Source organism: Scyliorhinus canicula, chromosome 7 (assembly GCF_902713615.1).
Source record: "Scyliorhinus canicula chromosome 7, sScyCan1.1, whole genome shotgun sequence".
Lineage (NCBI taxonomy): Eukaryota > Metazoa > Chordata > Chondrichthyes > Carcharhiniformes > Scyliorhinidae > Scyliorhinus > Scyliorhinus canicula.
The window spans coordinates 168,617,689-169,194,404 of record NC_052152.1 but is presented as its reverse complement, the minus strand read 5'-3'; the positions used below and the strand labels follow the sequence as shown (position 1 = coordinate 169,194,404).

General features: G+C 46.2%; 1 protein-coding gene and 1 long non-coding RNA gene across 7 annotated transcripts; one reads left to right on the top strand and one right to left on the bottom strand.

The window, feature by feature from the left end:
* Positions 1-125,553: 125,553 nt before the first annotated feature.
* On the top strand, positions 125,554-558,574 carry LOC119969528 (extracellular sulfatase Sulf-2-like). Of its 6 annotated transcripts, XM_038803237.1 has the most exons (24): positions 125,554-126,114; positions 217,220-217,322; positions 321,028-321,078; positions 392,270-392,511; positions 409,597-409,836; positions 433,898-434,049; positions 459,040-459,209; positions 473,320-473,470; positions 481,976-482,151; positions 485,208-485,336; positions 489,050-489,106; positions 489,210-489,336; positions 507,234-507,441; positions 510,698-510,926; positions 512,258-512,354; positions 513,426-513,520; positions 517,550-517,615; positions 525,319-525,491; positions 530,854-530,996; positions 533,246-533,369; positions 536,074-536,107; positions 542,717-542,770; positions 550,271-550,363; positions 552,507-558,574. In XM_038803237.1, the coding sequence occupies exons 4-23, from the start codon at positions 392,340-392,342 to the stop codon at positions 550,356-550,358; spliced, it is 2,685 nt and encodes an 894-aa protein (XP_038659165.1). In that variant the 5' UTR covers positions 125,554-126,114; positions 217,220-217,322; positions 321,028-321,078; positions 392,270-392,339; the 3' UTR covers positions 550,359-550,363; positions 552,507-558,574. The 6 variants fall into 6 exon arrangements, with proteins under 6 accessions (XP_038659165.1, XP_038659168.1, XP_038659170.1 ...); XM_038803240.1 differs by lacking the exon at positions 542,717-542,770 and having other exon boundaries at positions 125,555-126,114; XM_038803242.1 differs by lacking the exon at positions 550,271-550,363 and having other exon boundaries at positions 125,557-126,114.
* Positions 558,575-563,061: 4,487 nt separating this feature from the next.
* Positions 563,062-563,833, bottom strand: LOC119968663. Its single transcript, XR_005461169.1, has 2 exons — positions 563,658-563,833; positions 563,062-563,498 (listed from the first exon to the last, which is right to left on the bottom strand). It is a non-coding gene; the product is annotated as an uncharacterized LOC119968663 (long non-coding RNA).
* Positions 563,834-576,716: the final 12,883 nt, after the last annotated feature.

Below are 576,716 nucleotides of genomic sequence, written 5' to 3'. Positions count from 1 at the left end.
CAACGCAGACGCTAAGTTACTGGCCAAGATCTTGGCGTCTCCAATTGAGGACTGTGTACCGGACGTAATTGCGGAGGACCAAACTGGGTTCGTAAAGGGCAGGCAACTGGCGGCCAATCTAAGAACGCTGCTTAATGTGATCCTGATGCCCCCGGAGAGCAGGGAAGCAGAGATAGTGGTAGCTATGGATGTGGAAAAGGCTTCTGACCGGGTCGAGTGGGACTATCTGTGGGAGGTGCTGGGAAGGTTTGGGTTCGGGGAGGGGTTCACTGACTGTGTTAGGCTGTTATATCAGGCCACAGACGCTAGTGTAGGGATGAAAAGGATGACATCAGATTACTTCAGACTGCACCGTGGGACAAGACAGGGTTTCCCTCTCTCCCCACTGCTGTTCGCGCTGGCCATAGAGCCGCTGGCAATTGCTCTGAGAGCTTCAAGGGACTGGAAAGGGCTGGTCCAGGAGGGAGTGGAACATAAAGTCTCGTTATACGCGGATGACCTGCTGTTATACGTGTCAGACCCAATGGCGGGGATAGACGGTATCATGGAAATCCTGAGGGAATTTGGCTGGTTTTCAGGATATCAATTGAACATGGCTAAGAGCGAGTTGTTCGTAATTCAGGCAAGGGGGCAGGAGAGTAGGCTGAAGGGGTTGCCATTCAGGTTGGTAGGAGAAAGCTTTAGATACTTGGGGATACAGATGGCACGGGACTGGGGCAGGTTGCATAAGCTCAACCCGTCCCGATGGTGGAACGAGTGAGGGAGGAGGTTCGGAGTTGGGATGCGCTCCCGCTGTCACTAGTGGGGAGGGTGCAGACTGTTAAGGTGACGATTCTCCCGAGATTCTTGTTCGTATTTCAGTGTCTCCCCATTTTCATTCCAAGGTCCTTCTTTAAGAGGCTGAATAAAATTATCCTGGGATTTGTCTGGGCGGGGAACTCCCTGCGGGTGAGGAAGGTGATGCTCGAAAGGAACAGAGGGGAGGGAGGCTGACGTTGCCGAACTTTAGCAACTACTACTGGGCGGCCAACATAGCGATGATAAGGAAATAGATGGTGGGCATAAGGTCGGTTTGGGAGCGGGTGGAGGCTGCTTCGTCAGGGGCACCAGTTTGGCAGGCCTGGTTACGGCGCTCCCACCGGCGGGGTACTCCACCAGCCCTATAGTGGTGGCGGCTCTGCAGATTTGGGGCCTGTGGAGGAGGCATTTGGGGAAGTGAGAGCATCGGTGTGGACCCCAATCTGCGGCAATCACCGATTTGCCTGGGGGAACATGGATGATGGGTATCGACTGTGGCAGAGGGCGGGGATTGCAAGGGTGGGTGATCTGTTCCTGGAAGGGAGCTTTCCAAGCATCAGGGCATTGCAGGAGAAGTTTGGGCTGGCGGGAGAGAATAACTTTAGATACTTACAAGTGCGGGATTTTGTGCGCATACTGGTGCTGTCCTTCCCACGCCTCCTACCAAAGGGGAGGCAGGACAGGGTAGTTTCTAGGAGAGAGGTAGGTGAGGGTAGAGTCTTGGATATTTACAAAGAGCTAATGGGAGCAGAGGATACACAGACTGATGACCTGAAGCTTAAGGAGGAAGAGTTCGGGGGGGGGGGGGGGGGGGAATGAAGGATGGTATTTGGGCAGAAGCTCTGGGTAGAGTAAACACGACCACAACATGCAAGCTAGTTTAAGGTCGTGCACCGGGCTCACATGGCGGTGGCCCGGATTAGTACATTCTTCGGGCTGGAGGACAAGTGTGCCAGATGCGCTGGTGGGCCGGCGAATCACGTGCACATGTTCTGGTCGTGCCCTAGACTCAGGGAGTGCTGGCAGTGATTCGCGGACATCATGTCCCGGGTTTTGAAAACTGGGTGGTAATGAGTCTTGAGGTGGCAATCTTTGGGTGTTGGAGGACCCAGGAGTCCAGGAGGAGAAGGAGGCCGACGTCTTGGCCTTTGCTTCCCTGGTAGCCCGGCGACGAATACTGTTGGCATGGTGGGACTCAAAGCCCCCGAAGACCAAAGCATGGCTTTCGGACATGGCGCGCTTTCTCAGTCTAGAAAAGGTTAAGTTCGCCTTGAGAGGTTCACTATCGGGGTTTGCCCAGAGGTGGCAGCCATTCATTGACTTCTTTGTGGAGAATTAATCGTCAGCGGTGGGGGTGGGGGGGGGGGGGGGGACAGGGAGGAGCTAGAGGGTAGTGTAGAGTAAGGGGTGGTTTAGGCAGGTCCTTGCGAGAACGGAGTTGTGGTTTGTACTATGCATTACTTGTTTTTCCTTTTGTACGGTACTAAGACCAGCTAAATATCATCTTCACATTATTGAGCCCTTGCATTCCTATGTCTCTACCTTCACGCCTGATATCCTTATCTGTGCCTTTTTCATTTTCAGTTGGTTTCTCCAATACTCCTACAGTCTTGTGAGTGGCACCTTACAGAATATTCAGGGCTTCCATGCTCGCATCCGAACTTGCATTAAATTTCATGTTGACTCAGCAGTAGTACATTTCCCTCTGAATCATAAATTTGTGGGTTCCAACTCCATCCTGACACTTGAACAATCTAGGATGATAATTACGTGCAGTATTGAGAAAGCATTGCACAGGTAGATATAATTGATCCTCTGATACTACCTGAACTCTCTGAATATTCATTCTTCAATTAACGCATTGATAATACATTGTTCACCATATGTGCTGTAGCAAATCGTGCTTTGCAGAACTTGGCTGCAGTGTTTATATAACTAACTGTAAAGATACTTTAACAGTAATGAATTGATTTTGAGACATTTTGTGACATGCTCAGGATGTGGCAAGGCAATACACAAATAAAAATCATTCTTTTCTTTTGAATCCCATTCTCATATCACCCCTGCCCTTGTCATCTTCTATTGCTTTCCTCATCTCCAGTATATTAACTACAAGCTCCTCATCTGAAACAATGGTTCTCCAACTGGGGTCCACAGACCCCTGGGATTCACCAGACACTTTTGTGATTCTTTTCAGGACCAACCTTATGGGTGGGTGATGAGGGCACATTTCCAGGGTTCCCTTTTCAAGAATAATCCAGTAAGAAGTCTTACAACACCAGGTTAAAGTCCAACAGGTTTGTTTCAAACATGAGCTTTCGGAGCGCAGCTCCTTCCTCAGGTGAACAGAGAGGTATGTTCCAGAAACATTTATATAGACAAAGTCAGAGATTCTGGACAATGCTTGGAATGCATCTCCACATCAAGAATAATCCACTGAGTGGTAGCCAGTGGTTTGCTCTGATCCTCCCATGTTTCTTCCTTTCCCTTGATACCCCAGTGCTTTTTAAAAACAATCTTTATTGTCACAAGTAGGCTTACATTAACACTGCAATGAAGTTACCATGAAAAGCCCCGAGTCGTCACATTCCAGCCCCTGTTCGGGTACATAGAACATAGAACGATACAATGCAGTACAGGCCCTTCGGCCCTCGATGTTGCACCGACATGGGAAGTCAAAAACTAAAGGCCATCTAACCTACACTATGCCATTATCATCCATATGCTTATCCAATAAACTTTTAAATGCCCTCAATGTTGGCGAGTGCACTACTGTTGCAGGTACGGCATTCCACGGCCTCACCACTCTTTGCGTAAAAAACCTTCCTCTGACCTCTGTCCTATATCTATTACCCCTCAATTTAAGGCTATGTCCCCTCGTGCTAGTCACCTCCATCCGCGGGAGAAGGCTCTCACTGTCCACCCTATCTAACCCTCTGATCATTTTGTATGCCTCTATTAAGTCACCTCTTAACCTTCTTCTCTCTAACGTACATAGAGAGAGAATTTAGTGCATCAAAACTACCTGACAGCACTTCTTTCAGGACCTGTGGGAGGAAACCGGAGCACCCGGAGGAAACCCACGCAGACACAGGGAGAACGTACAGACTCCACACAGGCAGCGACCCAAGGCGAGAATCGAACCTGGGGCCCTGGTGCTATGAAACAACAGTGCTAGCCACTGTGCTACTGTGCCGCCCATACATTTCCCATGCTCCTGTTCTGGCAATGATCTTGCTCTACTCCACCTTGTCCTGCACACCTCGTAATTGCTCAAGTGCTCTCTCCAAGCTCTGTTATTCTCCTGATATTTCTCTCTCCTTCTCGGCTCTTCCTGGGCTCCTGACCTCTCCATGCACCTGCCAGGAATTGACAAACTCTGCAGTGAGAACCTCACACGCCCATCAGACTAATAGGTAAACATCTGCTTTCCTAAAAAATATATTTAAAACATTATTTACATGCTGCGTTTTGATGATTATTACATAGTGTTAGAAAGTTAGAAGGGTGCAGGTGGAGTGGGGTATGTGGTTATTAATCTCTTTGAAAAGGGATGCTTCAATCCAAAAAGTTTTGAGAACTGTAACGCAGGAGAAAAATCCCTTCATGACTTTGTTTCAAAGTGTCTCCCCATAGCCTCCTCTTCACTATGTCACAGACTGTATGCACAATTTCTCTGAATCTGAAATGTGTCTTGTGAGAGTACCTTTAAGAAATGGGTGTTTAAGAAATGTACCTTTAAGAAATAGGTGTTTATCAGTGATGTCAGAGTGTGGGTGGAGCTGAGCTGTCTGTCAGCTTTTTACTTTTGTTTTAGGCTGTTTGCTGCAGGGTGTGTTTTAGTTTTGTTTTTAGTGTTGGAGCTGAAGTCAGACAAAGCAGGTGTATTGTTGAGCTCTCTGCCCTGAAAATACTTTCTCTTGATCATTTGCTGAATTCAGAATTATAAATGTTTTCAGTAGTGAATGTAAACCTGATGTGCTTCTGTTAAAAGGTGTTACTTTTGTCTTCTGGATGTTGTTTGGGAAGTTATTAAGGATTACTTAGTGTTGTATTCTTTGGGGGTTGTATTTGAATTGATGGTTGCTAAGATGTTCACTGCATGTTTCAAAAAGGTTAACTTGAGTTCATAGAATAAACATTGTTTTACTTTAAAAAATACTTTTCCATTTCTGCTGTACCACACCTGTAGAGTGGGCCGTGTGCTCCCCATACCACAATCTATAAAAAGTTGTGAGTCAGGTGAACTCCATGGTACACTTTGGGGTTCTCTAAATCCTGGCCCATAACAAGTGCCTCCCTGAAATCCACCAATATGGGCCTGTTCATTGCAATTCTCTTCCAGAACCTCATCATTTGGTTTGCTGGCTTTGGCCTCACCTTCCTCAAATGGTTCCAGCATTCATTGCTAGTGTCTGAATTTTTATCTGTTCACTTGCCTTACAGTGTCTAATTCAGTTAACTTGGTTTATAGTAAGCCTGGGTTGCTGGTGATGGAACAATGATGTGGGGCGGGATTCTCTGTTGGCTGATGCCGAAATCGTGAAATGTGATTGGGCAGAGAATAGGTTCTGATGTTAAAATCGCGACGGGCGCCGATTTGACGCCAAATTGCAATTCTCCATCATTCAACAGCGGCGTCAATGGAGTCCAGAACGCATGTACAGTAAACACCATTTCCATGTCATTAGCGGACCCGACCCGGTATTCTCCGGGTCCTCCGCGATGCACCGCCTCCGATGGACCGAGTTCCCGATGGCGCAATTTACTGGTGCTTTTAAAAATCGTGAAACCGGCATTGTGCTGCTGAGGGAGAGAGAGGGGTTATGGAAAGTGTCTAACATTGCCATAGTTTACTGATAATTGTGCCGCTGGCCGGAGGGGCTTCAGCCGGGGCCGGGGGCAGTAGCAGGGGTGGACAGGATGTGGCCTGTGGGGTCGGGGTGGACAGGCATGAAACACTGTTGCCACAGCCGGCAAGGCAGCCATACAGCTGCGCACATTGCTGATGCCCACTGTGTATTTAGGGCCACGGGTGGTATAGATGTCCCCCCCCGGGCCACCCCCCTAGGTGCGTTCTGGCCCCAGCCAACCCATCAGCTGTATGGGTGTGCTCCAGCACAACCAGTGGTATCTTGTTGACTGGGATGAGTGTGTGTGGGGATTGTATATGCGGCTGCAGCTTGTCAGCCTCATGAGTGTCAATCACGGACCTGGCGAATCCCGCACAATTTTTCATCAGAATTGATTGTGTTCCACGTGCCGCCAGTGCTAAACCCTCCACAGTTGCTGAATCGATCCATGTTCGCTGACAGTTTTGCTGCGGTGAAAGTTCACGAGTTCTACCTTGGCCTCAGAAATGGAGAATCCTGTCTGTTTTCATCATAGATGTTGTAGGATTGTGTGCAATTATGATAATATATAATGTGAACACATTTGCATTGATTCGCTTTTACTTAGGTAATTTGTACGGTGAATGCAAATATTTGTAGTATTAGTCAAAGGTAGAATGAAAAATCAGGCAGAATTTTTGGGCTGGATTCTCCGTTTCAGCCGACACTTAGCTGAATTCCTAGGCGTTTTACGACGCCAAAATCGGCGCCAAACCCTCACCGATTCTGGGACCGGTGATGTGCTAGCAACGGTGCTAGGTTAAACTCACGGCTCTTGTGCCAAAAACAGCCAGAGAATCGGCAGGTTCGTGGCCACACATGCGCATGGCGACGACCCACGGCCAGCGGCATGGCTCCCGATCGTGTGTGGTGGCGGCTTTGGACACCGTCCGCGCGGTCGGGAACTTGGTCCATCGGGGTTGGAGCATCGCTGAAGAGCCTTCCGATGGCGCGCCAACGCCGCTTCAACAGCGTGTGGCGCACAACATGTTGACGCCATTTTGGATTGCGGAGTCTCGAAAACCGGTGTCAAATCGGCACCGCCCACGATTTGGGCATCGGAAGGGATTCTTCGCCCAATCAGCGATTATGATATCGCTGTCAGGCAATGGAGAATGCTGCCCAAAATCTTTGTTGCAGGTCAGCTGCATTATATTATATGACGTCCTTCTTCCAAAAATAACAATGAGGGGCAATGGGGTAATAATTAGAAGAGGCTTGGTCACGAGATAATTACAAATGATGAAGGGTATTCAGCACATTTCATTGTGCAAGAGCCTAAAATCTCAACAATGTAGATTTAAAAAAATTATTTCAGGATTTGCACCTCCACTACTCTCTGTTGAGCTTCAATTCTAATAATAGCACCATTATTCAATTAAATTTCTGACTATGTCTTGAATTTAGCCAAGTTATATGAACAGAATATCTATCTAGATTGAATCCTGTACATGCAGAAATGATGGTGAAGAATAAAGATGGAGCACTTACGATTTAGGATCACCGTACAATTCACCTCCTGACCTTTTGGAAGTGCCTGGTTATTCCAAATCTTGAGGTAAACCATATTTGCTCAACACATCTGCCTGCCATACTTTGAAATGAAATTAATTAGCATCAATATTCCCTCCATATTCCATTACTATTTTTCAATTGTGATTCATCCATAGATGAATCCATATGGGTGACAGGGTGGCACAGTGGTTAGCACTGCTTCCTCACAACGCCAGGGTCCGGATTCAATTCCAGCCTCGGGCGACTGTCTGTGTGGAGTTTGCATCTTCCCCTCGTGTCTGTGTGGGTTTCCCCCGGGTGCTCCGGTTTCTTCCCACAGTCAAAAGATGTGCAGGTTAGGTGGATTGGCCATGCTAAATTGCCCTTAGTGTCCAAAAGGTTAGGTGGGATTATTGGCTTGTGGGATAGAGTGGAGGCTTGGGTTGAAGTAGGGTGCTCTTTCCAAGGGCCAGTGCAGACTCGATGGGCCGAACGACTTCCTTCTGCATTGTAAACTCTATGATATCAATTTGTTTTACTGGACCTGTGCGTTAGTTTCTTTATTAGCTGCAATGTAGATGCAAATTCTGTACCCTAGATTCCACACAGGTATCAGTTTCCATCTCTAGCCCTTGCATAGATTTCCATTGACAATACTGGTCCTCATGTAGGTTTTCATTATAAGCTCCTATTTAGCTACCAGTTTCCATTGCAGGATACTGTGTGAATGTCAATTTTCATTACTGGACTGATATATGTGTCAGATCCCATCAACACCTCCTATAGATATGTCAGTTTCCCCCAATAACATCTATATCGCCAATTATTATATTGATTCCAGGGAAGCAAAGGTTTGACAGAAGTGTTTAAAATTGTAATGAGTTTAGGCAGAGTAAATAAACACAAACTGTTCAAATGGTTGAAGGTTCAATAACCTGACGATAAGTGAATGGCAAAAGAACAAGAGGCAATGTGAGGAAATACCCTTTTACACAATGAATGGTTGTGATTTGGAAGGCTAGGGTAGTAGATATGGATTCAATAGTGGCCTCGCAAAGGAAATTGGATAAATACTTGAAGGAGAAAAAAAATGTAAGGATATGGCAAAAGAGTGGGAGAGTGGGATTAACTGGAAGTACTCTTCGAAATATCCAACTTAATGGGGTCCTTCCATGCTGCACTATTTCTATGATTCATTAAATGGGAGTCAATGGACTGAATTTGTGTGGAGTCACACAAGTGAGAGTTCACAGACATTTAAAAATGGTGGCAGGGGCCCAATTCCGGGATTCATGGCCCCATTCCAGGTGCTCCTACTGTTCACAAGTGCAGGACAGGACCGCAGGCTGGTGCAGATCGCAATATCACACTCTGCACTCCCTGGTCGGCTCTAATGTGGAAATAGGCATCGCCTAGGCCCTCTCAAATTTCACAGTATGAAGCCAGCTTTTCTACAACTCTTGGTTCCTGTCCCTTGGAGGTGTCATAAACCAAAGATTGGGTGAGGGAACCTGTTGAAAGGTAAGTTCAAAAGGTTTGCCCATGCCCTCCATTCCAAGTTATGTACCTCCATTTGCCTACTATGACCGTTGGCACAGACCTCTCTGTGAACTGTACTGGCCGTATAATCCTGAGGGCTAACCACTCGATTTCCATCTCTACCTTCACAAACAAAGAGTATGGCAATGGCCGAGACCTGAAATATTTTGGTAAGGTGTCAGGATCCACATAGATCATGGCCCTCGCTCCTTTTATTTCACCAAGGCCCTTTTGGAATACTTTGGGTATTTTTTTAATAACCTCATACAATCCACCGATCCCTAATTAAATGACTTCTAGGCAATTGAGTTGGATCTTCCGATGTCAATCCATGCTCATGAGACTAGGTCCTGATCCTCGCACGACTATGAGTGGGAATCCTGTCAACTGCTGTCTAAAAGCTACTGGGGTCTTGGTGGCTCCCATAATCTTCAAAGGTTCTACCCTGTATGTGGCTAGTCTGGCCCTGGTGTCCCTTAGGTCTACGGGCAGAATACCCATTTGAAGACACTGAGGCAGGACTTTCCGTTCGGCAGACAATGGGCTGGATCTCCGATTCTGTGGCTCAATGCCGCTGCCAGCTTGGGAACTGTGCAGTTTTCCAACTCCAAAATCAGCGCCGAACCCTCACCACTTCTGGGACCGGTGAGGGGCTAGAGCGACGCTGGGTAAAACTCCCGGCTCCTGCACCAAAAATGGCCGGGTCCGTGACCGCGCATGCATACAGCGATGACCTGCAACAGTCGCACCGTACAACATGGTGCTGGCCGTGCGCGAACACGACCTGCCAAATATTGCCCCACAGGACAACCCCTGGCCACCCCTTGTCCACCCCCCCACCATTCCCCCCAGTCCTCGCGGAAGCCCCGCCCGGCCAGCTGCACAGCTCCCGGCCAACTCTGGCGGCACTGGACACTGCCCGCGGCCGCCATGCCGGGTTCCCGACCGCTCAGACCACACGACAAACATACAGTTGGGAACTTGGACCATCAGGGGCGGAGGGTGTTCCAACGGTCTGGGCACCGGGAGGAATTCTCTGCCCAATCGCTGATTACAATATCTGCCCTATGTTCTCCTGCCAGAGCTGAATTGCTTCTGTTTCACTCTGGTGCTGGGAGGGCACCCAGAAGCCATTCAGTATCCCTTGCCATGCAAATTTACGCATGTCAGGGATCGCAAGGGATTCCGTAGCGAATCTCGCTATAACTGCCATTTTGAGTAGGCTGCCCAATACTGAGGTCTGACAGCTGCCCCCCCCCCCCCCCCCCCTCAGTCCCACAATGAATATCCTCCTCCCCCAACCCCGACAATAGTGAAATCCTGTCCCCCTCACCACATGAAGTACTGGGTCACCCCCACCGCCCTACAGAATGCGCACATGAGTGTTAGCCTCCCCCCATGACTCCCCATCAAAGACTTCCACCAGAGTCCCTTATCAGACAACCCCCCCCACAACAGGGAACCCCCCATAACCGAGAACCCCCCCATAACAAGGAAATCCCCATAACAGTGAACGCCCCAATAACAGAGATGCCCCCCTAACAGATAAGCCCCCAATAACAGAGACCCCCCATAACAGGGAACCCCCCCCCCCCCATAACAGTGACCAGCCGAATAACAGAGATACCCCCTAACAGAGAATCTCCCCCATAACAGAGATGCCCCCATATCAGAAAACCCACTTCCCAATGCAGAGACCCCTTCCACCCATCAGTCATCCCTGCCTGGAAGGCAAAAACAGTGAATGAAATGCTTAAACAAACTCGCCAGGCCAAGAAAGGACAAAATGTAACCAATGGAATCTCAAACCCACAGACAGTAAATTGTTAGCAATTTTTAACATTTAAAATGTTACGCTTTAGCAAACAAATGGTGGAAATGAAGCCACTTTGATCAAACTATTCAGTGAACTTTTGGCAGAATAACTCAAAATTACTGGCCCAGGTTTAACACTGAGGTGCTAGCCCCGCCCACTTGCCTGCGAGTTGGGTTGTGCCACTGGCCGTGCAGCACTTTTACATGGTTCAGACAAATAGTTGCCTGAGGTCGTGGCTTCCATCTTCATGAGGTAGGATCTCCCTGCCATCCATCTTCATGAGGTAGGATCTCCCTGCCATCCCTGCTCACTGGTGCCAATCAGGGTGGGTCGATCATTAGGGCAGGGGGCTGGTCTTATAGTAGGAGTGGCACTTTCTGCTGTGGGGAACCTCCATGGGGCACAGGGTACCCAATCAGGAGGGTAGTCCCCTGAGCCTACAGGGATGTCACCAGAATGTACTACTGGTGGTGGGAAGAGGCCTTTAGGGGTATTTAACTGGCCTTTGAAGGGCCACTAGTGACTATAGAGCTGCTGGTAAGGTATCAGTAGAGATGGAAAGGTGAAGGATATGGCTCCCACCCAAACCCCCCCACCGTTCATCTGATTTTACGACCGTCCCAGCCTACTTCCAGGGATCTGAAAAATTCAGCCACTGTCTCATATGCCAACTATTTAAAATACCAAAACAATGAGGATCATTAAAATTTAAACATTCTCATCAGTGTTGTCCATGGGTTTTGCTTTTCAATTGAGGTGACAGCATCTTCGAGGCAAATTTTCTCAGCTGCAACTACATGGACTGATGTAAACATTATTAGGTCAGCTTTCAGTGAGCTAACGCAGCAATGTTAAAAGCAGCTTTTGAGAGTGCTTTTGTCCACAAATGCCAGAATCAATTTATCCGTGACTGTCACTATCAGGAAATGCGACCTTACTTCATCTTGTATCTCTTGGGTACACAAAGTCAGTGGTGTAGAAATGAATGAAAACACAAAGACCTCCGTCAGGATCCTTGCTCTTGTTTTTAAAAAAAATATATATCATTATATTTTCCTGCAAAGTTTTCTCTCCCATGTTCGAAAATCCCTCTTCTTTTTGAGAGCATCAAAAGCACAACGACCAGGATTACATTTATCTTTCTTCATAAAAAATTGAAACAATTATCTTTGCTACCAAGCAGTTAGATATCAAGGGATCAGATGATGTCAATGGAACATAGGGAATGTATAGAGAGACCAATCAAATCTTGAGGTAGATTGTTTCAATTTAAATTAACTGTACCCTCTGGATGGATAACATTTGTCCTCTGCTGGCTACAGATTTTTATTGTAAAATATTCTATTCAGCATGCAAATGAGTCTCCTTTTTGATTAGCATTCCACTTGATATTTAGGCCCAATTAAAAATTTTACGCAGTGCTGTTTCTTAAGTAGATGGGTTTCGAGCTGCAAAAGGTATCAATATTTAATCTGATGATTGAGTGAAGTGATTTAAGCAGAAGTTTTGAATATCTTGGATAGTAAGGTGGGGTAGCGCACATACAGTGAGTGGGAATTACACAATTTGGCACCTTGAACATTCTCCACCATTCAATAAGATCATGGCTGACCTTTATCTCAATGCCATACTTCCACTCTCTCCCCCATACCCCTTGACACCTGAGTGCTTAGAATGTAATCCATTTCCTTCTTAAATATATTCAGTGATTTGACCTTCTGGTTCACCACTCTCTGAGTGAAGAACATTCTTTTCATTGCAGTCCAAGATGGCCTACCCCGCATCGTGAGAATGTGACCCCTTGTTCTAGACACACTCCCCCCCCCCCCCACTCCCCCCCAACCCCCAGTCAGAGGAGAACATCATTTGATCCCTGTGTCCAGTCTGTCTAGCCGTGTCAAAATGCTATATGTTTCAATGAGATACCCTCTTATTCCTTTAACTTTCAGTAAATACAGGCCTAGCCGATCCAATCCCGCCTCATACGACAGTCCTGCCATCCCAGGAATCAGTCTGGTGCACCTTTGCTGCACTACCTGCATGGGAAATTATCCTTTCTTCAGTAAGGAGAGCAAAGCTGCATACAGTACTCCAGGTGTGGTCTCACCGAGGCCCTGTAGAGCTGTAGGAAGACATCCTTGCTCTGTACTCATATCTGTCTGTAATGAAGGTCAGCATACTATTTGCCTTCCTAACTGCTTGCTGCACCTGCAGGCTTGCTTTCAGCGATTGGTTTACCAGGACACCCAGGTCCCTTTGTAGATCAACATTTTCCAATCTATCACCATTAAAATAATACTCTGCCATTGTGTTTTTCCTACCGAAGTGGATAACTTCACATTCATCAGCAAACCATTTACGTTTGCTCACATCTCTCATTTTATTGACATTGTTTAGCTCATAGTAGGACATTGGGGTTCTAGGAAGAGGGTGGCCATTCTTGCAGCCACTGTGGTAAAGTTTGCGATTTGTTTGTTTACTAGTAATTCATTTCTGCAAAAAATGAAATAGGTTGCGGTCATATCTTGCCACTTTGTAAATCTGTTGACATTTCAGTCCTGTTGATTTATCTCTATTACTCCACAGATATTTACAGAAACTTATGACATGGATGTTGAACCTTTGACCCTTATGGGATCCCTGAGCCTTGATAAACCTGCTAAAGCCCAGGGGCTTCAGTTTGATTTGTGCCAGATGTTAAAAGCATGTCAGAGAGCCTGGGTAACTTAACAGTGGCAAGTGAGTAGAGCTGATGGATGGATGGAATGTCATGCCAATGGAGGTGACTCAAACATTGTGCCCATGAAATAGAACTACTTAGTGCCCACTTTCACACATGCTGCTTTGCCTCCAAAACGGCATCCAGGAAACACCTCTGGTCTGAGCCCTGTGAGCATCATTTTGCTGTAGGCGTTAGCATGTGTGTAGGAAGTGTCTGCTGGAAGGATGCCAGAATAAGAGTTAATGCCAATATGATGTCAGCTAAGCCATCTTGGAGGTCCATGCTTCACTCCTCTCTTATCCATGCACATCTGAACATGTGTTCAATGAAAGGAAATATCTCTCACCGGTGGTATTGAAAGGAATCATCAAACTACTTTTCTTTCAGGTTCATTTATTTCTGTTAGCTCTTATGGAGATAGTGGAAGGGATTTTGTAGCTTTACTTAAAGTTGCGAAAGGGTACAGAGAGTGTTGTGGAAGATGCTGAAGGACTTTCTCCCAACTTCAAGGATTCTTGCCAAACCACCTGCTCCTAGAAATGGGTGCAGTACTACATCCGCCTTGAAATAAAACATGACAGGCGGAAAAAGCGGAGATGAGACAGAAAAGAGCTGTTAGAAGAGGAAGGAGGAAAAAAGGAGGAGGCCATATTTGATCAGGGTATTCAGGAATAATTCTGTTATCTGAACCTCAGCAACGTTCAGCCATGACTACAGCCTCACAGGAGGACAAGGGCAGCCTTGCCTGTGACTGTAATCGTGAACATGTATGCACAGACAATATTTGTAGGTGATATTGGCAACATCTTCTAGTTTGCCGTTCACTGTTTTATTAGGGAGGCCTTTCCGGAGAGAAGCAGGAGAGATAAACACAATGCTTCATGAAGATTGCAAGATTCTCATGATGTAAGGTGCCACTGATTTCATGCACAGGCTTTTCAATTCTGAAATATACTGAAATCAAAGAGGACTATTATACTATTAAACAGGAAATTATAGATCAGTTAGCTTGACGTCTGTGGTGGGGAAGGTGCGAGGATTATTAAAGAGGTTATAGCTGGGCACTTGGAAAGACTCAAATTAACCGGGAAGAGTCAGCATGGTTTTGTGAAAGGAAAATCATGCAACCATGCACAATATATAATGCAAGTCAATGCCCAGTATCCTGGTAGCCACGATGATGCCTTAATTATGTAGCTATCCACTGTGCCATCTGCATTTGAGCTGTCATGACAAGCCAGAGGGTGACATCGGAGCAACAATGGCTCTACTGTGGTGATATGGCTAATGACTCTGGTGCATAATCCATGTGTACATGGGCAGCATAAATAGAGTGAAAGCCATTCTGCGACACAAAATATGATCGGGCAGACCTTTGCGATACATAAACAGTATTTCCAGTGACTGAACTACTCTGGAGGCCCCTCAGCCCAGAGCCATCAACATACATGCAATATCAAGTGTAATATCAGTAAACAAAACTCTATTTCCCACTCATCAACAGCCCCATTGCTTCCCTTCCCTCTGTTACGCATCATTGACCACAATACAAAATATAAATCATTAGAAATGTTCCAAACAAAATCTATGCATTGAATCATGCCATATTTGCATACAAAAAAATCAAATACGCACCCTTGTGTATTACCTACAGGCTGACAATTCCCTGGACCAGAAGGACTTAATCCTAGGATTTCTAAAGAGGTAGCTCATGAGGTAGTATTCATTTTCCAACATTCACTGGATTCTGGAAAGGTTTCATCAGACTAAAAAGTAGCAAATAAACCCTTCTGTTTAAGAAGGGAGGGAGGCAGGAAACAGGAAATTATAGATCAGTTAGCTTGACGTCTGTGGTGGGGAAGGTGCGAGAATCATTAAAGAGGTTATAGCTGGACACTAAGAAACACTCAAATTAACCGGAAAGAGTCAGCATGGTTTTGTGAAAGGAAAATCATGCCGGGATTCTCCGAGCCCGCGCCAGGTCGGAGAGTCACTGGGGGGGGGGGGGGGGGGGGGGGCGTGCGAGTCCCGCCACGTCGATCCGACACCGGGCCGCCGATTCTCTGGTTACTGGAGAATCGGCGCCAGTCATGCCGGCGTGGTTGCCGCGGCGCCGGTCGGGGTCCGTTGATAGCGGCCCACACGGCGGTTCTGCACATTCGACGGGCCGAGTCCCGCCGAGTCCTGCTGGCGTCGTTTGCGTATGGCCTACCCGTTGGGACCTCGGCGTTCTAGCTGTAGGGGCCATCTTGGGGGGGTGTGGAGAGCCGACTTCGGGGGGGCCCTCCACGGTGGCCAGGCCTGCGATCGGGGGGCAACCAATTGGTGGGCGGGCTAATTCCAGGGGGGGCCTATGTTCCTCTGCGCCGGACCCCTGTAGGGCTCCGCTATGTTGCCCGTGGGCCAGTGCGGAGACAGCCGTGGCGCACATGCACGGACCCGCGCCGACCGTGGCTGCATGCGCAAACCCGCGCCGGCCACAATATCCTGCCACCGGCCAATGATGGGCTTCCTCCCACTGCTGAGAACCCTGCCGCGGGGTGGCCAGAGAATCTCTCCCCATATCTTGTGACTTATCACGTGCAATGCCCTGGACGATTGATTCGTCCATGAAAATAATATTGTGCAACTTTTACCTAATGACCTATTTTGAATCTTGTAATTTTACTTTGTCAACTTCTAAATTCATCAACCAAGTTGGATAAGCAGTGTACCGATGAACTAACACATGACCTAATGTAGTATTAAATCAGTGTTTGCCGTTCAGTTATTTTTAGTTATTAATGGGTATTTTGTGCGCCTTTTGCTACCGCATCCGAAGCAGTGGGAACAGAAACACTGCCAGCCTTAGTGCCAGGTCACCGTGCAGCAATCCATACTGGAAATGCACCACATAGACATTGGATGAGGCAGAGGACTGAGCCTGGCTGCATTGCCATCACTGAGTTTCGTTCACTGACAATTATGAAGGACAACTAATTAGGCTGGTGTCCTGGATGGTAATTAGGGTGATAATTGACGGACCTTTAACAGGTTAACAAGTAATTCCAGCATTGAGATGCCAGCTGAAGATGATAAATTGAACTGTCAGTCACTGATTTAGAAACACTAATTAGAAAGTGTGAAGGTCCATCATTATTATCATGTAACTATTTACTATTAATAATAATGACAAAGGCAAGGATGCAATATTTTGTAAAATGAGTTGGAAAGTTTAATTCAGTGAAGCAAAATGTGAATGGACAGCCTCATAAAGCGTGTGACCTTAATTTTTTAAACATTCATGTGAAAAAAAATATATAAAACGTTTAACCAACCATGGAAATAATTTTTAAAAAGACACAGGGGAGAACTAGGACTGTAAGTAATGAACATATTTGTAATTGATTATTTATGAGTGACAATTTATTACTGGTTCAGATACAGAAAAATCTGATTGCTAATGTCATCCAGCTGTGTCCCACTTTAACAGTTGCAATATTTGCAGACTGTAAATTACAATTTTGTTTTATAGTTTGCTATAAATTCCATCCGAATGTTATAGTTTGCCATATTCAAGCCATATAAACACCGAGTAATACACTCAAAATCTTTAATTATCAACGGTTGACTATCTCAAATATATGCAATAGATGAGATGAATAATTAACAGCAGCATTTGTAATGTCAGGAATGAACATGCTGAAGCAGAACACAAGATGCAAAAGATAGCTACAGTTAGCAGAAAATGGTTGCCATAGAAATGAGTACGGTATATTTTTAATGAAGAAGTGGACATTTAGGAACTCGGTTCCTCAGAACATAGTGCATGAATTATAATTATAGATTATACTGTCATATTATACACACAAGTATATGATGGTGCACAGACAGACATTGATTGACACACAGGATGACCAATTAACACACAGAACACAGCAGCCAATCACCAGACAGGACACGGCCACTATAAAGCCAGAGGGCACTAGTTTTCCCGCTCTCTTGAGATCCAGCCTCTGGACAGCCAGAGCCTGTGTAGTAACAACACAAACATCCACCATGTGGTAGTAAGATAGTCTGGTCAGGTTAGCCTCAGGTCTCCAGTCAACTCAGCATAGTGTCAACCCATAGTTCAAGTATGTTTAACAGTTGGTAGTTCAATAAAATAGAGTTGTACTTCTCCAAGTGTTGGAAGCCTGTCTCTTTCACTGCTTTGGTAAACGCAGTCCTCGCAGACCCAGCATACCCAACACATCAGATACCAGAAATGCAAACTTAATATATTTTTTCTTCATCATTCAGTAGACTTCACTGAGAAGGAGAAAAGGGGGAAGCTATTGGTCACTGAGATGTCCAGCTGATTTTGAGTTTGGGCAACTGAAGAACGATATGATCAGGATTGACCAAGAAACAGGGGGCGAAATTCTCCGACCCCCACGACGGGTCGGAGAATAGCGGGAGGGCCTTCCCGACATTTTTCCCGCCCTCCCGCTATTCTCCCCCACCCCCCGCCCAACTCCCTACCCAAATCGTTGCCGCCGTTTTTTTACGGCCGGCAGCGATTCACAGCTGTTCGATGGGCCGAAGTCCCAGCCCTTTACGCCGTTTTTACGAACGGCAAACACACCTGGTCTGGCCGTTCGTAAAAACGGCGTCACAAACTCGCTTTTTATAACCATGGCACCGATTGGCACGGCAGTACCACGGCCGTGCCAAGGGTGCCATGGGCCCGCGATCGGTGGGCACCGATCGCGGGCAGCGGGCCCGATGCCCGCGCACTACTTGTCCTTCCGCCGCCCCACAGTATCCATTCGCGGGGCGGCTGAGGGGCAACCCGGCCCACGCATGCGCGGGTTTCGCGCAAAAACGCGATGACGTCACCCGCGCATGCGCGGGTTGGAGTCTTCCAAACTGCGCATGCGCGGCTGACGTCATATGACGCGTCAGCCGGCGCTAACTCCGGCAAGCGGGCTTAACGATTTTCGTTAAGCCCGTCTTGCCGGAGCCTACGGCGTCGGGCTGCTAGCCCCGACCGGGGACCAGAATCGGTCCCCGGTCGGGAAGGGGCGCGCTGCCGTAAAACCCGCCCGGGTTTTACGCCAGCTTTACGATTTCTCCCGTTTTGGGAGAATCGCGCCCACGAGATCCTGCCTAAGAGAATATCTACTGAGCGAAGAGAGACTTACCCTCAATAAGTTATCAACATGTGCAGAAGCTTTCAAGTGGTTAATCATCATCTGAAGAGATTTAATGGGAGAATAGATGGGCCTTTGCACTACCCAGAGAGGCCTTCCGAGTATAAGACAATGGAGAAAAGGAAGAATTATTTACAGAAGGGGTAGCAGAAAGATGAATGCCAGAGAACTGGATGTAAATATTGTACAGGATGTCATAATATACACACAAGTATATGATGGTGCATAGACACACACTGACTGGCACACTGAAAGACCAATCAACACACAGAACACAGCAGCCAATCACCAGACAGGGCACGGTCACTATAAAGCCAGAGGGCACTAGTTTTCCCGCTCATTCGGGATGCAGCCTCTGAGACAGCCAGAGCCCCTAATCAGTAACACGAACATCTGCCATGTGCTAGCAGTATAGTCTAGTCAGGTTAGCCATAGGTCTTCAGTCAACCTAACATAGTGTCGACCCACAGTGCAAGCATGTTTAACAGCTCATACTTCTACAAGTGTTGGTAGCCTGTCTCTTCTACTGCTCTGGTAAACACAGTCATCACAGACCCAGCATACCCAACACATCACAGGACACCAGGCAAAAGAAAAGGAAGCGTGTCCAGCTCAAGGAAAGCAATGTTCTAACTGCAAGTAGCAGAATCACTTTGCATATAAATGTTTTTGCTGGAAAAGAGAAAAGCAAGCCTATAAAGTTGGTTGCTGAAGCAATGGCATACGATGATTCTGACAAATCAATCCACATCCAGGCACCGTCAAGTGATTTGTGACTACTGGAATGCTAACTACAGAAGGAGAGTATCAAGTTAATATGAAGTGTCAGACTAACACCAGTGCCACCTGCAACATTCTGAGTCTTACAGACCTGCGTGGATTTGATCAAAATGCTGAGCCATAAATGAAGCTGTCAAAGGTAACATTGAGAGTATATGGTGGAATGATACTAATGCCAAGGGGACTCTGAGAGTCAGATGTAATGGGAAGAAAGAAAATCTATGGGCGCGATTTTCCTAAAAGGGAACAAAGTCCCCTAGCGAGCGCGTTTAGCTGCATGTTTTTCGGCACTCAGTGCTGAGAAACACGTGGCTATTCAATGCTACTCGCTTTGAAGAAGGGGTGTGAACGGGGAATGTGCAGTCGAGGCTGCACATACCTCTGTTTTTTACAATGGAGAGCTCCACTCGCTGGAACGCACCATTGTAGCAAGAGATCGGGACTCCATTTTTAAATGGCGTACTGATCCCCGAGGCCCACAAAATAAAACCCTGACCTCCACCCAGCCCAGAGGCAACATTGGAGGGTTCCCTGCACCGCCCTACCACACCCCCAACACCCACAGTGGGCAACCCCAGCCAATCACTCACATAAATGCCAGGGCACCACCCTGCCCAATGGGCATGCAGCTGAGACCCTCCGATCCCCTTGGAGACCCCCAGGAGTACCGTTCTGTCTGGTCCTCATTTGTGGGGGCCAGTACCAAACAGCGTTTGCCCAAGGCCCCTGAGGCGAAGTGATTGAATCCCAAAGCCTCAGGCACCTTGGGAATCTGTACAATAGAGTAAGGCTTACTGCCTCACTCTAATATGCAGATTTTCCAAAACCTGGTCCCACCCATTGTGGCGGGATTTTCCTTGTAACGTCTTGCGAGATTGCGTTGAATTGCGAGAGGCATTGCAAGCCAGGTGGATCCCAGGGGCGGGGTCTCCCGGCTTACACTGACCACACTGCATCATGGCCAGATGCTTTTCTGGTGCAGCATTGTCGGAAGATTGCACCCTACAGTTCCAGATAATGGACACTAAACTAAATCCCCTCGTCTCAATCAAACAAAAGCTTGGATTGGCGACACTCCTTTTACCAGAACAGGATTGCAGTGTTTTGCATGGCACCAAGTCATTGACTGCCAAACAGATCCTAATAAATTACAAAGATGTTTTCACAGACATTGGATGTCTTCCTGGCGAATGTCATCTTGAACTAGGTGAGAGAATGACTGACTCAGCATCTCCTGTGGAGATTTCCAGTTGTCCTCAAGTCCAACCTGAAAGACAAGATAGAGGAACTTGAAAAGATGGGAGTAAACAAGAAAATGACAACTCTGACAGACTGGATTAGCAGCATGGCAGGAGTGAAAAAAACGGAAAACTGAGAGTGGACATAGATCTGAAGGGCCTCAAAAAAGCCAACAACCATTGAAAAAAATATTGCCACAATCTTACCAAGGCAAAGGTGCAAACTATCCTAGATGTGAAGGATGGATACTGGCAAGTGAGGTTGGATGAAAGCAACAGTTTTCTTACTATGTTCTGGATACCATTTGGGAGGTACATATGGCTGCGTATGCTGTTTGACATTTATACTGCTCCAGAAGAGTGTTAACACAACTGGCAGGAAATAGCCAATGATCTTCCAGAAGTGGAAGTGATCATGGATGATCTGCTGGCCTATACATGTGGAGTTAGGATGGAAGAATCCATCGCGGATCATGATCAGAATCTAGTGAGACTGCTAGAGAGAGCTCACCAGATGAACCTGAAGCTGAACAAGAAAAAACTGCAACCAAAGATGACTGTAGTCAAGCAAGCACATAGGCCATGTCCTAACAGGGAAATTACTTCTCCTTAATTCTGATAAGGTGGGAGCTGTACGCAGAGGTGCAGCAACCAACAGATGTGAAAGCTGTGCAACAAATTGTTGGATTTGTGAACCACCTAGCAAAGTTCTTGTCCAATTAGTCTTCAAGAGTGTGGACTCTGCACTGCAAGGTGACATCAACGATGAAGTCACCTTGCAGTGTGACGTCAGCAAGATGGGTCTTGGAGCAACTTTACTGCAGCAAGTACAAGCAGTTGCTTCATCTAGAGTGTTAACATAAACTGAGTAATGCTACCCACAGATTGAGAAAGAGTGTCTGGCTTGTGAACATCTTAATCAGTACTTATTTGTGAGGGAGTAAGTGATGGAAGAGTTTGGTAGAGTTTGACCACAAGCCACTCGAAAACACCTTTCTCAAAATGCTTCTACCTCCTCCAAAGTCTCTGCAAGAATGTTACTTAATTTGCAGAGATTTAGAACATAGAACATAGAACGATACAGCGCAGTACAGGCCCTTCGGCCCTCAATGTTGCACCGACATGGAAAAAAACTAAAGGCCATCTAACCTACACTATGCCCTTATCATCCATATGTTTATCCAATAAACTTTTAAATGCCCTCAATGTTGGCGAGTTCACTACTGTTGCAGGTAGGGCATTCCACGGCCTCACCACTCTTTGCGTAAAAAACCCACCTCTGACCTCTGTCCTATATCTATTACCCCTCAATTTAAGGCTATGTCCCCTCGTGATAGCCACCTCCATCCGCGGGAGAAGGCTCTCGCTGTCCACCCTATCTAACCCTCTGATCATTTTGTATGCCTCTATTAAGTCACCTCTTAACCTTCTTCTCCCTAACGAAAACAACCTCAAGTCCATCAGCCTTTCCTCATAAGATTTTCCCTCCATACCAGGCAACATCCTGGTAAATCTCCTCTGCACCCGTTCCAAAGCTTCCACGTCCTTCCTATAATGAGGCGACCAGAACTGTACGCAATACTCCAAATGCGGCCGTACTAGAGTTTTGTACAACTGCAACATGACCTCATGGCTCCGGAACTCAATCCCTCTACCAATAAAGGCCATCACACCATAGGCCTTCTTCACAACCCTATCAACCTGGGTGGCAACTTTCAGGGATCTATGTACATGGACACCGAGATCCCTCTGCTCATCCACACTACCAAGAATTTTACCATTACCCAAATATTCCGCATTCCTGTTATTCTTTCCAAAGTGAATCACCTCACACTTCTCCACATTAAACTCCATTTGCCACCTCTCAGCCCAGCTCTGCAGCTTATCAATGTCCCTCTGTAACCTGCAACATCCTTCCACACTGTCTACAACTCCACCGACTTTAGTGTCGTCTGCAAATTTACTTACCCATCCTTCTGCTCCCTCCTCTAGGTCATTTATAAAAATGACACACAGCAACGGCCCCAGAACAGATCCTTGTGGTACGCCACTCGTAACTGAACTCCATTCTGAACATTTCCCATCAACTACCACTCTCTGTCTTCTTTCAACTAGCCAATTTCTGATCCACATCTCTAAATCACCCTCAATCCCCAGCCTCCGTATTTTCTGCAATAGCCGACCGTGGGGAACCTTATCAAACGCTTTACTGAAATCCATATACACCACATCAACTGCTTTACCCTCGTCCACCTGTTCAGTCACCTTCTCAAAGAACTCGATAAGGTTTGTGAGGCATGACCTACCCTTCATAAAACCATGCTGACTATCCCTAATCATATTATTCCTATCTAGATGATTATAAATCGTATCTTTTATAATCCTCTCCAAGACTTTACCCACCACAGATGTTAGGCTCACCGGCCTATAGTTACCGGGGTTATCTCTACTCCCCTTCTTGAACAAAGGGACCACATTTGCTATCCTCCAGTCCTCTGGCACTATTCCTGTAGCCAATGATGACCTAAAAATCAAAGCCAAAGGCTCAGCAATCTCTTCCCTGGCTTCCCAGAGAATCCTAGGATAAATCCCATCAGGCCCCGGGGACTTATCTATTTTCACCTTGTCCAGAATTGCCAACACTTCTTCCCTACTCACCTCAATGCCATCTATTCTAATAGCCTGGGTCTCAGCATTCTCCTCCACAATATTATCTTTTTCCTGAGTGAATACTGACAAAAAGTATTCATTTAGTATCTCGCTTATCTCCTCAGCCTCCACACACAACTTCCCACCACTGTCCTTGATTGGCCCTACTCTTATCCTAGTCATTCTTTTATTCCTGACATACCTATAGAAAGCTTTTGGGTTTTCCTTGATCCTACCTGCCAAAGACTTCTCATGTCCCCTCCTTGCTCGTCTTAGCTCTCTCTTTAGATCCTTCCTCGCTTCCCTGTAACTATCAAGCGCCCCAACTGAAACTTCACGCCTCATCTTCACATAGGCCTCCTTTTTCCTCTTAACAAGAGATTCCACTTCTTTGGTAAACCACGGTTCCCTCGCTCTACCCTTTCCTCCCTGTCTGACTGGTACGTACTGATCAAGAACACGCAATAGCTGTTCCTTGAACAAGCTCCACATATCCAGTGTGCCCAACCCTTGCAGCCTACTTCTCCAACCTACACATCCTAAGTCATGTCTAATGGCATCATAATTGCCCTTCCCCCAGCTATAACTCTTGCCCTGCGGGGTATACTTATCCCTTTCCATCACTAATCTAAAGGTCACCGAATTGTGGTCACTGTCTCCAAAGTGTTCACTTACCTCCAGATCTAACACCTGGCCTGGTTCATTACCCAAAACCAAATCCAAAGTGGCCTCACCTCTTGTTGGCCTGTCAACATATTGTGTCAGAAAACCCTCCTGCACACATTGTACAAAGAACGACCCATCCAATGTACTCGAACTATATCTTTTCCAGTCAATATTAGGAAAGTTAAAGTCTCCCATAACAACTACCCTGTTACTTTCGCTCTTTTCCAGAATCATCTTCGCCATCCTTTCCTCTACATCTCTAGAACTATTAGGTGGCCTATAGAAAACTCCCAGCAGGGTGACCTCTCCTTTCCTGTTTCTAACCTCAGCCCATACTACCTCGGAAGAAGAGTCCCCATCTTGCACCCTTTCCGCCACCGTAATACTGTCCTTGACTAGCAGCGCCACACCTCCCCCTCTTTTGCCCCCTTCTCTGAGCTTACTAAAACACCTAAACCCTGGAACCTGCAACAACCATTCCTGTCCCTGCTCTATCCATGTCTCTGAAATGGCCACAACATCGAAGTCCCAGGTACCAACCCATGCTGCCAGTTCCCCTACCTTATTTCGTATACTCCTGGCATTGAAATAGACACACTTCAAACCACCGACCTGAACACTGCCGCCCTCCTGCGAAGTCAAATCTGTGCTCCTGACCTCTCTACTCTCAATCTCTCGCACCCCAAAACTACAATCCAGGTTCCCATGCCCCTGCTGAATTAGTTTAAACCCCCCCAAAGAGTACTAACAAAAGTACTAACATTTGGAAGTGAGCACAAACAAGGGAAGCAGATGTACATCACCAACATAGTGACAAGAGCTGCAGTCCCTTTGAAGTATATAGGGCGAAATTCTCCGTCCCCCACGACGGGTGGGAGAATAGCGGGAGGGCCTTCCCGACATTTTTGCCGCCCTCCCGCTATTCTCCCCCCCCCCGCCGAAGTCCCGACCCGACCCGATCGCGGGCAGCGGGCCCGATGCCCGCGCACTACTTGTCCTTCCGCCGCCCCGCAGTATCCATTCGCGGGGCGGCTGAGGGGCAACCCGGCCCGCGCATGCACGGGTTTCGCGCAAAAACGCGATGACGTCACCCGCGCATGCGCGGGTTGGAGTCTTCCAAACTGCGCATACGCGGCTGACGTCATATGACGCGTCAGCCGGCGCTAACTCCGGCAAGCGGGCTTAACGATTTTCGTTAAGCCCGTCTTGCCGGAGCCTACGGCGTCGGGCTGCTAGCCCCGACCGGGGACCAGAATCGGTCCCCCGTCGGGAAGGGGCGCGCTGCCGTAAAACCCGCCCGGGTTTTACGGCAGCTTTACGATTTCTCCCGTTTTGGGAGAATCTCGCCCATAATGTGAGGAGAGAATGTTAAACATTCCATGGGCAGAAAGAAGCCATTTTTACTCACCGTACGGAACAGTGTCTCTAAAAGCCATTGTGGGGTAGCACAGTGGCATAGTGGTTAGCACTGCTGCCTCTAGGGGCTAGTTTAGCACAGGGCTAAATCGCTGGCTTTGAAAGCACCAAGGCAGGCCAGCAGCACGGTTCAATTCCCGTACCAGCCTTGCCGAACAGGCACCGGAATGTGGCGACTAGGGGCTTTTCACAGTACCGTGCGCAGCATGGTAGCATAAGTGGCTAGCACTGTGGCTTCACAGCGCCAGGGTCCCAGGTTCGATTCCCCACTGGGTCACTGTCTGTGCAGAGTCTGCACGTTCTCCCCGTGTTTGCATGAGTTTCCTCCGGGTGCTCCAGTTTCGTCCCACAGTCCAAACACATGCAGGTTAGGTCGATTGGCCATGTTTAATTGCCTTTAGTGTCCAAAAAGGTTAGGAGGGGTTATTGGGTTATGGGGATAGGGTGGAAGTCAGGGTTTAAGTGGGTCGGTGCAGACTTGATGGGCCGAATGGCCTCCTTCTGCACTGTATGTTTTATGTTCTATGTTTAACTTCATTTGAAGCCTACTTGTGACAATAAGCGATTTTCATTTCATTTCATCTAAAAGTGCCAAGGTCCCATGTTCGATCCCACCTCTGGGGCACTGTCTGTGTGGAGTTTGCACATTCTCCCTGTGTTTGCGTGGGTTTCGCCCTCACAACCCAAAGATGTGCAGCGTCGGTGGATTGGCCAGGCTAAATTGCCCCTTAATTGGAAAACATTTATTGGGTACTCTAAATTTTAATAATAATAATAATAATCGCACTGAGGACAGATCAGAGGACACAATCTGACGCTAAAGGGACGACCCTTCAAAACAGAGATGAGGGGGAACTTCTTCAATAGAGGGTGCTGAATCTGTGGAACTCTTTGCCGCAGAAGGCTATGGAGGCCAAATTACTGAGTGTCTTTAAGACAGAGAAAAATAGGTTTTTGATTAATAAGGGGATCAGGTGTAATGGGGAGAAGGCAGGAGAATGTGGGTGAGAAAAATATTAGCCAAGATTGAATGGCAGCGCAGGCTCGATGGGCCCAGTGGCCTAATCCTGCTCCTATGTCTTATGGTCTTATAGCCTCTAGTTTCTCAGCAAAAGCTGCTATTTCTGCAGGCCTACTTATTGGTCATATCGTAACTCTATCGAAGCACAATAGAATACACAATTAAAAACAGCACCCACATGTGGTGGTATGGATATGAGCACTGCCATTGGTGCAGAGCACTGGCTTCCCATTGGCTCTGGCTGGGACATGTGCCTCTCGTCCGATTGGTTGGGACTAGTCATGTGACTGCTCTCCAATTGGTCGAGAGGCAAGTAGGCCCCGCCTCCGATGCGGGGTATAAGTACCCAGAGTTCCCGGCGGTCGGTCATTCTCTGTAGTCGACCACCGGGCTAACAACTAGCTGATTAAAGCCACAGTTCGGATCCTAAATGGGTCCTGAGTCGAATTGATGGTACATCAATTTAATCAGCTAGAATTTTGGAATGGAGCTTCGCATCAAGCCTGACTGCCTCCGCACCAGCCCGCATGCTGCAAATGGGTCTGCAATCTTTAAACACTGGCAGGCATGTTTTAATAACTACCTGACAACTGCAGCCGGCAAGCCCACCAAGGAGTAGAAACTCCACATCCTCCACTCATGCGTGGGCACATCGGTCTGCGCAATGATCAAAGACGAAGGCGATTTTGATGCGGCCATGGAGATTCTCAAAGGACACTTTCTCCGGCCGGTCAACGACGTTTACGCACGGCATCTCCTGGCGACCAGACAACAGTTCCCTGGTGAGTCCCTCGACGGGTTTTACCAGGCCCTCGCAGCTCTAGGGAGAACGTGCGCATGTCTCCAAGTTTCGGCGACGGAGCACATGGAACTTCTAATCAGAGTCGCTTACGTTGCAGGCATGCGGTCTCCTTCTATCCGCCAACGATTGTTAGAAAAGAACACCCTCAGCCTAGCTGAGGCACGGACCCTGGCAACCTCACTGGAGGTTGCTGACCTGAACGCCCGCGGATGCGCCCCCGGCCACGCAGCAACCCCCTGGACTTCATGGCACGCGCCACCCCCATCCTTCGTGGACCCCGACCCCCCCCCCCCCCAAGCTTACGCTGCGGGTCACTCCTATAAACTAGCAGGGCCCCGTTGCTATTTCTGTGGCCTCTCAAAGCACCCCCACCCGCGCTGCCCGGCCCGCTCCGCTCTGTGTAAGAGCTGCGGGAAGAAGGGCCACTACGCGGTGGTCTGCCAGACCAAGTCGGTCACTGCTGTTCTGCGCAGCGACCGCGGATCGTCCCCCCAGTGCCCCACGCCGTGCACCAACCTCTCCGGCCCGGCTCCCGCAACGTCCCCATGGTCCTCCCGACCCGCGCCCCCAGCTGCCCCGCCCGGCTCGCGGACGCCGCTGACTCTGCTCCCAGCCGCCACGAGGTTCCCACGGGCGCCGCCATCTTGGGCCCCGGAGGCCATGTGCGGGCCATGGGCGCCGCCATCTTGGGGCCCCGGCTCCACGTGCGAGTCCTGGGTGCCGCCATCTTGCGACCCCGACTCCACGTGCGGGTCCTGGGCGCCGCCATCTTGGATCAACTTGGAAGGCCCTGCAAGCGATTACTCTGCCACTGAGGAGGATCTGGAACTCTCACCACGACTGGCTTCCATCAAGCTCGATCAGTCGCAACCACGCTCGCTCGCCAAGACTACAACGACGGTGCATCTCAACGGACACAAAACGAGGTGCCTGCTGGACTCCGGGAGCACGGAAAGTTTCGTCCACCCCGACACGGTAAGACGCTGCGCGCTCCCCATCCACCCAGTTAAATATAAAATTGAATTGGCCTCAGGTTCGCATTCCGTCCAAATCACCGGGTGCTGCATAGTCCAGGGGAGGGTTTTCAAAAAATTTTTAAGTCCTCATTCTCCCCCATCTATGCGCTCCGGCACTCCTGGGCCTGGATTTCCAGTGCAACCTGCAGAGCTTGACCTTTAAATTCTGCGGCCCTATTCCTCCTCTTACTGTTTGCAGCCTCGCGTCCCTCAAAGTGGACCCCCCTTCCTTGTTTGCTAATCTCACCCCAGATTGTAAACCTGTCGCCACTCGGAGCAGACGCTACAGTGCCCAGGACTGGACCTTCATCGGGTCCGAGGTCCAGAGGCTCCTTAAGGAAGGGGTGATTGAGGCCAGCAACAGTCCCTGGCGAGCCCAAGTGCTGGTAGTTCGGACTGGGGAGAAAAACCGGATGGTCATTGACTACAGTCAGACCATCAACAGGTTTACGCAGCTGGACGCGTATCCTCTCCCCCGTATTTCCGACCTGGTTAACAGGATCGCGAAGTACAAAGTCTTTCCACGGTGGACCTTAAGTCCGCCTACCACCAGCTCCCCATTAGCGCGAGTGACCGAAAGTACACCGTGTTTGAGGCAGATGGGCGCCTCTACCACTTCCTCAGGGTTCCATTCGGTGGCACAAATGGAGTCTCGGTCTTCCAACGGGAGATGGACCGAATGGTCGACAAGCACGGTTTACGGGCCACCTTCCCGTATCTCGATAACGTCACCATCTGCGGCCATGACCAGCAGGACCACGACACCAACCTCCAAAAATTCCTCCGAACCGCAAAACTCGTTAATTTAACTTACAATAAGGATAAGTGCGTGTTTAGCACCGACCGTCGAGCCATCCTTGGCTACGTAGTGCGTAACGGAGTGATAGGCCCCGATCCCGAACGCATGCGCCCCCTGATGGAACTCTCTCTCCCCAACTCCGTCAAATCCCTCAAACGCTGCTTGGGCTTCTTCTCATACTACGCCCAGTGGGTCCCCAACTACGCCGACAAAGCCCGCCTCCTCATCCAGTCCACCTCCTTTCCCCTGTCGATGGAGGCCCGCCAGGCCTTTAGCCGCATCAAAGCGGATATTGCAAAGGCCACGATGCATGCTATTGATGAGACCCTCCCATTCCAGGTCGAGAGCGACGCGTCTGACGTAGCTCTGGCGGCCACCCTGAACCAAGCGGACAGATCCGTGGCCTTCTTTTCACGAACCCTCCACGCTTCCGAAATCCGCCATTCCTCGGAGGAAAAGGAGGCACAGGCCATAGTCGAAGCTGTGCGATACTGGAGGCACTATCTGGCTGGCAGGAGGCTTACCCTCCTCACAGACCAACGGTCAGTAGCTTTCATGTTCGACAATGCACAGAGGGGCAAGATCAAGAACGACAAGATCTTGCGGTGGCGGATCGAGTTGTCCACATACAACTACGATATCTTGTATCGTCCTGGGAAGCTCAACGAGCCTTCTGATGCCCTATCCCGCGGTACCTGCACCAGCGCGCAGATTGACCGCCTCCGCTCCCTCCACACGGACCTCTGCCATCCAGGGGTCACTCGTTTCTACCATTTTATTAAGACCCGCAACCTGCCCTACTCTGTCGAGGCAGTGAGGACGGTCACTAGGGACTGCCACGTCTGCGCCGAGTGCAAACCGCACTTTTACCGCCCCGAACGAGCGCATCTGATCAAGGCATCCCGCCCCTTTGAACGTCTCAGTATCGACTTCAAGGGTCCCCTCCCCTCCAACAACCATAACACTTATTTCTTGAGTGTTATCGACGAATACTCTCGATTCCCTTTCGCCATTCCCTGTCCCGACATGACCACAACAACCGTCATAAAGGCCCTCCTATCCATCTTCTCCCTGTTCGGTTACCCCGCGTACATCCACAGCGACCGGGGACCCTCTTTTATTAGCGACGAACTGCGTCAGCTCCTGCTCAGCAGGGGCATAGCCTCTAGCAGGACGACCAGTTATAACCCCCGGGGTAACGGTCAGGTCGAGCGGGAGAATGGCACCATTTGGAAGACCGTCCTGCTGGCCCTACGGTCCAGAGATCTCCCTATCCCCCGTTGGCAAGAGGTCATTCCCGACGCCCTGCATTCAATCCGGTCTCTCCTCTGTACTACCACTAATCAAACACCTCATGAACGTCTTCTTGTTTTCCCCAGGAAGCCGTCCTCAGGATCCCCTCTCCCGACCTGGCTAACCACCCCGGGCCCATCCTGCCCCGGAAGCATGTGCGGGTGCACAAGTCCGACCCATTGGTTGAGCGAGTCCAGTTACTCCACGCCAACCCGCAATATGCGTACGTGGAGTATCCCGATGTTCGGCAGGATACGGTCTCGTTCCGGGACCTGGCACCCGCCGGCGTGCGGCCTTCTTCCCCTACACCAACACCCCCCCTCCAACCCCAATTCCCCCCAGTGCCCCCCGCGCCCCCACGACCCAGCGCACATGCCCCCTCTCCCCCGATTACAGCGTCTCCACCTCCGTCCCGGGGTATGGAGACATATCTATGACCGACGCTCCCGGAGGCAAGGACGACCATCGGCCCGACGTCACCGGCTCCACTGCGAAGGTCCACCAGAACATCACTGGTACCCGACAGGCTGATCGTCTCCATCTGATGCGGCCATGGGACTTTTTTGGACATTTCGTTTCATCCTGTTGTTATTAGTAGTAGTAGTATTGTTTTGCCATTTTTTTCTTGGACATTTTTGTGATTATTCTTTTGTTAGTAGTAGTATTGTTTTGCCACGAGCCAGTGGGCAGCTCACCCCTATCGATTTTTGCTGCTCATACCACCAGTCCTCGGATTCCCCCCCCCCCCCCACTTACCCCCCCTTCTTTCTCCACAAGGGGTGAATGTGGTGGTATGGATATGAGCACTGCCATTGGTGCAGAGCACTGGCTTCCCATTGGCTCTGGCTGGTCATGTGCCTCTCGTCCGATTGGTTGGGACTAGTCATGTGACTGCTCTCCAATTGGTCGAGAGGCAAATAGGCCCCACCTCCAAGGCGGGGTATAAGTACCCAGAGTTCCCGGCGGTCGGTCATTCGCTGTAGTCGACCACCGGGCTAACAACTAGCTGATTAAAGCCACAGTTCGGATCCTAAATGTGTCTTGAGTCGAATTGATGGTACATCACCACACTTTATCCAACATGAATCTAAAGGTTTTACCCTTCCAGGCACAGAAACATTAAAATAAACACACTTAAAAACAAAACTTAATTTCAAAAATGTAACCAGTACTGTTATAACCCTCACAAAGGCACGGGGGGATCGCCGATTGACCTCTCCGTGGGCTTAGTAGAATATGAGTTCCTGTGTTGAGAGGGCAGGGGCCCGTCCAATAGGGGCTAACCAGAGGGGTCTTAAATATCGACCCGCAGACCCTTATCGGCAGTTCCTCGAAAGTGCCAGCCTGGGACATTTATTTTGTACACCGCAGCTGTGGCTTTGTTTGTGTTGGAGGATAAACCTGCTTTGCCTTTTAGCCTGCATCTTCTGGAATTATTACAAACACACATGTAAATCTCTTCAAACTACCTTTGTTTTCCTAACACTGGCTGCCTTCCTACTTGTGAATCTTACAGGGGAGAAACCTTTTGAGCTGATGGTAGCAGGAAAAGGTTGAACTAACTGGGCATGTCACGTAATGTCCTGCCCCAGCAAATTCCAGTCCATTAATACAACTTGTGGCATGATGGCAACATACCAATTGTTACCCCCACCCCAAAGCATGATTAATTGTTCAGAGCACTTAGATTTGCTGAGATGTTTCAATGTGCAAATGCATTATTTGAATTCAAATCTTTTTTACTTATTAGTTGACTAGGATCTGTGAACTGCAGTGAAATTCCTGAATCAAAAACCCTGTTTACTTTATGATATGTGTTCTCTAACCAGCCAAATTCAATGGAACTATTTAATGACTCAATAATGTACTCTTTGTGTATTATATAACGTCAATCTACACATTAAAATCTTTGCAATCACTTTCTGTGTCACCTTTCTTTATTTCAAATTCCTACATGCTCATGTATAATGAAAACTGCCTGTGTAAACTGGCCACATTCTGTTTACACACTCCTAACAGTGTTGGCATTATGCGTAGTTATCACTCAGCTCCTCAGCCTGTAGCGTAGAGAAACTTTTATACTCTAGCCAATTCTACAGGCCAAATTTTTGCATTTAGTTCCATACGCAGCTGAGGGAGACTGGCAGCAGGTCATGAACCCGAATGCTTGTGGAGTTGAAACAAAAACATAAAATGCTGGACAATCTCAGCAGATCTGACAGCATCTGTGGAGAGAGAAGGGAGCTAATGTTTCGCCTGTCGATGTCTCCTTGTCAAATCTAGAAAAACTGGAAATAGGATAAGATTTATACTGTTGTTGGGGAGGGGTGGGGTGTGGATAGAGGCCAGCGATAGGTGGAGATTGACATAGATGCTGTGGACAAAAAGACAAAGGGAATGTAAATTGTAGTGATTGTGGTTGAGAAGCATGCTGATAGTCAGCGCCGGCCCTAGGATTGCTGGCGCCCCGGGCAAGCTGAACTTCGGCGCCCTTGGGGCGGGGCCGAGGGGGGGGCCAAGGGGGGCGGGGCCGAGGGGGGGTGGGCCCGGGTGGGGGGTGGCGGGGCCGAGCCGGGGGGGGGGGCGCGGACGGAGGGGGGGGGGCGGACGGAGGGGGGGGGAGCGGACGGAGAGGGGGAGGCGGAGGGGGGGCCGCCCTGGGGGAGGGTGGCCACCGCGCATGCGCTGGTTGGCACCGGCCCAACTGCGCATGCGCGGGACCCGAGTCTCTGGCGCCCCCTAGCACATGGCGCCCCGGGCGACTGCCCGAGTTGCCGGTACCTTGGGCCGGCCCTGCTGATAGTACTGGGGTTAACTTTGTAATAGCTTCTTAACTTCGCTGTCAAATGAACTTCCTGCTTCCGGATTTCCCAATCAATCAGAGCAGGTAGGTGCGACAACAACGCAGTGTAGCGTTGTTTAGCACAGGGCTAAATAGCTAGCTTTTAAAGCAGACCAAGGCAGGCCAGCAGCACGGTTCAATTCCCGTATCAGCCTCCCTGAACAGGTGCCAGAATGTGTGCGACTAGGGGCTTTTCACAGTAACTTCATTTGAAGCCTACTTGTGACAATAAGCGATTTTCATTTCATGTAGTTATCAAAGCTCCGACCATCAGAGGTCAGAACAGTACCATTATAGAACTGTCAGGACAGAAACAGCAAGGGCAAGGATGGAGTCTCCCTGGGGAAGGCTACATTCCCCCCACCCCCCCTCCCCCCATGCCCCCATATTCTTAGAGGCATGCCTGGAGGCCATGCTGCAGGCCTTAAGGACCTGCAGATAACCTAGTCTCATTCCATTGGAAGGATAGGGCGAAGCAGAATTGTATACAATCATAATCTGTAACCTCATGGCCCAGCATATCCCCCATTCTACCACTGCCAGCAAAATGGGGAATTAACCTTGGTTCAATGAAAAGTGCAGGAGGGCATGTCAGGAGAAGCACCAGGAATACCTAAAAATGAGGTATACTGAAGCTAGAATACAGGACAACTTGTGTGCCGATCAACCCAATGAATGCAGGCTGTAATAGTCAGAGCTGAGTGATCCCACACCAACAGATCATATCTCAGCACTGCAGTCCAGCCACATCTATTTGTGGGTGGTGATGGACAATTAAACAACTCACTGGAGGAGGAGGTTCCACAAATATCCCATCCTCAGTGATGGAGAAGCCCAGAACATTGGCAAAAGAATGTGCAACAATTTTCAGTCAGAAGTATCAAATGGATGATCCATCTCGGTCTGCTCTTCAGGCCCGCAGTATCACAGATGCCAGATTTAAGCCAATTCAATTCACTCCATATGATATCAAGAAATGGTTGAATTCACTGGATGCTGCAAAGGCTATGCGTCCTGACAACATTCGAGTAATAGTATTTAAAACTTGTGCTGCAGAACTAGTTGCACCCTTAGCCATGCTGTTCCGGTATAGCTACAACACTGGCTACCCAGTAATTTGGAAAATTGCCCAGGTATGTCCTGTCCACAAAAAGCAGGACAAATGCAACTCAGCCAATTAACACCCCTTCAGTTTATTTTCGATCATCAGCAAAGTGATGGAAAGGGGCATTGACAATTCTATCAGCGCGATTACTCAGCAATAATCTGCCCACTGATGCTCAGTTTGGGCTCTGCCAATGCAATTTAGCTCTTGACCTCATTATAGCTTTAATTTAACCATGGACAAAAAGGCTAAACTCGAGATGAGGTGAGGGTAACTGCAATTGACATCAAGGCAGCATTTGCCCAAATGTGGCATTAAGGAACCCGAGCAAAACTGGAGTCAGTGAGAATCACAGGGAAAGTTCTCCACAGATTGCAGTCATACCTAGCACGAAGAAAAATATTTGTGGTTGTTGAGGACCACTCATCTCACATCCAGAACATTGCTGCAAGAGTTCCTCAGGGTAGTGTCCTTGATTCAACCATCTTCAGCTGCTTCATCGAGGACCTTCCCTCCATCATGAAATGAAAATGAAAAAAATGAAATGAAAAAGGTCAGTTGAGGGGTGTTTGTTTTTGTTTGTTTTTTTTTTCTCTCTCCTAACAATTTGTAATTTGTTCAATATAAAATACGAAAACTGAATAAAAACATTTATAAAAAAAAAAAAGAAATGGGGATGTTTGCTGAAGATTGCACAATGTAATTTGCAACTCCTCAGACACGAAGCAGTCCATGCCCATATTTGATTTATTATCATTGTCGCATGTATTGGTATACAGTGAAAAGTATTATATCTTGCATGCTGTACAAACAATGCATACTGTACATAGGGAAGGAGGGAGAGACTGCAGAATATAATGTTACAGTTACAGCAAGGTGTCAAGGTCCATTCAAAAGTCTGATGGCAGTAGGGAAGAAGCTGTTTTTGAGTCGGTTGGTACGTGACCTCAAACTTTGATATCTTTTTCCTGATGGAAGAAGGTGGAAGAGAGTATGTCCTGGGTGCGTGGGGTCCTTAATTTCCTGGCTGCCTTTCCAAGGCAGCGGGAATTGTAGACAGAGTCGATGGATGGGAGGCTGCTTTGCGTAATGGACTGGGCTACATTCACAACCTTTTGTAATTTCCTGCGGTCTTGGGAAGAGCAGGATCCATACCAGGCTGTGATACAACCAGAAAGAATGTTTTCTATGGTGCATCTGTAGACGTAGGTGAGGGTCATAGCTGACATGCCACATTTCCTTAGTCTTCTGAGAAAGTAGAGTTGCTGGCGGGCTTTCTTAACTATAGTGTCGGCATGGGGGTACCAGGACAGGCTGTTGGTGATCTGGACACCTAAAAACTTGAAGCTCTCGACCCTTTCTACTTCGTTCCCATTGATGTAGGCAGGGACTTGTTCTCGACTACGCTTCCAGAAGTCGATGACAATCTCCTTCGTTTTTTGTTGACATTGAGGGAGAGATTATTGTCGTCGCACCAGTTCACCAGATTCTCTATCTCATTCCTGTACTCTGTGTCATCATTGTTTGAAATCCGACCCGCTACTGTGGTGTCATGAGCAAATTTGAAAATCGAGTTGGAGGCGAATTTGGCCACACAGTCATAGGTGTACAAAGAGTATAGTCGGGGGCTGAGGACACAGCCTTGTGGGGCACCGGTGTCGAGGATGATCGTGGAGGAGGTGTTGTTGCCTATCCTTACTTATTGTGGCCTGTGGGTTAGAAAGTTCAGGATTCATTCGCAGAGGATGGAGCCGAGGCCAAGGCCACAGAGTTTGGAGATGAGTTTCACAGGAATGATGGTGTTGAAGGCTGAGCTGTAGTCGTTAAATAGAAGTCTAATGTTGGTGTCTTTGTTATCTAGGTGTTCCAGGATAGAGTGCAGGGCCATGTAGATGGTGTCTGCTGTGGACCTGTTGCAGCGGTAGACGAACTGTAGTGGATCAAGGCAATCCGGGAGGCTGGAGTTGATTCGTGCCATGACTAACCTTTCGAAGCACTTCATGATGATGGATGTCAGAGCCACTGGACGATAGTCATTAAGGCACGCTGCTTGACTTTGTTTTGGTACAGGGTTGATGGTCATCTTCTTGAAGCAGATAGGGACCTCAGATTGTTGTAAAGAGAGGTTGAAGATGTTCGCGAATACCCCCGCCAGCTGATCCGCACAAGACCTGAGTGCCCGTCCGGGTACCCCGTCCGGGCCAGTGGCTTTCCGTGGGTTGACCTTTGAGAAGGCTGCTCTGACGTCTGCAGTGGTGATCTCAGATACAAGTTCATCCGAGGCTTCTGGGGTGGAGGGCGTGCTCTCGCTGATCTCTTGCTCAAAGTGCGCATTGAATGCATTGAGCTCATCAGGGAGGGGTGCATTGGAGCCGGTGATTTTACATGCCTTTATCTTGTAGCCTGTTGTGTCTTGCAAATCTTGCCATAGTCAGTGGGGGTCCGTGTGTCTAGCCTGGGACTCGAGCTTGGTCCGGTACTGTCTTTTGGCATCTTTGATGGATCTCCTTAGATCATATCTGGCTTTCTTGTATAGGTCAGGGTCGCCTGACTTGAATACCTCAGACCTAGGTTTCAGCAAGCTGTGGATATCCCAGGTTTCCAGTTGGGAAACACGCGGATTTGTTTCTTTGACAGTCTTCTACACACTTACTAATGAAGTCAGTTATTGTAGTGGCATACTCGTTCAGGCTGGTCGCACAGTTTTTAAATACTGACCAGTCCACTGACTCTATGCAGTCCCGTAGGAGATCATCCGACTCCCCTAACACTACCTGAGGCCGCCGTATGGTTCATTCGGTGGATAGAGAACCCCTCTGGTTGTAGGGCACAGTCCAGTGAAGCAGGAGTGAGCCATGTCTCCGTGAAACAGAGCACACAGCAGTCCCTCAGTTCTCTTTGAAAAGTGATGCAGCAAGATATGCAGCAAGACCTAGAAAACATTCCAGCTTGGGCTGATAGTGGCAAGTAACATTTTCGCCACACAAGTGTCAGACAATGACCATCTCCAACAATAGAGAATCCAACCATCTCCTCTTGACTTTCAATGGCATTACCATCACTGAAACCCCCATCACAACATTCTGGAGGGATTATCATTGACAGAAATTCAACTGGACGAGCCAGATAAATACTGTGGCTACAAGAGCAAGTAAGGGGCTGGGAATTCATAGGTTAATAACTCACCTTCTGACTCCCCAAAGCCTTTTCACCATCTACAAGGCACAGGTCAGCAGTGTGAAGGGTGCTCTGCACTTGGCTGGACAATTACAGTCCCATCGACACTCAATAGGCTCGAAACCATTAAGGACAAAGCAACCTGTTTGAACAGCACTCCATCCAAAACCTCCAACATCCACTCCCTCCACCACTGACAAACAGTGGCAGCAGTGTGTACCATCTACAAAATGCATTAGAGTAACTCACCGAGGCTCCTTAGACAGCACCTTCCAAACCTGTGGGGCGCGATTCTCCGCAAATGCAGCGAATTGTAAAGGCTGCCGTAAAACTGGCCGTGTTTCACGGCAGCCTCCGCGCCCCCTCCCGGGATCCGATTCTCCCCCCCGGGCAGGGCTAGCAGCGGGGCCCCGTGAAGCACGGCAGCGCGGCCTTAGCGACTGTCGCTAAGTCCGCGCGCCAAACGCCACGCCGGTTGACACGCACGATGACGTCAGCCGCGCATGCCCGGGTTGGACGGCTCCAACCCGCGCATGCGCGGGGCTGTCATCTCCCTCGGCCGCCCGGCGGATTGATCCTGCGGGGCGGCGGAGGGAGAAAGAGTGCGTCCATTACGGACGCACTGCCCGCGATCGGTGCCCACCGATTGCGGGCCCATGCCCCCCTTGGCACGGCCGAGGTGTGTTTGCTGCCGTAAAAACGGCCGTAAAGGCCTGGGAACTCAGCCCATCGGCCTGGGGAGAATCGCTGTTCGCCGTAAAAAACGGCGAGCAGCGATTTGCGTCTTGGGGCGGCCGTGGGGGGGGGGGAATAGCGGAGGGCGTGAAAAATGTCGGGGACGCCCTCCCGCTATTCTCCGACCCGTCGTGGGCAGCGGAGAATCGCGCCCATGATCTCTGTGATCTAAAAGGGCAAGAGCAGCAGACGCACAGGAACACCACGACGTGCAAGTTCCGTTCCAAGCCACACACAATCCTGACTTGGAACCATATCGTCTTCACTGTCACTGGGTCAAAATCCTGGAACTCTTTCCCCAATAGCACTGTGGGTGTACCTACACTACAAGGACTGCAGCAGCTCAAGAAGGTGCTCACCATCGCTTCCTCACGGGCAATGAGGAATGGCCAATAATAATGCCGGCCTAGCTAGTGACACCCAAGTCCTGCGAAAGAATATTCAAAAAAAGAGGTCAGGCTATGAAACCAAGCAGGCATGGCTGGAAATCTGGTACCACCTGGATATAGAGGCAAAACAGTTTAATGACCTCAACAGAACATGAAAGTGAATGGCATCCAACATTCGAGTGCCTACTCAGACTTCCTCAGCATTCTCCTGATTAAACACTCCTTACATCTTGCAGCTCCAGGAATTCTCCTCTCTCAAGACACCTCTTCAAATCCCCTCATCTGCCCTCATCTTGTTGCCATCTCAAACTCATTCCTCAAAGTTATCCACCACATATCATGCTCCGCATTAGGTGGATGGTGCAGAGACCAGGGTGGAAGTTAGATGTGGGACTGTTGGGAGACCAAATGTTCTGTGAAAAAATTGAAAAAGCAATTGAGGAATATGTAGGTTTTAACTGCACGGGTGAGGTGTCGAAGGCGGTTGTCTGGGAGACTGTAAAGGCGGTGATGAGGGATGAGGGGGTCTCGTTCAAGGCTAGGCTAGACAAAGAGGAGAGGTTGGAACGTCAGAGGGTAATAGATGAGATGCTGGAGGTAGACAGGAGGTATGCAGAAGATAGGGACCCAGCACAGTTGGAAAAGAGGAAGGAACGCCAGGCAAGCTTTGACTATCTACCAGGAAGGTGGTACGCCAATTGAGGCAATCAAGGGGGGCAGTTTACGAGCATGGAGAGACGAATGTGGAGAAGGTACGGAGCTGGGTCAGAGGGGTTGACTCCCAATGGGTCAGAATGAAGGAGAGTTTAGGTAGAGGGTCGGGATTGCAGGCGCTAGCCTTCAATCCTGGTAGTAATATCTTATTTGAGAATTTGGAGGCAGTTTCGACAGCACTTAGGGTTGCGGGCAGGGTCAAGGGAATTGCTGATTCGGGGGAATCATAGATTTGAGCCAGGGAAGTGGGATAGAAATTTTCTGAGATGGGAGGAGAAAGGAATTACAACACTAAAAGATTTGTTTCTTGAGGGTCGTTTTGCCGGATAGAAGGAGCTGGGAGCGAAGTATGGGCTGGAGCAGGGGGAAATATTTAGATACATGCAGGTTCGAGACTTTGCCATAAAGGAGATACAGAGCTTCCCATAGATCCGGCTTCCACATTGCTGGAGGAGGTGATGACGACAGGGGGACTGGAGAAGCGGGTAGTATCGGCGGTTTAAGGGGCTATTTTAGAGGAGAAGGCGCAACTAGAAGGGAACAAAGCAAAGAGGGAGGAGGAGTTGGGAGAGGATATGGAGGAGGGGTTCTGGTGTGAGGTGCTCCAGAGGGTCAACACCTCCACCTCGTGCGCGAGGTTAGGGCTGATAAAGCTGAAGGTGGTGCATAGAGCGCACCTAACAAGGGTAAGGATGAGCCGGCTGTTTGAGGGGGTAGAAGATGTGTGTGAACATTGCGGTGGAGGAGGCCGCAACCACGTTCATATGTTTTGGTTCTGTCCAAAGTTGGAAGATTACTGGAAGGAGGTTTTTAGGGTAATCTCTAAAGTGGTGTATGTGAATCTGGACAAGGACCCTCGGGAGGCCATATTCGGGGTGTCGGACCAGCCGGGGTTGGAAACGGGCCCGGAGACAGATGTTGTAGCCTTCGCCTTATTGATCGCCCGAAGGCGGATCCTGTTAGGGTGGAGATCAACCTCTTCACCCTGTGCCCTGGCGTGGCGGGGTGACCTGCTGGAATTCTTGACGCATGAAAAGGTCAAATTTGGGAGAAAATATGAAAAAGGAGAATAAAAAATATTTTTTAAAAAAGCAAGATCAGAGAATTATAACTGTAGCCCGGATTTGTAAGTAAGAGTTATAAAGTGCAACAGTTTTTATCTAAAAAAAAGTTATCCACCACACTTGTCATTCTATCCTCTCAAGCTATTCCACATCCCACACTCCTTACAGAAGAAGACAGCGCACAAAATTCCAGAGAGAGAAAGGGAATCAGGTGATGGGGTTGGTAGCTTTCCAATTCCAGTATTTGCCACCACGACTGTTCAAGAGGAAGAGGAGATGGAGATCAGCAGTGACAGCCGGAATGACTATTGCAAGCTGGAGGAATGGGGGGGGTCCCCAGAATTAAATGTCATACATCCGTTTGGCACACAACACTCACTCATGCTAAATTGACATCACCAGTAACTGAAATATCTTTTTTTAATTACATTTAGTGTACCCAATTCATTTTTTCCAATTAAGGGGCAATTTAGCGTGGCCAATCCACCCACCCTGCACATCTTTTGGGTTGTGGGGTGAAACCCACGCAAACACGGGGAGAATGTGCAAACTCCACACGGACAGTGACCAGAGCCGGGATCGAACCTGGTACTTTGGCGCCGTGAGGGCAGTAACTGAAATATGACCATCTGCTCTATGATGACTTTGAACTCTTTCTACTTGACAGTTCTAATTCATGGTCTTCATCTCCCATAAATTCAGCAAGCATGATGCACAAACTAATGTGGGAGAATGCTGCAAAGTCCTTAGAGCAAGACACACACTCCGAGAAAGCACCGTCACATGATGCTCCCACCACCAGCTCTCTCTCACACACACAATATACACAGTCAATACAATACACACACACACACACACACACACAATACACACACACAATACACACACACAATACACACAGTCAACACAATACACACATACAATACACACACAATACACGCATACACAATACACACAATCAATACACACACATACAATACACACACAATACACATACACAATACACAGTCAACACAATACACACACACACAATACACATACACAATCAACACAATACACACACAATACACACATACAATACACACACAATACACATACACAATACACAGTCAACACAATACACACACATACAATACACACACAAAATACACACATTCAACACATACACACACGATATACACACACAAAATCAACACAATACACACACATAATACACACACACAATACACACAGTCAACACAATACACACACACACAGAAGGCATTAGAGATAGGGATGACAGTGGGGAGTTCCCGTCAGAGGGTGCAGGACACTCAAAGCTCTGAATAGCTGAATGCAGATTTTGAGCCTTGGTGATCAACCACAAAGAGGACTATTGTATTCTAGAGCAGCAGAAGAAAATGTATACTGAAGTTGAAGTGCAAAGTGTGCTTCCCCAACTCTCGGGTGGGAGAAACAGTAGCAGCAGCTATTCTGGAAATGGAAGATGGAAAAATGGAACCTGAAAATAAGGACTCTGCACAAAGTTCTCCCACTCTTCTCCTCTGCCTTTTGTCAGAATTCTGCATGCTGTCTTCTGTCCTGTTGGCCAAGCCTGCCTCTGGACGGGTGCTGAAGGGCAACCTTTTGCAGGGAGTGCATGGACTCCAACACTCAGCAGAATTTGTTACAGGCATTTTAGCTGTCAGAGCAGGGGAACAAGCTTCTGCCAAAGTCACAGAGATAGCACCACCTGAATGTATTCGGAAAAGGGCTTTGTAGTTTTACAAGGGGAATCACGTGCATCAGTTGTCGAGTGGATAATGGAGAGCCAGACTGTAAATAGAAAGTTCAGAGGGGAAGTGCAAAAGCAAATAAGAGAAGCAAAGAGAGTATGAAAAAGAAAAAGTATTTCCAAATTATTTGACATGCATATAAATAGTAAAATAATGGTAAAAGGAGTAGAGCCAAAAGGATGGAGGCCGGGGTGGGGGTGGAGATGGGGGGGACGGTGTTGGGGGTGGTTGTGGTATCAAATGAAATACTTTGTATCTGTCTTTACCAAGGAAGAAGATACTATCCATGTCACGGTGAAAGAGGAGGTAATTAATACACCAGAATGAATTAGAATTGATAAGCAGGAGGCATTTGATAGACTGTCTATATGTAAAGTTGGTAAAGGACCAGGACCAGATGAGAAGTATCCAATGATACTGAGGGAAGTGAGAGTGCAAATTGTAGAGGTACTGACTGTACTCAGCCATGTTGATCTTTCCTCAAATTAATTTATGGGATGTGGGTGTCACTGTCTGGGACAGCATTTATTGTCCATCCTTAATTGCTCTTGAGAAGGTGGAGGTGAGCCGCTTTCTAGAAACGCAGCAGTCCTTGTGATCTCAGTGATTGTCAATCAACTCGGGAAAACCGATCCATTGGTTGTTAAAGCCAAAATGCCGGGTTCTGTTTTCAATCCATTGCTGCTTTGCGTTTGATAATCACCAACCCACCTTGTCCACGAAGGTTTTCAAAACACCACAAATTATGCATCATTTTGCTTCCATTTTGGCTATAAGCAATGTGAAACAAGTTAGGTTTCCATTAATTAGGTTTAAATGACATCCAATTCAAAGCTGAATTGCATATCATAGCATCCCTACAGTGCAGAATGAGGCCATTCAGCCCATCGCCTGCACCGGCCCCTGCTCCGATAGAGCACTCTACCGAGGTCCCATCCCCTGCCCCTATCCCTGTAACTCCACCTAACATTTGGACACTAAGGGGCAATTTAGCATGGCCAATTCACCTAACCTGCACATCTTTGGACTGTGGGAGGAAACTGGAGCACCCGGAGCAAACCCACGCAGACGCGGAAAGAATGTGCAAACTCCACACAGACACCCAAGGTCACAATCAAAACTAGGTCCCTGGAGCTGTGAGTCAGCAGTGCTAACCACTGTGCCACCATGCCGCCCTAATGTTGATAAAGATAATATTTGACTACTCTTTCCCATAATTACAACTCGCAACAGTGATGATAAAAAGAAAGATGAGCAGCAGCCAAATGGCCCAACTGATGAGAAGCAGTGGGAAGGCTTGATCAGACAGGAGACCAGTATGTGTTCCATCCACTATTGTTATTAGCTGGCTGGTGAAACTACCCATCACTAAAAGTAGAACAAGTGCACCATTAGAATGATGGACCGATGGATAATTTAAGGCTGGTTTGTCAGAAACATTGGGCGGGATTCTCCAGTCGGCGATGCCGAAATCGCGTTCGGCGATCGGCCGGAGAACACCCGATTCTGAACAAATTGGGGGGTGCTGCTTTTGCAATGCTCCACCCCTCCACACGCACCGTATCGACGGCCTCAGAATGTTGCCTGAGGCCTACCCCCGATGCTCCGCCCCTGACCAGCCAAGTTCCTGATGGCGTGGGTCTCTCATGGTCTCACCCACCGGGAACTCGGCATGGCAGCTGCGGACTCAGTCCAGCGCCGCCACAGTCGGGGGAGGGCCGATATGCCGGTGTGGAAGTGGATTACATTTATTGTCTTGTTATAACCTTGCTGCTATGTTTAATATTAAGGTTCTGAAATGTATCTGTGAAAAAGAGGTTAAAAGGTTGAGGGAATGAAATGAGAGCAGATCTCTGTGTCTGTTAGTGCAGAGACAGCAAAGATGAGTGTGTAAAACCTTGTCAACTGAGACAATGGGCATGGGAATGTGAAAGAGCTGACTCAGGAGCACGAGAGGGAAGGAGATAAGGAGGTTGGACCTGATGGACGGATAGGATAAGAAAACCGTTAGCAGCAGCAGTATTAGTGATGTCATAGTCACCACCCTACCTCGAGGATAATAATTCCATATAAGTACATGTTCTGGATCCTTGCCAAATCATTGGTGTATCTAGGAATTTAAGGGGACCACCTCTAAGCTGTGATTGTATAAAGGGACAGTCCGTACTCTGGGACTTTGGCACTTCTCGAAGGTGGTTCCCCGACTACTTAGAGATTTGTCCCGGCCGTGAATAAACGAATATTCGTTACTGACGTGTTCGAGTGTTTTACTTCTGGACTGACAGACGGCTATGTGAAAGCGCAATTCACACCGGCAGGGGGACTTTGTCAGGGGATGGGTACACTGTTGAGGGGTGGTGAGGGCTTGCGAGCTGGACAAAGGGGGGGGAACTATTTTGCAGGCCGGGTCCGCACGCGGCCAGCGCCGTGTTGCACGGCACAGCCGCTGCAGGCCGCCGCCGTGTGCTCCGCGGTCACGGACCCAGCAATTCTCTGGGCCCTATCGGCAGCTGGAGCCTGGTGCTTTACGCTGGTCGGCTGCTAGTCCCCAGCCAAACGGAGGATGGGTGGTTGTTTTGCGCTGAAGTTTTGGGTGTAAAATGCCACCATTCCCATGCCGGCGTGAGGATATGGCCTCGGAGAATCCAGCCCACTGTGTTACATTACCCAGACTCTTGCTATCTCAGGTTATCAGATGTTTGAATGTGGGTTTCCGAGATCATTGGGCTGTTTTCCAACTCACCTAGCTATTCAGCAACTTTTGCAGTTTATCTTAAAACATTTGTCCCATATGATGCACATTGCATTGTGCTTCCCCAAGTATAAGAATGATTAGGAATCCAAATCAACCTTTTTCAAATGATTAATTTCAGATTTCCAGCATTTTGCTTTTGTTTGTTCAAATGAAATTGATTTCTAGCCAGCTTTAACCCGGCATTATACTACTCATTTATATATATGGATGTACTCGGCAATGTCCTGGGGAATTGGACATGGGGAGCCAAGACCAAGTTGAGTGCTTGGATCAAGCAGATTAGGAATGGATAAGATAACTGAACCCATGCAGTGGGTGTGGGGAAATTTGAGGGAAAAGGGGCGGAGGGAGAGACTGGTGGAGCAAGAGAGGGGGGTTAAGGGGGTTAAGCAGGAGAGGGATGTAAGACAAGGAAAGGAAATGCGAAACGTTGTGGGGGCTGTTAGTCTGGAAGAGGGAGCTCGGAGAGGTAAAGAGGAGACAATGGTGGGTGGGAAAGGGGCAGGTGGTACGGGACCTGGGCCAAACTTAATTTCAACAGGTGGGAGAACTGCTGGACGAGGTCAAATTTCACCTTCATGCTGTGGATAGTGAAGAGTATTTCTCTTTTCTGGGGATGGAGGCAGGCTTTTGACCCATGGTTCAGGGTGGCGCTGAGGTGCTTCTGGGTAAAGAGCTGGAAGAGGGATGAATTATTTCTCAGTGGGTGAGGGGTGAGCTACATTTCCAGGTTGGGGTCGTATGCCTTAATTAGTTCTGTGGGGGTGCAAGCTAGAACTAAAGAGACAGAGGGAAGAGGTTAAGCTCTTTTGTGTTTCTTTTTTGTGGGAGGAGGGGGGGGATGAAATATCTTCCGTATGTGGAGAGGGCGGAGGTCATTTCTGTTTATGTGTGGGGTATGGAGAACTTAGGATAGGATTGTCCGGCCTCCCAGCTGTCTGTTTCTGGGCAGCGCGTCATTCGCTAGCAACAGGATTCTCTGCTCTCACCGCAGTTTATGGGAATTCCCATTGAAGCCATCACACTCCGCCAGGAAAACTGCCTGCGGAGTTGCAATGCCAATGGTACCAATGAATCTGCCATTAGCGAATGGCCGGAGAATTCCAGCCTTGATTTCAGCTCAGAGGTGGGAAAGGCTGTACTGATAGCTAGTCAGTGGCAGCATATGGGAATAAATGTTCCCATTCCTGTTCATATACGACTCTCGTGTCATGCTTTTTTGCTAAAAACCTGTGGGTCTGTGATCTGTGGTATCGAAGGGGACTATGTCACATATGTGCAGTGCAAACAAGTACAGAGGAAATCCCCATTCATTTTAACTGCCTTTGATTTTTAAAAATTGTTTCGGTTCATACAGCAGACTGACAGATTAATGCTCCAGTTTGCCCATTCCTGCTTTTGAAGACGCCCATCCCTCATTATTCTACTTTAAAAAAAATCTCTGGCTGCTGGAGGATTGCAAATACCAAAAATCATTGCTCAGTAAAGTAAGCCATGATGTGGAGATGCCGGCGTTGGACTGGGGTGAGCACAGTAAGAAGTCTTACAACACCAGGTTAAAGTCCAACAGGTTTGTTTCAAACACGAGCTTTCGGAGCACGGCTCCTGAAGAAGGAGCCGTGCTCCGAAAGCTCGTGTTTGAAACAAACCTGTTGGACAGTAAAGTAAGGGCAAGGGAGAAACAATTTCTTCACATAACGAAGTGGGGCTGAGGTAGCAACAATCTCTGTTCAGTTTGGAGTAGCAATACTAGACGAGATGTAGATTATGCTTCGGTGCTGGCCATCTATATTCAGCAGTGGGGGTGGGAGGATCTGGCAGTGGATCATGTTGTGTATTGTACGTGTAGGATAAAAGAATATAAATGCATTTTGGTTGAACACAATAATCAACAGATTAAAGGCTTGATCTAGACTGACTCTAAGCCCGCAAAGTAGCTGATGACATCACACACTGTCACGTGATTTAACTCTTAAAGGGACCATGCTACAATGCAACAACAACCCACATATATAACGTCCCTCCCCCTTTACTTCTAAGGTCCAACACGACAAATAACTGCAGTATTTTTACATAGTTATTAAAACATACATATTAAATCATTGCACAGTAAAATTAAAGTTAACAGGACAGACGATCTGGTGGGCATATATTCCGCATTGGTTGCATCCGCACTTCAGGTATTTGGTTGTTCTTGACCTTAGAGTTACCCTCAGGTTCTACTGTGAATAACTGATGGGTGGCACGGTAGTACAGTGGTTAGCACTTTTGCTTTACAACACCAGAGTCCCAGGTTCGATTCCTGGCTTGGGTCACTGTCTGTCCGGAGTCTGCATGGTTCTCCCTGTGTCTGTGTCGGTTTCCTCCGGGTGCTCTAGTTTCCATCCACAAGTCCCGAAAGACGTGTTGTTCGATAATTTGAACTTTCTGAATTCTCCTTCCATGTACCCGAACAGGCGCCGGAATGTGGCGCCTGGGGGCTTTTCACAGTAACATCATTGCAATGTTAATGTAAGCCTACTTGTGACAATAAAGATTATTATTATCTCTCCTGGAAGGCATTACAGACTCTTTTGCAGAAGTAAGACTAATAGCAGCAGGGAATTCTTCATCAATCTCTGTTTCAGAGGATTGACCAGATATTGCTGAAGTGTTGGGCACTGTGGACTTGTGAAGCAGAGATATGCCACCAACACTGAAGAAGGTTCAACACTATTTTATTAACTACTTATAAAATAATAGACATATGAGAACTGTGGGTTTACATGATGCTAGTTTAACTAGAGACCTGTGCCTGTCTGAACCAGTTGAATCTCTCAGCAAGTGGTGTGAGTTTGTACTGTACTTGATGAGATCTTGTGCTTCTGAGAGGCAGCATCCAGAATGAACGGGAAAAGTGATGCCCTCTGCCTTTATAGTGCGTGTGTTCTAACTGGTGATTGGCTGCGGTGTTTGTGCATGTTGATTGGTCCTAGTGTATGTTCATCAGTATGTGTCTGCATCATGATATACTGGTGTATATTTTGACAATCGCAGTCACACGATCTGGTTTTATGGATGATGTTTCCTCCTGAGATACTTCTGGCATACATGGTACAGACACATTGATGCATGCAGATCAGTGTTTTTCAAACTTTGTTTTCCCAGGACCCAATTTTACCAACTGGCCGATCTTTGCGACCCACAGCAACTGACTTTTGTGACGCTCCATTTTTGCTGACTTTTAAAGCGACGGATGAGTCTGCTTGGTCCTCATGAGTGCACTCTAGTCAAGTTCGCAGATGAAGACTTCTGGTGGCGGCCATGGAGTGAGAGCTCGCTTATTAGGTAGCTCCCACTCGTGGTGGACTTTTGGGACCTTTTCCGCCAATTTACAGGGGATTTGATCGGTAAAATTGGAGACTGGTGAGATAGAGAGGAGGAATCCCCCACCAGTTTATGGAGTCGTGGACCAGAAGTGGTCTGAAAAGAAGAGATTGTTGGGCAAAGAAGGGAGTGGAGTCTGCAGCACAGGAAAACACGGCGGAGGCTCAGGGACTGGGGTTGCAGGCCCAGTGGTCAATGGAGCAGCTGGTGGAATTCCTTCAGGAGAGCTTTGCTAAGTAGAGACAGGAGTATCTGGACCCGATAAAGACAGAGATTGTCTGAGTGGAGCAAAGATTGGAAGCCCAGGGCCAGGTGATCCAGACGGTGGAAGAGTGGTGGCTAAGCAAGAGGACCAGCTAACTGCGATGATGGCAGAGATGGGGCTGATGAGGAGGCACCAGAAAAGCCTGCAGGAGAAGGTGGAGGATCTTGGGAACAGGTCGCGCAGGCAGAACCTGAGAATCGTTGGCCTCCCGGGGGGCATCGAGGGATTGGTCGCAGGGGCATATGTGGCGCCTATGTTCAAAAAGCTGCTGGGGAAGGTGCTTTTACTCGACCGTTGGAAGTGGACAGGGCACACAGGGCATTCACGGGGAAGCCGCAGATGAATGAGCCGCCGAGGGCGATGATGGTACAAATGCACCGGTTCCTGGACAAGGAACAAATCTTGAGGTGGGCCAGGCAGACGAGGAGCTGTAAATGAGAAGATAATGAACTGCGCATTTACCAGACGAGGGTGTGGAACTGGCCAAAAGAAGGGCGAGCTTCAACAAAGTTAAATTAGCCCTGTTCAAGAAGGGAGTGAAGTTCGGCATGTTGTACCCAGCTCGTCTGTGGGTCACTTACTAACTTTGTTAAGGAAAGGGAACTGGCAGGTAATGGAGGACATTTAATTTGGGGGCAAGTAATTCGGTACTTATGCTGTTAAATTCCTTTTCTTTTTGAACTGTGCATGTGGTGTTTTTGTATCAATTTTAGAGCCATTGCTCAGTTTTGTGTGCAGGTTAACTTTGTTCTTGTTGGGGGATGGTGGGTGGAATTTTCTTCTTTGTGTTTGTTGGGGATTGTTGTTTTGCATATGTGTGTTTGAGCGGGGAGAGGGAGCTCAGTAGAGGGTAGGATGTCTGGCACCATGGATGGGGGCTACCAGGCTAGCTGGGCAGGCTAGCTCATGGAAGCACAGTGGGGAGCGAGCAGGTGACCAGTTTGATATGGGGGTTGAGATTGTTGTTTTGTTAGTGGGGGGGATGGGAGGGGGGAATTGTTCTGCTGACAGGGGAAGGACTGCTGCTGGGAGACAGATTGGAGGTCGATGGAGGTGGGCACCCGAGGGTGGGCCTGAGGAGGCACGGGACGTGAGCTGGAGGCTGGCCTAAAAAGGGTGATGGTTGATCGGCGGGGGGTGCCCCTGACCAGGCTGATCACATGGAACGTGAAAGGGCTGAATGGGCCAATCAAGAGGGCTCGCGTGTTCGCGCATTTGAAGAGGTTGAAGGCAGACGTGGCAATGCTACAGGAGATACACCTCAGGGTAGTGGATCAGACTGGGCTAAGGTAGGGGTGGGTCAGGCAGGTATTTCTTTCGGGGCTAGACTCTAAAACTAGAGGGCTTGCTCAATAAGCGGGTGTTATTTGAGGTAGGGAATATAGTGGCTGACTCAGGGGATAGGTTGTCATGGTGAGTGGGAAGCTTGAGGGGATGCCGGTGGTATCAGTATTTACCCACCAAATTTGGACAACGTGGAGTTTATGGGGGGGGGGGGGGGTGGATTTTAATACAGTCATTGATCCGAGGTTGCATCGGTCGGGTTCAAGAACAGGGAGGGTGCCAGCTGCTGCGAAGGTACTAAAGGGGTTTATGGAACAGATGGGAGGGGTAGATCTGTGGAGGTTCGGACGTCCAAGAGCGAAGGAGTTTTCTTTTTTCTCCCATGTTCGCAAAGTTTACTCCCAGATTGATTTTTGCTGGGCTTTGCTGGTGGGGGCGGTAGATACTGAGTACTCGGCGATGGCTGTGTCGGACCATGCCCCACACTGGGTGGATTTACGGGTGAGCAAGGAGGGGTGTCAGCGCCCGCAATGGAGATTGGATGTAGGACTGTTAACGGATGAGGGGGTGTGGGGGCGGTTGAGGGAGGCCATCCAGAATTATTTGGAGATAAATGATACGGTGGAAGTTTTGGCAGCAACGGTATGGAAAGCGCTGAAGGCAGTGGTTAGGGGTGAGCTAATTTCAATATGGGCTCATAGGGAGAAGGTGGGGAGGGCAGAGATGGATAGGTTGGTTAGAGAGATACTCCAGGTGGACAGAAGGTATTCTGAAGCCCCGGAGGTGGGACTGTTGAAGGGGCATCAGAAGCTGCAGATGGAGTTTGGCTGATATCCACAGGGAAGGTGGTGGGGCAGTTGAGGAAGGCCTGGGGGGTGGGGGAGGGGGGGGGGGGGGGGGTGTATGAGTATGGTGAGAAGGTAAGTAGGTTGCTCGCACACCTGCTAAGGAAAAGGGAGGCAGCCAATTAGATAGGAAGAGTGAACGACAGAGGGGCAAACACGGTCTTGGACCTAGCGGAGGTGAATGGGGTGTTGAAGGAGTTTTACAGTTGGCTCTGTGAGTCAGAGCCCCCAGCTGGGATGGAGAGGATGAGGCAATTTGTGGAAGGGTTAAAGTTTCTGATGGTGGAGGAAGGGTTGATGGAGGGGTTGGGAGCCCCGATCAGGATTATAGAAGTAGTAGAGGGATTGGAGACCATGCAGTTGGGCAAGGCGCCGGGACTGGACGGCTACCCAGTGGAATTTTACAATAAATCTTCTGGGATGCTGGGCTCGCTGCTGGTGAGGGCATTTAATGATGCAAGGGAGCGGAGGGTTCTTCCCCCAACAATGTCACAGGCTTTGAATTAATTGATCCTGAAGTGGGAGAAGGAGCCAGAGCAATGTGGGTCATACAGACCAATCTCCCTACTGAATGTCGCGCCAAATTGCTGGCCAAAATTCTGGCCTCGAGTATAAAGGACTGTGTTCCGGGGGAAGACCAGACGGGTTTGTTAAAGGCAGACAGCTAACGGCCAATGTTAGAAGGCTCCTGAATGTGATCATGATGCCCTCCGAGGGGAGGGAGGTGGAGGTGGTGGTCGCTACGGACGAGGAGAAGGCCTTCGACCAGGTTGTAGCCATCTGGGATGGCCACTTACAATAAGAAACATGGACGGTCACAAAGCATAACAGGAAAAATGGACAATGTAAGGTTCAGGCAGGCTCAGAGCCTGAATGTATATTTGTGAGCGAAGAATCCAGACAGCATCAAAACCCCCAACCAATTAGCATTTGATGGCCCATCTCCGTAAGACAAAAGACTGATACTTGAGCGACCGATACAATCCCAGACATTTCAGCGCCACTCTCTGTACTCAGGAAGCATCAACAATGACCGCTTAGGACACGCTCGGCCATCAAGGTACCCGCCCCTTTATTGGCTCAAATCAAATACAGTGATCAGAACTACCCAATTAATGGGGTCCCAACCCGAAGGACCACCCAAAAGAGCGCGAAACCCCCCCCCAAGGATAAAGAGAGAGACCGCGATGCATTCGATCTCTCTTGGACCTGGCACTCCGGCAACATCTACCTCCAATTGCAGCACCACCAGAAGCAAGTTCAAGTTCAACGCCCGCTACCGGATGGATGAGCCCAGCTGAGCAGCAGTTACTTCTCCAGACCCGATAGATCCAGGTTCGAACAAAGGCCACTGTTCCTCTGACCTAAGCCGGGTGCCTGAAGTTAAGTACAGCGTGTCATAGTTGATAGGTGTAGTTTAACTAATAGTGTTTATGTTGCATGATAATTGTGTGTGTAAATAAAGTACCCTTGATCTTGAATTAACTGACTGGTGTTTGGCTCTTTGATCGATACCCGGTTGAACCTTGTGGTGGTATCATTTGATGCTTGGCAACTCTGAGCAATATAATATCGAGATCTAAAGAAAGAATGGCAACCTTATTGATTGCCATATTTATAGCAGGTAAAAAAGGTAACAGGGTAGAGTGGAATTATTTGTGGGAGGTCCTGGGACGGTTTGGGTTTGGGCAGGGCTTTATTGACTGGGTTTGGTTGCTGCACCAGGCACCGGTGGCGAGTGTGCGGACAAACCGGGTGAATTTGGACTACTTTAGACTACACCGGGGGACGAGGCAAGGACGTTCCGTCTCCCCACTGTTGTTTGCCTTGGCTATAGAGCCATTAGCGATGGCGCTAAGAGCGTCAGGGGAATGGATGGAGCTAGTCGCGGGGGGGGGGGGGGGGGGGGGGGGGGGGGGGGGGGGGGCGCTGGAACACAGGGTCTCGCTATTTGCAGACGACCTACTCCTATATATTTCTGACCCATTCGGGAGGATGCAGGAGATTATGTGGATCTTAGGGGTATTTGGCCGGTTTTCGGGGTACAAATTGATATGGGTAAGAGTGAGGTTTTTGTGTATCCAGGCGAAGGGGCAGGAGAGGAGACTGGGGGAGTTGCCGTTAAGTGCTGGGACGGAGTTTTCACTACCTGGGTATTCAGGTAGTACGGAGGTGGGAGCAGCTGCATGAATTAAATCTGGCCCGGTTAGTTGAACAAATGAAGGAGGACTTCTGGAGGTGGGACAGGCTCCCGTTGTCACTGGTGGGGACGGTACAGACCGTAAAAACGCCAGTTCTCCCGAGACTTTTGTTCGTTTTCCAGTGCCTCCCTATTTTCATACCAAAGGCCTTTTTTAAGCGGGTGAATAGGGTGATATCTGGGTTTGGGTGGGCGGGTAAAACCCCGTGAGTAAAGAAAGTACTGTTGTAGCGGAGCCGAGGGGCGGGGAGGGGGGGGTGGTGGGTGGGAGAGGAGGTCTGGCACTGCCAAACTTTAGCAACTACTACTGGGCTGCGAATATAGCCATGATTAGGAAATGGGTAGTAGGGGAGGGGTTGGTGTGGGAGTGGGTGAAGGGGGCCTCATGTAAGGGCACAAGTCTGGGGGCATTGGCAACGATTCCTCTGCCGTTCTCGGCGGCTCGGTACTCCAAAAGCCCAGTGGTAGTGGCGGCCCTGAGAGTTTGGGGACAGTGGCGGAAGCATATGGGAGTTGAGGGAGTGTTGGTGTGGGCTCCAACTTGTGGTAATTATCGGTTTGTCCCGGGGAGGATGGATGGGGGGTTTGAAAGGTGGCAGAGAGCAGGGATTGAGAGGCTGGGGGATCTGTTTATTGATGGGAGATTTCCCTATTTGAAGGATTTGGATGAGGAGTTTGAATTGTCGGGAGGGAATGGGTTTCGGTATCTGCAGATGAGGGATTTTGTGCGAAGGCAGGTTTTGACCTTCCCTCTTCTACCGCCGCAGGGGACATAGGACAAGGGAGTTTCAAGAACAGGGTTGGGGGAGGGGAAGGTATCGGAAATCTATAAAGAACTTACGGAGTGGGAGGAATCCCAGATAGGTGAGATAAAATGTATATGGGAAGATGAGTTGGGAAAGGAGTTAGAGGCGGGCCTGTGGGAGGGTGTTCTTAGCAGAGTCAACACATCCTCATCATGTGCCAGGCTCAGCCTAATACAGTTCAAAGTGGTTCATCGGGCACACATGATGGTTGCCCAGATGAGCAGGAAAACAGGTGTGTGAGGTGTGCAGGTTGGCCTGCAAACCATGCCCACATGTTTTGGGCATGCCTGAAGCTTAGGGGATACTCTGCTGGTTAGGGCATTTAATGAGGCGAGGGAGCAGGGGTTCTTCCCCCAACAATGTCACAGGCTTCGATTTCATTGATCCTGAAGTGGGAGAAGGACCCAGAGCAGCTCACCGCCACTGACTAAAAGTCAATTAGGGATGGGCAACAAATGCTGGCCTTGTTAGCGATGCCCAATCAAAAATAAATAGAAAATACATTTTCTTATTGATGCAGGAGAAAAACTGGGGCAAGTGTCAACAGCTCACAAGATCTGAACCAAATTTGTACCTTCCTATCATTATTCTTTGCCCTTTGGGTAAAGCGGTGAGTACTGCATTTACTGTAAATTATTTCCTGCTTTCAACAGCTCTTTCATCTTATCAATGATTAACTACTTATCGTTCCAGAGAGATTTCAGCTGACAAACTGATTGATTTTTGATGGCCAATATTCACTTTCATGATCTCCATTTCAATACTGTCAGTCAGCAAACACTTGTTATGTGCTTTTATATTTTATAACATTGTTTTACTCACTTGCAAGTGTCTGGGTGATGTGGCAATTTGTCTGTCTCTGAGGGAACAAATTGAGATATACAATGGATGAGCAAAGGAGTTGCCATGTAACTTTAAGTGCTGCCTCTTTAACCAGTGCGCCTCAAGTTGTTATGTTTTTGCTGGCAACACCTTTGGCATTTTGGAGGCCACTTTAATTTTTAATACCTATCAAGTAAAACATGGGCTACATTCTCTGTTCTGGAGACAAAGTCCCCATGCCAGCATGAAAGCGGTGGCGAAACAGCCACCGATGCCCTGTTCTGAGGGGGACTAGCAGCCAGGCAGCGTAGAGCACCCGGCGCTAGCTGCCGATGCGGCCTGGAGAATTGCCGGGTCCGTGGCCGCGCATGCGCACGGCAGCGGTCTGCAGCGGCCGCTCCGAGCTTCATGGCGGATGCCGCTCACAGACCCGGCCTGTGAAATAGTCTCCCCCACCACAGTGCCCCCAGCCCCAAATATATCCTCCCCTGCCCGCGCATCAGCCCTCCCTGGGCTGTGGCAGCACTGGATTGACCCCGCTGCTACCACACTGAGTTCCCGATGGGTGAGACCACACGTGTCCCACGCCGTCGGGAACTTGGCCGGTCAGGAGCGGAGCATCAGGGGGCGGGCGTCCATCAACGTACGGAGGCCGTGGATATGGCATGCACCGTACTCTGCGAGTACACCGCTTTTCAGGGGCGGAGCATTGTGAAAGCGGCGCCGCCACCGATTTTGGTGTCATCATTGATTCTCCGCCCCATCGTTCAATGCGATTTCAGCGTTGAGGATCAGAGAATCCAGACCCACATGTTTAGCTGTATTTACTGTATTTACGGTGGGTCCTGGATTTAAAATCCCACATGCAGGTTGTGAAATTTGAATTCAATACAAATTTGGAATTGAGAGTCTAATGATGATCATTGTCGATTGTTGTAAACATCCACCTGGTTCACTAATGTCCTTTCGGGAAGGAAATCTGCCATCCTTTCTCGGTCTGGCCTACATGTAACTCCAGATCTACAGCAATGCGATTGCTTCTTAAATGTCCCCAGGGTTGGGCAATAAATGTTGGCACAACCAGCGACGCCCACATGCCATGAATATATATTTTTTAATTATCAAAATTGTAAACAAATTGTGGATATGTAATTAGCAGGGGGTGGGAAATGGTGGCATTCTGGTAGTGGCTGGAATGTGGATAATTCTCTGAAATGGCCTAGGAATTCACTTAGTTCAATGGAAATTAGGAATGGATCATAAATGTTGACTTGGCTGTGATACCCACACCCCACAAAAAGAATACAAAAAGCAAAAAAAAAGGCAAGGCATGAAAATCTGAACAAAAAACAGAAAGTGCTGGAATGATTCAATCGGTATTATTATAGATTATTGTATGTTTTTAAAATATACCCATTTAATGAGTTTATAAGTATCTGAAAAGGAGGAATATGCGGGGAAAGGGCAGGGGAGTGGCAATATGTGAATGACTTCTAAGGAGAGTTAGTAAGGACATGATTGGCCAAATGGCCTCCTTCTTTGCTGTAACAATTCTATGATTCTATGGGGCGCGATTCTCCGCAAATCCGGCGTGCCATGAAGACTGGCGTAAAACTGGCCGTGTTTCACACCAGCCTCGGAGCTCCGTCCCGGGACCCGATTCTCCCCCCCCCCCCCCCCGGGCGGGGATAGTATCGGGGCCGGGGGAATCACGGTGACGCGGAGTTAGCAAACATCGCTAACTCCGCCCGGCAAGAGTCACGGCGGCTGACGCGCACGATGACGTCAGCCGCGCATGCGCGGGTTGGACGGCACCGACCCGCGCATGCGCAGATGACATCATCACGCAGATGCGTCAAACCCGCGCATTCGCAGGCCGTCATGCCCCTCAGCCGCCCCGCGGACTGATCCTGCGGGGCAGCGGAAGAACAAATAGTGTGCGGGTATCGTACCCGCTGCCCGCGATCGGTGCCCACCGATCGCAGGCCCATGCCACCCTTGGCACGGCCGTGGTGCGGCCGTGCCAATCGGTGCCATGGTTGTCCGGGACGGGCACTTTGCGGCCGTTTTCACGAACGCTGAAAGCAGGTGTGATCGCGGCCGTGAAAACGGCCATAAACTCCGCAGTATTCGGCCCATCGGCCTGCGGAGAATCGCTGGTCGCCGTAAAAAATGGGCGAGCAGCGATTCGTGTCGGGGGTGGCAGGAGGGGGGGGAGAATAGCAGGAGGCCGTGAAAATTGTCGGGAAGGCCCTCCCTCAATTCTCCGACCTGTCGTGGGCAGCGGAGAATCGCGCCCATGGTGTCTGTTCTATCCTAGGTATTGCCTGGCTACTACACGTTGCCAACATATTTTAGTTTTAGTTTTGGGGATATGTGAACTATGCCACTTTATTGGCTACATGCAAAAGATGTGAGGCCCAAGAGAGTAATAGATACACTTTATGACACACAAAGCAATAGAGCTATTGACTCACATTGTTTGGCAGGGGCATGATTAGGACCTACATCAAAAAAAAATCTCAACACCAGATTTGAAGCAATAAATATTGATAGGGTCTATTCACAAACAGCTGGTATATTACTGCTGTGGCTGTTTTGTTTACAGGTTGGAATGCCTGGCATTTTTATGAACGTTTTATTATCACCACGTTGTAAAATTTCCTCACCTACCTTTGACTTATGAAAACGGCTGTATGCAAAATGAAATTTTATGCAAAGCAATGAATGAAGTAAAAGAAAAGTTCAAATGAGAGAGGTTTAACCAGCTGCTATATTTCTATTTTAATTTGGGAAAGACGAGGGGCGGGATTCACCGTCAGCCGATGGCAAAATCGCAAAACGCGATTGGGAGAATAGCCTCTGACGCCAAAATCATGGTAGGCGCCGGTGTGACGCCAAAACGGCACCCAAAAAATGGCGTAAATGTGTCGCTCGCCACGTGGCATTTAAGCATCATTGGCATATTATTAGCGAATCTGACCCTCTCATTCTCCGGGGCTCTGCGATTCACCGCCGCCAATGCGCCGGGTTCTCAACGACGTGGTTCACTTGTGGTTCTCAGCAGGAGCGAACCCGGTGTGGTGGCTGCGGACTGTGACCGGCGCCACCACAGTCGGCCTGGAGCAGCGAATGACCGGGGGGGGGGGGGGGGGGGGGGGGTGCTTGCGTGACGGATGGGAGGACTAGTGGGGGCTGGCCAGGGAGTGCTGGGTTGTGGGGGGGGGGGGGACAGTATTTGGCAGGTCAGCTCCATGTCCGGCTGGTGCCATGTTTTATGGCGCAACTACTGCAGATCGTCTCCGTGCACAAGCGCGTCCACGGACCCGGCCATTCTCCAGCCGTTTTGTCACAGCAGCTGGGAGTTTCACTCGCCGTGGCTGCTAGCCCCTCACCGGTCACAGGATCTGGGCGCTCGGCGCCGACTTTTCCTTCGTAAAACGCCACAGTTCCCACGGCGTTGGCACTTAGCTTCCAAATCGGTAAATCCAGCCCAATGAATCACACACAAAGCAAATAGCGGAGTGAATTCTCTGCTGCCAGCAATGAATTTCCAGATCCTTGTGAACTTGGCATCACGTGGAGCAGGGTACCTGCTCCTGATGGCTGTCAAATTGACGGCACGCCTGAACCTTTGTGCCTTGGGATCATTCCAGGGTTCGAGCGGGGAATTGTGGCAGTTCCCAACCAACATCCCACATGTGCATCTGTGAAGCCACGGATGTCTTGTTTTCCTGGACAGCTAACTGTATAAACTTTGACCTGGACCACGCCTAACATGATGCCCGGGAAGCAGGATTCTCCACCATTGTTGGCTGCCCCAGGTCCAGGGGTAATAGGTAGCATGTGTGTAGCCTTGTGCACACCGGGGCATCAGGGAATGCCCTTCATTAACAGGAAGGGATTTAACTTCCTGAACTTCCAACTTGTGTTCGACCTCCACATGAAGATCGTGCACGTGTGTACACACTTCCCAGCGGTGTGCACGACAGCTACATCATGGGGCAGTCAGAGATCTTCAAGGGACACCCCAGAATGACAGGTTGGCTCTTGGGGGTTAAGGGATACCCATTGAGGACCCGGTTTATGAAGGCCGAAGAATGATGAGACTCGATATAATGAGGCACATGTGGCCACCTGGGCTGTCACTGAACGGTGCATCGGACTGCTGAAAATGCGGTCCTGATTCCTCAACCGCTCTAGTGGTTCACTGCAGTAAACACCCCAGAGGGTCGCCAGCTTTGTGGTGGTCTGCTGTTCCCTCCACAACCACGTACAGCAGCAGAGGTGGAAGAACATTAAACCACCTCAGAGGATGCGCCTGACCAGTACGGTTTGGAGGGCGAACCAGGCGAGGAGCCTTAGGACCAACTGGAGGATAGTGGACAGATGGTAGCGGCCAGGGCCCGACATGCCCGTAGGGCCAAGGAGGCCCTCATCATTGCCTGCTTCACATAGGACATGGCTTTGTCCATTATCCCATTCCCTTCCACCCCCCCAATTTTCTACCTGGTCCACCTCACCTTTACAATCCCCCCCATCACCCTATTCCACCTTCCCAAGGTCTGTGTGACATCAATCCAGGGTGATGGGCCTGAGTCCACACTGTCAGTGACTCCATGTCGAGGGAAGGAGGGTATTGATAACCCGCTGTGTGCTGACTACCAGTGTTCCTTACTATACCATAGCCTGACTCCTGTCTGTCTGCTAAGTGCAGGCTTACGCCCATCACCTGTACATGGTATGCCCTGGATGGGTGGGATGGGAATTGGGGGTAGGGGGAGGACAGTTCCAGGACCACCGTGCATGGAAGGCGAATGCAGGGGGTTGGAAGTCGGCCTGCATTGCGAACTAACATGCGAGAGGCTTCACATGTCTTGGGTACAATTATTGTTGTGCGATAGTTACCCCCTTCTCAATGCCCCTTTTCCACCCCAGTGCCCTCTCAGTAATCCTCTATGTGCTTAGCCTTCTGTCCTCTGCCACGATGTCTAGGTGTTTCCCCAGGATGCACATCAGGGTTGGATGCAGCCTGCAGCTTACAGCATCCTGTAGCCTCTGGGGGCCCTGGGGCCGGGGGCCCAAACCCTCTCACCAGCCCTGCCCCACCACCATGATCCGGATGCTGACTCCTGTGGTGATATGCATCACTGTAGATACACAAGGGGTTAATGTAAATACATGTAGACTAGATAGACACGAGAGGGAGCACCAGAGACATGACACACAGACAGTCAACCAATAGGTCAGTAAGATAGGACACGACCAATGGACATTCACGATACACACAGAGGTGACACTACCACAGAGGGGCATTACACCAACCCATATATAAAGGACACAGCACGCATGATCTTCCTCTTTCCAGTGGAGACACTTAGTGAGCACAGGCACAGGGTTGATCACTCCCACCACGTGGATTGTAGCAGACCGGTTAGTCAGTCTGAGTAGCTATAGAAGGATTAACAGTAGTGGCGGACCCGAGTAGGAGAATTGTTAATAGTTTAATAAACGTGTTGAAGTTATCGCCACGTCTGAACCTTCCTTTGTCAGAGTGAACATCAAGGAAGCTGCTTATGCTACGCCAAGAGCATAACAAGACAACTCCAAGATGTGCTGCTGTCTGGTGTGGGGGTGAACTTGGGGATGCCGGTGTCCGATGTCGCCACCCCACAGGGAGCTCCACGTTGGCCCCAGCGCCGCCTCCAGGTCTTTGCCAGTAGGGCACTGTGGGTTACCTCAGGACAGAGGAGCAACTGAACTGAGCTCCAATGCCCCTGCGTCATCTGGTTCTGCTAGCCCTGGCAGCTCCCCAATGTCTGCACCATGGAGTCGGCGCCCTCAGCTATGCCCCTCTGTGAGGGGGCCACGTTCTGCAGTGCCCCGCCACTGTCCACCTGCATTTGGGACATGGTCGTCAGCGGCAAAGACATGCTCTGGAGTGCCTCCGTCAAGGTTCACCTGAGACTGGAACACGTCCCCCAGCGTCTGGGACATGTTCTGGAGCGCCTGGGCAATGAAATGAATGAAAATTGCTTATTGTCACAAGTGGGCTTCAATGAAGTTACTGTGAAATGCCCCGAGTCACCACATTCCGGCCCCTGTTCGGGGAGGCTGGCATGGGAATTGAACCGTGATGCTGGCCTGCCTTGGTCTGCTTTAAAAGCCAGCTATTTATCCCAGTGTGCTAAACCAGCCCCTACTGAGGCTGGGGCAAATTACGCAGTTCCTCAGTAAGGTCCACCTGCATCAGTGACATGTCCCCAAGCGACTGGGATGTGCTGCCAAGGCGCTCAGCTATGGCCGTCACCAGTCATGATGTTGACGTTGTGCTCCAGGCTCTCCCTTGCTGTCGACCATTATCTCCTGCACCCTCAGCCTTTGGGACTCCTCCAATCAGCTGTGGACCTGCTGGAGTGTTGCTGATATCTCCCTCTGAATCTCTCGGCCGCATCCTATCGACTGCATCAGCTCCGGGTAGAGCTGGTCCAGAGGCTCAGCATCTGACTGGGCCCAGCTGGGTGTTGGGATCCAGCAGACCTCTGACTGCTGTCTCGTCTGGATGTTCCTGCCTCCACCTGATGTGCATCTGCAACTGTGGTGCTCTCCAGAATTTGCCCTAGAATCTTTGGGGCCCTTCTGGGGATGGGCATGGGCACCTCCGCTGGGCATTGGTGGTGTCAGACGCAGCATGGTACTGGGCAAGGGCAGTGCCAGGCACGTAGTTGTTGGGGGTGGGGGGTGGACAGTGGGGGTGACCGTTGGGATAGGTGCCGGGAGTCGATGCCAACTCACCCGTGTGGCCTGGTGGACGTCGCTTAGCTTTTTGTGGCACTGTGTTGCGGTCCTCCTTGTGACACCCGCCATGTTGACAGCCGCTGCCACTTCTTCCCAGGCGGCACTGGCTGCCCTGTGGCTGACCAGCCGAGCCCCTCGGGGAAACAGGGTCTCCCGGCTCAACTCCACCACGTCCTAAAGTCTGGCCAGGTCTGCATCTCTGAATCTTGGAGAGCTGGTCTCCTTGGTGACACAGCTGCGTGCTGCGCGCTGTTTGCTCTGAGGGATTGGTTTAAGTGCTGCTCCCCCTCGTAAGCAGGGGGCTGGCGAGTGCGGTCCCGGCAAATCAGCTGGCGTGACAGTAATTTGCAGCGTGAAGCTCATTAAGTGGGCCACCTATTATTAGATACCAGTAACAGCCTTGCCGTGTTGGCTGTCTGGAATCTCCCGGTGTTGCGGTCACCACCACACTTAGAACTAATTTGGTTAGATCGCGCCCATAGTTTGTACAGGGATTTTCCTTTTATTTTTTGCTTACAATTTATTTTGGAATGACTTGTCTAACAATGAACACACTTTCTGTAATTGTAATAAACTCACAGGGTTTTACAGTTAATTAAATACACAAAGAATTGTTTGCTGTCACAATGGTTAAATTCCTAACTAAATCAATCAATCTGTTGTCTTGTCTAAAATAAGCCAACCTGCAATTTCCCTCCAAATTGTGATGCTTATGGTGCACTACAACATTCATGTACATAACAGCTCATATCTTCAGGCCTATTAGAAAATGTGGATAATTCATTTATATAGATAAGAAGATAAGATTTGAGTGCCTTTTCGAGACTTTAGACGATTGCAACATGTGAGTTGGGGATTTTTAACTGCAGGTTAAGACACTGCTAAATTTAGCATCTGAAACTTTGTGAAGCACCGCTAATAGTTCCAAGGAATGTTGTAAATATTTTATATCCTTCATAATATGCCCTTGATATCCATGTCATTTTGCCCCATGGTTGTTATCCTTATATCACCTGATATAGTACTGTCATTATGAAAAACATACCAGAAAATATGATAATCAAGTAAATCTCCTCCTCACTTGTCAGGTTAATGATTTTGACCACATCCTGTTTTTCAATAGCCAGTAACTAAATTTTTTGGGAACAAATTCCACTCTTGCTATTCAGGTATTCTCAGGTATTTGTTAATGGCAGCGTACACGTCTGCCAATTTTTGCTATCATTAACAGGCTTCGGACAATGTGTTCTGGATGTCCATAGAATGATATATCAGGGAAGGAGCCATTTGACTCTGTGCTGGTGCCAGTTATTTTAAAGAAATGGACAATTAGTTCCACACCCCTGCACTTTCCCCATAGCTCCAGAAACTTATCCCCTTCAAGTACTTGCTCAAAATTCCCAGTTCAAAAGGTACTATTGAAAGTTTCCCCTCCCCTTTCAACTAGTGTAATTCAACTCAAAAAACTATCTAAATAGGTTTATTTTTCTTCACGTTGCTTCTGTTTTTTGTGAATTCCCTTAAATCTGCGTCTTCTAGTTAATGATTTGACTGTCACCAGGAATAGTTTGCCATTTGATTTTGTTTTTGTTCCTGGATCCATTTACTCGAATGATATTGGGGACGGTTCTCCATTTATGTGTCGTCTATCTTTCTGATCTTCCATGGTTTCCTGCTACTTTGAGGTGTTCTCAGGAGTGGAGGTAGCTTGCTGCATGTCTCAGGCTATTGCTGGCTTGTCACTGGGCTAAATCGCTGGCTTTTAAAGCAGACCAAGGCAGGCCAGCAGCACGGTTCAATTCCTGTACCAGCCTCCCCGAACAGGCACCGGAATGTGGCGACTAAGGGCTTTTCACAGTAACTTCATTGAAGCCTACTTGTGACAATAAGTGATTTTCATTTCATTTCTGGACTTAGATGCTCTTTGTGGCTATCCTGTGGAGGGCCTGGACCTGGATGGGCCTGGCTGACTTTTCGCTATCACAGGGGGTGATGTGTCTGCCCATTGACCAGCAGATGTACCAGTGTCAGGAGGGGGGATTCAGAAGGGCTAGAGTGTTTAAGCACCTCCCTTGTGGGAGGCCCTGAAATGGACCCCATCCCTTCCTGCTCCCTCAGGGTGTTCACTGGCCCTTGGGCTACTCCATGGGATGGAGGGGCAGCCAGAGTGAGCTTGAGAGGCCTCAATATCATCTAGTGTTGCCAGTCTTGCAGGCCTGCCCTCATCTGAACCATGGTGTTGATGCCCTCAGCCATGGTGCTCTTTGACTGGGATATAACCTTCAGCAAGAGAGTTAAGTTCATTCCAATCACTTTGCTTCATGCTTGAGTGATTTTGAAGTGCACAGCTGGAAATTGACAGCACTTAACTCTCCTTGATGTTTGTAAATATTGTGGGGACAGCACTCTTTCATGAAGAAGATGAAGGAAACAGGGCTCACAGCTGTTTTGTGGAAGCTGTCAATCATAACCCACTACGAGAAATTAATGAATGGCTTGCAGCTAAAGGATCTGAGGGGTTTAAACACAGGTAACAGTCACTCTCTTTCCAGGAGTGGAAGTATGGTGCTTCCAGGTGAGTGTTACAACTGTAATTCATTTCACTGCCCCTGTCTGGACTGCTCTCTAGCTTCCAGACAGAGTTTTTTTCCAGTGGAGTCTGTGGGAGAGGGGTGGGTCCCTTTAGTTAGGTGTCCCTGGTGGGGGTGGGGGGGCTTTAGCTCGGAGGTCTGGGGGGGTCCTTGTGGGGGATCCCTTTAGATCGAGGGATTCTGGGAAGGTCCCATTGGTTAGGGGGTCCTTGGGGGGTCTCCCTATTTAGGAAGTCACTGGGGGGTCTCCTTTTTAGGGGATCCCTGAGGGAGTGGGTCAGGTCACCCCCATACTTGGTGGAAGAGGGGCACCCAGAAAATCCAAGGATGGGGGTCTGATTTGCATTGCGGGGGGCGGGGGGGTTGGCCAGTTCAAATGTGCGGCCCGATAGCCAGATCCCCTCGGGAATCTCTCTTGTCATGCAGATATTTGCATGCGGGGGATACGGAATTGCTTTGTGTCGCAATTCTTTTTTATATAATTTTACAGTACCCAATTCTTTTTTCCAATTAAGGGGCAATTTAGCGTGACCAATTCCCCGACCCTGCACATCTTTTGGTAATGGGGTGAGGCCCACACAGGCACAAGGAGAATGTGCAAACTCCATACGGACAGTGACCTGGGGCCGGGATCGAACCTCGGACCTCGGCGCCGTGAGGCAGCAGGGCTAACCCACTGCTCCACCGTGCCGCCAACTTCGTGTAGCAATTGAGGGATATAGAAGTTCTTCGTGTAGCAATTCAGTGGCAACTCTGCTCCGGTGGGGGGACATAGGGCAGGGGTCTCCGTAATGGGATGGCCGGAATGCGGTCCTCCACGCCAGGGCCACGATGGAGGCCCAACGCCACCCCCCCCCACACACTGCAACTCAGCCCCGACCCCCCACAGCACAAAACAGCAGCCCCCAAACCCCAGATTGCCTGGCTGCCCCCACTCCCAAGAATGGTAGTGACCCGACCTGTTCTCCACCTGAGAGAGGGAGACCCCCGAAGGAACACAGGAACCCCTGTGATAGGAAGACCTCCCACAAGGACACCAGCTCCAACAGGAGAATATAGGGCGGGATGCTTCGTCAGCGACGGCAAGGCAAGATCGAGCGCAGAATCGGTTGACAGCTGAAAACGAAGCTGGCACCAGGCACCCGGGGGAATGCTGTGATCCAGTGCTTTGACAGCGGCGTGATTCCGTTCTACGCCGTATGTACAGTAAATACCGTTGGCATATCGTTAACCGGCCCATCCCGATATTCTCCGCAGCTCCCGCGATGCATCCCCTCCGCCAGAATGAATTTCCGTTCACTTGTGATTTTAAAAAACAGAGAGAGGAGGATGGTAATTTTCCCAGAGACACAACAGTGGGTTGCCAGTCCTGACACTGGTATGGCTTGCTGAGCGGGGGCAGCGGTCGTCTGCCAGGGCTGGGAGGAGTACAGGGGGGGGGGGGGGGGGGCAGGTGCCCAGGTGATGGGTCATGGGATTGCTATATCCCCCGAGAATGGCGCAGACCATCATTGCTGCGGCCTGTGATTCAGCCTTCCTGCTGAGCACTACACTGGCCACCCACCATGGCCATGGTTGCGTAGAGCGACACCAGCCGTTTGGATACCCCCACCCCAATACCCCACCCCCAACACTACATCCACTCCTCTGATGTCCATCCCCCCACTCACAGCCGGGCACCACCCGCCAACGGTAGTCTCAACAGGATGGTGCCGGATGGGGGCTGTGCAGCGGCCCACTGGCATGGGTAGCGCCAACCACCGGCACCACTGCTGACAGGGCACCGACGGAGCCAGGGGTGAAGTGCGGAGGACAGAGTGACAGGGGGAATGGCAGGAGGTGGGTCCGGGGATATGGGGGGAGGAGGGTAGGCTGTGCAGGCTAGGGCCACCGTGTAGCCCGTTGAACCTGGCTGTGCGCTGGGGTTCACCCCCTGCAGTCAATGGATTTCAGAATCCAACCAGAATGGTTGCCACCTGCCTTGCCGCCGCAGCCCTGGAGATGCACTGAGGCTGTACGAGCAGGTGCTGCTCGGAGATGACCCTGCAGCAGCTGAGCTTGCACAAGAGGGACAGGAGGCAGCCGGTGAGGATAGAGAGCAGGCTGCCCAACAGGCCGAGGAGGAGGTGGGAAGGAGGCACCGCATCAGGCCTCATTAGTACCTGTCAGACCAGGCACGGCGTTGAAGACTCTGGCTGCACAGTGGGACGTACGGCATCTGCGAGATCATGCCACACCTGAAGCCATGGGAGTATGGGGGAGGACACCTGCTTCCGGTGGCCATCAAGGTGACGGTTGCCCTGAACATTTTCGCCATGGGGTCTTTCCAGGTGCCGAGTGGGGTCCGGATAGGGATCTCGCAGACCTTGGTGCACAGGTGAACCCGTCTTGTAACAGACGCACATATGTGCCCAGTCTGCACAATATATCAGCTTCAATGTGGACCGTGCCCACCAGGATGCCCGGGCAGTGGGGTTAGCCACAATCGCCGGAATGCCCCAGGTTCATGGGATGATTGACGGGATGCCTGTCCCCCTACGAGCATTGGAGCATGAGGGGGTGGCCTTCACAAACCGAAAGGGATTCCACTCAATGAACATGCAGCTGGTGTGTGACCACAAGATGCACATCATTCATGCCTGTGCCCAATACCCAGGCAGTGTGCATGACGCCTTCATCCTGGCACACTGGATGATTCCCAACATGTTTGAAGCGCACCCCCGGGTGAGGGATAGGCTATTGAGTGACAGGGGTTATCCTCTGCGGTCATGGATGATGATGCCTATCCGGAGGCCACAGATCAACGCGGAGACCTGCTGCAACGATGCCCATAACTCAACCAGGGCCATGATTGAGCGGTGCATCAGCATTATAAAGATGCAGTTCAGGCACCCTATCTGCTCTAGAGGGACCCTCCAGTATAGCGCTGTATACTCCACATCGTGGTGGCCTGCTGCATCCTCAACAACATAGCGCAGCAGAGGGGTGACTTGCTTGAGGAGAGGGAAGAACATCAGGCCCCATCTACTGAGGAGGATGCAAAGGAGTGCCAGGGTGGGCAAGGCATGAGGCCTAAACAGCCACAGGAGGTCGCACAATGTGCCAGGGTCGGCGCGCATGGGACACTCTAATCGCCTTCAAGTTCACCAACTTGGAGGCCTGACCGATGGCACAAGCGTCCCATCTAACCCTGAATGGTCCTCCCCTGGCTGACCACACATCCTTGCATCGCACCCCCCGCAATATGCCCCTTGATTCCTGTCTCACTATGGGGTACGGGCCATGCATTAGCAGTAACAGCGGGTGTGGGCCATGGGATGGAGGATGATGACGACCTGCTTTGCAGTGAGCTCTGGTGCTTCGCATCATTTGACGAAGTCTGACCCCTGCCCACGGTAGCACTTTCCACCATCCCCTGCACGTGAGCTGACCATTCCACGATCCACCCAGGGGTCTATGCATTTTGAATATTCCTGTTTCCTAACAATTGGTAGAACCAATTCAAGATGGATAATATTCTTGTCAAATGAACATTGATGCTAATATGGGTGGAGTTGAAGCTGTCTTAAACTGTTTGCCGAAGTCTAGAAATACTGAGGTATTGTTGTAAGAATTTGAATGTGCCTGCATGCCATTGTAACGTAAAGGTGCTTGGCAGAGCAAGGGTTCACGTGGGACTGGAGAATAGCGTCACCCATTGTGTGACGTATAGTGTCGCATGGTAATTGGCTCAGTGAGGACACTATGAGAGCAGCCCATATGGGAGAAACAGCACCATCCTTGACAATACCTGAAATCTGCTAATAGATGAAGATTAACATTGAATGGTTCCTGTTTGAACATACAAGTCTCAAGATTTCACCAATGAAACAACTAAAGAATCCTTGTACAACAGACATTTGCTTTGTGATGTTTTGATGATACAAATACAAAATAGTTATGGAATGAATACCTTTCACCTTGACTTTGGTCCAGTGTGTAAGGGTGATGAAATGATGGCTGCAATGAAACTTACTGTTGCTGCCAAAGCAGTGTATTTGCTGTTCCAGGAAGAACCACAGCAATGGGAAAGACCTCCTAAAACCCAATTTCATCATTTTGTAGGCAGTTAATCAATATCCATACTCTGGGAGCTGGCAGCTCAAAACCAATAGAAAAGTAACTCACCTCTCAGTGGCTATTTTCAGAAGGGCACAGATAATTTTCCAATGTCATTTCCAATCCAACTCCCACACACGCACATTAGTCCTGCAGTCAGTCATGCCATTGTGCTTCAATTGGACCTTACATAATGGAACTGCAATGCAGTATCAAGTACAGGCGATGCTGGTTTTTTCAATCCTGGGTAAAGTAAACTCTCAGCATGATAAGACCTGTATGGCAAACCTCTGCTGGAAGTGTATATTCTCAATCAATCTGGCTGCTAAACAAATCATTATGTCCTTTATTGTTATTACAAAGGGCCATTTTTAGAGTATGCGCTGATAGCAGCAAAGTTCCTCATTGTCAGCTCAATCCTAAAAGATTACTCTAATATCCTCCAGTAATTGTGTCTCGCAAGATCATGCATTTTATACTGATGTACTAATATATCCGAGAAAACAATTATGTATCGCGGCACTCACCATTCTTTTCCTTTAACTTGGCTAGAATCAGAACTGCATTAAGAGTCCATAATGTAAATATTATTTCACTATCTAAATAAGAAGAGGTGCACTTGGACCTGTAAATTAATTATGCACACATCAAAATGAATGAAGTTTCACAACAGATCCTTGGAATTCACAATCATCCTCTGTTTATACAGCTTGGAGCACTTTTAATTGTAAGAGCAATATTTACCAGCTCAAACCAGGCATACCAGTTCTGTATCAGCTAACTGTCCATATTTTACATAGCAGAGGTATGAGGCCAATTTATCAGTTTCTTTCGGAGTTCAGGAAGATTGAGCATTTCAACCTAACCAACCAGCTCGATGGCTCCAATTCTGCACATGATCCATCCCCATCCCTGCCACCCATCATCATCACTGTGGTGTGCAACACCCAATGGTTGCCCTGCCATTCAACACACTTGGACCAAAGAGATTGTGGACACGATTCTCCGGCCTCTGAAATGAGGCCGGTGAATAGCGGGAGAGGCCGAAAATGAGAACCGCGCCAGGTGTCAAACAGTTTGCAATGCAACTGGACCGCTCCTGTAAACAACGCGAGAGACCAATTATCACCATTTAATCCCAATTTCCATACAATTAGCAGGAGCTAGCCCATATCCAATGGTCTCCCATCATGCATCGGCCTCCCCAGCAAGTGGTCACGCTGGCGCCGATTAGTGCTCCTTTTGAAAAACGTAAAGCGACTGGAAGGGCTTCTTCGGGGAGCTGAGGAGGTGAGTAGCCTTTTTTCTTGCAGGCAAAGAGCCCAGGGGCACTGGGCTTGCCGCGCCAGTGCTCGGCAAGGATGGGGGACCCTCGGCACGGGGGAATCCCTGGCTGGGGGTGGGGGACCCTCCACAGAGATGGGCCGTGGTGGGGGTTTGGGGGTTGGGGGGGAGGCAACCGTGCATGGCACCACCATGCCAACCACTGGATCATGCATGTCTGTTCTGGGGGCAATGCTTGTCCCTGCCCGTCTGCCTCACTGACCACCCATAACTCCCACCTACTGCCCAGGCCTCTTGTTGTGTGGCTGAAGGCTATTGTTAATAGGGATTTGGCAGGTGTGGTTAAGTGAGCACATCCCAAGTGGATTCCCATGGGTGGGCGGGCCATGTAGCATGTGGGAGGCATTGTCTATCACCCCAATCAGACTGTGATGCCTGGACACTGTGCCTGAACACTGCGGGAGGCAACACCACACACACACCAGCCAACACCTGAACACCCAGGGTCTGTGTCGCATCACTCGAGGGTGCTGGGATTGTGACAGCATTGTCAGCAGGTCAAGGTCAAGGGCAGGGGGTGATGATAACCCGTAGACAGCTGAGCGCTGGTGCTCAATCTGTGCCATAGTCTGACCCCTGCCTGTCTGCTGATGCTTACTGACACCCATCACCTGCATGCGGTGTGTCTAGGGGGGTGAGGGGGAGATGCCTGGAGAACTGGGTCAGGGGTTCGGAGGTCAGCCTGCATTGCAGAAGAAAGTGTCAGAAGCATCAGAAGTGCCCTCAGTGATACTCGATGAGCTTGGCCCTCCTAGCTCTACCGCTACGTCTAGGGATGTTCCCAGGATGCACATCAGACGTGGAGGCAGCCAGCTGCTGACCTTGTCCGGTGGCACTCGATGGCCCTGGCTGGCATCCTCTGCAGCCAGAGGGCCCTGGTGAACTTGTCAGTGGCACATGCACAGCCGTGCTACCCTGTCCCATGTGCTGACTGTGAGATGCAGCCTCATCAGAGGGGTGGAACTCAGGGGAGCTGATGGCCACTGTCGCCACTCCATGAAATAGGTCCAAGTCGGCACCCAGTGCCTCCTCTACCCGTTCGGTGCCCATTGGGCCCTGGGATTCACTTTGGGATGGAGGGGCAGTTGGTTCGAGTTCCGGTTGCCCCTGCATCATCTGGCTCTGCCAGCTCTAGCTGCACCCCAATGCCTGCACCATGGTGTTGGTGCTCTCGGTGATGCTCCTCAATGATTGGGCCATGCTCTGCAGTGCCTCTGCAAAGCCCATGTGAGAACAGGACAAGTCCCGCAGAACATCATCAAAGCCAGCCTGGTACTGGGTCACATCTGCCGAGACACTCAGCCATGGCCGTCACCGACTGCGCGACGCTGTGGACACCTTCACCAATGGTGCTGATGTCGTGCACCAGGCTCCACTGCGGTCGCACCCAAGCGCTGTTGGCCTCGCATTTCCGGCAACATCTCCTGAGCCAGTAGCCTCTGGTTCTCCTCCAATTGGCTACGGATCGGCTGGAGTTTTACTGACATCTCCCTCTGAATGTCCTGATCGCCTCTAATGTCTCCATCAGCTCTGGGAATACCTCTTCCACAGGCTCAGCATCAGGCTGGGACTCAGTTGGGTCCTAGGATCCAGCAGACCGCCAACTGCTGTCTCACCTGGGGGTTCCTGCCTCCATCTGATGTGCTTCATCAGCGGTGTGGTGCTCACCAGATTGTGCCCCAAAGGTTGACCACTGACGTTTCCCACCGAGGTGTGTATATCTGTGCTGGTGGATAATAAGGATGACAGCTGTGACGCCGCGATTGTTTCTTCCTCGGAGCACCCCTCCAAGGTCTTCTCCTGGGAGGCTGGAGAGGGGGCACCGGGGATGGGCCGGCGCCGTCAGAAGGAGGACCTGTGGGAGAACAGACATGTGGTCAGTGGGAGAGATGAGTCAGTCAGTAAGGGAATAACAACTCACACGTGACAGGTCCTCTGGATGGGGCCCGCTGCTTCCTCTCCTCTGCGTCCTCCGCCAACCTCAGCGTGGGTGACTCCTCTGTCCCCTGCCCCCCCCCCCCCCCCCAGTCATCATCAAGGCTTTTTACAGTCCAAAGATGTGCAGGCTCGGTGGATTGGCTATGCCAAAGGTTAGGTGGGGTTACAGATTTTCAGCGATAGGCTGGGGCAATGGGCATGGGTAGGTTGTTATTTATGGAAGATGTGCCAATCAAGCAGGCTGCTTTGCCCTGGATGGTATTGAGCTTCTTGAGTGTTGTTGGAGCTGCACTCATCCAGGCAACTGGAAAGTGTTCCATTACATTCCTGACTTGTCTCTTTTCAGTGGTGGAGACATAGAATATAGAACATACAGTGCAGAAGGAGGCCCCACTTCTACCCTATCCCCGTAACCCAATAACCCCTCCTAACCTTATTGGACACTGAAGGCAATTTAGCATGGCCAATCCACCTAATTGCACATCTTTGGACGGTGGGCTAGACAGCTGGTTTGTGATGCACAACAAAGCCAGCAGTGCGAGCTCAATTCTCGTACCAGCTTACCCGAATAGGCGCCGGAATGTGGCGACTCGGGGCTTTTCACAGTAACTTCGTATTTGTGACAATAAACGGTTATTATTATAAGGAGGTGAGTTACTTGCCACAGGATTCCTAGCTTCTGGCCTGCTCTTGTAGCCACAGTATTTATTTGACTAATTTAGTTCAGTCTCTGATCAATGGTAACCCCCAGGATATAGTGGGGGATTCAATGATGATAATGCATTGAATGTTAAGGGCCAATGGTTTGATTCTTGCTTATTGGAGATGGTAATTGCCTAGCACTTGTGTGGCGCAGATGTTACTTGCCACTTGTCAACCCAAGCCAGGATATTGTCCAGATCTTGCTACATTTGCATATGGACTGCTTCAGTATGCTGATGCTTTTTCTTAATCCAGGAAGACAGCAGGGAACATTGTTGTAAAAGGTTTGACTGTTATCGGCGAGTTATTTTCAACAAGACTCCATGTAACATTACATTAGTGTTCCTGAGCTTGTACGTATGCCATGGTATACACAAATATGGGTATTACAAAATCTCTTTTCTGGTGGCTTTAAATAATTAGAAATGTATGAGTACAGTATAAAGTATGACAAAGTTTGTAATATCTAATTTCTCAGACTGAAACATAAATCTGGGGTAACTTATATTCAGTTCCATTGCTGTCAATGAAATGTCATGCGCTGAATAGAACAGGCAGCCAATTCGATATTGCTCATTTTGTGCAACCACCCAAGACCAATTTCTACCCCTAATTAATCCCTGGTGGAAGCAGCATCATTTGCAGTCTCATCACTTTCTGCCATCTCCAAGCGGCTAATCTTCCTTACATTATTCTGTTCCCTTTGGGCTCCTGAGCCAGAGCTGATACGCAATCATTGACATCCAGATGTCTTGAATTTGGCAAGTAGGCTCCTGAAAGATTTATCATGTTTTTAAGGTATCTTACCAAGAGCAGTGAGAACTCAATCAGAAAACCAGGCTTTATGAATGTTTCGAGGAACCACTGCTCAAATGTTCTGATTCCCTCGCTACTCAGACACCTGAATAGCCTGCACAGACTGCCTGGCGATTAAGCAGGTTGGTATAAATGTGTAAAAATCAACATCATTACCGGTGATTGACCAGTTACTGTAAATTGAGGGAACACAAATCCCAAATTGGAGGAAATCCACGAGAGACACATCAATTTGATTGACAAGTGCTAATCATTATATTATTATCCCAGAACAGACCTCAACAATGCATAGGATTCTGGACTGAAATCCCAATATTTTAGTCCATTTTGTAAGACTGTGCAGAAAGAATACTTAGCTCCAGGAGTGATTGCATGAAAAAATAGTGATTTGATATTTTCAAACCAAACTTTATTATTTTATTAACACAGTATTAAAACCTCAGTATTAACTTCACACCTGAAAATAACTTAAATTTACCCCTTTAGAAATACTACTCAATACAGTAAATACCATGCCCTTAATTACTATCCCTATTCCCAATTAAACAACAAGAAATAAAAACAACATACAGCTCTCAATCCATTCCACATCCCAATGGCACAGCGTAATATTTGCTTTCCAGAGTAGATTTGGCTCCTGTTGCAACCCCTCCAGACTCTATCTGGATGTCTTCAAAAAGCTGTTTCAACTGGTTTGTTTCATCTTCCCTTTTGTCCTCTGACAAGTCTGAACTGCTTTAAATATGATTAATCTTTTTTTTAAACTACCCTACTGTGAGAACAAAAGACTTTACTCATGGTCTAAAGAGTAATGAAAAATGAAAATCGCTTATTGTCACGAGTAGGCTTCAATGAAGTTACTGTGAGAAGCCCCTAGTCGCCACATTCCGGCGCCTGTCCTGGAAGGCTGGTACGGGAATCGAACCGTGCTACTGGCCTGCTTGGTCTGCTTTAAAAGCCAGCGATTTAACCGAGTGAGCTTAACCAAATATGAACTCAGCTCCAAAGCTTTCTCACAAAATCTGAATGCCTTAGCTCTGCTCAACAAGGACATACATATCCCCAAGCTGAAAAACAATTAACTCCCCAGCTTGAAAACACATTAACTCCCCAAGAATTCCCTTAGTCAAACAACAGTGCATCGGCCAAGGCTTTTACAATGGTCAGTTTCACCTCTGGCTCCGAAAAGCTTCTGGTCTTGCAAAACAAGATTCTTTTTAAAAACATGCCAATTGCAGTCAAAGACTCTCTAACCCAGGCTTTTAACCCTTAAATTTCCAAATGTGTATAATTCAATATATCTACAATCCTGCATTTGTCACAACTAACAGAAGAGTATTGATTGGAAAAATTAGTTCCAAATGAGGAGAACATGGCCGTGATTTTAATGCACCAGTGCATCTGGCGTACCTCCTGCTAAGCCCAAAGGATAGCAGGAGTGCCCCAAAATGGGGTTTGCGCTGGGTGCTAAATGGAGTGTGATGCTTCAAGCCCGGAGCACCTGACATGACCTGGTTCATACACTCATTGGGCATGTACCAGACTCGAGTTTTAAAACCCATTTAAATATGCTCAGCCCATTTGAGGCCGGAGTCTGCAGGCTTCTGGGAATAACTGCCCCCACCGACACAGTGTGAGTTCGGTGCGAATCAGTACTTGTTTCCAAAAACGTAAACCAGATAATGATAGCCACGCTGAGGGGCACGGAGGACATTGGAGTTCCCAGATGGTCGGTGACAGGGCAGTCTGGTAGTGCCAACCTGGCATTCTGACATGGTGCCAAGGAACAGTGCCAGGGTGCCAAGGCTCACTATCAAGAGGGGTCATCACCATGAAATGGGGGTCAAATCCAGGGGCTCCTTTAGGTGGGGCAAATTCAGGGGGGCCTGAAGGCGGGATCCTGATGCGGTGGACTCCATGGTTGGTCAAGGGGGGGTCAGTGTATGACGGAGTGCCCTCAAAGTCGATTGGAAGGCCCCCCACTATGCAATCCAGTACCCCCCCCCCCCCCCCATCCAAGACTCCTGCCTGAAAGCTGAAAAGCAGTCCAGGTAGTAGGGTGAAAAATCATTGCATTTCCTCTTACCCTTTCCTAACATCTATTGTCCCTGACAAAAGTGATTAAAGCAGCAGCTGTTACAAGTGTAAGAGGCTTTCTTCAAAGCCCAAGGCACGTAAAAGGGCTTGAAATCTATTGACAGCCCTTGAGATGCATTCAATTTCACACAGTGTAAGATTTCTTACACTGTCCGGTTGATTGGAGTTGTCCACAACATGAATTTATTGCTAATTATTCACTAAATACACTTGTATAGGAACTGAATCAAAACTTAGATCAAAATAATAAATAAACTTGTCAAGCCATAGAGAAAAAGCTTTAAAACATAAACACAAGAAAGATGCAAAGAAATTACTTTGAAAACAGAAGTAATTTAACAGATGCTTCAAGCATTCTGAAAAGTTAGAATTTTGTGCACTAAATTAATCATGTGGTCTTAATCCTAAGGATATCCTTGGATGGGTTTCTGGTGTGGCAAGCTGTCCAGATTCTCCATTTCGCTGGCTGGTCAATGGGGTTTCCATTGTGGGGCAGCCCCACTCCGTCAGGAAACCCCTGGGCTGCCGGTAAAATGGAGAACCTGACAGTGGAGAATTGAGCACCTTATCTTTAGTTTAGTCCCTTGCTCATTTTTCATTGGTTCTAATTCTCAGCTGAGACTCCCTGATTCATTCAAAATGGTATCAATCACACAACAGGTGATTAGTTAATTATACATTAATCACTTACTTAAGATTAATTACTATTTCCCTGACACAATCCAGTTTCTCACGCGCTTTCTCACGGTTAGAGTCTTTACATCATGACTAGCCAATTGATTGTTGCAATTTGCTAAATGTATCTACAATACAATGGCGTATCCATATTATTGTTTCTTTATGTAGAGCTTACATGGAACATTCTTTGAAACAATATTGGCATCTGCAGACATGACCTTAAGGGTTCAATAGTTCACTCATTTCCCAGAACATCGATTATACTTTTTTGCAGATGATTATTTCCCAGTATGTATTTAGTTGATTTCTTAAATGACCCCAAATAATTATTAAATCCATCCCACAGCAATACATTATATTAGACAGTGATTGACAATGTTATTACTCCAGAGACAGATGCTTTGTGGATTGTTTATTGATATTTCCCTTCACGCTTGAATGCAAGCCATATCGGTGACCAATACTTCAGGAATCCAATGGGTGCTGAATGAGCACCTTAATTTCTCAATGGTGGCCTTCAATGTGATGGAGGCCATCTTATATATGTCCAGCCACTTAGAACAGCATCCACAAGAATTAGAAACATGGACCCCATGAAGGGCCGAGCGAATTCTGCATGTAGCCATACCTAGGGATGTCCTTGCCACTACCAGGGGTGAAGAGAGGCCAAAGATGCAAGCTTCTGTTGTCCCTGACATGCCGGTCATCTAGGCACAACTCACCCAATGCCCCCATCGATCCCTGACCACTAGACATAGCTCCATGCCAGCATCTTCATTTGTGAGACCCCTGGGTGACCATTGTGCAAGTCCTGCAGGGTCAATTCCTAGCCACGTTTAGAGAAGACCACGCATGCTCCCCAAAAGAAGATGCCATCTTTGATCGTCGGTTCCTGCTGCTTTGGGGTATTGGGCTGTAAGACTGCCAGGTGGGGGGAGGGGTAATCTGCTCTGCAGTAACATGTAGCGGATCCTTGCCAATGTGGGATCATTCTGCATTTACCCATATCTGTATGGCTACTACTGGCAGAGTGCACATGAAGTTCAAAGTCGCCATGACTTCATCCACCTCTGGTTGAGACAGCAGGCGCACAGGCAGCGGGAGATGACTGAGGGATATCTGGATCCCTGGGCGATGTTGAAAAGTATACTCGTACACCAGCAGCAAAAATGCCCATCACTGGATCCAGGCCAAGGCTATGGGGGGGGGGGGGGGGGGGGGGGGTCCCTTTGTCCTCTTCAAGCAGTGGCTTATGGTCGGTGATTTAAAAAATGTATCACTCATAGACACGCTAATTACATTTTTGTATGGCAAACATTACCGACAAACCTTCATTTTCTACCTGGGCGTACCGGTACTCCACATCCACCAGGGTTCTGGATGCAAATGCAATGGGGGGTTCTGTGCCATCATCCCATCAATGGGGCAGCACCGCCCCGATGCTCTAAGGATAGGCGTCACAAATGAGGACAAGCAGCCAGGATGGATCATAGTGGGTGAGCAGCTGGGAGGATGACAACCACTTCGTCACTCCTGCGAATGCCTTCTTCTGTGGATTTCCCCAGGCCCATATCTCGTTCTTCTTTAACAAGATGTGAAAGGGTGCCAACAGAGTGGCCAAGTTTGGAATAAACTTCCCGTAATAGGTGACAAGACCCAGGAATGGTCACAATTCTGTGGCACTTCATGGACTCGGGGCCATTTTTATGGCCTGAACCTTCTCCTCTGCAGGGTGTAAGCTCTCCTCATCCATTTTATTCCCCAAGTATGTCACAGCCTCTGCTTGGAAGATACATTTGCCTCTCTTCAGGCAAATGCCTACCTGGGAAAAACGTCTAAGGACCGTCTCTAGATTTTCAATGTGCTCCATTTTATGGCCCTCGTGATGAGCACATTGTCCAAATACATTGGGTAGTCCCTGGAATATGCCTTCCAGTCCCCTTTGAAAAATTTCACAGGCTGAAGAGACCCTGAAGGGCTGGTGAGTGTATGGTGTATTGATAATTGCATACTTCCGCGATGCAGATACACACGGCTCATATCTAGCTTGGTGAACAAGCATCCTACAGCCAGTTTCGCATTCAGGTCCTCCACGTGAGGCATAAGGTAAGGGTCCAAGCGAGAAGCCCTGTTTACAGTTAGCTTATAGTCCCAGCAGAGGTGAACAGACTTGTCCAGCTTCATCACCAGGAGCACAAGTGTGGCCCACTCCGCAAATCGCACGGGGTGTATGATGTCCAAACTTTCCAGGCGTTGCAACTCAGCTTCCACTTTGGTGAGCAAGGCGTAGGTTTCTGGTCATGCTCTGAAGTATGCAAGCTGGGCCTCTGGGTGCATATACATGCGTGTCTTGACTCCCTTTATCTTGCCCAGGCCCTATAGGTATTCAAGGACCTATTACAGGTTTCCAGTGTGATGCACTGTCAATTACGACGAGACGAGAGTAGAGAATAATCGAGGCTTTATTAAGCAGAGATGTGTTGCCTCCTGCAGCTGCTGCCAAAATGGCTGCAGCTCAGTGAGCACACACATTTATACTCCGCCTACTGGGCGGAGCCAGCAGGCAGGGATCTACCCCCGTACCTGTAGTACAGGAGCCTTACCGTATTACCTCTCATATACGCGTTATCCAAACAGTGGTGACTACCAGTGTCCATCCGGAAAATCTGCTGCCAATTGAAGCAGAGTATTCAAAGCCAATCAAGCCCCAGCATGTTCGGTCCCTGCACCATGAACAAAGGTAGCTTGACAGTCTGTTGCCCATGGGTTACCAGGGTCACGATGGTTCCTCTGATACTCAGCGGTCCCCCAGTGTAAGTCACCAATCTGGCCTTGGTGTTGTGTAGGCTGAGTGGCAGGCTGCCTGTGCGGAGTCAATGGATGGTCTGCTGACCAATGATGGAGACTGCGTCTCCATCTCCATCACTAGGGGGTGTCCATTCACCTGCTGTTTTACCCGAATCGCTGCCACATTTGTGGCTGTTATGCATTTCAACTGAATCATGTTGTCCTCCTCGGGTGGGGCCACATGCAAAGCTCCGGCTCAGAGCGACCTCATTGTCTGTTCAGGGCAGCACGCTCTCTGCTGATTCTGTTGTCCTTGATTGTTGTGTGCTTTATGTCTGAATGCCTGGCAATTTTTCCAGACTCCCTCTTGTCTTCACGGGAGGTATGCTGCTGGTCTTTGTTGGCTCTGGAATATTGAGCTTGGAAGAGGAGTTGTACCACTTATGAGGTGACCTGGCTATTCAAGCACTGCCCTGGGATGCTACTGGAGCCAGGTATTGAGGTCAAGCATCACTATGGACACTATGATCCATGGTACCTTGAGATTCCTGAACCCCTTTTCCCATATTTTCGCACTAGCTCAATTGCCTATCTTAAATCCAACGGTGGCTCAGGCAACAGCTTGCTCTGTTTGGCCATGTCCTTGATGCTGCACAATGGCCGATCCCTCAGCATCTTGGAATGGCCCAAACTCACAATGCTCCGCCAGCATTTCGGATATTTCCACTTGTGGGGCAATCTAGAATGAGAGGTCATAGTTTTAATTTAAGGGGTAGCAGATTTAAAACAGATAGGAGGAGAAATTACTGATGTGACCATCAATTCACTAGAGACACGATTGGAAGTAAACTGTGGTTTTAATAGTCTTACAACTGAGCCTGCCTGCGACCAGAAGAACTGAGAGCAGGCTCACGGCTGCAGCACATTATACTTCCGGTAGTGGGAGGGGCCATGGGTAGAGCCAAGGGCGGAGCCAAGGGTGGAGCCCTATAGAAGCTCCTCATCTCCCCCTATGGGCAGAGCCGCGCAACGGCTTACATACAGAGCCCACAAGGACATAATACAATGCAATGCAATACAGTGTGAATTACAATACAGTATGAATTCACCACAATTACTTCTCTCAACAAGTCGTGAATTCACGACCCGAGAGGGTGGTGGATGCCGGGACATTGAGTAAATTTAAGAAGGTAGACAGATGTTTAATCAGTAATGGGTTGAAGGGTTATGGAGAACGGGCAGGGAAGTGGAGTTCAGGCCGAGAGGAGATGAGCTATGATTGTATTGATGAACGGAGCAGGCTCGAGGGGCTCCTAGTTCTTATGTTCTAACTGTGAGAGTCAGTGCTAGGGGCACTGTACCCCAATGAGTGTCAGTGCCAGGGACACCATATCCCAGTGAGAGCCACTGCCAAGGGAACTATACCCCAGTGAGAGCCAGCGCCGGGAGCACTGAACTCCAGTGAGATCCAGCGCCAGGGAAACTGTACCCCAGGGAAAGCCACTGCCAAGGGAACTATACCCCAGTGAGAGCCAGCGCCGGGAGCACTGAACTCCAGTGAGATCCAACACCATGGAAACTGTATCCCAGTGAGAGCCAATGCCAGGGGAACTATACCCCAGGAGCACTGTACTCCAGTGAGATCCAACACCATGGAAACTGTATCCCAGTGAGAGTCAATGCCAGGAGCTCTGTCCCCCAGTGAAACCAGCGCCAGGCAAACTGTAGCCCTGTGAGAGTCAATGCGGGGGGAACTCCTGCAGGAGAGGGGGGCTAAATTTTCAAAAGAACAGACAAAAAAAACAAGGATGGCCTTAACACGAGAGATTATTAGATATTAGAGAGGCAGAATATCAGCAAAGATTTTGGGTGGTTTACATAAGCGAGTTCCTTTTAAAAAGTATTCTGCTGCTGACCTTTCTGATGTTTGGTACAAATCAATCATATTGTCAGTCAGGCACTTAAACTCACTGATTTGAACTGTTCATACCTCCTTTTCGTTGATTAAACAGTACACTTACACATTCTTGGTCCACATAAAATTTGGTGGAAGGCCGGACCAGACATTCGTTCTCAAGTTTTATCTTGGTGGAGTTCTGGAATGGCTTGTCAATGCAAGAGCAATGGGTCAGGTAGTAACACACGAGCTACTGATTGACAAAATAGTAGAGCATTTCCTTGCAGCCTTGTTACTGGATTTCAAAATCCATTGACCACTTTTTGCAGGAAAAGCTGGAAACAGACGTCAGCATTGGCCTGCACAACCTCCAAGATGGGAGTTGAGCTTGACGTTTGGCAGGATGTTGGAGTAGCAACAGTTACCACTTTTGAGTTCAAGAAATGAAAACACACAGGCATGCAGACACAGATCACGATACATTTTTCCTAGTTGCGAACCGCAGATCCCATGAATCAGTCCTCCATTCCTCAATGAATGTCGGAGAGTTGACAACTCTTGTTTAGCGAGGTTTGACTTGGCGCTGTGCCTGTCTGCTTTTTCGGATTTGCCTAATCATTATAATTACTTCCATTTCACCAGAATGCAGTGTGAGTCAGCACCAAGCACTGATCCAGTTGTGTCTAGTTCAGACACATTAGGCAGCAAGAGTGCCGGAGACATCAGAAAGATCAAAATAAATGAAAAGGTAGCAAAATCACCCACAGCCAAATTAGCTCAGTTGGCAGGACAGCTGGTTTGTGATACAGAGTGAGTTCAATCCTGTACTGGCTGAGGTTATTCATTGAAGGCCCTACCTTCTCCCCTTCACTGGAGGTGTTAAAATCATCACCAGTCAGCTCCCTTCCCTCAAAGGGGGAAAGCAGCATGTAGTCACCTGGGACTACGGCGACTTCACTTTTACTTTTACCCCAAATTAACAGGAGCTCCAACCTTGACTGAAAAAAATGCAAAAGTGTAGGAAAATATCAAGGCTTGTTAACGTGTAATGCTTGGTAAGATTTAAACTGTGAAGTAGAACCATTTCACAGTGCATTCTCAGGTCACCAATTTAATGTTAAGGTAACTTTAATGATTCAATTATTGCTTTTGGCAAAACCAATTCTGGATCCAACTGTAATGTTCAATTTCAAATCAAATAGGAGTTTAACTTTGCCTAATGAACTGTTTTTAAATTTCAGTTCGCCTCTGGCAAAAAGACAGCAATAAAGATGAAAAATTGTGACAGCTTGAAAGTTTGGAGGGATCCACCCTGTCGGAGTCAGCTGAATTGATGGATTGCAACATTACGTGGATACGCTCACTGCCCAAAGAAATATTCAGCTGAAAGTTTAAACTGGCAGAAAATACTCCCAAAAAAGAAATTGAATTTCCCCCAGAAACCCAATACTCCACCTGGTGGACTTGCGGGAGAATTCTTTAACTGTTGCAACAAATCATACTCCCTTTTAGGCCGAAAGGTTGTTAAATTTGCGTCTCCGACCAATGTAGCACCCTGGTTTGCAGTGAAGCTGTACCTAGGGTGTGATACAGGATGGTGGCTGCTTGCCTATTTACAGGCCTGCCACATCATGTGAATTTGAGAAGTCAGTAACGCAGCGGAGAAATTTTCCATCCCCCACCCTTACATTCACACACAGGCTGGAACCTTCTGCTCCTGCAGGAGGTGAGGAAGTAGGCGAGGGGTTCTGAAAACTTGGCATGTTGGCATCAGGGCCGATACCCAACGCCTTCCTGCCTCCATTAGGAGTAATATCTGTGCGGGAAGGCCCATGCTCAAACTTCTAGCTCCCCCTTAACTTGAGACCTTTAAGTGGCTAATTTGTGATCACTTAAATCTCTTCCTGCCTCTGTTGCAGTGTTACCAGCTCCATGTGGGCATGCTGACTGGCAGTGCATGTTAGCTGGACTTGGGGGGGAAGGAGGAAAGAAAGAATTTCTTTCGATTATGGACGTGGAGCAGGGAGATGGCCGTTGACATCATGCTGCCAACCCCCCCCCCCCCCCCCCCCCCAACAACAATACACACCTTTTTCCTGGGTTGCTCCACAATCCTGGGACTCCTGGGGAAGAGTGGGGGTTGGTTGCTGTGCAACTAGCAGCTACAGCCTACTCTGTGGCACTACTGAGTTCAAGCACCTTTGATTGGCCAGCAGCACTTGGCGGGTGGGAAGTTATCCTCCAGGGTCCTCAGTTTGCAGAAAGTCCCATTGTTGAGCACCGAACTGCCTGATGGCTAAAAGATGTGGAGGGCCTACTTCCTCAGAGTTGGTGGAGATGTATCAGCACTTTTTCAGGCAGCGTGTGAGACGGCCTTCAAAATTGGAAGATTCCACCCTAATTTTCAATTTGTGAACATTTAGTTTTGTACCCTTTCCATGTTAGAAGCCCTGCAGAGCCTTTAAAAGAAAGTCTCATGATTAAAAATCCTTTAAACTATCTCTGTAAATTCTGATCCAAAATCTTGTCATTCATCTTTTGCTCATTTTAATTGCTCCACCGTTGATGGCCGCACCATCAGTTGCCTATAAGCCCCAGGCTCTGTAATTACGGTGACCACTCTCCATGCTAAGAATATCAGACACCATTGTGGCACAGGGAGAAAGACATCATCACAGTCGCACACAGATGATGTCATCACAGGCCTCCCCTCCACAAGCCTGTGTTTAGCCCACAACTAGAACTGGCATGAAAATCAATGTGGAAAGAAATGAGCACAGATCACTGCCATTACTTCCCTGTGGAAGTAAGTGCCAGGCACAGGGGTGATCTGCAGTGACTGTTTGCATTGAGTGATCCCAAAATAAAAATACTGGACATAAGAGTACCTGACAATGGATAGACCAACTACAAACTAGATTGTCCAAAATAAAACCAGGCAAATGGCTACCTACCCTTCCTATATTTCTCTGCCCCTCTACCTGGCCTTCCTCCTTTAAGATGCTCCTAAAACCTGACTTATTTAACCAACATTTTGTTTTTTTGTTGTTTTTTAATGCATCTGTGTGTTTCATCTTGGAATCCTGGTCCCCTAAAAATGCTACCATGAAGTGAAATTAGTAATAAAACATTCTTTGTATTTACAGATCTAGGTACATCTAAGTACTCTATGCGATGTTGTGCCTCTGCTTCACACCAGATCTGTCTCTTAGTTATGTGACATTTGTTGGTAGTTACATCAGTTGTTACATCAACATCAGTGCTCCTGCTGTTAACCCTTTACTCTACATCACCCCTCAAGTCTTTATCTCAGCTTTATAAATACTCCTACATTCCCATAGGGAAATGGGATCCGGGAGTCCCAGATGGAGAATCCCGCCTGTAGTCTCCCAAATGCAGAATCTCGCCCAATATCTTTCAGCGTCCAAAATATTTTTCTCTGAGTGTTGCTCTTAGCAGTGTTCTAGACATTAATCTCGCTGGAGGCTGCAGGGCAATCCTGGAGGGTGGGCAACACGACTCGGAGAAGTCAGCAAACGTTAGCCGTACCAGCACTGCTCTCATCCTGACAACTAATAACAAACAAAGATAACTCCTGGCTGAAATGTGAAGGCTCAACAAGTTGGCATTAGAATCCTGCATCAGGAATAACTTCTCTTTCATTTTACTCAAATTCAGTTCCACACAAACAATACTGAAGCCATAAACCAGGTCTCAAAACTTGGTGAAGAACTTCTGTTGGGCTACACATGGCCTCACCTATGCTTCAACAGTCTGAACAGAACAATTGTTTCAGGCTCAAACACCGCCTGGGATATAATTCCATGGACAACACAGACGTCAAGCAAAGTTAAATAGTTGATACAGGCTTCCTAGACTGATATAAAATCTTCAGTTATTGATGCTGTTTTCTATGTTCATATGAAAACATGGAGAATAATAGTTCACAGGAACAGACTGGAAGTATACAATTTTAAACCCAGACTTCAACTCTATTCTAAGTATCACAGATATAGGTTGAAAGGTGGTACATTTAGAACTGAGATGAGGAGGAACTAATTCTCGCTGAGGTTGGTGAATTTGTGGAACATCGTGCGGTGGAACCTGAGTCATTAAATAGTTTCAAGAAGGAGATAGATAAATTTCTGGTAAACAAAAAACAGGTTAAAGGGATATGGGGAACAGGTAGGGAGGTGGATTTGAGACCAGGAAGAGATCAGCCATGATCTGATTGAATGGCGGAGAAGGCTCGAAGGGCTGATTTGCCTACTTCTGCTCCTAATTCCTATGTTCCTACATATTCCCCAAAGTCTCAGACTTTACAGGGTTAATCTCTCTGGTGCATTGACCAATCTCGCTGATTTGGTCTTGATTTCACTTTGAGATTGAGGGTGAACTACATGTCCTGCTTGTTCAATCAGAGTTTCTGGCTCCTTGTTTCCATCCTTATCTAAATAGTATGTCTAACGTTCCATTGTTTTCCTTGCCAATGACATCGATGCTCTTGGGTTCCTTCTGACAGTCCCCTGCTCTATCTCAATTCTATAAGATCTTTTTTTATGGAGCTTTACCTATTACAATGTTTTCTATCTATTAATCTCCCCAGGCTGTAACGCCTTCAAGCCTTGTGCTCTATGCCTGAAGTTGAAATGACGAGCTTGACTGTCTCTTTGTTGCTCCTCATGCTTCCTAACTTTCACACAAACATGGAAGGTAATGTTAGCTTGCACTTTTTGTTGCGAATCTTGAAGCTGTGGTTGCAGCCATTTTCCCATCAAGACCAGTGAGTTTCTGAAGTTAAGAAGGGCCAAGTTAATACCATTGATCCTTTACATCAATTCCTTGGTTGTTGAAACTCTTCTTTCTGTTTTGCCATTCTCCTGAGGATATCTAGGTGAACTAGTCAATGCATGAAACCTGCGCACGATTGTGGCACAGTTTGTTCGAAAACTGAGGACCGTTGTCTGACAATGTCTGGAATACCAAGTGTTATGAAGATTCTGCCTTCGTGAACCACTGCAATCCATGTGTTCGGAAGCACGTTCCAGGATTTTGACTCAGCTGCAGTGAAGGAACAGTAATATGTTTCCAAATCAGGATAGTGTGTAACTCGGAGGGGAATTTGCCAGTTGTGGTAGGCCCATACATCTGCTAACTTTGTCCTTGTAGCTGAAAGAGGTCGTAGTTCTGGAAAGTGCTGTCGAAGGAACAGTGCTTCGGAACACTTCTGGGAGTGGCAATGTAGATTCCATGATTACCCTGAGCTCTGGATCTGTTGCTGCTTCAGTAGTTTGGCTTGTAGATTATCTATATTCACTGCTGTCTGGACTCCAGGTCTAAGTGGCTGCATGGATCTGCAACACCCCAGGTGAGTCTTCAATCTATTTCTTTCTTGTCCTTTACCCAAGGATTTGCAGGTCTTTCAGGGGTCCGGTTTTCTCTTGGATTTTTTCTGAGTCTTTACGCTCTGTCCGCTGCCACTGTGTTTAGCCTTGAGTTCAGGATCTGCAGGGGGTTTCTTTGTGATTTGTTTATTTCCTATGATAGACTGTTATTTATAAGAACCATTCTTGTTTACAGATCTATGTACATCTCAACACTTAACTTGACACCAGGAGTAGATGTAATGGTGGCAGCAGAGAAGCCAGGTTTGGGAGAACTTTCCCATAATAATTGGCCAGTCCCAGGAAGGATTTCAGTTCTGTGGTATTTCACGGGATAGGCACTTCCTTAATGGCTTTGACCTTGTCCTCCACGGGTTGTAGGCCTTCTTTCATCCACCGGTACCCTGGATAGGTTACCTTGCTCGCTTGGAATACACACTTTTCTCTTTTGAGGTGTACCCCTGCTTTTGAAAACTGCTACAAGACCTCTTCCAGGCTTGCTAGATGCTCCTGCTCTGTAGTCCCTGTAACCAATATGTTATCAAGGTACACTGCCACCTTGGGTAATCCTTGGAATATGTTTTCCATAACGCGCTGAAATATGGCACTTGCCGATGAGACTCCTAAGGGCCGATGAGTATATTGTGTGTTGATCATGATGTATTTTTGGGACAGTTCATCTAGTTCAAGCTGGAGGAGGGTGTGGCTCATGTCCAGTTTTGGAAATCTCTGGCCACATGGCGAACCGGTCCGGTTTCAGGGCCCTATTTACCGTGAGTCTATAATCCTTGCAAAGGTGAACTGATTTACCGGGTTTGAGGACAGGAACGACAAGTGCAGCTCTCTCCGTGAATTGCACAGGTCGTATTATCCCAAGGTTTTCTAGACGCTCAGGCTCAGTTTCTACTTTCCTGAGCAGCAAATATGGGACTAATCGTGCTCGGAAGTACTTCGGCATGTCATCAGGGTTGACATAGATTCCACCTCCAGGCTCCTTTTATTTTTTTGAGGCTTTCTTTGGAAGACCTCAGAATATTTATTGATAATTCTTAGAGTCCTCCAATGCCCAATTAAAATATTTCCAGCCAGTCCAGTGTGATCCTCTGGAGCCAATCTCTACCGATGAGACTTGATCCTGGTCCCTGCACGACTATGAGTGGAAGTCGACCCGACTGTTGTCTATCGTTACTGGGGTCATTGTGGTTCCCATAATTCACAAAGGTTCCCCTTTGTAGGTGGCTAAGCTACCTCTAGTATCCTGAAGATTTAAAGGTGGAATGCTAGTCCAGAGGTGATTAAATGCCTGTTGTCCAATGATGGAGACAGCAGCGCCACATTCAGCTCCATCTCTAATGCATGACCATCCATGAGTAGCCTTATCATCCCTTGGGATAATGCAATTCAACTGCATTGGGCTGGATGCTCTGATCGGCGACGCCAAAATCGTGTTCAGCGATCGGCCGCAGAATCAAAGTTTACGACCAAATAGGGGGCGGCGATGCTCCGCCCCCTCCAAAGCAGCGTACCTGGAGAGTACAGAGAGGCTGGGGGCACTGCGGAGGGGGGGGGGGGGGGGGAGGGGCGATGGTCTAGTGATCGTGAGGCGGCCGAAGGTGGGGATTATTTTGCGGGCCAGGTCCGCGGGGGGCCGCCGCCATGTTGCGCGGCAAGTGCGCATGTGTGGCCACAGACCCGACAATTCTCCAGGTCGTATCAGCAGCTAGAGTTGGATGCTCTACGCTGCCTTCCTGTTAGCCCCCAGCAAAACAGGGAACCGGTGGCTGTTTTACGTCATTTTTTCTGGCGTAAACCGCCACCGTCCCCATGCCGACATAGGGACACAGCCCCAGAATTGGAGAATCCAGCCCATTGTCTCTTTGTCTGAAGACTGTATACCTGCATGGCATGATCCTATGCTGGCCTTGATTTCATGCCTGGACAGTATGTGTTTTGCCGATTCTGGCATTCTTGCCTGAGTTGTACCCTTTTACAACACTTAATAGTCCATTAGCTGGCACTTGCATTCCTCCGGAGTGTTTCTGTGCTTTACCTGGGGTTCCACGTGGTTTCATTGACTGCCAGGGAGCCCTTATGGAGTTTTGTGACGGTAATGGCCGATGCGCTAAACACTTTCAGCTGAAGTGTGGGCTTTCGATACAAGCCTCTTTCTCCAACCTGAGGATGCTACTGTCCGGTGTCCCTTGTAGTTCCAGAGCCCCTTTCTAAGTGTTCTCCATGGACAGGGTTATCACAGTGGTCATTTTCAGGTCTAAATTGGGCTCTGCTAGTAATTGCTTCTGCGTCGTGGCATTGCTAATTCCACTCACCAATGTATCGCTTGGCATCTGGGTCAGGAATGGGCAGAACTAATTCATCATTTATTCATTTTGGGTTTTCTCCTCCAGTTTATCGAATCTACCTAATACTTCACATTATATTCATTGGCAAGAACAGTATCTTCACTTTAAAACCATTGAAGCCAAATGTACACAAAGTGGACATTCGGCCCTCTGTGCCCATGCTGGCTCTTTGGAAGTGGACTTGTGTCTAGTCACGCACCATTTCTGTCTCCAAACTTGTAAGTTTCACATCCTTCAGGGGTTGGATTCTCCAGCCCCCCCCCCCCCCCCCCCCCCCCCCCCCAACCCAGCCCCTGCTCACCATTCATGGGTGGCTGGATTCTCCACTCCACCACCTGTCAATGGGATTTCTCATTGAAGCCACTCTCATGACGCCAGGAAACTGACGGGAAAAGTGAATCGCACGGCAGGAGAATTCTGTCCCAGTTTAAATAACACTGCACAGAAATGGCCAATTCTGATTAAATAACACCAGTTAGTATAAATTCTCAGACGTATATTGCTTCATATAAAATTGTAAGTGATTTTTTAAAATTTGTTTTATATGTAGAAGCTTTACTTTTGGGACAGATTATTCAAAGAAATGTTTCAGCTGTTGCTTTCCCTCTCATTTTTCTCAAGCGGAATTCATGAAAGACACTTTCCCAAGGGAACTCCTGCTCCTGCCTATGTTTAAGTAACATATTGATTTTTCAAGATGTCGGGGGAGGAGCGCAGTTGTAACAGTTCCAATTGCAGTTTTGTGGCTGTCATCAGTTCAACATGCCCCAAGTAAACAGTTGTCACAGTTTCATTGTTAACTTTATCCGATGTAAAATCCATAGCCTTGCAGGGCAAAGCAGCATGGGCGGGATTCTCTCAGCCCGGTGCCAGGCCGGAGAATGCCCGCGACCGGTGCGAATCGCGCCACACCGTCCCGATGCCAGCCCACGATTCTCCGCAGAGCGTAGCATCGGCGCCATTGGCACCGGCATGGTTGGCATGGTGCCGGGCGAGGGCCGCTCTACGCGGCCGGCCCGCCAATTCTCGGCCCGGGATGGGCCGAGCGGCCGTCATAAAAATGCCGAGTCCCGCCGGCGCCGTCCACACGTGCTCTCAGTCGGTAGGACCTTGGCGTGGAAGGGTTGGGGTGCGACCTGTGGGGTGGGAGAGGGAGTCCTACCTGATGCCATGTTTTACACTTTCAATCTGCGACGGATGAGATTAGCCATCTTTTGAGTGTTCGTTTGCCTCCTAAAGTGACCTACATCTCAGGTCAAAGCCCTCGCTTGTTATCAAGAGAGTTCCTTTTTTGTACACAAACACATCAACATTAGCTCAACATTAAATATCCAGAACGTTTCTATTTACTTATCTCAGGCAATTCACAAAGTTCCGAATTCAGAGTGCATTTTGACATTGGTAGACAGGAGGTCAGGTTGCAAATAAACAAGGTAGACGGGCGGCACGGTAGCACAGTGGTTAGCACTGTTGTTTCACAGCGCCAGGGTGCCAGGTTCGATTCGCGACTTGAGTCACTGTCTTGCGGAGTGTGCATGTTCTCCCAGTGGCTGCGTGGGTTTACTCCGGTTTCCTCCCGAAAGACATACTGTTAGGTGAATTGAACATTCTGAATTCTCCCTCTGTGTACCCGAACAGGTGCCGGAATGTGGCGACGAGGGGCTTTTCACATGTCAGCCTACTTGTGACAATAATAAAGATTATTATTATAGACAGGCCCCGTGAATCATATTCGGTGGGAGTCATCAGATACTTTGGGGGAAGCAAATAGAAGCACCTATGTGTTTAATTGATTCAGTGTTGTGTACATGAATTGTTGGACATTGAATAAAATCCCATTCTGAATGAATTTATAAAAATCATTGAAACCACTTAAAAAAATAACTTAAAGTGTCTTCAAAAATTATGGAGAACAGTTTAGCCTTCATTGCTTGGGTGGTAATCTGGCAAATGGCCCTCACTTTGCAGAACATTGCTGATTTGCACGCATTGCTTCCAATAAAATGAAACTTTTGGTGTGTTCTAAACCATGGGTTGATCTATCTCACCAGGTCACTGTGTCCAGCCAATGGAGAAAGAACAAATTCCCTGTCATGTCCTGTTCATTGGTGGAGACAGAGTCTGTTTCCAGTACTGGAGTGAAGCATAGACTAGCGGGATTCTCCCCTATCCGGCGGGGCGGGTGGTCCCGGCGCCGAGGAGTGGCGTGAATCACTCCGGCGTCGGGTCGCCCGGAAAGTGCGGAATCCTCCGCACCTTCAGGGCTAGGCCAGCGCCGGCGGGGTTGGCCAACCGGCGCAGAAGGGGCTTGGCGCTGCACCAATCGCCGTCGAAGAGCCTCCGTCGGCCAGTGCGAGTTGGCCCATGTGCGTGAGTGCCAGCGTGTGCTGGTGTCACCCCAGCGCATGCGCAGGGGAGTTTGTCTCTGCACCGGCCATGCGGAGGTCCACAGCAGCCAGTGCAGAGGGAAAGAGTGCCCCCACGGCACAGGCCCACCCTCGAATTGGTGGGCCCCAATCGCAGGCCAGGCCACCGTGGGGGCACTCTCCGGGGCCAGATCCCCCACGCGCCACCCCGAGGACCCCGGAGGTCGCCCGCAGAGCCAGGTCCCACCGGTAAGTACCAGGTATAATTTACGCCAGCGGGACCGGCCTAAAACAAGAATCGCCGGGGGTGGGCTGCTGCCAGTGGCCACCGACCGGCGCGGCGTGATTCCCGCCCCCGTCAAAACCCCCACGCCGGAGAATTCGGCAGCTGGCGGGAGCAGGATTCAGGCTGTCCCCCAGCGATTCTCCGGCCCGGCGGGGGGTCGGAGAATCCCGCCCATGCAGTTTCATCTTCCTGTTTGGTGTTCACTTTTGTGGGCATTCTCTTCTGAGCAAACAGAAACTTTATTGATCAAGCAAAGAAAAACTTGTTTCAATATATTAAGCCTATTTTCGTCGGTCACATGATTTTTGAAATATGCAGAACCTAAGTGTGCAAAAATCTACTTTCCTTTTGCAGTGCACTCAGAATCAACATTTGTACCTATACACGAGATTTCAAGTTAAATTTGTGCTAGAGAAATACCGATGGGTATTTCCATTCCAGCCTCTCTTGTGGTGATGAGCATAAACTTTACAAGCTCCTTGTACCTCTGAATGCAATGATACAAATGTTAGCACTAAATGTGCCCTACGTCCTACATCTCCATTGTGCTGGTTAGAGAAAATTGCTGATATAAATAGTAATGGCTGAGCAGAGGGAAGGCACTTAATATAAAGCTAACCTAAATAAATGGAAATGAGTAATTCCAAGGCAGATTCAAACCTAGGTGGCCTCAGGCTATGCAATTATGGAATAAGTAGAAGAAATAGAGAAGGCATCAAAAAGTGGACTGTTGGAAAAAAAAACATTCAATCTTCAAGAAACTTCCTGGCATTTGGCCAAAATATAATACCATAGAGATAATTTTGCCTTGTCAAGTAGACTAACTGGACCAAATTGAAGACAGATATCAATGGTGAGTTTGTTGTTAGTGTGGTCTTGCTTTTAGGAATTTAAGAACACAGGAGCATAAGAAATAGAAGCAGGAGTAGGCCGTACAGCCCCTCAAATTACTTCAACATTGAATCAGATCATAGCTGATATTCTACTTCAATTCCACTTGACTGCCCTAACCCCATATCCTTTGATTACTAATTAGTGTTCACAAATCTATCAATCTCCAACTTGAATAAACTCAACAACTAAACATTCACAGGCCTCTGTGGTTGAGGATTTCAATCATTCACAATCATCTGATGGAATAAATTTCCACTCATCTCAGGTCTCAAATGGCTAACCCCCTCCCCCCCCCCCCCCGAGACACTGATCCCTACTGGGGGAGGTGGTGGCATTATGGTATTGTCACTGGACTAGTAAACCAGAGGCCTAGAGAAATACTCTGCTGATCCAGGTTCAAATCCTGTCACTGCAGATGGTGAGATTTGAATTCAATCAAATCTGGAGTTAAAAGTCTAATGGTGACCATGAAATAATTGCCAGTGGTTGTTAAAAACCCACCTGGTTCATGAGTGTCCTTTAGGGAAAGAAATTTGCTATCCTTACTTAGTCTGACCTACATGTGACTCCAGACCCACAGCAATATAGTTGACTCTGAACTGCCCCCTCAAGGGTAATTAGGGATGGGCAATAAATGCTAATGCTGAAATAACCTGCAACAATGAATTTTTAAAAACTAATAGACTCTTTCTTCGGTGGTGTGGTGGTTGCCATTGCTGCCTCATGGCGCCGAGGACCTGGGTTCGATCACGGCCCCTGGCCACTGTCCGTGTGGAGGTTGCACATTCTCCCCATGTCTTCATGGGTCTCCCCCCACCACCTAAAAGATGTGCAGGGGAATGGATTGGCAATGCTAAATTACCCCTTAACTGGAAAAAAATAATTGGATACTCTAAATGTATCAACAAAAAGAAAATAGAACTCTGAAGAATAAAGGGATAAAAGACCATTATACCCAACTTTTACGCAGACACACAGGTGGGGATTTCTGGTCCTGCCTGCAGACAGGATCTTCTGGTCTCACTGAAGGTGAACACCACCAACACCCCCTCCCTCCCCCACCCCCCGACCCTAGCACTTCCCCGATGGGGTGGGTGAGCCACACAAGGCGCCATAGACATCGATGGGACTGGAAAATCACATATCTACCTGCATGTAATCTCAGTAACAAGGTACATTAACCAGTTGAGAAGATTGAAATCATTATTTTAAGACTCTATTTAACAGCAGTGAATAAGTGTGAGATTTTATGGTTCGCTGGGTAAATCTTGACAAAGTCCCTGCCCAGTCTGGGAACCATCCTGGAGAAGTCCGTCCGACGTGTGTCTCACTGCTTCCTCATTACAAGCAACTTTATAATGCTCCAATGGTCTGCTGGATGAATCATAATTCAAATGTTTTGTCCAATAACAAGCTCGTTTGCAAATCTTTCCATGTTGATGAACAGTAACTGTAGGGATAAGAACGGCTTCACTTCAATCCTGATTGCTAATTTTGTTCTGCTATTGCTCTGGCATTGTAGCGTGCTTAACAGATTTGACAAGCAGATATACTGTGTGGACTTAAAAACACGTTTTGGAATGTAATGTCCTGCTCTTGCACTGCTAATATATGTGTAAATGATTACTTGGTGAACTTTTAATGGCACACATGACTTTCAGATCTCAGTTGGCATTGTGTAAGTGTTAATTATTTATCAGTATCACACTTTAGGGCGCAATCTAATAGACTCGTCGTGCCTGCCTCAGTGACATGACAAAGCCATTAAATCTCGCAAAAGACCTTTCACGAGATTTGCGATACTCGGAACTCCTCGTGAAATCTAACACAGGGCGATATCTAGATTAACATATTTAAGTGAGCCATTAGGCTCATTAAAATATGTCTACAGTGGATTCTTCTGAGGCCCAGAACCTAACGGCCTCGCCTGGGAGACCTTGCATGGTGCTATTTTGCACTGGTCCACGCAAACCATTAGAGGCTCCTAGGTGTTGGGCACTGGATAGGGTAGTACCCTGGCACACCCACTGGCACCCAGGCACCTTGGCACTGCCAGCCTGGTACATTGGCTAACCAGACACCCTGGCAGTGTCACCCAGGCACTGCCAGGGTGCCATGCTGGCAGCGCCAAGATGCCCAGGTGACAGAGGAGGGGTGGAGAGGGGGCAGAAGGACACCCTGAGGAAAGTTAGGGGGTCGAAGCATCAGGGGGGCAATTAAAAATAGTACTACGATCTGCGAGTCATCTCGCAAGTCATCTTGATGAATCGGCAGGCCATTCCCGACTCAGGCCATAAAACTGGCAGAATCCCGTTAGACAGTGAGGTCATTCTCAGTGCTGCAGGTGCCGGGAAACACCCCGCTATACATGGCCAAAACGGGACTCTGTTTTATGCACGTTAAATCGCACCCAAGATCTCAGTCCTGTTCTTGCTTAAAGACATTGATTTCTGGCCTTATTTTCTCCCCACTTAAACAGCAACAACAGGAAGCCATGAGGGCTGATTACTGTGGCTCTGTGAAAAGCTTACTCAGTAGCAGTTGCTGCCACTTTGCGGCACAAAGTGAGGGGCAGCTTCCATTATTGATTTTCGGTTACTCTTCTACATTCTCGAGCTGGAAAATTATTTTGGTTGTCATGCATCAGAATATATCTCAATTTCAAAATGGAGAGTTAACCTGCACATTACCCAATCTTCTGACCGGGGTGAGCTTGGAGGTGGGAAGGGCATGCAATTAGGGGAGTGGTAATGTATTTGAACCCTGCCGTCATTCCACCTCCAACAGAATTAAGTTCTGGGCAGGAAGACCCATGATCAACCTTCCTGTCCCGCAACCAATTGAAGCCCAATTAGTGACAACTTGAGGGCCTCATCCCACCATCATTGTTATTAACCCATCTGCAGGTAGGTCTGTCGCTATGTGGCATGCATGACAGGTTAAACTGTGCGGGCTGTTTGTCATCTTAGAAGGGTGGATGGTTGTGGGGGCGTCCCCGATTAAAGGCTCTTGGCGCTTGATTGCGGGACTGGCCATCAAGAAGGGGTGGTGCACAGCAAGCGACCCCCTTGCTTCCAAAACACCTGCACCCCTCTCCCTGCAACCCCCTTCCAAAGAAACAACTCCCCCATCCCCACGCCCCCACACATTACTTACTTGTAGCCTGGGTGCTCCATGATCCTGGGACTGCCCATCCAGCAGCAACCATGGCTTCCTCAAAGGCACAGTTGAGCTCTGATTAGCTGGCAGCTCTCTTTAGGTGGGTCATCTGTCCCTGGAGTCTTTATTCTAGGGGGAAGGCCCACTGGTGGCCTTGCCACTGTGTGATTGATACGCGATTCAGCAAACCTTCCCAAAAAGAGGCACTGCACGTCTCTTGCTGACGCTCCAGCCAGTAGGTGAGACGCTTGATGCCTCAAGAAGATTCCACCTTGGCTTCAGATTGTGCTGTGGATACCTTTGTGGTGAAAGTAATCCTACTTCCAGCTTTTCATTTTGTTAGTCCTCCTAACCTCGGAATTTTTGCAAGCGTTTGTCACACCCAGTTCATGTTTATATTGGAAATAACCACATCATACAAGCCAGCTATTATAGTGAAAAGCATGTTATTCCTCCGTGACTAATAACTAACTCCTACCCAATAATTTTACCTTTAACATCATGTCTCTTCCTGTAGATGTGGAAATCACCCCTCACAAGAAGGTGACATTGAATTCTGAATAATCTGTTCTAATATTTCTTTCCTCTCCATTTTCCCTTTTGCCTTCATGATAGGTATGAAGGGGGATAGTGTGCAACTTCTGCCACGACAGGAAACATTCCAGGAACATTGGGAATGAGTCCTTGCCCTAAGCTGCTCCTTCAGGGCCTCTGGGAAGGCACCAGGAAACCTGTGGTTAGCAGTCTGACTTTCTCTGATAATGGTCTGTCATCCAGCAGTGAAACACCAAATCTGACATCAGGGAATACATTTTCCCATAAGAAATGTGTTCCTGCTTTACCTCGGCCCATTGTAAATTCCACTGCGAAAATGAGCGAGCTACTCACCAACTCTCTTCCTTATGCCGTTGCGGTGGGCAGCCAGTTAATACTATTCAAATGAGGCTCAGGAATGAAAATACATGCAGTCTTCATGCTGGTAACATATGCACTTGCCTCCCACCAGGTCCCCCACCCCAACCCATATCCCACTTCCAGTTAAAACACACCTTAAAACATAGCTACGGCCTAACGTACGGCCATAAAGCTCTTCATACAGCTTATGCCCCAGTCTTCTGGCAGAGACATTTGAGTTGTGTTCACCAATTGTAGAATCTGTAAACCATAGGGCTATATGTGCATATGTTGTCATGACAATCAATGATAGCTTCATAGTCACCATTACTGAGACTAGCTTTATATTCCAATTTATTTAACTGAACTCAAATTCCACCTGCTGCCATGAAGGATTAGAACCCAGAGTAATACCCTGGGTTTCCGGATTACTAGTCCAGTGACAATACCACTGGGCCACCATCTCATATATATGTGGATAACTGTGTACAATGTACAGATTACTCAGAGGTGTGAGAAATGATTATGGCTGTCATTCTCCGGCTGTTTGTTGGTGGCGGGAGTCTCTGATCACTCCCGCCCCTGGGTCTCCCAGCAGCTTGGGATGGCTTCAATGGGAAATTTCATTGACAGAGGCAGGAGCAGAAAATCCCGCCGCCTATGAATGATGCGCTGCCTCCCACTGCCGAGAAACAAGCGGTGGGAGGCCAGAGAATCCCGCCCTATGTATAAATACAATGTACAGGTATTTACAGGTTAAATATGGGCGGCACGGTAGCACAGTGGATAACACTGTTGTTTCACAGCTCCAGGGTCCCAGGTTCGATTCCCGACTTGAGTCACTGTCTGTGCGGAGTCTGCACGTTCTCCCCGTGTCTGCGTGGGTTTCCTCCGGGTGCTCCGGTTTCCTCCCACAGTCCAAAGATGTGCGGGTTAGGTGAATTGGCCATGCTGAATTGCCCTCAGTGTTCAAGGGGGTTGGGTGGGGTTGCTGGGTTCCAGATATGGGGCGGAGGTGTGAGCTTAAGTGGGGTGCTCTTTCCAAGGGCCGGTGCAGACTCGATGGGCCGAATGGCTTCCTTCTGCACTATAAATTCTATGTCTATGTCTAATACAATATCATGGGGCGGCATGGTGGCGCAGTGGTTAGCACTGCTGCCTTACGGCGATGAGAACCTGGATTTGATCCCAGCCTGGGTACAATTTAATGGTAATACGTGGCATGATGCACTAGCTATGCATGGATTGACGTAGTTCAATATAGTTATGACGAGTGGGTTGTAAACAGATAAAACTTAATTTTTATGAATTTCTTCATAGTATGTGGGTGGTATTGGCAAGGCCAGCATTTATTGCCCTAATATAAAAGCAAAATATTGCTGAGGCTGGTAATGTAAAATAAAAGAAGAAAATACTGCAAACACTCAGCAGATTAAGTAGCATCACGAGAGAGACAGTGGGATGGATGTTCAGTGGCTGGCAAGGGCTAGGGTCAGCCCTCACATGCTGGTTAACCAGTCGGGCTCATTACATGCCTAATCGTGCCAATTAAAAGAGATTAAACAATCTCCATGCCGATTAAGGGGGAAGCTCCTTTAAATTCCCAGTGGGTGATTGCATCCTCCAGGTCGGGTTCAACACCCAGAAATAGTCCTGACTTCTGTTACCTGCCCGCAGGGTGAAAAGCCAGCCGAGAGATAACAGGTCGGATTCCCCATCCCCAAGATGCCCAAAATGCGTTGCCCGATGGGATGAAGAAACCCAGCTGGTGGCTTCAATGAGCTCCACGCCGCACACCAGTCGTGGTGACCCATTTGCATCTATTTAGTGGGCCAGGCACCCTCTGATCCATCCTCCTGTGATTCTCCGGTCCCCGGGGCTGGTAATGACGTGGGTTCAGTTCACTTGTGGTTCTCTACAATCATGGTGGGCCTCACGGTGAGCCAGTGGGCAACCGTTACCCCTTTGGCCCTCCGCGAGGTCCACCATGCCCGGGCCACGATGGTAGAGCCCATCTAAGCCAAACGCCCCTCTGCACCACAAATTGGCCCCAAGCCCCCTACCCCCCAGCACCACACAGCACCCATCACCCCCAAAATGCCTGGGTGCCCCCCCCCACCACCAAGTACATGGGTGTCCCAAACCACCACCCCCCCAGGGGAGATCCCCCACAGCGACCCCTGTAATAGGGAGATTCCACACAGGGACCCCTGTGATAGGGAGATCACCCCACAGTGACCGGTGTAATATGGCGAACCCCCACAGAGACCCCAGTCATAGGGAGACCCCCCACAGGGTCTGATGTAATAGGGAGACCCCCCCACAGGGATTCCTGTCATAGGGACACCCCCACAGGGACCGGTGTAATATGGCGAACCCCCACAGAGACCCCAGTCATAGGGAGACCCCCCACAGGGACCCCCTAACTAAAGGATGCCAGCATTTATTGCTCATCCCTCATTGTCTTTGAGATACAGTTAAGAGTCAACCACATTGCCGTATATCTGGAGTCACATATAGGCCAGTTAAGGATGGCAGATTTTCATAGAATCATAGAATTTACAGTGCAAAAGGGGGCCATTCAGCCCAAGTCTGCACCAGCTGTTGGAAAGAGCAATCTACTTAAGCCCCTGTCCCCACCCTATTCCCGTAACCCAGTAAACCCACCTTTGTTCGACACTAAGGGCAATTTATCATGGTCAATCCACCTAACCTGCACACCTTTGGACTGTGGGAGGAAACCGGAGCACCCGGAGAAAACCCACGCAGACACAGGGAGAACGTGCAGACTCCACACAGATAGTGACCCAAGCCAGGAATCGAACCTGGGACCCTGGAGCTGTGAAGCAACTGTGATAACCACTGTGCTACTGCGCTGTCCCCTAAAGGACATTAGTGAACCAGATCGATTTTTAGGACAATCGATAATGGTTTCATGGTCATCACCAGAAATTTAAATTTCACCCTCTGCAGTCGCAGGAGTTGAACCTGGGACCCCAGCGCAGTGCTCTTGGTCTCTGGACTACTAGTCCAGTGACAGTACCACTAAGCCACCACCTCCCCAATGATCCATTCATATTCTTTCATGCTTCAGTTGCCTAAGTGTGAAACCCCAATGTTTGTTAACATTGATTACATCAATAAAAGGTAAGTACAGTGAAATCACTCGTTTGAGTGGTTAGAATAATAATAATATTTGATTTGCTTTGATTTATTATTGTCACATGTATTAGTGTACAGTGAAAAGTATTGTTTCTTGCATGCTGTATAAACAATGCATACCGTATAAACAATGCATACCGCACATAAGGAAGGAAGGAGCGACTGCAGAATATAATGTTACAGTTATAGCAAGGTGTAGAGAAAAGATCAACTTAATACATGGTAGGTCCATTCAAAAGTCTGATGACAGTAGGGAAGAAGCTGTTCTTGAGTCGGTTGGTACGTGACCTCAAACTTTGGTATCTTTTACTTGACGGAAGGAGGTGGAAGACAGTATGCCGGGGTTCGTGAGGTCCTTAATTATGCTGGCTGCCTTTCTGAGGCAGCGGGAATTATTGAGTCAATGGATGGGAGGCTGGTTTGCGTGATGGACTGGGCTACATTCACAACCTTTTGTAGTTTCCTGCGGTCTTGGGTAGAGCAGGCTCCATACCAAGCTGTGATACAACCAGAAATAATGCTTTCTGTGGTGCATCTGTAGAAGTTGGTGAGGGTCGTAGCTGACGTGCCAAAATTTCCTCTGTCTTCTGATAAAGTAGAATCGTTGGTGGACTTTCTTAACAATATTGTCGGCATGGGGGGACTAAGACAGGACCTAAAAATTTGAAGCTCTCGACCCTTTCTACTTCGTTCCCATTGATGTAGACAGGGGCATGTTCTCCACTATGCTTCCTGAAGTTGATGATAATCTCCTTCGTTTTGTTGACATTGAGGGAGAGATTATTGTCGTCGCACCAGTTCACCAGATTCTCTATCTCAATACTATACTCCTATCTTTATTACTATCACACAAAGGCTTAAATTAACACTGCAATGAAGTTACTGTGAGAATCCACTAGTCGCCACACTCCGACATCTGCCCGGGTACACTGAGGATGTTCAGAATGTTCAATTCACCTAACAAAACGTCTTTCGGAACTTGTGGGGGGAAACCGGAGCACCCGGCGGAAACCCGCGTAGACACGGGGAGAAAGTGCAGACTCTGCACAGACAGTGACCCAAGCCAGGAATCAAACCCAGGTCCCTGGTGCTGTGAAGCAACAGTGCTAACCATTGTGCCGTACTTGGAATGCACGTAACCGTACTTGAGGTAGGGGGACACCCAGGCACCCAATGGGTGGGGGCTGCTATGCGGTGGTGGCGATGGGGGGAGAGGTCAGGGCTGAGATGTGGTGGGAGAGGAGGTCGGGGCTGATTTGTTGGTGGCCAGCTGCATAACCTCGCTATCCGGCCGCCTGCTCAAGATGGCAGCCAGATAACAGGATTCACCGGGAATCCCTCATTTCCACGCCCTGCATAAATTAGCATGGAGTGGAACACTGAGTTGCATCCCACTTTACGAGCGCAAGCGGATCGTAAAGCAGGTGCAATTCAGCTCCAGCGGGAGAATATCTCTCAGACGGAGAATCGGGCCAAACATTTCAGATCAATGAGCTTTACCAGAATTGGGACAGAACTAACCCAATTTGAAGAGGTTTTTAATGAAATAACTTCCTCTCCTCACCAATCCTTTTTGCTCTGATCTACTTGAAGTGACTTTACTTTTAGAAATTGTATGCATGACTGTTTGGCCCCAGCAGTGCTGAATTTTAAATTAATTTAATCTTACTCAGGGACTCTGAAAATACATGGCACGCACTTAAATCCAGAGTCCTCCACATTGACACCCACTGGAATTTATAGGGTCAAAAGAGTGTATCCAAAGCCCACCCTAGAATTGCCACACAGCCAGGAAACCTCATGTCAGAGGATGAATTACAACATTTATTTTTCTTTTCATTTCTGATCTTCAGGCTTAGAACCCTCAGTGGGAAAAATAGACATCACTATCCCTTCTAAGCTGTTAGTTCTGCTTGACTCCCGCCAGAGTTATGGCAGGAGTCCAAAGGAACTGCTGAGGAAATTCATTCATGTGTATAGTCATTATTACCCAGGGGTACCACTCCTCCTACTTTCTTGATACTATATTACCGAATAAGATGAGATTTCCTCCTGTGGCTTTCCTCATGTACTAAGTCGTAAGCAATCCTGCATTGTAATTATTATTTTGGGCCCCCAGTCAGCTGGGCAATTTTAATTTACATTTGGCTGGTTCAATTTTCCCATTAATATAATTTGCTAGTTTCCTTTGTTCTCCTTATATTTTTAAGGAATAGTCTGAGTTGGTGGTATTGGCATCTCTCCGTGCCACAGCCAAGATCGGAGACCTTGGGGGCGACATGTGGCGCAGTGGATAGCACTGGGACTGCGGCGCTGAGGACCTGGGTTCGAATCCCGGCCCTGGGTCAATGTCTGTGGGGAGTTTGCACATTCTCCCCATGTCTGCGTGGGTTTCATCCCCACAACCCAAAGATGTGCAGGCTAGGTGGATTGGCCATGCTAAATTGCCCCTTAATTGGAAAATAAAATAATTGGGTAACCTAAATTTATTTTTTTTAAATTGGAAATGGCCCCACCAGCCAGCGTGCTGGTTCTCCGCCAATCCTGGCTCCATCCAACCTCCAGGATATTTTTACTGAGGTAGCTTAAGTGATGGGAGGGTGGCAGTTACAAGCCTTAAAACCGCAGGTAGCTGATAAAGCATGTTAAAAGCCTACTGAGGCCAATTAAAGGAGGCCAACTAGGTGGTGGGGATCAGTTTTTGTACCTGAGAGAGACATCCCAGTATCTGATCGAGGGACCGTGCTCCACGCAAACCGAGCCTCCCTGCCTCTTTGGATACAGGAGCAGTCTCACCCCAGTAGAGTTGCTCCTCGCCAGAGTTATGGCAGGAGTCATACCTCCCACACCAGCCCACCCCAACAAACATGTGGCCTGGCTACAAGTTCAATTTTTTTATTTCAGTTTAAAAAGTTGGAGAGGTCCCTCCATCTTGAGATGCCCTCTCCCTCATTTACCCTCTATTGTTGCTTTTTTAACCTGGAATGTCTCTGGTTAATCCTTCAACTTTGATAGTGCATCTGATATCCGGAATTATACAGCAAACCCTTTCCCACCAATTAAAGGGGCACTCCCATGAAAATAGGAGCTTGTGACTGGTCCCCCCGGGGCAGGTGTGGGAGCAAGAAACATACCTGAGGCGGGATTCTCAGGCCCCAAGGAGCAGCGCTCCTGCGCCCTATAGGGGGCCAGCACGGTGCTGAACCGTTCACGCATCTCCGGCTGCTGATACCGGCATCAAACGGGCGCCGCGGATCTGTGCATGCGCGCTGTGACCGGCGCGAACACGTGCATGCGCGCTGCTACTGGCACGAACCCACACATGCGCGCTACTTGCCTTCTCCGTGCCGGCCCCGACGCAACATGGCAGAGCGATAGAGGGGCTGGTGAGGAGTAAAAGAGGCTCCCACCAGGAGAAACCAGCCCACCGATTGGTAGGCCCTGATCGCAGGCCAGGCCATGGTGGAGGCCCCCCTGGGGTTGGATCCCCCCTCCCCCAACAGGCCCCCCCCCGCAAGATGTATGCTGAGACCCCGTCGGGTAGGGCCACACGTGAACGGCGCCGGTGGGACTCGGCCTATCTCGGCGGCCACTCGGCCCGTACAGCAGAGAAACTCATCGGGGGGGGGGGGGGGGGGGGGGCGCGTAGAGCGGTCCCCAACCGGCGACGCGCCAGCAGCATCAGCGCCAATGGCGCCGATTTTCTCTGGTCACCAGAGAATAGGCGGACTGGCGTCGGAGCGGCATCCCGTGAATCGCGCCCTCCCCTCCCCGGCAATTCTACGGCCTGCCCCTGATCTTTATTTCTTGCTCCCAGTTGGAAAATCCTGCCCTTTGTGTTATTTCAGTTCTGTTTGCATTCCAAACCTGCAGTCAGAGTATTTAACAGGACACATTTTTCTTTATGTGGTGTCTTTCACATTGTCAGCAACAAGAAAATCTATTAAGTGGTACCTTTAATGTAGAAAAATATGACAAGTTGATTCAAAAACCCATGTTCAAAGGTCAAGCAAAAGAGCAAGCTATTAGGAGTCATGAGCAAAGCCTTGGTCAAAGAGGTAGATTTTATGGTGGGGTGGGGGTCGGGTGATCTTAGTAGGGGACAGAATGCAGAAAAGCTGAGAATGGGAATTCTAGAGTGAAGAACCCAGGTAGATAAAGATGGAGGCAATGATAGCGGGGCCCAAAGGAGGGGAGATGTGCAAAACACGAGAGTCAAGGATGGAGAGTGCCATGGGAACTGCAGGGTTCCAGGAGGTTACAGACAAAGGGAAGGGAAAGACAATGAAGAGATTTGAACACAAGGATGAGAATTTCAATTTGATGGTACGTGCAGTACGCGAGTTGCTAAATTTTCAATCCGATTGTGTAAACAACTCTGAAGCCAAGTAGAAGGAAAAGGCAAATGATGGGGTCCAAGCCAAAGTCTAGGTTGGATGCCACATGGGTTTGGAAAATCTTCAGGCAGGAAATTCCAGGTTGACCTCTGGCCAGGCTGCCTTTTGCCAGCAAAACTAACAAATGAACAACAGGTTTAATGTATCTGATAAGGTTTAACACATTGCACTTATGCCCTTGTGATTTGGACACTAGTCTCAGTGGAAATGGTTTATATATGACATACGCTATAAGTATTGGTCAATATGGGAGCTGATGCTTCACATCAAAAACACCAGTCTTTGTGAGCTGCTGTTTGCAGGTCTGTATATAATTTGCTCTGGTTATGGTTGAAAATATGGTCAATTTCTTTACTGCTCCTGTATATAACTGGCAGTAAACATTTCAAATAATCCTTTGTAACAATTGAATACTTTGGAATGAAATCAGCTACACCACAGTCATATCATTGGCGAACCCCTTCTGGGACTATTGTAACTGGGACTATTGGCTGGGATTCTCCAATCACGCGGTCAAGAGGCTGGTTGAGCACAGTGGGCTAAATCGCTAAATCGCTGGCTTGTGATGCAGAACAAGGCCAGCAGCGCGGGTTCAATTCCAGAACCGGCCCCCCGGAACAGGCGCTGGAATGTGGTGACTAGGGGATTTTCACAGTAACTTCATTGATGCCCACTTGTGACAATAAAAGATTATTATTATTATTATTATTATTATTAATAAGTTCTGACACCGGCGTGAAAAGCGGCGTGAACCACTCTGGCGTCAACGGGCCTCAATTGTCCGGTATGCTCCCCTTCTGAGTTCGCTAAGTCAGCACTGGAGTAGTCTCCGAAGCTCCAACCGGCGCGACATGGCTGGCGCGAGTTCACGCATGCGCGCTATGGTCGGCGTGATTCTGCGCATGCGTGTAGGTTCCAGTCTCCACGCTGGGCCCCGGGCAATGTGGCACAGCCCTACAGGGATCTGCCGCAGAGGAACATCGGCCCCCACAGAACCAGCCCGCCCATCGATTGGTAGGTCCCAATCACAGGCCAGTCCACCGTGCAGGCCCCCCCCCCCCACCCCGGGGTCAGATCCCCCTGTCTCCCCCTCCAGGACGGCCCCCTCAGATACAGCTTCCTCAGTAACCCATGCCGACAGGCCTCAGCCAAACTCGGCCCGTCAAGGCCTGGAGAATTGCGGTGGGCGGGCGCTTTCAACGGCCCCCGACCAGCGCTTCAGCAAACCCGCAGGCGCCCGAAAATCACCACCGGAGAACCGGCGAGCCGGCGTCAGTGCGGTGGGGCGTGGGCCATTGTCTTTTATTAAGATAACCACATGGGGAGGGATTCTCTGACCCCGCGCCGGGTTGGAGAATCGCCGGGGGAGGGTGGAGTAGGGAATTGGCGCCGGCACGGTCGGCGCTGCACCACTTAGGGCTGTACTGCGTGGCCTCCCCGGCGAGATAGGCCGAGTCCTGCCAGCGCCGTTCACGTGTGGTCCTACCCAGCGGGACCTCACCGTTCATGTTGCAGTGGGTGAGTTGGTGGGAGGGAGGGGAGAGGGGAATCCGACCCTGGGGTAGCCTCCACGGTGGCCTGGCCCGTGATCGGGGCCTACTAATTGGTGAGCGGGCTTATCCTGGTGGGGACCTATGTTCCTCCGCGCCAAGCCCCAGGCTCTCCGCCCTGTTGTGTCGGGGTCGGCGCTGAGTATTCCACCAATGCACATGCGCAAAGTCGTGCAGGCCAGCAGCGTTGGTTCAATTCCCGTACCGGCCGCCCCGAACAGGCGCTGGAATGTGGCGACTAGCAGCTTTTCACAGTAACTTCACTGAAGCCTACTTGTGACAATAAAATATTATTATTGTTATTATTATTATTATTATTATTATTAATAATAAGTTCTGACACTGGCGTGAAAAGCAGCGTGAACCACTCTGGCGCCAACGGTCCTTCTGATGGGGCTAGCTCAGCGCTGGGCGGCACGGCATTGCTGGCGCGAGTTTGCGTATGCGCACTACGGTCGGCGTGATTCTGCGCATGTGCATGGGTTCCAGTCTCCACGCTGGCCCCCAAAAATCGCCACCGGAGAACTGGCGAGCCGGCGTCGGTGCGGTGGGGCGTGGGCCATTGTCTTTTATTAAGATAACCACATGGGGAGGGATTCTCTGACCCCGCGCCGGGTTGGAGAATCGCCGGGGGAGGGTGGAGTGGGCAATTGGCGCCGGCACGGTTGGTGCAGCACCAGTCGGGGGCTGTTCTGCATGGCCCTCCCCCGGCGATATACGCCGAGTCCTGCCGGCGCCATTCACGTGTGGTCCTACCCAGCGGGACCTCGCCGTTCATGTTGCAGTGGGCGGGCTGGTGGGAGGTAGGGGAGAGGGTAATCCGACCCTGGGGTGGCCTCCACGGTGGCCTGGCCCGTGATCAGGGCCTACCAATCGGTGAGCGGGCTTATCCTGGTGGGGACCTATGTTCCTCCACGCCAGGCCCCAAGCTCTCCGCCCTGTTGTATCTGGGCCGGCGCTGAGTATTCAACCGATGTGCATGCGCGAATTTGCGCTGGCCATAGCGCACATGCATGGACCTGCAGCGCCCGTTCTGACCCCGGTATCGGCAGCTGGAGCATCGTGAGGCTCTCCAGTGCTGTGCTGGCCCACTGTGCGGTGCAGGATCGCTGCGCCTAGGGGCCTGTTGAAGCCGGCGTAAAACGCTCTGCCGTTTACAACGGCTTCAACGCTTAGCCCCAGGATCAGAGAATACCGTCATATTTAACTCCTTCTTTTGAAATTTCATTCCAATCTTTTCTTCACTGATTCTGTTTCTGACTATGCTGACTCCTTGGTCTTCATTGACAGCTTCATTGGTCTGGGGTACCCTTCAAAACCTGATTCAAAGTGGGTATTTGTCCTGTGCTAATCTAGACAAAATAATTATGTTGATGGGGCATCACAACCAAGCCAGGTGGGAGAATTCTGCCCATAAGTGTTACGGAGCTGCAAGTAAAGGAAAGGGAACCAAGGATGTCTTCAGTTAAATTAAAGGTAGAAAATGTTGGCAAGGTCAGCAGTTCTGGCGACATCAGTGGAGAGGGAAACCAAGTTCACATTCCAGATTGATGATCTTTCCAATAGAACTGGAAATAGTCAGATGTGCCAGGTTTTAAGTAAATACAGAGGCAGCGAAAGGGGGAGGGGCAGGGGAAGAGCAAAAGGAAAGATCCTTGAAATGCTGGAAGGCAGGAGAGATTAAATGAAAAAACGTACTGGTGGCCCAAGGCAAAGGGAAGCGGTAATAGAACGCAAGTAAAGAAATAAAGACCAGAGGAGGTGTAACTATCACAATTATGAACAGCTGCCCTCCAAAAGAATTTTCTGCGCTCAGACGACCAAACATTTGTCATTTTAGGTAAGTCTTTAATTCATTCAAAGCCCACCTACTTGCACAGAGATAAAATTGACCCCTCCTAACCTGCTGTAATGGCTTAAATCTGTTACATCTCAAACTTTGCCAGTTCTAATGAAAGCTTATCGACCTGAAAAATTGAGCAGAATTTGTCCGCCAGCTTTGGGTGTTTGGACCAAATGCGGTTCCCTCCTTTTTTTTTTCTTTTTTTTTTAAATTTAGATTACCCGATTATTTTTTCCAATTAAGGGGCAATTTAGCGTGGCCAATCCACCTACTCTGCACATTTTTGGGTTGTGGGGGCGAAACCCACGCAGTCACGGGGAGAATGTGCAAACTCCACATGGACAGTGACCCAGAGCCGGGATCGAACCTGGGACCTCAGCGCCGTGAGGCGGTTGTGCTAACCACTAGGCCACCGTGCTGCCCGCGGTTCCCTCCTTAGCCAAAATGGTGGAGCTTTTTTCCTGGAGGCCAGCCTCCCAATTGGCCACCTCCATGTTTGCTGTCCTATTGAGGATGGTGGCAGACTCCCAATGCTGCTGGCCCAATCACAGGGCTGGCAGTTCTAGAGACTTGGCAGCTCCACTGGGGCAGATTGTACTGCAAAAGCAGGTGGTGGACCTCGAGAGTGTTTCCATTCTTAGGCACCCTCAGAGGCATTCATCTAAAATTAAATTTGAGAGTGTCCATGCAGGCAGTGTCTTTGCAATCCCCGCTGATGATAGCATTTGGGCTGCAATTATGACCTTTGCTGCTGGTGCCCCCCTCTTTGGAGGTTGAAGCTCCTAGCTCCAATGGCATCCCAGTCTATTGCAGGGAGGCTGTTTCCATGGAGCTGGTGGTTCCGGTATGCAGAAGGGGGCTGCTCTGTCATGAGCAAAATGCCAGTGAGTCCCTTAAACCATCACTAATTGGAGCCTTAATTATTTAAATTGACTGCCCACCTTTGTGGTACAAACAGCTGATCCGTATTCGTGCCCATTCCTGGGAAGCTTTCCAGGCAGTGGGAATACACGGGTAACCATTCCGGTGCAGCTCCCTCTTATTTTCCAAGTTCCTCCCACACACCCCACCTCCAAGTCACCACCCTGGGGCCAGGAAAATTCAGTTCATTAATTCTGTTTCTCTGTCCACAGATTCTGCCAGGCCTGTTGATTATTTGCAGCATTGTCTATTTTTAAAAACAAGTCCAGCATCTGTCGCATTTTCCCTTGCCTTTAGCAACATCCTGCCCCAAAATCTGTCCATCTCAGGTTTCCCTGATGCCCTAACTGTCAGTGCCACTAGCTGCATGTAAATGAATCTCCCCATGGAATTTTCATGAAATTTCAATACTCCAGAAATAACACCAATATCAAAGAGACATTTTTTGGGACCAGTAGTTATCCAGAATATGGGAAAACATAGTAAAGGCAATTGCTGATGTTTATCAGCAATCCTTATTGGAACTTTAAAACCGAGATGTGTCTGCCAATATTTGAGCCATTTGAAACACAGTGCATTAGTTGCTACATTCTGCACAGATATTTAAAAATATACTGGTAGTTTCATTTTCATGATGTAATTCTTTACTTTGTACAGCACATTGTTAATATGCTTTCTAAAAGAGGATGAGGACATGAATGGAATTGTGGTGGGGTGGAGGGTGCGCGGGCGGGTGGGGGGGGGGGGGGGCGACGAGGAAGACAGGAGAATCCAAAATTACGTACACCGAAAGATCTGAAGCTAAAGATACTCATGTCAGCCTGAAGAGCCAAAGAGGTCAGTTCGAGATTTTTTTTATAGACATTGTGAGATGAATGGAGGATTTTAATAATATTGACTTCTAAATGTTGGGACAATTTAAGGGTTAAAAGCCTGAGGTTATAGTGCGTTTGACAGCAGTGGTCATGTTTTGGAAAAGGTTTTGTTTTGGAAGGCCTGAGAGCTCCTAGGAGCCATAAGGTGAAATTAACCAGAGGAATACGGGGCGGGATTCTCCCTCAATTGGCGGGGCGGTCCTACCGGTGCCAAGAGCAGCACAAACCACTCTGGCGTCGGGCCGTGCAGAGGTTGCGGAATCCTCCGCACTTCCGGGGGCTTGGCCGGCGCTGGAGGGGTTGGCGCCACGCCAACCGGCGGCGAAGAGCCACCCCAATCAGGAAGCAATTTTACTGTGGGGTAGGCAGAGCCTCAGACAAGAAACCTGCCCTGCTCCAGTTAAGGCCCTTAAGTGGCAAACTAATGGCCACTGAAGAGACTTTTCCCACCCAGTCTAATTTTTTAGCCTGGTGGGTGTCGGATAAATTAGGGATGGAATAGAAAAAAAATTAAATCCTAAATCTCTTCTCAAAGTTAATGTGCAGGTTCAGTCAGCAGTTAAGAAGGCAAATGCAATGTTAGCATTCATGTCAAGAGGTCTAGAATACAAGATCAGGGATGTATTTCTGAGGCTGTATAAGGCTCTGGTCAGACCCTATTTAGAGTATTGTGAGCAGTTTTGGGCCCGGTATCAAAGGAAGGATGTGCTGGCCTTGGAAAAGGTCCAGAGGAGGTTCACAAGAATGATCCCTGGAATTAAGAACTTGTCGTATGAGGAATGTTTGAGGATTCTGGGTCTGTACTCGTTGGAGTTTAGAAGGATGAGAGAGGATCTTATTGAAACTTACAAGATACTGCGAGGCCTGGACAGAGTGGATGTGGAGAGGATGTTTCCAATTGTAGGAAAAACTAGAACCAGAGGGCACCATCTCAGACTAAAGGGATGATCCTTTAAAACAGAGATGAGGAGCAATTTCTTCAGCCAGAGGGTGGTGAATCTGTGGAACTCTTTGCCGCAAAAGGCTGTGGAGGCCAATTCACTGAGTGGCTTTAAGACATAGATAGATAGGTTCTTGATTAATAAGGGGATCAGGGGTTATGGGGAGAAGGCAGGAGAATGAGGATGAGAAAATATCAGCCATGATTGAATGGCGGAGCAGACTCGATGGGCCCAGTGGCTTAATTCTGTTCCTATGTCTTATGGTCTTTTCTCGGATGGGAAGGTGTGGGGGATACGCCTCTATCAGAAGTCTGGTTCTGACTGGGGGTGTTCTCCCCTCAAGCACCAGACAGCCCGGACCCACACACCCCCCACCCCGGGACTATCCCTGATATCCCAATCTCCCCCCTACCCTTCCCTCCCTGAGACCCCTGCCATGACCTGGCCTCCAGATCCCAGCACTTAGTCCACGGCATGTGGCTGCAGTGCCTTTTCAGGCCACCGCAGTGCAGTTCCTGGAGGGATTGGAGTGCTGTCGGACCTACCCTGGGGGGGGAGGCTCCATTGTGGCCTGGCCCACACTCGGGCCCCACCGATCGGAGGCCCGGCCTCTCGGGCTGGGGCCTCCTTTCTTCCGCGCCGGCCCCTTTAGCCCTACGCCATGTTGCGTCGGGGCCGGCGCGGAGAATGGAGACACTGCGCATGCGCGCATTGGCACTGTTGACACCAGGATCAGCAGCTGGAGCAGTGTGGGTCACTCCAGTGCTGTGCTGGCCCCCTGTAGGGGCCAGAATTGCTGATCCTGAGGCCATGTTGACGCTGTCGAGAAACGCGACGGCATTTCCGACGGCGTCAACACTTAGCCTCAGGAACAGAGAATCCTGCTCTGTGTGCTTGGATGGTTACTTAGAAATGTGAGCAATTCACATCAGTAATACCTGATGATGGAACTTTGGCATCTGAGGACTCAAACCAGCAACAGATTCAACTAAACCTTGTATGTTACAGGAAGCATTATTTGACAGACCACTGGAATTCTGAAGTTCCCTGGATAAATGATAAATAGCACACAAGCATTTTGTAGCTGTGCCATCGATAGTGTGGTGTTTCTCAGCATTTCGAGCAGTGGGGCTCTGTACCCATTCAGTTAGTTTGCGCCCCTCTTCCATCCACAGAATATGATGAGGAAAAAGACAGAGGCAACCACTCTCTTAATCATATTAACACCCAAGAGAGAGGAGATGGTGGGACAAGTCAACCCATGGCTAGCAGCACATGAGAATGGGTTAAAACAAGACTTTGCAGCAGTCACTGATAACCATTTCTCAAGCCTGCAATCTATTTACCACATCTTTTCAGGTGTAAGACACTTATGACTTTCAATCACCAAATAAAGAGAAGTGGAGGCTTCTTTGGAATTACCTTTTACTATCTTTCATTTGTAGGTGGAATTACTTTCGTTTCAGGCATTTATTGGGTTCTTTCCAGGACTGTACAAATGTAAATTTAAGGAAAAGGGGAGCATTCATCTTGGTGATGCTGATACACTTGCAGGATCTGTTTTTATCATTACGTCACTTGCACTTCCAATTTTCAATGGGCCTGGAACAAATGTTTCATCATGGGCCTCACTGATGCAATCATATTGTTATTATTATGTGAAGCAGGGACATCTGAGAGTGTACCGTGAATCCCAGTTGTTTTGGAAAGGGACATCGTTGAGCCAAATATCTCCAATTCTTCTAAATATTTATCCTTCTGATGGGGGGATCATGGATTAAGGTTGACATTTATTGCCCATCCTTCTTTCCCCTGTGAAAGTGGTTGTGTCCTTCCTTCTTCCAGGGGTGGAACGGCGATGTAGTAGTTAGCACTGCTGCCTCACAGCATCAGGGACACGGGTTCGATTCCAACCTCAGATTACTGCCTATGTGGAGTTTGTACATACTCCCTGTGTCTGTGTGGGTTTACTCCGGGTGCTCCGGTTTCCTCCCACAATTCAAAGATGTGCAGGCTAGGTGGATTTGCCATGCTAAATTGCCCCTAAGTGTCCAAAGCTTGGGTGGGGTTACCATAGGGTCCGTGCAGACTCAATGGGCCGAATGGCCTCCTTCTGTACTGTAGGGATTCTATGGTGCTTGAATCATTGTAAATTCATGCAGTATGGTCTTGCTATTCTTTGTAGTAATTTAGTAGAACTGAGTCGCTTGTCAGACCACTTCAGAGAGCAGTTAAGAGTCAACCACATTGGTGTGTGACTGGCATCATTAAGCCAGACTGGGTAAAGACAGTAGGTTTCCTTAGGGTAATAGTGAACCAGATGTGATTTTACAATAGTCCAACACCATGCTCACCTTTCACTGATACCGGATATTTTTATTTATGCCGAGATTTTGGGTGCAAAATTTATTTGCCTTGGTTTTTGGGAAAGGGGTTATGCTTTGTGACCCGTCTGTGCCCCTTCACATTGAGGTGGGCAATATGTAAAAATGCGCATACTCACCTCATCTGAATGCTGTTATGCTAGCTGATTCACCTCACCTCAGGTTCTGGTCGCTGCTCCATAACACTGCCTGCAAGCTCTGCACCCAGCAGGAGGCCTCACAGCTTTGTTTGCCAGTCACCTGGCTTCCCGTCTTAGGTGCTAAAAAACTCTAAAAAAAAATCTCTCCTTGTGGTTCTATTTACAGCAGCTTATCACAGCAGTTCTCAGGATCCTGAGGCTGGTGATAGCAGATGCTTTTGATGTTGCTGCTGCCTTCTCCTGCTGTTTGACTTCTCTACTTGTGCTCTCACTCTCTCTCACACAAACTTCTGCGCCGTGGGCCTGAAACCTGCCACAACCTTTTGATTGCCACGGGCTGAATTTCGCTTCCTCCTCCTAACAAAACACCATGCAGGAGTGCGATTCAGGCCTTAAACCTGCTCCCAATCTGAGCTTTATTCCAGCTCCATTGTGTTCCTGTCAGGCCCAGAAAAATCAAAGCCCAAGAATCAGTTTTCCATATTTTCCTTGTATTTTCTGTAAGAACTGATGATGATCTGAGGTGTGCCCCTTCCTTTTGTTTTCTTCTGCCGTGTCAGAGAACAATAATTAGCTGATGACAGTGCTTGCACTGCCAACTCCTCAGCCACTAATTCTCCATCACACTGGGACAAACACAACACAGCATTTTATTAGGGAGCACTGGTGTGTCTTCCATTCAACATCTGCCACAATTGGCATGAACTAAGGAAAATGCAACATTTGCCACTGAATAACTGCACAGCTGGCAAAATAATATGTGACCAGTCAATTGCCAGAAAATGCTTTCATTCCTCAGTGATCAAACGAGCATCTGTTCTTTATCTGTAAGAGACTGAAATAAAAGTCTGTAATATACACAAGATGCTGAAGGTACTTGCAAGTCAAATAAGGCATTTCCCCATGAAGTGGTAATTTAACAAAAAAAGTAACGATAGCAGTGGAGTTAAGTTCACTGTCTGTTGCTGCACGAAAGTGTGAAGTGGGCAGCTAATTGCTTATAATTAGCTACCCACTGCTGTTATGCAGTTAGCTGATGCCACTATCACCTCGCCTCCAGCAAGGCCACTTGGAGGTGGATTAATGTGTTGAGTAGAAGACCTGACATTCAAAGTTTTTTTTTAAAGTCCCTCTTCTCTGTATTCCAAGTCTTCTGGTAAGATTCTGTCCAAAATGAGCAGGATGTCAAAGTGGGTGAGAATGAAGTGTGGGGGGCGCAACTAACTGTCAAACCCTGAAAGAAGATAGCAAACTCAAATGGTGTGCCTTGATGATAATTCATAAGAACATAAGAACATAAGAACTAGGAGCAGGAGTAGGCCATCTGGCCCCTCGAGCCTGCTCCGCCATTCAATTAGATCATGGCTGATCTTTTGTGGACTCAGCTCCACTTTCCGGCCCGAACACCATAACCCTTAATCCTTTTATTCTTCAAAAAACTATCTATCTTTACCTTAAAAACATGTAATGAAGGAGCCGCAACTGCTTCACTGGGCAAGGAATTCCATAGATTCACAACCCTTTGGGTGAAGAAGTTCCTCCTAAACTCAGTCCTAAATCTACTTCCCCTTATTTTGAGGCTATGCGCCCTAGTTCTGCTGTCACCCGCCAGTGGAAACAACCTGCCCGCATCTATCCTATCTATTCCCTTCATAATTTTAAATGTTTCTATAAGATCCCCCCTCATCCTTCTAAATTCCAACGAGTAAAGTCCTAGTCTACTCAACCTCTCCTCATAATCCAACCCCTTCAGCTCTGGGATTAACCTAGTGAATCTCCTCTGCACACCCTCCAGTGCCAGTACGTCCTTTCTCAAGTAAGGAGACCAAAACTGAACACAATACTCCAGGTGTGGCCGCACTAACACCTTATACAATTGCAACATAACCTCCCTAGTCTTAAACTCCATCCCTCTAGCAATGAAGGACAAAATTCCATTTGCCTTCTTAATCACCTGTTGCACTTGTAAACCAACCTTCTGTGACTCATGCACTAGCACACCCAAGTCTCTCTGAACAGCCATGATGTGGAGATGCCGGCGTTGGACTGGGGTGAGCACAGTAAGAAGTCTTACAACACCAGGTTAAAGTCCAACAGGTTTGTTTCAAACACGAGCTTTCGGAGCACGGCTCCTTCTTCAGGTGAATGGAAAGGCTTGTTCCAGAAATCCTCTGGAACAAGCCTTTCCATTCACCTGAAGAAGGAGCCGTGCTCCGAAAGCTCGTGTTTGAAACAAACCTGTTGGACTTTAACCTGGTGTTGTAAGACTTCTCTGAACAGCGGCATGCTTTAATATTTTATCGTTTAAATAATAATCCCGTTTGCTGTTATTCCTACCAAAATGGATAACCTCACATTTGTCAACATTGTATTCCATCTGCCAGACCCAAGCCCATTCACTTAACCTATCCAAATCCCTCTGCAGACTTCCAGTATCCTCTGCACTTTTCGCTTTACCACTCATCTTAGTGTCATCTGCAAACTTGGACACATTGCCCTTGGTCCCCAACTCCAAATCATCAATGTAAATTGTGAACAATTGTGGGCCCAACACGGATCCCTGAGAGACACCACTAGCTACTGATTGCCAACCAGAGAAACACCCATTTATGCCAACTCTTTGCTTTCTATTAATTAACCAATCCTCTATCCATGCTACTACTTTACCCTTAATGCCATGCATCTTTATCTTATGCAGCAACCTTTTGTGTGGCACCTTGTCAAAGGCTTTCTGGAAATCCAGATATACCACATCCATCGGCTCCCCATTATCTACTGCACTGGTAATGTCCTCAAAAAATTCCACTAAATTAGTTAGGCATGACCTGCCTTTAATGAACCCATGCTGCGTCTGCCCAATGGGACAATTTCTATCCAGATGCCTCGCAATTTCTTCCTTGATGATAGATTCCAGCATCTTCCCTATTACCGAAGTTAAACTCACTGGCCTATAATTTCCTGCTTTCTGCCTACCTCCTTTTTTAAACAGTGGCGTCACGTTTGCTAATTTCCAATCCACCGGGACCACCCCAGAGTCTAGTGAATTTTGGTAAATTATCACTAGTGCATCTGCAATTTCCCTAGCCATCTCTTTTAGCACTCTGGGATGCATTCCATCAGGGCCAGGAGACTTGTCTACCTTTAGCCCCATTAGCTTGCCCATCACTCCCTCCTTAGTGATAACAATCCTCTCAAGGTCCTCACCTGTCATAGCCTCATTTCTATCAGTCGCTGGCATGTTATTTGTGTCTTCCACTGTGAAGACCGACCCAAAAAACCTGTTCAGTTCCTCAGCCATTTCCTCATTTCCCATTATTAAAACTCCCTTCTCATCTTCTAAAGGACCAATATTTACCTTAGCCACTCTTTTTTGTCTTATATATTTGTAAAAACTTTTACTGTCTGTTTTTATATTCTGAGCAAGTTTACTCTCATACTCTATCTTACTCTTCTTTATAGCTTTTTTAGTAGCTTTCTGTTGCCCCCTAAAGATTTCCCAGTCCTCTAATCTCCCAGCAATCTTTGCCACTTTATATGCTTTTTCCTTCAATTTGATACTCTCCCTTATTTCCTTAGATATCCACGGTCGATTTTCCCTCTTTCTTCCGTCCTTCCTTTTTGTTGGTATAAACCTTTGCTGAGCACTGTGAAAAATCGCTTGGAAGGTTCTCCACTGTTCCTCAACTGTTCTACCATAAAGTCTTTGCTCCCAGTCTACCTTAGCTAGTTCTTCTCTCATCCCCTTGTAATCTCCTTTGTTTAAACACAAAACACTAGTATTTGATTTTACTTTCTCACCCTCCATCTGTATTTTAAATTCCACCATATTGTGATCGCTCCTTCCGAGAGGATCCCTAACTATGAGATCATGAATCAATCCTGTCTCATTACACAGGACAAGATCTAGGACCGCTTGTTCCCTCGTAGGTTCCATTACATACTGTTCTAGGAAACTATCGCGGATACATTCTATAAACTCCTCCTCACGGTTGCCTTGACCAACCTGGTTATACCAATCGACATGTAGATTAAAATCCCCCATGATAACTGCTGTACCGTTTCTACATGCATCAGTTATTTCTTTGTTTATTGCCTGCCCCACCATCTCGTTACTATTTTGTGGCCGATAGACTACTCCTATCAGTGACTTTTTCGCCTTACTATTCCTGATTTCCACCCAAATGGATTCAACCTTATCCTCCATAGCACCGATGTCATCCCTTACTATTGCCCGGATGTCATCCTTAAATAACAGAGCAACACCACCTCCCTTACCATCCACTCTGTCCTTCCGAATAGTTTGATACCCTCGGATATTTAACACCCAGTCGTGACCATCCTTTAACCATGTTTCAGTAATGGCCACTAAATCATAGTCATTTACGATGATTTGTGCCACCAACTCATTTACTTTATTCCGAATACTACGAGCATTCAGGTAAAGTACACTTATGTTGGTTTTTTTACCTCTGTTTTGAATCTTAACATCTCCAGTTTTATTCCTTTTGTTATTACTGGGCCTATTCACTGTGCTCCCCTCAGTCACTGTACCTTGTACTGTCGCCCTTATGGATTTCTGTCTATGTCTTCTCTGCCTTGCACTTACTTCCTTTTGTTTCTGTCCCTGTTTTACTACCTTACAACTTCCAGCATTGGTTCCCATCCCCCTGCCACATTAGTTTAAACCCTCCCCAACAGCTCTGGAAAACACCCCCCCTAGGACATCGGTTCCAGTCCTGCCCAAGTGCAGACCGTCCGGTTTGTACTGGTCCCACCTCCCCCAGAACCGGTCCCAATGCCCCAGGAATTTGAATCCCTCCCTCTTGCACCATCTCTCGAGCCATGCATTCATCCTATCTATCCTGACATTCCTACTCTGACTAGCTCGTGGCACTGGTAGCAATCCTGAGATTACTACCTTTGAGGTCCTACTTTTTAGTTTAACTCCTAACTCCCTGAATTCTGCTTGTAGGACCTCATCCCGTTTTTTACCTATATCGTTGGTGCCTATGTGCACCACGACAGCTGGCTGTTCACCCTCCCCCCCCCAGAATGTCCTGCAGCCACTCCGAGACATCCTTGACCCTTGCACCAGGGAGGCAACATACCATCCTGGAGTCTCGATTGCGTCCACAGGACCGCCTGTCTATTCCCCTTACGATCGAGTCCCCTATCACTATAGCCCTGCCATTTTTCTTCCTGCCCTGCTGTGCAGCAGAGCCAGCCACGGTGCCATGAACCTGGCTGCTGCTACCTTCCCCTGGTGAGCCATCTCCCTCAACAGTATCCAAAGCGGTATATCTGTTTTGCAGGGAGATGACCGCAGGGGACACCTGCACTGCCTTCCTACTCTTGCTCTTTCTTTTGGTCACCCATTTTCTATCTCCCTCAGTAACCTTCACCTGCGGTGTGACCAACTCGCTAAACGTGCTATCCACGACCTCCTCAGCATCGCGGATGCTCCAAAGTGAGTCCATCCGCAGCTCCAGAGCCGTCAAGCGGTCTAACAAGAGCTGCAACTGAACACACTTCTTGCACATGAAGGAGCCAGGGACAGTGGACGTGTCCCTGAGCTCCCACATCGCACACGAGGAGCATGACACGGGTCTGGGATCTCCTGCCATGTCTTAAACCCTTGGTAAACTTAAACAACTAGAATTTCAAAATAAAAATAAATAAATTAGACAATGAAAAGAAAAAGAGCGACTACTTACCAGTCACTTACCAGGGTTAAAAAGCACCTCCTCACATTCTGCACCGAATTACCTCACTGCACCAAATTACCAAGTTTAAATCTCTCACTCTGTATGAGTCTCACTCCGGATGTGTCTCCTGGAAAAGTGCTCGCTTGACACAAGTATGCTAACCGCTTAGAGCCATCATAGTTCCACATGTATAAAATGGAAAAGTGTTCAGCAGATTGCTGCTGGTGATTTTACCTGACATGGCAAGAGGAAAGATTCCACCCCTGCCCCCCACCCTCAAATCCCACCCCCTTGTGGCGTGTTCTGTGGCAGTAGAGGAGACCCACCATTGGGCAGTGGTGGGATCTTCTAGTCCTGCCGTTGCCCACGGAGTTTCCTACTGTTCACCACTCTGCTGCTGGGGAACCCGCAGTGGGTGGTCACCGTCAGTGGAACCGGAACATCCCACTAGTGGGAACAGATGGAAAATCCCACCCAAAGGCTATCTAACATATTGGCATAAACATCGTCAGAAGACCTGCTTGACATTCCGGCCTTGGTACATACTGTGCTTCCGTCTGTCTACAGTTGCACGATTTTCAGAACAATAAGTTAATATGGGGTCATTCTGCCCTGATTATGAGCACTGTTGATTCATGTGAATGCATGAATATTATATTTCCTCTGTTTGTTTGTAAGATAGACAATGCAGGGCAGTAGGTTATGTGATTAGGAAATCTTGCCTCCAATGACCCCGCATGGACCTTGTACTATAGTGACCTGTTGGAGGTTATTAAAAATCCTCTATGAAGTAAAGCAAACAATGCTTAGAACTGCATCAGCTGACTTTCTGATCACTATTGATTTTAACTTAGTGCTGTAAGTTAAAATTTAAAATCATACATTAACTCTTTCAGCACTGACATCCATTCCATTCCACTATTTTGTCCACTATTTTGTTTCCGTTAATTGGCACCTAATAATATATTCCCAAACTAGAACTTGTATTGTGTCACAAACTTTGCACTGTGCCACCTTCTAAACAAATTATAAATATTACTGTCCATTTTGCTGGCACAGTCACAAATGGATTCAGCGATTGGGCGGAAGTTTCCAACAAACATGACAAAGTGTCAAGTTCTGACTGAAAATCAAAATGTTTCTCACCAGAAATAGAGCCAGGTTTTCAGGCCAGATCCTCTGACACTCTGTCCCCAACAAAAAACAGCAGGCATGGTTCAGAGCCTGACAAAAGCGGCTGCACAGAGATTCGGACGCATCAATATGCAAGAAAAATAATCTCCCTCCCATCCCCCCATGGCCATGAAGGACCCCCCTTCTCCCCCTTCCCCACCCCACAAGCTTCAGGTCAGCGCCCCCCACCACCAGTAGGACAGTCTTGGTGGGCAATCACCCCTTTCCCCCTGTGCACTCACCAGCACCCACCCCACTCCCCCCACAGACATAAGGGGATGCCCCCCTCCCCCAATGGAAGAGAGTTACCCCCCCCCCCTCCCCCCACCCCCCCCCCCCCCCCCACCCCCCAGCAGTGCCCCCTGGCAGTGACACCTCATTGCCCCCGGACACTGTCTCCTGGCACTGTCCCAGCACTATTCACTGGCAGTGCCCACCTCTGCCCCGGCACTGTCCCAGCACTACCCCTGGCAGTGTCCACTTAACACTGTCAAGGGGCACTGCCAGGTGCCAGTTGCCAGGAATACACCCGTTTCAACCCTCAACCCTGGGGCCTCCAGACTCCTCCACACCAGCAGAGTGGTCATCACAACTGGCTTTCCTTTTCAAAAACGAGTATGGATTTGCGCTGGCGTGATGTCATACCGCCAAGGGAATCAGCATTCCACAGGACCGGGCGCTACGACGTAAAGCCTTTTAATTATATTCAATGCATTCACATAAATCAGGTTCATGCCCTGTGAAGGCGGGGAAGATTTCAAACCAAGATCTCGCCAGCGTAAATCCTGTTATGCCCTCTTGCGAGATTTAGCGGCTATAACGGGATTCACACGCTTGGTTAACGAACCCCAAAAATTGTCCCCATTGTTTCTGACCCCATGTTAAAGCAGCCATTGCTAGATGCTCAGTCTTTGAAAAAAAATACGCACATTCTTCATCAAAGCAAAATCATCCAAGATTTCTCTCGTTTCTGTTGACCTGCTCAGAAAGGAAAGCTGCAATTTTAATGCAAGACATGAATTAGGCAGACTGTAAACAGCGTGAACAGCATGATGTTGTCAATATGAGGCCTGGGCAGTTTTAACTTTAAGCCCTCTTTTAATATGATTGTCTACCAATTTGAATTGGACAATGTGGAACGTATCCATTTTCATGTAATTTTCTGCAGGTCATCAACTTATTTAAAGCAGGCTTTTCGCTTTAAAGGAAGGTTGAATGCTTTATGATCAAAATTAACTGTTATATCCCAGCAAGGAGGGGATCTCTGAAATTGATCGTGTAATGCTGTTCCAGGTTTCCTGGTACCTCTCTTAAAGTCGTGGTGAAGAATTTAATTTCCACACTGTTTTTTTGTGAGTTCAAGGCATCCTGAATCATTTAAGAGAAGAAACAATCTTTGAAATGTTGTAATCCTGGAAACGTGGCAGTCCTTTTGAACAGGCAAAGTCTCACAAACAGCAATGAAGTAAACGGCTACCAGCTTCTCTGCTATTGGTGTTACTTCCGTGATAAATGTAGGTCAGGACAATAGTTTCACTTCCTTTCTAAAAGTGCCGTGGAATCTTTTACGTTGTTCTGAGAGGATGAGGTCTTGATTTAATGGCTCATCCAAAAGGCAGCAGTGCAACACTCCTTCAGAACTGCCCTGTAGTGCCAGCCTGAATAAACACATGGACATGGACACAGGAGCTGAGTTCAAGAGGTGGGGTTAGAGTGACTGTCCTTGGCCAAGTGTGACATTAAGCAGTCCTGACAAAATTGAGGTCGATGGGAATCGGGGGGGGGGGGGGGGGGGGGGGGGGGGGGGGGGGGGGGGAAGAAACTCTCCACTGGTTGGAGTCACACCTAGCATAAAGGAAGATGGTTGTGGTTGTTGGAGGCCAATTATCTCAGTCTCAAGATATTACTGCAGGAGTTCCTCTGGGTAATTTCCCAGGCTCATCCATCTTCAGCTGCTTCATCAATGATCTACCTCCCATGAGAAAGTAAGAAATGAGAAATTCACTGATGACTGAGGATTGCACAATGTTTAATACCATTTACAACTCCTCAGGTACTGAAGCAGTCTGTGTCCGCATGCAGCAAGACCTGGACAATATCCTGGCTTGGCCTGATAGTTTGCAAGTAATATTCACACCACATAAGTGTCAGGCTTAATTCTTCTAACGAAGGAGAATCTAGCCATCATCCCTTGATGTTCTATGGCACTGAACCTTACATCATCAACATGTTTGGGATTACCAGAAACTTTGCTGGACCGCTACATCAGTACTGTGGCAACAGGAACAGTTTAGAGGCTTGGAATTCTGTGGTGAGTAATTCATCATTGAGTCCCCAAAGCTAGTCAGTATCTAAAGTAATACTCTCCACTTTCCTGGATAAGTGCAACTCCAACAAAACCCAAGAGGCTTAACCCCCATCAAGGAAAAAGCAGCCTACTTGATTGGGACCCCATCCGTCACACTAAACATTCACTCCCTCCACCACAGACACACATTATCAGCTGTATTGTTATCTACAAGATGCACTTACCTAGTCTCCTCTGTCAGGACCTTCCAAAATACAACCTGTACCAGCTGGAAGAACAACAGACACATGAGAACACCACATGAGGGATTTTATGGGGGTCTAGGACAACTCATCGCGGCCGACTCATCGCCGCTGACTCATCGCCAGCCCAACTCATCGCCAGCCAACTCATCGCCAGCCCAACTCATCGCCAGCCCAACTAAAAATTGAAATTCATGGTAATTCATGGCAAAAGCTGTCGGCGGCGGGTAACGTTTGAACGGCCCGCACCAAGCATTTGATAGATAGACCGGCCGGCGAACCAAGTTATATCACAGTTCAGACCGGTGGTATTTCAAATTCAATAAAAATTAATGGAGGTTAAAAGACTTATTTAACTGTGATATAACTTGGTTCGCCGGCCGGTCTATCTATCAAATGCTTGGTGCGGGCCGTTCAAACGTTACCCGCCGCCGACAGCTTTTACCATGAATTAAATTTGAAATACCACCGGTCTGAACTGTGATATAACTTGGTTCGCCGGCCGGTCTATCTATCAAATGCTTGGTGCGGGCCGTTCAAAAGTTACCCGCCGCCGACAGCTTTTACCATGAATTACCATGAATTTCAATTTTTAGTTGGGCTGGCGATGAGTTGGGCTGGCGATGAGTTGGCTGGCGATGAGTTGGGCTGGCGATGAGTCAGCGGCGATGAGTCGGCGGCGATGAGTCGGCGGCGATGAGTTGTCCCATTCCCTTTTATGGGGCCTGTAAAAGATGGAAAAATTGCATTTGGGGTGACTGGATTCGGCAAGAGCCGAAATCTCAATTTCCTGACAGCAGGTTGAGAACCAGAGATTAAGGCAGCGACACATTTGTGACACATCAAGTCTCACCCTGTCCCATGGCAGGTTTCCACTTGTAATAAATTTGTATGCAATGAATACTCATTAGCATAAAACATTTAAAAAAATTATGTCCTACCTTCAGTATAAAGTCAGTGATGCATGACAATCTCATGGCGCATGGTTTGCATTCACTGAAAAGTGAGGGGTAACAATCAGTGTTGTGCAGTTGTGTCTGAGGTCAGCAGTTTTCCTTGTTGAACTCTTAGGCACATGGGAGGTGGGCAGGAGAATGACAGCTCGCAGGCGAGCACGTACCTGCAAGGATGAGCCAGTGGTTTTGGGGAGGGGTGGCTGCGGCGGGACAGCATGTGGACTGACAACAGAGACATGGAGGATGAAGGAGTGAAATGGAATAGGTCTGGCATCCACATGTGGTGGGGATGTCGTGGCAACAGTCAGTTAAAGTAATACACCTAGGGACTTAAACGGTGGTGTCAGTCCTGTCCACTTGAGGGTCCATCGCAGGGTATTGGCTGGCAGAGTCCTTACAGGGTTTTGAGTTTATCTGCAATAGTTCTACTATCCTTGCTGACAGTAACCTCGGACAATGTCCTTTACAATGGATCGAAGGCACGGCTAGCTGATTCTGCAAGTTCCTGCGCCCCAGTGTGGCAAGTACAACATTGGACACTAACACGAGCATTTAATAAAGTATGAATTCAAAAACACAACATTGTTTCTTCAATAGTAAATAAATGTCCCTAACTCCCTGACAATCATCAATGGATATCAACCATGAGGTGTGCCAGTATATTTTGCACTATGACTAAGCTAGCCTCAACAAATAATGATAATATATTCATGAACATAGTGAAATCACTGTAACATGAAATACTTGCAAGTGAAATTTAAATTTGAAAAACTCCCACACTATATTTGTGCTCTCAGTAAATTTTATGTTAATGGCATGAAGTTGGGCTGGGAAGTTTGGCTCTGATGAAGAGCCAGTTTACCCAGGAGGCTCTTATAGCCTGCCCTTAACTTTTTAAAAAAAGTATTTTTATTCAAAATTTTCAACTTTTAAAATTTTATAACAAGAATAAACCCACCCAACACATTAAATCTCCCACTCACCCAGACCCCCCTCCCCCCAGCTCCCTCCTTCCCTTCCTCCCCCCTCCCTTCCCTCAGCAGGCAATGGTAACCAACTCTCGCCCGCCCATAACTGTTGCATTGCCAGCCAATTGTGGGTTTCACCACTGAAAAGATTCCATCGCTGCTTGATCGGCAGTGTTTCCTGTGCACACTGCCAGCATGTTAAATTTTAATTCTAACTGCATGGGAGCTAGCATAAAGCAGGTGAGTGATGTGCCCTCCCCCCCCCCCCCCCCCCCCCCGAACCTCCTGTGTGCCACAGTTAAAATTCTGCTTCACCTGTTATATTTTTGCATCTATCTTAAAGAGCTAGGAACTAATTGTTATGTGAATACTTTTCCTGGGGTGCCACAGTCACTCTTCCACTGCAGTCATAAGCTGAGCAGCAATGTATCAGTCTGTCAGTCACATGGAGAGCAGCAAGAAATACACGATGAAGCTCCAGCATTTTCAGTCTAAAGTCTGATTGTTTCTACTTTATAGGAACCAGAAGACGTAATATCACCACCCTGCTGGTTTCCCTTCAAGTCACACACCACCCTCATTTGGAAATATGCTGCTGTTCCTTCACTCTTGTTGGGTCAGAATCCTGGAATTCCCTCCTGCACTGCAAGAGTTTGCGAAAGTGGCTTACCACCGGCTTCTCAGTGCCAACTAGTGATGGTTTTGCCGTCTTTCAAATGGCCACATCCCATGAAAGAATAAATAAAAAAATCTCAGTTAACCTCTGATGGGCACCTCAGCTGATATAAAGAAAACTATATGTGTTAAACTGTGGATGGCAACATAAGGTCTCAACTGTTATTTCTACCCTCCACCCTCCCAGCACCCACAGTATTCCTGTGGAATGGCAATATGAAAATTACCCTTTAAATGCCCCAGATGGGTTTGCGAAATTTTCCATCAAGTATCTATAGTCTGAAAATACATCTGCTTCACAATAACACAGAATGTTGAAATATTTTAAAACAGGCTGAGGTTAGGGGAACAAGACAATATTGCAATATTACGTACAATAGGAAGATATGACATTCAGGTAATGATAATGTTGAGTGTTCCGATAAGAAGAGGCTTGGGTAATAATAATGTAGAATGGTAATATAAGATGGATTGATAGGGTAATAGAAGCATAGACTGTTACACAATGCAGTATGAGCTCAGGTTCAGGTAACAGTAACTTCGAATTTTACATGCCATAAGAGCTTGAGGTTGGATGGGGGGGTGGGGGGTGGGGAGGGATCTGCTGTGATGCATATGGAAGAGCTCCTAAATCAGTAATATTGCAATTGCAGCTCTGAAAGGGTTGCATTACATCTCGTCTCCCAGGGAACAGTGAGATAGAGTAGCTTGTGTATAATTAGTGTAAGCACTTCTTACAAGTACTGCCAGGGCAATGGAGTTATAAGAATCATTGTAATATATTATGGCTAGATATTTTTTCCCCTGAAATAAGATCAATTTTACAGCACCTTTATGTCCTGATCTAAGCCATATTGTAACACAGGGATCGTAAAGAAATGAAGCTCTCTTGAATTATATCTCCTGAGCAAAAAATTCAAATGCATTTCTGGAAAATAATCACCTAAGAACTGTTTTAGCAAATGCTGGAAATGTAAGTAAAACCGTCTGCACATCTTTAGGAACCTTTCACCTAAAGATTTTTAAAAAATTCCCGACTGCCTGGTGTGAGTTACTTAATCTGTACACCAGAACATGTTTGTTCCTGGAGAGTTTCAGACAGGTGGGTGGTTAGAGAGATTGCTAATTACACCCACAGGAAAATATCTGGAGGAAAAGAAGCAAATATCCAACATCTATCTTAGCGACAGCAGACATTCCTTTAATATCCCACTCTTTGAACGTCGAATCTCCCAGACAGCTTTGAAAGCTGACGTGTGTGCTGTTTTGTTGTACAGCTGCAAAAGTCAGAAAATGTGTTGCATTCTCTGAAAATTGTCAGGTAGGTTCAAGAGAAATTTGTCGGAACCGCTCAATATTTACGATGAAATACAACTGTCTTTTATCCTGCAGCAAAACTTGATCGTTGCACGTTCTCCATTAAACCATATAAGCTGGCGCAGCCCTAATGCGGGCGCAACTGCTCTCCAACAGTGCTGACAAACTGGCAATAATGATTTCACAGACCGTTTTAAACCCAGCCTGAAGTTGTCCCCCCCCCCCCCCCCCGTGGTGGTGCAAAGCTGCCTCCCTGCCAATATTCAGTAGCTCACCCTGGGTTACAACTGAGGACCAAGTTCACCTCAGTGGTTCTGTCTTCTGCTTTGATCAGGAGCCACACCTGTCTTAAAGTCTCGGTGAAACTGGTTGAAAAGATTCACTGTGTGGGGAAAATCTCACAATCTGTACTCCAGCAAACTACACGCCGTGTGTCCTGCTGCAAGCTTATTTGCGTGATCCACATTCTACTTGGGTAGTCATGTAAAATGACTGATGCTGGATTCATTGACAGATTAATGCTCTGTTTTACTGCCAGGGATTTATAAAACAGCGCGGGAAACGCATTCATTCATTCACCTGTACATTTTACCACTCATTTTTTTTTTCTTTGCAGAAATGAATGCCTTATTTCTTATATCGGGGGCGAATTCAATAGGTTCTGCTGGAATCATTTAAACCAGCTGTTTCCTGGCGAATAAAGTAAACCCTGCCCCCGTGTCCAGAAGAAGCAGCTGATCAGATGGAAATGTCTGCTACAGATGTACTGTGAATGCAGCAATATATTCAGCCAAGAGTCTGCAAGGTCCTTTCAGCGCCGGCAGATTGGGGCTGCTTAAACACAGCCGATCCACTGAGTAACTTTCCCCACCTTAACGTAGCTCATATACCGATTAGCTGTGCAAGGTACCAATCATAGGATTCTGGAGTGCTTTAGATGGCAATCTACGCTCCGCCTCTGCTTCTGGGAAACACCCAGCCTGCAGCTTTCAACTGGGTGCAAACAGAGTACAGTGACTAATCCAGGCGTGTTTCAACAGATGGTTAGAGCTGGCCTAATTCAGTCATTGCAGTTGAATGAGGTTGAGAGGCGAAGCCATTGAGAGCCCCTTTCGGAGCTGTGTGGTCTCCGAGCTTGCTGGCATTGTTAAGAAGATCCTGTTTGAGAAGCCCCGTGTCCCAGAAATGAGAGAAGCCTGACTGATAAAGGTAGTGTGAACTGCTGCAGTTTCATGTTTTACTTTGCGAGCCTGGGTGCTCTGTATCAGTGTTGTGCACCAGGTTGGTTACAGTTACTGGAAGCTTATACCAAACTTAAAGTAAGGTAGTGTCATTCAATGAAAATAATCATTTTGTAATGAATATTTGAAGCAAACCCTGCATGCAATGTCTTTCTTTTCTCTTTTACAATGTTTTCACCATTCTTACTTTACCTCATGACGTATGGAACCCCAGTCTGATATAACAGTAACCAAAATGAATGAATTGAGTTAGCAAAGCGTATAATTTACTGTTCCGGTACATTGTGAATCTATATAAATAGTATATTTTGCTCCCTTGGCAGTGAATTGTTAATTATGGATTGAAATTCTGGGTACTTATTTGGTCGTAGTTACAGAACAGTTCAAGATATAGAACTTGACAGGCTTTGTTCCTTTTATTCATTTTGTGGGCTCTTTAAGTGTAATTTCTTATGAAATTCGAATTAATGAGCAGCGCAAACGATCAATTCTGTGACATTGAGGAACAATGTTAACCTTTCCAAAACTCTCTGAACCTGTCCTCTTAGCTGCTGTATGGAAATATATATTTGGTCTGCGTAAATCTATACAAACCCAATTTACACAACTTGTACTCTGCTGCTGTATTCAATTCATTTACTGCTATATATGGATCTTAGGAGCACCGTTTTCTTTAATTTGTGTTTCAGAAACTTGTTGAAAGGCAGCTATTTGTCACTAGTAATTGTGTGTTTCTTCATCTTGAAATTAGATTTTTAAGTAACCTTTTGTACTGTGAGTACTCTAGCAAAGGTGAAATGTTTGTATTTTTTTTCCAGTTAAGGGTCAATTTAGTGTGGCCAATCCACCTACCCTGCACATCTTTGAGTTGTGGTGGTGAGACCCACACAGTCACAGAGAAAATGTGGAAACTCCACACAGACAGTGTCCCAGGGTGGAGATCGAACCCGGGTCCTTAGAAACGTGAGGAAGCGGTGCTAACCATTGCGCCACCATGTTCATATTTTTAAAGGAACTACGAATGTTTGATCATCATACAATCCTATTTCAATTTTTTAAACCATGCAATTCGTCTTGGGCAAATAATATAAAAACTTTCTTTCTCATTTGTGTAAGAGGCAGAAGGGTTCAATGACCAAAATGCATTAGTATAGTAAGATATAATAATGAGTTTATCTAATAATTATCTGTCCCACGATCAGTAGGTTTTATGAGGTGCATTAGAGAATCAAATGTGAATGTATGAAGAAACATAGGGGAACCACACTTTCAAAGGAAAAGATTCATGTTTGGTTTGGTGCCTCCTTTTTAGCCGAGTTTTGACATAATATTTGACCATTTGGAAATAAATTGCATCATTAATATGAAGTTGCTGGCAAAGCAAAAATAATCTCTTGAAATCTTGCATTCCAGTTTTTTCACAATCTGGAAGTACTGACTTCTGCCTTGAATGCCTGTGTCCCAAGGTACAGATCACATCTCACAGAATGCCTGTGATTGTGCTGGGATTTGGTCTGGTTTTGTTTATTAACTAAGCTGCCATTGATCTATGGACTGAATCCAATCTGAATACAGTGCCAGAAACACTGGACAGTTTTTTTTTCAATAATGCACCAAGACTCCTATACATGACTTAACTATATTTCAGAAACACATTCAATTCTTGCTGATATATTTACCCACTTGTACAGATATTTGCACGCGCATTGTGCCTGCATCAATTGGGATGCATGCGGGACCTACTTGAATAATGAAATGAGACTAGCTTTGCCCAGCATATACACAAAAACGTATTGTATGTGCAGATTACATCCAGGTGAACTTCCAGTGTAATGCAAATTCATTGTGAATGTCAAGAATCGTGATTTTGTTTTTAAATTGAGGCAAATTGAGACAGGATAGGCACTGATTCTCCTGTAGATTGGGTCATACAAAATAGTTAATCCATTCCTTCTGTGGAAGATGGGCTCCTACCTGCTGGAAGAGTCCCCAGATCTTCTGTGCATGTTAAATCAATGGCTCCAACAGTAGTCAGGTTGCACGCAAAATTGATTTAAATATTAATGAGGCAATTTGAATAGTGCATGATTTGCACAAAGCCAAAATTAGAATTCTGTGCACATTGGGGATTGATTACTATATCCCCTAATGTGTATCTCTGAATAAAAAGGAATTTTGCCATTGTGGTAAAAGAAGGGAAAGTACAGTGTGATACTGATGCTGCATTTTAATCTTTCTTCTATTTCCGTGTGTCAATAGACAGGCAAAATCTCTGGTGTAAATTTTCTGGAACTTGACTTGGCCACTAGAGGGAGCCATTTGTCACATTACACTGTTGTCCTAATGGTACAGTTATTCTCAAAGATCACTTCCTGTTGACCATCATAATGGCCATGGCCATATCCATGGTTATGACTGTAGAGTAAATATCTTGATATGCAGTTTACTTCACAACAGTCTGGATGTTAACCCTGGGAATCGTGCTCCACCAGACCCCAACAAAAATGAATTAAAACTGACCCTTTTGGGGTCCCTTCTGCTCTACTTTTGTATTGTCTTGACATGGCAAGATGATTCATTCTTGTGTCATAGCACCCCAATTCACATTTAATGGAACTTCCTGCCTGAAATATGAGGTCAGCTGCTTTACCGTAAACTCTGCAGCAAAAATGCTGGCAGCAGATCATCATTGTTAGTGTAGAGGGAAGAATATTGACCTTGTTTTGAAGCTGATGCTACTGCTTTAGTTGTGATTTTGGTTAACCTGGGCTGAAATGCTGCATTTGGGCACAGACTGCTTCGATCTCTGTGGTGACACGAATAGTGCTGAATGTTGTGCAAAAGGTGAAGTGTTGTGTTACTTGCACACGTTTATGTGGTTTAGTTGATTAGCATAATTATGCATAACTTCATGTGTAGGTTTGAATGTGAAAGCGACACAATTGCCAGAATAATTAAAATTGTAGAACCTGCTGATAGCATAAGAACACAAGAAATAGGAGCAGGAGTAGACCTTCCACACCATTTTTCTGCCCGCTCCCCCATATCCCTCGATTCCCTGAAACAGCAAAGATCTGCCTATCCCAACCTTAAATGTATTCAATGATGGAGCATCCACAGACCTTCTTACAAACTGTTGAGTGAAGCAATTGAGTGAATATAAATAAGGGAAAGTGTTAAACCTTTTTATTCAGCAGGATTGGGCGATTCGGCCCATCGTGTCTGCTCTGCTGTTCAATCATGGCTGATATTTTTCTCATCCCCATTCTCCTGTCCTCTTGCCATACCCCATGATCCCCTTATTAATCAAGAACTTATCCATCTTTGTCTTAAAAACATTCAATGACTTGGGCTCCACAGCCTTCTGCAGCAATGCGTTCCACTAATTCACCACTCTCTGGCTGAAGAAACTCCTCCTCATTTCTGTTTTAAAGGATTGTCCCTTCAGCCTGAGGTTGTGCCCTTGGGTTCTAGTTTCTCCTACTAGTGGAAACATCCTCTCCACGTCCACTCTATCTAGGCCTCTCAGTATTCTGTAAGTTTCAATGAGATCCCCCCCTCATCCTTCTAAACTCCATCAAGTACAGACACAGAGTCCTCAACCACTCCTCATATGACAAACCCTTCATTCTGGGGATCATTCTTGTGAACCACCTCTGCACCCTCTCCAAGGTCAGCATAGAAGCTGGTAAAGGTTCCAACAAAGACATGATATGAAGTGATCGAGAGATGGCAATTAAACAAAATGAAATCTGTTGCCATGGTGAAGAGGCCAACAACAGTTTTCCTGGTGTGGCGTTTAGATTCCTCAGGTGTAGGGAGGACAGTGGAAATAGTAAAAGAAATGGAAGTACTGGCTGGCAGTCACAGTTGAGGAAGACAGGATACCATGTGTGCATGAATGTCATACAAGAGTGTTTAAAGGAGTGGTGATGAAGACCAGTGATGTCCTTGCTACAATCTGCAGGAAACAATTATAAAAATGTACCCTGGCAATGGTAATTAAGAATGCAAACACCATTTCCATTCTAAACGTCATCAGGATGGGCTGGGAAACCAGTGAGCATTGGATGTCCTGTAGCTGAAGTATAAGAGGACATTCTAAGAGATGGAATATTGAAACACCTGAATTGATGTAATATGATAAGGAGAAATGTGAATGAATTTATTGGAGATATTTTCTGCTTAGCAAATTATTGTGGTTCTTTGAAGAAGACAAAGGTCTTGTTGATAACAAGAATTCAGAGGGTGTGTTATAATTAGACATTAGCGAGGCATTCGACACTGTTACAGAAACAGTCAGTCCACAAGAAATAGGAGCCAGGTTTCTGAGCTGAATTGAAAATTGGCCAAGTCAGAAAAAGTAAAAGGTGGTTGTGAATGGAACTGTGTTGAATGGAAAGTGGCGTCACTGGCAGTGCCACAAGGATCTGTATTGGGGTCATCGTTGTTTACAATGTAAATAAATGATTTGAAACTTTGGACAGGAACAAACTTTTCTCTCAAGTTCATAGATGGCATTTGATTTGTGCTGGGTTGGGGGAATCAGGAATAGTGAAAAAGTAAGCAGAAGATTGAATAGGTTTGAAAGGTGAACTTGTGTAGCAATTGATATTTAATGTTGACATTTACAAAGTAACGAGATTAAGAAGCACCAAATAGGTATAATAATCTTTATTAGTGTCACAAGTAGGCTTACATTAACACTGCGATGAAGTTACTGTGAAAATCCCCAAGTCGCCACACTACGGCGCTTGTTTGGGTACACTGTGGGAGAATTCAGAATGTCCAATTCACATAACAAGCACGTCTTTTGCGACTTTTGGGGTAAGAGTGGATAGAATCACTGAAACTAAAAGTCTATTATGTAACAGCAACAAGACTGACTGACTTGATCTATAGAATCCCTATAAAGAACAAGGAGGCCAATCTTGTCAGCACTGACCTTCCAAAAGAGCACTCTGGCTAGGCCCATCCCACCTCCCACCCTCCCATCCCCATAACCCCACACATTGATAATGGCCAATCCACCAAACCTGTCCATCTTTGGACTGCAGGAAGAAACCTAGGCAAACGTGGGGAGAACTTGCAAACTCCACACATTTACCCCTGGCCGGAATGAAACTGGGGTCCCAGGCACTATGAGGCAGCAGTGCTAACCACTATGCCACCGTGCCGTTGGGGTTTATAGCCAAAAATATAAAGCATAAGTTCCAAGAGTTAACAATGAATTTGAATATGGTGAGACCTGAGGTGCTATGTACAATTCTGGGGCGGGATTCTCCGGTAAACGGCGGGCGGGGCCGTACCGGCGCCAAAGAGTGGCGTGAGCCACTCCGGCATCGGGCCGCCCGGAAAGTGCAGAATCCTCCGCACCTTGGGGCTAGGCCGGCACTGGAGTGATTGGCGCTGTGCCAACCGGCGCCGAACGGCCTCTGCTGGCTGGCGCGGGTTGGCGCATGCGCAGGAACGCCAGGTGTTCCCAGAACCGCTGACATGATCCCTGCGCATGCGCAGAGGGTTTATTCTCCGCACCGGCCATGGCGGAGCTTTACAGCAGCCGGCGTGGAGGGAAAGAGTGCCCCCACGGCACAGGCCCGCCTGCAGAAGGGTGGGCTCCGATCACTGGCCAGGCTACCGTGAGGGCCCCCCCTGGGGCCAGATCCCCCTATGTCCCCCCCCCCCCCCCCCCCCCCCCCCCCCCCCCCCCCGAGGACTCCATGGCCTGCCCGCAGAGCCAGGTCCCGCCGGTAACAAAGTTGTGCAATTTACACCAGCGGGGCTGGCCAAAAACGGGTGGCCGTTCGGCCCTTCACGGAGCGGAGAAGCGCCAGGGGGCCCTTGCCAACAGCCCCCGACCAGCGCGGCGTGATTCCTGACCCGCCAAAAAACCTGCACCGGAAAATTGAGCATCAGGCGACGGGGCAGGATTCATGCCGTCCCCCCCGGCGATTCTCCAGCCTGGCGGGGGGGTCGGAGAATCCTGCCCAGGTCCCTCAAATATAGTAAAGATGCCCAATAAATTGAAGCAGTTTATAAAATAATAACAAATGGATAACACTGCAGTCTCACGGCGCGGAGGTCCCTGGTTCGATCCTGGCTCTGGGTCACTGTCCGTGTGGAGTTTGCACATTCTCCCCATGTTTGCGTGGGTTTCACGCCCACAACCCAAAGATGTGCAGCGTAGGTGGATTGGCCACACTAAATTGCCCCTTAATTGGAAAAATTTAATTGGATACTCTAAATTTGAAAAAAAAATAATAACAAAGGTAACACCTATCTTAAGACATCTAAACTATGAACCTGTGAAGGTTTACCCTGAGGAAAAGAAGGCTCAGGAGAGACACTATTTAAGGCTGTTCCAGCAATATGTAAAACTGAACCCAAATAATATGCCTGAGATTACCACAGATTCCAGAACCGTGTTCAGCTGGACGTTTAGAAAAGGAAAGGTGCACCCTGAATTTAGAGTAATTACCATATGTGATTATTGTCCTTGGACAAAAATGTTTATCCAAGTAGAAATGCTGATGAGCTACCCTTGAGACCCCAAAGTTATTTTTTCTTGCAAATAAATGGACAGTTCAAAGCACAGCTGTTTCCAAGCCAACATTCTCAACACTTTTCTGGGACTTTGGAGACTCACATTCTTTAATCTCTAATAATCAGAAGAGGCCAGATGATTTCCCTTCATTTTACCTTAAATACAATCCAAAAAATAAACAGGTTCTCTGAAATTTCCAGTATAACTTCAGCGGAAGATCAACAGATCTCAATTTGAACATCCGTTTCGGCATTTCTCGAGGGATCCTACAGATCATCTGCCAAAGTTACAAAAGCATGTAGGGAAAATCCCTGTGGCAGTTACAAGGCAAATATGCTTTTTAAGAAAAAAAGTCATTTAATTTTTTTAATGTGTGCTGTCTGAGTGTCATCGCTGTGACTGTATCTTTTCCGTGGCTTTAATATTCTTCCAATATTAACCAGCAATGCAGAGAATGCTCAGCTTTATATCAGTATGAAATCAGATATTTTTCTTCAAGTTTATTTGCTGCCCTCAAATCTTATGAGAATCTGAAAAGAAATAAACTGGGCGTTTAGATAGTCAACCCGATAAGATCAGGTCTAATATGTGAGTAGCAAATGCCTCTGAAAACAGGAAGTCTTGCTATCAGGTTTATTGTAATGTAACCTTTCACAAACATAGGTTTCCTCCTTAGTACGTATCATGAATCTAACCTTAAGCGACCTCCATTCAACCAGCCGCTCCCTGATGTTCTCCTGTTTACAAGTCATTGCTTTTGTTGGGCGAAGATTTAGGCTCATTGGAGTGTTGGCAATCATTGTCTCAGGCCGACATTAAAAACTCCCAAGGCATTATTTCAAATAAGGCCAGAAGAGTTCTCTGCGGTGTTATGGTTTTTAAAAAAAAAAATCGCCCCTCAATCAACATCACCAGAAACAGATTGTCTGTATGTTATCACATTGCTGTTTATGGGACCTTGCTGTGCACAAATGAGATTTCCTACATTACAATAATGACTACATTTTAAAAAGTTAGCTTTAAAGTGCTTTGGGCCATCCTGGAGCCATGAAGGGCGCTACATCGATGTATTTTTGTTACAGCCTATTCCCTCATTGTCTTATTTCAGTCTTTAGATAGGAGCTTCTTATTAAACAGTCCAGTATCTTTAGTAAATCTTCAGTAAATTTTCTTTGTTCTTTAGTAGACCTTGGAAAATAGGAGACAGGTTTAGATAAAGGATCTGGATCGGCGGAGGCTGGGAGGGCCGAAGGGCCTGTTCCTGTGCTGTAATTTTCTTTGTTCTTTGTTCTTTACATTATGGAGTGATTTTGTGAATATTCGCACCCGGTTCAAAGTTTTACTTATAGACGAGTGTAATGCGTGAACTTGAAATATAAGTCTAAATGCCAGGCTCATTTTTAATATGCTAGTAAAGTACTGGGATTTATTTTGAGGTACAGATTTCAAAAGTCATCTTCTTAAGCAGCCCCTCGGAGCTGAGGATGACTTGCTTCCACACAAAGAATGAGTTTTTAGGTGGTTGAGGAATTCAATGCACAACCTAAAGTCTCTGTTACAGATGGGGCAGATGGTGGTTGGGGGAGCACGTGGGTGGTGTGCCTGGGTTGCCACATGCTCTTCTCGCTTAGCTTCAGCTTAAGGTGTTCAGCTCCTTCCTGAATGCTTTTCCTCCACTTCAGATGGTCTTGGACCAGAGATTCCCAGTTGTCAGTGGGGATGTTGCATTTTTAAGGTATTTTTAAGCGTGTCCATGAAGCGTTTCTTCTGCCACCTGGCTTGCCAAGTTGAAGCTCCGAATAGAGCTCTCATTTTGCGAGACTCATGTCAGGCATGTGGACGATGTGGCCCACTCAGCAGAGCTGAGCGAGCATGGTCAGTGCTTTGATGCTGGGGATGTTGGCCTGAGAGAGAACACTGACGTTTGTGTGCCTATCCTGCCAACGGATTTCCAGGATCTTGTGGAGGCAGCACTGGTGGTACCGCTCCAGGGTTTCGAAGTGCTTGCTGTACATAGTCCACATCTCTGAGCCACTTGGAGGATGGGTATCACATACTGCTCTGTAAATCAAGAGCTTGGTACTGTGTCGGAGGCCTTGGTCTTCAATTCACTCTTTTCCTCAGGCGAACAGACGCTGTGTTGGCACACGACGACAATGTTGAACCTCGTTGTTGATGCCGGTCCTTGTTGACAGTAGGCTCCCAGGGAATGGAAAGTGGTTCACATTGTATAATGCCTCATTGTGGATTTTGATATAACTGGGGGACAGTGCTGTGTGACAGGGCAGGTTAGTAGAGTCTTTGTCTTAGTGTAAGGCCCATGCTTCCATTCGCCTGAGGAAAAGAGTGAAGGTGTTGACGATGACTTGGAGCTCGGCCTCCAAGCGTGCACAGACACAAGCATTATTAGCATACTCTAGCTTAATGACAGAAGATGACACCATCTTGGATCTAGCCTTTAGGCAGCATTGGTTGAATAGATTCCTGTTTGTTCTGTAGTTTAGCTCCACTCCAGCGGGAAGCTTGCTGAGGGTAAGATGGAGCATCACAACATCTGTGCGATGACGACAACCTTGCTTGACCCCAGTCCAACCGCGAATTGGGTCCATGATGGATCTATTGGTCAGGATCACGGCTTGCAGGTCATTGTGGTGCAGGCGTAGGATGGTGACAAACCTTTGGGGGCAACCTCACAGTTGACAGTGTTGAAGGCCTTTGTGAGGTCAAAAAAGGCTATGTACAAGAGTTGGTGCTGTTCACTGAATTGCACTTGCAGTTGGCGCACGGTGTTGTGCCCCTTAATGAGCAGAATCCACATTGGGACTCTTCAGCCACGGGGAGAAGGCGAGGACCCTTGCGATGATCTTCCATGTGGCCGACAGCAGGGAAATTATTCTACAGTTACTGCAATCAAGCTTGACACCTTTCATGAAGATGGACACAATTACAGCATCTCTGGCATGTTCTCCTCCCTCCAGATAAGCAAAATGAGGTTGTGTTTTCACACCAATAGTACTTCTTCATCATGTTTTAGTTCTTTAGTGAGGCTTCCATCTGTTCCTGATGCCTTGTTGTTCTTTAGCTCTCAGATGGCCTTTTCCACCTTGTGATGGGTTGGGATTGTGCTGAGTTGGTGGTAGGAAGCACGATGCAGGATGGAATCAAGGATACTCACGTTGAAGGTGACGCCCATTTTGAGATCCTCAAAGTGCTCCTTCCTGCGGGCGCTGAAGGAACATCTCTGTTCATTCTTGGCCAGCAGTGGGGAGGAACCTTGTATCCTTGGGCCATAGGTAGTCTTGACTGCTGCAGAATCCTCCAGCGTCATGGTTGTTGGCTAACTGCTGGATTTACTGCACTTTCTCCACCGACCGTCTGTTCTTTAAGTTGTGTTTTTTTTTTGTTGGACCGCAATCTTCAGTGGTCTATAAGAATTACGTTCTTGCTCTCGAGTTGGGTTGCTGATTTGGGTTCAGGAAAGCCTTGCACTTGCAGTTTATCAGCTCCTGGGTCTCCAGGTCATTCTCATCGAACCAATTTTGATGTTCCTTGTCAAGTGACCCAACATCTCTCCGCACGAAGGTGCTAATTATGGGAGGCCTTAAAGGCAGACCAGACGTTGTGGACATCCTGCTTCACTGGGTCACCAGCAGTTGTCAGATTGGCGGAGAGGCATTAGCTCAGTAGACTTTCTTATCAGGGTCTTTGAATGCTTCAACATTGTTTTTCCTGGGACATTGTTGCCGTTTCCCTCGCTGCTTTGGGGCTTCATTGAGGTTGATCACAGAGCGGGTTAGACGGTGGTCCATCCAGTAGTCATTGGTTCATTCATGGTGTGGGTGATATGCACATCCTTGCAATCCCTCGCTCGGACAATTGATGTAGCCAAGCAGGAGCGAAGGTGTTGCCATGATGCCTTGTACTTGTTCCTTTGATGGAACAGGGTGTTGGTTGTGACAAGGCTGCCATCTAGGCATTTTCTCAGGACCGAGGTACCATTGGTGTTGGATTTCCCTACCCCCCCCCCCCCCTCCCCCCCTCTTTACACCTCCCCAGAGGTGTGTGCCTTTCCAAATCTGGCTTTGAAGTCACCAGGGAGGATCAGCTTGTTGCTTGCTGGGATTCTGACCAATGATTGTTTGAGGCGAGAGTAAAATTCCTCTTTGGACTCATCTGTAGCTTCCAGTGCTGGGGTGAGGACTCTAATGCACTGGTTCTGGGTTTGGATGAGCTGAAGAGTCCTTAAGTGTTTGCTTATCCCATGAGGGGTATCATTTCAGATGGGCAACCAGTCAGTTTTTAATGTCAAAACCAATCCGATGGAGGCACACTGATGTTCTTCTTTCCAGAAGCGGGTATATTCAACAAATTGTTTCTTGAGCTTGTTTATCCCTGGCCCTTGGATCTCATCTAGGGCAATGTCAATGTCACAATGCCTGAGCTCCCAGGCAAGAATAACAGTACACCATTCCTGTCGGGCACAGTGGGGGTGGACATCCAGTCCAAAGATGTACAGATTAGATGGATTGGCCATGATCAATGCATGGGGTTATGGGGATAGGACAAGGAGTGGGCCTAGGTATGGTGCCCTTTTGGAGGGTTGATGCAGACTAGATGAGGCAAGTTGCCTCCTTGTGCACATGAGGGATTCTATGAGGATCTTTGCATTCCAGGTCTCAAACCTTAGCTATGTAAGATGCCTGTGCGTGATTTCTTGTAACGTGGGATGGTCATTGTTATAAATGCAATTGCTCAACATCTTGGTGTTAATGATCCCGCTGCTCCTCTCTCACTGTGAATGGTCCCATTGCTGCTCCTGTCTGACTGTGAATGGCCCCTTTGCTGCTCCTCTCTCACTGTGAATGGCCCCATTGCTGCTCCTCTCTCACTGTGAATGGCCCCATTGCTGCTCCTCTCTCACTGTGAATGGTCCCATTGCTGCTTCTCTCTGACTGTGAATGGCCCCTTTGCTGCTCCTCTCTGACTGTGAATGGCCCCATTGCTGCTCCTCTCTCACTGTGAATGGCCCCATTGTTGCTCCTCTCTCACTGTGAATGGCCCCATTGCTGCTCCTATTTGACTGTGAATGGCACCTTTGCTGCTCCTCTCTGACTGTGAATGGCCCCATTGCTGCTCCTCTCTCACTGTGAATGGCCCCATTGCTCCTCTCTCCCTGTGAATGGCCTCATTGCTGCTCCTCTCTCACTGTGAATGGCCCCATTGCTGCTCCTCTCTCACTGTGAATGGCCCCATTGCTGCTCCTCTCTCACTGTGAATGGCCCCATTGCTCCTCTCTCACTGTGAATGGCCCCATTGCTGCTCCTCTCTCACTGTGAATGGCCCCATTGCTGCTCCTCTCTCACTGTGAATGGCCCCATTGCTGCTCCTCTCTCACTGTGAATGGCCCCATTGCTGCTCCTCTCTCACTGTGAATGGCCCCATTGCTCCTCTCTGACTGTGAATGGCCTCATTGCTGCTCCTCTCTCACTGTGAATGGCCCCATTGCTGCTCCTCTCTCACTGTGAATGGCCCCATTGCTGCTCCTCTCTCACTGTGAATGGCCCCATTGCTGCTCCTCTCTCACTGTGAATGGCCCCATTGCTGCTCCTCTCTCACTGTGAATGTCCCCATTGCTGCTCCTCTCTGACTGTGAATGGCCCCATTGCTCCTCTCTCACTGTGAATGGCCCCATTGCTGCTCCTCTCTCACTGTGAATGGCCCCATTGCTGCTCCTCTCTCACTGTGAATGGCCTCACGGCTCCTCTCTCACTGTGAATGGCCTCAATGCTGCTCCTCTCTCACTGTGAATGGCCTCAATGCTGCTCCTCTCTGACTGTGAATGGCCCCATTGCTGCTCCTCTCTCACTGTGAATGGCCCCCTTGCTGCTCCTCTCTCACTGTGAATGGCCTCAATGCTGCTCCTCTCTGACTGTGAAGGGCCTCACTGCTCCTCTCTGACTGTGAATGACCCCATTGCTGCTCCTCTCTCACTGTGAATGGCCCCATTGCTGCTCCTCTCTCACTGTGAATGGCCCCATTGCTCCTCTCTCACTGTGAATGGCCCCATTGCTCCTCTCTCAGTGTGAATGGCCCCATTGCCGCTCCTCACTGACTGTGAATGGCCCCATTGCTGCTCCTCTCTCACTGTGAATGGTCCCATTGCTGCTCCTCTCTCACTGTGAATGGCCCCATTGCTGCTCCTCTCTGACTGTGAATTGCCCCATTGCTGCTCCTCTCTCACTGTGAATGGCCTCTCTGCTCCTCTCTGACTGTGAATGACCCCATTGCTGCTCCTCTCTCACTGTGAATGGCCCCATTGCTGCTCCTCTCTCACTGTGAATGGCCCCATTGCTCCTCTCTCACTGTGAATGGCCCCATTGCCGCTCCTCACTGACTGTGAATGGCCCCATTGCTGCTCCTCTCTCACTGTGAATGGCCCCATTGCTGCTCCTCTCTGACTGTGAATTGCCCCATTGCTGCTCCGCTCTCACTGTGAATGGCCCCATTGCTGCTCCTCTCTCACTGTGAATGGCCCCATTGCTGCTCCTCTCTGACTGTGAATGGCCCCATTGCTGCTCCTCTCTGACTGTGAATGGCCCCATTGCTGCTCCTCTCTCACTGTGAATGGGCCCATTGCTGCTCCTCTCTCACTGTGAATGGCCCCATTGCTGCTCCTATCTCACTGTGAATTGCCCCATTGCTGCTCCTCTCTCACTGTGAATGGTCCCATTGCTGCTCCTCTCTGACTGTGAATGGCCCCATTGCTGCTCCTCTCTGACTGTGAATGGCCCCATTGCTGCTCCTCTCTCACTGTGAATGGCCCCATTGCTGCTCCTCTCTCACTGTGAATGGTCCCATTGCTGCTCCTCTCTGACTGTGAATGGCCCCATTGCTGCTCCTCTCTCACTGTGAATGGCCCCATTGCTGCTCCTCTCTCACTGTGAATGGTCTCATGGCTCCTCTCTCACTGTGAATGGCCCCATTGCTGCTCCTCTCTGACTGTGAATGGCCCCATTGCTGTTCCTCTCTGACTGTGAATGGCCCCATTGCTGCTCCTCTCTCACTGTGAATGGCCCCATTGCTGCTCCTCTCTCACTGTGAATGGCCCCATTGCTGCTCCTCTCTCACTGTGAATGGCCCCATTGCTGCTCCTCTCTGACTGTGAATGGCCCCATTGCTGCTCCTCTCTCACTGTGAATGGCCCCATTGCTGCTCCTCTCTGACTGTGATTGGCCCCATTGCTGCTCCTCTCTGACTGTGATTGGCCCCATTGCTGCCCCTCTCTCACTGTGAATGGCCCCATTGCTGCTCCTCTCTCACTGTGAATGGCCCCATTGCTGCTCCTCTCTCACTGTGAATGGCCCCATTGCTGCTCCTCTCTCACTTTGAATGGCCTCATGGCTCCTCTCTGACTGTGAATGGCCCCATTGCTGCTCCTCTCTGACTGTGAATGGCCCCATTGCTGCTCCTCTCTCACTGTGAATGGCCCCATTGCTGCTCCTCTCTCACTGTGAATGGCCCCATTGCTACTCCTCTCTGACTGTGAATGGCCCCATTGCTGCTCCTCTCTCACTGTGAATGGCCCCATTGCTGCTCCTCTCTCACTGTGAATGGCCTCATTGCTGCTCCTCTCTCACTGTGAATGGCCCCATTGCTGCTCCTCTCTGACTGTGAATGGCCCCATTGCTGCTCCTCTCTGACTGTGAATGGTCCCTTTGCTGCTCCTCTCTCACTGTGAATGGCCCCATTGCTGCTCCTCTCTCACTGTGAATGGCCCCATTGCTGCTCCTCTCTCACTGTGAATGGCCCCATTGCTGCTCCTCTCTCACTGTGAATGGCCCCATTGCTGCTCCTCTCTCACTGTGAATGGCCCCATTGCTACTCCTCTCTCACTGTGAATGGCCCCATTGCTCCTCGCTGACTCTTCTATGTGGTGGTTACTGCCTCTGGGTCCTGAAAATTAATACAGATACATGAATCTTGTATAGATTTCTGGTCAGACCCCATTGAGATTCCATGCACAATTCTGGTCTTCAACTATAAAGAAAAACATAGAATCGCTAGGCGTAGGAGATAAGTTGGAGAAAAAAATATTCATCAGATTGGGCCTTTTTCTGTGGGAACGAGAAAACTTGTTGAAAAAAATGGAAGAATTGATAGTTATTGTTAAAATCCAGAATGGAGGACAGCACGGTGGCGCAGTGGATTAGCCCTGTTGCCTCACGGCGCCGAGGTCCCAGGTTCGGTCCCGGCTCTGGGTCACTGTCCGTGTGGAGTTTGCACATTCTCCCTGTATTTGTGTGGGTTTTGCCCCCACAACCCAAAGATGTGCAGGGTAGGTGGATTGCCCACGCTAAATTGCCCCTTAATTGGAAAAAATGAATTGGGTACTCCAAAAAATCCAGAATGGGTTGGCAAGGTAGCTGCAAAGAGGAGGAGCTAAATTTTCCCCTTAGCTGGGTTGAACCTGCCCTCTGCACCTTTGATGTTCTTAAACCTGATCCATGTGTAACTTCAAACAGCATTTCTGTCTTTTTTGTCAGGTTCGCAGTTTGCGAGTCGTGCTGGTGTGTGTGAGAAGTGTGGCTAGAGACTGTCCCACCTCAATACACCCAACACAGTATCCCAGTTCTCAACAGTGTTTAAAGGCCTCCTACCTCACCATTCGCCTTCCTCACCCCCGATCTCTCTCAAGCCCATTCCCTATGCCAGCGCATGCCCCTCAAATTTCCCATGCTGTCTCTATGCCCCCATGTATCCTCCATGTCCCATTAGATCACCCATATCCTCCATGTATGATTGGACAGGGGCTTTTGCCATCTGGTGAGAAGATTAAAATGATCTGTTGGCTGGACAGCTGGTTTGTGATGGAGAGAGAGGTCAACAGCGCGGGTTCAATTCCGGTATCGGCTGAGGTTATTTGTGAAGGCTCGCCTTCTCAATATTACCTCTTGCCTGAGGTGTGGTGATCCTCGCGTTAAATCACCACAAACAAGCGCTCCTCCTCAAAGGGGAAAGCTGCCTATGGTCATCTGGGACTATGGTGACTTTACTTTACCCTCCATGTATTCTCCATAGCCACTCACCCAGTATGCAGGATGTACAGATTCCATGCAATGTCAATGGAAAATATCTTTCACTCCATGGGGAAAAATAAAGCATTCACTATCTAATAAAAGCTCCATATCATTGAAATGGAGAGAAGCAAATTCTGCAATGTAAAAAAAAACCCTTGTAATGCATGTAATTCTACTAACTTATGTCAACCAATCAGGAAACACATTAAACATCTTTACAACTTCTTAAAACTGTCATTAATTCTCAGATGAATGTAACACCTGATGTGCTGAAACCTTTTTAGTGCTTGAAACTCAGCCAAGCATTGATAATATCCACAGCTGTCTTAACGATAACCTGTTCTCTCAGAACGAATGAGCAGAATGTGTTCATTTCAATTTCAAAGCAGTGTCCTTGTCAATCAATACAACACTGCAGGTTGCTAGATTTTTTTTCAATTGTCAATACCAGCTACTTTTATTCAGCCACAGCTATTTAAATTACAGTAGAAAAGGTGACAGCACAGGTTAACAGGAGATTTTATAACATTTTTCACTGCATTATGCAGCTTTCATAATTGGAAAAGTATTGAGTATTGTAATTCATGTGAACAAATACACAAGGTTGTCAATATAAGGGTCAAGGTGTCTTTCAAGGACAGATCCCTATGGATCACTGCATTAAAAATGCATCTACATGTTTTCCTTAGTCGCTCATGGGATGTGGAATGCCTGGCTTGTCTAGCATTTATGCCCATCCCCAATTGCCCTTGAGGAGTGGTGGTGATGTGCCTTCTTCTTGATCTGCTGTTGAACATTACAGTGCAGCATCTAATTGCGACATTTGAAGACCTGAAAATAATTTACATTGTCCTTTCAGAATGTTCCAGACTCCTCGGCAGGCTTTCCATTTTCTATACACACTACCAAACCTCGCATACTTTTAATCGGTGGACAATCCATTTCGGCCTCCTCCTGAGGTCCCCACCATCATAAATACCTGTCCTCAGCCAACTTGATTCACGCCACATGATGCCAAGAAATGGCTGAATTCACTGGATACTACAAAGACTATGAACGCTGACAACATTCTCAAGATAATACTGATGACTTGTGCTTCAGAACTAGCTGCACCGATCCAGCCGATCCAGTACATCAAAAGACTGACATCTACCTGGCAATGTTGAAAATAAATTGGCCAAGTAAAGCACAATGATACACAATGTATCATTCGCGGATCCTCAATTACTCAAGCAATCCATGTCCAAATACAGTAAGACCTGGACAAAATCCAGGCTTGAGCTGATAAGTGTAAATAACATTTGTGCTACACAAGTGCCAGGCAATGACCATCTCCCACGAGAGAGAATCTAACCATCTCCCCATGACATTCTATGGCATTGCCATCGCTGAATTTCCACTATCAACAGCCTTGGGGGGGGGGGGGGGTTACCATTGGCCAGAAACTGAACTGGACTAGCCATATAAATACTGTGGCTATAAGAGCAGGTAGGTCAGAGGCTGGGAATTCTGCGGTGAGTAACTCACATCCTGACTCCCCAAAGCTTGGCCGCAATCTACATGGCAGAAGTTCTCCACCACCTTCTCAAGGGCAATTAGGGATGGACAATAAAATTGCAACACCCATATCTAATGAATAATTGAACAACTGAAAAAACAAAAGTTTCCAAAACGCTGTGCCGAAAGTGGTGTATGGAAAAGAAATCCGATTTTTGCCTCTCATTTAAATAGGGGAACCTGACTTTGGTGGGGGCAGGCTTTGCTCACCAGCCATTCCCAATCCACAAATTGGTCAGAGGAAAATTGCACGGGGTTGGGAGTGCAGAGGAAAATCAGATCCCTCAAAAAATAACTTTGTGACCATTCATGCACTGAAATATGCCTCCCCACCCAGATAGAAATTCAGCCCGATATGGTCGACTTGTGAAAGAACCGAAAACTGGGGAGATACAAGATTATTACTAATAAACCCAGTGAAGAGATAAGGAAAAAATGTCTTTACTCAGAGTTGTTAGAACATCAATCTTGCCACCGCAGAAAATGATTGAGGCAAATAGCTTGCATACTTTCAAAGCAAACTAGATGTGTGCATGAAGGGAAAGGGAATAGGAAAATATGCTGAACTTTGAGATAAAGTTGGAATGGGAGAAGCTTGTGGAGTATAAACACCACCACAGTTGAGCTGGGCTAAATATAATGTTTCTCTGTTGTACAGTCTGTGTAATTAGGTGAAGGCTGTGTCATGATATGCAGACAATGATATACAGACAGGCAGCTAATGACCACGGAGAACAGGACATGGCCAATGAGCAGGCAGGACAGTCAGGGGTGGTATCTCACCATAAAAGGCGCAAGGCACTCACACTCCCCCTCTTTCCACTGATGAACATCTACAGAGTGACTCAGGGTGTATTTACAGTATCACACCTCCAGTATGTGGCTAAGAGCTAGTCTGGTTCAGTCAGACAGAGTAACCACACTTAGGTTAGCAGAGAGTCGAACTCATAGAGAACTGTGCTAGCTATGCTACTGGTTCAATAAATCAGACTGAACTAACTTCAAGGTCTGGAGCATCTTTTGGTTAAAGCTGCATCTAGTTGCAGCCTGTGTTATCCCAGAGTACATAACACAACATACTGAATTTAGTCGAGTTTATAAATTCGGATCTCCATTTCATTTTCAGGCCACATAAGTGTGTATCCAATGGGGTCAGGTTTCCGCCTTGTAAATATTATATTGCTTTATAGACAGGCTCTTTTTATCTCACCTCTCTCGTACAGCAAATATACAATGCAACATGCTTAACAAAAAACGAATTCGGGCAAATAGGATATGCTCACAATGTTGCAATAATTGTCTACACTTGACCTCGGCACAAGTGACGCAGTGTCCAACACATTTTGCCAATTGCACCCTCAGCAGAATATCCACACTTGCAGGCATACACATATACATAGATAGAAAAAATGACATTGTACGTCATATTCTGTGTGCGGATACAGTGATGTGCAATAGGTCCTACCAAATGTCCATAAACTGACATTGTTGGCATGATTCGGCGGACTTGGTCCGCTGTCGGACACCTTCAGCGGCTGCAGCACTGAGACACACCCCACAATTTAACGGCATTTTTTTGGGTTTTTTTGGCCTCAGGAAGTTTTTCTCTGGTGAGGTTACACTTAGTGATTTCTTGCTGGCAAGCTGATCTCGCTAGCAAGAACAACTGTTTGCCATTTTGATTGGCAGCTGTGATTTTCTTTCCCCACCCTCGGCTTGAGCCAATCTGGCACCCTGGCAGAGTCACTCTAGCACCCTGGCAGTGTCAGGGTGGCACTGCCAGTATGCCAATGTTCCACTGCCAATGCAGCAAGCTGGCAGTGCCTAGGTTTCCAGGTGCTGGGGGAATGCCTGGATACTGCCCTGCCTTGTCCCCGAACATCCAGGGAACTCCAATTGAGTCAGGTGACTCACGATTGGCTCGGTGCCCAGCGCCCATCCCAATTTGGCCTCTAACGTGATTCACCCATTGCACCAGGATCTGCACCGGGCGCAACAGGGTCGTTGAATTGTGCCCTCTGTCTGTAATTGATTGAGTAAACAGAGTGACATACGTTGTGCAGTACCCTAATTGCTCATATTATGTGTGATCTACTGCAGAAAACAACTTCCTTTTAGGTTGCATTTCTAAAGTGATAAAATGTCTGAAGATGCTTAATAGGAGGGCCGTGAAACAAAATTTAGCAACAAACTACATAAGAAGATATTAGGCCAGATGACTTGGTTAAAGAGGAATGTTAGAAAAACGTCTCCAAAGAGGAGAGAGGGAAAAGGGGACGTGGAGGTTTAAAAGGGAAATTTTAGAGCACGGGCCTCAGCAGCTGAAATCTTGATCACCAACAGTGACGTGATTGACATAGGGAATACTCAAAAGGCCAGAGTTAGAGGAGAGCAGATACCTCGCAGGGTTGTGAGATTGGAGGAGATTACAGAGATAGGAAGGGAGGAGGCCATAGGGGGATCGAAAGCAAAGGTGAGAATTTTAAAATCAAGACCTGGCTTAACTGGGAGTCAGTGGAAGTCAGCAAGCATAGGGGTGAAGGGTTAACATGATTTGGTGCCAATTTGTACCCGAGTAGCAGAGTGTTATAACCTGCACGAGGCCCTCGGGGGGGGGGGGGAGGAGGAGGGGGGGGGGGGGGGGCGTCAATTAGCCTCCCTGTGATCTCTTGAAATACGAGCCACCCATTGAGGGATGGGGGCCCATCAGCAGGATAATGGATTCTAGAATAAAAACGGGCCCAGCTGGGAGCCAAGCATGTGTAGTCGTGGCTGGGGCCTAGAGAGTACTGTGTACATAGTTTATTTTTTAAATAAAATACGTTTCTCTACGCCTTTTGTTTGAAACCCTCTGCCACGAAACAGAGTAATCTCATATTTACCAAAAATAGAATATAGGAGACCAGCATACACTAATATACGATGTACATACTGACATACTGTATACAATATATAATGCATTGCATACTGATATTGAAATCAATTGACCGAGAATGGTTACAATATTGTATGCCTGTCCTGCCAGTGCATTTACCCTATACTAAAACATAGAAAACAGCAGGAAGAAAAGGCTATTTGGTCCTTTGAGCCGGCTCTGCCATTCATTATGATCATGGCTGATCATCAACCCCATAGCTGAATCCCGCTTTCCCCCATATCCTTCGATCCCCTTTGCCCTAAGTACAATATCTAACTGCTTCTTGAAAAAATGCAGTGTTTTGGACTCAACTACCCCCTGCAGTAACAAATTGCACAGGCTGACCACTCTTCTCTGGGTGAAGAAATGTCTTCTTTCCTATGCCCTATATGGTCTATCCTGTATCCTCTGACTGTGACACCTGGTTCTGGACACATCTACGATCGGGAACATCCTTCCTGTGCCTAGCCTATCTAGTCCTGTTAGAATTTTATAGGTTTCTATGAGATCCCCCTCTTTCTTCTGAACTCCAGAGAATACAATCCTAAGCGATTCCATCTCTCCTTGTACGTCAGGTCCGCCTTTGCAGGAATCAGTCGAATAAATCTTTGCTGCATTCCCCGAGAGCAAAAATATTCATCGTCAGATAATGAGACCAAAGCTGCACATAATATTCCAGGTGTGGTTTTACCAGCCCCTGTATAACTGCAGCAAGATATTCCCGCTCCTGTACTCAAATCTTCTCGCTATGAAAGCCAATATGCCATTTGCCTTCTTTACCACCTGCTGTACCTGCATGCTTACCTCCAATGACTGATGTATGAGGACACCTAGGCATCATTGCACATTCCACTCTCCTAATTTATGGCCATTCAGAAAATAGTCTGCTTTCTCGTTTTTGCTACCAAAGTGGATAACTTTGCATTTCTCCAAATTATATTGCATCTGCCATTCATTTGCCCACTTATTCAACTTGTCCAAATCACACTGAAGGATTTCTGCATCCTCCTCACAGCTCATTCTCCCACCCAACTTGGTATCATTTGCAAATTTGGAGATATTACATTTTGTTCTCTCATCTAAATCATTCATATATATTGTGAATAGTGGGATCCTAGCACCGATCCCTGCAGTACCCCACTAGTTACTGCCTGCTAATTTGAAAAAGACTTGTTAATTCCTTGTTTCCTGTCCAGCAACGGGTTTTCTAACCATCTTAATATGTGACCCCCTAATCCAATGTGCTTTAGTTTTACACACTAATCTCCTTTGCGGGACTTTGTCACTGGCTCCCCCTCATCAACTCTACTAGTTACATCCTTGAAGAATTCTAGTAGATTTGCCAAGCATGATTTCCCCCTCATAAATCCATGCTGACTCTGTATAATCCTGCCACTATTTTCTAAGTGCCCTTTGATAATGGATTCTAGAATGTTTTCTACTACTGACGTCAGGCTTACTTGTATATCAATCCCTGTTGTCTCTCTACCTCCCTTTTTAAATAGTGGAGTTACATTAGCTACCCTCCAATCTGCAGGAACTGTTCCAGAGTCTATAGAATCCTCGAAGATGACCACCAATGCATCCACTCTTTCCAGAGCCACTTCCTTAGCACCCTGGGATGTAGATTATCACACCCTGGGGATTCATCTGCCTTCAATCATATCTATTTCCCTAACACCATTTCTCTACTCATATTAATCTCCTTCACTTCCTCACTCTCGCTAAACCCTGTGATCTGCAACATTTCTGGTATCCTGGGCTGGATTCTCCGCTGGTGGGATGCTCCATTTTGTCGGCAGCCCGGGGGTTTCCTGACGGTGTGGGCCTGCCCCACAATGGGAAACACCATTGACAGCCGGCGTAACGGAGCATCCCACTGGTGGAGTGAGACAGAAATACGGCACGGGGGGGGGGGGGGGGGGGGGGGGGGGGAGAATCCAACCCCTGATTTGTGTCCTCATTTGTGAAGACAGAACAAAGTATGTGTTTAGTTGCTCAGCCATTTCTTTGTCATCTATTATACATTCCCCTGTTTCTAATTTCCCTTGTGAGCCATGGATTGGCCACATTTCCTATTTTACATTTGTGTCAGACAGGAATAAACAATTAGAAGTTATAGAACAGTACAGCACAGAACAGGCCCTTCGGCCCTCGATGTTGTGCCGAGCAATGATCACCGTACTCAAGCCCACATATCCACCCTATACCAGTAACCTAACAACCCCCATTAACCTTATTTTTTAGGACACTAAGGGCAATTTAGCCTGGCCAATCCACCTAACCCGCACATCTTTGGACTGTGGGAGGAAACCGGAGCACCCGGAGGAAACCCACGCACACACGGGGAGGACGTGCAGACTCCGCACAGACAGTGACCCAGCCAGGAATTGAACCTGGGACCCTGGAGCTGTGAAGCATTTATGCTAACCACCATGCTACCGTGCTACCGTGTTGCAGTTCCCCCATGCGCTCCTTGAATGTTTGCCATTGCCTATCCACTGTCATCCCTTTAAGTAATGTTTCCCAATCTATCACAGTCAAATTATGCCTCATATCATCATTAAGATTCAGGACCCTAGTCTCAGAATCAACCACTTCACTCTCCATCTTGATGAAAAATTCTATTATTTAAAAAAAAATTTAGAGTAGCCAATTCATTTTTTCCAATTAAGGGGCAATTTAGCGTGGCCAATCGACCTACCCTGCACATCTTTGGGTTGTGGGGGCGAAACCCACGCAAACACAGGGAGAATGTGCAAACTCCACATGGACAGTGAGCCAGAGCCGGGATCGAACCTGGGACCTCAGCGCCATGAGGCAACAATGCTAACCACTGCGCCACCGTGCTGGCCGTGAAAACTTCTATGAAAAATTATGGTGGTTCATCCCCAAGGGGTCTCACACAACTAGATTGTCAATGATTCCGTCTCATTACACAGTACCCAGTCTTGGATGGCCTGCTCTCTAATTGGTTTGCCAACATCAGTGCATACACGGAGTATTACATACAGTAGAGGTATTCCATATTTTTGTACTCGTAGATTAACATTCTATTTGGTACGTAGACTTTGCATACTGTGTATCTACACCTCTTTACTGAATGTATATTGTATACTGAGTGCCATACACTGACATAATGTATACAATACTGTGTATTTACATACCGGATGTTATATACCTATATTGCTTACCATACACACAATTGGGGGGGGGTTATTTTTATCCACCATGCGTGTGCAGACTGCAGAGGATAGTACAACAGGTGCCCCATCTGAAACAAGCAGGTGCTTCATGGCAGCTTGGACAGGATGTGTCTATATCACGAGTGGGGTCACTGAGGGAAAGTGGATATCCTGCTGTCGCCACAACATTTGTATTTAAGTAACTTCTGATGGGTTGTTTATTTTTCTTGGTGGTTGTACGAACCTTCCAGTGATGATTCTTCCTGTTCGCGCCTCATCCTTCTTTCAACTGATTTAAATTTTCAAAATTTGGGGATGGATTTTCAATTACTTGTGGAGGGAAACACCAGTGAGCGCACACGTAGATCGAGGCTGGTCTTCACCAGCCTCACACTGCAGGTTCAGGATGGTGTCTCTGGGTGTCAATGGCTTCAGCATACAATGCCATTTTGAGGGAGGGGGAGAGCCTGGAACTCACACGACTCTAACTTGAACCCTTTGATGAGCTTCTTAAAGAGCCTCAGAGGATCGGTTTTCAATTTTCAGGTGAGAGGATGGGGACACGCAGTGTCTGGGTCATGGCAGGGTCACGGACACGGTGCGCCTTGTGGGCTAATGGATGCATTGGTCGACATATTTGAAAGGCAACAAATAACGTTCAGCTGCTCAACCAATGGCACAGAAAGTCAGCAGCTGAAAGGGTCGCATTCACGAAGAAGTCGGGCTCCTGAGAGGGACCCGAGTCCGCTGCTGTTGCTTGCATAGCGAAGGTTATTGAAGGAATTCCGGGTCAACAGACCAGTGCCACCTGAGGGAGTTGAGAATGGAGCAGGTTATTCAGACATTGGACACAGTTTGTGAGGAGGAGCTTCTGTGGATTCATCTCCCTGACCCAGACGAGGTCAGAGAGTACAGCAAAGGCATGACAGGGGAAAAGAGCTACCCAAGACCCAAAATGGTGCAACTAACATGTGGCGTCCTCCATTCACGCTCACACCTTTGGTGTGCTCCCTCTGGACCTGAGAAGTAAGTGCAGGCAGCCTGGTCCATTGTGTGTATCTGGCTGAGTTACCTAAGGCCTTCCATCCCTGTCTCTGAGGTGCCTGTGAAGGTCACACCACAGGCTGCTTCATTTCAGGGACAGCCTCTGTCACAAGGTCTAGCGGCGTTGATGGGTACTAAGATGGATGAAGCTAAGGTGATGAAGGATGATGTCTCCTAAGAGGTGGCTTCCTCATCAGTCTCTTCAGCTTCCTCATCCTTTTCGTGATGCCCTTAAATACTGGATGATGCCACTGGTTGGAGACAGCGGGAATCCACTCCAGAAAACGTGGCGCCATCAGTGACAGTGAGCAGTTAATGCTACAATGAGTCTCACTTGTTCTGTACATGTCAGTGCACTGCCCCTGCATCCACTTGTTATGGCTCTCCAAGAGTGTGACAGGTCTCTCGGTGGAGGATCTTACATGCTCAAATCCCTGAGCCAAGACACAGTCACATGTCGCATCCTCCCTGACTGCCCATGGCTTTGCAATGCCTCCGGGATCTCAACATTCGAGAACTCTGCTGTCTCTGATGCTCCAGGAAAACCCTCTTTGTGTGTGACACCCAAGATCCAGCACCTTTGACCAGCAGAGCATGGCTGTGCCTGTCCTCTGTTCTCCAATGGGGACTGCCCACAGCTGACTCTGCCTCACTATCCTTTCCTGCTCACTCGTGATGTGCTGCTAACCTTGTATTCCATGTTCTAATTTTGATTCGGGCCTAACTGAGGCGAGTGTGCCTATGCTAGTGGATGGTGATGGTGCAGGTTCTGTGTAGTCTTACCCCACTGAAGAGGCTGGTGACAACTGTTCAGGGACACTCTGTCGCCCTCCACTGCAGGCCTTATGGGGATTGCAAGATGCAAGTTGCATGGTGATGACAACTCAGCAGGTGCATCAGCACAACCAACATCATAGATGTTATCAGTTAAACAGCCAAATGCATTGGGCAGGAATTGCCTCCATGTCCTTCACCTGAAGATGGAGCTATCAAATGACCACAGTCCTCATGGCCTCCCATCTCACTATTGCCCATGGCCTGGCACAATGATTCCCTTGCAATGTCCAGTGCCGCCTCCTCTATCGTTATCAGATTGTACAGGTCTGCCACACCAGCTCCCAGTTTGAGACATTTTGCAAGAGTTGTGCAGTTTCTCAGGTCACCCAGGTGTAATTTGCTACTTGCCTTCCCAGATCTCATCAGGTCATTCATTGAATCTATTTCCACATTGGACCCACATCCTCATGGTCAGTCCCAAACTGCTGGCCTCCATTGCCACTTCCACCTGGGCCCCTTGGTGTCTGGGCAGATTTCCTCTGCTGCTTACTAGGAAAATTATCTCTCACCTCTCAGTAATTGCCTAGGTTAACACCTCAAAGAGAGGCATCTGAAAACATTGGTGCTGCCTGTGGGTGCCCGCCAGTGCCAATGCCAGCTCACCGAACATTCTCCTGTACCACTTCCTCAATAAATGGCAAACTCAGTCATGGCTGCCACTCACCTTTTCATCTTTTGCCCTTGGTTACTGGGTCCCACTTCCACGTCACTCCCAAAGCTGTTGATTGGAGGCTGAACCCACCCCCGTGCCGATTAGACCCTTCAAATTTTAAAATTGTGTTACACCACTGACGCGACATAGGGTCAGGACCTGGAAATTATCCAGGCAATGGGTGTCTGACCCCAGATTAAAAATCCAGCCTTTGGAATTTGAAGTGTGTGTCTGTCCTGATGTTTTTTCCTTGTTAGTGCATAACAGGGCCTAGTTTGTACAGGACCTACAGTAAGCAGGTTTTCTCCAGGCTTCGGGTGGTGTCACTTAAAGATTTTTGGTCACAAAAGGAAATCCCTGCTCTGGTTATTCTCTTTCTAATACAGCTGCTCAAAGTAAATGTGATCCCTTCAGATTCAATCGTCGATGACTGAAAAATGCAGCACAACCCCAGTAGGCAAAGGAATAGAACTGGGACCAAAGCTGCTGACATGCTTCTAACCCAGCAATAAGTAGAAGCTGAATTAAATCGTAAAGACTTGAATTCCCTTGATATTTCCGAATGCTTTAAAAGTTACAAAATACGCTTCAACCACTTTTGAATATGGATATTGTGATTCCCTCATCAGAAATTTTCGGGTTTAAGCTATGAGATATTTATAAATTGACTACAAAGCCACTGTGTCCATTTCTCGCCTTCATTAATGATTCACTTTTTGGCTACGTGTGATGCATTATTGATGCCCAATTTGAAACTTCCAGCACTGCCAATCAGTATTCTAGTTATTAGCAAGGTTAAATAAACCATGAGCATTCACTTCTGCAAGGCAGCCCCTTTTCAACAAGCCTCTACTGTAAGCAGTAAATGCATCGCGTGAATGAATATTCATGATGAAATGAAGTAAGGGATTGTGTTAAATGCTGTCTACAACCTCAGCAGTGCTATGAATGTCTCCTTGGTTTGCAAAAAAAAAACACAGAAGGAGCGAGACAGACAAGAAGCCCTTTTCGGAATTCCTTCTGGCTGCCCCAGCCTGTGTTCATTCACTGGCACTTCGCCCTAAGCTACTTTGTGGAATAGGATTCTGAACCTGAGCCAGTCATGTCGGTTAGTATTCCAGCAGGGTGTGCTGATATTGGCAATAGGCGCATAATAAACTGACACACTTGTGGCATTGAAATCCCTTGTCACCCCTAGTGAGAGGGATGATGGGTGTATCTGATCCTGTGTTTGAAAGAGTAGGGTTAAAGCTGCAGTGACCTTTATTGAGATTCTGTTTATGACCTTGTTAACCTTTGGCGATTGTCTGACTACGGGTGTCCTGGGAACCAGAGGTTTGTTTTCTCAAAGGTGGCAGAGCTTTAGAATTGTGTAACCAGTGTTTATTGTGCTGGCTGCATGTTACTTAATAGAAATTAGCTAACGAGCCCTGGGAGCTTCTGACTGGGGCAAGATGTAAACCTATTTCATATATATGTATGTGTACGTATAAGCTTACATATATGATATGTACAAACACACACTCTCACTTTCACACTTGATCTTGCATATTTGATGAAGACACTAAAGTAGGTCTTTGACAAACAGCCTGTAGGACTGTTAGAAATGTTGATCATGAAACTGCTCAAGACCGTTGGGCCGAGGAAACTATCTGGAGAAACCCCTGCAGCAATGTCCTGGGCTGAGTTGATTGGCCTCCAAAAAAACACAACTAACTTCCTTTAGTGGCTGGAGTCATATTCATTTGAAAGAGTTTTCCACTGATTCCCATCGATTTTAGTTCTACCAGGACTCCTTAGTGTTGTACTTGATTGAATGCTGCCTTGTTATTGAGGGACTCTCACCTCACTTCTGGGATTCAGTGCTGATGTCCATGTTTGGACCAAGACCTATAATAAAGTCAGGAACCAAGTGGTCTTGTGTAAGAAGCCATCTTTTATCCATAACCAGTTACTCTCCGGTTCAAACTATAATTCTCAACATGAATTACAAGAAATAAAGAGAAATTAGTTGAGGCTCAAATGAAACAATAACACCATTCCTCGGCTCAGTAAGAATACTAGTTAACATTACTATTTATCCATTACAACAACTGTGAGCAATACACCCATTAGTCACAAATATGTTGCAAGAAATCAGACATCCGATCAACAGCAAATGGTCAACTTCCAGCTCCCTTCCAGGGTGGCGCAATGGTTAGCACTGCTGCCTCATGGAGCTGAGGACCAGGATCGACCCTGGCCCCGGGTCATTGACAATTGGAGTTTGCACATTCTTCCCGTATCTGCGTGGGTCTCACCCCCTCGACTCAGAAGATGTTCAGGCTAGGTGGATTGACCAGGCTAAATTGCCCCTTAATTGGACAAAAAATGAATTGGGTGCTTTGAATTTATAAAAAAAACTTCCAACTTCCATCTAGCAGTGGAACAAACCTTTTTGGCTAAGCACCAAATCACCTTTACACAATGACCTTTATATCCTTCTTTAATTCCAAGATGGCAGGAAATTTCACCGAGAAGATCGTATTGTCCTGTAAAAATAGAGCTCAAGCTACAATTGTCTAATAAGCCATCCAATTCTTTGTTCAAACCGCTGTTAAGAAATCCCAAAATACTAGCCTAAATTGGGAGAACTACAGTTCCCAGTGGGCCTCAGTCTTCCTGTGATGTACCAGTTAGAGAATTGCCACACAAATGCAGCTCAAGTCTTTTACGTTTTTGTGTTGTCTGCATATATGCTTGCCGGAGAATGTATTGATTTCATCATCTTCATGCCGGAGACTGGCACTGCACATAAGCTCACAGAAAAAAAGGAAATGTGAAACAGCACAAAACTGAAGGACATGTTGCTTGAAGAGGAGCACCATTCACAGGAAGGTATCCCAGGGAGCGTGATACAGGGAGGGAGATATGGAGAGATTCCAAACCAAGGAGTGGGGCAGACGATTCCAGGACAAGAAGATAATATCAGGACAAGAATAGAGATCAGAAACATATCCTGATAATTAATGTTGAGAAGTCAGGAGCAGAGCAATGGGCTGCAGGGAGTAGACTTGAAATAATGTAAGCTCACGAGAAGCCTTGAATATCCAAGGGGGAAGCCAAAGGTTGGTGACTCAGTGCTGTGGGCTGCAAGGGCAACCGTACCCTTTTGGAGCAGTGGTGTTCTGTTTGGCATGGCTGAAGATCAGCAATAGTGCTATAAAGCTAAAGCTCCGAGATTGAGGGGACAAGAAATCTCAGAAGCTGAGGTGGATTCTTGTTTAAGCTGTCTGAGTGGGAACGACATTTGGAGAGAATCCAAGGCAAATTCTGCAAATGTGGTGACAATAAACCTTTTTGAGAAAGACAGAGTTTCAGAAAGACCGGTTGGCTCATGGGGTGATACATTTTTGGATGGGTTGTTGAGAAATCCATTGAATCTGTCATTTACTTTGGAGTGTAGGGTGTCTGTCCACAGTTCGCTATTTGGTCCACATGAACTGCATACTTACCCTAAATATTAGAGTACAAGTATATATGGTAAACTGTTTTATCTTTCCAAATTTGAATTTGCTTGGGTAAAGGAATAATAAATATTTGAATAATTTTCTTGTGTTTATATCGAGATCTTTCCAACCTTTTTGGCTGGTGTAATGGAGCTCATTTTTCATGTTTAATAAATGTTTTATTCTTTGTGTTTAAAAAATCATCAGCGGTGCTCCTGTAACTTTGTTCAGTAACTTTGCTTCATGGTTTAAAAAAAATAGAAGTTGGGATATATCAAGCTGACTTTCACTCTGGGACGTGTCTTGTCCAGTATTAACATCAGTTGGTATCATAACACCGTATTATTAGACACGTCTTGACAATCAGTATATGCTCAAAATCTCCTCTAATAATTTCCCATTTTTCGTGTCTGTTACAAAATCTTGGGCTGAATTCTCCACCATCGGGATTCTCCGTTTTGCCGACAGCCCGGGGGTTTCCCGACGGCGTGGGGTTGCTCCACAATGGGAAACCCCATTGACCCAGCTGGCGAAATGGCGAATCCCAACAGCGTGCCGCCCCCAGAAATCTGGTGCCGCGGAACGGAGAAACCCGCCCACAATCAGTATTTCTTGCATGATCTTCAGAAAATGCAACAATTCAAGTGTCTTAAGTATCTGACTGTTGCTTCAAGAATTAAAACAAAATCCACCTGAGTATATAAACTAAACATGTCTGCTCATTTCCTTGCACTTCAAAGGGAGAGATGGCCATTCAGTGCCCGTTTGTGTTTTCAGTCAAAGCCTTCAGAACACTTAAAACCAACTGAAGTAGCATTTTTAAAGCATGCCAAACCCTGACCTTTTTTTCCAGATATGATGCCTCTAGGTTTCATGAATATAAAGGTTCTCCAAAGTTCGAACTTAACGCCAAAGCGAAGCTTGGCTTTTAAACATGTTTGTTTACTCATTCTGATTCATTCTGCAATGCTTTATCCTTCTTTCAAAGCATTCCATAGTAGTTGAGTGTCATTGATCGTTCTTTCGCAATCAGTGATGGATGAAATTATTCTGCAACTGTTACTCCCCACATACACCCTGGCTCTCTGTTTTTCATTCAAACTATTTGATGTTCCTGGGTGGATAGCCTCACAAGGTTCAATCCCGAATTTTGATTAAAATAAGATTATCAATCTTACATTTGGCGGAACCCAAACTGAGCAGCATTGAACAGGTTATTTGTGGGAGTAATTGCTGTCTGATAATGAGCTGCATTATGTGCCCTCTGCCCTCCCTGAGTGGAGGGGTGGTAAAATGGGGCAGGTAAAATGGCAGTCCGGTAGGAGTTGACAGCCCGATAAGAGAAACATTTTTTAAAGGGCAGGAGGAAAGGTGGAGGGTCACATTTGTGAGGTCTGCACTTTGTGGATTGTGGGGCAGACCCCCTAAGATAGAACCTTCCCCTTTCTTCCTACCTGTCTACCTGCCTGTTGCATAAAACACTGGATCCCCACCATCCACCACCAACCACCCTCCACCCCCCAACACTTGCCCTCCCTCATCTTCCCAAACCGTCCTTGTCCAAGACCTTGGACTTGCCTGTCTCTGGGATTCATTAGTCTTTCCTCTTCTTCCTCGTTACAGTCCCATTAATGTTCATTTGGTGCTGCAAAGACGGATGGAGCTGCCAACCAATCCGATCAGCTAACATTTCCTGAAGGCGGGATTTCTTCCCCAGTGAGGAATGGAGGTCTCACACTGTCCCTATATAGCATGCTCACAGTGCTTTGTGGGTGCGGGGTGGACTGGAGTGGAGCAGGTCAGCTCCATGCCAACTTTGCTTTCAGGGAGCTAGCCGTCTCCACCAGCCCCCCCCCCCCTCACCAATAATATTCCACCCAACATTATTGATGATTCCTACTATTACTTTACTAATGATTGGAAATACCTGATGTGGCTAAGTTGGACGTTTCTTGCTTTTTGTTGACAGGACATCATGAACAAATATTGTCGAGTTGATGCCATTATCTTTTTAGAATTAAAAAGGGATGTGGGCATCACTGGCCGGGCCAGCATTTACTGCCCATCCCCAAATGCCCTTGGGAAGGTGGTGAGAGACCTTCTTGAACTTCTGCAGTCTAGGAAGTGTGATTGCACCCACAGAGTGCTGAGGAGGGAGGTGTCCATCCGGCTGAATTCCTTTTGTTGACTTTGTGGCAGTTTTGAATGGTTTGATAGGCCATTAGAGAGTATTTAAGAGTCACCCACATTTGTCTGGGTCTGGAGTCACATGTAGGCAAGGCCAGACCAAGTAAAAATGGCAGATTTCCTTCCCTCGTGAACCGATGGGTTTTATGACAATCAACAATTGTCATTTTCAGCAAACTAACTTTTAACCCCAGATGTATTAATTGAATTTAAATCCACCAACAGTCATGGTGGGATTTGAACCAGTGTCTTGGACCTCGGGATTACTAGTTCAGTGACATTACCACTGCACCACAGAATTCCCCTATTCCAGCTGTACTGGAGGTGTAGCTAGTTTTGACGAACAGGTCTTCAGCATCACAACATCCAGGATGCTGTCAGGACCCATATTCTTTCACTTTGCCCAGTTTCCGACTCAGCTGTTTCTTGCTTATGTGTGGAGTTAATTGAATTAACTGAAAACTGTTATGCTGGGCACCTCTGGAGGAGGCTAAGAAAGATCACCCACTCATCTCTTTTGGCTGAAGTTGGTTCCAAAATGTCAGCCTTGTATTTTGCTGTATGTGTTGGCCTCTGCAGTTTTGAAGATGGAGATTACAAGATCTTAGCATTTTATCAGATTGTCCTTGCACTAGGGCTGTTAAGCACACTAGGCTAAGTCGCTGGCTTTGAAAGCAGACCAAGCAGGCCAGCAGCACGGTTCGATTCCCATAACAGCCTCCCCGAACAGGCACCGGAATGTGGCGACTAGGGGCTTTTCACAGTAACTTCATTGACGTCTACTCGTGACAATAAGCAATTTTCATTTAATTTCACTCGGTCGAGGTAGTGATAGATCTAAAATGGTTCAGGAGTTTGGAAATCCTCAAATGCACATATGATCGATGTGGAAATGGAAGTTGATGTTATCCATCAGGAAGATCAAAAGTTGTAGTTGGCCAGAAAGCTAGGAAAGCAGCACATGAAGGGTGGGAGTAACAGGGCTGAAGGTTCTGTGCACGATTTAATGAAATAGGTTCAAAGTCCCATAGTGGGCGCATTTAGCTGCGTGTTTCCTGGCGCTGACAGCACCGAGAAAACCAAAGCTATTGAACGGCACTCGGATTAAATAGGGGGCCTCAGTGCGGAACCACATGACCGAGTCCACACACAGCCACATTTTCTGCACTAAGGAGCTGCGCTCGCCGGAACTCCTCAGTGTAGCCAGAGATCGGGATACCATTTAAAATGGCTCTCCGGAGCTGGAGTTGGTGTTCGAGTGGAATACGATGATTACCATTACTTGTCATTGGAAGTAGTAGGAGGGAACAAAGTCTCCCTGGTGGGAAGGAATGGGCTTCAGAAAATACAGTTAAACTGGCTCGAGTTATTAACAGCAGGAACCAGTATCGAGCGTGTCTGTCATCGAGGAAGTGCTAAGAGAGAACAAAGTGGTCTTTGAACAAGGAGGATCAAATGATAAAATTAAGCATCACAACGGTGAAGTCAAGATAAAGGACAACGTGCAGCTGACATTTTGGAATGCTAGACCAGTGCCTCCTGCACAGTCAGAAGCAGTGAGTAAAGAGCTGAATAATTTCAAAACAACAGGGGCAATTAAGGTGAAGAGCAGTGAATGGGCTCACCCATTGTGGGAGTTCGAAAAGCAGACATGTCTGTTTGGCTTTGTGGAGATTATAAACAAACGGTAAATAAGGTGATTGAGAATGGTTCTTAACCACTGTCTACCACTGAAACCGCGTTTCAAATTCAGCAACTGGAAAGCTGCTCAGCAAGGTAGATTTGTCAAATGCATATTTGTAATTAGAATTAACAGCAAGGCACTTCTACCATTCGTTAACACAAAGAGTTGTACTAGCACGAAAAGTTATACTTTGAGGTATCCACACCTGCAGTGTTCTAGGGTGTCATGGATCCATTACTAAGGGGGTGAAAGGAGTGTGCTGCTTCTTAGATGACATTCTAATTCGTTTAAGACAGAGTACATTGTAAGGTTGAACAAAGTCCTAAGTCAACTTCAAGGGTATGGCATCAGAGCAAAGACGTACAAGATGTTGCTTCATGATGTGGTGTAGCATACCTTGGCTACAAAATAGATAGTGAGGGTATCCACCCAATGCAGGAGAAGGTTGAGGGGATTTTGAAAGACCTGAGACCAGAGAACAGCAAGGTACTTAAAATAATTCACTACAATCCTTATGAATGTTCTCAGTTCCTCCCTGACTAAGTTGCTCCACTGTATCAACTGCAAGTTTGGGAGTGGCCTGTGGAGTCGAAGCATTTGTGCTGGTGAAGCAAATACTGACTAGTGATGCTGTTTTGACCCACAAGAAACAATTGGTTTTATCATTAGTGCCTCACCACAGGGATTAGGTGTGGTGTTATGTCAGAATGTTAGACAGTGTGGAGCAACCTGTGGCATACCTCATGTATTTTAATAAACTCAAATCAAAATTACCCACAAGTTGAGAAAGAGGCATTAGCGACCACATATAGTGTTACAAATTCCCTGAATACTTATCCGGTAAGAAGTTCACTTTGTTAATTGACCACAAAGCCCTTGTGATAATATTTGGTTCAAAGAAGGGGGTACCAGCCCAGTGGAACATGGCTTTAATGATGGGCATTGGTTTTGATGGCTCATCTGTACGATATTAAATATATCATGCAAAAGCGGATAGGGTGCCCTGCTGCCAGGATGGCACTTCCAGGTGACCAGCCCCAGGAGGCATTGCCAATGGAAGAGAGAGTTGGAAGGGGTTCCGAGGGGCCTTGGGTAGGGTTGGGGGGGGGGGGGGGGGGGGGGGGTTGAGGGGAGTGCAGAAAGTGGGTAGGGACCGACGGTGAGGGCGGTGGGAGGAAGATTGGGGCTCCCGATAAAAAGGCACCCCGATTAGCGAACAGCCTTTCCTTCTGGCAAGATCAGATCACCAGTAGGAAATCTCTCTAAGTGCAGCCTCCGCAGGGAGAAACTCTCCGGGGCTAAAAGAAAACTGCAAAGTGCCGTTGAATAGTGGGGTGATTCTTGGCACTGCAGCCACTGACAATCATTCCACCAAACATGCCCGCAAGCAGATTTAGGTCTTAGTCTGCTGAATCACGCCCTGCAAATTGTTTCTCAGATTAAGAAATAATCCAACCAAGATGTCTTTAATTCCATTGTCAAACATAAGAAAACGATGGGAAGAAATACATGTTGATTTCTTAGAAGTGGAAGGGAAAGAGTGGACGTGATTCAGCAACCTCGTTGCGCCTATCTTGGTGTCATAAGGACGTAAGAACTTGGAGCAGGAGTAGGCCATCTGGCCCCTCGGGCCTGCTCCACCATCAATTAGATCATGGCTGATCTTTTGTGGACTCAACTCCACTTTCTGGCCCGAACACCATAACCCTTAATCCCTTTATTCTTCAAAAAACTATCTATCTCTATCTTAAAAACATTTAATGAAGGAGCCTCAACTGCTTCACTGGGCAAGGAATTCCAACCCTTTGGGTGACAAAGTTCCTCCTAAACTCAGTCCTAAATCTACTTCCACTTATTTTGAGGCTATGCCCCCTAGTTCTGCTTTCACCCACCAGTAGAAACAACCTGCCCGCATCTATCCTATCGATTCTCTTCATAATTTTATATGTTTCTATAAGATCCACCCTCATCCTTCTAAATTCCAGCGAGTACAGTCCCAGTCTACTCAACCTCTCCTCACAATCCAACGCCTTCAGCTCTGGGATTAATCTAGTGAATCTCCTCTGCACACCCTCCAATGCCAGTACGTCCTTTCTCAGGTAAGGAGACCAAAACTGAACACAATACTCCAGGTGTGGCCTCACTAACACCTTATACAATTGCAACATAACCTCCCTAGTCTTAAACTCCATACCTCTAGCAATGAAGGACAAAATTCCATTTGCCTTCTTAATCACCTGTTGCACCTGTAAACCAACTTTTTGCGACTCATGCACTAGCACACACAGGTCTCTCTGCACAGCAGCATGTTTTAATATTTAATCATTTAAATAATAATCCCTTTTGCTGTTATTTCTACCAAAATGGAGAACCTCACATTTGTCAACATTGTATTCCATCTGCCAGAACCTAGCCCATTCACTTAACCTACCCGAATCCCTCTGCAGACATCCAGTATCCTCTGCACTTTTTGCTTTACCACTCATCTTAGCGTCGTCTGCAAACTTGGACACATTGCCCTTGGTCCCCAACTCCAAATCATCTATGTAAATTGTGAACAATTGTGGGCCCAACACTGATCCCTGAGGGACATCACTAGCTACTGATTGCCAACCAGAGAAACACCCATTAATCCCCACTCTTTGCTTTCTATCAATTTACCAATCCTCTATCCATGCTACTACTTTACCCTTAATGCCATGCAACTTTATCTTATGCAGCAACCTTTTGTGTGGCACCTTGTCAAAGGTTTTCTGGAAATCCAGTTATACCACATCAGGACTAGGCCGTTGAATCTCGCAAGAGGCCTTGACACGCCACCATCTGCATCTTGCCCTCACTGGACGTGATCCAGATCTATATATTTAAATAAGCAGAAAAGATGCATTTGCAGGATTCACCCAGCATCCGTAACCTAACGGCCGTGCCCGAGATTCCTCACCAGGGCGCCACAAATGTGGACCAGTTGTAATGACACCTGGTAGGATCTTCCAGGACATTAAAGACCTTGGGTGGTTGGAGACAGGGCAGTACGGTGCCCCTGGCACTCCCTCTGGCACCTTGGCACTGCCATCCTGGCACTGTCACCCGGGCACCCAGGCAGTGCCACCCTGGAGAAACGCCCCGAGGCCAAACAAAGGCAAAGTGATGTTGAATAGCGGGGTTTTTCACATTAGTACAGATCAAGAAACACCCCGCTAAACACGTCCAAAACGCACGGTGGCATAGTGGTTAGCACTGCTGCCTCACAGCTCCCGGGTCCCAGGTTCAATTCTGATCTTGGGTGACTGTGGAGTTTGCACGTTCTCCCAGTGTCTGCGTGGGTTTCCTCCGGATGCTCCGGTTTCCTCCCATAGTCCAAAGATGTGCAGTTAGGTGGATTGGCCATGATAAATTGCCCCTCAGTGTCTGAAAAAGGGTAGGCGGGGTTAATGGGCTACGGGGATAGGGTGGAGGCCTGGGCTTAAGTAGGGTGCTCTTTCCAGGGGCCGGTGCAGACTTGATCGGCCAAATGGCCTCCTCTGCACTGTAAATTCTTTGATTCTACGATTCAATGATAAAGGTTGGCTCTGTGCCCAAAACCACAAGCGCCAAAACTATTTAGGTTTGGAGACATTGGTTTGAAATTTATGGGTGATGCTGTCAGATAATGTTCCGCAGTGTTAGGAAATCACGATAAAATGAAAAGCAAGGAATTCCAATAATTGGGAATGAGTCTGGTCGTATTTAAAAATTAAAAATGTAGGAACGGTTTGGCTGGGTTGGTGGAACTAATATTTTGAAATAATGAAAAGCCTAACTACACTGTAAACAGATGTTTACCAAAGGCACTGGAGGATAGAATGTTAAAGGTATAAGTAAAGATATTAGAAGTTCATCGGAAATAGTGAAGTGTGAATATCACAATTATATTCAAAAAGGTGAACTGATGAAATGAAGGTAATCAGAGTGACTTCTGAAGAGGTTAGTTCAGATTAGGGAAGATCAAAAGGAGACCAATATATCAGGAGCAAGTTCAGCCTATGCATATTAGCTTTTGTTTTTGAGAATTCAACGCATAGCAGGAAGTTGTATTAACTCCCACCAAACTGTGGTTGGAGAAAAACCTGCTTGAGAAATCACTTGTTCCATCCTAAGACAGAGGCAACCCTGAAAGATCTTTGCCTCGTGTGGTAACTACTGCTGGATATTGGCAATAGTTTTACAACGTATGGGATGTTGTTTGGGGATGTTTAGCTCTGAAGTTAGGAAAATAGAAGAACTTAGGAACTGGATGAATTAAATATATTGTTTTTAGCCAATAAAGTAGTTAAGTGTATTTCTAGTTGATTTCCTTGTGGTTTCTTATTTAACAAATATTCATTTTATTTAAAATCATAAAACATACATTAGGAATATCTTCCACTGGTCTTCACATCTTTCTTCATATTATACCAAATTTCAAAATACAGATGGGAGTAAGTGTTCCAAACTTACTTTCTGGGATTTGGAATATCCGAGCATTTAACAACAGTTTACGCCGGAAGAGTTTGAAATATTTCTGAGTAAGATTATCACAGAAAACATTGAATCCTTACAGTGCAAAAAGAGGTTATTTGGTCCATCGAGTCTGCACCCACCTTCTGAAAGGGCATTCCACTCATAGTCAAACACAATCTAATGTCACCATGCCACGGAGCATTGAATGGTGCTGCAGAAAGAAGTGTACAGATTGTGAAGAGGCGTATGAACAAGTATTTTCTAGGTGATAAATTTGGTAGTAATTTCCATGTTTCTCTTCGACAGAAGCTAGACAATATCCTATCCATTTAAAGAATAATGCCACAATTATAACATGGTGCTCACCTTTAAACACCCTTCAGAACAAGGTTTAGTTTGCTTAAGTCTAACCCCAATAGCAAAGTATGAGAAAGAAGGACAAAGTGAAGATGAGTCATAATACATCAGGCATGAAATTAGAGCATTTAGTGTTTGTCATGAGGTCATGGTGAAGAAACACTGAGGTGATACGTAGAACTATGTGATTGGAGCTGTGGTAAAGACTGGGTGCATTCACACATCTGGTGCAGACTGAAAAGAGTCTCCGTCAGTGTCATGTAGATTATGTGCTTCAAAGAGGAATTCTGACAAAGAGCATGGCAAGCCTTTCATCTGCATTCCTCCTCCAGTCTACAGTGAAAGTAAGGAAGAAAGTGGAAGTCAAAAAGAAACTGAAACTTTGCAAGTAACACACAATCCACTCACTGGTAGAGCAAAGTAAGTCAGGATCTTTAATGAAGACAAATAAATCAATGCCACAGTCCAAACCATTAAGTTGGTAGTCAAATTCAAAGTTCAGGTTTGATACACAATCATAGATGTTGAGAGGGCAGAGTCAAGTGAGTGGAAATTAGGGCAGCACGGTGGCGTAGTGGTAGCACTGCAGTCTCACGGCGCCGAGGTCCCAGGTTCGATCCCGGCTCTGGGTCACTGTCCGTGTGGAGTTTGCACATTCTCCCCGTGTTTGCGTGGGTTTCGCTCCCACAACCCAAAGATGTGCAAGTTAGGTGGATTGAACATGCTAAATTGCCCCTTAATTTGAAAAAATTAATTGGGTACTCTAAATTTTTTTTTTAAAGTGAGTTGAAATGGAAGGAGATACCTAGATAGAAAGACGCAAAAGCCAGATAGATCAAGAAAACGTATGTCAAGAAGGGAAAATAAAATAAATAAATTGTCAGTTGGTAGTATGGAACTTGGTTATTGCTGAAAAGAAATCACATGTTGTTGGAACTTTGTGTTCTGCACTTTTCAGGATAATTTGCAAAATCATCAAATGTAAAGGAAAGAACAATTTATACTTCACGAGAAGAGAAGGCTGACTGGTTGGCACGTGGACTCTGATTGGTAGAGGAGATTGCATCAGATAACTGATGATTGACATTGAGCTACCAAGCTTTGTTTATTTCAAACCAGGCAGGTCAACTCTGGTCAATGAATTGCCCTGGGGAATGGACCAGAGAATGGCTATTACCTATTTTGCAAACAAATCCACATTCTCTTGTCATGAAGTATAAATTGCTGTTCCCTTTACAATTGGTATTCTTGCAAATTGTCTTGATGAGGGAAGATGGAAAGCTTTGAAGATGTGTCTTTTTTTCAGCAATAAAGAATAAATTGTTCTTTTTATTATTTCTTGTCATGGTATTTTTGTTAATCACATACTGGTGTTAAGCAAAAACTATCCATATGTTAATTACTCTGGCAGTAGCAGTCTTATGTTTTGGTTGTGAAAAGAACAGTAAAAAGAATTATGCAACCTAAACTATTAAATTTTCAGGTATTGTTAATGTTGGTTTAGTCATATTTTAATCCCGTACGTTTGCCATTTTACATTTTAAAATGGAGAGGGAGTGTAGTTTACTACAATAGTGAGGATTTTGTTATATTGCCCTCTGTTGGGGAGGTATTAATGAAGTTGTTTAGTAATGGATGCCTGCAGCTGAACATGTGCTATTCTTACTGGGCGCAATACAAAAGAAGGACACTCGTAGAATCTCCTCCTCCAGGGAGCTGCTTACTTGCCTGAGGCACGGAGAACTCATGAGTCCACATTTGAAAAGGAGGATGTTGCCAGAAGATCACACAAAACTCCAGATTTTGCGGTTAGTCTCTGAGGGCATGCCACAAATGGCCAATGCGGTCATTGGTGTGGCAGCAGCAGCCCAGATTATAGTGTGGGACCCAGAAGTGCGCTTCTGCTGCTCTTAGGTACTCAGCACTGCTTGTGCTGGCCAAAGTGCTAATCAGGACCCAATTAATGCCTGTTGCCTGAAACAGGCAGTCCTTTTCAAACTGGAACTAGCCTCATCACCATTATTAATGGGGCGATAAGACTGCTAACTGTAGTTTGAAAAATATAGACCTTCCATGATTTAGAAACGTAGAAAAAAATAGGAGTAGGCAAAGGCCACTCGGCCCTTCAAGCCTGCTCTGCTATTCAGCATGATCATGGTTGATCCGTTATCTCAAAACCACGCTCCAGCGGTTTGCCCATATCTCTGACACCTCCAAAGTTTGCCAGCATAACTTTGCTAGGAGTGTACCGTAAGGACTGCAAGTTGGGACATGACATAGATATGTGGAGTCCTGGCTTTACATTGAAAATCCTGGAAAGGCCTGCTAAAAATCTAGCCTCAGTCCATCCCATTCAAGCCCATTAGGATTTGGATTTAGATTTATTGTCACATGTACAGAGGTACAGTGAAAAGTATTGTTCTGCGTATAGTCCAGGCAGATCGTCCCATACATGAAAAAAACATAGGACATACGATAGATACACATACAATAGATACACAATGTAAATACATAGGCACAGCGTTGTTTGTCGGGGGAGTGAATCAATTTGGGGTCAGCACGTCTGATTTAAATCACTCACATTGTTCTTGTCATTAAAACCACTCATCTGAAAGGTGGGGACACTGTCAATTGGCCATGTTCACCGCTGTGTCTGATTCCTCAATCTATTGAGAGCCTTACTTCAATGAATTGGTACCTTTATGACACACATCTTTTCGAAAAAGTATGATTTTTTTTGTCATATAATTATAAAGATCTTTAGAGCTGTATTTTGATGGAGCTTGGAAGATTCCATTGTCCTTCAAAAATAACAGGCAGGACTTGGATAAGGAAGTCCCATCTCCATTTCCAATGGGTAGGAGGTGATTCAATCACACATGAGGGAAGGCGAATTCAGCCAGGCCATTTGAACTCCGTGCTGATTCCAAGCAGACCCCACATTGGCTGTTGCAAGGGCCCTGACCGTAGTGCGGGAGTCATGAATTTAGGTTCAGGGTTTCAAACCTGTGGGTTGCTACCCCAGATGGGGTTGCAGAATTGGAATCGCTCAGACAACAATGGCAGCTGTGGAGTGGAGACTCAAATGTGGCAGTCTTGGGATTAGATGTGAGGCTCCTTTAAAGGTGTGAGATTTCTTTCTTTTTCTGCCTGTAGCCGAATCAGCCTTGAGGCCCAATTGCTGACACTAACAGAATCTGCAAAATAGGAGGTGTGTTAGCTGTTTTTCAGCCTCTATCCCGGTTGTTTAGATTCCCACCTCACTCAACAACTCCTTTCCTCCTGCTGCCCACCCCGAATTTTGCGCTGGGGTTGCACCAAGTGTGAACAATTAAAATGGGGTCACAGCAGAAAAAGGGCTTGGGAAGCACTGTAGTAGATGGAAATGCACTTGAAGGGTGGGTACGGTTTTTATTACTGTCATGTTCTGAAATTGTTTAAATCCCTAGCCCTTTAATTTTTTTGAAAAGGCTGACGGTGTGACTGGCAGTTTATAAAAACATTCTTCTCTATTGCTTTAATTGTTAGGCCAAATTAAGTATCTGTTTTAGCAATTTTGATAGCTGTTTGTTGACATTCCACTAAGGGTTTATTAATGCTTGGCTGATTTCTAAAGCTAGAACTATCTTGCCATGAGGATTCTAAATTCATAGTTCGATTCACAGGTCAAAAAGTCTATTAGAGGATTTTCAGTCTTTGAATGAATAGAAGTTTCTTTTTATAGGAAATCAAAACTTGAGATTTAACAGAAAGCTGTGAATGGGTTTTCACGATGCAAGTTTTGAATCATGTATATTGAGAGTTGTATTCGATTCTTAGAATGCTATTTCATCTGCACGTGGCTCCCGAGGTCTGTCCTGGCTTCATACTGGGTGAATTGACATGAGGTTTATACCTACCGCTCATGATATTCAGAGGACCTTTTCTCTGAGCACCGCCCACTCAGCAGGAAGTTTCCTGACTCGGATCTCGGATTACCCGCCTCAGTAGCCAAAATCCTGGAATCAGAAACGTCTCATCTACCATAATTTTGTTCATTATTTCTTTGAATGTACTACTTTTCCGTTTAACAATATAGTATTGTCAGTGTGAAATATCACAATAAAAGTGAAGCAAGGCCCGCTTTTCCTGCAGTTATGCACAAACAGTAAAATTTGCTGATTACATAGAAGATTGATCGTTTGCAGGAGATCTTTTAGAGCAGAATCTCTGAAAGGTATGTTGCTATCGTGAGCAATCCCTATATTCTCAGCCAGATGTTCTTTTTGGTGCATTACAAATAACAAGAGGTGGAAGCAACACAGTTACTGGGAGTACCTGCAACTCTCTTCATGCAAAAACATATTAGCGTACAATCCACTAATTGAATCTGACAGAGTAAGTGTGGCTTGCGTTGCAGAACAGCTGTATTCGTTCAGAAATATACTTTTATCTTTGTGCCTGGTGTTCATCGTAGAGCATCAAAGCAGTGACTGCTGAGCCTAGAATCATCTGTTGCAAAACATTTCTATGGAATGCATGGTTTTCTCCACTGCTTTCTAAACTGTACGGGAAATTTTATGAAATATGTTCAAATTTCACCACACAAATTGATTAAGGAGATGTTGAGGTGAAACAGAATAACCATTTGAAGCTGAAATACGAGTGATAATAGTAAATGCTGAGACAGTACATGCCTCAGTAAAATACATAACTATAGCTGCACGTTACAGAACACAATGAGCGATGATATCTAAATTGTTTCTGGTCAAGCAAAGATTTGATTTTTGAAATTCTCGTCCTTGTTTTCATATCCCTCCATTGCTGCCTGGCTCCTTCCTATCTCTGTAATTTCCTCCAGCCCCACAACCTTCCAAAGTATCCGTGCTCCTCTAATCTTGGCCTCTTGTGCATCCCAAATTTTAATTGTTCCACCATTAGTGGCAGTGTCTTCAGCTGCTGCAGTCCCAAACTCTGGAGTTCCTTCCCTAAACCACTCTGCCTGCCTGCATTGCTCTCCTTAAGCATTCCTTAAAACCTGTCTCATCTGGCCAAATGGATAGAATCCTGTTTGCTCTCTCTCGTGGTGGATGTCGTGGCGAAGGGGCATTTATTAGGGGGGCAGAGTGGAGGCATACTGACCCTGCTTCCACCCCAAAATGCGGCAGGGGTGGGAAGACGTGCAGATATTATTCCCACCCTGTTGCCAATTGAAGCCCTTAAGTGGCAATTAATGCCCACTTAAGGGCCTCATCCATCCGCAGCTGGGCTGATAACCTGGTGTGTTTGGTTGCGGAGCCCTGATGGGGATGGGGGATGTCCCCCTCAAGATACTCAATTACTGATCAAGGGACCCAGCATTAGGTGGGCATGAGGTAGGTGGAAGTGGGGGGGAGCACTGAAAGCCACCTGGTTGGTGAACCTCACTCATCCATTAACCCTTCCCATGACCAGCTCCCTGTATCTTTTACATGTGCCTGGGTCCATCCTCAATCCAAGGCCTCAGGTGGGTGTTGTTTGAACCCCGAGCAGCAGCCATCAGCTCCCTAATCATGCTGCTGATTACAGAAGAACTGGCAGTCCCTGATTGGCCAGCATCTCTTGGCACGTAGGACTTGCGCCTCCGGGCTTCTCATTCCTTGGGGAAGGGCTACTACTGGCCTTTCAAATGCCTGAGCGGCACAAGATATGACAGGCTTCCAGCGTTCGCTCTTTTGGGGTGTCTCACTGGCTCTCCATCCTACAGCAGACGCCCACGTTGTGGTGATATGCATCACTGTAGATACACAAGGGGTTAATGTAAGTATACGTAGACTATCTAGACACTAGAGGGAGCACCAGAGACATGACACTCAACCAATAGGTCAGTAAGATAGGACACAACCAATGGGCATTCATGATACACACAGAGGTGACACTACCACAGAGGGGCATTACACCAACCCATATATAAAGGACACCGCACACATGATCTTCCTCTTTCCAGTGGAGACACTCAGTGAGTACAGACACAGGGTTGATCACACCCACCACGTGAATTGTAGTACACTGGTTTGTCAGTCTGAGCAGCTATAGAAGGATTAACAGCAGTGGCGAACCCGAGTAGGAGAATTGTAAATAGTTCAATAAACGTGTTGAAGTTATCTCAATAAACGTGTTGAAGTTGAAGGTCTGAACCTTCCTTTGTCAGAGTGAACATCAAGGAAGCCGCTTATGCTACGCCAAAAGCATAACAAGACACCCGTCACCTCCAAAAGATTGCACCCAAGTTCTCCTTGGATTGATTTAATTCTTTGTTTTGTAAAGCTCCTGTGAGGTGCCCTGGAACATTTCATTACATTGCAATACAAATACAGGTTAATGCTGATATATCACGTTTTGTGTGTAATGTACTGAAAGCTCATCTTCTAGAAATTTAACGTAAACTATTTACTCCATTGAGGACCATTTAGAAACCTCAGAATTTTGTTCACTTTGCCAGACCACGTCTTAAAACAGAACATTGCACTCTCCAAATGGATACTGGGAGAATGTGCATCCATTTCAATTACCCAATGTTCGGCATGCCAGAAGTAGCCTGACTAGATGCAGAGTAAAGCTTCCTCTTCTCTGCTCCAAATATGTCTCACCCCAATTACCTGGTGTGATCAATTCTGTTTCCCATACCAGCAGCTTTTCTGTGAGAAACTGCAAATTTAGTCGTATATTGTGCTTTGAGCCTGTTCCCAATAGGATATGGCCTGACAACTGTGAAAATTCAGTTCAATTAGATCCCTTTCAGCTAATCGGTTGGTGCTGAAGTACATTTTTCATTAATGCTTTGTGCGTTTCACACAAACTTGAGATTGATGCCTCAAAATAAAAGCACAAATGGCATCCATCACTTCAGTGCATTATTTATTAATCATACAAACATTTTTGGGAATTATCATAGCAATTACAGCTCTGAAGACCATTTGGCACATTTGTGCCTGGGCTAGTGCAGCCTATGCATTAAGTATGCATCGACAGGGTCAGCACAGTGGTGCAGTGGTTAGCACTGCTGCATTACGGAGCCAAGGTCCCAGACTTGATCCGAGCCCTGGGTCACTGTCCGTGTGGAGTTTGCACAATATCCCTGTGTTTGCGTGGGTTTCACCCCCACAATCCAAAGACGTGCAGGGTAGGTGGATTGGCCATGCTAAATTGCCCCTTAATTGACAAAAATGAATTGGGTACTCTAAATTCATTTTAAAGAAGTATGCACCTTAAAGAAGTATGCACCTACCTATCGGATACCAGGACTCTGATATCTTTTGCTGTCAAGCCGTTTCTGAAGCTGATCTAAACTGGTACAATCAATGATGCAGTAGTTGTGGTGTGAGTGTGTAGTGCAAACGCTTGGAGATTTTGTAGCTACGAGGAGAGGTTGGACAGGTTGAGGTTATTTTCCTTGGAACAAAGGATGAAGGGTAACTTAATTGTGGTGTACAAAATTATGAGGGGAAGAGATAGGGTGAAAAGCTTGTTTCCCTTGGTGGAGAATTCTCAAACCAGGGGACAGGGGAAGATAAATGGTGGAAGGTGTGGAGGGGACATGACAAAGAACTAAGTGGGGGAAGGTGCAGAGGGGACATGAGGAAGAACTTTTTAACACAGAATATCGGGAGTCTGGAATTCACTGCCTGAGTTGGTGGTGGAGGCAGAGACCTTTTTAAAAAGTACCTGGATCTCCAGCTTAAGTGCGCTATGCTACAGGGCTTTGGACTGTTTGCAGGAAGGTGGGACTATAATGGGCAAAATGGGCCAAATGGCCTCCTTCCATGCTGTAACTTTTCTATCATTCTATTCTACTGGGCGAGCATGCACAAACAAACCTCGCAAAGATTTTTTGACTGCTTCGATCGCACACTAAACTGTTGCTTAGGGGGTTATTTTTGAAAGAGAAAGCCCTGAAGTCCAATATTTATGTAGCATCAGTTATTTCAAAAAGGTCCTAAGGATTAAGAAAATAATTATTTTTTTCTCTTATTTTTTCAATAAATGTAGTGTACCCAATTAATTATTTCCAATTAAGGGGCAATTTAGCGTGACCAATCCACCTAGCCTGCACATCTTTGGGTTGTGCAGGCGAAACCCACACAAACACGGGGAGAATGTGCAAACTCCACACAGACTGTGATCCAGAGCCAGGATTGAACCTGGGACTTCGGTGCTGTGAGGCTACAGGGCTAACCCACTGAGCCAGCGTGCTGCCTAAAAAAAACTATTAAATCCAGTTTGACAATAACTATTAATAGGAGGGATTTTATTCATGTCACAATTTAAGTGCTCTTGATCAGTTTGAATAATTGAATTTTCTTCCTTTTTAGTTTGAATTTCACCGTTGAACAATAACATTTCTCCAAGCAGAGACTCCAGTGCTCATATGCGTTGCCTGGTCAATACTAGCCTGGTGCAAAGGTAGAAGAAGGAACGTTTATGATGTATCAATTCACATTCACTTCTACTAGTCCCTATGACATATTGGGCAGGATTCTCCGAAATGGAGGCAGAGTGTCCGCGCCGTTGTGAACGCCGTCGGGTTCCACGACGGCACGCAACGGGCGCGGGCACTACCGATTCTGGCCCCCTATGGGTCCAGCCTCCCTTCCCGGCACCAACTGGGTGCTGCGCCAACCCATGCATGCGCAGTGATGCCGCGCTAATCCACGCATGCACGGGGGACTACCTCAACGCGCTGGCCCCGACGCAACATGGCCTGGGGGTTCAGGGACCGGCCGCGTAACAAAATAGGGCCAGGGCTTGAGAGACCGGCCTGCCGATCGGTGGACCCCAATCGCGGGCCAGACCCCATCGGAAGCCACCCCCACCCCCGGTAAAGGGGTCCCCTCCCCCCTACAGGCCGCCCCCCGACCCTGCGTGCAGAGTTCCTGCCAGCTGTGAGCAGGTGTGGACGGCGCCGGCGGGACTCTGCCATTTCCGCACGGACGCTCAGCCCATCAAGGCCAGAGAATCGGCAGCCCAGCCGCGGACAGCGGCTCGCGACTGGCGCTGCCCCAAAGCGCCAGTGCAAATGCCGCCGATTCTCCGCTCCTTGGAGAATCGCGTGCCGGCGTCGGGGTAGCGTGACGCGGGGCTCGGAGAATCCCGCCCATTGCTTTACTGGTTTAATAATATGCAATTACTTTCTGCTGCTTATACATTATCACTGCAACATCAGATATTCCAACGAGGCCTTTTAAGAAATAATCAAAGAAATTAATATGGAAATAGATGCAATGCACCAAATTAAACTAGCCTCAGTTTTAATTCAGCTTGCTTAAAAAATAACGACACTTAACTTCTGGTTAGACCATAAGGTGTAGGAGAAGAAGTAAACTATTTGTCCATCAAGTTTGCTCCGCCATTCAACAAGATCATAACTGATCTAAAATGATGATCCTCAGCTCCATTTTCCTGCCTTATCCCTATAACCCTTGATTCCCTTACTGTTTAAAAAATTGTCTATCTCAGCCTTAACATACTTAATGATCCAGCTTCCACAGCCCTCTGAGGTTATAAAATTCCACAGCTTCACTACCCTCTGAGAGAGGTTCGAGAAGTTAGTCCTGTTTTTTAAAAAAACTTTTAGAGTACCCAATTCATTTTTCCAATTAAGGGGCAATTTAGCATGGTCAATCCACCTACCCTACACACCTTTGGGTTGTGGGGGCGAAACCCACGCAAACACGGGGAGAATGTGCAATCTCCACACAGACAGTGACCCAGAGCTGGTATCGCACCTGGGCCTTCGGCGCCGTGAGGCAGCTCTGCTAACCACTGTGCCACCGTGCTGCCCTGAAGTTAGACTGTTTGATTCGGAATTGAACTTCACAGCTGTCCATTAACAGGACTGCTTACTTCCTCAACTGTTGCTTGTCATAATATACACCAGTATATCATGGTGCAGACACACACTGATGGACACACACAGGGACCAATCAACATGTACAAACACTGCAGCCAATCACCAGTTAGAATACACACACTATAAAGGCAGAGGGCACCACGGTTCCCGCTCATTCTGGGTGCTGCCTCTGAGTGTAACAAGAACTCATCCAGCCCAGCACAGACTCACAACACATGCTGAGAGAATCAACTGGTTCGGACAAGGCTTAGGTCTCTAGTTTAAGTTAGCATCATTTAGACCCACAGTCATCGTGTGTTAGTTAGTTAGAAGTAGTTAATAAAATTGAGTTGAACCTTGATCAGCGTTGGAAGTGTCGGTTCATCTCTCAAGTCTACACTAGCCAACACTTCATTGCTGAAATCCGTATAAATGTTTTTTTCCCTGTCTAAAATCGAGGGATGGAATTTACTGCCCTCCCCCATCATGGGCATGAAGGGCCTGCTGCTGACCCCCTTCCTCTGCCACCCTCCACCCTCTGACCGCGCTCACCAACACCCATCTGTGGCAACAATTCTGGGCCCCAGTTAGGTGTTGTACAGGCAGCTGCCACTGCCTTCCCAATGGTGCTGCCATTCAATATAACTGCTAATCTTTGGTTGGCTAGCAGATCTTGGTGGACAGAATTTCCACCCCCACATTCGCCCATGGTTCTTGATCCCAGGGAAGGCCTGCCACTATCCTGATAAGTGCATGAGCGGCACCTAATTTGGTGGATCATCTCTCAGAAATGACACAGGGCTTCCACCAGCTCTCCGGCCAGCATGGCAATACCATGTCCCCTTCATTAAATCCAGCCCAAGTTCTCCAATGTCTTCCCTGCAAGACTTCTATTTTTCATTCGCCACTAATTCTACCCTCTGCAAAATGTGACTGTCTTTATCCTGCTCCACAATAAACCCTGCCCACCTTTCAGCTTTGTCCTTGTCAGCTGATATTTAATTCCCTGTCTCCTAATAGACTGAATTTAAAATCTTTATCCTTGTCTTCAGAACTATCTATAGCCTTGCTCCACATCTCTGCAACCTTCCAGCTTTTGTATTACCTTCCATATACTTCTGTCCTTTAGGTTTGGCTGTTTATGATTGCTGAATCCATTTTCCCCATCAACCTTGGCAGAGCCTTCAGTGGCCTCAGCTCTATTCTATGAAATTCACTCCATAAATACCCCTGCCACTATACTTCTCTCTCCACATGTAAAAACATTCCTGACGATCAAATGTTCAATCATCTATCCTAATCCTTCCACCGTGCTTTCATCTATCAAGATTTATTTTGTCTTCTCTCCTGTAATGCACAATTAGACATTTTCCATGATGAGGTCACTTCATTTTGTTGTTGTAATCCGAAATATTAGCCTGTATTTCATACCAGGCTAGTGTCCTCCACCTCTGATGTAAATGTCAGAGGCAACCCCTCCTAATGGACCACTAATTGCCTTGAGGCAAGACTTCTGCCTCCATCTGGGATGGAAGCCCTAACTCCGTGAGCTGCTGGCCAATCAAATGGCTCGTAGCTCTTTAATCTCAGCAGAGCCCCAAGGAACAGTGGCCGTCAGGGTGATTTTCACTTGAGTCTGTTGCAAAGGTATGTTCGATGGGGATGTGAGGGGTTTATTGCTCGGGCCAAGCTGATGGGTCCTGGTGAAGAAGTGCATTGTTAGTGTGAACAGACCAAGGGCTTGGAGAAACACCTGAATGGGAATAAACAACTTGGGGGATGGGGGAAGGCATCCTGCAATGGGCCATGGGAGACATAAATGAGGTACTCTCTTTCCCTTGTCTGCCAACAGGCCCGAGCAGTGAAAGTTGCCAGATTCACACTTGACATGAGACTCTGCTCACCACAGGTTAAATCCCAGCAGAGGTGGGAGAGGCCATTAAGTGGCCATTAATAGACCACTTAACAGCCTCAAGTGGTCCTCAGACAGGTGCACCACCTGACAACTCCATCTCTCAGCGGGGAAGGGGGAGTTGGGGGACAGATTGGGGGTGGGAAGGGTGCATAAAATTCAGCATGATTAAGATTGTTCTGAAGGTGGGTAGATGCAACAATGTGAAAACTCAATTTGCACTGGATATAATTTGTATTTGTGATTCCCTGATCATTTGTGGGGCGGGATTCTCCCGTACCCGGTGGGACAGAGTGGCGTGAACCACTCCGGCGTCGGCCCGCCCCAAAGTTGTGGAATCCTCCGCACCTTCAGGGGATCGGCGGAGTGGTTTGCGCCCCGCTGGCTGGCGTGGATGGCCTTTGGAGCAATGTCAGCCGCGGCTGAAGGGACTCGCCGGCTGGCGCGAGCCGTGCATGCACGGGAGCGTCAGCAGCTGCTGACGTCAGCCCCACGCATGCGCATGGGGCGGGGGAGGGAGGGGGTTCACCTACGTGTCGGCCATCGCGGAGGCTAACACAGCCGACACGTAGGAAAAGAGTGCTCTCCTGGCACAGGCCCGCCCGCGGATCGGTGGGCCCCGATCGCGGGCCAGGCCACCGTGGGGGCACCCCCCGGGGCCAGATAGCCCCGCGACCCCCCCCCCAGGACTCCAGAGCCTGCCCTCGCCGCCAGGTCCCGCCGGTAAGGGACCTAGTCTAATCTACGCCGGCGGGACATAGAACAGTACAGCACAGAACAGGCCCTTCGGCCCTCGATGTTGTGCCAAGCAATGATCACCCTACTCAAACCCACGTATCCACCCTATACCCGTAACCCAACAGCCCCCCCACCACCTTACTTTTTAGGACACTACGGGCAATTTAGCATGGCCAATCCACCTAACCCGCACATCTTTGGACTGTGGGAGGAAACCGGAACACTCGGGGGAAACCCATGCACACACGGGGAGGACGTGCAGACTCCGCACAGACAGTGACCCAGCCGGGAATCGAACCTGGGACCCTGGAGCTGTGAAGCATTTATGCTAACCACCATGCTACCGTGCTGCCCCTCGCAGGTCCATGACCTTGGCCCATCGAGGGTCGGAGAATCGCCGGGGGGGGGGGGGGGGGGGGGGGGCTGCAAGCGGCCACCAACCAGTGCGGCGTAATTCCAGCACCATCAAATCTCAGGTGCCAGAGAATTTGGCAGCCGGCGGGGGCGGGATTCACGCCTCCCCCGGTGATTCTCCGACCTGGCGAGGACCGGTGATTCTCCGCCCCCCCCCTCCGGCCGACCCCGCCCCCCGCGCCCCCCCTCGGCCCCCCCCCCGCCTCACCCCCCCGCCTTGGCCCCCCCTTGGCCCCCCCCCCGAAAGGGCGCTGAAGTTCAGCTTGCCCGGGGCGCCAGCAACCCTAGGGCCGGCGCTGCTGAGATGCCAGTAATATATAACAATATTTCTCACTTGTGACATTTATGTTTTACGAGCACATAGATCATAGAATTTACAGTGCAGAAGGAGGTCATTCGGCCCATTGAGTCTGCACTGGCCCTTGGAAAGAGCGCCCTACCTAAGCCCACACCTCCACGCTATCCCCGTAACCCCACCGAGCCTTTCTTGGACACTAAGGGCAATTTATCATGGCCAGTCAACCTAACCTGCACATCTTTGGACTGTGGGAGGAAACCTGAGCACCCGGAGGAAACCCACACAGACACAGGGAGAATGTACAGACTCGGCACAGACAGTGACCCAAGCCAGGAATTGAACCCGGGACCCTGGAACTGTGAAGCAACTGTGCCAACCACTGTGCTACCATGCCGCCCACTGAGCGATAAGTTGTTTTCCACCAGTATGTGGTGACACACACCAAATAAAACCAAAATGAAACCACGAAACAAGACTACCAGTCATGAGGGCTTATTTACCACTGGATAAAATTGGCCAATTATACTGCTTAATTATAATTATCAGCCCAGTGGGATTAACTAAGCTTCAGTAGTACAATACTGCCTAATCAGACTAAAACTGGCAATTACTTATCCTTACCTTGGCAATAATTAGATCCAGACAATCAGATGGTCATTATCTCAGAAGATTTTATTTATCTGCTCCACAGGCTTGTCTTGTGTATTATCCCTGATTTAACATTAGTCATAATATAAGAAACAGAAACTGGCCATTCAGAATGAGAGTTGACCAGTGTGACTACTTGAAGGGCAATACATATACTTGAGTAGCTGAGACTGCTCAAGTTTGCACTATTTCACGGTGCCAAGGATCCGAGTTCGATCCCGGCCCCGGGTCACTGTCTGTGTGCAGTTTGCACATTCTCCCCGTGTCTACTCGGATCTCACCCCACGACGCAAAGATGTGCAGGGTCGGTGTATTGGCCACGCTAAATTGCCCCTTAATTGGAAACATTTACAGAAAAAGCTTGATCCTTTATTAAAAATATTTGTTTATACAGCTGCATAACTATCTGTAAAGGGGTAAAAATGATTATGGATTTTTGCTGTAATGCATCGTATGCAGTGGAACAAAATGTGAGGCTGGATTTAGTTTTTGTGTCAAATGGGGTATGACAAATAACTTAATGAAAAATAGATTTTGGACCTTTAAAATATTAACACTCTTTCCAAATAACTTGTCACCAACAGACCTATTCTCCATTCCCTTTGGTGTATTTTTATATAGGGCTCAAGAGCCTTTGTGGTCGTAAAACAGGAAACAGATTATAATTATTGACTAACAGTGACATTTTCTTAAGGGCTGAATGCAGCATAGGAAAAACAGAAAGGGTTGGAAATACTCAGCATGTCAGGCACCATGAAGACAAACCGAGTTGATTCTTTAGGTTGATGGTGATCCTGACCTACTGAATATTTCCAGCAATTTCGGTTTTTATTTGAGTTCCAGCATTTGAAGTATTTTGTTTCAGTGTTGCTAGTGCGTAATGTTTGGTTTCAATTAGCTTTCCAGATACCATTTGAAATTCCAACGTTTGAAGCAATAGATCAAACATGTAGAGATTGTGTAGAGGAGCTGTACTTATCAGTCATGCGTTGCTAGTTGGAGTGTGGTGGCAGGAAATCCAGCAGGTTATTTGTGAATGTGTAACCAAAATTAATTTTTTTTCCTGACCAGAAAAAATGTGCAAGTTGGGATAAGAGTCTGTTCTCCATACGTATAATGCTGAATAATAATTGATGATGGTGAAGCAATCATTAAGGGATATGGCCATGAGTGTAATGTTAGGTGTAAAACAATGTGCCTGGCTCTATCAGAGAACACCTATTAGGTAGATAAATATACTTGGACTTTTGATTAATTGCATTTACAGGCCTTTTGTTAAAATACTTTGCTACTTATTACTTCAATAAAACTCGTGATTAAGTGGTCTTCATGAAGAAATGTTATTTATGGGCCATATTCCAAAGGGTGTTTTCCTCTTCGTGTTAAAATTTGGGTTCTGCATTGATGCAATTAGATTGAAACTTGCTTGTTATCTCTTCTCTTAGATCAACATAGGCAGCGGATAGAAAACTGCAGATTTCATACCCCTTTCTCATAGCTTAATCCTTGGATCGAAATACTATTCAAAACAGAGGAAATTTACACAGGCAATATGATCAGCTAAAGCTATAAATGATGAAAAGAATAATGGAAATTAATTTCCTTAAATCAATTACATTGCATGTTTGGCGTTACAACTAAAATTATTTTCAATAGATGATTGGTTTCTCCCACTTGCTCCATTGTCTGGCAGCAGTGATAAATGCGCTGCTGATGAACTACATGTCTCTTAATACCTGCCCTAAACATTGTGCTATCTAGTCTGTCACAGTATGTTTAGTTGCTGGAAGGGATCAGTTAGGCTTTCCTTTTGTTTATGATTTGGGGGTTTCCAATAAAGGATTTTTACTACTTAACTGTTGTTTATACCAGAGAAATTAACAAAATCATAAGAACACAAATTAGATTGGTAACCCCCATCACATGCCAAGCTAAACCCATACAGATGTCATGAGTGTGGGTGACCCCAGACCATCTGGCAGCGGGATCTACCAAAAATTAGCAGTATTCCTCTCACTAACTCGCACATACTAATACAGCCTAATTTTGTATGGTTTTAAATTTAAAGGGACAATTGAAAATGGTGCATTATTAGCTGTGTACTTTCAGCTTCATTTCATTTAAGGAAGAATCTTAGAACTTAGAATAAGCATCTTCCAAACTTTACTTGGGAATGGTACCAGTATATTTAGTAAAGGAGTTGGGAATAAAAATGATATTACTATTGGTCAAGGTAAGGATGATACCGAATTATAGAAATGACAGCACCGTAAGAGCCCCCTCAGCTTGTGCTAAATGTTTAATTGGAGCTATTTAATCTCTGTGTTGGTGAATGGAACACTTTCCACTTTTGTCTCATAGTGTCAGTGATACCCATAAAGCTGGATTGTTTGGCTAGCTGCAGAGTAAAGTTCCTTGCTCCCGGCTGCATCATTTTGTACAAACCCCAACATCTGACAATCATCTCTCTGGTGATGTTATTCGTGCTTTTGTCCTTTTATTTATTAGACAACTAAGAACTAAGCTGAAACTGTCCAAATTGTTTCATGAGAGACTAAAAGCCTGCTGAGAGATTTGAATCCCATCAATTTATATCCAACATGCAAACCATTAATCCAGTGTACCTATGAGAATTTACAATCTCACAATATTCATCTACGGTACAAAAGTAAAAACAGCATGGATTTAATTTTGTTCATTTCATACAATTGGATAATACCCCTCCTAAAACACACACATTTAATGTGAATGTTTATATTTATGATTTTAATTGCAGTCATGAAAATGCCTTGATAAAGAGCTTTTGAGCAATTGGATGTGAGTAATCTATATCCAAATCCTCTTTGATGTGAGCCATAGCAAAAAGCAGACTTAACTGATTGCACAGTCCCTTTTGTCAAGAAAGTCCCCAGGTGGCTGTTGTGAGAAACTGAACAATATTGTGCTGGTGTAGTTGGGTGCGTGAGGGTGTTGACCACTCTACTTTACCTTAGAACATTCTTGGGACAAAGTGGAGGGAGTTTGAACTCACTACAATCATTAGCCAATTCAGCAGACTCTCACTGTAAATATAAGAGACTGGTGGAATACTTCTGAACTCAACTGTGACCTGGATACACCAGCTCTTGAATTTACACTGAAATGTCTACTGGGTCTTGTGAGGATCAGTGGTTTTACTCATTCATTCCCCCCCCCCCCCCCCCCAAATATTCTAACAGTTAGATGTCACAATGGGCAATATAATTGCTAGGATCAGGGTCCAAGCATTGTCAGTCCATCCACTTTTACGCATATGATTACAGTGAGGAAAATGTCCAGCAATAGCTTCTCTTCAAGGAATTGCCTCTGAAGTCACCAAGGGTTTATACTTTCCTGGTTCTTCTTCCTCATTTACACAGTATACATTCATAATATCTGTAAATATGGGGCAGCGTTCTCATGGATAGTGCTGACATTCTGCTCCGTCTCTCCTCCACCTATTTTGACTGACCCACTTACTTGGTACTATCAGATTACTTATCTGGCATACATGACCTGCATTTAGTCAGGTTGTGTAAAGAGGTCATATAGTTAATGGTATTTGATAAGATTATGTACTACACTGTACACCATGGCCCTGTCCATCCATCCTGTCAACCGCCCATAACTGGCCTGAAGTGCTTGACACTGAGAGTGAAGTCTAATTTTCATCCACAGGAGAATTAGGTGGGCCGATGATGGAGAATTTCTCTTTCCATTAGTCCTTTCTGAGCACCTGAACCATGCAGAAGACATATCCAAGGGAACAGTTCTCGGAGGTTATAGAGTCACACTTGTAACAGCATGGCACAGAGACCAGATAGAGGAGTCTACTGGTGAAACCCTCAGCAACAACAGGCACCAGTGTTGAGGAGATCCCAGGTAGGAGCTTGTTGACGGTTGAGGTCTTCTGCCAAATTTGCTGAGCAGGATAGAGACAAGATGGTGAAAAGCTTTGGTTGAAAGTAGAAAGGGTAGAAAGGATGAGTTCATGTCCAGCTTGCATGGCATCATCTTATATTAGGGCAGCGGTAGCACAAGTGATTAACACTGCAGATTCACAGCGCCAGGGTGCCAGGTTCGATTCCCTGCTGGGTCACTGCCTGTGCGGAGTCTGCACGTTCTCCCCATGTCTGCGTGGGTTTCCGCCGGGTGCTCCGGTTTCCTCCCACAGTCCAAAGACGTGCAGGTTAGGTGGATTGGCCATGATAAACTGCCCTCAGTGACCAAAAAAGGTTAGAAGGGGTTATTGGGTTACGGGGCTAGGGTAGAAGTGAGGGCTTAAGTGGGTCGGTGCAGACTCGATGGGCCGAATGGCCTACTTCTGCACTGTATATTCTATGTTCTATTACACCAGCTTCCTGCAGTCTGCCCTGAAGAGTGTGGGATGCTATAACTAGACTGAAACACAAACAACCAATACCACCATTTTGTTTGCAGCTTTAGCAAATATTAAAATGGCTTCAGTGCAGATTCGGGTAGCCATCATGGAGATACGGGACTTCACAGTGGACAGATTGGTGGAACAAATGGATAGGTCAATGGGAATGTCAGTGAAGTTATTGAAGCAGTACGTGTTGCCCTCTCTTAGGATCACATCACATTTGTACCTTCTACCCTGTCAACTAGCAACCACCACAGTGCCAGCAAGTGTGATTGGTCTAATAGCAGCTTAGATTCAGCAGTTTGGCACCAAACTACCATGCTAGGTCCAAGCACACAATCAACAGCATTTGAAGTGTCCCATCACGAACAGCCATCCACCAACGTTGCTGAGGCTTGCAGGGTAACATCCTGTAGGTGTAGTAGACTTGGGAAACCTCTCGTAGGAAAGGTGGAATGGACTGACACTTGGATAAGAAATGAAGTCAAGACAGATATTTTATGTTTTGTCATTAAATGATTGCCTCTATTTCATTTGGCATTTTGATTTACAGTGTGGATTTACAGCAGCCTGAGTCTGTGTTGTCAAAATGTCATTGACATAGAAATTGGCAGGATGGTTTTACTGCGCTTTGTCGCAGGGTTAAAAAAGGTGATGAAGGATGGAGCAAGAGTTGTTACGATTGAGGGGTTTTGTGTATGTTTTCAGAGCAAGGAAATGAGCAGGTCACTAGGATTGCTATGCAGTTGACTCATCCCCGACATCTCTGTTTGCAAGGCTCTGAGGAAACTCTCCTTCTGCTGCTTCACTTTCACTTTGGTCTTCCTTGTTTGACCAAGAGTTATTGCAGATGTGCCTCCTTCCACTACATGCCTCTCTGTATAATAAGTGTGATAACCCTCATGAGGACCATGGGGGAATCGCTGATTAATCTCACCTTGGGCTTCGTAGAACATGAGTTCCCGTGGGTGAGTAGGCAGAGGTCCACCCAGCTGGGCCCATTCGTGGGACATTTAAAAGTAGCTCCCAGACCTGGACCGGCCGTTCCTGATAGTCTTGGGCTGGGACATTTGTTTTGTGTGCCGTAAATTTTCAGTTTAAAGTAAAACAGTTTGGCCTTTCACTCCATTCCTCCGGGAATTATTACAATCAAAGCAGCCATCCTGTCATGTTCCTGGAGCAGTCAAATGTTAGGGGAATAGTTGAGGATAGGATAAAATAGAAACAATCTGACATTTGATTGGGAATCTTGCACAATCTTGTATTATTCTGTTTCAGTGATCAGAGACGAGCTGCATATTATGTGTGTGATAGCAGTTCTATTTGCAAAGGCAGTTGGTTGATCTTCATTGCAACATGTGTGCCTGAAGAGGGTTTTTATTTGACACAAGATATGCTAACTGCAGCTGCAAACTCATGGGTTCCTTCCAGTTCAGTATTGACATTAATGGACCAACTATGTACCGCTTATTCCTTTCAAACAAGGCAGCGGATACCTGTTTAAGGCTTTTGTGCACTGTAGACTGTGATATGCACATGGCCTGCTGCAACATCCTGGAATGAACCAGTTGGTAGGAATATAATAAGAACATAAGAACGAGGAGCAGGAGTTGGCCATCTGGCCCTTTGCTCTGCGATTCAATGAGATCATGGCAGATTTTTTGTGGACTCAGCTCCACTTTCCGGCCCGAACACCATGGGCGCGATTCTCCGCCCCCCACGACGGGTCGGAGAATAGCGGGAGGGCCTTCCCGACATTTTTCCCGCCCTCCCGCTATTCTCCCCCCCCCGCCCCCCAACTCCCGACACGAATCGCTGCCGCCGTTTTTTTACGGCCGGCAGCGATTCACAGCTGCTAGATGGGCCGAAGTCCCAGCCCTTTACGCTGTTTTTACGAACGGCAAACACACCTGGTCTGGCTGTTTGTAAAAACGGCGGGAACAACTCGCTTTTTATAACCATGGCACCGATTGGCACGGCAGTACCACGGCCGTGCCAAGGGTGCCATGGGCCCGCGATTGGTGGGCACCGATCGCGGGCAGCGGGCCCGATGCCCGTGCACTATTTCTCCTTCCGCCGCCCCGCAGTATCCATTCGCGGGGCGGCTGAGGGGCATCCCGGCCCGCGCATGCGCGGGTTTCGCGCAAATACGCGATGACGTCATCCGCGCATGCGCGGGTTGGAGTCTTCCAATCCGCGCATGCGCGGCTGACGTCATATGACGCGTCAGCCGGCGCTAACTCCGGCAAGCGGGCTTAACGAATTTCGTTAAGCCCGTGATGCCGGAGCTTACGGCGTCGGGCTGCTAGCCCCGACCGGGGACCAGAATCGGTTCCCGGTCGGGAAGGGGCGCGCTGGCTTACGATTTCTCCTATTTTGGGAGAATCGCGCCCCATAACCCTTTATTCCTTTATTCTTCAAAAAAGTATCAATCTTTACCTTGAAAAAATTTAATAAACGAGCCTCTACTGCTTCACTGGGCAGGGAATTCCATAGATTCACAACCCTTTGGGTGAAGAAGTTCCTCCTAAACTCAGTCCTAAATCTACTTCCCCTTATTTTGAGGCTATGCCCCCTAGTTCTGCTTTCACCCACCAGTGGAAACCTGCCCGCATCTATCCTATCTATTCCCTTCATAAATTTGTATGTTTCTGTAAGATCCCCCCCCCCCACTAAATTCCAACGAATACAGTCCCAGTCTACCTCTCGTCGTAATCCAACCCCCGCAAATTTGGGATTTTCGAGTGAATCTTTTCTGCACACCCTCCAGCGCCAGTACATCCTTTCTCAGGTAAGGAGACCAAAACTGAACACAATACTCCAGGTGTGGCCTCACTAACACCTTATACAGTTGCAGCATAACCTCCCTCGTCTTAAACTCTATCCCTCTAGCAATGAAGGACAAAACTCCATTTGCCTTCTTAATCACCTGTTGCCCCTGTAAACCAACTTTTTGTGACTCATGCGCTAGGACACCCAGATCCCTCTGCACAGAAGCATGTTTTAATATTTTATCATTTAAATAATAATCCCTTTTGCTGTTATTCCTACCGAAATTATTCTAGTCATTCTAATGAGGAACAATTCCTGCCAGTAATAGACTGGCACATGGACAGCAGTAAATTGAAGAGGAGTAGGTTAGGTTGATCTTAGATTAGGATAAATGGTCGGCGCAACATCGTGAGCTGAAGGGCCTGTACTGTGCTATACTGTTCTATGTTCTATGTTTTATGTTCTATAACTGTAGTGCACATTGTCACCTGTTAAATCTATTACTGCAATAAATATATTTCTCATCCTTTAAAACCTGCTATCACCCATGGATTAAATTTAATTGTTAGCACTGTGAATGAATATGTGTGGTTTCCAGTAACTGCTTAAAGTAGTTCTGTTGAGATAATGGGGCAAGATATAATGGGCAAGATTCTATATTTGGGAGACTTGGAGCATGTTTCTCCGATTGCTGACGCCAAAATCCCATTCGGCGATTGGCCAGAGAATCCGTTTTTACGCCGAAATCTGGGGCTGCGCCATTTTCCGGATACTCCGCCCCCTCAAAAACGGCGTAATCGCTAAGTACGCCATACGCCGTTGGGACGGCCTCAGGGTGTCGTCTGAGGCCCTCCCTCGATGCTCCACCCCCGATGGGCCGACTTCCCAATGGCATCGGTCACGTGTGCTCAGTGTTCGGGGACCTTGCGTGGCTGCTGCGGACTGAGTCCAGCGCTACCAGTCGGTGGAGGAACCATTCCGCTAGCCAGGGGGGGCTTCGGTGGGGACTGGTTGGCGTGGTCTAGGGGTGGCGAGGGAGGTTATGGGAGGGTAGCATTATCTGGCAGGCTGGGTCCGCACGCGGCTGGCGCTATGTTCCCGGCCACGGACGGGACAATTCTCCATCTGTATCTGCATGTAAAGCCGGGGCCTTTACGTGGTGCGGCTGCTAGCCCCCCACCGGGCGGAGCATCGGTGCGGGGTCGTCACTGACATTTTGGTTGTAAGACTAGACACATGCTCCGGACATAGCCTCAAAATCAGAGAATCCAGCAGTATGTTCTCCTGCCGGAGCTTTGCCATGTAAATTTATGCATCGCAAGGATTACGAGGTATTCCCGAGGGAATCCTGCTGTCTGGCCACCATTTGAGCGGACAACCCAAAAGAGAGGTCCTGGGCCTGTCCACCTCCACCCCTACATCTCAATTCATCTCCCGCACGCCCCCCCCCCCCAATGCAATTCAGCCCCCACCCCTGGGGTGGAGTGTGACCAGACCCACTCCCCATAAGTAAAGCAATAAAAGTGCACTCCGTGCATTCCAATCACTCAAGCATGTGATTTCACTGCACTCACCTCTCTTTGAGATCAATGTTTACAAACATTGGGGTTTGACCACTTCGGCCACTGAAACATGAAGGGCTCTGAATGGGTCATGCTGCAGATGGTTTTGAAGAGCTGTCAATCACAAACCACCTGTGAAAGCCATGAATGGATTGCAGACTGTGAATCTGTGGGATTCAGGCATAGGCTCAGCTGCTCTCCTTCCAGGAATGGGCATGTGGAGCTGCAAGTTAAATATTACAGCTGTAATGCTTCTCAAGCCCATGTCTGCACTGTTCTCTAGCTTCCAGACAGGGCTCCCTTTTCTGTGGGGGAGGGATGGTCTTTGGGGGGGGGGGGTTCCTTTAGGCAGGAAGACCCTGTTGGGAGGTGGGGGTTCTCCCTATTACAGGGGTCCCTGCGGAGTGTCCCCCTATCATGGGTCCTTGTAGGGGGGGGGGGATCTCCTATTACAGGGGTCCCTAGAGGCAGTCATAATGAGGGGGTCCCCCTATTACAGAGTCCATTTGGGGTATCTCCCTATTACAGGGGTTCCTGGGGGAGGTAGGTTGGGTCACCTCCATTTTTGGAGATGGTGCTTCTCTCTTCCCCCCCCCCCCCCCCCCCCACCTCCCCCAGGCAGTCCGGGGGTTGGGGGCTGCTGTAAGGTGTGGGGGGGCTGATTTCCTGTGTGGGGATGGGGTGGGCTACGGTTGCCCCCTGGCTCATTGCGAGATCCACCACATCAGGGTCACAAGTACAAGTGAACCTTGCCCACATGCTTCCCGGCTCCGGAGACTGGAGAAACACGGGAGGGCAGAGCATTGGGCACCAGACCCGCTAAATAGATGCAAATGGGTCATTATGAGAATCCCGCCCAGTGTATCTTTTTTTGTATGGATAGCAATATTCTTTCATCCGTATTTCACTTGGCAGACTGCAGTAGAGTAGTGATTCAAAATGAGTGTCACAAGGGTGGGAATTAAATTGATTGAAGGGGGTCAAAGGATAGACTGGAAAATCGAGTGGAAGCCACAGTCAAATCAGTCATGATCTTATTAAGTGGGAGAGCAGGCTTAGGGCTGAATGGCTCATTCCTGTGGCTCATTCCTGTTCCTAATTCATAAGTCCTTATGTGAGCTTTATTAATGTAATTTATTTTCAGAAGCAAAAAGCTTTGAACTGCTTTTCATAAATGTGTGCTCTTATTTTGAAAACTAGTAAAGTTGTCTTCTTTTGATTACCTCAATTTAAATTTACGAATTGGGTTTGAAATTGACAAGTAGGAACCACACATCCATCATTTTTTAAAACATCTATCATTGAGTTTGATGGGGGAATTCAATGTCCGAAATTGTGCTTTCAATTTCCTTTCGAGGAGGTTGACAGCACATCAATAAGGCAGGGAGATTTTTTAAAATGGAAGAGTAAATAAATGATCAACAATGCCATCTTCTCTCAGGTATTCAGGATTGTGAAATACTCCAAAGGGAAGACAGTCAGGGAATGAAATCAGTTTCATATAGTGTATACTATCTGACACATTACAGATTTAAAATCTACTTTGGTATTAATCCAAATGCTGCACATAACCCTCATTCATAAAACTGTTTTGTTTGATTTTACAATGAGCCGAATAAAAATGAGATTTACAATGAATGCATCAAAGACAGACTAGACCATTACAATCTGTCTGCACTGGCTCAAATTGAATGGAATGCATAGTCCTACAGTGAGATACTAATCAATAAACTGTTAATAATTATATTAACATTCTTGAAGTATTGGTGCCAGATGAAGGGACAAGGTATTTGGAATCAAAATTCAGTACAAGAAAATTTAGTTTCTCCATACATGTCAGTAAAGGAACTATTTAAACTTTAATTTTTAACATATGTCTAAAACATCAGTATAAAATAAATTTGGGAATGTGAAAAGATGTTTAGAGAACTAGCAGTGAGCTTTAAAACATTTGCAGTCAAATTATTATCTTTATTGCAATGCTACTTTTTCAAAATAGGACTTATTTTCTTTTGTCAAAGACTTTAAAAGAATGATTGCTTCTCACTCTGAAAAAAGCTACATAAAGCTGACCATGTGTTAAAGCAGGCCTAGGAATATAAGTGTATTGTAATATAAGGAATATAAGAATTGTAAGTGTCTGGCCTTTTATTGTGACCTGTTTATCATCAAGTTGATAACTGTTTTCTCCTGAATTGAAAAGACAGGCTTACATCTGATTGTAGTATAAAAATTACTAGCGATTATGCTAATGGCTACAGTGCATCATCAGTGTTGTCAACTCGCATGTAACTGGAACTTGAGGGTAGAAGGTTTTAATGGAGTCCTGCTAAAGCCTTTCTGTGTAAATAGTCAATAAATGGTCACTAGTTTTTAACAACATTGTTTCTAACTCGCTTCAATCGAAGACATCCAGAGCCCGAATATGATATCAGTACACTGGACTCAATATTATTTGAGAAATAAGCACCCTATTTTGTTATTGAAGAAAACCGCCTCCTACAGCCACCAATCTTGTTCCACGACAAAGTCCTTGTTTAGGATTCAAGCTTTGCAGTATAACTGCATCTTCCTTCAGTCTAGGTTTGTGCAGTTTTATACCCATTGATGCTACTGTGTCAGAACTCTGGGCCAGAATGTTATATTCCCTTGCTCACCTGACGTCCATTTGTTCCTCAATGCCTAATGTGATTATATATGATCCAATTGTCGAATGTCTTTTAGTTGTTTCAGTATATCTTTGGCAAGCAGTCAATCTGAATTAAAATGGAGACAAAACTAATTTGGTGGCTCCGTGAGCAATGACCATGGGTAGGATTTTCTGCTCCCAGCCGCCGCTGGTCCAGAAATTCATGTCCGATGTTTTGCTGGTCAAATTAAATTCTCCATCCTACCTAAGATGATTCCTGCAGTGATGGGACCGGAATATTTAGGCCCATGTTCCAAGGATGAATTTTATGTTTGGTGGGATTCTCCGGTCTGCCTGCCGCGTGTTTCTCAGCTGCGTGCCATTCTCTGGAGGTGGGATTCTATCTTCCTGCCAATTGTCAGTGGAATTTCCCATTGTAACCACCTGACACTGCTGGTGGATTATCACCTTCATTATCACCACCAGCTGGTTGGAGATCGCATTGCTAACTATATGCTGACACAAAACCTGCTGGTGGGACTGCGCTGCCGGCGGGAAAATTGATTTGCATCGACCGGAGAATTGCGGATGTTGAGACGCCCTGATATTTGAAGAGGAACAGTGAAGTTATATTTCTTGTAAATGCACTATTTTTGCTGAGTATTGTTCATTTGCCTGTTTAATGTTAAATCAACCTATTTAATTGTTTATAACCTGAGCCATAGGGCAGTACTGGAGATGATGGAGGTCACAGACCCTGGCTGGATAATTGCGTGTCGCCTCTTTTTGGTAAAGCCCACCATATTAAGTGTCACTCAGGCAAATAACTGGACTATTATAGAGGGCGTTTGCCACGATAAAGGACTGCGGGGCAGAAGTCTCACCTGCCGAGAGCTGGCAGCAAATCAGAGGTGGGCAGATCACTGAGTGGCAGCACCACTGGGGAAGCGTTGTCTGTTCCCAGTGCAATACCCACCCGAGGTTGAAAATCGTCACTGGATTCTGGTGACTGAAGAATGATGGTGGGAGAGGAATGCATGGTAGGATGAGAGGGGTCAGCAGCAAGGGCAGGCAGTGACACTCAGTGAGTCTCCCCCTTCCTGATGCCAGACCTCTTAATCAGTCAGCGTGCCTTTTAAAAAATAAAAATTCCTGGAAGCCCGCAAGTGACCCCAACAGGCTTTGCTTGTCATGTACCCCTATTACGAGCCCACTGTTTTGTGAATACTAGAGGTGCTGGGATGAGGCACTTAAGTGTGAATTAATTGCCTGTTCAAAGGCCTGGTATTTGCTGGAGGAGCAGGAAAGGTGTCCATGAGGCTATCCGCCATGAACTTCACAGAAAGAAAGCAGCTGCACCCCACCTGCCACTCTCCCACCTGATTAAATGCCCCGCCATTAAAACTGCCTTCGTTGAGAGCATTTAAAACCATCCATAGTCTAATAGAGGGCGTATCCTTACACAATTTCTCTATCTTTGGTATGTGAATGATATTTTCCAGTAAGCAGAAAAAAATACATTTTCTCATTCATATTTATTGTGAGTTTTGAGAATTCTGGTACTGTACAATGCAATAACTCTGGGCTGGATTCTCCCGCCCTGCTTGCCGCATGATCGCCACGGGCGATCCACATGCAGTGGAAAACTCCATTGACCTTGGGCGGGATTCTCCGGTCGCCAGGTGGACACAGCCGGAGAATCCCGCCCGAGATAACTAATCGTAAGTATAGGCATAAATTTATGCTACTTGACATAGCTAAAACATTCCACCCTCCTTCGCAGCTGGGATTTTCTGCTGCCGTTGAAAGTGAATGGAGTTTTGGCTGGAATGGCACCTTTTACGTTCACGTATGTAACGTGTCCCGCCATGGATCAGCCAGAAAATCCCACAATTACTTTTTTAAATTCAGTACAGGATGCTAGATCTCTGCATGAAAGGAATGTTGATGGTAACTGTATATTAGGCTTTGGATATCTCTGGCATCTAGCAATGTATGTATATTGTACAGGATATTTAAATTCACAGGGACACAAAGCTAGTTTTTATCAGAACTTTAATTGTTACTTGTGTTCTGTGTTGTAACCATTGTAATGATGGACACAGAACATATAGTTGTTTAACTATAAATTTATTAATAAATGCGTGGAAAAGATAACTAAGAAACTACTATACAGACGATAGCTACTAAATTAATTCAGTGAATTCTCCGGAGCTACTCTAAGTGCGACTGTCTTCTTGTACATCGTACTACCAACTGCCAGTGTGCTGGGTCACCTGGTGGATCATTATCACCACCAGCTGGTTGGAGGTCGCATTGCTAACTATATGCAGAACTGTGCAGAGGCATATCACCACATTACCAATGGGATCACTTAGTGTTCAAGAAATAAAGAACGTGCAAAGTCATTATATTGAGCAGCATTCAGGGGAAAGTAAAATGTCACATAAATAAAATGACTCATTGTGATGGATTCATACAGATAAAAATATCAACTTTTAATTGTGCGCAATCCCGTCAGTAAGTTTGTTCACAGAAATTTACAGCACAGATGTTTTCCAGTTGGCTCACTATATCTGCTTGCTGGATCAATGCAAACTAACAATGCAATCTCACATTGTCCATTTTTCTCTCTATCAACCACTGCTTCAAATTCTGATTGTCTGCCCTTAAAATACGATCTCCTCCAACTTAACTACTCCCTCTGTGCAAAGAAACGTAGTCACAGTTTCAGATTGATGATTCTTTTCCTACTAACTTCCAAGTGGAAGAAAATAGTATTTCCCTATTTGCCCTACCTTACCTCTCCATCATTTTAAATCTCCTTTTTTCTGTTCCAGTGTAAATAGTTCCAATACATCAAGTCCATCTTCAATACTCTAATTTCTCAACCTTGGTATTATTTTTGTCATCCCCTTATAGATTATGCAGTGCGGATTATTTATGATAGGTTATGTCTGATGGATTTTCTGTAATAGGCTATTGATGATAGATTATGTATGAAGGATTATGTGTGATAAATTATATGTAGTAGTTTGTCTACTTTGGTATTGCTCAGGGAGAGTCAAGTCCAAATGTAGTTTTCAGGCAAAGGATTTTAGAAGGGAAGAAATCGATGGACAAAGACTTGCAGTTGTAATTCTGTTTTTATTTTAAAGTCTTGGATTTGTCAAATTGTTATATTTTCATTCGGAAGTACTATGGAAATTGTAAATGAACCCAGACTCCAATTGTATAGCTGCAGTACTGTTACTGATGGTGATTTTTAAAAATTCATTCATGGGATGTGAGCATTGCTGGCAAAGCCATCATTTATTCCTCGTCTCTAGTTCCCCTTGAGAAGGCGGTGGTGAGCTGCGGCCTTGAATTGCTGCAGTTCAGTGCTGTGAGGGAGGAGCTTTTGGGTTTTTTACCCAGTGTTAGTGAAGGAGCAGCAATTATTTACAAGTCTGGATGCTGGAGAGTAACTTGTAACTTGCACCTCTCAACCTTTTCACTGTTGCTATTTTTTCACACTGCTTATCCATCATCTGGCACTTGAAGAATGGAAATCTCCTCAACTAAATATTGGGGAAATCAAATTGCATTGTCTTTGGCCCTAAACACAAAATCTGTTCCCTTACCACTGACTCCATCCTTCTCCCTGGAAACTGCCTGAGGCTGTTCACCCCAAGATGAACTTCCAGCCTCGGATATGCTCTATCATCGGGACCACCTGCTTCTTCCTCTCGCCCGATTTGTCCCTGCCTCAGCTCATCTGCTGCTGAAACTCTTCTCCGTGCCTTTGTCGGTTTCATTTCCAAAGCACTCCTAGTCTGCCTCCTTACTTCTATTCTCTATAGACTGAAATTCATTCAAAATCCTGCTGCCATGTCCAAAGTCACACCAGGTTCTGTTCACCCATCACGCTGGTGCTCACTGAACAACATTGGCTCATGGTCCAGGAATGATTCCATTTTAAAATTCTCATCCTTGTTTTCAAATCCTTCCATGATACCAACTCGTCCTACCTCAGTAACCTCCTCTCGCATTACTAACCTCTGGCTGTTCAAATTCTTGTCGCTCGCTCATCCTTTTTTAAAATAAATTTAGAGTCCCCAATTCATTTTTTCCTATTAAGGGGCAATTTAGCATGGCCAATCCACCTAGCCTGCACATCTTTGGACTGTGGGGGCGAAATCCATGCAAACACTGGGAGAATGTGCAAACTCCACACGGACAGTGACCCAGAGCCGGGTTTGAAACTGGGATCTCGGCGCCGTGAGGCAGCAGGGCTAACCCACTGCGCCACCATGTTCCCTCGCTCTCCTTGACTGTAATCGCTCCACCATCCTCAGCCATGCTTAAGCTACCTAGACCATAAGCTTTGGAATTCCCTCCCTAAAGCTCTCTGCCTCGCTACCTCTCTCTTTCTGCTTAAGACACTCCTTAAAACCTACCTCTTTCATCTGGTATCTCCTCTGCGGCTCATTATTAAATTTTATTTGATAATGCTCTTGTGGAGCACCTTGGAATGTCTAATTGCATTAAATATGCTATATAAAATAAATTTATCCTTGTTATAATAAATTTTAGATAAAATTCTAAGATAATTATGTACATAATGGTCTTTATGTAACTCACCGCATGCTCCTCTCATATCTGTTACCTAAGTAAATACATTTGTGCATATATTGTATAAATAAACAACCATCAACTAGTTGTGCCAGATAAAATTCTAAACTTCATGCGCTACTTTGTTTTAACATTTGCATACAAAAATGCAGTTATCTTTAAAGTTTTCACCCTACTTAACAATTCTTTCCAGAGCTTTTATTGCTGTCATTCCTATGGCCTGTTTCATCACCAAAGAAATGCAGGAAATTCTGGGTATGTGTTGTAAATGACCAGAATTAGTATCAATTATAAATATACTTCTGTGTCCTGTACCTGACTCCATTCTATTCTGTGAGTGACAATGGTACATTCTGGGAAATTGGGTTTTACGGCCTGGCTGAGCCTCTTCAGTTTTGGGACCGAATTGTCACTGCTGTTTAACCCCATGAAAAAGGCTATCCATCTGGTAAAACATTATTTGAAGCTTTTCAGGCACAGAAATCCAAAGAGTCCCTACAGTGCAGAAGGAAGAAATGAAAGTGCTACGATTGTATTATGAATCGCAGATTATTTTAATGTATTTCTTGTGTTTTTCCTTTCATTGCTTAAGCGAGCAAATGCAAAAAGAAATGTGAATATTTACAGCAATTTAATTGCTTTGTTGGGTAATTATTTTTGAGTAATTAGTTCTTGTGCATGTTAGATCTTGACTGGTAGATTCTATTGTTACATTCTATATTCTATCTGTAAGATTGCAAAGTATAAGCCATTTGGTTGCAAGTGTGACATTTGCATTTGTGGCGAGGGTGACCATTGAAAGGTGATGGCAACATGTCTATGACATGCAAGACATTACTTATACATGAAATATGCAACATGTCTACTCTGCACATCAGGGCTGCATTAGCGTAAACAAAGTTGAAAAGATGGCAACATTTGGAGGTTTGACATCAAACAGCATTGCATGTTTTCCTATCTGCCTGTCATTTCATTACTTAGGTCAGCATTGAATTACAGTCCATTTAGAAAATTGGAACTGAGCCAAATGTAATCGGAAATTAGTCAATTGATGACTTCCAACTTTGACCATAAATTTTAGAAGTCCTGAAAATGACTCGCTAGGTTAACAGCAGATGAAAGCTTAATGTAATCACAAGTTCCTCTTCGCTATTTTAACAGATGTGCTAACTCATTTGTTTGAGCAGAGAAAGGAACTCCATATGAAGGTGCAAAACTTTCATTATTGGCATCCTAGTAATTAATTACAAGACTGGAGTGATTTTACAAACATAGCTTGATAAAGTTGCATCCTTCAATTCGTTCACTGCTTTGTGTTCTAGAATAGAGAGCCTGCAAGCCAGATGAGGACTATTTGTTTCTTTGATCCCCGAGCTTCAGCCAAAACCCTTTATTGCAAACTCAACTGATAATATTCCCAGAGTGGAAAAGGCTGCATTCCAATTGTTGAATTTTCACCAACTAATGAGCAGCCTTTATCAATCCTCCAAGTCTGTCAAATTTCAAGGGCTGAAGTATTCAGTCCTGCTTCCTGTACTATCTTACCAGCCTCAGCCAACTGACTCCCGTGGCTTGTGTTGCAATTGCTATATAATTAGCAAATTTACTTTCCTTTTCCAGCATTAGCTGTTGGAAAACAGCTGGCAATAGGGAGAAAAAATGCTTTGGGCCAAAGGCTGCGGCTGCAGCATCATAGGCATGTGTGCATCTCCAGTGAATGGTGGGTATAATAGCCCGCACGAGGCCTATGGGGTGGGAATGATTATCTTCCCTATGGTCCTTCCGGAGTATGAGCTCTCCCTCTAAGGGTGGGAATCTCTATAAATCTCTGGACAAAAGGTCGGCCAATAAGGCACCGAGACAGGAACCCAGTGGGGATCTACAGCCTGTGTATATATCTTGGTTTATAAACTTGGTTTCTTTATTTTACTCAGTGTGGACTCCCCATGTCCTTATTAAACTGGAATAGGAACACAGGAATTTAGGTACAAGAGTAGGCCATTCAGCCCCTTGAGCCCATCCCGCCATTCAATGAGATCATGGCTGATCTGGGATCTAATTCCATAGACCTGTCTTTAGCCTCTATCCGTTAATATTTTTGCTCAACAAAAAACTACCTATCTCTGATTTAAAATTAACAACTGATCTAGCTTCAGCTGCTGTTTGTGGGTGGGAGTTCCAAACCTCTACCACCCTGTGAGTGGAGAAGTTATTCCTAACATCGCTCTTGGATGGTCGAGCCCTAAATTTTAGACTATGTCCTCCGGTTTTAGAATCTCCAACCAGTGGAAATAGTTTATCTTTGTCTACCCTGTGTTATGGGCCAGGGCTTAGAAACTCCAAAGTGTATTATGAAGTTCACCTGACCTACAACCTTTATGTTGAATTTGGCTAGGATGAGCACAAAAGCCTTCACTGCAGTTGTGATTCATCAGACTTCCTAGGCGTTTTAGAATCATAGCATTTACAGTGCAGGAGGAGGCCATTCGGCCAATCAAGTCTGCACCGGCCCTTGGAAAGAGCACCTTAAGTCCACACCTCCACCATATACCCATAGCCCAGTAATCCCACCTCACCATTTTGGACACTGAGGGCCATTTATCATGGTCAATCCAGCTAACCTGCACATCTTTGGACTGTGGGAGGAAACGGGAACACCCGGGGGTAACCCACGCAGATACAGGGAGAACATGCAGATTCCACACAGACAGTGACCCAAGCTGGGAATTGAACCTCTGATCCTGGAGCTGTGAAGCAACTATGCTCACCACTGTGCTGCCATGCTGCCACATGAGGTTTATTCTAAGAATGTAGTTTATATATATATATATATATATATATATATATACACAGCAAGAATTTTTATCAATTACAAACATAAAGACACCACACAGCTACTGTAATCTATGTCTATAACATTAAATGATCTCCCCCTTAGCTGTTCCAATTCAATAACAAAATCCAATAAACCAAAATAAACCTTTTTCAAGGGTGTGGCCCAGCACACTGTATTCTCAGTTGAATGGGACTGGTCCTTTTCCTGAAATTCTGATCCAGTTCCAACAGCAGATTTAAACTCCTTCCAGAAAGCAACTATGGGCGGGATTCTCCGACCCCCGCTGGCTGGAGAATCGGCAGGGGGGCGGCGTGAATCCTGCCCCCGCCGGCCATTGAATTCTCCGGCGCTGGGGTTTTGGCGGGGGCAGGAATTGTGCCGCTCTGGTCGGTGGCCGCTGGCATCGGCCCCCTGGCGATTCTCCAGCCCGCGATGATCCGACGGCCCCCCGTTTTAAGCCGGTCCCGCCGGCGTAAATTAGACCTGGTACTTACTGGCTCTGCGGGTGGCCTCCGGAGTCCTTGGGGGGGGGGGGGCGCGGGGGGATCTGGACCCAAGGGGTGGCCCCACAGTTGCCTGGCCCGCGATCGGGGCCCACCGATCCGCGGGTGGGCCTGTGCCGTGTGGGCACTCTTTCCCTCCGCACAGGCTGCTGTCAACCTCCGCCAAGGCCGGTGCGGAGACGAACCCCCCTGCGAATGCGCTGGGATGTTGCCAGCATACACTGGCGCTCCCATGCATGTACCAACTCGCGCCGGCCGGCAGAGGCCCTTCGGCACCAGTTGGCACGGTGCCAAGTCCCTTCCGCGCCGGTTAGCGCGGCGCCAACCCCGCCGGCGCCGGCCTAGCTACTGAAGAATCGGAGGATTTCGCACCTTCTGGGTGGCCTGATGCCGAATGGTTCATGCCACTCTTCGGCGCCGGGACCACCCACCCTGCCGGGTAGTGGAGAATCCCACCCTATACCTTTAAAGTTACCAAGGCAGTTAGCCACACCCAATGCTGGAACAGCTTTTAAAATTAAAATGGAGAAAAGCAAGGAAAATACTTCTTTTTTCTTCTGCAGTCCAAAAGCAGTCATACTGAAACCTAAAATAAAACTCTCACCTGACAGCCACAGCCCAATGTGCTATAAGCCACACGATAAGAGACTAAACCTTTCTTAAAGGGACGCTCACATGACACCTATCTTTCCCTGTTAATATCTTTTTAAAAAAATTTAGATTAGCCAATTATTTTTTTCCAATTAAGGGGCAATTTAGCATGGCCAATCCACCTGCTTTGCACATTTTTGGGTTGTGGGGGTGAAACCCACACAGACACGGGGAGAACGTGCAAACTCCACACGGACAGTGACCCAGAGCCGGGATCGAACCTGGGACCTCAGCGCCGTGAGGCGGTTGTGCTAACCACTAGGCCACCGTGCTGCCCACCCTGTTAATATCTTGAACACTTCGATCAGATCACTCCTTAACCATCTAAATATTAGCGAAAATAGGTCTAATTTGAGTAATCTCTCCCTATATCTCAACCCCTGTAACCCAGATATCATTTTTGTAAACCTACATTACACTCCCTCTGAGGCCAAAGTATCCTTCCTAATGTGTGGTGCCCAGAACTGCTCACAGTACTCCAAGTGGGGCCTAACCTGGATTTTGTATAGCTGCAGCATAATTTGAGTCTTTCTACTCCAATCCTATCGATATAAAGTCTAGCATTTCATTAGCCTTTTTGATTATTTTCTGCACTTGTCCCTGGCATTTTAAGGACATACGCACCTGAACCGCAAGTGCATTTCGACATCCACTCCACCCCATAGTTGTATTGTAACAAGGTAGTTGTATAGCATTCGGGGCTGTCTGCACAATTTGCTGTTGCAGGATCTGTTTGCCTTTTAGTTCCCCCCCCCCCACCCCCACAAATTTAAATTTTTCGTCATATGTATTTTAAAAAAACTCTCCAAACATGCCTAAGAAGGCGGCCTCTGATAGAGTAATAGAGTAATTGAGTAATAGACAACTTCCGTGCAATTGAGGAAGAGATGCATAACCAACCTCTTTCCAATTAGAAAGTACTCTACTCGATCCTTTTATCATCCAAAATGGATAACCTTACACTTGGTTACATTAAATTCCATCTGCCACAATTTTGCACTCTCACCTAATCTGTCAATATCTCCTTGTAATTTTATGCTAACATCTCGGCTGCCTACAATGCCACCCAACTTTATATCATCAGCAAATTTGGATCTATGACTTTCTGTGCCATCGTCCAGGTCATTAATGAATAGTGTGATTAATTGAGGCTCCAGCACAAATCCCTGTGGTACTCCACTAGTCACCCCCTGCATGCGTATTTACCCATTATCTCCACTCACTGTCACCTGCCACTCAACCAATTTTCTAACAATGTCAATAATTGGCTCTCCACTCTGTGGGCTTCCACCTTAGTTAACAGGCATCGAGGAGTAAACTGGTTTGCTGACGACGCTGCGACCTACTCAACTGAGCCACCTTGCTGATACTCTGGACTCGGGTTTGGATTTATTTGATTCACCATGCCCCTGTTTGGATGTTTAGATGCATTAGGCCAGCACGGTAGCCTAGTGGTTAGCACAATGGCTTCACAGTGCCAGGGTCCCAGGTTCGATTCCTGGCTTGGGTCACTGTCTGTGCGGAGTCTGCACGTTCTCCCCGTGTCTGCGTGGGTTTCCTCCAGGTGCTCCGGTTTCCTCCCTCCAAAGATGTGCAGGGGTAGGTGGATTGGCTATGTTAAATTGCCTTTCGTGTCCAAAAAAGGTAAGGTGGGATTACGGGGTTAGGGTGAAAGTGTGGGGATAGGGTGGAGGTGTGGGCCTGGGTAGGGTGCTCTTTCCAAGGGCCGGTGCAGACTCAATAGGCCAAATGGCCTCCTTCTGCGCTGTAATTTCTGTGATTCTGTGATTTGACGCTGGTGTTGAAGACTGGAACCAATACGCAGAAAGGATGTGTTACTTCTTTTGAGCCAACAACATCATGGAGAATGCCTGCCAGACAGTCACACTATTGACGGCCTGCGGAGCGGGGTGATCGGAGTCTCAGGTACCCAGTGTTGCCAGATACGCAATCGCTCGGCCAATCCGTGGCATTTGTGGTCCAATACTTTAGCCCGCCCCGTCTGTAATCCTTCAAAGATATGGCAGAGAGGTCTCTTGGTGAATCTGTCAACGAGTTTGTATCATGGCAATGGAATATATCCAAATTTTCTGTTCATTTAATTTAATATTTCACACTATGAACTGTACATGGATATGCCGTGATGTTCCAGTCCCACCACTGACAAAGCCTGACAGTATGGGGGCCGGAAAATCCAGTCAATAAATATTGAGAAAATTATAACCAGATGATAAAACCATTTCACATACAAAAGGATACCCAAGAAGATAAAATGTAGGAAGTTGCCCGACCTGGTGAGTTATTTGTTTTATCTCCAAAAATAGATGTTACTTACCGACATCAGACAAAACAGAAAAGAAGCAAAAGTGTTGAAATAAATACATTCAAGAAAATATGTTCGATAAAGGAAATAAAATATATTGGGGTTTTAAGTTTGTTCTTACAATGGATGACACTTAGCATAAGTCTGTTGTGAAACTCACAAGTCATGTGACATAGTGAATATTGGATGAATTTGTACCTAAACTGTGTGACGCAGTCTGAATTCATGTGAGCTCCACATTGATGCTGGTTTTATTTAGTGCGTTATATTCACTCTCAGGAATTTCACAGGGCCATTCTTTGATGAAGTGCTACACCAGCCACACTGGCACCCAGTAATTCATTTTTGAGGTTGGCCATCCAAGATCATTCAAGAAACTTTGTTGCAAAAAAAATGAACTAGACAAGAAAAGCATGCTACTTGGAGGCACAAAGTGATTATGTAATTGTCCCAATTGGTCCGTCTCGATCATGCTGCTTAAATTTCCCGAGTCAGGCGTGCCACTTTGCTGTGCAGTTCAAACAGAAAAGTGCCCACGTACTCAAAAGTATAGATTGCTCTCATTGTGCTTCCGTATGGCAGCCTGAGGAAAAGAAGCAGTGTTTGCTACCACAAGTGCCAATGCCTCATTTACCTCATAGCATTAGTCCTGATTTAACAAAGGATAATTGTCATTGAGACCGCTACAACATAGATTATAATTTAACCTCCCCCTTTGACAGTAATTATAATGCTGCAAACTTTATGATAAATTTTATAACCTTGTTTAACTGCAAAAGCCTGTGGGCATTTTGCAGATTGTTCAAAAACGAGAATTATTGTCCAGAATAAGAAATGGAGGGGAGTGATGATGGCGGGGGTGGGTGGGGGGTGCTCAGGTGAAAATTTAACTTACAGTGGTGGGTGGGTGTCAGTGTCCATGGGATGGGTTACAACATCACAAAATGCTGGCGTGTTAGGAAGCTGCTGACTGCTGCATTTCAGAATGAACAGGAAACCACTGGAACTATACGTTCTGTCCATTTAAATGTGCACAGAGCCAACTGCAGTGAGCCAACTGACTGAAGATTTAACCCGAGATTCTAGCTTTAACAGCCAGTGCACTGCTTTGTTGGACTGTCTGAAACTTGCCGGGGTCACCCTGACGAGAGCTCAGCAGGGATGGATGGGGACATTGACCTAGGCCAGAAAGCCAATAAACACTGAACCACAGGACAGCTTCTTCCAAGCTTTTGCTCACAGGATTTGATCTGAGATTGCAGCTTTCACTGCTTTGGAGATGATTCTCAAGACTTTGGGGGTCATTCCTGCTACCTTGGACTTCTTTTACTTTGATTTGTATTTCCTGCTTTCTGCTTTCATAGCAGCATGGAAGCAATCTCTGCAACTGTTTTTTTAAATTAGCCTTCACGTTGATGTGCATCCCTGGCAAGGCCACCTCACCCCTCAATTAAAATTTGTGGTACATAACAATAATACGAACACAATGACAGACTTTTAGACATTGACGTGATTTGCCCTTGTGAAACTGCAAATTAGTTGTCTTCCCTTTCCTATTGCTTCTATGTGGTGCTGCCACACCCTGAGGCCTCATATCCTGCTCTGACAGCTCAGATGCCTGTGGCTGATGTCTTCTGGATTTTTAAAGTCCACAAGAGGGCCTCTTCAAAAATTGCCTCAACTGCACCTGTGCAGGGTCAGACCTGGCCATTGGGACAGGAGGCAGCATATGGGGATCTAAGAGGGTGTGGGGAGGGGGTGTGGGGGTCAAGGGATGAGAAGAGGAAGCATCTTGCCCAGTGTCCTCATTTTCTTTTGCCCTTTTTTCCATTTTCCTTCTCATGCCCCACTCGCACTGCCCTGTTATACCAAGGCATAGAGAGCACGTCCTGTAATTCAGTGAGATGTTATCTGGCATAGACAAATCTTTTGCTCATCCTACAGACTGTGACAAACAGTGGGCTTTCCATTGGTGAGTGCCAGCATGCATGTGGGCACTCCTTTTTCATTGATGTAAATATCAGGACAAAGGCCTGAGACAACATGGTACTTGTAGTTACTTGGCGCTGCCGGTTAGGTACAAACAATGAATGTTTATTTATACAACATGCTGTTTGCAGAGTAGTGCAGCCTCGATGCTGCCAGTCTGCCTCCTGAATCAAACTGAGAAAAAGCCCACACTCTGCTCAGCGATTCTCTGTGCTAGCGATCAGTTGGACATGCAGGTCCCATGACCCTTCATAAGATCGCCTCCTAAAGGGGCCAGCTATTACACCCCTTCCCCTCTAAGTTCCTTAAATACAGAATGATAATTAACTTGTACAGTTCCCCATAATTTATGACAATAAATATTTTTAATCAGTCTGTCAAAAACTCAATTTCTCTGGTGGATTCTCCTTCCTCGTAGAGTCACATAACTTCACTGACTGGGGTGTTTCAGTTGGGTTACTTTCTCTAGAAATTATCACGAGGTTTCGCCTCTGGTACAGATGCTTCAGCCATCTCTGTTTCAGCTATAACAATACTCTCGCCTGTCACAGGCAGATTGGAAATTACACTTCTCGGGCAACCGACAACACCTGGAGCTGGCAACAATGAATCAGGCTGCAACACTGGCTTCCGGGATGATTCCAGACCATGCAGGCGGTCCACATGTTTCCTCAAAATCCTGTCTTGTACCCTCAATTTGTAAGATAATGGGCGTGCCTCGGTTACAACAATTCCTGTAACCCAACTTGGGCCATTCCCGAAATTTCTCACATAAACTGGGTCATCTATTTCGAACGATTATGTATCTTAGTTCAATCATTGTTCCACTTCTGGTAGTACTGTCTTGCCTCTACCAACCCTGCTAAATTTGGGAATACCAGGCTTAGCCTGATCTTTAAACATCACACCATCAATAGTTCTGCTGGAGATATACCTGTGGTCGAGTGCATGGTGGTCCTGTTCGCTAAGAGGAACCAAGCTACTTTTGTTTCCAAAGATGCACTGGTTGTTTCTTTAAGCCGGCCCTCAAAGTCTGGACAGCTCGCTCAGCCAGTCCAATGGATGAGGGATGATATGGTGCAGTTCTGATGTGCTTTACCCCATTGGGAAACATGAAACTTTGAAATTCGCCGATTATAAAAGCCACTTTGTTATTTGATATGACTACTTCAGGTAACTCGTGGAACGCAAAGCACCCGCGAAGCTTCTCAACTGTGGCATGTGCAGTTGTTGGACCTATCTCAAATACTTCCAGGCATTTGGGGTGGGCATCTACCTATAGTAGAAACACCTTGCCAATAAAGGATCCTACATAATCTATGTGGACTCGCACCCATGGCTGGTCATTCCCAAGAGTGTAAAGGGACTCTAGCAGGTAACGTGTGCTGTAACTGGCACTAATTACAGTGCTTCACTAATCTCTCTATATCGCCATTGATGCCTGGCCACCAAACATTGCTTCTGGCATGCATCTTCCTTTTTGACATGCACGGATGGGCACAATAGAACTCTGCAATGAGTGATTCCCTTCCTGGCACAGGGACAGTTATTCTCGCTTCCCATAGGATGATGCCATCCTCACAATTTAGCTCACCTTTCCTAATGTGGTGTGGCTTCATGTCTTCCGAAACCCTCTCATTCTGCCAACCTATTAATATTTTGTGTCTCATCCTCGATAACAGAGGGTCTCTGCTTGTCCACAATTCTATTTGTTGTGATGGCACTGCCAAAGTGTCTGGGAAGTTCATTAACATCATGATTTCTTCGTAGACATACTGGTGGAATTTTCTCACTCTGTACACAACAGACAATCCTTCTTGTTTTATCTGTGAATAACCTTTCTCAGTTCCTGAAAGGGTGTTGGACAAATATGAAATAATCCTCTCAGACCCATCATTCATTGTGTGAGATAAAAGTGCCCCAAAGCCATATGGGGAAGCATCACACATTAGTACTAACTTCTTGAATGAATGGGTCAAAATGTATCAGTCAGCAAGATGAATGCAGTAGTTGCTTGACCTTATTGAATGCTTATTTCTGTGGTGCTTTCCGGAATCATCTCTGGAGTTTCTTCAGTAACACATGTAAAGGAGCCAACAGTGTTGACAGATTTGGAAGGACACAACCATAGTAACTGACCATCCCCAGGAATGATTTAAGCTCTGAGGTATTTCTAGGGGCTGGTGTCTCCTTTATTGCCCTTGCTTAGTTCTCCATAGGATGTAATCCCTGAGCATCCACACAGTAACCGATTTAAACTACATTGCGGGCCTGGAAAGTGCATTTTTCTCTTTTTAGGCAAATTCCTGCCTCCTTAAATCTTCTCATTAATTCTTCTAGATGAGCCAACTGTTGTTCTTCGGTTGCATCAGTAATCAATAAATCATCCAAATACACAATGATATGCGGCAAGCCCTGTAATAAACTTTCCATGGTTCTTTGAAATATGGCGCAAGCTGATGAAACACTGAAGGGAAAGGGTATGTATGATATATCCTTTATAGTTGTTAATAGACACATGGCCTCTGGAAGCATCATCCAACTCCAACTCTTGATTTACATGGCTCATATCCAATGATCCGCTTCCTTGAATTTGCAAATCTCTGGAGAATGATTTTCCCCACATCTGTAATATTCTGTACTGAACCTAGGCTGTTGATTCATTGTCCTAAATCTTCTAACTCTATCAGCTTCTGTATTTGTTTCACAGTTTAGACTGGTGTCTTTGCTTTGGCACTACTGCTGTCTACAGTTTCCCACCCTAACTAGTAGACCACACCATTCTGTGCACTCTGAAGGTCCTGGGTGCCCTTCACAGAATTCGCCAGTGCTTACGCTCCACCCAATGCTTTAAAAAATTTTTTATCTCGGTTCCTGCCAGCAACTTCCTCTGTATGTCCTCATCATTGACTCCACAAACCAAGCGATCCAGCAGCATGACTCCATAAACCAAGCAATCCCTCAGCATATCATTCAATGTTATCCTGATTGTGTTCTGCAATTTTTCTGAGCCTTGCCGTACAGGTTACAATCGTCTCCCCTGGAGTTCTCTGCATGGAAATGAATTTAAATTGTGGCAAAATCACGGAGGGCTTTGCATGATGGTGCATTTTTACCAAATCCATGATTTCAATAAAGCAGCTTGCATTTGGGGATGTAATATTATGCATTAAATTATAGATTTGGACCTCCCATGCACTTAACAATATTGTTTTCTTCTTCCCCTCCTCCTTAACTACATTTATTCCAAAGAAAAATTCTAATTGCTTAATATATGAAATGAAATGAAAATGGCTTATTGTCACAAGTAGGCTTAAAATGAAGTTACTGTGAAAAGCCCCTAGTCGCAACATTCCGACGCCTGTTCAGGGAGGCTGGTATGGGAATTGAACCATGCTGCTGGCCTGCCTTGGTCTGCTTTCAAAGCCAGCGATTTAGCCCTGTGCTAAACAGCCCTATATCACACCCACTCTTCAACAGAGGCATCAAAGAAGTCCATTCTACCAAATATAGACATTTCTGAAATCTCTTATACTTCGCAAGCTTGACTTTGACTGGTCCAGGTTCTGAGCGGACAATTTTGCAAACACATTTGCTGATTATTTTACCTCATCGCCAAATGGCTTCATCAGTTAGGTACAAACAACAAATGTTTATTCATCAACATGCTATTTATAGAGTAGTGCAGCCACAATGTAGACAGTTTGAGCAACTCAGAAAAAAGCCAAGCTCTGCTCAGGTGATCCCACACGTTAGCTACCGATTGGATAAGCGGGTCACATGGCCCTTCAGAAGGTCACTCTTTCAAGGGGCCAGTACTCATGGGAGAGACAGACCTGTCCAATCTCTTCAAGTATGTTGAGATCATCTGGAAATGCGGACAGAACATCTCTGAATTTTCTGCCAGTGCTCCAGAACAAACCTCTTGGCTAATGCCTAAGACTCAACATTTGTGCCCAGCTGAGCCATGCTTGGAATGTCCTGTGCTGTCTCACTGGGGCTCTCCACTTCTGTCCCTACCGCCATCATTTGGTGCTGCTCACTGTTGATATGTATTTCACCATGTAACAAATCAACTGCATGCTGCTGACCCTGCCTAGCTGGTAGATGGTGCGTATGAGTGTTACGATCCCAGTTCATGTTATAACTGGAGGGAAGATCATAGAATAGAAACCTGGCTCAAAAGACCATGGCCGGGATTCTCTGTTTTCCGGTGTGGTGCGCCCCGTCAGCAGCGGGATCCTCTGTTCTAGCAGCCGTCCAATGGGGTTTTCCAGTGTGGCCATTTCACGTCATCAGGAATCCCGTGGGTATACTGTTGGCGAAGCAGAGGATCTTGCCAACTGGGGGACCCGCTGCATAACCTGTATTTCCTTAATGTGGAGGAACAAAGTCACAGGGCTGCTAATTGGTTTCAACAGCAGAAAAAAACATTTATTAAACATGGAAAAATTGGATTTTAATACTCCCCCTTAGCTTCACAAACACATTTTAAAGATGAACATGGATTCTAAAATACATCTTAAGCTACAGTGGTCTTATTAACACAAGAAGTCACTTTTAAGCACACAAGGTTACTCTCCATTCTGAGCCCCAAGTGAAAGTTTGTGTATGTCTCCTCAGAATCCTCCCAAATGATTATCACATGGGAGCTTCCAGACTCCACTCCAAAAAACATGTTTCCAAATCTTCACTCATAATTATGCTTTCCGTGTGTGGTTTGCATTCTGAAATCCAAACCAGGTTTTCTAAATGACAGTTTTAAATAAAGCTTCTGCTCCACTTTTAACAGTGAATCCAGTTCAGGAGTTAACAGCAACCTCTTTAGAATTTAGAATTTCTTTGTCTTAACGGTTGTGCAAACTGTTTATAATTGCTTTAACTATCGATTCCCGGACTGTATTAAAATTACATCAAATGTTTCATCTACCTCTGAAATCTGCTGTCCAGTTTTAAATCTAGTTAATGCAATTGTCTCTTCAACTCCGAACACCCTGGGGGCGATTCTCCGAGCCCCACGCTGGGCCGGAGAATCGCCACAACCGCGCCACGATGCCCCGATGCTGGCGCACGATTCTCCAAGGTGCGGAGAATCATCGGCATTTGTGCCGGCACATTTGGCGCGCCGCTGGCCGCGGGCCGCTGGAATCAGCGGGGCTGCCGATTCTCCGGCCCGAATGGGCCGAGCGGACCCGAGTATACGACAGAGTCCTGTCGGCGCCGTTCACCCCTGGTCCCTTTTGGGGGGGTTCTTCCGATGGGATCTTGCCCGCGATCGGGGCCCACCGATCGGCAGGCTGGCCTCTCCCCCCCCCCCCCCTCCCCCCCGGGCCTACTTTCTGATGCAGCCGGCCCATGAACACCGACCCCATGTTGGGTCGGGGCCGGTGCACGTAAGAAGTCCCCTGCGCATGCGCAGGTTGGCGCGGCCCAACTGCGCATGCGCGGGTTGGCGCCGCACCCATTTGGCGCCACATAAGGAGACTGGAGCAGTGTGAACCACTCCAGCACAGTGCTGGACCCCTGTGGGGGCGAGAATCCGTCGTGCTCGGGCCTGGATTATGCCATCATGAAACGCGACGGCGTTCATGACGGCGCAAACACTTGGGCCCTATATGGGAGAATCGCCCCTCCCTGTGTTCTGGGTTATTTTAAGCTCTCTCTCTTTCTGTCCATGAGAAACTCGGTGTGGGCTCAAAGTCCAGAGAGAATCAAAAAATGGGATTCTCTTCGGCATGGTCGGGTTTTGGAATGATCCCACTTCCTCTCCAGAGAAAGGTAGCACTGAGAATTGTGCCGCAGGAGCCTGAGAACCTTACTTTAATACATTACCGTGTCATTACTGAGCATTCTCTCTCCAGACCTCCCCGGCACCCCCCTCACAGAATCTTGACCTGATGCTAATGTGATGTCACGCCTGTCCAATTTACACCAGGCCTCGCCATGGGTGAGGCAGTCGAGGCGATCCTTCCAGGGAGAGTTGTAATCTGTGCTAGGGCAGGATCCTAAAGGGAACCCCATGGAGTGAGTACATATATGTGTGGTGGGCGTCGGGGAGAACGACATTGGGTGGGGGGTGGTTCTGCTGCCGATGACTGTTGATGTGGTGGTGGGAGGGGAATCTGTCGGCGATGACTGTCGGGGAGGTATGAGGGGGCATCTGCCAGCGATGACTGTAAGGCGGGAGAGCCCAGAGACCTCCAAGATGTAGCCTGACGTCACTTGGCTGCGGCACTCATCAGGGAACCCTTTAAAGATGGCACCCCAATCTGTTTCAAACTGGTTCCTGGCTCTAAGGGCCTGCATCTCGCCAGAGTAATGGTGTTAACCACACCCACTCGAGTTTTTTCTAAGAAACTCAAGATTCCATTAGAAATCCGGTGGGATTCATTCCGTTTTTCTCGCCCGGACTGACACTTTGCCATTTTTTGGTAAGAATTCTCCCACTGTTTACACCTCCTTGGATTCTTCTGAACAATACCTTGCTCTCTGTTCTGTTAACTTCAGGTGTCTTAAACATTCTTTCTCTCCAAATTCCCTGGTTATCTGAACTGTAACGTGTTCCTTATGAAGTTTGCACCTAAGCAATTCCCTTGCCCTGTCCAGCTTCTCCCGGCTGAGTTGAGAGCTATTTTTTCCCTCGTGTGCTGTCTCCAACTGCCCACAAATTCAGCAAAAAACTTAAAATCTTCTCTATCTTACAATGCCCCAGTTGCTAAGCAACCACTGCTCGTTTATTTATTCTTAATGCCGTAGCCCTTTCTGAGCACAATAGAAACTGTTGGAAATTAATCAACCCCACATATACAAACACCTTTGTCCAGCATGAATCTAACTATAGGTTTTAACCTTCCAGGCAAAGAAACATTGAATTAAACCCACTTAAAATTATACCTTATTTCTTGTGTTTACTGAATACAAATCCCTTAAAATTACCTTTGTTTTCCTGCCATGAGTCATGTGATGGTGCTTCCTCAAGGTACACGACCTCCTTCACCTCTAGGACACCTGCTGCATCAGTTAAGGTGTTGTGCTTTATGGACCCATGGGAGATGAAAGCCATGAATTAGAACTGGCAAAGGAAAATATTTCAAAGTCACCATCATGCAGAGGTTCATATTTCATTAACCGGTGACTCCAATTTAGCATGTGTGAGTGCTGTGTTCCATGTGGATCAAACCTGTCAACATATATCTGGAAGAAACTCCATCTTCCAATGGTCATGCTAATCACCATGGCCGCTGTCATGAGTTCAGTGATTCAGCATTCTCCCGCTGACGTAGGGCGTGTAGCTCACTGTCGGTAGGGAGCCGGAGCTCGCCCATTCCATTTTTAGCCCGACATTCAATTCTCCGCCGCATCGGGAACTTGCTACCAATGGAGAATCTACCCCTTGGACTCCGATCTCTCACTGAGCAGTTACACTTTAAGTAATCGTTCATTCACTCAGAAAATAATTAATAGTGCATTCACACAGCGAATAATTATGATGTTGGAATAACACAATGAAAGCTAAATAAAGCAAAATATAATGGTTTGCAAGCACTGTATACTCTTATGAGAATAACAGTAACCAGTTGCCACTTGCAGGTTGCAGTCTTATGGTTGCCAGTCACTACAGCTGTTAACAACAGAATGAGCTAATCTGGAGGTGAAGCACAATGTAAAAACAACAGTTGACAATCCCATAACAGCATTGTTTGGAACCAAACTGTAAAAACAGCAAAACTTGCCGATAAGCAGGAAGTTGATGTTATGTGTGGTAGGAGAGGAAAACGGTTGAGGCAAGGGATGGGAGAGGAAAATTGGGGCAAGCATTAAAGTGAATGGTTTTGTGTGTTTTTGCTTCATTACGTGGAAAATAATCATTGTCAAGGAGCTTAGATTTTTCTTTAATTTATTCTCTAACCAGTTTGCCAAGGAGGTTTCTTTGCACAATTCCTTTTTGTGCTCAGTCGGGAAGTGAAAATGGCAGATGTTGGCCTGATAGGGAAAATGAATTAAGCTGTGCTGTTTGGAGAATCCTTTTTCCCTTTTGAACTCTGGATTGGGTCACTACAGCAGCTTGAAGAATTCATTGATTATACATGCAGAATGTTCTAATAATCCAGTGAGTGAGACTTGGGAGTGAAAACATACCAGCTGTTTCAGGTCATTTACATTATGACCACCGCCTCCTTTCACATCATTTACCCCTGTAATCATCTCATGCCAGAGGCTGCTACGATTGTGGGAGGTAATAAAAAAAATACAAATTTTCCAGGGAAGGTTGGTGCAGTCAAATAAAGAATGGAATTGGTTCTTTTCATGGGACTGACATGTTGTTTCTCCCAGATGCTGCAGTAAAAGATCATGGCACTTAGCCATGCATTCCTGATTAGGATGGGAAGGAAGGATGAAAAGAGGGTCTATGAGAGGTCAAATGAATGGCAGGAAAAACAAGAGCCAAAGCTTCATGTGTGGCAGCAAAGGCCTGTTGTCTGTTTATAAGCAGAGAGATAGCAATTGAAAGTAGGTTTGACCGAGCTTGCAGGTTCCATACCCTATAAATTTTAATACCTATTTTTATAAAAAATCTGGGCTTTATGTTTCTGTTTGCTATTATTATGCCTCCATAATTAAATTAAAGAAGTCCGAAAATATAATTCTTTCACACCTCTACGACTATTTTTACATTTTAACACTTGTTCGTTGAAACAACCTGCAGCACCTCCAAATTGCCTCACTCGTCCCGGTCAATGTACTCTCCAATTCAAAGAGCAAAATTGAAAAATAGTTCAGACCTAGTGATCAGAGTCCCTCTCATTTTTTGGTTGAGGTATTTTAATGCTTACCCTAGTTCCCATGTAATCTTCTGAGCAGTCAAATTCTACTTGGCCACTGCTTGGGTTTGTTGAACACAGTTATCCTTGATGGGTTTCCTGAGCATAAATGCTTCCAGAGGTGAAAACTTTGCCACCTCAAAGCAATTAGTGAACAGATGAATAATTGAAAAACTAAAGCTATTGGATATGAAAGAGTTCAGATGTCATATATACTTCAATTGAAGCTTGGGTTGCCAGACAGAAATCACTGAACCTTTCAATTTGGCATCTGCTTATTTATTTATAATAAGTCCTTGAAATTATTTTCCTCCTTCAAATAATTGGAGAAACAATGAACTCCCCACAACATTTTGTAAGCAGGAGACTACCCTTTGAAGACCATCAAATGCAGAATTATTGGCAGACGTTGAGAACCGAGAGCACCAGTATAAGGTGATCAGCAAAAGAAGCAATGCTGACCTGAGGAAAACCTTATTTATGTAGCAAGTGATTCGGATTGGGATTGCGCTGAATGTGTGTATGGTGGGGATAGATTTAATTATGGCTTTCAGAAGAGAATTGGACAGTTACTTGAGAAGGAAAATTTGTGGGGCCTCAAGGTCTAGCAGAGCAGCACTTTCAGAGATCCAACCAGGAGTGGCTGGTTTAGCTCACTCAGCTAAATCGCTGGCTTTTCAAAGCAAGCCAGCAGCACGGTTCGATTCCCGTACCAGCCTCCCCGGACAGGCGCTGGAATGTGGCAACTAGGGACTTTTCACAGTAACTTCATTGAAGCCTACTCGTGACAATAAGCGATTTTCATTTCAGGATGCAATGAGCTGCATGTCCTCCTTCTGCCCTACAATCATTCTCAGATTAGCTCTACTCTTGTTTTGCATCTATAACGTCTGGTGGGATGAATTCAGGCATATCATTACAGTGACACAGACTGAGACTGTCCATTTTAGTCAATAAAAAGCATGTGAAATCCTTTGTGCTCTGTTGTGATGTTCCTGATGGGGAACAAAGGCTCCATTAATGAAACGAGAGCCTAGAAATTTAATGGCCATTTCACAGATGTAAAATGGTGCTTAAGTGTTCAATTTGATTGGTGATGTGCATACACTTATTTTGTGGTGAAAGTGCCTTGCCCGCCATATTGGTTATGACCAGAAGGTGTGCAGAGTGCCTGCCTAAAACTACTATTTTGCTCTTTAATATTTGCCAAATTGATCTGTGAATGCTGCAGCATGCTGTGGTCAGTTAATCAATCGCCCAACAGCCAGATCAGCAATAGTTGAAGGGGTTTCTGGAGAATGCCACCCAAAAGGTGAGCTGAATGTTTTCTATTATTGTGGAAATAAAAGGAATAAAAGTACTTCTTCCAATTCCACATGAAAACTGTAGCAGTCATCAGCCACCCTGATTGCTTTCCTTCAGTCTCTCCTGAGACTCTGTCAATATCCATGCTGGCCAATCTAGCTATTCCCTCGGTACTATGTTAATGAGGCTAGGTGAACCTATTTGCAATTGTTCTGTTGCTGGCCTCATTAGCATGTAGCATGTACTGCACGAAAATCACACTCCAATATTGACATGATCCAATTTCTAAGCTGAGGAATTCAAAAGTCCCATAGAAATGACTTTCAATTGTTAGATGTTGCTGGACAAACCCTCAGAATTGAGAGGTATTTTTAGGAACTGAAATTATACAATGAGATTCCATTGTGTAAATAGTAATTATTTTAAATGGGGTACCACTTTTACCAATTAGTGGAGCTTGATATTTTGAACAGGCTTGCAATCCAGAGTGTAATTTCAGCAGCAGTCTCAATTCTTTTGGTAACTTATGAAAATATGGCATTCAATTTATTTCAGGCATTTACTCATAATATTCACGATTAACTTAACAAATTATTTTGAGCCTTTCTACTTTTTTTCAGTGTCTATGACTTTCCTCCTTCAGGTACCATGCTCCAAGAGGATGTTGCCAATCATGGACTTCCATTGGATTGGTTCATGATTATGCTGGGCAATGTACTCCAGTGGTTTGCCTATGCCTTCAACAGAATGGCTGGCCAGGAAATTCTCCCGCTCCTCCCACCTGCCATCTGGCATATTGGAAGGAATTACAGGCTGATTATGAATGTACCGTCCACCTGAAGTGGGACTTGAACCCAAAACCTGGCCCAGCGGTAGGGACGCTACCACTGTATCACAAGGCCTTCCTATTTATGTGTCAACTCTCCATAATTCTCTTCCGAAGCAACATTGCCCTATTACTATTTTTGTTGCTTTCCCAAAAGCCTTCAAGCAACCTCTCTCTTTAACAATGTTGTTAGTCTTTGCCCTCTCTTTCTCACATTGATAATGATTTTGTGTGCTGTCTAGTGCTTTTACCTATTCCCCTTGTAGATGACCTGAGCCATTCATCTACATGTGGAGCTTTTATATAATAATAATAATCGCTTATTGTCACAAGTGGGCTTCAATGAAATTACTGTGAAAAGCCCCTAGTCGCCACATTCTGGCACCTGTTCAGGGAGGCTGGTATGGGAATTGAACCCGCTCTGCTGACCTTGTTCTGCATTACAAGCCAGCTGTTTAGCCCATTGTGCTAAACCACCCCCTAATCAAAGCTGTTCAACATGATGATTGGAATGATGGGGCAGCATGGTATCACAGTGGTTAGCAGCGCCAGGGACCCGGGTTTGATTTCTGGCTTGGGTTACTGTCTGTCCGGAGCCTGCATGTTCTCCCTATGTCTGCGTAGGTTTCCTCTGGGTGCTCCGGTTTCCTCCCACAAGTCCTGAAGACGCGCTTGTTAGGTGATTTGGACATTCTGAATTCTCCCTCAGTGTGCCCGAAGAGGCACTGTAGTGTGGCGAATGGGGGATTTTCACAGTAACTTCATGTGTTAACATAAGCTAACTTGTGACACCATTAAAGATTGTGATTATTATATTATTGCCTTTGCATATCACTTACGTGGATAATAATAATGCATCATTGTATTGTAGAGTAAAAGACTGCTATTGTTCTATTTGGAATGGCTGTTATTTATATAATTGTGCTATCCTATCTTAATTTCTATTCATTCTTAATCATCCTGTCTCTTTCATTTGACACAACAATTTAATGAAACAAGATGTGTCACTATTTCCTTTTGTTTCTAATGGACTTTCAATGGACATCCGTATAACTTTATTTCCCATCTAAAGTATTACATATTTTCTGAAATTTGAAATCGGGTCCTGAAATGTTATGATGATGGCAAAAAAACCATGGAATTAAACTAAGAAATGTTGAACTTTAAAAATACCCGAGTTTTATATTTTAAAGTAGACACAAAGTGAAACCTCAAAGAAGGCTGAGAATATATAGTTAACCATTGACACGAATGGCTGCAGAGTGTTTCCCTAAGGGACATTGGAACCCCTCCCTGTGTTTCAGGACAGGCTACTTTCAAAAACATCCAAAAACTGATTACCATCTCTGGTGAAGACAAAAGAACATAATGGCTATTCTACCTCGAACACCCTGGGTGCAATTGCCTAGACCAACTACCGTATTCCAGTTTCCTATTGGAGTACAGGGTTTAAAACGCTATGTGAGAGAGCTTCTAGATGCTTTTGCCTGCCTGCCTACCTGGGTCTGCTCTGCTGGCCTGTATGTGTGTGTATGTGTGCACTGTGAGGAAAAGGCATGTGCTGTGAGGAGAAGCAGCTGGAAATTTTCCACACTGAAGGTGTGTGAAACAGCACCAGGAACAATGCCCCAGATAAGGAAATAAACATATATCCGAGGAATATCTAAAAATTCTCTCTCTGACTGTAAAAGTCAACCACTAGCAAAACAAAAATCATAGCTGTACTGGAATCAATTTGTAACAGCTGCAGTGTTTCATCATCTACTCCTTGCAATACAAGGACTGTTCCGTATAACTTTTAATTCAAATTTACTTACCATTGGACTTAATTCTTACTTCTAATCCATATGAATCTAGGTGTTTTACCATTTCTCCTTACCTCTTTAGCAGTTAATAAACTTACTCTATCTTAACTCAAGAATACCTGGCCAAGTTGTCTCCTTTTTGAACCTAACTATTGGGTCTGGAAAAGGTATCCAAGGGAAAAGAACCTTGTTGGATTAAATGTTGTTACTACCAGCAGAGGGTGGGTTCAATAAAGTATTAGAGCCAGTCATCCCTCCTCACCTGGGTTGGTAATAATTTGGGGATATCCCATACGGTGACAAATCGAGGACTCTCGCCTGGATTGACAAATTGTGCGTAACCTCACCGGGAGCTGGCATATGCTAAAGATTCGGTAATTTAGACTACTTATTTGGGCAACTAGCATTAAACTCCTAACGTGGAACCGTTTTACCCTATGTAATTTGATATCACTGCACGTAACGGACAGCAAAAAATATTTTCAGCACAATTCTGAACAAAAAGCGCGTTGCAGATTTCTTGGAAATAGTTTTATGGTAAGCCAGCTGGAAACCAACAAAGAATGTTGATTTCTCTTGTGCCAGTTTGTCACAGAGAAAGGGTTTGTAGTGTTATAGTTCATGAAGAACTTTAGTAATTTCACAGCTATTTGGTTTTTCATGCTGTATAAAAATTGCATGGAAAAATGTACTGTAGAGGACTCCAGAATCTATCCTGAATATCGCTACACTCAATCATTCCTGTTCAGAATCAATGCTTTACTGCTAAGTATATCTTTTTACAGTTGGATGTTTAAGGGATTTTCTTCAATTCCATATTCTCGGGGTTAAATGATAGCCCGCATCTAGATGCTGAGCTAATTTGAATCTTTGACATGCGTATTTTTCTATCGAGCCTGTGCCCTTATGCAGGTAGGAGAGACTTATTAGAAAATAACTGACTGATCAGGATACTCTGGAAGCACTAGCGTTTGCACTTTTGACAGCCTTCATTGATCAAAAGAAGTGCTCACAGGTTTAGGTTGTTAGTCTGTGAGTTGTTAGATATTGACAGTTTTTATTTCTTCACAGTTTAAAATAAATTAAAACCTTTTATGGCACTCATTCTAATGTATTGAAGAGCATTACTGAATATGAAGATCCGCTAATGTGCGGAAGCAAAAATGATCGGTTAAAATGGTTTCTCATATGAAAGGAAAACATGTCTGGAATGGCCCATCCTTGGCGAAACATGTTCATTCTATGGGTGTGTGGCATCTTCTAGAACATAATGGGCATGTCTTGAACTGAATTATTATTGTGTCTTATGCTATTTTTCCAGAAAAGTGTAAAACATCAATCCTTAGGATTGTGAAATTAATAACCAGGCCCAAGAATAAATTATATTTATTGATGAGGTGAAAGAAAATGCATGTTCTGCGTGGGTTTATATTGTTTATTTTTCGCCTCCTACAATATTGTTAAATAGTATTACCCCCCCCCCCCCCCCCCCCCCCCCCCGCCCGCCCGCCCGCACCACCTGCTTAAGTTCCTGAGCCCCAGAGGGCTGATGCAGGGAATGTAACAGTAATGGAGGTGAGGTCACCTAACCCCTGTGATCCTTCACAAATTGGAGAGAGTAGCTGACCATAGCTAATTCTTAATGGATGGCCCCGGAATGTGGGTGCGGGTAGTCCTGAACTGGCAATCAGCTTTCTATCAATCCTGCCCAATACCTGGTCACCATTTCTTTATTTTACATCAGGGCCAGAATACTTCGGTCGTCGGGATTCGCGGTGGCCTGGGGTGGTTTCAATGGGAAAACCCATTGAAAAGCGGTGGGCGGATAGAATCCCGCCAAACAGGCGGCTGGGGGACAGAAGAATTCCACTCCCAGATTAACAAATTAAACTTTTCTATCAGTGCATTCTAATTCATTTTCATGTCAAATGATTGAATCAGCAGTGGTGTTAATTTAGGGACTAACATGTTAGTTACGTTATGTTAGCACATGAATCCTTACTTGGGAGAATCATATTGTGATTTGTTAAGCTAACATAAACAAAAATCTGACTATCTATTAGGCTTATGAAATATAACCTACTGAATAAACAAACTTTGGTCCCACCATCTCTTTCCAATTAATTATTTGCAGAGTATTGAAATCTGATCTCACATATGTTGTTGTAGGTGGAGATGCATCTTTTATGCCATATGAACAACTAAGTTGACCAGATGACCAGATTCAGCATTCCATGATCCTCACTCAAGGTTCAAAACACTGAAGCTGAAGGTAAGAAAAATAACAGGAGAGGGCACTTGTATCCTATCACTGTATTGCGCAAACGGAATTTGAAAGAAAATGAGAGTTGATTTCTTAAAATCTAATGTTCGAATGACGAAGAAGCTCTAATGCCTGGCAGCATTGGATATCACAGAAAATAGTGTTAATTCCCTCAAATAACTGAACTGCTCATTTCAGAACCAACACTATTAGAAGCACTATGTGAAGGCCAAACACATTTTTTCCCAGAGAGCATGAGAAAATTAGAGGAAGACTTGCACCTGGCCTGTTGCAGCGAGTAAAATATTGTGAAATACATGCAAGCTGTTGTTCCAACCCTTACTTTCCCGCTGTTGACTTGTAGACGAGGGGAACTTGGGAATTGAACACAGATGACAGGAAGTTTCCTTTCAATATTAACATCTATTTTCTTAATTGATTCTATTGTTTTTTTCCAGGCTTTCTGTAAAAGTCAGATGTTTTCAAACAGCAATACGTCAATTCAGTCGAAATTTCTATTTAGTTATTTTTTGATTATTGAGTACATGTGGCTGCGGCCTCCGGATTTCTCTTCTGAACCATGCTGTTCCAATCTTGCTCTAATTGCCTTCAAAAGTGTCAAAGGAACTTAGCTTTAACTTTAATCTACCCCCTCCCCTTTTTGCCTACCAAAATCACTAATGAAAATTCACAAATCGTGAATACAGATTCACAAGATATTAAAACAGTTACACAAGTCACTGAAAACATTGGATTGACAAAATTTGCTTCATTTTTTTAAATCTTTATTGTTTGGGCAACAATAACATTCTGTGATAGTTCTCTTCATCTAATTCACCATCACCTTGAATTCCATGGTGGGAATGTTACAGATTCAAGCCCAAGGGTTCCATAGAAACAATGTGAGCATTTAGAAAAATTGTACTCTGCAAAGGACTCAATAGTCACTGGATATTATGATGCAGGTGTGCCTGGAACTGTATGATAGTCCATGGTGGCCCTGATCAGCGGTTGTACACAACTAAGAAGGGTGTTGCTACACGTACGGCACAACACTTTTTGGCCTGTGTTTCACACTCCGCCCAATAATATGTATACTCAGAGAGCCGCTTATCTTCAATGTCAAATAGTATCTCTTTATACGTACAGAAGTCATTATCCAATGAGTGCTTCCCCCATGCCACCCGGTCGCCTGTAGATACTTAAACTTAATTTATACAATTAGTACCAGCCTGCCAGAGCAGATCGTACAATCTTTATAGAATCCGTCTGTCCTATTGATGTCAGTGGAACACCATGAGTGAGTTATTCGATCCACCTGGTTTTGTGACGAAATTGAATATTTGCTCTGACTGTGCAGAATTTAACATTTACAGTAAAAGAGTTACATTGTAAGCATTCTGAGACCGTAAAGGTTGCCAGATTTCTTTATACAAACAGCAGTCCAAATGTAATGGGGTGTAACATGCACTTTTTCCTACTTTGTATAAATTATTGGTAGGTCGCCTTGTCTTGGCTGATCCCTCGTATCTAATAAATTATAAATTTGACACCAATCTTTCTCAGAGACCACATTGATAAATTTTACCGCTCCCTTCCAGAATCACCCTGACAGGGACAGTGCACCTGGGTAATCTTTCTTATCCGCAACAGTACCTCTATTTTATCTATGACTGCGTGTTGTTACTGTTTATTATAACTAATCATATTTCAAAAATCCTCAACGATGGTTGCAAGAGAAAAAGTTGTACCTTTTTTTAAGATTGCTTCAGTTGATGAAAGCTTCCTGTCAATATGTCACTAACATTGGGAAACGAAGCCAATAAAGGCTGCCCCATTCAAACCGCTGTAAAATCTTGTACCTGATTATTCCACTCACAACCTCTGAATTTGTCTGCGAAAGACAGAAAAACCCGAGGAAATTAAAAATGATGGCCAGTTGAGAATTCATCTTTAAATCCCACAAGGCAATTGTGCAAGGCAAAGCTTCCCAGTAGCTTGTCACTAATATAAGTAGAACAAGCCCTGGGAGATACATCAATGTCAACCATGAGCCACACAAATGGGTGAAAGGTGCAAGCTGCCAAGTTCCGTGATCATTGTAGAACATCTACTTTGTTAGTTCTAAATTAAATTTACAAAATATCTTTCCGTAACAATTCAGCAGTTAAGTATTTCCAAATGAATAGCTTTATCAGGATGAAACAGCAGGCAAAATTCACTGCCTCGCGACGTCACAAACCGCGATTGGCCAGAGAATCGGGCGTCTGTCCAAAATCGAGGACCTCACCCAGCGCCGATTTAGGCCCCATACTCTGAGCCCTCGCTGGTGGCGATAACGATGTTTGAGCCCCGTGCCAGCAGCGGCATGCAAAACGGACATTTGCATGCATTTAAATATGATTAGTGGACTGGATACAGTGTGCTCTGCCCTTCCGCGATGCTCCGCTCCACTCTGGCAGAAGTCTCGTGGATTTGAATTACTGCACGTATTTACAAACGTGGACTGGGCGCCATGGCTGCAGAGAAGGAGCGGGTGGATAAAAAAATACTGAAAAACAGTTGAAAATGTGGCGCCTGCTGGGGGACGGCAGCCTGAGCAAGGGGCAGTAGCAGGTAGTGACTTGGTGCCAAGACCATGGACTCGGGATGTCCCCCTCGGGATCGGGGTGATCTGGCTCAGACCACCATTGCTGCAGCCTGCGACTTACAGATTCCTGGCTGCTCACACTGCTGAGTGCTGCCTGTGTCCTTTAAGTGCTCAGAGAGACTCTGGTCATCTGGGAATGAACCCAGGCCGCACTTCTGAACACCCTCATACCTGAGCTGTATCATCAAGGATCAAGCTCAATCAGGAGCCCACCAGGTGTTTGCACTCTTCCGAAATGCTGTCCCAATACAGAGGAAGCAGGGCATCAGCTGAGCTCACCCCAACCGGAGGGAACCTGTGCCACAGCCTTTTAGAGCCCTCCCTGGTTCTCTGCCACACTCAGGTCAGAGGACTCACCAGTGACCCCCCACCCATCCCTGTCACCAGCTTTCTCCTCCAGGTGGGACTGGCAGCACTGACTGAATCTGCCACTACCTCCAAGGCAGCGTTCAGAAGGGCAGGCTTGAGTCTGCGGCCCACCGTGTGGAAGAGGGTGTCCCTCCACTCCTCACTGGCATGGAGCTGTGGGTCCACCTTGGACTCCCGATCATGGGGGGGCAGGTCTTCTGTGAGTCATCTTCGTGGCTCAAGTGAGCGTGTGGTAAGTGAAGTGCTTAACAGCATCTCTGGCTGCAAGGTTCTTTGCCGCTAACTCCGGTGCCAGCGGTTAGAATGCCCATTGGGCTGGGAATTGCTCGGAATTCATGCCAGCAGAGTGCTGGCTCATTAGCATGTCCTGAATTTCTCCCCAAATAGTGCCCCCAGTGGGAACGCAAACTGCTCGTAATTCAATACCGGCATCAACCCTTCCAACCTGATACCCTGGCAGTTCCCCTTCCAGCTGGCAGTGCCAGCTGGGTGGCACTGCCAGGGTACCCAGGTGCACCAGCAGTGCCAGTGCACCACCCTGCCAAAAGAGCATGCAGCTGGAGGACTATGATCCCTTTGGAGACCCCCACAAGTTCCTTCAGGTCCCCGTATGTGGGGACCAGTACCAAGCAGTGGATTGAGTCCCAAAGCCTCAGATATTGCCTTGCTCTAATATGCAGATGCGAAAAAGGGATCCCACCCATTGTGGGTGGATGGGATTCCCCTTGCAACATCTTGCGAGATTACGTTGAATCTGGCGAGGCGTTGTGAGCCAGGTAGATCCCGGGAGCAGCGTCTCCCGGCTTTCAGTGGACACGCTGGGCCATGGCGAGATGCTTTTCCGATGCCGCATGGCTGGAGAATCACGGCCTTAGTTTCCAAAACTGAGAATTTTACCATTGTTTGTTTTGTCTTTGTCATAGATCTTAATCCCAGATTTAAAAGACCACTTGTAATATGACACCCCCAATTATCTGCCCTGTCATTGTTATGAAATTATGGATTGTATTTTTGATTAATTCCAAATTGTGAGGCCTTCGCTGTGAACCTTCGGCAATTGGTCACCAGATTAATATGACACAGATTTCCATTCATATATTCTAAAACAAAATTTAATGAGGTCCGTAAATGTGAGTGGAGCTCACAATCCGAGATTAAACTGTACCTGTTGCATCCAAAGCAGACGGCACACAAACTCTGTGCCTACTTTTCATGCTCGCAGCACCCACATGAATGATCTACCCAAAATTGCATCTGTCGCTGCTGACACCAGAGGTGTGTATGCGGGATACGGATGCCATTTTAGACTCAAATCAGCACCCATGCTGTTGAAAGTGTGGGTGCTAGGCAACTGAATCTTGCCACACCACTTCTTGTTTTCATTGTATAAAGAAGTACATCTGGGCACAGTTTAGTGATTCAGAATGTGATCTTATAGATGATTACTCAAATGTTTTGAACGGACTGTTTGCAGCTGTACTTGGATTGAAAGGCTCATTAGCTGAAACATTATTGTGCCTATGGGATTAAGCATGGATTCTCTATTGTGCTCCACTTTGCAGTAGAGATGCTTCTTTTTGCCTATGCTGCCTTTACAACGTGAATAAAATGGGGCTTAATTGTTTCCTGAAATACATGGCTTACAATTTTGGCAAGGAATATAATTTAATTTTTCCTCCTTCCCATTCATATTTTTAACCGGCATGTTCAACAGATTGGAATTTTCAGCGTGACACATAATCTGTGGGCTCAATTTAATTTTTTTAAAGTGTTTGTTCTGGGCGGGATTAGCGGGGGCCAGCACCAGGAAAGACCCCACTATATATCGGCATTTTGTTGTTTTTCGGTCCCCAGTAGGGAACATCACAACGCACCGTCCTCTCCCCGAAGCCGCAGTCAGCCGCATTTCCTGCATTGAGGAGTTCCGACGAGCAGAGCTCCTCACTGCAGGAAGAGATTGGGGCGCCATTTAAAAATGTCACCCCCACGTGACCCCTGGAACTCCCCCAACACCACACCTCACCTATAAGGAGGTCCTCGGGGGGAGGGGGGGGTGCACACCCCACACCCCACCTCACACAGGCAGGGCACAACCAGGCCCGATCCCAAAATTAGGACAAAATGCCAGCCTGGCACCCTGGCATTGCCAGGCTGGCACCCAGGTGGCACTACCAGGGTGCTAAGCTGGCAGTGTCAAGATGCTGGGTGTGCCATCCTGGCCAGAGGCCGACCCCCAGGTGGCCTCCAATTGCCTCAGGGTCCCCTCCCAAGTACTGTTTCACCTGGTCCCCATTTGTGGGGACCAATAATAAATGTCACCTGGCTAGGCTGCTAGGTGCCCGGTGGCTGTTTGATCTGACGTGGACATAGTTCAGTGGGCTTTTAAGCTCCCTTAACTATTTGAGTCTAGGATCCGCCCTTTGTTAGATCTCGCGAGGTATTGCGACCGTTGGGAATTTTCCCTGTGGTAAAATAACCCTCCCTTGGGTGAGGTTTCCGAAGGTAACAAGAGCCATGGAACTGTACTCCAGTAAAATACATAGAATTGCAGAAAATTCACAATGCAAAAAAAGAGAGATCATTGATCCTAAGCAGTCCATGTTGGTCTGAAAGACCTGCATGTATTTTCAGCCTTCCACAACCTCAGTCTGCCAAAATGCTTTGCAGACAAGAAAGTACTTTTTTAAAGTATGGCCACTGTAGTAATACAGGAAATGCAGCAGACAACTTCACACAACAGATTCCCACAAACAGCAATGTGATTAATGACCAATACAGGATAATCTTGTTTTTTTAAAATAATGTTTATTGAGGGATGACTATTATACCCAGGTTACCACCCCTGCTCTTCTTTGAAATAGTGCCATGGAATCTCCTGAGTGGGCAGATGAGACCTTGATTTGGCATTTTATCTGAACGTTGTTCATCACCACTGGATTGTCAGCGTAGATTTTTGTGCTTTAGTTTTAACCTTCTGATTTAGATGTCAGAATACTGTCAGCTAAGCCATGGTTGACACAATGGGCGGGATTCTCTGGCCACATCCACCGGCGACTGGAGAATTCTGCCGAGGTCAGTGGACTTCTCCATTGTCCGTGTCTCGCCCGTAGCGTTCTTGCGGCAAATCTAGCCTAATGTCTCCATCCTGTTCCCAAATTCCTCTAACGCTCTTTTTTCCATCCACTTATTCAATAAAATCTCATCTTGAGTCTTTATGAAATTTTTGACATAACCTGGCTATGAATTCCAAAGCATCTGGACTCTGTTTGAAGATGTTCCCCCGCTATTGCATTTCATTTCATGTTCCATATGTCAGGGAGGTGGGGGGGGGGGGGTTAGATTTACCGCAACCCCCCGTGGCGCATTTCTTAGCAGTGGGAGGCAGCCCACTACTGGCCACTAGCAGGATCTTCTGGTCCCGGTGCTATCAATCATGAGATTCCCCATTGAATCCATCCACCCCTATGCCACCGGGCAACCCGCGGCAGGGGTTCAACGTCTCCGGAACTAGAAGATCCAACTTGCAAGAACAGCCAGAAAATCCCCCCCATTATGTCTATGGAGTCTCATTCTGGAGCTCAGGAAACAGTCTACTGTTTTGTACCTGTCCCCAGTGTCATAACATCCACTCATGTATATCATGAGATGCAGACAGGCAGTGATTGACACACAGGATAACCAATGAACACACACGACACAGAACAACCAATCACCAGACAGGACACCACCACTACAAAGCCCACAAGGCATTAAGGCTCTCCCTCTCTCACAGGACACGGCTGGGGAGATAGTCGAAGTGCACAGGCCAATGAACATCATCACCATGTGACAGAGAGCTAGTCTGGTCAAGACAGTAGGAGGTTATCAGTTAGGTTAATAGAGTGTCAACCCACAGCAGATTATGTACAGCAATCAACAGGTTCAATAAATCAGTGTTGGACCATCTCCTGTGTCGGAAGCCTGTTTCCTGTTTTACTGCATCCAGTTGCAGTCGATGTTAAACCAACACAGATAACACATCACCCAGCATATTAGAATTTTAAATAACACAATTGCTTTTCTCCATTACCTGTGTTGTTTTAATGAAAAAAATGTTAAAATCTTTATTTCCTCACAGCAGACTGTATCCTAGTAAATCTGCATTGTGCCGTCTCTAAACCCTATTATAACTGGGTGAGGAAGGGTTGAATGGCGCTCTACAATGCTCTCTCCCATTTGACTGAAAATGTGTTGTTTTTCTGGGTGACAAGGATAATGCTTACCTATTCAGTGAGTACCGTTTATGTATTGTGATCATAGCAGAACCAATCGTAAGGTTTTCTTGAATTTAACAAAGAGAGAGGTTAGCTTTATTATGCTTAAACCGATCCAAGTAAAATAATGAAAAGAGTAAATGGGTATGCTGCGGCCTGCGGTGTGGTGACTCGGCTGACTTCATTGAAGGACTGCAGGAGGTTACAGGCCTGGGGAATGGTGAGGCTGGGGAGAGGTTTGAACATTAAGAATAAAAAAATACAGGCATATGGAGAGTGGAACACAGTGTTGGTCAGAGAGCTACGGAGTGATAAGTGAATGGGACTTTGTGTAAAGAATATGGACAGCAGTTTTAGATGCTTTGAGTTTATTTTTGAAAAATAAATTTAGTGTACCCAATTATATATTTGTTTCCAATTAAGGGGAAATTTAACATGGCCAGTCCACCTACCCTGCACATCTTTTTGGTTGTCTGGGTGAGACTCACGCAGACACGGGGAGAATCTGAAAACTCCACATGGACAGTGATCCCGGGCTCGATGGAACCTGGGTCCGCGGCGCTGTGAGGCCAGGTACTTTGAGTTTATGAAGGGTGGAAGATTGGAAGTCACCTAGGAGAACATGTGACCGGTTGAGTTCAGAGATGATGAGAGCTTCAGTGACTTTGTCAAAACTGAGCTTCATTTTCTGTTTTTATTGATAAATTAATTTGGAAATACGGAGCAGGACTAATGCGGCAGAGGGATGGGAACCAATGCAGGAAGTCGGAGGGACGTAAAACGGTGCCAGAAACAAAAAGCAGTAAGAAGGAAAGTACAGGGTACAGTGACTGAAGAGAGTGTGAAAGGGGAGGTGGTCAATGCAGAATTGAGGGTATTGTACCTAAATGTGCGCAGTATACGGAACAAGACAAATGAGCTTGTTGCGCACATTGAAATTGACCGGTACGATGTTTTGGGCATCACAGAGATGTGACTGCAAGGGGATCAGGGTTGGGATCTAAATATCCAAGGATATATGTCCTATCAAAAAGGACAGGCAGATGGATAAAGGGGGCGGGTTGCATTGTTAGTAAGGAATGAAGTTAAATTAATAGCAAAGAGCGATATAGGATCAGAAGGCATAGAATCTCTGTGGATAGAATTGCAAATCGCAAAGGTAAAAAGACCCTGATGGGAGTTATGTACAGGCCCCCTAGCAGTAATCAGGATGTGGAGCAGAAAATAAATCAGGAGATAGAAAAGGCATGTAAAAAAGGCAATAGTACAATAATCATGGGGGACTTCAATGTGCGGGTGAACTGGGAAAATCAGGGTGGTAGTGGATCCCAAGAAATTGAATTTTTGGAATGTCTAAGATGGTTTTTTGCAGCAGCTTGTGACAGAGCCTCCTGGGGAACAGGCAATTCTGGATTTGGTGATGTGTAATGAAGCAGACTTGATAGGGAATCTAAGGTGAAGGAATCCTTAGGGAGCAGTGACCACAATATGATATAATTTACCCTGCAGTTTGAGAGGGAGAAGCTGCAATCAGATGTAACGGTATTACAATTAAATACGGGTAACTACAAAGACATGAGGGAGGAGCTGGCCAGAGTTGATTGGAAAAGGAGACTAGCAGGGAAGACAGTGAAACAGCAATGGCAGGAGTTTTTGGGGGTTATTAGGGAGGCACGACAGAAATTCATCCCAAGGAGGAGGAAACATGCTAAGGGGAGGACAAGGCATCCATAGCTGACGAGAGACGTCAAGGACAGCATACAAGCTAAAGAAAAAGGATACAAAGTGGCAAGGGTTAGTGGGAAGCCAGAGGATTGGGAAGCCTTTAAAAGTGAGCAGAGGACAACTAAAAAAGCAATAAGGGGTAGAAGATGAAGTGTGATTGCAAGCTAGCTACTAATATAAAGGAAGATAGGAAGAGTTTTTTCCAATATATAAAAGATAAAAGAGAAGCAAAAATAGACATTGGACCACTGGAAAATGTGGCTGGAGAAGTAATAATAGGGAACAAAGAAATGGCAGACGAACTGAATAGTTACTTTACATCAGTCTTCATGGTGGAAGACACCAATGGACTGACAAAGCTCCAGGAGAACCAAGGGGCAAAGGTGAGTGCAGTGACCATTACTAAGGAGAAGGTTCTGGGGAAATTGAAAGGTCTGAACGTGGATAAGTCACCTGGACTGGATGGACTACACCCCAGGGTCCTAAAAGGGATAGCTGAGGAAATTGTGGAGGCATTGGTGATGATCTTTCAGGAATCACTGGATGCAGGAAGGGTCCCAGAGGACTGGAAAGTGGCTAATGTAACACCGATGTTTAAGAAGGGAGGGAGGCAGAAGACGGGAAATTATAGGCCTGACTTTGGTCATTGGTAACATTTTAGAGTCTGTTATTAAAGATGAGATCGCAAAGTACTTGGAAGTGCATGGTAAAATAGGACTGAAACAGCACGGCTTTGTCAAAGGGAGGTCGTGTCTGGCAAATCTGTTCCAGTTATTTGAGGAGGTAACAAGGAAGTTAGACAAAGGAGAACCAGTGGACGTGATTTATTTAGATTTCCAGAAAGCCTTTGACAAGGTGCCGCAGAGGAGACTGTTAAATAAGTTAAAAGTCCATGGTGTTAAGGGTAAGATTCTGGCTTGGATAGAGGATTGATTGACTGGCAGAAGGCAGAGAGTGGGGATAAAGGGGTATTTTTCACGATGGCAGCCGGTGACTAGTGGTGTGCCTCAGGGGTCTGTGCTGGGACCACAATTTTTCACGATATACATTAATGATCTGGAAGAAGGAACTGAAGGCACTGTTGCTAAGTTTGAGGATGATACAAAGATCGGTAGAGGACAGGTGGTATTGAGGAAGCAAGGGGGCTGCAGAACGATTTGGACAAGCTAGGAGAGTGGGCAATGAAGTGGCAAAATGAAATACAATGTAGAAAAGTGTGAGGTTATGCACTTTGGAAGGAAGAATTTAGGCATAGACTATTTTCTAAATGGGGAAATGCTCAGGAAATCAGAAGCCCAAAGGGACATGGGAGTCCTTGTTCACGATTCTCTTAAGGTTAACGTGCAGGTTCAGTCGGCAGTTCAGAAGGCAAATATAATGTTAGCATTCATGTCAAGTGGGCTAGAATACAAGACCAGGGAGATACTTCTGAGGCTGTATAAGGCCCTGGTCAGACCCCATTTGGAGTATTGTGAGCAGTTTTGGGCCCCATATCTAAGGAAGAATGTGCTGGCCGTGGAAAGGGTCCAGAGGAGGTTCACAAGAATGATCCATGGAATGAAGAACTTGTCTTTTGAGGAACGGTTGAGTACTCTGGGTCTGTACTCGTTGGAGTTTAGAAGGATGAGGGGGGATCTTATTGAAACTTACAGGATACTGCGAGGCCTGGATAGAGTGGACATGGAGAAGATGTTTCCACTTGTAGGAAAAACTAGAACCAGAGGACACCATCTCAGACTAAAGGGACGATCCTCTAAAACAGAGATGAGGAGGAATTTCTTCAGCCAGAGGGTGGTGAATCTGTGGAACTCTTTGCCACAGAAGGCTGTGGAGGCCAATTCACTGAGTCTTTAAGTCAGAGATAGATAGGTTTTTGATTAATAAGGGGATCTGGGGTTATGGGGAGAAGGCAGGAGGATGGGGATGAGAAAATATCAGCCATGATTGAATGGCGGAGCAGACTTGATGGGCCGAGTGGCCTAATTCTGCTCCTATGTGTTATGGTCTTCTGGTCTTATAGGACAGGCAGCATCTGTGAAGATATTTTTGTTCGGCAAGGTTATTGAAGGTAATAGAGCCAAGATGGATAAGTAGAGTTAAGATACAGGTCATCCATGATCTAACTGAATTGCAGCATGGCATGAGGGGTTGATTGATTGCCGGCTCTCCGCTTCTTACAATGAAGCATTGACAAAGTTAGATTTCTTCAGTCTTGTTCTGTTTCTCCCTTTAGGTAGTTCCTGTATATTGGGATTTATTCCATAATGGAACCTCTTTTTTTTTAAAAATAATTTTTATTGAGAAATTTTGATTTTATACAACATTGACGCACCTTAGTAAAATACCGAAAATAACAATAATATTAACAATCATATACATTCGCCCCATCCCCATGAACAACCCAGCATTTTAACAACAACGCATATTAACACACTATAAAGTTACAGAACAAACACTACAATAATGCACCCCCCCCCCCCCCCCCCCCCCCCCCCCCGGGTTGCTGCTGCTATTGACCCAGTTACCTATCTCTGAGCCAGGAAGTCCAAAAAAGGCTGCCATCATTTATAGAACCCTTGTATTGATCCTCTCAGGGCAAATTTGACCTTTTCCAATTTTATAAATCCCGCCATGTCACTGATCCAGGTCTCCACACTTGGGGGCCTTGCATCCTTCCATTGTAACAGAATCCTTCGACGGGCTACTAGGGACGCAAAGGCCAGGACACCGGCCTCTTTCGCCTCCTGCAATCCCGGCTCTACCGCAACTCCAAAAATCGCGAGTCCCCACCCTGGTTTGACCCTGGATCCAACCACCCTCGACACCATCCCCGCCACCCCCTTCCAGAATTCTTCCAGTGCTGGGCATGCCCAGAACATATGGGCGTGGTTCGCAGGACTCCCCGAACATCTGGTGCACCTGTCCTCACCCCCGAAGAACCTACTCATCCTAGTCCCGGACATGTGGGCCCGGTGCAGCACCTTAAATTGGATGAGACTAAGCCTCGCACATGAGGAGGAAGAGTTGACTCTCTCCAAGGCATCCGCCCAAGTCCCGTCCTCTATCTCCTCCCCGAGTTCCTCCTCCCATTTAGCCTTCAGCTCCTCCACTGACGACTCCTCCAGCTCCTGCATTACCTTATAGATGTCAGACACCTTCCCCTCTCCTACCCACACCCCCGAAATCACTCTGTCCATCGCCCCCTGCGAGGGCAGCAAAGGGAATCCCTCTACCTGTCGCCTAGCAAACGCCTTTACCTGCAGGTATCTGAACATGTTCCCCTGGGGAAGGCCAAATTTATCTTCCAGTTCCCCCAGGCCCGCAAACCTCCCGCCAATAAACAGGTCCCTCAATTTGCTGATGCCCGCCCTTTGCCACCCCCTGAATCCCCCATCCGTGTTCCCCGGGATGAACCGATGGCTGCCACCCAGTGGAGCCTCCATCGAGCCCCCTGTTTCCCCCCGATGCCGTCTCCATTGTTCCCAGATTCTTAGGGTCGCCGCCACCACCGGGCTCGTGGTAAACCTCTTAGGGGAGAGCGGCAACGGTGCCGTTACCATGGCACCCAGGTTCGTACCTCTACATGACGCCATCTCCATTCTTTTCCACGCCGCCCCTCCCCCCTCCATCACCCATTTACGCACCATTGACACATTGGCTGCCCAATAGTACCCCAGAAGGTTGGGCAGTGCCAGCCCACCTCCATCCCTTCCTCGCTCCAGGAACACCCTCCTCACTCTCGGAGTCCCATGTGCCCACACAAAACTCAGAATACTGCTAGTCACTCTCCTAAAGAAGGCCCTGGGGATAAATATGGGCAGGCACTGAAAAAGGAACAAGAACCTCGGAAGCACTGTCATTTTGATGGACTGCACCCTCCCCGCCAACGACAATGGCAGCATGTCCCACCTCCTGAACTCCTCCTCCATCTGATCTACCAGCCTGGTAAAGTTATGCTTGTGGAGAGTCCCCCAGTCCCTGGCCACTTGCACCCCCAGGTACCTAAAGCTCTCCCCTGCCCGCCTAAGTGGGAGCCTACCAATTCCTTCCTCCTGGTCTCCAGGGTGCACCACAAACACCTTGCTCTTGCCTAAGTTTAATTTATAACCTGAGAAGGTCCCAAACTCGGCTAGTAACTCCATCACTCCCGGCATCCCTCCCACCGGGTCCGCCACATACAGTAACAGGTCGTCGGCATACAACGACACCCTATGTTCCTCTCCACCTCGCACCAAGCCTCTCCACCTCTCTGAATCTCTCAGTGCCATCGCCAGCGATTCGATTGCCAGTGCAAACAACAAGGGGGACAAGGGGCAACCCTGCCTGGTCCCTCGGTAAAGCCGGAAGTACTCCGACCTCCTCCTATTCGTAGCCACGCACGCCATCGGGGCCTCATATAACAGCCTTACCCATCTAATGAACCCTTCACCAAATCCAAACCTCCCCAACACCTCCCATAGGTACCCCCACTCCACTCTATCGAAGGCCTTCTCCGCATCCAGTGCCACCACTATCTCTGCCTCCCCCTCAATCGCCGGCATCATAATGACATTCAGCAATCTCCGCACATTCGTGTTCAGCTGCCTTCCCTTCACAAAACCTGTCTGGTCCTCGTGCACAACCCCTGGCACACAGTCCTCTATCCTGGTGGCCAGGATTTTTGCCAGCACCTTAGCGTCCACGTTGAGGAGAGATATGGGCCTGTATGAACCACACTGCTGGGGGTCCTTGTCCTTCTTTAAAATTAACGAGATCAGCGCCCGTGACATCGTCGGGGGCAAAGTCCCCCCCTCCCACGCTTCATTGAGTGTTCGCACCAGCAAGGGGCCCACTAGATCCACAAACTTTTTATAAAATTCCACCGGGAACCCATCTGGCCCCGGTGCCTTCCCTGACTGCATCTGCCCGATCCCCTTAACTAGCTCCTCCAGCATAATGGAACCTCTTAAATATTTATGGGATTATATGTATTCCTGGTGATTCTGGGAATTTTTAAATATTTGAAGAAAGATAGTTGTAGATAAAAAAAAACAACTAAGTTCCAATGGAGACAGCTTTCTGGCATCAGTTGCAGAAGAAGAATCAACTACAACCTCGGAAAAAGCTAACTCAAACGTTACCTATAAGCAAAAGGTTAGCATGTCTGTATGATTTAAAACGTAATGTACAACACAGATACCAGGGGCATTCAACTTGCCACCTTACAATCTGAGTCACTTTATTGAAGACAAGTTTAAAAAAGCTGAAGTGCTGTCTCTGAAATCTGATTTTCAAATTGAGTAAATACCTTTGGCAAGTTAGCAGCATGATATAATCCTTTCAGTTGCGTCACTGAGTGTTATCTCTGCGATCTGATTTTCAAATCGTGTCAGTATCTTTGGCAGTAAGTGGCTTGATATAATCCTTTCAGTTACCCTGTTGTTACATGCACACTAACTTTTCACCTGGGGGAAAAATAGCCGCAAATTGAATATTTTCAATAAATGAGGCACAAGAAACTGTGAAATGCTTTGGAAAAGTGATAAATACAAAAGTTACTTACTTCATTACTAGGGTGTGTTTGAACATAGCTGGTGTGAAGGTAAGTAATATTATCAATGCCATGATAGCAAGTCGTAGGAATAGGGTGTGACATGAAATTGACAACAAATGCAGCATGGAGATTACAACCGATGTGTTATTATGAATGCTTTATTTCCAATCATTTTGAGTTTAATTCTATGGAGATCTGATTAATATTTAAACCTCTTATTGCCCAAAGTGTCTGGCGTTGCAAAGATCTTAAGAGCATAGTTGTCCACGTGTGAACATTTGCACCTGCATTTCCATTTTATGGATGAGTTTCATGATTACAGTTACATATACTCTTAGTTCTTCAATGAGTGAGTATTTTCTGAGAAGATTAACAAAAATACTGCTGCATCTGAAAAAGTTAGGTTGACCTTAGTGGACATGAAATCTATTTCCCTTCATACTCCAAAAAAACGTAATTTGAACTTGTGCTTGTCCCTAGATACTGGCTCACTGTACAGTTCTGTCCCAATATTGGTCAGCATCAATACCCTTCCATTCAAGAGAAGGTTGGAACTTTGATTGGACTCATTTCAGTTTGAAATTAAACTGTCCAAGTAGGTAATTTAAAAAAAAAAAATTTAGAGTGCCCAATTCAATTTTTCAATTTTTTCAATTGATGGGCAATTCAGTGTGGCCAATTCATCTACATTGCACATCTTTGGGTTGTGGGGGTGAAAGCCACGCAAATACGGGGAGAATGTGCAAACTCCACACGGACAGTGACCCAGAGCCCGGATCGAACCCGGGTCCTCAGCGATGTGAGGCAGCAATGCTAACCACTGTGGCCCCATGCTGCCCATCCAAGTAGGGTGATTAATCACCTATTCAAACCAGCCCTTTATACAAACCATGGGCTAAGACAAATGCTGAATGTGCTTTATAGTACTCTCCTTTCACAGAGGGACACATTTCTAAAGACACTCAAATTGAAATACAGAACACTCTTGTATCTGATGAAATTAACCTTTTGAAAATTAACTCTATTTCCATTACACAATTCAATCTTCATAGATGTCACAGAAATCCACATTTTTTAAATAAATTTTTGATTATTGTGTTTTACTTCACAGAAGGTCAAAAACACAGGAATGGACCAGGAATCCATGTAAACATAACATAGAAGAGATCAGTTCAAGAGATCAGTTCGAAGTCACCGGCCAATCTCAGAGTGATCATGGTTTAGATCAAAGGAAATTCTTTTGATTTGATTGCTTGATTATCATGCAAGTTTAATGCCCTCAGACAAGATCACAGTGAGCAGGAAATAGAGGCATTTTTAGGTGACATCCTGATGTGTTATGATCAAGTTAGATCGACTGGGATGGGAATTGTAATGGGTGACTTAAAGGCTAAAATTGATGAAGGAACATCAGGAATGCATGTCAACCAATAGTCTTGGATTGAGTAATTAAAGATGAAACAGACTGATACAATTGTTTCAAGAAAGTGATCTAATGTTGGCATGCATCTTCCTTAAGCAATTAAAAAGACTACATTTGCAGAAGTCCAGGCAATGTGCATAGAAATCAACTTGATTTATATGATGGTGAAACAACATTTTAGGAATAGTATTAAGGACATTCATATGTGTCCCTGTGCACATATAAATTCAGATCACTGTCTCCTTGTGGAAAACATTCAGATGAAACTGAAAATACCAAAGAAGAAAAATATTTTGATCTTGAAATGTTGAAGGGTGAGAACATTAGAGAGATATTCATTTTAAATGTATAAAACAACTCTGAGTGCCTCAGTATTGAGGAATCAAAATAAACAGAGGTCTCAGAACAAGAATAGAAATCAAATGGAAAAAACATGAAAGAGAGTGTACAACATGCTGCAAATGAAATATTTCCAGATCAGAAAAGAAAAAGAGACTAGGAGTGGATGATAGGTGAGATACTAGAAATGTTGATAGAAAGATGAGATAGGAAACACACAGGTATATGATGAAATTAAAAATAAAAAAAAGAATGCATGTAGGGAGGCTAAGAAAAAACGGTTAAATTAGATGTGTGAGGAAGCATTGGAGTTGGAAAGAGATCACAAAATGAGAGTTATGAACCAGAAGTTGAAATCTTCGACAGGTGGAAAGAAAGGGATAACAACAGGTGGAAGTCCTCAAGAGTGAACGGTAAACGATGGCCCAAACAAGAAAGCTCTGAAATTTGATGAATACTGGAAAGGTTCCAGGCATAGATGAAGTAATATTTCTTTGTTCATGGATGTGGGAGTCGCTGGTTGAGCCAGCATGTATTGCCCATCCCGGAGGACAATTAAGAGTTAGCCACATTGCTGTGGGTCTGGAGTCACATATAGGCCGACCAGATAAAGATGGCAGGTTTCCTTCCCTAAAGGACATTAGTGAACCAGTTGGGGTTTTACAATAGCCTCATGGTCATCATGAGACTTTTAATTCCAGATTTGTATGGAACCCAGGTTCCGAAAGGATTACCCAGGTCTCTAGATCAGGCATTGTCAAAATTGGGGGCGCGACCCGTGGGTGGGTCCCGGGCGGGTGACGGGAAGGCCGCGGAGCCGTACATCGTGACACTCCCAATCGTGCAAATTCACGCGTAACAACCGCAGCAGCCGTCTTTTGATAACTTGTAAAAAAAAAGCCGGCTGCTACGGCTGTTGCCCATGAATTTGCGCAATCGGAGATGCAGAAGAAAATTCTATGTAACCTTCCTGCCTGAGGGAGGCAGAGAGCAGGTCACGCCCCCCGAATATTGACATCACGTGCTTTGGACGCGATTGCGATTCCTCCATTTTGTCAGCAGCAAACAATGTCAGAGAAAATGGTGGGTCACGAAGGTGAGCCGGTGTGGGCCGCGAAGGTGAGCCGGTGTGGGCGGCGAAGGTCGGCCGGCGTGGGTCGCAAAAGTAGGCCGCCGTGGGTCGTGAAGGTTGGCTGGAGTGGATCGTGAAGGTCGGCCGGAATGGGTCGTGAAGGTCAGCCAGCATGGGTCGTGAAGGTCAGAAGTAGTGTGTTTACAGAAGTTGCTTAGAATTGGTGAAGACTCCATGGAGTGGTGCTGCAGGTTGGAAAGGCATTCATGCTATTGCAATGTCCTGAACCTTACAATCCCTCTGTTACAGACCATCACAGTCAAACTCCTGAAATAAAAACCACCATAAAACAATCACTCTATACCAGGGGTGGGCAAACTACGGCCCGCGGGCCGCATGCGGCCTGCCAAAGGTCTTCATGCGGCCCACCAAGTAAGGTTAATGGGGGGGGGGGGGGGGGCTGTTGGGTTACTTACTGGTATAGGGTGGATACGTTGACTTGAGTAGGGTGATCATTTCTCGGCACAACGTCTAGGGCCGAAGGGCCTGTTCTGTGCTGTACTGTTCTATGTTCTATATGAGGCGCCCAGAATCATAACCGGGTGAAGTAATTATTTTACTTAATATACTATGCGGCCCTTTAAAATTGTGGATTTCTGAATGTGGCCCTTGCACGGAAAAGTTTGCCCACCCCTGCTCTATACTAACTTTATGAAGCAAAACATTCAGTAATCCGTACAAAACTAAACAAATCAACCTTGTTCATTTACTTGACACCAGTCTTGCAGGTGCCTTTGCCTGGACTGCCCTAAATAAAGTCGGTGGGAATAATAAGAATAATCTTTATTAGTGTCACAAGTAGGCTGACATTAACACTGCAATGAAGTTACTGGGAAAATCCGCTAGTCGCCACACTATGGTGCCTGTTCGGGTACACCGAGGGAGAATTCAGAATATCCAATTCACTGAACAAGCACATCTTTTGGGACTTGTGGGAGGAAACGGGAGCGTCCGAAGGAAACCCATGCAGGTAGGGGGAGAACGAGCAGAAGGACTTATTCACATTGCAGACAAGCCAATAACCAGAGGATGTAGATTTAAAATCATTACTAAGAGGGTTAAAGGGAGTTGAGGAGAAGTTCTTTCACTCAGATAGTAGTGAGGATCTGGAACTCGCTGTTTGCAAGAGTGGCAGTTGCAGAAATCCTGGGCGCGATTCTCCCAGAGAGGGAGAAATCGTAAGGCTGGCGTCAAATCCGGGCGGGTTTGACGCCAGCCTCCCCCTCCCCGACCGGGAACCGATTCTGGTCCCCGGTCGGGGCTAGCATGCCGCCGCCGTAAACTCCGGCATCGCGGGCTTAACAAATTTCGTTAAGCCCGCTTGCCAGAGTTTGCGCCGGCTGATGCGTCACATGACGTCAGCCGCGCATGCGCGGGTTGGAGTCTTCCAACCCGCATTTGCGCAAAACCCGCGCATGCGCGGGCCGGGTTGCCCCTCAGCCGCCCCGCGAAGTGATACAGCGGGGCGGCGGAAGGACAAAGAGTGCGTGGGTATCGGCCCCGCTGCCCGCGATCGGTGCCCACCGATCGCGGGCCCATGGCACCCTTGGCACGGCCGTGGTACTGCCGTGCCAATCGGTGCCATGGTTTTAAAAATCGGCACTTTACGGCCGTTTTTACGAACAGCCAGACCAGGTGTGTTTGCCGTTCGTAAAAACAGCCGTAAAGGGCTTGGAACTCGGCCCATCGGCCAGCTGAGAATCGCTGCTGGCCGTAAAAAAAACGGCGGCAGCGATTCGTATCGGGAGTCGGGCGTGGGGGGGGGGAGAATAGCGGGAGGGCGTCAGACTAGCGTGGCCGTAAAAATTTACGAACCCCGCTATTCTCCACACCGTCATGAGTGCGGAGAATTGCGCCCCCTGAGTCTATATAAACAAAAAATAGTTGGATATGCATTATGGATCAAGTTCTGGATAGTGAAATTTGGTAAGGTAACCTTTTTCAACCAGCACACAAACAATGGGCCGAATGGTTTTGATTCTGTGCTGTAAGTTTTCTATGAACAGACACTAGTGGTGCAGTTGATGATGCATTCACTGAATTTACTACTCATTTAAGGTCATTAAATTCATTTTGGCGCTGCTTGCAGCTCCTCGGGGTGAGGCAGCTGGTTTTGGCTTCCATGGTTACCTGCTCCCACTGCCCTCAGTCTGTTTGGATGGCCTCCAAGCATTTGGAGAGATGAGGACCTCTTCTTCTCCTGTGCGCCTCTTGCACCGAGGTCTCCAGTGTTGCTTCATGGAGCATTGGGATCACTCTCTGGCCTGTTGCACCCTTTATGTATATTCTTCCAAGTTTTCAACTCTTCTGTAACTAATCTTAGCCCCTGCTGCAGACAGAAACTGAACAAATTAAACTGTGCAGTCACCTTCCTTCAGTTAGTAAATTGTTCTTGAAGATTATAAACGTTTAAACATTCTTTATTTATTTTTCCTTTTTCTTTTTCTGTCACTTATGTCTCTCCCTTAATCCAATCTTTCTTTCCCTCTCTTTATTTATCTTTCTGCAAAACCTAACAAAATTGTCCAATATTTAATTCAAATCATGTTCAGAAATAAATTTGATGAGACATAAAATAAACATTTCAGTCTACTGATAGCTGTGGCGCAGTTCGAGCATTCTCGTCACCCAGTCAAAAGATTTTTGTTTCAAGCCCTACTCCGGGGATCAAGGGCAAAATCCAGGCTGACTCTCTCATGCACCTTCATGTTGAGAGGGTACTTATGTTCTTAAGTACCAAATATGATGTTCTATGGAGAGTTAAAATCAACAATTAAAGTGAAAGTACAATAAATTCTTGAAGCAATGGCAAGCCACTACCTTTCACGAAGCTGAGCTGCACAATTTTCAGTTCAGGTATTGTCTTTTATTGTCTTTGTCACCCTTTCCTGGATGATTTGCACATTGACCGAGGGGGGGGGGGGGGGGGGGGGGGGGGTGCATTTTGCTCTGGTGCAAATTTCCCACGGGATCAGCAATAAACTGATTTACATCCCACTAATGGGATGCAGATGAAGACCCGACCAGAATCTTCGCCTCCACCTCCATGCTTGATTCTCCATGATGCTGGTGGGAAAAGAGGTCGGTCCAGAACACACCTGGAACAACATGGCATACAGAAGTCGGGACTTACCTGAAGAATGCCCGGGATTGCCTCTGGAGTTCGGGAAGGAGGCTGCCAGTATCCCTGGAACCTGTACCCAGAGATCCATATTTCTTCAGGAGGTCCATTTTCTTCCTTCAGCAATTGGTCAATGGTGTTAGACACCTTTTAAATATAACACCCAGATATAATGGTGGGGCATCTGCAAACAACTGTACCCCACTAGAAAATAAGGTGCAAACCCCCTCCGCCCTCCTTCCTGATGCATAATTAATGAGGTCAGGGCCGAATGATATGGCGTGGTCTCCCATAGGAATCTGCCGTGGAAAACACTTACCATCCCTGTCCCCGCCACGGGACATCCCAAGATTGGAGAATTCCGTCCACCATCTTGTATAAAGTTAGCCATTTTAGGTTCCAATAATAACACGTCCAAGTCTGTACATCTCAGCTAATTGTTGTCTTAACGATGTTGTGGAGATGCCAGTGCTGGACTGGGATGGGCACAGTAATAAATCTCACAACACCAGGTGGAAGTCCAACAGGTTTATATATGTTGTGATTGTGAACCTCCCTCCACTTCCCCTGGTGAAAAAGCAGTGCTCCGAAAGCTTTTGATTTCAAATAAATCTATAGGACTTTAACCTGGTGTTGTGAGACTTCTTATTTTGTCTTAATTGTCAGAGCTATCAAGGGAGATGCATTTCCTTTTGCACTGTTAAAAGGGCAGCATTGATGTTAAGGGTTTTCTCCAAGATATAAAAATTAACTTGAAAGTTTGCTATGTTGCCAAGTTTGTTGATGTTTAGTTTTGGCTTGAAAGAAAGCTGCTGTGTTTTTCAAAGTAGAAACTCCAACCCAATTGGGAGAACAGGGTCAAGCATTATTTTTTGTAATGAGGTGTGGTGGGCAGATATTTCTGTTACTATTTTCAATTGAACAATTAGATCATAGAAGTAAAATGTGTGCAGAGTCAAGTTTCCCAATATTTCCAAAGAACGGGTGGTGTAATTTCCTGTTGCTGATGGCCAAAAAAAAAGTATTGCCACTAGCAATTGCTTAATTTTTCACTTTGGTTTTGATTTCTCGCCAAGATCCAGATGCCAATAGTAGGAAACTGGCAACAGAATTATAGTAATCATAATGTGTACAAGGAAACAATTCACTCACTCCTGGAGCTATGTGGCCCTTGTCTGCCTCCTTGTCAACCCTTGTATGTGGCAGCTAAAAGATGGCCATCCGAGGCAGAATAATTTAGTGGGGCAGGTTTTCATTAAACTGTGAGTTTTTGATCTTAATCGAGTCATTTGGGGATGCAAAATGAGCAGTCATAAAGACAGTCCAGAGGGAAAAAATGAGAGAATCCAATTACAGTCAACACCTAGCATTAAGTACTTTATATTAGTTGTTCACGCTCTGGCACACGTGTTTGAAAGAGAAAAAGAATAAGCTTGGAAAATAGAGAAAGCTGCCACTTTCTTTGGATCTGGGATTCGCCGGAATTCTCCGCCTCGGGGCTCCGAAATATCGAACCACGATCGGGTGGAGATTCGGGCATTTGGCTAAAATCAAGATCCGCGCCCATGTTGATTCGGGCACCAGGCTCCGGTCACTCGCTGGTGGTGATAATGAGGTTTGCGCCCCACGCCAGCAGTGGCGTGCAACACCAGCATTTGCATGCATATAAATGTGAATCACGGGTTAGACACAGTATCCTCCGCCCTTCTGCAAATGTGGACTGGGTGCCATGGCGGCGGTGAGGGAACTGGAGGCTAAAAATACACTGAATAACCGGTCGGGCTTGCTGGGGGATGGCTGCCCAAGCCAAGATCAGTAGCGGGTAGTGACTTGGTGCTAAGTCCACGGATCGGGGTGGCCTGGCTCAGACCGTCATTGCAGCAGTCTGTCTTTTAAACACATTCCTTTGGTGCTACTTACAGGCTCCTGGCTGCTCACACTGCTGAGTGCTGCCTGTGTCTTTTAAATGCTGAGGGAGATTCTGGTCACCTGGGAGCACACCCAGGCTGTTCCTGTGGGCACCTTCATACACCAGCTGTACCATCAAGGGCCAAGCTCAATCAGGAGCCCACCAGCTGTTGGCACTCCTCAGCAGGGCTGTCCCATTGCCGAGAAAGCAGGGATCAGCAGAGCTCACGGCAACCAGAGAACGCCTGCACCACAGCCTTTGGAACTCTCCTGGTTCTCTGCCCCCCATCAGGGCAGAGCTCTCACCAGTGACCCCACTCCTCTAGATCACCTGCTGTCTCCTCCTGGTGAGACGGGCGACGCTGGCTGCCTCTCCCAGGTAGTGTTCCGGAGGACAGGCTTGAGTCTGCTGCCCACGCTGGAGAAGAGGGTGTCCCTCCGATCTTCACTTGCATGGAGCTGCGGGTCCACCTCGGACAACTGACTTCAGGGGACAGGTCTTCTGTGGTTCATCTTGGTGGCTGCAATGAGTGTATGATAAGTGAAGCGTGGAAAAACATCTCCAGCTGCCAGGCTCTATGGCACTAACTCCGACACCCATCGGTTATTGCTCTGAATTCACACCAGCAGAGTGCTGGCCAATTAGCATGGTCTGAATTGCTCCACAAATAGCACCCCCAGTGGGAACATGAACCGCATGCAATACAGTCCCGGCATCAACACTTAGGGTGTGATTTAATGGCCGTGGTGCGATGAGTGAGAGCCGACGCGGCCATCAGATCACGGGAGAGGCCAAAATCGAAAGCCGAGCTGGGTGCCGATCAGTTTCCAAATTAACCGGCCTGCTTCTGTTGGTGAAATCAGGATCCCCGTGTGGCTTGGCAAGAAACTAATAATCACCATTCAATCACTGCCAATCTCCATGCAATTAACGGGAAAGACCCACTATCTAAAGGCTTCCCGTTATCAACTGCCTCCTCAGCAAGGGGTTACACGGATGCCGATTAGTGCACCTTTTTAGGGAAGGGAGCGGGTGGACATCCCTGGAGGGGGCAGACTCAGCCGTGGTGGACCGCCATCAGTGGGGGGTGGTTGGCCCTGGGCTGGGGGGGGGGGGGGGCAGTGGGTGCCTCAGCTCCCTTTCCTCTGCCGTGTCACCTCTAGATTGTGTCTGCCCATTATGGGGGCAGCCTGTCCCCGTCCCACTGACCATCCATAACCCCCACTGACTACAGGCCTTTGCCCTCGTGCCTCAAGGCTAATGGGGAATGGCAATTGCAGTTAAGTGAGCACTTCACAGATCCCAAGTGGATTCCCGTGCGTAGGTGTGCCATGTAGCATGTTTGGGTATTTCCTAGCATCCTAATCAGACCGTGATGCCGGGACACTGTGCCTGAGCACTGCAGGAAGCAACACCACGGACATAGTAGCCGACATCCCTACACCCATGGGCTGGGCCCAGCACCGGGGACATTGCCGCGAGTAGAGATGGGTGTGTTACCAGGGAAAGGACTAGTGCCTGGTCCAGGTAACATATAAGGCCGAATATCTGGGGTATAGGGTTTGGGGACCAGGGTTCCCGTTGCAGCCAGAGGTTCATGTAGGGGATGGGTGGAGGAACGGAGGGTCCTGGGGTTGAATACACCGCTGGCTGTCACTCTCATATCCTATCCAATACCTTACAGATATTACATGGTATAGATGATACCTTTGACCCCGTGAAGGCTGCCCTTTCAATGCTGGAGGCAGGCCAGGTGGCCAGACTCGAGACGGTGGCCCATGTGCAGGACCCTGCCCCACACCCTGAGAACCCAGTGTTGCCTTTTTTTACCTGCTATAAATATGGCAATCAATAAGGTTGCCCTTCTTTCTTTAGATATCGATACTATATTGCTTTCAGAGTTGCCAGGTATCAAATGATACCGCCACAAGGTTCAACCGGGTATCGATCAATGAGCCAAACAACCAGTTAGTTAGTTCAAGATCAGTGGTACTTTATTTACACACAAGATTAACTTACACATGCAACATAAACACTACTAGTTAAACTACACCTAACAACAATGACAACCTGTACTTAACTTCAGGCACCCGGCTTAGGTCAGAGGAACAGTGGCCATTGTTCGAATCTGGATCTACTGGGTCTGGAGAAATAACTGCTGCTCAGCTGGGCACATCCGTCTGGTAGCGGGCGATGAACTTGCTTCTGGTGGTGCTGCGATTGGAGATGGACGTTGCCGGCGCGCCAGGTCCAAAAGAGATCGAACACATGGCAGTGTCTCTCTTTATCCTTGGGGAGTGTTGTGCTCTTTTGGGCGGTCTTTAGGTTTGGACCCAATTAATTGGGCAGTTCTCGATCACTGCCTTCGATCTGAGCCAATCTGAGGGTGTCTTGATGGCTGAGCGTGTCCTAAGCGGTCATTGACCCTGTTGTTTATGCTTCCTGAGTAAAGGGAGTAAAGAGAAATGTCTGGACTTGTATCGGTTACCTGAGTATCAATCCTTTGTCTTACCGAGATGGGCCATTAAAATGCTAATCGGTTAGGGGTTTCGATGCTGTCTGGATGCTTTGTTCACAAATATACATTCAGGCTCTGTGCCTACCTGAATCTTACATTGTCCACATTTCCCTTTAGGCTTTGCGAACGTCCATGTTTCTTGTTGTAAGTGATCATCCCAGATGGCTACACCGATCACCCTTCAGGCCAGCGAGGGACCTAGAGGGGGAGGCCCGCTATGGACCAAGGCATTGTTGGTCTTTTGAGCAAATGACGCACAGCATGTGCCGCACGAGGCTCCGCACAACAAGGGATGATGTGGCACTTGTGCCATGTACTCATGGACTTGGCACCAAATGGTGGAGGAGGATACCCGCTCCCGGTGGCTGTCAGGGTCACAACAGCCCTGAGCTTTTACGACTCAGGATCATTCCAGGGCTTGCGCGGGCTTGTGTGGCATCTCACAAGCTACAGTCCACAAGTGCATCCATGAGGTCACAGATGACTTGTTTGCCGGGGCAGCAAAATATATAAATCTTGACATGGACCAGGCCAATCAAGATGCCCTGGCAGCAAGATTCTCCACCATCGCTGGGATGCCCCAGGTCCAGGTGTAATAGATGGCACGCAAGTCGCCTTGTGCACACTGGACCATCAACAGGAAGGGTTTCCACTCCCTGAACATCCAGGTCATGTGCGACCACCACACGAAGACCATGTATGTGTGTGCAAGCTTCCATGGGAATGTGCAGGACAGCTACATCCTGGAGCAGTCTGACACCCCAGCCTCTTCGAGGACAACCCCAGGATTGCTGGTTGGCTCTTGGGAGATAAGGGGTACCGGCTAATGACCTGGCTAATGGCGCCAGAACAGAGGATGGTGACCAACGCGGAGACTTGATACAATGAGGCCCATCCAGCCACTCGCCTGTCATTGAGAGGTGCATCGGACTGCTCAAAATGTAGTTCCGATGTCTCGACTACTCTGGTGGTGCACTGCAATACACCTCTCAGAGGATCGCCCACTTTGTAGTGGTCTTCTGTGCCCTCCACAATCTGGCACAGCAACAGGATGACATGCTGGAGGTGGAGAGGGAGGAACATGTGGCCACCCTCGAGGAGGACCAAGAGGGGCCAGACTAAGAGGGGTTGGACGAGCCCGGGGAGGAACCATAAGACCAGCTGGAGGATGGAGGACAGGTGACATCAGCGAGGGTCTGGCAAGCCAGGCGAGCCAGGGAGGCCAGCCTTTGGGCCCCTCCACTCGAGCTGCTGACGTCGTGCACCAGGCGCCCCACTGCGGTCACAACCCAAGCAGTGTTGGCCTCGAATTGTCGGCACTATCTCCTGCACCCATAGTCTCTGGGTCTCCTCCAATCAGCTATGGGCCTGCTGGAGTGTTGCTGACATAGCCCTCTGAATTTCCTGCTGCACCCTATCAACTGTATCAGCCCCAGATAAACCTGGTCCAGAGGCCCAGCATCTGAACGGGACCCAGCTGGGTCCTGGGATCCAGCAGACCTCCGATTGCTGTCTCACTTGGGCATTCCTGACTCCAACTGATGTACCAGCCTCCACGGACAGGCGCCGGAATGTGGCGACTAGGGGCTTTTCACAGTAATTTCATTGAAGCCTACTCGTGACAATACGCGATTTTAATTTCATTTTCATTTCATTTCACGTGCATCAGCAACTATGTGGTGCTCACCAGAATGTGCCCTGAAGCCTGACCACTACTGTCGCCCACCGAGGTGTCTGCCTCTGCACTGGTGGAGGGTGGGGCTGCGAATATGGTGGTTTCCTCGGAGTTGCCTTTTGAGGTATTCTCATGGAAGGCATGGGACGGTGGGATGGGAGTATGTGTGGGGATGGGAGTATGAGAGGGATGGGGAGGTATGGGGTGGGTGGCACTGCTGGACGTGGGTGAGCCAGAGCATCGTTCAGAGCTGGGTGGGGGCATGCTTGTGGGGGGGGGCTGTGGGTGGTGTGGGTAGCCGGTGCCAACCCACCTGAGGTAATTGATCTTCTTGTGGCACTGGGTCCTACTGGTGACACTCCCTGAGCTGACGGTTGCTGCCACTTCCTCCCAGGTGGCACTGGCTGCCCTGTAGCTGACTCTCTGAGCACACTGGAGGAACAGGGCTTCCCCTCTAGTCCTGACTGTGCCCAACAATCTGGCCAGGCCTCTATCCCGAATCATGAGGCTGGTCTCCTCCATTGCATGGCTGTGAGCTGTGTGGGGTTTGCACTGCAGGATCGGTTTAAGTGCTGCCCCCCTTGTTGGCCGGGAGCTGGCTGACACAATCCTGGCGAATCAGACGGCGAGACCATCATTTGCGAAGTGAAGCCTGTGGGGGCCTCGTTGAGTGGATCAATTAACGTTTGATACTGGTGACAGCCTGGCTAGGTTGAGCATCGTGAAGCTCACGGCAGTTCCCGCTCATGCCACACTTAGAAACATTTCCATTAAATTGCGCCCATAGTCTCCCAAAACAAGGAATTTTGCCCATTGTCTGCATCAGGTTTTGGGCCTAGCAGACACTTAAGTACAGGACAACCTCCATACATTTGGCAACACTGGTGTTGGAATAGTGAAGAGGGATATTAGGCCACTGACACCAATTGCAGCATTAACCTTGTGAATTTCTTGGGATCACTTAATAACAATATTTGGGTTGGCTGCCAGTAAATTTCCTGTTTTTAATTGAAACTTGACACTGGAGGGTTAAGAAACGGCACACTGCTGCAAGATTTCTGCACCTGCTAAATTTTAAAGTACCATCAATCTTCAGGAGACCTTGACTTTGAAACAAGTAGAAGGTCATTCAAAGGGATAGTGAGGGCAGTCACAGGCTGGCATGCCACCAGATTTTCTCCTGCCGCATGGATGTCTTCCTGCAGTAAATGAGGCATGGGAGAAATGCATTGTTTGGGAGTTTGTAAGGAGATCGAGCTATGTCACTGGCCAGACACTGTAGAGTGTCCTCGTTCATAAACCCAGTTGGTAAAGGATGACACTGGAGCTAATCTTTACAGTCTTCTATTTATTTAAAATTTAAAGAGTGAAAGGTTACACGCATAACCTCCTACCTCAACCACCCCATCATTTCATCACATATCGCTTTACCTATGCTCAAGTGAAACATCAATTAATGTCCTCCACCTGTATATAATTAAAATCAATTGATATAGAATTAAAATAGAGGAAGCTGCATTTATCTGTTAACCTGACGTTTTGGAGCACTGGGACTCGATGTAAGAAGTTTAATGACTTGACCAGGTCAGGTAAGATAAGAAAAGATCCACATACCATAAGAAGAAAAGATGCAGTGCAATTTTAACCTTTAATTTGGGGAAATGTCTTTTTTTTAAAACTCCAGACGATTTCAATTTCAACTTCAATAAATGGATTTTTTATCCGAATAAGAAATAATCTGGCTTTAAATAAAAATTATATATATACCAGACTAAGGTTGATCTAAAGTTAAACCCTATCTACAATTAAGCTAGAAGGGCTTGAACTAAATAAAAGGAAGAGCATCTAAATTCAAAAAATATTCCGTTAGACAAAATAACTGAACAACTTGAAAAATTTACACCAGCTTGGTATCGGTTTAGGCTTTGGCGTTTGTTGATGTCTTGGAGATGCCTCAGCGCCCACGGGTAGTTGTGTGCATGTTCACTTCTCAGCAAACTTAGCAGTGCAGGAAATCATCTGGAGGAAGTGGTGAGATAGAGCAGGCTTCCTTCACATTGTAGTTTTTATAGGAAAGCAAAATACTGTGAATGCTGGAAATATGAAATTAAAAACAGGAAATACTAGAAATACTCAGCAGGTCTGGCATCATCTGTGGGGGGGGGGGGGGGGGGAGACAGAGTTAACATTCCAGGTCAATGACCTTTTATTGGAATGTGAAAAGTTCGAGACATAACAAATTTTAATTCAGTAGAGATGTAACGTTTGTCCTTTTAACTGCTCCCTTCCCATTGTCCAGGTGAAAAAATGATTTACTTGTACTACTTTTAATTTAATTTATTGTGTTTGCTGCTCATGATGTGATCGCTTCTACAATAGGGAGACCAAATGCAAATTGGGGGACTGCTTTGTGACACACCTTGGTTCAGTTTGCAAAGGCGCTCCAAGCTTTGCTTATCATTTTAATTTTCTGCCCCACTCTCACTCTGACTACCCTGTCCTAAACCTCCGGCACTGCATAAGCTCAAGCAATAGCATCTCAACTTTCAATTAGGCTTAAAATCTTTTGGACTCAGCAATGAATTCAACAATTTCAGATCAAAAACCCGGCCTCCAAACATTTTCTCCATTTTGTGTTTTATATTATTTTCGAATGGGGGGTCTTGGTGATGGCTGTTATTCCCATCTATGCCTCCAACAGACACATCTTTAGTTGCCTTACTGTTTATGAACGTGCAGACTCTGCATAGACAGTGACCCAAGCGGGAATCGAACCTGGGAGCCTGGCATTGTGAAGCAACAGTGCTAACCCTGTGCTACCTGCCACTCTTTGCCCCATTACAACGTCCTTTTGCCTTGCAGCATCATTCCGTTGTGATTTATTCTCTCTTGCTTTTTAGCCACAGACCTTTCCATTTGTCCTTTTCCTCCCTTTCCCTATCTCTGCATTTGTTTAAAACCTGATACATCACTTTAAATTCTCCAGTTCTGGGCAAAACGTCATCAACGTGAAATATTTCTCTCTACCGAGGTGCAGTCAGAACTTCTGATTATTTCCAGAATTTTCTGTTTGCCATTTTTATTGTCCTTTTCATGGGAGCCATACCTTTGGGGCAGTTGCCATGTAATATCTGGACTTTTTCAGAAAAAGCTCAAGAGTCTTTATGGCTAAAATATACAGATTTCTCTATTGTTTTAACCATGAGGTGAGAATTAGCTGTCTTTTTACTCCAGTCTGACAGCCAATTGCATCACTTTTTATAGAAAACGTTAGTCTCTATATTCTGATGTGGAAACAGCATTGGTTAAGTTTTGCATAGCCCCAAGCTAAACAACCTGATGCCAATTTTGTGTTTGTTCCTCTCTGCCCCATGAAACGCAAATGGAGAGGTGTTCCCAAAATAAATCTCATAATAATCTCTGGAGAATGGTAAAGGGGAAAAAAATGGAACTGTCAAAGCATTATGGAGTAAGATAGCAAAATACAAATAGCAGTTCAGTCGTAAAAAAAACTTGCATATTGCTGAAAAAAGAATTGTTGAAGCTTTTTGTCTTTCAATAGATTTGCAAGAGTACCAATTCTGAAGGGAACAGTAATGTATACTGCATGAGACAAAAGTGCAAATTAGTTGGCAATTGGAATCTGATTGGTACTGCTGTTAGGGAAGGTGTTCCAGTTTTGACCCAGCGACAGTGAAGGAATGTCTATAGATTTCCAAGTCGGGATGGTGAAAGGCTTGGAGGGGAACTTCCAGGTGGTGGTGTTCCCATGTGCCTGCAGCCTTTGTCCTTCTAGAGTTGACCTTCCTGGTTAGAAGTTAAACAAAAGTTGGCAGTTAACTGTTCCCTGGTGCATTCTTCATGACAATGCCTCCACCAATCACAGTCCACTTGCCTCTACCAATCACAGACTTGTCAAGTAATCTCACGCAGTCTAAATTAGTGTTCCCTTTGGAATTGGTATTCTTCCAAACCTGTCCTGATGGGAGCAAAATGGAAGGCGTCAAAAGTGTGCCTCTTTATTCAACAATACATAACATAAAAAGTCTAAAAGGTATAGAAATTGGAGAATTTATAAAATTTCTAACTAATTGACGCTTCAAAGTCAGTTGTGCGTTTTGCAATGCCTAGCAACATTGGATGTTTCTTTTATACAGCCAGTAATTATGACTCTTATAAATGAAATAGTAACAATGGAAGATGTGACATATGACTTCACCTTTATCATTACCATTTCATTTTAGTTTAGCTAATCATATTTTCTAACTTAGACCTCCATCACTTCTGACAGAAAATCTATCGGGCGATAAAATGGGAGGAAATTTAATGCTAATACATCAATGTAATGCCTTTCCAATTCCCAGTCCCACCTGCCCCATTGATGCTATTAAAAAATGGATAAACAAGAATAAAATCATGCCTACATGGCTGATAGATTAGTCTTGGTTTCACCTTTTCCATTTCTACATCCTAAGTAATGATTGGATACAATTTCCTGACCAATTATGTACTTTGGCTTCCCTACGATGCCTTACACAGTTACCGAGGACGTTTTTACAAGCACAAAATAACCAATCTAGCACTCGTTGTTGTATAGATTACATCCTTAGCCATTAAATAGATTAATTAAAATAGCTACTCAGGAATGCTCAGCAGTCCTGTAAATCTTGTTCTGTGCAATTAAAGCTAAAATACACGTGTGGGTGTACAAAAACCCAGGAGCATGTTGTAATGATATGTATAATCTAAGGAGAGTAAAGGGTTAACAAGATGATGTTCATGTATATCAACACTAGATGGCATCACTGAGTAGTCTTATAAAAGGCTGCGTCTCTAAGCATTCTGGGAGAAGCTGATGAAGAAGAATAGTGTGAGGTTGAGTTAGAGTGTTGGTTGTATTAGAGAGAGAGATAATCAATTACTGTAACATAGAATCAATACTATTATTTTGCTAGCTGTTACTCAGTAGAGTGTGCGAACCATTTCAAGTAGTGTAAAACAAACTAGCTTTGGTTTAAACATACAGCTCAGTATTCTTTATAAACACACGACTTTGGCTAACTTGGAGAACAAGGAACATAACACATGTGTAATGACTTAGACCAGGCCTTTGAGATTGGTCAATTGGAATACAAGTTCCCTGATTAGTGGCCCAATCAGGGAACTTCTTGGGCTCGATTCTCCGCTCCCTATGCCGGGTGGGAGAATCGCGGGAGGGCTGGGCGACTCACGACATGCTCCCCTGGCACCCCCCGCGATTCTCCCACCCCCCCGCTCGGAGAATCACCGCTCGCCGGCAACCACACCTGGTCGCTGCCATCATGAACATCGTGCCAAAGGTTCGTTTGTGGCTTGTGGGGGGCAGAGAGGGGAGTGAGCACCACGGCTGTGCTCGGGAGGGGACTGGCCAGCGATCGGTAATCACCGATCGTCGGGCTGGCGTCTCCAAGAGATGCACTCTTTCCCCTCCGCCGCCCCGCAAGATCAAGCCGCCATGTCTTGCGGGGCAGCGGAGGGGAAGACGGCAACCGCGCATCCGCGGGTTGGAGCCGGCCAACCTACGCATGCGCGGCTGACGTCACTTAGGCGCCGCCGTCGCGTCATTCTCGGCGCGTGGCCTTGACGCAAGTGTCAAGTCCCAGCAGCCGAGATTTACGGAGCGCCACTCCTAGCCCCCTTGGGGGTGGGGGGGGGGGGGGGGGGTAAGTAGGGTGCGAGGAGCTGCCTCCAAGGCCGTCGTGAAACTCGGCCGAGTTCACGACGGCCTTCCCGATGCCGCGCGGGAGCGGAGAATTCCGCCCCTTCTTTGTATATAACAGTTTGTATATAATAGGGAGTGTCAGATCCTTTGCACTCCCAGTGTAGATAGTAAGTGCAATGCACCTGGTTATACTGCTGTTGGCTTTGTCAATAAAAAGGAATTCTGGTGAAGGGACTTACACCTCTGTGGACTTATTACAGCATGCTTTGTTCAAAGGCGAGCAGAATCTTTCTGAACAGACCATATCCAATGAATCAAGGGGAAAGTCTCTGGTAATACAAGTTTTCTGATCAGAGTGTAGCCTAGCTGTTGAAGTTTTCTTTTAATATCTGCTCTTGGCCTAATCTAGAAATATGAATTTTGAATATATATATACTATATATGTTCAAAACATGAATTATTCATTTAAACACTTTTTCTGTTCCGGAGAATAATATGAATGGAAACCTGGGACGGGATTCTCCGACCCCCTGCCGGGTCGGAGCATCGCCGGGGAGCGGCGTGAATCCCGTCCCCGCCGGCTGCCAAATTCTCCGGCGCCGGGGATTTGGCGGGGGGAGGAATTGCACAGTGCCGATTCTCTGGCCCGTGATGGGCCGAGTGGCCGCCCGTTTTCGGCCGGTCCCGCCAGCGTAAATTAGAGTAGGTACTTACCGGCGGGACCTGGCTGCGTGGGCGACCTCCAAGTTCCTCGGAGTGGGGGGGGGGGGGGGGTGGATCTGGCCCCATGAGGTGCCCCAATGGTGGCCTGGCCCGCAATCTGGGCCCACCGTACCGCGGGCGGGCCTGTGCCGTGGGGGCACTCTATTCTTCCGCGTCACCCGCTGTGGTCCTCCGCCATGGCCGATGCAGAGATGAACCACCCCATGCGCATGCGCTGGAATGACGCCAGCACATGCTTGCGCTACCGCGCATGCGCCAATTTGCGCCGGCCGGCGGAGGCCTTCGGCATCGGTTGGCATGTCGCCAAGCCGCTTCCCCGCTGGCTGGCGCGGGGCAAACCACTCTGGAGGATTCCGCACCTTTGGGGTGGCCCACGCCGGTCTGGTTCACGGCACTCTTCGGCGCCGGAGTTGCCCGCCCTGCCGATTCCCGCAGAGCCCCGCCCCAGGTTTCAGAAAATGTGCAAGTTATAGATTTGATAGATGAAACAACTTCAGACTACTGAGATGCAAAGGCTTCTGATTATTTATTCACCTATGAGATTTAAATGCCTTAGTGAATAATTACATCATTCATAAAGGATTTATTTTAGAATGAAGTATCTTTTTATTGTTGTCCTTGATTGAGCTCTAAGACAGAAGCTGGTGAGTTAACTTTTGATAAATAAAGTCATGAGTGAGTTGTGATCAGCCATTCAAAGGCAAATATTTGTATCCTCCACTGAAGCTCATCACATTTTCTGCTTAGCATATTTATTAGATGTTTTCCAATGAGAAAATGTTATTAAACAGGAATTTTTATCTTGTGAAATATATTTTGTAATGTTATCTAGAAAATATTATTTTCACTGTTCTGACCGTGCATTATATACAATTTCTGCATCCTAATGAATCAAGTAAATGCATTTAACTGAATGACGACACAATAGGGAAAAGTACGTAAGCAGCAGGACCTTGGCGTACATATGCATAAATTCATAAAGGTGATAGGCAAATTGACAGGATTGGTTAAAACAAATCACAAGGGTCAACTAGGTTTTTCAATAGAGAAATATTTTACAAGTCAAAGAAACAAGGCCAATTTTTTGCGGTGCTGGGCTGATTCCATAGGCTTTTAAAAATGCCAGCAGGACACAGATATGGAACTCCTGCTTCACTTCTGGATGTCCCATTTTTACCAGCAGGGAAGGGGCAGGGCATGAATCGCACAGGTAGGAAACCCAAAATCAGCAGGAAAATTTGAAATTAGTGTGAGTTCAAATCGACCCAATTTTTGCTGTTTCAAGGACCTTAACTCACAGTTCAGGATTATGGAAGAGGTGTAAATGTTATTGCTTGATAAGTATGGCTAAATTCAGTCCAAGTATCATCATTTGAAATTATTTAAATCCAAACCGTTCAAAAATGGAAATAAAACAGTTGCAGTTGTCATTTGGAGTTTAAAAAAAAAGACCTGTTGCTGAAGTGCTTTGATTGACAGGTCATTTGGTGTAGCTGTGCATTCTAACCATTGGTGCTGAAGTTAGTGTCAAAAAGCCTGGCAGCTGGAGCTGTTTTTAAGCGCTCCACTTACCACACACTCACTGCAGCCACTACGATGGCACACAGAAGACCTGCTCACCCCCCCCCCCCCTCCCCCGGGCCGGGTCAGAGAATCCCCGGGAGGCGGTGCGAATCCCGCCCCGACGCCGACTACTGTATTCTCCGGCGTTGGTTTTCGGGTGGGGCTGGGTTCATGCCACGCCGGTCGGGGGCCGTTGGCAGCAGCCCCCCCGGCAATTCTCTGGGCCTGGTTGGGCCGAGTGGCCGACCGTTTTTTTGGCCATTCCCGCCGGCGTGGGTTAGACATGATCCCACACGGCGGGACCTGGCAGGTAAGTCGGTTGGGCGGTCCTCGGGGGGGCATGGGGGATCCGACCCTGGGGAGGGCCCCCACGGTAGCCTGGCCTGCGATCGGGGCAAGAAGAGGAATGGCAATGGTAGAGTGGCAGTGGTGAGAGCACAAATGTTGTTGCCCTGAGAGAAGACAGCAGGTTTGTACACCACAGAGCCACTTTCTGGGGTGGCATCTCTGCAATCCTGGGAATCTGCTGGAGGACAGGCTGCTGGACTGCTGCTGTGAGATTTGGAAATCCCTTTTAGAGCACTGATATCCACAGCCATGGCGGTCTCAGTCTGAGTCTACCTGGCACCAAGGTGAACCTCTGAGGCAACAATTGGAGACTTAATGACCTCAGTCTGAGCTTCTCCTACATCACCTAGATGTCCAGTGGCTTCTACCTGTGCTGCAATGGAAGCTGAGACATTGATCAAGAGATGTTGCATCATGGTTGCGTCTTCAAATGCTACCATGGATTTGGCCACCACTTCGACACTGGAAAAGATGGATTCAGAAATTCTCCACAATTATCTATACCACGTTTCTCTATGCTCCCTGACAATAACAACAGGCTGTGTATCAGGCCTGGAAGTGCACCAAACATCTCTGCGTGGATGTCCATCAGTGTTTTCCTATATGCTAATCCACTGAAGCCTTCATCTGAGCCCTCTGCAGCCTCCCCTCCTGAGAAGTTGACACAAATGGGATATTTTCCATATGAGCAAGGGCAATGTTTGGTGGGGGAAAGAGATTGGTAAGAGAGGGGGCAAGGGGGGGGGGGGGGGGTTGTGGGGGGATGGGTGTGAATCCCTGCTATCTCTGCGGCAAGATTTACTGGGCATTTCTATAATTTCTGTTTTTATTTCAGATTTGCAGAATCTGCAGTACCTTACCTTTTCTTAAATTCATTCATGTGACGTGGCTATCACTGGCTGGCCAGCAATTATTGCCCATCCCTAATTGCTCTTGCTAAAGATGCTGCTTTCTTCCACTACTGCAATCCATGTGGTGTAAGTACACCAACAATGCTGTTGGGGAGGCAGTTCCAGGATTTTGACCCAGTGACAGTGATGGAATGGCAATATATTTCCGAGTCAGGGTGGCGAGAGTCTTGGATATAAACATCCAGCTGATGGTATTCTCATGCATCTCCTTCTTGATGGTAGTGGTTTGTGGGTTTGGAAGATGCTGTCCAAGGAACCTTGGTGAGTTCCTGAAGTACATCTTGTAGATCATAACACTACTGCCACTGTGTACCAGTGGTGAAGGGAGTAAATATTTGTGGGTCGGGTGCCAATCAACTGGATTGCTTTGTCCTGGATGGTGTTGACCGTCTTGAGTGTTGTAGGAGCTGTACTCCTCCAGACAAGTAGAGGGTATTCTATCATCCTCCTAACTTGTGCCTTGTAGGTGGTAAACAGGCTTTCGGAATCAGGTTCATTACTCACCACAGAATCTCTAGCCTCTAACCTTCTCTTGCAGCCACAGTATTTATATGGCTAGTTCAGTTCAGTTTCTGTTCAGTAGTAACCCCAGGGATATTGAGAGTGGGAGATTCAACAACAGTAATGGCACTGAATGTCAAGGAGCCAATGGTTGGATTCTATCTTGTTGCAGAGGGTCATTGTCTGACACTTGTGTGGCACAAGTATTACTTGCCACTTGTTTGCCTAAGCCTCAATATTGTCCCGGTCTTGCTGCATTTGGACATGGACTGCTTCAATATCTGAGTCATTGTGAATGCTGCCGAACATTGTGTAATCATCAGCAAACATCCCAAATTCTGACCTTATGATGAAAGAAAGGTCACTGATAAAGCAGTTGAAGATAGTTGGATCTAGGACATGACCCTGAGGAACTCCTGAAGTTATATCCTGGAACTGAGATAATTGTCCTCACAAAACCACAACCATCTTCCCTTGTGCCAGATTTGACTCCAGCCAGTGAAGAGTTCCCCCAATTCCCATTGAATCCAGTTTTGTTAGGAATCCAGTATCCAGTGCTTTCAGCCATTCCTTGATTTCACATGGACTGAATCAAATTGGCTGAAGACTGACATTTGTGTTGTTGTGGATCCTGGACGAGTCCAAGATGCATCATCCACTCGACACTTCTGGCTGAATATTGTAGCAAATGCTTCAGCCTTATCTTATACATTGATGTGCTGGTCTCGCCCCTCATTAAGGACGGGTATATTAGTGTAACCTTCTCCGCTAGTGAGTTGTTTAATTGTCCACTACCATTCACCACTGGATGTGGCAGGACTGTAGAGCTTGGATCTGATCTGTTGATTGGAGAGGTGCTTATCTCTGTTTGTTGCTTGCCTCTGTTTGGCATTCAAGTAGTCCTGTATTGCCGCTTCACACCTCATTTTTATGATATGGCATGCCCTCCTGCACTTTTCATTGAATCAGGGTTGATCCCCTGGCTTGCTGGCAATAGTAGAGTGGGGGATCTGCTGAGCCAAGAAGTTACAGATAGCAGTTGAATACAATTCTGCTGCTCCTGATGGTCCACACTGCCTCATGGTTGCCCGGTCTTGAGTTGCTAGATTTGTTTAATGCCACACAACACAACGGAGTGTCTTCTCAATATGAAGACAGGACTTTGTCTCCACAAAGACTGTGTGGTGATCACTCCTACCAATACTTTCATGGACAGATGTATCTGCAGTAGGTAGGTTGGTGAGGATGAGAGCAATTATGCTTTCCCCTTTCGTTGATTCCCTCATCACTGCCGCAGACCCAGTCTAGCAGCTATCCTTTTTGGGTCTCAGCAAGCTCAGTCTGCACTGGGGCTCTCTTGGTGATGGACATTGAAGTCCTCAACCCAGAGTATGTTCTGCATCCTTGCCACCCTCGGTGTCTCCTCCATGTGATGTTAAACATGGAGTACTAATTGATCAGTTAGGGGAGTGGGGAACAGTACATAACAATCTGCAGGAAGCTTCCTTATCCATATTGATCTGAAACATGAGACTTCATGGGGTTTGGAATTGCTATTAAGGACTCTCAGGACAATTCCTTTATGACTGGAGGCCACTGTGCACCAGCTCTGTTGAGTCTGACCTGCTGGTGAGACAGGATGTACCCAGGGATGGTGATGGTGGTGCCTGGGTCATTGTCTGTAAGGTATGATTCCACGAGTATGACTATGTCAGGCTGCTGTTTGAGAGCTCTCTCAATTTTGACACAAGCCCCCAGATGTTCATAATACTTCACACAAGCGTTTCCATGAGTATGGCGCAATGTGTTTTAGTGATGTTCCTGCCACAGATGATTAGTTAAAGTTTATTGAAGTTGAGATTTAGATGCGAGACTTGCAGTAGTGGTAAATGTCTGAGGGTGAGATGGAGAATGTGAATGTTAAGATGGGTTCTGATTGCCAGAGATTATTGATGGGTGAGTGATGTGGATGTGGCACGTTGGGAAGTGTGTGAGATTGGTAGTGTGGTCAGTCGGAGATGGCAATTGATGCTGAATTCACTGACCTCAACCAATCATGCAAGGTCATTGAACTTCATCCAGCAGTGTGCCCAAGTCCTTTGGCCATACAACTTACCAGGTCTAGCTGCTCCGACTGCCTTGAGCTGACCAATGTTTGCGGAAACCCAATCTCTGTCTTCCTGTCCACCCCCTGTATTAAGCCTTCCAAGAACAAAGGGCAAAAAGCCCTTTCTCTGGCCTGCTACTTCATTGTTCTTTTTTTCTGCTGAGCTATTTTTTCCAACCCACTTCTAGCATTTGCTGCAGCTAAAATGCACCTCCCCCTTAAGAGGTGCAGGCTGGGTTTCGACTGGCTTTGACTCGTGCTTGCCTCCTGTGAACTTTGACCCCAGCGAAGCATGCAGCCGCTCAACTGTGCAATTAGCACTAGACTGTACACCACAATCAGGGAGGTGAAGCCTGTATCCTGCCTGTATCAATTTCTTTGGCTCGAGGGCAATCGTGAATCATAATTGCTGCACCCGCTAATGTGTCTTATTCAATTTTTTAATCCTCTAGATTTTATTGCATGCATCAGTGCTTGTTACTCCTGCAAGCCATCTGAATTTTATATGTCTGAGAGGTAAGTTTTCACTGCCCAACATCTAACAATATGATAATCTTTATTGTCACAAGTAGGCTTACATTAACACTGCAATGAAGTTATTGTGAAAATCCCCCAGCTGTCACATTCCGGCACCTGTTCGGGTATACTGAGGGAGAATTCAGAATGTCCAAATGACCTAACACCACGTCTTTCAGGACTTGTGGGAGGAAACCGGAGCACCCGGAGGAAACCCCCGCAGAGAAACCCACAGGGAGAAAGTGTAGACTCCACACAGACAGTGACCCAAGCTGGAAATCGAACCTATTGCCACTAAGTGGTGTAATAATATTCCATTTTGACCTGGATTGGGGATTCATAACTTTTTCACAAGTCCTTCTTCAGCCTTCTTGAAGGCTGGCAAAGGCAACACTTGGGAAGACAAAGCCAGATACAAATTGCTTTATTTCACAGTAACTGAACATACAGTTCATAATTCATGATCAGACTCACTTATTTCAGTCAATACAACTTATCTCTAGGTAATAATAGAAAATAACGAGCACATCATGCTTCTTCACATCAGTGGGAAATTTACCTGACTTAAAACAAAATATTTCCTGACTAACCATTGTTCTATTCTGCTTCTAAGGCTGAGCAACGTTTGCTCTCACAGCTTTCAGTTTTAACAAGACAACTGACTTGTGTTCACTAAGGACAGGGACTTTATAACAAAACATAGGAACATATGAAAAGACAGATAGGTAAAGACCAGCTAGTCCATTAAGCCTATCCCAAACAGTCACAAAACAGCTCAGTATTTATGACTACCTATGCACCCACCCAATTTGAGTCATGCTATCTCTCAGGATTGAAAGCAGAAGACAGACTTCAAAAATTCTTTTGCCAAATAGGACAGAAATAATTTTGGAAAATTCCTTTCTGACTGGTGAAGCCAATGAAAATGAGTCCCAGGAGATTACAGTGAATGTTAAATAAAGAGGCAGAATCCCACCTACCTTTTGAATGCAGTAATATTAGGCACAATGAAGAAGCCGACTAGCTGCATTCTGAAAAAATCTATACTTGCCACATGAGCCTGTGACTTGTTCCAATGTCAACAACACTCTGTGCAAAGATAAACCTTCTGACATCTAACCTAGGCACATGCTTGCACAGCTTACATCCATATCTTGTTTTCCCTAACCTATCTAGTTAAAATTCTGTACATCAAGATGCAATCGCTTGATCATTTTAAACACTTAAATTGAACCAACCTGAAACTTCTGCCCCTCTGGTAAATAAAAACTGAGAATCCAAACCGATTGTGACAACTAAGATCTTTTAACTGGGGATCATTGAAGTGGAACTTCTTTAAAAAATTTCCAGAGCCCCTATATCATCCAATACATGAGATTAAACTGAGCACAATATTGTAGACGAGTCCTAACTAAAGTCTTGTGCAATTACGCTATAGTTTTTGAGTTTTATGCAAAATTGTCTTGTCTATAAATTCTATTATTGTATTCCATTTGCCTTAATTGCAAGACCTCATAGTGCTGTTGGTGTACCTTTACAATTTATGTACTATGATACCTTCCCCTCAACAAATTAAAGTTATGGACCCAGATTGGTATATACACACTTGGCTCTAGTCCGACCCACAGGCATTTCTCTATTAGAATTAATACTTGTCAGATGTGGGACCTTTCTTCCATTGTGTCCAAATTTTCCTCTCCTCTTGGGTTTGAACACTTTGAGCTGTCCTTGTGGACAGTACCAGTGAAGTCTTTAGTGTAAGGTTTTTTATTGTTCAATTTAAAGACATTTTTAATCACCTAAACTCTCTAGAGGAAACAACATCAAAACTTATACAGAAAGAAACCACTGTGGATTCTGGAAATCTGAAATAAAAACAGAAAATTCTGAAAATACTCAGCAGGTCAGGCAGCAACTGTGAAGTGAGAAACACAAAATGACAGAATTAGATTTTCTCACAGGTCTCCGGACCAAATGGGAGCTCAGCGGACAAACACAATTTTCCCAGAGGCTGTCTCCTAAATGCTCGCTCTTGATGTTGTCAATCCACTCAGAGCACCAGCAGCTCTGGTGTCTTGGTACCCCCACCAGTAGAGATGGGTGCTGCTGAGGCAGATTGGAAACCTCAAGGGCACCTAAAAATGGATGCAGCGGGTGAGTCCTCTAGAAGGGGAGGGGAAACCCTTCCAGATATATTGTTTGGGCTGCAGGTGTAGCTTTTCCTGCCTCTGGTCCACTCTTTGTGGCATGGAACCTTTGGCTCCAAAGTTGCCGCGGGGATTCCGCCTTCATGGAGATGGCGGCCTCCACATAGAACAGGGAGTTTGCTCTGCCACCAGCAAAATTGGATCTAATTGGGTCAGTAATCAGATTAGTTAGCTGACTGCCTCCAAGATGATACTCCTCTATTTTTCCAGGCCCATTCTTTCAAGCCCACCTGGAGATGGTTATGGGACAAGTTTTTTTTTAAAAACGGTGTGTTTAAAGATGAGTAAATGGGAATAGCGGAATCATGACCAATACCATTTCCATTTTATTCTTGACTCATTACCATCTCCTTTTGCCTTCTACCATCATCCATTTTGTCAATTAAACTCACCAATCAGCTAGATTCTCCATTCTGGAGACTAAGCGCTCCAGCTGGAGTAGAATCCCACCTGGCTTCCACTGGCACTAGGAACGGTGTTTGGAAGTGATTCTCTCCCTTTTCCATGCAATTTATACATGAAGGGGAGCGTGCGGGATACTTTCTGAAACCCAGTATCGAGCCGCCATTTTGAGCAGGCAACTTGAAACTAAGGTCCGTGCTGCCCATCCCTTCCCACCACAATGCAAATTCTGCCCCTCCACCGCGGACAAGTAGTGGCATTCTCCCCACCACACCATGGGAATAGCGGGTCAACCCCCCAGAACACGCATGTATGAGCGTGATCCGATACCCCCAACAACAAACCCCCATCAGATACTCCTGGCTGAAAGCTGAAGAGCAGTCCAGACAGTAGGTTGAAAAATCACTGCACTTTATCTTACCCTTTCCCACTATCTGCTGCCTCAAACAGAAGTGTTCCAAGCAGCAGCTGTTACAAATGTCAGCAGCTTCCTCAAAAGCTCAGTACACCTCAAAGGGCTTGAAATCCCTTGACAACCTTTGAAATGCAGATCTTCCATTCAATTTCACACAGCAATACATTGCATTCGCCAGTGATTGATAGTTTTATTACTCCAGAGAAGCAGCTTGGTGCATTGTGTATTAATCTTTCCCATAATGCTTGAATACATCTTCATTACCCGCCTTTGATGCTAACCACAATATTTATAAACACTCTTGCTATGATTGGCAGGTCCACACCACATCAAAAGCAGCTATGTGCCTTGACTTCCTCTTTTTCACAACAGTAAGCACTTAGCTGTCATTGATGTAATAATAATAATAACTTATTGTCACAAGTAGGCTTCAATGAAGTTACTGTGAAAAGCCCCTCGTCGCCACATTCCGGCGCCTGTTCGTGGAGGCCGGTACGGGAATTGAACCCACGCTGCTGGCCTTGTTCTGCATTACAAGCCAGCTGTTTAGCCTACTGTGCTGATGTGGTGGGAGCTGTCAATCAAATCAAAAATGTTTATTTCCAATGGGGGGGGGGCAGTGGTCTCTGTTGGGAGGGTCTGATGGGGGTCTCTGTTGGACGGGTCTGATGTGAATCCGATGGGGAAGCTGGGGGGCAGGATTTGTGTTGTGCAGAGGAGGTAGGCCCTCCGATGGGCTTTGGCGGGGGGCACCTACCTTACACACTTATCCCCTAAACTGACCGTAGGGTCCACTGTGTCAGGGCCACGCTTAAACATACCTGCACCAATCCATGCCCCTGTGAATTGTGGCGGAGAGGCCTGGAACATCAGGGGGCCTGCAGAATCAGATTTCCAGCCTGTTAATCAGATGCAAATGGTTGCATATGGCCGATTTGCAACCTCCTGCAGTGCTTGTAGCTCGCTATCGCCAGGGGACCAGAGCATCGGCACAGGATCTCAGTGCCCAGCGCCGATCCCATTTTTAGCCCGCGCTCGATTCTCCACTGGATCGGAAATCCCGCTATCGGCGAGGAGCCGTGGAAAATCCAGCCCCTTTTCTTTTGTTTATTCGTGCTCTCCTCCCTTTTTCTGCCTCTGTACTTGTTTGAAAACTTTACATCTCTAACTTTTCCCACTTGTCATGAAATTTGACGAACCTAAAACTTTGTTCCTCAATGCAGAGACACTGCCTGACCTGCTGAGTACCATTTTCTATTTTTTAGTAATTATGAAAGTTTAGCTCAGTCGTATTTAAAACCTTTACCACCTCAGAGCCGCTTTAGCCTGTGAAAATAAACCTTGCTTCACATCTCAAAATCCTTTATTAGGAAAATTGTTCAAAAGAACCCAAGATGTGCATTCTCATGAAAGCAATGCAGCTTGAAGCATTATAACAAAACAAGTTGTTGTTCAGAAACCACAGATAGTTTATTTCTGTAGTATTTAATGCTCCTCATTTGTCCAGAATTACATGCAAATGGTTGCTGGTATTTCATCATAAACTTAGCCATTCTGGAAACCCACTAGTTCTTTGCATAACCTATCTGTGCAATTATCTTGCAGTTGTCAGGCGAAGGATGTATGATTTAATATAGTTTGTTCTGTAACTATTCTCTGCAATTTACAGTCGCTTCCTGTTGAAGCTCTCATTTATCATTCTGATAGGTCCCATTGCGACGTATGCCTGAAATATCGCTGTATGCAAACACGGTGAAATTAATCATGTTACACACTGGACCCTGTAAATAAACACATTGGGTCCAATTTTAACTCCTCATAACCAACTATTCCCTCCATCCTGATGGGAACTGGGCAGGGGAACAATAACATGAGGGCAGTCGTGATCTTCAATTTTAGTCGGTGCTTGCTTGCTTGGAGGTAGATAATAGCCAACAGAGAGCCATGCAGGTGAGTAATAAATTTTAGATAAAAGCAATTACTGCGGATTGGAGAATCTGAAACAAAAACAGAAAACGATGGACAATCTCAGCAGGTCTGACAGCATCTGTAGAGAGAGAACGGAGCTAACGTTTCAAATGTGAATGATTGTCAAAGCTAGTGAGAACTGGAAATAGGATGAGATTCATACTATTGTATAATAATCTTTATTGTCACAAGTAGGCTTACATTAACACTGCAATGAAGTTACTGTGAAAAGCCCCTCGTCACCACATTCCGGCGCCTGTTCTGGTACACTGAGGGAGAATTCAGAATGTCCAATTCACCTAACAGCACGTCTTTAGGGACTTGTGAGAGGAAACCGGCGTACCCGGAGGAAACTCATGCAGATACAGGGCGAACGTGCAGACTCCGCACTGACAGTGACCCAAGCAGGAAATTGAACCTGGGACCCTGGTGCTGTGATGAAACAGTGCTAACCACTGTGCTACCGTGCCAGTAGGGCTGGGGAGGGGCTCAGATAGACATGGAGATAGACGAAGATATTGTGGACAAAAAGACAAATAGAATGTAAATGGCGGTGATCATGGCTAAGAAGGGTCCTGATAGTGGCACGTTAAGAGATCAGAATGCGTTAATGGCAGAAAAAAGGTAAGCCATGTGTCAAAGGACAATTTGGAACAGGGAACTCCTGGTGAAGTGGGAGGAGGTGTGACGGTGGTGATGAAAAAATGGATCGAAGGAACAAAAGAAAATAAATTGATAGAAATACAAATGGGGTGAAGGTGGTGGAGGGAATTCACAATTTGAAGTTGTTGAACTCGGTGTTAAGTCTGGAAGGCTGCAACATGCCTAATCTAAAGATGAGGTGCTGTTCCTTCAGTTTGCATTTGGCTTCACTGGAACATTGCAGCAAGCACAAGTCAGACATGTGGACATGAGAGCAGGACGGTGAGTTAAAATGATAAGCGACAGGAAGGTCTGCAAATGCAATAGACCAGATTATGAATTGCCACCACCAAACACCAAATGTTACCCTCACTCCGCTGTCAGCATTTCGCAGGCCCCATTCCCTCCAGGATACCCTGATCCACTCCACCATCACTCCCAACACCTCACCCTCTTCTCACAGCACCTTCTCATGCAATCACGGAAGGTAGAACACCTGCCCCTTTACCTCCTACCTGCTCACCACCCCAGGGCCTAAACACTGTTTCCAAGTAAGGCAGCGCTTCATGTACACATCCTTCAATCTGGTCCATTGCATTTGCTGTGCCCAATGTGGTCTACTCTACATTGGAGAGGCTAAACGCAAACTGGGTGACCGTTTTGCAGAATGCCTTCGGTCTGTCCGCAAGCAGGACTCAGACCTTCCTGTTGCTTGTCATTTAAACTCACCGTCCTGCTTTCATGTCCAGATGTTGGCCAACTGCTACACTGCTTCAGTGATACCTGATGCAAACTGAAGGAACAGCGCCTTGTCTTCTGATTAGGAATGCTACAGCTTTCCGGACTTAACATTGAGTTCCACAATTTCAGAGTGTGAATTCCCTGCTCCGCCATCAACCCATTCTTCTATGGGTCTATTTTTCCCTCACCACCAGCTCACATCACCCCCACACCCACGAGGACCATCTGTTCCCGGTTCCAACTCGCCCTTTGACACACTGCTTACCTTTTTTCTGCCATTAACGCATTCTGATCTCTTCATGTGCCACAATCAGCCTCCTCCTTAGCCATGATCACCACCATTTACATTCCATTTGTCTTTTCGTCCACAACATCTTTGTCAATCTCCACCTATCACTGGTCCTCTATCTAGCTCCAATACAAAACTGCACACTCCCCCCCCCCCCCCAAACAGTATAAATGTCATCTTGTTTCTGATTCTCTCTAGCTTTGACAGCCATTGAAACGTCAATACCGTCCTTTCTCCACAAATGCTGTTAAATCTACTGAGAATGTCCAGCATTTTCTGTTTATGAATAAGATTAGATTTCCTCCCAAACTCCCCTCCCCACACACACACACACGCACACACATCCAGTGCCGGCCACCTCCCCTTCCCCTGCTCTCCCACTCTCCAAGCCTAGGTCAATTCCGTAATCACTGCCACATCTCATACCTAGATCGCCTCCTGCCACCAAAGTCCCACTCATGGCACCATGCCTAAGTAATGAATCCAGCCAGGTGCAAGGGCTGACTGAATTCATTGTGCCAATGAGGTTTGTTCATTGACATCAGCCAGAAGGATAGGAAATGTTTGAAATCACATTTTCCTGAAATTATAATTGCTTTTGTGTTCAGGTTGTTGGCTGTATCTCATGTAGCTTGAGTTGTTTTGTTAGATTCTGTGGATGATTTAAGTATCGATGCTAGTTATTGACACCTTGATGGTTTGGGAATGCTGAAAAGAAGATGAACAACTCATCAATTATCTGCAAAGAAATCTGCTTTATTCTTCTTGCACAAATGAACATCCCTAAAAGCTACAAATTGTGTGAACTGGTTAGAATGCAAAAAAAAACATTGCCATTACAATTATGTGTTTGAATAAAGTATTAAGTTTGTATAGTTTGGTAGGTCTATCACCATAGCAACGAAACTCATGAAAAGAGAGCAACAAGTTTACATTACATCCATAACTGATTTTTAAAGTTCTGCACCTCTGTGAACAGTGTTTGCTGATTCTTGGCTGAGCTACTGAATTAAACTGTGCCCTTGAAAGCTGATAGTGCCAGACCCAAAGCCAAAGTGTTACATCCTCCCTTGGGAAAGAAACAATATCAGGAGCAGAAATTGGTGACAATGAAAAATAAGAATAATAGTATGCAGTGCAGTAGAATACATTTGTGATACAAAACTGAACTGTTAACTCATGTTTGCCCCGAGCTTAAAAGATGTTGGAAAAGGTGTGCAAGCCACAGGTAGGCTAAATTCATGACATTAGGCCACATTGCTGACAGCTTTTATACAATATGGACATTCGTCTGTTGGCCAATTCCACAGAAAGAAAGCTGCAGATCAGGAATATTGACCCGACACAAAATAGCAGTTTTTTACTTGGCTGAAATATTGAACCCAATTTAATGGGAAAAAACGAGTCCTGTTTTGGAAGCATTTAGTGCAGTGTTTCTTGCCGCCTGCAGCCTGTTTAATTTGGGCTCGGCTGCACTTCATACAGTTCAGCTCGTCAGTGTAGGATTGGGGTGCCATTTTATTTATTTATTTAATCTTTTTATTGGTATTTCCCATATTTATAAACAGTTTTGTATATATACACATCACATTTTTCTCGCCTGCGCTAATTTCCTTTATTATACAGAAAGGTTCAGTTTGTCCTTAACTGACCCTACGTGCATCCCGTTGCCCTCTGAATCGGTCTATGGCTCCGTCTATGGTTCCTCCCCACTTCCTCGTTGTCCCTTCACCCCACCCCCCGGCTTTGGCTGTGCTGTCTTTTAATTTTCCGGACCCTCCCCCCCCACCTCATCAGCTTTGGGTGGTGCTGCCGATCGCCAGCCAAGCAGGATTCTCCGGCATGCGATTAGGGAAACGAAAGCAAGGGCATTGGCCCCCTTCCCCATGTGTAGCTCTGGCTACTCCGATACCCCGAAGATTGCCACTATTGAGCATGGCTTCACCTTCACCCCAACAACCTTGGACATTGCCTTGGAGAAGGCTGTCCAGAACCCAGCAAGCTTGGGGCAAGCCCAAAACATGTGGGTGTGGTTGGCCAGGCCCCTCTGGCACCACTCACATTTGTCCTCCACCTCCGGGAAGAACCTGCTCATTTGGGTTCTGGTCAGGTGCGCTCTGTGCACCACTTTGAGCTCCATTAGGCTTAGCCTTGCGCAGGAGGAGGTGGAGCTCACCCTGCTCAGGGCTTCGCTCCAGTGTCCCCATCCCACCTCTGTCCCCTGTTCGTCCTCCCATTTTTGTCTGGTCTCGTCCAGTGTAGTCTGGGCTCTGTCCAGTAACTGTCCGTATGCCTTTCCACATACCCCCCGCTTCTTGTTGCTTGTGCCTATCAGGTCCTCTAGCAGTGTGCTTTCTGGGGCCTCGGGGTACCCTCCTGTCTGTTTGCGGAGGAAGTGCTTTATTTGGAGGTGTCTCATTTTCTGTCCTTTTGCTAGTTTCTACTTCCTCGTCAGTTGGTCTAGTGTCGCCAGTCTGTGCCCTACGTAGAGGTCCCCGACCGTCAGTGTGCCCCCGTCCTGCCTCCATCTTTTGAAGGTGGTATCCAGCATGACTGGGGGGAGTCTTTGATTGCCGCATATGGGAGCCATGGAGGACATTTTGGCTATCCCGAAGTGTTGTCTCAGCTGGGTCCACGTTCTCAGCATGGACTCTACCACTGGGCTTGTTGTGTACCTTGTTGAGGAGGATGGGAGTGCTGCTGTTGCCAGGGCCTGGAGGGTTGTTCCTTTACAGGATGCCTCCTCCATTTTTACCCAATCTGTGTTGGATTCTCGTACCCATTCCCTCACTCTTTCTGCCATTGCTGCCCAGTGGTAGTATTGTAGGTTTGGTAAGGCCAAGCCCCCTTTGATTTTCCTTCTTTGCAGTGTCTGTTTGAGAATTATCAGGTTCTTACCCCCCCCCCCCAAAACACACACACACACAAACGTCATGATTAGACTGTCTACATTTCAGAAAAGGGCCTTGGGGATGAAGATCGGAATGGATCTAAACAGGAAGAGGAACCTTGGCAGTACGTTCATCTTGATCGTCTGCACTCTCCCTGCCAGGGAGAGTGGGAGTGAGCCCCACCTTTGACGGTCTCTTCTTACTTCCTCCACCAGGCCTCGCTTTTTCCCAGGTTAAGTTTGTAGCCTGAGAAGGTTCCAAACTCTTTCAGTATTTGCAGTATTGCCTTCAGTCCCTCCTGTGGCTTTGAGACATAGAGGAGCAGGTCATCTGCATAGAGTGAGACTCTGTGCTCTCTGTCTCCTCTCCAGATTCCCCTCCAGCTTTTCTCGTCCCGCAGGACTATCGCCAGAGGTTCAATAGCTAACACGAACAAGAGTGGGGACAGGCGGCAGCCCGGTCTTGTTCCCCTCTGCAGCTGGAAGTATTCAGAGCTGGTGGTATTAGTTCAGACACTCACTTTGGGAGCGTTGTACAGAAGCCTCACCCAGGTAGTGAATCCCACACCTAGCACAAACCGTTCCAGTACCTCGAGGAGGTAGCTCCATTCGACTCTGTCAAAGGCCTGTTCTGCGTCCCGGGAGATGATCACCTCTGGTCTTCTCTCCCCAGAGGGCGTCATTATTACATTCAACAACCGTCTGATGTTTGCTGTGAGCTGCCTACCCTTGACAAAGCTCGTTTGGTCCACTGCGACCACCTCTGGTGCGCAGCCTTCCAGTCTTTTGGCCCGGACCTTTTGCGAGTATTTCCGCATCCACGTTCAGCAGTGAAATGGGTCTGTATGATCCACATTCCGCCAGGTCTTTATCTGTTTTGGGTATCAGCGAAATTGTGGCCTGCGCTAGCATGGGGGCAGGGTGCCCCCTGCCAGTGAGTCCGCGAACATGTCCCTTAGGTGCCTTCCCCACCTGCATGTAGCTGATGCTCTCCATGATTTCTCCCAGGTCTATTGGTACTTCCAGCTCTCCCCATCTATCTTCCCCCACAAATGGTAGTTCCAGTCTGTCTGGGAACTGGTTCATCCCCGCGCCCCCGTTGGGTGGCTCGGAGGCGTACAGTCCCCGCTAGAAGGTCTCAAATGCCTGATTGACCTCCTTTGGTTCTGTTTCCAATCTGCCTCTGCTGTCTTTTACCTGCGCTATTCCCCTTGTGGCTGCCTGCTTTCTCTGGGGGTGCCATTTTAAATTTCGCACAATCTCTCAACAAAATAGGGCAGCACGGTAGCACAAGTAGATAGTACTGTGGCTTCACAGCGCCAGGGGTCCCAGGTTCGATTCCCTGCTGGGTCACTGTCTGTGCGGAGTCTGCATGTTCTCCCCGTGTCTGCATGGGTTTCTCCGGGTGCTCCGGTTTCCTCCCACAGTCCAAAGATGTGCAGGTTAGGTGGATTGGCCATGATAAATTGCCCTTAGTGACCAAAAAAGGTTAGAAGGGGTTATTGGGTTACGGGGATAGGGTGGAAGTGAGGGCTTAAGTGGGTCGGTGCAGACTCGATGGGCCGAATGGCCTCCTGCACTGTATATTGTATGTTCTTGTATGACCTTACATAACGGCTTCGAGACACCCCCAGCACCCCAGTTTACTTCTTGAGGATCCTCGAGTTATCTCTCATGCCCACCCACCCCGTCAACCCACTTCATAATGGCTGGACACCCCTGGGTCCAATCCCCAGGATGGGCAAGCTGGCACCCTGGAACTGGCCCTGGCAGTGTCTAGGATGCCCAGGTAACAGCAAGAGTGCCAGGATACCACCCTGACCATAGTTCGACCACCTGGGAGCCTCCTATAGCCTGGGAGACCCCCCCCCCCCCCCCCCACACACACAGGTGCTCTTACCCCTGGTCCACATTTGTGTGGATCAGTGCTAAACGGTGCCACAGTGAGGTCTCCCAGGCGCAGCCATTAGTTCCCTGGCCTTGGGAGAATCCAGCACCAACATATTTAAGAGAGCCTAACTGCTCACTTAAATATGTAAATTGCGATCCTGCCCATCACAACATCCCACGAGTCATTCTGAGCATCGCAAATATCGCGAGAGGCCTTTCTCGAGATTTAACGGCCTCGTCGCCTTACCGGGTTGGGTGCGATGAGGCCATTCGATCGTGCCCATTGTCTCAGTCAAAATGATAAGAAACTTCAAGCCAGAGAGGAGGAGTGGAGTTACTGGATTTCACAAGTGATGATCCAGTTGGCAGAAAGTTTTGTTTTGTTTACTTTAAGCGCCTTGAAAGAATGGAGTCTGATCTCAGCCGGTCCAAGGTTTTAGGGACAAGAATACCCTTAGTTCAGCATTGAAACTTTGTTGCCCTCATGGAAACTGTATGGGCAATTTTGCCCAGAAACGTGAAGCTCTAAAAAGCCTCCAAGATGGTCAAAATAGACCTTTAAACGGAAACATCAGTTTAATATGATACCACCCGAATAAGGGCTAGGAATGGCCACCTAGAGGATCAGACAGCAGTCTTTTGCCACTTAAATTGCCTGCTAGCTCTCATTACCAAGGCTCCATAATATTTTAGAGGCTGGCACTGGATTCTATGCCCTCTTCTGATAGCGACTAGCTGATTTGTCATAAATAAATTGTTGCAGATGTTTTCAGGTGCTATTTACTGTTCACTTTCTGCTGGAGTTTTGAAACACATCAGGGGACTTTGTGGGATTCTTTGTCAAGATTTCACCAACACTCTTCAATATTTATTCTAGACATTCTCCAAGGATTTCACCTCAAAGTGCGGGGTTACCTTCCCTGATTGGATAGCTTATAGGAATCGGCAGGAGAAAGGGCATGTTTGTATATTGGCACCTTGGTCTGCACATGAAAGGGAGAAAGACATGAGATCAGGCCAAGCAGCAGGAAAACTTGGAAATGACTGGTTCTGGTCTGAATTAGAGTTCTATTATAAAGTTTTACTGTTTTCTTCCTTATTGGAGCTGTTTGTAGGAGTAGGAGACAGGAGAGCAATGTTGTCAGAGCCTCCCCTGTGAGTACAGGACATTCCTTGTCCTCTGGACCTCCTCCATGCCACTTCTGAGAACCTTTCCCTCCATTACTGAGCAAGCCTGGACTGTTCCATTGTGCTTCAGCAAACCCACCCCATACATTTAATCGGCGTAAAGTGAATGAAGCCCACATATACTGCTCCATGAAATTTGCATCTAATCAATGCTTGAGCGCTAAGCCTGCAGGTGTTTCTGTTTAAGCTCCTCCAGGCAAATTCAAATTATGGTAATCAGCAATTAGAACAGAAATTACGTGCTACAAGCAGACTTCCATTTAGTGCCTGTTTTCACCCTTTCACCAAAATAACCCCTTGTATCTAATTTAAGACCACTTTTCGTGGATTTACACCAACATTCAGCAATTATATTTCCTGCTGCAGGTACTTGAAATTTAGATATGCAAACCTGTCACAAACATAATTGCCACCATATGCCATTATTATCTTTGCCTGTCACTGCTGAGAGAATAGCCAAATCTTCTGTTATGAGTAATTGGATGTTTCATAATTTAAATCTGTAAGCAAAGTAGTATAGAATTCACAATAGACCGTTTCCAATCATGGTCGAGATAAGGCCACCTTTTAACTGGTCCTACATCTATTGATGAAAAGCATAAAGCAAATCACCCCACGATTGTTCGTGGTCTCACTTGCTTTCCTTGCTGACGGGATTAACCTTTCCTCTGAGTTCATGATAACCGGCTGCCATCAGTATCAGGATTGCATGCAAGTGTGCTTCATTGGGGATTAGTCTGATTCTCTTGGGAGCAAAGTTGGCAATAACAGAACTACCAGTGGAAAAATAAGATGCAACTATCACCAGTGTGAACACCTCATAGACATGGGAGAAGTTTATGTGGAAAATAGAATGTCACATTTATATTGGGTTGGGTTGGGAGGGTGGTGAGTGACATTTCTGAAATTAGGTTAAGGGCCTTCATGAAAGGTGATAGAACCATTACGGCCTTTGAGCAGCTACCGGAGGAGATCAATGGTTTAATATTTTTATGGGAAAAAGATGAATTTGCCAGGTGAAACCCTACAATAAATGGCATAAATAAAATAGACTTTTACCTATTCAACCATCATAAACCAGTATCCCCAGTTACAACTGGATGAAATCAAAGACTGCAATCCTCAAATTGGGTCAGAACGCTATTTAGAATAAAAGGGGAAACATGTCTATACGATGCTCGAATACATCTTTCAGAAACATCTCAAAGCAACCCCTGTAACAAGAAATTACTTTTGAAGTGTATCAGTCATACTCTTCACACGATCCCATAAATAGTAATGAGATGAATATCCGTCAGGTTTTAGTTTTGCTAATGTTGTTTGAGGGAAAAGTATTAGTTAAGAAGTTGGGAGAACCCTCTGAATTTCTTGAAATATTGCCTTGCGATCTTCAACATTTTCACAGGGATTTCTAGTTGGACGGACAACAATTGGAACAGTACTGCAGTCTCTTAGTCCCATACTGAAGTACCATCACATAAATTAAGAACTTAGAGAAGGAGTAGGCCATGTATCCCTTGAACACAATCTGCCATTGAGTATAATCCTGACGGATCAACTGCTTCAGTTCCATTTTCCCATACGCTCCTCATATTTCTTGCCCAGGTGGATAAAAAGCTACCTATCTCAGCCTTGAACATATTCAATGAAGGCCACAGCCCTCTGGGATAGAGGACGCGATTCTCCCCCAAAATTTTGAAGTTCATTTGTGACAGGTTTTTCAGGCAGTTACCCACCAGCTCTGCCAGCGAGTTCCCCCGCTATTCAATTACACTTTGGCACTTTTTTGGGTCCTGGGGAGTTTCTCACTGATTTACCCCATACTTCGGGTGGGATTCTCCGGCCGCATCTGCCCGCTGACCGGAGGATCCCACCCGGCATCTCGCCCATGGTGTTCTTGCGGTAGGAGGAAGAATCCAGCTCTCAGAAATTCTTTTAGCACTGCGGAGCTGAACTCCGAGATCGGGATGCCATTTTGAAATGGGGGGGGGGGGGGGGGGGTGCGGGAACAACCTCTGTGTCTACCCTGTCAGTCCCTTCAGAATCTTGTATATTTTGGTGAAGTATCTCACATTCTTGTAAACTCCAGAAAATATAGGCCCAATTTACTCACCCACGTATCATAGGACAACTCTCTCATCTCAGGAACCAATCTAATAAACTTCACTGCACCACCTCCAAGGTAAGCAGATAATTACTTAGTTATGGAGACCAATATTGCATACAGTGCTCCAAATGTGGTCTTACCAAAACCCTGTACAATTGAAGAAATATTTCCTTATTCTTATATTCCAATCCCCATGCAATAAAGGCCAATATGCTGGGCAGAATTCTCTCTTTGGGAGACTGTTCTCCCACCGGAGCTAAATCACCTCTGTGCTCGTGCTGGGAGCGATCTACAGAGCTGAGTCATGTCCCTTGCTAAGCAAATTTATGCATGTCGGAGATAGCAAGGGGTTCCGCTATTGGGCTGCCATTTTGAGCAGGCAGCCCGATAGCAATTTCCGGTGTCTGGTTTCTCTTCCCCCCCCCCGCAATGTTAATCCTGCCCCACCACCACAGAAATTACTGGGTCACCCCACCCACCCCCCACAGTGCGCACGCATGAAGGTGACCAGACCTCTCATACCAGACAGACCCACCTATATCAGAGACCCCCCCCGTATCAAAGACCCCACCACGACAGACAACCCCCAATAACAGCGACCATCTCCCCCCCCCCCCCCCCCCCCCCCCCCAATCAGTCACCCCTGCCTGGAAGTTAAAGAGCAGTCCAGACAGAAAGAGCAAAAAAAGAATCACTACTTTAAAACTCACCTGTCCCTTATAGTTGCTGCCTCAGGCTAAGAAAGCAGAAGCTATGTCTTCATAGAAAACTGAAACTTTTCCACCAGGGTTTAAGTCCCCTCAGATCCTTTAATCTGCACAGCTTCTATTTACTTCAAAGAACAATAGATTTTATCAGGGTGAAACTGGGGGTAGGTATTGATGGGAGGTGCCTCCCAGTCCCTCGGAGAGCTCCCGCTCCCCCACTATGCATATCCTTCCCACCCTAGTTAGATGTATGGATTGTTTTTTAAAATAAATTTTGAGTACCCAATTCATGTTTTCCAATTAAGGGGCAATTTAGCATGGCCAATCCACCTACCCTGCACATCTTTGGGTTGTGTGATAAAACTCATGCAAACACAAAGAGAATGTGCAAACTCCATCAGGACAGTGACCCAGGGCTGGGATCGAACGCGGGTCTTCGACACTATGAGGTAGCAGTGCTAACTACTGCACCACCATGCTACCCGAGATGTATATATAGATTGTTTAATTTAATTTCCCTTCATGCTTGAATTGATGTCTTGTACCCTGCTGTGAAACTAACCACAATATTTAGAAATATGGAGCTATGACAGTTCATGACCACATCAAAATATCCTTCCCACCCCAGCTAGAAACAAAAGTGCTTTCTGTGGGGGAAAAAGAGGAATGGAAAGCACTTGCTCCGAGATATTTATAAACACTGCGGTCAGGTTCACAGTAGGGTACTTGAGATCCATTCAAGCATGAAGGGAAATTAAATTAAACAATTCAGACATCTGGCTATCTGGAAGCTGTTAATTACAGCCAAGTAAAAAGTATTTCTCTATTAAGTGAATAGAAGCCTTGCAGATCAAAGGATCTGTGGAGCTTTAAACCCTGGTGATGTGGTTTTCACTTTCTGTGAAGTTGATGCTTCTGCTTTCTCTGCCTGATGCAGCAGCTGTATGGGACAAGTGCCTTTTAAAGCAGTGATTTTAATTTTCACTGTTTCAGTCTGGACTGCACTTTAGCTTCCAGGCACGGGTTACTGATGGGAGGGTCACTGTTATGGGGGGGTCTTTGATCTGGGTAGTTTCCTACTATGGGGGAATTCCCTGTTATTCCCTGTCTGTTGGAAGTCTCTGTTGGGGATCTCTGGTAGGAGATCAGGTCAAGGGTCTGGTTGGGGTGTTGAGGTGGGATGGATTTGCATTGTGAGGGAGGGGGCTCTCCAAAGAACTGGGGGGCACCTACTTTAAATAGCTACCCCTTTGGCCCACGGCGAGGTTCACCACACCAGGGCTTCACAGGGAAACACTTGTACCAATCCAAGCCCCGTGAATGCCAGCCCAGAGGGCCGGAGAATCACAGAGGCGTGGAGAATCCGGTGCCCAGCCTGTTAATAGGATTTTTCAAAAGATACATTAACATTGAGAGATAGGGAAAATTTACTTTTTTGTTTAGAATGTTGTTGATTGTCTCAGCGATTGTCTCAGTGTCTGAGGTGGAATTTGTCACAACGGTTAAAATGTGAGCCGAGGTTACAGAGCAGGTTGTTGGATGTGGATTGGCCGGAAGCCTTCACAGTGAGATGGAAACTCTTAATAAGGTTTATTTTTTCAGTCTTGTGGTTACAGAGTACCAACCAGGCAGTGAAATTCGAGATGGAAGAGCTGCCCAATTGTAATAATTTTGAGTGAAAACAGTGTGCTAGCGGTACACCCTCGACTCAGTGCCCTCCTCTTATTGATTACTGCTTTGCAGTGAGTGGAAAATGGTGTATTTCATCTGCTAGAATCCCCTAAATTGTTTGCAACTTCATCCTGAAGTTTTTTGACACCTATTCTGGAATATTTGTGTTGCTGTTTTCTCCTCCTATGTGATACTGTATAATTGTTGATGTTAAATTTCATAGTTATTATTATGCCCACGTACTGAATGAGTTACATAAATATTTAAGTCCCTGGTGTCTCCTCAAATTCAACTGCATCTCTTTCAGTTGGTATTGTTTGCACATTTAAAAAAATAAATTTAGATGACCTAATTCATTTTTTCCAATTAAGGGGCAATTTAGCGTGGTCAATTCACCTAGCCCGCACATCTTTGGGTTGTGGGGGCGAAACCCACGCAAACACGGGGAGAATGTGCAAACTCCACACGGACAGTGACCCAGAGCCGGGATCGAACCTGGGACCTCGGTGCCGTGAGGCAGCAGTGCTACTCACTGCGCCACCGTGCTGCCCTGTATTGTTTGCACATTTAACTGTTTGCATTGAGCCTCAGAATCCAGGTTGTGAATGTAACTTACACAGCAGGGGTCTCAAAAACCATTCTAGACGTATTACACTTCGAACCTTCATCTGGCATAACTCTTCTAACAAGTACCTCCTACCTCTCAGCCAATGTCTTATCCACTCTTCAATTTCATACCAAGTCCCACCACTTAATCTTCATTAATAGTGGACTTTGGTTGGCAGCATGTGGGAAAAGGTCACATATTATGTAACCCTCGCCAGGGTACTGTTTTTTCAGTCCTCTTTGCCCGGTACCCGGGGGATTTTGGTGAACAAACTTGGCCTGTCTAAGGGTTTAGAGGGGGTACTCGCCTCAAGAGTTTGAGAAGCAGTTTGGGAAACACCGAAAAACAAGACCAGATGATGATGGACACCCTCAAAAAAATCGATTGAAGAGGCGCTTGATCCGATTCGGGAGAAGGTGGAGAAAATCCCGGAGGCTGTGAAAAAGAAAGGTGAGGTGGTGAAGGAAGTGGGGGAAACCTTGTTGAGGCACAGTGATCAAATCACCTCACTGGCGGCTGTGATCTCATTGGTGGGGAAGAGAATCAAGGTCCTGAGGGCCAAAGTGAAGAACAGGCCAGAGAGACAGAAGCTCAGCATTGTGGGGTTGCTGGAGGGGATAGAGGGCCCGAATCCCACTGAATGTTTTTCTCAGATGTTCAGGAAGCTGGTGGGGGGAGGTAGGATTGAATAGTTCTGACCTCCAGTGTTCGATAGTGTCCACCGAACTCTCCAGCAGAAGCCTCGGGTAAATGAGCCACCACAGGCAGTAGTTATAAGATACCACAGCTTCCCAGAGAAGGAGAAGGTCTTGAAATGGACCAAAGAGAATCAAAACATGAGATGGGAGGGGAGCACCACTCGGATATATTAGTAGGTCAGAGCAGAGCTGGCGAAGAGGCAGGCAGCCTTTAGTAAGGCTAAGGCAGCGGTATAGTAGAGTGAGGTTTGGGTTTGTGTACCCACCGAGGCTATGGGTTATATATAGGCCAAAATGAAATGAAATTAAAATTGCTTATTGTCACGAGTAGGCTTCAATGAAGTTACTGTGAAAAGCCCCTAGTCGCCACATTCTGGCGCCTGTCCGGGGAGGCTGGTACGGGAGACTACTATTGTGGCATATCAAAAGTGGCGGCGGCCTTTGTTAAAGAACATGATCTTGGACTCAGTTAAAAAGGATTCTGTGGGAACTGTTATGGGTGTTAATGGGATGGGTTTGTGTGCGATTTGTTTGTACACTGTATATATTTGTTTTTATTCTGAGGCTGTGTATGTTTTCTGGGGGGTAGTAGGGGGTAATGGTTAAAGTGATAGCAATGGAAATACATTGTCCCTGGTGGGAATTTGAGCATTGCAGGGCTGTTGATTTTGTTTTTTATATATGTAATAGGACCGGGCGGGGGAGTTTCTTTTCTTTTCTTGTTCCTTGGGGCTACCTCGCAAGGTTTTTTAGCTAGTGAACGGGAGTGTGATGGGGGCAGGGGCTGTGGCCTGTGGACCTGCTGAGACATGGTTCAAGACATGTTTGGTGGGGGGGGGGGGGGGGGGGGGGGGGGGGGGGGGGTGAGGAGGGAGGATTGTTCTCTGGGAGATGATCAGCAGGTTCCAGAGGGGGATGAGTGGTTGGGGAAAGGGCGATGGGAGGATGTCTCTGACAGTGATTAGGGCATTTTCTTTGTCTCACCTTTTCGATGAGGTTGGCAGCCACCTTGGGTGCGCCTTGGGCCTAGGTATTTGATGTGAGGCGTAGGGTGTCCCTATATGCTGAGGATGTCTGGCTTTAGGTGACAGACCCAGACCCACAATGGATGATATAGTAGAGCTTCTGAAGAGCTTTTGGCTCTTTTTTGGGATACAATTGAATCTGGGTGAGTATATTCCGATGGAGCCCACGGGAAGGGGAGCCAACCCAGGGGTGCTTCCCTTTCACCTTGACAGATCAAGCTTCAGGTATTAGGTAGTCCGAGTGACATGGAACTGGGCACAGCTCCAAAAATTGAACTACGCCAGTCTGGTGAGTAAGCTCAGGTCCGATCTGCAAAGGTGGGATAACCTGGCCGGAAGGGCCCCGTCTAGCAAATATTCTTCCACGGTTTCTGTTTTTTCCAGTGTCTTCCTCCCTAAATACTTTTTTGCAAGAGCAAACAAGTTGATATCTTTACATTGGGTGAGCATGACTCTGAGAACTCGTAGGACAGTTTTACACAGAGACCGACAGTCCAGAGGCTCGCGCTGCCTAATTTGCTTTTTTATTATTGGTGGTGTCGTGCTCATAGGCCTGGGAAACACAAGGCTATAAAACACCACTTGTGTTTGCTAATGGGCCTCAATGGGGAACGTGTGGCTGAGGCCACACGCAACCCGGTTTTGTACACTGAGAAGCTCCACTCGCTGGAACCCCTCAGTGTAGCGAGAGATTGGGACGCCATTTTTAAATGGAAATAAATCTTTATTTCCTTTTCTTTTCATGTACATAATGATCTGTTGAGCTGCTCGCAGAAAAATACTTTTCACTGTACCTTGGTACACGTGACAGTAAACAAATCCAGCAAATGCCATCCTGATCTCTGAGGTCCCCGAATCCCCCCCCCCCCCCCCCCCCCAAGCCCTGACACACTATGAAAAATTCCCCGGTCACCCCCCTCCAATACCCGCGCAGGGCACTCCTGGCCCTATCCGACCTGCGCAACAAATGCCAGCTTGGCACTTTGGCAGTGCCAACCTGGCACCCTAGCAGTGCTCCTGCCAGCTGGCAGTGCCACCTGAGCTAGAGTTCTGTAGCGACCTTATTATAGAGGGACGGTTCACGGGTTGGGATGAGTTCTCGGCAAAATTCTAACTATCAGGGACACATCTGTTCCAATATTTTCAATCGCGCAACTTATTTCATGGGGCTTGTCCTGAGTTCCCCTTAGCGCCTTCACTGTTGGAGGAAATCTTACGATTGGCACGAAATTGGGGGGGGGGAAGGGAAATCTAGACTATTATGAGCAGACCATCTCATTGGAATCTACATTGCTTGATCAGGTGAAGGCGAAATGGGAGGAGGAGTCAGGACCCATCCTCGATGAGGATGTGTGGAATGAGGTCCTTTGTAGGGTAAATTCTACCTCCTCATGCGCGCCGCTCAGCCTGATCTAATTCACAGTGGTTCACAGAGCTCATCTAACCAAATAGAGGATGAACCGGTGTCTTTGATAGAGTGGAGGACTGGTGTGAGCGGTGTTCTCATTGGCTCACCAACCATAGCGACGTTTTCTGGTCTTGCCAAAGATGCCCATGTCAGTGGTTCTTAATATTGATGTGGAGCCCGGTCCGTTGGTGGCCATTTTTAGCATATCGGACTCACTGGGGATGCGGACTGGAGTGAAGGCGGATGAGTACGCCTTTGACTCGCTGATAGCCTGAAGACGGGTTCTGCTGGGATGGAGAGCGCCAGCTCTGCCTCGTGCCTCGGCCTCGTTGGGTGACCTTATAAACTTTTTATACCTGGAGCAGGTCAAGTACACCATTGGGAGATCGGTGGAGGAATTCTACTTAAGGTGGCAGCCATTTATCTCATACTTCAAAGATTGCCGTCAGCTTTTGGGGGGTAGGTAGGGTTTATTTGTGGATTAGGTGGGAAGGGGGTGGAGTGGTTTGGATGTAGCCTCTATTGTGTGCTTTTCTATTTTTCTATATTACTCTACCTCTGATTCCTTGTGTTGTTAGGACGACAATTGTCCTACTTTTGAACAATTTTCAGAGTTGTGTTGTAGTTTAGATCGTGTTTGTTAGTTATGAAATCTTTAATAAAATATTATTTGTAAAAAACAATTTCATGTGTTTTCTTAACATTTATTATTCCATGTGAACATGGAAAGCCTTCAGGAAACTAAACACTATCTAATAAATAAAATAAAAATGAACTAAATATTCTAACACCAGGCATGCTCATGAACATCACTCAAATGAAGAATGCTCTACTGCATAGGTTTGCTCTGAGATATGCAGGAGATGAGCTATAGGCGCAATGCAACGGCCACGCTAGCTGGAAAAGCAGCTTGCCACGCACAGCGTGGCTAACTCCAGGAGACTCCACTCCTGGAACCTGCACAGCTCGCCATGCCTCGCGAGATCCAACGCGATCTCACGAGACGTTGCAACGCAAATCACACCCATTGTGGGTGGGGTCATTTTTTGGCAAATCTGCATATTACAGCGAGGCAGTAAATCCCACTCTAATGTGCAGATTCCCGACGTACCTGAGGCTTTGGGATTCATTCCCTTCGTCTCAGAGATCTCGGGCAAGTGCCATTCAGCACTGGTCGCCACAAGGTGGGTGGCTCCCAAGGGATCGGAAACCCTCAGCTGCATGCTTTTTGGGCAGTGCCAGCCTGGCACCTTGGCAGTGCCACCTGACACTACCAACAAGCAGGGGGACTGCCAGGGTGCCAGGTTATCACTGCCAAAGTGCCAAGCTGGCATTTTCTGCACATGCGCAAACATTTCGGGGGCCTCGGAGATCGGGAAAGCAGATATCTCTTGGTACACTGGGGAGTTCTGGCGAGCGGATCTCCCTTACTGTACAAAACAGGGCTATGTGCGGCCTGGGCAGCATGTTCCCTGTTCCGGCCCCTTGCACAATGCGAGTTGTGTTGAATAGCCATGCGTTTCTCAGCACTGCGAGTGCTGAGGAACACGCAGCTAAACGCGCTCGCAAGGGGACTCTGTGAGAATCGCCCCTGAGTCCCAAGGCAGTGTTTGGTACTCATGAAGAATATGATCAACGTCTTCAACAGGATTGTGAAATAGAGTGATTGAGACCGGGAAGCTATTAAATGTGTTAAAGAGCCGTCTTCATCTATTTCATAATCCTGCAATTGAACTTAAGTGCTAATTTTGTGAATATGAACAGCACAGTAGGTAGCCTTGCCTGCTGGATATGCATTTTGAGAAATGGCAGATGCATTCTACATACCTTTTCTGCTCACATTGGATGGAAAATTATGGAAGCATGCTTTTAATTTCCTTATGCATGCTGTTACCGGGCAAGACTGCTGACAGCACTCATTCAGAAAATTGGTACATTAGCATTTACCTGGTAATTGCTTAAAAACTCTTTGACAGATATCCAACATTACCAGTGCAGAGATATTTTCCTGACTTCTGCCAGAGCAAGTTGAACAAAACGGCTTTAGATTCTGTGGAACAGCAGGATTAATTTTGCAATTCAGCAAGGAGTCATGCTTTCAAGGTTCACAGGTTACAGCAGTGTTCTTCAAACATTTTTTCCAGGGACCCATTTTTACCAACCGGGCAAACTTCGGGACCCTACCCGGCCGACCTTCGTGACCCACGCCGGCCGACCTGCGTGACCCACCATTTTCTCTTACCTTGTTTGCTACTGACAAAATTGGAGGAAATGGTTTTCGATCCCTTTCCCCTCGTACACGCTCCTCCAATGGAACCTGTTGGATGAAGGTGAAGCCTTCCAGTGTCGGAAAGTATGGAGTCTCCATCTGTCCAAAGTTCTGCATTTTTGTCCTGTAAAATTTTATCAAATAAACCCCCCCGAACTTGTAAAAAAAAATAAAATGAATAAAATAAATGAAAAAAATTAAAATTAGATGAATAAAATAAATGAATAAAACGCCCCCCCCCGAACTTGTACAACAAAAATCTGCGACCGTTTTTTAAAAAAAGCAGCCGCACTGCGCATGCGTGCCCGATCATCGGCGCACATGCACAAAACTATGCGCATGCACGCCGATGATCTGGCATGCATGCGCAGTGCGGCCGCATTTTTTTACATGTTCACGGCTGTTTTGATGGCCGCCTGTAGCCGCCGTTATTAACAGACAGCTGTTGCGCGCAGACTTGCGCGATCGGGAGCTTCGCGACGGATGACTCCGCGACCCTCCTGACACCCGCCCGCGACCCACCCGCGGGTTACGCCCCCGAGTTTGACAATGCCTGGGTTAGAGAATCAAGTTACAATGCCTTATCGTTGGCCTATGCTTACTTGGACCTTGGAATTAACCATATTTTTTTTCTGATGTAAAATATCCTTATTTGCATGGTCTGATTCCCACTGTTGTAGATGGTTTGCAAACCTTAAAAGGCAAGTTGTCTGGAATAATGATTCAAGCACTACATAGTAACATAGTGTAATATCATTTTTAATGAAGTAATTAATTGTTTATTAAAAATGCATCTTTTTTTGAAGGGAGCTGTTCATTCAATTTGTAGACCTAGAATTAATTATAGATTTTGGGTGCGAAGTGTGGTAACGAGCGGAACTGCTGCAAGCTTCCCTGTGCTCGGCCCAACGAGGCCAGCAACGCTATTCAATGTTAATTGGTCCTTAATGGCCTCACGGGCTTCTTGCTGCAAATGAATGCTCGCCAGCTGATTTGCCGGCACCGCACATGCCAGCCCCCCCCCCCCCTCCCCCCCCCCCCCCCCCTAACAATGTCGAGCAGCACTTAAGCTGCACTTGCTTAGCCAGCCCCATCCAGCTCACAGCAACTGTGCCAAGGAGACCAGCTAGACCCTGTGGAGGCCAGGAAGGATGTCCTGTTCCCCCGAAGGGCAAGGAGGGTCAGCCACAGAGCAGCCAGTGCAGCCTGGGTTGAGGTGGCGGTGGCTGTGAGCTCGGGGAGTGTGACCAGGAGGACTGGTCTCCAGTGCGAGGTCAGTGATCTACACTGGACAGCACGAGTGAGTAGACACCAATGCCCACCCCCTCCCCCACTCCGAGGCAGAGTTGTGCCAGACATCAGAATCCTCACCACCTTGAAGTACCATGAAGTGACCACTGTGGCCGAAGACAGGGCGGTCATCAACGCAGAGGCTGGCAGCTGCTGCAGAGGTGAGGAACCACCGGGCTCTAACTGGAGGATCCGTCAAATGTGAGTTGTTAAGGAAATTAAAAACAAGTTTCCATAATTTGCCATCCAGTTGTTATTGCCTTACTGACTGACCCATCCCTCCCACTGACCACAGGTTCATTCCCCCGCAGGTTCTCCAATCGATGGCGTCGGCCCATCCTGGATGGCCCCCTCTTCAGTCTCCCATGAGACCACCTCGGAGGAGAGCTCCGAGGATACCACCATAATAGTCCGTCACAGCTGTCATCCCCCCCCCCCCTCCACCAGCACAGATACACGGAAAATATTAGTGGACAAGCTTCTGGGGCACAATCTGGTGAGCTCCACACTGCAGCTGACGTACATCAGGTGGAGGTAGGAACCCCCAGGCAAGACAGCAGTCGGAGGTCGGAGGACAAGCTGGGTCCCAGCCTAATGCTGAGCCTGTGGAAGAGGTTTTCTAGGAGCTGCTGGAGACGTTAGGGTGCAGCCGGGAAATTCAGAGGGAGATGTCAGCGTCACTCCAGGAGATCCAGAGCCGATTGGAGGAGTTCCAGAGGCTACAGGCACAAGAGATGTCACCGGCAAACCGTCGCACCGAGGCCAACACTGCTCGGGTGACGACCGCAGAGGAGAGCCTGGTGCATGACGTCGGCACCAATAATGAAGGTTTTCAAGGTGTTGCGCAATCAGTGCAAGCCATGTCTAAGTGGCTCAACAGAATGTCCGCTTCGCTGAGGGATGTAACCCAGTACCGGGCTGACCTAGATGAGGTCCCGATCTCAGATGAGCATGGCAGCGATGCTGCAGAGCTTGCTCCAGTCGCAGGTGGGCATGGCTGAAGTGCTGCAGAGCATGTCCCAGTCACTGAGGAGAACCACCGAGAGCGTTGACACGATGTTGCGAACCATGGGAAATCGCGAGGGTAGGCCGAGCTAGATGATGCACGGGCAACTGGGGTTTGAACAAGCTGCCCCTCCATCCCAAGGTGAACCCCAGAGCCTTATTGGCACTGACCGGGAGGAGGTGGCGCTGGAACCCGGACCCATCCCATGGAGTGGCAACGGTGGCCACCAGCACCTCGGGTTCCACCCATCCGATGAGGCCACGTCCCCCAGCCAGCATCCGGAACTGGACAGCACGACTGTGCATGTGCCGCCGACAATGTGCTGGACTCTGAACCCCCAGAGGACGGCCGCCAGGGGATGTGGTAAGCAGCTGGTTGCCTCCACCTCAGATGTGCATCCTGGGGATACACCTAGATGTAGGGGTAGAACTAGGAAGACAAGACACGTCAAGGATCACTGAGGGCACCAGGGGAAGAGTGGAGGGGATAGGGGGTAGGTAGGGGATGAGGGGGCTGGGGCCTGGGGGAATGGACTGTACTATTGGGAGGGTGGGGGAATTGTACGACATAATAAACACCTTTGTGCACGACTAGTATGATGTCTCTGTCACTTTCTTCCACAATGTAGACTGACCTGCAAGCCCTTGGCCCATCTCTCCAAGAACATGTCCCCGGACCTGTGTCCCATCCCCTGGGTGTTCGGATGTTGGTTGCTGCATGTGTGGTGTTGCCTCCTGCATTGTTCAAGCACAGTGTCCAGGTGTGATTGGGATGCTAGGCTATGGCTCCGTCATGCTACCTGGCCCGCCCACCCACTGGGATCTACTTGGGATGTGTGAAGTGCTCATTTAATCACGATTGCCAATTCCTTATGAGCAACAGCCTTCAGCCGCAAGGCCTGAGGCCTCGGCAGTCTGTGGGTTGGGGCAGATGGGCGGGGACAAGTGTTGCCCCAGGAACGGGTACAGCCGTTCCAGGGGTTGGCTTTGTGGTGCTGCGTGCGGTTGCCCCCTGGTTGCCCCCGCCAGTGCCTTCCTCCACCCCCCACCCTTCCATGGTGTCTCACCCCTGCAAAGGGTCCCCCACCCCCAGCCGGGCTCCCCCCACACCCCACTGAGCACTCGGATGGCAAGTCCAGCGTCCGCAGGCTCTTGCCTGTGAGCAATGATGGCTATTCACCTTCTCGGCTCCCCATAGAACCGCCAGGTATGCGTTTTTCAAAAAGAGTCCTGATCGACACCAGTGTCAGCTCTTGCCGGGGAGGCTGCTGAATGACGGGAGGCCATTGGATATCAAATGGCTCTCGTTGATTGCAAGGAAATGGGGGTTAAGTGGTGATAATTGGTTTCTCGTCACGCTATGGCAAGATCCCGATTTCGCCTACGGGAGTCGGCCGGTTGCATCGCAAACTGTTTGGCGCCTGGCGCGGTTCTCATTTTCGGCCTCTCCCGCCACTCACCGGCCTCGTTTCGTTTGAGCGAGAGCGTAACGAGGACGGGGAATCGTGCCCCTCGGCTTGTCTAAATGCCATTGAAAATTGCTGCTGGACAACTGATGTGAACAAACATGATCATAAATAGCTGTAATGAATCGATTATTTACGGTCAGTAATTGAAAATATTCCCATTCCAGAAATTCTAGAAACCCGATGTGTTCATCATTTGTATTTAAAGAAAACATGTTTCTTTTCTTTGCAGAGGCCATCGACGAATAGTTTTTTTGTGGGTTTTAAAATGTTGCATGTAAAACATCACACTTGTGTGGTTTTGGTGAGAAAACTGACAGTTTCCTCAATTCCCCACAGAGCCGATGAACGATGACACGCTATCCTTTCACAATCTCACAGGCATGAAAAAGTAAAGCCTTTTGTCTATGAATCAAATCACTGGCGCTTTTTTGGCTCGGTGTGATTTCAGTGCGGATAAAACAGAAACATGGGTCTTGTAAGCAAAGCAAAGGCCTTTCGTTTTGGTATTTTTGTCATGATCTCTGTAGGCTTTGTGCAGCTAATTAATTTCCTACAGTCTGAAAGAACTGGAATAAGGCACAAGGCAGCTACAATACAAGGAGAGCTTGTTTCTTACAATGACATTTTCCCCTTGATTTTAGAGTGCTGTTGTCTATTTAATGACTTGTTTTTCTGACTTTATAACACGATGATCTATTTCAGAAAAGCTAGTTAGCTGCTGTTACTTGATGGTGACTTCTCAAAAAAGAAATTAGACAGGTCAAGGGCGTGTTGATAAATATTACTCAAAATCATATAAATGCCTAAACTTTCTCTTATATTTTGGTAAGATGTACGTTGAAAGGATTTATGTCAAACTGACATAAACCTTTGCACGACAGGACTAAACATGTTGTCACAAAGAATAATTAATGCTTTAATAGGAGAAGTAAGATGAAAAGCTCTTTGACTAACCATGTACTTGAGAGCCCGTGCCTCCGTGAGGCTCAACGTTTCTTTTTCTAGAAGTCTCTGGCAGATTTGTGGGGACTGCATACCCGCAACATAAGCGTCTCGGATCAACAGTTCTGTGTGTTCGTTGGCCGAAACATGCGGGCAGCCGTAGTTCCACTCCGGTATGAGGAGTGCATGATAAAATTCGTCTAATGACTCACCAGGGGTCTGCCGCCTCATTGCCAGTAGATGCCGAGCGTAGACTTGGTTTACTGGGCGGATATAATGTCCTTTGAGTAGTTCCATTGCAGAATCGTAGTCAGTAGCATCCTCGATGACTGTGTAGATGTCCGGGCCCACTCTCGAGTGCAAGATCTGTAGTTTCTGCTCCCTCATAGGTGTGCTTTCTGCCGTGCCAAGGCAGCCGTTAAAACATGCTAACCAGTGCTTAAAGGTTGTTGCTGCGTTAGCCGCGTGGGGGCTGATCTGTAGACACTCAGGCTTGATGTGGAGCTCCATCCTTTAAAATCTTATCTATTAAATTGATGCACTATCAATGACCACAGAAACGAGGATGTAGTCCGAATTGAAGGCTTTAATAGACAAGATGTTTCCCCAGCAGCTCAAGTACAGAAAAGGATGCTGCAAGGGAAACATGGGCTCTCATACCACGCCTCAATGGGTGGAGCTACCTTACATTCTGACCAATGGGTTAAAAACCATTGGGCCAATGAGCAGCGAGCCTTCTTCACCAATGGTGGCTCAGCATTCCCAGGTACCGTAGTACCTCTAGTCATACTACCACAGTACTGGTATCATTATTTTTCATCAGCCCAGGACCAGAAATTAAGGACCAAACTAGATTTGATACTTCATCTGAGGTAAATTCCATATTTTGAGTTAACTACCCAAACTACAGTTCCTGTTTGAGGTTATTCTCTACTGTACCCCTCTCATTTCACATTCATCTGCTTATTCCATGTTTTTCCCCAAACTTTAAGCACAGCAGAGGCTGTTTGCTTCATCATACCAATAGTGGCAGCAGCTCCACATCAGAGATCAGGGGGCATTAGTGAGGAGCAACTTGCTGCCGTGTTTGTGGACTCAGCATATCTCCCTCGGGAGAGGGGTGGCCTGGCTCAGATCACCATTGCTGCAGTCTGTCTTTTAAACACACCCCTTTGGAGCTTCTTGCAGGCTCCTGGCTGCTGAAATTGCTGACTGCGCCCTGCATCCTTTGAATGCTCAAATGGCCTCTGGTCATCTGGGAGCCCACCCAGGCTGCCCCTCTGGACACCCTCTACCCCACCTATGTCATCAAGGGCCAAGCTCAATCAGGAGCCCAGCAGTTGTTGCTACTCCTCAGATGCACTACCCACTGCGGAGGAAGCAGGTGATCAGCAGAGCTCACCCCAACCAGAGGGTATCTGCACTGTGACCTTTGGAGCCCACCCTGATTCAATGCCCCTCTCAGTGCAGAGGCCTCATTAGTGACCCTCACCGCTCCAGATAACCAGCTGTCTCCTCCTGGTGAGGCTGGCAGCGCCGGCTGGCTCTGCCACCACCTCTCACGCTGTGTTTAGTAGGGCAGGCCTGAGTCTGCGGCCCAACATGGGAAACGGGTGTCCCTCCATTCCTCACTGGCATGGAGCTGTGGGTTCACCTCAGACTCCCGAACCCGGGGGTGGGGGGGGGTCAGGTCTTCTGTGTGCCATCTTAGTGGCTGCAGTGAGTGTGTGGTAAGTGGAGCACTTAAAAACAGCTCCAGCTGCCAGGCATTTTGACACTAACTTCAGCACCAATGGTTAGAATGTACACTGGTCCTGGAATTGCAATCAATTCACGCGCAGTGGCGCAGCACCAACTGACACATGCGCGGTAGACTCACGGAATGCTCCGGCCCTGACGCAACATGGCACAGGTGTTCTGTGGCTGGACGCGCAACAAAGTAGGCCCGGTGGGGAGAGGCCGGCCCGCCGATTGGTGAGCCCCGATCACGGGCCAGACCCCATCGGAGGGCCCCCCCGCCCCGGTGAAAGAGCGCTTATTCGTCGCCCCACAGGCCGCCCCTGACCCTTCCCGCAGAGTTCCCGCCGGCAGCTACCAGGTGCGAACGGCGCCGCCGAAACTCTGCCGTTTCTGCGCGACCGCTCGGCCCATCAAGACCGGAGAATCGGTGGCCCGGCCGCGGATAGCGGCCCCCGAACGGCGCCGTACCAAACACGTCGGCGCAGATGCCGCCGATTCTCCGCTCCTTGGAGAATCGCCTGCCGGCGCCGCGGGAAAAAATGGTGCGGACGCCGATTCTCCCATACGGCGCGGCATGGGAGAATCGCGCCCCAAGTGTGAGCATGCTCCATCTGTCTGAAAAGGATCGGGCTCTGCGTGTGAATATATGTGACTTCTAACATGCATAAGCCAGCCACACTCCAAGCCCGGCTATTAATCTCAAATTGATTTTCAGTGTAATACCAAACCCAATCAGAATTGTTGGGCAGGTGTTGTGCAATCGTGGAATTGTATCTGGGGTGGGATTCTCTGGTCCCCCAGCCGTGTGTTTCTCGGAGTCGCGTCATTCACTGGCGGCGGGATTCTTTCCTCCCGCCGTTTGTCAATGGGATTTTCCATTGAATCCACCCCATGACGCCGGGAGACCCGCGTGCAGGGGTGCGCTGCGGGCGGAAAAAGTGAATCCTGACCATCAGAGAATTCCGGCCATAATGTTGGACGTTATGTTTTGCTAAACAAAATAAAAATGAGAAAAGATAGGGAATTGTCAGTTTACCTTCACGGGAATTTTGAAATGAAGTTGTGAAAAACACTGACAAATAATGGAAAACATTAACATTTCAATTTTAACCATGAACTACCTTTTTAAAAACAAATTATTACTATTAGGAATACTGGGTTAAAATACGGGTTCCCAAACTGTGGGTTGCGACCCCCCAATGGGGGTCACAGGATGGGCAATTGAGTAATAAGTTCCAAGACAACAATGGTGGCTGACAAGGGGAGACTCCAATTTGACAGCCCTGGGATCGGCTTTGAGACTCATTTAAATGTGCGCGATTGGTTTTTTTTTACACCAAAGCGGGCCTAATCGAATGAGCTCTGAGGCCTGATCACCGACACCAACAGAGCCAGCAAAATGGTAGGTGCCTTAGTTGTTTTTTGCGCTTTTATTCCTGTGGTTGGAACCACTGGCCTGCTCAACAACCGTTCCCTGGGTTTTTACTTGGGTTGATATCGGTTCGGAGCAGAAAACGGTTTGGGTGAGCACTGAGTTTACGAAATTAGTAAATCATTTCAAGATGCTCTGGACAAATGATAAACACAACACATTTTATCGGCCTCCAAGGGAAGAAGTGGATCTGCGCAACTGAATATTTCAGATTTAGTAATAAAACAAGCGTTTCAGTTTCAGTCAATTCCTTGAAATTGAAATTGAGTTATGTGATTTTTCTTTTTCAAATTTTCAATAAGTTTTATGAAATATCTCTTCCACTGCACAAATCTGTTTTTATTTGTTTTTGAAATGTGGGCAATTGTGGCAAGGTTGAACTTCTGAACTTCATCTGCCAAAATTCCGCCGAATGGTAACTTTGACTCGATCCTTCTATAGTTAATGAGTTACTTCACCTTACTAAACTTTCCCAGTTATTGTAATCCACAAATCTGACCAATTTATTTCACATTTTGAATTTTTTGTACTTGTGCAGATGCAGGCAATGCTAATGAGATCACTGTTCCTGCTTATCTCTATCTGACCTGAGAAGGTGATGGTTGCTTCCTTGTTGAACTATTCTAAGCTTTGTGACCAGTGATGCTTACATGTTGGCAGGACATTCCAGGATACTGCCCCATCAATAAAGTAAGAAAGACAGCATGTCCATGTTGTGATGGTTTATTATTTGAATATGCCCCTAAGACATGGCTCAATTTGCCATTCTTGGTGGTAGAGATTGGGAGGTGTTGTTGAAGCAAGCTTAGTGAGTTGCATTCTTTAGACTTTACGTTTTGCATTGTGCCAATGGTGGAAGGGTGAATATTAAGTCAACTTACAGGGGAACTAATGATGTGACTCGGTCTGTTCTGAAGATGTCAATCTTCCTGCCAGTTGTTGTGACAGCCCCCATGGAAGATGACTATTTTCTTATTTGATTCCATCCTGATTTGAATCATGTAAAATAATGGAGTGGGTTTGTGAAGTCAGGGGGTGAATGATTTGGAAATTTTGGTGTCGGTCGAACCCTGGGGGGTACCAGTCCGGGAGGGATGGATGGATGGAAGGCGGCCAGTCCAGGATGGGGTTAATTCCGGGATGGAAGGAGGGGGTTCAGTCCAGGAAGGACATGAGTCAGTCCAGGAGGGAGGGAGGGTGGTCAGTCCGGGAGTGTGTCAATCTGGGAGGGAGGGTTGGATCGGGTCAGTCAGGTGGGTCAGATAGATTCACATTGGGAGGTGGGGCAGGATTGGACATGGCCAGCAGGAGGGAGGGTGGTATCAGATCGAGTCATGCCAGGAGGGGAGAACGGCAGTGGGTGGAGGGATCAGGTCAGTTCTTGTTGGGACATGGGGAGGGTGTCAGGTCATGTTGAGAGGGGGGGGGTCAGAAAGTCGGGTGTGGGTATGGTGGGCCCCCTGGGGGGAAGGGGGGAGGTGGTCATGGTCGAGTGTGTGGGGGTTTCCCGTGCAAGGTTGGGTCTGAGTTTCTTAAATAGTTACTCTAGAGTTAGAAATGAATTTTCTCCATTTAATCCCTTCAGAATAACTATCAGGGTAAAATTACCAGAGCCATCCAAAGTTGTTGATTTAAATCACTTCTGTCTGATGGTTCCCAGCCCAGCCCAATTGTCCAGAGGAATTTAGCACTTCTGGGCAATTGTCGGATAAACCCTTACGTGGGAACTTCCTATAGAGATTCCCAGCGCAACAGAGGAGTACTCCATAAACGCGACGCTGGGGAACCTGGAAGTTATGAGCCTTTGTAATTAACTGCCCAAGGTATTTTGGAGGAGCATTATAAAGCAAAATTTGACACTGTGCCTCATAAGGAAACATTATGGTCAATGACGTTAATCAAGAATAAAGATTTTAACAAGCACCTTACAAGAGGAAAGGAGGGTGGATAGTTTCATGGAGGAAATTCCAGAACTTAGGACCCAAGTGGATGATGGAATGTTTCCCAATGGTGGAGCAATTCAAACTCAGGATGTTCGAGGCCAGAATTAGAGGACCATGGATATCACAGAGGGTTTGAGGGCTGGACGAGGTTGCAGTGATTCCAATCGGAGGAAGGATGTCTTGCTGGTTGTCAATTTGCTTTGCTGTCAGAAAATGTAGCCAGATTGCCGTCACTCGAGCAGAATGAAAAAATGTGAAGTTGCTCGGTGTTCCTTCGCAACCCATCAGCTGGAATTTTTTACATTTTTATTTATTCGTCCATGGGTTATGGGCTTCAGTGGCTGGGCCAACATTTATTGCCCATCTATGAGGACATCTAAGATGCAACCACATTGCGTGTGAGTCTGGAGTCACATGTAGGCCAAGCCACATGACTGATTTCCCTCCCTAAAGGACATTAGTGAATCAGATGAGCTTTTACAACAATCAACAATGGTTTCAGCGTCATCATTCGCCTTCTAATTCCAGATTTTTATCGTATTCAAATTGTACCATCTGCCGTGGTGTGATTCGAACCTTGGCTCTCCAGATTACTAGTCTAGCGACAACACTACTACGCCACAGCTCAGTTTCAATGGGTGGTTCTTTTTGTAGATGACCGGCCACTGAAAATTCCAGAAAATTAGGTGGAAGGTTTATCATTAATTTCATTTGGAAGCTGCATGTGAATGTCTGGTGTATCCATGGAAATGAGCAACAAGCTCCTCCTCCTATTTTCTCTCTTGACAGCCCAGGGATAAAATATAAGGTCCAGTGATAGCTCAAAGGGATGTTCAGTGAAAGAAATCAGCAGCCCATCTTTTAGTTAGCTATATATTTATACTTTTGTCTTAGCCTGTGAACCTAATTTTGCAGCAGCACTTCTGAAGCACAAAAGGTTCTGAGGATGAATAACACTCATGTGTTTTTATAACAGTTCCAACCAAACCAAACCACTCCTTTGAGTCTATATAGTTTCTGATATCAAACAAAGAAACATTTTTGATTGCCAAGTGTACATTTTGATGATGCTATTCTGGAGGCGCCTGTGAAGTATTTATTTCCTTTTCAAGGCTTAAACCCACTTGTTTCCCATTGATTTTATGTTGAGGGTGTGGTGTTATCTGTGCCAAGTGCCAAGCCCAGTTTTATTAATACTTGTGTGCATGATATTTGTTGTTGAACACATTGTTAAAATCTACCAGAATACTGTTGCCTTGTTGCTCTTTTGAAAATGGAAACTAATCATTCTGTTAGTAAAGAGGTGCTCGAATATTACCATACATTCAGAATTCCTTGTAATTTCAATTTGCAAGTCTAATTTCTTTCAGATAAAGTCATTGGACTGGCACTGCATGTTAAACAATTCATTTCATTTGACACCATCAATTAAAAAAAGTAATTGAAGTCTTTAATCCAGACTCTGCTTTACTTTAACTCAGCCTTGATGACTTGAATCCGGATTTTGCTTCACTTTAGCCACGCCATTTTATGACTCTAGAATTTGTGTCAGTTTGACCCAGATCATTTCGACAATTGTTCTTTAAGGACACAAGATTTAGCCAGTAGGAAAGCCGTAATATTCAGTCGTAGAATATTTGTTCTAATCTAAACTTAATAAATAATTGAAACTTTGGTAACTCTTTAGAGTGCAAACACTTTTATCAATTCCTATGATTTAAAAGCACACATTGAGGTTCCATTACTTAAAGAAACAACTTATATTTATAAATCACCTTAATGAAATGTCCCAAGGCACTTTATGGGAGCATTATAAAACAAAGTATGTTACAGAGCCACACAGGGAGCTATTAGGTCAGATTACTAAAATGAGGAATGTGAGGCGGAGAGATGTGGGGAGGGAATTGCAGAACATGAGCACAGGATACCTAACTAAAGACACGGCAATCAACGATGGAGAGATGCAGAAGAGGCCAGAATCAAAGGAACGCATATATCTTGGGAGGGTTGTGGGGCTGGAGGAGATTACTAAGAGAGGGAGGGCCAAGGCCATGGAAGGATTTGAAAACAACAATGAGAACTTTTAAGTCAAGGTGTTTCTTTACCAGAAGTCAGGGTAAATCAACAAGCACAGGGCTCAAGGGGGAACTGGACTTGCTGTAAATGAAGACAGGGACAGATGAGTTTTAGATGACCTCAGATTTCTGAAGGATAGAATGTGGGAGATCAACCAGGAGTGTATTGAAATAGATGAGTCTAGATGTCCACGATTACACTGAAATAACATCATTTGGAAAGCTACAAATCTGAACTTTAATTGTCAGATTGGTACCGGATGAATGGAACGGTGGCACAGTGGTTAGCACTGCTGCCTCACCGCTCTAGGGACACGGGCTGAATTCTAGCCTCGGGTGACTGGCTGTGTGGAGTTTGCACTTTCTCCCCATGTCTGAGTGGATTTCCTCCGGGTGCTCCGGTTTCCCCCCACAATCCAAGGATGTGCAGGTTAGGTGGATTGGCCATGCTAAATGCCCCTCAGTGTTCAAAAGGTTAGGTGGGGTTACTGGCTTTATGGGTATAGGGTGGAGGAGTGGGCTTAAGTAAGGTGCTCTTTCCATGGGTCGATGCAGACTCGATGGGTCAAATGGCGTCCTTCTGCACTGTAAATACTAAGATTCGATGATTCTATCCCTTGGGTGGAATTTCAATTAATTTCATGGGTGGAAGCCCAGTACCATGTCACCCGTGAGCTGCACACCCTCATGAGAGTCCTGCTGCAACCCACCAGCTCCAGGCCAGCATGAGACTGAGTGACCCAGAAACCAACTTGGCTAGCAGGAAGGTTGACTAAGCCTCCTGAGAACCAATGCCAATTTGCCTTCTGTCACTCCACCAAAATCAAACATATAGGCCCAAAGTTTTGGTCCCAGGTCAGGAGTGCAGAGTCGGGATATTTCTGGGCTCTGCAAACCCAACCCGGAACACGTGCCCCTGGAAGTAGTGTTTTTGTTCCAGGGTGGCAGAATTTTCTGGGAGTCAGATTGGATAATCTCAGAAGTGCAGAAGTTGCTGGGTGCAGAGCCAAGCTGGGTGGTGGGCCTGTCTTGGTGCACTGGTATTTTGTCAAAGATTACTAAAAAGCATTAAAACAAAATAGAGTCCTCATCCATCACACCCCTCACACATTCTCCATTCCCTATCCACGCCAACCAATGCCACTTCATGCCCTTCCCCCTCCCATTGCCAACCATATTTTCCATACCAACCTGTGCCCTTCAATCCACTCCACAATCCCATACCCTCCAAGCCAACCTTTGCGTTCCACCTATTCCATAATCCCTATGCCAATCTATGCTAGTCACTTCACCCACCCCCATACCTTCCATGTTGCCACCCCCCCCCCCCCCCCCCCTTCCCTCCCTCTCCAACCCAGGTTCCTAGGCTTCTCCATCCTCCTCATAATTGTCTTCATCGAGACCTTTAGAATGGCACAATAAAGTATTTAGTAATATCTACAGGATGCGGTGCAGTAACTACCCACGTTTGTTCAACAGTACCTCCCAGTTCAGTCGACTCTTGTTATGATCCCAACCGATATTAATACTGGACATGTCAGATCTCAGCATGAAACTTAGCTTGACAGATCCCAAATCAAAATAAACCATGAAGGAAAGTTACTGAACAAATTCACAGGAGTTTGCTGATGAACTTTAACATAAAGAATAAAATATTTACGAACAAGAAATGAATTGTATTACACTAGCTAAAAAGGTTGGAAATATCTCAATGCAAACACAAGAGGACAATTCAAATTCCCACTATTGCTTTCCCCCAGAAATATCTTTATAGACACACAAACCAGTGAGGAGTTTTTAAAAATTAATTTACAGGATGTGGGGGTCGCTGGTCAGGCCAGCATTTATTGACCATTCCTAGTTGCCCTTCAGAAGGTGGTAGTGAGCTACCTTCTTGAACTGCTGCAGTCCTTGAAGTGTAGGTACACCCACAGTGCTGTTAGGGAGGAAGTTCCAATATTTTGCCCCAGCGACAGTGAAGGAATGGTGATATATTTCCAAGTCAGGGTGGTGAGTGACTTGGAGGGAAACCTCTAGGTGGTAGTGTTCCCAGGTATCTGCTGCTCTTGTCCTTCAAGATGGTAGCAGTCATGGGTTTGAAAGGTGCTGACTAAGAAATCTTGGCAAGTTACCTCAGCTAGCTACCACTAGCTTGGGGCTGGCATAGTTGTACATGGTTTTCTTCTGATGAATCCCTGAACATTCACTTGATGCTTGTCACCTAACTCGTATCTTTCCCTGAGACACACAAAAACCACACTCTAAACTCACTGTTTCTTCAACTGAAGCACTAGCAGACAAGTTCCCTGATCACTCGGTCTTCTAGTAACCTCAGTGCTAAACTGATCACTTTCCTGAGTTCTGTAGCTGACTATTCAGTAAACTACTGTCCCTAATAGCCTTTTAGTCTTCCTTATCAGAGAGCTTGATATTCCTGTTCCCTCACTCTGACACACAGTAAACTGTGCCCCTCTCGACTCCAGTTTTTCTTTGTATTTGTGTCCTTGCACTACTGTTGCTAGGCAACAAAAAGGTATAGTTCTACTTTGTGATATTCTTTCTATAATCCCATCTCTTTAACTTCAGAGATTGTAAAAGCTCAGATCGGGTCTGGGGCAGCCTGTCCAAATGCGATAGGGTGCAGGAGGCTCAATGACCCCTAATTGGTGAGTGGAGGGTGGGGGGGTTTCCTTCGGGTGCTCCGGTTTCCTCTCACAGTCCAAAGATGTGTCGGTTAGGTGGATTGGCCATGTAAATTGCCCCTTAGGGTGAGGTTGCAGGAATAGGGCTGGGGATTGGGCCTAGGTGAGATGGTCTTTGGAAGGGTCGGTGCAGACTCAATGGGCGGCATGGCCTCGGGATTCTATGATCTTTAGGAAAAAGTCTATCCATGCTCTGAGGCACCAAGTCTCACAAACAACCTAAATGAAACTGAAATCATTTCATTTTTCTTAACATGTAAATAATATATATATATATAAAATTCAACTTTAAAATTACACATTGTTTCAACACTGCTACCAAGAGTAACAATGCTGTGGGAACTGTTTCATCTTCAAGCTATATACCATCATGACTTTACATAATTGTGTCCGAATTCAGGAATTATCTGTCAATCCCTGTCACGGGAACATCATGACTGCAATGGCTGCAACAGATCAAGAAGAATAGTGTTACCTTTTCAGAACAACTGAAGATTAACAAGAAATGCAATCTTACTAACATCATCCTGGTCCTGTGTACAAATATTTTTAAAAATCATAAACTTGATCTAATCTGAAAATCTGAACAATTTACATTAACTAGGAAGGTCCAGTTAGGTTAGCTAACCAAAGAATTATAGAAGAATCTAAATAAAATGTATGAATGCACTGTGCCATGCGATAAATATAGCCACAGTCCCAGAAACTGCTCTCCCCTTCAGGGAACTGACTGGTGGTGATTTAACTTGGGAATCACCGCACCTCAATCAAGAAGTACAGTTGAGAAGGGAGGGCCATGAGTAAGAAGTCACACAACACCAGGCTAAAGTCCAACAGGGTTATTTGAAATCCCAAGCTTTCGGAGCACTGCTCCTTCATTGGGCTCAGTTCACCTGATGAAAGAGCAGTGCACCGAACGCTTGTGATTTCAAATAAACCTGTTGGACTTTAACCTGGTATTGTGAGACTTCTTACTGTGCCCACACCAGTCCAATGCTGGCATCTCCACATCATTTCTCCATGAGCGTATTTCATTATTTGTTGAGACTAGTTTAGTCAACGAGCCAAATGTGCTAGCATGGTTAGCATGCATTTATCGTGGCAGGGGAGTTGGGGAATTTCCTTTATTGTGGACGAAACAATGTATTGTGTTTTTGCATTCACTCTTTATTTGAATGTTTGTGTTAGTGCCCAGTGTTGTATTCTCCACTCTGTGGGACATAGCTCAGTTTGCAGGCTCAGCATTATAAAAGGACATTGTCCACGTTCACTCTCAGGGGGAGTAATTAAAATGTTGTGGGTGAACTGAAAGCCGTGCCAAAGGACTTTTCCAGCCAACACCCTGAGATGAACCCACATTTGAACAGTACTGACACTACCCTTTAGACCTTAATTTTCCTGCCTTGACTGACTGCTCCCACCATTGACTCACCCTTGCCCGTCCTGAGCCTCCATGTAAGCTGCCATTCCCCTCATCCCCTTCCTTGTGCAGTGGAATTCAATGAGGAAAACCGTTGACCTTACACACAACTGTACAAAGCCTACTGGTGTTGCACACTACGTTGAAACAAATATGAACCAGGGCGGCACGGTGGCGCAGTGGTTAGCACTGCTGCCTCACGGTGCCGAAGATCCGGTTTCGATCCTGGTCCCAGGTAAATGCCCGTGTGGAGTTTGCACATTCTCCCCTGTCTGTGTGGGTCTTACCCTTAAAGATGTGCAGCTAGGTGAATTGGCTATGCCAAAATTGCCCCTTAATTGGGGCAATAATTTTTTAAAAACAAATAGGAACCGGGTGCTATTAGATTTTCATTTGTCGCAGACCGTATCTTGCAGGAAGGACGGAATTCAAACTACATTTTATGCTAATGAGTAGTCATGGTGTGCAAATATATGACGAGTATGAAACCATCGCAGGCCAGTGTGAGGCTCAGCATGCTACAAACGGACTGTTAACTTTATCTCTGCATCTCAGCTTGTTGTCGGGAAATTTACATTTTGTGCCACAGCCCATCCCACATGCCACATTTCTCACTCTTGTGGGCTCCATAAAATCCCACCTTCCCCTCACCCCCACAAGTGTGGGGAACTTTTAGGTGAAGGCCAGGGTTTAAAATGCATGGTGCTACCTCAATCACAAATACAATATACAGATTTCATCCATTGCCCCATGTCAGCTAATTTAGTTCAAGAAATCCATCAAATCACACAATCTACCAATGATATTTCATTCTTATTAATTTTAGAATCGTCTGATTTCGTTTATCCCAGTGTAAACAATTGTGTTTTCCACTCAGTTCTCCAGAGGTTGGAAGCAGATTAGATAAATGGAAGTGAATGCTGAAGCTTCCCAATGGAAGTACAAATAGGCACATCTAAGTAAATTGCCATTATTGATACACTGTCTGTTTGGGTTTAAATATATCCTGCTCATATCCCCAGGGTTTTAAAGATTGAGGAATGAGGTATATCTTCTTACAGGAGCACCAATAAAGAATGGCACACAGCTCTTTAAATGGGCAATAAACTCTGCTATTGGTGGCTGTTTTATCATTATTAATTACCTTAGCAGAAAATTTGGATTCTTTGGGGATTTCTTCAGAAGAACATAATAGTCATTGTGTTGCCTTTGTCATATTATTGGCAGCAATGTCATTGCCATTTAATTCAGAATACGAATATCACTTCCAAACAAGATAGTTTCAGGGACATTGAATTTATGAAGATGTATTTGACCATTTTTTTTTGTTGTTGATCAGCATACAATGCAATGGTGTAAGTTTTCCAAAATGGGTCCTGATATGACTTGTCTGTGAAGTAACTGATCCATCTCAATCTTTGAATAAAATCTGATCTAATACATCTTCATGAAGTCAGCACCTTTTATAAAGAATAGTCCTGTGCTGTATGTTTTCTGTTCTGTGTTCTAAGACAGCCAAGCAAGTGTCATGAACTGACCAAGAATATATATCTAATGATCATCCTGAACTTTGTTTTCTGCCCTATGTTGTCCATTATGGCTCAGTTGGTAGCATTCTCACCTCCGAGGCAGAAGGGTGTGAGTTCAAGTCTTACTCAAGGACCTGAGCTCACAAACCAAGACTCTCATTTCTGACACTGTTGGGGGTGCTACTTTTGGATTGTAACATTAAACCAGGGCCCTGTCTGCCCTCTCTCCTGAATTTAAATATTGCATGCATTATTCCAAAGTAAATCAGGGGAGTTATTGTTGTTGTCCTGATCAATATTTAGCCTTCAATAAACATCACAAAAGAAAAGAGAATGGCTGGGATTTTCTGGCACATTGTCGCAGGATCTGCTGTAGGGGTGAGGTGGGCCACCCAAAATGTTAATTGACTTTTAAGGCGGGGTCACTTTACAGCAAATCTGTATATTAGAATGAGACTGCTAGTCTCACATTAATATGCTGCTTCTTGAGGTACCTGAGGGGTGGGACCTATCCCCTTTGCCTCGGAGGCCTTGGGCGAGTGCTGTTCAGCACTGGTCCCCACAAATGGGGAATAGATGGAATGACACTCGTGTAGGTCTCCAGGGGATTAGAGGCCCCCAGGTGCATGCCCTTTGGGAAGGGTGGTACCATGGCACTGATATCCCCCTGGGAACCCTAGCACAGCCAGCCTGGCACCCTGGCAGTACCACCTGGGTGCCAGCCTTTCACTGTCAAGGTTCCCAGATTACACTGCCAGCTGGCAGGGACACTGCCAGGGCGTCACGTCGGGGATCTCGGAGATTGGGATGCCATTTAAAAATGGCGTTCTGACTTCTTGCTCCGCTAAGCAGCTCCGCTCACCGGAACTCCTCAGTATAGCTGGCCGCATGTTCCCTGCTGAGGCCCCTTATTTAACGCAAGTGCCGTTTTACAGCCATGCAGCGCTGAGAAACACGGGGCTAAATGCGCTCGCTATGGGACTTTGATCCCATTTAGTTGAATCGCGCCCTATATTTATGAAAATTGAATTGGAATTTTACACTGATGTATCAATTTACGTTCTCAGATAGTTAAATGTCACAGTAGGTGAAAGGAAAACAGCTCCCAAATTAATACTGTCACAATATACTTTAAAATATTCTTTAAATTTAACTATTCAGTATTTAAATTTTAGGCTTCATTATATAATGTTACGTTTATTTATCAGATAAATTAGTAAGCTGAATAAAATGCAAAACTACAAAACAAAATGCATAAAAAGTACAATTCTCCTTTGACATTTTACTGGATCTGGAAATATATTGGACAAAATAACTCATTCTTTGTGGCGTGCACCCTGATTCTACTGAGGTATAGCACTTATAAGCAGTTATCTGATAGAGTCGTAGGTGGCTCAAGAATTTAGTTTGCTATTCAAAACTTTGGCTAGACAGCTGAAGTTGGCAGGCAATTACTTGGTGCTTTGTTAAAATAGATTTTCGAAAGTAGGTTGACAGAAAATCCCTCAAGCTCGGCTGCACCGCCAGAGTGCTGTGCCAAATTGTATACAAGCACTGATGTGGTGGATTTTTATGTGACACAGGGCAGTATTGCTTTTTGTTTATAACCACTGACTTGCATCTTTCTTAAATGCTTTTTACTGAACTAATGCATTTTGTGATGATTTGATCTTGTTCGTTCTGTTTCAAGGAAAACTAATTTTCTTTGTGCAAGAAAAAATATTATTTTTACTGAAGATGTTTCTCCTCTTCCTATTTCTTACTTTACCTTCACATTGACTTGCTGTGTCTGTAGAGCAGGGCTCAGGGGCAGGACATGGAAGGGCAGGACAGGGTTGGTAAGTTGTTTAGTGTTTAGCTGATAGAAAATGTTGCTGCTGTGTTGGACGTTTCCATGGTCCACCCATTTCCAGTGGGTGGGACAGCTGATGAACCATGTTGCACATATTATTGACAGATGTTGATAGTGGATAATGCTGCAATTCATGTCAAAAGTAATCTTGATAAGATTTAACTATCACGCCAATGTATATTTTCATTGTATTGGCAGCAATGTTCTGTGAGCCACAAAATAAAGAAGACCACAGGTAACCTGACAAGGATCTTAAAAAGTTATAAGGGAAGCCGGTATAAAATTTCTTGATCTTTGACCAATTAATATGAGTGTTTAAATATTAAATAATGTAGGGGCGGCATGTGGTGCAGTGGTTAGCACTGGGACTGCGACACTGAGGACCCGGATTCGAATCCCAGCCCTGGGTCAAACTCTGTAAGGAGTTTGCACATTCTCCCCATGTCTGCGTGGGACTCACCCCCACAATCCAAAGATGTGCTAGTTTGGTGGATTGGCCACGCTAAAGTGCCTCTTAATTGGAAAAGAAAAATAATTGGCTACTCTAAATTTAAAAAAAATAATGTAAATATTTAAAAATTACAAATAAATTAAAAGACAAATTAGGAAAATAAGCATTTACAGAAAAAATAGTTGGAATTTGGAATTCTGTGCCATGAAACACTGTTGAAGAAATCCATAAATTCTGGTTAATCAGAATGAGACAGCTGTTTGAAAAAGAGAAATGTTAAAATGATTATGGTGAGCAAGTGGAAGAGCGGGCATATTGACGAAAACAGGCCCCACTTAGCAGACTGGATAGCCTGTTTCTTTGCTTTTACAATCCATAATTCTCCAAATTCATATTTACCAAAATAATATTTTTTTTGGGGGGGTGGAAGCTGATGGTGAACAGATGGGTCCACTATTGTCTACTCTAATAGCATCAAATAATTTTCAATAATAGTGCCTAATAATGATTTACAGTACAGTACATTTGACTTATCGTTCCTATGTTGGTTCTAACTTTTTATATTGAGCTGCCACTCCAGTACAACTCCCCTGTAGCAAGTTTCAGTCGTGGCATTATAATGGTTTTCAGTAATGTCATTCATGATGCAATCCAGTGACATACTTTATAATGCATCAGGAATGCCATCCAATAACTGAATCCCTCGTTTATAGTGCCCAAAAAAATGGTGTCCACTGGGCAGCAATAATGTTGAAGTTACCGGTGTCCAATTATTGCGTACAACAGTGATGATCATGAATAGTATCCAGTTATGGCATTCAGTGATGGTTTCTTTTTTTTTAACGATCATTGACTTGTTTTTCCTTTACATTAAGTGACATTTTTCAAACTGTCATAACATATTCTTTGAAAATTGCAGCTGACCTTTCATTTCCCTGAACTGTTCAACATTGGAATACTAAAATGTCGATGAGTCATAATCTTGCAACGTTGGAAGTAGGAAGCTGGCATTGCCCATTGTTTAGAAAATAGCAAATCACTCTGTTTTGAATTAAGATTTTAATAAGATACTTGTTCTTGACGAACACGCATTTTCAGTCAAACACCAAAGCAACAAAAACAAACCTTCATAAATAATGTGGAATGTAGCCATTGTTAATTTCCAATTTTACAGTTGCCGTAAGGTATTCTGGAAAAAGCTTGGGTTATTTCCTCCAGCTCTGGAAACAGGAGACTATTTTGCTTTGATTATGGCAGTATAGTCGATGAAACTTGCCCTCTCCCCCGCCCTGCACAGTTATCATTCTGTTTTTTTCATCACTCTTGCTAGAAGTTTGCTATATATAAAAATTAAAGCACAAAAATAAGTATTGATGAAAACAAGGACCCCTTTATGGGGATTTTGTTCCAATTAATTTGAGTGACATGCGATTAAAAGCCGCGGGCTTAGAACTGCACGGTGTTACACCAACTGCTTAAATTTATATAGCACCTTTATTATAATAAGACATACTAAATGAAAAGGGAAATGTTGCTGTGGGGGAAAGGTGGTGCAGTGGGAAGCAAGAGGTCCGTGGTCACATCATAGCAGAATGAGGGTTCTGCTGGGAGTTGAGAAGGGACACAAGGCAAGAATCTATAATCAACCTCAGTGTTCTCAGCAATGCCAGATGCCATGGGGCTTTGTCACAGCTGGCCTCATCCTGCTAAGAGTCATCTCCTCTGTAGGGCTGAGGAGATGCAAGCATCCTTGTCCTCTGCTAGTTTTGTCCTGTTCCCTTCTATGCAGGAGAGAGGTCCAAAAGTCAGTGGTTGTGTTGCACTCTCTTCAGGTGATGTGCATGTCATAACTGAATAGCTGGAGGTAGATGGAAGCAGCGAAAGTGGGTCTGAGGGCAAGGTAGAGTATCTGGCTGTTAATTGTGAGTCTTGATTAACAGATTGTGCTGATGGGTGACTGATGTTTGTGGTGCTTTAGGCAGCATGAGAAGTTGCTGGCAAAGTGAATAAGAGAGGTCATGTAAAGGTGCTTTCACTGACCTTGACCTTGCACCTGAGATCATTTGACATCTCGTGGCACTGCTGCCGGACCCTCGAGTCCAGATACTAGGTGGTGACCATCCTGGCCACCAACCCTCACTCCATTCTGAGGATGCTCCTTGAAGACGGTCCTGCCATGCTCCCCTCTCCCAACTCTTCCTGCACACTTCCATGACTAATGCCTCCAGTGTCACATCGATCACCCTAGAGCCCTCTCTCTTGCCCTGGTGCTCCATTTTCCATGATATAAATTTCAGCAAATTATCTAGTATGGCCTCTCTTTAAGAGGAACAGACTGATTTTAAGAACAATCCAAGTTCCATTCCGTAGTTACTGACTCGATTTCCTCCCGCTGGCAACAGTTTGAGTTAAATCAATCTGTTCTTGACCTTGGTGTCAAATGTGATCTCAAAATAATCTTTCGACCACAAACTCCCACCATGATCCAGCCTGCCTATTTACACATTCATAATATCACCTGACTTCACCTTTGTGTCAGATAATCTTCTGATGACACCTTCATTTATGCACTTGTTATCTCTAGACTTGACTACTGCAATGTACAACGCATAGGTCTTCCTGTAAACTTTGGGGGCCCCACTCTGCTCCTCTTGTCTTAATGCACACCAAGTCCAGTTTATCGATCACCTCTGTACTCACTGGCCTGCATTGCCTCCCAGTTAAGCAACAATTTGATTTTTGCTATTCTCCACCATATTTTCAAATCCCCCCATGGCCTCACCTCCCCCTATCTCTGTAATCTCCTCCAACCGTGTAAGCCTGAGAAATCATTCAGGTCTCTTGTGCATCCCTGATTTTAATCGCTGCACCGATTGGTGGCTGTGCCTTCAATGGCCCAAGTCCTCAACTCTCAATTCAGTCGCTACACTTCCCTGCCTCTACACTTTGCTTTTTGCCTATAATAGACTCCTTGAAACCTATCACTTTGATCAGGTCATCTAAACGAATGTCTCCTGATATGGCTCAATGTCATGTTTTGCTTTACAAAGCTCCTGGAAGTGCTTTGGAACATCTGATTACATTAAAAGTGCTATATAAATAGAAGCTGTTGTTGAGTACTAGCTGCACCATGTGCTTTCTGCAAAGTACTGAATGGCCCCCTGCTGAGCACAGGCAGAACTAGCAATGCGAAGAGGAAGCCAATAGTGAGGAAGACTCTGAGCTCCACACTATAATTGTGGTAATGAGGTGTGAGCAGCAAATTTGCGTTGCTGAGCACAGCCAACAGAATCCATGGAGGTAGTTCACTAGAAGTGACTCCTGTGCCCAAAACATAAGGATTATATAAATCCTTAGCCTGGTACATTTTCCGCATTTCCCTTTCGATCAGACCTCTGAGTCACAATTCAAGAATCACATTTGAATTTCCATGTCACAGTGTGAAAAAAGGTCTCAAGGAAGTAATTTGGTGTCTGCCTTAGCTCTGGGCAGCACTCTCATCTCTGTCAGAGGATGAAGGGTTGAAACCATCCTCCAAACACTTCAACACGCAAACTCGGTTGATATTTCAGTGCAGTACTGGGGGTGTCCTGCCATGTTAAAGGACCTGCCTGCCTTCCCAAGTGGGCATGACAGCTCTGCTGCCCTTTCAGAAGTTTAGATCTAACTGTGTTTACTCAGTTCCCAAGAACAGATCAATTTTGATGCATTTTGCATAACTTCTATTTTACTTTTCTGTGATATCTCCTGTTTTTACAAAAGGGAAGTGAATAAATACTTGAAGAAGAAAACGTTGATGAGATATGCAGAAATAATAGCGGAACTGGGACTAAATTAGCTATTACTAAGATCCGATCAAAACGTGGTTGCCTCTGAATGTCCTAGTTCTTAAAATTTGCTTTCCTTCATATGGTACATTGAACAGTTTCAGAAATAATTCATTCCTCCCCGACAAATTCATTCCTCCTGTATAGTGACTGTGAACGTGATTTCAGACAGATGACCCATTGAAACAATGGTTAAGATTGAACAATTAATTTTTAGAAGTGACACTAGGAATCACTGCCAGCCGCTGATCTCTCGTGTTCAATTTCAGATCATTGCATTGCTGTTCTAGAGGTGCAGGTCATCTTTGGAAGATGGAAGATCGCCGGCAGTTTTTGCAAAGCTTGTGCATAGAGAAAGCAGAACAAAGATATGCTTGAAAAACCAGACCCTCCAGGCAGAATCTGACCACGTTTAGGCTCTGACTGAAAACCGACAAATAGCACTTCAGCAATACAGACAGTTTTCACTCCAAATGTTGAGCCTGTCTGAGTAATGAAATTAATCTGGCACGTGGGGCCTGATACAGCTGGAAAGGCTAGTTCCACAGAGATCAGACCGCCATCGTTAAACTGTGCATCAATCAGAATTGAAGATCAACTCTCCAAACCCCCCACCCCCCCCCCCCCCCCGGACACCGTGGAGGTATCGCCGCCTCACTGCCCGCAACCACACCTCACCTCCGCCCCCCCACCCGCGCCTTCAAGTTCTCCCGTCACTGTCCACTCCCCCACTGTGCCTCAAAGTTCCCCCCTCTATGGCATTGGCACTCTTCTCCCCACCATACAGAGCAGAAAACTGTCCCAGCCTCTAACGTGGCTTGGCACAGTTTGGCACTACCAGGTTGCCACTGTTAAGAGTGTCAACCTGTCAGTGCCTGAGCATGTCCATCTCTCCCCGGGGATGACACTTACGCATCAGGAAGGAGCCTCTCGACCAAATCTCGGGCGCGATTCTCCAAAATGGAGACTTAAGTGTTTGCGCCGTCGTGAACGCTGTCGGGTTTCACGACAGCGCAAAACGGGCACGAGGACGACCGATTCTGGCCCCCTGTGGGAATCTAGCACGGCGCTGGAGTGGTTCACGCCGCTCCAGCCACCCTTCCCGGCGCCAAATGGGTGGTGCGTCAACCCGCGCATGCGCAATTGGGCCACGCCAACCCGCGCATGCGCAATTGGGCCACGCCAACCTGCGCATGCGCAGTTGGGCTGCACCAAACCGTGCATACGCGGGGAACTTCTTCAGCGTGCTGGCCCCGGCGCAACATGGCGTGGAGGTTCAGGGTCCGGCCGCGCAACAAAGTAGGCCCGGGGGAGAGGCAGGCCCGCCGATCAGTGGGCCCCGATCGCGGGCCAGACCCCATCGGAGGACCCTCACCCCACCCCCCCCCACCCACCCCGGTGAAGGAGCGCTTTTCCTCACTCCACAGGCCGCCCCCTGACCTTTCGTGCAGAGTTTCCGCCGGCAGCGACCAGGGGTGAACGGCGCTGGCAGGACTCTGCTTTTTCTGCGCGGCCGCTCGGCCCATCTGGGCCGGAGAATTGGCGGCCCCGCCTGCGCCGCATCAAACGGTGACGATTCTCCGCACCTTGAGAATCGCACGCCGGCGTCAGGCAGCATGGCGCATTTGTGGCGATTCTCCGGCCCGGCGCGGGGCTCGGAGAATCGTGCCCCTCATTTTTCAAAACCTGTTGTAAACCTCACTGACGTTTGAATATTCAGTGAGAGGGGATCATGTGGCGAGGGGCCTGGGTAATTACATTAAAATATGTTCATAAACATTAAACAATGTTCTCTCCCTTTGTGTGTGCAAATCTTGTGACGTCACCAGCGAGTGGCTTAGAAAATCAGGAAACGCAATCTATCCAGTGAGATTTGCGTTTCACGATTCTTTCTGGATTTTCTACCTCATTCGCAGTCCCGCAAACTGCAAATACGGGTTCAACATTACTCCCTCTATTTATAAAAAGCTTTCGTCTCTGTGGTGAATTATAAACCTACTAATTCACACTGTGTTCCATTATATATATTGTGGGCTCTGTATACGAGCCGTTGCGCGGCTCTGCCCATAGAGGGAGATGAGGAGTTTGTACTGGGCACCACCCTTGGCTCCGCCCATGGCTCCTCCCACTAACCAGAAGTATAAAGCTCTGCAGTCGTGAACCTGCTGCCAGTTCATCTTGTCGCAGGCAGGCTCTGTTGTAAGATTATTAAAACCACTGTTCACTTCCAATCACGTGTCTTGTGAATTGATGGTCATATCAATCTCTATTTGTCTCACACACACATGCTGTCCTGGGGAAAACAAGAGAATAGATCTGAAGCAGATGTATTTGAAATAAATCCTCAGGAAATGCTATTTTCATTTAATCTTTGAGTGCCGCAACAGTAAGCGAAAACTGTGTTCAAAAATCTGTATTCAATTGTTTCTCTTACAGTATATTTCCATCGAGTTCTGATGATGTAATATGAGTTCAATATTCAAACACAATGGGCGCGATTCTCCCAAACAGGGAGAAATCGTAAGGCTGGTGTCAAAAACGGGCGGGTTTGACGCCAGCCTCCCCCCCCCGACCGGGAACCGATTCTGGTCCCCGGTCGGGGCTAGCATGCCGCGGCCGTGATCTCCGGCATCGCGGGCTTAACGAATTTTGTTAAGCCCGCTTGCCAGAGGTTGCGACGGCTGACGCGTCATATGACGTCAGCCGCGCATGCGCGGATTGGAAGACTCCAACCCGCGCATGCGCGGGTGACGTCATCGCGCATTTGCGCGAAACCCGCGCATGTGCGGGCCGGGATGCCCCTCAGCCGCTCCGCGAATTGATACAGCGGGGCGGCGGAAGGACAAAGAGTGCGCGGGAATCGGACCCGCTGCCCGCGATTGGTGCCCACCGATCGCGGGCCCATGGCACCCTTGGCACGGCCGTGGTACTGCCGTGCCAATCGGTGCCATGGTTGCCAAGATCCGAACTTTACGGCCGTTTTTACGAACGGCCAGACCAGGTGTGTTTGCCGTTCGTAAAAACGGCCGTAAAAGGCTTGGACTTCGGCCCATCGGCCAGCTGAGAATCGCTGCTCGCCATAAAAAAACGGCGGCAGCGATTCGTGTCGGGAGTCGGGCGTGGGGGGGGGGGGGGAGAATAGCGGGAGGGCGTCAGACTAGCGTGGCCGTAAAAATTTACGACCCCCGCTATTCTCCGCACCGTCGTGAGTGCGGAGAATTACGCCCAATGATTCATGGAAATGTAGAAAAGTCAGAATCAGTGGAACTGCTTTGTTTATACAACATTAATAGTTATAGTCTTCGAAATTGGATCATGCTGCACCATAGATTGTCAAAACAAAGTGCGCATGCACTCTGAATGCAAACTGTTTTACCTGCCATATTGTTTAGGGCTCCCATATAGGTGTCTGCATTGCATGCCTAAAATGAGTGTGAATCAATGGCCTAATGCCTGCAGCTCCTTTGCAAAACTGTAAGGTTTGTGCTTGAGCTTTAGATGTGCTTCTCTTCCTTCAAGCGTTCAACAACCAAACGACGACCCTCAAAGAAACTGCCAGAAGCTGTCACCCAAATTGCTTTACTTACTTTATTGTGCAACAAAGCGCAGTAGGAGTGCTTCTCCTGACTTCACATTAAAACCACAGGGCCACTGCTATCCTTGCATGTGTACCACTGGAAAGGGACTAATTTTCTGTTTTTTTTAATTGGACAAAGTGAATGAATGATAGAAGATCTGACAGTCATTATAGTATTGTATAGACATAAATGTTCATGAGCTTTTGATATCTGCTTTTATGTGGTTTAAGTGTGTATTACAGTGGACTTTTACAACTTGTACATCTTGAATTAAAATGGTGACATTGGGCACGATTTAATGGGGGGGAAAGAGTCCCATTCTGGGAGCGTTTAGCGGGGTGTTTCTCAGCACCTGCTATCAAATGGGACTATTTTCTTGGCCTCAGCGAGGAATGCTCCACCAAAGCCGCACTTGCCTCACTTCCTGCACTGACAAGCTCAGTTCGTCTGTGCAGAAAGAGATCGGGACCCATTTTTGTATGTCGCCCCGATCTCTCAACACCCCCTTGGACTCCTCACCGTTACCTCTGCCCCCCCCCTTACCCAACCTATCTGTTAGGGGGTTATTGAGCACTCCCCTCACAAGGCATGGCACCCTCATGCCCAATCCCTGGCATGGGCAAATTGGTACCTTGGTACTGCCAGTCCAGCACCCTGGCAATGCCCCTGCCAGCCTCGCAGTGCCACTCAGATGGCACTGCCAGGGTTCCTGAGTGGCAGTGCCAAGGTGCCTGGGTGGCAGCGGGTGTGCGAGGGTACCACCCTGCCCAAGCCTGATCACCCGGGGGTCTACAATGGTCTGGGAGACCATCCTCGGGTGCTGTTAGGCCTGATCCACATTTGTGTGGATTAGTGCTAAATGGCGCATTGGCGCGATCTCCCAGGAGCTGTCCCTCATTCCCGGGCCTCTGGAGCATCCATCGCTGACCAAGTGAGTGTAACTGCTCACTTCAATATGTAAATCTGGATCTCACCTCGGGAAAGAAAGATTCAGATCACGGCGTCTTGAGAGACCTTGTTAGATCTCACGAGGCTCTCCGAGCATCACAAATATCTAAATTTGAATCACATTTGAATTTCTATGTCACAGTGTGAAAAAAGGTCTCAAGAAAGAGGCCTCTCGCAAGCTTTAACGGCATCGCCACATCACCAAGCCGGGCGCGGTGAGATCTTTCGATCGTGCCCATAGATTTACAGAATTTCAAACCAGGTCATTGTTCTGGCTCTTGACTTAGCCAGAGCCATCAAAGACTTTCTTTAACTGCAGTCATGGTGCCACCTGGTGTTTCATTTGAAAGTGCAGTTGGAGCAACAACAAATTAATTCAAAACTGAATTGGAACATTGTACAGGTTCAATGAAAGCTTACTCAATCGAATTGAATAATTATAGAGTTGTCAGATTGAAAGCAGAGAATGTGAGGTGCAAGTGTGTGAGAGAGTGATAATGCATTATTTTCCAAGTCATGCAACCGATTCATTTCACAATCTCCGCCTGAAAAGACTGCAATCTGATTTTAGAGTTTCATAGAATCAATAAAGTCCCAACTTATAAAAACACGGCAAAGCCAAGCTGGAATACTAACATGCTGGAAGCGCTCTGCCACCAATTCTGGTTAAAATTATTCCCAAGTAAATAATTTATTGGAAGTGATGTCTGAATGAATCATGTATTGAATAGTATGGACTGCAGCACCAGCTGATGTTCTTGCTGTTTCTGGCATATCTCCCAGGAATTTCCTGGTACAAAATATGAAGTATTTCCATTTCGTTGGCCATCCCCCTTCTTATGTCCCTTTCAGATTTTCTTTGAGTGCGATTAATAAAGTGAGAAATTAAAGATTGTGGAGGATTTCAGTGCAGTTAATAACTGCATGAATAATGGTTAATTTTGGAAAAGTACACATTTTCAATTGCAGCACATATTACAGCATTACACATTGAAGCAGGCCTGATTGCATTTGTATTATTAGATAAAGTAATCACAGCGCAATTGTGTGAAGCCTTTATTTACTGGGCTTTCAAACAGATCATTTAAGAAGGTGGGATCCTGACTGGACAGAATTACCCAGCTGCATTCATTATGGTGTCCAGCAAGGCATTACAGTGGGTGCAGTGCTTCAAAGAGAATTCTGACTGGCTACAGTTGTAGTTTGTGGGTTACAGCCTGCAGTTGCACACACAAGAAAGTTATGTTAGAATTATTTTTTGAAAAAGTGATAGAGAATTGTCTGGCTATCTTCAAAACGGGTGACGTGAACAGTGGTTTTGGAATGAAGCCGACCAAATAGTTTTCAGAACAACATCCACATAGTTTCCTTCTGCATTGACTTTGGAGCCACAAAGTATTCAGATCCAAGACTGATACAGGAGCGGTAAGAAAACACAAAGGAAAAGGTTAGATTTTGGTTTTATAGTTGCGTTTAAATCAAAATCCACAATAACTTTCTTAAACAGGAGCTGGGTAAATACCTCAGAATTAAATCTGTGGACGGGCATGTTGAAAGGGCAAAGGCATGCAACTACATGAATAATAGTCTCAGGGATCCTGTGCAGGGTAAGGGGCTGATAGGTCTTTTTTTTTTGAACTGTGAATTTACATCATCCCTGCTGACTGTTTTCAGAAAAATGTGAAGTTGTTATAGGCGCACACCAAAGCGGCAGTGTAATTCAAGTCAAGTGCTAATATAACTGAGTGCAGTGAAGCTTGTGTGAGGTGAAACCCTCTTCAGGTTTGCTTCAATGTGTTTGAGTTTGCATTGGTTTTGATAGAACTGCAGCACCGCCGAGGCTCCATTTAAAAATATTCTTTCAGCTTTTAAAATGTTTTTAATCTCAGTAGAATGCAGAGGTTCGGCTAACGTCAAAAAAAATGTCTTTGATTGTGGGGTTGGGGGGGGGGGGGGGTTGGACATAAATCTTTCAATCGTTTCAAACTCGCACACAGCTCCTCAGTGCAATCTGCAGCAAAGCAGAGTCAGTACCAGAACTCCCGCCTGCCGGATGTGCATTGCACTCCACAACTACCAGTCTGTAACCTGTAGTCATAATCAACCTCTCAGTTCAGTGCTGAAATATGGAATTTTACATTTATCAATATTCTGTCATTTGGATTGTTATTTGTTTAACCTTCAAAATTATATTGACCCATAACTTCCTCAGGGTGGCAATCTCAAGTGGATAGCTACTTTCGACACATTTACCCACGCTAGATTTCCAAAGCCTCTCTCTCTCGCCCAATTTCCCTCACTCAGGCTGGTGTGAGACAGGAGCAGCGAAGCACGCCCCTGGCTGCTTTGGTGTGGTTGGGTCGGACTGGAGGTTGGGGAGAAGATTACTTCTGAGAGGTGGGGGATCAATCCAAGAGGAGCGGGGTCGGACCTGAGATGGGGGGGGGGGGGGGGGGGGGAAGCGGAGGGTGAGTTCAGGTTGGGCTAAGGGGGACATCAGATCAGGAGTGAGGGGGGAGTGGGAGGCCTTTGTGGGGAGGAGGGGTTTAGGGTGGGAGTGTGTGGTGGGCCCCTGTTGTATCATGTCTGGGGGGGGGGGGGGGGGGGGTCGTCCTGTGCAAAGCTGGGTCTAGGTTTTTTAAATAGTTACTCTGGAGTTGGAAGTGATTTTTATTCCCTCTAACTCTTTCAGAGTAATTATTAGGGCAAAAGTGTCACAACCATTCATAGTTAGTGATTTGAATCGCTTCTGTCAGATGGTTTCCAGCCCAATGCAATTGGTCAGAGGAAGTTAGCACTACGGGGCAATTGTTGGGTAACCCGTTACATGGGAACTTCCTAGAGAGACGAATGAAATGAATGAAAATGGCTTATTGTCACGAGTAGGCTTCAATGAAGTTACTGTGAAAAGCCCGTAGTCGCCACATTCCGGCGCCTGTTCGGGGAGGCTGGTACGGGAATCGAACCGTGCTGCTGGCCTGCCTTGGTCTGCTTTAAAAGCCAGCGATTTAGCCCAGTGTGCTAATACAGGGGTATACCTTAAAAGCGCGCTGGAGTACCACAGAATTATGAGCTATCATGTTTATCAGAATACCTAGTAACTTGGAATAGTAACCACTACATTGGGCTAATGCGACAGCATTCATTTGATTTTCTTTGGCAATCTAATAATGGTCTTATGGTGCTGTGATAGTGCCCCTACCTCTGAGCCAGACGATCTGGGTTCAAGTCCCACTCAGGACTTGATGGTCATGGAGGATGTGTGCATAACATGGCCAAACAGGTTGATTATCAGCATGTAAATCTTCCAGTATGCCTGGTGACAGGTGGGAAAGAGCGGCAGTGTTTTCTAGTCAGCCATACTGCAGAAGGCAATGGCAAACCACTGTCGTACTTTACCAAGCATAATTATGGACCAATCCAATGGAAACCCATGCTTGCCAATTACCTCTTGGGGAATGGCACCTGAAGGAGCTGGAGGAAGGGTGGTGCATGTGCCTTGGCTACATTGAAGGAGTTAGGCTTTTGCTCCTTAATCACACTGCTAGTGATTGCCATTTGATTGTTGATTTTCCAGTGGCTCTACAGTTTTACGATAACATACATTTTGTGATTGCCGCAGTTAAAATAATTCTAAACATACATCCCTTCTCTATACAATTTACATTGGCAATTGTAAACTGGAATGGTACAAATTCCCCAAAGAATTTATTTGACAGCAGAGTTGCCTGTATTCTCACAGACTAATATTGGTTAGTAGTTTTACTCCTGAACTGTAGAGAAATTGATTGCAATCAGACCCTTGACTGCTTCCATCAGTCTGGTCTGAGCTGTTGCAGATGAGCATGTTCTCACAATTGTACAGGGTAGAAACAGTTAAGGCCCATCAAAGTTTAGCAAAGTTTAGCAGAGTTTAGCTCACTCGACTAAATCGCAGGCTTTTAAAGCAGACCAAGCAGGCCAGCAGCACGGTTCGATTCCCGTACCAGCCTCCCCGGACAGGCGCCGGAATGAGGCGACTAGGGGCTTTTCACAGTAACTTCATTGAAGCCTACTCGTGACAATAAGCGATTTTCATTTCATTTTCATTTCAAAGGCGACAGGGTGGCTCAGTGGTTATCACTGCTGCCTCACAGTGTCAGGGATCCGGGTTCAATCCTGGCCTCGAGCGACGGTTTGGGTGGAGTTTGCACTTTCTCCCCGTGTCTGCGTGGGTTCCATCGGGCTCTCCAGTTTCCTCCCACAGTCCAAAGATGTGCAGGTTAGGTGGATTGCTAAATTGCCGCTTAGGCTGGAGTAACAGGGAGGGGGATTGAGCCGAGGTAGGGTGGTCTTTAGAAGGGTCAGTGCAGACCCGAACGGCCAAATAGCCTCTTTCTGCACTGTAGGGATTCTGTGAACTATATGTTGGTATTTTTTATCACATGAATCAGCTATGCAAATTCCACACTCTTGCTCAGACTCTATGGCTGTTAGTACTTCTCTTTTTCAAACATCAAAAGATCTTAGAAGTATTGCTTCAACAACAGTTTATGCCAGGATTCTGCACTTTAACAGCACACAAACATACATCGGGACAGTATACAAACAAACAGCGGGACATACAAACATCGGGACATACAAACATACCAATTAGGAGTAGGCCTCTTGGCCCCTCGAGCCTGCTCCCCCATTCAGTAAGATTGTGGCTGATCTAATTGTGACCTTAGCCCCACATTCCTGCCTATCCTTGATAACCTTTCACCCCCTTGTTAATCAAGAATCTATCTGGCTGTGCCTTAATAATATCCAAAGACTCGGGCTGGATTCACCGTTCCTGAGGCTATGTGCCGCGCCAACGGAGAATCCGTGGTGTTTCACGGTGGGAAGATTGGCGCGAAACCGCCACCGATTCTGGTACCGGTGAGGGGCTAGCACCAGCGGCGCATGAAAGACCTGTGGAACATGTGTAAAAAGGTTGGAGAATCGCCAGGTCCAGTGCTTCGCATGCGCAGGGCTGACAAGCTGCAGCCGGGTGTACGCCTACACCCCCCACACACGAACCAGTTGCCGAATAAAATGGTGCCGGCCATGCTGGACCATGTATACAGAGGGTAGTGGGTGCCTAGAACTCGCTGCTGGAGGAGGTGGTGGAAGCAGGGACGATAGTGACATTTAAGGGGCATCTCGCAAATCCATGAATAGGATGGGAATAGAGGGATACGGACCCCTGATGTGTAGAAGATTGTAGTTTAGACAGGCAGTATGGTCGGTGCAGGCTTGGAGGGCCGAAGGGCCTGTTCCTGTGCTTATTTTTCTTGGTTCTTATGTACCCGCCCACCCTGACCCCACAGCCCACCTCCTGGCCACCCCCCACCACAAACCCCCCCAGCCCTGGCAGATGCCCCCAGTCAGCGGCATGGACATCAGCCGAGTGTGGCGGCATTCATACACTGTCCACATGCCCTGTCTTTCTCCCCGGAGCTGGCACGCCAGGCTCCCGACCGCTGGGACCAGACTAAGCCCGGACCGTGGAGAAGTAAGCCCATCGGAGGCGGAGCATTGCTGGTGCAGCTGATGATGAACCACTGCCATTGCGACTGTGCATGCCGCGTGTACCGTTGACGCTGATTTGGGGGGGCGGAGCCTGCCATTTTGCGACCTGGCATCAAACCGGCGCCTGCCCCTATTCTGGTATCGGGAACCATTCTCCACCTGATCGCTGTTCACGATTTCAGCGTCTGGCTACGGAGAATCCCGCCCCCTGTTTCCACTACCTTTTCAGGAAGAGAGTTCCAGAGACTCTCAACCGTCTGAGAGAAAACAATTCACCTGACCTCCGTCTTAATTGAGCAACTACTTATTTTTAAACCGTGACCCCTAGTTCTAGATTCTCTGACAAGAGGAAACATCCTTTTAAACAGTGTCTTCTATTTAATTATTTTTGCAATTTGAATATTTGCTTTCTGCAACAATGGACGCGATTAAACAAATGAAACTGAGTCCCGTGTTTAGCACGTTTACCCGGGTATTTCCCGGTGCTGGCAGTGGCGAGAACGACCATGCTATTAAAAGGGACTTTGCTTCATTTCGAGGCCTTAGCGGGGAACGCCCCGTCGAGGCCGCACTTGATCCTATTTCCTGCACTAACGAGCTCCACTTGCCAGTGTAGGAAGTGATCGGGGCACCATTTTCAAATGGCACCCCAATCTCTAGACACCCCACCACGGTCTCCTGACCCCCCCCCCCAATGCCCCAACTCACCTATAAGAGGGTCATCGAGCCCACCGTACCCCATCTCAGAGGGCAGAGCGTCACCGGCCCCAACCCCCAGTACAGGCAAAATGCCACCAGCGCACCTCGGCACTGCCAACCTGGGAATGCTGAGGCTGGCAGTCAGATGGCATCAATAGTGCCAGGTTACAACCCTGCCCAGAGGCAGATCATGTGGGGACCTTCAATCATCTGGAAGACCATCCCTCCCCCAAGTGCTGTTCCACCTGGTCCATGTTGGTGGAGACCAGTTAGATCCGGCACCTTGGGTAACTCCAGCGGGAACATCTTCAAGTTTGCCTGACGTGTATGCAAATTTGGGTCACGCCCATTGTGGACAGGATCCGGATTGTGACATCTCACAAGATCTTCATGACTTTAACTCCTCATACCTCATCCTTGGTACATCTTTTCCATTGCCTTTACATCCTTCCAATCTGTATGTTTAAGACTCACTGAAATTGAATTCATGGAGGTTATCCTCACGTATTCACAGCTTTTCACAGAAATGCAGACGTGATTCTACTCATTCCTAATTCCTGTCGAGACAAAAACAAAACTTTCCTGCACAAAGTGTTGAATATACACTGCTTCATTTTAATGCAGCATGAACCATATATAGCATTTACATTATAAATTTATGTATTTAGAAATTACTGATTCTGTCATGCATTATAGAATCCCCTCTGAACTGATTTGCGCATAACTTGTAACTTTCTCCCTGTAAAACACTGATGTGTGTCTGTACATGTACATTATTGGATATAGGAAATGGTTACCAAGGCAGCATTTTGTACCTAGCATCAGCTCGATTTGGTGTTGTATTATTTAGCACCTGGGCCAGCAACCATCAGGTGCAGAATCTTTCCTTTGCTACAATGACCATGGGCATGAAAAAAATGAACCCAAAGCTGAGAGAAAACTCATGTGCTATATTCTGAAAAACAAAGCTTAGTGATGTGGTACATTTCACTTACAGCTGTGGCAACATGCACCTTTACATGTGTGTTGTAGTCCGGAAATATTGGGGGAGAGGGATTCACCATCAGCGTTGTGCCCGGCGCAAATCCTGCTAAGTAGGGAGAATTGCGGGAGAACCCCGAAAGGGGATTTGCGCCGCGCATTAATCAGTTTCCCATTCTCCTGGCCCGCTTCAGCTGGCATGATCAGGATCTTGCCCAGAAAGGGGAGGCTGATAAATGAAGGGTGACTGTTGGATATGGGGTGGCTCCCGTTAATTTTATGGTAATATAACTAAAGTGCTACGTTACAGCAAGATCCAGATTTTGTCTGCGGGAACGGGCCGGTTCTCGTTTTTGGCCTCTCCCGCTATTCACTGGCCTCATTTTGCTCGAGCGAGAGTGCAACAAGGCCGGACAATCGCGTCCATAGTCGTGTTTTGGCAGAATTCCACCCATTGATAATAATGGTAGAAACTGCAACATTCTTCCCATCACATGGCTGATCCGGTATCTCTCCCACTCTCTCCGTCTGCCACTGATGGCCATTGGAAGGATTTGCAGGCTAACATTCAACCTGTTTCATCCACATTATGGACTTAGCTTCCTTGAACACCAAATTGCTGGGGTAGAACTCAAACCCAGAACTGCGAGCTCAGAATCAGGGATGTGACCCACTGTGCCACAAGACATCCTTTAAAAAGTCTTGCTGGCTTGAATCGAAAAGTAAATATATTTACAGTATTTTTCTTGGAACTGGTGTGCTCATTACAAATCGCAGCCATTGCTTGTCCTTTGTGTGGAAAAGCAAGAAGTACATAATAATAATCTTTATTATCACAAGTAGACTTACATTAACACTGCAATGAAGTTGCTGTGAAAAGCCACTAGTCACCGCATTCTGGCGCCTGTTCGGGTACACAGAGGGAGAATTCAGAATGTCCAATTCACCTAACAGCACGTCTTTCGGGACTTGTGGGAGGAAACCGGAGGGCCCGGAGGAAACCCATTCAGACACAGGGAGAACGTGCAGACTCTGCACTGACAGTGACCCAAGCCGGGAATCAAACTGGGACCCTGGTGCTGTTAAGCCACTGTGCTAGCCACTGTGCTACCATGCTGCCCCGTGCATACACAGTGCAATGCGATCTGAGCTTACTGAAAACATAAGGAAAATGTTACCTCCCCAATGATATCACGAATGGGCACAACGTGCAACCTTGTCACATTTGTCAAGGGGCTGGTTTAGCTCACTCGGCTAAATCGCTGGCTTTTAAAGCAGGCCAGCAGCATGGTTCGATTCTCGTACCAGCCTCCCCGGACAGGCGCTGGAATGTGACGACTAGGGGCTTTTCACAGTAACTTAATTGAAGCCTACTCGTGACAATAAGCGATTTTCATTTTTCATTTCATTTATATTATCATTTTATGACCAATGTTGCTCTGAAATTAACAGCAAAGCTACGCAATAATAGAAGAGTAACCCCCATCTGATAAAGTATCTTAATGTGCTCTGAGAATTATCATAAAGTATTTCACGTTTGCTAAATGACTTTTTGAAATGTAGTTGTACAACTGGGACAACTCCCTTACTCTTCTTCAAAATAGTGCCATGGGATCACCTTCATCGAAATAAGCAGCAAGCTGGGGCTTTGTCTCAATGGCTCATTTGAAAGGTGTCGCCTACAGCAGTGTAGTTTTCCCTCAGCACTGCATTGTCAGCCTTGATTTTTGTATTCAAGCCCTGTCGTCGGTTTTGAATCCAACCTTGTGACTCAGAAGCGAGATTGCGAGCGACTAAACTACAACTGACACTCATTTAAGCGAATAAAAATCAGTCAACAACAGAAAGGAAGCAAAAACCTCCCCGCATATATCACCTTTTGTGACCATAAGATGTCCCAAAGCACTTTACAACCATTTATGTATTTTTGGAAGTATAGTCATTGTAATGTAGGGAAAAGCTGCGACCAGTAGTAAAAATAATCTTTATTGTCACAAGTAGGCTTACATTAACACTGCAATGAAGTTATTGTGAAAAGCCCCTGGTCACCACATTTTGGCGCCTGTTCGGTTACACGGAGGGAGAATTCAGAATGTCCAACTTACCTAACAGCACGTCTTTCGGGATATGTGGGAGGAAACCGGAGCACCTGGAGGAAACCCATGCAGACACGGCGAGAATGTGCAGACTCCACACAGACAGTGACCCAAGCTGGGCGCTGTGAAGCAACAGTGCTAACTACCGTGCTGCCCTTTGCACATAGCAAAGTCCCACAACCTGCAATGTAATATTAACAAGATAATCCATTTTAGTGATGTCCGTTGGGGGATAAATATTGGCCAGGGCACGAGGACGAACTCATTTGTTCTTTTCCAAATAGTGTCACAAAACATTTTATATCCACCCTGAAAGGGTCCAGTGCCTCATCTCGTGATGCACAGAATCTCAGCTGTGCATGCTCAAGGCCTGGAACATCATTATAGTGATTTATGCCATTTCCTGTTTTTGCAGTAATTGTGTATTTTTTCCACATTAAGAGAACCATGTGAGTACAGGTTGTTTTCATTTAAACCTTTGTGTCTTAAATTCGTTTTGACCCATCTATATCGGAATTTTTAAAGAATGTATGATTTCCCCTTCTTCTTTTGGCTTCTCCCATTTTAGTTGGTGTTGCCATAATACTGGTTGATCACCCTTCTCCCTCTCCTGTAAGTCACCCATTCATCACCAATTCCACTGTTTAAAGCTCTCGCCGCCACTTTCTATCTAGTCATAGGCTTTCCTCTAGGAAGATAGATGCTCAAGGTTAAACTAGCAATGTGATAAATAAGGGTGGGAGGAGGCTTATATCGAACATAAATATCAGCATAGATGAAATGGGCCAAATGGCCTGTTTCTGGCTTGTAAATTTCACATAATGCTGCCACCCGGGAATACAAACATTATTGCATTTCACATACTAACACCATTACAGTCAAGAAATATTCAGTAGGCAAATGCAGCAGGGTGTTTGGGGATATTGATGCTAATTTCGATCCCAGGATCCTTGATCTACAAAGACCCATGAAATACCTGTTTATGAGAGGATGTGTGCAGGGAATTGTAAGGTCTGTATTTTTTTACAGTCAGGGAGCTTTACAGGAGGTTTACTGCTGTTGCTGCTGCTGCACATTGGCTCTGAGACATTCAGCAGCATGAGGCCAGGACCTCGGTCCCCTCTGCCACCTCTTAACTGCCCTAGGCTCCAGATTCACAGTCACACTGCAAGCTTTGGACATTTTCTTCCCATGAACTCTTACATTCTGGTTTGAACTCATAATCCAGAAACTCGTAGCCAAACTTACCGTTGTGCCGGATGTAATAATGCAGCTAGATTCAACTCAACATGGTCCCAGCGCTGACTGTCCCTGCGTCACAAATCACACAATCCCATTTGTATGCAAGACTATCTCCATCCAATTCTGATTGTTTGTCATCAATGAGCCAGTTCCCCCTGCATGTGTTACTCCTGGAAACAAATAGCTTTAATAGTGGAGGTAGTGAGGATTCAAATCGACACCAGCCTTCCAGATTGGAAATCCAGTCAGATAATTCAGGGAGTGGTGTCCACTGAAAATCCACCTAACCTCCCCTTCTACCAAAGCTCCTCCAATCTCCTCCTCACCCCCTGCCCTCTCCTCAACCTCTGACACATCCTCCCAATCCTCGGTCTAAAATCTGTCAATGCAAAATCTCCAACATTCCTACATTTAGAACAACAGTGGCTGTACACCAAAATTATTTAATTAGCTGTCAAGTACTTTGGTACATCCTGAGATTGTGAGCAGATTGTGAGATTGTGTTTATAGAAATGCGCCTTTTTATATGGAGGCAATCTGGGCAGCACGGTAGCATAGTGGTTAGCAAAATTGCTTCACTGCTCCAGGGTCCCAGGTTCGATTCCGGCTTGGGTCACTGTCTGTGCGGAGTCTGCACATCCTCCCCGTGTGTGGGTGGGTTTCCTCCAGGTGCTCCGGTTTCCTCCCACAGTCCAAAGATGTGCAGGTTAGGTGGATTGGCCATGATAAATTGCCCTTAGTGTTGGGTGGGGTTACTGGGTTATGGGAATAGGGTGGAGGTGTTGACCTTGGGTAGGGTGCTCTTTCCAAGAGCCAGTGCAGACTTGATGGGCTGAATGGCCTCCTTCTGCACTGTAACTTCGATGATAATCTCTGGTTTGGCTGCAAAAGCGAGGGAGGGGGAGACATGCCACAGTCGGACTCGGTCACAGTGCTCTCATTCATGAAATATTTTGACACACGGAAATCAGTTCAAGCTAACACAACAGGCAGGTTTTAACATTCTTATCATGATTCTGCTGAGGGCAACAGAGAAGAAACTCAAAGGAGAAAGGGATGGGTTTGCCATATGACAACAGAGGGAGTGAGTGAGGAAGAGCCCCTGATGGAAAAACAGCAAACGCTGGGACAACAGACTTCCCAGTGAGTGATCTGGATAAACCCTGAGCTCTGGACCCTGAGCCCACTGCTGCTCAACCTATCAACTCAAACGATATCCAAACGCTGCTCTAGCTGAGCCAGCTTTAGAGGGTTTGTAATGAAAGAACTTTGTTCACCTAGTCTGGCATAATTCCCCTTCAATCCCCAATATCTGGCCCAAGTCTTACTTTTATGCTCCCCCCCCCCCCCCCCCCCCACCCACCCACCACCACCAAATCCCATCCCATACCTGACCTAAATCCTATTAAACTTTGAAATGTGTTTTTTGACTTTATAAGAAGAACTCTACCGACACCCCTGTGAAAGCCATTGCCTCACCATTTCCATAGCAGGAACAGCAGGTCTAAGTTTAGACATGGCCTTACACCCACTCCCTGACCTCCCAATTGTCAGGTCCTGAGCTACCTGGCTACCCAGCATGGATGATGCAAACTCCATTTTCAACATGGAGGCCAGGCCTCTCAGACCCTGGTATTGGGAACTGTCTCCAATCACCCCTCCCAGGCCATGGTTGGAGGTGCCGGAGCAGCAGTCCAGTGTACTCCGGCAGCATCAAACCCCTGAAGAGCACTACTACAGTTCGAAGGACCAAGAGGCCCATTCAGGCTCCTAAGTCCCATGTTCTGATAGTCCTCACAACATTTCCTCTCTCTCTCCACAATAAATGATTATACCATTTAAATTGTTTCTTGGCTGCTTTCATCAATACTTCCATTATCTTCACTGTTTCTTAGATGTGCTGGTTCCTGATATTGGGCAGAATTATCTAAAAAAAAATGGCAAAGTGTCAGGTTCTGACTGAAAACCTTTGTACTTCTCCCCAGAAACACAGCCAGGTTTTCAGTTCAGATCAACTGACGCTTCGACAGAAAGAAATCGGTGCCCATGTTTAGCACCATCATTCTGGTGGGGCAGGGCCACATAAAGTCAGCAAGCCAGGCACACAGTGAGTGGGGCACCAGCTTTAAAGGTAGCCCCGATCTGCACTAAAAATATACTCCACTCCCTCCCTCACATAGCTGTGGAGAACCGCCCGTCCCATAAGTTTTGGCGTGACCACCCTACCACGGAGATACCAGGGGGAATTCTCTCTTCTTCTCCCGCCCCCCCCCCCCCCCCCCCTCAACGCATTCTCCAGCATGCCCTGGTGTAGTCCCCCACTCCACCACACATAACGGGAAGTCAACTTGCCCCAGTGGAGAAGGATTCGCCCTCAGCCCTGCCCCTGACATGTTCTAGGGGACATTGCCAGGGTCACTGCCCAGCCTCAGCCCTCAACCTTGGAGCCTCCAGAGAACCCCTAAATTAGAAGACACTTCCCCTCACAGACCCCCGCAATGCTTATAAACATCAACCACTTCAAACAGCTTTAAGTACTGTCAATTTCCAGCTGATCACTTAAAAATGACTTAAGCATGAAGAAAGGTGATTGAAAGCACTTAATTCTGTTTGAAGTGGGCCAGGACCTATCAGTGGAATATGATGTTTATAAACATAGGACACTTAGATTTACTCAACTGTGAAGGAAGATGAATGGAGTAATGATGACAGCTGTGTGTGTGTGTGGAAGCTGTCAATCACAGCCTAGTAAGGGAAATTAATGAATAGCTTGCAGCTCAAGGATTTAAACTCAGCTGTCTGGTTTTCTCTTTTCAGGAATTGACAAGTGGTGCTTTCTCTGTCTGAACCAGCAGGTGTATTGCCCAGGTGAGTGTTACAACAGTATTTTTTTCACTGCTTCTGTCTTGACTGTTTTCTAGCTTCCAGACTGAGGTCTCTTTTCTGGGGGCTTCTTGATAGGGTTTTGTTTCTGGGGGGCTTCCTGACAGGGGTCTCTTTTCTGAGGAAGTCTGTGGGGGGGGGAGGTCTCTTTATTTGGGGGGTCTCTGTGAGGGGGTCTCCTTTAGGAGCTCTCTGGGGGGTCTCCTTATTTGGGGGTCTCCTTATTTGGGGTCTCCTTATTTTGTGGCTCTCTGGGTGGGGTGGGGGGGGGGAGTAGTCGGGTAACCCCGTACTTGGGGGAGGGGGAAACCATAAAATCCAGGGGTGGAGTGCTGAATTGCAAAGTGGTAGGTTGGGGGCTGTATTGTGATGCATGGGGAGGGATGGTCAGCCACGGGACCTCGCTATCAAGCCGCCTGCTCAAAATGGCGGCCTACTAGCGGGATTCCCGAGAGAATCCCTCGCAATCCTTGCAATGTGGATTGAGAATCATTCCCGCTGGGAGCGCAAATTAAGTGTAATTCAGCTCCAGCGGGAGAACATAGCCTGCCAAACGGAGAATTTCGCCCGTGGTCTTTTGACCAGGGACAGGACGTCTTTGAACAAAGACCCTTTTCTAAGAGCCCAACCATGTTTGCTTGTTATGCTGCCTGGGGACTACATTAAATTCTGCCCATTGTTCCTCTCATCTTGATGTTGCCTATGTCTCTGTGCTGTATAACAAGGCCAGTGTTGCAACTGTTTTGTGAATTCTTCCTTTCAATCCTGAAGTAAAAGATGATTACAAAGTCATATTCATGCCACACTTAATTACTTTTTGCTTCACATGGATTTAATTGAATTCAAGATGGTGGCTTTACTATTAATGCTGTCCTATTGAAATTCTAACAGTTTTTTGCAATGGGAACTGGAACTGTGCATGTACTTTTGGTGGTAAAACAAAGTTTATGTCTCCACAGTGGCAAATGTATAACCATTGGACCCATTCAAGACCTGCCACAAGTCACGTTTTGAAAAATAACTTCTAAAACTGCAATCAATAGATCAAAATATCCCCAATGTTACTTTAAATAAATAATTTTTCCCCCTTTAAAAAAAAATCAGTAAATGATCTTTGTGCCATATAATTACCATCCATGGAGAACAGGCTAATTAAAGGTGTTAATTACTTTGCAGTGTTTTCCTACTCTGTTTTTGTCTGGTTGTCATAGCACATTTCAAGTTTGCTTGTATACAATACAATTGGGCTTAATGGAATGAATTGTGCTGAATGGTAGAATTTACACATAACCGTCTTGCTATGTTCTGCTATTGATTCAGAATAATGGGGAACGTTTGCGATATTGAGAAATACTATAAGTATAATTAAAATCCAGTCTTCACCAACAATGCATTTCTCGAGTCACTCATTCTGTGCTAAAGACTCACTAAGGCTTGACTGAAGGCATTCCTTACTGATGTTATTTCAGCTTTCTTTGGATTTCCATTTTCAAAAATGGTTGGTAATTCAAATCCATTTGGACTCTGCACATTCATTTCAGGTTTTGATACAGATAACAGCTGTAGTACAACAATTTTTGAATTCCTTTTTCTTCATGGTGGCACTCTCCATTCAGAGTTATTCATCTTGGTCCTCAGGACCTTTTGAGTATGGTTCAAGGTGTTCCAAGAAAACAGGTTTAAATAACGCTTCAGATATTTTTATTCAATCGATGTGCAGTAAGAATGTCACAGCAATAGATCTCCCAACTTAAAGCTAAAAAAAACCAAAATCAGGTCAACAAATAATGACTTTTGGAAATCCTTTTTTGGTAAGGTTTATCGCAATAAATAAAGTATATAGAATTGTTGGTGAGATTGAAAAAGAAAATGCCACTGAGTAATTAAAGAGGACTTTTATCTGTAGTTGCTGTTGAGACAAATAGGCATGATCGAACAGTCTCGTCATGCCCGACTCGGTGACTCGACAAGGCCATTACATCTCGCGAGAGACATCGCCATCTGGATCTCGTCCTTGCTGGGCGGGACGTATCTCATCAAGGCTGAAAAAAAACAGTTCCGTTTGATAGCGGGGTCGCTTTCTGTCCTGCAGGCGCTGAGAAACACCTGCTAAACGTGTCCAAAACGCGATTCTGTTTTTTCCCCATTAAATCACGGCCAGAGTCAAACTATACCAGCTTTTGCGTTTAATTTTTAATAAATATTAGTTATTTATTAGAGGTTCTGTTTCCCCATTTTATTTCCTGCAATATGGCTTTTCACTCATTTGTATAGTTTAATGCCAGTGTTTATTCCAGAAGGTAACTTACAACACTAACATAGCCCTGTAAAGGGTTACCCCTAAGATTACTCTAATAATAGCTACTGAGCATGTGCGTAAGGAGCTCTGTCATAATGATGCCACTCGGAGAATGAAGAGTGAGAAGAACATAACAGAGGAGCTGTAGCTGTGTCCTGATGTTCTGTAAGCTTGTATATAGTTCGTTATGTAAATAAAAGTACTTTTAAGGAAATATCTTTAAATTAAAATCCCATATTTTGGATGGAATAGATCCATTGATAACTGGGTATCTGCAATTCTAGCAGTTCTGAATTCATCATATCTACATTTGCAAAAACGTGCTACTATTATTGTTGAATTTTCTCATAAGATGTGAAGTGCTGACTTCAGTAAGAACAGCAATTGCAGCTTGATTTAAGATTTGGTTAGTAGGCTATAGTCATGAATCACCTACAGAAGGGAAAGAAGTCAGCCAGATAGGTGAGGAAAACCTGGTGCTGAAGCACTGCAACATTTGGAAATAGGCAGTGTCAACAAGCTAACATAGTCAATCTCGTCCAATAAGCATTTTCTGTTTTTGATTTCAGATTATCAGCTTTTGTCTTAACAACATGACACTGCTTTGATAATAGTTGCAGTGCTTGTTTAAGACTGGGAAAAGAGTTGTCACTGCTGACCTTGCCACCCTGTGGTTTTGCTGCAGTGCCCTATAGCACTTATTTTTGTTCCTTATACTACATTAGAAATGCTACAAAATCCATCTGTACCATTCTTCGATTACTAATGGAAGTGAACAGCAGGTTCCTGTTTCAGTCTCTGGCACTGTTCCAGCATTTGGTTGACTGATGTTGGATCACTTGTGCACACAGAGACACCACAGCTTAACACTCGTATTTTAATAATCTGTGCTCAGACAGGATTTTATATATATGTGTCTTTTAGTGATTTCACTTTTTTGTTTTGTTAATGATTTGAACAGCCCCAAATAATCTTTCATTTCAAAACATTAATGATTGGGGAATAATGTTTGTTATTTAATATGTGTACTTATGTCTGGATCTTCATTTCACTTTTTATATTTATAATTTGTAAAATACTGCACAATCATAGAATCCCTGCAGTGCAGTAAGAGGCCATTCGGCCCATCGAGTCTGCACCGACCCTCCGAAAGAGCACCCTACTTAGGCCCACTCCCCTACCCTATCCCTGTAACCCCACCTAACGTTTGGACACTGAGGGACAATTTAGCATGGCCAATCCACCTAACCCGCATATCTTTGGACTGTGGGAAGAAACCGGAGCACCCGGAGGAAACCCACGTAGATACAGGGATAATGTGCAAAATCTGCACAGACCCAAATCAAACCCTGGCCCCTTGCGCTGTGAGGTAGCATTGCTAACCACTGTGCCACCGTGCTGCCTGAGTGGAGAAACATATTTATTAAAGAATGTAAGATTTGAGTGACAGCCGTGATTAGTCTTTGCGTTCAAACGTGTGAGGGATGCTAACTATGGTGTTACAACAACCCAGTAATTCCACTGCTCACTGGTATGTTTCTTTATTAATTATATTTTCTCATCATTTTTTGCATCAGAAGTCAGTAGCAGAAGCGAGAGGAAATCTCCAGAAATTTGTTACTCTCAACAAAGTTGTTACTCTCAACAGTGTTACAAGTCAATATGCAAGACACGATATCGGCTCATTGTAAATATGCAGCTGCTGTGTCTAAAAGGGTTGGTGATAACATGGTATCATTTGGAAATCTTAAAGTTTCGTCAAAATTCAATTTTGTAAAAAGTATAACTAACAAAATGGAAAACCTTTAGCTCCCAATAATGATGCCACAAATAAACAGCACTCGCAATAATTGCACTGCTATGTCCATATTACTAGTGCTTTGACCGGTCCCTAGGTGAGGTTCCCCAAATTTCTTACCCCACATGAGGAGGGCTGAAATGGCTCCCTTTCTTGAACCAACTCCCTCGGATGATCGTAATAGGATTGATTTAAAAAGGATCCTTTCGTTTCGGATACCTATTTCCAGATCCAAAATTTAGGTTTCAAAAAGGAGTTAATTTAAACAGCCTTTTTTGATATAACGTGTGAATTTATTAGCTATTAATTGTGAGGAAAATGGTGGATTGAGTCCAAAAGTAAGTTTTTTTTTAAATGTGAATCAGTCTTTGACTGGTGCGTGAGGAGTGGATGGTGGAACATTGCGGCCATTGTAATTCATGGTTCCAGGCTTCAGCAGGCAAATAGTCAGTTTTGAGATTCTCGTGTTCTGCAGTTTGGCCGAGAAGCTGCCCTGTTTCCTTTTCAGCTGTGGCTTTGCTGATTTGGGTTGCTTCAACAGTCAGGGACAAAGTGAGAGTTACCTGCAAAGGTTGCAGGAATCAGCTGCTGTCTTTCACTTGTGTCACACGCTGACATATCCAGCCCTAGTCGACACTAAGCAAGTTTTGCAGCTTTCATTTCAGTCTTTGTATAATCCTGGAAGACAAAAATGCACAAACATAGCTCACAGGATATAATTCCTGCTGAGATGATAATCAGCTCCGATTAACGCCACAAGAGATGGCAGTTACTTTCTGCATGGCTTTTGTGCTTTTGATGTATCCTTGTTTGGAGAAGGGGGTGTGGTTGTCTGTGTAGAGGTATTATGGTACCTAGTAATGCTGGAACACCATTTGTAGATAATGTATGCTTTCCATTGGTCGAGCCTGTATGGTATCTCCGCCCTGCAAGGCCCGTATTGCCGCAGCAGCTTCCTTTCTGTACCTGAGCTGCTGGGGGAAACATCTAGCTTATTAAAGCCTTCAGTTGGACTACAACCTCGCTTTAGTAGTCATTGATCGTGCATCAGGGCGTGATTACATTTTCTCTCTCTTAGTGAGACCCACCAGCAATTCAGCTAGTGACTGAATCTAATCCTTAACTATCTTTGCCTTCTATGTACATTTCTAAAACTACAGATCTTAATTAAAAGTTCAGTATGTCTGTACTTAATTTGGAGGTTTTCCTCCATCAGCGTGGCACTAGTCACAAATAGGTTTACACTTTAAAAAAATGTTATTGCTGAATTTAGTTTGGGTTAATTATAATATGTAAATCAACACTGATTTATGGATTATTTATGAGTCAGATATCTGGGAGGGAGATGTGAGCTATGACTCGAAGATGAGTCCTGATTGATGCTGAACTTTCTGGTGATAGTGGAGCTCGATCCAAGAGCAGAAATGATCTTGATCACAGGCATTATAGTGACAGTAATGAACATATTGCATACACCAGCGAAGTGACTGTTTCTTGACTGGATGGCTTTGAGCAGGTTGCTTTGTACTTCCAAAATGTTGAACAGATCCTTTGTTAATATGACACATTTAAAAATATAGATTTTTGCTTACTGAGGGCATTGTGCAATTTCCTTTGTGTTTTGATTACAATAGAAAATAACTCAAGATCGACATAGTCTATGAAGTTGCTCGGGTTCACGAGGTCACTTCATACGTTGGTGTCAGTACGCAACTGCATTGAATCTACTCGGACACAAGGAGTTATTTTAACCATGCCTGCCTGTCAAAAATTGAGCAGACAGAGAGTTCAAATCCATTTGAGGGATTTGTCAAAAAGTTCCCTCTTTTTTTCTCTTGTAATCTTTAATTTGATCCTCATCTGAAATTAGTGGGGCCATGCAATTTCAGCTCCAATAATTTAATGTGGGCCCAACCTGCCATTTCAGTGAGGGCCCTGAGCTGAAAGAGCTAAAATGGTCATGACCTTCCCAGCATATCAACGTAGCGGGAATTGGGAACGGAGCCCAGAAGAGACCCACAAGTTTAGTTACGCTCTTTGTATTGTCCTTGTGGGCCGGCCTGTCAGAGTAAGAGTATGAGGGCAACTGGCTGGAGGCAGATGGATGAAGTCTTGGTGTTAACGTTTCTGAAGGCTTGCAGTGCTGAGGTCAGGAAAGTTGTTCACTCACCTTGGCCCTCACTTGACAAATTCCTGCATCACCTTAAAATCAGGGCTTCATCAGTTAAATCACATTTTCTGAGGAAGAATCAGGTTGGACTGCGTTGTCACCGGGTTAGATCAATTCAGGATTGTCATCAAGAGTTGGAGCAGAGTTCCTGGGAGATTTACTGGGTTGTAACTTCCTGCAGGAAGTGGGTACTGGGTTCTGTTGCGATTGTGCTGAGTTGGGTCAGAGATGTTCTGCATATTTGCATTGAGGCTGCTAATCCAGTCAGATTGGGTGAGGTTGAGTCTACCATTTGAGCTGGAGCAGGTCAGAGTTGGACTACAAGTCAGGCTAATAAGGGTAAAGTATGCTCACGCTCCCAAAATCTCCCCCAATTTGAAGTCAGGTCATGGATGTTTATGAGCAAGCCCTCATCAGCTCAATCCATTATATCACTGCACATTTTGATCTTGCTATCTAACAGGCAGTCTCTGAAACAAAATCATCATTGGGTTACACTTAAACTCATTGTACAAAAGATACTCAAATTTAACAAGTTACATGGAAAATTAGGAACTTGAGAGAAGTTAAAGCAGCATTATGATCATTCGGCCTGACGGTGGATGGTTTACTCCTGGGCCAGAATTTTTCTGTCCTTCACATCAGCGGGATCTTCCATTCCCTCCAATGTGAATGGAAATGTTAATGGCTTGCCAGCTCTGCCGGGGAAATCCGCAGAAAATTCTGACCTTGTTATCAGTATCAGATTTGGATGGAATGAAGCTGCCATTAGATTCTCGCTTTTACACCAATTCATAGTTTCACATTGGGCCAAATATTTTCATGATATCAAAGATGATTGCTTTCCTCACACACTTGTAAGGCTTACCATTAAAGTTACCGAGGAAACAGAGAAAGGTGTTACACATTGCACACTTGATACATTTGCACATCTTCAATAGAAGTATTAGGGGTTACAAGAACAACGAAAAGAACAAAGAAAGGTATAGCACAGGAATAGGCCCTTCGGCCCTCCAAGCCTGCATATTTGGATAATCTCAAAAACAGACCTGGTGAATTTGATGTGGTATTAATTATTCTGTTTGTTGTGTTGCAGACGACATGCTCAATTTGTATTGGCTGCTTTTAAAAATTATATCTGCATGCGGCCAGCACTACCTGCATTATTTGTTGGCTGCTTCTATCAGCAGGGACCCCCAATATTACAAATGGACGGTACTTTTGAAAATCAACCGGCACCGCTTAAAGGGATGGTTTATTGTGACAATTTTCTTGAGAACTGAATCTGGTTTATGACATTTTGAAAAACGGCTGAATTTGCAAGATCCCGTACCAGCCTCCCCGAACAGGCGCCGGAATGTGGCGACTAGGGGCTTTTCACAGTAACTTCATTTGAAGCCTACTCGTGACAATAAGCGATTTTCATTTCATTTTTCATCAAGGTTTTTTGTTAATGCATTGGAGATTTTAGTGCAAATCAGAAGAGAGACCTTGGGCTGGATTCTCCGATTCTGGGGCTATCTCAGCACGCCGGTGTGGGAACCGTGGCATTTTACGCCAGACAAACTGGCGAAAACTGCCACCAATTCACCGTTTTGTTGGGGGCTAGCAGGACGGCAGCGTAGAGCACCCGGCTCTAGCTGCCGATACGCCCTGGAGAATTTCCGGGTCTGTGGCCACGTGTGCACACGGCGGCGGCCTGCAGAAGCTGCGCCGTGCTACATGGCGGTGGCCGCTCACGGACCCGGCCCGCAAAATTGTCCCCCCTTTGGCCGACTCAAGTGCTCCGGACCACCCCCACCCACAGTGCCCCAGCCCCAAATAATGTCTCCCCCCTGCCCGCGGATCGGCCCTCCCCTGAATGTGGCGGCGCTAGACTGAGTCCGCAGCCACCACACTGGGTTTCCAACGGGTGATACCATGAGAGACCCACGCCTTCGGGAACACGGCTGGGTGGTGGGTGAAGCATCGGGGGCGGGCCTCAGGCAATGTTTCTGTACTCTGCGAGTATGCCGCTTTGGAGGGGACGGAGCATCTTGAAAGCGGTGCCACCCTCGATTTCATCGGAAACCTGGATTCTCCGGCGATTTCGGAGTTGGCGTTGGCGACCGGAGAATCCAGCCCCTTGCATCTGCAGGGTCAGAGTGTTGGGTGGGGGAAGGAGGGGGTAGAGGAGGGGTTACGAGGACCTCCAGCCAGTTGTTTAGGATCAGTGAAAAGAAGTAGCACTACAATTTAACATCGGGAGTGTTGTTCAAAGGACCCGGATTCAGGGCAAGAAGTCTACCCATGTGACATGAATTGCAAAGGTAAGTTTAGTTTTACTGGCAGAGGCTATTTGCCTTAACCATTGCTCAATTCACCATGCACGATAATCCACCTACCAACAAAAGTACCTTTAGTTCATCTGCTTTCCCTCAACCTCGCACACTTTGGACTGATCCGGGTTTCACACCCATTATCCACAATTTGCATATCTTGGCATCTAGTTAACCATGACAACTGTGTCCAGTGCTGTCCATGTCCTGCTTTAAGGTTGCAGTTGAGGCTCTCGCAGTTGGCACAGTCAGAACTTCTTTTGAAGCCAATGTGTCTCATGTATTAGTCCTTGCTGAAGTTAAAGGAAGAGAATTGCTCCCATAAGATGCTTAATGGATATGGATTCCTGCTGTGAGTTCATCTTCCCCCTCCTGTCCCTCCCTCTTGTCATAGATTGCCCTACTCCCTGAGACCTCTCTTCATTCTCCCAATCCTACTCAATGACGAGTCAGAATACAGGAGGGAGATAGAGAACGTAGTGGAGTGATGCAGCGGCAACAATCTATCTTTCAATGCCAGCAAAACTAAAGAGCTGGTCATTGACTTCAGAAAGCAAAGTACTGTACACACCCCTGTCAGCATCAACGGGTCCGAGGTGGAGATGGTCAGCAGTTTCAAATTCCATGGGGTACACATCTCCAAAAATCTGTCCTGGTCCACCCACGTCGACGCTACCACCAAGAAAGCACAAGAGCACCTATACTTTCTGAGGAAACTAAGGAAATTTGGCATGTCCACATTAATTCTTAAGAACTTTTACAGATGTACCATAGAAAGCACCCTATCTGGCTGCATCACAGCCTGGTATGGCAACGTCTCAAGCCAAGACCGCAAGAAACTTCAGAGAGCCGTGAACACAGCCCAGTCCATCACACAAACCTGCGTCCCATCCATTGACTCCATCCACACCTCCCGCTGCTTGGGGAAAGCGGGCAGAATAATCAAAGACTCCTCCCACCCGGCTTACTCACTCTTCCAACTTCTTCCATCGGGCAGGAGATACAAAGTCTGAGAACACGCACAAACAGACTCAAAAACAGCTTCTTCCCGCTGTTACCAGACTCCTAAATGGACTGACCTCATTAACACTACACCCTTGTATACTTCACCCAATGCCGATGTTTATGTGTACCTTGTGTTGTCTTATTATATAATTTCTTTTATTTCCTTTTCTTTTCATGTACTTAATGATCTGTTGAGCTGCTTGCAGAAAAATACTTTTCACTGTACCTCGGTACATGTGACAATAAACAAAAATTCAATCCAAATCCAATGTCCCGTCGAAGGCCTATCATGCCAGGAATATTTGGAAGTAACATGTTTCAGCACATGATTTTGCATGAACAGAGAAGTAATTCAGCACCAACCAAACCGCTCCCTGGAGGCTATCAAAACTTTAGCTAAGTCCAGGATATATCCAAAAACCCTTTAAATTGCTCCTGTAGCCAAAATAAACAATCCAGCAGCTAACCTGTAAATAGTTCATCATTGCTTTAAATAGCACTGCCAGGGGGCACTTCATTTACCGACGTGTTCAGCATTGCACACCAATTGGCATCATAATCTGCCCATCCTGCTTGCTGCTGATGATTGCATGGTGTGTGTTTGTAAACTCCTTTACCAAGATGGCATCTTGTATGTTTTCTGTCTGACATATACACAAGCAGAATTTCATGGGAAATGTGCCGGGCTGGAGGAATTAATTGGGCGAGTGCCAAAATGTCAGTTTCCTGATGGCAGGATGAAAATTGGCAATATGTTTGGGGCAGATTGAGGGCTTATACTGAGGACACGCGGAAGTAACTTAGTTTTAATATATTACCATGTGCTTCCTCATTAAAACACAACTTTGCCAGATTGAATTGTACCTGCAACAAACGGGAAAGACGTGCCTTCAGAATTGCGACTGTTTAAAGGCAGCAGGCAAGGTATTCTTTCTGAAGGATTTGAACAAAGAGTATCTGTTTTTCTTTTATGCGGAGCTTTGCTGAACCTGGGGAGAGGAGGCAATGATGCATTGAGATTGGGTGGTGGAGCAGCACGGTGGTGCAGTGGTTAGCACTGCTGCCTCACGGCGCCAAGGACCCAGGTTTGATCCCGGCTCTGGGTCACTGTTCGTGTGGAGTTTTCACATTCTCCCCATGTTTCCCTGGGTTTCACCCCCTCAACCCAAAGATGTGCAGGGTAGGTGGATTGGCCACGCTAAATTGCCCCTTAATTCGAAAAGATCAGTTGGGTACTCTAAATTTTAAAAAAAGCGTTCGGGTGGTAGATGCGAAATGGGCAAGTGGCATGGCTGACCGGGGGGGTGGGGGGGAAATGAGGGAGGTGACTGTTAAAGGAGAATCAGGACGTGACTGACCAAGGGAGGTAGGGAGCGAGGTGTAGCCGATCTAAAGTCTAGGGCTCCTCATTGGTCAAAAGTGCTCAGGACAGAAGCGAGGAGGGCCATGAAGTCCACTAGATATTTGCCTGCCTTACATTTGCAGTTAATCTCAGGCAGACCGGATGGGTCAAGGGCAGATAGGGCTCCTGACATCTCCAGCAGGAACTGGCAATGGATGGCTTAGAGCCAGGTACAACAGTAAGAACACCACCAAGGGATGCCAGCAGAGAGTGAGGCACCTCAGGATGATGAGACGCTGAGCATCAATGGCTAATTGAATAATACGTCAGTCTACAATTGTCAGAGAGGCAATGTCAAAGATGGCTGAGGATATTACAGATTTATGCCATTTGCCTACATCAGCTCCATCAGGAAGCCCTACATCCTCATGCATTGGGAGGCAATCCAAAGCAGGTAGTTTTAAAAGACACCACAGCAGTAAATTCCTGCACCAGCAGATCTTTACAGGGTGCCATATGGGGACTACTGTGGCATTTCACAGTCTGCCACAGACAGAAGCATCAGGAAATCACTGCTACCCTGTTCAGAAGAGGCAATGTCTTTGTGAGATTCAACACAGACCCTGAGAGCCAGGCAGACCGATTTGGTGCCATCGCTGGATTTCCAAAGGTACAGGGGGCAGTTGATTGTACATGTTGGGCTATGAGCTCCCTGGGATCTTCCAGCAGCCTTCAGAAACCTGAAGGGCTTTTGCTCTCTTCATGTGCTGCTGGTGGGTGACCACCACAAATGAATCCTGCAGGTACGTGCTCACTTCCCAGGGAGCTTCCGTGACCCTTACACCTTAACTTATTCTCGGGTGCCACAACTGTTTTCTACCCATCAGGAACTGCATGGATGGCACCTGGGTGACGGGGGATATCCACAGAAGATCTGGTTCATAGAACCTGTACAGAATCCACAAAGTCCAGTAGAGGATAGATATGCCTCAACAAGGGCAGCAGATTATTGGACTGCTGACAGTAAATTCCACTTCCTGTTCCACTCAGGTGAAGTACTGCAATATGCACCACAATCTCCAGGATCATTGTGATCTGCTGCACTTTATACAACCTCGCACAATGAAAGGGTGAGGAGTTCTCAAACACGGAGTCTAATGTCTCCTCAACATGAGGAAGAATGGGATGAAGCTGATGTTCATGGAGTGAATGATACAGCTCCAGCTGCAGATGTCAGGATGTTGCAAACGACACACCAGACAGGCCCATGCCACCCTTCCTGCTTCAGGATTCCAGCCAGAATGAGACCCCTGCAAGATCTCTTGATTTCCTCACAATGTATCTCCAGCAGATCAGGCACAAAAATTCCAGACCAATGTATGGGCCTGTGACCTCGACAACTTAAAAGGAAATATGAGCAGGTCCATAGATACGGTCCCGCCAAATTCAACCACAGATCAAATTTACAAGTATGTCGCTAGTGACTCAATGACATGCACTCCAAATCCTGGCAAAGTCTTGAAAGAACATTGTGAGCACCTGCAATGAATGGAATGCTTTAACTGCAGATGATAAAATGACAGCCAGTGGTGGATACTAAAGGCATGGGCACCACATGCTGGCTGGCCAGCCAGGTACCAAACCTCTGAACCAACAAGGGGTGACAATGGTAGAAAATTGCACATGTCAAAAACCTCCTCCAGGATGCCAGCACTTCCGAGGCCCCACAATAAATGTATCCCACATCACTCATCATTAATGAGGTCCACCTCTTAAAATCTCCTATCAGTTAGCAAGTTCCAAAAATCATGAACATTCGATAAAGTGCTTCAAATTATATATATCAACCAAACAAAGCACATCCAAGAAAGGATTGGGCAGCTGCGCCACTTTTGTTCTATTATAATTTTTGAAGTTTATGCTTTCTTAAGTTGAACTGGAGACAGCCTGCTCAAGTTCCATGCCCTATTGCCTGAGATGACATTGGCTACCATGCTATAATGATCTGAGGCATAGAGTGCTCCGGCCTGCTGAGGATCTCCTTCACACTCTTTGGCTTAATCTGCTGGAGGCACGGGGGTCATTGGTAGAGGGGAGGATGAGCAGCAGTATACCCTTGTAGCACGCTGAGATTATACTTTGGATGGCTTTTTGGTTCCTCCTCCCTGTGTGATTGTTCCTTCTTGAATCCAGGAGGAAAACAGGCACCTGAAATAAAGAAAAGGTGCATTGTCCTCCTTTTGCCCAGCCACCGTTGCAGAGAACCCATAACCAGAGCCACGGAATGGCCAGCATTGAGAGTTGGATCTGGCTCTTGATGGCTATTGCCAACATTTCCATGGAGGAAGCCAAGCACTCACATGCTGGAGCCATGACAGCACTGTGGAGCTAGACAAACTCCTCTACCTTTCTCTCAAGTCTGCACATAGCCTCAGAGATGGAGGTCAGGCTTGCTGCAGACTCTCAGGCATTTCTCCTTTCTATGAGTGCCTGCAGTGGCGAACACACTGAGCTAGCTTACAGTTATGCACAATCCCTTTCGTAATCAATGTATTGCATGCACATCCACTGTATGCTCAATTCTCACCAGTTGGAAACATCCTCACGCTCGTGCTTTGAGATGTCAGCCTTTCTGTTGGAGCAGAAGGGCCACCTTCCTCTGTTGGTTCTGCAGCCTCCTGTTCAGCAGGAGTCAATATGCAGAGGTCAGAGACGCCAACATAAGAATTGAGTCCTCCTATGTGTTATGCAATTTTTTGTCCTGCAGGCAGGCACAAAGAGTGAGTGTCATCTCCATGGTTAACTCCTTTATAAGCATGCAGATCTATGAGTGTTCCTGTGCCCTCTCCAGTAAGTGATCACAGACAGATTCTTCTGCAATAGCAGAACTTTCACAGCTTGAACTGGCTCCCATTTATTCAATCTATATGTTCCATCTGGTGCTAAGGCGTGGAACCCACACTCTGTCTGGCATCCCTCTCCACTCAAACCCCTTTTTAAAAAATAAATTTAAAGTATCCAATTATTTTTTTCCAATTAAGGGGCAATTGAACATGGCCAATCCAGCTAACCTGCACATCTATTGGTTATGGGGATGAGACCCACGCAGACATGGGGAGAATGTGCAAACTCCACATGGACAGTGACACAGGGCCTGAATCGATGGCGTGGCATTGGCACCATGAGGTAGCACTGCTAACCACTGCGCCACCGTGCCGCTCTCCACTCAAACTTCTACGGCACTTGAAGACTTTGAGTGTCAGTTTACAGTGATTACTTACTGCTTACCCTTTCGAAGCAGCAGAGGTCATTGACCTTTCGTGGCACTGGATCCCACAGCTGCCAAACCCACTATAAGACCATAAGACCATAAGACATAGGAGTGGAAGTAAGGCCATTCGGCCCATCAAGTCCACTCCACCATTCAATCATGGTTGATTTCAACTCCATTTACCCGCTCTCTCCCCATAGCCCTTAATTCCTCGAGAAATCAAGAATTTATCAATTTCTGTCTTAAAGACACTCAATGTCCCGGCCTCCACCGCCCTCTGTGGCAATGAATTCCACAGACCTACCACTCTCTGGCTGAAGAAATTTCTCCTCATCTCTGTTCTAAAGTGACTCCCTTTTATTCTAAGGCTGTGCCCCCGCGTCCTAGTCTCCCCTGCTAATGGAAACAACTTCCCTACGTCCATCCTATCCAAGCCATTCATTATCTTGTACATTTCTATTAGATCTCCCCTCAACCTCCTAAACTCCAATGAATATAATCCCACGATCCTCAGACGTTCATCGTATGTTAGGCCTACCATTCCTGGGATCATCCGTGTGAATCTCCGCTGGACCCGCTCCAGTGCCAGTATGTCCTTCCTGAGGTATGGGGCCCAAAATTGCTCACAGTATTCTAAATGGGGCCTAACTAGTGCTTTATAAAGCCTCAGAAGTACATCCCTGCTTTTATATTCCAAGCCTCTTGAGATAAATGACAACATTACATTTGCTTTCTTAATTACGGACTCAACCTGCAAGTTTACCTTTAGAGAATCCTGGACTAGGACTCCCAAGTCCCTTCGCACTTTAGCATTATGAATTTTGTCACCGTTTAGAAAATAGTCCATGCCTCTATTCTTTTTTCCAAAGTGCAAGACCTCGCACTTGCCCACGTTGAATTTCATCAGCCACTTCTTGGACCATTCTCCTAAACTGTCTAAATCTTTCTGCAGCCTCCCCACCTCCTCAATACTACCTGCCCCTCCACCTATCTTTGTATCATCGGCAAACTTGGCCAGAATGCCCCCAGTCCCGTCATCTAGATCGTTAATATATAAAGAGAACAGCTGTGGCCCCAACACTGAACCCTGCGGGACACCACTTGTCACCGGTTGCCATTCCGAAAAAGAACCTTTTATCCCAACTCTCTGCCTTCTGTCTGACAGCCAATCGTCAATCCATGTTAGTACCTTGCCTCGAATACCATGGACCCTTATTTTACTCAGCAGTCTCCCGTGAGGCACCTTGTCAAAGGCCTTTTGGAAGTCAAGATAGATAACATCCATTGGCTCTCCTTGGTCTAACCTATTTGTTATCTCTTCAAAGAACTCTAACAGGTTTGTCAGGCACGACCTCCCCTTACTAAATCCATGCTGACTTGTCCTAATCCGACCCTGCACTTCCAAGAATTTAGAAATCTCATCCTTAACGATGGATTCTAGAATTTTGCCAACAACCGAGCTTAGGCTAATTGGCCTATAATTTTCCATCTTTTTTCTTGTTCCCTTCTTGAACAGGGGGGTTACAACAGCGATTTTCCAATCCTCTGGGACTTTCCCTGATTCCAGTGACTTTTGAAAGATCATAACTAACGCCTCCACTATTTCTTCAGCTATCTCCTTTAGAACTCTAGGATGTAGCCCATCTGGGCCCGGAGATTTATCAATTTTCAGACCTTTTAGTTTCTCTAGCACCTTCTCCTTTGTGATGGCAACCATATTCAACTCTGCCCCCTGACTTTCCTGAATTGTTGGGATATTACTCATGTCTTCTACTGTGAAGACTGACGCAAAGTACTTATTAAGTTCCTCAGCTATTTCCTTGTCTCCCATCACTAGATTACCAGCGTCATTTTGGAACGGCCCAATGTCTACTTTTGCCTCCCATTTGTTTTTAATGTATTTAAAGAAACTTTTACTATCATTCCTAATGTTACTGGCTAGCCTACCTTCATATTTGATCCTCTCCTTCCTTATTTCTCTCTTTGTATGACCTCCAGCCAGCTGCCTTACTCAAGCCATCACTGGGAAACAAGACCCCTCGCCATTCCCGGATGGTGTGGAGGAGAACCTGCAGGGAGGCATTGCTAAGCTGCAGGGTATATGCTCAGACGTAACAGGTAATCGGAATCAATTGTTGATGGGGGGAGTGGGGTGTCAGCAATTTCAGTGAACACAAACTCCTTACAAACAGCCAGTTAGATGCTGCTGGACTGCAGATAGTGGGAGCCATTTAAATATGGTGCCGAGACCTTGACCCCCATGAGGCATCATTGTGGGCAGCAACTTGCTGCCTGTCACTGGTGGATGAGTTGCCAGGCCTCTCGCCTGTGCATATTGAACTGACTGGCTGCTGTGTGATTGCACGTGGCTAGCTGCTCTGCCTCTGAGTGGAGGTGCCACCAACGGAAGAAGATTCCATTGCACATGTCTCTCGGACTCCCACATTGCTGCACTGTATCATCAGCCTGGATGATAGCTCAAATCTCCTGGTATGTCCTTTGGTAGTCTGAGAGATAGAGAGCTGCCAATGAACACTGACAAGCATTTATACTCCACAACAGTAGTTTTGGACTGGTTTCCTGCTCATCCCCTTGACTGTGATTACTAGATGTCGTAAAGAGGCCCAAGCCAGAATTGCATCATTGTGGAAAAGAAAAACAATTCAATTACTTAGTAAAATTGCGCCTGTTTCTTAAAACTTACGGGATTTAATTTATCTCTCCAGGGTTCTTTTGATTATTTGTAGTAACTTCAACAAGTGATCTATGTAAACAATTTCTACAATTTGTTTGAGGTTTCTATGGATGTTTTTCTGATGTTGCATGCTGAAAGGTGATTGGGAGACCTCACAATGAAATGGACTAATATAAGATTAGCTGTGCTATGGATAAAAAGTGTGAAAGTGTGAAAGATCATTTTAAATTTAAATGATGGAATTTAGATTTGATTCAACTGCAAAAAACAGAGATTTGTACGATGATTCTCATATAGGTACTCCCAGCAAAGGAGGGAGTGACTAAAAACTCGGGAATAGCTTTAATCCCAACCTTGAAGCATTTTTTTTTCCTGCTCATTGGGGTGAGGTACAATTGGATATATGGAGTGGAAATGTTTCAGCTGCAGTTCCTTCAGGGAATGTAAGATGGGAGTAGAATAAATGTTACAATCAAAAGATGTTTGGCCAGTTTTGCAGAACTGATTTTAAAGTAAATCCTTGAAATTGTCAAATTTATCCTTATCGTTAAAAATGTACCAAGTCCATCAGTGACTTCGCGTCGAAACCTACGCTTGTATTAATTAGCTTATCGCTGTATTAATTTATCCCAATATCGATCAGAGTCTACTCACGCAAAACGCAGTTCGTACATTAGGTTTGTTTCCTTCTATCTCTACTGAGGCTGCCTTACCTGCTGAGTGCTTCCAGCATTTTTTTGGTTTTGTTTCAGACTTCCATCATCCAAAGCTTTTGAATTTTCATTTTTGCAAGCATTTGCATCCTGTTTTGATAGTTTCCTCTATTCCAGGGGCATTCATTCACTTCTTTCCCAGGAAGTAACACAGTAGAGTGATTGGATCACCCATACATTTTCAGGAGTTGACTTTGATAATGTTTACAGAGCATGCAAATGCTCATTGCATTCTTTCACTGTGCACAATGAGGAAGTTTATGGAGAAAGATCTTTTTTTACAGAATAATCAGCTGAATCTTATTAGCAGTCAGTTTGAAGAATCCCATTGGTAGCATCTGGTGCCAAATGATTTATGTCGTGCTTTGGACTTGGTATGAAGGATATGATCTGAGGAACTATTCACCAGAGACAGTCTAAAGGCTTTATTGTTACACAAGATCATTACAGGCGCCTGGAGGCTGAGAGATAGCAGATACTCTGTAAACCACAGTCAAGAATGCCTTAACTTTGATTCTGCTCAATTCCAATTTTATGACGATGATAAAGTTAGTGTTTTGTCTACTGTAAATAATATTTTGAGCAATGATGGCTTCAAGTGTTGGCAGTCAGTTCAAATGTTCGGACAATAATGAAAGCAAAACTATGCGTTCAACATTAATTTTAGTTCACCAGAGCTATTTCGGCACTAGCTGAAGCTGAATGTTAAAGATTAAATATAAGAGAAATCTTCACTTTTTAATTTTGTCCCCTTGCTTTACAGACTTGTTCATATTTTAAATCAGTAAAAACAAAGTTGCACTCTTGTATTAATGTTGCATACTACATTATAATAGCTGTGATTTAAGAACATTGACCATTTTGAGAGTTAGCCCACCAGTTATATTTCAGGACAATTTTAATGTGATTGCATAGTGCTGATAGAAATATGGATGCGGCATAAAGACATGTGTGTGCATGGTGAGGAATTATGAGGGACATTGAAGGACAATACAGCTGTGGCGATGTGGCCGTAAAGTACGAATGGTGCAAATATCGGTTTGAAGGAATGAGTGCAGAGCACAGAGATCACAATGAATGCAAAATACAGACCTAAGTTTAGATGCAGGCTACCAGAGTATGTGTCGGCTTAAATTTAAATCTAAAGTGTTGTTACATGTATTTCCATAAAATATGCAGTATTACCTTCTGAATATATCAGAGAAATAAACAGAAAGTGGTAGATTCACTATATGAATCCAGCTGACCTCCACACCCAGGTTCCTCAAATGTGATCCCATTATACCTAAAATCTATCCAATGTTATCTGGACTGTATCCATAACTGTTTTTTCTTTGTCGCAAATGACATTGTCATTTGTGAACTTATTCAACAGTGGCATTAAATTTGGATTCCACATTTGAGTAGCTTTTTTTGTTCAGTCATCAGTAATGATCGCTGATCTGCTTCACAAGGAAAAATGTCATGGATCTCACATTGTTGCAGTAACTGCAGCTATGTTTACAATAAAAGGCAACATTTAATATGAAATATTGACTTAATTTAAAGGAACGGTATTCGACTTCCAAGGCAGAAATATCTCCGCAATACTTAAAAGTAATGTTAAAATAAGCAAACGGCTTTTCTGTCATAAGAAATAAATATATATTTTCAAAATTATATTTTATTCAAGAAACATTCCTGCAGCCTGAAGGCTGACTTTCAGTGTGATTTACATTTGAAAATTCATATATTGGCTAAGTAATCAGGTTAAAAATGTGCAACCGTGGAACAATCATACAGATAACAGGGAAGTGGCAAATGGGCTATTAAAGGAAGGGTAATGTTGAATTAAAATTCTGATCAAATTTAAATATTGTTTTTTTATTTCTGAGGAGAGATATATTTCTGGTTATTTGTTTTGTTTTATTAAATACAATAAGAATGCCTAAAGTCATATTCCTATTTGCAGTGTCATAAGATTGCTACATTTACTGCAAACATACTGCATTTTGATAATTTGATCCCAATGAATAATTACTGTTTATTCATTTTGGCTCAGTGACATAAATTGGTAAAGATTAAATGTGATTAAATGCTCAATAATTTAAGATCTGGGGGGCAGCACAGTGGCGCAGTGGGTTAGCCCTGCTGCCTCACAGGGCCGAGGTCCCAGGTTCGATCCCGGCTTTGGGCCACTGTCCACGTGGGTTTCACCCCCACAACCCAAAGATGTGCAGGGTAGGCGGATTGGCCATGCTAAATTGCCCCTTAATTGGAAAAAGTGAATTGGGCATTCTAAATATATATATTTTTAAAAAATAATTTAAGATCTTTATGGTATTAGGGTTTTGTGAACTTGGTTTTACTCTGTTCAAAATATAGGGTGCGATCTAATGGCCTCGTTGTGCTCAATTCAGGACACGATGAGGTTGGTCTTGCGAGAGGCCTCTCCTAAGATTTACCAGCATTGTCCCGTCACGCGAGATCTAACGATCCCCTTTGAGATTGGGGTCCATATTTGTATAAGTGAGTAGCTCATCTCACTTGAATATGTCTACGTTGGATCTAACCAGTACCCAGGATCAGACGGCCTCACGTTGGAGATCCCGAGCGGGTGCTGTTTAGCACCGGTTTCCACAAACATGGACCAAGCATACCGGCACTTTGAAGGGTCTCCCAGGCGATCGGTGGGCCCCTGGGTGGTCGGGCCCTGGGCAGGGTGGTACCCCTAATGCCACCTGGACGCCATGGCACTGCCACATTGGTACCCTGACAGTACCACCCAGTGCCACCCTCGCACTGCCAACATGCCCAGATGGCACTGGCAGGCAAAATGCCAAGGCGCCCACATGGCATCTTGCCCATGCTAGGGATCAGGCCCGGGAGTGCCTTGCCCTTATGAGGTGGGGTGCAGGGTCTCAATGTCCCCATAACTGGTGAGTGGGAGCACTGGGGTGGTCCGGAGGTCTTTGTAGAGGTCTAGAGATTGGGCTGCCATCACTTCCTGCACAGGCGAGCGGGGCTCGTGAGTGCAGGACGTGAACCTAAATGCAGCCTCACCGAGGCCCAGAAATGATGCAGAGTCCTGCTTAATAGCGGGGCCGTTCTCGGTGCTGCAAGCACCAGGAAATACCTGGCTAAAGATACCTGACACGGGACTCTGTTTCATTCTGTTAAATCGTGCCCATGCACTTTCCCCTATCTGATCATGTTGATCTAAGAGGGTATCAGTACTTTCAACAGTTGACTACTGAAGTTGGGCATGTATTTATGTAGTGGTTTTGTAGACCAATAAATTGATTTAGTAAGTGTGCTTTCAAACTTCTATGTCTCTAACCTTTGGCTGTCCATTTGCCACATTACCTCTGCAGCTGTCTATCAGCTGAATTGCTCATTCACCTCTGACTCCGATGTTCTAGTTTCTAGTAAAATATACTGGGCGGGATTTACCCGGCCCTGCCTTCCGGCAGGATCTTCACTGTGGCGACGAGTTGGGCGAGCCATGCAAAACGGCGGAGACCTCTGGCTTGCGGTGCATGGCGAGTCACTTCGACCGCTGGAAAACATGCCGTTGGGGGGAGGGGGTGGAAAATCCCTCGTTGTTTCCCAGATGCAACCCCCCTCCCTGCCCACTCCAACACCACCTTCACTTTGTCAAGTCAAAGGCTGCAGAACTGGATTTGCAGCTGGTTTAGTCAGTCATTGCTAGGTTTGGCATCAAGTACTATAGGGCACTCTACCAAAACTGCTCACTCCAGGATCATTCTGGAGTGAAAATATAACCATGGCCATATTTATTCACTACCAACCTGCTACTTGAACATTTGCCCCCTCCACACTCATGTTCAACACCAAATGCTTGGAGTTTATGGGCTTCTTTGACGCTAAGGTTACGACCATTCATTCAGCTACTGCTGCTGTCCCCCTTTCCTTGCACAAAGCCAAATATCGTTCAGACTCTCATCTGGCATTATTTCTGAACTATGGAATTAGTACTCTAAGCAACTGTCCAATCCTTGCCATTACATTTAGAGAGCAGCTCTGTGATGCCAACAATGAAACCATGGGCGGATTTACCGGCTGATCACGCCAGTGGGATTTTTCCAGTCCCACCGACGGAGCACCCCCGCCTCTGGTTTCTCGGCGACGACGGGTTCATTCACCGGGAATTCCGTTGACAACAGCGGGACCAGAAAATCTCACTGGCCTCCACCGCCGAAAAACATGCAGCGGGTTTCTCTGTAAATCCTGCCCCAAGTTTAGAAATGCAGAATGGTTATAGAAATAGGAGGACGATGTTGGTTTGACTGATATTTCTGATGCTATGGAGCTACTCTGAGGGATGTTTGACACAGTGATAATATTGTAAATGATGAGGAGGACAGAATCAAAGATACAAATCTGTGGAATAGGGAAAGCCAAACCTAATTATAGTATTCTACCTCAAATTCAAAGTTCCATTAAATCGCCAGAGGTATTACACTCCAAAGTCCATAATGGTGATATATGGTCTACCCATAAAAAATAGTGAACCTTTATATAGAATAGAATTATAACCTCAATTGCAAAGGAAAATCTGAAGCCACATGCTATTCTAGCCGATATTACTTTGCTAAACTGAGTAATTAAACTTATTTTTTAATATAAATTTAGAGTACCCAATTCCTTTTTTTTTTCAATTAAGGTCCAATTTAGTATGGCCAATTAGAGTAAACAATTCTTTTTTTCCCAATTAAGGGGCAATTTAGCTTGGCCAACCCATCCGCCCTGCATATCTTTGGGTTGTGGGGGTGAGACCCACACAGACACGCGGAGAATGTGCAAACTCCACATGGACAGTGACCCGGGGCCAGGATCAAATCCGGGTCCTCGGCATCGTGAGGCAACAGTGCTACTGCGCCACCGTGCCAAACTGATGAAACTATTTTTTACTTCCAAATTAAATTATATAGCACCTTGCTAACTACATTGAGTTACAATTCTGAACTACAGACCATGCATTAAAATTTAATCTATGTTGTTTACTTGTTAACCTTCTGTTTGATCTGCCAATCTTACACATAAAATAGTATAGATTACATGGTTGTTAAAGTAATGTAGCAAATTACAGCTATTAGAATTTTCCAAAGGAAATGCAGAAGTGCATTATTAATTCATGCAGTCATTAAGAGGCTGCAAGCTTCTAGAAAGAATCCGTTATCAATAACCTAGCGCCAGAAATGAACGACATAAACCATAGTGGGCACATTGATGCCATTCTAACCGTAACTCATTAACATGTGGCTACTCAATTAAAAGAGTTAAGATCCAATATTTTAATAAAGGTAGACTTTCAAATATACATCGATTCTTTTGACATTGAAGTCTTGTACAATGCATTCAAATGACATATAATACAATTAAATATATTATACATTTTCTTTAAATCCCTGTTTGAAAAGGACTGGTCTACACCTGCCCTTTTTATTTTCAGATTCACATTCATTCCTAGCGATAAAGAACTAGACTTCCCTGAATGGCAGACATAAGAGTCTGTAATGTAGGATTAAAATTTTGTAGATATAAAATCTATAATATAGGAGTTCATAATATTCGAGCTGTAGGTACTATCAGGTTGCCTGAAAACACTACACTCCAGCAGCGGGTCTCTGCTTCATTTTAGTCCCAAATGGAAACTGCCCCCCCCCCAACTAGGCTGGTCACGTGGAACATTAGAGGGCTAAATGGGCTGGTGAAGAGGGCAAAAATGTTCACGCATCTTAGGGCTCTAAAGGCAGACATGATAATGTTGCAGGAGGCGCACTTGAAAGTAACGGACCAGATTAGGTTGCGGAAGAGCTGGGTATTCCATTCATGGCTAGATACCTGTGGCGCTAACAATTGCACACAAAGACGAGAGTCATGTACAATTGAGGCTTTATTGCTGTGTCATGCTATTCCTCCGGCTGCAACTGTAGAATAGGATCTCAGTGACTCACACGCATATTTATACACAAGTTCCCTGTGGGCGGAGCTAACCGGCAGGGGCTTACCGGAAGAACCTGCATTACAGGTACAACCATACATCTCCCTACTGCAAGTACGCATATCTACAGTGGTTATCACCACATTCACCCCCTGTAAAAAATGAGTCCGGCAGGGGTGACTTGTAACTATAATACAAAGGTTGATATATTTACAAAAGGGTTCAAACAAAGAAAACCAAGAGTCCATCCGGTTAGCAGGTTACAGGTTGAGCCGAATCGGTGGTCGAACGTTCCGCTGTGATCGGCATAGCTGTGGTGGCGACGTCAGCCCAGGCGGTGATGGCAACGATGTTGCAGGTGCAGGCGGTGTTGGTGCTGGCTGCTGGCGGGATGACTCCGAGAGCGAGCCGAAATCTTCCGTGTCCTCCAGTGTGGGCAGGGGGACAAGGGATGGACCTGGTGGGGACGAATACAGGGGTGCTAGGAAAAGGAGGGTGGTGCGGGGGGTAAAAGGGGCGTGGGCATGGGATCGGCACCGGAGGGAGCCAGGTCCCGGAGCGAGACTGTGTCCTGGCGGCCGTCGGGGAACTCCACGTAGGCATACTGAGGGTTGGCGTGGAGAAGGCGTACTTTGTCCACCAGGGGATCCGCCTTGTGGTGCCTGACATGCCTACAGAGAAGGACTGGGCCCGGAGTCGTGAGCCAAGTCGGGAGCGACACCCCGGATGTAGACTTCCTAGGGAAGGCAAAAACACGTTCATGGGGTGTACTGTTAGTTGCGGTGCACAGTAGTGACCGACTGGAATGGAGCGCGTCAGGGAGGACCTGCTGCCAGCGAGTGGCTGGGAGGTTCCTGGACTGTAGGGCCAGCTGGACGGCCCTCCATACCATCCCGTTCTCCCTCTCTACCTGCCCGTTTCCCCGGGGTTGTAGCTGGTCGTCCTGCTGGAGGCGATACTCCTGCTGAGCAGGAAATGACGCAGCTCATCACTCATGAACGAGGATCCCCTGCCACTGTGGATGTAGTCCGGGAAATGGAGCGAAAATGGAATCCAGGGCCTTGATGACGTTGGCAGACGTCATATCCGGGCATGGGATGGCGAAGGGGAACCTAGAAAATTCATCGACCATACTAAGGATGTAGGTGTTGCGGTCGGTGGAGGGGAGGGGCCCGTTGAAGTCCACGCTGAGGCGTTCAAAGGGGCGGGACGCTTTCACCAGGCGCGCGCGATCTGGCGGTAGAAACGCGGTTTGCACTTGGCACAGACCTGGCAGTCTCTGGTGACTGTCCGTACTTCCTCGACGGAGTAGGGCAGGTTGCGGGCTTTGATTAGATGGTACAAGCGAGTGACCCCCAGATGGCAAAGGCCCTCATGCAAGGCACGGAGCTGGTTCACTTGTGCGCTGGCACATGTACCTCGGGAGAGGGCGTCTGGGGGTCCGTTGAGCTTGCCGGGGCGATACAAGATCTCGTAGTTAAAGGTAGAGAGCTCGATTCTCCACCGCAAGATTTTGTCATTCTTGATCGTGCCCCACTGCGTGTTGTTGAACATGAAGGCTACCGTCAATGGTCAGTGAGGAGAGTGAATCTCCTGCCGGCCAGGTAATGCCTCCAGTGCCACACCGCTTCAACGATTGCTTGGGCCTCCTTTTCAACAGAGGAATGTCGAATTTCGGAGGCATGGAGGGTGCGTGAAAAGAATGCCACGGGTCTGCCTGCCTGATTCAGCGTGGCGGCAAGGGCGACATCTGAAGTGTCACTTTCTACTTGAAAAGGCAGTGTCTCATCTACTGCATGCATCCCGGCCTTGGCTATGTCAGATCGAATGCGGGCGAAGGCCTGTTGTGCCTCGGCCATGAGGGGAAAACGTGTGGACTGGATAAGAGGGTGGGCCTTGTCCACGTATTGTGGGACCCACTGGGCGTAATAAGAAAAGAACCCCAGGCAGCGTTTGAGGGCCTTGGGGGAGTGGAAGCTCCATGAGGGGGCGCATGCGGTCGGGGTCAGGCCCCAGTAGTCCGTTTTGGACGACGTAGCCGAGGATGGCTAAGCGGTCTGTGTGGAACACGCACTTCACTTTGTTGTACGTGAGATTAAGGAGAGATGCGGTGTGGAGGAATTTAGAAGGGTTGCCATCATGGTCCTGCTGGTCATGGCCGCAGATGGTGACATTGTCGAGGTACGGGAAGGTGGCCTGCAGTCCATACCGGTCAACCATTCGGTCCATTTCTCGTTGAAATACTGAGACTCCATTCGTGACGCCGAAGGGAACCCTAAGAAATTGGTACAGATGACCGTCCGCCTCAAAGGCAGTGTAGGGACGGTCCGATTTACGGATGGGGAACTGCTGGTAGGCGGATTTCAGGTCAATAGTAGAGAAGATCCGGTACTGTGCAATCTGATTAACCATATCAGAAATGCGGGGGAGAGGGTACGCATCGAGCTGCGTGTACCGGTTGATGGTCTGGCTGTAGTCCCCGGTCTTAACCACTACCACCTGGGCTCTCCAAGGGCTGTTGCTGGCCTCAATAATACCCTCCTGAAGCAGCCGCTGGACTTCGGACCTGATGAAGGCCTTGTCCTGGGTGCTGTACCGTCTGCTCCTGTTGGCGACGGGCTTGCAATCTGCGGTCAGATTGGCAAAGAGTGAGGGAGGCTCGACCTTGAGTGTCACAAGGCCGCAAACGGTGAGAGGAGGTAGGGGTCCGCCGAATTTGAGGGTGAGGCTCTGGAGATTGCATTGGAAATCCAGGCCTAGTAAGAGTGACGCGCAGAGGTTGGGGAGAATGTACAGACGGAAATGGTCGAATTCCACACCCTGTACAGTAAGTTTAACCAGGCAGAAACCCCGGATCGGGACAGAGTGGGAACCGGAGGCGAGAGAGATCGGTCGGTTGGCGGGATGGACCGCAAGGGAATAGCGACTTACCGTGTCCGGGTGGACGAAGCTCTCAGTGCTCCCGGAGTCGATGAAGCAGGAGGTCACGTGGCCGTTGACCAGCACCGTTGTGGAAGAGGGTGCCAGGTTGCGAGGACGCGACTGGTCGAGCGTAACGGAGGCGAGTAGCGGGCGATCGGCAGTCCGGCGAGGAGCGGTAGCGACCCGTGTCCCGTGGCCCCGTCCCGGGGAGGACAAAATGGCGGCATCTGGAGTACCTGTACGGGAGAAGATGGCGGCGGACAAAATGGCGGCATCCATGGTGCGCACGTTGTGGGGTCGGGACAAGATGGTGGTGCCCATAGAACGCACATGGCGGTGGAGGATGAAAATGGCGCGGGGGTGGCTGCTGGGGGGGCCGGTTGCGGGGTCCATGAGGGGTAGGATGAGTGGGCCTGGGGGGCCGTTTCCAGGGTCCACAAGGGGTAGGACAGGTGGGCCGAGTGGACAGCAGAGTAAGATCGTGCACTACGGTAGACGGCCGTCATAGAAAGTCTTTGTGGCCGCGAGGTCGAGGGCGGCCCCTTCCAGCAGTTGTTGCCGGATGGGGTCCGATGCAATGCCTGTAACAAAGGCATCGCGCATGAGTAAGTCAGAGTGTTCCATGGATGTGAGGGCCCAGCAGTCACAGTCTCGTTCCAGAGGTATAAGGGCCCTCCAGAAGTCCTCAATCGACTTGCCCGGCTGCTGGACGCGAGTAGAGAGTAGATGTCTTGCAAACAGGGTGTTCGTTGACTGTCCATAGTTCTCCTTGAACAGTTCCATAGCTCTGGTGTAGTCAGGCACATCTCGAATTAGCGGAAAGACTCTGGAGCTAAGTCTTGAGTACAGGAGTTGTTTTTTTGAGCCTCCGCCGGGGGAGGGTCTGCTGAAGAGATGTAGGCCTCGAAGACTGCAAGCCAGTGAACAAAGTATTTCCTGGCATGAGGCGACTGCGGATCCAGCTGCAGACGGTCAGGTTTAATCCTGATGTCCATGGTGTACGGAAAATCACACAGCAATAAATTGTGGCGCTAACAATTGCACTCAAAGACGAGAGACATGTACAATCGAGGCTTTATTGCTGTGTGATGCTAATCCTCCGGCTGCAACTGTAGAATAGGATCTCAGTGACTCGCACGCATATTTATACACAAGCTCCCTGTGGGCGGAGCTAGCCGGCAGGGGTTTACCGGAGGAACCTGTATTACAGGTACAGCCATACATCCCCCTACTGCAAGTATGCATATCTACAGTGGTTATCACCACAACACCAAGACCAGGGGGGTCGCGATTCTGGTGAACAAGCGGGTGCAGTTTGAGGTGGGGAGTATTGTTTTGGACGGGAGAGGTCGCTACGTTATGGTTAGCGGTAAGCTGGAAGGCAGGAAGGTTGTTGTCCTGGTCAACATATACGCGCCAATCTGGGATGATGCGGATTTCATAAAGAGGGTGCTGGGGAAGATACCCAACCTGGATTCTCACAACCTGGTTATGGGAGGGGACTTCAATACAGTTATTGATCCAGGCCTGGACCGGTCATGCTCAAAAACGGGCAGAGTGTCAGCAATGGGAAAAGAGCTGAGGGAGTTCATGGAACATATGGGGTGGGGGGGGGGGGGGGGGGGGGGGGGTTTGGAAGGCCGACAGGGAAGAAGTTCTCCTTTTTCTCGCACGTCCATGGCATCTACTCCCGGATCGATTTCTTTATACTGAGTATGGATTTACTGACAGGGGTGGTGGATGCGCCATATTTGGCAGTCACCATTTCCGACCATGCCCCGCATTGGGTTGAGCTACAGATGAGTGAAGAGAGCTTCCAGCGCCCGCAGTGGATGCTGGATGTGGGACTGTTGGTGTGCGAGAGGGTGAGGAAGTGTATACAAAACTACCTGCAGGTCATAGATACGGGGCAAGTCTCAGCAGCGGTGGTGTGGGAGGGGCTCAAGGCAGTGGTGAGAGGGGAGCTGCTTTCAATCCGGGCTCACAGGGACATGACAGACAGGGCAGAAACAGACCAACTGTTAGCGGAGATCCTGCAGATTGACAGGAGGTATGCGGGGACCCCAAGTGCGGAGCTCTTGGGGGAACGGAGGAGGCTGCAGGGGTGGTGTCCACAGGTAAGGCAGTGGAGCAGCTCAGAAAGGTGAGGGGTGCGGTATATGAACATGGAGAGAAAGCCAGGAGGATGCTGGCTCAGCAGCTCAGAAAGAGGGAGGCGGCGAGGGCAATAGGTAAAGGGATGGATGGAGGTGATAACTTGGTAGGGGATGCGGCGGGTGTGAACAGGGCTTTGAAGGACTTTTATAGCAAACTCTATAGCTCGGACCCCCCCCCACGGGGCCAGAGGGGATGAGATGCTTCTTAGACGGCCTGACATTCCCAAAAGTGGGTAGTGGGCTAGTAGAAGGGGTGGGCGCCCCGGTCAGAGCTGAGGAGGTATTTGAGGGCTTAAAGGCCATGCAATCAGGTAAAGCCCCGGGGCCGGATGGGTACCCGGTAGTATCTTATAAAAAGTTCTCCGAAATATTGGGGCCCCTGCTGGTCAAGGTTTTTAATGAGGCAAGGACAGAAGGGTGCTGCCCCAGACAATGTTGCAGGCTAACATAGCCTTGATTTTAAAACAGGACAAGAACCCGGAGTCATGTGGGTCTTATAGGCCAATCTCCCTTCTTAACGTGGATGCTGAACTGCTGGCAAAGCTTTTGGCCACTAGGATTGAGGATTGTGTGCCGAGTGTTATTAGGGAGGACCAAACAGGGTTTGTTAAAGGTAGGCAACTGGTGGCGAATATAAGAAGATTGCTCAATGTGATCACGATGCCCCCAGAGGGAAAGGAGGTGGAGGTAGTGGTGGCAATGGACGCGGAGCAGGCGTTTGACCTGGTAGAGTAGGACTACTTATGGGAGGTGCTGGGACGGATTGGATTTTGGGTAGGTTTCATCGACTGGGTCAAACTGCTATATCAGGCCCGGAGGCGAATGTGAGGACAAACAGGACGACTTCCGACTATTTTAGACTGCACCGCGGGATGAGACAGGGGTGCCCCCTCTCCCCACTGCTGTTTGTGCTAGCTGTAGAGCCGCTGACAATTGCTCTGAGGGCTTCAGGGGGTTGGAAGGGGCTGGTTCGGGGGGGGGGGGGGGGGAGGAGCATTGAGTTTCATTGTATGCAGATGACCTGCTCTTGTACGTCTTGTACCCGATGGCGGGGATGGACGGAATCATGGCGACCCTGGGGGAATTCGGCCAGTTTTTGGGTTACAAATTGAATCTGACAAAAAGTGAAATGTTTGTGGTTCAGGATAGGGGCCAAATTAACTGGCTGAAGGAGCTGCCGTTCCGGTTAGTTGGGGACAGTTTCAGGTACCTGGGAATACAAGTGGTGCGGGATTGGGGTCGACTGCACAAACTGAACCTGTCCCGGCTGGTAGATCAAATGCGAGGCGAGTTTCGGAGGTGGGATGCACTCCCGCTGTCGTTAGCTGGGGGAGTACAGACGGTTAAAATAACGGTCCACCCGAGGGTCTTATTCGTGTTCCGGTGTCTTCCCATTTTCATTCCACGTTCCTTTTTGAAGAGGGTAAGCAAGATCATTTTGGGCTTTGTGTGGGTGGCAAGTCCCCGCGAGTAAAGAGGGTGATGCTCGAGCGGAACCGGGGGGAAGGGGGGCTCACACTGCCGAATTTCAGCACCTATTATTGGGCGGCTAACATAGCCATGATAAGGAAGTGGGTGGTGGGGGGAGGGTCGGCTTGGGAGCGGGTTGAGGGAGCTTCATGTAGGGGCACCAGTCTGGGGATGTTGGTGACGGCGCCTCTGCCGTTCCCGCCGGCGCGCTTCTCCACCAGTCCTGTAGTCGTGGCGACCCTTCGGATCTGGGGACAGTGGAGGAGGCACATGGGAGCAACGGGAGCATCGGTCTGGTCCCCAATATGTGACAACCATTGGTTTGCTCCGGGGAGGTTGGACAGGGGGTATCGGGAATGGCGGAGGGCGGGGATTGAGAGGATGGGACACTTATTCTTGGAAGGGAGCTTCCCTGGCTTGAGGGCACTGGAGGAAAAGTTTGGTTTGACAAGGGGGAATGAATTTCTATATATTCAGGTGCGGGACTTTTTGCGCAGGCAGGTGCCACCTTTTCAACTCTTGCCACTAAGGGGGATCCAAGATAGGGTATTATCTAGGGGATGGGTGGGGTAGGGAAGTGTCTCGGATATTTACAAGGAGCTCATGGGGGCGGAGGAGACGCAGACTGAGGAGCTGAGGCATAAATGGGAGTTGGGAAGGGAGATTGAGGAAGGCCTGTGGGCGGACGCGCTGATGTAGGCTGGCACACAGATGGCACTGCCAGAGTGCCAAGCTGACACCAGTAGTGTCAGGGTGCCACCCTGCCCAGAGGACAAGCACCCAATCCCTTGGGAGGTCCCCATGAGTGCCGTTCCGTCTGGTCGCCGTTTGTGGAGACCAGCTCTGTAAGGCACTCACCGGAGGTCTCCCAAGGCAAGGGTATCAGATCCCACGCCTTGGTTAGATCTCGGGAATGTATACCAGAGTGAGGCTAACTATGTCATTCTAAAATGCAGGCTTGCCAGAAAGTGATCCTGCTCACAATGGGTGGGAATCACATTGTGACGTCTCTCAAGATCACGTTGGATCTTCTGAGGTGTGACAAGCTGGGTAGATCCCAGAAGAGGGATCTCCTGGCATCTACCAGCCGCACAGTACTGATATTCGGGTGCAACGCAGCCAACAGGTCTCGCCTATAGTATTTAGGATGTAGCACCAAATGATGATCACACCACAGATTTAAATTATGTATAGTTGTAATCAAAAATATTTTAGACACAACCTACAAATTTTCAGTTGTAATATTATAATTAATGTAATGTTCTAATCAAAAGAAACAATGAAACTCATCAGTTGGCCAATTTCACTGTTTAAAAAATGCAATGCACATGGGAGAAAGTATTTTTTGTGTGTTTTATTATTTAAGTGGCTCATAAGATTCAATTCAATTACTTATAGTTAATATAATTTCCTGGTGCTTTATCGTGGTAATATAAGGCAAAACACCTGGAAGATGTGCACAAGAAAAATCCAAGATAGCATGGATGGATAATATCAGAATGTGGACTGGCCTCTCTATGGGACAGGCAGTGGAAATCAATGAAGAAAGATTGTGCATAGTGTCGCCAATGCTCGGAACAAGGATGAATGAAAGATAAGATAGACTTATAATTAAATATTTCTGAAAGACTAGAACAGATAATTAAAATTCCATTGGCAGGATTCTCCATCGGCGGGATCCTCCACTTCACCGTAGCGCACCCACGCCCACGGGTTTCCAGGCGGCTGGAGATGGCCACAATGGGAAACCCCATTGGCCGGCTGTGGGAACTGAGAATCCCGCCCTAAAGCTTTATTTCTTGAATTCTTCTTCACAAATGTGCTTTATTTGCAGAAAGCTTTCCAAAGCAGAAATAATAAGATTTAATAAATGTTTAAAGTGAATAATCTGGTGTCAGATTGTCCATTATCCATGAAGTATGCAGAAGAAGGACAGATTCCATATCCTTTAAGGACAAATGACGGAAACCCTTGTGAAATTGGATAGTAGATCAATTCAGCTCTTGTTCCAACAGAGCAGTAATGCTGGTGCCCAAGTTTAGGTCCTTAACTCCCTCATTCTACCTTCCTGACACGCAGGACACATTTTGGCAAACTTGAAAATTGAGATTTTGTTATAGCTCAAGATGAGTAGAAAATGAGATATATTAGAATTTTGTATATTTTATGTAATTTTTTAATTTGTCCTTGCATTTTTGTTTCTTGGGTCTATTTTTGTATTTCCTATTGGTGATCTGCTGAATTCAGCGGTGCACTGTGTTGGGTACATAAGTGCCAATCTGTATTCCTGGCTGAGTGTTATAGTACATTTTTGTGCCATTACTCCAAGCTAACAAAACTTACATTTTAATTAGCTGCTGTCTGTGCCAGAACTTCCGACAGCAATACTATATTGGAGAATGCACAGTAGGAAGTGCTCAAGTCAAGCAGTTAGACCTCCCCAATTCTGAAGTATTCAACCTAATTTCCTCGAGTTATGTAATTTTGCTTTTAATGTGCATCGACAAAGAACACACATTTGGAATCTATACCATTTTCCCATGTCAGACAGCACATCCCCACAAGATAAAAACTTGAAGGTCTGCATTGGTGAAAATGGGAACATAAATTGCATGTGCCAGCATTTCAGGCCTGTTCTTCAATGCAAAATAGCACATGTTGCCAAAACTTTGAATGGAATAAATATTCTAGCATTCCCCGGGCTAATGTTTGTTAGCACCAAGATTTTTAATTCCTAAATTTCAACTAAACTTCATTTTTTTCCCTGAAAAAGAGTTATTTGGAAAGAAATGGTTTATTCTTTTCGCTTTGCACCTGGCAGATGGGTTTCTCTGTCAGATTGGTTGTAATTGTCCTCATGCTGAGAGATTTACTGCTCACTGCCTTCTGTTTCCTGCCTCCTGATAGAAATCCAGCTAAGGATCTTCTGTCTTTTGCAAAACCAGCAAGCTACACAGAATGGAAGAAAATGTTTTCATGCTTTCTGACTTCTGCATGTGCATGCATGGCAAGCAAGCTCCAAAATTGACTTTATCTATTACACCTGCCGTGCCCATTACATCTATGTCTCTGTAGTGTTATGATCCCTGTAAAGACTGATAACTTTTTTTAACATTTGAATTTCTTGTTAATAGCTAAAGAATAATATGACAAGATTTCACATTTAGGACTTTCATTATAACACTAAACTTTTGACTAATTTCTGTCAGCAACCCATACTTTAAATTACAGAACAGAACTTTTCCTGTTTCCATTTTCACGTTTAGCACAATGGAAAAAAACACATTCTATGGGTGTATTTGACATTATTCGTCACGTAGACATTCAATTCTCACAGAATCAATATGGCTGATATATCATAGCATGAAGACTAGCTCTTAAGGGTTTACTGTCAAACCTTTCTTTTCCCAGTCTGAAAACTTTTAACCCCACAATTGTCTTTCATGGTGCAAGTTATCAGTCGTTACAGGGATCATAACACTACAGAGACATAGAGGTAATTGCCTTTCATGGCGCAAAGTTTCTTGGAGGCTTCACCCTTTGGCTTAAGCTACGCAAATCTTTCAACTCCCCATGAGCTTAGTCTTTCCAGTCTGCACATGAGATCCTGCCTGCATTTTGGCATGGTGAACCACAGAGATTCCCAACTTTCTCATTCCCAGACTGTGGCAGACTAACCCACTTGTCTGTAAATTTTAGTGGTATTTTTGGAAAGCCAATAACCTGATATCACGAATACTTCCTCTGTACCATTCCTAGCTCAAAACCCTTTACCTTGGCAACAAGAGATTAGCTATCCTTGAGACCACCCCCAACTCTTTTATCTTGGAAGTAAACTGACAGTTTAAAGCACAACTGTTTGCAATTTGACATGGAACATAGAACAGTACAGCACAGAACAGGCCCTTCGGCCCTCGATGTTGTGCCGAGCCATGATCACCCTACTCAAACCCACATATCCACCCTATACCCGTAACGCAACAACCCCCCCCCCCCCCCTTAACCTTACTTTTTAGGACACTACGGGCAATTTAGCATGGCCAATCCACCTAACCCGCACATCTTTGGACTTGTGGGAGGAAACCGGAGCACCCGGAGGAAACCCACGCACACACGGGGAGGACGTGCAGACTCCACACAGACAGTGACCCAGCCGGGAATCGAACCTGGGACCCTGGAGCTGTGAAGCATTGATGCTAACCACCATGCTACCGTGCTGCCCACATAATTAATCCTTCCCTAGGACTTGGAGACTCACAACCTGTCTGCCAGTACCATAGTGCCTTGGCCATTGTCTGCAAGTGTGAACACTTTGCACCAGTTTTTCGCAGCAAAGCAATCTAGGTCTTACTTTAATCTTTAGCAGATTTGCTATCCTGCTACCCAGATTTGCTGTCAGGCAGACTTCAGCACAGGTCACATGACCCCCTTCAATTTACTCTAACTTTAGAGACACAGTCCTAAAACATAATCATCATATAAACCTCATAATTTTAATACCTCCCCAGAAGGAACAAACAGTCATCTCCATGTTCCGAAATATAACAATTTATAACATTTTATACACTTTAACAACTATGTTACTACATACAGGGATAGGAATATTCTCCACGCCCCAGCCCGTGCTGTCAAGTTTTCTATTGAGCAGTCCACCTTGGCAGCATTAACTGAAATATATTTAACAGTTAAGTGTCCAAAAGTCCACTTTATATTAGTTTTGAAAGTTCTTTTCTTACATATGACTGGTTATTTTGCTGTTAATGGCATTGTCTTTCAAAATGCATCATAGTAAATCTTCTTACTCCTGATGATTAAAGTTCAGTTTGCTTCCAGGTCTTTGTTTAGACAATTGCATCCTTGGTGTGGTTTGGTTAACCAGGTGAAGGATACTATTGATTTCTGATTGTTTCTGTGGCTTTTGAATATTAGCAGGTGTAAATTGTAGACCCAGCCAAATTTCTCCAATGTAATTTTTGTAAACCTCCGGATTCAGTAATCCTTTTAGTTCTTGAAACCCAGATTTTACATTGTCATCAGAATGTTGATTTAAAAAAAAAACTGAATCCTTGGAGCAATGTTCTCTTTCAGAGATAAAGGTTCTTTGTTGGACAATTTTGAAAAATATTGCCTCAGCCTGCCAACCATCTGAGTCATCTTTCACCTATTTAAATGCAGGATTATGGCTCTCCTTCACTGTTTTACGAATTGAAGAATTGAAATATGTCAATGATCCAGCACAAATCCTCATATTCTTTTTTTTAAATCAACTTTTACATTCTCTCTAGTTTATTTTATTTTCCTATTCACCACAACCTTTGTTCAATTTCTTCTGAGGAAGACCCACAGCTTCACTTTGAAGTTTCATTTTTCACTCCAGGACTCAAATCCATTCTAGCAACTCCATAATAACATGAAAGGTTAGAACCAAGTCATTTTGGTTTAAAGCACTTTCTCTCTGTTCATTAGCCTGGAATCCTGCTACTGTATTCTGTTCAGACACCTGTGGCTTAGGGTCCACAGTCAGGTTCAGCTCCTTGTCAGTTGGTTTTAACTCTTTACTGTTAACCTAAGGCTTCAGTATCTTCTAAATTTCACAAGTTTGAACTTTTGATTCTTTCGGAACCTTTTCCAGTTGAACTATTGTCTTTTACAACAGTTTCAGAGACAAGGATCTGTCTTTGCAAAGTTCACTGATCTGGCTGATACATCCTCATCTTTATCCACCTAAATTGATTTTGTGGAAATGTCTGAAGCCAGCATGGTCTCCAGCTCAATCATTCCCCAAGATAAGATCAACTTCAGTCATAAACAATTTGGACACTACTCCCACTATGACAGACCCAATTCTAAAACAAGTTTAAATTTACTGTACACAATTAATATTGTAAACAATATTATACCACTTTTACTTAGTGAACTCTCTGGAGAGTAATTCTACATGTTACGATCAGGTGAGGAGATCTTTTTTTTAAAACGACGTGCTTTCTAATTCAGTTGGTGTTTAACTGTTTACATGCTATGATCGTAAAATACACAAGTAGCCAGGTTTCCTTGAGTTCTTAAAAATAAAATGTGGTTGATTCTTAAATGCCCTCAGGGTTGGGCAATAAATGCTGGCCCAGCCAGCGATAGCCACATCCCATGAACGAAAAAGAATATCGTCCAGACACGCAAATTGGGCACGCAGATGCCCTTTGCAGAAACCTGCTGCCTGTAAACTCCGCCCCTCCACCCATCCCCACCAGAAGCGGATAAAGTTGTGCTCGCATTAAACTTCATGGACACATTACCTGTCACAGCAACTCAAATCCACTTTTGGACCCAAAAGGACTCTACATTGGCAAAATTGCAGCATATCGCCCTACTTTGCGGATTGCAGAGGAAGCTCCCTGAGGAACTGTGGGCCTATGCGACAAAGCAGCAGGAACTCAGTGTGGAGGACAGCATCATCCTGTGGGGAGCCCGTGTGGTGCAGCCAGGTCAGTGAATCATCTTGCAGGACTTGCATAGTGAATACCCGAGATTGACAGGAGCAATGACAGGAGGGCAGTGCTAGAGTGCCTGGGTAGCACTGCCAAGGTCAGGTCCTGTATGTGCCATGCCCGTGAAAGGAGGGTGGAGGGGGGTATAAAGGGTAGGGGGTGCAGGGTGTGTATGAAGTGACCTCTGGAAGGTTGGGGGTGAAGGGTGGGGGTCCTGGAAGGTGGTGTCCGAAAGGAGACGTGGGAAAGCCTGAATAGGGGGACCCTCAGTGACTCCATAGCAGGATGACATCACTTGTGAGGAATGGGGTAATGTCCAAGTGTGTGGGAGCATGACATTGCCCATGGATGGGGCGTGTGGGGAACCCACAAGCACTCTTAGAGTCAGGGCACCCTTTCAAAATGGTGGCCTAACCTCTGATGAGCCCGTCTGGCCAGCGAGTTCAGCTCGCCAGTATTGAAAATAATTCTAAGTGAGGACTTGACTGGGGGAAACTCCCCAGGACACAAAAACGTTATTAAGTGTTATTAAATAACGAAGGGAATTCACCGACAGAGCCGGCAGGAAACTCCCAGGAAAACCTGTATCAAATGACGCCTAGAAAGTTTTCAGTTTGATCGCGCCCTCTGTCATTTAATCTCTCCTGCAGTCCACCCAATCACATACCAGGGGTGGAATTCGCCGACCCCCCGCCATGTCCCGAATTCTCCGGCCCCCGAGATTCGGCGGGGGTGGGAATCGCGCTGCACCGGCCGGCGGGCCCCCCGCGGTGATTCTCCAGCTCGCGATGGGCCAAAGTCACACGGCTGACAGGCCTTTCCCGCCGGCGTGGTTTAAACCACCTCTCTTACCGGCGGGATTGGTGGTGCGGGCGGGCTCCAGGGTCCTGGGCGGGGGGGGGGGGGGGGCGCAAGGCGGTCTGACCCTGGGGGGTGCCCCCACGGTGGCCTTGCCTGCGATCGGAGCCCACCGATCCGCGGGCGGGCCTGTGCCGTGGGGGCACTCTTTTTCTTCCGCCCCGAGGCGGAAGAGACCCCCTCCCCTGCGCATGCGCCGATATGACGTCAGCAGCCACTGACGCACCGGCGCATGCGTGGACGTAAAGCCGACCGGCGAAGTCCTTTCGGCCCCGGCTGGCGTGGCACCAAAGGCCGTTCACACCAGCCGGCGGAGTGGGAACCACTCCGGCGAAGGGCCTAGCCCCTCAATGTGAGGTCTTATTCTCCGCACCTTTGGGGCAGCCCGACGCCGGAGTGGTTGACGCCACTCCAACATGCCGGGACCCCCCGCCCCGCCGGGTAGGGGAGAATCCCGGCCCAGAAATGCTCAATTGATTGTCAGTTCACACGTTTTGATTTCTGTTGTCAATTTTGGAATATTTATTCACACATGGTTAAGTGGCTTCAAGGGCTTTTTGTTTTTGTTATTTATACTTCAAAGAGAAGGATGATTGACACTTTAATTACCTTCCAGTGAAGTGACTTTTAGAACATTGAAAGTTATGAATGAATTACTTTTCAAAACCTTTTTAAAAACATATCCTACTGTGATTGTAGGGTTCATTGGCTCTATACATTACATAGTGGGTCAATGATCATGGAGATATTGACATTGGGGGTATGAGGGGTCATAGAGGGTGGGTGGAGGGGCATAGCTTGGCATAAGAGGAATGAGGGGCTATGGGGGTCAGTGGAGGGGCAAAGCTTGGCTTCAGGAGAAAGCCAAGACCGTTTCAACTTACCTTTTAAAAGGCCCCCTCATGCAGGGTAGGATTCAGGACCTCATTGAGGAATCTTTAGGAACTTTGCCTGGCTCCATGAATGTTGCGAAGAAGTGAGACATGCCCTATATTCGCTGTGAGGCGGGGAGTGTCTGGTGCGGTTTTTTGACAGGAATTAGCCCATACCCTTTAAAGGCACTCCAGAATATCAGACACCCTGGGAAGGGGATTGGGAATTCTGGAGTTGGGACCTGCCGGCCATTTTTAAAGGACTCCTGAGTCATCAAGGCCCTGGGTGAAAATTCAGCTTGTGAACTTTATTTTTCTCTCCCAGATCTGCTTGGTATTTCCTGCATTTTCTGTCCTTATTTAAGAATTACAGCATTCACAGTATTTTGCTATTATTTATTTCCATGTTATGTATACCATTCATTATTCTGACTTTCTAATAATATGTATAATATATGAAATATTATCTATTACATTTTGTCAAAATATATTTATGTACATTATATAAGTAGTGTTCTGTTGTATTGGGGGAAGAACACATCCACTATATTGAGCCTGTAAGTCAATGTATGTTGTAGCCATCCAATATAGTCAACCCCCATTGGAATTGTTCCTTGGAAACAAATGTAGCGGATAGTGTAGCGGCCATATCACAACATTTTACCACATAAATAAATGGTTGTAATAAAAAAAGTTGGAAAGCATTACACACACTTGATATCAACCCTAATTTGTGACAAAGGCAGAAAACGAACAACGTAATTAATTAGTTTGCAGCATTATCAGCCCCCGGCTTCTGTGCTTCAGCCATCGCGTCTGGTGAAGTGGCCATACAGATCAACAGAAATGATGTTTTAGTGATACCACATGTTATCAATACTAACCATGTTAACACTGATGCTAAGGTCCTACATCAACAGCTACTTGCATTTATATAATGTCTTTGACACAAAAATACATATGGCACTTCATAGAGACATAGGCCAGAATTTTATGTGGCCCTAGAAAGAATCATGGGGTTGGAGTGTGTGCAAAATCAGGTGGGATAACAAGGGGTGAGAAGCCCATTGCCTTCTGCTCCTTGTGACATTTTGCTGATGCAGGTGGGTGGCAGACAGCCTTCCAGCACTTGGGTCAATTGATGCCATTGTGGCCAATTAAGGGTCTCTTCCCACCGCCGCTGGTGTTTTAACCTGGCAGCTTCCCTATGGGCTTGTGGGGCGGGCGAGCCCTCTTGATCGAGCCAGAGAAGCCCCCGCCCTGTTATAATGAGTTTGATTGAAGGACAAATATTGCTTGAACATCGGGGATGCTCTTCTTCAAAGTAGTGCTGTGGGATCTTTTACATCCACCTGGGAGGACAGGCGCACTGCCTCAGATTAATGTCTCATTCAAAAGTCAGCCCTACCGACAGAGCAAAGCTCCCTCAGAGTGGAACGTCTGCCCTGGATTTTGTGCTCAACTCTCTGGAGTGGGACTTGAACCCCCAACCTTTGACTCAGCCGCACAAATGCTACCAGCTGAGCCACAGCTGAGATGAGGAACCCTCCCAGAGTTCCAGTTTAAAATAAAATGACAGCTGTGTGAAAGAAATGAAAGAGGGGAAATTTGGCCGTGTGGAATGAGTGCTGGCCAAATCAATGCTCTTGGTAAATAAAACCTAGGAGAGGTGTAAAGTGGGCTCCGACTTTACTGTCATGCATCTTACATTATTGCACAAAGTCAGAATTACCCCCAAAGATTTGTATTGGAATTTAGCCTCAATCCAAAAGTCTTTCGTGATATACAAGAGAGGTTTGTAATAAATGTAAAATATATATAGGTGATATAATGCTTTGAACAATAAACCTACAAAAATCAACGTTTCCTGTATTACAGTTTGAACTACTCAGTTGACAGTGATGGAGTGCTCCAGTGGATGTGTTATCTCTTTAGATTCTCTTAGTGATGAAGCCTAATTGGTTTAGAATATATATAAAGAATCTCAGAAAATGGACCATCTCACAGTAGCCTTTAGCTGAGAGAGCTCAATGGTACTTGATGACTTTCTTAGCTAACAAGATGGATTTTTATTGCTTTCAGCTACAGTGTATAAAAATATGTATTCCGTCTATAAATCATGTTAATATTGGTATTACAAGGGACTCGGATAGCTGTACAAGCCCAGAGTATAGAAGTGAAAGAAATATAATTTATAGAATCACAAAACCCTACAGTTCAGTAGGAGGGCATTCAGCCCATCAAGTCTGCACCAACCCTCTGAAAGAGCACCCTACCGAGACCTATACTACCCCCGCCCATTCCGCATAATCCAACCTAACCTTTTGGACACTAATATATACAGGGGATATAATGAATTGTAGTCACACCTCTTTAACCTGTAATTATCCCTCTCTCCAGTCACATTGTCTGGACCTGTAAAGACTTAGTTACCTGCAAAGACTCGCATTCAAAGTATCATCTTGCAACATTGGCTTTGTCTGTATATGCTGTATTTGTGTAACCTACCTCTTTACCTGATGAAGGAGCAGTGCTCTGAAAGCTCATGATTCCAAACAAACCGGTTGGACTTTAACCTGATGTTGTAAAACTTCTTACTGTGCCCACCCCAGTCCAATGCTGGCATCTCCACATCTTGGACACTTAAGGGGCAATTTAGCATGGCCAATCCACCTAAACTGCACGGGCGGAATTCTCCGCTCCCCACGTGGCGTGGGAGAATCGTGGGACGGCCTCCCGACATTTTTTACGTCCCCCTGGCGCCCCCAGCGATTCTCTCCCCCCCCCCCCACCCCCCACGGCTCGGAAAAATCACCGCTCGCCGTTTTTCACGGCGATTCTCCGAGCCCGATGGGCCGAGCGGCCGGCTCTTCACGCTCGTTTCACCACGGCAGCAACCAGACCTGTTCGCTGCATTCGTGAAACGGGCGCCAGATGCCCGTTTGAGGCATCTAGGGGCCCGATTTGGATGGGAGCACTGCGACTGTGCTCGGGAGGGGACAGGCCCGCGATCGGTGCCCACCGATCGTTGGGCCAGCGTCCAAAACTGAAGCACTCTTTCCCTTAATTTGATTAAAGAGTTGGAATATTTTAAAATCCTTTCAAATATTTTTGTACAACTGTGAAAATGCTGGCTATCTTAAATATGCATCAAACCAAATGAGCAAGACTGCACAGTTTTATAGTTAAAGAATTGGTATCTGTTTCCCAATGCAAAACTTGAGAGAAATCTAAAATATTGAGGATTATCTCCTTTCCTATTGCAAACTCCATAAATTGCGGAACTGATCTTGCATTGAAATTGCACCCAGAAGAAAGCCATTCAGTCCTCCTACCTGTGCTGGTGCTAACCCTTCAACAAAATTCTGCCTTTACTTTTGTCTTATTTCCTTCATCTTTTTAATATTATTTCTTTTTGAATATTTATCCAATCCCCTTTAAAACAATGTTGCAACCTGTTCCTCAATAGCCACCCATGGTAAATTATTGCCTTTTTTTTGAAAGGTTCCATAATGTTTACATTGGGATAGCAGTATAACCTGTGAAGTGAAAAACACATTTCGTACTTCAGGAATACAAACTATACTTTGATCCTTTGAAAAGATGACATTTAGAACATATGAGCATATTACTGATCTATAGGCCCTGCAACGGAATTCAAAAGGACTGCTTTGAAATTAACTCTCGAAGCAACAATTTAAACTCCCAACAGTTTTCATTACAAGTAAAATGTAAACTAAAAGATTATAACCTTATTTTGGATCAAACATGCTACTTTGGTGAAACATGGGAGTTTGTGTCTGAAACTCCGGATTGGGAACTGATTACAGAGACAAGGTGGCTGTGTGTGCAAGGGAAAGGCGTCTGGGAGGAGGATACCGTCTGGATGTGAAGTGTTACAATGGAGGCAGTAAATTGTCTGAAATTTCTGTGGCCTGGCTCTTTAAAGCTGTGAACATAATTGACATGCCAATCATAGCCTAGTTGTGCTTAACAATACTGTGGGAAAGGGTGCAAGCAATCTCTTCTGAACCCAGAGTTTAATATTAAGCCATAATTGCCCTTTTCCAGTAGTCCCTTTTTTGATTCACCTGATTGCTGACAATTCATTTCTAAAATTGTTTTCTGTTGCTGGATCATGGTAGGTGGACGAGATTATTGACCAGGATAACAAAACCCATTTGTAATAATCACCACCTTAAATAGCCTGTTCATCAGCATCTGCTGAAATGTTAGCTGCTGGTATTTTGAGAAAGTGATCCTGCGAATAAATGTTATTGTCTACACACTGGCCTTAAGGACAAAAGCATTTTCAAGGTGTGTTGGCATGTTCGGGTAGACATGTTACGCTGCTTTTAATGAAAAGTAAAGATTGTGTTACTTGGGATGTTTGAGATCATATTAACCAACAGTGGGTTCAATTTTCCGCTCCAGCGGCTGGAGCGGAAAATTGAACCCACTGTTGGTTAATATGATCTCAAACATCCCAAGTAAGACAATCTTTACTTTTCATTAAAAGCAGCGTAACATGTCTACCCGAACATGCCAACACATGTGGCTCCAGCCACTGGTGGGGTTTGTGGCGGATGGGGGCACTAAATCTGGGGTGATGGAAATAGTCTGTTTCCTGCCGGTGGAAGTTTGTTCCCCCGACTTTGATGGCGGGTTGGGTTTCCCACTGATCTATGTTGGGAACTTTATTTGTATCTCATGAATGCTCCTCAAAAGACTAACTTGCCGGAATTACAACCCCCCTCCAAACTATCACGCTGCCAATGGATAATTGCGTGGGTTTCCTCCGGCTGCGTCCCACAATCCAAAGATGTGCAGGTTAGGTGGTTTGGCCATGCTAAATTGCTGCTTAGTGTACAAAAGGCTAGGTGGGTTTAATGGGTTATGGGGATCGGGTGGATGTTGGGACAAGGTAGAATACTCTTTCAGAAGGTCGATGCAGACCTGATGTGCCGAATGGCCTCCTTCTGCACTGTAGTTATTTTATGATTCAATAATTAGAATGGTGTGTTTCCCAACTGTTTATAAGTGGTGTCCATCTAACGAACCACAGTTCATCAGCGACTTGGAGGTCGATAGATGCTGCTTTCACCTCATACCTGAAACACAGGGTTTTGCAAACTTTGAGCTGTGGAACCCAAGTGCATCATGGAACTCTAAAAATTCTCAATGTCAACGCCTCTTTTTTGCCACGAAATAGGTGAAAACCCAGAAATCAAATGTTGATTATAGCTATTTTTATACATATATTAGGAAGATGCACACAGTCACAAATACATTCATCAGTCCCCTCAGCGGCCTAGACACCCTCCTTTGGACATTTAACCCCTAGAAATAGCACCCATTTTAAGAATGGGTAATCTAAAAAGTTATCTTATTAAAAAATAGTTCAGTCTTACCTTTTGTCATTTTTAATGGGAGGAGTGATGCTGGAAAGCTGATTCTCATATTGGACACACACTCCTCTCTCCCTCACACATACACACTCATATCTCTTCCTCTCTCACACACAGTCACATCTCCTTCTCCTTCCCTCACACACATAACACTCTTTCCCTCACACACAAGCACAAATCTCCCTCTCTCTCTATCTCACATTCACCCTCCTCTTTTCATGCACTCACCACCATTACCCCAACAACACACAAACACACACACTTACCTCTCTGTCATTCTCCGAGGCATCCTCTCCACATATGCCTTGTCAAGACCCTTCAGGATCATAAAGGTACTGAGAGCGGAATTCGCCATTGCAGAGAATAAATGCTGAAGCCGGGACAGAATCGATGGACTTCTACGAAAGCAAAATTGGCACTGCTCCCGGAGCAATTCATCAACCGTTAATGGGCTAGCACCAGCGGCACGTGGAACACGAGTGATTCCAATGAGAAATGGTGTTGGATACCCTGGAGATCTTATTGGCACTCAAGACGCTGACAAGCTGCAGCCGAGCATTAGCACTCCATTCCCCACACACACACTCATCCTAGCCAACAAGATGGCACGATTGTGCTGGAGCGCACCCATCCCATTGATGGATCGGCTGGGGCCAGAGGATACCTAGGGGGGGTGATCTGGGGGACACCCATACTACCCGTGGCACTAAGTTCACAGTGGACAGTCAGCGGCATGATCAGCCACATGGCTGCGGCAATGGTGTTCCATGCCCATGGCCCACCTCCTGGCCTTCCCCCACTATCCCCCCCCCCCCCCCCCGGCCCTGACAGATGCCCCCTCCCCCAGCCAGTGGTATAACTGTCAGCACACTATAACAATATTGGACATTTTTCGTACCCCCTCTCTCTTCCTCAGCAGTCATGGTGCCTGTTTTCCGATTTTTGAAACCACAAGTGAAATTCGCCGTTGGTAATTCCTCCCAGCAGAGGCAGAGCACCGCGGAAGCCCCAGAGAATACCGGGTCAGGCCTGCTAATGATTTGCAAACGCCATTTACTGTATGTGTGGACACCACTGTCGAGGCACTGGAGTATGGCATCCAGAGGATGGATGTTAGTTTCCCTGCTGTTTGACCTGTCGCATCTTTTGTCCTCTCTGGGGACTGCCATTAACACTCTTTCCCCTTGGTATCTGTGGCCATTAGCACCCGGTTTCCCTGTGTTTCTGTGGCTATGACTCATCTTTCATTCTCGCTCCACAGTATAAATATTTCCCACTTTCTCTGTCTGCTAGCTTTGACAAAGAGTCATCGGACTCAAAACGTTAGCTCTTTTCTCTCCCTACAGATGCTGCCAGACTTGCTGAGATTTTCCAGCATTTTCTCTTTCGTTTCAAATTCCAGCATCCGCAGTAATTTGCTTTTATTTAAGTAGAAAAGTCATCCAGTCCAGTCCAAAGGCATTTGACAAAACAACCAATCTAGTCAAAAGGCGTTTGACAAAGTTCCATCTAAAAGTCTTGATAGCAAAGTTAAAATCCATGGCATTGAAGGGGCAGTGGCAGAATAGACACAAAATTGACTAAGACAGAAAGCTGTAGTTATTTGTGGTTAAAGGTTGCTTTCATACTGGAGGGAAATGGGTTATTCCTTGTGTCTGGATAAAGCTCATAGTCTTACAGTTGAAGTAGATGCTTTATTTGTATGAGTTCGTTCTCTCTCCAGCGCTTATACTATGTTACATCTTGAGCTGCCTGTCTGTGTCCTGCTCACCAGCTGCCGTTCCTGTGAAGAGTTTCTCTGACTTCCTGTCTGTCTATTCATCTCCCGTGTACCCTCCAGTGATTGCTTATTGTATTGCATTTACATTGAACCCTTATATAATATATATACAGAGATATGCAGATCACTACAGGTAGTATTTAGTGACAACAAGGAAATGTCACCATTCCTTTTGGGGACCAAACCAAAGCTCTATCAACTCATTTTCACAAATAAAAACGCATGGTATCATCCCTTGCGTTTCCTCAACAGAAACGAGAATGTGTTACGTCCAGATAGAAATGAGCCAGGATTCTCCCTTCTGGGGATTAAGTCCCCACGCTGGCAGGAGAACCGGCGCCAACCACTCTGGCGTCAACAGTCCCGAAAGTGCGGAATTCTCCGGACACCGGAGGGGTTGACGCCGCTCCAACCAGCGACGAAGGGACTGCGCGAGTTCGCGCATGCACCAATCGGCCGGCGTATTTTGGCGCATGCGCAGGGGGTTCTCTTTGCGCCGGCCATGTCGGATCCCTACAGGGGCCCGTGCGGAAGGAAGGAGTGCCCTCACATCACAGGCCCGCCCGCAGATCGGTGGGCCCCGATGGCGGGCCAGGCCACCGTGTGAGCCCCCCCCCCGGGGTTTGTATTCCCCCCCCCCTCGCGACCCCCCGAGGACCACCCCCGCCAACCGACCTGCCAGGTCCCGTCGTGTGGGACCATGCGTAACCCACATCGGCGGGACTGGCCAAAAATGGATGGGCGCTCGGCCCATCGGGGTCCAGAGAATTGCCGGGGGGGCCGCTGTCAACCGGCGTGGCATGAACCCCGCCTCCGCCCGAACACCAGTGCCGGACCCCACCTGCACTGGCCCAGCAGCCTCTACAAAATCAAGAGCCACGATTGACAAATAAAGCTGCTTGTTTAGAACCCATAGAATCAGGTGCTGGTCACTGATAACGGGACCCAGTTCACAAGCGAGGAGTTCTCCACATTCATACACACGAATGGGATAAGACATATCCGGACCATCCCATACCATCGTCAATGGCTTGGCTGAACAGGAGCTGCAACTGTTCAAGCGGGCCATATGAATGAAAACCACAAGTTCCCTGGACAGGCGACTGGCGAGGTTCCTCTTTTACTATAGGACCATGCCTCATTTAACGGCAAGGATAGCACCGGCAGAGTTGCTGATGGGCTGACGCCCAGAAAAAGAAGTCCTAAAGGGGTTGTCATGCAATCCTGGACTGGATTCATGGTTAAATATGGAGCGGTGGCTTTGTTGAAAATTGTATTTGTCAAACCTGGACTGGATTTCAAAATGCAAACTGCTAAAGGAAAGCATTATTATGAGAGAAGATTTAGAAGCGTGTTTTGAGAGTGGAGCTTGGAAACTCTCATGTGATCATGTGAATTCTGAGGAGAAATCTACAGACACTACCTTGGGTTCAGAGCAGAGTTCTTGTGTTTGACCATCATCATCATCTTGTGTGTTTAAGAGGGTCTTTGTATTAATGAGATCATTGTAGTTTGAGATGTACTTTGTAATCCATGTCAATCTTTGAATCTGTGTGTGTTTGGTAAGGCAAGGGGGAGTAAAGGAGTATTGTATAATAATCCAACTTTTCATGTTTAATTTTTTTTTCTTGTTAAAACTAATCAGCAGTCCTGTGACTCTATTCCTCTACATTTCATTTAAAAAAAATAATAATTATGGTCTTTTGAGCCGGGGTTCCATTCTGGGATCTTCCCATCTAGTTATAGCATCAACCGGGATCGTAACACAAAATTGCCTGGACATGGGTATACATGGGCATCATTTCAAAGTTTGCAGATGATAGGCAACTTAGAAATGTAGCAAACAATGGAAAGGATAGGAGAAGAGGACAACAGAATGGAGGTTGGTAACATGGACTTATACATGGGAAATTAAATTTAATTCACGGAAGTGTGAAGTGTTATATTTCAGTAAGGAGAATGAGGAGCGATCTTCTGGACTAAATGGTCTAAATTTAAAGAGAGTGCTGGAACAGAGAGGCCGGATATAGAATTAAATATAATATACAGCACAGGAACAGGCCATTCAGCTCAACCAGTCAGTGTCAGTGCTTGCACTCTACTTGAGCCTCCTCCCAATTTACCTACGTGTGGTTCACGTATAACAAATCGTTGGTGTTAGCATTTCAGGTGGAGAAGGCTGCGAGAAATAAAATAGATGGAATTAATGGCTTTATGAATTGAAAAATCGAATACAAAAGTAAGAAAATTATGATAAACCTTCAGAAAATTCTGATAAGGCCTCAGCTGGAGTATTGTGTTCAATTCCAGGCACAACACTTTAGGAAGATTATCAAGGTCTTGAAGAGCGTACAGAAGAGATTCACCAGAATGGTACCAAGGATGAAGGGCTTTGTGTGACGCAATTGGAGAAGCTGGCATTGTTCTCCACTGAGCAGAGAAAGTTCAAAGGAAATTTAACAGAATTGTTCAACGTGAATGATTTGAATGAAGTCAATAATGACAAACTGTTTCCCGGGGTCAGTGACCAAAGGACACACACTTGAGGTGATTGGCAAAAGAGCTAGAGGTGACAGAGGAAACATTTTTATTTCATCTCATGTGAATGATCATAATCTTACTTTTTCAATATCAGCTAATGTAGTTTGTCTTTAACAATCAAAATACCTCCATCGGCCTTGGATATGTTTTATGCCTAAAAATATTACTGTACTCAATATTCTGTGGGAAGCACGGTTGCAAGTATAATCAATTTTAAAATATGGGACTACAGTAACCAGTGAGCCTTGAAGTATTAGTGACAAACTTATATTTTAATAGTTTTAAGCTCAGACAGTTGATTTTGAATGATGTCAAAATAATTCATTCCAATAAACTGAAAATTATGCGGTTACCACACATGAATCAACGCATATTGAGCTACCCAGCTGTCGGGCACTACTCCACTCCAGCACTGCATATACCCACATTAAGTTGCCGCTAAAACAATTGCATGCTTCCATAAGTGATTACCACTGGTCTGATTATTCCCACACCTTTTTGCTAGCTCGTCTTCTCAAATTTGTTACTTTATTTACACACCTCATCTACTGTAAAGGGACTGCCTGGGGAAAAGTATACATATACGGGGTTGGATTCTCCGACACCCCGCCGGGTTGGAGAATCGCCGGGGGGGGGGGGGGGGGGGGGCGGCGTGGGCGTGAATCCCGCCCCCGCCGTCTCGTGAAGTCCCTGGCACCAGAGATTCGGCGGGGGCGGGAGTCGCGCTGTGCCTGTCGGCGCCCCCCCCCCCCCCGGCGATTCTCCAGCCAGCGATGGGCCAAAGTCCCGCAGCTGTAATGCCGGTTCCGCCGGTTCCCCTACCAGCGGTGCTGGCGGGCTCCGGGGTCCTGGGGTCCTGGGGGGAGGGGGAACGGGGCGATCTGACCCGGAGGGTGCCCCCACGGTGGCATGGGGTGAAATTCTCCGACCCCCCGCAGGGTCGGAGAATCACCCGAGGCCGTCGAAAATCCCGCCCCCGCCGTGGCTGGAATTCTCCGTCACCCGGGAATTGGTGGGGCCGGGAATCGCGCCGTGCCGATCGGCGTGCCCCTCGCGCCGATCTGCGTGCCCACCACGGCGATTCTCCGGCCCGAATGGGCCGAATTCCTGCCGCTGAGAGGCCAATCCCACCGCCGTGGTTTCAACCACCTCTGGCGGGATTGGCGGCGCGAGCGGCCCCCGGGGTCCTGGGGGGGGGGGCGCGCGGGGCGATCGGACCCCAGGGGGTGCCCCCACGGTGGCCAGGACCACGATCTAGGCCCACCGATCGGCCGGCGGGCCAGTGCAATGGGGGCACTCTTGTTCTTCTGCCGCCGACACGGCCTCCACCATGGCGGAGGCGGAAGAGAACCCCCGTACCTCGCATGCGCCGGTGGTGACGTCAGTGGCAGCTGACGCACCGGCGCATGCGCAAACCAGCGAAGGCCTTTCGGCCAGCCCCCACGCCGGCCGGCGTCAAAGGCCACTGTCGCCAACTACTCCGGCGTGGGCCTAGAATTCTGCACCTTTGGGGAGGCCCGACGCTGGAGTGGTTGGCACCACTGCACTACGCTGGGACCCCCCACCCTGCTGGTAAGGGAGAATCCCGGCCCTGGCCCGCGATTGGGGCCCACCGATCGGTGTGCGGGCCTGTGCCATGGGGGCACTCTTTTCCTTCCGCATATGCCATCGCCTTCACAATGGCGGATGCGGAAGTGACTCCTTCCCCTGCGCATGCACGGGGATGACGTCAGCAGCCGCTGACGCTCTGGCGCATGCGCGGACTTCCGCCGGCTGCCGAAGTCCCTTCGGCCCCGGCTGGCGAGGTGCCAAAGGCCTTTCCCGCCGGCCGGCGGGGCACCAACCACTCCGGCGTGGGCCTAGTCCCTCAAGGTTAGGGCTTGGCCCCTAAAGGTGCGGAAAAATCCGCGCCTTTGGGGCGGCTCGACGCCTGAGTGGTTCACGCCCCGCCGGGTAGGGGAGAATCCAGCCCATGGTGTTGGTAAAATAGTTGAGGTGTTGAATACATTTTATGTACATTCCATGGAAACAAAATTAGCATGTAATTTTATCACACGTTGGTTATGATGTCAAGTTCAATTATGGGAATTATATGAGAAGGATGTGTATGGTCTCTATTTATATTTGGCAATACGATTTGCTTTGTTCTAGTTCCACGAGCATTTAAAAAAATAAATTTCCTTATGCAATCTGATCTCTTATCAGCAGCAATACCATCAGGCTGCTTAGCACTGCTGCCTCACAGCACCAGGGACCCGGGTTCAATTCTAGTCTTGGGTTACTGTCTGTGTGGAGCTTGTATGGACTCCCCATTTCCTGCAGCAACTTCAGTTTTCTCCCACAGTCCAAAGATGTGCGGGTTAAGTGGACTGGCCATGCAGGTTAGGTTATGGGATGGGGTGGATGGGGAGTTTAAATGGGTAGCTCATTCAGAGGTTCATTGCAGACTTGATGGGCCAAATGGCCTCCTTCTGCACTGTAGGGATTCTCTGATACCTATTGGCAAACTCCCATCAGTTCTGGCAGATATACTTGGGGAAGGGATCTATGTCTGAACCATTGGTTTGGCAGTCACTTCAATTATCAGTGCAAAAACATCCATTTAATACTCAACCTACAGCCAGATATACCGCTATGAGGTACTTAAAACTGAGTCTGACCTGCAATCCAACTGGAGTTACGTTGGATCACTTTATCCTTGTTCCAATATAATCTGGATTTTCCATTCCTCACCAATCGAATAAAATTTAATTTACCACAGAGATGTGTCACCAACTTAAGCTCTGGCCTCATGATGATCATCATTTGAAGGAAGGTTTTCTAACCTCTTCAGGAGAAGTTGGGTTCAGTAGGGGTAGAAATTGACACATTTGCAATTGGTTTCTCCAGGATTCAGCAGTGCACCTATCCCTTGTATATGACTGGCAGAATTAGAATTAGTGGAGGAGGGAGCTGTTGTCGTAATAATAATAATCTTTATTTTGTCACACGTAGGCTTACGTTAATACTGCAATGCAGTTACTGTGAAAATCCGCTAGTTGCCACATTCCGGTGCCTGTTTCGGTACACTGAGGGAGAATGCAAAATGTCCAATTCACCTAACAAGCATGTCTTTTGAGACTTGCGTCAGGAAACCACAGCACCCAGGAATCCTACGCAGACATAGGTAGAATGTACAGACGCTGCACAGACAGTGACCCAAGCCGGGTATCGAACCCAGGTCCCGGGCGCTGTGAAGCAACAGTGCTAACCACTGTTATTGCCACATACCGATGGTCTTGATAGCATCTTTCCTAGAAACCAGATTGGAGAGAGAAATTCAGCGCTCTCCAATTTTCACACAAGGTAGTAGAAGGGTCTGAAACAACAACAGAACAGCAGCAATTTAATAAAAAAACATTCAAACTTCGCGGCTGGCCCTGAGCAAGGCATTGTTCTGTGGGCTCTTGCAGAAACATTGGTTTTGGAACTATTTCCTGTTTCCGTCTGCCAACCCCAGCACTAAATAACTGGGCCTAACAAGCATTCCCTGTGGCCGCTGTTTAATTAACGTAAAATGTGAATAACTCATCAGCCTAATGTACATGCATGTTAAATGCATTTAACTGACAAGTCACAAAATTGAGGGGAGATGCACTGAGGTGGGCGACGCAACAGATCACGGTCACAAGAACAGTTTCAGCACTCCCCTATTTACCCCAGATCCATTAAAAAATATATCACTGGAAGAGGACCGTGAAAATTAGGTTAGGTATCATAAGTAAGCATTAACACAAGTAATTATTGGAAATTGGATATGATAAAGATCAGCAATTTAACAGAAGTGGCTTTTTTCATGCTTAAGTTGTTTAATTTCACAGTTGAGAGACCAAGCTTTGCAAAACAGAATCAATAGCAGGAAGACAGGGATATGGCACTGCAAATCTAAATATAGATTTGTGTCTGTGTTCTTTAGGGTCAGTCACTGACTGATCATGCACCAGTCCCCTTTGGGACATCACTAATTGTTTCCTAGTGAGAAAAAAGTAAGCTGATGGTCCTTTTAAGTTTAAGGGTTGATTTCACCCAAACCCACCTTTATTTAAGATACAAAATGAGCTTGGGTGAAAATTAGTTGTGATCTGCTATACTATTTGCCAACATGAGAAGAATTAAAAAAAAAACATTTAGTAGAAGGCAAAACATTTCAAAAACAAATTTTGTTCAAATCACACATAATGGGAGGGGGTGGTGGAGATGGCAGCCTCATTCAAATAAAATCTGGATTTGGGTCGAAAAAGGCAGGTTGGTATACTTTGTCCAGGCGATTCCAGTCCCATCTGCGGTGGGACTGGAAAAGTAAATAGACCTATGGCTGGTCTGTAAAACTTTCCATCCCGCCCACAATGATTCCTACCATGGGTGGGACGAGAAAATCCTGACCATTAAATACAATAATGGGCCGAGTGAGCCTCAATCACCATTATTCAGGTTTTCAGCTTAAATTGTTGTCAGTTTTTCAAGCCTCAGGAATCCCAATTTAGGCAAGGATTTGACAGACCCAGGAGGTGACTGTTTTGCACTTGCCCCCCAGATCCAGATGCCTGTCTGAAGCAACAGCCCCACCAACCATTTACATGAACCATTGATTGCCCCGTCCACCCAAGCCTCTACTTGACCTGTTCCAAATCTTTAATTACTTCCCAAGGTCTCCAATTTGCCCGCTTCCACCCAGGTTTGAGCCCCCTCTTCCTCCCCCCGAGATTGCTCCCCCCGCCATAATCTGGTCCTGCAGCCTTCACTAACAGTCCTCTGTTTCACTGGAAGACACCCTGTCAATCAAGATGGCTTCCAGATGGAGAATTAATCGGTGACATCGGGTAGGATTTACCCTGCAGGCTTCCCAACCCCGCCATCAGGTTTCAACATGAATCAGAGACCACACTGTGTAGATAACATTCATACAATGTGATTTCACAGAATTGGCCAGGGGTTGGGGTCACTGGCCAAATAAGGATGGGCCCTTGCAGCTGGAGGGCCAAACGAGGCCCTCAATATTGCAAGAAGTCGCAGGATATCATGGCAGGTAAATGAGAGTAGGGTACCTCAAAATGGAGGTGCCTCTGTCTCCAACTTTTTAAAATGTAAAGCAAAAAAAAGATTCAACAACCAGGCCACCACTTGTAGTGGGGGGAGTGGTTTGGGGTGTGGACAATGAGAGCACGAGAGAGAGCGAGAGTGACAAAATGCCAACAGAGTGAGAACGGGAGATCACGCGAGAGTATGAAAGAGCGCAAGAGCACAAGAGAGAGCCTGGGGAATTCCCTCGGGAATCCCTTTTTAAAAGCAGTTTTAATTATGCAGCAATCAGGTCTAATTCTACATCTACTGCTGGGTCAGTTGGAACACCTCCAACGACAAACCTGCAGTATCTGCTTGCCGGATTATAATTATGGCCTGGGTCATAGGTAGTCTGACACTCTGAGAACCCCTACCCTCAACTACCACCTCACCACCCCACAACCCCCCATATAATTACAATGGCAATGTGCCAAAAGGCTATGGATTATCAAGGCCAATTTTTTTTGCAAACATTGTAAACATTGTTCCCCATGGTTTGTAAAGACTGATTTGGTTTGTTAGAACTTTGGCAGAGATTTGTAGGTGAACCAGTTTATAAAGCTAGCACAATCAAAAGGAAATCTGACAAAACCCAGGAATATGACAGCAGCAAAATCACAAATAAAATGATGGTGCTTGTGCTCTGAGGGCCTTTTATCTTGCACCTGGATGGAAACCCTACAGTGCAGAAGGAGGCTATGCGACCCATCAAGTCTGCACTAACCCTCTGAAAGAGCACACTATGCTAAACCCAATCCCCCTTCCTATCCTTGTAACCCCGCCGAGGGACAATTTAGCATATCCAATCCACATAACCTCCATGTCTTTGGACTGTGAGAGGAAACCGGAGCACCTGGAGGAAACTCAAGCAGACATGAGAAGAATGTACAAATTCCATAGAGTCGCCTGAGGTAAGAATCGAACCCGGGTCCCTGGCGTTGTGAGGCAGCAGTGCTAACCACTGTGGCACCGTGCTGCGTGTATAAAAAACATAGTGCCCGCCTGCCTTTTTTGCCTGTGTGGCGGCAGCACAGTGGTTAGTACAGCTACCTCATAGCGCCATGGACCCGTGTTCGATTCCAGTCTTGAGTAACTGCCTGTGTGGAGTTTGCATGTTCTCCGTGTCTGCGTGGATTTCCTCTGGGTGCTCCGGTTTCCTCCCACAGTCCAAAAATGTGCATCTTAGGTGAATTGGCCATGCTAAATTGCCCCTTAGTTTCCAAAGGTGTGCAGGTTGGGTGGGGTTATGAGGATAGGGCAGGAGAGTGGGCCCAAGTAGGGTGTTCTTTCAGAGGGTCGATGCAGACTCGATAGGCCAAATGGCCTCCTTCTGCACTGTAGGAAGTCTATGAGCACAAAATCACATGGGCAAAGTAAGGTCTGTGTTGATAGGCTTAATTGGCCCTTTAATTGTCAGGGGGCATGGCTCCGACTCCCGTGCTCCGGCTTCAACGTGCACGCACGTAAAATGGTGTTGGGACACACACCCGACGACAGTTGTGCAATTTTACATATATTCAGGTTGGACACACGCCTGACCTTGGAAGGTAAAATTCAAGCCATTCTTCTGTTGCCTACTCCAACTATAACCAGCAACTTTGGGTGCTGGCCTGATATGAGAAGGGCAGAAGGTATGTTCTGAACATTGATTGCAGGCATAAAATAAATAATACAACTTTACAGCTCTAAATGAATGCTGTCAGAACACAGCTGGAACACTACGCCACGGAGGGCAAATCTCCAGCTGTGCCTGATCGTGAGATTATCTCTTCTGTCACCATTCAATGCAGGGTGTGTTCCAGTGACAGATACGGATGAACCTTGTGCTCATCATCTCCAGACTGCATGTGGACTGGATGGGGGAACTGGAACTCATGTAACATTGAAAATGGCACCTCCGATTAATGGTTTAACAGGAATAGGCACAAAACAAAACTGAATTGAAATCCTTTTCGAAATGTGTGTGTACGAATGTGAATATGATTGGTTTTACCGATTAGCTAATTGCAGGTTTCTGATTCCTTTCACCAAATTAATTATTTTTTGACAAAGTAATCCTCCTTGAGACAGACTATTCCTACCTGGGGTTTAATCATGCAGAATTGTTCTCGGCCAAATTATTTCATGTAACTGGAAAGGTTTACAAATGGCAAGGTATTTTTCATGTTGCTAAACTGGAGCTAGTGACATAAACAGAGTATCAAGTATTTGCAATAAACTCCGCAACTTGTAAATTAATCAAATCTCTGCATTAGCCTAATCGTGCAATGTTTCTGGTGGGAGAGTATTAATCACACAAGTCTTCAACTTCCACTGAATGAAATATTGGAATTAGGCTGCCGATGAGGTGCAGTCATGTTTTATCTCTTGTTCAGCAACCCATGGAGTTGCACATTTTTTTTCCATTTTTCAGTTTTGTAGCCTGAATTTTCCAAACTCCTGGTCTGCTTGTCGTACAGAAGGCAATGTATATCATCATGTTCTAGGCAGAATTTGTATCCTTTTTAGAATATTTATTGCAATTAAGCCCCAGGGGGGATGAGCCATAATAATTGGTTGTGATCTTTTTGTCCGTACTTGACTCCAGATCACTAAATGCGACTGTTACAAGATATGAATAAAATGGTTTCCATATTCAAGAGCAATTTTCAAATTTCCTGTGATATTGAACACAATGGTGCGAAGTGTACTGCTTTTGAAGAAATGGTCCATGTGGAAAATCTATTTATGTTTGCAAATACTTTAAAGGTCAATTTTGCGAGAGTTAAAGCAGGGCCTATCATGCAGTCAACTCAAATTGGATAATCATGGACACACTTAGATTGATAAGTAGCAAGTAATATCAGTGCCATAAAAGTGTCAAGCAATGATTATATTCATAAAAGAAAACCTTTTAGATATTCCCCACCATCAACATCCTGGGTCATCATCACTAACCAGATATTTTTAATTTAGAATTTGACAATTGTATTAGGAAAAAGAGAATTGTCAGGAGCAATGTGGGCCTCCTGATCGCTAATAATAATTATACTGTTAATGAAAACAAGATTTTCCAAGGAAACGACTATTGAATCAGCAAAATTAACATAAGCAAAATAGCAGTAATTAGGAAATAATTGCACTAAAATTAAGCATGGGCAAGGAAACCTCCTGCTGATTACCATCAGCTGATGAATCAGTACTCCTCCATGTTGAACACCACTTTGAGGAAGCACTGAGGGTGGCAAGGGTGCAAAATATGCTCTGGGTGGGGGAGCCTCATTGTCAAACACCAAGAGTGGCTCAGTAGTACCACCACAGACCAAGCTGGCTGGGTCCTAAAGGACATAGCTGCTAGACTAGGACTGCAGCAGGTGGTGAGGGAACCAACAAAAGGGAGAAACATACTTGACCTCATCCTCACCCAGCTGCCTGCTGCAGATGTATCTGTCCGTGACGGTATTGGCAGAAATGACCACCTCACAGTCTTGTGGAAACAAAGCCTCGTTGTTTCACCAACCCGGGCGGAACGAGGCCGGTAATTCATGCCTACTGAGAATATTCCAGATACCTTAACAGTAGTCTTCCAAATTTCAATCAAGTTGGGAAGTATTCCTTTAGATCAGTCATTCTGCTAGATAAGGTAGTTGAGAGAGGGAACTGTGGAATCATAGAACAGTTAGCCTTACATATCTTGCTGGGAAATTACTAGAGTGTAATTAAGGATGAAGCGACTGAACACTTTCTAAATTTCCAGCTGATTATAGAATACCTAAATGGATTTGTATGTGGGTCGAATTTGATTGAAATTTTTGAAGGGATGACAGGGGGATGCCTACAATTGTTATTTATATGGACTTCCAGAAGGCATTTGATAAAGTCCCTCATAAGAGACTGTTATTTAAAAATGAAGCTAATGAACTTGGTGGCAAGTTATTGACCTGGTTAAGAAATTAGTTGAATGGTAGGAATCAGATATCGGGATTTTGAGCCAATTGGAGCAACGCTGCAGATATTCAGCACATGATCGAAATTTGCCCAGAGTACATCTAATTGTTCCAATCCAAAACCTTTTTTTGGTTATCACGATTGTAGGTAATGATTCGCCTCCCTTCTGAGTCAGCTCAAGTACAAGATCGACACATAGTTGATTTTGGGATAATGAAACTGATTTGTAATGAAAAAATGCATATTGAGAAAGGTTTAAAACACATTTGTGTCCTGCATTCAAGCTGTTTTCTTCCCCCTAAAACAGAACATGAGAGATATAATTTATCTAAAACTTTTACATGACATTGCAATTTAGAAAGTTTGCACCTAATCAATTTATCTTTGCGTTGTATTAAGTCTCCGTAAATAGCGAGAGATGGAAACACATTATTCCGGTAGCATGATAAATGTTAGAAAGTAATTCAGTCCAGAGTCATGAAATTATTCACAGCCAAACTGAGGTTTGAGTATAGCACCTTTATCAATCAACACAATGGCATTCTCTCCTGCAGTCAACTGGAACACCTAAGGTTCATTAAATCTACATTTGTTTATGTGAATTTGCAGCTGTGCCCTGCTGCTCTCCATTTATTATGTTAGCAACCAATTATGCAGAAATCAGCCATCATTTGGTTTTTAATCACTTGGCTAAATTTTTCCTTTTGGCTAAAAGATGAATCCATACGTGATTGACTAGGTCTGACTCAGGTTTGGCTTATTTCTTCTGTGAGGTTCGATTTATCTAATGAGCCTGCTCCTCACTGAGTTTAATGAAAATCTCTCAATTTATTTGCAATAGTATGAACTACAACTAAGTACATTTAGGTTACAAGCCCTTTGCAGCAAATTGGCTGTTTAGTTCCATTCTGTCCTTAACCCTTTAGTGCTCTACATTTCTTTCTATCCTTCTTAGCGCCGGCATTTTCTGCGACACAGCATTTGTTTAAATTGGGTACGCTTTTCCAGGATGGTCTCAGAAACAGTGTGGCTGCAATTAAACAAAGTGAATTTTGTACTCTCTAAAGTATTGTCGGGATGACCTCAACAGATTTCACAAGGCTGACCACATTAATTATGCATAGTGAGGCACAATTCTACATCAGTGGAGTGGGAAAGACATGCAAATGCAGCTGCAATTTGAAGGACTCCTTAATTCTTCTTGGGCACAACCCTGTCAATGACTGATCAAGGATACAAAGGATCTACATTTACTGGTGACTGCTTTGGAGTTCTTTCTTCAGTTTTGAGAAAAGGTCATTTGACGTAAAACACTAACTCTTTTGCTCTCCACAGTTGCCAGCTTTTTTCCCAGTGGTCATTTGGTGGTCATTTTTCATTGGCAGTCATTTTTCAAAATTCTTTGGACTGGAATGGTTCCTACAGATTGGAGGGTAGCTAATATAACCCCGCTATTCAAAAAGGGAGGTGGAGAGAAAACGGGAACAATGGGCGCGATTCTCCTAGCCCCGTGCCGGGCCGGAGAATCGCTGCGACTGTGCCCTGCCACTGGCGCCCGATTCTCCGAGGTGCGGAGAATCGGCGCTATTTGCGAGGGGGCGTTTGGCGCGCGCCAGCTGCTGGAATTGGCAGGGCCTCCGATTCTCCAGCCCGGATGGACCAAGCGACCACACGGATACAACAGAGTCCCGTCGGCGCCGTTCACCCCTGGTTGCTGCCGATGGGAGCTCTGCGTGAACGGTCGGCGGGCGGCCTGTGGGGCGGGGAAAAACGCTCCTTCACCAGGAGGAGGGGCTTCCAATGGGGTCTGCGGGCTGGCCTCCCCCCCCCCCCCCCCCGGCCTACTTTGTTGTGCTGCCGGCCCCTGAACCCCGACGCCATGCTGAGTCGGGGCCGGCACGCTGAAGAAGTCCCCCGCGCATGTGCAGGTTGGCACGGCCCAACTGCGCATGCGTGGGTTTGTGCGGCGCCCATTTGGCACTGGGAAGGGATGCTGGAGCGGCGTGAACTGCTCCAGCGCCATGCTGCCTCCCACCTGTGGGGACCAGAATCGGTCATCCCCGTGCCCGTTTTGTGCATTCGTGAAACGCGACGCCGTTCACTAAGGCTCCATTTTGGAGAATCACCCCCTATAGACCAGTGAGCCTATTGTCGGTAGTAGGGAAGTTGCGACAGTCGATTGTCAAGAATTTCATAGCACAGCATTTGGAAAGTAATGGTATAATCAGACAAAGTCAGCATGGATTTATGAAATGAAAATCATGCTTGGCAAATCTACTGGAATTCTTTGAGGATATAACTAGTAGGGTTGACCAGGGAGACCCGGTGGATGTTATTTAGACTTTCAGAATGTTTTTGACAAGGTCTCACATAGCAGATTACTATGTAAGATAAAAGACCATGGGATTGTGGGTAATTCTTGAGATGGATAAAAAGCTGGTTAGCAGATAGGAAGCAAAAATTTAAATAAATTGTCATTTTTATTATTGGCACGCATTGACTAATGGCGTACTGCAGGGATCTGTGCTAGGACCCCAACTGTGAAGATGCCGGGTAACCTGGGGTTACCCCGATCTCTGGATCTGTAAAGATTCAATTACCTGCAAATGCTCGCATTCAAAGCATTGTCTGGCATCTTTGAATTTGTCTGTATATGTTTCTGGAACAAACCTCTTCATTCACCTGAGGAAGGAGCAATGCTCCGAAAGCTAGTGTTTGAAACAAACATGTTGGACTTTAACCTGGTGTTGTAAGACTTCTTACTGTGCAGGGCCCCAACTGTTCACATTATATATTAATGATTTGGACCAGGGAACTAAGTGTAGTATTTCCAAATTTGCAGATGATACAAAGTTGGGTGGCAGGGTGGACTGTAAGAATGATGCAGAGATGCTTCAGCAGGATTTGGGCAGAGTGAGTGGGCATATGCATGGCAGATGCAGTATAACTTGGATAATTTGAGGTTAACCACTTTGGTAGCAAAAATAGGAAGGCAGATTATTATTTGAATGGGTGTAAATTGAAAGAGGTGGATACTCAGCGAGACCTTGGTGTCCTCATGCATCAGTCGCTGAAAGTAAGCGCGCAGGCACAGCAGGCAGTAAAGAAGGCAAATGGTGTGTTGGCCTTCATAGCGAGAGGGTTTGAGTATAGGAATAGGGATGTTTTACTACAATTGTATAGGGAATTGGTGAGGCCACACCTAGAGTATTGTAGTGTCCTTGGGCGGAATTCTCCGACCTCCCACCGGGTCGGAGAATCGCTGCGGGGCCGCACGAATCGCATGACGCCTCTCTGAGGCCGGGACGCCATGCTCCCATGTGTGGCAAAATGGGCACCCGCGCATGGCACCCGGCCGCTCAGAGAACCACCGAAAACAGTCGCAGCTGCGATTCTTCGCTGGAGCAGGCATTCTCCGGGCCGGATGGGCCGAAGTCCCCTGTCATTTGCAGCCGGCACAAAGGTTTTTCTCTTTGAAAATGAAGAAACGGCTTGCAGATCAAAGGATCTGAGGGGTTTGAAGCCTCGTAATATGGATTTGGCTTTTCATGAAGTTACAGCTTCGGCTTTCTGTACCTTTGTCTGAGGCACAGTTGAATGAAAATGCAGTTATTTTTCACCGTTTCTGCTCGGATTGCTCTTTAGGTTCCAGGATAGGTGATTGATAGAGTGGGGGGCTCTCTGATATGGGAGAGGGGGATTCTAAATGGGGGTGGGTCTCTGATATGGGGGTCTCAGGTGGGAGGGATCTGGTGGAGGCTGTGGGGGAGGGGGTGGAGTTGGGTCACCCTTATGCGTGAGTGTTGTGAGGGGCCAGTGACCCAACAATTCCAGTAATGGGGGGTGGGTAGATGTCCCTTTTGTATTTGGGGTGTTGGGGGGCACAGGGTTTGCTTATGGAATCACTTATGGACGATGCTCCTAGTGCCAGCATAAACCAGAAACAATTCACTTCCGGAGGCAGAACATATTCTCCCAACCGGAGAATCCGGCCTGGAATCTTACCAGAATTTGGCAATGTGATAGATGCAGACTGAAAATAGATGCAGGCGTGTAACTCTCCAGTTTCACAGGCCAGTGTTTTCTCCAAATATTGAGCCTCTGGGAGAAAGAAAAGTGGGCTTTGTTTACGCCATGGCTCTGGCGGGGAGGGACCTCAGTGCCGACAGCCGGCTCCACTGTAATCGGGGTGTCATCTTTGAAGGGCGCCCTAACAGCCCCCACCCCATCACAGAAGTATCGGGGGGTCCTCCCCCCCCTCCCCTCTGACATTCATTGGTGCCAATCTTTAAAGGACGCCCTGAATTTTACAGTGTGATAGATGCAGACTAAAACTGGCATGTATCTCATGTATCTCTCCAGTTCCACAGGCTAGTTTTATCTCCAAATGTGGAGCCTCTTTTGTGATGGCACTAGGAATGGCATCCATAAGTGATTCCACAATCAAATCCTACCCGCAACCCCCCCCCCCCCCCCCACGGGTGGCAATCCATTGCCCCCACCCACAAACAGCGCGGATGTATCGCCATATAGCCAGCACTATTTTCCCCTCCCCAACCTCAGTGTCTGCTCTCCCCCAACACCCCCACATTAACGCTCTCACCCATGGGGCTCCCACTAGGGCCCACCCCTGCCACTGTCCCCTGGCACATGCTGGTATTGGTCTCCTGATTTAAGAAAGGATGTAAATGCGTTGGAAACTGTTCAGACAATGCTTACTAGGCTAATACCTAGAAAGGGTGGGTTATCCTCTGAGGACAGGCCAGGTTTGTATCCGCAGGAGTTCAGAAGAGTAAGAGGGGACTTAATTTAAACATACAAGATCCTGAAGGGTCTTGAGAGCATGGAGGCAGAAATTATATTCCATCTTGTGGAAGAATCTAGAAGTGGGGTCACTGTTTAAAAATAAGGGGCCACTCATTAAAGACAGATGAGGAGATTATTTTTCTCTGAGGGTCATGAGTCTTTGGAACTCTCTTCCTGAAAAGGTGGTGGAAGCAGAGTCTATTTACTGCAGAGGCAGATGGATTCTTGATAAGCAAGGGGGTAAAAGGTTATTGGGAGTAGGTGGAGTTGAGGATACGATCAGACCAGCCATGATCTTATTGAATGGTGAAGCAGACCCGAGAGGCGAATGGCCTATTTCGATTCCTAATTTGTATGTTAAAAGGGTAATCATATTGTTAGAAAGGTAACTCATCTGAATTTGTCAAGACTTGCCTTTCTGTGGTGCGTTTAATTCATATCTGCTATGCAAATACAGCAACTTAATGGGTTTTTTAAAAATAATGAGCCAGAGAGGAGGAATGCAATTTGGACAGAAACCTTTGTAAATTAGAGTTTAGCTCCTCACCTGATGTTGCATGTAAGTAATGATGAGTTTTATTAACCTCACTATTATTTTGAAGCAAATAATTTCCCATCTGCCCAATTCCTTTTCTATGCCTTTGTCTGGCTTATGCACCTTGGAATGGACATTATAAGAAATATAATTTCTCAGATCAGATTCCATATTTTTGTTTGTACCCTGCTGGTTTCGAGACCCATTATTGCACCGCTCCACAATCACGGCAATTTTCTGTCTGGTGCCATTATTAAAATACATTGAATGCCTACAGTTGCTGTGTTTGCACAGTAGACATGAATTAAACGCACTACAGAAAGGCAAGTCCTGCCCACTTCAGACTAATCACCTTTTTCACAGTATGATTACCCAAGTGGTAACAATGTGTTGATAGTTAATTACTTCTATTTAGTCTCTATGACACTGAAAGTGTGCAGTTTCATTCATTCAGGTTTTAATTGTTGTGAAAGATATTAAAATACAACCTTTTAATGTTACTATTGATGCGAGAGCAGTAGTAAGACAACTGGACAGCTGTAAATTTGAAGGATGCTTTAGATGCGAATTCAATCATTGAATCATTTGCAGAATTGTAATGGAGTTCAACTGTTTGCAGCCATAATTTTGTAAATAATTCATTTCTTTGTATATTGTTTTATTATTTTGTTGTTAATTAAGAAACGCTTACATTAAAATTTCTGCTTTGTTAAGAAAGTGATTTCCCATAAAAGCAGTGTGAAAAGTATTTGACCAATGAGATACAGTACTGACCTGCTTTAACATAGAGGCTGCACCAATGCCTTTGCTGCTCTTCAAGGATTAAAGACTATTCTAATATAGATGACAGGATGTTTTATTGTTACTCAGCATTTAAATCCCTAGTGCAGTGTACATATTCAGAATAAATCTCAGCTTAACTGTAAGATAGGACAGCCACATGGTGGTAAATTGCACAGCATGACCTCCAGTTTCAGTTATTGCAACGGGCTATATAGGAGCTAAAACGGCAAAATTAAGTCAGTGCATTTGCAAAGGCCAGGGATATTGAGCTCATGTGGCTGACAGCATCTGAAAGAGCACCAAGAGGCTATACTGTGAGCTCTGGAGAAAGAACTCAACAGATAAGGTAAGAAGATAATGCTTAGAAATGACTACTAGCGCATTTAATGAGGAAGGGTCACTATGTTCCTGCCCCAAGCTGGATGTTGATACTGTGATAATTAATACAGTCAAGAAAATAGCTTCATATACTTTGCACAAATGTACTGGTTCTAACAAAAGACACTGCTGAGGCAGTGAAGGGTAATGATCAGTCATATTGCCTTAGAGGTTTCTACTTTCACTCGCTTGAAGTAAATAATTTCATATGGTAACTGTATTGTATAGTACTTATCAAGGCTAATGGGAAAAAAAGTGATAATGAGAAAAACAGAATGAGAACATTAAAGCTTCCAGACTAACGGTATCTTATGTTCTCAGACAGGTCATTAGCTGTTATTTACTGGTTAGCTCAGTATGTATACTATACAGGACAGGGTTGCAAGAAATTATCATTATAAACACAATTAAAACATAAAAAATATATGAATTAACTTTAATGCCAAATTTTAGTACTCATTAGTACTTTAAATATCCCTGCAAATGTAACAGCTAATGCTTTATTAACATTCCATCGATAAGTAAAATATAGTTTTATTCAAAGTATCATTGGATGTGCTCATTGTAAATAAAAATTTGCTAAATGCAGTGGCCTGGAGAAGGGTAACAAGCACAGTATACATACATCTATGCTGGTATTTTCACTTCCTATTTTAAGGAGTATGCACCTTCATAGTATAACGGGTTGACTTTATGGACATAATTCTATTCTTCCTGAGGGGCAGGTTGGCAGATGGGTGGGGCACTACACCATGGATGCCATTCTCCTTGCCTCTCTGATAGTTTACAACCCGACCACAATTCTATGCATGTTGGGACAGGCATTGTGTATCCCATATGCCCGTGGGCTAGTTGGGGTTCTTAAGTGGCCAGTTAATGACCAATTAGGGGACTCTTCCTGTGCATGCTGCGGTGGGTGCAGTGCTAGGTTTGTAGCCCACCAGGCCTCACTCCTTGGACCATTAGCGGGAGAAGGGGGTCTATCCTCCCTTTCCAAGTTTCACCGCAGCCAGCCCTCATGCCCTCGCTGGGGCTGCCTAGTCTGCTTTGCCAAAACCCATCTGTCTTCAGTGAATATCTCTATTGGGAACTGGATGCAAACCCAACAGTGACCACTGGTGGCACTGATGAAACCAAAGAGCTGCCAGCCAGTTGATTGGCCATCAGGTCTTGGAGCGGCCCTTACTCTGCAAATCGGGGTGGAAATCTTGCTCTGAGCCAATCACTGCCCCACCGAGCAATAAATTCTGCAGGGCAAACCACCAGAGCATGGGGAATACACTACACCATGGATGCCATTGACCTTTTAACTGGGGTTGAGAGTCAGGAACCCTGAGCAACATAAAATCCCGATGCATGTTATGAGACCAAAAGGGGAAACTAGATTTGGGAAGGGTAGTGCAAACTCACATCAGGTTACCAATTGCTATTGTGCTGAAGATCTGGGCAGAGTACAACAAAAACCCATATATATCAAGTAGGTATGAAGATGCCTAGACTAGTGAAGTAAGGAGCATATAAGATGTAGATGGTGAATTATATATTGGCATTGTACTGTAGCATTCTGTGTTGCATGACAGGTAACCTCTTAGGTGATTACTCCCTGAAATTAGTCAATCTATTACAGATAAGAAAGGAGGGAAAATGGGAAAGTTGAGTTCCAACTTGCTCTTGCATAGCTATTCATTACTTGGGAAGTCATTGGAAGAGTTCTTGGAACAGAACATTTGCCTGCTTCCTCATGGGAAGGAAGGTGTGATGAAGAAAAAGCAACAATAAATGTTTTCTATAAGAAAAATAAGTACAATTTTCTCCACTATGCAATCATTTTATAACTAACCCTGGATTTGCAATAGATGGTTTGTATTAAATCAACGCAGAGGCTATAGCACAAATGGACCCTGAGTCCAGAGTCTACACCTGACCTACTGGAATAACGTGGAATAAGATTCCATGTACTTCACTTTTATAATCAGTTTGGGCTGTAAGACTTGACTTAAATAATGAACCGGACTTTGCAGGCAGTGTCAAAATGACCACGCTGGCCATTAACCTCGAAGAAAGCTGCCCATATAGATGCTGCTGTCTCTGTGCTGTGGATTTCATTCTGCCACCAACTAAACTTTTTAAAAAAGCCATATAAGTTTAATTATTATGGAGACATTAGACAAATATACAATTATTTTTTCAGAGTCAGATAGGTTGTCAGAAATAATTATAACACAGTAAACCATTAAAAACAGTTACTCCTCATACAACAAGACATCGGGTGCGATCTACCCGAATGGGAACAGAGTCCCATAACGAGTACATTTAGCCGGATATTTCCCGGTGCTTGGAGCACCACAAAACCCCACACTATCGGACCTCAGCAGTGAACTCCCCAACGAGGCCACACTTAGTCCCATTTCCTGCACTGAGGATCTTCACTCACTGGAACTCCTCAGTGCAGGAGGAGATCGGGAAGCCATTTTTAAATGCCAGGGTGCCAAGCTGGCAGTGCCAAGGTGCCTGAGTGGCACCAGCTGTGTCAGAGTGCCACCTTACCCAGAGGGTAAGCACCTGAGAGCTTCCATTCTTCTGGGAGACCCCCAGGAGTGCCGTTCCGTCTGGTCCTCATGTGAGGAAACGAGCACTGAACAGCGCTCGCTCGAGGTCTCCAAGGTGAAGGAATTAGATTCCAACACCTTGGGTAGATTGTGGGAGTGTATTGACTCACTCTAATATGCAGATTTGTTGAAAGGTGAGCAGCTCACAATGGGCGGGATTCACGTCACAATGTCTTGCAATTGTCAGTTAGATCTCGCGAAGCATGGCAAGCCGGGTAGATCCTGGAAGAGGGATCTACTGCACTGCCTTATGCGCATAACGCAGCCGGTAGATTGCACCCATAACTTTTTCATGGGTTCTTATGATGATAATAATTGCATAAAAAGTGGAAGTTCACCGGCGGAATTCTCCGCTGGTGGCCAAAATCGTGGAGGCCGTCGTAAACTCGGCCGAGGTTCACGACGGCCTCAGAGCCTGCTCCCCGCACCTAATTCACCCCCACCTGGGGGGCTAGGAGCGGGCCCCCGTCGTTCCCGGCCGCGACCTCGGCCGCCGGAAATGACGCCCGAATGGCGCTTTGCGGATATGCACGGATGACATCAGCGTGCAGACGACGCGAACCCGCGCATGCGCGGTGCCGTCTTTCTCCACCGTTGCCCGGTAAGACGTGGCGGCTAGATCTTGCCGGGCGGTGGAGGGGAAAGAGTGCGTCCGTTTTGGATGCAGGCCCGATGATCGGTGGGCACCGATCGCGGGCCTGTCCCCTCCGGAGCACAGTCGCGGTGCACCCGTCCCAATCGGGCCCCTGGATGCCCCAAACGGGCATCCGGTGCCCGTTTCATGAATGCAGCGACCAGGTGTGGTTGCTGCCGTGGTGAAACGGGCGTGAAGGGCCAGCCGCTCGGCCCATCGGGCTCGGAGAATCGCCGTTCGCCATGAAAAACGGCGAGCACCGATTTTTCCGAGGTGGGGGGAGAGAATCGCGGGGGCGCCGGGGGGGGGCGTAAAAAATGTCGGGAGGCCCTCCCACGATTCTTCCACGCCACATGGGGAGCGGAGATTTCAAGTAATGTCTAAGATTTTCGTCTGCAAGGCGTCAGCAGCACACACTATGGATGAGCAGGGATTCATTGATAGTCATTTCTGGATTGTTGCATTTAACTGTGGTGTGTGTGAATGCCAGAAGTTCCACAGAGTAATAACGGTGAATGTTGACAGTTTTGTCATCATTACAACCGCAAAATCAAAGCTTTATACAAATGTAGCCTTTGCACAACATAGAAAATTATGTCATCAACCAAACTAAAATTGCTCCACACTAATGCGAAACATTTGCAAGAATTCGAGGACTCTTGTCAAAGAACAGTGAAAAGATGTACAGCACAGGAACAGACCCTTTGGCCCTTCAAGCCTGTGCCAACCATACTGCCCGTCTAACCTAAAGCCTTCTATACTTCTGGGTCTGTATCCCTCTATTCCCATCCTATTCATGTATTTGTCAAGACGCCCCTTAAAAGTCACTATCTTGCCTGCTTCCACCACCTCCCATGGCAGCGAGTTCCAAGCACCCACTCCCCTCTGTGTAAATAAAACTTCCCTCGTACATCTCCTTTAAACTTTGCTCCTCACACCTAAACCTATGTCCCCTGTCCCCTGGTGTCCAGCTGTAAATTCAGGTTTGAACTAAAAAGAAGCCATGCATTGAACCTTCTGCAGATTGATCCGCAATATTTGTTAGCATTTGGGATATCTAATTTCAGGACCTGCCTGGTCACTCCATTCCAGGAAAATAATTCCCATTACTGTCCACTTGCTCATTCTTTATTTTACATTTTTGGGTGGAGAAGCAGGCAGAGGAAATGGAAAAAGTAACAAAATATAACAAAGTCCCAGAGTGCAGAAAGATCCTGTTGTTTAATACAAGAGCCAGATAAGGGGCGGGATTCTCTGATACTGAGGCTAAGTGTTGACGCGTCGGAAAAACCGTTGCGTTTCTCCACGGCGTCAACACGGCCACAGGATCAGCAATTCTGGTCCCTACAGGTGGCTAGCGCGGCACAGAAGCGGCCCACGCCGCTCCAGATGCTGATCCTGGCCTTAACTGGGCGCCGTGGGGTCTGCGCATGCGCATTGGGGCCGGCGTCAACCCGCGCATGCGCGGTGTCTCCCTTCTCCACGCCGGCCCTGAAGCAACATGGCGCAGGGCTACAGGGGCCGGCACAGAAGAAAGGAGGCCCCCAGCCAGAGAGGCCGGCCCGCCGATTGGTGGGCCCCGATCGCGGGCCAGATCACATCGGAGGCCCCACAGACCGCCCCCGACCCTCCACACCGAGTTGCCACCGGCTGAGAGCAGGTATGAACGTCGCAGCGGAACTCGGGTCTTTTGACACAGCCGTTCAGCCCATCCCGGGCCGAGAATCGGCGGGGGTGCTGCGTAGAGCGGCCCCCGGCCAGCGCCGCACCGACCCCGCAGACGCCAAAGACTCCGAATCGTGTCCCGGCGTTGGGGTGGCGTGGCACAATTCACGCTGGTCACGGAGATTCTCCGGCCAGACCCCGGGCTGAGAGAATCCCGCCCACTATGTCTGCTTGACATCTGAAATAAAAACAGAAACGTTTGGGAACACTCAGCAGGCCAGGCAGCATCTGTGGTGAGAGAAACTGAGTTAAGCGATGACATCTTGTTCAGGCAATGGCTGGAGAGCCATTGAGACCCCCTTTTTGCCTCCTTGTACCACCCAGGCACCTGACAGCCCAGTGATCGGACGAGTCCTGGGATCAGGGACCTTAGGGGCAGCAGGGTAGCATGGTGGTTAGCATAAATGCTTCACAGCTCCAGGGTCCCAGGTTCGATTCCCGGCTGGGTCACTGTCTGTGTGGAGTCTGCACGTCCTCCCCCTGTGTGCGTGGATTTCCTCCGGGTGCTCCGGTTTCCTCCCACAGGCCAAAGATGTGCGGGTTAGGTGGATTGGCCATGCTAAATTGCCCGTAGTGTCCTAATAAAAGTAAGGTTAAGGGGGGGTTGTTGGGTTACGGGTATAGGGTGGATACGTGGGTTTGAGTAGGGTGATCATGGCTCGGCACAACATTGAGGGCCGAAGGGCCTGTTCTGTGCTGTACTGTTCTATGTTCTATGTTCTAAGTGGGGGGGGGGGGGGGGCTTGTAGTTCTTGCTCAGAAGCGCAACTAAGAAAGCAGCAACTGCTGTGGGTATGACATCATCCTGTGTCCTCTGATCAAAGGGGGTACCCAGACACAGGCGAGTGATAGTCAGAAGGGGGTCATAGGGAGTGTGAAGGATGAGAAGTAAGAGTTGGGGTGGCTCTCAGTAGATCCCTTCCTTCCCAATGTTGGGTTACTCAATCAGGCACTGAGCACCTTTGAACAAGGGAACCCTAAAAGCAGGGTTTGCTTGTCTGCTCCCCACATGATGAGCACTAGCCAGCTGCTGGGCTAATATGGGCAGTGGTGTGTGTGTTAATTGACCACTTGAAGGCCCCAATTGGTGGCTGACCATTTCCACCCAGGACTTACTTGGGCTGGCCCAAACCCCAACCACTACCCTCTTACCCAATTAAATGAACGCCCCTCCAACCAACCTCAACACGGAGGAGGGCACATGATTAGGAGGACACAAGATTCCACCCAATGTTCCAAGTCAATGATCCTTCATAGACTTCAAATGTTCATTGACCTGAAATGTTTACACTGTTTCTCTCTTCATTGCTGCCTGGCCAGTTAAGTTTTATTTTCCAGCATTTTCTGTTTTTATTTATGTTTCTTCATTTATCTCTTGTACATCCAACTTCTGTTGTTTAAAGAAATGGTACAGTTGGCTATCACAGCATTATAAAATCCACATATTGCTATTCATGATTTTAAATTCACACAAAATCTCTGCGCTCCCTATAAAATTGTAATGCTGTGGACACAGTCACTAGTCACTGCTATTGTTTGAACTCTCTTTGATGCCTGTCTAAGTCAACATTGTTTTGGGAGAAAAGAGCAGCATGGCATTTATTGAATAATGAACATCAAATTGTGTGTACAACCAGGTCAATGATTATTAAGCATCACGTATGCGCTGCTCTTGAAACATGCATTCCCCTGGCTGTTCAGCGTACCATAATTTAATTAAAGTTTCTCTCTTTATTTTTACTGGTACAAAACAGCAATGTTGATCCTTATTAGACATTTTGCAACTTCCTCTGTTATGGTTTTCTTAAAATGGTGATATATAAACAGTTCTTCTCCAATTGCTAACTTATAGTACCGTTATAGTCTCACGACGTTGAAATTAGTCATTGTTGAGGAATCAGGTCAACAGTGACCAGATTGCCCTGCACATCATCCAACACCATATTGGGCTTGAATAATTTTCAGACATCTGGCAGCCACCTACTGGCAGCCAACTAAGCTAAACATGAGGGCCTCTTCGTATGATAATGAGACATGTAATGCATGATAGGTCACCTCTTGATTGAAAAGGATTGATCCTCCTCAATTTAGGTTTTCCAGTTTAGTCTAGTAAGTGGTCACCGCCAAAAATGTAGGTGCATTATTGTTCTTGCAGTTGATAGGAGCTAGGAAAAGCGAGAATGTTCCTCTTGGCTCCACATCACTCGATCCATGCCAACTCACAATCAACCAACTTCACCCCACCCCACACCCCTGTTGTCCTATTTTCTCTACCCTATTTTCCTTGGGGGCATTCCTGAGGATAGCTGTCAATGAGGTAACTGCCAGAAATGTATCTGCTGAAACCAGCAACCTGCTTGTGGAGATAAAACAGGCAGTTTCAAGTCATCTAAATTATTGAGATAAAGCCCTTGAGGCCTCTCGCCAGCTTCTTTGTTGACTGAAAGTGGGCCATGTCCAAGCTGCACTCCAAGAATATAAGAATATTCTACATATTTGTACTAATTTGAAAGCAAATGTTAAATAATGCTGCATGCATTGAGCTGGTGTTCTCGGCTCTGAGGTAAGAAAAACGATCAAACATTATCCGTCCTGTCAGATGCACATTACTGCTTTCCTCTTTAAATTACAGAACGGACGGTAAACAAAGGAAAGAATTGCCTAGCTTCCCTCGAAGGACAGGAGACTTCAAGTGAGACAAAATGTCACAGTCAAGACTTTCCCTTGGATTGATTGTGCTGGGTGTTGTCGTTTTTGTTAGCCCTGGGTTAGCTGTCCTTTCTCAGCGACTGAAAGGGCGATTTCAGCGAGACCGCAGGAATATCAGACCAAACATCATCCTCATTTACACAGATGACCAGGATGTAGAACTCGGTAAGCACAATTAAACACAGTCATGGTGATTCTGGATGTGAATTTTGTGATTTTAAAAACTACCCCCATTTTTGTTTTTGCCTCTCTTAAGCTAGATACAAGAATTAAACCGGCCATTTTCATCCTGAAGCCTTAAACGGGTATTTGTTGTCATTGTCTTTTGCTCCCAGTCACTTCTTTTGCCCGCAACCTATCGCTTTCTTTTTGCTATAATATACAAATTTTGCACATGCCCATTTGTTTCTGCATGGGAGTAGTGTGTTGAGTAAATGATGAAATAGACTGATATTTACTCCAGCTCAAATATCCATCTGGAATTCTTTACCCAAGACCTAACTCTGAGCCAAAAGATCCTTCACATACCCGGTAAGCTTGGCAGAGTTTTGGCCTGTGCTAAGTTACAACCTCATGACCAGGTCATGGATTATGCCAACTGGATAAGTCCAGTTCCGTATTTATTGTAGAATATTCTGGAGTTCTTGGATGATAGGCTAGGATTCCGATGTTTTTCTCCCCATGAAAGTGCAAACTAGTAGCCTCGCCTGTGATGGCTGGAGTGTTCAGAAAATACATTTACTGCTATGCTGCTTTGTTACTATAGTAACATAGACAATATATCATTATTCAAGGCCACGTAGGAATAATAAAAATCAAAAAATTTTCCAATGTAGGAGAACGTTTTTCCTATCACATCAACACCACTTTCTGAATATGTTATCCACTTAGCCCCATGTTGTTGCCTCCCTGTTAATGTGTTTTAAGAATTTATACACTTCAATTTTAAAAGTCATTTTGGATTTCATTGCCATCAATGTTTTTCCAGGGAGTCCCTTGTTTTAACAACCTTCTGCAACAAAAATAAAATAACCTTTTATCCTTTGGGTGATGATTTTAAATGTATGCCTTTGAGTTGAACATTGAAAATAATTCCCCTTCTTTATCTTATCAAAACCTTTCATAATACTTGCAGCAAAACAATTTCAGAAAATAAATTGGATAGCTCTTGAATGTAGGCACAGAGATCAGAATGCATGATTATCCTGTGCCTGCCTGAAATGATGCAAGCTTTGTGCTGCCCCCTTATTTCCATGATTGTGGCATGTAAGGTAAAGGTAAAGCCGCCATAGTCCCGGATGACCATAGGCTGCTTTCCGCTTTGAGGGGAGAGATGAGTGGGGGTGATATAACCTGAGGATCACCACAGCTCAGAGAGATGCAAGGTTGAGAAGGTGGGCCTTCTATGAGCAACCTCAGACGGTATGGGGAACCCGTACTACTGGCCTTGCTCTACATCACGAACCAGCTGTCTAGCCAATGAGCTAAACTGGGCCTCCAGGTATTGGGATGCCACACTGGAGGGGACTGGAAAGAAGAGGTGCTGTTCTCTCAGGGAGACCTTCACACAATTATTCAGAAGGCAATGGGGAAGATGGCCATAACAGTTATTGCCAACATTTTGGTGCTTTGTAAGGTCCATAAAAAGAATGACAAGCGGGGGAACCTGAGGTTTTGTTCCGCGGAACTAAGTCCAATGTTAACCTTTCGGATTTCCTGTTTGGAACATGGCAGCCTTGTCCATTCTCCATGCACTTCCTCATTCTCCTCTTCCTCCTTCTGTTCCTGAGAATGTTGTCAAACCCCTGGTGGCAGCAGCTGTACCATCTTGCCAGGTGGCGAAGAATGCAGGAGATACAGTAAACGACCATGAATTGCATGTCCGCTCTGGCAAATATTGGGTTGCTCCCTGCAGGTGATCCATGCAGTGGAACCATTGCTTCAGTACACTGATGGTCTGATTAATGCTGCTCCTGGTCGCAACCTGGCTTCCATTGCATGAGAGCCGACCGCTTATGATGGGATTGCAAAGTGGAGTCATCAACATGTGTACCACAGATTGCCCTTGCTCCTGGGTAGCTGCAGTCAAGTGTGATACGGTGTTTCAATGATTGCTAGAACCGTTTACTGGCACAGGATCCAAGCATCATGAATCTGCTGCCTGAATAGCAGGCATTCATCAGCATGCTGTTCTGGCTGTACTTGCACACATTGAGTGATGGGCACCCTTGTGGTTTAAGTACATCCCCCACCCCTCAGTGAAGCATGGTGAGAGAAAGGCCAAGTGCATGCATTCTGTACCATGGGAAAACCACTCTCCTGGCAAATAGACCAAGTGCTCATTTCGTCTGCTTCTCCTGGACAGAAGACAAAAAAAATCTCCTTATGTTCTCCCGGATGCAGCCACATACAACAAACTATGATGTGGTTGAATATCATCCATTTCATAGTCATCTTAATGACCACTAGCAGCACTGTCCTTATCTTGCTTTGAGGCTGCAGGTATGATTCCCAGAGGTGGCAAATTTTTATTACCCTCCCCTTGATGAAACGCAATCGGTGAACACATTGCTCCCAGCTTAGTTGCAGGCTGGAGAAGTGTTCCGTAAAGACCCTAGGTGGGTCAGACCTTTGCCCGTGCTCCTCTTCCCTCTGCTAATAGTTTGGCTTCTCTACTGCATCTGCGTCAGATGCCATGCCAAATGTGGTCAGGAGCGGGGCAACTTGTTATTTCACAATTCAACCGGCGCTCGCTACACCAATGCTACACAACCAAATTTTCCAGCCTCTCAGTTTTTCTAGTTACTCTTAATAGACAAATCTTCTCATCCCTCATCACGTTGGTAAATAACTTCTATATTACCTCTACCATCCTTTAAAATATATTACAGACTAAAACTGACTGGACATACTATTCCATATGTGGTCTAATCCGTGTTCTGAATAATTTTAGTCTTCTCTCTTTGGTTTTGTTTGCAGTGTTTTTGTTTATGAATCTTGAATTCCATGTGCTTTTTCCACAGAGTTCTCAATTTGTTCTTTCAATTTTTAAAGATTAGTGTATTGGCGCAATTAAGTATCTCTGTTTTTCTACTCTCTGACGTTTTATTGTTTATCTTCCCAATTACATTTTGGACAAAGAATAACATCTCGCATTTCTTCACTTAAACTTCATGTGATATTGTTCGTCCAATTTGCACAGCAGTCTATGGTCTCTGTGTAGACATTTATAGATTGCTACCTCAATCTATCTCTGCATAATTTAAAGCCACTCAATGATATGCTCAGTGGTGTGATGTGTACCTTTTATGCCTTAATTCTAACCAACCTTTTCATGACCACCTGTATTCTTATATTCTTCATGTCTGTTGTGTTATTATAATGATATGAATCTTTGAACTTGTTTGCTGTATAAGACACAAGGCGGCAATTACTCATAAGGGATTGTGTAAATTTGTTGTGGGTTCCCACAAATCCCACCCGCCACCACACTTAGTCTCCACAATGCAAAACTCTGACCTGAATTGCTGAAAGACTCCTTACAGAACCTGAATTCTACTGGCTTTTCCCTTTTCCTCTTCCCTTTCCAAAACCTTTGCATACATTCCATAATATCCCACACATTGACATCAGGAAGTCAGTGCACTCTGCTGCAGCTGCAAAAGTGATTGACTATTTGCTCGTCAGCTATTTCTGCACATCATGGTCTCAGCCGTAACACCGTTGCCTCGGTATCAGAAGGTTACAGGCCCAGAGACCTGAGCACAAAACCGAAGCTGATATGTCAGGGCAGCACTCTTGAAAGTGACTTCCTTCAGCTGAAATGTGAAATTGAAGCCCATCTTTCTACCTCGGTGGATGGATAAGACTTAATTGCAAAGAACAGCATGTACGTTCTCCACAGTTGTCCAGGCCAATATTTATCCCTCCAATAACAAGCACCACATTAGATTATCCAACTGTTGTTATCATGCTAGTTGCAGCACCTGATTCTGCACAAATTGGCTGTCACACTTTCTACAGATAAGCAGTGTCGACACTTCAAAAGTATGTCAATGGCTATAAAGTGATTTGGGTAGTCCTCAGGTCATGAAAGATGCTTTATAAACCCAAGACTTCCTTTCTCCTTTGAGCTATTTTGATTCCCACAAGTGCTCATTGTTAAACATCTTTTCAATTTTGTGTTCTCGAGACATCTCTGCAAAACTATCTTTTTTTTTCCTGCTCTGGATGTTCACACATTTCTGATTTCTTTTTGTGGTAGTTCCTGAAATAACTTTGTGCAGTTATGTGACATTTCCGAGGCAATTTTACATGCAAACATGAGAGAGCAAATAAAATTCTGAATTCCGCCAACTGAGAAGCAAACCAAACTTTCCAGGTCAGAGCAGCCGAAACCTTGCGGAGGACAGCAGGTTATTCAGTCCAATTGCCGGAGGGGCAAGCTTTCTATTCAAAAGCTGGGCCATGGGGAAATGGTAGTGAGTGAAGGATTAGTTGTTGACAACTGAGGCACTGTTGTTGTTCCCTGCCCCATCCTCACGCCTCCCAACACAAATGGGAAAGATGAATGGGGCTGGCTGACTGCAGTGATGGATAAAAATACATCGTTTAACTTAAGGAACCTGTAAAACAGCTGAAGAACTTCAACTCTAATGCACTTGGCATAAATGGAGTATAGAGATTGTTAAATTAGAATTGGGAACTTGTTTGCATGTGTTCTGATCTAAACTGGAGGCAGGTGTCATTCACAGTAAAGGCATGTCATAATCATAGCATTAATCATGTATTGTATTCAGTATCTACGTTATGTAACAATCTTTTCTTTTAAAAATTGGGCATTGAGATGTGATTAAGGTGGCTGCCTAGGGTCAGGTAACTTTAGCAGTTTTGGCACAGACTACCTCAAGTCTCTGGAAGATTTCTGATTGCATGACAATGGGTGGATTGCATCTCTCTTGAATGGACAAACCCAAGGTGAGACCACTAATGTTTATGGACGTATCCAAAACTCATGATCAATGGACTTCAGTGTTCCTGACTCTGAAATCTAAACTTAACAAAGAGAACTGTAGAGAAACCAGTTCATCATAAGTGTGTGTGACTGGCCACCATCCATTCTCCATTGCATTGCAATAGCTTCTAACTTTTAATTATTCTGGGGGGGGGGGGGGGTGGCAGGCAGTAGAAATATTGATCATGTGACTAAAGCTACCTACAGATAAAAAATATTACCCCAAGAACCAGGGAGAAACCAGTCAGTCTCCAAATAACATGTAAGAAATAGCAGCAGCAAAAGAAAAAAGCATCAACATCTACACCTTTAAAATCTGGAGATCGCAATATCTCCCACCCTGTAAATATTCAAGTCTACCAGTACAGAAACTTGACTTCCTGGTAAGAAGACTTCAAGCAACTCATTTTGTGACCTACTGAACAAACTTTTTTTGAGGGAATCCTACAGTAATCCTGATATGACTTCAGTTATTTGAATTCACCTTGACTACCCTTGAAGAGTGAAAATGCTTTCTTCACAGCTACGCAATGTATGCTGCCTTACGTGTCAACTGTTCTTTTTTTTTTGCAATTGGTAGAAGTGCCCTATCCTCTGTAGCTGTATTTTCCCTCTTGAGCGAGTATGTGGGTACATGTGTGTGATTGTGTAAGTGATGTAGTGTAGGCTTTCAGCTTCAATGCATGAATAAATAATCCTCTTTATTTAAAACCACTAAAGTTTTATGTTGGTTATCCCAATTGACCTCGCACTCCAGGGTTGAAATGCACACATCTTCCTTTTTCAAAAAAACACACTAATTCTGGGCAATAAGGGAATGGGAATTGGTGTTTCACTTCTCTCTCATCCCTGTCTATGGCACAGCAATCACATTTGCTTGAAACTGCTGGGATTTTGCCTGAATCTCACTCCTACCAACAAGTTCCACGTAAATGAGGTCCAGCCATTAAAATCATTAGGTGTTTCTTCCTTTGCAACTATCAATTGTACTGTCCACTTTCAGTCCTTCGCCCAGCAAATCTACTTCTAGTTACAATCAAGTCCAGTATTCAAGTCACCAATTAGCAAGTATTTTTGAATAAACATGTAGCTCCCAGCAGGACCAGCATATTATGTATAATCTACAGTTCCATTCATATCCCTTTTAAATAACCACTTTAAATCCAAACGAAACTCTACTCTTTTTCAGTGTAATGCAATACATTCATTAATTTCACTTTAATGGCGTCAACTGACCTGAACCTATCTCACACTGAAAGAGGATCTCTTCAATCACAGTGATATATTTTGATGAAATGTTAAAAATGGATCCTGCATTTTATTGCTGTTGCACTGGCAAGAATATTAACCAACTCATTCACATTTTATTACTAAATCTATAATGGGTCCTCCTTCAGATTCATTCAGTTAGTCCCAGAGCAATGAAAATGTCATCAATTTGATCTCATTCTCGCACAAATTATACATGAGGGAGAGCTTTCTGCATTGTAACAGACCATCGTTGAGAACCTCGTGCACTGTGTATTTGTGGTCTTGTCAAAGTGTTGACAGGGCTGCAAATGTGTTATGTGTATGTCCTATAAGCAGGAGAGACAGCTGGCCTTGCATCTTCAGCTCATTTCTATAGTTAGGATTTATTGTCTGCAGATTTTAGCCTAGGCACGGAGTACAGCTGAGAGCTCTTGAAGGAATGTTGTGAAAATTCAAAGAACGAGTCACACAAAAGGCTGGATATTGGGGCAATAGTTCGCCATTTCTTGAACCAAAAATGTTTATTAACCAGTCATAAGCCTTTCCAAAAATGTGTACGTGGAGAAAAAGGAAATAACAGTATTACAATCCCAGACCAGACATCAACAGTGGCTGGTAGACTGGAGTGAAACCCCAATATTTTAGTTTAATTGTAAGAACGTGCAGAAAGAATGATTCGCCCCAGGAATGATTGCATGAAGAAATCGGACTTGGTTATTGTTCAAGCAAAACTTTATTATGACTACAATATTAAACATTGTTAACTTCAAACCCAAAAAGAATAGCTTCCAATTTACACCTTAAATGCTACTACTCAATTTCCCATTGAACAAGAGGAAAATAAACATACAGCTCTCAATCTATCTCACTGTGGGAGAATTGTGGATTCAGCATCAGGCTGATCAGAATTCAACTTCCCTCTCGCCACAAAACTGCCTCTCTCCACAGCTTTCTCCAAAAACTCTGCTTCTCTCCACAGCTTCTCAAAATGTCTCTCTGCATTCCTTGGCTCCACCCAGCAACGACCTCATCTCCCCAAGCTCAAAAACAAATAATCTCTGCAGGCTGCAAAGCACATTAACTCGCTAGACACTTTCCCAGTCAAACCATAGTCCATTAGCCTAGACTGAAAAACACATTCCTTTGTCAATTTCACTTTCTGGCTGCCAAAATACCCAGTCCATGCAAAACCAAATTATTTTCTAAAAACATGACCATTGCAGTCAAACACATTCTAACCCCAAAGTTTTAACACTTAAATTGACCATTACCTGGAATCCAATATTCCTAACGTCTTCCAATTGTCGCAGCAGGCTAAACCCGAATGAAGGACAATTAAATCTGGAGGTATCAAATGGTTAATGGGAAGTTTAACAAAATGACGTTCTGACAGATGATTGGTCAAATCGGATCGCTGCTGCATAAGACACATGAAAGGCAGTTGTGCTGAGTGCGAGGACGCTGCCTATATCACACAGGCACCAGAAATCTTACTTCATGGCCAGGACTTTCCGCTCACGTTGGGCAGGTTCAGCGACGGGAGCAGAAAATCTACCGAGAACTGTGAAATTTTGTCTTATGTCCACTACCATTGTCAGTGACATTTAAAGTTGGAAACATCATTTGAATATATATTAACATATAATTATCAGGCTCTACACTGGAGTCATCCTCCCCCATCATAAAATCCATCCATGTTGGTGTGACAGCAGAACGGCATGACTCACGACTGGTCTCCCAAGGCACACCGAGTGAGCGGATCGCCTAGGGGAGCTGTTAGGAAAATAAAGACAGTTTTATGGGATTTATATTTGTAATGGTAAACATTAGAAATAAGGTATTATTTTAAGTGGGTTTATTTTAATGTTTCTGTGCCTGGAAGGGTAAAGTCCTTATGTACCACATGGAAATTCAAATTATATTGAGGTCTATAACAACAAACAAGAGCAAGGACGGGACCTTCTTGAGGGACAGAGAAAACATTGACCTTCGATGGAGAGAACACTTCCAAGATCTTCGAAGCCATGTTATTTTTTAATATAAATTTAGACTACCCAATTCATTTTCTCCAATTAAGGGGCAATTTAATGTGGCCAATTGACCTACCTTGCACATCTTTGGGTTGTGGGGGCGAAACCCATGTAGAATCGGGGGAAATGTGCAAACTCCGCACAGATAGTGACCCAGAGCCGGGATCGACCCTGGGACCTCGGCGCCGTGAGGCAGCAGGGCTAACCCGCTGCGCCACTGTGCTGCCCTAGAAGCCATGTTATAACCATAGATGAGGATTTGTTTGAGGGAATTCCCCCAACTCCCCATCAAAAATGATCTTGGACTCCAACCAAGAATGGTCAAAGTTGAAGCAGTCATTAAACACATTAGAATGGAAAAGCTGTGAAAGCGGATGGGATCCCAATGGATTTTCAAACTTGGCGGAGAAGAGATCACCCATCATCTCCATCAGCTACTGCTGAAAATCTGAGACAGAGAAAAATTCCTGCCGACCTCAGGGATGACATCATCGCCATCATCTTCAAGAAAGGAGACAAAGCGGACTATGGGAATTAACGAGGAATCTCTCTACTCTCCATCGCCGGGAAGATCGTCGCCAGAGCCCTCACTAGATGCCTTCTCCCAGACTATGAAGAAATCCTTTTGGAAAGCCAGTCTGGCTTCGGACCAAACCATGAAACAGCATACATGACAAATGTTAGGAGCAGCATCAATCACTCTCATGGCCTTCATCGATCTGACCAAGGTTTTTGACTCAGTCAATTGAGAAGTGCTATAGAAGTTCCTCTCAAAAGCTGGCTGTCCAAAGAAATTCATCAACATTCTCCAACTCGGGGCAGCACGGTGGCATAGCAGTTAGCATTGCTGCCTACGGCGCTGAGGACCCGGGTTCGAATCCCGGCCCTGGGTCACTGTCCATGTGGAGTTTGCACATTCTCCCCGTGTCTGCGTGTGTTTCACCCCCACAACCCAAAGATGTGCAGGGTAGGTGGATTGGCCACGCTAAATTGCCCCTTAATTGGAAAAAATAATTGGGTACTCTCAATTTTAAAAAAAAACATTCTCCAACTCCACCACGATAAGTTGTTGGTGACGGTCCTCACCAATGGAAAGAAGACAGATACCTTCACAGTCAAGCAGTGATGTTTCAAGGCCCCCACCCTTTTTCTCTGTCTTCATCCCTACCATCCTTCACCTTGTCAAGAGCAAGCTTTCCTGTCGAATGGATATTATCTACAGGATGAAGGAAAACTTTTCAACCTCAACCGATTGAAATCCAAGAAGAAAATGAGACTGACATCACTCATGGAGCTTCAGTATCCAATGCTATCACCATCTCCACTCCAGCAAAAGAGAATCTCCAAGCCATGCTTGACACTTTCACGGAAGCATATCAAAGACTTGGTCTCAGCCTTAACCTCAAGAAGACTCCAGTCCATTAGCAGCCCATCCCAAGGTAAAATCCGGTCTCCCTCCATCAAGATCAATGAAGAAATGCCCCCAAATGTGGAACATTTCCCATACCTGGGGGGTGACCTCTTCTCCAGGGCTTATATTGCTGCGGAGATCCAACATCGTATACAATCCATGAGCACCTCCTTTGGACCCAAAGCATGAGAGTCTTTGACAATCACTGTAACTGCGCTGATACCAGGTTCCTCGTGTAAAAATCTTCTATACGGCTCAGAAACCAGGACAATGTACAGACACCACCTCAAGCACCAAGGGCTGGATTCTCCACCCCGCTGCGCCACATTTCAGGTTCACCATGCCATTGGGATTCTCCATTACGCTGGCCGGTCAATGGGGTTTCCCTTTGTGGGGCAGCTCCATGCCTTCGGGAAACCACCCCGGGCTTCCGGCTAAATGGAGCACCCCCCGACGGAGAATCCAGCCCCAGGTGTGGTACCACCAGCGCTGTCTGAGACACATTTTCCGCATCAGCTGGGAGGACAGGCTTACTAGCATCAGTGTCCTTGAATGAGCCAAGAACACCAGCATCGAGGCCATGATCATCCAAAACCAACTCCGCTGTGTCAGCCATGTGCTTAGGATGTCAGAGTCCAAACTTTCAAAGCAAATCTTCTTTGCCCAGTTAAAGGAAGGCTCCCTAGCAAGAGGAGGACAAGGGAAGCACTTCACAGACACCCTGAAGGCTTACTTCAAGAAATGCAACATCAATGTCAATGCCTCGGAGACCCTATCTCAGAAGAGGCCCACTTGGAGGAACCTCCTGATTGAAGAGACACAAGAGGAGGCCTGGAAAAGGAGCTTGTGAAAGGAATACCAATGGTCTAGAGTCCAAGGACTGATCCCACCTCCTGGAAACACAGTACAAAGTGTACAGTCAAACATGCAGCTCTGGGATCGGACTGATCAGCAAGACAGAACCCATGACCAGTAATAGGGGGCGCGATTCTCCGCTGCCCACGACGGGTCGGAGAATAGCGGGAGGGCCTTCCCGACATTTTTCCCGACCTCCCGCTATTCTCCCCCCCCCCCCCCCCCCCCCACGGCCGCCCCATGACACGAATTGCTGCTCGCCATTTTTTACGGCGAACAGCGATTCTCCCCAGGTCGATGGGCCGAGTTCCCAGGCCTTTACGGCCGTTTTCACGAACGCAAACACACCTGCTCTCACCGTTCGTGAAAATGGCCGCAAAGTGCCGTCCGCGCTGCTAGCCCCGACCGGGGGGGAGAATCGGGTCCCGGAGGGGGCGCGGAGGCTGCCGTGAAACACGGCCAGTTTCACGGCAGCCTTTACGACTCTCCGCATTTGCGGAGAATCGCGCCCAGGGAGTTTCTTGGGTGGATAATCATACTTGTTAGAGAGTGATTGCCGAAGAAGAAGAATTATTAATGGGGGATCCACTCGCAGTCTCTTCATGTACCCCATGGAATTCCAATTATATTGAGGTCTAAAAACTGTTAAACTTGTCTCTCCCTCTGGTGTGAACTGAGTTCACAAACTCTACCTGTATAAAATAGGCACTGAAAGTTTTGCTCTATGCTTGCTCCTCTTTCAAGATGATTTCAACTAAATGCATTATGCATGACCTTGCCCTGCAAAGGGACTTTGCTCGAGATTAGGTGGAGAAAATAACCTTTTGTTAACCAGTTGCAGAAGAGGACCTTAGCCATGACCTGTCTTATGGAAGTTTCTGTAAATGTGGTAAATGCATGCCCGTTGCTTGTTAGTCAACTTTTAAGAGCCCAGTACATTTTTTCTCTATTTGCTCCCAAAAGCAGGTTCTCTATTTGCTCCCAATCAGTAATTCTCAACATCAACTCAATTGTTAAATGTGATAAATTGGACACATTGTCAGTCAATGTGATTTTATATGTGAAAGTGCTGTGGCCTTTGTTCTATGACTTTCATTCTGAAACCAATAATGGGCCCTATGCATCGCAAATTGAACCTTTACCATCTGAAAATCGCTTCTTCCTGTCAGTGACGTTTGAAACAAATAACTCATTCCCCAGGACTTGAACACGTAATTTACGGCTGAAACTCCAATATTGTAATGTTGGGGTGCTATATTATCAGAGCTGCTGTCCTTCAGAGGGGACATTAAACCATTCCGGTGGTACAGGATGACATTTAAAAATCCGATGACACTAGTCAGAGGAGTGAAATCTCCAGGGCTCATAGCCCACATTAACAACACCAAAACACACATTGATCACTTATTAATCTCATTGCTATTTATTGGTTGACATTGGGCACAAAACTGGCTTTCACATTTCTCTGCATAACAATTGCACACCAAACAACTGACAAAATGTGAAGTACCTATGGATAAACCAGGGGCTGGTTTAGCACAGTGGACTAAATAGCTGGCTTGCAATGCAGAACAATTCCAGCCGCGTGGGTTCAATTCCCATACCAGCCTCCCCGAACAGGTGCCGGAATGTGGTGACTAGGGGCTTTTCACAGTAACTTCACTGAAGCATACTTGTGACAATAAGCGATTATTATTATTATAATTTTGTGAGACTTAGAGATGCCACATAAGTAAAAGTCTCTTTCTTTGCTTTTAACTGGGATGCCATCTTTTTAAAATGAATAGTAAGTTTGTATTTTGGTGTCCATTGAATATTGACTTGTATTTATTTGTGCATAATATATTATATACTAGCTTCTTACAATAAGTAATGGATATTCTATAAAGAAAAGAGCATGGTACCCTGTAATAATGCATATATTATTTGGCGACTAAAGTGCAGCTATGTGGAACTTTGTAAAATATTTAGGCCACAAAGTATAATTATTTGGCCTTCCTGAGTTAATTAGAGGGAGATTTATTTTCAGAAAGGTTTAGCGAGCAGTCGGCCTGACTTTATTCTTGGGGCCAGTTAGAACCAATTTTCTGATGAACGAAATGTTTCCCAGTGCAGTTCTCTTTTTCTTAACTATGGTCTAAAATTTGCATGTGCAATGGAGGCAACATGGTAGCATAGTGGCTAGCACAATTGCTTCACAGCTCCAGGGTTCCAGGAGTTTATAAGGGAAAGAATATTAATTGCACCATTAAATACCCAATGTATTATTATACTTGGTGATTTTAACTTGTGTAAGTGAATAGGTTCTTACTTACACGAGTTAAAATTGTGTCTCATGTTCCTTTTTAAGGTTACTTTTGGCTATTTATTCCTTTTTTTAATATTTAGAGTGCCCAATTCATTTTTTCCAATTAAGGGGCAATTTAGCGTGGCCAATCCACCTACCCTGCACATCTTTGGGTTGTGGGGGCAAAACGCACGCAAACACGGGGAGAATGTGAAAACCTTGCATGGATAATGACACAGAGCCGGCATCGAACCTGGGACCTCAGTGCCATGAGGCAGCAGTGCTAACCACTGCGCTACCATGCTGCCCTTGGCTATTTATTATTAAACAAACAGAGGCTAATGTCTTTTGGGAGGTTAGCCATTGTTTGGTTAGAGGACTTTGCAAATCGGAAGACATTTGTAAGTTCAATGTGAGAGGTTAGAAGTGGTTCCATAGGGGAGGTTAGAAGTGGAGATTAAGAAGCACCCAAGAACTAAAATTGCTTTGCATTTATTTTTCAAAAATGTAACATCGAGAGTATAAAATCTCCTGCATGCTGGTATATGTTTTGAAAAATGTACCTTCTGTGGGGTGTACACAGTAGTCAGACAATATTATGTTTTCTAAGAGCAGAGGTATATAGCACATGATGCTCGATATACTGTTAGACTATTGAAGTGAATCTTTGTTGTTCAAGGTCATAAAGTCTAACTACGGTTGAATAGAAATAGGGCGCAATTTAATCTAAAAACACAGAGTCCATTCTGGGTGGGATTAGCGGGTAGTTCCCAGCATTATCCCACTATCTGATGCCACATTTTTGCTACTTTGGCCCCCTCTATAACCCCCCCCCCCCCTCCCCGATGTTATGTTTGTGCAGTATGATAATAAATGAATCAATATATGACAGAACATCTAGTTCGAGACTAGTTATTTAATGTTAAATAAACTGTGGATAAACTAAACTATTGTTTACCAAACTGTGGATCTTTTAACCATGCTACTGACATCGCTTGGAAACAAAGGTTTAAGACTCCAGGTTGTTCTATCATAGTATGCCATCTGTTTTTGCTTCTGAGATTCCAGATTACGTCTTAACTTTTTGTTATGCCTTGTCTTTGTGTGGAATAGCAATGTGGTATGTAGCTTGCGATTCATCAGTAACTCTGCATGTGACAATTCACAACTTAAAGGTGAAATTCTATAACTCATTGGAGCTAGATACGGTTTTGCAGTCCATAGTCTTTTTAAATAGTTGCTTTATTATTTGAACTCCCTTATCTGCTTCACCATTCGATTGTGGGTATAATGGACTCGACGTACTGCGTTCAAAATCATATTGCATAGCAAACTCTTGCCATTCTTTGCAATTAAAACATGGACCATTATCACTCACCACGTTTTAGGTATGCCATGTCTTGCAAACATCGATTTTGTATGCATTATCACACAACTTGACAGAAGGGCTATTTCTGAAAAATTCGAATAATAGTCAACGACTATCTGATATTCCTTGCCTTGAGGTAGAATAAATCCATTCTAAATTTTTGTCATGGAGCTGATGGTATTTCAGCTATGTTCATTGCTTCTTTCGCTTGCCAGTGCTGATACTTTCAACACGTTTCACATTTCTCTATCATATCTTGTATATTCTTGTTTATACCAAGTGCTTTCCGTTTGCACTTCTCAATCCCGAGGTGACCCTCATGAATCCGTTTTAGCAAATCGCTGTGTAGAGACTGCAGAATCACAATTCATTCTTGCTTTATTGTAGCCTATTTGCTACACTTAGCTCAGATCTGATTTCATGATATTTTGTGCATGAACCTTTAGGCCAACCATTGTTAAGGTTTTGTATTACGATCTGCAACGCCTCATCTTTTGCTGTCTCTTCGACAATTTGTTTCTGATACTGGCAGTGCATCAGTCAACATGTCTATGTCAGCCTGTACATCTTCTCCAGTAGAGCTGCTGTTGGAGCTCTGGATAACGCATCTGCTACCTCTATATGTTTGCCAGGCATGTGTATCAGTTCAAAGTCGTATCTTTGAAGCTTCCTCATGAGACGCTGTACTCTTGGAGATAATCAGTTGAGATTCTTTTTAATGATTGCAACTAGTGGCCGATAATCCGTCTCAACGGTAAATGTGGGTTGGCCTGGCACCTTGGTACTGCCAATGTGGCACCCTGTCAATGCTCCAGCCAGTTTGGCAGTGCCATCTGGGTGCCCTGGCAGTGCCAGGCTGGCATCATATGGCACTGCCTATATGACACCGTCAGAGTGCCAGGCTGGCAATGTCAAGGTGCCCTGGTGGCATCAGCAATGCCAAGATGCCATCCAGCCCAGAGGCAGATCACCCAGGGGCCACTGATCGCCTGGGAGAACCCCCCCTAAGTGCTATTCCACCTGCCCCATTTTTGGAGGCCAGTGCTGAACAGCACCCAGCTGGAGTCTCATTGACGAGGCCCGTAGATGCCAGGTGACCATTGAGTCTGGAATAGGCATAGTTATGTGAGCTTTCAAGCTCACTTAATTATGCAGTTCAGGGGCGCCATTGTCGTGCAATGGTTAGCAGTGCTGCCTCTCGGCGCCAAGGTACTGGGTTAATTACCAGCCCTGGGTCACTGTCTGTGTGAAGTTTGCATATTCTCCCCGTGTCTACGTGGGTCTCACCCTCACAACCCAAAGATGTGCAGGGTAGGTGGATTGGCCAGCCTAAATTGCTCCTTAATTGAAAAAAAGAATTGGGTACTCTAAAATTAAAAAAAACTATGCAACCACTGTTGGCGGGATCCATATCGTGCTGTCTCGTGAGAACTGGTTAGATTTCGCAAGGCGTAACAACTGTCGGGAATCCCGGGAGAGGGCTCTCCTGGGATCTACTGGCCGCATCCCATTTAGATTCGGGCGGAATGTGGCAGTAAATCACACCCATAGCCTCTGACTAGCAGAGTTTAATTGTTTGATGAGGGGACCATGAAGGTTGAGATCACTTACAATTGACTTCCTCTCCAAGCTGCAATATGAAATGTTTGACTTTGTTTTTTTTCCAAATCTGTTGTAAAGTGTTATTTTTAAAAGTTATAAATATTCTAACCCCTGCACTGAAAATTATTTTTAAAAATGATTGCCATTCTTTCATTTGGAAACGATTTGGGGAAGAAATTAACATTTATGGCAATCATTATAATATATTAGCCTATAATTAGTTTCCCTAATTGTATATGACAGAAAGGTGTGATGTGAGCGTGACAGGTGAAAGCAAATGTGGGCATGGCTGAATCTTTGGGAGCTAATCTCCAATGAATTCACTCTTGAGGAATTGAGGTAAAGTGAAATCAAGACATAATGTAAACATTAGGTCCAGTGAAATCAGAGAATGCAGGGAGAGAGCAGATGGAATAAAGCAGGCAGTTGGTGGAGATGAGAGGTGTGTTGCAGTAGAGAGAACGGTGATTATGCAGGTAGGAATTAAATAAAACTAATTTTGAAAAAAATATTTGTGAATCCAGTGGCAGTTAGAAATTTCTCCGATTTCCTGGCTCTTTTCAATATTACCACCATCTAAACATTCTTAGATATTCAAGAATGATCGTACATTTTGATAAAAATTGCTGTTGCCTTATATTCATCTCAGGAAGGCGAAAATAAATGCTCCATGAAACAGTATTATTGAATGGATGTTTGCAGAGTGTATTGGGAAGATAAGAGAAAATTGCTAAGCAAGTGGATAGTGATCGGGCAACAGGCTGAATCAGGTTGGATGGGCCTGAACATCTTCGAAATTGGGTATAGGTGAAGGCAACATAGGGGATTAAGACTTAGACAGAGCCCTGGCTGGCCTGGTTGGACACACAGATTAGAAATGGTTCACCCAGGCCTGTGTTCAGGCAGCCTGGCTGCAATGTAGAAAATCTGATCTAGGAATAGCAAAACAAAGCCCTGCAATCAAGAAAATATAATTACTGAAAGACTTAAAAAGAAAATATAGACAGAACAGATTAGAGGGCAGTGGTATTTATCTGTGTCTATGGATGGAAACTGCACATCTGGTTTTGGCCTAGTGATCTATAGTAAGTTTCATTTAGTGTTAGAGGCAGAGATGCAGACATGATTAGGGTCCATGGCAACTCATAATTGCTTCCTTGATAATGGCAAATCCAATGGAAGTACTATTTAGAGATATGGAAGAAATGTAATCTGTTAAAAAGTAGAGTCATTTTAACTTTGGGTGAAAATGTAAAACTGCTGGTAACGATTCAACCGCCCATTATGAACTCTCTCGGATGTTTTACAATATTACTTCAAGTGAAAATCACACACCAGGATATTTTTCAGACGTACCAAGCTTAACGTTTGTAGCTAATGCTGAGAACTTTATTTCTGCGATTGTAATATCAATTTTTTAATTCTTTGTAGGATCTTTGGAAGTGATGAACAAGACCAGAAGGATCATGGAGCAAGGAGGGGCCCACTTCACAAATGCGTTCGTGACAACACCCATGTGCTGCCCTTCAAGATCTTCTATGTTGACAGGGAAATATGTCCATAACCACAATACCTACACAAATAACGAGAACTGCTCATCTTCCTCCTGGCAGGCCACACATGAACAGCGGACATTTGCTGTGTATCTGAACAGCACTGGTTATAGGACAGGTATGCTATTGAAGGAAATTGCAACTCTTGTATGGTGTTCATGATAAATCCTAAAGATAATGGGTGGGGGCGGCATGTGGCGCAGTGGATAGCACTGGGACTGCGGCACTGAGGACCCGGGTTCGAATCCCGGCCCTGGGTCACTGTCCGTGTGGAGTTTGCACATTCACCCCGTGTCTGCGTGGGTTTCCCCCACACAACCCAAAAATGTGCAGGTTAGGTGGATTGGATACGCTAAATTGCTCCTTTGATTGGAGAAAAAATTAATAATTGGGTACTCTAAATTTAAAAAAAAGATAAAGGGCAGAATTCTCCTGTTTAGGGACTAAGTCCCCATGCCGGCAGGAAAACCGGCGCGAACCACTCCGGCGTCAACAGCCCCCGAAAGCACTTCCAGGGGCGAGGTGGATGGTGGAGAGGTTAGCGCCGCGCCAGCCAGCGCCGAAGGGACTGCGCAAGTTAGCGCATGTGCCGAAGGGCTGCCGTGATCTCGCGCATGCGCAGATCGGCCGCGTTCTGGCGCATGCACAGGGGGTTGTCTTCTCTGCGCCGGCCATGGCCGAGCCCTACAGGGGCCGGCGCGAAAGGAAGAAGTGCCCCCACGGCATAGGCCCACCCGCAGATTCGTTAGGTCCCGATCGCGGGCTAGGCCACAGTGAGGACGCTCCCCCGGGGTCGGATCCCCCCGCGTTCCCCGCGTTCCGCCGAGGACCGCACCAGCCGACTTACCTGCCAGGTCCCTCCGTGTGGGACCATGTCTAATCCACGCCGGCGGGACTGGCCAAAAATGGACTGCTGCTTGGCGCATTGGGGCCAGAGAATTGCTGGGGGGGCAGCAGCCAATGGCCCCAGACCGGCGTGACGTGAACCCCGCCCGAAAACCAGCGCCGGAGAATACGGCATCCGGCGGCGGGGTGGGATTCGCACCCCCTCACGGGGATTCTCCGGCCCAGCGTGGTTTGGAGAATCCCACTGAATGTTTATGGGGGAATAAAAGCCCTCTTCTCAATTGAACAAAAGCACAATGATAGTGAAATATTTCAGCTCTGCAGACACTTCAATGGAGGAACCAAAGAGTAGAGTAATTTAAACAGCATTTATGGAATACAAGTTGATGGCGACGAGCTAATTTGGAAATGTGTAATTCCAATGAATGAAAATATGAAAAGCATCTTAGAAGACGTCTGACAGTATTCTCACCTTTTTTATAATCAGTAAATAAATATATGTGGACTGGTACAGCCGTAATTTACTTATATAACCTTATTATACCTTATATAATGTAACATTTATGATACAGATAAAGTCTTGTGTAAAGGCATGAGCTTTATGAACATCTTTATATAAAGTTAAGCCACTTTAGTTTGTTGTGTCCTATAGAACTAATTGTAAGTAGTATGTGGTGAACCAGATGATGTCAAAGTCTTTAGAAACGACAGTTCCAAGACTCGTAAAACTACGGCACCTGTTACGGTCAGCTGAGGGGAGGTGCACTGGTTCCTGTTTCTGCCACTCATTCGACCACAACAGGTTATCTTTTGAAAGGATATGCTTGTCAGTTCAGTAAGTGTTGAACTATTTATGTACTGTGACTGCAAAAGACACAAAAGGACAGGTTTTCTTGAGTTTTTCTAAAAAGAAAACAAAATGGTATTTATTGTAACACACGCATGCACACACAAGTGATATTGTTAAAAGTACAACAAAGATTAAACTGGTACGGTTCACATTGGTTTGTGATTTGGGTGGATCTAGGATGAGCTTGGTGGTCTTTCAGGTTTCGGCATCGATCCGGTTTAAGATTTAGATGAACGTTTTATCTATTCTTCCGGAGACAGCAGTTGATGGGTTGAGTTCTTTTACAATCTCTGCTTGCAGTCCGTGGATGTCAAAAAGAGCAGACAGGGCTTGAGCTTGTCAAAAGCTGGACTATGAGCAATGAATGGTTATTGTTCACACCATTTGTGATGAATTGGTTCCTCTGCAGGTCTCCTTACGTGTCACTCAGAGACATGGGGTGTGATTAAACTGGAACAAAATCTACTATGTCCGGTATTGGGCGTGTTTAGCAGGGTATTTCTTGGCGGTTGAGCGTCGACAAACATATTGCTATTTAACGGCGCTTTGCCCTTTTTTGGCTCTGGGGAGTTTTTCTCCGCTGAGGCCGCACTAAAGTCATTTCTTGCTCACTTCAGCTGGCCAGCAGGAAAGGCTCCTCATAGATCAGGGTGCCATTTTGTCTGCTGCCCCGATCTATTTACCCGATCTATTTACCCTACTCGTGCTTTCGACCCCCCTTTCCAACCTTTAGGAGGACCCCGGGGACACTCCTGCCACCTAATAAGACCCCCTGGGCCCAATCACTGGCAGTGCCAATCTGGCACCCAGGCACCCTGACACTGCCAACTTGGCAATGCCCCTGGCAGCCTGGCAATGCTGCCCCAGGCATCCTGCCAGGCTGGCACTTCCAGGTTGTCCTGGTGGCACTGCCAGGGTGCCAGGCTGGCAGTGCCAAGGTGCCCGGTTGCCAGTTTCTGAGTGCCACTCTGCTCTGCCCCTGACCATAAGGGGGTCTCTAATGGCATGGGAGACACCCCCCACCCCCCCCCCCCCCCCCCACCCCCGGGGCACACCGGGAGAGTCCCATAAATGCATATTTAAATGAAACTAATGGATCATTTAAATATTCTGATCTGGATTATATCCAGTGAGGGTGAGATCCAGATCGTGATGCCTCGTGAGACTCCGTTAAATCCGGGCCAATTTTGTGTGTGAGCGTCGTGAATTTCACGATAGGCCTCTTGTGTGATTCAACGGCCTCGTCTTGACACCAATTTGGGTGCGGCTAAATCAGCCCCTTGGAGTCTGGACTTTGAGATTTGGGTATGTGCACTAACAATAGGAGATGTGAATTTTGCAGATGGTTTCATCTCAGTATGTCCATTCTAGGGAGGGCACCTCCACCCAAGGTCATTTAATTATAGACTTTCCAGAGACTTGAGGTAATTCTGCATCTGTGAAGATATTATGAAAGTCACCCAGCTCCCAGCAGCCATCCTAACAGCTTTCTGTTTTGTCCTGCTCCAAATTAGTTAGTTAATGTTTGCAAATAACTACATCAAGTCATTTTATTTAAAAGAATGGCTTTGTAACACATCAACAGGCCAATTATTAGGTTCATTGACGGCCTGCCTTCAGTCAGTGGCTGACCAAGTCACTACCATTCCTATTGTTGGTAATATCCCATGGTAGCAGGAACATATTGGGCTTGTCTCCTGATGTCATTTTACCACTCTTACCGCCTCGCAGTCTGTCACCAAAAGGCTGGTAAAATTCAAACTATTGGGCCCTACGCGATACATATTCATGAGTTTTGACCTTCAATTTTGGCTTTCCCTCATCCCCCCACCACATGCACATTAATAAGGGGACAGAATTAATGTATATCAGTTGTAATATCACTGATTATGGATTTCCAATTTTACCAATGAAGAGGACAAGCACTTGTAAAAGGCAGATTGTGTTTGATTGTGTTTTGATGAAGTAACAGGGCAGGTTGATAAAGGGAATGCAGTGGATATTGTCTGCAGAGATTTTCAGAAAGATTTACCAGAATGGTTGAGGATTTGAAAGAAGTTAGCTATAGATTTAGGTTGGAGAAACCAGGGTTTCTCTCCTCAAAGCAAGGGAGGTTGAGGGGAGATCTGCTACAGTTGTAATAGACTGTGACAAGTTTAAATAAGATAGACAAAGAAACGCTCTTCTCATTAGTTGATGGTACAAGGACCAGGAGATATGGATTTAAGTTTTGAGCAAGACATACAGGAAGAACATTTTCACGCAGCAGGTGGCAATGGCTTGGAACTCACTGCTCATGAGCGTGGCGGATGCAACCAGAAACGGCCAATGATTTCAAACGGAAATTGGATAGGCATTTGAGGGAAGTAAACTTGTGAGCTACAGGAATAGAGTGGGGGAATAAGACTGACTAGATTGCTGCACAGAGAACTACCATGAATTCAATGAGCCACATGGCCTTCCCCTATGCCATATAACTCACTGAATACGGCAGTAAAGAATCAGCCATGACCCTAGGTGAATTGGTGCAATCATTTCCAATTGGCACCAATGCAGGAGCTGGTTTAGCTCACTGGGCTAAATCACTGGCTTTAAAAGCAGACCAAGCAGGCCAGCAGCATCTTGGTAGGAGCAGAGAGTGGAACAACTGGAAAGGTTAAAGAAATATAATTGTCTATCTTTCCTGACATCCTTGCAAGTTTTCTTCTTGAGTAGCTGAACCACACAGACCTAGAAGCTCCAAGATTCACTGAATAAAATTTGAGTACAGCAGGCCCAGCTTTAATCATATCTTACGGAGTTTGATCTTGTCGTAAAGATGATATTAAGCTATTGCTTCTATATAATTACAAATATTACAATGCAATGCATTCATAAATATAATTATGAAAAATAGTCAAGCCTACGACATTTTCAGTGTCCACAGAACACCGCTTGGTGCTCTCATCATGCACAGATGTTTAGTTAATTCAGCTCTTATAAAACTTTCTGAAGAATGTTAGTCACTAAAATCATTCTGTAAATACCACATGAGATGGAAATCTTTATGTTGCTAAAATGAAAATAGACTTTGGCAGATGTTTCATGTCTAGACAGAAATTGTGATGCAATGTTGTCCCTGTAGACATGCCGTGAGCACCCAAACTTTCTCATTTTAAACCAAAGGTTAAAAAAACGTGGGGCGGGATTCTCCACCGGCGTGATTCTCTGCTTTGCCAGGCCTCGGGGGTTTACCGATGGCGTGGTGCTGCCCCACATTGGGAAACCCCATTGACCAGCTGGTGTAACGGAGAATCCCGCCGGTGGGTTGGGGCAGAAATGTGGGGCAGTGGGACGGAGAATCCAGCCCATCATTTTTTTTATTGCCTTTCAACCAGAATTGATATCATTTGTAAATAATCATCATTTACAACACAAGGTACAAGTTACCTTACAGAGGATATATGGTGCAGAAACAAGCCATTTGGCCTGTTGTCTTCTGCAATATGGCCATTGTAATGATGTTCACAGAACATCTAATTGTTCAACTAGAAAGATGATTTATTAACACACACGTAAAGATAACTAATGGATTACTATACAGATAATAGCTACTAAATTAATTCAGTGAATTCTCCTGGAAGTACTCTCAGTGCGACTATCCTCTCGTACGTCCTACTACCAACTGGCGGGTATCTCAAGTCACGTGATGAATGTCTGATGCCAGCAGCTGATTGGATGCCAAATTGTTAATTATATACAGAATTGTGCCAGGCATATCACCACATGGCCGAGTCAGTCCATGCCTGTGTTTAACTCCACTCGCGCTTCCCCACCCCCTCATGATACCTCATCTAAATCTATCATCAGAACCCACTATTCCCTTCTCCCTCATAGAATAATAGAATCCCTACAGTACAGAAAGACGCCATAAAGCCCATCGAGTCTGCACCAACACTCTGAAAGAGCACCCTATCTAGGCTCATACCCCTGACTGACCCCCATAACTCCACCTACCCGTTGGACACTAAGGAGCAATTTAGCTTGGCCAATCCACCTAATCTGCAGAGCTTTGGCTGTGGGAGGAAACCCATGCAGACATGGGGAGAATGTGCATTTTCAGAGTCTCAGTTGTGGACTTAGAGCAATGTTACCTTTAAAATTTAGCTGTTGTGCAGAGCTCTTTTTTTCTGCACGCTGTCCCTTTATGTTAATTGTATGGCCACATACATTCCTACCTCTCAGAACATGGCCTACACAATACTTTGCACGTTTGCTCTCAGCCAGCTTAGTGGAAGCGTTGGCCCAAGAGACTTTAAGAAACTAATAATTCAGAGAGCCTGGACTTCCGTCGGTCTGCCAACACCCTAAAATTCGAATTAATGGGTAAACATGAGCATAATTTGTGGAAATAATGTTTTAATGAAAAATTTCTCTTGCCTTATCTTTTTTTAAATTTAGAGTATCCAATTATTTTTTCCAATTAAGGGGCAAAGTAGAGTGACCAATCTACCTATCCTGCACATCTTTGGGTTGTGGGGGTGAAACCCACGCAGACACGGGGAGAATGTGCAAACTCCACACAGACAGTGACTCAGGGCCGGGATTCGAACCCGGGTCCTCAACGCCGTAGGCAGCAATGCTAACCACTGTGCCACCGTGCTGCCCCTTCTCTTGCCTTATCTTAACCTGGTTTGCTTCAGCTGCCGGTATTAAACGATATCCTATACCTATATTTAATACCGCAACCACTCCCAAAATTCAGGGTCTCCTCACTACTTTGAGCCTGGACATCGCAAAACCATAAACCTCTCAAAATAGTTGGTGTAAGCAGAGTCTCGAATGTTGCATTCAAATATAGCTTATGAACTGTTATAAAACAGAAACATAGAAAGAATAGGAGCAGGAGGAAGCCATTCGGCCCTTCAACGCTGCTCCGCCATTCATTATGATCATGTGTGTTCATCCAACTAAATTGCCTAATCCCCCTTTCCCCCATATCCTTTGAACTCCTAGGCCCTAAGTGCTATTTCTAACTGCTTCTTGAAACCAAACAATGTTTTGGCCTCAACTACTTCCTGTGGTAACGAATTCCGCAGGGTCACCACTCTCTGGATGAAGAAATTTCTCCTCAACGCTGTCCTAAATGGTCTACCCCATATCGTCAGACTGTGGCCCCTGGTTCTGGACACACCCACCATCGGGAAGATCCTTCCTGCATCTACTCAGTCCAGTGCTGTTAGAATACCAGTCTTAGAAACAAATAATAGTCATTGCTGTCAGCGAAATCATTTTTTGGTAATGTTGTAAATGTGACATTAAGTAGGTGTAATTTTCTGCAAACTCTATAAATATTGTGACAAAATGTTTTTTTTTTTAAATGTTTTCAACCCGGAAAAAATAATTTTGGAGTTATTTAATCCATGCGGATTTTGTTTTACCAGGTATCCTGCTGATATTGAGTTATAGTTTGCATTACACCTACTTCCTCCATTATGTTTTTATTGGGTGCCTGCTGATGTTTCTATTGATTCCATGCATGGAGTACTTGATTTGCACTCCAAATTTACCATTAAAGTGTTTAGTCATTTTGCCATCATTAAAATAGTTAAAGGTTCTCTTTTGAGCAATTGAATTTGCCTAAAATAATGCTCAGTAACTTAGTCTGATAATGACTGAAATACTGAAACACTCGCTGCTGAAGAAAATAGCTGGGGGTATGTTTGCTTTGTTATTCAGAGGTGATTACTTTAAATAACTTATTTCTGCCTTGCAAAAGTGTTGATTTAATCATAGCTGCAGTTTCTAGATCTGAGAAAAGACAAATGAAAGGCTAACTAAATAACTTTACAAAAACCACATCTTTTTCTGCTTCAACATAACGGGTGGGATTCTTCAGCCCGCCCGCCCGGCGACCGGAAATTCCTGCTCAAGGTCAATTAACCTTTACATCGTCCGCGGCCCGTCTTTGGTGATCTTGCGGCGGGCTCGACTGAAGAATCCAGCCCAACATTTTTAACTTGATTCACAATTTGAGTCAGATAGCTGAGCATCAATAAGCAGATGAGTTAAAATAAATTATTTATTAGAGTGTGCATTGAGGTGTGCCAATTGCAGATTTTTCATGTCATTTATCAAAATCCTATAAGAAGTTGTGTGGTTTCTTCCAGGTGCTCCGGTTTCCTCCCACAGTCTATAGATTTGCAGGTTAGGTGGATTGGCCCCTGATTGTCCAAAGATGTGTAGGTGAGATGGATTGGCCATGATCAATGCATGGGGTAATGGGAATAGGGTGGGGAGTAGGCCTGGTAGAGTGAAGTTTTGGAAGGCCTGATGGGCCAAAGGCATCCATCTGCACTGCAGAGATTCTATGGAGTGAGGGTTTTTCTGGAGAATGCAGCCACAGCCAGATCTGCGGCACCACAGCTGTCTCAGCTGTACAGGCGGCAGGAGGAAGATTGAAAAGTAATCGTGATAAGATAATTTTATGAAAAGGGGAACAGGCAGGTATTTCTGTGGCCACAAATATGAATTAAGTGCGGTAATGTTACCAGCCTAGAGAAGGGCCAATAATATCACTGAACACCTGCAGGGCACTTTGAGTGCGGAGGATTAGCAACAAGTGGTCATGATCCAAATGGGTGACTCAACAACACAGATAGAAAGAGGGATGAGGTAGATTTTAGGGGCTTAAGCTAGAAAGCAGAGTACTAAAAGTAGTAATTTTCAGATTATTCCTAGTGCTAGTGAGTATAAAATAGGAAGATACAGCAGATGAATGCATGACTGGAAAGATGGCAAAGGGGGGAGTCCCTGGGTCATTGGGACTGGTTCTAGGGGAGATGGGACCTATATAGAGCCATGGGTTGTACCTGAACAGAGCCGAGACAGATGTCCCTATGGGGTGATCTGCTCATGCTATTGCGGGGGTGATGGGGATGAGGGGGTGGGGGGTGGGGGGGGGGGGGGGGGGGCACTGCATGTGGCGTTAAACTAACTTGTCAGGGAGATGGGAACTAGGCGATAATATTAGAGAGGAAAACATGGTGCACAAAAAATTGGGCGAAATAGTTGGTACTAGAGTAAGATATAGTAATGTATTAGGCAGGGTCAGTTTAAAAAGAAATATAATTATATCTAAATTAGCTTAACAGCCCATATCTGTGAATGCACAAGAGAAAATAGCTTTGTGAGTTGTAGGCATTGATTCGTCATGTTGGAATATGATGCCATGTAACATGAAACCTGGCTCAAAAAAAGGGCAGGGCTAGAGTACTGAATATTCCTGGATACAAAGGAGTTCAAGAAGGATAGGGAAGGAACAGAAGGTGGAGGGGATCACAGTATTTATAAATGAGAATGTTACAGTGCTGGAGAGAGACAATTTCTAAGACAGGTCAAGGACATAATCTATTTGGTTAGAGCTAAGAAAGAATAGACTGCCAACTAGTGCGAAAGATATAGACAAATAAATTTGCGAGGAAATTACTGAGAGCTGCAAAGGTTATGGAGCAATTTTAATAACTGACATTAATTAACATAATAGAGACTGGAATAGCAGAGAGTGGAGGGGGAAGTTTCATGTAGAGTGTTCAAGAGAATTTTCTACATCAGTATGTTTTCAGTCCGATAAAAAAGAGACAAATCTGAAGGAAGAAGGTGAACCTCCTGAAAATGAAGATGAATCTCAAGAAAACAGTGAGGCTAGAAGATGGAATCCTTCCAGGACACATGATCTAGAAGGTCTACCTGTTGAGTCACCCCTGACCCACTCCTGTGGTGTTCCAGGGTCCAGGATTGTGGGCAGCCTCTGTCATGAACTCCGGAGGCAGCTCCAGACATGGTTCAGCTGAGGCCCAACATCTGCGCGCAATGCTATACGAATATGTTTCCCTCCGGCATGGTGGAGTATCTGGTGTGTGTTTTTGGGGGGGGGGGGGGGGGGGGGGGTTGGGTCTTCATCTGTATCCAATTGACTGGATGTAAATGAGGTTCACATCAGGCTCTGGCAGGTTTCCCCACCAGCCATAGTGCGCACCAGCAGAAGATCCTGTGTAAATTCACGCCAGCGTGCAACTGATTTCTGGCTCCCCTGCCATATTCTCCCACCATGCCCGCCATCACATGTGTTATCGATGGCTTGGGAAAATTCCGTCTCATGTTTCGTGCATAAGGACAACTGTCTTCTTCAGTGTGTATCCAGTGAGATGCCCTTATCGAACTGATGTCTGCCTCCAGAGGCAGCCTCATGACATTGTCATATGACTGCAGAAAGCCAGTTAATCAGGCAGTACAAAACTGCATTTTTCAAAACCCAAACAGAACCCAGCAACTGGAAGAAGCAGCAAGAGGTGCAAGTGCAAGAACATTTTCAATGAAATGCCAGAAGAAGGCTATGGTGTGGCGAATGCAGGATTTTAGATATTTAAATGATAAACATTTGGAAAATGTTTGGAAATTTAAGGGTTAAAAGCCTGAGTTAGAGTGTGTTTGACTGCAGTGGTGGTGCCAAATACCAAATCCCAATTTTTTGTGCAATCACTCCTGGAGCAAAGTATTCGTTCCCACAGTCTTACAAAATAGACTAAAATATTGGGATTTTGGTCGAGTACCCTAACCACTGTTGGGGTCTGGTCTGGGATCGTAATAATGGTGAGAGGAATCCATGGAGAAAGTCCTGTACATACTAGAGTGCTTTGACCATGTGGAAGGGCCTGATCAAGTGGCAAAACTGATGTTGCAGGTTTACCAGGTACAGGACAGCATTGGGATGAGCAAAGAAATCTAGCAAAGAACATGCCAGCACCTTATTCTATGCCACAGGCAGTAGTGCAGATGGCGTAATGGTCAAAAATGACATAAATAAAGAGACTGCAACATATTAAAAGACCACAAAGCCTTTGATACTTATTTTAGTTTTCAATGAAACAAAGGGGGCACAGTTCAATCGGCACTCCCAAAGACTGGGAGCGAACACTTCATTAATAATTTATATCGATAGCTGAAAATGGCAAATATGGAGATCTGAAAGACTGATTAATTCAGGATCCCATTGCTGTAGGAGTCTGAGGGGAGTCACTATCAGATTTTCTACAGTCGAGAGTAGGCTTGACCCTATTGAAGGCTGTGCTGTTAATAAGGTAGCCAGCACGGTAGGGCAGCAAGGTGGGCAGCAGGGTAGCTGTGATGATCGGAATACCTTGCCCCTTTAAGAGGCTTGTGATGATTGGAATACATTGCCCCTTTAAGAGGCTTGGAACCCTGGGGGACTCCGCCTCTGGCTACGCCCCCTGGGAAACAGTACTTAAGATGAGACTCCATTTTGCGAGCACACTTCTCATGGAGGCTGCCATTGTTCACTGCTTATTAAAGCCTTTGATTACTGACCTAACTTTCGTGTAGTGATTGAGAGTGCCTCAGTAGCACAAGTGGATAGTACTGTGGCTTCACAGCGGCAGGGTCCCAGGTTCAATTCCACCCAATTTCAGGCCAGCTCCTTTTGTGGTAACTGGAGAATTGGAAATCTCAGGAGACATCTTGTTCTCTCTCTCACAGCCCAGAAGACCTGCTGGAGAGGTAGAGGTCAGGAGAACATGTTTTTATCCTCGTAGCTCCTAAAAACAGGTTTAAATAACCTGCAGAGGAGCTGGTTGATAGAATAAATTTGTTGAACAATTGAACACTAGGAAGGCAAGATTGTTTAAAATCATAGAATCCTGACAGTGCAGAAGGAGGCCATTCGGGCCATTGAGTCTGCACCGATCCTCCGGAAGATCACCCTACTTAGGCCCACTCCCCTACCACATCAACCTATCCAGCACGGGCAGCATGGTAGCACAGTGGTTAGCACAGTTGTTTCACAGCTCCAGGGTCCCAGGTTCGATTCCCAGCTTGAGTTACTGTCTGTGCGGAGTCTGCACGATCTCCCCGTGTCTGCGTGGGTTTCCTCCGGATGCTCCGGTTTCCTCCCACAGTTGGATTGGCCATGATAAATTGCCCTTAGTGACCAAAAAGGTTAGGATGGGTTATTGGGTTACAGGGATAGGGTGGAAGTGAGAGCTTAATTGGGTCGGTGCAGACTCGATGGGCTGCATGGCCTCCTTCTGCACTGTATGTTCTATGTTCAGAAGTGAGAAAGAAAAAACATATTTTACTTCAGTAAAAAATAAATTATGTGGAGAATAATGGCTGACACAGTGCAATTCGTAGGACAGAGAAATAACAGTGCACTGAGTACGAAACTAGGAAATAGTAGAGTGTGTGCTAGCCATCATTATTCCGTGTTCTCATTGTGGTGGGAAAAGGCTGCACCAACCAATGCCCCCCCCAAAATTGCAGCGTGCCATTTCTTCAAGAAGAGAGGCCCTTTAAAATCAGTATGCCACAGAAAAAAGCGCCTTACACAAAAATTAAAGGGAAAAACAGTTAAAATCATCTCCCATTCAAGAAGCTGAAGACAAAATAGATAATGTAGTGCTATTCCCAGGAGAAATTACAGGATCAGTTGGGAGCGATTGGAGCACAGCTGTTACGGCAATGTGTTAGGTGGGGTTACTGGGTTATGGGGATAGGGTGGAGGTGTTGTCCTTGGGTAGGGTGCTCTTTCCAGGAGCCGGTGCAGACTCGATGGGCCGAATGGCCTCCTTCTGCACTGTAAATTCTATAACGCAAACTTCAAAGTAGACACTGGAACAGGAGTTTCAATTCTTTCAGTCACAGAAGAGCAGCTAAAGCACGACTTCCTTCAGCCATCGACCATATGACTCTACGGCCCAGGTGGCACTCAGCGGAAGGTCACGGGATAGTTGGCTGCTAAACTCCAGTACAAAGGAACAGAAATCACAGAAACTTTGTCTATGGTCCACAACCAAGAATGTCCACTGTTAAGTATAAAAGCTTGCACCCGTCTATAAAGTTGATGAGCTGGGCAGCCCAGAAAATTCTCCTGAATTCAGGACAGAATTCCCATAATTATTCAGAGGTCTTGAGAATGACATGAAAACCTAGAGTAAACCTAACCAGGCATAACATTTCCCACAATCTTCAGCAGAAGGAACTACATGTTCATTATGTGGAAGAGCAGCTTGTATCAAGCAAGAAACTGATAGATGAATATGTCCAAGGCAAACAAGCAACAGTAGAGGCATTGTCACAAATTCCTGTTGAGAAGCCTGAACAGGAGGACATAAATTTCATTGGGGACATAGATTCATATATCTCATTAACTATAAAATTCCTACCAGCAACAATTCCTACCAGCAACAACACAGAGGGATGGAATCCGGGCAAGAGCAAATAGCAGATGAAGAATGTTCTAAAGTAAGAGTTAAGGGGCTCAGCAGGGGAGTTTGAGAAAAGGCGGGGGATATTTGTGACCGTGTTTGAGGAGCTGTTCTTTGTAGGGATGGGGGGGGGGGGGGGGGGGGAGGGGGAGGGGGGGAGAGAGGGGGGGGGGGTGGAAAAGGGGAAAATTTGTACAGTTGATTGTTGGGAAGTATATTTCCCCGGGTGTTTATTGGCTGTAACCTGCTTTGATATATGTTTGTAATAAAATATATTTTTCAAAAATACAAGAGATTTGCTGTGTTGAAACTGGAAGATTTTCATTATGATGAGATTAAAGAGAAAGTACATCTGTTTTCACTAGAATAGAGCATGTTTCATAAAGGTTCTCTGTGTACAAAGTTATGAGGGATTTTAACAAGGGGGATAGGATCAAACTATTTCCACTGGTCGAGGATTTGAAGCCGAGGGTCAAGGCCCTCATTTGAAGGACAAGAGAAAATGGAGGAGCAATATTTTTACACTATTGGTTGAATTTACCAGCCTTTTGGGGATGGGCTGAGAGACAGGAAGGGTTGCAACATGGTTCAGGAAAATATCAGGTGGCATGGTGGACAACGTCCTGCCACCACACCATTTTTCTAGTAATGGGAAAGATAAGTGGCCAATTAAGGGCCATTTGACACCCCCAAGGGGTATTTTGCTAGCGGTGTGTGGGGGGGGGGGGGGGCGGGGGGGGGGGGGGGGGGGGGGCGGGGGCGGCGGGGGGGGGGGTGCTACTGTTGGTAGGGGTGGTGTTGCTGACTGTTTCTATGTGGAGAAGGTCACTCCCATGACCCAAGAGGAGTTCCCGGCAGCAATGGCCAAATCCACAATGCGCTACCTGACCATCGAGTTCTATCTGACTGGCCCATTTTACTTCCTACCCCATGTGTCCCATGTTCAAAGTCCATGTTCAAGAAATGGCTTCAGCTCTGAAGTTTTTATACATCAAGGATGACTTCAGAGGTCACATGACTAGTGCAAGCCTATAGCAAAGCACATTGCACAAAGGCACTTTTCCAAACACCCCCCTTTTCATAAAAAGGAAAAAAACAAATTACAGACACTTATTATTTGCAGTTGCAAATCAGACACATATAAGGGGCTGGATTGTCCGCATCCCGATGCCGACATCGTGTCCAGCGTCAGGACGGAGAATCCATTTCCGCGCACGAAATCGGGACCGGCGCTGGTTCCCCAATTCTCCGAGCCCCGAAAAGCGACGTACTCAGAGTACTCCACACCACGTAATCCCTACGTGCTGCCATTGGTGGAGGCCCGCCCCGCTATTCTCCGCCCCCAACCAAGATCAACGGGATCTAACATGGTCCCATTCGGTTGGGATACTGGGTCGGGGGCAGGCCGATCTGAGAGCAGGGTGGGGGGAGGCCTTATACTGCACTGGACTAATTTTTGGCGGGCGGTCCGGGTCGGGCGCTGGAGGCCGCCGCCATGTGCATGCGCGACCTCTGACCCGGAAGTGCAGAGGCCCGTATCTGCAGCAAAAGCTGCAAGCTTCCCGACGGGTCACTGCTAGCCCCCTGCAGGGCTATGAATATGTGGCTCTTTCACGCAGTTTTTCTGTCGTGAAAGGCCACAGTATGTACAATGGCGTGTGGACATAGTCCCAAAAACGGAGAATCTAACACAAGATCTACAATGGGACTGCTATTTGGAAATACAAATCCTTTTTATTCTCATTGCATTGGGCTCTCAGCTTAGTTAGTCTACTCGGGATATGCATGATTCCATAATATAGCCTCAATTTTACATTCAATGGCTTCATATTTGAGTCGCCATCTTGAGCAACTTCACACAAGTCTGTGAAGTTCATGTTGGACATAGCACAGTATCTACCCGACACTTCATATTATCTTGATGCTCTCCTTCTGCAGTCATCATCACAATTCATTTCTTTTTTTTTAACAAACAATTTTAGTGAGATATTTTTTGGCATTGTATACAGTTACAGTGTTTATCTCCCATAAACACTACCCGCCTATTTATCCCTCCTACTCTTCCCTAGCCTCTTCCCCCCCCCCCCCCCCCCCCCCCCCCCCCCCCCCCCCGCTGAAATTTACTCTCCCGCGAAGAAGTCAATGAATGGTTGCCACCTTCGGGCGAACCCCAGTACAGATCCCCTCAAGCCGAACTTGATTTTTTTCCATACCCAGAAAACACGACATGACCGAAAGCCATAGTTCGGTCTTTGGGGGTATTCAGTCCCTCCATGCCTGCAGTATTCATCGCCGGGCTATCAGGGAAGCAAAGGCCAGAACATCGGCCTCTTTCTCCTCCTGGAGAGACTCCTCCCGGGTCTTCCGAAAATTGTCACCTCTGGGCTCATCACCACCCTTGTTTTCAGTACCCGGGACATGACACCCGCAAATCCCTCCCAATATCCACTAAGCTTAGGGCGTGCCCAAAACATATGTACGTGGTTCGCTGGTCCTCCCGCGCATCTAGCGCACTTATCCTCTACCCCAAAGAATTTGCTTATCCGAGCCACCCTCATGTGGGCCCGGTGAACGACCTTAAATTGAATCAGGCTGAACCTGGCACATGTTGAGGTTGAGTTTACCCTACTCAGGGCTTCCGCCCATACCCCGTCCTCCATCTCCCCGCCGAGTTCCTCCTCCCATTTGAGTTTCAGTTCCTCCGTCTGGGACTCTTCCCCCTTCATGAGCCCCTTGTAGATATCCGAGACTCTATCCTCTCCTCCTTCTCCACTAGAGACTATTCTGTCCTGGATCCCCATTGGTGGGAGGCATGGGAAGGAAGGGACCTGGCTGCGTATGAAGTCCCGCACATGTAAGTACCTAAAGTCATTTCTCCTTACCAGCCTAAATTTCTCCTCCAACGCCCTCAAGCTCGCAAAGCTCCCCTCCAGGAACATATCGCCCACCCTCCTCACCCCCGCCCGCTGTCATGTTCAAAACCCACCATCCATGTTCCCGGGGGCGAATCGATGGTTATCACATATTGGATCCCAGACCAACGCACCCACCTCCCTGACATGTTTGCTCCACTGGCCCCAAATCCGCAGGGCTGCCCCCACTACCGGGCTGGTGGAGTACCTGGCCAGCGAAAGCGGTAGGGGAGCCGTGACCAGGGCTGCCAAGCTGGTGCCCCTGCATGAAGACGCCTCCACCTGCTCGCAAATAGACCCACCAGCCACCATCCATTTCCTTATCATGGCTATGTTAGCCGCCCACAGGGCAGCACGGTGGCCTAGTGGTTAGCACAACCGCCTCACGGCGCTGAGGTCCCAGGTTCGATCCCGGCTCTGGGTCACTGTCCGTGTGGAGTTTGCACATTCTCCCCGTGTCTGCGTGGGTTGCGCCCCCACAACCCAAAAATGTGCAGAGTAGGTGGATTGGCCACGCTAAATTGCCCCTTAATTGGAAAAAAATAATTGGGTAATCTAAATTTTTAAAAAAAAAGAAAAAAAATGTTAGCCGCCCAGTAATAGTTCATCAGATTCGGCGATGCCAGTCCGCCCTCGCTGCGATTCCTTTCCAGCATCGCCTTACTCACCCGCGGGGATTTTCCCGCTCAGACAAAGCTCATAATGAATTTGCTGGTCCTTTTGAAGAAGGACCGCGGGATAAAGATCGGGAGGCATTGGGAAATGAACAGGAATCTTGGGAGTATGGTCATCTTTACCGTCTGCACCCTCCCCACAAGTGATAGCGGGAGTGCGTCCCATCTCCGAAACTCCCTCTTCATTTTTTCCACCACTCTAGTCAAATTTAACTTATGTAATCTGCCCCAGTCTCGTGCCACCTGTATCCCCAAATATCGGAAACTTTCCCCAGCCAGCCTAAATGGCAGCTCCATCAGCCTATTCTCCTGGCCCCTTGCCTGCACCACAAACATCTCACTCTTGGTCATATTTAATTTGTACCATGAGAACCAGCCAAACTTTCTCAGTGTTTCCAATATATTGTCCATCCCGGCCAGTGGGTCCGACACGTACAGGAGCAGGTCGTCCGCTACGCCTCGAAACAAGCTGGCCAGTGTTGAAAGTCCTTTTTGGCGTCGCTTGAATGCGGATCCAGCTGTAGACGATCCGGTTTGATACGGAGGTCCATCTTTTGAAAACCTTAGAGCAATAAATTGATGCGCGATCAATTGAACAAAGACTTGAGTTGGATATAACTGAGGCTTTATGCTCTAAGATGTGTGGCCTCCCACAGCAGCTGGTCAAATTGCTGCAGCATGGAGGACACACATATTTATACTCAGGGATGACCAACGTACCTGTAGTACAGGTCCTACCATACATCCTCTAATAGAGGTGCAACAGTGGTTTACCACAAGCAGTCCCGAAAAAAACCGGGGAACAAGGTCCACAACTCCCGCCGGAGTGAGAGCCACCAAATGCGAGGCTTATTCACTCATCGCCGTCACCGGAAGTCCCACTATTCATTTCTTACCTTGAGACTTGATCGTGTCAATTTGTTCTAGGGTGTAGATTTGTCGGAATCATCGTCCAATATCGCACCAGCAATCATCCTTATGTTTGCTTTTCTTTATGCCAGTAAAATGCTTGTGTGCAAAGTGCAGTTAAAGAACTGTTTCCCCTGGGCTGGACATGTTTCATTTCTTTTGTGTGGTATCCTCCACAATATTTACATCCTGTAACCTAGCCTTAATCGTTTTGCAAGCCCTCCTGTAAATATTTTTAAATTTTGTATGTGACTGCACCAAGTTGTCTAGCTGAGTCCTACTGAGTTTGAGCAGTTGAAAGATGGCCTGATCAGGGATGGGATTGTCTTAAGAGCAAAAGGTCCCACTATGAAAGAATGCCTGCTGACTGAAGAGAACTTTACTTGCAAGTAAGCGATTGACATGTACTGAGATTGTTACTCATCAGCTGTAGAATACTGATAGAGGAACTAATGATGCTTTGTATTATGCTGAGAGGCAGTCCACGTTTTACAAGTGAAAATGAAATGAAAATCACTTATTGTCACAAGTAGGCTTCAAATGAAGTTACTGTGAAAAGCCCCTAGTCGCCACATTCCGGCGCCTGTTCGGAGATGCAGGTACGGGAATCGGACCGTGCTGCTGGCCAGCCTTGGTCTGCTTTAAAGGCCAGCGATTTAGCCCTGTGTGCTAAACCAGCCCCTAAAATGAAATGAAATGAAATGAAAATCACTTATTGTCAACCTACTACTTTCTTGCAAGTAAAGTTCTCTTCAGTCAGCAGGCATTCTTTCCTAGTTGGACCTTTTGCTCTTAAGACAATCCCATCCCTGATCAGGTCATCCTTCAACTGCTCAAACTCACAAGACTCAGCTAGACAACTTGGTGCAGTCACATACAGACCAATATTTTCCCCCGCTTCCTGAGCTCCGGAGTTCAATATGAGGTGATCATGAACAATGAGTGTTGGGGTCAAAGTGGGTCTTCTAGACCTCTCAACTTTCACAAGACTGGCCTTTCAGCTCCAAACGAGGTCTAGAATGCAAAACAGTTTGTAGCACTCTTCTCCAGCACTGATAAGCGAGTTGCTAACTTATTCAGGTTCCTCGTCTAACTCTGTGGCAATTTCATAATTGTGCAATTGAGACTGGAAGGATTTCAATTTATTTTCATATCTCCCTTTATCTCCATAGGAGACAGCACTGGAATATTCAAAGCCATCATGACATCTTGTGGTCAATGTCCTGTACAAAGTTACAGACTGAAGTTTTATTTATTCGCTGCTGTTTTTTTACAGCATCTGGCTTTCAAAATCCGCTTAATTTCAGTTGAATATTCCTGGCACCGTATTCTAAATGGTGGTTGAAATGGCTTCTGCTCTCTTGCGCTTATACACCAAGGATGTCATCCCTTTTTGTGGGCGCACGCATACATGTGTTGTCGTCCTGCAGGTGCAGCTGCAGCAATGGCCACTACTTGCCAATGGCGCTGCTGAGCTGCTGGTCGACTGAAAGACAAGAGCCTGGATTCTCCAATACGATCCACGATCGGGCAGAGAATCCGGCATAATCAAAAAACGGAATTGGCGTCATGGCAACAGTATCAAGGTTCACGTCCCGTGCCAGCGGGAGGATGCACATAGGCGAAGTTGCATCCTGTTAACGGGCTGGGCACCGGATTCTCCACACCTGCCTGATTCTTCAGTCCGCTGGGTCGGAATTCATGTGGGCATGGATTGGTGCAGGTACTGGTCAGCGTGGTCCTGGTGCAGTGACCTTGCAGTGGGCCAAGGGGGTAAGTCTTTAAGGTGGGTGGGACAGTGATTCAGCTTTTGCCGCTGCTACCAGCACGAGCGCAAATCAGAGGCGATTCATCTCCGGTGAGAGAACAGGGGGCTTTTGAGCCTAAGTGTGGAGGATCTGTGGCGTTTTATGTCAAAAAAGTTAGCACCAACCCCTCACCGATCCTGCGACCGATGAGCAGCCGTGCCACGTAAAACTCCCGGCTCCCATGATAAAAACAGTTGGAGAATGACCGGGTCCGTGGCCGCGCATACGCACGGCGCCGACCTGCAGCAGTCATGCAGCGAATCATGGTGCCAGCCTTACACAGACCCGACCTGCCAGATAGTACTCCCCTGGCCAACCCCCACCAGTACCCCCAGCCCCCGCGGAAGCCCCCCGGCCAACAGCACGGTTCCAGCCAAACTGCTGGTGGAAGTTCCCGAACGCTGAGACCACACGTCAACCGCGCGGTAGGGAACTCGGCCCATCGGGGCGGGCCTTCAGGTGATGTGCTAACCCTGTCCCAACAGCGTGCGGTGCGCGACGCAATGACTCCACTTTGGAGGGGGTGGAGGATATAAAACCTGTGACAAACAGGCGCCGCCCCCTCGATTTCGGCGTAGGAAGGGGTTCCCCGCCCGATCACCGATTATGAAATCGGCGTTGGGAACGGTGAATCCCGCCCATAGTCTCCCAAATGGAGAATCCAACCTAAGTTCTTCGGGCCGCACACCTTATAAGGGGTAACAATCCCAGCGGCAGTCACATAATTGGTGCCACAGTTAAAATTTAGCTATGGATTCGACCATCTGCCAAAGCAAGATGGCCTCAGCCCCAGCAGCGGGAATGCTGTCCCCTCTGAAATTCAGGCCTAAAATTTATTAGAAAGTAAATATTTTAGCAGCAGCAGCTGGTGAAAATAAAATTCCTAATAGTTTTTAAAAGGTGAGTGGATAAGTAGTTCAGAAAGTAAGCTTTTATTACGGATGGGAAAAGGGAATGTTAATGGCACTAAGTCGGGTAACTCTTTCAGAAAGTTAATCTGACAATGAGGGCCCAAAATCATATTCTGTTCATGTTCTATGACTCTGCTTTCTTTTAAATTACAAACCACCTGTGGTTTTAATGGAATTAGGATCTGGGCTCCATCTCTAATCAAGAATCTGTTTCCAATTAAGTTGTTCACAAAACCTACAGTTTATTTTTGGCATGCACACAAAAACAATCAAGGCTACATTTTGATATCAACCAGTGAGGTCAGCGTGCACCACATGTGAAAACCGTCCACAGTACATATCCTGTCTAACGGGCAGAAATTTTCACTTTGCACCACATAAGATTAGCGTTCAGTTCATATGGAAGATAATGCTGATGATATCTTCGCATTTATGTTTCCATTCAACCATGCCATGTAACATACACTCTTCTAAATATTGAAAATAATTTAATATACAACCTGAGACACAAAAAGGGTAAATATTTTGACAGCTACAGAAAAATTAGGTACTCCCAGGTGAAATTCCTCAGAAAGAGAAAATAGACTGCCTTTAATGAACAGGAAACCAGCAAGTTTACAGTGAGGCTGCAGGATTTTTGACTAGCTTTGTCCACTCTTTAGCCGTTAGTGGATTGGAGCTAATGGTTTTTGCATTATTTTAGTGTTCAAGTTATAACCCCACGTATGCATACAGTTCTAGAAATTTGGGCTCCCAGGATTGACATGTTTTTAAAATTTTCAACTCTCGCAGTAAGGATCTGACAGGAGCCCGACTATTAATAGCCTGTAGCTTCCTTAGAGTGACAGTCTCCGGCATGCTGTCCATGCTGCAATGCCAAATCCCCTGTCTCGCCGAACCTTCCTCACTCTGGCTGGCTGATCCCGGCTGCATCGGTGTGGAGTAACTGGGGCGCAGAGCGGTTCAAAATGTCCCCTTCGTACGGCACTAGCTGTTTCTAAAGGGACAATTAAAAGATAAGTGGTTCAGACATTGAGTCAGTGAGGGGAGGTGGGGCTCAGGTCAGGGTGGGGGTATTGGATCTGCTGTTCGAACTGGGGGGGGTCTTTCGTGGGGGTGTGTTCGGGTCAGGGGTGGGTCAGACTGGGAGAAGGGGATTGGGGTCAGGTTGGGGGTTGGTGTCAGATAGGGTTGTACCTGGAGAGGGGGCTGTGTCAGGTCAGGTTGGGTCGGAACAAGAGGAGGGGGGGGAAGGTTGAGTCAGACTGTGCCAGACAGGGGATGGAGGGTGTTGGACTGGCAGTGGGGTCACACCAGAGGGGACGGTCAAACCAGCAGTGGGGGGGTTATGGCTGGATCAGATTGGGGTGGGGGGGTCGGGCCGGATGTTCCGGTGGTGTCAGACTGGATCGGACGGGCAGAGGGTTTGGACCAAAAGGTGGGGGGGGGGGGGGGGAGGAGTCAGACAGTGGGGGTGCGGAGGGAGGGTAGAGGTCGGTGTAAGACTGGATCAGACCGGGCGGGTCAATCGGCGAGTGGGGGCGAGGAAATCATACTGGAGAGCAGGTTTCGACTGGAGAGGGGGTGGGGTAGTGAGTCCGGAGCAGGAAGCGGTGTCGGGTCAGATCGGGGCATGTCGGATTGAGGAAGACTGGGGGGCGGGTGCGGGCAGGTAGTTGGGGGGGGGGGGGGGATGCAGTGGGTCTCCTAGGGGATCATGTGTGCATGGGGTGTCTGGTGCAATGCTGTGTTTAGGTGTTTAAATAGTTGAAAGTGATTTGTTTTTTCCTCTAACTGATGTAAAACTGGCACAACCATCGGAAGTTATCGATTTGAATCGCTTTGTCGGATGGTTCCCAGTCCAGCGCAGTTGTCCTAAGGAAGTTGGCATTTCTGTGGGAACTTCCCAGAGGGATTCCTGAGCGCATCATTGTGGATCTCCCCCCCCCAATGCGACACGGGGGAGCCGAAAGTTATAAGCCCTTACTGATGTCCAACTTGTCTTATAATAATTTTGACCGGTAATACAAAACCACTAACTACACAACCACCATTTTACTACTCATTTTTGTTTCTGTTTTATGACCAGTTTCATTTCAAAATAATATATCCTATATTGAATTGTTAATGATTTATCTTTAATATCTAATTTTGAATGCTTTTTCTAACGTCATTTGCTCTACTTTCAGTAATATTAGCTGTGTTGAAGTAACAAGGCTCATATTTTGTCCAAGTGTGTCTCCAGTATTGGGGCGGGTGGGGGAGAGAAATTGCATTGGGAGCTGGCCATTTTGATGGCTCTCTAATCATCGTAAGTTCCAGCTTTGCTCCACCAAAAATGATAACGGACATTGAACACAACCTCTCAATCTGCACAGGATTGCTGAGTCAATAGAAACTGCCGAGAAATCTGGCATTTCTGCTGGATGCATCCTCCTCCCCTGTACGTTAATATAGAAATCCTTTGCAAAGGTGTCAGAACACAAAGTAATAAAAATAAGTACTAATATAAACCTACTTGGACCAACTTCCCCCTTCAATACTCCATTGAAGTGTCAACCAAGATTATGTGTTCTAGTTTCTGGAATGGCCATTGAAGACACATCCTTTGACTTCGAGAGGATACTGATAAGATTAAACCAAGAGTAATGCCGAAATTGCCATGATTAATGAATTATTTGTTTCCAAATTATGATTCATTACTCGGGTTGTAAATATTAAACACCAGGCTTCTTAGGCAGCACCTTCCAAACCCACGACCACTTCCATCTAGAAGTACAAGGGCAGCAGATACCTAGGAACACCAAAACCTGGAAGTTCCCCTCCTAGCCACTCACCATCCTGACTTGGAAATATATCGCTGCTCCTTCACTGTCTCTGGGCCAAAATCCTGGAACCTCCTTGTCAACAGCACTGTGGGTGTACCTACACCACATGGACTGCAACGATTCAAGAAGGCAGCTCACCATCACCTTCTCAAGGGCACTTAGGGATGGGCAACAAATGCTAGCCTAGCCCAGTGAAGCCCACATGCCGTAGAAATTATTTAAAAATAATTCAGGATTTGAAGAGTGAAGATTGGCTATCTCTCATTTGGTGACCTATTGATTTCACACCTCATATTTTCTGTTCTCTGCAAAGAGGCAGAATGATGGTGAAGCACTTCTCTCAAGCTAGGGGGAGAGATTACTGTCCTAATCAAACAGAGGGTAAAGTTCCATGAACCACCATTGTGGCACTCCTATTCAAAATCTGCTTGTTTGTGCCCTCTAGCACCAGCCCTTCCAAACTATGTAAGGTTAGGAGATGGCACCCAATTTGCTGGTGCAAACATTGCACAATTATATGCACATGTTGTGCACTCACCAGGCCCAATCTGCTAATAAATTAGCATTCGGTCCAGCCTCTAGACTCCTCCACCTCCCAAAACACAGAAATTGGGTTCCAACGATAATTCATTGTAAACGAGTCGAATCGACAAATTAACCATTTAAAAGAAAAAGTTCCCTTTCCAATCCTGGTGTGGACCACTCCCTCACCAGCCGACAATTCCCTCCCACCCAGTGGTCATCAATCAGGCTACTGGGATCCTCCAACTTTAAGCTCGACCCTTAAGTAGCCAAGGCATGAGAGTGCTTAATGTAGGGAAACCCCAACTGAAAATCTCAAGGCCATCCTAGAAACTAGATCATTTGACATGTTCCCAGACTGGTTTGAGATAATTCCAGCAAGTCCGGCTAAATTTATCCCAAGCCAGGGCAGGCCCACCAAGGAATTTCTGCTCTATTAGGTCAACTGCATACACCCACTAGCAGCTGGTTACCGCATGACGTTTACAGAGACTTCGGAATAGCTCATGACCTTAAACTATTGATGCAGATCTCTGAAAATGAACAGATTGACAACCTACAGTTTGCTAATCTGTTAATGGGAGCTGTTGAATACAACATGTCAAATTCCAAGCTGTTGGAACCAGATGAAATTTAATTTCCTCCTTTTGTATTACAGCTTTCTTTGGGAAGTATCTGAATGAGTACAATGGCAGCTACATTCCACCTGGTTGGCGTGAGTGGGTTGGATTAGTAAAGAATTCTCGGTTTTACAATTACACGCTCAATAGAAACGGTGTAAAAGAGAAGCATGGATTTGACTACTCAAAGGTACTTGTCAATGCATTTTTGTTGTGTTCCAGCAACAACTTACAGACAATGATTGGCTCAGTTGTGCACCATGTACAAAAAGAATAGTTCTGCTAAATATTGCATTGTTATTTAAAGTTGTTGTACACCACAGCCATTTCACAAGCGTGTAAGTTTATGTTATCAATGTAATTAATTAATTAATTCCAACTTGAAATTTGTTGAAAGTACTATACAATTTATAGCATTCAGTATTTCCAGCTAGATTCTCAAACAAATACTCGGATTAATGTCATTGTTTGAAAATTAACTGCATTTCACATGTACTAACCAGGGCCGAGTCTGCTTAGCTTCCGAGATCAAATAAGATTTGGCGTTTTCAGACTACTATGGCCGTATGACTGAATTTCACATGTAGGTCACTGTACCTTCCTGCAGTGCAGAAGGAGGCCATTCTGTCCATCAAGTCTGTACCGACCCTCCAAACGATCATCCTACCCAGGCCCACTTCCCCGCCCTATCCCTGTGAGCTAATCTCTACATCCCTGGACACTAAAGAGCAATTTCGCCTGGCCAAACAACCTAACCTGCACATCTTTGGACTGTGGGAGGAAACCTGAGCGCCCCCTCCCTCCACGTGAGGACATCCCACTATGGGGTCCCTGGGGGCCTCCCTCTTTGCGCTCCCTTAGAGCCCCTGTCACTGCCCAACTTCCCAAAGGCCCTTACTTACCTGCCATGCATCCCTACCCTTCATACCGCCCCCAACCTCCTTTCATGGGCATGGCCCCGCCACAGGCCCTGACTCTTGACAGTGCCACCCTGGCACCTGGGCACCAACGCACGTTGGCTGTGCCAGCCATGCAGTGCCAAGGTGCCTGCATTCCAGGGGGAGGGCCAGAGGGTCACTCTGCACTACCCCGACACCCAGAGGCCTCCAATGGCCTGGGAAGCCCTCCGCCCCCGTGTTCCGTTCCACCTGACCCAGAGGCCCAGATCTACCCAGATCCTGTGAGGTACAAAGGCTGCCGTGAAGCCCTCAGGAGGCCTCTCCCGGGACCTACCAGCCATGCGCAACACAGCCAGTAGATCTCACCCTTAGATATCTACAATGCGCTCTTCTCCTTATTTGCATTAGAACTGCTGACACTGAGCCACAAATATCTTTGCAGTTATACAGTGACCGCATTATTAAAGAGAAGAATGAAAAATAAACTGAAATGGGATCAGTGACACCAAAATTTGCGTCAGTGTTACTGTGCTACCTCCGATCCGGAGGTCGGTTTCTCTGAATACAGTGGGACTACATTATTACAAAACCCTCCTTAAGTTCAACACAAGGTTGACTGGAAATAACGTCTGTCTTGTATCTCACTTTATTTGAAATAATAGTCAGGAATGTGTTACTTGTTTTTCCAGATAGGACTGACCAGTGTATTTATCAGGAGTGAAGTCAAAATCAGACTTTCCTTTCAGTAGAGATTCTCTCATTTATCGTTTGCTTTCCCTCCTCACTTAAGTTTGCTTTTTCATTGATTTACTTGCCTAATTACTGCCGTAAGCCTGTGTAATGTGAACAAAATGGGCTGATATAGCCATAAGATTGGAAACAGCAATACTGCACAAGGCCAAATTTCTTGGCAATTACTCAAAAGATGCAAAAACAGTTTGGATAATAGCTTCTCTGCATTATTTAAATAATGCTATCTTAACCCAAGAGGAGATCTTAATCTAGTCAGTGGGGTGGGGGGGGGGAACCCCCAGGCACATCTCTCATTTGCAAATTCATAAACATGAAGTAATGAACATTTGTATACTCTTGTATCATTTATGCGCACAGTACTTGCTCAGCACGTTTATACAGTCCACACAGTTACAGTTTCTACTTTACTGCACAGAAAGACGTCTTAAATTCCATAGATTTCACACCTTTTGAAAGAAATGATCATCATGATTTTCTTTTATTCTCACCATTTTGAAGCTGCTCATATTTAGACTCCAGAACAATGAGCGGAGTTTTGCGAGAAAATTGTGAAGGGTTATTTTCAGCGAGAAAATCAGTGCAATTCCCACCGGCCCTGCGGCGTGATCTGGACTGCAATTTTCAGGCACTTAGAAAATTTCTTTTCCCCATGTGAACAAACTACGCCTGAGGCACAGAGCGCCTGATTCACCCTCCCTGGGGATCATCTGTTCACTTCAATGAAAGTGCGCTACATTTAAATGGCTCCATGGCACTTGCTCTTATTCCAGCGAGGGGGGTTGCAGTGAGAAAATCAGCTCCTAGATTTATAGAGGCCCTCAGCCATTTGCTTGATGCCGTAGAGGAGAGGCAGGCTACAACATACCCTCGAGCTGGCAGGAGATCCTCCAGCAAGGTGATGTATCCCACCAGGAGACGTAGCAGACTGGTCAATGCCAGCAGCCTGACCAAGAGGACGGGTGTACAGAGCAGGGGCGGGATTCTCCCCTACCCGGCGTGACGGAGGGTCCCGGCGTAGGGGAGTGGCACCAACCACTCAGGGGTTGGGCCTCCCCAAAGGTGGGGAATTCTCCGCACCTTTGGGGGCCAGCCCCGCGCTGGAGCGGTTGGCACCAGAAGACTGGCGCAAAAAACCGGCGCCCCCGGCAGCGGGGCTCGCCGAAAGGCTTTCGCCGGTCGGCGCATGCGCCGGCGGTGACGTCAGCGGCCAGCTGCCGCTGACGTCACCACCGGCCAGCTGCCGTTGACGTCACCACCAGCGCATGCGCGATGTGGGTTTCTCTTCCGCTTCCGCCATGGCGGAGGCCGTGGCGGCCGCGGAAGAGAAAGAGTGCACCCAAGGCACTGGCCCGGAGTCTGAGCGGGGGGCCCCGATCGCGGGCCTGGCCACCATGGGGGCACCCCCCGGGGTCCGATCGCCCCCCGCCCCCCCCCCCCCCAGGACCCCGGGGGCCCGCTCATGCCGCCGATCCCGCCGCCACCAAAGGTGGTTCAAACCTCGGCGGCGGGAGAGGCCTTCCAGCGGCAGGACTTCGGCCCATCGCGGGCCGGAGAATCGCCACAAGGGCCTTGCCGATCGGAGTGGCGTGATTCCCGATGCCGCCACCTCCCGGATGGCGGAGAATCTCTGCCACGAAGGGGGCCGGATTTTCAGCGGCCCTAGGCGATTCTCCGACCCTGCTGGGGGTCGGAGAATTTCGCCCCAGAAAAGAGATGGACGACCGATCCGATTAATCAGGGTAAGTGCTCCCTGTCTCCTCCCTCCACTCCTTTCTACCATCATTGCTCGGAATGTCACCTCGATCAAAAACGCTGCCACCTTGCAGGGCCAAAGCATCCTCAAGCCCCCCTCCGCGGCACTCCTCACCAGAATCCCTCCCTGCTTAGGTGCAGTACCCATACATGCCAGGTATTATCAACCTCTGATGCACCAGGCATCCAGCTCAAACTTGCCGACAACCACTGTGAGTGAGAAAAAAAGGGTGGTGGGCTGCTGACTCTGTACAAGGAGAGAGCCATGGAGCTCGCAGAGCAGGAACAGGCCTGCACTGAGAGAGAGGTGGGCCTGCTAGAAAACAATAAGGATCCACTGCACCTTCATCCAGATGACCTAACGGAAGTGCGTTCTGTGTAGTCCAAACCCTTGACTAGGCTATGTGTTAAAACCATGTCCCTTGCCTTGCAGGAACATCCACCAAAGAGTCTGGCAAGTCCACCAGCAGTCTCTTACCACCCACCCTTGAAACCACCTTGGAGGAAATCTCTGAGGACGTGGATGAAGCGTCACAGCTATCATCCACTCCATCCGCCGTCGCAGAGACACACCCCTCAGTGGGCGGATTTAGTAGGCAGGCCTCTGGGTCACTATTTGGTGAGCACCAAACTGATTCTGATGCACAGCAGGTGGAGGATCCCGTAACTCAATCGTGCCCCAACCAGATGCTGTGCTTCTGGATATGTTCGTCCCTCAACTGCTGGAGATGCAAAGGCAGGGCTGTGTCTACAAAGAGGGGGTTTTCAGCGACACTCCTACAACTACAAGGCTGAATGGAGGAGACCCAAAGCCTTCTGTTGCAGAAGATGTTGCTGGCAATGGGTGGCTCCCAGACCAACACTGCAAGGGTGGTGTCCACTGTGGAAAGCATGGGCAAGAGGTCTGATTCATGACGGTGATACTACAAAGCACGGCTGAGGTGATCAACATCATGGTGCAGACAATGACGGGCCTCCAGACTGGCAGCGGCAGATGATGTTGAGGCTCCTGGAGCTCATTCCAGTTGCTCCTCCACCCCAGAGTAACTCAGGGGCCCACAAGCACATGGGCAGAGAAGGATCCGTTGGAGCATATTCCAGGGGCTTTCATCCAGGAGACCCTTGAAGAGCCCAGCCAATCTCACCGCCCCCCCCCCCCCCCCCCCCCCCCCCACTTACTGACTGGCATAACACAGGAATTGCCAGCAGGACATGAGGGAGCGGGGGGGGGGGGGGGGGGCAACCCAACCCAACCCAACCCAACCCAACCCAACCCAACCCAACCCAACCCAACGGTAATCTGGGATACTTCATGTACCAGTCCTCCAGTGGGCTCATGTCAAGGGCATCTCAGGCAGCAGGGCATGGAAGACAGCAGGCTGCTTCCACCCATGTGCATCATGGGAATGTACCCAGATGTAATGGGAGGGTTTGCAAGTGTAAGGAATTGTATAATAATAATAATAGAAGCACAGTGTGGGCATGGGTGAAGTTGGGCACAGGCAGTTGGTGGTCATTATCACTTGTAACATCGGCACATGTCACTGAATTAAATAGTATTGTTGCTCACCACCTTACCACCTTAACCCTCCCCCCAGTGGCGTGGCGCTTGTCCCCATCAAGACTCTGTTATTATCACATGGTCTCCATGCCTGCAAGGTGGTTCGGCCCTCTCAGTGTGATTGTTTCATTTACAGTGACATGACTCGGGCATGTTTCAGTGATCCCTAGACCCTTGCCCCATTCCCCCACTAGTGTAAAGGGACAAAGGAGTGTAGCGGTGAACCTCACTCAGACATGAGCCAGGGAGTCAGTGTGCTGACAGCAGACAGATCGGAGTCAGACAGAGGCTGTAGCTGAGGAGCATCATAGACCATTCCTCACAGCGAGTATTCATCACCTTCCTGCATCGGCCGGGCAGCTGGCACTCAAATACACCCCAGCACCAACACCCTGATGAGTTAGACATCTGCAACCTTCAACCCCTGGTCGCAAAGTGCTCATGACACCCTGGGATTGGCGGGGTGGGGTGGAGGTTGGTGTAGTACTGTGGTCCTACTCCATAAAGCGGGAGGCAATGAGGGCATCCCTAACTCTCCTGCACATGTGAACCCTCGCTCCTGATCTCTATCCACCGGATCCTCAGTGACCTCCCCCTTGACTCTGACAAGTCACTGCTCGAGGCCTTCATCAAGAAGTTCGTCATCCTGCTTTAGAGCTAGGTTATGTAGGGCACAGCAGACCAGCATGATGCATGAGAGCCCTCTGGAGGCCTCAACAGGCATGCCGAGGCAGTGGAAGCACATCTTAAGGAGGCTGATGCACTGCTGTAACACAGACCAGATGGCACTGACTGCCTTGTTATATCGGGCCTGTGGTAGTCACCACTGATGTATCTACTGCATATATATGTTATTTACGGTAAGGCCCCTGTACTACAGGTACGGGGGTAGATCCCTGCCTGCTGGCTCTGCCCAGTAAGCGGAGTATAAATATGTGTGCTCCCCGTACAGCAGCCATTTCATCAGCTGCTGTCGGAGGCCACACATCTCTGTGTAATAAAGCCTCAATAACATTCTACTCTCATCTCGTCGTAATTGATAGTGCATCAGGGCCTCTGCTGCAGTCTCTGGCCTCTGCACTGACATCATCAGCCAGGACCTCAGGGGATATGCAAAATGGGGTGACCCTCAAAATGCCAGGGATATGCGATTGGCAGAGGATGTAACTGTCATGCACACTCACTGGAAAACGTGCACACACATGCATTATCCACGTCTGGTGGTCACACACTGGCTGCACATTGAAGGAGTTCACGAAGGGGTCTCCCTGATGCCACGGGGCCCGAAGAGTAACATGGGTGCAGTAGAACACCTCTGGCACCTGTGGCAGGCCAGCTATGTTACTGAAGCCTGTAGCCATCTCAACTGGCTCGGCCTGGTCCAGGGCAAAATAAATAAAGTCCAACGCCCTTGCATAGAGACAGATGCACTTATGGGTGGATGTCTGTAAAATGACACACAAGTCACCCGTGGAGCACCTGGAATGACCCCATGGTGTAAAATCTGAAGGCTACCTTGAGCTTTATGGCCACAGGGAGCTGGTGTTCTCCACTGCTACATGGCACTAAGTCGGCAAGGATGCGGCACAGGTACCGCACAGTCTTCCTGGTGAGGCAAAGTCTTCTATGTTGCTTGTTGTCCGACAACTCCATGAAGGACACTCGGGTTCGGTACTCCCTCGGTCTCCTCCTGCACCTCCCTGCGCCATGAATGGCTGGTACGACCTCCGGCCCCTGAGCTGCCCTGTGCCCCCAGGTGTGCTGCAAATGGGTCTTGACTGGGTGCTGCTGCTCATTGTTGCTGGAATCTGTGCTCGCACACTACTGAAATAAGTAGAATAGCCAGTTCCACTGGCTCCGATATTGATAGGTTACCTGTGAGGGATGGCGAATGAGACTGTCGGGTTGGTATTGCTGCCAAATAACATCAGTACCTCTCCTGACCTATTGTCTTCCAGGACCTGGAAGCATCCAGTCCCAGACCTTATTTGGTGACTACCACTCACTCGCATCTCCGATGCCCTCTCATCTCCATTACAGAACTGGCCCCAGCCTATGCCCATGCCCAATCAGAGTCACCTTTTGGGCTCCCGTCAGGTTCTCCCCTCCCTTATTCTCTACAACACGAGGGGTTCTGACAAGAGGGTTATATGCTCGCACATACCTAATGGGCTGGATCAACTGGACGGTGCTGTCTGCCTTGGGGACTAATGGATCCTCACGAGCAGGTGTTGGAGTCCAGCATATAGCAAGCCCAGTGTCACTTGATCCCATTCACCCAAGCGTTTAGGCCTGAACCCTGAGTATTCATCCCATTCCTTGAGCTTGAATTATATTAAAAGTTCAACCAATTATTCTAAAAGAAACAAACTGAGGGACAAATTAAAAGGGGCCGGTCCTTAAAGGGGCACTACCCTAAATGAAAGCAAAGAGCAAAGGAAACTTAAAAACATCAAACTAAATGGTGATTAAAAGGGCCAAGAAGGCACACAAGACCCTATGGTTCCCATCAGGCACAGAAGGTCTCGATGGAACCGTGGACACGACATGTTCTCTCTCCAGAGACACAACGGGCCGCGAATGAAGCCACGGCAGAGGGGCAGGCAGTCAGGCTGGACGCCCCCCTTGGTCGCCCGCTGACTAGACCGCCCCAGCACCCCCCCCCCCCCCCCCCCCCCCCCAGGCTTGGCACTGTTCTGCCTTCCCTTTCGGGGTCTCATCCTCCCAGGCCATTAGGCCCACCTCCTTGACTCACATCACACCCAAACCCCCACCCTATGTGAACCACAGTTGCCCCATACCACCATGCCGCAGACATCAAGATCGACCACAGCTCCAGCATTGTTTCAAAGAGAAATGGACCAAATTTGGAGCGAGTTAAGTGGAGTTTACATCTGAGAACTTTCAAACAATACAGACAGCAGACTACACAGCCCTCTCAGAACTTTTAAACAACACAGGCAGCAGACTTCAGGACCACACACACCAACCCCGATCACCATTTTCCATCCCGGACACCTACGGGCACTCCCCCCACCCTCTCCGGAACTGACCAACGGGATGCGTCCTCTTGGAATCCCTGATACTAGCTGGAGACAGTGCTGTTCCCCTCCTTCCTCCCTTTTGGATATCCTGGCGCCTGGCGTGCTTTTAAAAAAATCAGTAGTAATTTGCAGCAGCATGGCATCACGCCTAGTGGATATGAAGATTCAGTGAGGGCTGAAGGTGCGCCGTTAACCACGCAAAGGTAAATTATGAAAGAAAGCTAGCGCAAAACATGAAAAAGGATAACAAAAGCTTCTGTAAGTACATAAAAGGGAAGCGAGTTGCTAAAGTGAATGTTGGCCACTTGGAAGATGAAACCAGAGAGTTAATAGTGGGGTATACAGAAATGGCGGAGATGCTAAATCAATATTTTGTTTCCGTTTTCACGGTGGAGGACACTAGTACCATTCCTATAGGAACGGGTAATTCAGAGGTAATAGAAAGGTTGGAATTCAGCATAATCCGCATTAATAGGGAAACTGTACTCAACAGACTATTGGTATTGAAGGCAGACAAGACCCCAGGGTCTGATGGCCCACATCCTAGGGTGTCAAAGGAAGTGGAGATAGTGGGTCCATTAGTTATAATATTCCAAATTTCCCTGAACACGGGAAAGGTTCTAGTGGATTGAGAAAATGCTAATGTAATGCCCTTATTCAAAAAGGGAGCGGCAGAATGTAGGAAATTACTGACCAGTGGATAATGAGGATCCTGTAGATGTAGTATACACATAAATCACAAGAGGCGATTCTCCGGCCCGCATGGGCCAAGCGGCCGCACGTAAACGGCTGAGTACCGCCGGCGCCGTCCACACCTGGTCGCTGCCGGCGGGTACTCGTCGCGATGGCTTGGGGGGGGGCCTGTGGGGGGGAGGGGGCTCCATTCCCGGGGAGGGGCCTCAGATGGAATAGGCCCGCAAACGGGGCTCACTGATCGGCGGGCCAGCCTCTCTCTTTCCCCCCCCCCCCCCCCCCCCCAGGGCCTACTTCCTTCCACAGCCGTCGCCAGAACCCCGGCGCCATGTTTGTGAGGGGCCGGAGCACTCCGCAAGGTAACCGTGCATGCGCTAGCTGGCGCCGGCTCAACTGCGCATGCACAGGACCAAAGGCGCCGGGTCTTTTACGTGACGCCAGGTCTCTGATGACACGCCAAGGCCCCGCCCCCGTAAACCGCACGACCCCCCTGATGGAACCATCAATTCAGCGAACACGTGTAGTTGGATGTGAACAGAGGCTTTAATACACTTACAACAGAGCCAGCCTATTCGTCGTTGAACTTCAGATGAACTGGCAGGCTGGCTCTAAGGCACTGATCTTTATACATCGGTCCCAGGGGGAGAAGTCCTGGGCGGAGCCAAGGGAGGAGCCCAGTACAAACTCTTGCGTTCTCCCAGAGCGACTCCCCCTGGTGGTCGGATAGTGCAACTGCACTTACAATGGTGGATAGTGAACATATATACACGGAGTTATATTGGCAACTATATACAGCATTGATCTTACAACGGGTAGATAACGAACATATATACATGGAGTGATATTGGCAACTATACATAGTGTGAATCATATTCACCACAGCCCCTACTAGCCCCACTTAGGGGGGAGAATAGGGGTCTGGGAACGGGCGCCGACGCCGGAGTAAAACACTCCAGTTTTTACTCCGGCATCGGCACTTACACTCCCTTTGGGAGAATCCCGCCGAGAGAGTCAGGATGAATGGGTCTTTTTCTGGATGGCAAGATGTAACTAGCGGCGTGCCACAGGGTTCTGTCCTGGGACCTCAGCTACTTACAATCTATATAAATGACTTGGCTCCAAGGATGGAAGCTTCTATAGCCAAATTTGCAGATAACACTAAAATAGGTGGGACAGGAACCTTAAAAATGGATATAGATAGGTTACATTTGTGGGCCAAAATGTGGCAACTGGAGCTTAACGTGGATAAGTGTAAGATTATCCATTGTGGCCCGAAAAATGGAAAGACAACTTATTATCTCAATAGAGACAGACTCTCAATAAGGACAGACTTCGGGGTGCTCCGGTGCAGCGGGATCTTGGGGTCCTTGTGCATGAGTCACAGGAAACTCGCACTACATGCAGGTACAGCAGGTGATAAAGAAAGTGAATGGAAAGTTGGCTTTGAGGAAAGATGTAGTGGCATTGGAGGCAGTTCAGAGGAGATTCACTAGATTGATTCCAGAGATGAGGAGTTTGTCATATGAAGGGAGATTGAGCAGTTCAGGCCGATACTCTCTCGAGTTTAGAAGAATGAGGGGAGTTCAAATTGAGATATATAAGATGATAAAAGTATGGATAAAGTAGACGTGGAGCAGATGCTTCCTCTTGTTGACATTCAAGAACGAGAGGTCATAGTCTCAGAATAAGAGGTAGAAAATTAAATACAGAGATGAGAAAAAACTACTTCTCCCAAAGGGTCGCGAATCTAGAATTCCCTACCCCAGAGTGTGATGCATGCTGGGACAGAGTAAATTTAGAGAGGAGTTAAATAGATTTTTAATTAGTAATGCGTTGAAGGGTGCGGAGAACCGGCAAGACGGTGGAGTTGAGACCATGATGAGATCATCCATGAGCATATTGAATGGTGGAGCAGGCTCGAGAGGCTTAATTGCCTACTCCTGCTCCTAGTCCTCATGTTCCAAAAAATAACTATTCTGTCTAATTCCACCTTCCGGCTCTTCGTCTGTAGCCCTGTAGGTAACACCATCTCAAGCACAAATCTGGTGTTCTTGATCAATAAGGTTCAGGGGTTATGGGGAGAAGGCAGGAGAATGGGGATGAGGAACATATCAACCATGATCGAGTGGTGTGCAGACTCGATGGGCTGAATGGCCTAATTCTGCTCCTATATCTCACGGTCTTATGGATTCAAATTCATGTAAATCAGGTTCGAGCCCTCCCAGGCCACGGTAGAACAGTGGTTAGCACTGTTGCTTCAGAGCGCCAGTGTCCCAGGTTCGATTCCCGCTTGGGTCACTGTCTGAATGGAGTCTGCACGTACTCCCTGTGTCTGCATGGGTTTCTTCCGGGTGCTCCAGTTTCCTCCCATAAGACCTAAAAGACGTGCTTGTTAGGTGAATTGGACATTCTGAATTCTCCCTTTGCGTACCCAAACAGGCGCCGGAGTGTGGCGACTAGGAGCTTTTCACAGTAACTTCATTGCAGTGTTAATGTAAGCCTACTAGTGACAATAATAAAGATTATTCTAATAACTTGCACTGAAAGTAGATATTTTCATCAACCGGTTATTTTGGTATCTGGGTTTCAAGAAGGTTCAGGGCAACACCTTGTGCAGTTGAACTCAAATTCACTGCAGATTCTATCTCCAACAGACTGGTTCTCCCTGCCAACAGTTGGTCCACATGCCTCCTCCAGATGACATCATCCTGGGTATGGACAGGATGTGAGACAGGTGCCACCTGGGCGATGATCGTGACAGGAATACATTTCTCTTCTTAAGAGCAGTTCCCAACCAGAACTTCTTGTCCTTGGCGGAAAATACAATATTTTGCTTTGTTTTCCCGTCATTCGATTTGACCTTGTAGTTTCCTTTGAATGATTTATTTTCTCTTTGGAGATTTTAAGAAGTTGAATGCCAAATGTAATTGTTACTTCATCATCAGTAATGCTGGAGAAATGTTTGTTATTGATTGAGCAGTAATACATGAGTGGGAATTGATTTTGATGCTTGGTCCCTGGTTGCCCATGTATGCTTCGTTGTTTGCATGAAAAGTTCTGCTGGACCTTTCATAGCAGGATGGTGCAGACCTATAATTTTGTATGCCGTTCCCTTGCAGTGCAGGATGTTTTCAAATACTTGAAAGTTGAACTGTGGTTCTTTATTACTCACTAATTGCTCAGGAAATACAAATCTACTGAAGACACCTCCTCACCCCTTGATCGTCTTTTCTGATGAAGTTGACTTCATTATGGTGATTTCTGGCCACTTTGAGCATCTGCGTTGACTGGGAACATGTGTCCTTCAAAAGGTCCAGCATAGTGGATGTACACCTGCTGCCAAGCCTCTTCCAGCCAATGATGTACCAACACTAACAGTGGCAGGTTTTGCACTTCCACCCATGAAGAATACATTCCAGCTTCTCTATTTTTGCATCCATCACCGGCCACCAGAACAGCTCCTCACTATCTCTTTCATTCTCACAATTCCACAATGGCCTTTGTGTAATTTATCCAACACTCACTTTCTCGGTGGAGGCAGAATGATTACTGTGAGTTCCCAAAGAAGATGTCCTGACTGCACACGTAGATACAATCTTCTACTGGAGTACAGTTTCAGGTCAGGTATTGGTTCTGAGGTCTTACCTCTTAGCACCATCTCCATCACTTTGGAGACCATCGGATCACTCCGAGTATACCTCTTATCCTGAAGTCGCAGGTGTATTGTCTACCTGTTCAAAGTCGTCGATACTTTTGCTTGAACCACTTGCCGGTGAACTATTTGGTAGTGGTAAACGAGAAAGCCCATTTACATCACGATGAAAACTTGATTGTCGGTACTTCAAGTGTGTGTAGATGAAAACAGTGTCCATCTCTGCCTTCTGCTTGCTGCCAGTAACGATATTCCTGTATGTGGTCCAAACGTTGTCATCAATGGACGATGATCTGTCAATAGTATGAACTTCCTACCACATAAAAAGTGGTGGAATCTCTTTACTCCAAAGATAATTCCTATGGCTTCTCATTTGATTTCTGAATAGTTACTTTCAGCTTTGTTCAATGTTCTGGATGCAAAAGCAATGGGTTTTGCTTCATCTGACAGTATTATGTGGGTTACCACCACTTCAACACCATAGGGAGATGCATCACACAGTAACACCAGAGGTATGTTTGGACCAAAATGTGTCAGGACTTTAGGTTTGAGCAATGCTTCCTTGGCCTGCATGGATGCATTGTTGCACTGATCCGCCCACTTCTTCTTGTTTTGACACAGCAGGTTATACAATGATTTTAAAATGGTCACCAAATTTGGAGTAAATCTTCCGTAATAGTTGAACAATTTTAAGAAGAATCGCAGCTGGTTAAAGGAGATTTGTGAAGACCCGTGGCTATCCCAAGTATTCAACTGAGGACTGGAAGAAATGGCACTTGTCTTCGCGGACTTTAAATCCGTAGCCCTTTGAAGAGTGGCATCCAGATTCTAAAGAAGTTCTTCTTCGGTTTTGCCAGTAACCAGAATGACATCTAGGTAACACTAGACTCCATTTAGCCCACTCCAGATTTGGTCCATTGCTCTTTGGAACAATGCTGGAGCAGATCTGATACCAAAAGCTAATCTTCAGTACCAAAACAAATCTTTAGAAGTTCTTGTGACTCCTGTTCTATATTCATTTGTAGATATGCCTGGCTTGAGTCGATCTTGCTAAAATGTTGGCCTCCTGTCAATCCTATGAACAGGTTACTGATATGGGTTAAAGAGTATTGTTCCACACACGATACCGGATTTAGAGTGACTTTGGAGTCTCCGCAAATCTGTACGGATCCATCCTTAATAACTGGCACGATTGGTGTAGCCCATTCACTAATGTTGACAGGTTCCAAGACTCCCGTCTTCACTAAGTCAGGCACTACTTTTGGCCTGATAGCATAGGGTACGGACTTTGCCTTCATGCATTTCGCTTGACTCCCTGCTTGAATCTTTCATTTAACGATGATGTATTTCATACTTCCACCTCGCTGTCAAATGCGGTGTTGCATTTCTTGAGAATTTTTGTAAGATCTGATTTTGCAGTCGTCATCAGGTTGACTTTGGCCCAATTTCAAGTCACAGAATGAGGCCCTTCAGCCCATCAGGTCTGCACCAACCATCAGGCACCTATCTACTCCGATCCCATGTCTAGCATTTGGCCCATAGCTTTGTATGCTATGGCATTTCAAGTGCTCAACTACATGCTTCTTAAATATTGTGAGGATTCCCACCACTACCGCCCTTTCAGGCATTGAGTTCCAGATTCCAACCACCCTCTGGGTGAAAAGGCTTTTCCTCACATCCCCACTAAACTTCCTGTCCCTTAACTTAATATCCGTATGACTTCCTAACCACCTTACCTACCTGTCCTGCTGTCTTCAGAGATCTATGGATATGCACACCAAAGGTCCATCTGATCCTCAGTACTTCCTAGGATCCTATCATTAATTTTATATTCCCTTGTCTTGTTAGTCCTCCTAAAATGCAATGCCTCACACTTTTCAGACTCCATTTGCCTATGTTCTGTCCATATAACTAGCCCGCCTAAATCGTCCTGTAATCTAAAGCTTTCCTCCTCACTATTTGCCACACCACCCATTTTTGCGTTATCTATGATCTTACTGATCATACTTACATTCACGTCCAATTTAGTCAAATCTTTTCTAACCCCATTTGACCCACCATTGCCAGATAATTTCCCTTTACTCTCTGTAAAGACAACTCTTCCATCTATCCATTCATTAGTATAGCTACATCAATGTGGCCCTTCAATGGCACCGGTGTATGTCTTCAACACTATTCTTGGAGGTTTCAAGGGAATAGTGTCTGAATTTTTCCTTATAGACAATCCCTGGCACCAGGGGTTTCACCTCCATCCTTACTGGCTGTCCGTCCAGCAGTGGAGCAATCCAGCAATGGCTTGGCAATTCAGTGATAATTCATCCTCAGTCTGCGAAACATCTCATTCCTCTCGACCCTTTCACACCGCATGAACACTTTTACTTTTGTTCTGTTTCCATGCTGCTTTGTTCTGCTCTTGTTTTTTATTATTTTTGCTCATAGCTTGCTTTTCTTCCAGCATGCACACGCAATGTAGCTTCTTTTTTCACAGCTTCTGCATACAATATCATTACACCAGCATTCCACAGCGCACCTGTATGAATTTGAGTTTTGAAACTGAGGCATCAACTCAGCTGACATTTTGTGTATCCGAATACTCAAACTCATTTGCTTTGGCTTTTTTGCTGTCAGCTCCATTGACATAGCAATTTCCATGGCCTTTTTCAGAGTAAGGTTACTCTCAGTTAGCAACCATTTCTGTATTTATGCTGAGCAACATCAACAAGTGGGTTCAATTCCCGTACCAGCTCAGGTTATCCATAAAGGCCCCGCCTTCTGAACCCTGCCCCTTGCCTGAGGTGTGGTGATCCTCAGGTTAAATCACCACCAGTCAGTTTTCTCTTTCAAAGGGAAAAGCAGCCTATGGACTTTTGGGACTATGGCAACTTTCATTGCCTCACTTCTCAGACCACAGACCAGTCTGTCCCAAATTGTGTCATTTAATACATCGCCAAGCTCTCGGTCCTCTTCAAGTTTTTTTTTAATACAGCCATGAATTGCATAATATATTTCCTCTTGATTACGTTTGCAAAATCCGAAAAACTCTGCAATCACTAAAGGCTTTAGTGAATAGTCTGTTTGTTCTATGAAGAAATCTCTATGATTTCTTCATATGTCTTGGTGCCTGACTTCTCTGACTGCACTGAACTTCTGAGGGGATTAAACACCCCCCCCCCCCCCCCACCCCCCACCCCCCATTATGCTCAGGAATGTGGAAACCCTAATATCTTCTGCTATTTTTTAGCTTGCACAAAATAGTTAAACCGTTCCGTATCGGACCGGCTCCATCGCGCCTCATTTTCGTCAAGGGGTCCCACAGGACCAAATATTCCCGCCAATTTATTCCTAATGAAAGTTCCCCGTATGCACACTTGCAATGTGTTTTCAGCAGCTACCTTGCTTATCCCTTTGAAAACAAAACACAACCCAAGCTTTAGCCTGTTTTCTTAACACCCCAGCTCTATATTTGCTTCTGCAATCTCACCTTAATTACCTTTCAGTGTGATCGTCAGTCACTTTCACCGAGCCCATTCTGTCTGGAGCACATGGAGAGCTTTCTTCAAAGTCCTTTTTTCCAACTTTTTTGACAATGTTTCCTCCTACCCGATGGCTGGCAAGTGCTGTTTGATGTCCTTGCCATCCATTTCTGTGCTGTGTTCGCAGGATTGATGCTGGGAGACATGGAAGCCAACGTGCTAAAGGAGCTTTATTGACAAGGGGTGTTCAGTACATGTTAAACCTTTACTCTGCACAGTTGCTCATGCTAGTGATCAGTGACATCACTTTGGGTGACATCATGCATATATCATTATACAATGCTCAGTGCAGCTTCAGTGCTGCTTCTCAGAAATCAATATAAATACACAAGGGCCTGTATTCTCTGATCCAGGTTCCCCCTACACCGCTGCCAGCGAGAACGGAAAATTTGGTGCTCAGCAAAGTAAATTGGGACGAGGATGTAAGGAGGCTACAAAGGGACATAGATAGGTTAAATGAGTGGGCAAAGATCTGACAAATGAAGGATATTTGGGCAACTGTGAAATTGTTCATTTTGGCAGGAAGAATAAAGAAGAAGATTATTTTCTAAATGGTGAGATTGCAAAGCCCTGAGGTGCAGAGGGATCTGATTGGCCTAGTGCATGACTCACAAAAGGATTTTATACCGGTACAGTAATTAATTAGGAATGCTCGGCGCAGGCTGGGAGGGCCGAAGGGCCTGTTCCTGTGCTGTAATTTTCTTTGTTCTAATAGAATGTAATCATTTATTGTGTGGGGAATTGATTACAAAGTAGGGAGGTTATGCTTCAATTGTTCAGGGCATTGGTGAGACCACCTCTGGAGGATTGTGTACAGTATTAGTCTCCTTATTTAAGGAATGATGTAAATGTGTTAGAAACAGTTCAGAGCAGGTTTACGAGACTAATCCCAGGAAAATGTGGATTCTTTTATGAGGAAAGGTTGTACAGATTAGGTTTGTATCCACTAGAGTTTAGAACAGTAAGAGGTGAGTTGCTCAAAACATTTAAGATCCTGCGGGGTATTGACAGGGCAGATGTGTAGAGGGTGTTTCGTCTTGTTAAAAAATCTAGAATTAGGGAGTCACGGTTTAAAAATAAGGGTTAGCTCATTCAGAACATAGAACATACAGTGCAGAAGGAGGCCATTTGGCCCATCGAGTCCGCACCGACCCACTTAAGCCTCACTTCCACCCCATTCCCGTAACCCAACAACCCCTCCGAACCTTTTTGGTCACTAAGGGCAATTTATCATGGCCAATCCACTTAATCTGTCCCTGGGACACTCTCCATGTGGAGTTTGCACATTCTCCCTGTGTCTGCGTGGGTCTCACCCCACGACCCAGAGATGTGCAGGGTAGGTGGATTGGCCATGCAAAATTGCCCCTTAATTGGAAAAAAAAATTGGGGACTTTTTTTAAAAGGCAGCGGAAGCAGAGTCTTTGAATATTGTTACGGCAGAGCTAGATAGATTCTTGAGGGTGAAAGGTTATCGGGGGTAGGCAGGAATGTGGGGTTGAAATTACAATCATATCAGCCATGATCTTATAGAATGGCAGAGCAGGCTGGAGGGGCTGAGTGGCCTACTCCTAATTCATACGTTTGCATTTGTTTATTGAAAAAAAGCTGAAACTTGGTCCAAGACAATAAAGAACATGCTGAGCAAACCCATGGAAACCCTGCACTCAATTTGATGATATGCTATAAATGAAGTGGAGATGCCGGCGTTGGACTGGGGTAAGCACAGTAAGAAGTCTTATAACACCAGGTTAAAGTCCAACATGTTTGTTTCAAACACTAGCTTTCGGAGCACTTCTCCTTCCTCAGGTGGAAAGGAGCAGTGCTCCAAAAGCTCGTGTCTTAAACAAACATGTTGGACTTTAACCTGGTGTTGTAAGACTTCCTACTGTGCTATGAATGAAAGTAGGGTGAGCAATTCCATCAGCAAGCAATAGGCTTGGTGGTGGTGACACACTTCAGATTTTGGTTAAAACATTGAGTTAACATTTAAAATTACCATGCAGTCAATGCATGGATTATTGGGGGGAAATGGCGACTGCTATTCAATACTCTCATTCTACGTGTTGGAAAATGTGGCAGAGCTTCTAGTTGGCTGCATTTCATTTCAGGAAAATCTTGGGCTAATATGAACCATGGAACATCTGGGGAACAGAGTCCTCAAGTCACTCTTCTCTTACTGGTTGATTCAGTCATATATGCAGTGATTATGTTTGTAGAAATTGCTGTGTACATGCCTGTGTGTGAATAAATGTGTCTGAATATAGGAATTTATTGAGGTTATTCAAACATATTCAAATATTAACATTATACCATGAGCTTGGTAGATGGAGTTCTGAGTGCATCTGACAGTAGCTATATTGTGACCATGCAATTGCCCATCAGGTGGTGCATGCATGTATTTCTTAATCAGACTAGATCACAGTTGGCAATTCCATCCACTTCAGGACATTAAAAACTCAATGCTAAATGAATGAAGTACCAGGACTCCCAGCAGATGACCTGAAGCCTTTACAGGGGCAGCAGGGTAGCATGCTGGTTAGCATAAATGCTTCACAGCTCCAGGGTCCCAGGTTCGATTCCCGGCTGGGTCACTTCTGTGTGGAGTCTGCACGTCCTCCCCCTGTGTGCGTGGGTTTCCTCCGGGTGCTCCGGTTTCCTCCCACAGTCCAAAGATGTGCGGGTTAGGTGGATTGGCCATGCTAAATTGCCCGTAGTGTCCTAATAAATGTAAGGTTAAGGGGGGGGTTGTTGGGTTACGGGTATAGGGTGGATATGTGGGTTTGAGTAGGGTGATCATGGCTCGGCACAACATTGAGGGCCGAAGGGCCTGTTCTGTGCTGTACTGTTCTATGTTCTATGTTCAATCCTGACTTCATATTGGACTGGGATTATATTCCACGTGGTATGTAACTCGAGCAATAGACTCCTGAAAGGCATTTTGAACACTTGACTTTAATGCATACAGGAGTCAAATCAAAATATGACCATTGAGAGGTTGACTGACACTTGTTGCAGAGATGCACTTGATACCACATTAATTACAGGTGCCGCATAACTCTACTCTTATCCTATGTGGCATTGCACTCCTTCACCACAATTTAATTTGTACTGTGAATTTTCCGAACCACAGTGGGTGTGTAGGAAAATGATTAATGCCCTACATTTCAAGCACTAAAATGTAGGTCAGTAAAGTAACTGCTGCGCTATTTAGCACAGATGCATACACAGTCTTTTTAATAATCTGTGGGAAAACATGCACATGGTAGATTCCTTCAGTTCAATTTAACTATTAGAACATCGCTAAACTATTTAAGTTATGTCGTTAAAGGTGCACAGATTTATGAAGAAGTTATTAAATTAAGCTGATTACTTTTTTGATACGATTTATGATGTATATTAATAAGCAAATGTTTTCTCAATATTATTTGATGGACAAAGTTGTCTCCCATTTACAGCTTTCTCATCCTGTTATTTGTTGGGAGTAAAATGAAAAAAATAAACTAAATCCTGACTTCTCTCCTAAAACTTGATAATTAATCTTCTTCATCTAATTCTCATCTGCTGGAAACTTCAGGAGGATCCCTCCCATTGCCCCTGCTGGTGGGTTTGATGGCAGGCATTGAGGGAGAATGTGATGGGAAGTCCAGAAACTGGTTTCATGTGGGTGTGAATTTACAGTGGGAAGAGCCACTAGTACCCACCATGAAGGGTCAGAAAATCTCCAGGAGGCCGGTGCAAACCTCATTTGCATCCCGTTAATGGGATGCAGATGAAGCCCTGACACCTCCCCCACCCTGAATTCTCTGTATGCCAGTGGACAAAAACAGAACATGATGTGCAGATGTCATGACTGACCTGAGCAATGCCTCCAGAGTTTGAGATGGATGCCGCCCGTAACTCAGAAACACCACAGTAGTGCATAAGGGGAGCATCTGCAGGTGGATCTTCCAGATTCGGTGTCCTAGAGGGGGGTCCACCTTCCAGCCTCAGAATGTTCACTTTCAGGAGCTCCATATTCTTCAATAGTAGGTCAGTGATGGTGGGCACTTCTTCAGGATGACACTTGGACACGACGGCAGACTATGTACCACCCGGGTGTGCCCCTCCACTGAGAATGTGTGAAACACCCAGGTGCATAACTAATTAGGTTGGAAGATCTGCCATGTTGCCCTGCCAGCCGCCGAAGCAGGAAACACTCCACATTCCCATGGCTCACAGCGCCGAGGACGCAGGTTCGATACCGATCCCGGGTCACAGTCCATGTGGAATTTGCACATTCTCTCTGCGTCTGCATGGGTCTCTAACGATGTGCAGGGTAGGTAGACTGGCCACGCTAAATTGCCCCTTAATTGAAAAAAAGAATTGGGTAGTCTAAATTAATTTTGAACAAACATGGTGGTTAAACTGAATACGAATACATATTCACTCAGCTCTATCATTTGTTTTATTCATTTACTTCATGGCAAGGCCAGCATTTATTGGCCATGTCTATACAATTGAGTGGCTTTCTAAGATATTTTGGAAGGCAGTTAGAGTCAACCAAATCGCTGTAGGTCTGGAGTCACAGACAGAGGAAGGGCTGTTGTATGTTGGTTTTGGTTGGCTAAGGAACAATGTTGGAGACATAGATCTGTCTGAACAATTTATTGGATGAACACAACTATTTACAGATTCCCAAGTCTGGGTGTTACTCAGCCTGCACCATGAGCACTCACCGATTAGACCCTTGGTCACTTGACTCTAACTTACATCAGCATATGGGCAATGCTGTTTCACTTTCAGCCCGGAACAACCTATACTGCATCTCCACCCATATCTTTGTCCAAATATATTTTACATATACCGTTACATAATCCCTCCTGCTACGTTTCTAACTTCATTGCTTTAGTCAGTCTGGAAGTTTCCCTGACCAAATCGTTACAAGGCTTGGATTGTCGGTAGTCTCCTCTTGGATTTCTTTGCTTTGACTAGTTGGCCTAATGAGATAGTTGATGAACTGGTTTTAAATTTTCCAAAACTCCCGAGATTTGGGGAAGGTCCCATTAGATTGGAAGATAGCAAAAAGACAGGGAGAAGAAAACAGGAAACTACATCTTTTGTAGGGAACATTTTCAAACCATGAATGAAGAAGTTATAGCAAGACACCTGGATAAGTTCAAGGTATTTAGAGAGTGTGAATATGGTTTTGCAAAAGGTAAATCATATTTAACCAACTTATTGGATTTCTTTGAGGAAGTAACGTGCTGTGGAGAAAGGGGAACTGTCGGATGTACTGATTTCCAGAAAGCATTTGGTAAAGTGCCACATCCAAGGTTATTGCAGAAAATAAAAGCTCATGTTATCGGTCACAGTTTTTCAAACTTTGGGTTGTGACCTGCGGGTGGGTCGTGGGAAGGTGTTGGGAGCGGTCGACACCGCCTTTTAAGTTGAGAATACTGGTCACGGCCAGCTTTTAAATACAAACCATGTAGTCTTCCTGCCAAAAGCAGAGGCAGAGAACAGGTCACGCGTCTGGTATGGATAATTGCATTGGAGGCGGTACAGCGAGATTCACTATATTCGTCCTTGGGAAGAGGGGGTTACCTTATGATAACCCCCTCTTCCAGGGGCAGCACGGTAGCATGGTGGTTAGCATAAGTGCTTCACAGCTCCAGGGTCCCAGGTTCGATTCCCGGCTGGGTCACTGTCTGTGCGGAGTCTGCACGTCCTCCCCGTGTGTGCGTGGGTTTCCTCCGGGTGCTCCGGTTTCCTCCCACAGTCCAAAGATGTGCGGGTTAGGTGGATTGGCCATGCTAAATTGCCCGTAGTGTCCTAAAAAGTAAGGTTAAGGGGGGGGGGGGGGGCGGTTGTTGGGTTACGGGTATGGGGTGGATACGTGGGTTTGAGTAGGGTGATCATTGCTCGGCACAACATCGAGGGCCGAAGGGCCTGTTCTGTGCTGTACTGTTCTATCTATCTATCTATAAGAGGCTAAGTAAATTTGCCTTATATTCAGTGGAGTTCAGAAGAATAAAAGTTGATCTCATTGAACTTAGAAAATTCTGAGCTGGCTTGCTAGGGTAGATGCTGAGTGGTTGTTTCTGTTGGTTGGGAACAGAGTCCCAGGATAAGGAACCAATCAAACGGGCAGCACAGTAGCATAGTGGTTAGCACAATTGCTTCACAGCTCCAGGGTCCCAGGTTCGATTCCCGGCTTGGGGCACTGTCTGTGCGGAGTCTGCACATTCTCCCAGTGTTTGCGTGGGTTTCCTCCGGGTGCTCCTGTTTCCTCCCACAGTCCAAAGATGTGCAGGTTAGGTGGATTGGCCATGATAAATTGCCCTTAGTGTCCCAAATTGTCCTTCGTGTTGGGTGGTGTGGGGTGTGGGCTTGGGTGGGGTGCTCGTTCTAAGAGCCGGTACGGACTCGATGGGCTGAATGGCCTCCTTTTGCACTGTAAATTCTATGAAATTCAGACTTGTATGAGAAGAAATTACTTAACTCCTAGGCTTGTGAATGTTTGGAATTCTCTACCCCAGAGGGTTGTGGAAACTGCATTATTGAATACACCTAAGACTGTGATAGACAGGTCTTTGGTCTCTCAGGGGAAACAGACAGCAAAATGGAGTTGAAACCCAAGATCAGTCATGATCATATTCAATGGCGGAGCCAGTCAACAGGCCATATTAGAATTAGAACAGTACAGCACAGAACAGGCCCTTCGGCCCTCGATGTTGTGCCGAGCAATGATCACCCTACTCAAGCCCACGTATCCACCCTATACCAGTATCCCAACAACCCCCATTAACCTTATTTTTTTAGGACACTAAGGGCAATTTAGCCTGGCCGATCCACCTAACCCGCACATCTTTGGACTGTGGGAGGAAACCGGAGAAAACCCACGCACACACGGGGAGGACGTGCTGACTCCGCACAGACAGTGACCCATCCGGGAATCGAACCTGGGACCCTGGAGCTGTGAAGCATTTATTCTAACCACCATGCTACCGTGCTGACATTTGCTACCGTGCTGCCATTAAATACTTCTACATATCATCTACACCTATTTCTTGTGTCTTGAGCAAATTTTATGCAGGCTTCAAAAAGTCTTTCAAAGAATTCCTCAGTCACTGGCCTTACCTTGATTATTTTTCTAAAAACACACCAGTGTTCATTTTAAAATTATTGTCTATAACTGATCTTAGAATATAAAAGCTCACCCTGCAGTGAAAACCTTCTGACCTTGCCGACTTGTTAAGATGCTAGATCATCGAAAAATTAGTTGAGAAAGTAATGTTGCCAATGTTAACAGATCAACATTTAATGGGTGGAAATTTTGAGCTTGCGAGGAGGTGGAATCAGTGAGAATCAAGCCTGCAGTTTCCCAACACTGGCCGGCAGCCATGCAGTGTGATGGCATTTTCCTGCCTCTGGGCTATTTTGGAACTTCTCAGTTCTGGGGGGAAATGACTATTGGTCCATGAGTGGCGGGAAGGTGTGAGTGGTGTATTCCAATTTTCTGCTTTGTGTCCACTCATCATCCATTACAGTGCACTGGATAGCTCAGAAATTGACAGGGCAGCGGTATTGAAAGCTAACCAGACCTGGGGAAATATTGGCAGAAACATAGAGCACGAATGTCAGGAGTCAATACAAAGTCTGTGGAAGTCACTGGTATGGCCACATGTGGATTACTATATATAATTCTGGTTGCCGTACTGCAGCAAGAATATCCAGCCACTAGAGGGGTGGAAAATGATGGCAATCACTCTGATACCTGGGACTTGATTTTCAGTCACTTGTGGGGGCAAGAACAGCAGTGGGCGTGCTTCTCGGATGACGTGGCAGAGCCCCTTCAAAGCATGTCCTGGGGGAATAGGGGACCCACTTGCCTCCAGTTAGTTGTTCATTAGTTAAGAAGCTTGTTAACAGGCTGGTAGAAATAGAAAGTGATTTTCAAATCACAGATTGCCAAACTCAAGCAGTCTTGTGCATGTTATTGCAGTTAGAAGGTGCAGTATGGGGAACCATCAAGTAATATATTTTCTGAGGAAAGATTTTTGACAAGGTTTAGCCGAACGCTACACCGGCCAAATTAGGAGATCTGCATATGAGCAGCACGGTAGCACAGTGGGTAGCACTGTTACTTCACAGCTCCAGGGTCCCAAGTTCGATTCCCGGCTTGGGTCACTGTCTGTGCGGAGTGTGCACATTCTCCCCGCGTCTGCGTGGGATTCCTCCGGGTGCTCCAGTTTCCTCCCACAAGTTTCGAAAGACATGGGGCGCGATTCTCCAAAATGAAGACTATGTGCTCGCGCCATTGTGAACGCCGTCGCGTTTCATGATGGCGCAAAACGGGCGTGTGGACTACCAATTCTGGCCCCCCACAGGGGGCCAGCACGGCACTGGAGCAGTTCACGCTGCTCCAGCCTCCCTTCCCGGTGCCAAATGGGCGCCACGCCAAACCCGCACATGCGCAGTTGGGCCGCGCCAACCCGCGCATGCGCGGGGGACTTCTTCAGCGTGCCGGCCCTTACACAACATGGCGTGGGGGTTCAGGGGCCGACCGCACAAAAAAGTAGGCCCGGGGATGAGAGGCTAGCCCGCCGATTGGTGGCCGCTGATCGCGGGCCAGACCCCAAAGGAGCCCCCCCCCCCCTCCCGGGCCGTCCCCCCCCCCTCCCCCCACGGGCCACCCCCCCGGCCCCTTCGCGCAGAGTTCCCGCTGGCAGCGACCAGGGGTGAACGGTGTCTGCGGGACTTGGCGTTTCTGCATGGCCACTCGGCCCATCCGGGCCGGAGAATTGGCGGCCCGACCGGCACCACACCAAACGCGCCGGCGCAAATGGCACCGATTCTCTGCACCTCGGAGAATCGTGCACCGGCGCCGGGGCGGAGTGTCGCAGTTGCAGCGGTTCTCCAGCCCGGCGCGGGGCTCGGAGAATCGCGCCCATGCTATTGGATAATTTGGACATTCTGAATTCTCCTTCTGTGTACCAGAACAGGCGCCAGAATGTGGCAACTTGGGGCTTTTCACTGTAACGTCATTGCAGTGATAATGTAAACCTACTTGTGACAATAAAGATGATTTTAAAAACTAATATGAGATGATGTGTGAATGATGCAGATGTGGTGTTGAGTTGGGACCCAGAACTCCTTCCTTTGTTTGAGCAATGAAGAGAATAGTAACAGTCTGAAGTTGTTTTTATATTGCAAGGAAAAGTTTTGAAACTGAATTTTTAAAAATTGTGCCTTGTTCAAAAAAGATTGTTTTAAAATTTAACGCCTAATGCATTATACCTCTCATTTGGTAGGATTACCTGACAGATTTGATGACAAATGACAGCATCAATTACTTTCAATTATCCAAGAAGATTTATCCACATCGACCAGTTATGATGTTGATCAGTCATGCAGCACCCCATGGCCCAGAAGACTCGGCTCCACAATTCTCCAATCTCTTCCCCAATGCTTCCCAGCACATGTGAGTGTTAATAATGTTGTCATTCAGTCTTATGGCCATCCATGAGATGCAGTAGACATCACAGTTCTCTTATTCAGAACTTTCAGCTAGTTACAAGCAGTTCATTGTAAATTTCTGCAGAGACTGGTTCTCTAATGTGGTTAGTTGAGGAAGTAGGGTTTATTTTATGTTGTAGTACTGAGCTCTGAAGACCAGCAAGGCCCCAGATTCACACACAAAGCTGCTGAGTTAGTCGGTCTCTTCTGCAGTGGCGTGATGGGGAATTTTGCAAATCACTGAAGAATATTCTTGTTAAGAGGCGTAGGCATCATTTAGCAGAGGAATGATGTCAGTGATTCCTTCTGGAAGCCACATGGGAATAGATAGAAACAAGTGGGGCAGGTATAATACCCTACAGCACCCAGTCTAGGATTTTGCAAGAAGAATTTAACACGAATGAGGTTTTGGAGGAGTTACTCCTACTTGTGAAACAATGCTCCAAGAAAGGGTAGCTATCTGCAGGAAGGAGAGGTCAAAGGAAATGGTTAGAGGGAATGTTAGAGACAAACAGCTGTTTGAAACCAATTATTTTAAATGTGTTTAAAATGTTGTTCATGTCTTAACTGATGCTAAAAGAACAGTTTGGCTTACTTTTAGAAATATGTGTTTCCCATGATGTGTTTCTTGGCAGTGGGAGACGACCCACCATTGGCTAGTGGATGGGATCTTCTCATTGAATCCACCCCACAGTCATGGGAAAGCCATGATGGTGCTTCGCCATCAGTGGGACCAGGGGTTTCGCAGGCAGGAACAGACAGAACATTCCCTCCCCCAGCTATTTCTCAATTTGTACCTGGTCAAACAATCCAGACTCAACAGCTGCAGTCAATAGGTTCTTTATCTCTGGTATTTGTATAAAATCTCTTTGTGATAACCTAGTGTTTTTTCCTTTTATTTTAAGCATATTATTAACCGCTCCAATATGGAACATAATATTTTTATGCACAATTTCAGCATCAGAATGATGAAACCCTTTGACTATTTAGAAAAACTGTCAATATTTTTACTTTCAAATAGGTTTTATCAAAAATACACATCACATATCCCTTAGCAGAATGCACTTTGCAATGGAGGTGATACTGTGGAAAGACCCAAAACATCATCTGAGTGTCTAAGAATGAATAATTGTACCCAAAGTCATTATACATAAGGACAATTTAATTCAATTTTTGACAAAGTTTTGAATATCAACTCTATAGTTTGGTTGGCTTTCAATAGAGATTCAAAATATTTTTTAATGGTCAGATTTCTTTCATTCGTGCACATCTCAGAAATACCAAATCCTGGCGGGATTCTCAAATAATGGGGCTATGTCTCTGTGGTGATATGCATCACTGTAAATACACAAGGGGTTAATGTAAATACACGTAAACAAGATAGACACGAGAGGGAGCACCACAGGCATGACACACAGACATTCGACCAATAGGCCAGCAAGATAAATCACGACCAATGGGCATTCACGACACACACAGAGGTGACACTACCACAAGGGGGCATTACACCAACCCATATAAAAGGACACAGCACACATGATCTTCCTCTTTCCAGTGAAGGCATCTAGCGAGGACGCAGGGTTGATTGAACACATCACACCCACCACGTGGATTGTAGCAGACTGGTTCGTCAATCTGAGCAGCTATTGCAGGATGAACAGGAGAGTCGAATCCCAATAGGAGAATCGTTAACAGTTCAATAAATGTGTTAAAGTTATCTCCAAGTCTGAACCTTCCTTTGTCAGAGCGCACATCAAGGATGCAGCTTATGCTACGTCAAGAGCATAACAAAACATGGTACCAGTGAGTGAACTGTTTAAATCCATATAGTTACAACTCAGCAAACAGCGACAACCAGCAACAGCACCCAGGCAAGATGATGTTCGAGATTCCAGTTCCACAGCAGCTCAGGTACCAAGGCAATCTCAGTGAAAACTGGTGTGCGTTCAGGCAGAGATTCGACATCTACCTGGCAGCGTCCGACCTAGGTGGCATGGCGGATGCAGAGAAAATAACGCTTCTATTTACTATCGTGGGTCCAAGAGTAGCTAAAATCTTCCAGACCTTCAAATACTCAAAGGGGCAAATTCCAAGAATTCCGCAAGGAACATCAAGAAAAAATGGTAAAATAGGCGGCAACACTCACCACGAGGTAGGCTTGCAGCAAAAAACGGCAATTTTGATTTGCAGCCATCTGGGAAAAGGTGCTGCACATAGGCAGTTGCGTGAAGAGCGCACAGAATGGGAAGGTCCGTTTGCGCATGCACGAGAAGCCGCGCATGCGCAATTGCGAAAAAGGCCCCAAGTAAAGGAACAGCGATCTGCGCATGCGCAATCGCTTCCTACGACCTACGTCACACGCTTCATGACGTCAGAGGCCCCGGACCACGCCCACTTAAAGGGGAAATGTCCCAAAACACCACGTTAATTCAAACCTCATTCGCTAGTGCCTCCCCACAAGCAAATGTTTTGACTCCGGACGTGGAGCATCAAGAAACCTCAGAAGATGCAAGTGAACCTGAAATGACTCCGGACGGGGAGCATCAAGAAACCTCAGCTGACTCAAGTGAACCTGCAATGACTCTGGACGGGGAGCATCAAGAAACCAAAGCTGATTCAGGTGAACCAGAAAGGGCTCCAGACGGGGAGCATCAACAAGCCAAAACTGACTCAGGTGAAACAGACCAGACGCTAGACGGGGAGCGCCGCAAACTCAGTGACAGCACACTCAAGGAAACAGCAGATGCCACAAAGCACACTGACATGAGTAACTGTGTGAAGGACAGAGTGTGGTCCTTGAGCGCAATAAACACAACAACAAAACCAATCAACACAACAATATCAAAGACAATAACAAGAAGCGTACCAAAGGCAACAGCGTCGACAACAAGCACAACAAACACAACGCCACCGGAACTACGACTGGTACAACATGGTATGACTCTGCCAATGCGGGACACTGTTACTGCTCAGCTCAGTACAATGACATACCATGGCAGGAGGACACAGATTGCATTCATCGCTACCACAAGCATCGGAAGAAAAAAAGACTCCAAATCAGACACCTAAGTGATTTGACCACTTCTTGGTTCCTTACGCACAGGGACACTGACGGCATTTACAAAGCAATGCCACCATCAACATCACCACCTCAGCAACCAAACAAGAAACACACTCGACCATAATAGTTAATGAATTCTGGACTCATGCATATGATTTGGACTTATTGTTTAATGATCACTATTATCATATCTTGTACATAGCAGGGCCTTATCGACCTGTTTTTGTTCAATTTTCTTTAACACTGTACAGAAAATATGTAACACGAAAAAAGGGGGGATGTGGTGATATGCATCACTGTAAATACACAAGGGGTTTATGTAAATACACGTAGCCTAGATAGACACTAGAGGGAGCACAAGAGACATGACACACAGACATTCAACCAATAGGCCAGTAAGATAAGACAGGACCAATGGGCATTCACGACACACACACAGGTGACACTACCACAGGGGGGGCATTACACTAACCCATAAAAAAAGACACAGCACACATGATCTTCCTCTTTCCAGTGGAGACACTTAGTGAGTACACAGGGTTGATTGAAACACATCACACCCACCACGTGGATTGCAGCAGACTGGTTCGTCAGTCTGAGTAGCTATGGCAGGATTAACAGGAGAGTCGAATCCAAATAGGAGACTGGTTAACAGTTCAATAAATGTGTTAAAGCTATCTCCAAGTCTGAACCTTCCTTTGTCAGAGTGCACATCAAGGAAGCAGCTTATGCTACATCAAGAGCATAACAAAACAGTCCCCACGCCCGTGAAAAAACATGCTTGAATCACTCTGGACTTACCCAGAGTAAGTTCCGGGTGATTCTGCGATTTGCATGGGGCTAGCAGGGCCCCGGCCTACTCCTCGCTGCACCGGCTGCCGATATGGGGCGCTGCACTTCTGGTTGGTGGTCCGCGCATGCTCACGGCGGCGGCATGAGTCGGCAGGCCCGTGCGACATGGCCGACCCACACCGCGGAATGACAGCAAGAAGATAGGATCCCCTTCAGATCGCGCCCGTCCGCGGATCGGTGGCCCCCGATCAATAGCCTGGCCTTCCTGGAGGCCCCCCCTCAGAGAATGATCCCCCGCCCCCTCACCAGGGCGGCCGTAGACTGAATCCGCAGCCGCCATGCTGAGTGCCCACGGGGTGAAACCATGACAGAACCATGCTGGCGGAAACTAGGCCAGCTTCAATGGGGAAATCGCCGCGGGGGCCTTTTTCAACGGCCCCCGAACGACGCCGCGTCGACCGTGCGTGCCCGATTGGCGCCGATTTTCCAGGGACCGGAGAATCGCGGGAGCAGCGTCGGACCCCATCTCAGGTCTGATGCCCATTCCCCCCCCCCCCCCACCCCGCACCAAGTGCAATTTTGGCACGGAGGCTCGGAGAATCCCGCCCTCGGTGTTGTGCAATTGTTTGGGTTTTGGAAATAGAACCCAGTACTGCATGGTTGTCATAGCCTTGTGACTCTGCCATGTGTCTGGGAAACAGGCATCTTAAGATCAGTTTCAATAAAATCTCTCGCAGAAACACACTATTGAAGACTGCTGTCCTTAGACTTACAATGGTGTCAGGAGAGGGTATCAAAAAATTGATTTTTGCAACTTGCAAAAGGAGCAAAGAAGATGCTGAGAACCCAAGGACACATTAAGGTTCAAAATCTGCAAAATGCCGCTGAAACGAACAGAGGAAAACAAACACTGCAAGTGAAACAGCTCGGAAAAGCGCACACAGACTGACAGTGAAATTACTGGCTGCTGAGAAAGGAACAAAAGGAAAGCACAAATCCGTAAGTGAAATAACTAGCTACAGGCAAAAAGGAAACACAAAGACTGCAAACACATTACAGAGTGAATAAAATTTGTTGCAGCAAATTTTCCAATCCCATCTGCAGTCCAGTTGAAAAATGATGTGCTGCAAAATTGCCAGTTTTTCCAATCAGCTAATTAAGAAGTCTGAAATGATAAGACTAGCTACACTTTTAGCACTGCTGGGGAGGGACTGCAAAAAAAGTGTATACCACCCTAGAACGAGCACTGCTGCCTCACGGAACCCATTCATTTTTTGTCATTTAAGGGGCAATTTAGCGTGGCTAATCTAGCAACACTGCACATCTTTGGGTTTGTGGGGGTGAGGCCCACGCAGACACAGGGAGAATGTGCAAACTCCACATGGACAGTGACCTGAGGCAGCAGTGTTAACAACTGGGCCACCGAGCCGCCCCGGATTATGACACTAAGATAAGTGGCGGAGCACACTGAAAGTCTGCAGAGGAATATAGATAGTTTAAGTGAGTGGGCAAGGGTCTGGCAGATGGAGTACAATGTTGATAAATGTGAGGTCATCCATTTTGGTAGAAATAACAGCAAAATGGACGATTATTTAAATGGTAAAAATTGCAGCATGCTGCTGTGCCGTGGGACTTTGTTGTCCTTGTGCATGAATCACAAAATGTTGGGTTGCAGGCAAATTAAGAAGGCAAATGGAATGTTGTCCTTCATTGTTAGAGGGATGGAGTTTAAAAAAAGGGAGGCTATGTTGCAGCTGTACAGGATGCTGGTGAGACCATACTTGGAGTACTGTGTACAGTTTGGTTTCCCTACTTGAGAAAGTATGTACTGTGACTGGAGAGGGTGCAGAGGAAATTCACTAGATTGATTCCAGAGTTGAGAGGATTGGCTTATGAGGAAAGACTGAGTAGACTGGGACTATATTCATTGGAATTTAGACGAATGAGGGGGTTCTTATAGAAACATATAAAATTATGAAAGGAATAGATAAGGTAGAAGCAGGGAGGTTGTTTCCATTGGCGGGTGAAACAAGAACTAGGAGGCATAACCTCAAAATCAGGTGGTTTTAGAACTCGGTTGAGGAGGAACTTCACCCAAAGGGCTGTGAATCTGTAGAATACCCTGACCAATGAAGCAGTTGAGGCTTACCTTGTTGAATATTTTTAAGGCAAAGATAGAAAAATGTTTGAACAGTCAAATCTACAGGTGACAAATGGTGTGTGACTGTTACTTTCCCTCTGTGGTCATAATTGTATCAAACAGAGAAGAAGTGACAGATAGACACTTGCGTGTAGTGCAAAATAATGGCCTTCACAGATTTGTGTGAAGTGGCTCAACATGCGATCTGAAAATAAAGTTCTCAAAAGTAAGATTGAGGCTATCTGATTACACAAGACTCACACTGAGGAGACAAATTAGTCTGGTAGCCCAGTACAATGGCAAGAAGGAAGATCTCAAGTTCCAGATCATAAATGGTAGATGGGACGCAACACTCATCCAAACTGGAGCAAGTCTAAAGCTTGGCTGGGGAACCCTGAATGTGCCAACAGAGAACGGGCAGGAAAAGAACCCAGACAAAGGACAAAGACCGTAACGAGAGAGATACCAGATGAAGTGAGACAGTATTCAAATGAACCATAAGATGGTTGTTGACCACATCAGTGCAATGAAATACATGAACAGAAGGTAAATATTCTACAGGAAAATGTTCACATCAGAGCTGAATTGGAAGAGTTGAAGCATAATATTCCGGTTGAGTCCTATACCTTTGAAAATACACGATGAGCAGAGTCTTCAATGAACCAAGCTGTGCGAGATATGACCAAACAAATTTCAGGTACCAAAAGTAAAGAATGACCCACAATTCCAACTCAGAGCTGATGTTGAAAAGATTCAACAGGTGCAATCACAGGCATATGTGCTCAACTGGTGAAGCTGCTCCTTCACAGCAATGGGGAAGTTGGAGAGAAAGGATCTCACCAGCTGTACTAAGTACAGAACTACCATCAATCCCAGAGGTTCACAAGTCCCCAACAACCAAAATGGAACAACAACAGTCACCAAGGCAACAAAGGCCTCCGGGGTGGCCCTCTGGAAAAAGAACATCACCCTGAAGAACAGTCAATATCAATAGACTTACATTCCATTTAGTGACCTGCATGGTTTAAAGACTGTGTATGAAATGCATACAGAGAGACTGGCTAGTAGACCAAACAGTTATCAGTGCATGAAAGTAGTAGGTGTATAATGGATAACTTGGGCAACATACAGCCAGACAGGATCGTGCCGGCAAGTGTGGCCTTTGCTCGATGGAGAAAATAGAGATGGTTTTATATGAAAAAAAGGATATTTGGATTTTGGAAACGTAATCCTGTTCTGCATGACTAACTGACTTGTCAAAGTCATGTGACTCTGTCATGCATCTACCCTTAATATCTGTTTCAGTAAATGCCGTTCACAGAAACACAGTAATGAAGACTGCTGCCTTTATACTTGCAACGGTGATATTGTTTTGTTATGTAAGAGGATCACATCTTGATAATTTGAAGAAACTATGATCACAATACTTACAGGGCAGTATGGAAGAATATGGGAAAGGCTGAAGATAACTGGAGACCCTAGCAATGGGGAGTAGGAGGGAGATTAGTCATCAGTGTTGAAGTGGGAGAAGCTGCTGATCATGGCAGGAGAGAGAGAGTGACTGCGAGCAGCAGGAAGGAGGTTGCGGACTTCCTTGACAGACTCCAGGAGAACATTCCTGCTCCTTCTGCACCATTTGTAATTCTGGAGAGCTTGCAATGTATCTACATGTGAGCATTGGAATTAGGAGCAGGAGTAAATCACTTGGCCCTTCGAATCTGCTCCTCCGTCCAATAAAATCTTATTGTAACCTCAACCCTACCCCTAATAGCCTTTCATCCCTTTTGAGCAGCACGGTAGCACAAGTGGCTAGCACTGTGGCCTCACAGCGCCAGGGCCCCAGGTTCGATTCCCCGCTGGGGCACTGTCTGTGCAGAGTCTGCACGTTCTTCCCGTGTCTGCGTGGGTTTCCTCCAGGTGCTTCAGTTTCCTTTCACAGTCCAAAGACGTGCAGGTTAGGTGGATTGGCTATTCTAAATTGCCCTTAGTGTTCAAAAAAGTTAGGAGGAATTATTGGGTTACAGGGATAGGGTGGAAGTGAGAGCTTAAGTGGGTCGGTGCACGGGCAGCACGGTGGCCTAGTGGTTAGCACAACCGTCTCACGGCGCTGAGGTCCCAGGTTCGATCCCGGCTCTGGGTCACTGTCCGTGTGGAGTTTGCACATTCTCCCCGTGTCTGCGTGGGTTTCGCCCCCACAACCCAAAAATGTGCAGAGTAGGTGGATTGGCCACGCTAAAATTGCCCCTTAATAGAAAAAATAATTGGGTAATCTAAATTTAAAAAAAAAAATAAAAAAAAATTAAAAAAAGTGGGTCGGTGCAGACTCGATGGGCCGAATGGCCTCCTTCTGCACTGTATGTTCTATGTTCTTTGTTAATCAATAATCCATCTAGCCCACTCTCAAAAATATTCAAAGACTCTGCTACCACCACCTTTTCAGGACGAGAGTTCTTTTATTACAATGTAGAGTATCCTATTCTTTTTTTCCAATTAAGGGGCAATTCAGCATGGCCAATTTACCTGCCCTGCTCATCTCTTTGGGTTGTGGGGGCGAGACCCACGCAGACACGGGATAATGTGCAAACTCCACACGGACAGTGACCCGGGGCCGGGATCGAACCCGGGTACTGAACGACATGAGATAGCAGTGCTGAACACTGCGCCACCGTGCCACCTATAGAGGAAGAGAGTTCAGGACCTGCTTCCATTTCACTGCCAGGATTTCCGCCCCTGTGAATTACACAGTTGGAGTTGAATTTAAATATGTTAATGCACCGTCCTGTTTCCTGGTGGGACAGGTGAACACCATGATATCCAAGCCATGAAATAAAAGCAGTGGACGTTTGTTCAGCACATTGGAGGCAATTTCCCCATATTTAACTTGTAAAGCCATCTCTCCTGCCTGTCAAGTAAACATTAAACCTAAGGTTATGACAAGCAGTTCACTTACTAAGTGAAAGGAGATTATCTGTCACATAGCCATTTGTTTCTGATTCTGAGTACTGTCAACCTCATGCCAGTTCTGTAAGCTAACAAAATCCTTTGTCTGTTAGCAGCATCTTGATTAGATCAGTTTATGTAATGCAACCTGAACTTGAGCTACATTTTTGTCCTGTATGATGAGTTTTAAAATGTCAGTTCAAATAGATCTTTGTGTCAAATTTGCATCTGTGTGTCAGAAATCATGCATTCAAGGCAGAGATTAAGTTGTCATCTTTGTATAATGATATGCACCAAGTTATCTGAGGAGTGTTGTAGCGTAGGTCACAGGGCAGCAGAAAAGCTGGCACGATAATACTGCTGGAATGGTTGTGAACTGAGCTTTTGGATGCCAGTAAGAAATTAGCATCAGAGTGCTGGCTTTTCAGGGTTACTGCCAATCGAAAATCCATGCATGGATGCGTTCCGATTTAATAGGACTGTCCTGCTTATAATGCTGAGACACTTTACTAAAAGCTCATGTTTGTGTTTGGAACAAAAGTGCTTTTGCTACATCTGCGAGCACAGTCAATGTTGCACATGCAGGCAAACAGATTTGTTGAACATACTACCTGCTGGGGAGATGAGGAAAGTGACGGGTGGTAGGAAGAAGCAGTTTATACTGGCAGGCATCCATTTGTTTCAATCTGTACCAGTGTTAGATTTACCATTGAGATGGGCCTTGTTTATGCCAGTGCCAAGTTGGAATTCATTCTGATGATGTATACTTTTTGGTTGCTGAATTTCTTCTCTGAAGGCATTCAGCTAAAGTATAGTTTTATGAGTGCCACAGACACATTTGACTATTGTTATGAAGCCCAGAGAGTGAGTTTCAGCAAGTTATCCCAACAATAGATTAAGATTATTGAACAAAAACATGACGCAGCTTGTCTGTGCCAACCCATGTACATTTTAGCTGGGGTTTGGTGTTTTGCTAAAGAAGTGAAGAAGCTGGCCAAAGTTCCGAGGTTCAGGCAATGGTCACTGCTGCGACTATAGCTAATCCCCAAAGAAGAGGCTGTGCATACTGGACTGAAGATAAACTTGGATCAACAGAGCCTGGCTGGCAGGCCCCAGCAAGAGGAGGACGGACGGGGTGGAGGGCTGGGTTTCAGAGGTCGAAGGGTGGGGGGGGGGGGGGGGGGGGGGGGGAGGGGTTTAAATGAGAGAGTTGACATTAAGCAGGGAAGATCTCTCTGAGGGGCACAGGAGAACTCCAAAGGAATCCCCCACACCCAAACACAGCATTATCCAGGAAAACTGCTGGGCTACTTGCTTGGCATGGGCCTCCCCCAGCCAAAAGTAAAAGAGTAGGCCCAAGGGTGGGTGGGCCTCATGATGTCTCCACACTCCCTTCCCCTTCTGGGAGATAGATTAGGGGCAGGGGAGGAAGGTGACAAGCAAATTACGCACTGAATTTTAAACGTGCATTGTTGATTGAAGTTGCTATCTGATTTGCACATGAATGCCATTAGCCTTACTATTGTTTTCATGGTAAAACCTGACCCAGTTTAAATTAACCCAGAAGTCCCATTTGGACAAAATATTATAATTCGAATAAGACAAAAAGGGTTTCCATTGCTGGAGGTTGATAAGCAAAAGACATTTTGGAGTCATTATTGACCATACTTCAAAAATATTCTGTCATTGCGGGACCATTATTAATTTTTTTTTAAACCGTATGCATTGGATTACAAGATATCAAAGTTATTTTGAAAATGCACAGATCAATGATGGGCCCAACTGGGATTTACTGACCAACCCGCCGCGTGTTTTTTGGCGAAGGCCCGCTAGCAGGATTTTCTGGTCCGCCATTGTCAGTGGAATTTCCTGTTGATTGCACCTCTCGTCGCCTGGAAACCCATGCACCACCATTGGGAGTGGAAAATCCCACTGGTGTGAACAGCCACTAAATCCCACCCCATGTTTACTGGAGAAAAACTGAAAGGGGCATGACACTGATTTCCATAATAATGAAATGTACAGATAAAGAGAGATTCAACAAGCTGTTTCGCCTGAACCATAAGCATGGTAAAAACAAAGAAAATGCACAAGACCTCGAGCAAGTATTCCGAAATTATGGACAGGTTTTATGGCCCCACCCACCCGACACGGTAGTCCAGTCTTACAGAAGGCAATTTAATTGGCCCACCTCCTTCATCGGTGGGAGACATGCCGTGGTGGGATTGTAACATTCTGACATATAGTTGCTTTACCCTTAGAGGAGAGTTGTTGAGGAACAATCTGAGGAGATAGGCGATGGGAAAGTTGGAAAGACTGGGTTTGTTTCCACCGGCATACAGAAGGTTGAGTGATAACTTTAGTGAAGTGTATAAGATCCTGAACAGACTTGAGAAGATGGATGTGGAAAAGGTGTTCCCTCTTGTGGGTAAGTCCAGAACGAGGGGGCACTGCTTTAAAGTTAGGGGGTCACCCAGTTATGACAGAGATGAGGAGAAATTATTTCTCTGAGGGTTGTGCGGCTTTGGAACCCTCTGCCTCAGAAGTCAGTCGGGGCAGGATCATTCAATATTTTAAAGATGGAAATAGATTGATTCTGAATCTAATGTTATCAAAGGTAGATGGGAATGTGGAATTTGAAACACAAACAGATCAGCCATGATCTTGTTGAATGGTGGAACAGGCTGGGGGGGGCCGAATGGCCTACTCCTGCTCCTATTTCATATATTCATATAGCCGATAATTTGACCTCAACGGACACTTTTTTAAAAGAAGCTAGATTGATATGTTTTCAGTAAAAAGTTGTAATGCTAGATATTAACAATGATCAGTAATCCTCTAGACATGTGGACAAGAAGTGATGTTTCATTAAAGTAGCATTTCAGTAAGAGGTGTGAAAGGGAGTCTCTGCTTAAATAATTAGATATTGACTTTTGGTGGAAAAGAATTGATGGATGAATATATTCTCTCAGTCTAGATTTCCTTTTGTGCTCTTTACTTCATTATTTAGTATGTTTTAGAGTAACCTTAACGTGGTTCTGCTTTTTAGAATATCTTAGTTAATATCCTTTGATGTTATAAAGACATGTATTGATCCTGCCTTATTGTGTGTCAGAAACCGGAGTTAATTTTCAATATGCTGTCACATAGCTGTCTGTCTTTGTCAGAGCTGTACTCCTGTTATAGTAAATCACTGAAACTGATAATTTCTTTACACTTAATCGAATGTTTCATAAGCACATTTATTCACAAATATCAATCATCAGAATGCAGCATTCTCTAGTCTGATACAGATACAGCATTCTATCTGTTTATCTATAGCTACTATAAATTGCTATTCCCCTACATTTATATCACAATATCTGTTCCTCTCTGCCTAACTAACTATTTCACCATCCATTTACGTATCTCACTATCTAACTGCATGTTTAACTATATACCACATCTCTTTATATACCTAAGCATCTCTCGGGCCGGGATCTACCATTTGCGGCATGCCCGAAAAGCAGCATGGTGGGTCGCTTTGAGTGCCGGGAAACACCTAGCTAATCACGGGCTACGGGTCTCTGACCCCATTCAGTAGATCGCGCCATCTATGATTGTCCATGTGAATATCCATTTGAATGCTGAACTATCCCAGCTCTGAGTAAAATCGTGCCTGAAAAGGGCAGCACGATGGCGCAGTGGTTAGCACTGGGAATACGGCGCTGAGGACCTGGGTTTGAATTCCGGCCCTGGGTCACTGTTCGTGTGGAGTTTGCACATTCTCCCCGTGTCTGTGTGGGTTTCAACCCCACAACCCAAAGATGTGCAGTTTAGGTGGATTGGCACTAAATTGCCCCTTAATTGAGAAAAAAAAATTGGGTACTCTAAATTTATATATTTTTTCAAATATCGTGCCTGAAAAACTAATTGATCAATCAAAGTTAGACCAAATATTATACTTGAAACACATTAAAGGGAAATCTAAGGCTTGATTTTAACCCTCTGCTCCCCAACCTCTTCAAATGGGAAGAATGGAGCAGGCACATGGCTAACCTGACAGCAGGGTGTGTTCATAGCATGTTTCCAATCCTACCCCCACCATAACCTCACACCACCACCATCTTAACATGCCTGAATTTAGCCAGGGGAAGATTTTGCATCCCAGAGAAGCTCGGGTATAATTTAAATGGTGGTCTTGTCTCAAACTCTGAAGTTGGCTCAAAACTATTTCCATTTTTCATTGCCAGCACCTGACCCCATTAACTTGTCACCCTCACCTGCTAGTGGACATCGATCTTTTTAGTTTTAGAGTCAGGTGAGCTGTCCTACAGGTCCTGTATTCCCGATTCCTGCCCTACGTTTATATTGGGACTCTCGTCTTAAACTGGATGGGTAGAATTTTACCTTTCATATGCAGGGTGAAATGAGCGAACACTTACAAATGCCTAGGCTAATTAGGGGTGGACATGATGGATTTGTAAAAGGCTAGGCGTGGGAGACAGTTGTTGAATTTTTTGCAGCATATTCCAGAGGAAATATGTAAAGGCAATTCCGTTGATGGTAGAAATATGCATTTTCAGAATGCACATAAAAGATGTTGAAAAGTGAGGCATATGGTGTAAAAGAACTGTAACTTAATAGTCAGAGCGAATCCTAGAACACAGACAAGCAGTAGGCTTAGATGAATGTATTTGAATTGGCAGGATGTAAATAATGGTGTCCCATTGAGATTTGTGCTAGAACCTCTGTTATTCTCTATTTATGTAAATAATTTAGGCATAGACACAGGTTTCCTGATGACACTCAGTTAGTTGTCATGGTAAACAGTAAAGAAATAAAGCAAGCAAATGCAGCTAGGGAGCGGACATGTTAGCAGAGTAGGCAGCACATTTAGTTCACTGGACTGCAAAGAAATATATACGTTTCATTTTGGGGATAGCACAGTGAAGTGGGCAGGAGAGCAAATTCTAAATGTGAAGAAAGTGAAGCACCAAAAATCGAGAGGTGCAAATACAGTGACCTTAAAAATGGGAGTGCCGGGATTAAAGGTGATCACAACGGCAAGGAATCTAGTAACCTATCTCTATCTATCTACTTATCTAATCCCAGTCAGTAGGAATCTTTATGATCAATTATTTTTTTTAATTAAATCTGCAGCACCCCCAGTTATAATTATGCACCCAATCCGGACAAGCACTGGATCATGCGATATACTGGCCCAATGAAACCCATCCACATGGAATTCACTAACATGCTACAGAGGAAGCGGCTGCAAACTTTAATGTCCGTGGATGAATCAATGGAAAAGGTACGTTTACAGGATAATTACAATGCATTAATATTGAAGCATTTTTATTTTTGACCACGCAGGTATTCTGAAAATTACCAACTCAAATAATATAGGTATTAATTGTCTTTACTGACCCTGTCGCTGTTATGACACAAGATAGATTGTTGCACCATTATATATTATATAAGGTATAACAGTGTGAAAGCAAGCTTCCTATTAAAACTGATGCAAAAGTAAATCAAGTGACTCATTGTGTAACATTTCTTCCCCAGTATGGGATCATCTACTTGCTAGTCTACCCAGCATTTCATTGCTTAACCGAATCATTCTACAAATGGAACTGGCAATCTTCAGAGAAGCAATATTGTTAGTTCAATGGGTATGTTGGGAGCTGAGTTTCCTTTCAGCAAGTTTACCTGAGTAATCTCCACTCTCACCAAACATTTTAAACAAGCATTTTGCCTGATGACTCATTTTCGGGGGAAAAAAAAATCGTCCAACGTAGAAGAGTACTGCTGAGACAAATCATTCCAATAAGAGGTTCTGCTTATAAGTAGCAGGTATTTAGGGCACTTTGCACTGTTGTCACCACTTTACTAAGCATCATCATAGGGCCAGCTCCTTTTTTGCACAGAGCGGCACTAATCCTATCCCCACCGTGATGTATTCGCATGAGGTAGAGCAAGAACAAAAATAATTGTGGTTGGCATTATCAAATGCGAGAGGGATAATGTTCAGTTGGATGTAGATCAAGTAAACCCCCCCTAATGTAGCAGCAACCATAATATTACTCCTATTTTAAGAAGCATTCACCTTCTAGGCCAAGAAAAGTGGCCCGATTTTTGTTGACAGTGCAGTTTCCAGCAGAAATCTCATGAATTGCTGGACCAATGGATTCAGCATTGATGCTGGCAAATTTTCAGGGCCAACTTAATTGAACTATCTGAGGCAAGCACCCGATGGTATCGCAGTATTGTACGTTCCCATTGATGGAGTGTGGGAAAGGGCTGCTGCTACAGGATTCCAATGCCTGCCACAACCTAAGCGACCAGACAAAAACTCCAACTGTCATCATATGGCAATCTCCTCTCGGAGTTGCTGACAGATGCTGTGCACCTGAAACCCAGACTGTCTGTTCTCTATATCTGCTGATTGACCTGCTGTGTGCTTTTAGATTTATTGTTTTTGTTTTTTGACTTAATTGGTTTGCAATGTATTTGGAAACTTAATGTAATAATCAGTTGCTTTTATAAACATTGTTTGCTGAGTATGCCCATCTGTGCTGCCAATGTGACTTATCTTAACAAGTGAATGGTGCCATCAGCAAAAAACGCAAAAAAATACTTTTGTAAGCATATTCATTCAGAATTTGTTTCCTGAAAATAAACATTCAATGATACAAACAAATGAGCTTTCACTGGAATCTGCCAATACTACTCTTGACTAATTATAAAGGATTGGGGTTAAATTTTATATCCCCTGAATGGGGATATGATGGGGATATGATGCTGCGTGCATCAACAGCAGGATTGTGAATGGCTAGCATCAATTAAAGTCAGCCTGCAATTCTTAAAGTAGCCTGCACCTTTTAATGAGGAGATATATTGCGGCTGGAGTTGGGCTGGCAGTTACACAGAAAGTGACCTGCATCTGGGAAACATTGAAGATTGGTACAACATGGGAGCAGCATGGGTGACGAAGGAGCAATGTCCCATATCTACAAGGGAATATGAGATCCACCAGACACATTCAGAAGTCAGCAGGAGCAAATAGCTGTGGAGATCATGCTGGGAGTCGAGCTCTGAGCACCTGGATGCAGTGTTGCATGAACGTCAATGACCTCATACAACTAGTTCAAGTCAGTGGATGTACTTTCAAATCCTACCAATAGCCTCAGACTTGAGTACTTTCACAGTGCACTGGCACACCCCCACAGCCTACGCACGCACATCCCACGCATGCACAGCTCACACTATATAGCCCTCGCACACACACCACCTATTCAACCATGATAGCCATGAAACCCAAACAGATTGTATAACACTGACTGTCACACTTCCTTCTCACTTGCAATACAAGGTGGCGCACAGCTGGAAGCATCAGAAGCTTACCAGAGGTAGACAGGAATGTCTACATGTTCTAAAATACATGGAGGAGACAATACACGCCATTATTGCTGTAGCCATCACCTAGACTGAGGTCAGTGGCAAGGCAGAAAACCATGAAGGCAACAATATTCTCATATTTATCCTTCTTTTAAAATCCGCCTCTTCTCATTTTATACTCCTCAATTATATGCCTTCAGCTTTTCCTATCGAAAGAATGGAACCCAGCCCTTTCCAGATAGCTTAAATTTCCAATCCTGGCTACATCCTTGTAAAGCTGTTCTGGATCTTCTCCAGTGTGATCACATCGTTCCTGTGTTGTGTAGTTGGGGAGGGCAAATAAAGCATGGGAATACACAATAGATGGTAGGACACTGAGGTGTCAAGTGGGAGGTGCATGTCCAGAGATCCCTGAAGGTAGAAGGACATAGATAAGGTGGTTAAGGAGGCACAAATGGGATGCTTTCCTGTATTCTATTCCTCAAGGAATAATATAAGAGGAGGGAGCATGTGCTGAAATGATACCAAACATAAGCTACATTGATGCTACATTAGGGGGGGGTTACTTGATCTACATCCAACTGAACATTATCCCTCTCGCATTTGTTAATGCCAACCACAATTATTTTTGTTCTTGCTCTACCTCGTGCAAATACATCACGGTGGGGATAGGATTAGTGCCGCTCTGTGCAAAAAAGGAGCTGGCCCTATGATGATGCTTAGTAAAGTGGTGACAACAGTGCAAAGTGCTCTAAATACCTGCTACTTACAGGCAGAACCTCTTATTGGAATGATTTGTCTCAGCAGTACTGTTCTATGTTGGATAATTTGTTGCAGAACTCTATGCAGTACACTAGCTTTCATTTCAGCACATGCTCCCTCCTCTTATATTATTCGTTGAGGAATAGAATACAGGAAAGCATCTCATTTGTGCCTCCTTAACCACCTTATCTATGTCCTTCTACCTTCAGGGATCTCTGGACATGCACCTCCCAGTTGACACTTCAGTATCCTACCATCTATTATTCCCATGCTTTATTTGCCCTCCCCAACTACACATTCATTTTTTTCATCGGATGTGAGCATCACTGGCAAGGCCAGCATTTGTTTCCCATCCCTAATTGCCTTTGAGAATGTGGTGATGAGCTGCCACCTTGAATCACTGCAGTGCATTTGGTACCGATACCCTCACAGTGCTGTTAGGGAGGGAGTTCCAGGATTTTGGTCCAGTGACAGTAAAGGAAAACAATATAGTTCCTAGTTAGGATGGTGTGTGGCTTGGAGAGGGATTTGGAGGTTGCGGTGTTCCCATGCATCTGCTATTATTGTTTTTCTAGGTGATAGAGGTTGCGGGTGGGTTTAGATGGTGCTACCAAAGAAACTGTTTTGAGTTATTGGAGTGCATCTTGTAGGTGGTACACACTGCTGCCAATGTGTATTAGTGCTGGAGGGAGTAAAGGTTTCAATTAGTGGATGGGGTGTCAATCAAGTGAGCTACTTTGTCCTGATGGTGTGGAGCTTCCTGAATGTTGTTGGCGTTGCACTCACCCAAGCAAGTGAAGAGTATTCCGTCACCTGCCTCATACCTTGTATGGAGGAAATGCTTTGGGGGGGGGAGGAGGTGGGTTAGCTCACATTACTTCAGAGTGATATTATTTTGCCACTTTTCTAACCAGTCTATTGATATCATCCAGCATTCTGCAATCTTCTTCCTTACTATCAACCACAGACCAATTTACAGTATACAAACTTCTGAAGCATGCCCCTACATTTAAGTCTAAATCAATAATAAGCACCATGAAAAGAGGGGGCCTACTATAGTTCATCGTTCGAGGCAAAGACCATTGTCATTTAGCGTGTTTGGTGAAGTTTTGGTGGGTACATGGATAACTGCTAAGGCCAAGGTTCTGCTGAAAATAGGACAGAAAATCATGGATGAGTGAGTTGCGGAAAAATTGCTGGCTAGGGATTTCTTCTTGTATTTTCTCTCTGCCTCATTTTTGAAAGAAATTGCATCGTTTTTTACTTGGTTGCGCTTGGTTCAGCAATCCTGGGCAAGATTCACCCAGGACTTAGTCAATATCAAAACTCTTAATTGCAGTCTTCAGAATGTCCTTTTAGTGCTTCCTTTGACCAACATGAGAGTGAACCCCAAACTCAAACCGTCCATAGAAGAATTACTTTGGTAAGTGAATTTCAGGCACTCTGGCTATATGACCAACCCAACTCAGTTGTGAATGTCTCGTTATAATAATAATAATCGCTAATTGTCACAAGTAGGCTTCAATGAAGATACTGTGAAACGTCCCTAGTCGCCACATTCTGGCGCCTGTACGGGGAGGCCAGTATGGGAATTGTTTAGTCCACTGTGCTAAACCAGCCCCTATGATGTGGATGTTTGACATGTTAGCTCCGCTGAGCTCCTCAGTGTCTGGGAATAAAGAGGATTAAGACTGCCTACCAAACAGAATGTCTATGGAGTAATAGTCTTGCCCACTCTGTGCATGAAAGGCTTGAACTGTGCACCAGCATCATGCTAAGATGCTCAATCACTTTCCCGTGAGCTTCTTTCAGAAGCTTCTGATAGCAGAACAAAACACCAGACACTAAGGTGTTTACCGAAGCTGGAATCAGTTTTTCAGACAGGAAAACATTAATGCCCTTTGGCAAGTGGATCCAACTTACCACTTTCCCTTGCATTTCTTGGGCTTTTAGGTTTCTGACCAGTCTGCCATCTAGGACCCTGTGAAATGTTTTGATAAAATCCAGGTAGACTACCTCAAATGCAGTACCCTCTCCGACACTCTGTATCCTTCTCAAAAGATTCAGTCTAGTTAACCAGACATGACCTTCCCTTTATACATCAATGCTGACTGCTCTCCCCATCTGTGTTCTCCTCCTTGTTCTACCCCTCAGCTGCTCACCACACAGTCGGTTGCTGTATGTGGCTGTGACCCCTGTGATGGTGAGTTTATACAGCATGTAGCAGACCACCATTAGTTTTAACACTCATTCAGTTGAGTCCTGCAAGGATGCTCCAGAGAAGTTCTGGCAGCATTTTAATGGACTGTGCTATTTCAATTTACAAAGCAGCATGGTTGCATTGTGCTGTACATGCATGCCAGAGCCATCAGCCATATCATCAGTAGCTAGCCCTTTCACCTAACAGCTCTCTGGTTTGCCCTGCTGGCTCGGGTGCAACAGCCACAGCGGACTGAAAAGTGAAGACATTACAATTGTTGCCAGGATTCTAAGCATTGATCTGGATGATTGTTTGTCTATGGCCACTCACAAGTTGGATGTTGAGGGAGTAAAATCTCTTTTGCTGTCGTACAGGGCAGACCTGCAGTGCCTTCAAAATGATGTGCTTGCAGTGTTTGGCATTCTGTTATATGCGGAAACCTGCAATCGTAGTGAAGTTGTATACTCATTCTGCCTGCTTCTCTTTGGCAATCAACAATGAAATATAGTTTGTCCTTACTGAGTAGAGTCTCGGTTATCTCACTTATGCAATAGTTGAATGCAAATTTCAAGATGTTGCAAATATCACGAGCTGTGGCCTGGAAGAAGCCAGGACACAAAAATATGCATGGCCATGGTCGTTTTCATAGTCACAATTACATTTTTGCTCTGATGGTAACTGCAGTAGGTTCGACTTTCACTCAGAATGTCCAAAATGAGACACCATCATTTTCATAAATGTTTTCCTGAAGAGATTTAGTTAGGATATTTGCTCCCTGAACAGCCTGGATAGATATGGCCTCTTGAGAGCCTTTCCTCCCTCCTCCTTCCTCTTCCAAAGCTTGACTTACTCTATATGACCTCTGTTAATTCTCTAAGCCATGCAGTGTTCCAAGCAGATTCTTACTAATAAGTCCATGTCTAGGAGAAATTGGTTTGTGCAGAAATCTTGATTCAGCAACAACACCTTGAGCACATGTCACATCACACTTTTGTAGGCTTTTAGAACTTGAAACAACTACAGAAAGTAAACACTTGTCAAATCTAAATTTTCAAAAGAAGTCAACCAGCAACTGCGCTGCAAGTATTTATTGAGGCCATTAAATGTGGCAGTTTCTTCTTGCTGCTGTATGCATGACTAGCTGTGTGTTGTTAAAGAGAGGGTAATAGCTGGAGTGTTGAGCTGGTGTGAAATCAACAATGCACATTCATTGATGTCATGATCTACCTGCTCATTCCCAAGGGTCCACATGTGCATGGATGCCATTTTGGAGCTCGAAGGGCACTTGACGCACCAATAAAACAGGCTCAAATGCTTCCAACCTCTCACACCTAAAAGCTAATCTCTGATAGTAGGTTATTACCATGAGTGCATTTTAGGTTTCTTCTATTTAATGAAGCTCATAAATCTCTATTGGCATTATGGTAAATCAAAAGATACTTATTTTCATAGGGCCAGAAATATTATTCTATGCAACATACCTGCTGCTAGCATTGAGCTGTGCGAGACCTGACTTGTCCCTTCAAGGACATTTGAGTCTAATTGGTGTAAGTAGGCACATCCTGATGTCAATTATAAGCTAATTGCTGTTACCGGACAAGTGTATTTGTACATGTGGTGATGCACCCAGCATTGCACACAGGAGCAGATAATAATGACTTGAACATCCCATGATAAAACTAACCAAAGGGCCAATCCTCTCCAAGGTTTACTGAGAAGAACAGAGATGAGAGCTTCAGTGGTCCAGAAATGAACCAAGAATTGCTGGTCTCTCACAAGCAGTTGTGAGAGGTATTGGAAGTTCTGCCAAGGAGTTTCATCACTATAGCTAAAAGCATGAAGGAGTCTGTTATCAGCATGTGTGATATCATCTCTCATGATATCATTCCTCTGCATTCTATCTTGGAAGGTATGGCACCTCGCAGAGTTCCCCACCAACAGAATTCCATGACTGGTCCCTTTATAGTTCTGGATGCTCAGATGGTTACTGTAGTATCCCGTACGGAACCTAAGGGGCGGGAATGCCTGTCTTCCCAGTGCTCCTTATGGAGTATGAGCTCCCCCGCTTAGGAGCAGGGTATCTCATTAATCACCGTGTAAAAGGTCGGCCAGTAACCCGATGGGGATCTATTGGGTCGTCTACATATTGCTCCAGTTTCTTATTTTACTCGGTGTGGACTCCCCGTGTCCTTATTAAAGTTACCATGCCATCGTTGGGCGCAAACCCAAACTTTGGGAGGTAGAGGCCCACCTTGGACAGATTGCTGGAGCAAGTTGATAGGTAGTTCTAAGGAGTCAGTCATTTTCTGCTGTCTTCCCTCATGTAGATCATTAATGATCTCCAATTCTATTGGAATGGCAGTGGTACGGCAGAATTGGCAGATACTGACCCCTCTCATCATATCAGCATGCTTGTTCCATCGCCACAGCATTGACCAGTATCCAGTACACTACCAGCAGGTCAGTGAGAACTGACTGCCTCATCACAAGGTGAAATTCAACAGTCTGCATGCAGCCAAATCTCTGGGGCCACCCAGGAGTTACAAGCCACAGATGTGCACTAGCAGTCTTCCATTATCTCAGCTGAAGCCAGGGTTAGCACCTTGGTGGGGTAGAGTGAATGTTTTAAGAAAAGCCCTACAGTTCAGGATATCAAGAGATTTTAGTTCAATTTTAAGTCTGTAAATAAATGCAGCACTTTTATCCCGGAGTTTGGTGTTTGGTCTCTCTTCATTGCAACTAGTTAGTCTACACTGGCAGAATGTCACTCTTACAAAATTTAATCCAGAAGGAAGGGAATGGTGAAGGACAAAATAAATGCAAAATGCTGCAGATACTGGAGATCTGAAATTAAAACAGAAAATGCCGGATGAACTCTGCAGGTCTGGCAGCATCTGTGGTGCGAGAGAGATACACAGTTAACATTTCAAGTCCATTGGGGCTGGTTTAGCACAATAGGCCAAATAGCTGGCTTGTAAAGCAGACCAAGGCCAGTAGCGCGTGTTCAATTCCCGTACCAGCCTCCCTGAACAGGTGCCGGAATGTGGCGACTAGGGGCTTTTCACAGTGACTTCATTTGAAGCCTACTTGTGACAATAAGCGATTTTCATTTCATTTCATATGACCCTCATTTCTGTAGAAGGGTCATATGAGCTCGAAAAATTAACTGTCTCTCTCTTCAAGGACTGTGAATGCAGCAATGCTTCTTGCTGCTATTTAGGTGAGTAAATTGAACAGGTCAGTGGAAGCGCTGATTGATTCACTGCTCCTTGGACTTCATAAAACAGGCCAAACTAGTATAGTTAAAAGGAAACAAAATATTTGAAAGAAATAAAGGATACATTTGAGCAAAGTAGAGTAACAATGTATATGTAACAGCACCTCGAAAAAGATGGTGTAGAAGAAGTTAAATTGTACATTATTTCCACTAACTAAGTGTTTACATTGACCTTTCAGCTCTATAACATGCTTGTTGAAACAGGAGAAGTGGACAATACATACATCATTTATACAGCAGACCATGGCTATCACATCGGACAGTTTGGCCTTGTGAAAGGAAAATCAATGCCATATGAAATTGACATCCGAGTTCCATTTTTCATGCGTGGTCCAACTGTGGAGCCTGGATCAATGTAAGATATTATTATTGTATCTGTATATCAGTTGGAGCAAATCTTGGAAGTAAAGTCCATCAGTTGGACAGTAGAAGCTCCTTCAAGTGTTCACTTTTGAAAAATCTCCTTTGTTCACAGCAACCAATTGATTCAAGTACACAATGACTTCTGCTGGTAACAGTGGCTTGGGGTTTGTCGAGCCAACAGGGGACTCTCTAACCAATCAGAGAACCAACAGGGAACCCCCGTCAATTCTGTGTAGCAGGCCTGACAGAATCATGTGCCACCCTGCCCAGAGCCTGACCGCCCAGGGGTCCCTAATGGCCTGGATCACCCCCCCCCCCCCCTCCCCGCAGGTACCATTAAGCTGGTCCATGTTTGTGTGGACCAGTTCTAAATGGCATCATGGCATGTCTCGCTGGATCTTGCCCAGCAAGAGTGAGATCCAGATTATAACGCCTCATGAGATCTCGTTTTGAACATCTCAAATCTCGCAAGCGGCCTCCCGCAAGACTCAACGGCCTTGTATCACCAAGTTGGACACGACAAAGCCATTAAATCACGGCGTAAACTTAATCCGAGTTGCATAGCACAACAATAATAGAAACCATTCAACAATGATACAATTTTATGGATTTACTGAAACTGAAATGAAATCAGAACTACTGATCTTCCTGTTGCTGGGTTATTAAAGGATCACTGTGGCTCCCTTCAAAACTCAGGGAAGTACAGCGCCGCTCCCGATAGCTCCAGGGAAATACTCAGGGAGTCCGGTAATAATAGCTTTATTGAAAATCTGGAGACAGTTTCACCAACACTTCGGGTTGGGGGCAGGGTCAAGGGAAATGCCGATTCGGGGGGAACCACAGATTTGAGCCAGGGAGGTGGGATGGAAGTTTTCGGAAATGGGAAGAGAAGGGGATTAAGACGCTAAAATATTTGTTTCTTCGGGGTCGGTTTGCAGGATTGAGGGAGCTGGAAGCGAAGTATGGGCTGGAGCAGGGAGAAGTGTTTAGATACATGCAGGTTCGGGATTTTGCCAGGAAGGAGATACTGAGCTTCCCGGAGGAACCGGCCTACACATTGCTGGAGGAGGTGCTGACGACAGGGGGACTGGAGAAGGGGGCAGTGTCAGCAGTGTACGGAGCTATTTTGGAAGACGATAAGGCACCACTGGAAGGGATCAAAGCAAAGTGGGAGGAAGAGCTGGGAGAGGTTATAGAGGAGGGGATCTGGTATGAGGTGCTCCGGAGAGTGAATGCCTCCACCTTATGTGCGAGGTTGGGGCTGATACAGCTGAAGGTGGTATATAGAGCGCACCTCATGAGGGCGAGGATGAACCAATTTTTTGAAGGAGTAGAAGATGTGTGTGAGTGTTGCGGGTGGGGGGGGGGGGGGGGGCCTAATCAATTTCAAATGTTTTGGTCCTGTCCAAAGCTAGGGGAGTACTGGACGGAGGTTTTTTAGGGTAATTTCCAAGGTGGTGCACGTGAAACTAGACCCGGGTCCCTGGGAGGCCATATTCGGGGTGTCGGACCAGCCAGGGTTGGAAACGGGTGCGGAGGCAGATATCATAGCGTTCGCCTCGTTGATCGCCCGAAGGCGGATCCTGCTGGGATGGAGAGCAGCCTCTCCGTCCTGTGCCCTGGCGTGGCTGGGGAACCTGTTGGAGTACTTGACCCTTGAGAAGGTTAAGTTCAAACTGAGGGGAAGCTCGGAGGGGTTCTACAATTCATGGGCACTATTTATTAGGCACTTTCAAGAACTGGATAACATCGAACTTTATTTGGGGGGGGGTGGGTGGGAGGGTTGGGGGGGAGGGGGCCGTGTGTATTAAGGATGACTATGGGTAATCCCTGATTCCTTTTTATAATTTGTTTATGTAAACATGCGGGCTGATGTTTGGGGGTTGGTGGGAGGATGGGATCATTGTTATTGTTATGGGGCTTGACATATTTGTTGCTGATTATTGTTTATTGTTGGTGGGTGTAAACTCGGGAGAAAATGTGAAAAAGGAGAATAAAAATATTTTTTTTAAACTCGGGGAAGTAGATGAACAGTGGTCAGCCCACCCCCCTTGAGATTGAAGATAGATAATGTGTGAAGTAAGCTTTTTGGACTGGTCCTGTACAGGATGTTAAGTTTAAATAATTTCTGACGAACATAATAAGTCACTTTTTTTTAATAAAACAAATTGCTGCGAAGAACTAGTGTTAGTAAATGTGGAAACTCACTCGCCCCTAATAGTATGAGGATGAAATATTTCTGCCATTAACTACTTATAGAAAAATGTTTCTGGTACAGTGGAAACCCGCCATCAGAACAAACATCAACCCTTTAGTTCATAACAAAATTATCAAATAATTTAGAGTTATCCCAATTACAGTAGTTTCTGTGAAATGGCCATCAGTAAATGCTTGAGAAAAAGCTAAACGTATATAGAGGGAAGACAAATGCAGGAGGTTAAAATTGATTATAATGATTTTAGCTCATTTTCATGGGGACTATGCGTTTCCCCAGAAGCTTAGCAGCTGACCCATACAGTCCAGGGAAGCTTCAGCTTTAACCCCAATCAGTTCTTAGATCTTCAGAGCCGTGGTATTGGGGTGCTTCAATTGGTCATGTTACTTCTGTGTCAAGGGGAAAATGTGAAACAACATTTCCCCCCTCAATTGGCCGTTATATCGAGTGTGCACGCATGGCCAGGATCAGATGGGCTCATCAACCGAAACTGCAAAGCTCAAGTGGTTCAGAGTAACCACTTGAATTCAAATACTGTGACAATGTCTCAACTTCTCTCCTACTCTTACTAAATAGATTCAATTTCAGTGTTAATCGTTCAAATTTGAATTTGCTGGTGACTTTCCAGAGATATCCTATTTCATTGTGCTGTGCTATAGGCTAAAGAAGTGGAGATTGCAGCATTGTAATTTCTTGAGAGAATCTTACTTATTTAATCTCATGCTTCCTATAAGCAACTTTAGCTGTTCCAACAGGTTATTCTGAACCTTATGAATATTGGAGCACAACAATCCGTGCCAAACTGTAAAGTATTTTTTGTTCTTTATTCCCAGCGTTCCTCAACTTGTTCTGAACATCGACCTCGCCCCAACAATTTTAGACATTGCAGGCCTAGACATTCCAGCTGACATGGATGGCAAATCCATTCTGAAACTTCTAGACACTGAAAAAACTGTCAACAGGTAAGAGGACAACAGTTTTATCCTTGAATATTGCTGAAAAAGAGACATGTTGAAGCTTTTCGTCTTGTACTAGTCTGGACACTTCACAAGAATATCCGTAGAAGGGGAAAACAACAATTTATACTGTATGAGTTTATTGGTTGGCAAGTGGACTCTGATTGGTAGACGCATTGCCATGGAGAATACACTAGTTGATAGTGAATGACAAATAACTGCCAAACATTGTTTGAAAGTTAAACCAGCCAATTTGACCCTGATTGGTCAAGGCTTTGCCCTGGGAATAAACCAGCGAATGGTTGTCACTTATTTTGTTTAGCTGAAATAAGCACAAAGTGCTTACATGTTTTTAATTTCTGCAGAGTGTCTGGTGTATTAATACATGTAGTTTTATACTTGCAAAGAAAGCCAAATTCTGCTTCAATATGTAGGATTATGAGATTTTTAATCGCAGTTTTCAATCATGTTCTGGGTCTGTTTATTATTAAAGCCATTAGGGTATAGTAACTGGCTGGATTAATTAAATTCAATTTTACGATTTGGAACTACTAGATTTGCCAGGATTGTTCCTTTGTTCCAGGGATCCCATTGAACAGTTCGGTTCACTTTGCCAGGGCAAGCTCAAACTCATGAATCTGAACTTTATAAAGATTTGCGGTTAATATTGAATTATTGCCTTTGTTGTTATATCCGACAAACATTTGATCAGCAAGAAAAGTTAATGAAAACTTGACCAAAGGCAGAATATTTACCAGACAGCCATAAGAATTTATGTTTTTGAATACATAGGCATCAAACTTCAATCATAGCTATTCCATTCAATCATTGTTAATATAGTAGGGGAATGAACTAACAAGAAGAGCTGTATAAAGTAAACTGTATACAGTCTATGCATTGTTCAGGACATGTAAAATAGCTTATAAACAGAATTTTGTACTAAGCATTGGTTATTGAAACTGTTGGAGTTCCATTTGTATTGAAAGCAATGAATGCAAAACTCATGGAATTTCTATATTCAATGGCTGTTTAGTAGCAATTGCTTTATGGTCAGATGATGGTTAACAATCTAGCTCCATTGGCCTCTGCATCAACCATCTATTTTGAGGGGGTGGTAAATTTCCTGTTTTTCAGAGTTATCGGGCAGGATTTAACGACCAACCCGCCGCGTGTTTTTCGGCGGTGGAGGTGGCCTGCCAGCGGGAATTACTGGTCCCATCATTGTCAACGGGATTTCCTGTTGACTAAACACCTTTCGCCGAGGAACCCGTGTGCCGTCGGTGAGACCAGAATATCCCACCGGTGTGTGTGAACAGCCGGTTAATCCCGGCCACTGTTTCCATGATTCTGGAGCTGGATTCTCCAGTAGCTGTAACAAGAGCAAAGAACAAAGAACAATACAGCACAGGAACAGGCCCTTTAGCCCTCCAAGCCTGTGCCGGTCATGATACCAACCTTTGCCAAAACCCTCAGCACTTCCTTGTGCCGCATCCCAAATACCCATCCTATCGATGTGTTTGTCAAGATACCTTTTGAATGCCGTTTAATGCATCTGCTTCCACAACCTGCCCTGGCAATGCATTCCAGGCACTCACAACCCTCTGCGTAAAAAACCTGCTTCACAAATCTCCTCTAAACTTTGCCCCATGGACCTTAAACCTATGCCCCCTGGTGACTGACCCCCCCACTCTGGGAAAGAGTGCCACTCTATCAATGCCCCTCATAATCTTGTAGACCTTTATCAGGTCACCCCTCAACCTCTGTCCTTCAAATGAAAACAGTCCGAGTCTATTCAGCCTCTCACATAGCTACCACAAGTAGCATTAGCAGAAAGGCAAAACTCCAAAGAGGAACAAAGGTTTCACACACCACCTCTTCTTTTTAAGAAGAGATGTAGAATTCAAGCTGAATAATTGTTATCTTTGTGAAGAGTCTATTTTAAAACCTCAGCATTAGTTTAGATTCTGTATTTTCAAAGCCATGAAATTTTTGTTTCATTTTTGCAACTGTTCTATCTGGGAAGTCAGTTTTGCTACTTTGTGTAACAAATCATTATTCTGACATTTTTCCATTATATAGCCATATTGGCACTTGCATCAATATGTGAACTAATTAAATAGCCAGTGTAATGGCATAGCATGCAGCTAACCAGTTACAGTACAGGATAATCATAGCTTACAGCTCCAGAAAACAGCAGATTTTTTTGAGTTAGTACAATGCATAAGTTAAAAATGCTGGGAAGTATTCCGAAGGTCAAGCAGCATCCATAGAGAAAGAAACAGGGGAGAGAATTGTCCCAGCCCATTCGGTGTGAGCAGGGTGCAAATATCCCAGAACATCGGGTCAGCATCCAAACATGGTCTCCCCCCCCCCCCCCCCCCCGACTTCCAGCTTTCTCTGGAGCAGGATTGAAGCAAGCCGGGATCTTTCCTGGATCTGTCAGTTAAGTATGTCAGTAGAGTTTGAGGTTGTTAATTATGAGGTGTTTCAATCCTGAATCCTGGATTTGTTTCAGGGGATGTCTTTCCCAACCCTTCAGTTATCCCCCAAGGTCACCGAGGCAAATGCACATGAGTAAGAGCTTCTTCAGTGAAACTGACAAGCTGGGAAAGTTTTGATCAGTGAATCTGAAGAGCTGCAGCCATTGAGATACTGCTGTTCAAAGCATTACTCAGAGAGAGTAATTTCACTTCTACGCAGATGATTACCAACTTCTTGGAAGATACTCACCTGCATTAGACTTCTCTCACCTTCAGCTGCGCTTCCCTGCTGACAACCTTCACCATAGCATGGGGACAACTTTAACAGCTGCACCTTTCCACCTCTGTTAACATTCACCTGAGGAAGGAGCAGTGCTCCGAAAGCTCATGTTTGAAACAAACCTGTTGGACTTTAACCTGGTGTTGTAAGACTTCTTACTAAGAGGCAGAGCAAGGAGCAACATCTCCATCGACAGGTGCGCACCAGCGGCAACAACTGTCTTCTCAATCACATAAGGAGCAGAGGGGATGGGCACTGAGATCCAACAGAGGGCTTACTGGCAGAGGATCAGCTCCCTTGACATGTTTGAGTACAAGTGCTTCAGGAGACTTAGGCTCTCACTGCTGATATCTGCTGCCTCCTGGAAAAATACCTCCTTTTCCAATGGAGCAAATGGGCATGCCATTGCCAGTGGCCGATAAGATTGGACTGGGAGCCCGGATAATAATTGGTTTTCCTTTGTAAAGAGCAACTGCTCGGCATGCTGTTCGGATAGTCAAGCACCAAAACTGAAAATGGTGCTGCCCTTCTGGCAGTGACCAAAGTGGTAGGATTGCACAGTGAGTTAAAGTTTCAGATTGATGACCTCGCGTTAACTCTGTTTCATTCTCCGTAGATGCTGCCTGATCTGCTAATTACTCTTGCTTCAGATTTCCAGCATTCAAAGTATTTTGCATTTAAAACATGGAAGTTGTTCTTATCAGCTAGGTGGTTTTCAGATCAGTGGTAATGCTAATTTTTCATAATTACCATGGGGCTATAAACTCGCAGAGTTTATGCAGCTAGCAGTAACCCAGCCTTCATTAAACCTGATTAATTTCAGTCAGGTCTCTGCTTTGACTGTTCAAATTATACTGTATCTAAAACAGGAATCCCAATTACACACAGGTTTTAGTTGCACTGATATAACGTATAAACATGAATTTAATTCAATAATGTAACTATCAAAATAATTTCAGGTTCAACTCCAACAAGAAGACAAAGATTTGGCGAGATTCCTTTCTTGTGGAAAGAGGGTATGTTGTTAAGTTTTTTTTTTAACCATAATTGCAGGCTTTTCATTCTTATTTTCATCATTGTGATAGCAAATACTCGAGGAGCAGTATTTTGTTTTGTTAGTAAACTGCTGCACAAGAGGGACGAGAGTAAGAACACTCAGGAGGAAAACTTTCTACCTAAATATGAAAGAGTAAAAGATCTTTGCCAGAAAGCAGAATACCAGACACCTTGTGAGCAGTTCGGCCAGGTAAGTGCATTCTATCTCTCAAGCTGGTGAAATGCATGACCAAGCAGTAAGTCTGATCAGCCATACAAACTTCTTCAAAGGAACTGTAAAGAATCTTGGTTAATTCTTTGATACAGACTTTTATGTAATTGAACATCAATTACCATGATTATGTGCATTTACATTGAACGTCTCATAATATGTAACCGGCATAGTTCAAGTTAAAAAAGTTTGGTTATGTGGTAGGGGATGAAGTACATCGTAGAATCAATAGAATCCCTACAGTGCAGATGAAGGCTATTTGACCCATTGGTTCTGCACCGGCCCTCTGAAAGAGCACTCTACTAAGCCCACTGCCCTGCCCTATTCCTGTAATCTCAAGCATTGATCATGGCCAATCCACCTAACCTGCACATCTTTGGACATCAAGGGACAGAGATTTGTCAGTTAGAAAGAGGCAATGCTGGAGCCCTGAGAAAGGATTAGCATTCTAGGTAGGTATAATAACACCAAAATTTAAGATAAGGTATTGTGTGAAAGAATATATTCTGTGGAAATTAGAGTTATTGACACTTTATTCTGTCAATTTACATTAACCTTTTTAAAGTATGGAACATGGCTTTCAATCCATTAATTAGGAATTGGGAATAATGATTGTAGCCAAAAAATCTGAAGAATAAGTTGTATTTAGTCATGTAGTAATGCCTATTAGTAAGATATTCAAGGGCAATTTTGTGTTATGGGCTCTCGCCCACTGGAGGCTGCACTGAACCTGCCCTGGCTCATGTCATTTCAAACCATTAACAGCTGTCAGGTTGAATGAGGCGCACTTCATTTTAATCTATCTCGACTGGTTTTGAACTCAATGGAATATCAATTCTACAGTTTGCAATAATGCAACAGTTACAAATCAGTATCATCACCATACAGAAGCACAAAGAGAAGTTGTTTGATGATGCATTTTCTCCACCAGATTGAGGACCTGCTGGATTCTCCGAAATCATGTTTGGCAAGGGGGCAGAGAATCCACTTTTAAGACAGGATCAGGCCCGCCGCCGCTCCCGCGATTCTCTGGGGACTGGAGAATCGCTCGCGCGCGAAGTACACAGTGTGGTTGGGGGGCCACTGCCAGAGGCCCTCCCAGCGATGCTCCAGTCCTGACCCGCCAAATTCCCGACAGTGTGGTTCTAACCACATCTGGCCAGTCAGGGCTCACGTGTGGTGTACTCAGTCCGCGTCCACCCTGTAGGGGGCAGGGGGATGTTATGGGCCAGGGTTTAGAGAACCCCAAAGTGTATCATGGAGTTCACGTGACCCACAACTTTTAATAAACTGTGGTATGAGGAGCACACTGACCACTCAACAGGTGTGGTAGAGCAGAAATGGAAAAGTACTTTTTAAAGCAAAACAATGTTTATTTTATGAACTCAAGTTAACCTTTTTAAAACATACAGTGAACATCTCAGCAACCATTAATTCAAATACAACCCCCAAATAATACAACACTAAGTAATCCTTCAGTCCTTTTAACATCCATAAGACTTAAAAAAAGAACTTTTAACAGAAGCGCATCAGGTTAAAGTCACTACTGAGAGCAGTTATTAGTTTCAAATCACCAAAGGATCAATTTACAGTTTTTAGATTACAGACAGAGAGACTCGTACACCTTCTGGCTGTGACTGCAGCTATCCAGCTCTGAAAACAAAACTAAAACATAACCTGCAGCAAACAACCTAAAACCAAAGTAAAAAAACTGACCGCTCCACCCACTCTCTGACATCACTGCAGTAATAAACACCTATTTCTTAAAGGTACTCTCACGACAGATATTTATATACACACCCATTTATAAACAGCCATTTCTTAAAGGTACTCTCACATGACAGGGATCAAATACGGGGGGAGGGGGCCTTATGGGCGGCCGGGGCGTTGATTGGGCGGGACAGACCGAGCGACGCAGGGCAGATCATTGGGACCTTCTTTGTCGGTCTGCCAGCTGAGTCCGCCATTGCTTTCGGTGCACCCGCTGTAGGCCACCGCCGTGCACATGTGCGGACTCGCAACCAGAGGTTCGGAGGCCCGTTTGCACAGTTGAAGCTGCAAGAAGCTCTCCAGGACCCTGCCAGCCCCTTCATGGTAGGTGAATAGCTGTAAAAAAAATTATGGAAAGTCTGGCGTGAAACGCCAGCGTTTTTACGCCGGCGTGGGGACATAGCCCCATTTTTGGAGAATCCAGCCCCATTTTTAGGTTGCCTGAAGTCTCCCATTAAAGTAACTTTCCTATTCTCTAATACCTTTTTTTTGGGGGGGGGGGATTTTCTTCATCGAGCAAACTTCCACTTTTATGTTGTTCTATTATATACCTCTAGAGTTAGCCTGTTTTTTAGTTCCACAGTGAAGACTTCTATCCACCATACTTCAGTATGTCACATCCTTATCTCCATAGGATCCACTTCTTTTACCTCCCTGTTTATTTCACTATTGAATGCAATTATTTTTAGTCATCTGTTTTGCTAGCTGACCATTATTGATATGCGTACTTAAAGGTTAAATACATCACTTTTGTCTGAGTAGGGACTACTGCCAATAATAGTCTGGCAACACGCTACTCACCACTGTTCCATTGAAACCAGATTATTCAGCACAGAGCAGACCTAGAATCTTCCTGGTATATAGAAAACACCAGACCATGTATTGCAATTACCCAGTGAGCCAAATCTCTGTGGGGATATAATAGTTATTATAGAAATATTATATTTCTATATTATAGATTTCTATTTGAATGCATGTGAATGATTTGTACAATACCTTTTTTTAATGTGCCTGCAATCAGAATCCTGCAACCTGCCAGCTCAGGATTCAGAACATGTACAGGGTTTTGTGTAAAATCCATTTGAAATAATTTCAGTAAAGCTTCTGGTTTAGTTGCAGCATGTTAAGTGCAATCCCCTTAGTGGAGAAAGAGCAGTCTTGGCCTCCTGATAAAGTGCAACATTACATTCATTCCAGTAATTGTATCGCAGATGGCCAAGGCAATTCCTTTGTCAGAGTTTTTAACACAAATTTTAACAAACTATCAGTGGCATTGCTACATTAAAGATCAAAATCCCAGAAGAGTGGAATATTACCTCTTAAATGTAATTAAATGTTAACGCTGTAGCTGCAAAGAATAATTTATAATCATAGTGTGGATTATTATGCAAAGTGTGCTGCAGAGAGTAGGTTTGTTAATGTTGATGCTCTGCAGGCCTTCGTTTGCATTCATTCAATTTTGTGGGAGAGCTGAAAGATGCAGGCAGAGTCAGGCTGTTCCAATTCAGTTATGTATATTCAGTACAGTGAGTGCAGGGCTGAATATAACTTAAAGTTCACTGTGCGCTTAAACTAGCGGCCACATTCTAGTTGATTTTGATCTAAAACTGGAAATTACTATTTTTATTTGTAGACACATGCTCAACTGGGGTACATTAGCCTTTTGAGTCAACAGGTGTCGATACAAATCTGAGGTGCATCAGGAAATCTGAACCATTTCAAAGTCTGGGCTTCATTTAAATAGAACTAACCCATAGGTTGTTCTAAATGGGTGTAATGATGCAACTGGTGCAATGTTCAGCGGCTTGGAGACCAATTAACCAACTACAAGAGGGTCCGGCCTTTGGGGGGCGGGGGGGTACGCGGCGGGGAGAGAGGGGGCAGTGGGGAGGAGAGTGGTGTGGGTTGCTGGGGGGGGGGGGGTTGTGGTCAGTGGTGCGGTGAGGGCAGAGGCAGAATAGTGTTGTTCGGATGGCGAGCCCAGAGTGCCGACGGTTCTATTGGGGAAGCATTCATAGTGGGAGCTATGTGCAGTAGGCCATAATAATTGGCTTCAGCGTCCTATCTACATAATAGGGGAACGAAGCTCACTGCATGCAGTATCAATACTTTTTTTTATAATGGAGACTACACTCTTTCCATAGTGGTGGACTAATGCCATAAATTAACCAATATATGGGCAAGGATGGGAAACTGTTTATGAGGATACATTTGGATACTATAGCATTTTACTTTGGAATAAAGCAGGCTGAAAGGAGATGTAATGGAGGCCAAATAGACTGAGGAACGTAGAAACCTTGCTGCACTTCCCAGTTTCAGGCAGATAGAGCATTCACTGCAAGGCAAAGATCAGGAATTTCCTCAGAGTTGCTGCTGCCGCACCACTCTAACTTCACTGGAAGTGAGCCTTGTTATATACACGCATTGCACATTCACTGAGGTTGCAATGTCAAGTTGGGAACAGTTCCAAGGTAGTTCCCAAGGCATGCAGTAGAATTTTCAGAGTGATCCTACATCTGGCCAAAAAGTCCTCCGAGGATGTAGCATGTGCCCGGTAATCTGGAATTGTTCTACTTTCTGCGCAAATGTTTTAGCTACCCTCACGCAAGCCTTGGGCTGTATCAAGCCTTCTCTCTGCTAAAACCTCCTCCTGATCTAAGATCAGCCTGGAAAGTGAAGATATCTGTACACTTCCTTTCTCTTCTACCAACTCACTCCTTCATCCTTTATCTCCTGCACCTTCTACTTTCACCTCTAACAACATCATTCGGGGTCAGCAAATTCTTTGTCACCATGGCAGAGACAGTTACTTGGTATTTCTTCTGCTCTTCTGCTGTGACTTCAGCGAAAGGTGGGCAGAAACCCTAGAAAACCTCAAAGCCCTCGCTTGAGCTAACCCTATTCAACTTTGTGCTCTATTGACTCTGTTTCAGTGGCTTACAACTGAGGCTCCGTAATCCCCTCCCTCAACCCTTTCAGGCGTTGCATCCCTCCTCTCTCTTCTACTTTAAGGGTGCTATATAAATGCAAGATTTATTGTTTTTAATTTGGTTCCTATTTACATTTCAGCTTTGTGATCCTTCTATGTGAAAGCATTCACAAAATAAATAGTGTTTTCTTCACAATTATGTTTTTCTGGCACAGAGTTGAAAACTAACCTTGAATTACTGATATTTTAGATATGGATTTCACTTAAATGAAGTGCAGTAACTATTGATATAACAGTTTTTATTTTTGATTTCAGTTGCAAATAATTAAGGAATATTTAGCCAAAATAATTAAATCTCTGTTGGTAAATTGTCAGATTAAATGATCTTTCTCAACATGGTTAGCATACTGCATTCTTTGTCACGTTCTATGTGTGGTCCAATGAAGCAACAAATTGATTATCAGACAGTCACAGATCAAGACATTTTGCAGACAAAATGACAAAGCAGAAAATGTCTGCATATAAATAATTTTGCCCATCTATTTGCTAGAAAACCATGCAGAGATGTGGAGAATGTACAAACAACACACAGACAGTCGCTTATGCTGTAATTGAACCAGGATCCCTGGCGCTGTGATGCAGCAGTGCTAACCACTGTGCTGCCATGCTGCCCTATGGGCCATTTTGCCCAACTATGAACCATTCTCAGCTATAGGCCCAGCTAATGGCACAACTATGGGCCATTTTGCCCAACGTAGTTCGTGCCCTGCATCTATGGTCCACTCTTCCCATCTTTCATTATAGCCTATAGTGACACAGTGGTTATCACTGCTGTCTTACAGCATCAGGGACATGTGTTCGATTCTGATCCCACAGCCCAAAGATGTGCAGGTTAGCTGGATTACTGGAATAGGGCGGGGTAATAGGCCTCGGTAGGGTGCTCTTTCGGAAGGTCGATGCAGGCCCAATGGGCTGAATGGTCTCCTTCTGCACTGTTAGGAATTCTATAGCTATTCCCTTATCTCTCATATGTTTGTTTGGTTTTCCTTTAAATGCATCACAGGTAGCTTCACATTTTTTTCGTAATTTCTCCTCCATTAAATTCCATTATTCCGCCAAACATGACAACTGTTGCCCTCCTATTCCTTGCGGATTCACAACTGGCATGTCACACAAACTACATATGACTGATAGTATTCACTTAAAGAATATGGACGGAATTCTCTGACCCCCTCCGCCGGTTCGGAGAATCCGCGGGGGGCGGAGCGAATCCCGGCGCTGGTTTTCAGGCGGGGGCGGGGATCGCCCCACGCCAGTCGGGGGCCGTTGGCAGCAGCCCCCCCCCCCCCCCCCCCCCCGGCAATTCTCCAGACTCCGATGGGTCGAGTGGCCATCTATTTCTGGCGAGTCCCGCCAGCGTGGATTAGATATGGTCCCACGCGATGGGACCTGGCAGGTAAGTTCCGCGCATGCATGAGATCACACCAGCCCTTTGGCGCATGTGCGGACTTGCACAGTCCCTTCGGCACCGGCTGGCATGGTGCCAACCCCTCCGCTGTCCACCTAGCCCCCGGAAGTGCGGAGAATTCCACTACTTCTGGCCGGCCCGACGCCGGAGTGGTTTGCACCATTTTTGACGCTGGCGTCGGGCCATCACGCCGATTGCGGAGAATCCCGTAGCACTTGTACTAACATGTCATACAGATTTAAACTCAATAATTGTAACACAGACTCTTTAACACAATGAATGTCACACAGACTTTTTAACTCAGTGTATTAATTCATATTACTTACCTTACGAATCAAACACAAGTATCATCCGAGCAGAGCAACTGGCCAGGCTCTTATCCAGGGAATTTTTGCTGGTCTCTGAGTACCTAACTCAGTGTCTTCTTCTGCGATTGTTGTTCCCAGTGTTTTCAGCCCAGAGTTGTCTCTCTCCAGTCTTCGCTCTTCTGTACCTTGATACAATTTCTTCCCCTTCTTGAATGTTCGATAATGTATGTGTAAGATCTTCATGTGGCTGGGGTCATTCTTCCAAGAAGTCTGGTAAACAGGACACATCTGTTCATTGTTCCATAAGCAGTTCTCGATCTTCATGACCCTTTGCAACCACGAAGGTCAAGTGATCCTCTTGCTCAGGGGCTGCAAATTTCAGTGGTTGCCTGGTTTTGATGTCCTTTCCTCATTTTCACGATAAAATTGCCAGCTTTTGCTTATGACCTTTCTTGTGGTTCACTTTAGTGGGCTTTGTGTTCGGACACCTGCTCCAACATTGTGAACTTTTAATTGTAGTACTTGAGCAAATTTGCCATCATGCAATTTGGTTCAGCTATTCAAACTGAAGAAGATAAAACTGATCCAAGTGCATTTGCTCTTCGTTTTCAGCTCTCAGAAATATATTTCTGATTAGCTAAAATAAATCAAGGCCACTTATTGAACCATTTGAAATAATTAATCAGGGGAGATGTAAAAAGCAACACGAAAAATACTTAGAAAATATCTTTTAAATTCTAACAGAAATGTTCTTTTTCAGCTTGCTCCACTGACTATATTTTCAAAAAAATCATAACTTAACACCTAACTAAATTACTCAAAAATTGCTAATATGGATTTGGAAAGTATTACTGTGTCAACTGCAATGAAAAATGGCTAGTTAAATGCGCCCGCAGTAATGACCCTTCAACCCTTGTCAAGGAGTTGTGATCATTTAATTGGTGTTAATACTGTGCAGTGCCAAGAGAAATGGGTTAGAAAATTCAAACAATCAGATCAGGTTTACGGATCAGACCCAGCTAACATCTATATTGGAATATCGCAAACCGAGTTTTGGTGAAAGAGATCATCCCCAGACATAAGACCATAAAACCATAAGACATAGGAGCAGAATTATGCCATTCAGCCCATCGAGTCTGCTCCGCCGTTCAATCACAGCGGTTATGTTTTTCATCCCCATTCTCCTGCTTTCTCCCCATAACCCCTGATCCCCTCATTAATCAAGAACTATCTCTGTCTGAAAGACAGCCTTCTGTGACAATGCGTTCCACAGATTCACCACCCTCTGGCTGAAGAAATTCCTCCTCATATTTGTTTTAAAGGATCTTCTCTTCAGTCTAAGACTGTGCGCTCGAGTTCTAGTTTCTCCTACTCGTAGAAATATCTTCTCCATGTCCACTCTATCTAGGCCTCTCAGCATTCTGTAAATTTCAATGAGATCCCCCCCCCTCACCCTTCTAAACTCCATCCAGTACAGACCCAGAGTGCTCAACTGCTCCTCATATGACAGGTCCTTCATTCCAGGAATCATTCTTGTGAATCTCCTCTGGACCCACTCCAAGGCCAGCACATCTTTCCTTAGATACAGGGCCCAAAACTGCTCACAGTATTCCAAATGGAATCTGGTCAGAGCCTTACACAGCTGCAGCAGTACATTCCTGCTCTTGTATTCTAAAGAGCAAGAAGTTTGATTTTCTTTTGTTACCTATAATAGGCAAATCAGAAAGCAGGAGGACCAGAAAAAGTAACAAACACTAATGAAAAGCAGAACGGTAAAGTATAAACAATGCTAAATACTGCTATGGGGTATCAATACATGATATATGTGTACATAAGAGAAGTAATAGTAATGTTTTACTGAAGCGTGAGCATGTTAACACAGATAAGAATGATATAGATATTTGAAATGACAACAGCAACATTATCCATTGATCCAATCTATCTGCAGCAGTATAATTGCTGCGGTCATGAACACACAATGTCCAACTCATCCAGCACTGCAAGCTTCATATCATATTCCACATGAAGCACTGTGCATTTATTTTTTCGTATTCTTTCCAGTGTCCTTATGCTCCCTATCTCCCAATACATCAATTTTAAAATAATCATTTTCAAATCCTTGTGGCCTTTCTGCACCTTGCCTGCAGCCTCGCCCCCAGCCCCACACACTTCAGTCTTTTGACTCGAATTCACGAGGCATCTCTCTTCCCTGCCCCCCCGCCCCCCATCAGTAACAGAGGTTTCAGCCATCACAGTCTGTATTCCAAAATTCTCTTCCTCAATCTCTCTCTCCCCTTGCAATAGCAATTCCTAAAATTTTACGCTTTGCTAACACCTGAAGTCATTATTTTCAGTCCTATTCCCTGTTTTGCATCAATGATACATCCTGTTATATGAATATAAATTGTTGTTGTAGCAGGTGGTGACTGAGGTGATCAAAAATAACTATCCCCCATGGGGAAGGGAAAAGCTGGAAGGAATTGACATCACAGAGAAGGGACTGGTGTTATGTGCCTTATTAGTCATGTACCCTGTCACTTGCGCAACATGTGCCTTTAGTGTGTGAAGATGCACAGATTGTATACAGGTGCAATATAGTGCATAAAAGGATAGTGTAGCACCAGATGGAAAAGTATGTTATATACTCATAAACATACCATATGCTCTCTTTGAGGCCTTTACTAGATTTCACATCAATTCGTCTCCAACCAGTAGAAATAGCCATTCCTCCTTCACCCTAACACATCCATTCATAATTTAAAAATTTCCATTAAATCTCCCCTTAGCCATCTCTGCTCTTGTAGAAATAGATGGTCCGAAGTATCTCAAATCTCCAGTCGTAAATATAGTTTCCTCATCCTGGAATCATTCTGGTGAATTCACACAGTACACAGTCTCGAGAAGTAGTAGCAGATGAGCAGCCATTTGGCAGCACAGGATCTGCAATTTAGTATTCATGTCAGTGGTAGTTTATGGCAGAGCGATAGAAGGCATCATCTCTGAAACATTGAATGCACAGGGACTACAGCAAACAAAACCCTGAGCACTGAAGTGGGTACATCAGGATTAAACACAGATATATGTATTTCCTGCAGCTCATCAGCTGACTGTGCAGCAATCCATCAGCACTATTCTGTCACCTGGGAGGCATTTAGTAGCAAACCACAAGCAAAACCGACAAGTCCACAGCACTCAAGGGACAAACACAGAAGTGAAATGCATTCAATAAAAATGTTGCAAGTACTGAAAAACTTAAAATCTGATATAGGCCGTTATTTATTTATTTGTCCAGAATGGAAAATGTTAGATGTCCAAAAGCCAAACAAAATGGCGGAACGTTCTGCTGTTTGGTGTGTGATATAAAAGTTGATGGCAGTGATGATCTTCACTGTCACTGGGAGTTACACACAGTAGCTTGAAGGATAGTTTTCCAGCAAACCAGTCACTCTCCCAATCACTCCCATAACTTAGAAGTCCTAGTCCAAGCACAACACTTAAAACTAGCGTTTTGCTATCATATACGGAGAGCATTGCATCAGCTCATTCCTCATGGCATAGTGCTGTCAATCCAAACCTTGCCAAATGAGCATCATAACTTACAATTCGCATTAATAAGTACTAATGATGGGGATCATTTGACACATTTCACTCCTCTTCCCATAGATGCCAATGGTCTCTTGTTACATCTGATTACTTCCTGAATGATTGCAAATATCTACTTCCACTACCCTACCCTACCCAGTAAATATCACCCTTATGTTCAACTACGTTTGGTCAGTATCATCTACAAATCTAGCCAACGTGCGTTGCAGATTTGAGGTTGCAGTGGTTGGTTAAGTAAATTGGAAGCAATAGGGATCCCAGAATTAATACTTGTTGCACTTTGCAAATACATCTCCCCATCCAACATAATTTCCATACCTCATACCAACCCTTTTTTCACTTTCAGCAAATTCACCAAGTGTCTCAAAGTTTTATTTAACACACCCACAGTTTTGAGCAATAGCCTTCCATGTGGAATTTTCTGTAAGTCTAAAGAAACAAAAAGCAGTTGCATTTATATAATGCTGTTGATGACCTCAGCCAATGAAGCATCAAAATGTTTTAATGCAAGAAACCTGGAAGCCAGTTTACCCATAGCAAGGCCCCACAAGCAATAGGATAATGACCAGATGATCTGCTTTAGTGATTTTGGTTGAAGGGTAAATGTTAAACAGGGTGCCAGAACTCGTCTTTGGACAGTGCATTGGAAGCTTTCCTGACATCCTGGGAGGATAGGTTCAATATCTAGATCTTCCTCATGCTAACTTAGAAAACTAACAAAAGCTGACCAACAGCTTGTTAAAAACAAAACTTGACACAACTTCCAGGTAACGGATATATTTCAATAGTGATTACACTTCACTAACACTTTGTTGATGGTAAAGTGCTTTAGGATATCCTGCGATCATTAACTAGTCTAGATATCCCTGTTTTTTCTTTCTAACAACCCCAAAAATAGTCTTCTCTTAGTAAACAAATGTTATTGTGGGCTTTGTCATTTAAGCTGTCAGTAAGTTCAACATTCAATTTTGTTGGCGAAATGATATGTAAGCACATAATTGGTTGTGAAATGTATTTGTAACCTCACCTGCTCACACACTCATACAGACACACACACATTCAAGAATAAATGATGATTACAGAAGGTGATTACAGATGATTACATGCATCTGGTCATAAAAGTTCAAATCATTCACTGTCACACTTTCTTTTCTTAGATGAAGACTTGAAACATTACAGGTTTGTGATTCAGTTTTGATCCGCTAAAGGAATAGAGTCCAAAAATTGATGATGAAGACAGATTTGCAAAGGTTTAATTGCCCACAGTAGCAGGTTTTCCCTTCTTCACTCCAGTCGAGGTGCGGTTGAAACCCTGCAGCAAAAATCTGGTTTGGTTCTTCAAGCAGGTCGATAAAAGCCAGCCCTAATTCTCTGCTGTGCTGCTGGTTCTGAGGCAGGGTCCTTTCCTTTTCTAGTCTGGATTCCTCCCTCCACCCCCCCAGGGCTGATACTGACCAAACGTAGTTGAACATGAGGGTGATATTTACTGTGTAGGGTAGGGTAGTGGAAGTAGACATTTGCAATCAGTCAGGAAGTAATCAGATGTAACAGGAGACCATTGGCATCTATGGGAAGAGGAGTGAAATGTGTCAAATGATCTCCATCATTAGTACTTATTAACATGAGTGTTTCTCTGGTTTCCTGGGCGTTTCTCTGGTTGGCAATCAGTAGCTAGTGGTGACCCTCAGTGATCCGTGTTGGGCCCACAATTGTTCACAATTTACATAGATGATTTGGAGTTGGGGACCAAGGGCAATGTGTCCACGTTTGCAGTTGACACTAAGATGAGTGGTAAAGCGAAAGTGCAAAGGATACTGGAAGTCTGCAGAGCGATTTGGATAGGTTAAGTGAATGGGCTAGGGTCTGGCAGATGGAATACAATGTTGACAAATGTGAGGTTATCCATTTTGGTAGGAATAGCAGCAAACGGGATTATTATTTAAACGATAAAATATTAAAGCATGCCGTTGTGCAGAGAGGCCTGGGTGTGCTAGTGCATGAGTCACTGAAAGTTGGTTTACAGGTGCTTAAGAAGGCAAATGGAATTTTGTCCTTCATTGCTAGAGGGATGGAGTTTAAGACTAGGGAGGTTATGTTGCAATTGTATAAGGTGTTAGTGAGGCCACACCTGGAGTATTGTGTTCAGTTTTGGTCTCCTTACTTGAGAAAGGACATACTAGCACTGGAGGGTGTGCAGAGGAGATTCACTAGGTTAATCCCAGAGCTGAAGGGGTTGGATTATGAGGAGAGGTTGAGTAGACTGGGACTGTACTCGTTGGAATTTAGAAGGATGAGGGGGGATCTTATAGAAACATTTAGAATTATGAAGGGAATAGATAGGATAGATGCGGGCAGGTTGTTTCCACTGGCGGGTGAAAGCAGAACTAGGGGACATAGCCTCAAAATAAGGGGAAGTAGATTTAGGACTGAGTTTAGGAGGAACCTCTTCACCCAAAGGGTTGTGAATCTATGGAATTCCTTGCCTAGTGAAGCAGTTGAGGCTCCTTCATTAAATGTTTTTAAGGTAAAGATATAGTTTTTTGAAGAATAAAGGGATTAAGGGTTATGGTGTTCGGGCCGGAAAGTGGAGCTGAGTCCACAAAAGATCAGCCATGATCTCATTGAATGGCAGAACAGGCTCGAGGGGCCAGATGGCCTACTCCTGCCCCTAGTTCTTATGTTCTTATGTAAAACCCAGAAGGGTAACTCGGAACACCAGTTCAAAGTAGTGTGTGTGGTTTTTTTTCGTATAATGTGAGGAACGACGTACAACCAGTGAGGAACAGTCCAGTTGTGTGAATAATTAATAAAGAATATTTATTAACTTTAAAAGAAAGACAAAAACACACATGACAAGAAGGACTATAATACACCATGACACTTAAATATACTGATAACTATACACACACAATGTTACATGAAATTATCCCTTGATTCCCGACTATATTACCTGAACTTTAAGACACCCTTTTTCCCAAACAACATCTAGTATTAAGTAACTCTATGAGCTAAATCCAGCAAGTAATTACCACACCAGGGTTAAGGTGGCTTCATCTGGGAAATAGTCTTCAGGTTCATCAAAGGCAGAAAATGGCAGCTTATTTCAGGAGACTATATCTGCACTGCTGCAGTTCCGATGTTAGCTGTCTCTCTCCCTCTTATGTTAGTGGTGTACAGTTATACTATCTCTTCTCTTTGATGGTATTCACCCTGTGGAGTTGGCTTTTGACATGAATGTGTCAATTTCCTTATCTCTTCACTTTGAAGTTACTGTATAGCTGAAAATGCATTGTTTTCATAATCACGTATGTAAAATACTCGATTTCCACTAATGGAAAATTCACATGTCATCATTTTTCCAGACATCTGCCTCAATCAACTCCCAGGGCGGGATTCTCCAATAATGGGGCTATGTCCCCATGCCCACGATAAAATGCGCATGAATCACTCTGGACTTACCTGTAGAAAATCCAGGGTGATTCTCCGATTTGCAGGGGGCTAGCAGGGTCCCGGAGTAGTTCTCACAGCTCAGGCTGCTGATACGGGGTCCTGCACGTCCGGTCGGGTGTCTGCGCATGCGCACGGTGGCGGCCTGAATTGGCCGCTTCGCACGACATGGCCGACCCACACCGAAAATATAGGTCCCCCAAGATCGCTCGCGCCCGTGGATCGGTGGCCCCCGATCGGTACCTGCCCATCCTGGAGGCCCCCCGCATGAATGATTCCCCCCACCCCCCACCAGGGCGACCGCGGACTGAGTCTGCAGCTGCCATGCCGAGTTCCCGATGGGTGGAACCATGAGAGGACCACGCCATCAGGAACTCAGCCAGCTGCACTCGGTGATCGCCGCGGGGGCCTCTTTCAATGGCTTCCGACCGGCGCTGCGTTGACCACGCGCCCGCGCGATTGGCGGCGATTCTCCGTTCGGGAGTAGCGTGGACCCGATCTCGGGTTTGACGCCCATCCTCCACCCCCATTCTCTGCAATTTCGGCATGAAGGCGCGGAGAATCCCATCCCCTGTTTTTCATTGTTTTTTAATCTTGAATTTCCTCCATTCTTAACACCTTGCAATTGCAGCACAGGAAGGTCTAGTACGGTGATTGGAGTGACCAGTCATTGTGCTGATTTCTGTCAGTAAACATGGATATGTCAGCTAGGCCCCCAAACACTCTGGGCGCGATTCTCCCAAACCGGGAGAAATCGTAAGGCTGGCGTCAAATCCGGGCGGGTTTGACGCCAGCCCCCCCCCCTTCCCGACCGGGAACCGATTCTGGTCCCCGGTCGGGGCTAACAGCCCGACGCCGTAAACTCCGGCATCATGGGCTTAACGAATTTCGTTAAGCCCGCTTGCCAGAGTTAGCGCCGGCTGACGCGTCATATGACGTCAGCCGCGCATGCGCGGATTGGAAGACTCCAACCCGCGCATACGCGGATGACGTCATCGCGTATTTGCGCGAAACCCGCGCATGCGCAGGCCGGGATGCCCCTCAGCCGCCCCGCGAATGGATACTGCGGGGCGGCGGAAGGACAAATAGTGCGCGGGCATCGGGCCCGCTGCCCGCGATCGGTGCCCACCGATCGCGGGCCCATGGCACCCTTGGCACGGCCGTGGTACGGCCGTGCCAATCGGTGCCATGGTTATAAAAAGCGAGAGTTTACGGCCGTTTTTACGAACGGCCAGACCAGGTGTGTTTGCCGTTCGTAAAAACAGCCGTAAAGGGCTGGGAACTCGGCCCATCCATCAGCTGTGAATCGCTGCCGGCCGTAAAAAAACGGCGGCAGCGATTCGTGTCGGGAGTTGGGCGGGGGGGGGGGGGGAGAATAGCGGGAGGGCGTCGGAACAGCGTGGCCGTAAAATTTTACGAGCCACGCTATTCTCCGCACCGTCGGGAGTGCGGAGAATCTCGCCCTCTGTGTTAATTTGAAAAGCTGATGGTAAGTATATGGAGAGGGACAGAATAATGTGGTGATCATTTCTTGGTCCTCTACTAATTGTTACTTGATTTTCTTACTTCACCAGCTTGTTCTAGTGAACACAACAAGACTCCTCTTGTACAAAGTTCACTTGCATTGTTAAGATCCAGTAAGTGTTTGAATCATATGTAAACATTGTGGGCTCATTAGCGTCCATGCTTTGGTCTTCCCGATTGCCCGTAGAGTTCAAAATAGCACTACAGTGCATGTGCACTCTTATGGAACACATATTGGTGCAGGGATGAGCATATGCAATTAACATCCTTTAGCAATATGTAGAGCAGGCAGATTGTGATGTCAGTCACTGTACAAAGCTAATTTGACTCGGACCAGGTGCCATTTTGCAGCTCAATCCTCCAACCAATACCCTGAGAGCTGAGCTGCTTTCTGCAGCAGGAAGAAACACCACCTCCCTCACCCACTGCCCCTTCCCCTCCTCCCACATCACCAGCAGTATTTAAATGGAACTTCATCAGCATGTAGATTGGTTGTTTGTTCATTTCTTCTGGCTGTTGCTACAATTCTACAAGTGTTTTCTCCAGTTGCTTCAAGTTGCAAAAGTCTTGTGCGGCAAATGCTGAAGGACATCTTGCTGAGTTTAAGATTTCTGCACAAATCAGTTGCTCCCAGTCATGGGTGCGCTTGTAAGAATTCCTGCAAGCATGACTTAGAGAATGAACAGCGGTCACACAGAGCAGGGTAAACCACTCAAAGAGGGAGGAGGTGAAGAAGGGCTCTCAGCAGGAGGCAACGTCCACCCAGTGTGATCACGGAGCAGTACACCTACTTGAATCCTAGTGAGGAACAATGTGTGGGCCTCATCACTTCACACTGGAATCTACCGCTTGCTGTAGCCAAAGATGCAATCTCCATACATGGCAAGGGCGGCAATGCCATTGAGAAGATAACCGTGGCCAGAATTTTTGAGTTCCATTCCCGCCCAAAGTCACCTCCCCCACCAGCGGGACTGGAAAATCCTGGCCCATGGCTTGTGATGAACTTATATGCACCTGGCACTTTCAGGCTGGAGATTATTGCAACGTTCACCATTCCTGTTGCAGGATGGAAGTTATCAAGGTTCTCTATTTGAAGAGAGCTAACAACAATTTATTCTCACCTGTTGAGACAAGCAAACAAAGAAAGCAAATGGTGATATGAGCAATGGCTGAGGCTACTTGGTTAGAATATGTCATTGACCTTGACCACTCGTGAAGTCTTTGAACTTCTGGCATTACTGCATCCAGATCATTGCAGCTTGACTCTTGACATTGACCTCCAGGCCTATCTGTTCCCACTGCCTTTCGGTCGTGTGTCTGGAGGTCAACCTTCCTCTCTGAAGAAAGAAGACATTTTGCCTCCTTTCCATCGCCTCCACCAAAAGCTCCAGTACAACGTCCACACAACTTGGAGCTCACTGTCTTCCCTGTTGTACCATTCCTCACTTTTTCCCAGCTCAGATTCTCTTTAGCCATCATTCCCAGCTCTTGCTGCAGCCACAGTGCACCTCCCCTTTAAGGCTAACTTTAAGTGGTGTTAGTCACTCACAGTGTTGGCCCTCTGCTGATGTGTCCAGCCAATGAACAGTGTGGTTTGCATTGGCTGGACACAGAAATCATACAAATGAGCAGGCAGAGAAATTTACTGTTCTACCTGCATTGGAATCGATGGGCAGTTATCACGCATCGTGATCCCAATATCCCTTTTTTGGGAGTGTATTCAATTTAGCCCCCGTATATTGCAGTTAGAAGAATATTATACCAAAAAGTAGAATGCTATGTCTCATAATGCAAAGCATTGGGTAAGTGCATGTCGGCTGAGCAGCTTGTCTATGTGTAAATAGGTTAAAAGCTGGACCACAAATACACTTCATCATAACAATCAGAATATTGGTTTAGTCTCCTGAATTGGCTTTTATCTTTGCGATGTCATGAATCCTGCATCTCAACACCAATCTCTTTCTGAATAGGATTTGTTAATTATCATTTACATTTTTAAATCCTTGATTTTTCAAGGGTTTTTGTTTGAAGAACTCCCCTTAATTAGGTGGATTGGTCATGCTAAATTTCCCCTTAATGTCTAAAGATGTGCAGGTTGGTGGAGTTATGGGGATTGGGTGGGGAAGTCGGACTGGGTCGGGTGCTCTTTCAGAGGGTCGGTGCACGCTCGATGGGCCGAAAGGCCTCCTTCAGCACTATAAGGAATCTATGGATATTTTTCTTCTGGCTGGGCAGGAGGCAGGAGACCTGCTCTCTGATGTCTGTACACGGCCGCTTACTTAGCAACACTTTTCCAGTACCACTGACTAACTGGCTGCGGTGCACAAAAGTAATTCGGAGCAGCTTCAATTTTAACCCATTGTCCCTTTTATGATATGAATGAGACTCTTTTGTGAGTTGTTGACACACAGATCCACCTTGGTTCTCCCCATGGCACATTGCAGTGGGTTACCACATGTCCCCCTGGAATCAATACTCTCCTCTCATATTTTTCTCTCCTCTCCTCTGGGCAACCACAACTGCTGTTCCAGTGGCCCAGCAATTAGTTTAGCCCAGTCACTATTCTTCATCCAAAACCCAGACATATCAGCAAGCTATTTAATTACAGAGAAGATTAGACCACACCCCACTTAAGCCCAGTTTCCTGCAGGGTTTTCTGGAAGAAAAGAAGTAATCCAACTAGATTTTCTTTTTCTTATCCCTCTCATGTCCTGTGAAAATGAAGCTACTGCTTGATGGAACCCAATATTTTCATAATTTTTTCTCGAATTAATCGGCGCGTCCTTAGGTAAATTACGTCAATCTAACAAAGTGATCTTTATTCTAGAAATGGCAGTGCGTAGAGGATTCCACAGGAAAGCTCCGACTTCATAAGTGCAAAGGAATGGCCGTCACGACAGCATCTGACAAGAAGAGACCTAGCCGTTTCCAGTCCAAGTACGACAACACTGAAGGAGGAGACTGCGACTGTGAAGAAAATGGATCCAAAATGAGCCCAACACCTCGACAGAAACAGACACTTTTCTCCAAGCGAAGTAAGCCGTTGATATGCTTGCACTGTGTAAAAATAAGACATTAGGACAGCATATCCACTTACAGTGACTCGCTGGTGCAAGGTTAAATTAAACATGAAAGGGTGCACTTTTTTTGAAAACTATATAATTGATCCCACTCTGAGGTGTGTGCTTCACTTAAAAAATATATATGTTTTCAATGCCTCAGCATTTAAGACCAACCTAAAGAACTATATTACAAATAAAATGGCTTATCCCTGTAACTGCCAAAACATTCTGTTGAAATATCTGTGTTGGATTCTTGTATGTCCTGAATGAGAAATAATATATTCATATTTAGATTAAACGGTTATTGAACATGAACCCATGTTATTGAATCATGACAATAATTATTCACTTGGCGTTAGAAATCATGGAAAGATATTGCAGGAAATTAGAGGATTTTCTTAAAATGTAACATGAGCTTATTTGAAAGCCAGATTTCAACCTGCTGTCCTTGGCCACGGTATCAGCAGGAAATTAAAATGGCAGAGGCGTTTGTGCTGTGTTGCCAACGTAGTCCTGCCTCTCTGCCATCTGTGACCTGCCTGAATTCAGAATGGGAAGGCCACCCACCTCAAAGGAGTGGCGACCTAATCACATGAAGTCGCACTTGAGTGACACCAGAGGATACACACGCCATTTTAAGTGTGGGCTGTACTAAGGGGCATGTAGTCTTGGACCAGGCAGTAAGTAAAGGATGATGGCAAGCAACATCGTGGCCGCAAAAGGTCAAAATAAGTTATTATTTTTTTAACGTTTTGCAGCAGTAGTGCTCTTCCTATCTTGAACAAAAGTCCTTGGGTCTCTTTCATATTGTCTTTCTCTCCTGCCACCCTACCTTGACCATGAACCTTCTTCATTAATCTTGCCATTGAGCATTTCAATGAGTCTCAGCAGCAGCCTCACAGCAGGAACACATCCACCCCTGTGCCCTCAGTGAATTCTGACTCCTGTCAACTGATACTGGGCAAGAGTCAGCAATGAGCATTTAACCAAGGCCCAGAAATTAAAATCTATCAGGCCTCTCGGGTAGAGGTTGGGGTTGGGGAAAAGAATGGTGCAGGTGGATTACCACCATCTGAACCCTCTTTTGAACCTGCTTCTGAACCCTCGATTTCCATCTACTACATGGATGTACAGACCAGCTTGCAACTTCCAATGTATAATTGTGCTTATTAACATGAAAAAACATTTTGCTTATTTCATATTGCAGGATGTCAAAGCCTTATTTTATCTAATTGGCGGTTCCTGGAGAAACAAAGATACTCAAAAAAATCACTGTAATTGCCTTCCTATGGCTCAGTTTTGCTGTCTTCTAGTGACGCCTAGGGGTTTTCTCATGCAATAGCAATGGTAACTCAAGTCAATTTTGGACTAGAATTGATGTATATATCCCATCAAGCAACATCATTTAGCAATGTATTTATTCCATGGACAAACAGTAGAACATTGCTTTCAAAAAGTGAAAGTCAAACATTTGTTCCCTTTTTTCTTCAATTCTCTTCTTACATTCTACCATTTTGTTTAATCTATTCTGTTGTTTTAAATAAATGTTTTGTCACTGCTAGTCCCACTATGCTTAATGCTGGGTTTGTGAAAACATTATTGCTGGTCATCAACATTTCTGGTGCCTTTATAACCACAAATGACGGGGATGGTTGAATTTATCTTCCCTGGGGTGGGGGGGGGGGGGGGGGGGGGGGGGGGGCACGGTGATACAGTGGTTAGCGTTGCTGCCTCACAGCACCAGGAACACGGGTTCAATTCCGGCCATGGGTGATTGTCTATGTGGAGTTTGCACATTCTCCCCGTGTCTGCATTTTCAAACTCCTTTCAGCCCATTTCCATTTCTTTTTTTCTTCAATGTCTAACCTGCATATGACCCATTTATCGTATTTTTATTTTAGTTTCCTTTAGCCCTTCTTTGTTACTTTCTCCAGCTGCAGCTACATGTCTTTCTCATAGTGGATCAGTTGTCTTCCTTTTATTTTGCCAAATACGGTATCTGAAGACCCAACTTTGCAAAGTTCACTTCATAACATTAAACCAAAATTCATTTAATTCAATCAATGACACTTACCATCAGGACATTTCTAGAATACAGCACATTATGTCCATGGCTGTATTTTGGAATATGCTTCCAATATTAGATTCCCTGTTTCCACCACTTTTGCTGTTTCCATTGATAGTTTTAACTTTCTTTTGCCATCCTGTCACCCCCATCATGTCATCCCCAATCGGGGGGGGGGGGGGGGGGGGGGGGGGGGGGGGGGAATCTGGCCGTGAGAAGAGTCCAATTTTTTCACCTTTTAACATTTGGGGAGAAAGGCATATAATGAATTGCTCCATAATGCATCACAGCTCCTTTCATTTACATTTTTAGTTCCCTTTTTCTATCCAGTGCAATGCTGGCTGCATCGTCATGGTGACGAACACCAGAAAAGGAAAGCCCGACGTTATCCCACCATTACCACTCACGCTCAATAGGCATGCCCATATTTGATAGAATTAGAATCATAGAATTCCTAGTGTGCAGAAGGAGACCATTTGGCCCATTGAGTCTGCACCGACAATCTGAAAGAGCACCCTATCTAGGCTGCGTCCCCCACTTAACCTGCACATCCGTGGACACCTGTAAACCCATGCAGACACGGGGAGAACGTGCACGCTCCACACAATCATCCAAGGCCGGAATTGAACCCGCATCCCTGGTGCTGTGAGACAGCAGTGCTAGCCACTAGGTCACTGTGTCACCGTGCCGCCCCTCCATGGGAAGATAAATTCAACCACCCCATCATTTGTGGTTATAAAGGCAGCAGAAGTGGTGATGACCAGCAATAATGTTTATCACCTTAGCTGATCCCAAATGAACCCAGCATTAAGCATAATGGCAGCAGAGAATGCAGCCTCGTGTTTTAAAAAATATTGCTAGTAGATTTCCCATATCATTGTTCACACTGAGTCACAGAATCATGCAACAGTAGGTGCGATGTTGGCAAAACATGATCAGGCAAGTGTTACATTAAGGAAGGACATGGTAAAAGAAAGAACCTAAACAGTGTATCCCTCCCTGTATACCCCAGTGCCAATGCTCACTCACAATGAAACATCACTTCCTCTGTGGTTTGTGACGGCAATTTCTGAAAGTCTGGTATTTGTGCATCACAAATTTGACAGTGCATTTCTTAACTTCAAAGTTCATTCTATCAATTGATATTTTTGTATTTACTTTCAGAGTTTAAGCAGAGCTACATCAGGAATAGGTCAATCCGCTCAGTCTCCATTGAATTTGAGGGAGAGGTTTATGATCTGGATCTGGATGAGGGTTTTGACCCAGTTGTGTCAAAGAACATCACTAACCGACATGATGTAGCTGATGAGGAAGACGAGAACATGGCTGAAAGCAGTGGCACTGGCAATAGTAATGAATTAATTGTACCCAGTTCAATTAAAGTCACACATAGGTAAGTTACCATCATTTTCCACCCGCATATTCAAACAAGCTACTATTCTGCAAAATCAATTTTTTCATCCGTATCTGGTATCACTCATATCCCATTCAATAGCTTTGAAACCAAAAAGCTTGATCTGTATACTCCTTTATCCGCCTTGCGTTCTGTGACATTACATGGCTGCACTGGCCTTCTTCCATTCTTAACTATCTAATCATAGCCACAGAAAAAGCTGCAATCGTCTGCTCCTGCAATGTTGCCTCTGGTGTTCTTCAAGGATCTTTCCTTGGCCCGCTCCTGTTTCGCATTGTTCCTTGGCCACATTGTCTGTAAAAACTGTGTCAGTTTTCACATGTACAGTGACAACATCCAGTTCTACCTCACCGCAGCATCTCTCAACTCCTACGCTATCCCTAAATTATCAGATTGTTGGATGAATAAAAATTTCCCTCCGTTGAATGTTGGGAAGGCCAGAGCCATTGTTTTTGGTCCTCACCATAAACTCTGCTCCGGGGCTACTGGCTCCATCCCTCACCCTGGCAACTTTCTGAAGATAAACCAGATTATTTGCTACCTTAGCGTCATATTTGACCCTGAGAAGATGCAATACCATGTATCCACACTATCACTAAGGCCACCTATTTTCACCGTTGTAAAATTACTCAGCTTTGCTCCTGTCTCAACTCATCTTCTGCTGAAAACCTCATTCATGGTTTTGTTAACTCTCAAGTTGACTATTACAATGCCTGGCTGGTCTCCATAACCTTGAGGCTATCCAAAACTCTGCTGCATCTGTTTTAACTCACACCAAGCCCCATTCACCTATAGCCCCTGTGCTCACTGGCCTACATTGGCTCCCAGTTGAGCAACAACTTGCTCTTAAACCTCCCAGCCTTGTTTTGAATTAGCTCCATTGCCTTTCCCTGGAACCTCCTTCAGTTGTACAACCTTCTGAGATATCTGCATTCCTCTAATTCTGGCATCTCGGGCATGCCCCGTTTCAATTGGTCCACCATTGGTGACTGTGCCTTCAGGTGCTAAAACCCTACGCTCTGTCTTCCCTCCTTAAGTCTCGCCACCTCTTTTCTACTTTAAGACATACCTTAAAACCTACCTCTTTGAGCAAACCTTTGGCCATGTGTCCTAATGTCATCTCATGTGGCTTGATTTTGCTTTCTAACACTCTGAAGTACCTTGGGGTGCTTTATTGATCTAAGTTGTTGTCATGATGCAGTGCTACTGACTTTCACAATATTTTTAAATGTCACAACACTGCTGAATACAATGAATATGCTCAACAGCAACAAGGGACTACAAGAACAATTGTTTTGTTATTCTTTTAGATGCTACATATTGGCCAATGAGACTGTTCAGTGTGACAGAGATCTGTACAAATCACTCCAAGCATGGAAGGATCATAAATTGCATATTGATCATGAGGTTAGTTACAGAGAAACAATTAGTAGCATATTTCACACAGGAATCTATCAGACTAGTGAAAAATTTAAATAATTTCTGTGATCCCAAAATTAATTATTGATGTTAAATTATTCTTTCCATGAATTATGTATAGTTTGGAATATTTTTATGTAAAAAATATTTTTTTAATTCCTTATTCATTTGTACATTTTCATTACATTTGCTAAATGTCTACTTTGCAAATCCTGCTTTCATGGTGGGATAATTAGCTGATTTGCTGTCAAGATTAATTTCTGTGTTGAACCATAAAATGTATGTTATCATTGAATTATGTCAATTATTTTAACAACTCTATAAATTAATACACAAAATAGTTTCTGTAAAAAAAAATCCCATACTTTAAAATGCTTGTTTTCTGATCATACAGATAGCTTTAACTAGGACCAGAAAAATAGAGGAGACAAGCATAAAGTGAGTAAGCCTCAAGCAAGACAGATTAGCATTGTCTTTTTTCCCCACAGAACAGTAGATATATGGAATAAGCTCCCAGCAGTTAATGCAATGTCAATTATACATTTAAAGATAGGAGCTAGATGAATACCTGGTACAGAACTGGATAAAGGTCATAACTATTGATAAGGAAGATAAAATACTGTCTGGAACCATATTAGCCTAATCTTATTGAAGTCAGTGGAATGGTGCCTGTGGATTGAAGTCAGTTAGTGTTGAATGATGTAGGTTGCATTTATTAAACTGATGTCTTGGGGTTTTTGCTTGATTGCCTTTGGGCTTTGGGGAAGAATGTTCTAGATTATTTCCTTCTTGATAAACCCTCTAGCCATTCCGGCTCTCAATTAAATAACTTGGATAGGCTACACATCAGGGCAAGCTCAGCGTGGTCTGTCAGAAATTGTGGGTTTGATGGGTTGAATAATCTTTGTGCTGTTTCAAGTTTTCTTATTTTATTCAAGTGGTGGAACATTGTTTTAAATGTAATAGAAGTTTGCTTTTTGCAATCTGCACCACACAAAAGCTTATTTTCAGTTGTTGAATTCTATCAGCATATAATCATCCCTTTACCTCTATCCTTAGATTGAAACCCTTCAAACTAAAATAAAGAATTTACGAGAGGTCAGGGGTCACTTGAAGAAAAAAAGACCTGAAGAATGTGATTGTTCAAGGATGAGGTTCGTTTTCAAATTGCACCTTCCTTCATTGTGTCACTTGGATAGTCGCCTTTACATATATTAATTTTCATATGGATTTTCCAAATATATTCAATGTAATGAGACATTGGAAGAATGGATTGACATTATCGCTTCTTGTGATAACATGACTTTAATTCATAATTTTCTCTTCTCCCTCCCCACCACCGCAACCATTTTATAAGTTCCAGGGATGAGAAACTTCAGTTACGAGGATAGATTGGAGAGGTTAGACTGCTATCCTTGGAGAGAAGAAGATTAAGAGGAGATTTGATAAAGATGTTCAAAATCATGAGGAGGCTGGACAGAATAGATAGGGAGATATTGTTCTCACTCGTCAAAGCATCAAGAATGAGAGGGCACAGATTTAGAGTGATTTGTAAAAGAAGCAAACGTAATGTGAGAAAAAACTTTTCCACGCAGTGCACTGAAGGGGCCGTTGGACGATTGTTTCAATGGAAACAATGTGAAAGGGTACGGGGAGAAGACAGGGCAATGGCATTGAGGCATAATGCTCATTTGGAGAGCCAGCGCAGACAGAGTGGGTCAAAGAGTATCCATCAGCACCATTGATTCAAAATTTTCAACACAAATACATTTCTTTAAAAAACAAAAACTCACTGAGAAAGGTCTATCTGTAGCTTACTCAGAAAAGTAAGATTAATATTAGATTAAAGAACAGGCTTATAATATTAATAGTGAGCCTGAGGATTGGAAGTGCTTTCAAAACTGACAAAGTAACACCAAAAAGTTGATTAAAAAAGGAGAACGTAGAATTAGGTGCAACTTAATTAGGATTATAAAATTAAATTGCCAGAGCTTTTACAACCATAGAAAGAGGAGAGTAGCAAAGTAATAATTTGTCCCTTAGACTAGAGGCAGAGACAGGCGATTTTTTTTTAATGGGGGGATGAGGAAATAGCAGAGAAGCTGAACGAATATATTAGGCCGGATTCTGCATTAGCCGACGGTGAAATTGTGTTCAGCGATCAGACGGAGAATCCCTTTTGACGTCGAAACCGGGGGTGGCCCCTGTTTTCAGATGCTCCATCCCCTCCAAACAGCGTCATCAGTGACTACGCCACACCCTGTTGGGACAGCCTCAGGATGTCACCTGAAGGCCTTCACTTCCCGGATGCTCCACTCCCGATAGGCCGACTTCCCAACAGCGTGGATCACCTGTGGTCTGAGTTTTCGTCAACCTCGCGTGGTGGCTGCGGACTGTGTCCAGTGCCACCACAGTTGGGGAGGGGAGCATTCCGCTGGCCGGGGGAGGCATCAGCAGAGGTTGGGGGGGACAGGTGGGGGGGTGTCCGGGGGTGGCGAAGGCAGTTAGACAGGGACACTATCTGGCCGCCCTGGTCCGTGCGCTGCCAGCACCATGTGGTATGGCGCAACCGCTGCAGGTTGCCTCCATGCGCGGCCACGGACCCGGCAATTCTCTGGCCATTTCTGTCGGGAACGCCAGGGTTTTACGTGGTGCGGCTGCTAGCCCCCCACTGGGCGGAGCATCGGTACAGGGGCGGCGGCGACTTTTTAATCGTAAGACTAGACACATGCTCCGGACATAGCCTCAAAATTGGAGAAGCCAGCCCTTTGTGTCTGTCTTCTTCATAGTAGAAGACACAAATTTCATACCAGAAATAGAGAGCACTCAAGGGGCTAATAAGAGCAGGGATCAATATAAGCAGAGAAAAATTATTGGAGAAACTTAAGGGACTGACAGCAACAAATCCACAGGGACCTGACGTGCTTCATCTCAGGGTTATGAAAGATTTCTGCAGAGGTAGTGGATGCACTGGTAATAATTTTCCAAAATTCCCTCCTTTCTAAGGTGGTTTGGAGATTATTAAATGTAATGCCACTGTTCAGAGAAGGTGAGAGCAGGAAAACAGGGGACCACAGACTCAGTTAGCCTGACATCAATCATCAGGAAAATGCTGGAATCTATTATTCAGGAAGCCTAATTAGACACTTGGTGGCTTGTTAGCTCAGTTGACTAAATGGCTGATGTGTGGTTCAGAGTAGTCACCAACATGGGTTAGGTCCTCATTCTGGTTGAGGTAAGCTTGAAACCTGCCTCCTTGTCCTACCCCCAAGAGTAGAAAGCAATAGTAAATCACCACTGACAAAAACTGCCAAGAAAAGAGGTCAGGATGAAGCATCAGCAGATAATGAACGAAGGACCTTCCTTCAGGCAGAGCACACATGAATCAGTAACGCACTTAAAAAATCATTGAATGATTAGACATTGAATGATTAGACAAAGACAAACATGATTGTATGAATGGGAATTGTGTTTGACAAATGTATTAGAGTTTTATGACAGATTTAACAAGTAGAATAGATCAAGGAGCACCGGTAGTTAAAATATACTTGGACTTACAAAAGACATTTGATAAGGCGCCATATAATAAAGTTAATATGCAAGGTAAGGGCTCATGGAGTCGGGGGTAATATATTAGCATGGCTAAAGGATTAATCAATGGACAGTAGGAAAGATTGAGCATTTTCAAGTTGGCAGACTGTAATTAGAGGAGTACTTCTAGGCCTCAGGTATATGTAATCTATTTTAATGATTCTGACATTGCGACCAAGAGTGATGTATCTAAATTTGCTGAGAATACAAAATTAGATGGGAACATAAGCCTTGAAGAGGACACAGAGAGGCTGCACAGAGATGAAACAGGCTAAGTAAGTGAAAAACAAGGTGGCAGTTGCAGTATGATGTGGGTAAGTGTGAGGTTATTCACTTTGATCATAGGAATAAATAAACAGAATATTTTTTAAAGGTGTGAAGCTTTTAAATCTTGATGTCCTTTGAGACTTGGCTGTGATCATACAAGGAACATAAAGTTAGCATACAGATACAACAAGCAATTATGAAAGAAAATTGCACGTTGCCCTTTATTGCAAGGGGTTTGGAGGACAAGAGTAAGGACGTTTTGCTACAATTGTACAGCGTTTTTGTGAGATCATGTCTGAAATACTTGGCGGGATTCTCCTGTCCCCCAGCCGCCTGTTTCTCGGACATGTGGCATTTGCTTGCGGTGGGATTCTACCCTCCCGCCGCTTGTCAATGGGATTTCCCATTGAAACCACCGTACGCCACCCCGAAACTTGTTGGCGGAGGTGGGCTGCCAGCGAGGAAGATGAATCCCGATGACAGGAGATTTCCAACCACTGTATGCAGTTTTGGTATCCATATTTTTGGAAGGATATACATACCGTGGAAGTACAGTCAAAGGAATGAATGGGTTGTCATATGATAGGAGGCTTTTTTGGAAGTTTAGAAGAATGAGAGGTGATATAATTGAAACAGATATAATTTTGAAGGGGTTTGAGAAGGTTGAAACTGAGAGGTTGTTTTCCCTGTTTGGGGAATCCAGAACATGAAGGCACAGCCTCAAGATATTGTTGGTCGTTTTAGACTGAGATGAAGAGAAACTGTGAATCTTTAGAATTGGCAACCTCAGATAATTGGAGATATACATCCTTGACTATTTTCAAAAATCCATCACCCTCAGTCTTGATCTCTCAGGGGAATTGAGGGATAACAAAACCAGGTAGGTAGATAACTAGCCATAATCCTATTGAATGGAAAAACAGCCTCACAGGACTGAATGATCTGCTTCTGCCCTTTATTCTTATGCTCTTGTGTTAGTCTGGTGAAGGTGGTGACTATTAAAAAATACAGATATAATTGATATTTGCAGGATGTTGTTTCCATTACTAGTATTCATATGTTCAATATTTCTTTCTGGTAAAATCAATTTGTAAAAATGTGTAATCTTGGACATAGATTTGGTAACTTGTAAGGTAAATCACAATATTCAATATTTTTTTTAAAAGAGTGTACAACAGACATACTGTTGAGGTATAGGTCACAGTAACAAACAGCAAAGCTATGTGCTCTTCTGTGTGCTTTTTATGGGGTAAGAAGTCAATGATAATGGTGAAGATTGTAATTAACCATTCACATACATGTTTTTGCCATCCTCTTTGTCGTAGTTTTGCCTCTAAACATAAGGGAATGAAAGGGAAGCTCAAGCACAAAGGAGCTAATCATCCCTTCAAGTAAGTTCTTTATTAACTTGATAACTAAGAAATATATTCATGTAAAAGTCCCAAGTGTCCAGCGACATTTTGCAGAATATCTGGGATGGTATTTTCCGTTAGCTGACACTGAAATCGCGAAACACGATTGGGCAGAGAATAGGTTCCGACGCCAAAATTGCAGTGGCTGCCGATGTGACGCCAAATGACAATTCTCCGTCACCTCGACAGCAGTTCGATCGCATGTACAGAAAACACAATTTTTCATGTCGTTAGCGGGCCTGACCGGATACTTTCTGGGGCCTCCGCGATGCTCCACCTCTGATGGGCTGAGTTCCCGACGGCACGTTTCACTTGTGCTATTTAAAATCGTGAAACCGGCGTCGTGGTTGCGGAGGGAGAGAGAGGGGGAATAGAAAGTGTCCAATATCGCCGTAGATTACTGACAGTTGTGCCGCTGGCCAGGGGGTTTCTGCCAGGGTCATAGGGAGTAACAGCGGGTGACCAGAACGTAGCCTGTGGGTTCGGGGTGGACGAGCAGAGAACACCTTTGCCGCAGCCTGCAAGACAGCCATGCAACTGTACACGCCGCTGACTGCCCACTGTGAACTTACGCCATTGGTCATATGGGTGTCCCCCCAGGCCACCCCCGAGCTGCCCTCTGGCCCCAGTCGATCCATCAGCAGGATGGGCATGCTCCAGCACAATCATGCCATCTTGTTGGCTGGGATGGTGTGTGTGGGGAGTGAAGTGTATATATGCGGCTGCAGCTTATCATCTCCCGAATGTCAGTCATAGACTTGGCACCGTTTTTCATTGGAATTGTTCCACTTGCTAGCCCCTCTACAGTTGCTGATTCGTTCCAGGTGCAGCACCAGTTTTGCTGTCGTGAAAGTCCACGAATTCAGCCCCGGCATCAACACTATGGGCGGAATTCTCCACTCCCGGGAAAAATCGTGAAGGCCGTTGTGAACTCGGCCGAGTTTCACGACAGCCTCGGAGGCCGCTCCTCTCACCGTATTCACCCGCACCCGGGGGGCTGGGCGCTCCGTTATTCTCAGCCGCCGGGCCTTGACGCGCCTATGTGACGTCAGCCGCGCATGCGCAGGTTGGCCGGCTCAAACCCGCACATGCGCGGTGGCCGTCTTCCCCTCCGCTGCCCCGCAAGACGTGGCGGCTTGATCTTGCGGGGCGGCGGAGGGGAAAGAGTGCGTCACTTTGAGACGCCGGCCCGACGATCGGTGAGCACCAGGAACCTAAATGGTAAGTAGGCAGTTTAAGGCTTTGGAAAAAACAGGTTGAAAAATAATTTTCAAGTCCTCAGGGCATGTTATGACATATTTTAGGCGACATAAAAGGTAAATAAATCAATTTCTTGAAAGCTAACTAGATTGGCCACGCTAAATTGCCCCTTCTTGTCCAGGGATGTACAGGTTAGGTTACGGGGATCATAGAATCATAGACTTTACAATGCAGAAGGAGGCCATTTGGCCCATCGAGTCTGCAAAGGCCCTTGGAAAGAGCACCCTACCCAGGCCCACACCTCCACCCTATCCCCACACTTCCACCCTATCCCCATAAGCCCGCCGATCCTAAGGGCAATTTAGCATAGCCAATCCACTTAACCTGCACATCTTTGGACTGTGGGAGGAAACCGGAGTACCCGGAGGAAACCCACGCAGACACGGGGAGATCGTGCAGACTCCGCACAGACAGTGACCCAAGCCAGGAATCGAACCTGGGACCCTAGAGCTGTGAAACAACTGTGCTAACCACTGTACTACCATGCTGCCCGTGCTGGATAGGGTGATGTGGTGGGGGAGTGGGCCAAAGTAGAGTGCTCTTTCGGAGGGTCGGTGCAGACTCAATGGCCCGAATGGCCTCCTTCTGCACTGTCAGTGTTCAATTGTCCAACAAATCTATTCTATCAACCAGCTCCTCTGCAGGTTATTTAAACCTGTTTTTAGGAGGTAGGAGGAGAAAAACATGTTCTCCTGACCTCCACCTCTCCAGCAGGTCTTCTGGACTGCGAGAGAGGGAACAAGGTGTCTCCTGAGATTTCCAATTCTCCAGTTACCACAAAAGGAGCTGGCCTGGAATTGGGTGGAGTTAAGTATCTTACAGTGTGTCAAGTAAATTAGGTTTTTTCCTTCAGCTGCTGCACATATGCAGATGTAGAGCCAGTGTCAGGCTGTTTACAGTGAGAGATTCCTTTAAGTGCAGACCTGCTTTCTGGTGTTGAATTCCATTTAATTTTTGCAAACTGGTGTCTGATAACTGTTCCCTTTACAACAAAATCAGTTATTGGAAAATAAATTGCAACCTCAAAGAGGAACCCTTTTAGCTGTCAGGTTTCTGGAATGGCAAAAATTGATATTTTCGCCCCAGCGCTCAATTAATTTGGAAGGGAATCAGTCTTGGGAACCAAACCTGTATGCTCTTAACTGAATAAAATATTTTTTTAAATAATCACCACCGATTGTGGGGCCCAAACCTTGACCCTGGGATTAAGAGTCTTATTATCTACCAGTTGAGCTAGCCAGTCTGTGTAGGAACTCCCTGCACAAAGGCTAACTGGTACACTCGTTCAACTTGTTCCAATAAATTAAAATTAAAATATTGGCCGGAATATTGAGGAGCTGTTGGCGCCGTCAGGATTTTGTGATCCCGCCAGCAACGCACTCGGATAGGAGAATCCCGGTCTTATGGCCTAAAGTAGTTGCAGTGATAAACTGGCCTGGGAGAAAAATGGCATGCACACCCAATCTTGGTGGGAGAATGTATGCATGCGACGGCAGCCTCAGCGTGAGCCGAGTGCACACATCCAACTGTCCAACTGTCCCTGATGCCTTTCTGGTTAGAGCTGGCGGGGAGCATGGGGATTGTTTTGTGGACCTCGGAGATCTCTCGCTATAATGGGAAGTTCTGGTGAGCGGAGCTCCCCATTTGTAAGAAGCGGAGATGTGTGCTGTGTCTCCCCCATCCTTCCACCCTCCTTTCATGCTTTCATGGGCATGGCCCCCCCTGCGGGCCCTGAACCTTGGCAGTGCTGCTCTGGCACCCAAGGACCCTTTCACTGTGCTCCAAGCTTGGCAGTGCCAATGTGCCAGCTGGATAGTGCCAAGGTGCCACGGGAGGGCCAGGAGGCCACCCTGTACTGACACTGATCATCTAGGGGTCTCTGATGACCCAGGAGAACCCCCAGGTGCCATTCTTCCTGGGCCACATTCATGTAGACCAGCACTGATCGGCACCCGGCTGCCACCTCTCTGGGGGGGGGGGGGGGGCAGTGAAGTGAGGGAGGCCGGTAGATCATGAGTAGGTAGGCCTTAAGTAAGTTAAGACAGATTTTAGCGAACACTGTTGGGTCCCTCCCCTTGGGAGTTCCAATTCCGATACCTCCCGGGACTTGATTGTATCCCGTGAGGCAAGGAGGCTGCCGGGAACCCGGGATTCTCAGGCTGCATTGTGCTCTCGCTCAAGCGCAACATGGCCAGAGAATAGTTCCCTATGTTGTTAATTGCTAGACTTCAGTGGTAAATCAAAGGAATAATTTGCAAATATGGTTATTTTATGGAAATCACGGAGAAGCTAAGAGCAAAGTGTCATTTTCACAAGGTAGATGATGGAGTGGCGCAAATTGTCCAGCAACTTGTGGTGATTTGCAATTCTGTCTTCTGCTCTCCTTAGCCCCCTCAATTGCCCCTTAAGATTCAACCCCTTGGCAGTGCCAATTCCCCCTTAAGGCTCCAACCCTTGGCATTGGCTTGCATTCTATGGGGTGGCAAGGCAGTGAGTACCCTCCCTATAATTGCCTCCAAGGTGGCGAGAGGGGGGCTCCTTCATGGGAAGTGAGAGTCAGGGAGACTACTGCTGGGCTGAAGGGACTCAGATTGCAGGTATTTCTGGGATGGGGGTTGTTTGCCTGGTCTTTACCATCTGTCAGTATGCCAAGTTCAAAGATCTGTGAGATGAAGGCAAAGCTATTCCCTTTAATGTGATGGAAAGCTTTGAAGTGATTTTTTCACCATCAATTTCATTGCCCTTTAACTTTTTCTAGCCTGTCTGTATGCCTAGAGGCCTAAAAGCTTTGAACTGCATTGTTTACATTAAATGTCATAGACCATCGCTTTGTAGAAGCTTTGTGATTGACAAGTCAAGGCAGTTTCAAAAGGAGGATTAAGGTTGTGTATTTATATAGCCCTATAGGGGTCCATTAACTCAGAGGAGCAGCTGTTTTTCAAACTGCAGTTTTTTTAAGAGACCGTCTCTTTGTTTTCAATTTTGGCCTGCTGACTGTTTAAAGGTTTTAAGGCTGCAGATTGGAATACTTTCACTTTATTGTCAGAGAACTTTAATTTTGAGATACTGACGGTTTAAAGGTTTTAAAGGCTGCAGCTAAATGACCCCATCCCAGACCTGACCGTGGTGGTCAAGCTGCCAAGACCCTCGGGACACACGGCTCGGAGTTGCCGGTCGGTGCTCCATGTGTCCGACGGGACCAGAGCCCACCAGCCCAGCACAAGACCCCGGGGGGTGGGGGTGGGGGATGGGAGGGGGCTGGAGCATCCCAGGAGGCTGGTGAATAAATTATATTCAAATTAGGTTTAATGATCATCTTTCATGCTTCCGTTGGGTCTGGATGGGAAACTCATTGGGGCCGTCGGGAACCTCGTTGGAGCTGATGAGGCACGCGGAAGACCCGCAACAGGTTTCACAATCGGCATGGGACCCATTTTTTGCCCGCCGCTTGATTCGCTGAGCCATCGAGATTCCCGCCATTGGCCCTGGAGAATTCCGGCCATAATTCGTCATCACTCCATTCTCTGCCAGTCCGGTCTGAGGGCGCTCCAATCCCATAAATCCAACAAATCCATCTACCACTCTTCATTTCTTCTGCCTGGTTGAACTTGTTTTCACGTTGAACAACTTCTCCTCTTAACTCCAATTACTTGCTCCAAATAAAGGATAGCGCTATGTATACACACATGGATCTTGATTATAACTTCCTTTATTTGTCAGATACATTACACTCCTCCTCCTCTGACCAGGGCCAAAATTCTCTGACCGTGCGGATTCTCTGTCCCCGCTGGCAGCATACCCCTGCCGGTGGGTTTGCCGGCGGCATGGGGTGGCTTCAATGGGAAATCTGGATGTAGAGAATCCCGCCGTCAGCAAATGGCGCACTTCCGAGAAATACGCGGCCGGGGGAATCAGAGAATCCCACCCAAAATAAAGTGACTCATTTCCACCTGCCAGTGTGATTGCTTTACTGTCTGCCTCCCAGGTGTAAAATGGCTGTTGGGGTTTGGCTGCTGATTGTAGAAACCTCCTGTTTTTAAGTTCCACAGAAAGGGAAATGGGCAGCTTCTAAAACTTGATGGTCATTTTGTAACATGAATCTCACGCCAGTGCAAGTCAAGGGTTTACCCCAAAATGCCTGAAACTTCCTGTAAGAACAATCCATTTGACAACATGAAATCTAAAAAGATTATGTATAATTATATAATTATAATGATTACTATTAAGACTAATTTCTAGAGCGGCACAAATGTGCCATTAAAAATAGTTTCACAAGCCTGCCAAACCACTACTCTGGTTCCACCAGCTGTTTTCATAAATAGTCATAAATTAGCCATAAACATTTGGCTTGATGATACCGAGAAGCCTGTTGCATAAAAATATCCAAACGTTTTTCAGATTTCCAATAATTCACTTGTGAAATTATCTGGTTTGTAAATAAAACCAGAAAAATAAACACCAATTACTCCAGAACATTTCAGAGAATTTTATGCAAAATATTGAGACAAAACAAAATTGTCAACTCCAACCAGACATCTATAAGCCTTTATTGTGCCATCTGCTTTGATTAAATTACAATTGGTTTTTAAATATTTAAGCAATTGAAGGTCTAAGATGTTCAGATTATAATAGAATCATTATGCACAGAAGGAGGCCATTAGGCCCATTGAGACCATGCTGGCCTTCTACAGCAAAATCCAGTCAATCTCGTTCCCCCACTCGATCTCTGTAACCCTGCAAGTTTACTTTCCACAAATGCCTACCCATTTTCCTTTCAAAATCATTAATTGACTCTGCTTCCATCACCCTCCTAAGCGCTGGGAAACACATGGCTAAACGCACACGCTATGGGACTTTGTTCCCAATTAGTTGAATCGAGTCCTGTATAACTTTGCCTTTAAATATACATTGCCTCTCACTATCTATTCTGCCAAAATGTATCAAGTTATACCTCTCTGCATTAAATTTCACCTGGCACTTGTCTGCCCATTCTACTAGCTTGTCCTGTTGCCATCGATTAGTATCATCCTCATTGTTACATCTCCAGTTTGGCTATCATCGGCAAATTTAGAAAAAAGTGGTCCTCGCATTGATCCTTGGGGAACATGCCTATATTATCCCCCGTTTTGAAAAACAACCATCTACCGTGACTCACTAATATTTGCTTTTAAGCTTAATTTTATCCAAGTTAACACTTCATGAGTCTCAGTTTTGTTAACTAGCGTTTATATTGAACTTTGCCAAATGCTTTCTTGAAATGCGCATAGACATTATTCACTGCACTCCTTCGTCGACCTTCTCTGTTACTTTATAATTAAATTAGATTAGTAAAAAGTGACCTGCCTTTTACAAAGCTTAATTAACTGAAACTTTTCCAAATTATTATTTCCCCCTCGTTATTGTTTCTTGCCCACTATTGATCTTAAACTGACTGGCCTGCAGTTATTAGGAATGTGCTCGAAGGGGCAGCATGGTGGCGCAATGATTACCATTGCTGCCTCACAGCACCGAGGTCCCAGGTTCGATCCGGGCTCTGGGTCACTGTCCGTGTGGAGTTTGCACATTCTCCCCGTGTTTGCGTGGGTTTCTCCCCTACAACCCAAAAGATGTGCAGGGGAGGTGGATTGGCCATGCTAAATTGCCAATTAATTGGAAAAAACTAATTGGGTACTCTAAATTTATTTTTTTTAAAGAATGTCCTCGACCATTTCGTGAACAAGTGTGTCAAATTTGCAATTTTCCAAACCTCTGGCACCTCTTCCATATTGCGGGAAGATTGGAAGTTTATGGAAAATCTTTCTGCTATCTCCACTCCCACATCCTTTAGTACCTATTCTAAGCATAGCCAGCCACTCAGGTACATCCTGCTATCAACTTTCAGCCCATCTTCACTTCTACCAACTCACCTGAGGAAGGAGCAGTGCTCCGAAAGCTAGTGTTTGAAACAAACATGTTGGACTTTAACCTGGTGTTGTAAGACTTCTTACTGTGCTCACCCCAGTCCAACGCCGGCATATCCACATCATGTCTACCAATATTGTTGTCAGCATCTTTTACCTTGTTGAACACTGATACAACATATATATCAAACATTGTGGCCTCACCCTGCCCCTACAAGTATATAGCACTCCCTTTCTCCCTAATTGGTCCACCCCACCTCAAACTGCTTACTATTACACACTGGTGGAAGATATTTCAAGTTACCCTTTAAATTAACATGCAGTTTACATACCTTCTCAGACCTTCTGGATATCCAAAAGTATTCATGCTATGGTTAATGAGTACAAGAAGTAAAAGGCTAAATAATATTAATTCCACCCACCGCATGGATCCCACAATTATAAAAGAAAGTATCTAATAGCATGCATCAAAGTTATTAGAGTATTCTAACTTTATGTTCCTTCTTCTGCCCTTCATTTTAGGAAAGGAAGCCAGGATCAAAATGAAAATGTTTGGATGTTTAAGGATGAGAGAAAAAGGAAGAAGCTGCGAAAAATGCTGAAGAGACTGAGAAATAATGATACATGTAGTATGCCTGGCCTCACCTGTTTCACACACGACAACCAGCACTGGCAGACACCCCCATATTGGACACGTAAGGTCATAGGGCAGAAAGCAGTCAGCAGATTGCAATTTAAACTGAGCTGGATATAACCTGGTCCTACTTAAATCATACTTGTATAAAACAATGGTAAACCTAGAAGAGAACAAGAATCATTTGCATTTATTATACCTTTAAGAGGGAAAATAGCCACATCAGGATTAACCGATGCTGAGGTATAGTGGAAGCAATAGGGAAATGGTCCAAAATCATACTCAAATCAGCTTATAAGAAGACCTCTAAAAGTGAAGAGAGGGGTAGCTACATAGAAGGTTAGGGGTGAGTTCCACATGGTCATGCTGAAGTAAATGATGCCTCTGCCATTGATAATGGAATAGAACCCAAAGATGTGCAGGGTAGGTGGATTGGCCACGTTAAATTGCCCCTTAATTGGACAAAACAAAGAATTGGATACTCTAAATTTATATTTTTTTAAAAAGAGAGAATGGAATACAGTAAGGATAGGTGCACAGAAGGCCAAAGTTGGAGGGCTTAAAGACACAGGCGAAGATATAAGGTTGGAAGAGTCTTTGGAAATAGACTAAGATCAGTTATTGAAGGAATTTAGAAATTAAGAACTTAAAATGACTCACATGGTGAAGAGGGGACCAATGGAAGTTAGCAAGGTTTATAGATTCAGGACAAATGTGCAGTAAGTGGAGTTTTTTTTTAACAAACAATTTTTAATAAGGTATTTTTGGCATAACAAACAACCACAGTACAAAAAAACCATAGAATGCAAAGAACAGTAATCAAAAAACAGCCGGTGACATCCGTCCCTCCAAGGCCCGCCTATTTAACCCCCTACACTATACTACACTAGTGCCCCCCCCCGCTGACGATTAATTCTCCGCGAAGAAGTCAATGAATAGTTGCCACCCCTGGGCGAACCCTGACACACACTTTCTCAAGGCGAACTTGATCTTTTCCAGGTCGAGAAAGCTCGTCATGTCGGTTAAGCAGGCCTCTGACTTCGGAGACTTAGACTCCCTCCAAGCCAGTAGTATCCGTCGCCGGGCTACCAAGGAGGAGAAGGTCAGAACATCTGCCTCTCCCTCCTCCTGAACACCCAGGTCCTCCAACACCCCAAAGATCGCTACCCCTGGACTCACTTCCACCCTTGTCTTCAATACTCTGGACATGACATCCACAAACCCCTGTCCAGATCCCCTAAGTTTTGGGCATGCCCAGAACATGTGGACATGGTTCGCTGGTCCACCCGCACACCTGACACACTTGTCTTCCACCCCAAAAAATCTACTCATCCGAGTCGCTGTCATGTGTGCCCAGTGCACCACCTTAAACTGGATCAAGCCGAGCCTTGCGCATGTGGCGGTCGCATTGACCCTGCTCAGCGCCTCCGCCCATAGGCCGTCCTCCATCTTACCCCCCAGTTCCTCCTCCCATTTACGCTTCAGCTCCTCTGTATGCATCTCCTCCACCCCCATTAATTCTTTGTAGATGTCCGAGATGCTCCCCTCCCCCACCCATCCCCTAGACACTACCCTATCTTGAATTCCCCTTCGTGGCAGGAGTGGGAAGGATGGTACCTGCCTGCGCAGAAAGTCCCGCACCTGTAGATATCTGAAATCATTCCCTGCTGTCAGCCCGAACTTCTCCTCCAGCGCCCTTAAACTAGGAAACCTCCCTTCCGGAAACAGGTCCCCATCTTCTCAATCTCAGCCCTTTGCAATACCCAAAATCCCCCATCTAGGTTCCCCGGAGTGAACCAATGATTGTTACATATTGGGGACCAAACCAACGCCCTCACTGCACCAACAGATCTCCTCCATTGACCCCAGATCCTCAGGGCCACCACCACCATGGGGCTGGTAGAATATCTCGCTGGCAGGAACAGCAATGATGCCGTTATCAGCACCCCTAAGCTGGTGCCCCTGCATGAGGCCGCTTCCATCCGCCCCCAGGCCGCCCGTGTCCCCACCACCCATTTCCTTATCATCGCAATATTGGCTGCCCAGGAATAATTACTAAAATTTAGCACAGCAAACCCCCCCTCCCCCCGATTCCTCTCGAGCATCACCTTTTTCACCCGTGGGGACTTACCTGCCCAAACAAAGCCCAAAATGATTTTGTTGATCCTCTTTAAAAAAGACCGCAGTATGAAAATCGGGAGGCATTGGAACACAAATAAAAATCTCGGCAATATCGTCTGCATCCTCTCCGCCAGTGATAGCGGGAGCGCATCCCATCTCCGAAACTCGCCCCTCATCTGCTCAACCAGCCGGGACAAGTTCAACTTGTGTAACCGGCCCCAATCGTGCGCCACTTGTATCCCCAGATACCTAAAGTTGTTCCTCACTAACGTAAACGGTAGCTCCCCCAGCCGACCCTCCTGGCCTCTTGCCTCTGTGGTATCTCACTCTGTGGTAAACACCACTGGTAACACACTACACGTATTACAGTACTGCCACTGTACGACAGGTACCACAGTAAATCCCAGCCTCCTGACTCCTCCCAGCAGACGCCGTATAAAAGTGTATGCTCACCTGCGCTGCTTCCATTCTGGTTCCAGCTGCAGGAGGCTCAACATCTTGTGCAATAAAGCCTCAATAGTTTCACCATTTTCATCTTGTGGTCTTTGATGGTACATCACACTCTTCGTCATATTCCGTTTGTATCCCGAAAACCGGCCAAATTCCCCCAGATTCGTCATAATCTCCCTCATCCCTGCACCTGGATCTGCCACATATAGGAGTAAATCACCCGCATACAGCAATACCCTATGCTCCCCCCACCCTGAACCAGCCCTCTCTAGCCCCGAGAAGCTCTCAGAGCAATTGCCAGCGGCTCTATGGCTAGCGCAAACAGCATCGGGGAGAGGGAACATCCCTGTCTTGTCCCCTGGTACAACCTAAAATAGTCCGAGGTTGTCTTGTTTGTCCTTACACTAGCTTCCGAAGCCTGGCACAGCAGTCTGACTTAGTCGATAAAGCCCCTACCAAACCCAAAGCGTCCCAACACCTCCCACAAATAGTCCCACTCTACCCAGTCAAACGCCTTCCCCGGATCCATGGCCACAACTATCTCTACCTCCCTACCATCCGGGGGCATCATAATCACATTAAGCGGCAGCACGGTGGCGCAGTGGTTATAATTGCTGCTTACGGCGCTGAGGACCCGGCCCTGGGTCACTGTCCGTGTGGAGTTTGCACATTCTCCCCGTGTCTGCGTGGGTTTCACCCACACAACCCAAAGATGTGCAGGGTAGGCGGATTGGCCATGCTAAATTGCCCCTTAATTGGAAAAAATAATTGGGTACTCTAAATTTATATTTTTAAAAAATCATCACATTAAGCAACCTTAATGGTTGCCCTCGTCTCCGGCGCCACAAAATCTCCCACCTATTGTTCCCTATTCCCCTCCCACCCCCCACCCCCCTCACCACCCATCGAAATCACTTCTCTCATCAAACCAAGACTGAACAATCTCCTAATTACCATAGGAGACAGCCCAAGACAGACAGAGACCCCCACAGCACACCCCTCAATAGTGCAAATTAAAATAATACGAAATAAAACATAGAAAGCCCCCACCCACCACCCCCATCAAAACAAAACCCCAACAACGACCGAATATCATTTACTCCCCCGTCTTCACCCAAACTTCAAGGACAGACTAAAAACAAAGGACAACAATCAAACCATATATACATCATTCAAAAAAGAAAAAAGAGGAAAACGCTGCTGCTTAAGTCCAAAAAAGTCCTCAGTTCTGCGCCAGACCCTTCTTCTTGGCAAAGTCCATTGCCTCTTTGGGCAATTCAAAGTAGAGGTGCTGGTCCACATTGGTGACCCAGAGGTGCGCCGGGTAGAGGAGCCCAAATTTCACTTTCCTCTTAAACAGGATCTCCTTCACCTGCCTGAAGCCTGCCCTCCTTCTGGCCACCTCCACACTCAGGTCCTGATAGACACGCAGTATACTATTGTCCCACTTGCAGCTCCTGGTATGTTTGGCTCACTGGAGGACACACTCTTTGTCCAGAAATCTGTGGAACCTTGTGCAGTATGTTACGATTTAAGTATTGAATGTACGTGGATGTTTGCACATTTTTGCCTTTTTTGCTTTCTTTCTGTTGATGTCTGTAACTGTTTACAAAGCCAAAAACTACCTCAATAAAATTGTTTATTAAAAAAAAAGAAATCTGTGGAACCGCATCACCATCCGCCTTTGGGGGGGTCCCCCGGCTGTGCCTCCCTCGCCATTGCCCTGTCCACCTCCAGCGGCCGGGGAAAAGCCCCCTCCCCCAGAAGCTTCTGAAACATATTTACCACAAAAACGCCCGCATCAGCCCCCTCAGCCCCTTCAGGGAGACCGACAATTCTCAAATTCTGTCGATGCGAACTGTTCTCCAGCTCTTCCACTTTTTCTGACAGCCTCTTCTGTTGATCCTTCAGCATCCCGAACCTCCAGCTCGACCATCGTTTGGTGCTTCGCCTGGTCCGCCAGCACTTTCTCCAACTTCTGGATCGTCCGATCCTAGGCATCCAGCCTCCGTTCCATCCGATCAATCGACTCCTTTATTGGGTCGAAACAATTTCGTTTCTGTCTGGTGAAGCCCTCTTGAATGACCTGCATCAGCTCCTCCATCGATGGCTGGGCCGTCGCAGCAGGGGTCCGAACCTCGGCCATGTTAACTTCAGCAGCCTCTTCTACCTAGCCCTTGCTTATCTTTCTGCTTCTTCCCTTAAGCTCCCTTGTGGTTCTCCGTTCCATGCACCACTGTGTGGATCCAGTACATAAATGTCCACAGTTTCCCAGTCAAGACTCAAAACCACGATAAAGTCAGGGAAAAAGGTCCAAAAGCCCGGCCAGAGCGGGAGCCACCAAGTACACGACCTACTCCCTCATAGCCGCCACCGGAAGCCTCCAGTAAGTGGAGTTTTAATCAAATTGCGCTTTCTGCAAGATGCAGCTTGGGGACCCATCAAGGGGAGAATCGGTGAATTCTAATGTAAAGCCAAGAACACCGTGGATAAGTGTTGCAAAGACAGTAGGGACAGATGCGTGCTGTTGTGGAGCTGGAAAGAAACAGTTTTGCTGATGGGAGGAATATGAGGTTTGAAGTTCCAGCTCTGGTTTAAAACAGAAGAGTGAGGTTACCCATCATTAAATTCAATTTTAGTGAGTTGACAAGAGTAACGATTTTGGCAGGAGCTGAATAAACTGACTTGGATCATCAATTTCAGGAAATGTGGGTTCATTGACAAGCTGATGTTGGATATCAGTCTGAAATAGCTGGAGGGTCGATAGAAGTAATAAAGAGGAGGTTGGTGCCACCATCACGTATCTGGAAACTGACATATTATTTCTTTATCAAATTTATCTCCTGTTTTAGTGGGACCATTCTGTGCTTGCACCAGTGCAAATAACAACACTTACTGGTGTTTGAGGACCTACAATGAGACCCACAACTTCCTGTTCTGTGAGTTTGCCACTGGCTTCCTGGAGTACTTTGACCTCAACACAGACCCTTACCAGGTAAAATAGATCTTCAGCTCCAATGACACTGTCTAGAATGTTGGAACAACTTTGTCTGTCATAGTCATTGACTGAAAACAGCAATCACCTCCCAGTATTTTTAGGATTTTCACAACAGCTGCTAACTTGCAACAAAATCTGTGAGTGGCTAAGTAGCTGTTATTGAATGAAAGTTATTTTCATTGTTGCTCCATGAATTAACACTGGATTCATGGTACTCTGTATTTCAGCAACAGTACACAGTGATGTTTGAGGTGGTCAGCTGCACATTTTCAAACACCTTTTGCAGGTTTCATTTGGTGACACTAAGGTTTGTCTTTGAGTTTGTCTATCAACTTGCATCTGAAGACAGGCCCAGTTGGATACCAATCACTTTCTTGTGACATCCTGTGCCAACCACTTGCTCCTTCTTATTTATAAATATCACCTGGTGCCCCTTCCTTATAGTTATCAATTGCCCATTCTGGGGAGTTAGTACTGGAGCCTTGGTGAGACCACACTCAGTGTATTGTGAACAGTTCAGATCTGTATATTATAAAAAGGATGTAGGTGTACTGGAGAAGGTCCAAAAATGTTTTACCAGGATGATAACAAAGGTTATAACCTCTCAGATAACCTATCAGAAAAGACTTGACAGGTAGAACTATTTTCTCCTCGACTGAGGAATGACCTAATCAAAATATTCAATAGTATCAAATGATTTTGAGAGGTTAGATGTGGAGAAAATGTTACGACTTGCAAGTGAAACTAGAGTGAAAACTAGAGGTTGTTAATATATGATGATGAATAATAAATCTAGGGATTTAGGAGAAATGTTTTCCACCATGTGTATGGTTAGAATGTGGAACTTGCTACCACGGGGACCAATAGAAGCAAATAGATACATTCAAGGGGAAGTTAGAAGTATATGTTGATGGCCTATTTCAGTGCTGTGAATACTTATCAATGTCTGACTCGGGCTGGATGCAGACGCAGTGCTTCATACAACTTGTTGCCATGTGCACTCCGATATAAAGAGTCATGAAGTGCGTCCAACATGTGATTGCAAAGTAATGAGGAGCCAAGCACAAAACAATGTTCAATCACAAGCTTTGTGACTGCTATCATTGAGACTTCAGAAATTTATAATTAGTTACAGAAAACTGCTGGATTGCAGACTTAGAATTTGTTTGCCAAGAACACAGATGGCAAGCCTCAGTTAAATCACAGACACCTGAGGGACTATTCTTCTGCAGCCAGTTTGGACTGCAGCTCTGGTGTCAAGCAGCCCCTCTCATGGCCCTAACCTCCCGTCAAGGCTTCCAAAGAAGCCTACCCCCCACCCCCACCCCAGCCCCAATCCCAAGTTCCCTGATACCCTTCCCAAGCCCCGTGACCTAGCTTTACAGAGCTCCGAATATCTCCCTCTGACCTCTATATCTATTTTGTCTTTATATGGCCTCTGCTCACACTCTCAATCGACCCCCTCCCCCCCACAACCTTCCCCTCCCACTAACCACACCCCAGCTGATAGCCAACCTGTTGAGCAGGCCTGAGTTCTTCAGCAGAGAAACACTGGTAATGCCAGTCACCAGTACACACTGCGGAGGGCGGGTAATACTGATTGCCAAATTCCCTCCGGCGTTTGGATTCCCAGTCCCTTACAACTAAGTAAAAATTCAACACTCTTATTCCAGTCCTCACAATCTTCCTCAGCACTGCCTGTATTGCTGCATCTACTTTGCTGCTATAAATGAAAAGAATATTGATTCTGTGAAAAGGCGGAATCTTAGGCTCAAAGAATCTTTACAAAGTTATCACTGCACAAACTTGACAAACGCTGCCTGGAAAACAGACTTGAAGATGTGAGAAAAACAACAGCAAACTTACTTTAAGCCTCTGAAAAGATCCATCCTTGTGGACCAATTTTACGGCTGAGGCTGACGTGGGCACACGTCCTCCGTGCTAACTAAATTGTAGATGAGGTTTTAATCACCTTATTTACTGAATAGTATGAGGCCTGTTTCACAATGTTTGTGAAGTCTCCCAAAGTACTACTTGAAAAATTACACCAGTACTGAACTGTGGCTGAGACAAAAGTAATCTTTTAAACCACGGATATGAGCAATTACCAGGTGGACTGCATGTGTCCTCCAATACTCAATGGGATCCTATTGTGTCAATCCTGGTGGTGCAGACCAAATTAAATTATTTTAATACATAAATAATTGCCATTCCCTTTAATCAAAGTTCGTATTTTCCATTTGCAGCTGATGAATGCAGTGAACACATTAGATCGAGATGTTTTGAACCAGTTACATGTACAACTTATGGAATTACGAACCTGTCGTGGTTTTAAACAGTGTAACCCACGGACCAGGAATATGAGCACAGGTACAGAGATACTTATCAATATTCCCAGTGTAGAATATGGCACATGCATTGTAGCTACCACGTCTTGCAGCTTGAAATTAATTAGTTTACTTCTGAACAGGTGAGACAAATTAATTATTCATGGTCTTTAAGTTTGTAATTTATGGATCACACTGTAGAAAATGAAAGGCTGGTTAATAGTTCAGTTAAAATATTGTAGTTGAGTGCAAATTAATTCTGATAATTACATCAGGGAGCTGTTAACTTGGCAATACAAGTGATTTGAAGATAATGCCCTTATTAAAATTTATGGTTGACACTGACAGAATAATTAACTCGACTCGCAGTTCATTTCCCATATCCCATCAATATTAACATCCACAGGGACCAAACAAGCCAAAGGGCTAAATAGTTTGTTATAAATCTCAGCACTCTTTGAGTGAACTGGCTAAGTATTTGGAGTAACAGATCATTCTACTTGGACCTAGAAGCTGAAACTATGTGAGAAAATCAATACTTCCAAGCTCACACTAATTATTCCCAACTCTGTTTTCTTGCATGGTTTACTTTGGCCCAGATCTTTGCTCCCAGGTCAGATGTGCATAAATAGCAAAATTCTCTGTTCCATGAATCTGACCTTTAAAAATGTCCAACTATTAACTGACCCTCGAATGGATGGCCCATCATGTGCTCTCCCTCTGGGAAAATTGCCATTGTTGCTACCCTAATCAAAGTGTACTCTACTGAAAGCATAGAGTGAATTCTCAAGGCACTTTTACTGAGGAATGTTTCTACCTATTTTCAATAAAAGAGTATTTGTGGGGAGTGTTAATCCCCAATAATGGTCAGGTTGGGGTTGGGTCACGGAGACTAAAATGTTAGTAACCTGAATCTCCACCCTAATCCCCTCCAACCTGCCAACTTATTGTTTCACGTGAGATACCAGGGGGAGCTGGAAATTAGTTCCCTCCCAAGGTATGGGGTTGTGACTTAAATGGAGATGGCAACATCTTGTCACTACTATCTGATACAGATATTATGCAGTCATGTAGTTGCTGCCAAGACTTATTGGGTGGATAAGTAATGAACACTGCCATGTTCATTATTCCATCTCCTCGTCCTCTTCCCATCCATCTATCAGGATGTTGAACCTTAACCAGGTTCCTCGGATCTGCACACTGTCACAGCAAAACAGTGACAAAGAGGGAGGAAACTAATAGGGCTGTCAGTGATGACAGAGCACAGCAAGCCAATTGGAGTCACAGCCATAACATGCATGGCAACAAGCATGTGTGCAGAGCCATTTTCTCCACCAAATCTTACCAGTAATCATGGATGCTGTAGTGAAAATGGTGAGTGCATGAAAGCACACAGAAGTGAATGAGAGCTTTGTAATCTCAAATGCTCATGTCCCTTTCACCTTACATTTGTATGCATAGATAGTCACACTGAGTTAATACAGGGGAAGAGATGGGTCCAGCTGTCGCATGCTTTTCTGACCAGGCCCTTCAAGTTTTGGTTGAAAAGATCCAGAAGCATGTTGTAATATGCCTTTAAGGGATATCAGCATGAGATCATGTGACCCAGTTTTAGTTTCACTTTTCCTTTAAGCACAGCACACACCCACGTGGCTCTGGTACATTTAAGCGTTATACCTATGTATATCTATTATCATGTGCCTAATCTTAATAAATAAACCCACATGTGTTTACTTTGCATACTTTACGATCCACACTCCTCGGTTACCAAAATGCAACCAGAGTGGTGGCAGCTGTTGGTTTAAATGGCCAGCTGCCTCCATGAAAGAAGAATGTCTGAAACATACCCTGCCCCACGAAAATGGGAAGTGCCATGTTTGGGGATGGGACTTATGGGGCGGGATTCTCCGACCCGGTGGTGGGTCGGAGAATCCCCGGGGGGGTCGGCGTGAATCCCACCCCACCACCGGCTGCAGTATTTTCTGGTGCCGGTTTTCGGGTGGGGCCGGGATTCCTGCCACGCCGTTCGGGGGCCATTGACAGTGGCCCCCCTGGCGATTCTCCGGGCCCTCATGGGCCGAGCAGCCGTCCATTTTTGGTCAGTCCCACTGGCGTGGGTTACGTACGGTCCCAAACGGCGGGACCTGGCAGGTAAGTCAGCGGGGGCGGTCCTCGGGGAGGGGGGCGGGTGGGGGAGTGGCGCGGGGGAATCCGAACCCGAGGGAGGCCCTACAGTGGCCTGGCCCGCGATCGAGGCTCACTGATCTGCAGACGGGCGTGTTCCGTGGGGGCACATCTTCCTTCCGCGCCGGCCCCTGTAGGGCTCCGCCAGGGCAGGCGCAGAGAAGAGATCCCCCCGCGCATGCGGAAAAATACGCCGGCCAGACTGTGCATGCGCGAGATCACGACGGCCGTTCTGCGCATGTGCAAACTTGCACCATCCCTTCGCCGCCAGCTGGAGCGGCGCCATCCCCTCTTGCGTCCACCTAGCCCCCGAGACAGGTGAGAATTCCTCACCTTGGTGGCCCATTGACGCCGAGTCGTTGCCGCTAGTTTTCCTGCTGGCGTGGGGGACTTAGTCCCCTGAAGGGAGAATCTTGGCGATTTTTTGGTAGCTCCACTACATGATCAATAGTAGAAATCTGGGCCTCTGTGTCTATTCCAAATGAATCCAAATGATATTACCTAAATTTAAGTATGGCTGATGATCTCTTAATTGTTCTCAAAATTGTTGTTTCCCTGTATAGGAGGAAAAGATGAAGAAAATTTCAATCAATACAGGTAACTGTTTAATAAAATGGATCTTCACTTCTTTTCATCTAATAGAGTTTTATTTTTACTGATGAATATTTACCTATTTTCAATCAGAGATACAGGGTGCAATTCACTGGAAAAATGTCAAAATCCGGTTTTGGGCGCATTTAGCGGGATGTTTCGTGATGTCTGTAGTGCTGAGATTGCCAACTCTATTCAATGGCACTTTGCTGTTTATCTGAGCTTCAGGGAAATTCTCCACCTCTGGCCAGACTTCAAAGGTTTTCGGGCACTGCTGAATCCAGCAAGCAAATAAAAAGAGATTTACTTCCTGATCCGGTAGTCTCTTGCCCCAATTTAGCTTTCAGGTTCCCAAAGGTTTGGAAACCGGTTCGATTAATGTTCAATTTGAAGTAGTGAATAAAAATAAGGCAGCAAACGCATTGCAATATTTAAATCGCAAACCCATATCTTTGAGTTGAGTTTGCCAGCAGGACCGAGGCTCCTCACAGATTGGGCGCCATTTTGAAAGGCTCACCTGATCTCTAACCCCCCCCCCCCTTTCTGGACCCCGCAACGCTCTGCTTTCTGGAGCCCAACCTTCACCCACCCCCCCAACCTTTCTGCAGTCCCCTCAAAGCCCCCCCCCTCACTGCCCCTTTCATGGACATGTCCCCCCCCCCCCAGGCCCTGACCCTTGCAGTGCCAACCTGGCACCTTGGCACTGCCAGCCTGGCACCCATTGCAATGTGGTGGGAAAATTGCACCCATCGTTTATGGGGAGTTTTGACCTCCAAAAATGGTCGATCACGAGGACTAGAAATGTTAGAAATCTGAATTCCCACCCCAATCCACTGCAGCATGCCAAGTTTCAATCGCCATAACATAAGGAGCGGGAAACCAGTGCCCTTCCAAGATACGGGTTTGCGATACAAATGTTGCAATGCGTTTGCTGCCTTATTTTTATTCGCTACTTCAAATTGAACATTAACTGACCCGGTTTCCAAACCTTTGGGAACCTGAAAGCTAAATTGGGGCAAGAGACTACCAGATCAGGAAGTAAATCTCTTTTTATTTGCTTGCTGGATTCAGCAGGCCTGCCTTGTCAATTCCCACAAGCTGACACCAGTCAACCCAGTCTGCCTCTGATCTCCTCACCATGGCCTTTGATTATCCCTCCACCCCCACCCCACCCCAACCCCCTACCAAAGCCTCTGACCATCCCCTTGGGCCACTGATATTTCACCCCCCCCCCCACCCCAGAGACCTTTGAATGAACTTCCCCCAACCCTTCGATCTCCCCACATCCCCAGGCCATTAACCTCCCCAACTGCCCTATGAACTCGCCATCCACCCAGACCTCTAATCCACCCAAGCCTCCAGTTACCCCTAAATTCCCCGATCTCCAATTTGCCCTCATTCAGCTCTCTTGATTCCAAAATATTGTCCATATTGAGTGGACATTTGTTATACTTCTAAATAGTTTTGTTTCACATTTGTTATACTTCTAAATAGTTTTACTCTATTTCCAATGAGTTTACAAATTGTTTCCCAGTTAATCTTGTGATTTTCAGTAGATAACATCAGACTAAAATTGATTGATGAATTCAGTATTCTCCTGTTCACTATTTTAATAATAATAATGTGGAGATGCCGGCGTTGGACTGGGGTGAGCACAGTAAGAAGTCTTACAACACCAGGTTAAAGTCCAACAGGTTTGTTTCAAACACGAGCTTTCGGAGCACGGCTCCTTCTTCAGGTGAATGGAAAGGCTTGTTCCAGAAATGTTTATATAGACACAGTCAGAGATGCCCGGAATGCGAGCACCTGCAGGCAATCAAATCATCAAAGATGCAGAGAGAGAGGTAACTCCAGGTTAAAGAGGTGTGAATTGTCCCAAGCCAGTTCAGTCGGTAGGCCTCTGCAAGTCCAGGCTTGTTGGTGGGGGCCGAATGTAATGCGACATGAATCCCAGATCCCGGTTGAGTCCGCATTCATGCGTGCGGAACTTAGCTATAAGTTTTTGCTCAGCAATTTTGTGTTGTCGCGTCTCCTGAAGGCCTCCTTGTAGAATGCTGACCCGGAGATCAGAGGCTGAATGTCCTTGACTGCTGAAGTGTTCCCCAACTGGAAGGGAACAGTCCTGCCTGTTGATAGTCGCACGATGCCCGTTTATTCGTTGTCGCAGTGTCTGCATGGTCTCGCCAATGTACCATGCTTTGGGACATCCTTTCCTGCAGCGTATGAGGTAGACTACATTGGTCGAGTCGCACGAGTATGCGCCGCGTACCTGGTGGGTGGTGTTTCCACGTGTAATAGTGGTGTCCATGTCGATGATCTGGCATGTCTTGCAGAGATTACCCTGGCAGGGTTTTGTGGTGTTGTGGTTGCTGTTCTGAAGGCTGGGTAATTTGCTGCAAACAATGGTTTGTTTGAGGTTGCGCGGTTGTTTGAAGGCCAGTAGTGGGGGTGTGGGGATGACCTTGGCAAGATGTCCATCCTCGCTGATGATGTGTTGGAGGCTGCGAAGAAGATGTCGTAGTTTCTCCGCCCCAGGAAAGTACTGGACGACGAAGGGTACTCTGTCAATCCAGTACAATCTTCGTCGTCCAGTACTTTCCTGGGGCGGAGAAACTACGACATCTTCTTCGCAGCCTCCAACACATCATCAGCGAGGATGGACATCTTGCCAAGGTCATCCCCACACCCCCACTACTGGCCTTCAAACAACCGCGCAACCTCAAACAAACCATTGTTTGCAGCAAATTACCCAGCCTTCAGAACAGCAACCACAACACCACAAAACCCTGCCAGGGTAATCTCTGCAAGACATGCCAGATCATCGACATGGACACCACTATTACACGTGGAAACACCACCCACCAGGTACGCGGCGCATACTCGTGCGACTCGACCAATGTAGTCTACCTCATACGCTGCAGGAAAGGATGTCCCGAAGCATGGTACATTGGCGAGACCATGCAGACACTGCGACAACGAATAAACGGGCATCGTGCGACTATCAACAGGCAGGACTGTTCCCTTCCAGTTGGGGAACACTTCAGCAGTCAAGGACATTCAGCCTCTGATCTCCGGGTCAGCATTCTACAAGGAGGCCTTCAGGAGACGCGACAACGCAAAATTGCTGAGCAAAAACTTATAGCTAAGTTCCGCACGCATGAATGCGGACTCAACCGGGATCTGGGATTCATGTCGCATTACATTCGGCCCCCACCAACAAGCCTGGACTTGCAGAGGCCTACCGACTGAACTGGCTTGGGACAATTCACACCTCTTTAACCTGGAGTTACCTCTCTCTCTGCATCTTTGATGATTTGATTGCCTGCAGGTGCTCGCATTCCGGGCATCTCTGACTGTGTCTATATAAACATTTCTGGAACAAGCCTTTCCATTCACCTGAAGAAGGAGCCGTGCTCCGAAAGCTCGTGTTTGAAACAAACCTGTTGGACTTTAACCTGGTGTTGTAAGACTTCTTAATAATAATAAGCACTTATTGTCAAAATTTTTAATTTAGGCAGCACGGTAGCATGGTGGTTAGCATCAATGCTTCACAGCTCCAGGGTCCCAGGTTCGATTCCCGGCTGGGTCACTGTCTGTGCGGAGTCTGCACGTCCTCCCCGTGTGTGCGTGGGTTTTCTCCGGGTGCTCCGGTTTCCTCCCACAGTCCAAAGATGTGCGGGTTAGGTGGATTGGCCAGGCTAAATTGCCCTTAGTGTCCTAAAAAATAAGGTTAATGGGGTTGTTGGGTGACTGGTATAGGGTGGATACGTGGGCTTGAGTAGGGTGATCATTGCTCGGCACAACATCGAGGGCCGAAGGGCCTGTTCTGTGCTGTACTGTTCTAATTCTAATATTGTCTCACGTAGGCTTCAATGAAGTTACTGTGAAAAACCCCTGGTTGCCACATTCTGGCGCCAGTTTGGGGAAGCCAGTACGGGAATTGAACCCGTGCTGCTGGTCTTGTTCTGCATTGTAAGCCAGCTATTTAGCCCACTGAGCTAAATCAGCCCAAATCCCCCATTAAAACAATAGGCAAAGGAATACCATATGGGTATGGTAAGCCTTTAACTACAAATACCTCTAACCAGAATTTCTAACCTGTCAGAACTCAAACATGAGTTATGAGCATAAGCATGATGCCAGTTGGTTGATCATAGATTTTACAGTGCAGAAGGAGGTCATTCAGCTCATCGAGTCTGCATCGGCCCTTGGAAAGAGAACCCTACTTAAGCCCAAGCCTCCACCCTATCCCTGTAACCCCACCAAACCTTTTGGTCACTAAGAGGCAACTTAGCCTGGCCAATCCGCCTAACCTGCATATCTTTGGACTGTGGGAGGAAACCGGATCACCCAGAGAAAACCTACGCAGACACAGGGAGAAAGTGCAAACTCCACACAGTCAGTTATCCGAAGCCGGAATTGAACCTTGGTCCCTGGAGCTGTGATGCAGCAGCGCTAACCACTGTGCCACCGTGCCGCCCTAGCTGTAATAGCTGCTGCTTTCAATACTTCTCGCTGAGGCAGCAGGTGTATGGGGCTGGTAAGTGAAAAAGCAGTGATTATTCACTGTTTCTGCCTGTGCTGCTCTTTAGCTTCCAAGTAGCTAAGTAGCTCTGATATGGGGGTCTCTGATGGTGGACTCTCTGATATGGGGGTATCGGATAGGAGGATCTCTGATGGAGGGGTCTTGATATGGGGGTCTCCGATATGGGGGTCTCTGAGTGGGGGGGGGGGCTCTGATAGGGGGTCTCTGATGGAGGGTTCTCTGATGGTGGGGTCTCTGATGCTGGGGTCTCTGATGGAGGGGTCTCTGCTGGGGGAGGGGGGCTCCGATAATGGGGGATCTCTAATATGGGTTCTCTGATAGGGGGGCTCTCTGATCGGAGGGTCTCTGATAATGGGGTCTCTGATAGGGGGGTCTGATACGAGGGTCTCTGATAGAGGAGTTTCTGATAGAGGGGCCTCTGATGGAGGGTTCCGATGGAGGGGTTTCTTATAGAGGGGACTCTGAAGGAGGGGTTTCTGATAGAGGGGTCTCTGATGGTGGCGTCACTGATATGGAGGTCACTGATGGGGGTGCCTCTGATGGGGGTGCCTCTGATGGGAGTGCTTCTGATAGGGGCGCCTCCGATAGGGGCACCTCTGATAGGGGCACCTCTGATGGGAGGGTCTGATGGGGGGTGATCTCTACTTGAGATTTGATGAGTGGTCTGCTGGAGTGAGAGGCTGGGGTGGGCATACATACCCCCTTGACCACCACGTGATCCACCACACCACGGCCTCACTTGAAAATAGTTGCACCAATCCACGCCTGCGTGAATCCTGGCCAGAGGGTCAGAGCATCACAGGGATGTGGGGAATTGGGCTTCCAGCCCGTTAATTGGATGCAAATGGGTTCAAGTGACCCATTTGCATCCTCCCACTGGAAGCAGGGTGTGTAGCTCACTACCACCACCAGCAGGGGACTGGAACATCGGAACACAAATCACGTTTTTTGCACAACGCTCGATTCTCCGCTGGATTGAAAATGCCACTACCGGCAGTGGATGGTGGACAATCCATCCCAGTGAATCCTTATACCTCTCTACCTGTCAACAGAAATGAATGCCCTTAAATTCAGGGACAGCTCATTTCATTGTTTATAGTACATTGTGTTTAGTTTTTATCACTATAATGAAATTAAAAAGATTAACATTTTCGGAGAAAATTTCTGCTTTTCGTGCATTGCAAAATTGTGGATGTGTTCCTTCCGAAGAGGTTTATAGTTTTATTAAAACTTGTGAATAGAGAAATGTAATCCTTAAAACAAAATACAATTCCTGAAAAGCAAAATAAAACAAATCAATGATTTCAGGCATGCTTTATTCCCCCAATTCCTCTGAAGTGTAAGCCGAAATCTTGTGTTCCGCAGTTTCAAACGTCAGGGATGTAAGTTCACGGAACACAATCGAAATACATTCACAAAATTGGACATTCCAAGTAAAGTTGGACAGTTGACGATGAGGAGTGACTTCCAAGTTGTAAATTGCTTTGTTAATTATATTACTGGCCTTCCACTGTCATCAACATTAAGCATGTTTCTCAATATTAAAACAAGTTCTCAGTGTTTTCAATGTTCACAAGGAAGGGAATTTACTCATATTTTGTTTTATAAATAATTTCACACTGTTTTCAAATGGGCACTTTGCTGTGCCCATTTCGAGATAGAATTAAATAATCAATCTGTCCTATTGCTTCAAGTGCATTTGTGGAACTATTTTATTGCTCAAAATAAACATTATTGTTCCAGAGAACTTGTTTTCCACAATTCCAAAATTGCAGCCATCCTTTTTGTATAAGCATGGAGCAATCAGTATTGGATCATGTGGTATGATAAGACATTAGGTAAAGACTTATCAGTAAGTATTGAAAACATTCTATCTTTAACGTGCTTTTTACACAGTTGATTCTTCGTCTGCGTGGGTTGAATTTAGATCTTAAATGGAAACTGGTATCTCAGAAGTCCATGATGTCACCAAGAAGGTTACATTCATCAACACTTCCATGACTGTTTCCCTTTTGAGTTTGTATTTTGAGATGCTAAGTTTTTCTTTGTCTTTGCTGCTTAAACACCAGGCAATATCAGCGTCGGAAATGGCCCAAAACGAAGAGACCAAACACCAAGTCCCTGTGAGTTGTGTGAGAAATGCTCCGATAGATTTGTCTACAACTCTACTGCTACAGCAAGTTGCTTGCTAACTGTTTATTTTTGCATGCAAAGCCTGACCTCAGCATGGACTGATGTTGCACTTTCTCTATTTCATTTCTACTTCGTAAATTCTTCCTAAAGTTACTGTGCTATAAAATATGTACTTGGAGAGACTATTCAAAGAAACAGTTACACACACATGACTTACATTTATCTATTTAAATATAGGTCTTAGATTTGCCTTAGCATCTGTCAAATTCAAAGTGCTACAGTTGAAAGCATCGCACTTATATTTACATTTGCTCAAACACCATTTTTGTAGAACAGCTACATATTCACAAGTGAACAGGTCAGAAACCTATCAATAAACGAACAAGTGATATCAATAACTAATAAATGGGCAGCACGGTAGCATTGTGGATAGCACAATCGCTTCACAGCTCCAGGGTCCCAGGTTCGATTCCGGCTTGGGTCACTGTCTGTGCGGAGTCTGCACATCCTCCCCGTGTGTGCGTGGGTTTCCTCCGGGTGCTCCGGTTTCCTCCCACAATCCAAAGATGTGCAGGTTAGGTGGATTGGACATGATAAATTGCCCTTGTGTCCAAAATTGCCCTTAGTGTTGGGTGGGGTTACTGGGTTATGGGGATAGGGTGGAGGTGTTAACCTTGGGTAGGGTGCTCTTTCCAGGAGCCGGTGCAGACTCGATGGGCCGAATGGCCTCCTTCTGCTCTGTAAATTCTATGAAAATGGGCTGCAAGCAGCTGCCAGTAAAAGAGAAAGCAAGGAAGAGAGTGGAAACCACTAGAAGCACTCAAGGCAATGTAGAGCCACCAGACAACTGACAGTGCACAGTCCTAGCCCCGCCTAGTGCTGCTGTAAGTTCAGCAGGTGTCTAGCTAGGAATGCCTAAACTTAAGCTGAGATCCCAACGCAACAAATTCCAGCCTTGTGCTGCAAAGAGGACAAAACATTTTCGAAGGAATGAGGAATGATGCGAATAGGAACTCTGGGATGGTTCCCAGAATTTTGAAGTCGGGGTGGTTAACGTGCAAGATGTAAAATAGTGGAGGACCAACACGGCTTGTGCAGATTGGGTATGGCGGTATGAGAAAAGTAGAATCTAGCATTATTGAAGAAGTATGGACTGGTATTGTTGGGGAGAGAGGATATAAACTTTCAACTTTGTCCTGTAGTCTCCATGAATTAAAAATTCATCTTCAACATTTTCATAAAGAAAAATTAATAATGGGATCAATAAAATGTGTTCTTTAAGTTTCTGTTAACAATTTTATTCATTGACCATGAACAATATTGGAGATGTGAGAATCAAGATTGTTTGACTGGTCAAGCTGGTTAGAGATAGAAGGTGGTCCCCTTGAGACTGTCCAAACAGAGGTTACAATAACGTGTCCTGCAGAAATTGTTGAGAAAGTGTATCAAGAATGGAAGTCAGACTTCCGGTTTCGGCTATGCGGAGCTAAGCCGCACGTTCGGCAGCTCCCGCTACTTAAGGACTTTTGGGCCGATTTGAGGGCCTCAAACGGCGCTGTCTCAACGAATCCTAGTGGGGGAAGGTGTCTAGAGGAGCATTCCCCATAATTTATGGTGCTCGCCCGGAGTGGGGCAAAGGAAAAAGCTGCAGCAGCTCCCCAAGAAAAGCGGGGGAAGAAGGACAAAATGGCGGCCGGCGGAACACCCGAGGACTGGTGGAAGTGGGCGCAGGAGCAGCAAGCCTCTCTTCTGCGCTGTTTTGCAGAGCTGAAGGCTGAGTTGCTGGACTCCCTGAATGCGACTACCGACAAGCTGCTTGGGACCCAGGCGGCCCAGGAGGTGTCTATTCGGGAGTTGCAGCAGCAGGCCGCTGAGCGGGAGGAGGAGGCCGTGGTCCTCGTGGGGAAAGTGGAGTTGCACGAAGCACTTCACAAAAAGTGGCAAGACCGCTTGGAGGAGCTGGGCGTTCGCACGAGGCGAAAGAATTTGAGGATCCTGGGCCTGGCGGAGGGGCTGGAGGGGTCGGATCTCCCGTCGTACGTGACCACGATGTTGAGCTCGTTGATGGGAGCGGGGTCCTTCCATTTGCCCCTGGAGCTTGAGGGAGCTCACAGAGTGCTGGCCAGGAGGCCTAAGGCAAATGAACCCCCGTGGGCGGTGCTGGTGCGGTTCCATCGATTTAGTGACCGGGAGTGTGTGCTGCGTTGGGCCAAGAAAGAGAGGAGCAGCAAGTGGGAGAATTCGGTAGTGTGAATCTACCAGGACTGGAGTGAGGAGGTGGCAAAGCGGCGGGCCGGGTTCAACCGGATGAATGCGGTGCTGCATGCCAAGCAGGTCAGATTTGGAATGCTGCAGCCTGCGCGTCTGTGGGTGACATATAAGGACCGGCACCACTACTTCGAGTCCCCGGAGGAGGCGTGGGCCTTTGTACAGGCGGAGAAGCTGGACTTGAACTAGGGTCTGGGGACACACTATGGCCGTTGCTGTTTTCGCTGTTGCTGTTCTTCAATTTTGACACGTGTTTTTTTTCTGCTGGTTTTCTTCTTGCTCTGTTTCCGGGTGGGTTTGTCTGTTGGGTATGGGTGTGGGGTATGTGGGGAACATTGGGGGTATGTGTTTTATATGTTCTCTTCTGTACGGGGCTGGGGGTTGGGGTGAAACTGGATTTTGAGGAGCTGCGTCGGAAGGGTGGGGTGTGGCAGTGTGAAAGCGCGGGCTTTCCTCTGGTTGTCCGCGCTGCGGGGCGGGGGGGGCGGAGCTGGAGGTGGGGGCGTGGCCTCTACTGGTTTTCTTTCCCGCGCTGAAGCGGTGCCAAGGAGGTGTGGCAAGAGGGGGATGACCCCATGCCGGGAGGGGATGGGTTTTGGCGGGAGCTGCCGGGGTCAGCAGAAGTCAGCTGACTCACGGAAGTACCATGGAGGGTGCGTCGCGGCTAGGAGGGATCCTAGCCTGGGGGGGAGGGGGGGGGATACCGGGTTGCTGCTGGAATGGCCAGGAAGGAGCTGGTGTGGGCTTGGGGGGTAGAGGAGAGGCTTTATCGCCATGGGGAATGGGTCAGGCGGGGCGAGCTGGCCTGGGGCGAGCAGTCGATAAGCTATGGCTAGCCGGCAGGGGAGAGGGGCGGGTTGCCCTCTGATCCGGCTGATTACCTGGAACGCGAGGGGGCTGAATGGGCCGGTTAAGAGAACTAGGGTATTTTCTCATCTGAAGGGGCTGAAGGCGGACGTGGCTATGCTCCAGGAGACCCACTTGAAGGTGGCGGACCAGGTTCGTCTGAGGAAGGGGTGGGTGGGGCAGGTTTTTCACTCAGGATTGGATGCGAAGAACCGGGGGGTGGCGATTCTGGTGGGGAAGAGGGTGGCGTTCGAGGCGGCTGAGGTGGTGTCGGACAAGGAGGGCAGATATATTATGGTGAAGGGTAGGCTGCAGGGAGAGAAGGTGGTGCTGGTTAATGTATATGCCCCGAATTGGGATGATGCTGGCTTCATGAAGGGCTTGTTGGGCCGCATTCCGGACCTGGAGGCAGTGGGGCTGATCATGGGGTGAGACTTTAACACAGTGCTGGATCCCCCACTGGACCGGTCCAGTTCAAGGACGGGTAGGAGACCGGCGGCGGCCAAAGTGCTGAGGGGGTTTATGGACCAGATGGGAGGGGTGGATCCCTGGAGGTTTGGGAGGCCGAGAGCGCGGGAGTATTCCCTTTTTCTCCCATGTCCATAGAGTCTATTCCCGAATAGATTTTTTCGTCCTGAGCAGGGGATTGATCCCGAAGGTGCAGGATGCAGAGTATTCGGCCATAGCGATTTCAGACCATGCTCCGCACTGGGTTGATCTGGAGATGGGGGAGGTGCGGGACCAGCGCCCGCTCTGGCGCCTGGATGTGGGGATGCTGGCTGATGAGGAGGTGTGTAGGAGGGTCCGGGGAAGTATTGAGGGGTATCTTGATACCAACGACACGGGGGAGGTCCGGGTGGGGATGGTCTGGGAGGCTCTGAAAGCAGTGATCCGGGGGGAGCTGATCTCCATCCGGGCCCATAGGGAAAGGAGGGAGAGGAAGGAGAGGGAGAGACTGGTGGGGGAGCTCCTGGATGTGGACAGGAGATACGCGGAGGCACCGGAGGAGGGGTTGCTGGGGGAACGGCGTAGTTTGCAGGCCAAATTTGACTTGTTGACCACCAGAAAGGCGGAGACACAGTGGAGGAGGGTGCAGGGCGCGGTATATGAGTATGGGAAGAAGGCGAGCAGGATGTTGGCGCATCAGCTCCGCAGGCGAGATGCGGCTAGGGAAATTGGTGGAGTGATGGATAGGGGTGGGAATGTAGTGCAGAAGGGGACAGAAGTAAATGGGGTCTTTAGGGACTTCTACGAGGAACTGTACCGGTCAGAACCTCCGATGGGGAGAGGGGGGATGGAGAGCTTCATGAACAGGCTATGGTTCCCAAGGGTTCAAGAGGAGCTGGTAGAGGGGCTGGGAGCACCGATAGAGTTGGAGGAGCTAGTCAGGGGGATTGGACAAATGCAGTCAGGTAAGGCGCCGGGGCCGGACGGGTTCCCGGTGGAATTTTTTATACGAGAGATCGCGGGCACTGATCTCTCTGATCCTGAAGCGGGATAAGGACCCCTTGCAGTGTGGATCATACAGGCCTATCTCGCTCCTCAATGTTGACGCGTCAATGTTGACGCTAAGTTGCTGGCGAAGATCCTGGCCTCAGGATAGAGGACTGTGTGCCAGGGGTGATACACGAGGATCAGACAGGATTTGTCAAGGGACGGTAGCTCAACACGAATGTGCGGAGACTGCTAAATGTTATTATGATGCCGGCAGTGGAGGGGGAGGCGGAGATAGTGGTGGCGCTGGATGCAGAGAAGGCGTTTGATAGAGTTGAGTGGGGGTACCTGTGGGAGGTGCTGGAGCGGTTCGGATTCGGGGAGGGATTCATCAAATGGGTGAGGCCGCTCTACGCGGCTCCGATGGCAAGTGTAGTTACCAGTGAAAGGAGATTGGAGTACTTTAGGCTCTACCATGGGACCAGGCAGGGGTGCCCCCTGTCCCCCTTGCTCTTTGCACTGGCGATTGAACCTTTGGCTATGGCGTTGAGGGAGTCAGGGAGATGGAGGGGTCTGGTGCGGGGTGGGGAGGAACATCGGGTATCGCTGTATGCGGACGACCTGCTGTTGTATGTGGCGGATCCAGAAGGGGGAATGCCGGGGCTGATGGAGCTGTTAGCGGAATTTGGGGGCTTCTCGGGCTATAAGTTCAATTTAGGCAAGAGCGAGGTATTTGTAGTACACCTGGGTGATCAGGAGGAGGGAATTGGGAGACTCCCGTTTAAGAGGGCAGTGAAGAGTTTCAGATACCTGGGGGTGCAGGTGGCCAGGAGTTGGGGGACTCTCCAGAAGCTTAATTTTACCAGGCTGGTGGAGCAGATGGAGGAGGAATTTAAAAGGTGGGACATGGTGCCGCTATCGTTGGCGGGTAGAGTGCAGTCCGTCAAAATGACGGTTCTCCCAAGGTTCTTGTTCCTTTTTCAGTGTTTGCCCATCTTTATCCCTAGGGCCTTTTTTAGAAGGGTGACTAGCAGCATCATGAGCTTTGTTGGGGGGGGCTGGCGTTACCCAATCTCTCGGGGTATTATTGGGCGGCCAATGTGTCGATGGTGCGCAATTGGGTAATGAAGGGGGAGGGGGCAGCATGGAAATGGATGGAGAGGGCGTCCTGTGGAGATACAAGCCTGGGGGCCCTGGTAACGGCGCCGTGGCCGCTCCCTCCTACGAGGTATACCACAAGTCCGGTGGTGGCGGCTACCCTCAAGATTTGGGGGCAGTGGAGGCGACATAGGGGAGAAGTGGGGGGCTCGATGGAGGCTCCGTTAAGGGGGAACCATAGGTTCGTCCCGGGGAACATTGATGGGGGATTTCAGGGTTGGCACAGAGCGGGCATCAGACAGCTGAGGGACCTGTTCATTGATGGGAGGTTTGCGAGCCTGGGGGAGTTGGAGGAGAAATTTGGGCTCCCCCCGGAAAACTTGTTCAGGCATCTGCAGGTAAAGGCATTTGCTAGACGGCAGGTGGAGGGATTCCCTTCGCATCCCGCGAGGGGGGTGAGTGACAGGGTGCTTTCGGGGGTCTGGGTCAGAGAGGGGAAGATATCTGGTATTTACAAGGTTATGCAGGAGGAGGAGGAGGCATCAGTAGAGGAGCTGAAAGCTAAGTGGGAGGGGGAACTGGGGGAGTCCAGCGAACCATGCCCATATGTTCTGGGCATGCCCGGCACTGGAGGAGTTCTGGAAGGGGGTGGCGAGGACGGTGTTGAGGGTGGTGGGATCCAGGGTCAAGCCAGGATGGGGACTCGCGATTTTTGGGGTTGGGGTGGAGCCGGGAGTGCAGGAGGCGAAAGAGGCCGGTGTGCTGACCTTTGCGTCCCTAGTAGCCCGGCGAAGGATCTTGCTACAATGGAAGGATGCGATCAATAACATGGCGGGTTTTATTAAGCTAGAGAAGGTCAAATTCGCCCTGAGAGGGTCGGTACAAGGGTTCTTTAGGCGGTGGCAACCTTTCCTCGACTTTCTGGCTCAACTATAGGGTACGGGGACAGTAGCAGCAGCAACCCGGGGGGGGGGGGGGGAGGGGGGGGGGGGAGGGGGGGGGGAGGGAAAAGGGGGGGGACGATGACTATGTTTGTTTATTTAATTTAAATTTATTTTTAAGTTCTTTTGTTGTTCATTGGGGGTGGGGGGGTGGGGGGATGTGATACATGCGTTGATACGGTCTGGGGGGGTGTTACAGTTATTATGGGTTATTTTGTTGCATTTCATTGTTTGTCGTTATGTTTTATATTTTCTGTAAAAAAATTCCAATAAAAATTATTTTTTTAAAAAAAGAATGGAAGTCAGTTACAGCCAGGAATGATCCCATGAGGCATGATCGAATAGATTGGTTAATTAAATTTGTCTTGAAAAGTTGTTTCCGCCATTAGGTGTTACTCATGAAAGAACTAAAGAAAGTTGTATTCTAAAGCAAGGGATGATTATTGCATTGGCCTATGGGGCCCCAGCCACATAGAGGGCCTGGTAAACTTACCATAATACAAAAAAAACCACATCTACCCATTAGACCAGTTTGCTTAATATATTGTGATATGACTTGTTTCATAGTTGTAACCATTCAATGGGATTAGTGTTTCATCCGTTTCCATGCCCTTGTGTTTTTATGCATCACGGGAATGTGTGGGGATTTAGGGGTGTTGGGGCTTGTGCAGTGTGTAGAGGGCGCCCAAAATGTCTTGGTGCCCAGGGCTCCGGGAAGTCTTTTTAACTTGACTTGCACTAAAGTGTAATAGAAAGTGTGTGACAGCATGCAAGACCTTTAACGAATTAGACATTTCAAAACAAAAATACACTGATTTACATTGTTCTGTGGATGTGTGGTAACTGTTTCACTTTATGATTCTATAATCCTAACAACTATCTTTTACCTTTTTTTTTCACCAGCACTAATTTCTCAGTGAAGCAGAACTCAAAACATTCTTTATTTCTCTTCTGCTGGATTAGCCTGCTAAAACACTGCATGCATTTATAAAGTTTGTGAGTTTGTTTTTTTATTTGAACTGCTGTTGGTGTAGCAAACCTTTACTAACCATCTTTCATATTATACATCTAATACCCCTCCATTATTTCTGTTGTCTTGAGTTCTTTTATTTTTAAGATGTAACATCTCTTGTGGCGTGGGGTGGAGGGGAGATTAACCCACCATCATTCTCAATTTCTGGGGGAGCAGTATGAGCATGATCCCTGCCAAGTTACTTGCCTGCAACTTCCGAATATCCGGGGTGTGAAACAGGCAAGAGGCCCCTGGATGATGCTAATCAGGACCTAGAGCCTGTTTTAAGAACCTATTGGCAAATTTAGCAAAATCTGGATAGAGTATGCTCTACTCGGTTTCTCAGGGTCCAGAGCGGCCCAAGCAACGGTCCTTAAAGTGATTGCTGGAGGCCGCTGGAAGACAGGTAATCTTTCACTCCTTTACTTGCCTTATTGTGTTGGAACTTGCATGGTGTTCGTTATCTGCCTTCCTCAATATTGGGGTAAATTTTGAAGGCTGCAACATGGCAGAAACAGGACTGTAGTGCCTCAAAGATGGTGGTGAATGACTTACCATCCTGTTCCCTGTGACTATCATTAAGCATCAGAAATGTGCACTAGAGTGTGATGATCACCCATATGAAATTTTAATCAGTGTCCTAGAATGTACACAGGACCACATTTTCCACTTTAGGAGAGTATTGGCTTGATCATGCACTGCATTTATGATATAAAAGGTTAATTTGTGCTCTAGCCAAAGAGGAGCCACCATGTAAGTTTGTGCTTAAGACTATGGGACCAGTCGGCGCAGAGTTACTCTCTCAATTACATAGCCCATCAATATTAACAAGACTCGAGCATAAAGAATGGCTACTTGAGCAAGATACCTTAAGTTTGCTGGCAACTGTGGAATGTTACCAATTTATGTGTCTGTGGAGCCAACTTTCATCTTCAGGTCTAATTCAGTTCTAAAAGATTTCAAATTGGTGCTAATCCAACTCCAGATGCAAGCTGAAATGGGTTTAGGAAAGAAAGTGTTGGAAGAGGTAGGTTTTGTGTCAGTGAAAGTAAAACCGATAGGGGGCAATTAAGAGAGTGTCACTCTGGGCAAACAAATGTCCAGCAGACTATTGATGAGCCTTTAAAGACATCTCCACCCAACAGCAGGCTTTGAAATGAAAATCGCTTATTGTCACGAGTAGGCTTCAATGAAGTTACTGTGAAAAGCCCCTAGTCGCCACATTCCAGCGCCTGTTCGGGGAGGCTGTTACGGGAATCGAACCGTGCTGCTGGCCTGCTTGGTCTGCTTTCAAAGCCAGCGATTTAGCTTAGTGTGCAAAACCGCCCCAATGCAATTTGCCAGGAGAATTTGAATGAGTCCAACAGCGAAATTTCTCTTGGGCGGCACGGTGGTGGCACAGTGGTTACCACTGTTGTCCTACAGCTCCAGGGATCCGGATTCGATTCCGATCCTGGGTCACTGTCTGTGTGGAGTTTGCATACTCTCCCCGTGTCTGCGTGGGTTTCATCCGGGTTCTCCGGTTTCCTCCCACTGTCCAACGATGTGCAGGTTAGGTGAATTGGTCTTGCTAAATTGCCCCTTGGTGTTCAAAGGTTAGGTGGGATTACGGGGATAGGGCAGGGGATTGGCCATAGGTTAGGCCTTTCAGAGGGTTGGTGCAAACTCAATGGCCTCCTTCTATACTGTAGGAATTCTATGGTTCTATGAATTTCAAGCCAACCCGGACCAGCTTACAGAATGGTCACTCTGAAAATTTTGTGCCTTTTTTTGACCACAAGTTGGACTTATCCCCTATTTAGAATAGCAGAACATTAGAAATGGGCTACCCCTAAAATCACTATCGGAATCAAAGGGCACGTTTGAGATTCTTGTCCTCACATTTTTATCCTTTCTATAATGGAATTGCACATTCATGTTCCTCAGGGTAAGGCAACCAATCATATCATTCTGTCCGATCAGAAACCATCTTTCCTTCACTCCTAAAATAGAGCCCTTTCCTTGATCAGATTTTATGTCATACATATTGTCTCAAGGTGCCATCAGCTATGCGGAAAAGAATTGTTGAGGAAAATTAGTTTCGAAATCCGTTTGGGTTTTTTGAGCCTGTTTTATGTTTTATTTCAGAGGACAGCTCTGGGAAGGATGGGAAGGCTAGACTTCTGGGAAAGGCTGACTTCTTCAACGGCATCAACTGGCAACAACTTGAAACTTTGTACACGCAGGGTGAAAACCTGTATGATTATCAACCGAATTTCAATTTTAGCCTTCATGACTGAATAAACTAAGAGGCTGATGTAGATAGAATGTTTGCACTGTTGGGGAATTTTAATAGATAAGTAAACTATCAAGGGTATGTAAATGAGAGTGGAGAGCCTCCTCCACTGGTTATTAGACTATCTACTGTAACTCAAAGCAATGCCTCACTTTGTTCACAAGCCGTCACTTTGGAACACAGCGCTCCTGAAATGCAGGAACGGACTGATTTGAGCCAAGGAACAAGGTGCATTTTTTGGTGAAGCGCCTGGATTTCAGAACATTTCCATTACCAATGCAAGTTTTAATTTGCGGATAAAGAACCCGTACGCGAGTCAGCCACTCCACTTAGTTTGGAAAATAAGCAGGGTGAAAGTAAACTTGTAATGCTGGAACGGATATCAAAATCAATGCCAAGGAAATAACTGTAAGAGAATATATTTGGAAGGGATGAATCGACTGGAGTAGACCTTATAGAAAAGGCCTTGTTGAAATGAAAGGGAAGTGAATTAATATTTAATAGAGAGTAATGATTCCTCAATAACCAGCCCAATTCTGAGGATTCTGTTTTGTTCCAAGGACCTGCATATCTGTCTAGCCTCTGGCACCATTATTTCTAGACAGCTTTGAGATACACATGATTAAGAAAGACCAACTTCTGTATAATACGTAGAATTATATCTTGTAAATACTTTTGTGTCCATCAATGAAGTTGATTCAAGTGGTTTTGAATTTAAGTCAATTCAGACTGGAATGCCCAGCTACATGAAAAGAGATCAGAAAAACAACTATTATTGAAACTTTAGCAGCTGACTCATCTAGTTGTTAATACAATTTAAAAGCTTGTTTCTTGCTAATTTGTTAACTTTTGTGAATTTGACTGGTAGATTGGTTGAAGTGATTTTAAACTCATTGATGAAATCAGAGTCTGCAACTATATCTTTAAAATTGTTTTAATTATAATACATTTATTAAAAATAATGAAGTGTATAATGAACAGGCATAAAATCATTTGCATCTGTTTCGATTCTCGCACACATGGTAGGTTTTACTTTTTCCTCAACTGAGGATTTCAACCCGCCTCACCCCTCCTCACACCCATGGTTGGGAAAACTCTTTTTTTCTTAAAAACATTTTATGAAGGCATTTGTAATTTTTTAACAACAATTTTGAATGCAAACATAACACAGTAAATAACCCCCCCCCCCCCAACCAACAACCAGACCCAGCCAACATGGTTGATCAAACTCTTGACTGTGTATGTTCTATTTCAAACAATTCTGCTATCAACTCTTCCCCACCCTCCTAGAGCCATGATAGGGTTCCCATTGTCCTCACCTTCCACCCACCAACCTCCAAACTATCAGATCATCCTCTGCCACTTATGCAACCTCCAGACTGATGCCACCACCAATGACATCTCCACTTTCAGCAGTCTGAAGGGACAATTCCCTCTGGGAATTGCTATGGGGAATGAACTAGGGAATGGCAGTCCCCCAAGCTATGAAGTACTGTTCATCTCTGTTACCCCAACAATCCTGTCCCCTTTCAATGACACCAAGTGCAGAAGCAAACAGCTGCCCTTTTACCTCCTCGCTTCCCAATGTTCAAGGCCCCAAACACTGCTTCCAGATTAAACAGCGATTTGCTTGTGTTTTCAATTGAGTATACTGTGTTCACTGCTCACAATGTTGTCCTCTCCATATGGGGGAACCCAAACACAGACTTGAGTGACTGCTTTGTGGAGCATCTTTGTTCAGTTCACAAATTTGACCTAAATCTTCCAGCCTCCTCTTGCAGTATTTTATTTCTCCACTTTTCTCCCACTCTGAACTTTCTGCCTTTCACTTCCTGCGGTGTCCCATTGACGCTCAGCGCAAGCTTCCTGCAACAGCAACTTGTCTTTCAATTCGGCACTTTGCAGTCTTCAGAATTAAACATAAAGTTCAACAATTTTAAATCATAACCTCTGCCCCAATTTTGTTTCCCCTTTTCTCTGCTGGTTTGTTTTTCTTTTGCTCTTGGTCCTCGCTTCTTTCCTTTCAAATGGTAGCCATTCAGGGTCCAGACATTCACACTTGGGAGTCTCATCTTTTTTTGTTCCTTTTCTTGTCCCACTACCACTCCTGTTGGCCTTAGCACCATTAAACTTTTTGTCATTTAATCTGCCCTGTCCTCTGTCCTATCAGAAACCATCCTTTGTATTGTGCTTCCCACCCTTCCTCCTTCAGCCTGCTCAAAACCTATCATATTTCTAACTTTGCAGTTCTGACGAAATGCCACAGACCTGAAATGTTAACCTGGTTTCTCCCTCTGCAGATTTTGCCAGACCTGCTGAATATTTCCAGCATTTTCTGCTTTTATTTCAGATTTGCACCATGCATAGTATTTTATTTGTGTTTACGATATGTGGGTTAATCAGAGATAAATATTGGGTGAGTAGGAGATTCGGTCTGTGTAAATGTGATATTCTGGGTTGTCAATAACTGGGCATCTGCGTCTGCCAAAACCTCTGGACTAAGGATGAAGAAAGTCATAAATTCTAGCAGACTAGAATAATTGAAAAGTTATTTTTAAGAAACTCCCAAAATTGAAGCACAAAAAAAGCTATTTGCAGCATGCTTTACAAATTACTCACTTCTTGAAACTAAAATACTTGATACTTTAAAAATAACTTATTCTGGCATATACAAGGAAAACAGTTACTCCAGCTGGTTGATCATTCTAGACTGTAAGAAGCTACTTTCTTAACCATGTATCTAGTTAGTAGATGTGCACTAATTGTAATGTTTGAGATTTTAAGAAGTCATGTCATTCTAGTAGTTACTGCTGGAACACATTATAAATAAATAGTTAAAAACCTTTAGAGTAAATTGAATAATCTCTGATCTGAAACATAACCTTTGAAAGGAGCAAGGGTGACTAATGGAGCTAAAATATTATTTTGCTGCAATAGCTACATGCTGTTGAAGCTTTTCATCTTGCACTCAGCATAACAGTTTACAGGAATAGCAATAGTGAAGGAAACAACAATTTATATTGCATGAGAAGTGAGTGCTGATTAGTTGGCAAACGGAATCTGAGTGGTAGAGACATTGCAATGGAGAATGCACCGAGGAACAATTAACAGTCAAGGTTTTGTTCAAATTCAAACCAAATAGGTTGAGTTTAATTGATCAAGGTGTTGATCAAGAGATGAGCCACAGAATGGCTGACCCCCAAGCTTTTGTTTAGTTTCAAAAAGGCACAATGATTAACAAGTGTTGTCCAATAAGGGGATCACATCTAATGTTGGACATTATGTTTTGAGTTTGTCAAGTATGAGCTGGTTGGGTATGGTCTGTACTTTGCCCATTGTGAACAGCCAAAGGGACGTGCTGTTTGATATGATTTGCCAGCCTTTGGGACATGTGGCTTACATGCCTAGCATCACATTGGCACTGAAATTAATATACCACATTTGAATGAGAGACAGGACACTGTTTTGGCTTGATGGCAGCATCCTGTTCGTGAAGAATACCACTTCTCTTGCTACAGCCTTGTAATAGCATGAAACTGCTAATTTCACATGTTGCTCAAATTTGTGAGAATTTCTGAGGTAAACTGGTCACATTTCAGGTGCAGAAGTGTCAACCTTAGACCCATCCATGAGTTTGCGCAATATACAGCAAGCAGTGATCTGATCAGGGTAGCCATTACCCCACGCGATGGCCTTGGTGTGCCCTTTCTCAGCATCAAGCTTGCATGGTGAGCAAATAGCTCAGACCTTATTTATGAGATTGCCAATAAGACCAATCACATGGAACTATATTATAACAGTACGTCCCTTCGGCCCTTCAGAACAGGCAAAGTACAAACCATACCAACCAATTATGCTTAAAAAAACTCAGAACAGGTGGCTGGATTCTCCGTTTCCCCCGGCCACGTGTTTCTCGGTGGTGCACCATTCTCTGGTGGTGGGATTCTGTCTTTCTGCCGCTTGTCAATGGGATTTCCCATTGTAGACACCACATGCCACCCAGGGTGAGAGTGCACCGCCAGCAGGAAAAGTGAATCATAGCGGCCGGAGAATTCCAGTCACAATGTCCAACATTAGAAGAGATCCCACAATTTGAATACACTTGCTAAACAATCCTGATTGTGTTAATAATTGAACTAAAAAACAGTTTAAGATTTTCAGTCTTGCTTGCGATGTGGCTTACTTATGCATGCTGGAGGCTACATATATTCACACATAGGGCACTGTCCTTCGCAGACAGAAGGCGTAAGTCCACACACTGCACCTTTTTCAACTAAGCAACAGCTTGCAGGACAGCCATTTCCTCGCTCATTCCCTATGGCAATGCTTTAAACAATCAGAGTCAACCTGTTCAGTTTGAATTTGAACAAAATCTTGGCAGTTAACTGTGCTGTGGTGCATTCTCTATGGCAACGCCTCTACCAATCAGAGTTCACTTGCCAAACAATCAGAGCACTCTTCTCATGTAGTATAAAATGTTTTCTTTGCTATTGGTATTCATGCAAACTGCCCTGATGAGTGTAAGGCAAAAAGCCTCAATAACATATCACTCTTGTTTTTGGCCATACTGAAATTCTACACTACCAAGTGACTTTAAAATATTGTAGCTCTCCAATCCACACTGCTTTTATGTGATGGACCCTGTGTGAGCAAGAATTACTGAATTTACTCTACAACATATTGCAAACATTTATCTCTTAACATTTTCTATGGACGTAAAATGGTTTTTGAGGAACATTGTTGCAAATAAATTGTTATCATTATAAGTGTTTGTCTGACTAAGCTTGTGTATTAATTGTATATTAATTCTTACAAATATTTCAAACAAGAATTGAATATTTGTTTTTGTAACTGTAACTTTCTTGCAAGTGTTGAAACTGTCTGTCACCTCAGCACTGATGAAATCAAACATCAGTTACAAGACTGAAACCTTTTTTAAAAATGTTATTAAAGTTTTACTGTCTTCAATAAATATTTGTCTATAACCTTTAAGTATATGAGTCTTAAAGCTCACTGTCCTGTTTATGGTACTTTCTGTTTCTCAAGACTGGAATCAAGCAGTGTTTAAGAGTAAAGAGATTTCAGTGTCAATTTGAACAAAACATTTTATGACTATTATTCCCTTCCCCATTCCATATTTTAAAATTCTTTCTCTTTAATATTAACTTTGAGTAATAAATAATTGTTTACGTTCTATAAATCTTATATATTATGCGTTCTTTATAATTTGATTTTCTGTGCATTTGCAGTGTAAAATATCCTAAAGTAGATTTAGAGAGAACTGCAGAATATTTCTCAGTTGCGTGCATTATTGAAGCTTTTTTTAAAAAGAAAGCGTAATTCTGCTTTTTGACTGATACAAAGAGACCTATTTCTGTAGCGGCTAAAAGGTTAAAAGTTGAAATATTGCCCATTGAACTAAAAGGACAAACCCCAATATTCATTGCAAAATGAAGGAATGTGCAGCACTCGGAAGGTGTTTGGGACCATTCACAGCTCTATCCAGCCCAGTCTCCTCGACAGACAGAGACTCTTGGCATCGCCTGAGTCTGAAGGAAGCCGCATGTGATTAAAAAAAGTTTCCATTTTTGGGTAATAATTTATTTGCTTATTTCAGTGACTTGGTTCTACGTGGTTCAGGTGTGAGTAATGCATCGCCAATCTGTACTACTTATTTTCAATAGTTCTGAATGCACCCAAATGATTTGAAGATGTCAACCACCAAAATGAGGATTCCAGAAACATGTTAGTAAACTTTAGGCACTGCAAATTAATTCAAACACAAGGATGTTATTCCAAAATTTGAGAACACAGAATGGGCATCATTGATTCAGTTCTTTCTATGGCAACTCAAATTATTTTCCAAGAAATACATTTTAAGGTGTCAGATGTAAAGAATAAACAAGAATGCAAAAATAAATCATTGCCTACTTAGTTATTTGAATGATTTCTGTCATATGCTTTATGAAAGTTAAGTTATTTTGACACTTTAATGACTGAGGAGGCTGGTGGTAAACGAATATAGATTTATTTACACTATTTACAAAGGTCTGCATAACGCAACATATCGCTCGCAGTACCATCCTAGCTGGGATGATTAATCACAATAGGCCCTGTTTGGACCTGCTTTTATGTTAGCTCATAATGAGCCGCAGGTGACTTCCTCCACCCACCACCTGGGAAGCCCCTACTCACAAGTCCCACGGGGTGATCAATAATGCTTTACCCGTGGTCCTCGTGGGGTTTATGACTGTGGTGGTCTGATTTGCATAGCTGTCTGCCATTGGTGCAGAACACCGGCTTACCATTGGCCCTGGTCGGTCATTTGCCTCTCGACCGATTGGTTGAGACCAGTCATGTGACGGCTCTCCGATTGGTCGAGAAGCTGAGTTAACCACGCCTCCATACCGAGGTATAAATAGTCAGAACGCCCGGCGGTCGGCCATTTACTGTAGTCAACCGCAGGGCTAACTTCTAGCTTATTAAAGCCTAACTTTTGTACAGCAACTCGTCTCGCGTTCGATTGATGGTTCATCAATTTAATAAGCTAGATTTTTGAAGATGGAGTTCCGGATCAAGCCCGAATGCCTCCGCATCAGCCCGTAAACGCAGAACGCTTCAGAAATTTTTCAACATTGGCTAGCATGTCTCGAAGCATACCTGGCGTCTGCAAACAGCCCCCCCCCCCCCCCACCATGGCACAGAAGCTTCACATCCTCCATTCCAGCGTGGGCACAGCAGCCTACGCGGTGATCAAGGAAGAGAAAGATTACGATGCGGCCATGCTTAAGCTGAATGGACAGTTTCTTAAACCAGTCAACAGAGTATTCGCCCGACATCTGCTGGCCACCAGACAACAGCTCCCCGGTGAGTCATTAGACCAATTTTACCAGGCCCTCGCTGTCCTGGGGAGGAATTGCTCCTGCCTCCAAGTTTCAGCCACGGAGCACATGGAACTGCTGATCAGAGATGCTTACGTGACTGGGATGCAGTCCCCCGCTATCCGCCAGCGGATGCTGGTGAAAGACGACCTCAGCTTAACTGAGGCACGGACTCTCTCCACCTCCCTGGAGGTCGCCGCTTTACACGCCCGCGCCTATGTCCCCAGCCGCACTGCAGCGCTCTCGGCCTCCTGGCACGCTTCCCCACTGCCATCCGCCGCACCAATCCCCCCCCCCCCCCCCCCCCCCGCCGGGCCTTTTTGGGCCCCTCCAGCACACCACGCTAATCACCCCCCCCCCCCCCCCCCCGCCTCCCCCCCACCCCCCCCGCCCCCCGCCGCCGGGCCCCTGCGTCACAGGCCACGAAAAGACTGATCGAATCGATTTAAATACAACAACTCCATGGACCTTGTTGGAACTTTTTGTACTATTGTTAATTGTCTGGGCCAGTGGGAAGCCAAATAAATGTAACAAAAAATAAAGAAGAGAAAATGTTTTTCTCTCTCCCTTCTCTGGCTGCTAGTCATACCACCAGTTCTCTCCCCTCCCCCCTCCCCCCCCCTCCTGCCCCCAGCTCTCGTTGATGCCCCCCCCCGGCTTCTTTCTCCACAAGGGGTGAATGTGGTGGAATGATTTGCATAGCTGTCTGCCATTGGTGCAGAACACCGGCTTACCATTGGCCCTGGTCGGTCATGTGCCTCTAGACCGATTGGTTGAGACCAGTCATGTGACGGCTCTCCGATTGGTCGAGAGGCTGAGTTAACTATGCCTCCATACCGAGGTATAAATAGTCAGAACGCCCGGCGGTCGGCCATTTACTGTAGTCGACCGCAGGGCTAACTTCTAGCTTATTAAAGCCTAACTTTTGTACAGCAACTCATCTCCCGTTCGATTGATGGTTCATCAATGACATGCCTGTCCTCCCCCCCCCCCCCCCCCCCAAACAAAGTCCAAAAGTCCCCCTTCAACTGTGAGGGCCTTCTGCGCCACTGCGCCCACGGTTGCATAGCTCACTGTGGCAGCTTTGGGTTGAGTAGAGTGTATCGATTAGCCAATCGCCATTTCCTGGCTTACCTCCGAAGAATTACTGCAGCGGCCTCTGTTCCGGACAAGTCATTGTCCGCCAGCATGTACTCATCTGCATCTATCTCGGAACCAGAATCATCCTACTCTTGCTTGACCGGGCATGATGACATGATGGCTGGGCCCCCAGACTGAGTGGCAGTCCCTGGTGTGGCAAAGGCACTACCACTGCAGGCCGCACGTCCTGAAGGGCGGGTGTTTTCACTGGATCCTTCTCTGAATACTGGCTTTATATGAAACCGAGCCTGCCAGGTCCAGTATCATACCCGGGAGCCACAATGGTCCATCACCAAAATTGTGAGCATAGAAAACATCCCTGGCTTGAAATGCCTGCTCTGACGCCCTCAGACCATGGTGCCTATTCTGCATCTCCTGCTGCCTCTCTACTTTGCTGCCAAGACTCTGAAAAGTCAGACTCAGCCGAGTCCTGAGCCTTCGGCCAATTAATAGCTCCGCGGGAGCGATTCCTGTCATCGTTATACAATAACTAAAAAGGAACCATGCCAACTGTGTGTCCATGAACCCCCAATGACTGCTTTTTCAAGCCCCGATTGAAGGTCTGGACCACCCTTTCTGCAAGTCCATTGGAGGAGGGATTATACAGAGCAGTTTGAATATTCCAAATGCCATTCTGCCACATAAACTCGCCAAATTCCTCGCTAGTGAATGGTGTCCCATCATCTGTCACTAGAACCTCTGGGCTCCCATGGGTGCTAAGAGTAGCCCAGAACTTTCCAATCATTGCCCTGGAGGTCATCCTGCATACCTCCAGCCACTTTGAGTGGGCATCCACGATCACAAGGAATATGGACCCCATCAACATCCGTATGAAGACGAACCCGAGGCTGAAGGGAGGCTGTCGGCAAGGGTTTCTGAAATTCCTGGCACGCTGGACAGCTTTGCACAACCCTCTCAATGTCCTCATCGATACAGGGCCAACATTTTCATTTTTGATGCCCCTGGATGGCCGCTGTGCAGGTCCTATTGCATGGCTTCTTGACCCTGTGGGGGATGGCTACACAGGCTCCCCATATTATAAAGGCCACAAAAAGGGCATCCTTTTTCCCTCCACTCAACAACATAAAGCGAAGCTTCACCAATTCCAGGTGCCGCTGTGTCCACAATATCTATTAGCAATGGGCATGGATATTTAGTAATGAGTGTGCTTATTAGGTAATATGTATGGAGATTAGATAAAAACCATGAATATTCATAAAGAGAATCAGAGCAAATATTCTCTTGAACTGAGAAGATGGGAGGCGATGGTTGACAGAAGAAATGGAAATGATTAATTTTTATTTTAGTTAGATAATTTCCATTGATAGGCAAATCAATGTCAAGAGATCATAATCTAACAAATGCTCAATAAAGGATGTGGGATTCTTTTTCATGAGTGCCATTGAATATTAAATTGCTTGCAGTATTTGAAAAGGTACCAGATAATTATTTGAAAGAGAATTCGAAACGTTATGGGAAAAAGCAGGGAACCATAATACCGAAGAACCCTAAATTCTGAACATTGGGAAGGGTTACTCTTGAATAAATATGTGTCAGGGTGAATGTTAATGGTCTCAAAATTGAATCACAGCCGAGCTATGCAAAGTACATAGTATTTGTACAATCAGCTGTTTACAATCATGCTCGTGTGCAGTCAGCATTTCCCACACTGCTTGTTGGTTGCAAGTCAATCGTGGAAAGAGGTAATATTGATTGCCTATGAAGACACTTAAAAGCAGACAAGCAAATCTGAGAGAGAAGGTTAATGGAAGCCACAGGCTTCAGGAAACAGCTTCTGCTAAAAATGACTGAAGGAGGAAATAAGCAGGTATTGATGTGATTCAATGCTGTTTAGGAGGCACTGGAAGAAGGAGGGGGGAGGAGTGGGAGATCCTCTTTACCCTACGGAGGACAGAAGTCCCTCCAGGCATCTACACGGCCAACAGTGAAAATAACTAGCAGAGCATGTCAATGCCAGGATTATTGCATTTAGGACAGGCCAGGAATGTTGCAACAAAGCTAATGATCTAACAAGAATTAATAAGGTTAAGATGACTGCTCTGGTACTCTCTGATCATAATTGCACCACTTAAAGCTTCATTATTTACAACATTCACAAAGCTTTCCAACCCCACTTCCCTTCTTGCTTCAACAGTCATGGTACCACAGTTCACTACATATCTTTCTCCTCACATTCATAGACTCATCACCATTCCAACCTAAAACTCAAATAAAGACTGTTACGACACCCTGGGCAAGTGCGTGGTCAATTTCAGCCTCACAAACTCTGAAGTCCCAACATAAGCGAATTAACCAATAATTTATGTTTTCCAAAGAGCTTTAACTCTTCACTGCTCCAATGAGTTACAGACACCAGACTTATAAATGAAACATTAACAACTTGTTTATTAATGAAAAGAAGAAAAGATGAATATATACGGAAATAACAGGATAATCGTCTACCAGACTACCTAATCTCAAGACCCTACCCTCTGTCCAGACAAATACAAGACAGACACAAGGTCAGGGTTGACGGGGCTAAAAAGAAAATGGGGGTTAAAGGGTAGGTTTGAGATGAGTCTTCACTGCTGTGGTTGCAGCCTCTGGGAAACAGATTCACTTAGGAGGTTCAGGTTGGTGCAATTCTGTCCTCCAACCACCAGATGTCATTTCACCTGAGAATTCCAGGCCAGTGTGATTACATACTTTGGCCACCAGATGGCGCTAGTTTGGATGTTCAGATTAGTGCAGTTCTGGTCACTGCCCACCAGATTGTGCTGCACACAGAATGCCCACTTCAGTCCACTTCTGCCATCTTCCTCCCTGTGAGAAAAATACAGCTCTGATCTTGGAATTTGGCAGTTTGTACATACCTGATTCCTGCACAAGACTCTGACGATTTTATCACAAACATTCCCACTTTAAGCTTCAAATCTTCAGCTCTTCCCAACCCTTGGCACACGCAGGTCGGAGGTTACTGACCTTTGGGCGGAACTTTTTCTCATTCAAGATCTTTTCCCCAGTTCTGATGCACCTTTAAACAAGAAAATCTTTACAGATTTGGCTAGAATGCCTCTTAAAATCATCCGGCAGAGAAAAGGAGAGACTTTAGGGTCCTTACTCACTGGCTTTCCACACACAACTGAACAAAAGATGACACTCTCCAGAAAGCCTGCCTTCTTTCCTGAAAGTTTCTCACTGGCTTCACTAACCACAGCTACGATAGGAAAGGGCTGAAAATTTCATACACTGATTGGCTGCTTGCCAAGTCGATCAAAAGATATCAAGGATTCTGTGACAGAACCAAAAGGGTTTGTTTTTGGACCAGCCCATCAGACCAGGGGGTTCTCCAGTGTCCAATGACAACATTTTAAAAAGAAATCCCAAAGGGTGCAGTAACTTTGTAGCAGCTAACCCAAAGAGTGTAGATCAGAACAGGCAGCAGGACGGGCATTGTAAGGGAACACAGGACAGACAGACAATATCCTAACAAGACTATCGGCTATTTCCCCATAATAGGTGTGGTGGTATGATTAGCATAGCTGCCTGCCATTGGTGCAGAACACCGGCTTACCATCGGCCCTGGTCGGTCATGTGCCTCTCAACCGGTTGGTTGAGACCAGTCATGTGACGGCTCCCTGATTGGTCGAGAGGCTGAGATAACCCCGCCTCCAGGGCAGGGTATAAATACCCAGTACTTCCGGCGGTCGTCCTTCTACTATAATCGACCGCAGGCTTAACATCTAGTATATTAAAGCCATACTTTTGTTCAGCAACTCATCTCGCGTTCAATTGATGGTACATCAATAGGCACATTCTCCAAACACTTTCAAGACTCTCACTAACACAAACTCTCTCCTTTGTTGCAGGAGATGGTTGCTCATAGCTCAAGGTTGGCACCAAAGATGGAAAACCCCAAATATACAAAGAGAATGTACTTGCAATCATAGACTGCGGTGATGGTCCCATTAAGGGCAACACAGCAGTGTCAGAGTCACATGGCTTGTGTGACCAATTGGGACTCAGAGCGTGGAATCACTCCATGGTGAGAGAGGCTCCTAGGCAGACACAGTTTGGGAGCAAATTACAGCCATGTGGCTGCTGTGCAATTCTTATTCATAAATATATTTTGTATTCACTGATGAAGTCTTTCAAAGAGCATCTTCATATCTGGCGATGAGGATAGATTATCCTGGTATAGCCTCTGGCCTGACACCTGTAAGTATCCTGCTTTAATTGAAATCTGGAAAAAAAAAGTACTTATCAAAATGCCTGTCTTTGGATGAATAAGCCCATTTGCTGATAAAGGGCTCTAATAACTTAATTTAAAGCTGTTAATGCTCAGAACCACCCTCGCTTACTTTATTGCTATTAATGACAAATTATTTCAATTGCCCCATTTCAGATGTAACTGATGTCTCTGTGGAAGCAAATAGAGATGAATCGCCTGTGCCAGAGAAGGTACCCGTTATTGCAGCTCCTGTTAACATTGATCCTGTGGAAGCATCTCAGACAACAGAACAGAGAATCCCGCCACCAGCGAATGGCGCATCGCCTCCCAGCGCTGAGAAATACGTGGCTGGGAGGCCGGTGAATCTAGCCCATAAGGTTTAGTTAGTATTTACGACTGAGTGAATTGGTTATTGAAGATTGTCCCTTTAACGGCAGCACAAGGTAAGGTAAAGTCGCTATAGTCCCACATGACCATAAGCTGCTTTCCCTTGTGAGGGGGAGAGCTGACTGGTGGTGATTTAACCTGGGGATCACCACACCTCAGGTGAGGGGCAAGGTTGAGAGGCAGGACCTTCATGAATAACCTCAGCCGGTACAGGAATTTAACCCAGGCTGCTGGCCTTGCTCTGCATCACAAACCAGCTGTCTCGCCCAGTGAGCTATATCGGCCCCCAGCAGCACAGCAGAGTAAGCATCACATGGTCTGTGTGACCAATCGGGACTGAAACTGTGGATCACCCTTTGGTGAGAGCGGCTCCTGGGCAGAGACATTTTGGGAGCTAGTTGCAGTCATGAGGCTGCTGTACAATTCTTATTGAAAATACCTTTTGTGTTCACTAATGAATCTTGTTAAAGTGCACCTTTACAAATGGGCATAAGAAAAGTTGAGGCTGTGGCAACTTGCAATGCTGGAAAAGGCCTTGTGCCAGGCTTCTTTATACTTACATTCCTGTTTCAACTGATGATCCTCTCACCCCCAAAGATTCTGTTTTACAAGCTGCACATGATATTTTCACAATGACATCATTGTAGTGTTAATGTAAGCCTACTTGTGACACTGATAAAGATTATTATTATTTCTTTCTCTCTGCTCCCTTCACAGCACCAACTACACCTTGACCATCTCTTTCATTTCAGATGCTGTAGTCTAGCCTACCAGAAGATGCACTGCCACTCCATCTGACTCTAAAAGTAACAGTTCAGGTAGAGACTAGATGAGAAGAGGCATCAGCCTGTGGTGACTCGCCAGGCACAAGTGTGCCAGTGCTTAAACAGATGGATAGAATACCAAATCGACCAACCTGCTGGAGGGTGAGGTCACAGACAGTTTCTGCTGCAGTGGACTCAGGCACAATCTTCAAGAACCCAGCCTACTGATGGTCACTAATCATGAAATGCTAAGTACACTGGATAGCCTGGCAGCAAGCCTGCAGATAATGCTGTGGAGCATGAAAGAACCCAGCTCCAACCTGTGTCCAGTTTTTTGCGAGGAGCATGGAGATGATTCCATCCAATGTGATCAGATCGAACAACACAATGGTGTACCACAGTGACACATCTGCTGATAGCTTTGGTAGCTTCCATGGCAGATCACAACGCTGTATTGAAGAGTTTATAGCTACCAACCTGACTTTGGAGGACTTCAAGAACATTGTTACTCCTGCACACCTACTCCCTCACAAGGCTTGTTACCAGTACCCTTGTCAGTGCCACAAAGGCAGCTGAGCCAGAGTATGGTTCATGCTCAGGTGCTGCAATCTCTAGCTTGGAGCCATCTGAGGGATCCTCTTTGGAAATACGATAGCCTCCCATTCCCCAAAATGTAACTGTGGGGAAACACTTCATTGGAGTACAAGGCTAGGAAAATAAGGACCCATGAAGGAATGCTAAGGGCTTGTCAATGGTGACATTATTTGAGAATATTTGATTTTGTTTTGTCCTGTTGATGTGAAAGAATGTAGGCCCATAAATCTGGCCGGGAAGCAAAAGTGGTGTCTGTTTACACCACCTTGCCTTAAATGACCTTGGCATAGGGTTGGTTAATTTATAGAATTCACAGTTCAGAAGAAGGCCATTAGGCCCATAGAGTCTGCACCGGCCCTTGTAAAGAGCACCCTACCTAAGCTCACACCTCCAACCTATTCCCACACCTCCACCCTATTCCCATAACCCCACCTGACCTTTTTTTGGACACTAAGGGCAATTTAGCATGGCCAATTCACCTAACCTGCACATCTTTGGACTGTGGAAGGAAACTGGAGCACCCGGAGGAAAACCCACGCAGACACAGGGAGAAACGCACAGATCCCGCACAGACAGTGACCCAAGCCGGGGATCGAACCTGGGATCCTGGAGCTGTGAAGCAACTGTGCTAACCACTGTGCTATCGTACTTCCGAATTGACTGTGATACTAGTTTTGTCATGAGAGACAATCCTGTAACTCTTCTACACCAACACAATGCTGTCAGCCTAGTTTGAGAGGAGAGTTCCTACTCTGCAAACGTGAAGGTTTCCATTTTCACACCAGGCGTTTGATCAGCATATTGCCAAATTAGGAGCAGTTTTTTGCTGGCGCCTCACACAAACGCAGAATTGGGTTTCCCGAGTTTATTTTACATTTGAACCTGACAAACTGCAGAGAAGACTTCCAATAGCTACAGTGTAGGATAGTTACAAACCAAAGGAAAATGTCTAAGCCATTCTGCAACCCAAGTTTCAGGCAGCGCCCATTCGAATGTATTTTTCAATGCACTCCAGCTCATGTAATACTTAATCAGTCCACCTGATGGCGGTGTAAATAATTTTGAACAACGCACTAAAGTTGCTCGACCTGATTCACTGGGGAGGTGGGGGGAGCAAAACCTACTGGGCAGCAGGTCACTATAAATTTGAAATAAATATTTTACTTCCGAAATGTAAGATAAAAACTAAATTACACCACCACTATGCTACGCCACTGAATAAAATTGAAGCCATTTGGTATTGGTTGAAGTTTGATGGCACGATGGTTGCTGTAAAAATCCCAGTCTCTGAGTGTGCTAACCATGACTTGTGCAAGATCTGTTACAAAACTGCCTTACATTTCCCAACTCCCACCACAAGCATCTGCTGTGGCAACTCAGTCATTGCACAATTAGACAGCCAGTGCCAAGGTTTGATCTTTATAATGCGTACCGGTACCAACGTGCCGTAAAGAAAGACAACAAACTGAATGAGTCATTGAAATCAAGTTAAATGCTGTTGCGATCCATCTCCCACACCAGCGTAAGATGAGTGAGATTGCCAGTTCAGTTAAGAGACATTGCTTATTGGCCCCATATTCGTACAGTAAAGGAAACCTTTTTTTTTAAATCACCCGCAATATGATTCAAATTGCTGAATTCACAAGTCATTTGGTTGGTATCAATTCTAAACATTGTCTTTATATTCCAAACTAATGCATCTATTGACGCACTGTAGAAAATTCACAATCTGATATATGGTACTAAATAAAATTAAATAATTACAAGTAAATGTACAAAATTACAACTAAATGTGAAGTGGGTTCACCTTTAAAAATATAATGCATATCATGGTTTTCATATAAATAATTGCTTGAATTGTAGTGGGGATGTTACAAATATGAAAAAATAACATTTAATTTTGTTCATTTTAAAACTTACAGCTGACTTCCTAATACACCTAATACAGTATTTGTATGAGAAATTTAATTATTTGCTACTAAGATTGAGACCATTCACTCAGCTGCCCCTGCTGCTTCCTTTTTCAGTAGCCTCCTGGGTTAAACTTCCTCTATAGTTTCCTGTTGCCCTGGCCCTGAACAATCTGTCCTGGTCCACCAAAGTTGGCGCTACGACCAAGAAAGCAAAACAGCACCTGTACTTCCTCAGGAACCTAAGGAAATTCGGCATGTCCACATTGACTCTCACCAATCTTACAGATGCATTATAGAAAGCATCCTATTTAGCTGCATCACAGCCTGGTATGACAACTGCTCGGCCCAAGACCATAAGAACTACAGAGAGTCATGAACACAGCCCAGTCCATCACGCAAATCCGCCTCCCATTCATTGACTCTGTCTACACCTCCTGCTGCCTTGGGAAAGCGGGCAGCATAATCAAAGGCCCCTCCCACCTGGGCAATTCTCTCTTCCAACCTCTTCCATTGGGCAGGAGATACAATAGTCTGAGAATACGCAGTAACAGATTCAAAAACAGCTTCTTCCCCACTGTTACCAGACTCCTGAATGACCCTCTTATGGACTGAACTGATCTCTTCACACATCTCTACTGAGTAGCACGACACTCCATATGCTTCATCCGATGCCTGTGTCTATCTATTTACATTATGTGTTTATGTATGTCCTATGTTTTTTCATGTATGAACAATCTGTCTGGACTGTACGCAGAACAATACTTTTCACTGTACCTCGGCACATATGACAATAAATCAAATCCAAATCCAACTTGCCCTGTTCTGTAATTTGTCTCCTATCTGTCCTGATGGCCTCTCTGACAAATAAATAGATACATTTTCAAAAATTAGAGGTGGACTATATTCAAAGCATAAACTGTCATACATTTCGAGCTCAGAGTTGTAAGGTGGTGCATGAATAGCTTTTTTTTTAACAAACAATTTTATTGAGGTATTTTAGGCATATAGAAAAAGTGACATTGTACAGTACAAAAAAAAGTCAAGACACAAATTAAACATAGTGCAAATCACGGCTCTGTTCAGGCACGGACCTGCCTCAAGGCGAACTTGACTTTCTCCAGGCCAAGAAAGCTCGCCACGTCCGATAGCCATACCTCAGCCCTCGGGGGCTTCGAGTCCCTCCACGCTAACAATATTCGTCGCCGGGATACCAGGGAAGCAAAGGCCAGAACGTCAACCTCCCTCTCTTCCTGGACTCCTGGGTCCTCCGAAACCCCAAAGATTGCCACCTCCGGCTCATTACCACCCCAGTTTTCAATACCCGGGACATGACATCTGCGAATCCCTGCCAATACCCCCTGAGGTTAGGGCACGACCAGAAGATGTGTACATGGTTAGCCAGCCCTCCGGCGTATCTAGCACATTTGTCCTCCAGCCCGAAGAATCTGCTCATCGGGGCCCCCGTCATGTGGCCCGGTGCACGACCTTAAACTGGATCAGGCCGAACCTGGCGCATGTTGTGGTCATGTCCACTCTGCTCAGGGCTTCTGCCCAGATACCGTCCTCCAGCTACCCCCCGAGCTCCTCTTCCCACTTAAGCTTCAGGTCCTCGGTCTGTGTATCCTCAACTCTCATTAGTTCCATGTAGACGTCTGAGACTCTACCCTCTCCCACCTCTGCCCCCAGAAACTACCCTGTTCTGCCTCCCCTTCGGCGGGAGACGTGGGAACGACGGCACCAGTCTGCGTACAAAATCCCGCACCTGCAAGTATCTAAAGCCGTTCCCTCTCGCCAGCCCAAACTTCCCCTCCAACGCCCTCACGCTTGGAAAGCTCCCTTCCAGGAACAGATCCCCCAACCTCACAATCCCCGCATTCCTCCACAGTCGATACCCCCCGTCCATGTTCCCCAGCGCAAATCGGTGGTTGCCGCAGATTGGGGTCCACACCGATGCTCTTACCTGCCCTACATGCCTCCTCCACTGGCCCCAGATCCAAAGAGCCGCCACCACTATCGGGCTGGTGGAGTACCGTGCCGGCGGAAGCAGCAGAGGCACCGTGACCAGGACTGCTAAGCTAGTGCCCCTGCATGAAGCAGCCTCCATCTGCTCCCAAACCGACCCCGCACCCACCATCCATTTCCTTATCATCGCTATGTTGGCCGCCCAGTAATAGTTGTTGAAGTTCGGCAACGTCAGCCCCCCTTCTTCTCTGTTCCTTTCAAGCATCACCCTCTTCACCCGCGGGGACTTCCCTGCCCATACAAATCCCAGAATAATTTTATTCAGCCTCTTAAAGAAGGACTGCAGGATAAAGATGGGGTGACACTGAAAAACAAACTAGAACCGCGGGACAATCGTCATCTTAACAGTCTGCACTCTCCCCGCCAATGACAGCAGGAGCGCACCCCACCTCCGGACCTCCTCCCTCACTCGTTCCACCAGTCTGGACAGGTTGAGCTTGTGCAACCTGCCCCAGTCCTGTGCCACCTGAATCCCCAAATATCGGAAACCCTCCCCCACTAGCCTGAACGGCAACCCCTTCAGACTACTCTCCTGCCCCCTCGCCTGAATTATGAACATCTCGCTCTTAGCCATGTTCAGTTTATATGCTGAGAACAGGCCAAATTCCCTCAGCATTTCCATAATACCGTCCACACCACCATTGGGTTCAATATATATAACAGCAGATCGTCTGCGTATAACGAGACTCTATGTTCCATTCCCCCCGGACCAACCCTTTCCAGCCCCTAGAAGCTCTCAGTGCAATTGCCAGCGGCTCTATAGCCAGCCCAAACAGCAGAGGGGAGAGAGGGCAGCCCTGTCTTGTCCCATGGTGCAGTCTAAAGTAGTCCGATGTCGTCCTGTTCGTCCTTACACTTGCCTCCGGGGCCTGATATAATAGCCTAACCCAGTCGATGAACCCCGCCCCAAACCAGAACCATCCTAGTACCTCCCACAGATAATCCCACTCGACCCGGTCAAAAGCCTTTTCAGCATCCATGGCTACCACTATCTCTACCTCCCTACTCTCCGGGGGGATCATAATCACGGTGAGCAGCCTTCTTATGTTGCCCACCAGCTGCCTCCCCTTTACAAACCCGGTTTGGTCCTCCACAATTACATCTGGTACACAGTCCTCAATTCTGGTCGCCAAGATCGTGGCCAGTAACTTGGTGTCTACGTTGATCAAAGAGATCGGCCTGTATGACCCACAGGCCTCCGGGTCCTTATCCCGTTTCAGAATGAGCGAGATGGTGGCCTGCGACATCGTCGGGGGTAAACTCCCTCTGTCTCTTGCCTCGTTAAAGACCTTGGCCAGCACCGGCCCCACTATCCCGGCAAAGTGTTTGTAAAACTCCACCGGATACCCATCTGGCCCCAGGGCTTTGCCCGACTGCATGACCTCCAGGCCCCCCCAATACCTCTTTGATCCTGACCAGGGCCCCCAGTCTGTCCACCAACCCCCTCCCCACTCTTGGGAAGGTCAGTCCGTCGAGGAATCACCTCATCCCCCCCCCCCCCCCCCCCCCCCCCCCCCGGTCCCCCGGGGGGTTCCGAAGTGTACAGCTTCCTATAAAAGTCCCTAATGACCTTGTTCAGCCCTGCCGGGTCACCTACTAGATTACCCTCCCCATCCACTACCCTCCCTATTTCCCTAGCCGCTTCCCTCTTCCTTAGTTGTTGTGCAAGCATTCTACTGGCCTTCTCTCCATGCTCATAAATCGCGCCTTTTACCTTTCTAAGCTGCTCTACAGCTTTGTCTGTAGTCAGCACCCCAAATTCGGCCTGCAGCCTCTGTCGTTTCCTGAGTAACTCTGGCCTCGGGGATTCCGCGTAACTCCTGTCCGTCCGTAGAATTTCCTTAATCAGTCGGTCCGTCTCTGCCCTGTCTGTCCTGTCCCTGTACGCCCGGATTGAAATCAGCTCCCCTCTCACCACTTCACCAGTATCATTCACCTGCAGGTAATTCTGCATGCATTTCCTCAGCCTCTCACACACCGCCTCGTCCGCGGGTAATCCAACTTCCAGCCTCCATGGTGAGCGCTGAAAGCTGTCCTTACAAAACTGCATGTCTACCCCGTGCAGAGCATGGTCCAATATGGCAATTGCCGAGTATTCTGCCCCCACTATTCCGGCCAGCAGGCCCCTACTCACAACAAAGTAGTAATTTTGGGAATACACCTTGTGGACGTGGGAGTAGTACAAGAACTCCTTCGCCGTTGGCCTTCTAAATCTCCACGGATCTGCTTCCCCCATTTGCTCTCTGAACCCTTTCAGTTCCTTTGCCATCGCTGGCAACCTGCCCGTTCTTGAACATGACAGGTCCAGGCTTACGCGAGTCCAAGTTGGGGATCTTTCATGGCATCCTCCTTATAAAATCCACATCATCCCAATTTGGAGCATACACGCAGGGTGGTATTGTCCCAAGTGCAGCTTTGTGTGCTCTTTGCCCATTGCAGCACCCATTCCTTGTCCAGGTACCTGTGAAAGCATGCCACCATCGCTCGTGGGGGACCCCCTCATCGCGGCTGCCTCACCTGCACTCTGTGTGCCCTGTCCACCACCAGCGGGCATGGGAACACCTCATTCCCTAGCAGCTTCTGAAACATACCCTCCACAAATGCGGCAGCGTCTGGCCCCTCTTCCCCCTCCGGGAGGCCCACGATTCTCACGTTCTGCCGACAAGATCTGTTGTCCAGGTCCTCCAGCCTTTTCAGAAGCACTTTTTGCTGGTCCCTCAACCTCCGAATCTCCACATCTGCCACCATTTGAAAGTCAGCCTGCTCCTCCACTGACTTCTCCAACTGCTGGAGCTTCTCAGCCTGATCATCTAACCTTTTTGCCATCCGGTCAATCGACTTCTGTAGTGGCTCCAAGTTGTCACGCTTCAGAGCCAAAAAGCCCTCCTGCATAGTCTGCAGCAGCGGCTCCATTGTGGGCTGGGCTGTCGGCACCTTGCTCTGAACACCATCACTGGTCTCTCTCACAGCCTCCACTGTGCCCTTATTCAACCACTTCTTCTGCTGTTTACGGTCCCTCCGGCTTCTTCGGTCCATAAAATCCTGTATGGGTCCTGTGCCTGAGTCCTTGCTTTCCAGTTCCGCGCTCAAAAGCGCAAAAAAGTCGTGGGGAAAGGTCCAAAAGTCCGACCGAGACGGGAGCCACCAAATGTGCGACCTATTCCCTCATAGTCGCCACCGGAAGACGTGCATAAATAGCTTAAGTGAAGACATGAAATCAACTTGAAATCTTCATAAATCTGTAAGCCAACCTCCTTGGTATACCAGTAGAAGTAAAGATGGTTAATCATCAGTGCTCAAATCTTTCTTATCCTCAGAAAATAAACCAGGGCCATGAATAGTTCAGTCTATTGTGAGATGAACTCCTTACCACAAGGATTCATAGGTTCAAAGGGCATAAGAATATAGCAGATTCATATTCTAAGCACCCAGGCCATCCCGCTGGAAACCATTAAACCCCAGCTGAATCATCAATGAGATGGGTGTGGCCAAACTCAATCATTGGCCCACCAGGTGCTTGCACTCCTCAGGGCACTCATCAGAAACACAGCCTCACTGCAGGGGAAGCAGGGCGATAGCAGAGCTCATCCCAAACAAAGGACACATGCGCCCTGGCCTATGGCATTCTCTTACAGCAGAGACCTCACCAGTCACACTGTCAGCTAGCCCACCCCTCGGGACAACAAACTGTCTCCAAACGCTGCCTGTCCAATGTGCCCGGCTTCCAACCATCCTGCCCCCGGCCAGGTTATCACAACTTGCATGTCACACCCAGGACCCACATCACGCTGCAACTAATCTCCCAGCAGATGCACATTTCCCTCGCTCACGCCCATTTGTAGGACATGCCCACACACAAGCCTCTAAGCATAAAGGCGATTGGTGGCACACCGTGACCCTCTCCCCTGCACAACCTGGTGCCAGGATAACACACGACCCACCCAGTGCTGAAACCCACAGTAAACCCCACTGGGGGAAACAGGACAGGGGCTGCAGGGCCTACAGCTGACACGGGTTGCAGCATCCACCGGTATCCCTGTTGACAGTGATGGATGGGGAGGATAGAGGCTCCCCACATCACAGGCCCGGTGGCATTCATTGATGGGGACAGGGGTGCAGTGCGAATGATGACATATCGAGGTGAGTAGGTGAGGGGTGGGGTTGGGGGGGGGGGGGAAACGTGTTGAGAGTGGAGCTGAAGTAGAACTCAGGTTCACAATGTAACTTGGTGGCTTTGGATAGGCAAGGTAATACTCATCTTGCTAACATGTCTTCTTTCCCCCCCCCCCCCCCCCCTGCAGAGAATAAACTTTGGAGTACAGCCAACAATGTTTGATATCTACTTGGCTGCAGCTACCGTTATGGACGCATGGAGGCTTGAGGCAGAGGGCCTACTCGGGGAGCATCTTGCACAAGAGGAGCCTGCCCCAGAAGAGCAGGGCCAGCTGTTCAACAGGCCAAGGAGGAGGTGCATCAGGGCACATATATACTGTCAGTGCATGTCCTTTGAGGAGATGACAGACTGCCTGTGCTTTGAAGACTTCAGCTAGCTAGTGAGACCATGTGCCATCTGTGTGGGATCTCGCAAATGTCTGCACATTGGTGCACCTGCGATGCACTCTGCGCACGGTTGAGCAGACTGTATAACCTTCAATCTGGACCAGGCCCACCAGGATGCAAGGGCAGTGGGATTCGCCGCCATAGCTGGCATGCCCTAGGCCCAGGCTGTGATTGATAGTAGTGATATCAGACCATTGGTGGCGAACCACCCTGGCTGCAATAAGGAGGTCATTCATCTTTTTTCAGCACTGGGTTCCAGTCCTCCTCATCAGGCTGGCAGCACTGACCACCTCTGCCACCTCCTTCCAGGCTCTGTTGAAGACAGTTGGCTTCATTCTGTGGCCCATCCTGGGAAAGAGGGTGCCCTCTTCTTCTCCCCTGCATCTAGCATTCTCTTGAGGTCACTTTCCAGTAAGTGTGGCACAGGTCTCCGTAGCACCATCTTCATGACTGGAGTGAGGGGCTATGTGGAGTGGAGTGCTTGTCAGGCTGTCCAGTGCTAATTCCAGCCTCAGTGAATCAGACGGCAGCAGAAATGAGAATTGCCCTGAATTCATATGGGCAGTGTTGACCTATTTGCATGCCCTGACTTGCTTTCTGAACAGCATCCGCAATTGCACACAATTCCGTCACGGCAGCAACAGTTAGGGTGCGATTGAACCAAAAACATTCTATATGGTGCAGAGAAGGACCCCGCTATTCAACAGCACTTTGCCCAATGCCTGACCCCCAGGGTCTCCGTAGGCCTGGGAGACCCCCCTCGCCCTCCCCCCCAAAGGTGCTGTTATGACTGATCCATGTTTGTGTGGACCAGTACTAAATGGCACCTTGGCTAGGTCTCTCAGGCACACCAATAAATCCCTGGCACTGGGAGAATCTGGCAAATCAATGAGAGTGAGATGCAAATTGCAATGCCTCGTGAGATTCAACTACCTCATCCTGCCACCAAGTCGGGCCAACGAGGCTGCTGAATCATACCCTTCGACTCCCAAAGAGAATTCCAGCCAATATCCGGAGAGGTCTTGATAGAGTAGATGTGGGAAAGAATGTTTCCTCTTGTGGGAGAATTTAGATGGGGTCACTAAACTTTTGGTAAGCAAGGGGAGGATAGGTTATCGGGTTAGGTGGGATGAAGATTTGAGTTTACTCAGCCATGATCTTATTAAATGGCAGGTCTGGCTTGAGGGGCTGTATAGTGTACCTCTGCTACTTGTTTATATGTTGCCACCATAAGCTCATGGGCACCTTGGGTAGGATTCTCTGTTGTGCCAGCAACGCACCTATGCCCAGGAATTTCCCGACAGCGTGGGGCTGCCCACAATGGGAAGCTCCATTGGCCGGCTGGCGAGACGGAGAATCGCACTGCCGGCAGAGATACACCACCCCTTAGCTCTCTTAAGTCTGTATGAATTCTTAAATCTGACTTTTATCTTGCCCACAGCCCTGAGCATTCAATACATTGCTGATCACAGTGCAATATTCCTTTCCATCCTCTTTGATCTCTTTAGCTTTACGTTAAGCTATAGCAACTGCACTTCAAGCTTCAGCACATATATCCTTTTTCACTGTT

Bases quoted from the DNA above. Each gene is read 5' to 3' on its own strand.
- LOC119969528 (XM_038803237.1), top strand. From the start codon at position 392,340: ATGTCACAGTCAAGACTTTCCCTTGGATTGATTGTGCTGGGTGTTGTC. The intron at 434,050-459,039 runs GTACTTGTCAAT...CTCATTTGGTAG, and splicing joins ATGGATTTGACTACTCAAAG to GATTACCTGACAGATTTGAT. The intron at 485,337-489,049 runs GTAAGAGGACAA...AAATAATTTCAG, and splicing joins ACTGAAAAAACTGTCAACAG to GTTCAACTCCAACAAGAAGA.